The 555,289-nt window shown below is 42.4% G+C and overlaps 6 protein-coding genes, 1 long non-coding RNA gene and 1 pseudogene across 16 annotated transcripts in view; 3 read left to right on the forward strand and 5 right to left on the reverse strand.

Moving 5' to 3' along the window:
- The first annotated feature begins 73,371 nt into the window (after positions 1-73,371).
- Positions 73,372-97,629, forward strand: ATP1B1 (ATPase Na+/K+ transporting subunit beta 1). The gene is made up of 6 exons (XM_047839725.1): positions 73,372-73,977; positions 78,478-78,606; positions 90,732-90,887; positions 92,603-92,787; positions 95,173-95,253; positions 96,183-97,629. The coding sequence occupies exons 1-6, from the start codon at positions 73,881-73,883 to the stop codon at positions 96,444-96,446; spliced, it is 912 nt and encodes a 303-aa protein (XP_047695681.1). The 5' UTR covers positions 73,372-73,880; the 3' UTR covers positions 96,447-97,629.
- NME7 (NME/NM23 family member 7) lies at positions 97,594-359,140 on the reverse strand. 2 transcript variants are annotated; one of them, XM_047839723.1, is made up of 12 exons: positions 359,047-359,140; positions 310,455-310,562; positions 309,523-309,689; positions 294,506-294,616; positions 290,400-290,450; positions 286,643-286,850; positions 273,416-273,521; positions 236,536-236,600; positions 233,155-233,223; positions 223,715-223,816; positions 154,414-154,521; positions 97,594-97,726 (listed from the first exon to the last, which is right to left on the reverse strand). In XM_047839723.1, the coding sequence occupies exons 1-12, from the start codon at positions 359,047-359,049 to the stop codon at positions 97,694-97,696; spliced, it is 1,131 nt and encodes a 376-aa protein (XP_047695679.1). In that variant the 5' UTR covers positions 359,050-359,140; the 3' UTR covers positions 97,594-97,693. The 2 variants fall into 2 exon arrangements, with proteins under 2 accessions (XP_047695679.1, XP_047695680.1); XM_047839724.1 differs by lacking the exon at positions 97,594-97,726 and having other exon boundaries at positions 154,405-154,521.
- Positions 359,141-359,357: 217 nt separating this feature from the next.
- BLZF1 (basic leucine zipper nuclear factor 1) lies at positions 359,358-388,899 on the forward strand. The gene is made up of 7 exons (XM_047839722.1): positions 359,358-359,625; positions 360,917-360,991; positions 370,466-370,905; positions 373,287-373,486; positions 375,628-375,756; positions 378,670-378,889; positions 387,564-388,899. Exons 2-7 carry the CDS (start codon positions 360,961-360,963, stop codon positions 387,747-387,749), a joined length of 1,206 nt encoding a protein of 401 aa, XP_047695678.1. The 5' UTR covers positions 359,358-359,625; positions 360,917-360,960; the 3' UTR covers positions 387,750-388,899.
- Positions 388,900-392,384: 3,485 nt separating this feature from the next.
- Positions 392,385-422,305, reverse strand: CCDC181 (coiled-coil domain containing 181). 4 transcript variants are annotated; one of them, XM_047840724.1, is made up of 6 exons: positions 422,122-422,283; positions 417,007-417,146; positions 413,011-413,958; positions 401,481-401,627; positions 395,387-395,538; positions 392,385-393,021 (listed from the first exon to the last, which is right to left on the reverse strand). In XM_047840724.1, the coding sequence occupies exons 2-6, from the start codon at positions 417,121-417,123 to the stop codon at positions 392,862-392,864; spliced, it is 1,524 nt and encodes a 507-aa protein (XP_047696680.1). In that variant the 5' UTR covers positions 417,124-417,146; positions 422,122-422,283; the 3' UTR covers positions 392,385-392,861. The 4 variants fall into 4 exon arrangements, with proteins under 4 accessions (XP_047696680.1, XP_047696679.1, XP_047696678.1 ...); XM_047840723.1 differs by having other exon boundaries at positions 392,387-393,021; positions 395,387-395,541; positions 422,069-422,280; XM_047840722.1 differs by having other exon boundaries at positions 392,388-393,021; positions 395,387-395,541; positions 422,122-422,279.
- Positions 422,306-422,370: 65 nt separating this feature from the next.
- Positions 422,371-465,014, forward strand: LOC125155408 (uncharacterized). Of its 2 annotated transcripts, none has more exons than XR_007148201.1 (3): positions 422,371-422,558; positions 429,155-429,228; positions 464,774-465,014. It is a non-coding gene; the product is annotated as an uncharacterized LOC125155408 (long non-coding RNA). The 2 variants fall into 2 exon arrangements; XR_007148200.1 differs by lacking the exons at positions 422,371-422,558; positions 429,155-429,228 and adding exons at positions 459,445-459,528; positions 459,729-459,985.
- SLC19A2 (solute carrier family 19 member 2) lies at positions 446,412-469,279 on the reverse strand. Of its 2 annotated transcripts, none has more exons than XM_047840726.1 (6): positions 469,082-469,279; positions 462,445-463,032; positions 452,801-453,023; positions 451,078-451,270; positions 450,593-450,734; positions 446,412-448,374 (listed from the first exon to the last, which is right to left on the reverse strand). In XM_047840726.1, the coding sequence occupies exons 1-6, from the start codon at positions 469,277-469,279 to the stop codon at positions 448,246-448,248; spliced, it is 1,473 nt and encodes a 490-aa protein (XP_047696682.1). In that variant the 3' UTR covers positions 446,412-448,245. The 2 variants fall into 2 exon arrangements, with proteins under 2 accessions (XP_047696682.1, XP_047696683.1); XM_047840727.1 differs by lacking the exon at positions 469,082-469,279 and adding an exon at positions 467,242-468,530.
- Positions 469,280-478,340: 9,061 nt separating this feature from the next.
- LOC125155638 (ERI1 exoribonuclease 3-like) lies at positions 478,341-478,879 on the reverse strand (annotated as a pseudogene).
- A 20,238-nt stretch (positions 478,880-499,117) lies between these two features.
- Positions 499,118-555,289, reverse strand: part of F5 (coagulation factor V) — a 76,085-nt gene continuing 19,913 nt past the window's right edge. For 3 of the 4 annotated variants that reach the window (XM_047840714.1, XM_047840715.1, XM_047840717.1), the window contains 22 exons: positions 543,538-543,750; positions 542,184-542,327; positions 539,443-539,664; positions 537,777-537,942; positions 532,470-532,647; positions 530,890-530,989; positions 530,305-530,516; positions 529,067-529,217; positions 526,739-526,951; positions 522,742-525,196; positions 519,894-520,068; positions 518,441-518,677; positions 517,377-517,593; positions 514,501-514,680; positions 512,292-512,408; positions 511,358-511,429; positions 509,968-510,068; positions 509,385-509,540; positions 506,784-506,928; positions 504,227-504,378; positions 500,756-500,938; positions 499,118-499,398 (listed from right to left, as the gene is read on the reverse strand). In XM_047840714.1, the coding sequence (XP_047696670.1) occupies positions 499,252-499,398; positions 500,756-500,938; positions 504,227-504,378; positions 506,784-506,928; positions 509,385-509,540; positions 509,968-510,068; positions 511,358-511,429; positions 512,292-512,408; positions 514,501-514,680; positions 517,377-517,593; positions 518,441-518,677; positions 519,894-520,068; positions 522,742-525,196; positions 526,739-526,951; positions 529,067-529,217; positions 530,305-530,516; positions 530,890-530,989; positions 532,470-532,647; positions 537,777-537,942; positions 539,443-539,664; positions 542,184-542,327; positions 543,538-543,750 (5,936 nt within the window). In that variant the 3' untranslated portion in view covers positions 499,118-499,251. The remainder of the gene's footprint in view (positions 499,399-500,755; positions 500,939-504,226; positions 504,379-506,783; positions 506,929-509,384; positions 509,541-509,967; positions 510,069-511,357; positions 511,430-512,291; positions 512,409-514,500; positions 514,681-517,376; positions 517,594-518,440; positions 518,678-519,893; positions 520,069-522,741; positions 525,197-526,738; positions 526,952-529,066; positions 529,218-530,304; positions 530,517-530,889; positions 530,990-532,469; positions 532,648-537,776; positions 537,943-539,442; positions 539,665-542,183; positions 542,328-543,537; positions 543,751-555,289) is intronic. The other variant, XM_047840716.1, reaches the window with a different exon arrangement.

The following is a 555,289-nucleotide window of genomic DNA, read 5'->3' on the forward strand; positions in this document are numbered from 1 at the left end:
CCTGACCCAAAGCCAGACAACCGATGGGCTGACCAGCGGGTCAACAGCCGGCTTTATATGAAAACTACCCAGCGAGGGACAAAGAAAAAAAATCATATTCCTTCTTGAGAATTTGAAGTGGAACACAGAAAGAAAAGCTGGCAGTTGGACAGGAAGCAATGCTGAACTGTTCTTGTCCAGGGGCGCCTGGGTGGCTCCGTCAGTTAAGTGTCCGACTTCAGCTCAGGTCACGATCTCGCGGTTCGTGGGTTCAAGCCCCGCGTCGGGGTCTGTGCTGACGGCTCAGAGCCTGGAGCCTGCTTCGGATTCTGTGTCTCCCTCTCTCTCTGCCCCTCCCCTGCTCACGCTCTCTCTCTGTCTCTCAATAATAAATAAACGTTGAAAAAAAATTTTTTTAATTGAGCTGTTCTTGTCCACGTGCAGTGTCTCCTGTGTCATGTATGCTCGCCCTGATGCTTAACACAATGTTCAATACGAACTCGTTGAGTCTCGTTTGGAATGAGATGGAATTTTCCCATGGTGTTACATTTCCAAGCGCTTTGTTTATTCAGGGGATACCAGGCACCCGCTCCCTCTCTTGAACATCTAGTTTCTTGCTCCTAGTTTGCTCAAAATGAATGGTCTCCCACATCGACCTTGGAAAACGGCTTCTAGTTGGAGACAATGGGAACGAGAGTGGGTAAGAAACAATGTTGACATCTCCCACGGGGAGGCGCAAACTCCGTCCAGTGTTCTGGGGACTGTTGCTGCGGCACAAACTACCCCAAACTGATGACAAAATGAGACAAAAACGTTATGTGCACGTGTTCTGTGAGGGAGGAGTTCAGAAAGGGTCAGCTTGCCGCCGTGCTACAATGTCTGGGTTCTGCTGGGAAGACATGAAGTTCACGGTTGCTTGACATTAGGAGGTGGGAAGCCTGCAGAGGCTCTCGACTCACGTGTACGGTGGTCGATGCTGGTTGTCGGCAGGGCTCTCAGCTGGAACACCGACACCTGGCCTCGCTATGTGGCTGCTCGGACTTCAGTGCAAGGCGCCTGGGCTTTAAGAGTGAGCATCCCAAGAGAACCAGACAGGATGCTGTATCAGCATTTATGATCTAGCCTCGCTTTTGCTGTGGGTCAGGCGTCAGCCCGAACTCAAGGAAAGGGAACAGAGACCCTGCCCCTCCAAGGGAGAGGTATCGAGATTGCATTTTAGGAAAGCAGAAACGTCGTCGTGGCCATCTTTCGAAAATACAGCCACCACGGCTCACCCTCAGGCCACAATACTTCACAGCCTTCCCACCTGCAAAATAAACTCAACCCCTCCCTCGAGACCAACAAGCCCCATCCCACCATGACACCCGGTCAAAGCAGTAAAGTCAGGTTCAGGTGTGCAGAGTGATTCAGGGACAGCGGCTGAGCCCCACTCCTCTGGTCTACATGCCAGCGACCAGCCCCCCACTCTGGTGGGGCTTCACAACTGTGGACCCACAAGCGAACGAGAGACACACAGTGCCATGGGTCCGTAAGTGATGCTGAAATCGGGCTGCTGAAATCTTGACTAGGGCTCAGCTCTGCCGCTTTGTTCGCTGGCCCTTTGTTCTCTACCCTCTGAGGTCTCTTCCCTTTGCCTGAGTCTGGCCTGAGTTTGCAGCCGAGTGCTTTTCTCAGCCAGCTCCCCGTCTGCACAACTTGAGAGGCTCACAGATCTCCTTTCATTTCGTACTGTTTTCTTCTCGTTTCGTCCAAGCTGATACCATTCTTTTAAAAACTTTGTGAACTTTTGGGGTATTGATCCGTACGGCACTCCATTAGGCAAAAAGCCGTGGCCACAAACCTCTCAGAGGTTAGGGCAAGATGAAGATTTTTGGAACCGTCAATAGTAAACAGAGAGAGAGGCAAGATTCTAAGAGCCTCTCTGCCATGAGTGTGATAAATCTTGGAAGAGCGGTGAGGTGGGAGAGCTGAGCCCACGTGTCCGCTCAAAGTCAAAAGCCACAGGGAGGCTGGAAGGGTACCTGTACCAGCAGCGGCAGGGTCAAACCCGCCCTGGAGGAAAGCTTCCCCGAGTTAGGCCACAGGACCCTTCTATCATGAAGCTCAAGTAATGAACTAAGGAAGATGACCAAGCACACAGAAGTCACGCCACTGGTGAGGGTGGACTTAGACACCCAAGAATTGCAAATGCCGGAGTGGCCGGATGAAGAAAATAGACTCATTAGGGAAGAGATAGCTCATGAAATGTTGGCTGTAATCGCAAAGATGAGCATACAAGGAGCCGCCGGCGGTGGATTGCTGATGCATTAAACATGGGGGAAGAAAGGACCTCCGAATGGAAGAATCTGAGGGACGTCAACTGAACTAATCAAAATGGCCGGCATCGATAATGGGACTTGTGCCTCCTGATGTGACTGATGCGCTAAGAAGAATATGACATATGCAACATTCTCTCCACAAGGAGGTTTAATCTGAAGCCAGGCATGAGGCGATAATCAGATTAATCCAAACCAAGGGACACTTGGGGCCCCCCGGGTGGCTCAGTCGGTTAAGCATCTGACTTCGGCTCAGGTCACGATCTCACGGTTCGTGAGTTCAAGCCCCGCATTGGGCTCACTGCTGTCAGCACGGAGCCCGCTTCAGATCCTTTGTCCCCATCTCTCTCTCTCTCTCGGAAATGAAATAAAACATTAAAAAAATGAAAAAAAATAAACAAATGGAGGGGCACTTTACAAAACAGCTGGCTTGAATCCGTCAAAAATGTCAAAACGATACGAGAATTTTTTTTAAAGGCTCAGGGACAGTCTAGATTAAAAAGAATAGGACGGCTAATATATTGAATAATTCTTGATTCTATCCTGGATTGAAGCAATGATTAAAACATTCCAAAATATTGTTGGGACACATGGGGACATTTGAACTTGGTCTATATATTAGATAATATCACGATTCGATGTTAGATTTCCTGAGCGTGACATTTATACTGCTGTCTAGGATAATGTCTTTGTGCTTAGAAGATACGTATTAAGACATTAGATAATAACAATTGAATTCTCTGTGAAAATGACTTTCAAATGGCTTGCCAAAAAAAATTTTATGTGAACACGCACACGTGTGGAAGAAAAGGCATAGAGCAAATGTGGCAAAATGGTAGCCATCGACAAATCTAGGTAAAGAGGAAATGCGTCTTCGTTCCGCTATTCTTTCAACTTCGCTGCAAGTTTGGATTTTTTTTTTAAATAAGAGGAAAATATTACCAGCTGTAAAGAGTGAGTGGCACGTACCGTGTTAACTATTCGTACTAACACTCGCACGTACGTTCTGGGGCCTTCCTTTCTGCAGGCCAAAGAGAAGCTTCTTACAACCCACTTTAGGCGAGGTGCGCTGAGACGAGGGAACTTTCTCAAGGTCACACCACAGAAGTGTTCATTAAAGTGTCCGATAAGCCGAAGCCAGAAAGCCAAAATTTCGGACACCCTTCACCCACTTTCCAGAACTTTCCCACTCAGATGAAAAAAAAAAATCTCCTTCACTTTGACTCCATGGAAAAACCCAAATAAAGGATTCTGTCCCTTTTTGCATTTGGTGGTGGGTGTGACCTGTCGCACAGATTAAAAGGCAGATTCGGGAAGAGAAGCTACCAAAAAAATGAAAATTTTTCAAAACGAGATCAGGTGTGCTCGGGTGGTGGGCTTCAGGTTGACATTGATGTTCTCTGGCGTTTTCCTTTAACTCCTTTGATGTTTGGCCAGGGGGAGAGCCAGAAGGGGGATTAGCGCTGCTATGAATAACTGCCCTCAACCAACAGTTTAGGGAGTCACCGGAACAGAACCACCGCTCGGACTTCAGTGTCTCTCGGCTACACGTTCTCCTTCCCCTCGTTAACCCCGGGTGTCACCGTGTCCTGCAGATGCCAGCCATCTGGCGCCTCTGGGCCACTGGCCAGCTCAGGTCCTTTGGACCCAACCTCAAGCCCGCAGCAAAGTCTCAGTGTGACTTAGGAGTGTGGAGGAGCGGGGACCAGGAGGTCGTGGAACAAATTTGGTCTGTGGCACCAAATACACCCCCACACTGGCTTCCCGTACTCAGGGCTCCGGCGTGGGCTTTTCTCTTGTTTCTTTTAGAGGCGACCACCTTCAAGTGCTTTTGCAACTAATGGCATATGTGTGATTTCACGTGTAACGCGTTCAACAGCAGTTTTAGAAATCTGTTCAGTTTTCCGGTCGGCTTAAAATAACGCCTTGTTGTGGAAGAGATACTGACTGTCCTAGGACACCGAGTCTCGAATGTTCTGAGCTTCTGTAACTCCGGGGTCTTGTCAGACGCAAATCGTGGAGAGCAGAGGGTTGCCTGGGACATTCACAAGACTCCCCGCCAGGGAAAACTACAGCCCGAGGAGGACAGTGCTCCTGGCCATCTAATAGAGGACCTAGAAAGGCGGACTGGTAGAGAAATCTCCGGCTGGTAGGAGATCATGGGATTTCTGTGTGGCCAACACAGAGACACATACACCGGGAAGACGGTAGTTCTCTTTCTGCTTCTCTCTCGGGAAGACAAGTAAGGTATAAGAATGACAGAAGAGAGTGGGCTGGTATACTCATTGTTTATGTAACAGTTGTTCTGAATTACTTAGGTTATTCCCAAAATATAAGGTAGAGATAAATCCTGGAGCACGAGCTAAAGAAATACAACCATCTAGGTCAAATGCCTTCTGTCACTAATTTACTAGTTTAACTACAACTCGGCCAATCAGATCTTCTAATCCCGAGTTGAGCACCGACTCTAAATGCCGTCGTGCAGAAGTCATGCAGACCTGATGGGACACAGAAGCTAGCGGTGGCTGTGCCGTGAGTGTCACAAAGCCTTTGACGAGCTGGTGACAGATACGTTAGCTCTTTTGCTGTTTGTTTTAATCAGACTTCACAGACTCTGGAACTGTCAGTATCGGGAAAAGTCCCTTACGGTTTCCTGTAGAGGAAAAGCAAGGAACCTGGTGGTTCAGGCAGGCAGCACACGACCCTGCCCTCTGTCCCACCAACGAGAAAGAGATTACTTGCGGTAACCGAATGTGCGTCTCATTTTTCCTTCGACACCTTTCAGGCCCCAGACTGCCAGCCAGTTCAGTAACATCTAGCCCCTACCAGGTACCTTCAAGGGTCTTTGCTCTTTTGAGTTTGTTGACATTTCATTTAACTTGATCATCAGCTAGTGTTCCAATAAAATTTTAAGGTAGAGAAAATGAATTCCCCACCGAGATTTAATTCTTCTGTTTTCTTCCCAAGATTCTCTGACTATCAGCAGATATTAAGGAATAGAGTAGTAGGTGTCCCGTGGGTGATTCTGGCCAAGCAACTCCCAATCTTGGCGTCCCAACAACCGGAGTTCGTAAGTAGTGTCTAGCCAGGAGTTTCTCTACTACCAAGCAGATTGGATTTCAAAACGTTGTGAATCGATCCATTTGTTCCTAAGTCTATAGCGAGGCTGCATGGGAACCAATGTGCAAGGTACAATCTAGGACAGGGATATGCAGATTCTTGGGTTCAAATCCCAACCCTACCATTTACTACCTGTAACCTGGCTATGTAATCCCTCTGTGCCTAGTTTTCTCATCTTTAAGATGGGGGGAGGGAATGATACCTCCTCGATGCGAGAGTTCAATTCATTCATACACTTGGAACAGGACACATAAAAAGTGTTCGATCATTGTCCACGCTAGCAGCTGGCTTTAACGACTTAAATTTCCCCCCAGAACTATAGACATTGATGGCATCGCTTCCAACCCTTCTGTATCACTTCGACTCTCTTAAAAACATGTTTTTATCTTTTCTGGTGTTCGCTGAGTATATAACTTAACAGAGACGAGGTCTTCAACAACTGTGGACATTTTCATAAATGTCTCTAAGTTAGGATCCTGGTATCTGGACAACAAAGGTGTCTTTTCAATAAAGCTGAATGCCTGTAATATTAAAGCGGTATTCCATACTCTAGCTTTTTTAGCTCATTCTTTTTGTTTTGCAAAGAAGGGCAAGACCCAGGAAACACACCTTCAGCCCTAAATGATGGCAAAGCTAAAATAGCCACCGGTGATGGCTACCAACACCTGATGGTGGGGCCAGAGCGGATGTCCCTTAGCTCCGTTGCGTAGCTTTGCATCCACGAAAATGAATACATTGAAAGATCAGATATGGAGGATGTCCTAAACTAAAATAAAAAGTTGGAAAGCACATACTCTAAAAAAAAAAACCTGCCACCTCTGTGCATTGCCAGTGCCCAGAGGAGTGCATGGGGTGAACAGGTGTGCAGGGAATGGGTGTGGTCGAAACAGTGAATGACAAGGACTTGGGTAAACACCCTCTGTGTATTATCCCCAATACTTAAAGCAAAAAGGGTAGGATTATTGTCTACACTCTACAGAAACCAAAACTCAGGCTGGTGGAATAACCCGCCCCCGTGGTAGAACCATAACACCCAGCTCTCCGGCTCTAATGCCTTCCTTTCCCATGGTGCCATGCTGCGGGATGGGTTGGAATTCATCTCAAGGTCATGCTGAGTACCAGAGGTAGACTTCCAGATTCGGTTACAGAGAGACCCGGAGGGCACAGCCTCTTCTGCTTTCCGGTGGGTTTCCTTCTTAGAGGATGGCTTTTTCATTTTCCTGAGTTTAAAAGAAATAGATCCTCATTGAAAATTTTCAGGCAATTCAGGAGCGCCTGGGTGGCTCAGTCAGTTAAGCCTCCGACTCCTGATTTCGGCTCAGGTCATCATCTCACGGTGGTGAGAGCGGTCAGATCGAGCCCCTGCCTAGCTCAGCATGGGGCAAGAGCCTGCCCGTCTTGCTCTCTCTCTCAAAAAAGTTTTTTTTCAGGCAATTCAGAAAGACATTTTTTAAGTTTATTTTGAGAAAGAGAGAGAGAGAGAGAGAAAGAGAGACACACAGAGAGAGAATCCCAAGCAGGTTCCTCACCATTGGTGCAGAGCCGTATTTGGAGCTCGAACTCACAAACCGTGAGGTCAGGACCTGAGCCGACATCTAGAGTCAGGCGCTTAACCAACTGAGCCACCCAGGTGCCCAACATTGAATTGAATTTTATTTGAGAGAGAGAGCCTGCACGAATGGAGGAGAGGGGTAGCAGGAGAGAGAGAGAGAGAGAGAGAGAGAGAGAGAAAGAGAGAGTCTTGAGCAGGCTCGATGCTCAGTGTGAGCCCCACGCGGTTCTCAGTCCCACAACCCTGGGATCATGACCCGAGCAGAAATCAAGAGTCAGACCCTAAACCCACTGGGCCACCCAGGCACCTCCAGAAAGACATTTTTTTACATTTCTTTTTAATGTTTATTTCCGAGAGAGAGTACGAGCAGAGAAGGGACAGAGAGAGGGAGACAGAGAACCCGAAGCAGGCTCCACGCTGTCAGCACAAAACCCGAGGCGAGGCTCAAACCCACGAACTGTGAGATCGTGACCCGAGCCGAAGTCGGACACTAAGCCGTAACCGAGCCACCCAGGCGCCCCTAGGAGCACACTTTTAAAACATGAGGATGTCCTCTAATCCCGCCGCGTGGAGTTAATATTGTGCTGTATAACCTTCCAGGCGTTTTCCCTGTGTGTGATTGTGTATACTTTGTGGGTTCACAAGGCGGGACCTCTTTTGAAAGCCTGAGGCTGCACCCCGCAGACCTGCCTCCCCATCTGTCCTAAGAGCACAACAAAAGTTCACACGTGCTTTCCGGCACTCCCAACCTCACTGTCCTTTTGTAATGTCACAAGAAGATCGCCATCCCCTACCACCACCCCTGCCTCGGGACAGGTTAGGTGTTTCCACTGCAATAAAATGACCTGTACACTTTGGGCATGGGGGAATGTTCTCTATTTAAAAATTGAAGTACACGATTCTTACTCCGGCTTACTCTCCGCCCCCCCACCCCCGTGGCGGATTAAAGGCACCTGCTACAGGCGTAGTGTAAAATTATGGCCGTGGGGATCTATGTAGGGCTTAACTAGGTGTGGGGCTTTTCTAGTATGCAGCACAGACCGAATCAGTCTTTGGAGGCATAAAGTAAATTGTGATTTTGGTTTTTTACCTGGCTGAAGTAAGTATGTTTATTGTTTTCCCCTGGCTGTCCTCTTTAATTACAGCGTTTTTATGGAACCACAGCAGGTGGCACTTATTCATGTGATTCACGCCCACGGAAGGATGGTAAAGCCTGGTCCCAGAAGCCGGCCCGGCCTTAGCAAGAAGGTGCTGTGGGGGCTGCACGTCAGGCCGAGACAAACAAAGGGCGGGCTACCTGCTGGACAGCATCTGATGTCCAAAAGGTGGGAGATTTACGATCTCAAGTTCTGGGCCAGACTGCCTAGGTTTCCATCCGCGATTCACTTCTCACTAGCTGGTATGAAATGGGGATGGTAATAGCACAGTGTGATGGCGAATGTTAAATGGGCCAATAAGTCAAGAACTTGCAGCGGTAGCCGGGTGTGGCCAACACTCAGCCGCTGTTGGGTGGGATGATGGTGCTGATTTTCCTCACCTCGTGCCCTACTCCCTGGCGTCGTCGGGAACACAAGGAGCACATGCCCGCAGTTCTTTATTTCCATTGCATTGTTTAATCCTGACAAAAGCTCTGGAAATATTCTTAACGTACTCCTAACCCCTCTTTCAGGTAAGAAAGCTGGGATTCAGAGAGATCAAACTTGTTTAGCATCCCAACACCTAGAGAGTCCTTTCTCTAGAGTAATAAGAAAGGGAGCACTTATGTTTTTTCGAGCGCCTCACTTCCTATGTGCTCACCTAACACACGGAAAGCCACTAAATTCCGTCCAAATATTTATGGCACCCAGCGCTGGTGAGGGTGAGCAGAAACATTCTCTCCAGCACAGCTTCTGTCAAAAAACGGGTGACGTCTCTGCCCTTCACCCCAAGAGCTTCAAGAGAAGGGATTTCCCACCCACATAACCATTGGAACAAACACTATGCCAAGATAAAAGTACCATGATAGTCATGACCACGTTGTAACGGCGAAGTGTGATACCAAAAGAAAAGTCTCTCCGTACGGAACTAGGCAAAGCCTGGTCTACGAACAAAGAGGTATCACGTCACTTTTCTTTATTTTATTTATTTTTTAATTTCAATGTCTAATTTAAGTTCTAGCCCGTCAGCATATATGGTAAAATCGGTTTCACTGTAGAATTTAGTGATTCATCACCTACACATAATACCCAGCGCTCCTCGTAACAAGTTCCCTCCTTAACATCCATCATCCATTTAGCCCATCCCCACCCTCCTCCCTCCGTCAACATTCAGTTTGTTCTCTGTTGTCTCTTATGGTTTGTTTCCCTCTCTCTTTTTCTCCTTCCCCTATGTATATCTGTTTTGTTGCTTCAATTCCACGTACGAGGGAACTCCTATGGTATTTGTCTTTCTCTGACTCAGTTTGCTTAGCACAATACCCTCTAGCTCCATCCACGTCATGGCCAGTAGCAAGATTTCATTCTTTTTGATGGCTGAGTAATATTCCAGTGTGTGTGTGTGTGTGTGTGTGTGTGTGTGTGTATACATTTATCAGTTGATGGACATTTGGGCTCTCTCCATAGTTTGGCTATTGTTGATAATGCTGCTATAAACTTCGGGGTGCAGGTGCCCTTTCAAATCTGTGTTTTTGTATCCTTTGGGTAAATACCTACTAGTGCAATTGCTGGGTCATAGGGTAGTTCTATTTTTAACTTTTTGAGGAACCTCATACTGTTCTCCAGAGTGGCCGCACCAGGTTGCATTCCCACCAACAGTGCAAGAGGGTTCCCGTTTCTCTGCATCCTCGCCAACATGTGTTGTTTCCTGCGTTGTTCGTTTCAGCCAGAGATACTGTATAGCTTTGAAAAGAATGCAACAGATAGAGAAGGTATCCAAGATAATGTGTCTTCAGTGTCATTATAATTGTGTATCTGCTCTAAGTTCAAAGAACAGAAATGTCCGTATGGACAGAAGCAGCCAAGGGTCACTTCTGAGAGAACGTGAGAGGTGATTTGGGTCTCAAATACGAAATGGAATTATTTTGGCCGGGCTGAAGAAAAGAAGAAAGTCTGTTAGAGTTGAAAACCCATGGACCAGGGAATAATGTTGTGTAGTGAAGAGACACCTGGTTTTAGAGTTCAAACCCCTGGCTTTGGAGTGGCCTGAGGCAGGGCCTCCTAGAAAATATGGTAGGCTGTACATGGAAACATCCAGATTGGCAGAGAAAAGGGGATACATCCCCAGGAGACTACAGACTGGCCTACTGGGAGGAGAGATTTCTTTTGAAGTCTCAAGTTCCTTACCTCCGAATCTGGCTAACGAACACCAAATCGTTTCATTGTGACTGACAAATTAGGACTGTTGGACCGAATTGAAGAGAGCTAGGACAGCAGATCGGGTTCCCATCAGACAATTCTTGTTTCAGACAATTCTCTTGTTATAGATAATTTCTTGTTTCTTTCTTAGAGACATGGTTTTTCAACGACCTGGGCTCACATCATTATATGGACATAAATGGTGGAAAGGACTGAGAATCAAGAGCTATTTTAACAGATAGTTGAACGTATTTGTCAAAGCCAATGATTTTTATTCATTTCTACTTGTTTATATGTGTGTGTGTGTGTGTGTGTGTGTGTGTGTATACACATATATATATACATACACATATTTTTTAAATTTTACAAGGTGACTAATTTTCAAGAAGTGAACTCAGTGATTGGCCTACATGTCCTCAGAAAGTCCCACTGCTTCTCCAATTATCTCATCTGTAATGGGGGCCCATGTGAAACATCATTTGAAAGATCATGGCTGAAAAAATAAAAATAAAAAGGCACAGCTTGAGATGCTAGCTAATACAGATCCTCCTTGACTTATGAGAGGGTTACCTCCTGATAAAACCATCGTAAATTTAAAATACCCTGAGTCAAAAATGCATTTCATCCACCTAGACATCATAGCTTAGCCTAGCCCACCTTATGCGTACTCGGGATACTTAACGTTAGCCTACGGTTGGGCAAAATCATCTAACACAAAGCCGGTTTTATAAAAAAGTGCCGCATGAGATTGACTGAATAGTGAACTGAACGTGCACAACAGAACAGTCGTAGGGGTATAGAACAGTTGTGCGTCAGTTGCTGGTGACCGGGAGCCACAGCCCGTCGCCACTGCCCAGCATCGGGAGAGAGTACTGTTGACGTATTGCTAGCCCTGGAAAAGATCCAAATGCAAAACTCGAAATACAGCCTCTACTGAATACATATTGCATTCATACCAGCGTAAAGTTGAAAAGCTGTAAGTCGAACCACCATACGTCAGGGGCCGTCTGTAATCCCTAGGCCAGGGTCCCCTACCTGGAGCAGGTAAAAACAGTGAATGGCAGCATCTCGTGTCGCGTGGGTCATTTAAGGCTCCAAAAGAGCTTTTCCTCCCAGATGGAACTGAGATTGAAGAAACAGGGCACCCTTACAACTAACCAAGTTACTGATAAACGTATTTATTAGTAAAGAACTTTCTAAGTACAAAATTGCACTAAGACGCATAAAGGCCTTCACTAAAATGCAAAAAACCCACATCTAGGAAAGTAGCTTGGAGAGCGAACAGAGACAGCACTGGGAAGAGAATGGACTCTGGCAGGCCACTATGTCACAAGCCATGGGACCTCAGACCAATTACGATAGCATTCGGACGCCGAGTTTTCTCAACCACAGGGCGCAGAAAATAACGCCCATTTCATGGGTCCGCCGTAAGCCTTTGCCATAATCTATTTATAGCGCCTGACGCAGAGTAGGTTTCAAAAAACAGTGGTCATTATTAGCCAAGTCGCTTCACTCCGAGCGTGGCTTCCTTGACTATACAAGGAAGCCAGTGATTCCTACTAGGAGAATAGATACGAAAAGGATTTCTGAGCTTTAAAGTTCTCTAAAGAGTTAAGATTATTATCAATAATTGGGACATCAACATATAAAGCATTAGCTAATACAGAGTTAAATAAAAATGAGGGACTTCTATCTCAAAATATGGTAGGCTGGTAACATGTAAACCTTCCCATCAAAGCCACATAAAATGCAAGGCTCTCGGGGGGGCCTGGGTGGCGCAGTCGGTTAAGCGTCCGACTTCGGCCGGGTCACGATCTCGCGGTCCGTGAGTTCGAGCCCCGCGTCGGGCTCTGGGCTGATGGCTCAGAGCCTGGAGCCTGGTTCTGATTCTGTGTCTCCTTCTCTCTCTGCCCCTCCCCCGTTCATGCTCTGTCTCTCTCTGTCCCAAAAATAAATAAACGTTGAAAAAAAAAAATTAAAAAAAAAAAAAATGCAAGGCTCTCAAATCTATAGCTGACCTTGCATGTAAATAAGGAAACTCCCCCAGAGAGTGGCTGAAGATAAGTCTGTTCCGGGGTCAACTTTTGTTCTCTTTGTCCAAGGCAAAACCACATGGGAAGAGGAGACGACGATCTCTTGAGCCACACAAGGTGGAGTGATGATGAATCCAAGACTCCTGCATAAATCCAGGACCATTGAAATTCTATGCTCAGTGGAGAAGAACAAGGGGAAAAAAAATCTACCTACCAACAGAGGAGGCATAAAACAATACTTGCACATATCATCCAGGGTTCTTTGGGGGAAGAAAAGTCTCCTCTGAGAATTCATAACCCCGACCTCATGTGGATTTGGGACTCATGCTTACCCTGTCTGTATCGTCTCCGAAACTCCAAAAGAGAAAGTGAACATAAAATGGCCCCGCGTGGATGGCAAACTCAAGCTCGTAGCAGATGCTAAAAGAAACCGCATCTGGAGGGACAGTTATTCAACGCAGACCTCCCGGGAATCCCACAGATGATGCTAAGCTGAGCATAAACTTGAAAGCGAAAAGCATAAGGAGCAGAGAAAATAAGGCAAGCGTCAGAAAAAAGTGAAAAGCGCTCAGCTAGGTGCCTCAGAATGGAGACAACACAGTTGTTGGTCACAAAACTTATAAAAATAAAGTGGGAGGTGGGCCGCTTTAGTCAGAGCGTGAGGGAAGCTTCCCCAAGGGAGGTGACGACGAGGCTGCCGTCTGAAGGCTGGAAACCAGTCAACGGTCGGCCCATCTGGAAGCCGGACCACGAGAGGAAAAGCCTTCCTGCTGGAGCAAACCTGGATCTGTGTGAGGAAGGGCACCGAGGCCAGAACGGCTGGAGCAGGGTCCCGGGGGGCGTGGGCAGGGACGTGACGTCACGGAGAGGCGGGGACAGCTCACGTGGGCCCTGTAGGCCATGCCAATGAGTCTGTATTTTATTCTTCGCGCGATTGACAGCCACGGGTGTGTTTTTAAGCAGTGAATGGTGGGGCTGGACTGGAATCTGGGGAAGACCTTTCAGCCTCTCTGGAAAGGCCAGATTCCAGACGGACCCAAAGAAGAAGCAGGATCCCAGTTTCGACCTGCATCGCGGCGACCCAGCAGAGATGGCGAAAGCCGGGTCAGGGTGGCCACCGCCGTGGCGATGGGAGAAGCGGACACACCCGGGACACAGCTCAGAGGTGGTGCCAGCCCGACTGGACACTGGGGGAGAGATGACGAGAACAAGCAAGAATAATGCCTGAGTCTGGGGCTCCTTCACCTCGGCCCGGTAGAGACCATGCCTGATGGGGGGGGGGGGGGGGGGGGAGGAACAGGGAAAGACCAGGTCCCTGCGGCAAAGGTGAGGTGCCTATGAAAAGTCTGGAATATTTATTAAACAACCAAGGAGCCAGGTCAAAAGGAAGCTAGATAAACTGCTCTGGAGATGGGTGGTGTGGACAGGGGGTTAAAAGCATGGAGATGATATTTGGAGACCCAAACTCGAAGTAGGTAAGAAGTGTTGGTGGAGAAGAGGTGGGGAGAGGGTTGGGTCAAAGGTTCGGTCCCAGGGGAGCCGCTAATGGGGGAGGCCGAGGGATCCTGAAAGGGCGATGAAGAGGAGTAGCCGATGTTTAGGGGGAAAAACCTGTGAGTGCATTTACAGGAAGCAAAGGAAGCCAGTTTATCAAGGGGGACCACCGTGTGGGAAGCCGCCACAAGGTCAAATAAAATAAGGACAGAATAGTGGTCACTGCGTAGGGCAGGATGGAAGGTGCTGGCGACCTTGACCTGCGCAGTGTCAGTACCAAGGAGGGGGACAAAAACCCCCAAACGTTTATGGTTAGCGCATGAGATTGGAATTTAACGGAAAACAGTTGGCATTGTGATGGCCGTGACCTTGCTCAGAGGAGAGAGAAAGACAGAGAGCAGTTGTAGGAGCCAGAAGGGGGCGGATGGGGGGGGGGGGGGGGAGCAGCCGCATACACTGTGAGAAACTAAGGCAGAGGAAATGGGTGCGGACGAAGGTGGGGACAGGGGCACTCCTGTCTGATGCTGTTCGGGTGGCCGTGGACTCCTGTGTCTCCGAGGCCAGGGTGGACAGCTGAACCCCACCGGACCAGTTTCTCCTCTCCAGGCTGCACCCCCCACCCCGGTTCAGCTATCCACTTAATCAGTGACTGCCCTTTGTGACCAAGTCAGATAAAAATGGCCAAGGATGCCGCAAGCAAGACAGCCACAAGTCAGGTACTGGTCCGGGCGCTCGAGAACAAACCCCCCCCCCCCCTCCGCCCCGACTCGCTGAGGGATTGGCTGCAGGCTGCAGGGAGCGGGGGAACGGGAAGGGCCTGCAGGGCAGTGTGCCTGGAGGGGTGGGCGACAGGAGGGCAGCCCAGCGGGGCGGGGCAGCAGGACCGAAGGGAAGGGTGAGGGGTGAAACCTCAGAGAGGACACAGGGGTGGGGCGGGGCGGGGGGGGGGCGTCGAGCAAACTGCGGGCCATTTTCGGGAAATGAGAGCTCTGTATGAACCACGGCAGGGTTTTGAGCAGAGGAATGCTGGGATCTGTTCACCAGGTTGGGGCCTGGCGGGAGACCGAGAACTGTGAAACTCTCAGGGGTCAGGGTGACACCCAAGTGCAAATGTCCGGGCCCTCCTGAGGGTGCTCCGCAAAGCCACCAGGGCGACCTCGAGTGCCCTAACTTTAAGGCGAATTCGATCCAGGCACTTCCCCATTTGAAAACCGGGGTGCTTCCTGCTATGGGTGAGTCCGGATCCTGTAGTGAGAGGCACAGAGCGCCTCCCAGTCTGGCCCAGGCCTCCTTGTGCGGCCTCCCCGGCGGCCTCGCCCCGCGATCTCCCTCACGTGCCGTCCTGCTGCCTGGGCGCTGGGCTTTAAATACTAACGGCATCCCCAGTCCGCAGCGGGTCTAACCCTTCTGAGAAGTCTCCCTGCCCCCCACCCCCACCCCCAGGTCCCTTCCAGGCAGCACCGACCTCTTTCTTCCCAGGGCCAGGCTCTGTAGTGGACCGACCAGGGGCCTCAGAATCAGAATTAGTTTGGGGCGCCTGAGTCACTTAGCTGAGCGTCGAACTTCAGCTCAGGTCGCGATCTCTCGGTTCGCGGGTTCGAGCCCCGCGTCGGGCTCTGGGCTGACCGCTGGGAGCCTGGAGCCCGCTTCGGATTCCGTGTCTCCCTCTCTGTCTGCCCCGCCTCCGCTCATGCTCTGCCTCTCTCTCTCTCTCTCTCTCTCTCTCAGAAACAAATAAACATTTAAAAAAAAAAGAATCAGAATGAGTTAAAAGCTAAGCACTGGGCATGTTGTTTCAACTCAGCTTCTCACGAAGGTCGTGGGGTCTGTTTGATCGAATTCGTGCCAAGATTAAATAAGATAACATGAGTAACCAGGAAATAGAGGACCAGGCACACAGTAGGTCTTAAAACAGTGTTCCCCTGCAGACCTCAAGCCCCTGTGGAGCACATGATACGTTTATGTCCTATTTATATTACAGATGTCCCATCACTGGCTGGTCCCTGGCCCACAAAAGGCGCTTGATAGACGTTGACCTGAATGTCCTGCCCCTGCCTTCCAGAACCCTGTGTGCAGCAGCCGTGTCCAGGGTAAGACGGGGATTCTAAAGTGGCCCGAGGGGCCCCTATCACAGCAGTCACTTCCCGTCAGCGGCAGGGAGCCCTTACTGTGCGTCTCTAGGGAACATTCATCGATCGTCTCCACGAATATTTTCCTCATTGTTCTCTAGAACTTCTGTCACCGCCTGCCACCCTCACTGCCTGCTCAGCTGTCCTCCCACTGCTCGGCCTTGTTTGTTCTGTCTGCCTCCACCATTTTTCACCACCCGCCACATGGCTCTTCCTCACGGACCCCGAGCTCGGGATTCACTGCTGTCCACAGGCCTCACCAGGGCAACCGGGGCCCTCGGGGTGCCTAAACATCCCTCCAACTGGCACCCTGCCCTCGGCTCCCTGCGAGCCCAGCACTGCTCTGAACCTTCCAGAACATTCACGCTGCCAGCGACCTACCACCAGCCACGCGTGGGTCGAGCCGGTGGTGATCTTCCAAATACAGCGTGAGCGTGCGTGCTTAACCCTAGGGCGTTGGCAGATTTGTAGCGCGGGTCCAGAAGAAGGTATTTTGACCCATTTTTTTCAACCTCTTCTGGGATCAGATGAGGCAGCCCCCAGTGCGGAGGACGGAGCGCGGGCTCTGGAGTCCCACGGACACACGTTTGGGTCCCACCGCCGCATCTCCTCGTGGTGCCTTACCTGCTCCGTAAGTTCTAACACCTCCGTGTCCTCATTTGTAAACTGAGGTCACAAGCGCCTATCCCACAGGGCTAGTACTCAGTGACATTTGTATCTGTCACCTGTGAGGGCATAATAAATCAGCCCCAAACTCAGTGGCTTAAGACAGCAACAGTTGTTCGTTAGCGCTCACGGGTTGTGTGGGTCAGGAATTTGAGAGTGGGCCAGCTGACCTAGAGTCTCTCGTGAGATCGCGGTCAGCTGCTGGCCTGAGCTGGGTTCCTTCCTCGCTCACAAGCCGGGCACCAGCCGGGGCCGGGCCCCTCCGGGGTCACCGGCTTTCTTCCACGATGGATCAGGAGTCCCAAGGCACATGCCCTGAGACGGAGAAAGAGGTATCAGCTCGACTAGCCTGGCCCCGACGGTCACACAGCATCACTTCCACCGCCTTCTAGTTGTGAGCAGCACGTCACTACTGGGCGCCTGGGTGGCTCAGTCGGTTGAGCCTCCGACTCTTGGTTGGTTCAGCTCGAGCCGCGATCTCCAGGTTGGTGATCTCGAGGCCCTGTCTGGGGCTCTACGCCGACAGCGCGGAGCCTGCTTGGGATTCTCCCTCTCCCTCTCCCTCTCCACCCCTCCCCTGCTCGCGTGCTCTGTTTCTCTCTCTCAAAAATAAGTAAATGAACTTAAAGAGACGCACACCACCACCAATGCCAGCTCAGAATGAAGGGAAATGAGTTAGACCCCTCCTTTTCGGGAAGGAGTGTGGAGAACTTGCCGACATGCTTCAAAAGCCCCGTAGCACGTGGGATGCCCGCCCGTCCGTGAGCAGTGGCACTGGTTTTTGGCCTGATGACTTAAAAACATAAAACCGAAGACTGTCTCTGCCCCCACCCTTCTCGTCCTCACCCCACGAAGACATCCGTCCTGTGAGGAGGTAAAGTCACTTGTCCAGCGCGGCAAGAGTTAAAAGGAAGAATGAGAAGAAAATGCAGAAACAGAAATTGTCGACACGTATTCATTGCTGGTTCCACACCAAGCCCCGGGTTAGGTGATTTATCGACATCATCTCTGTGAATCCTCAGGACGACCCTCTGGGTCTCCATCGTTGGCCTCTTTACGATAAGGAGGAGAACGCTACTGCCCACCGATGTTGCCGGAATTTTCCGGGACCCCACGGCCGGTAAAGGCACAGCAGGGGCGGGGCCCAGCTCGACTGAGCCCAGGCCTGCGTGTCCCACGCTGTGCCCCCTGCCTAGACAGTGTCAGCTGAGATCAGCAGCCGAGAGGCTTTAGCTTAAGTGTTGCCTCCCCTGGTGGCTATAATTTGAGAAGTAAGGTATCTGAAGGATCAGGTGGAGTAGAACCCGGGAATTTAAGAGGTTCTTGGACCCAGGAGGAGAGAGGCCTGGCTGTTGCTGATGGAGAGAGAGAGGGCAGAGGCTATAGAGGCCCCGCACAGCCAGCCAGGGAGCAGGGGGCTGGCGCGGAGGGCCCGCGGACGGTCCCTAACGAGAGTACCTCGCACCGCGCTGGGCCAGCTCAGCTACCTCAGCGGTGCCCCCCAAACGCCTCTCACCAGGAGAAATTCAGGGGCTTCCCTACTTTTCCTCCACGACGTGGAAACCACTCCCTGTGAGGACGGGCATCCTGAAAAATGTGCTGGGGTAGTTGAACAGGAAGAGGCCACCGAGCAGGGATGGAGATTCAGTCCTCCCGGCCAAGCCCTGGGGGACGGGCTAAGGAGACGGAGCTCATCCGGGCCACCAGAGCCTCGCCTGGCCGCGACCAGAGGCCCAGGCCCGAGAAGTCCTCGCACGGTCAAGATCACATGTCCTGGAGCAGCACCTCGCGTGGCCAGCCACCCTCCGTCCACACCACGCCCCCTCCGGTAGCTTCTACCTGGAGCTGGGCTCTGTTGCTGGGGCTCCAGGACCCTGCCCCGGGTGCTGCTCCCCATTCCTGCCGTCCGAACTCTCTACGGCTCGGTGGCCCCCAGAGCACTTTCTCCTTCCTACTGCGGTATGGCCTTCAAAGCATCCCTCACTCAGTCTCTTCAAAGTCAGCCATTCCGAACACACGTGCCAGACTCGGCTCTCGGCACCGGGGATCCTGCAGGGGACAAGAGGGGCCAAGTCCCCCGCTTCCCTGAGCCGAGGTTCTGGGGGCCTTCACAAAAAGAGGGTTCAGACTTGACCACACGGGGTTGCGGGGGTGGGGGGCGGCGCATGCAGAAGAACCTACCCGTTTGCCCTCGTGCGTCAAATTGAAACGGCAGCCTGCCAGGGTGGATGACACGCGGTGGGTGTGAGACACTGTCCCCAGCGGCGTTGAGCAATGGCTTGGGGCAAGTCGCTTGGCTCTCAGCTGCGATGACTCAGGAGTCACCTCTGCAGCCTGGGAATTCACCTCCACAGACCTTATCTGAGGCAGGAATGTGGTCTGTGCTCGGCTGCTGTCCCCACCACCTGCCTGGGTTTTCCAGGCTGAGGAAGAGAGGGAGAGAAAGTTGCTACATCTCCCCAGAGTACTTCCTCCTGCTCGGACCTCCTCCACGTTTGCAACGATAACAACAACAATAAGCCCGTGAGCTGTCGCAAGTTCTGCCCACACACCTCCCTCGGGAGGTAGGTGTCCTACCTGCTGGCATCATGTGGGGCACCTTGTATTATTACCTCGTGTGGGACATTCTCAGGGTGGGGGGAGCTAGATAATGTAACCGGTTAAGTCGGTAATATGGGAGCTGGACTGGAAGAAAAATATACTGGAGGAAAGCGAATGAGAATTTCGCGTGAATTCCACAGTTAAAGACGCAGGAAATCAAATAAATGGCAGCTGGCCGGCCGGCAGCTTTAGGAGATAATCTAACAGGAGATGTACTTTCCCTCTCCTCTCCTCGGCCCTACTCTGGGGGCTGGCGACAAAAGCTCTGATGTGAGGGGCGCCTGGGTGGCTCGGCGGGTTAAGCGTCCGACTTCGCCTCAGGTCACGATCTCACGGCTCACGAGTTCGAGCCCACGGCTCGGACAGCAGCAGAGTCTACTTTGGATCCTTGTTCCCACTCCACCCCTCTTAGAAGCTCTACTCTGAGACATATTCTCTGTGGGTGCCTTTGCTCCAGGAAGGGATACGTGGGGGCCAAGGAGGCAGCTTCATTCAGCCACTCGCGGGCTTTCATAACAGCAAACCCAGCCAGACGTGGCCCCGAGCGACAGGGACCAAATATTCTCGCGCGGTAAGAGTTTCCAAAGCAGAGAAGTTCCAAGGTCACGTAAATGAGCAGCTTAAAAATGTCGTCACGGGCCCAGGTGCTCTCCATGTTCTCTCTCCACCATCCCCAGCTCGTAGGCATTTGTTCTCGTGCTGTCCAGATGGCCACCTCAGTCGCAAGCTTCGGATACCCAACTGGCACAAGGACACGGAGGCATCCCCGTTAACAACAAGAAAAACTTACCTGGAGGGTTCCCCTACCCTAGCAGATGTCCCCTCACATCACACTGGACAGAACTGTGGCGCAGAATTACAGGCAAAAGGACCAGAAGTACTGTGACTAGATTCTCCCACCGCCTGGGGTTAGGTAGGGACCTGTCCTCCCCTGAGAGAATGCTGACCCACACCCGAAGCCAGTCCGTTCTGTCGGCAAGGCAGAATGTGGCTCGTGGCTGTCGGCAGGGAGGCACCCAACAGTGCCAGTAACTCAGCACTCCCACCTTCCCTCAGCCCTGGCACGGATAACCCCGTGGGAAAAGGGAGATGATCAATTGGGGAAAAATAAATGTCAACTGGTTGTCCATTTCCGACCTGAGTTTCATTACATTCTGTTTCTAATCATGTAATTTCTGCAACGCTTCATCAGGCAGGTCCAGCAGACAGCTTTCCAAACCCCGCATGTCTTGTCAGCTTGGAAGAAAAGAACAAGCCAAGGTCAGCTGAAGCCTGACCTTTCCCTCCGAGCAGGTTATGGATGTGTCTACCTACTGAGGGCCTGTGTCATGTGTGTGTACCCAGAGTCATTTAGGAGAGGCGTCGGAAGCACAGTGCCGGAAAGCTGGGTCTCGTCACTCATCCCCTCTCTGGATGTGACACATCTCATTGCGCAGATAAACGACAAAAGAGCAGAGGAGGCGCTTGACCGAGGTCAGAGAGCCAGTGGCAAAGACAAGATGGCAGCCTCCTGGGATGCCGTCCACCTGTCTGCACAAAACCTCGGGGCTCCAGCTCGGGCCCACCTGACCAAAGAGCCGTCTCGCAATTCAATCAATACCTACAAATAACCAGAGTCCCATGGATACCACAGACCACAAAAATAAGATGGGACAAGATGGGATGATGGGAACGAGGGGTCTGGAGTGAGTTTCCTGAAGCACCGGCCTTCCTCAAAACGCACAGAAAGTGAGCATACCTCACCTTGGAGTTGAATAAAACTGGAGCGAGCTCATCTTCTGTAGCTTCTATGGATAAGTTGCAGGACCCTGGAGGCAGAAGCAAAAAGAGCAGTTAGCGATACAGTTAAAAATAGATAGGATGCTCGACTGTTCCTGGTTCGCACAGGCTCCGAGAACTTCCTTTTGGACTCTCTCTCCTTCTCTTCTTCCTGTCAGACACGTTAAGATGCTCCCTTATCACACGTCAAAAACAACTGTACAACGTGGTAACAGTCGCATTGTGTTACAGTCGACTAACTGGAGGAAACATTGTGTTTTAATTTACTTAAATATGAATGTTCTTTTTTCCATATTGCAGTTTTGAGTTTACCCGTGTCCCGCATCTCAACCATTTTAAGAGACCCTTCGAAAGCTCCAAGCCCAAGGCTCTATGCCGTCAGCAGTGCATGGTTAGAGTGAGAATCTATAGATGTGTCGATCACCTAATTCCACACAGAGGGAGCCATGAGAGTTGGGTTGAGGAAGGGGACTATCACACCAGTCACCTACGTTAGCACCTCGTCTAATAGGACCAGGTCACATCCGTGTAGTACTTTGTCCCTTTCCCAGATCTTCCGTGTACCTTATTTCGTTTCATTCTCTTCAACAGCCCCGTATATAGACGCTAAATCTGTTTTAGTGGTAAGGGAGCTTGGATTCAAAGAGGTGAACTTGTTTAATATCACATGACTAGTGGGGCGCCTGGGTGGCGCAGTCGGTTAAGCGTCCGACTTCAGCCAGGTCACGATCTCGCGGTCTGTGAGTTCGAGCCCCGCGTCAGGCTCTGGGCTGATGGCTCAGAGCCTGGAGCCTGTTTCCGATTCTGTGTCTCTCTCTCTGCCCCTCCCCCGTTCATGCTCTGTCTCTCTCTGTCCCAAAAATAAATAAAAAAAAAAAAAATCACATGACTAGTAAGGAATTGCTTACTATATTCTAAGGAATTACGTATTGGTAAGTAATTCAAAGGAATTACGGAATGGTCTTAATACCCCAATACCTGTGCACCTTGGACCATGACTTCACTTCCTTGTTGACAACCAGCTCCTGAGTTTTCTCCTTCCTGATGGGGAAGGGGAAGAATTAGACGGCCCCACTTGTCTTAGAAGCATAGGACCCCAGCTGCTCTTGGTGGAACGCATTCTGTCCAATAAAATAGAGCCCATCAGAAAGATCTCAACTGTCGTTAACACGTTATTTCTCTTTGGTCTGATTTTCTCTATGGTGAGCACCAGAAGGGTTGGCATTGTAGGTGGTGTGGGAACCTGGAAGTAAGATCTGAGCCCTTTGGCCGACACCGCATTGGAGCGGGAAGCCTAAGGGAGAGAGGCTTCAGGTAGCCACAGGTCTGCTACGCGATTAAGGGAGATCCCCAACGTAAGCCAAAAAGCACCCTCTTCTGGGTGGTGTCGTCAACATGCCACGATGGGAATGGTCGGAAACACAACAAATCAACACTTTGACCCGAGACCTGACCCCCCCAGGAAGAAGGAAGCAGTTTGAGAGTGCTGATTAAGAGAGCATTTGAGGCAATCAACCTGTCTTGTGTCACGGCTATGCTAACTCCTGAGAATTTAAGGCCTGTTGTCTGTGACCATGCCCCGGCACGAAACAAACGCCAGCACATGCCTGTGGAATGAAGCCCTAAATCACAGGGGAGGAAGGCAGGGCCTTCTCCCGTCCGTCAGTCCTGCCTCCAGATTCCACTATTACCCACTGATACTGGGAAAGTGTGAGACAGCGGTATTCTGGAACATACAATTGGCTTGTTTTGTTTTTGTTTTCTTTTTTTTTTTTTTTTTTAACTAAAGGCAAGGCCAAAGCCTTAGGGGCCTCACACAGGATGGCTGGGATCTTTCTGACGGGCTCTATTTTATTGGACAAAATGGCATTCCACCAGGAGGGGCTGGGGCCTCTTGCTTCCAGGATAAGCGAGATCACCTAGTCGGAGTGAGACATCACTGGCTGGAGATCATTGGGTCCAACTTGCTCATTTGAACAGAATAAGATCAAATGTCTCTCTCAAGGTGACAGGCCCTGACTCCGAACTCTAATGCGCCCGCCTACAACCTCAGAAGCACCCAAGTTTTCTCTACACGGGCTTTGTGCGGCCTTGTTCTTCTTCCTCTTCCGCGGTTGGTATGACGTTGGGGAAAGGCCTCCACCCCTACAAAGAAACTGAAAGCTTGGGAAAGGACCATGACAGCCAGGGTCCCCGGCGTTTGCATAAGTGTGATGCCAACGATACAAACATAGGATGGGCACGGACAGGCCATCCCCGTCGGCCGCTCTATTCCTGGGGTCCTGGAACAATCCCGCGGGGAGGAGAATCTCCATATTCTCGCTCACCTGTTTGCCTGGCCAAACCTCGCTAACGGTTCACAAACTCTTCTGTGTCCTCAGCCCTTGGCCACTTTGCACGCAGTGTGATATGTCAGACAAAGGCCAGAGGGGAGGGTATCCACATCGTGGCTGATTGTTCGAATGCGCTCTTTCTGCCATCCCCAATATCCTACTGTTTAAAGTCCTTGGGGACAGGGAGCACTTCATACGCTTTTGCAGCCACCACGGCATCCTTCGTGGTGCTGGGCATGGAGTAGAAGCTCAGTGAATGCGTGTTTACTTTGAGTCACTCTGGCTGAGCCTCCAGAGGCCGGTTCAGTGGAAGATGAGTCATATCTGAAGGTTTCACAATTACTCCCATCAGAACTTCCTTTGAAAACATTCTTCAAGTTCTCCTTTGAAGGCCATTTGAATATATTAATAGTGCTAATCCTGAGATGCTAACTCCCACACCGGACACAGTAGAATTCAGAGCAGGCACCACTCTTTCAAAAGCTCCGAGGTTTCAGAGGAAACCAAACACTCGTCCCTTCTTCCTTCTCAAGGACACGGTCCTCCCTTCACCCTGGAAGTGATGGCACCGAGTTTCTGAGACGGGGAGGAGGAGTTGTCCCTATGCGTTGTCCCCCCTGTACTTCTCACCTCACTTGGAATAAAATCCAAAACCTTTCTTATGCTCCTGCTCACTTCTCCAATCTTACTTCCTGTTTCTCTGTTTCCCCCACCCAGTCCCTGCCCCCCCCCCCCACCTCCATAGTCCAGCCACAGGACTTATCTTAATTTCTTAAACACACGGGTCTCTTCGAAGAAGTCTCCCTGCCTGGAAAGTTTTTCCAGGACTGATTCCACAGCCCTCAGGTCTTGTTTTGAATGTGACCTCCTTCCTTGACCACGGAAATACAGGAAGCTTGCCCCTCACCCTCTGTCTCCTTTGTATTATCTACGTTTTATCCTTGAAGCACTTACTCGGATTTGTAATTGAGTATTTTGTTGCCTTCTTGGCCTCCCTCAGTAGCCTGGAAACCCTTGAAAACACAGGCCACGTTAATTTTGTTTCTGACTATGTCTCTAACGCCAGCACCGAGCTTGACTCCAGGGAGGACCTCAATAAACCCTTGTTGAATGAATGAATGAATACTTTAAGAGAAATTTATCCCTTGCTCTCTGGCTCTCCGTCCTATTTTTTTTTCTTTTTTTTTTTAACCTCAGATCCCTCCTGGACGCCAAGAATCATTTTTTTTTCCAATCAGGGGACTCTAAAACCTCGAGGGGTACAGATAACTTAGGTTGGGGGCGGGGGAGGGAGGGAATTAATTCCTATCAGCAGAAGAAGGTATGAAATGTACCATGAATGAAGAAAAATGTACAGACCACAGATCAGGAGTCAGGGCAAGCTCAAGAGCCCCGTTTCTGGGGCAGAAATATGTCCTTACAACCTAAAGAAACTACTCGTTTTAGAGCTAGCCGGGTCTCAGTAGGTGACAGATCATAACTTCTATCAAACGTAGGTCACGTGGGGAAACTTTGGGAAAACTGTTTCCTCCTCTACCCACAGAACACTTCTGTACTCCAAATGTATTGGGGCTTTTCCCCACAACCAAGCGATTCTCCAACAGCAGCTGGGTGTCCTACAACTGAACCCGATTCTGACACTATTTCCCTAGAGACAGCATCAGATCCCACAGGTGAAGACCTCATCCCCACAGAACTGCTCCCCCTGCGGGTGCCGGTCTCGGGTCCCACGTTGTCCCTTGTACCCTGGCCAGCTATAAACCGGAGAGTCCCGTGACCCTCCCACCCCCGAGTCTGATCATTTGCTACAACGGCTGACAAGCGCTCAACACAAACAAGCAAACAAACAAACAAAACAGTTTACGATGACTCATTACAAAGGGTATCGAAAGATGGCTTGCATCTTCTGAGATGTGTAAACTGAGCACCAATTTACCCCTGCTTCCATTGTAGCTTTCCATGGGATCCAAATTCAGGTGTCCCGGAACCACACGTCCTCAACAGACCTCAGCTCAGCTCGGTGCGTGTGGACGGAAGAAAGCTGGCTCAGCACGGTTTTCCCCGAGTGCTCCGTTTTCCATAGTACCGGGCACAACTATGTGCTGCACCATCACTGGGGCTCTGTGGTTCCCGGTGGTGCCGGGGGAATGTGCAGGCAATTTAACCTACTTGCTGTCCCATCGTTGGCTAGCGGTCTACTTGTGACTGAATCTCCCCTGCCTGAGAGCCTAGTTCTTCCGTAGGCAGATTTATTGCAGATAAGACTGATAAGTAGCTAGATCCTTCGTTCATGTCTCATACTAACCCTGTGATCTTGGGAAAGTTATCCTCTGGCTGGCTCCGTCTCCTCATCTGTAAAGTGAGGATATTCGTATCTGCCTCACAGAGTGAACGATCATATGCGAAGCACGTAGAAATGCTTAATAATAATTAGTGCTCCAGAGAGGACAGTTGATGTGACCAATATTTCTGTACCGGTGTTTTAAAGTTAGCTCCTGGAAAAGCAGGACACTGAACTCACGTTATTCCCGTGTCCCAGGGGCCAGGACTTGAACTCCCCTAGCAGGTACTGTCTGCACCGTTCAAATTCTGCTTTCTTGTCACCCCGTTGCTCGCTCTGACTTCGAGGGGGCAAATCACCCGCCACCAACTGAGCTGTGGTTTCTGCAATTACATCTCATTCACGGAGCACGTGGGTGGCTCGGTCAGTTAAGCGTCCGACTTCAGGCTCGGGGCGTGATCTCACGGTTTGTGAGTTCGAGCCCCGCGTCGGGCTCTGTGCCGACGGCTCGGAGCCTGGAGCCTGCTTCAGGTTGTGCGTCTCCCTCTCCCTGTCCTTCTCCACTCGCACTCTGTCTCTCTCTGTGTCTCAAAAGTAAATAAACGTTAAAAAAAAAAATAAGATCTCTCATTCGCTTTTGCATGCCCCACACCATCTGGCTCAGGTTAGGTGCTTGGCAAATCTTCACAGCTTAAACCACGGCATCTTTTAATCCTGATAACAAGGAAATGGTACGGGTGTGTGTAGGAGTATCTGGAATGCGTGCATTTACACACCAGCGATGCCATCATTTAGCAGAGGGAGGAGATGTCAAATTAGCAGAGCACTAAGACTGGGGATGACAGGCAAGAAGGTGCTAGACGTGCTTGCCCACGGGCTGGACTATATACCAGACTGTATGCTCCTTGGGGACAAAGACCGAGTTTCGTTCTTTCTCCGGCGCCTCGCACGGTGCCTGATGGGTCCCACGTGCTCGATAAATGTCAGTTAAGTGGTGAATTCACTCACGTTTGAAATTCCAACTTGGGAAGCTCCCACTGCTTTCTAGTGTTGGATATAGTCTTATCAGCACGCCCCTGCCCCGGCATACAGAGCTCCTGCCCCCCTCCGTTCCCACCACCAGGTACTCTCCTCCCCGGGGCTAGATCCTCACCTCGGTTCTGACTCGGCAAGATGAGGGTCACACCTGGAAATCATGTCTGTGCCAAAATAACCACAAACAGTTAACACGTGGCTGGCATCTCTCTTCCTGGTGTGCGGGAATTACCTCTGCCTCCTGTCAGATGTGAGAAAACCCTTCTCTGCTACGCCTTGGATGTACTCTCTTTTTGAACCAGCTCAACCTCAGGAAACAGTTTTCCCACCGGTGCCAACTCTTTGGCGAGGATTAGCAGAGGATTACGAGTCTGCCAGGACCACCAGTCAAACACGGCTGCTTCCCTTCCCATCGTATGTTGGGTGCTTTTGGTTTTGACTTACCCGGCCAACGTCAACTTCCCCTTTCCAAACAAAGGCTATGTAAGATGCTCTGGACAGCGAAGGATAGAGGATCTAACCACCGGGGCCCGCCCGATAAGGATGTTTATTACTTTGCGTCATGTCCAGTTTGGAGGTTGGACAGTTTCGGAGCGGGGTCGTTCACCGACATAGGAACGTCGTGCATCTAGCTTAACAATTCTGCAGCTTTCTCCCCCAGCCCCCAGATCTGCTGTAGGTCAGGCCTCACGTGCCAGAAACCACCTTCAGAAAGAGAAAAAGAGAAGGCCCCCATCTTGCGTCCTTCCAGAGAAGGGGGGCTGGTCCCCTACGTCTCACTGGCCCGAATTGGCACAATCTACCCATGCTTCAACAATCCCGAGGCGGGGCGAGGCGAGGCCACCGCAATTGGCCTAGACCAATGAAGACTCACCCTCGGAGGTGGGGGAGAGTCCAAGTTCCTGTACGGGACACAACCCCTCAGAGGAGGGCAGCCAACATTAAGATTCTGAGAGCAAGGTAGTAGAGGGAAACAGCCCCCTGATAGGCAACCAGCCGTGTCTACAACAGACAAAATTGCCCCATCGAGCTCTAAGGAGAGAATGAATAAAATTACACTAATTTCATTCTTGGGAAAATCAAACTATCCAAAGACAAAGATTTTGTTTACCCAGAGCTGCAATCTGATTAAAGACATAAAGCCCTTTCAAAAGCATAAACTCAGAATGGCCCAACCGTCATTTATCTGTGTGGGCTGAAGCAATAGAAAGGCTCCACCAAAAGCTTCGTGTATGCAAAATATTAAAGTAGGCTCACCAGCGCAAAGAAAACAAAGCCTTCTTGTAGTCCTGAGTCACCTGGGCTGATGGCACACACATTCTGATTCCAGAGAAGTAGCAAAGTCGAAATGGTGATATGTGGCCCCGATTTCACTCTCTGTTACAAGACTGACCAATGCCCCTCTCTGGAGGAGATAGCACTCTTTTCATAAGCAGGAAACACAATTCACAACTTTATTGGAGACGCTGCTGGGAGCTGTATAAAGGTGCTTTTGGAAAAGCTTGAAATCTTTTCATCCTTATGAAAAAAAAAAAAAGGACTCTGACCAAAAGAAATAGGTCAAGAAACTATTTGATCCTGAAGACATGCCTAAGTCTTCCTCTCCAAGATTTGTATTAAGTATAAAATGTGATGGTCAAGTAGCCGACTCACTGATCACTCGCTATTCCTTCACTTAACTTCGGGTTGGTCCATTCCTCTCCTGTTCATACCCCCCCACCCCAGAATCTGGCAGACCCCCGGTGCCCACAGCTCGGGTTTCCATCTTGTTATTTTCAGAAGGGCTAAAAGGGAGCACAGGGCACAGCCTGTGGGAGCCTTCTCTGGGTTCTCCCCACCCCCCCGCCCCCCTTGGAAAGTCCTCCCCATTGCCTCCTGCCTATCTCGGCGCCAGCCCTTCCCCACGCTGCTGGACCTTCCACCCGGGACAAGTGCCATCCAATGCCCAGATTCCTCAGCAGTGAGCAACCTATAGTATCTGTGTTATGAAACCTCTTCCTTCTCTGCCTCTGCCTCTTTCTCTCCACGGAGGGCTTGGTGTATTTGGGGGCTCCGGCCACAGAAGCAAATTTCCTCTGGAAGAAAGAGTTTGAAAAAGAAGAAGTGTGCCACGGAGCTGGAGAATTAAGTTACGCAGAAAACTCCCCGGAGAAGGTGGCGGGGGGGGGGGGGGTGGCCAGTTAACTGAAGGGTAGTCATCTCTGCTGTGCCTCGTCTGAGAGAATGAGCTGGCAGGAAGCAGAGGAACGAGGCAAGTAAACCTTCAGGAGGGCTGAGTTTCAAATGTTCCTGCCAGACAGGATTATATGTCCTCAGGCAGATGTCCTTCCCCTGTGGCCCTTGGTATCAGCTGCGTGTGGCTTTTTTTTTTTTTTTCTTCATGGAAATACCAGTCCACGGTTAGGAATCGAGATTAGTATGAGGGAAGAGAGAGAGTCTCCTACATTGTCTAAACACTAAGCAGACTACCGAGGTTAAAATTCTTGTTCCACCATCCACTTCTCTCCAGAATGGGAATAATAGTGGCTACCTCACCAAACTGGGTGGGTGAAATTAAACAAGGTAAGGTCACAACGCTAGCAGCATAGCAGAAAAGTCAGGACAGGAGCGGCCACAACCACCGCAGCCACAATGCGGGTTGTTACGAACCAAAGGGAGAGCCCGGGCGAAGAACACAGAATTGTGAGAGCTGTAACACAAGGGTCAGCCCCACATTCCTATGTGGTGGGGAGGAGGAAGCAGAGAGGTCAGTGAGGAAGCTGGGGGCCAGGCCAGAGGTCCCTCCAGGGTGGAGGCTTGGCGGGTGGAGCCAGCGTTGGCCAAGACCTAAGGATGGAGGGGAGGAGGAGGGGGAGGGGAAGGGGAACCGGCCCCATAGTACTGGAGTTCCTCCTTTGTTCAGCTGGGCCAAGTTCATTAATAGAAGTGAGCTAATGCTTTTCCCCACTGGAAGCAATCAAGTTACTTCATCTCAGAAGCAATCTTCCCCAGGAACTATTATACTTGGAATTACAACAACAAAAGCACCTCAGACACACCCAGGGCAGCAGCCCAAGGCTCACAGCCCCAGAGCTTCCCGTGGCGAAAAGCAGACTGAAAAGTAGCAGCCCCTCTGCGTTAGGTCAACGGTCCTTCCAGCTAAGAGAGACCTTCCAGAGAGATGCTTGTCGGCCAGCCCAGGGTCAGTGGTGTGGCCGGTGCTTTTCAGACTGAAAAGCTGAACTTAACTAGGAGGTTCTACTCTTAGCTCAGAGAGAAGAGTGCTAGAAAAGTCAAGGCTATTTTTCCTCCACTAACAGAATATTCACACAGGCCCTAGTGTCCATAAAAGTTAGCCATCGGGGAGGAGATGGTTGTTCCAGAAAGGGTTATAGTGAAATCATTTACTATTAGGGAGAAATACTCAAATTTGAACCTCATTGTAAATTCCGTATAAAAACATTTTCTAGATGGATTAAGGATTCTGTGTTTATAAAAAGAAAGGCAAGAAGGAGAAGCAGCAGCAGTAGCATAAACAAGCTAGAAGGAAAGGTAGGTGTGCTTGTAACTTACCCTGGGATAGACTGGCAACATGAAAATGTGGCCACAAATAATATGATAGAGCCCATGAAACCTACTTGAATCTGGGCAGGTGGAAACTGCTTTGACCATCAGAGAAGTTGGCATCCAAGGCTACGTCATAAAAGGCTTTCTTGCTTCTGCTTTGTTTGCCGGAACACTTACTTTCAGAGCCCTGAGCTGCCATGTAAGAATTCTGACTACGCCTAAGCGGCATGTTGGGCAGGCCACATGGAAACATTCAGGGGACTGTCCCTACTCAGCCCAGCCTTGTGGCCATGCCGCAAGGCTCCCGACATGTGGGTGATGCCATCTTGGCTTCTCTCAAAGCAGAGAGACTCCATGACTTCTGTCAACATCAGGCGGAGCAGAAAAGCCACCAGCTGAGCCTGCCCAATTCCTGACCTACAAAAGTTATACAATGGGAGACGACTGTTGTTTTAAGCCATTACACTTTGAGGTGGTTCGTTACACAGCAGCAGATAAATGGAACGAATAGAGAAGAACTTTCTAAGCACAAAAGCTTGATAGGAATCCAAATACAAGAATAACAGACTCGATGGGGCGCCAGGGTGGCTCAACCGGTTAAGCATCCGACTCTTGATTTCAGCTCAGTTCACGATCCCAGGGTCATGGGTTTGAGCCCCACATCAGGCTCCATGCTGAGTGAGCCTGCTTAAGATTCCCTCTCTCTCAGAAACCATACTTGGCTATTATGATGTTCCGTTAAGTGTGATGTCACCTGTAGGTTTTTCAGAGATGCCCTTTATCAGGGTGAACCAGTTCCTTTCTATTCCTAGTTTGTTGAAGACTTTTTAAAATTGTAAATGGGTGTGGGGTTTTAATTCTTTTTTTTTTTTATGTTTATTTATTTTTGAGACAGAGAGAGACAGAGCATGAACAGGGGAGGGGCAGAGAGAGAGGGAGACACAGAATCGGAAGCAGGCTCCAGGCTCTGAGCCGTCAGCACAGAGCCCGACGCGGGGCTCAAACTCACGGACCGTGAGATCGTGACCCGAGCTGAAGTCGGACGCTTAACCGACTGAGCCACCCAGGCACCCCGGTGTGGGGTTTTAAAGGGTAGCTGCCTGTATCTGTTGAGAAGTTTATGTGACTTCAGGACCTTCCATTTTCTAGTATTTTATTAAAGATTTCTGTGACTATATTCCTGGGTTATACTGATCTGCAATTATACTTACTTGTGGCGCCCGTGTATGGCTTTGGTATCACAGTATAATATACGCACAGAATTAAGTGAAAAGCATTCCTAGATGTTTAGGAGTCCTGAGTATTGATTCCTCATTCAATGTATGTTATAGTTGATCTAAGACATCTGGGCCTGGGCTTTGCATTGTAGAGATAATGTTATTTAATACATAAATAATTGAATTTATTTCCTTCTTCCAAAAAAAAAAAAAAAAAAGATTCTCTCTCTCCCTCTCTGCCTCTCCCCTGCTTGTGTTCTCTCTTCTCTCGAAAACAAAATATAAATAAATAAATAACCCAAACAAACAAACAAACAGACTTGAAATTGTAAACTGCTTTCTGTCAAGTAGCATCACATACAAATCAAAAGGCAATGGTGCACTAGAAAAATATCCTTGTAACACATGTGACAGACGAACCACTAAGAAGAAAAATTATGGTGGGGAAAAAAAATGGCAAGGAACGAAAAGCCGTTATCAGAAAAAATTTTAAAGGCCAAAAAGACATGTTTAACACCAGCAGGAACAAAATAAATGCAAATTAGATGACCAGAGACCTTTCTGCTTTCCAATTTGCAAAGATTTTTGAAATGATCATTCTCGGTGCCTGCAAGACTGTAGTGAGGCAAGCGTTGTCTGCTCCTGGAGGTGGAAATATAAATTGGTAGCCTTTTGGGAGAACAAGCTGAGGATCCGAAAGTCTTAAATACCCTTTGCTCAAGCCTTGCCGCGTCTAGGATCGAAGAGGATGTACGGCCAAGCATTCTCATCACAGCGCTCTTGCTAATGGTGAGAAATTATAAACAACAAACCGTTCCACAATGGGAGCAATGTTGCGAAGTTTCAAATAACGGAACCCAAAAGCGTTATCAAAAGCGTGGCTTCCAAATCATTCAGTGACAAGGGAAGGGCGTGAAAACCGGTTAAAAGTATACAAGGGAATAGCCACAATTTTATGTATGTAGATGGATGGATAGACAGATTAAAACGCTGGATGGAAACACACCAAGATATTAACCGCAGTTTCTGAAGAAAAGGTTTGCAGGCGGGGGGGGGGTTATTTCGTTCTTTCTCCTTGTCTGAGTTTTCCTATTTTCTCAACATGAAACTGTATTAATTTTATAACCAGAAAAAAATTCTTCTTTTTAAGTTGGTAACTAAAGAGAAAATTCCAAGGCAGTAGCTCCGGCAAACTTGAACACAGGGACTTTCAAGTACTGAGAGGTCTTAGGAGCCGAGAGCTCTCCCTCCAGACACCTGCCGGGGTCTGTGTTTTAGAGTTTTCCTGACCTCTAGGCCTTCCCTCCCCCCAGGGTCTCCAGGCTTCAAAATTATCTTTCTATCATCCCTCCCTTTGCCCATCACACCTCGCCACCACAGGCATCCATACACAAGTAAACATTTCTATTCCTTCAGTTTCCTTCTGTTAACAAAGATTTAGAAATCACAACCAGAGAGCCCTGGACCAAAGGGATGGTTTTTCTTTGACATCCCTTCCCGAAATTTGTTACTGTTACTTTTAACTGGTTACCAACATTAAAAAAATGAGGACAGATTTTCACTTCCAGAAAGCTGGAGCAGACTTACCTTGTTCCATGCCTCCCACTAAGTACAACTAAAACCTTGAACATTGTACATAAAACAAACAGAAGACTCTAGAAAATAAAAAAGAGAAGCCACGGTGGATAGGAGTCTCAGGACCTGAGAAACAACACAATAGTGAGTTCCAAGAATTTTCTTTTTGGCTCACATATCCCAGGCTTAGAACTAAAGCAAACCTGGGGCGCCCGGGTGGCTCAGTCAGTTAAGCATCCGACTTCAGCTCAGTCGGATCAGCTTCCGACTTCAGCTCAGCTCAGGTCATGATCTCACGGTTCATGAGTTCGAGCCCCACGTCCGGCTCTGTGCTGACAGCTCGGAGCCTGGAGCCTGCTTCGGATTCTGTATCTCCCTCTCTCTCTGCTCCTCCCCCACTCATGCTCTGTCTCTTTCTCTCTCCTTCAAAAATAAATAAAAACATTAAAACTTTTTTTTGAAAAAAAAGAAACCTGCCATCCAGAAATGCTCGTGCCAGTAACAGGCATAAATAACAAAAGCTCCAAGAAAAGCCTGCTTTGTGAAGCCTGAATGACAGAAGGACAGAAGGACAGCCCAACAAGACGCAAAGTGTTTACACGATAACTGCTCTACTCCAGCCAGACACCACAGAAAAAGATCCGTGGCCCCACCCCCACCCACTAGTGAGAAGCCTTGATTTCCACTCTTGTGAGGCTCTAACCCCAACCGCCCAACTGGGGTGGGTGTCAGAGATGGCCAAGAAGGGAGCCAGGATTTCATCCGCTATGACTGGTAAACAGCCCTCACCTCCCCCTTCATGGGGGGCCTATCAGGCAGTAATGAGGCGTATCTACCGTTCCTCAAAGGAGCGCCCCCCCCCAAAGATTTCAAAACTGCCCAAGATAAAAATTCCTCCACAAGCAATTGTGAACGTGCTTGAAACTTATTAAAAAAAAAAAAAAAATTTGAAACCCTCATGGTGCCTGGGTGGCTCGGTCGGTTGAGCATCTGACGCTTGACTTGGGCTCAGGTCATGACCCCAGCATCGTGGGATCAAGCCCCACGTTGGGCTCCGTGCTGAGTGTGGAACCTGCTTGAGATTCTCTTTCTCTTTCTCAAATAAAAAACATTTTTAACTAAAAAAAAAAAAAAACCCACAGTTTAAAAAAGATAGAAAGCCTCAGCAAAGAAACAGAAGATACGAAAAAGAACGAAATGGACGTTATAGAACTGAAAAATAGAGCAATCAAAATTAAAACTCAGCGTATGGACTTGCCTTAGTCTCTTACGGCTGCCGTGACAAATTATCGCAAACTTCGTTATCTTAAAACAAAACAAATTTGGGGCACCTGGGTGGCCCAGTCGGGTGAGCGTCCGACTTCGGCTCAGGTCATGATCTCACAGCTCGTGAGTTCGAGCCCCGCGTCGGGCTCTGTGCTGACAGCTCGGAGCCTGGAGCCTGCTTTGGATCCTGTGTCTCCCTCTCTCTCTCTGCCCCTAACCCACTCGCATTCTTTCTCTGTCTCTCTCAAAAATAAATAAACATTAAAAAAATTTAAAAAAAAACAAATTTAATATCTTACAGTGCTGGAGGTCCGAAGTCCAAAGTGGGTCTCATCGGGCTAAACTCAAGGTGCGTCAAGACTGTGTGACTTCATGGGGACACCAGTGAGGAGTCTATGTCCACCTTCCTGAGGCTGTGCCCTCGTTCCTTGGCTCATGACCCCTCCCCCCGTCTTCAAAGCCAGGAGTCTATGCCAGTCCTTCTCACATGGCATCACACCGACAGTAACTCTCTTGTCCCTCTCTTTCACCTGCAAGGACCCTTGTGGTTTTCTTGGGTGCACCGAGGGAATCCAGGATAATCTCCCCGTCTCAAGATGGTCAGTCACGTCTGTAAAGTCCCTTTTGCCATGGCAAAGGTCATCCATTCACACCATCTGGGGATGAGGGCGTGAACTTCTCGGAAGAGCCACTGTTCTGCCTGCTCCCATCTGCCCTCTGGCTCCCAAAGATTCATGCCCGGCCCACAGGCAAAGTGTATTCACCCCACCCTGAGGTCCTCAAAAGTCTCAATCCATTACGGCATAAACGCAAAGTCCAAATGCTCCTCAACTCAAATTTCCAAATGTCATCATCTCAGTCATTTGCACAGTTATGGGAAGACTCTTAATTACATCCAGCCTGGAGCAAAATTCCTCTCCATCTACGGACCTAGAAAGCAAGTCAGCTTCTCCCAAAATGCAGTGATAGGACAGGCATCAGTTACCAAATTATCGACATTCCCACTCAAAACGAAAAAAGGAAGGAAGACGGGAGTTACTACTCCCGACCCATTTTGCAATCCAGCTGGGCAGATTTTAGGTTCTAAGACCTCTGGGTCTCAAGGATCCATTCTGTGAGCTCACAGCCCACAGAACTTCAAGCTCACAGCCTTGAAGTTGTCCTTTCCTTCTGACGGAAGGTAGACTCGTTTGCAGCTGAATAGTGTTATCAGCAGAGTTTATATCTATAGAATATCGGGGGGTCTAACAACTCTATAAACTCTTAAGGAAATGTAATTACTAATTTTTTTTTAAGTAAGAGAAATCTTTTTTCGTACCGTTTTGTCTAGTTTTAATATCCGAGTAACACTAGCTTCATAAAATACATTGGGAAATGTTCCCTCCTCTTCCGTTTCCTGAAAGAGATTCCATAGAACAGATTTGTGCGTTTATATTTGTGATGAGTACTCGGTGTTCGTAGTTTTCTTCTCTTGTACATGAGGGATTCTTACGAGGATGGAAATATCCTGTACCTCGCCTATATCAATGCCAACCCTCGTTATAATATTGCAAGACGTTACCTTTGGGGGAAACTGGGTAAAGGACCACCAGGGAGCTCTCTATATTATTCCTTACACCCACGTGCGAATCTACAATTCTTTCACACGAAAAAGCGTAATGAAAAAAATTTAATGTAGTTCCAGATGCAAGTCTAAAGGTTTATCTTCTCTCAAAAAAATCGCAAGATTTTTGCAAAAACCACTTGCACGTATGACCGAAATGGGCCACGGTGGAGCGGTGATGCAGCTTGCCAGCTCACCCCAGTCCCCACTACTCCCTATTGTCTCCCTGTCACCGGGGCTCAGGATTCTCCGTGAGTCAATATCCAGTGGACCCCGCTAACTTTCTCACATGCAGTGAGAGACCCCTGTCTGGCACCTGTGTAGACATTTGAATGCCCCACTTTTGTGGACTTGGAGTCCTGTAAGCAGGATGGCGGCAGAATTCAGTCGTGCTAAGGCGTGAACTCGCGGAAACATCGTAACTCTGTATCTCGTGCCTGAAACATGTGTGCCTGAGACATGATACCATAAGGCGGAAGCTTGAAAGTCAGACAGACCTGAGTTAAAATTATGGTTTTCCCACTTGACCTTGAGCCAATTAGTTGAATTTTCACATTTCACTTACGAACTGGGAACGACAATACACGATTCAATCTAATCCAAACCTCTAATCCAAACCTGGTGCTGTGAGCACCACAGCATAGGTGCTCAGTTAATATGTTTTCCCCATAACAACAGGATGCCTCTCTCTTCTTTGAAACCAACAGCTTATGCCAAAGGAGTTTGTTTCTCGCTGGAGCCTTGCACGTATATTTGCCGTTACCTGGGAAGGCACGGGCCGCTTTGCTCAGCATCTCACCAGCGCTATCTCACTATCCTCACGATAACCCTGCACAGAAGGCACCTGTATCATGCCCCTCTCGCCCCTGAGGAATTTGAAGCGTAGAGTTATTTGATTATTTAAGCTTTGGCCGATAATTCCAATTCCGGAATCCAGAGTGTGCTGTGCATTCAACCGCTTTTCCCACTGCCTTGCTTGGCAGAGTTTGGGAGAGGTTTCCGTTCTAGACTCTCCCCAGAGACGAGCCCCTGCTCCGTGCAGGCCCCCCCCCCCGTTACAGCTGTAAGGCTGACAGCGACGACTTTGTGGTCGGCCTCGATCTACGGCCTTGGGGAGACTTTGCGAATACCATCTCTGCTTCGTTTTCTTCCCCTGACGCATGAACTCGCTTGGGATAGACATGTGACTCACGTGTATACAGGCTGCACCGTGTTTGAAGGCTTATACATCCTGTGCAGCAAACGCAGACTATTGCTACCTACCAAGGGTATTTTTCTATAGCTGCTTTATTGGCATCCCTTTCACAATCCGATGACCTCTTACCGGCACTAATTAATTCCTACTGGCAAAGAGAAGGGGACAAAAACCAGACAGAACAGGCTGAGCGAAATGTCAGCTCTCCCCTGAGGATCGGTTGCTGGCTGAGCTGCTCGGGGGTTTGTCACTCAAGTGACAAGGAACAACAGGATACTCCCTGGCTCCTGCCAGAGTGTCCAGGAGCTTCCCAGGATATGAAACCAGAGAAATGTCTTGAGTTTATTCCTGAATGGCTGAGACGCTCCAGCAGGACAAAGCTGGCCTTGATCCCTGGCTGCCCCACCTCTCAGCTGGGCGAACTTGTTAAAGTTCTTACCCTCTCACGAAGCCTCAGTTTTCCCATTTTGGAAAGTGAGAGAAGAATCAGAGCAATGCCTCCCTTAGAGGGTCTTGGAAGGAAATAAATGAGATGACACAGGAAATGTTTCACCAGAGTGCCTCACACACAGTAAGCCCTCAAAAACATGTTAGTATTACATCAACGGCGGGGTTTTTGCTGATGAGCTAGAAAGATTAATAGCCATTAATGTAAGTGGTGGGATTTGCAATATGTTCAGAAAAAAAAAAAAATGGTGACTCCGGTGGTGGTATTTTAGTCATTATCAGGAAAAAAAAAAAAGGCAGGGGAAACTCACTTCCTGCAAAAGTCGTATTCATCAGAGATTCTCTGCGTTTGATATTTAAAAATCAAACCATGTTTCCTATTAGATTGTAATTCCAGAAATGTTCTCTGTTCAATTTTGATAAATAGAACTGTCCTCTTAAAATAATGTGCCGGCTTCACCTGTTGCTAGCTTTGCGACCTTGGGCAACACTATTTGTCAGTTTTCTCATCCCTAAGGTTCCGCTCTGGAGTCCCCTGAGACAATGGACTTGGAGGTCCTTTGTAAAAGTGTAAAACCCCCTGCAGAAATGCTAGGTTACAATGGCTCCACACCTACCCTTAGCTGTATTTCCTCAGATGTTTGCAAACTATACGTTCAATTAGGAAACAACAACAACTTGGGGCGCCTGGGTGACTCAGTCAGTTAAGCGTCGGGTTCTCGATCTCGGCTCAGGTCTCGATCTCATGTCGGCGCGGAGACTGCTTGGGATTCTCTCTCTCCCTCTCTCCTTGCCCCTCCCTCCTCTCAAAAATAAACCAACATTAAAAAAAATAAGTCTTAGGGGCGCCTGGGTGGCTCAGTCGGTTAAGCGTCCGACTTCAGCTCAGGTCACGATCTCGCGGTCTGTGAGTTCGAGCCCCGCGTCGGGCTCTGGGCTGATGGCTCGGAGCCTGGAGCCTGCTTCCGATTCTGTGTCTCCCTGTCTCTCTGCCCCTCCCCCATTCATGCTCTGTCTCTCTCTGTCTCAAAAATAAATAAACGTTAAAAAAAATTAAAAAAAAATAAGTTTTAGAAAAGGAAATCAAAACAACAACCCGATTGTCCTCTTCAGTTTGATTTTTACATATTACCTTAAAGGAAGGCACAACTTTGGAGAAAACCGTGCTCGCCAGGCACAAGTACGGAACACAAAGGAGAACACGTGACCAATTTCATCTCAATCTTTGAAAGGTGAGAAAATTCCCTCCGTTTTCCAGAAAGCAATTCTGAGGGGTTATCACAGAACCAGCCTCCTTGACGTCAGTCTCTCTTATTTCCCAGACAGCCTGAAACAAATCCCCGAACTAATCCCAACCCGGAGGTTTTCGTTTTATTGCTCCCCTCTCAAGAATCGCCAGGAGTCCCTAACTATGTAAAAAGCTCCAGCCCCAGCGCCTGGCATCTGTCCTGCTTTGCAACATGTTCCCACGCCTTTTCTCTAAGCTGGTGCTCGCCATTCTCCACAATCTGCACCTTCAACTCTGTCCCTGCTGCGGCGTCCCGTGGACAGTACACGCTTGCCTCCCACTCCAAACCCCCCACCTGCGCCCATCCTTTGCTGTCTCGCTGATGTGAATCCTACCTACCCCGGGTTATTTTCGCCCACCTATATTTTTGCAGATGACCTGGTCATCGATACAGAAAATCCAAATGGATCAAGGACCGCGACAGCCACAATAACCAAAACTCCTGAAACCGATAAGCGGTTATAGCAAGGTTAGAGGATGTTAACGCACAGAAGGTGGGCGCCTGGGCGGCTCAGTCGGCAGAGTCTCCAACTTCAGCTCAGGTCATGATCTCGCCGTCCGTGAGTTCGAGCCCCGCGCCCGGCTCCGTGCTGACAGCTCGGAGCCCGGAGCCTGCTTCGGATTCTGTGTCTCCCTCTCTCTCCGCCCCTCCCCTGCTTGCACTCTGTCTCTCTCTCTCTCTCTCTCTCTCTCTCTGTCTCTCAAAAATAAGCATTAAAAAATTTTTAATTATCATATGCCAGTGATGACAACGCGAAAATCGAAATGAAAACCACAGTACCGTTTCCCCTGAGTTCAGGAATGAGACCGGGATGTCCCCTCTCACCACTTTTATTCAACATAGCACTGGAAGTCCTAGCCACAGCAAGTAGACAAACCAAGGAAATCAAGGCACCCAAACTGGTAAGGAGAAAGTAAAACTCTCACGATTTGCAGGTGACATTATATTATGTGTAGAAAACCCTAAAGACGCAACCGAAAAATGAAGAGAACTGATAACTGAACTCAGTGAACTCACTGGATACGAAATCAATGCACAGAAGTCTTTTTGCATTCCTAGACACTAGCAATAAGGCAGGAGAAAGAGAGGTTAAGAAAACCAACGATCCCATTGGCAATTGTACTAAAGTCAATAACGTACCTAGGAATAAACAACCGAAGAGGTGAGAGTTCTGTACTGCGGGAAAACTGGAAAACACCGATGAAAGAAAGTCAAGACAATTCAAAGACCTAGAAAGACATCCCGTGCTCATGGGTTAGAAGAACAAATATTAATTAAATGTCTATACTTCCCAAAGCAATCTACAGGTTTGATGCAATCCCCATAAAAATACCAGTAGCACTTTCCACAGAACTAAAACAGACAATCCTAAAACGTGTATGGAGCCACAGAAGACCTCCAAAAGTCAACCGATCTTGACAAAGAAAAACAGAACAACAGGTATTACAGTTCCAGATTTCAAATTGTAGTCCAAAGTGGTAGTAATTTAAACAGCAGGATGCTGGCTTTGGACGCAAAAATGGACGCACAGATCAACAGAACAGACTAGAAAGCCCCGAAATAAACCCATAATCACATCTCCAATTAATTTTTGACCAAGGAGGAATGCGCATCCGATGGGAAAAAAGACAGTCTCTTCAACAAACGGTGCTGGGAAAACTAGACAAGAACGTGCAAAACAATGAAATTGGACCGCTTTCTTTCACCATACACAAAAATAAACTCAGATTAAAGACCTAAAGGTGAGACCTGAAACCATAAAAATCTTCGAAGTGAGAACAGGCAATCATTTCTCTGAGAAATCGACCATAGCAACATTTTTCTAGATATGTCTCCTGAGGCAAGGGAAACAAAATAAAAAATGGACTATTGGGACTGCATCAAAACAAAAACCCTCTGCACGGCGAAGGAAGCCGTCGGCACAAGTAAAAGGCAGCCTATGGAGTGAGAGAAGGTATTTGCAAACGGCATGTCCGATAAAGGGCTAGCATCCAAAGCACATAAAGAATTTATGAAACTCAACACCCAAAAAAACAAAATAATCAAATTTAAAAATGGCCCGAAGGCACGAACAGATACCTCTCCAAAGCAGACCTCCAGAGGGCCAACAGGCACACGACAAGATGCGCCACATCCCTCCTCATCAGGGAAATGCAGATCAAAACCACAATGAGAGACCACCTCACGCCGGTGAGCCGAGCTAAAATCAAAACAAGACACTACAAGTGTTGGCGAGGACGTGGAGAAAAAGAAAGCACTGTTGGTGGGAATGCAAACCGGCGCAGCCACCGTGGAGAAGAGTACGGAGCGTCCTCGAAAAACGAAAATCGCACTACCCTACGATCCAGGAATCACCCTCTCGGGACACGATGGAAGCAGCCCTGGTGTCCATGGGTAGATGCACGGACAAAGAAGATCAGTGGACGAAGAAGATGAACGGGCAAAGCCATAAAAAAGAATAATATCTTGCCATTTGCTAAACCGATGAGAGCATAATGCTACACAAAATGAGTCAGAGAAAGACAAACACCGTATGATCGTATTTGCAGAATCTAAGGAACAAAACAAGTGAACAAAGGAAGAGGAGAGAGAGGCAAACCAAGAGACAGACTCCTCACTACAGAGAACACACTGATGGTTACTAGAGGGGAGGTGGGGGGGGAGGGGGAGGCAAGGGGGGTGAGACGGGTGATGGGGATTAAGGAGTGCACTTGTCATGATGCAAACATAATAATAAAAAAATGAAATAAAGTTATTGTAACAGAAAAGACTTCAGATGAAAGGTGAATTTATTATTTACCTATTTATTTATTGAATGTATTCATTCAATAAATTTTTGAGTTCCAAACGGCGGAAAAAAAAAAAAAAACAACCACGATACCATTTACATTACCACTTCCCAAAATGAAATTCTTAGGTATAAATCTAACACTGCATGTACAGGGGCTCTACCTTAACTTCCTGGAAAGATCTAGATGGTTACTGCTGTATGACTTATCTCGGTGGGACAAGTTTGAAAAGTCAACAGTGTTTGGAGTGGGGATTATTTGGATTCTTTTTTTTTTTTTTAACTTTGGTACATCGATCTATCTAAACCTGGTGGGGAGAATTGTCCCCAGGGTCTCACCAAGACCCCCCCACTTGCCACTGTGCCCTCCGTGCTGTCCCATCTCTTCTGTCCTCACTCTGATACCAGAGTGCAGCAATGCCCACAGCTACCCCAGCTCTGGCCCTCACACCCCTTTCACGAAATAACTCGTGACCGGATCTCCTCAGCTATCCCACTATAGCTTAGGAACTGATGCCACTGGGAAGGATGTACCCCTAACCATTTTTGGTTTTAAGCATGGAGATGTTGGGAAGGGACACGCACCCACCGCGGAATACATAACGCATTACGACCAAAGAGTAAAGCAACCTCTGTGAGTTGCCATGTTGGGAAGGAGGGAGGGCCGGGCAGTGGCTTCAACCACAGGATGGGGACTGTGGGGGACAGGGCGGGACCTCATTTCCTCTGCCCCTGTTGGCTATTAGAGACCTGTGCATGTGTCTAAAGAAAGTGATTATCTTTTGTATGTAAATATTAAAAATGATTCCAAAAGTATGTAGGCGATCGCTATGAGGAAAACCACAAAACTGATGAAAGCAATCAAAGAATGAAATAATTGGAAAGACAGTCCATGAACATGGATAGGCAGACTCAATCTTGTCAAAATGTCAATCCTCCTCAACTTCATCTGTAGATTCGGTGCAATCCAGACCAAAAGCCCAGCAAGTTATTTTGTGGACATTGACAAACTGATTCTAAAATGTATATCAAAAGACCCATAGTAGCCAACACAGTGTTGAAGAAGGAAGTCAGAGGACTGAGGTAGCTGACTTCAAGACCTACAGTGGTACTATAATAATCAAGACAGTGTGGTATTAACAAAAGAACAGAAAATAGAAAATTAATTGAACAGGATAGAAATAGGCGCACATAAGAATAGTCAACTGAAAAAAAAAAAAAAGAATAGTCAACTGACCTTTGACAAAAGAGCAAAGACCATATAACGGAGCAAAGATAGTCTTTTTGACAAATGGTGCTAAAATGGACATCCATATGCCAAAAAAAAAAAAAAAGAATCTAGACACAGACCTTACACCCTTCACCAAAATTAACTCAAAATGGATCCGAGGGGCACCTGGGTGGCTCAGCTGGTTCAACATCTTATGGTTCATGAGTTAGAACCGCTCATCGAGCTCTCTGCTGTCAGTGTGGAGCCCGCGTTGTATGCTCTGTCTCCCTCTCTCTCTGCCTCTCTCTCTCTCTTTCTCTCAAAATGAGACAAGCATCTTAAAAAATGGATCAGAGACCTAAATGTAAAACACAAAAGTCCAAAGGTCCCGGAAGGTCACGCAGAAGATCTGGATGATGCCGGATATGGGGATGACTTTTTAGACAACACCAAAGGCGCGATCCATGAAAGTAACAGTCGATGAGCCAAACTTCATTAAAAGTAATAAGAATGTCCGCTCTGCAAAAGACACTGTCAAGGGAACAAGAAGACAAGCAACAGGCTGAGAGAAAATATTTGCGAAAGGCACATATGACAAAGAGCTAGTATGTAAAATACGCAGAGAACGTTTAAAACTCAACAACAAGAAGAAACTCCCCAAACGACCCAAATAGGACAATGGGCCAAGTCTTAGCAGGCACCTCACCAAAAAAGATATACAGATGGCAATTAGGGTGTGTGAAAATAAACTCCACGTCGTCTCTCACAATGGAAATACAAATTAAAATAACAACGCGATACCACCCCATCCCTATCGGAAGGGCCGAAATCCAGAACACCGACAATACCAAATGCTGGCGAAGATGTGAAAAAACAGACACTCTCATTCATTGCCGGTGGGAATACAAAATAGCACAGCTACTATCGAAGGCAGTTTGACAATTGCTTACAAAGCTAAACACACTTTTACCTCATTTACCCAAAGGAATTGAAAACTTATATCCACGCAAAAACCTGCACGTAGAGTTTACGGCAGCTTCATTCATAATTGCCAAGAATTGGGTACAAACCAAGATGCCCTTCCCTTCGGTCGGTGAATGGATAAATAAACCGTGTGACATCCAGACAATGGAATATTATTCGGTGCTGAAAAGAAACGAACTATTAAGCTATGGAAAGGCATAGAAAAACCTTAAATGCCTATTATTGCCGAGTTGAAAGAAGCCAATCTGAAAAGGCTTCATACGGTGTGACTTCAGCTATACGACCTTCTGGAAAAGGAGAAACTCTGGAGACAGTGAAGAGACCCATGATTGGCAAGATTCGGCTGGGGAAAGGAGGTGACAGCAGGGACCAACAGTCACGACGCAGAGGACTTTTAGGGCAGTCACAGTACTCTGTACGATGCCATAATGACGGATGCATGCCACTATCTGTCTGTCCAAACCCATAGTACGTCCAATACCCAAAGTGAACCCTGATGTAAACGATGGAGTTTGAGTGGTTAGGTTGTACCAATACGGTTTCACTAGCTGTAACAAGCGTAGCACTCTGCGGGGCAAGGGGGTGTGCAGGTGTGGGGGCAGGCTGGGTGTGGGAAAATCTTTGTACCTTCCTCTTAATTTTGCTGTGAACCTAAAACTGTTCTAAAAACTAGTATCTTAAAATATAATGGGCATGACTGTGGGAGTGAAGGGGAAAAAAATAACTCACAGATGGCGGGGGGGGGGGGGTGGGTACCACTTTTCTTCAGGGCTGTTTGAAGATGTACATCAACAGCCTTAAAGTAAGAATGGCCTCCGACCAAGCAATTCCTAGAAACTTACCGCAGGTAACCTTCTATTCTGTCCTAATAGTTCTATGTGCCTTGTAGAGAAGACGTACGTTATTTTTTCAGTTTTCAACGTCTTTAATATGAGTCAATAACGGGAGAAGACAGAGATTGTTGGGACTGTAGCGCGTGTGTGGCAAAGACGAGGTTCTGAACGCGTTCTGCATATCTGGGGTCAGCTACTTTGCGCGATACATGTGTACACACTGAGCTGCGTTCTCCATTATGCTAATGGAAGAAAAGTCTGCAAGAAGCACAAAGAATCGTTTAATAACGTGAGTAGCTATCGCCTCGTGTGTCCGTTTTAGAAGTTCACATCATTTCAACTTTTAGATTCGCTCAAAGCCAAAACCGCCCAAGTCATTATTCTCTTGTAATGTGCCGGTCAAATTGTTAAGGGCGGTCATTCTAAGAGAGCCCTAGCTGTGTGTTGTGTTTTTACCGTCTCGATTTACCGGGTGCAATCACTTTCTCAGCCATTCTGGGGGCAGCCTCAAAGGGAAGGATTCACGTGCTAGCAGAATTTGGTCGATCTCTGGAATAAGCGAAACTCGTATACAGAAGCAGTCAGATTTAGTCTGCTTCTAACACGCCCTGATCAGGAGACCAAGCAATCTCCAAGTAGAGAAAAACAAAGAAAGCAGACACGTGTGGGTACAATCGGCCGCTCAGAACATTCCTTGAAACACACAGAATAAAAACATCTAGAGTGCACCTATCTCCAGAATGCTTGAGCTGTAGCTGTGCGTCACCTTGGCCCGGCGCTGTCCCAGCTGAAAGAAAGAGCGAAACAGGCTCCGAGAGAGTGACTCACCCAGAGTCATGTCCAACATCAGTGGTGAGGTTGCGATTAGAGCCCGTTGTCTCCCAGAAGCGCCAGTAGCTCTCACAAGTAAAACAGACAGTGTGGTGTAAGGAAAACACTACCAGACTAGGAGTCAGGAAACCCGGGATTCCAAGTTGGCTTCGTCACTGAATCAGCCACGTGTCTTTGGGCAGACGACTAACCTTTGGGGACTGTGCCTCTTTGCCTACAATATGAGGAGGTTCTACTAGAAAGCACCAGAGAGCTCTGCAGATCTAACAGCCTGTAGTTTCTAAGTAGCTCCTTCCTTCCCCTTCCTGTCCTTTCAGATTGAGACCTCGCAGGCACTCTCGCCCCTCCAGTCTCTTTTCCATCCACAGTTCCCGGGGGGCACACCTCTTCTGCAAGGTCCAGAAGCTTCTGCAAGGTCAGAAGGATGCCCCGTGAGCTGTGGAGCAGGTGCTAAAGCATTTCTCATGTTGCTGAGACTATTTTAGCTAGAGTCATGTTATTTTTTTTTCTGCCTGAATGGATTAACTAGGCACACATACGTCTGTAGACAGAACACCATTGAATACACTTCGCAGAGTACATAGCAGCTTAATTTTCCTTAAACAGACATCAAGTGCCTGTAGATGTAGGAGGAGGCCAGGAAAGACGATTTCCTGAGACAGCCTGCCTCTCCCGCAGGAAGGGGCTACCCAGGTCCTGACCCAGAGAGGAGGAAGAACACGGGGACGGAAAGAGGGGGTTCTGCCACATTCAGCTAAGCCAAATCGCAGACCAAGGGAAAGGAGAGACAGACAGAACTGGGTTGTGTTATCAATCAATTTTCAACCTCGGTTAACTTTATTGGCATGACAAGGTAGACGCACTGCCAAAGTCAATAGAGTAGATCTGTGTGCCTAAGGCAGGCTCTGGTGCTAATGGGAGGTTTTAATGCCAGACATTCTGTCCTCCGAATGTTCCCTAATGTCCTTCCTTCTTTGTCTCCAGCTGCCACATGTTGTGGGTATGATCTTGCTACTGAAGGTCACGGGATTAAGCTTTGGGCACCGAAACCAAGCTCATGAGAAGGGCCTTCTTTCCCGAAACTCTTAGTATAAAAGCGTTTGAAAAACCCTGTGAATTTGGGTTTTTGTTTTATTTAACATACGGTACCCAATAATAAAAATAAACAAGTCTTTTCAGATAGGCTATTGTTAAAATAGTTCACTTCCTATGCAGGTTGTTAAAGTAAAAGATGCTCACCAAGAAAACGACCTAAAATTTCTTCATCAAAAATGCTTGCTATAATGTTTACGTTTTCAGTAGGCATATAATTAAGCTGTTAATATCTAGGATCTTTATGCAAAGCATAAATCTTATGGGCAATCTTATGGGCAAAACATTACCCTCACCTGGTAGCAGCATGCACTAATGATAAGAGTTATTATTTCTTGTGAGCTTCCTGTATTAAATAACTGACTAAATGCACGTATCCCTGTAAAATCTGGAATATTTAAGATGTAAGCAACCTACTAAACCTGTTAGTGTAATTCCCCTAATTTTACAAAAACTGAGATCCAGGCATTTTTGTTTTCCCCCCGTCCTGAGGAGAAATAGGGAAATGACTTTTTTCTGGTTGGACAAAGTTTTTTTTTTTTTTTTTTTCAGGATCTTAGTGGCCCAGATACGTACTATATTATTCCTACCAGGAGCCCAGCCCAAGCTTCCAGGCCAAGAAGCATTTATAGGCGATAGATAAAATCAGATCGTGAGCAGACCGAGACGCGGGCCAGCAAGTATGTGATAATGGCTAAGCTTAATGTTTAAACAAATATTTGTTTTAAAGGAGGCAAAAGGTGAGAGTATTACATATGTTTCAGATATGATATAGATACGGCATGCCCAGATACAACACAGGTATGGCAAAAGCCTACAATTTGGAGCACACGATCTTATGGGCAAAACATTACCCTCACCTGGTGGCAGCATGCACTAATGATAAGAGTTATTATTTCTTGTGAGCTTCCTGTATTAAATAATTGACTAAATGCATGTATCACTGTAAAATCTGGAATATTTAAGATGTAAGCAACCTACTAAACCCGTTGGTGTAATTCCTCTGATCTTCCAAAAACCGAGATCCAGACATTTTTGTTTGCGCGTTTGCTTAAGGTCAACGTTTAACAACTAAGATGATACTAGAATTCAGGTCTCTCAGCTCTCAGAACAGTGAATGCCCCATTACACAAGGATCTTATTGCATACTTGGATTCTGTACTTTGCCCTTGACATATTCATAAAAGCTAAACCTGAAGTCTATAAAGAGGTCAGTGTCCATCAACAATAAATAAACCGCTACATTTTGCCTATTTTCCACTTCCAGCCATTTACTTGTTCATTTGACAGTTCCTCTCAGGAAAGGCGCTTGTTGGTTCATTGGTAGGGTTGATTGATTAAAGATACCCTGCAATTTAATTTAAAAACCAAGGAGTAATCAAGGCCTTCTTCATTCTGTCGGTTTAATAAGCATTTGCCAAGGAAGGTCATCGTTATTGCTAACACAATCACAGCATCAGTCAAATGAGGAAGAAGATGTATATATATCGTATGATGTGTGTGTATCATATATACATGATCTATACGATATATGTGTTATATATGATATATATGTTATATATTATATATGTTGTATATGTGTGGGTATGTGAGCCGTGCATATATATTTATATGCATATAAATATGTATACTCTCATCTTCTAAATGTTTGAGTAGTTCTCCAAAAGTTGCCTTTATCAAAGTGATTCTGCATGGCTAGTGAGAGTAGGATAGTGGGACAGACTCGTCTCTGGACTTTTCTTCCCCCCCTAGTCAAAGTTCTCTGAGCCAGGCTCTTAAGCATTTCTCTGCACTCTAAGCGTGTTATGTTTGGGATCCCGTCAAATTCCGTTTGAAAGGTGTCCAACTGAAGGGACCGGGGTGATGTCAGGGACCGGGGTGAACCAGGATCTCCATCTCTAAGCACTGGGAGAGCTATATTATCCGGAAGAGTAGTGCATCATACCTTGATCAGGGAAGTTAAAATATTCTCCAAGATACTCTGTAAGACATTTTCCCAACTGCATTCCAGTTGCAGAAATATTTTTGGCAAGTAAGCCGCAGGGGGCTGAGAGCCTGGTCCGTGCCAGCTTGACTGACTCCAACAGCCAGGGTGGAAGGTCTGGGCTGGAGGAGGACGGGCGAGCGCCCGCGCGAGGGGAGGGAACGCCCGCTGGCCAGCCGGCCTTGAGCCCCTGAGCACCTCTGATTTGCTCTCCAGACTCCAAGGACAGTGTTGCTACACTGAAAGGTACCAGTTACCGACAGAGATGGTGAGAGGAGGAGGAAGAGGAACCAGGAACCGAGGCCCCCCGGATAAGCTACGCCCCGAGGCCCAGCGAGGGCGGAGCAGGAGGATGGGATCCGGCCCTTCGGCCACCTAGGGTTGTCCTGGAGTCCACACGGGAGCCAGCCTCCTACCACGGCTACCCCTTGCTGCCACTGCCAGCTGGCCCGGCACTCGTGGCCAGGTCTCGGTGTTTCCGTGGAACAGAAACAATTTCACCCGAGAGCGGAACAGGCCACCCCGTGACGGCGATGAAGCGAGTTCCAGACAAGAGGGCTCCGTGATGTGTCTGAACAGACAAGAACGCGGGCATTGTCGAAACCCCCAACATTCCTGACTAGCAGGAATGACTGCCGTTTCTGTCCTGATCGCGTCTCTCGCCTTCCTCCCGCCAACCTCCCCATCACGGTGATCTCTGCTCTCTGGCAGCATCCGATTCATAGCAAAGTCGGCTACCCGAAGCCCCACCCCAAATCACCCCAACACGAGCCAGCCCAAGCCCCTCCTAAGTCCTCTCTAACACCTCGTTGCCCACAGCGCACCGTCTGTCTCCGTGCAATGGGCCATAACCACCCCTGGGTTCGGCTACAGGTGTCTCCCTGCCGGCCTGTAGCCGGAGGGTCAGATGACAACGTTTGTCTGCTCTGTGCCGACCAATGTGCTGACTTCTGGGCTCACGGCTTGTCCTACCCTGAGAGAGCTCACCGCCTAACGGAGGACGCAAGGAGCCGGGTGGGGAGGGGGGCGGCGAATGACCTCGAGAGTTGGGACAAGGCAAACGAAGTTCAACAGGATATCAAACGAATAACCTTAAGGGTGGTACAATGCAGAGACTGTGAAGGAACTGAGAACCCCATCGAGATCAAATCTGTCTGCTATTTATTTTTCGTATTAAGTTCTTCTGTATTTAGTTATCTAGTGTTTAGGATTTGATACCAGCAAGAAGATAAAGTGTACAAACCTTAACATCCCATCAAGTTTGCGTTACTTGTGAATATATTTCCCAATTTTAAGGCTCCGAGGAAAGGCAAAACCCAGTCAACAAGAACAGGGGCTTCAGACCTCCTTGAGGGCACAAAGAATTAGACAAAGTGCCGGGGGACCTGGGAGAGCCACCTTGTTAGTGTGAAAGTCTCCAACTCCTACCCGTTCAAAAAGTCCCTTCAACGGTGAGCAAGGCAACGTCCTGGCCAAAACTCTGCTCGTAAGCTGTGTGGCAAATGTCTTCCTTTAGATAGAATATGTGTTTCTTTCTCCTTCTTCTTCTTGTTCTTTTTTTTAATATTTATGGGAGGGGCAGAGAGAGGGAGAGAGAAAATCCCAAGCAGGCTCCACACTGTCAAGTGCAGAGCCCAATGCGGGGTTCGAACTCACGAACCCAAGCCAACATCCAGAGGCAGACCCGGGTGACCAACCAGGTGCCCCAGGTGTGTGTTTCTTAACATCAGGAAGATTGAGAATGAAGCCTGGAAAGACGTGAGAGAGCCAAACCATAGAATTTTATAGCCCATGTTAAAGAGAAAATCGTATATATTTACTGTTTTGTGTATTTGTAATTTTTAAGAGAATTGGGCAAATTAGAATGGTCGCCTCATAATGCCACTTTAAAATACAATTGAGTAACGAATGGGGAGTTTTACGATTTTAAGTTGAATTCTTACTAAATTTATTGGAACAGATAAGACAACTCTGCAACCTTGTAGTTATAAATTTAAGGGCTCAAATGTATCTAAGTGTGAAAGTACTCCAGAAAGCTCTGTCTGATAATTCAAATAGATATGGATATACACGTGTGTGTGCTGTATATATGTACATGCGTATATGAATGTGTACATAAAATTTGGAATTATGGCTCAACATGTTAAGAGGTAATTACCGCACTTTATTCGCAGGCCCTTTAGGAATGATTGCTAAGCTCTGTTAGACTAAGAAATAAAATAATTACATCTGTAAGCTGAACAAAAATAAACTATATTTTCCTAATTTTAACTTTAATAAGTAGAATATTAATTTTTAACCCAAAGCGTAAACCTTCAAAATACTGTTTTCTACATACAACAGACACTAGACAGAAGACGTCCAGGAACTCATGTGAACATAAGCAAACGCCCTGCTGTGTGGTTAAGGGCTGGGACGGGGAAAGATGAAATGCTACATGGCAACCAGCCGGAGGGGCCAGGACGCGCGGGACCCTCAAGGAAGACGAATAGGGAGCCAAGAAAAAGGTGTGAGGACAGAGGGAGGGAAGGAGGGTGGAGCCACACAACTGTCACTCATTTACAAATACCGAGTGCCTATGGCACAAAGCTAGGGGCCAGAAGGGCCACCCAGACACCCCTGTAAATCAAACATTTTAAACCTTCCTGAGACTCAACCACTCAAGTTACCAAACTACAACCCCTTAACCCAGGCGGGGGGGGGCCCCTAAAGCCCGTGAAGGTGGACAAGAAGCGATGTAGGAAACAGCATGATTGTTCGGGAAGGACCCTGAGGACCCACAGGGGATAGACCTTACCTCTCAGGGCTGCCAAGTGTTGGCTGAATCTTCTGCAGATCACAGGTCTTTGCAAAAGAGAAGATAGATCCTATTTTCTAAAGACCAAATGGGGAGTGAAGAGGTTGGCGGGCGGGGGGCAGAGGGACAGAAGGTCTAGGAGGGTGAGACGCCGGAACCAGGGTTGGTAAACTCCGACTAAAAAGGAATGAGGACGGAAATGACTCCCGGATGAAGGAGTTCGAGATCGCTGCGACCCACCTCAGGGTTTACGCCTCTACAGAGGCTGTGGCTTTACCCATACAAAGTGTTCTGTAAACAACACCAGAAAGAAAAAAAAAAAATGGCAGATCGGGGATTCACAGAACTCATTTTCAAGTTCCCAGGCTGTAGCCTTCAAATAAATCTACCCCACCTTTCACATCTAATGGGACAGGTGTGTGTCTCAGGGCGGATGGTTCGAGATGCTTTCCCTCCGACGGTCCTAGGGGCACTGTGAAATGGGTTTAAAGAACCACTTCCATCAATGGGTGTAGACCCTCTATATGTGTGTGCCGTCCTTTTTGTCTGAGGTTATCAGAACATCGAAGCCTCTCGTTCCTGGGAATACCGTCTGGGATTGTCTGGTGACTATGTGGCTATGAGGGCCCTGAACATTATCTTCAAATCTCCATAGAAGAATCGCCCCTGTGTTTCATGTCAACAATAGTTGAGCCAAACTGCCTCTGACGTCCCTGGAGTTATCTGATCACCCAGATGACACTGAGCAGAGCTAGATGCTAGGACTCGGCAGCTCAGCCCTAACATCTGCCCGAGGCCAGCAGTGAGGGCTCCAGGCGTCCCCCCAGTCCATCCAGTCTCCCATCTGCCGCTGGTTCATCATGCCACCTTGGGTCACTGAGGCCCCCATTCTGTGCCATCTGTGAGATGCGTATAATAGCACGCCCGGTCCTTCTGTCCCGCCTCTGCCGTCTCCTGCTCATCCTCTCCCTCCCTTCCTGCTTCCCTTCCTCCCTCTCTCCCTCCCTCTCTCCCTTGCTTCTCCTCCTCCTTCTTCCTCTCATTCTCCCTTCCTCCCTCTCTCCATCCCTCTGTCCTTCTCTCTCTCTCTTCTGCAGAAGATAATGCGTCTGAAGTGCTTTGAGCTCCTTGGAGATAGAAGGTCTATAAATATAAGCTGTTATCACTGTTACCATGGAAACACTCCCAGAGAGCTGTGCTCCATTCCTGTGTTTGCTGGGCATAATTCTGGCCTTCTTGCCCTGCTGGCTTCTCGAGGGTGTTAAAACAATCAGTGATTTTACAAAGCGCTGCGGCCAGGTAGGGGGTGGGGACCCAGGGTGGAACTTGTTTGGGTTTTTTGGGGTTTTTTTCATGTCGATCTTGAAAAATGGTACTTCTATCTGCTAAGGTAGAGGGTCATGCAAAATCGGCCAGAGTCAGCTATGAATCCAAGGATGCCGGTGATGACACCCAACCAAGGACCCTAATCGATAACAAGGTTCGGGCAAGCAGGAATTCCAATGAGCTTCAGAAATAACATCACATCCATTTCCTAATTTGCTCTGAGTCCTGATTGAGTCCTCAGCTTCAGAACTATGGCTAGCAAAACGTTGAGGTTAAGAGTCAGCGCCTTTCTGCCAGTCTGTGGCCTTCGGGAAAGCAGGAGCTATGCCTTTTTCATCATGGCCTTTGCAAGGCCTCGTACGGTACCTGGCACACAGCAGGGTCTGGACAGAGGTTTGGGAAGAAAGACGAGTACGTGGCCGCCACCTTCTATGACGCAGCTGGACGTGCCACTGGGTAAGACGAATGCCACAAGTGTTGGCTTGGACCCAGGTCCCAGCGTTTGCTTTCTGCCCCCCACCCCACCCCCATCCCCATCAGTGAGGCGATGATGTTACTTCAGTTCTGATTTCACGCGCAGTCCTGGGAAAGTTGCTCTACAGCTCAAAGCCTGATATGGGAGAGTAACGCGACCGAATTGTTAACCAAACAACTGCGAAAGGTCCCGTGCAAGAAGGAAGAGGTGAAAGCCGTGGGAAAGGTCATGGAGAGTTTGGAGGCAAAGCTATGCGCTCGAGGGCGGTTTTCCAGGCCTCAGATGAGCAAAAGCAAGGAAATCAGAATGAGCTTTGCAGTCAAACCAACCAAAGAATTCAGTGCCTGGGCCCTGCCACTCGCCAAACGCCCCGAGCCTCAAGACTCCCGTGTGTAAAATCAGAATAGCAGCCCTTACCTCGTGGGTCTGAGGTGACGGTCAAAAGAAATAAGTATGTGGACCCACAGCCTAGTGGCTGGCCCCGGTCAATGATTAACCCGGGTTCATTCCATTTCAGTACTTTCGCAACGTGCATGAAGAAAGCAGACTATTTTGAATAGTGCATTTACAAGTTTGTTCTAAAGGCCAGGTAGATTTCAGATTCCTCCCGAGGTGGGGCAGGGGGTAACCCTGCCTTTGAGCAGGGGAGCAGGGAGCTCTCTGTGGGGGGGAGAAACCGCAGGGGCGCACCCAGGGAGCCGAGCAGGGCAGTTACATCATTACAGAGACCGCTGCAAACCGAAGGTGCAGAGCGGCTCGTCTGAAACTTACTAAGAATCTCAAGGGGGCCACGGCTGACCTCGGTGACTGCACGGGGTTGCCCACCCACCGAGCCGGGGCGGCGGTGGGGTCACCGATCTGGCCCCCGGCGCCGCCAGAGAAGCTCAGGCCGATGAAGTAAGCAGAGCCAGGTTCACGGCGTTTACCAGGTGCTGCTTTGGTCATCGCGGCGGGCCTCAGGCAGTCCGAGAGAGGCTGAATCAGGGCTGAATTCCGCAGGCTGCTTGGGGGACGCTGGATCCGTCTCGGAAGCTACACCTAAGCTGTCGTGAAGGTCATTTCAGGAGGAAAAAGCTCATAAAACGGTGAAACTCCACGTGGAGCAATTAATGATTGCATAAAATTCTCAGAGGTTCAGGGTGTTCTTGTGTCCTTGTGCACCGGGGCGGAGGTGAGGTCAGATTACAAAGCACATAAAGACATTCGCCATTTGCTCAACTGCTATTGAATAATCTCCTGCTGAATACGAGACAAGGCGCTAGGCCCTGTCTAGGAAACAGATTATTTTTACGATGTCTAAAGTCCCTTTCAGTTCTAGCATCTGAGGATTCCTTGACAAAGACGAGGGGCCTACCTTTAAGAAACTTAAGTCTAGTGCAATAGCAACACGAAATTAAAATCGCTCTGCACGGGGGCGCCTGGGTGGCTCAGTCATCGGGCATCCAACTTCGGCTCAGGCCATGATCTCGCGGTTCACGAGTTTGAGCCCCGCATCCGGCTGTGTGCTGACAGCTCAGAGCCTGGAACCTGCTTCGGATTCTGTCTCTCTCTCTCTCTGCTCCTCCCCCCATTCATGCTCTGTCTCTCTCTCTCTCTCAGAAATAAATAAACATTAAAAAAAAATTTTTTTAATAGCTCTGTATGGAATGCTTTCAAATGGGGTATTTAAAATCTATCATTTATATTCATATGTGTTCCTACCTGCTAGAGTTTTTATATGGTCATTCACCTAGATGTTGACTGAGCCCTTCAAACACTAGGAATATATATATATGTTTTTTTTTTAATCTGGCAGTAAAACTAAGTCACAGGAGAGAGAGTGGATTCTCCCAGAGTCGAATAATAAGGCTGTGGCAGAACATAGCTCCTCAAGATCAATGACCGAGTTCATTCTCCGTGGTTCCCATTCTCCCCCACTCTCTGTCCACCAATAAAGTGTGCAATTAAAATGGGCCTCACTCCTTTCCTCGTTGCCAACATACAACTATTAATGGAAGCCTCGGCGTAAATGTGGTGAAGCCAATTTGGAGCACAGGATTTAAGTATCAGACAAATCTTGGGACACCTGGGTGGCTCAGTCGGTTGAGCGTCTGACTTCGGCTCGGGTCATGATCTCGCGGCTCGTGGGTTTGAGCCCCACGTCAGGCTCGTGCTGACAGCCCAGAGCCTGGAGCCTGCTTCCGAGTCTGTGTTTCTCTCTCTCTCTGCTCCACCCCCGCTCATACTCTGCCTCTCAAAAATAAATAAACGTAAAAAAAAAAAAAAAATTTTTTTTTTTTTTTTTTAAACACACAAATCTTCTTCAGATTCTGCCTCCACCGTTTGTCAGTTAGCAGTGATCTGGGCAAGTGACTTAATCTTTTGAAGCCTCGATTTTTCTCATGGGTTGAAATATTAATTCCTGTCCAGGGTCTTCGAGGACTAAAAGCTTCTGGCAGTGCCTGGCGCATGTTGTCCCTTCGTCTACTGCTGAGCCTACCCCCTCCCCTCCCCTCTCCATTCCTTTCAGAAAGCCTGCCTTGAACAGAAGGTCGCAGACTGTAATGCCCCTCTCCCCTTGCGTCTCGTGGAAGGGTGGAAGGACAAATGACCCCAAGGCAGAGCCAGGAAAACCAGGGTAGTTACGACGAAAGACAGGTGTTGAGCCGGTTGAGTCTGAGACTGACTTAGTATTCAACTTGGAATGTGTGAAATCTCATTGAGGGTTCTCCTGATTCCCCTCACCCTGGACACACCCTTATACATTCCTGGTGCTTTATTTGATCCAGGCAGGTGCGCTGCGGGGCCAACGGTCCCCTTAAAGGCAGGAGGAGAAGGAAACAAGGTTGAGAGAGGAGAGACCCAAAAGTTCCGCATGTTCTTCCAGGAAGTGAAAGCCCTTAGTCGCAGACCCATGAGCCATTCTAAATGAGGGAGAAAAACTAAAGGAAGGGGGGGAAGCAATTCTCTCCCCAGATGGCTGCCCTGAAATGACGATAGAGATGCTGCTGTGCGTGCCAGGACCCTGCTCAGGTGTAAAAGCCCCTAATAAACCAAGGCTAACAGCCAAATGGGCCTAAAAGTCCCCCCTCGCTGGAGGTTTGCACGTAAGGAGCCCGCGGTCAAGTGCACGGCACAGCTCAGGGGAACGCACACGGGATGAGGAATTCTGACGGCCCAGATCCCACGGGCCAAGATGCAGAAAGACGCGGAAAGCTGCCAAAGCCCAGTGAGTACACTTCACGGCCGTGCCTGGGCTCAGGGCTCTGCACGGAGGCAGCAAAGGCCGAGCCGGATGGCTCAGGGCTCCCACTCGGGGCCAGTTCCAGCTCATCTCGCCGGACGGCCGTTGGGGTGGTGACAACTGCGCGGCCGCGCCTGGGTTCAGTGCTTGCTCCGAGCCCACCCCTGGTCACATTACGCTTACCTCCAACGTACTTCACCAGGGAATTTAAGGTACGCTGTTCTAATCCGGAGCCTTTGGTAACAAAGAATGGTTTCTCACTCGAGCTAGTTCAACAGAAGGGGGTTTTCATCTAAAGATACAGAACTCTCCTGGGAATCCAGGGCTGGGGCTGCATGGGGCAGCTGGCCCCGGAGGGAGTGGAACTGAAAGCTGTCGAGGACTGGGGCAGAGGCTGCTGTGTCCCTTCCTCCTCCTTCTCCCTCCTCCTCCCTCTCCTTCCTCCTCTTCCTTCTCCTTCCTCCTCCCCCTCCTCCTCCTCCTCCTCCTCCTCCTCCAGCCCTCTGTGCCGTGTGTGAGCCCATGGTGCACTTGTCGGCTGCCGTTCCCAGCCCGCCTCGCAGCTGGGTATGACAGTGTGGGGAGCCGGGTATAAATGGAAGTGAGATACATAAATCTGGCATCGTCTTCTTAAAGTCAAACCACCTGTCCTGGATTTTCTCCTTGCGGCAAGACGGAGTGTGGACATGGTGTCGACTCAGCCGTAGTCGGGCAAAGAAGGACAACAGTCCAGAGAATGCCAGGATGACACAAAGGAGGAACGGGGTGGGGGGGGGTCCCTAGATAACGCCAGGCAGCAGAACCACCTTGCCAGCCTGGACCGTTCGTCTCCAGGCTCCTACAGGAGAAAGAAACACTGCTCCTTTTTTGAGCCACTTTATTTTTGGGTCTCCGACAGTGGCTCGGCTTGCATCCTTGTGAACACAAGAGCTGAGGGCTGAGGGCTGAGCGCTGGCCTGCAGACCGAGCTTCCCTGAGTCCATGCCACCCTGGCCCGCTCTGCCACGGCCGGCTGGGAGGATGCGGTCCTAATCAGCTCGGGCTGCTATCACAAAGTCCCATGGACCGGGTGGCTGACACAAGAGCCACTTAACTGCTCCCCGTCCTGGAGGCGGGACGTCCGAGAGGAGGGCGCCAGCGTGGTGGGGAACTGGGGAGGGCCTCTTGGTGGCTTACACTCTTGTGTCTCCACATGGCTGGACGGGAGCAGGTGTCTTCACTCTGACGACCTCCTCTAACCCTAATCGTCCCCCAAAGACTCCACCTGCTAATGCCACCACACTGGTGGGGGGGGGCGGGGGGCGGGTAGGGCCTCAACGTATGAATTTGGGGGGGGTGCCCAAACACGCATCTTCAGTTTGGTTCCTGAAAGTCCTCCACCCAAGGACTAGCGTCGTACCCGAAAATCGCCAGTGGGCGAGGCTTTCTAGCAAGTCAACTGTTCTTAGGCATCAGGTGGCCGGCTCATCGGTGGTCACAGCCCAGGAGGGCCGTGCACACCCCAGCGATTCCGGGCCTCGGGCTCCGGCGGGTGTCACAATCCGTGAAGGGTTTGTTCATGCGGGTTACTGGCTCCCACTCCAGAACTCGTCCTGCAGGTCTGTGGTGGGGCCCGAGAATTTACATGTCGGACACGGTATCTACCTGCTGTCCCCCGCGTTGTATAGCAAGAATACAAGTGTCCCTAGCGTCTGTCACAAAATCCTAAAGCCAGATGGTGCTAGAAACACGAAGCGCCCCACCATTTTCGTATGTCAAAAGACGAGGATGGGGGCGCCTCGGTGGCTCAGTGGGTTGAGTGCCTGACTCTTGGTTTCTGCTTGGGTCAAGATCCCAGGGTGGTGGGATGGAGCCCCACTTGGGATCCACACTGAGCACGGAGGCTTCTTGGGGTTCTCTACCTCTGCCTCTGCCCCTTCTCTGCTCCTGCTCTCTCTCTCTGTGTCAGACAAAAACAAAAACAAAAGACAAAAAACGCCCAGAAGACAAGGATGCCTTTCCAGTCAGTGGCTTGGTAGGTAAATAAATGCATCCTTTATTCAACAAATGTTACTAAGTGCTTCTTTTGTTTCAGGCACTAGGAGCCAGCAGTGGCAAAGCAGACAGAAATGCAGTCCCCTGTGGTGCTTACGTTCAAGGGGAGCAAGCTACCACTTACTGAATTTCTATTCTGTTCTAAGCCCTTCACCTTTATTATCTCTACCTCCCATGAAGACAGTAAAACAGATGTCATTGGGGTGTTCCCCGGGGGGTTCAGTTGGTTGGGTGTCTGACTTCGGCTCAGGTCATGATCGCACAGTTCAGGGGTTTGAGCCCCTGCGTCGGGCTCTGTACTAATGGCTCAGACATTAACTAGCAAGTTCCTGCTGAATATTGGAGACCTTTCCTTCCTCCAATCAGTTATTCGATAAGTATTTCTTGAAACCTCTGTGAGCCAGGCACTAGCTGGGAACGGTAGAGAAATCGAGGTAAGACTGCGTCCCTGCTTTCAAGAGCTTATAACGCAAGCATAGCGACTTCTCCCCGGCTGCCCTCCAGCTCCTACACTGGGGGTCCTCTTTGGAACAGTAATTTTTGTCATATGTTTTATGGTTTAAACTTTTTATCTTTATTGATGATCTCAACTCATATATCAATTTGTGCTGGGTTTTCATAGGTTTGTTTTATTTCTTGGTATTGGAGCTATTGCTATATAGGATTTGGGGGCACCTGGCCGGCTCAGTTGGTAAAGCACACAACGCTTGATCTCAGGATTGTGAGTTCAAGTCCCATGTTGGGTGTAGAGATTCCTTTAAAAAGAGATTTTAAAAATCTAATAAAACGCATATGTAGGATTTGGGATTTGGTGAGACAATATAATGATTGATTGATTTATTAGAATTTTTTAACGTTTACTCATTTTTGAGAGACAGAGAGAGACAGACCACGAGTGGGGGAGGGGCAGGAAGAGAGGGAGATACAGAATCCAAGGCAGGCTCCAGGCTCTGAGCTGTCAGCACAGAGCCCGATGCAGGGCTCGAACTCATGAACCAGGAGATCATGACCTGAGCCGAAGTTGGTCACTTAACCAACTGAGCCAACTAGCCGCCCTATAATGATTAATTTTCTTAAGAGAAATGACAGTGATCATCCAAGACCTGGGGTAAATATTTTATAAAGGACATGGGTCCTGGAGCAATGAGAGAAAGGAAACAAATCCTGGGAAGGCCAAGAATCTACGAACCTTAAAAACTATATGAACCTACCGTCAAGGGTGGAGAGAGGAGAAGAACATTTAAAAGAGGAAAAGGAAATCTGCGGAGGAAAAGGAAATCTGCGAAGCAAAAGAGCAGCCGAACGGGCAAGAAAGAGCAACGAAACCTACTCAGTAGAACTCTTGCTGGAAGGGCCTTCCCGTCATTGGTTGAATTGCATGTTTAGATCTCAGCGAGTGTGGCTGATGTTCAACTTCCAGGCTTTTTAGAAAGAAAACAAGGATTTAAGTGTATCGGCTCGCGGGTTTGGAGATCTTTAATAGGGGGATATATTGCCGTATTAAGTTTGGAGGCTTGAAATCAGACCCAAGCTCGTGATTCCAAAGGCCCAGCCAGGAAGTGAAGTCACCGACTACACCTGGGGCTGGGGGGCTGGGGGAAGGGGATCAAGATAGCAAGTTACCGGGGCGCCTGGGTGGCTCAGTGGGTTAAACGTCCGACTCCGGCTCAGGTCACCATCTCGCGGTTCGTGAGTTCGAGCCCCGCGTCGGGCTCTGGGCTGATGGCTCAGAGCCTGGAGCCTGCTTCCGATTCTGTGTCTCCCTCTCTCTCTGCCCCTCCCCCGTTCATGCTCTGTCTCTCCCTGTCTCAAAAATAAATAAAAGGTTAAAAAAAATTAAAAAAAAAAGATAGCAAGTTACCACCGACAATCAAGCCTCCCTGTACCTCGTAAAGACCTCTGTGCAAAGGTACTATTGTGGACACTCTGTGTTTTATTTCCACCAGACCTGGACTACTGAAGCTCGATTAACCGCTGTCTCCCAATTGTCTGGGCTGTTTTCACATTTCCAAGGGCAAAGTTGTCTTGTCCGCCTCATCTCCAAATTTGAGCCTACTGAGATCGTTCTTGAATACAACGGTCTTACCCCAGACGCGCATTCCTGTGTGCCTGGGGGTCTTTATAACACTCCTGCTGTGCTGTCTCCCCAGACTTCTCACACACCCTACGGTGGGGCTCCTCAAACATTTTGGTGCTTAGCAATTCCCCGGGAAGCTTGTTCACATGTATCTTCTTGGGCCCTATCCAGAAAATGATTGAGTAGGGCTGGGATAAATCCCAAAAAGTTGCACTTAAAAGGACCTGACCAGACAAATCCGATGCAGAGGGTTCACGGTCAACATACTGTGAAATTCTGTGCAGTTGTATTCGCGTTAGAGACAAATGTGCTGGCGGGGGTGCGGGGGGTGGGGGTGTGCTTCACAGCTCTGCTAAATTTATTGAGTGTGTACTATGCACCCATCACTGTGCTAGGTACAGGGCACACCATGGGGGACAAAGCCTGGTCTCATGAAATTAAAGTCTAAATAAATAACCTCACAAGTCCCGGACATCAGGGAAGTCTTCTTCCGAAGGCTCAGTGGGCCATCTGGCCAAGAGGTGAGGGATGAACATTCCCGATGCAGAAGGAATAGTACATATAAAGACCTTGTGGCCAGAAAGGGAGCTGGGAGAGTCTGAGGACCTTCCAGAAGCTACCCAGTGGGCTCAGTATATAGTCCCATGTTGGCCAACCTCAGTCACACTTCCAAACTCTAAGGTTCCATCCTTGTGGAAGGCTGATGAAATTGAGGAATGACTGATGCGCGCAAAGCAGCCCTTGCTCACAATGAAATGTGAGCTACTCTAAGACCAGTTAAAACTAGCCGGGCAGCTGGCGTGCCAGCCTGGGCAAATCACACCCTGTGCCACCACAGTCCATTCTAAGATAAGGCAACAGCTGTCTAAATCCCACAAGCCACCAGAGAGGCTGGCCGAGATTGAGTCTACCGTTGCCACAGGAAGTAGAGGAAGGTGGTGGGCAGGGTATCAGCAGAACCAGTCCCTGTCAGCAAGGCAAAGCCACCGATCGTGGCCGTGGTGTTCCCCCGCTCCTTCCAGAGCCAACTTCTCTGACCCCGGTTGGGCTGGACTTTTCTGATGGTCTCTTTTCCCCATGACTTGCCTTTCTTACCACAAAGCGAAGAAATCTGATGCTCTCAGGGGACAATGAAATGTTAGATAAGGGGACCCCTCTCAAGCTTCTGTGTTTTGAGAACGGGCCTGGACAACAGTAACGCGAAACAAGGAAATCAATATGTGTGTCAAATTTCCCTGCATCATTATGGCAGAGAGGGATAGACCCTCTAACTTTCAGCTGGGCACATGGTGCCCAAAATAAAGGCTATATTTCTCAGTTTCCCTTATAGCCAAGTGTTGACTTCAGGCCAAGTTCTGACCAACGAGATGAGGGCAGACGGTTTCGAGGACGGTTGTTTCCATAAAGGGCAGTTGGCATTTATGCCTTGCCTCTTCTTTTTTAGTTTTCTTCCAGCCTGACTGGGATGACTGGTGTCCTAGGCATTGCCTTCGGGCCATGACAGCCAGGGCCACATAGGGAGGATGGAAAAATGGTGACGTGGAAGGGGCCTGGCTCCCTGAGGGCACATGGGAGAAAGGCATTGTGAATTTAGGGTTTCTGTTACAGCCAGTGCGAAGTTTAACCGATAAAACCATCACGGAGATTCTTCTTTCTTTCCTTTTTTTCTTTTTTAATGGGAGATCGCAGTGCGATTTCTTCTTGGGGTCCTTCAAAGGCAGGCAACAATATTCTCCATTTTCACGTGTGGCTGCTTCTTTGGGTCAACCCAGGATGGATCGTAAGATGGGAAATGAATGTGGGCTGGGGACCCTGGGCTTCCGTCTGAAGCCACCTGGGCCACAGCCTCGCCAGCCATTTTCCCCAGCTGTTCACGCACTTACTTCCTCATCCAGAAAACACCTTCCGGGGGTCTCCCACAAACCCGAGAGTTTCTAAGACTAGGCACGCTGGGCTTCACCCAACCCCCATGCCCACCCCGCCAGTAAAGGAAATTATCATTGGGATGAAGAGTTTTCATCTTACCAGCAGGCTGTGTCTTAGAGCTCTGTAGAGTGCTCTTCTGGAACCTGGTGGCCCATTTCTCCACGGCCCCGAGAACATGAAGGGTAGGGCCCCAAGCAAATTCCAAAAAAGATATTTAACCAGCTTGCAGTTAAGCTGTTGCGCTGAAGGAGACTTAGAACAAAACAAGAAGTAGAAGATGGCACGTGTGTGGTGGGACCAGTGCTCAGCTTCCAACTGGAGAGGTGGGGGCAGAAACCCCTCTCCCTCCACCCCTGCCGCCCTGTGCTCCGGTGGGGGAGAATAATCACCTCCATGTAAGGGCTCTTCCTTCCCTCCCACGTCCAGATGTGTGTGAAAGCTACAAACACGAGAGTATCAGTAGGTGTCGAATATTCTACGAGACTGTGGTCTGGCTTTCTTCAGTCTAAATCTGACCTCATTTGAAAACTTGCCATGTAGGTAAAGAGAGGCCACTTTCTGGATTGGGCCAAATTCTCTCTCTTTTTCTTAAATGTTTACCTACTTATTTAAATACATACATACATACAGGCATACAGTGCGGTATTGGTTTCAGGAATAGAACCCAGTGACTTCTCACATCTGACGCCCAGCGCTCATCCCAACAAGTGCCCTCCTTAATGCCTGTCCCCCATCTAGCCCATCCCTGCCCCCAGCAACCCCCAATCTGTTCTCTGTACGCTTGGGCTAAATTCTCTTAAGCAAACTTTATGCAGAAGCCCTGGGGGAGGCACAGGGGAGGAAGGATGCTCTTTTCTAAGGCAAAGGCGCCTCGCCGTTAGGTTGGCGCGGTCTTTTGGCTGCGGTGCTGGAGGAGGTCACTGAGAAGATGTGACCACTGGCTGACCTGTGAGCAGCGCCCCAGCACTGGAGGGCCCCTCACTCCCTCCCCTGTCCTTGGAACGTGGGTTCCACTTGCCTGTCCTGTTCCCAGAGGCGGCTGCGAGGACACAGCCTGGAGAGAGTGACGTGTTGTTGAGGACACCTGCCCAGCGTATGTGACTGAACTCAGCCAAGGCTCCTAGAGAGACTTTGGCGGGCGGGTGTGGGATCCACCCATCTTGCCGCCCAACACAAGCCTCACATATAAGCTCTCTTGCTGATTACAACTGCCACCTCCCAACCGGAGGGGCTGCCTTTTCCTTCCCTCTCTCCCTGCCCTATGCTTCAGGGACGAGGGACGAGGGATGAGGGACCCTCTCAGATTACACCGGGGAGGAGTTTGCAAACCCACACTCAGCAGCTTGGGGTCTGGGCATCCTGTTCCCCCTAGGGAGCCAGCAGTGGAGAAGCGGCTGGGAGCAGCTCTGGCTTTTTCCCCCGGGTACGAACATGGGGGTGTCTGGGATGACGTCACAGTTCTCTGAGGAGTTGTGATCTGCTTCAGTCTAGTTCCCCCTCTGAAAAGAGCTGGTGAGACCCTGTACCTTTCAGGTGAATCATTTCTCTATGAAAATGTCTTTATCACAATCAAAGGTGCTCCGTCAACCTGCCCTGACTAACTGAAGCCCACCCTTCTCGGCCTTTGCATGAGCTCCCCTACCTGCCGAGCCCTCCCCTTGCTTTCACCCTCTGTTAACTCCTCTGTCCCGCGGTCACCGCCTCCAGGAAGCCCTCCCCACTCTCTGCAGAGGTTGGGTCCTGTGCCCTGTGCTCTCCTAGTACCCTGGGCGGGTATCAGGCTGTCCCCTCGGGGAAGAAGAAGCTGCTTGACCACATCGGCTCCCCGGGGACCAGCAAAGTGAGCCCATATGCAGCAAACAAATGTTCCTTCGCTTTGCTCCTTTATGTGGGGCTATTGACATCCTGTTCAGGGCCCGCCCCCTCCAGAAGGGCTCTCTCTCCTTGCTAAATTCTCACTGTATCCTGACACAGTGTTCGTGGGATCCATTGTGAAAAGCAATCATTCACCACCTTGCATTGTTGTTCACTCACTCCCCTGAGTCTTGCCCTTTGTTCCTAGGTCTTTTGTAATCCCTCCAGGTCCTAAGACAATGGATACACACAGTATACACACAATGGGCAATCAATGAGTGATTGATGGATAAATACATGAAACCACGGACAGGCTCCTTTAAATTGTGACCCAGTGAAGACTTACATCATCCCGGGAAGCTTTTAACATATAAAACAAAGAGCCTTTACACAATTGCACCCATTAGATACCAGGAGCTCTTCTAGCACTTTCTACGTGCCTGCTTCGTCCTCCGTCCCAAGAGGCCGGGGGCACCTGGGTGGCTCAGTCGGTTGAGCGTCCAGCTTCGGCTCAGGTCATGATCTTGCACTCTGAGTTCGAGCCTTGCATCGGGCCCCGTGCTGACAGCTCAGAGCCTGGAGCCTGTTTCAGATTCTGTGTCTCCCTAAATAAAAGAAAACATTAAAAAACAAAAAAATCTAAAGAGACGGGTCTGGTGGTGTTGAGCCTGGGCTCTGGAGCCAGGCTGCCTGAATCTGAATGCAGCCTTCCTTCTTTGCCAGCCTTAGTCTGTATGTTATGTAGTTTCTTCAGTCGTAAAACGAAGATAACAATAATAAGACTGCGTTAGGTTCTTCAGAGAAACAGAACCAATAGGATTAGATAGATAGGCACGTAGATAGCTACAGATAAATAGAAATGAGGAGCTTTATTACGGGAATTATCACACCATTATGGACACCAAGAAGTCCCATGATCTGCCACCTGCAGGCTGGAGACCCAGGAAAGCCAGTAGTAGAATTTAGTCCAAGGACTGGGAATCAGGGGGCTGATGGTGTACATCCTGGTCTAGTCTGAAAGCCCAAGAAGTAGGAGGGCCAGTGTCCGAGGGCAGAAGAAGATAGATGTCTCAGCTCAGGCAGAGAGAGCAAGAGAATTTGCCCTTGTGTCCTTCCTCTGCCCTTTTGTTCTATTCAGTGGCTTGTCTCTGGTGGATTGGACGATACCCGGCCACACTGATGAGAGCTTTCCTCTTTACTCAGTCTCCGGATTCAAATGCTAGCCCCTTCCAGGGACCCCCTCGCAGACGTATCCAGAACCAGGTTTTACCAAATATCGGGGCATCCCTTAGCCCAATCAGACGCGTCAAGTCAACCATGACAAGGACCTACCTCATTACGTTGTTAAAAAGGTAATATAAAGTAGAACCCAAACAAGCCAGAGAGAATCCATATTAAGTACCTGGCAGAGCGTCTGACTTAGAGTCAGCCAAACCCCATTTGATAAATGGAGTTATTACGCATGAGCGTCGCTTCTAGCATCACGCCAGCACATTTACACGGAGAGAGAGCTCTTGTGGAAGCCGGAGCTCAGCGACCCTGGTCCCCCCCTCATTCCGCTCATGTATGCCCTTGGTGGCGTCACTGTGAGGAAAGGTACAGCAATGATGATATTGAGAACCAGGAATCTGAAGACCCTGGTGGCTCGTGTCATTCCATTCCATTCCGTTCCATTCCGTTCCGTTCCATTCCGTTCCATTCCATTCCATTCCATTCCATTCCATTCCTCCATGTCATTCCAGGAGGAATGTACATTCCTGTACAGGAGGCATGCCCTAAATTTCAGTAAAGGGGCCTGCCCTCCAAGCACCCTTGCTAGGTGCAATGCCGTGGAGACTATAGGTATGAAAGACTGTTGTCACTTATTAAAGCCCCCCCCGCCCAAAAAAGATGCCCTTAGCTAGCTAGGATACGGATACTACAAACAGCCGGTTTGCTTAAAGGAATCTCCTCATTTGCTTAATAAAATCCTTTCATTACTCCGTGTCGAGGAGAGTATAAGTTGTGATCTATTTTACGCACCTTTTTCTTTTCACCCTTCTTTCCTCCTTTCCTTCCCTCCTTGCTTCCTTCCTTCCTTCTTGCGTTTTCCCACCTCCCAGCTCCTCCTTCACGTAAAATAAATGCAGAACAGCCTTTTTTTCCTTTCTTCCCTGGGGCTCGAGGGCTGCAAGCTCGCCACGTTGAAATGTAATATTTCTAGAACGAGGTGGAAAGGTACGGCGCCGCAGAAAGAAAAGCTGGCCAAGTTTGTAGGGCGTGTAAGGCTCTTCATTCTACGGGTTTCTCTGCCTGCTTGTCTTCCCGCCTGTCTGAGTGTGTGTCTGTCCGTCTCTTGCCAGCCAACAGCTTGACAGCCATTTTAACTGGCACGACTTCCTCCATGTTCGCATCCCAGCCGCGCTGGAGGGAGGAACCTGGGCCAAGGGGGTCGGTCCTGAGGCTTCCCGACGACCTCTGACCTGTGAAAACAGGATCAGTGCCAACCTGACTCTCTGGGCCTGGATGGAGATGGAAGGCAAATCGAACCATTGCCCGTTGGCAACGGGATGGGAGCGGTGAGACCGTGAACAGTGAAGGCCCTCAAAAGCCTCAGCCAGCTGACTTGCACGCAGGCCAAAGCTGGGCATCCGGGGCAGGTGCACAAGTCAGGGGTGCAGAGAAGGAAGAAGCGGCATGAAGAGTGTTGACCAGCGAGTCGCTGGGACGGGCGAGCGCCAGAATAAAGATCGGCATCCGTCCCGTCAAGGTCAGTGTCCGCAGCATTTTGCCCTGGCGTCCCCCTTGTCTGATCACTTCATGTGCATCAATGTTCCTGGAGCTAGATTTTAGGGGGAGGGAGGTGTCTTTGTTTGTCTGTTTATTGTTTGTTTGTTTATTGCAAACGCGGAAGCGTTTTCTACAACATTTATCTGGCTTCGGGGTTCAAGAAAACCATAGTGTTAGGAGGACTGCAATTGATAAAAATGACACTACCCGGATCGCACATAAAAATTATCTCCACTGGACTCGGTGTTGAGGGGCCAGGGCACTTGCTTGACAGTAGGACGTCAACAAATGGAAAACTGTGCAGAGGAAGGGAGCCAGTACGGGGAGGGCGTTAGAAAAAAAATCTCCTACAGGACCAGAGAGACTGGGGGTTTTATGGCCTGAAAGGTAAAAACGAGGAAGCAGCAGAGATGTGTGCAATACGTTTAGCTTGCGCACACCGCACACGCACCAGATCTGTGCCGTGCTCTCCCAAGGGGACAGCCAGGATGGTACCGAAGTGACAGGAACTCTCTCTTAGCTCAGGGTTTCCCAAGAGCGGAATGTGCTGCCACAGGGCGGGGGGTCCACGGCCCGTTTGGCTATGCTATTCAACTAGAGGCTAGTCGGCCTTGTCCTAGGAGATGGGGGTTTAGACCAGAGGACCCCGGACAGTATTGGAGCACTCTATACAACGAGCTTATCCACAGTGACTACTCATTATCTCCAGGCCCTCAACTAAGGCTGCACAAGGAAGCTGAAAACTCAGCAGATGGTAAAATGGGTCCTCCCTCTCATCTCCAGAAGACTTCAAGTTGTCCAGCAAGAAAGGGATCATAAAACGTGCCCAGATTTTCATCTCATCTACATCTGTCCCAAGGCCAAGAAGACCATGCCTCTCTGACAGCAGAAGGCTGTAATGGGACCTCCCCCCCCACCCCCCCCACCCCCCTGAGCTGAGCCTCTCCGAGGAGTGCCCACTTGTCACCTTTAAAGCAGATGGAAAATTCTGGAAAGAAATTTTATTTTCTAAAGCTTAGAGCATGCACTGGTTGGTACCAGACATTTTTTTTTCAAGGAGAAAGAAAATTCAACCTCTTACCTCCCCCCCTTCCCCCCCCACTGGGAAAGTACAGAGGAACAGACAGGCTGGTTCTGAAAGTGATGACAAGAGACTGCGGCCCGGCTGGCCTTCAGTCCTGCCACCTCCCGTGTCCCGGATGCTCACAGAAACCCTACACTTCTGTGGTCCTGCTAGAACAAGCAAAACAAAAATCATTCTCTGTGCATCCTCTCCACTCCGGTCACCTCCATACACCATGTAATACTTGGTAAAGGATGGGAGTAGTGGAGAGAGATCCCAGCATGCTGCCTGACTTTCAAGTTAGGAATATGGTGTAACAGAAAGCAGCTTCCGGAACTCCTCTCATCAGGGCCTGGTGACCACGGTGACAAACAAGGTAACCTGTCCCTGCCACTCCTGGCAGGTGCAAGTGGGCCTTGCTAAAAACAAAACAAAACAGAACAAAACAAAACAAAACAAAAAACAAAGAAGCTTTTTCCTTATTGTCCTGCTGTGTCCTCACCCAGAACAAGAATTCCATTCTGGACCCAGTGAAACAGGAAAGTGCCAGAATGACTTTATTCTCTTTTTTTGTATTTTTGTTTTCTTTTTTTTTTTTTTTTAATTTTTTTTTTTTTTCAACGTTTATTTATTTTTGGGACAGAGAGAGACAGAGCATGAACGGGGGAGGGGCAGAGAGAGAGGGAGACACAGAATCGGAAACAGGCTCCAGGCTCCGAGCCATCAGCCCAGAGCCTGACGCGGGGCTCGAACTCACGGACCGCGAGATCGTGACCTGGCTGAAGTCGGACGCTTAACCGACTGCGCCACCCAGGCGCCCCTGTATTTTTGTTTTCAAGGATTATTTATTTTCGAGAGACAGAGCATGAGTGGGGGGGAGGGGCAGAGAGCAAGGGAGACACAGAATCCGAAGCAGGCTCCGGGCGCGAGCTGTCAGCACAGAGCCCGACGCGGGGCCCGAACTCACAAACCGTGAGACCATGACCTGAGCCGCAATCGGTCGCTTAACCAACTGAGCCACCCAGGCGCCCCCAGGATGACCTTAAGTGAACAAGGGGGATATTTCTGCACATCCCCATTGAGGGGCTCTCCAAGAAAGCAGAACCACTCCAGAGAATGACTTATTTTTCTATCAAACAGGCAGGGGCCATTGTGAAGCACAGAAGGACACCGTGTGCAGCGCTCAGACTTCCCTGATGGCTGGTTAGGGCGCTCAGCCCAGACCCCTGGTGGGCACCCCCCAGGCGTCACCCACATCCTACCACCGGGACCGGTGGGGTCCGGCGGCCTGTCCCGGCGCCCTCCCTGGCCTCCCTGGCCTCGGTTGCAGAACGGCGCATATCCCGGCTGCTTTCCACTGCAAACACAGCCTGCCATTGAGCCATTTTCCTCAACACTGCACACGGTTCCTGCTGCCAGGATGAGTCACCATGCAACACATACCCTCAGCCCCCTCCACTCGGTACTTAAAATACTCCAGGGCTGGCTGAGCAGAGCCCCGCTGTGCGGGAGCACGTGTGGCAACGCGGGGATCGGGGGCTCAGCCTTCGGAGCCCCCTGCACAGCCGAGGGCGTTGTGTTTGCCCTCCCCCGGGGGGGGGGGGCGGTTCGAGAGCCCACGGCTTGGGAGGGGGCGTCTGCTTTTCGGGGCTGGCTCGCCCTCATGCAGCCCGGCCCCCGCTCTTTTGCAGGCAGGTGAACCTCCATTGTAGCCTCTCTGAGCTTGAGCAGATGTAGCCGATGGCCAGGGGTTGAGCTGGCCTGCCTCTTCTCCCAGCCTACAAACAGGACTGCCCTGTCCTGTGCTCCCGCTGGGGTCCTGTCTGGGCCCCAGGGGAGATTCTACTTCGGTCACAACTGCACCTGGCTGCTTTCTGAGTCAGAACCTGGCATCCTCCCTAACCTCCTGTTCTCTCCGCTGCCATGCCTCTCTCCTATCCCCTCTGCCCACCCCAACGCCCAGCACCAGCCTCGGGCCCAACTAGCCACATCCTCTAGAGCCACTGCTCTTCCCTAGAAAAACAGATGGAAAATTGGTTCTCCTTGCCCTGAGCCTTTCAAGCGAGCTGAGGAGGGGCGCCTGGGTGGCTCTGTCGGGTAAGTGTCCCAGCTTCGGCTCAGGTCATGATCTCGCGGTTTGTGAGTTCGAGCCCCGCGTCGGGCTCTGTGCTGACGGCTCGGAGCCCGGAGCCTGCTTCGGATTCTGTGTCTCCCCCTCTCTCTGCCCCTCCCCTGCTCACCCTCGGCGTCTCTCTGTCCCTCAATAATAAATAAACTCAAGAAAAATGTATTATCAAGTGAGCCGAGGAGTTCCTTCTTCTTGTCTCTGCAGAGAAACATCAGGCTTTCGTAGGCATGCACTGAACAGCTTTCTTCGTTCCCCCTGCCCACACCTCCCACCCCCACCTCCTGCCCAGCCACACACTGCACCTGCCAGAGGCACCCCTCCCTCCAGGGAAGGACACCAGGTTCCGCTTTCAGCCTGCTGCTGCAGCACCCTTCACAGAAGGGGCCTGGGAACAAAAGCCCAGTCCGGCACAGCCCAGAGGGACATCCTGTGCTCAAGTTACTCATTACTTGAGTTAGAGGAGGTCACCGAGCAGGAAGCACATTGGAAAGCAAGGGGAAAGGTGGTATGGAGGGTAGGGAATTAGTCAAGGTGACCTCCTGAGACAACTCGGCGTCCTGGCAGGGGGTGGATATCAGAGTGGGAAGGTGGCAAAGTCCGAGCAACAGCTTCAAGGTGAGACAAGGTCAAATGGAAACAGCTAATTATAATTAAGCTACCCACTTAATAGCTTTTGCTATGCACCAGGCACCGTGCTTAGCATTTTCCCACATCTCCCATTTAATCCTTGCCACGATGCGTCACTCCAGTTTTACAACCGAAGGAAGAGTCCTGGAGAGAATGAGGACTTGCCCAAGGTCACACAGCCAGCAAGCACTGAAACTGAGACTGTGAATGCAGGTCTGTCTTGCCCTTTGCCAGGCCGCTCTTTTGCGGCGACGTGGTACACGGGTGAAACATCTAGATGGTCTGAGTGGCTGAACCTGGTCCTCCCAGGGCTGAGGTCATGGTCTCCAGCTGCACTACCGAGTTTGGGGTGGAAATAACGGAGTTCCCAGGAAGCCTGGCGGAGGCTGCTTGAGAAAGGGAGCCCTCACTGGCTGCGCAGGCACGACCCTCAGGGCTTGTCAGCGCCTGGGAAGAGCCTACGTGCAGAGCGGGGAGCATGAGCAAAGCTGGGGAGCTAAAATTTGAAGAGGGAGTCTCCCCCAGAGGAACACAGCAGGTCAAGGGCAAGAGAGAACGCTCATCCTTGCCAGACGCAGCGATCCGTCTACTTGGCATTTGTCACAGCCCTAGAAAGCTAAGGTAGGGCACCTCCTTTTAAAGAAGAAATGGGGGTTCTAATTAAAAATCTGTCACCGTGAGCCTTTCTCCACATCCTGTTTTACCAAATGCTTCTACTGGAGAAGAGAGAGGAAGAGCTAGGGAGTGGGGAGGGGAACCCGTGGTGGAGGATGGGCAGGGTGAGAGGCAGGAGTATGCACAAGGGCAGCACGCCCTCCCTTAACCCCTTCGTCCCTTCCCATGCCACCTCTCCCCTCACTCATTCCCTTCTGCAGATTCTGCCCACAGGCTTTCCTCCCTCTTATGTGCAGCCAACACTCCATAAACAAATGCCCTTCCCGGGGATCTGTCCTGCTGGAAACTCCTCCACGAGGCAACTTCTACTGGGACAGGGACCAGGGACATCGCATCTGCAGGTGTAGCCTCTTGCGCAGTTCTCCCACCGACTTGGGGCTTTTCCAATGTAAACACTGCAGGGGCAAAGCAGGGGGGTGGGTGGCTTCCTCTCTCATCGAGCTGTTCTCTGTTCTCACAGTTGCCCTTGACAGAGCCCTGAATGTAGCAGTCCCTCTGGGGCTGGGGGGCTAGGTGGCTGCTTCTCTTCAGAATTTCAGGGATTTTCAGGTTTTGGCAGATCTTGTAGGTGGGCCTTAAGAAGGATCCGTGGGAGAGAGCTCATTCCGTAGCAGCTCAAGCTTGTCCTTAGACCTGCAAGGTTGACCTTGGAGACAGAAAGGTGGCCCTGACAAGTGTCCCTGTACGGGGTGACGCAGGGCTGTCCCGTCCTGTCCAGGATGGGTTTCGTTGCTCTCTGGGGATGGGGCTTCTCCGCAGACACTGCGGAGGCACCCCTGCCGATTTCTGCTGTGTCACTGCCTTGAGAGGGACGGGTAAAAAGCTGCTCAAGGGTTCAGAGAGAGATGAAACCGAGCAGCTTGGCTTTTCAGCTGCAGGGACTAAGGGATTGGAAGACGGACTGCCCCCTCAACGTCCTGCCCTTCGTGCTGCGTCTTCCTAATTCCTTCTGGGTCTTCCTAATTCCTTCTGGCCTCAGGGATTTTACAGCACGAGAGAGTGGTCAGGACGCCCCAAGGGGGCACGAAAGCACGCCCCTGAGACTACCAGCCACCTGCTGGGCACGGAAGAGAGTCCTCAATGGTTGGGTCATGTGCAAATAACCGTCTCCCGGGTCTAGGCTGGTGTGAGGCCGCCGCGAAGTGCGACGGGATTCCGAGGGAAGACGAACTGGGGGCGAGCGGTCGGCCTCCTGCCCCTTCCACCCCGCGGATGCGGACTGCCGCCCCGGGTGGGTCTGGCAAGTGTCCTGCTTGAGGCGGCTCAGGCCGCCCACAAGAAGCGCAGCAGGCAGTCAGGAGCCAGGGCTCGCGGGTTGGGCTGGCGCTGCAAGGAGAGGGACCGGCCGGAACTGCAACCGCAGTGGGAAGGAGCGCGCAGGGGGCGCCAGGTGCCGGAGCGGAGAGGCGGGGAGGAGCCAGGCAGAGTCCCCGACTCTCGGGCGTCCCCAAGTGACCTTCCCCCACTCCTCCAGGGCCTACGAGGGGTGGACCAGCAGCGGAGGGAGACCGGGAGCGTGCGACAGCGAGCAGGCGGGCGGGAGGGACTCGATCAGGACAGCTTGGACCGGGGTCCCCGGGCGTCTGCGGGCCGCCGGGCGACGCAGGTGCCCCGCGCCTCACTACGGCAGAGGAGGGCGTGCGTCCAACCGCGAGCGAGGAGGGGGCTGCGCAAGGCCGCCTGCGCGCGCGTCTTTTTCCCTCCGCCCCTCGCGCCCCAGGGCCCCAGCCCTCCCCGTTCGCGGCCGCGGCTCCTTTGTGCCGTCCCCGCGCCCGCCCCTTCGGGCCCTAGGCTCCGCCTCCTCCGCGCCCGCGATTGGCCAGCCGGGCCGCTAGTGGGCGGGGCCCCGGGCCGCCCCGGCGCGGTATATAGTAAAGGTAGGGCTCGCGCCCTGAGCCAATTTCTCGGCTCGTGGCGGGCGCGCGGAGGCCGCGCCGCGGTCCGTTTGTCCGTCCTTCCCTCTGACTGTCTCCTGCCCCCACTGCCTGTCTCTGCAGAGGTCACCGGAGGCGGGGGGCCGAGCACGCGCGCGGCCCCAGTGGCAGCGGGAGCGGCAGCTGCGGCTTCGCTGAGCCCCCGAACCCCCAAGGGCAAGAGGAGCGCGTGGCGGACCAAAGAGAGCCCGCGAGCGGCCGTGCGCCCACCAATAGGTGCGGGGCTCGGAGCCGCCCAGCCTGCGCGGCCCCTCCCTCCGCCCCCGCCGCCGCCTCCCCCTCCTCCCGCTCCTGCCTCTGCCCCTCCGGCGCGCGTCTGGCACTCGGAGAGCCGCAGCGGCAGCGGCGGGTGCAGCTTGCGGAGAGCCGGGCCGGGGCCGCCGACCAGCAGCCGGGGAGGACGCCGGGGCGCGCGCCGCACTCACCCACCCTCAGCCCCCGCGGCAGCCGCTGACCCGCCACCATGGCCCGCGGAAAAGCCAAGGAGGAGGGCAGCTGGAAGAAATTCATCTGGAACTCGGAGAAGAAGGAGTTTCTGGGCAGGACCGGCGGCAGCTGGTGTAAGTACGGCGTCCGCGGCTCTCCCCGCCACGGTGCCTTCCCCGGCCCGGGCGGCGCATCCCTGCGCAGGCTCTGCGGACCTTTCTCAGGTCTCGCGCCGCCCAGGGTGGAGCGGGGTCGGCGGCGGGCGCCGCTCCGGGCGCGCGGGCCTGGGCTTGTCATCCGGTGCGGAATGCGGGGCCCCCCAGGATGGGCGCGGGGGTGGGGGCGGGAGCGCGCGGGGCAGAAGGTTCTACGGATTGCCCCGGTCTTTTCTTGGTAATTTGCAATCTGTCCGAGCTTCGCGCGAGCCCTTCCCTCCTGGGAATGGTCAGGCCCTGGGAGACTAGGTTTGGCTGTCCCCGTAGTCAATGTCCCAAGTCCTAAAAATTGAGATTTGAGGCGGCGAGAGAACCTCACGATGGTAACCGGATCGGATGCAGGCGAGCTTGTGTGTTATAGCAGTTTTCTAGTCTAAATATGTACCTCAAAAGGCGCGGCGGGGGTGGGGCGGGGGGCGCAGAACCCATCCACATTGCAGTATTTCTTGGCTGTGCCCAGACTTTACCCCAGTGACCTCCCCTGGAGTCATTACAGCCCAGAAGTGGCCCAGGAAGCCCCGAAACAAGTCTGGATGTTTTCAATGTCTGCACACACAGATGCGGAATCAGTAGGTTGGGTTGATCACCGTGAAAGGTTAGTGTAAGAAATAAACGGCATAGAGAGAGGCAAATTCAGCCCACCTTACAAGATTTGGGGCAGCCTGTTGCTTGACTGGATGGACTTTTTTTTCTTTTTTTTTTTTTTTTTTGCCCCTCGTTGAAAATTAGATACCTTGTTTTCCGCCTCCCTCCACCGGAAGGGTGACATTTTTTTTTTAAAGGTCATTTTGAAGGGCAGAGTTGTAGGCAAATGCAGAAGAGTCGTGACTGCAGAAGGGAGAGAAGAAGGGAACTCCCCCCCCCCCTCCTGCATCACTGCCCCCTCCTTCTGGAGGATCATCATCACCACCACCACCACCACCACAGCTGCAGCCACTGAGGGTGCGCTGGCTAGGGGCTGATGCGGTGTTCCTGATTGGGAGGATCTGTGGCCATCACAGGAGAATGAGTCAGGGAAACCGTGCTTGGCTGACATTTTGAATTGGAAGAAGCTAGATGTATGATTTTTGCAAAGAAGAAAAAAAAAAAACGCAGCCTGTCGTGGGTCTCTCTTGGCTGAAAAGCAAAGGGTTAATAATGCATCACACTTCAAGGTTAGTCAAGGTGAAACCGCATTCCAAGGTATTACAAGGAAGCAGCATAGGTATTCTGAGTCATGGTAGACGTAGGTCTTTAAAGTGAGGGCCTTTAGCTTGTGTTTTTTATTTTATTTTATCTTGGAGGAGGCTGTGTTCTTCAGTGGGATTATTGCCATGGTTTCTCTGGCATAAAGATAGCTCACTGTTTTCTCAACATGGAAGGGAAAACCTGAAGAACTCGGGGTGTGTGGGGGGTGACCAGCTCCCTGCCAGGGCGATCTAGCCGTTCCTCACTTGAGCGAGGCCTCGGGGGTGCACTGCGGAATGGGGCCCCCTTCTCCCCGACGCACTGGTGGCTCCAGCCCTGGCAGGTGGACCCCAGCCTTGTCGTGGGTCAGGGGCTGCCTGGGACTCCGGGCATATTGTGAAATTTGTTTGCCCCTCTTGTAAAATAGATTTCTTTCCTCATTCCAGTTCCAGAATAATATTTGCTTTAGAAGGTAAGGCAGGATGGGCAGACTTGTTCTTTAAGCTGACATTTAATGGGGCAGCACCTCCCATGTGTGAGAGAAAATGGGTGCACACGCGTGTGTGTATTAATTTTGGCGTCTCGACCCCACGTCCAGCAAGGTGCCAAGACACTGATTTATGAATGCAGGCGCCGGGATTCCTGTCTCTGCCCGTCTCATCTTAGCTTCTGTTTTCCAAGGTACAGGTGCCGGGCTAAAAATTCAGTTTGGGTTTTGCACTCGCTTGTCTCTTCTTTGGCAACGTAAGACACGACAGACCCTCTCGTAGCAGCGACAGTGGCGGCAGTCGCTGTCCCCTGTGGACAAAATGCTACCTTTCCAGCACTGGGCCCAACATGGGTGCCCTTGGGACGAGGGCAGGGCGCCCTTGGCTCGGCTTTGCTTATAGGTAGATTTTCACCAAGATGGACGCAGGAGCCTTGCCTGTCACCTGCTGGAGAAATGGCAGCATGCAAATCACCTGCGGTTTCCACCTTTTCATTAAGTTAATGCAGGCATTGGTAGGTTTTTATTGTGTTTACCGCTGGGCCCAGATGCCAGTCTCCTTTTGCCCGTGACCCTTTGAAGGGTACTCATTCTTTTTCTAACTGGGAAATCTCTGCGTGACTTGTATTTTTTTTTTTTTGAAGACACATTGCTTAAGAGGGGAAAATGCCTGTAAAACTTACCTTCTGTGTCACCCTGGCCAGTTGGTACAATCTGTCTAGCTTTTCTTTTTGAGCAGCCCCTGGTCACCTGTGTGCTGGTGAGCCCCCCGCATGGGCCCCCCAGACGTTCACGTTCCTCTAACCAGGTGACCTTGGTTCACAGCCGTAACTGGGGCTGTGACGTCTTGGAGCAAAAGAGAAAAATCCCTCGCTTCTCTCAGGGTATGCTGTGGAAAAGAAGGGAAAGGCTGGATCTTCGTCAGCTTCGTCAGCGTGCCTGCAAAAGGGCTAATTTTCCCGGGGCTCTGTTTGTATTTTCAGCTGCAGCCACAATTGAGGTACCTTCTTAAGGAAGTCATTAGAGTTAGGTGTGCGGAGTCCGAGGAATGAACATTAAAAATGGCTCCAGTTGTTGGGAGAGCTAAGTGGAGTTAAGCTAAGAGCACCGAGGCGAGGTGGGGGGGGCCACAGAAAAAGCGGCTGCAACAGCTCCTTGCTGACCCTGTGATACCAGCTCTCGCACCTCTTAGGAGCGCGTTCGCTGGAAAATTTTCCAGATCTCTTGACGTCACAGCCTTACCATTTGCCTACTGCTGCTTGGATACAGAATGCAGCACTTAACCCTTGTCCTGCCGGGAGGCAGTGATTGAGCCGGGCAGCTGTGGCTCCGGATCATATAGTCTTTCCGCTTTTCTTACCTTGTGCTTGTGGCCTGGCCTTTTTCCCTTTTTTCCTTCTTTTTTCCTTCTTTTTTTTTTTTTCCTGATAGAGGAGAAAAAGGGTAATGATTAAACACCTTGGTCTTAGGTGCGTTTGGCTTGGATTGTTTTACTAACGCTCCAGCATGATTTTCCCGAACCATGTACTTGCTGGTTGGAAGGCTGGGCTTTGAAATGCAGGTCAAGGGCAACGTGGCTACCTCCTGTGACAGTGTGCCCACTCTTTCCCTCCGTCCCTCCGCCCCTCCGCCTCTTCTTTTCTACGAGGCTTTTGTTCTGTTTTGTTCTGGACTTTTGCCCGAGGACCCCAGCATTCACCGCCTGAGATCTGGAGGTTTTGAGAAGTAACCCGAGGCTCCTTCGCACAGTCCTGTTTCGGACTCGGTAACCTTCCGGTTCGCCTGCTCCCATTCCTGCGTTCAAGGCGAGTCGTTGGCCGGCTCGGGGCTGCCGGGCGATGCCTAGTACAGCCTGTTACTATGTGGCTAATCGGGGAGATAATCCTCGTAAACCAGTAACTGATAGCCTCGTTCCCGTCTGTGGGCTTCGTGCTGTTTTGCTTCTTGTGTTTTTGCTTTTGCAGCCAGCTCAGCCCGTGTCCTGCTGTCCTGCTAGCTGTGGGAAAAAGAAAATGCAGCTCGTCGAGCCAGTCAGTATTCCGGGTCCAGGCAGAATATGGAATAAAAATACGCTTGCCGTTTTTACTACAGGGTTTTTCCTTTTTTTCCCCCTCCTCCTTGTTTGGCGCCCCTGAAGGAAAACACAGTGTGTTTAGTCCGTCATACACATCAAGAGGTGGGGAGACAGAAAAGCGCAGAAGAGCTTCATGCGGTTTCTCGGCATTCGTTGCCCCTTCCCAGCAGAAAAACTTGCAGGCGTTCGAATGTTTGGAGAAGCCGCAGAGCCTGGATTGTAGTTGCAAAATGCCAAGGGATAAGCGAGGAAAGAAAACCTACGTCTCTAAGGGAGTATAGTGTCATATTTGAGATGCATTGCGTAAGCACACAGACATGGCCCTAGATTTTATTGGTGATCTTCATGAACAGTTTTTTATTGAGGCAGAAAGATTATTTCCTGTAAATAATCTTAGTTCTAGCAGAACATTCCTCTTACCCTTACCTACCCCCAACACACACACACACACACACACACACACACACACACACACACTGTAACGGAGGGCTGCCTGTCTCTGTTTTTACCCCACCATGGTTGCGGGGGGGGGTAGTATGGTCCACTCTCTGGATCAGTGTCAGAAAAGGAAACTCCAAAGACAGGCTGGAGGGGAAGGCAGGAAGGAAGTCCCTTCATCTCCGAGGTTAGCCTTTCGTTCTGCGGGTGTGACTGTCTCACAGCCTTCTGTTTCTGTCTGTCCTCCTTGCAGTTAAGATCCTTCTGTTCTACGTGATCTTTTATGGCTGCCTGGCTGGCATCTTCATCGGAACCATCCAAGTGATGCTGCTTACCATCAGCGAGTTCCAGCCCACATACCAGGACCGGGTGGCCCCCCCAGGTAACGCGAATACGTTCAGCTCTTCCACGGGAAAGACGGGTGCCACATTTTCACGCAAGAAAACATTTTTCTGAAAATTGTCTGTTAAGGCGCTGGTAGACCGAGCCTGGTTTGATAGGAAAACGCAGAACTGCTCAGTGTTGTGGCCAGGCCTCCTGCCCGCATTGCAGACACAGCTCCGGGGCTCCCCCGCGTCTTCCCAGCTCTGCAGTGAGGGGTGAAGAGCCTCCCCCCGCCCCCCCCCCCCCGCCCGCCCCCAAGCCTGCACCCTCCCCAGCTGCGGGACTCCCGATGAGGCCGCGACCTCCCCCACTGCCCAGCAGGTCAGTTAGTGGGGTCACTACAGGGCCCTTCAGGCTCAGGCGCATTTTTCACTTTCTTGAGGGGACTGCGACTCCGATCAATCCTTTAAAAAAAAAATCACTTCAGTTCCTGTTTAGCAAGACGAAGTTAGTTTGTTTTTTTTTTTTTAATTTTTTTTTTTTTTTCCAACGTTTATTTTTGGGACAGAGAGAGACAGAGCATGAACGGGGGAGGGGCAGAGAGAGAGGGAGACACAGAATCAGAAACAGGCTCCAGGCTCTGAGCCATCAGCCCAGAGCCTGTCGCGGGGCTCGAACTCACGGACCGCGAGATCGTGACCTGGCTGAAGTCGGACGCTTAACCGACTGCGCCACCCAGGCGCCCCAAGACGAAGTTAGTTTTAGGGATGATGCGAAGCTCGGAAGTGGCCAGTTACCCAGAGGGACAGGAGCCATGGCTTCAGGAGTCCATTCTCCCACCTGCTGTTGACTTAGCTTGACCTTGAACGACAACACACCCTCCTCTCACTTCTCCGTGTTTGTACCTGCTTGTTCAGTAGGAGTCTTACTGCTTGGCTGTCTAGACCCACTTTGCAGTTTCACTGTCTCCTTTAGCTGTGACCTGGGAGCTGTGCACAGCCGTCACCACGCCCTGGGGAGACCTACTGCCCATATGCCTGATGCTGGCAGGAAGACCAGACAGGAGGGCGACCACAGACCCGACCGTGCTCACTGGCTCTTCTCAAATTCATTGTCGGGAGGACCCAGAGACAGGAAATGTTGCGCAGTTTCCGGGTTCTTGCGTTATAAGTGACCTTGAGGCTGCCACTGGGGGGGGGGGGGGGTGGCGATGACGTGTCCCCTCTCCATTTTCCCTGGCAAGTGTTTAGTAACAGCTGCATTAGGTGACAGTCTGGAGGCCGTCTTCATGGCCCTGAGCAGCCGTGGTCAAGTGTGGGAAGTTTGTTGCAAACTTCTTGTGCCCATCTCCTTCTTGGGGTGTGAAGGACTCCAAGGAAGATCTCCAGAACACGGAGGTGGCCAGCACCAAGTCAAATAGTCGTCCGCTATTAGAAAACCGTAGACATGGCCAGATAAATCTAGATCTAGGGGATTTTGGAAGCGGGGGGAAAAAAACCAATCGTGTAAGTAATATAAAACAACTTTAACCTGCTTGAAAATCCACAATTTCCAGCAACTGTTTCCCAAAATCGGTAGGTGAGTGGAAAGGCTGAAGCAGAAGCGCTGGTGTGTGCAGAGAAATGTAGGATCTTTACAGGTTGTATGCCGGCTTTTGGGACAGGAAGGCATGGCATGTCCCCTCCTGGTGGGATTTTTATGGTAGCATTAGCAAGCGTCATATAAATTTGTGCAGACCCTTATTTTTCTTTTATTTTTGTAAGCCCTTGGAAAGTGGTTCTTTGATTACGATGCTACTGTATAATTGTTCTCCAACTGAAAGCTGCAGGTTGACTCCAAAGCCAAGCATTTAATTTCCTAGCCTTAAAAAAAAACGCTCCTTGTCTGTATAAACCGTGGGGAGTCAGCCTCCTAATAAAAGTAAACCTTTTCTTCACGTTCTGTGCAGAAAGGGTGATTTCACTTTCAAAAAGAAAAGGCTAAAAGTGCCAGACCTTTTAAGCGGGGACCTGCCAGTGACCTTGCCTCGCAGATCTGGTGAGGTGCTCGGTCCTTGCTCTCTTTCCCCACCTCCCTCCCCCTCCTCCAGCCCCTTCCTAAAAGGCACGTTCTTCGTCCCTATATTTAGTGTCCTCAGCAGTCGGGCTGACCTGACAGGCCGTCGCTTCTCCAGAGCACTGCTGGTGTCTCATTGTGGAAACATGCGTTCCCGTTCTTTGGCCCGAGTCATAGGAAAAGTGCTTCCTCGGCTCCCCTTCTTCCCTGACCTGCTGCCTGGGCCCTTTATCTTCGTAATTTCTTTTTTTCCTCATCCACCACCTTGCCAGGAGTGTCTAGGCCCAGCCGCTTTTACCCTCACCTTCCCGAGGGACATGACGCTCGTTCGAAAATGATAGCGGCCTTGGAGCAGGGAGGCCAGGTGGGCAGAGCCCTTGGTGGTGAGAAGTGCATCCCGGGACCGTCGTGCGTGCTCCGAGGGGACCCCAACGGGACCCTCCCCCTGGCATCTGTCGGAGCGGAGCTCAAGAATTTGTTTCTGACAGGCTGTTCCTTCGGTCTGCAGACCGAACACGCTGCGGAAGAATGCCCCGGCGATCTTTCGGCTTCAGTGTTGGTAGCTCCAAGCTTCCGTTATCGTGAAAGTTGTAGATTTCACGAACCCCGCATGCTTAAGTCAAACGAAGCTAGTGAGTGGGAAAGACTTGGTACATCACTTAAAGGTTTACGGACTTATCGATGCTATTATTAGCTGTGTCGGAGGCAGGAGCACAGAGCCGGCCTGACTCACTCTTGAGCGTGAGCACGCCTCGCTACCTTGTAACTAGATCTCGTCTAAGTAACACGTGCGGTCCTGGCCCGATGAAAGGGTGATGAAAGGGTGGTGATCGTGCGGGACATTTGGGTTTGACTATAATGTTGGCTAAGCTGATAGGCCGAACATGAAAGTCTCAGAGGGGGGACCAAGGTACAGAATGGAGGTGAAATTTAAGGAGAAAAAAGGATAGCGTGCTGTTTCTGGGCCTGAGCGATGGTGGCCCTTCGTGCCTGGGACCCTCCTTACAGAGTCGTCGTGTTGCTCTGGGATAATGGAACGGGTCGCCCCCACAGCCTGGAGGACACACAGGGAGAGCCTCAGCTGCCATACGAGGTTGAAATACACCGAATTGTTCTGTGAGTCAGCAATGGTCGATTATTGGCCATTTGACATCGCTTGACCTAAATATGAGAGCAGCCTCAAGTTCATAAGCCACGGTACAGGTTTCCACTGTCAAGCTGACCTGAGAAGGAAAAGCAGGAACTTTGAAGGTGGACACAGTCCCCACCATTCCGTGCCCTACTTCAGCTCACTGAGCCTCAGTTGTCTCATCTGTAAAATGGGACTCCTACTCTGTGAGGATTTAATAAGTGTGTGTAAAGTGAATGGGACCTTCTCGTGGCCAGCCTCGTGGCATGAAACAAAGGGTAGTTATTAGCAGCCACTTCTGTTCTTGCACTGGAGGCGGCGGTTTCCTTTCAGGTACTGAGTTCCGTATTTCTAGACTGAGCTCTGGGTGACCCCTCAGGGATGCTTTGTCCACACTGGTTTCACGAAGTGAACAGCATCTTGGCTCTCCACGAAAAGCGTTTGGGAGAAATTGGATTAGGAAACCTGCTGAAAGGTTTTTTTGAGTAAATCGAAGTGACCTTGTATTTGTTCTGTACTCCAGCCGCTCCCTTCAAAATACCCACGCTGGCCGGGTCGGCCCTGCCATGCTTTTCTCCCTGGGAGACCCTCTCGGGAAGTCCCCACCGGTGGCTGGTGGCATCCCCTCACTGTGTTCCCTGCCAGACCTGGAGAGGACGGGGCCCGCACCTGCCCACGCTCCCAACCCCGGTCCCCCATGTGGTCCCCCACGTGACCCCCACGCCCCTTGCTGCCTGCCGGGGGGCGCTATCCTGGAAGAGTCCCCTCCTCCACCCGCCCGCCCCGCCCCTCCCCCAGCTCCGCTCCCGGAGTCACAGGGGAATGAAGTGCAGGTCACGGTCTGGGGAGATTCCCAGCCGCCCTGCTTCCTGGTAAGCAGGTGTGTGTTCCTGTTCTTCCTCTCCAGCTCGTGGGGACGGCTTTTCTTTTTGTTTTGAAGTGGAGATAGGGGATGCCGAAAGAACTATTAACAGGTGCCACGGTACCCAGAATGGGTGGGAGAGAGCGGGGGGGGGGGGGGGGGGTGTGTGCAGCCCAGGCCACACTGGCACCCCCTGCAGTTGTGATTTCGTTTGGACCGTGAGAGGGAACAGGGCGCTGTAGTGCAGATCGCAGCATAATGAAGCAGAATTCTTTTTTTTTTTTTTTAATTTTTTTTTTTTTAACATTTATTTATTTTTGAGACAGAGAGAGACAGAGCATGAACGGGGGGAGGGCCAGAGAGAGAGGGAGACACAGAATCTGAAGCAGGCTCCAGGCTCTGAGCTGTCAGCACAGAGCCTGATGCAGGGCTCGAACTCACGGACCGTGAGATCATGACCTGAGCGAAGTCGGACGCTCAACCGACTGAGCCACCCAGGCGCCCCATGAAGCAGAATTCTTGAGGAATCATGACATCAAGTCTGCTTATTTTTCTCAAACTCCAAATTTCAAGGGGGAGAATTGGAAACACGTGGCTTCCTTATACTTTGGGTGAATTGCTGTTTCAAAGTGCCAATAGAGTGGCTTTAAAGTCTGTGTGTCTGTCTGTCTGTTGCTGTTTCCATCAGATCCTCTTGAGTTGTAATCTGGGAGCCGACACGATAAATGTACGGGGCTCCCCCGGCCTGGCCGCCTCTCACGTTCTCCCTCCTTCTCTCCTCCCTCCCTCAGAGGGATCCTGCCAACTTGCCCCCAGAGTTTGGGGCTCTTGATGAGCTGGCATTGGTGGCAGTTGAGATTTCCAGAAGCTACTGACCGGACCCCTAGTTTGGGCACAGTTTGGGTTTAGGGCCGCAAACTCCAGACTCTCGTTCTTCAGAGTGTCCCTGCCTCACTGTTTGGCCTCAGCAGCCCGCCTGCCTGTGCCCTTCTTCGTTTCTAAAGACCAAGATACAACTAATAAGTGAGCTCTTGGGTACACAGGACGCCTGACGATTAACTTAAAAATGTTCTTGGAGCCACAGAAAGATGAGCCTCACTCTGGGTGCTCATTTTAGACAAGTGAGCAGAGCGGAGACCTCTGACAAACAGGACCAGGCAACAAATTCCGTGGGGGGATAACGGGGGAAAAGTGCTGAATCCGTGCAATTTCATTTAGAGCTTTTGTGCCGGGCGCACTCTGTTGCGGAAGGGGCACCAGCCTCACGGTGCCTGCGGTGAGATCGGATGGGCTGGGCTGCTCAGGGCGTTTATTCTAGTAATCTCGCGACCCCAGGGCCCATCCCACACAGGCCGCGAGAGAAGTTGGGGAGACGAAGGCGAGCGTAGGGATGTCTATCATCTACGGGCTTCCGATCGGCAAAGCGTGTCCTTTCCCACGTGCATGCATGAATGGACATCATCAGATACGTTGGATCTCTTACTTCAGGTCATTGGCCACTTGGCGAACGTTACGTTTCGTATCTAGACGAGTCAAATCTGCTACATACGCTTGTTCTTCAGCTCGGTCTTCAACAGAAAAGCTTAATGGAAAATAGTAGGGTTTGGCTATTTGTTTACGTTTTGTCTGTGTATATTTTCCCATTATAAAAGGTGGTATCTTTTATTAGGAACAAGCACAACTATGAGCTATAAAATATCAAAGACAGGTCCCTATGAAATTAGTCGTGCTTCCAAGGTCCCCTGAACTAAATAATGCTCTCTCTGTTCACCTGAAAGTGAACATAGGACCGTAGGTAAGAGTCTGATGATAAAGGGTGATTCCAGAAGTGCAGGAGGGCCTTCCACCAAAGCGTGTGGCATTTAGCTTAGGCGGGAGGAGAGCTTTCCTCACGCCAGGCGTTGCTGGACATCCAGGCGGGCTCTGGAGAAAATCCAACAATTCTTCTTTAAAAGACTTTTCAAAGGGAGCAAATTCTCTGGCCTCTGGGAGGGTGTTGATGTGACTGTGGCTGACCCCAGGTCGTAGTCAAAAGCTGAGCCTACGTAGAAGGCGAGGCCAAGGCTGCTAGTTTCCAGAAAGCACAGAGGCACCTTTTTTCCTGTGCCCTCCCTGAATTTTGTTAGGTAAATCGATACTTACCTTGCAGACATTAAAAAAAAAATAAAAAAATCAAATGTTGAAGGGGGAAGATGGTGTGTGTGCATGTGTGCGTATGGATACATGTCCAGATTCTGTACAACATCGTACCCCCAGTTTTTTAAAATTCCAAATCACTCATCAGCTTGGAATGTGCAGGAGATAAATGGTATGCACAAACCGTGTGCACGGCTACATTTGTGTTTCTTTGCCTTGTGTGCCCTCATTAGTCACCATGGGTGCCCTCCTGGAGGTTTCTGTGGAAAATGATGCCTATTTAGAGTTCTCGGTCTGGTGACCGTGGGGTGTATTAAATGACTGGTCCAGGCAGCTGTGCTTCCGGATTCACTGGAATAACGGTTCACAAGGCTACAATGGCCATATTCTAGTTTAAATGCTTCAAACTCACAAGTTAGATTGAGGAATTCATAAACTTGCTACATTATAAACCTACTTGGAAACAAAAATAATTCTTACTGGAAAGCCTTTCTCTTCTCGTTTCTTTTACTTGCTAGTCCCCCCCCCCCCCCACCTCCTGCTATGAACACCTACTAAAGCCAAAAACTGAATGTTCTCCCGATTTGTTGCTCAAGAGATGGGGAACCAACGAAAGGCAAGTGTAGCTCCGGAAAGCAACTGCAAAGCCAAAGAGTAGTTGTTGTTTTAACTCCCAACTCTTATGTAAAGTTAACGTGCTCATTAAAAAACCAAATATGAAAATTTCACGTAGGCAAGTTATTCTTTTCAGTCTTTCTAGGTGGCTTTGTCACATAATAAGCAAAATGTAATTTAAGGCAAACGGCCCCATCAGGGCAAAGCCGTATAAAACTCAGCATGGTCAATGTCAATTCAAGTTCAGAACACTGGCGAGGCAAAAGGTTGTATCTGTTTCCTGGAATATCATTTGAGACCACAAGCCAGTGATTGGGTGTTCTGCTATCTTTGGCCTCTGGGAGTTACCACTGGAAACAAAGCTCATCCTTGTCTAAAGTTCTGACAACCTGAAGGAGTGGCCAGCGTGGAGTAAAGTATCCAGTCTAGTGTGAACACAACTAATGAGAATACCGTTTGGCAAGGTGGGATTCACGTGGCCCTTGGAGGGTGTCCGCGAAATCTTTGGACTCCAAATAACGAAGTTGCCAAATTCGATCGCATTTCTTTCTTTTTTTTCCCATGAGTCTGATAATGTAAAGTGAATGATTTAAAGGGTTTCGATACCAGGTCAAGGGTCTTTTCATTTGTCTCTTGTATGGATCTAATCGCTGTAGAGAAATTACTTTTGAATAGCAGAATTTTCCTAATGGTTTGGAGAAGATCCCATCAGAGACCTCTCCTAATTAAGATCACCCAGAACAGACTAGGCGAGGGGATTGATGTCCGAGAGATTCCAGGAAAAGAACTTCTCAGGCCAGAAAGCTCTGGATGAAGAAAAGGGGAGGCAGAGCTGGTGGGGGATGGAGTGAGACCTTGCCCAGCCTCGGAGGTGGGGCGGGGGGTGTGAGAGCAGACACTTGATCGTGCCCCCACTTGACTGTATGTGCTCCATAGACGAGGGGTTAGAGAGAGGAACTCATCGCCTGATCCAAATCACGGATGCTTCTTTTCTGGAAGCGACCTTTAGATCAGAAGTTGGGTATCTTAAAACTTATGGTAGTTACACCTTCGAGATCCTTCGGAAACTCCAAAGGGAGACTTTAGCCTACAAAAGACAGGAAGGCATGGCTGAGCTGCCTGGGGTCGGTCTGTCACTGCTGGCCTCCCTCTCCCCCAAGGCTGTGGTATCCCTTCACGTGGAAAGGACAGGGCGCAGTGACTTTGGCTCAAGGTCTGATCCAGCTGGGCACGTCACAGGATTGTAAGACCCTGTGCTTAACTATTTTACCTCTTGGTTTCTCGGCCTCACAGTCGCCGATTTTTCACGCGTTTTCGAGCGGTGTCTCTCACACGGTAACTAACGCACAGGCTCCGTGGGGCTTAGATGTGAGCCACACTTACCGAAGGGTTCGAGCTCTTGGGAGGAAGTTGGTAGGATTCCGTTACGTGATATTCACGATTTCTCCTTGGCCCTGTCTAGAGACACACGAGGCCAGGTGCATACAGCTTTGCTGGGCCCGCGACGCCCCTGGGTGTGCAGTAATAATGTCTGCCGTTTCCGCAAATTCGACGCTTAACCACAGAGGTGCTTGCTGATGGGAATCACTGGTGTTTGTCTCTGGCTGAGCGTGAACTTCGCCTTGGCCATCGGTCCCAGGCTCCTGAAAGATGCACTTACTAGCTGTGCCCATTTGCTCGTAAGATCCCGGAGCACTGAGTCAGGATGGCTGATGCTTTGGGGTCTCACGCGCATCACCCGGCCTCTTCGAATAGCGGAGACCTTGGACTTGGCAGCACGAGGGCGTGAGAAGCACTCTGCGTAAAGCTGCCGTCTGTCCCCGCGGTCCTTCTGCCTCTGGGAGATCCGAGGAGCACGTCACCCAGTCCCAGAGATGGCACCTAGCCCTGTGACTGGCCCCGGGAAGGGGGACCGCAGAAGGGGACGGGACAGCCGGCGCTGGACGCCCCTCGTGATTAAGTCTTGCCGTGTACTGTCAGTGTGCCCTTCGAGGTTCACCTTCCTCCTTTAAAGCCCCCGAGTGAGACTCTCGAGATCTCTGCCAGGCTCGCTGACCTGTCAGCCGCTCTGCCGAGGGACCGCGGCCGGCACCGTTGTCCCTTATTGCTCAGCCGGCGGCCCCTTCCCCACCACCACCTTCCCGAAGGTTAGGGGAGAGCCTGCCTTCTTTCTGATAACTGATCTCCTCTTCGCCCTTCTCTCTGCCCCGTCTCCTGCCTTCTCCCCAAGCCTGGAAACGCTGTGTACCCTGCACGTGCAGGTGTTGGTTTCTGCTCGCACTCCCGCCCCCGTCACACGCTGCCCCTGACGTGGATGTCAGCAGACCTGTGGGACGCGGGACAGAGGGGAAGGCGTGTGCCTCTGTCTTCTGGCTGCCGGGCTCTCCCGGGGCCTCAAGGGGTCGGTGCCCAGCAGGCCTCATTCTCTGCCGACTGCGGGGTTATTCCAGGAAAACACCCTGTCCTCCGGGGTTCTGGTGAACCTCTGGCCTTGGGCCTAACCCTGCACTTCTACGAGTCCAGGCTAGTCCCCTCCATCGAAAGGTCCGGTTTCTAAGTCCAACCAGGAATGCTCCCCCTCCCCGGCCTTGCGCATTTTAGTGGGGCGTCCGTCCTACTGACCATACTCTCTCGGGCATGAGATCCCAGCGGAAGCTTCCACTCACATTTTATTTTATTTTATTTTATTTTATTTTATTTTATTTTATTTTATTTTATTTTATTTTAATTTTTGCAGGTATGTGCCATTTAAAAACCATTTTTTTAATGTTTATTTATTTTTGAGACAGAGCATGAGCAGGGAGAGGGGCAGAGAGAGAGGGAGACACAGAATCCGAAGCAGGCTCCAGGCTCCGAGCTGTCAGCACAGAGCCTGACTCGGGGCTCGAACTCACGAGCCGTGAGATCGTGACCTGAGCCGAAGTCGGATGCCCAACCGGCTGAGCCACCCGGGTGCCCCTTCTGCCACTTTTTATCATATTGTCTCTTTGTGCTACAGATGGGGTCACAGCTTAATGTAGGAAAAGGTGGATTTAAATCGCGCTAGTCATGCAAACATTTTTCTGGGGTTTGCAAGAACCTAAAAAAATATATTTTTAATTGGAGCATTCGCTGTTTACTTTTAACTGATGGCTGTTGGGTGAGCAAATCCCGATACTTTTCCTTGGACTCTTCATCGCTGTTGTCAGCTCTCCACCCCCCTGGATTCTTCAGGTCCCGCGTTGTCCTCTCTGAGCTGATTGCTCGTGTCACTTATCAAGTCATTGGTCTCGGGCAGCCCCACACGTTTCCCGTCTTCATCTGTAGTTTTCCCATTCTTCTAGGGAAGTGCAGGCATGGAAGAACTTGCCCCGAGGTGCGCCTCCCCCGGTATTTAAGCATTTCTGAAGCTCAGAGCCACCCTTAGTCACTAGAAACAATAGCAGCCGTCGAGCCCAGCCCCTGCCTGTCCTCCCGCCTGGCAGATGGCGCTGCTAAATAGTTCCTGTTCTCTCATCTTCGTCGTGCCTGTGTCACGATCACCACTCTCCGGTTCTAACTCCCCAGAGCCACGGTTCTCAAACCAAGAGGCTTAAGGATCCTTCAGGCTCGTTAGCGCAGAGGTTGTGACTTGGCAGGTCTGGTGTGGAGCCTGTGGGGCTGCAGGTTTGGCCAGCCCCCGGGGTGACGTGAGGTGGCACGTTGGGGGTGTTGTGCCCAACACAAAGAGGGTGGGTCTGGGGTCTGGAGCCAGGATTAGAATAGGATTGTCAGGTTTAGCAAACAAAATACGGGACACCCAATTAAATTTGGTCATCAGGTAAACCACGAGTCGATTTTTATAGAAGTGTGTCCTAAATATTACATGGGACATAACTTTTTTTTTTAACGTTCATTTTGAGAGAGGGAGAGCTCACGCGCATGTATGTGCACACATGTGAGTGGGGGAGGGGCTGGGAGAGGGAGAGTCCCAAGCAGCCTCCTCACTGACAAAAAGGGGCTCAGTCCCACGAACTGGAGATGATGAACTGAGCTGACATTAAGAGCCCGTCCCTTAGCTGACCGAGCCACCCTGGTGCCCCATGGGACATACTTCTATAAAAGTCAGTTGATGGTTTATCTGAAATTCAAATTTAACCAGGCATCTTGCATTTTATCTGGTGATGCGATTGTGCTAGAAAGCAGTGGATTGAAGGGCGCTCAGGTGGCTCAGTCAGTTGAGTGTCTGACTTTGGATTCCGACTCAGGTCATGATCGTGGCTTCGACCCTTGCATCGGGCTCCTTGCTGACAGTGCAGAGCCTGCTTCAGATTCTCTCTTCTTCTCTCTCTCAAAATAAACTTAAAAAAAAAAAGAAAGGCAGTGGATTGAGTCACCACCCATCGCCCCTGTCTATAGTGCTGTGTAGTATTATTCAAATACCTATCTAGGAAGTCTTGTGATGGCAGAGGCTTTTGAAAATTAAAGACTAAAAGGTTGGTTAAGGGGCACCTGGGTGGCTCAGTCGGTTAAGCGTCCGACTTCGGTTCAGGTCATGATCTCACGGTCTGTGAGTTCGAGCCCCACATCGGGCTCTGTGCTGACAGCTCAGAGCCTGGAGCCTGCTTCGGATTCTGTGTCTCCTCTCTCTGCCCCTCCCGTTCGCGCGCGCTCTCTCTCTCTCTCAAAAATATTTAAAAAATTTTTTTAAATAAATGGTTAAAAGAGTGAAAATCCAGGGAAGGTAATTACACTTCGAATTTTTACCACTGGCCCTTGACTTGCTCAGAATACCCACTTGCTTTTGGAAGGGAAAGCAAGGATGGCAACTGCACGTAAATGCCAAGTTCGTCCAGTTTGGGTTAAAAGATGCACAGAAATACTCCGTTGAGTAGTCTGGAGTCTTGTAGAGTTTGGGGTGGTCATCTGTTCCTTACAAGAAGGAGTCAAAGACCTCTGTGCTCAAAGGCTTGCTCGCGGTCAGGGAAACGAGCTTCCTGCTCGACGTGCGAGCTGGGTATGCGTCTTGTTGACCACGAGCATGTGGGACTGTTGGCCACATAAGGATTCTGGAGTGCTGCATACACACATCGAAATCCTGGTTCCACCTCCTCTCTGTGACCTTGGGCCAGGCGCTTAGCCTTTCCGTGCAGTAAGTGTTTTCATTCATAAAATGGAGATAATGCCTATGAGGGAGTGTTGCCGAGGAAGCAAAATGATCTAGGATAGCAAGACGCCGTCACTGGTACTCAGGTACTTAATCTAAGCGCCACAGAAGTGATTTTACAAGAGAGGCAAGAATTTAACCTGTTCTTTTTAGCAGGTGCGATGAGTGAAGGATGGTTCGCACGTTGTGAACCTGCTTTGGGATTATCTTGGCTGACTGCCTTCTTACTAACAGTTTTCTGTGTTTTTCTACCTGGTCTAGGATTAACACAGATTCCTCAGATCCAAAAGACTGAAATTTCCTTTCGCCCGAACGACCCCAAGAGCTATGAGGCATATGTGCTCAACATAGTTAGGTTCCTGGAGAAGTACAAAGATTCAGCCCAGAAGGATGAAATGATTTTTGAAGATTGTGGCAGTAAGTAGCCTCATCTTGGACGTTTGTGGTTGGTTCATTCTTACTTCCCATTTCTATTTGTTATCTAACAATCGCAAGATCGACTCTTGAAGTAATTCAGTGATGGAACCCTGGCCATATTGAGAGGACACTGTTTTCTTTTTTTTTCTTTCTTTGTTTTTTTTTTTGTTTTGTTTTAAAGTGAGAAGATTTTATGGTTTAGGCTTGGATGCAATGGAGAAACAATGTAGCTTCAAGTATTACGATTATCAGCATTTGAAAAGCATCTTATTTTGAAAACACTCCAGGCACCCCTCCGACTCACAGACCACAATTACAGTTACGGTTCTCTTACACCCATTGATTTCGAGAGGCACGATTGTTTATATTTCAGATTTCTGCCTCGGCCCCCAGGGCCTTCTCTTGCGATGGCTCTTTGACATAATTGGCCGTAACTACACTGATACGGATAGAGGATGATGTCTGGCCAGGGTAGAGGCCTTCCTAGACCCTGCTGGGGGTGGCTGGTGCAGTACGTCTCCGGTAGCCGAGCATTTGGATGAGGAAATGACCGATGAATGGCGAAGGGTGGCTCTTGGTTTCATTAAGCCACTGGCCGGAATACACTGCCTGGCGTGTGCATTATCCAGCCGTGTTTTCGTACCCACTTAGACGGGATGTCCGTCTGAGTTACGAGGTGGTGCCTGTCCTTCCTGTCCGGCCAACACCAGCTCCTTAGGGGGCGAACTGTCACGTTAAGCCATCCGGAAGAGAGTAATTTAAAAGAAATATTTTCACTACCTTTTTCCTTAGGACTGAAAGGGGGTTTTCGTCTCACTTTGCGGTAACTCATAAAGGCCTGTATGTTCAAAGGCCTGTATGAAAGATCATTAGGGTGAATCACTTCACTGGAGGCGGACTGAGTTGAGGCACTTGACCGTTTGAAGGGAAAAGAGTTAACTTGTGACCTTAGAAATACATACAAATTTTGGCATTTGCATCGGTTTCCCGTAGGATGCTTTTGTACTAACTCTGAATCCTCTATTTCGTGCGCTCTCTCTCTGGCTTTGTTACGGGCTGTGAATAAAAAATACTACATTACAATTTCTCAGCTGAACAAACGCCAGGAAGAAGTCCCAGCTTGAACAAGCAAACATTGAAAAAAAAAAAAAATGTGTCTTTAAACCTTGAACAGTGGCGAAAAGGAAGAAAAGAATTCTTTCCTTACCGTTTAACCTGCTAATTAGGGGCACGGACAGCGGCTTAGCCGTGGCCGGGCAGCTGTGACCAGAAGCCTCCCAGTTCTGAAAATTACTGATGCTCCTTTTCATTTGTGCTCTAATTGTAATGTCCCTGTTCATGAGCTCAGTGATGTTGACCTGTGTCAGTGAGGCTGACAGGTGATCGGGTTTCCTTTCAGGCTCCTCACTAGCTGAGTCACCCGTTATTTAAAGGAAGAGACACATGGCCACGGACCACACATCACATCAAAGCCCCGTGAAGCCATGACGCGGGGGCATTTACCAGCAATTACTTTGGGTAAAAGACGTTTCCCGCGTCCGTGAGACCAGAGGTGGTCTGCTGGGAATCCGCGCCTTCATTCAGGCCGAGCACTAAATGCAGACCGGCCCGGTCTTGATGGGTCGTGGTGACCAGGAGGGACCCTCTCCGCTTCCTTTCTCGGGGGCGCCGAGGGAGTCGTTCGTATGTTGTAAGCACGGTGTTTGCGTTTTCAGATGTGCCCAGCGAAATCAAGGAACGGGGAGAATTCAACAACGAACGGGGAGAGCGGAAAGTGTGCAGGTTCAAGCTCGAGTGGTTGGGAAATTGCTCCGGAATAAACGATGAGACTTACGGCTACAAAGAGGGCAAACCGTGTGTCCTCATAAAGCTCAACCGAGTTCTGGGCTTCAAACCTAAGGCAAGTAATGTTTGAAGTCATAGAACTTGAGCCGTTTTCATTTGGGCAGAGCATCTAATAGGCGTGAGGAGAGCATAGAAAGAAGGGCTAGTCTCCTCAGTGGTGACTTTTCTTTTCTTTTCTTTTCTTTTCTTTTCTTTTCTTTTCTTTTTCTCTTTCTCTCTTTTTCTCTCTCTCTCTTTCTTTCTTTCCCTTCCTTCCTTCCTTCCTTCCATCCTTTTTATTTCTTTTTTTGCGGGGGGTGGGTACTGAATGAGATTTCCCTGCAAAACCAGAAGCTGGACACCATTCAGGCTGAACTCTGATAACCGTGGTGTTGGCCTTGGATACTGTTGCAGCTTCGAGTGGATAAACGGGACTTGAGGCCACTGAAAAATGGCACCTTGCCATCGTTCGCCGTTAGGTGGGGCGATAGTTGACTCTTTAAAAGAAGGGAAAGTGTATTGGTGTTATCTCTGCTCTTCTAAAACTGGTTCTTTCACTCTGTCCTTCAGGTCAGGGGAAATAGAGCTGCGCTCTTCCCTTCGGTGAGGCTGCTTCCCGTAGCTCTCCCGCATCCTCCCTCGGGATGGCACTGCCCTTCCATGCAGGGTTCTCAATTGTTAATATTTAAGAAAAATTTGGTTTTAAGTTTACTTATTTTTGAGACAGAACGCGAGCGGGCGGAGGGGCAGAGAGCGAGGGAGAGAGAGCCAAGCAGGCTCCACGCTGGCAGCCTGGAGCCTGATGTGGGGCTCAAACTCCCAAACCGTGAGATCGTGACCTGAGCCGAGACCAGGAGTCGGGTGCTTAACCGACTGAGCCCCCCCAGGCGCCCCGAGTTTTTAATTCTGATAGGAATTGACTGCGGGGTGCTGAGTGACATGAGCAAACCTGACTTCATTTCCGGACCCTGGCTCTCTCGTTCGTTCGCTTTCTGTTCTATGCCATTACTTTGTGGCCACGATGCTTGCTGCTCCCGAGTCGTATTTATAAAAAGAAAACCGAGGCCGAGATGAGAAGTTCTAACTGAACCGAGTGGGGCGCCTCAAACTCCTTTACCGCTTCCGGAGGGTGTGTGGGATGGACGGTTGCCCGGCTGGCCGACGCGACGGCCTTGCCGCCACGGAAGCTGGCGCACCTCGCTCCCGACGGAACTTCAGTCTTCTTTGTACTGGAGTTAGGATGCGATGGAGGAGAGATGGTGAGAAGCGTCCCGTCACACTTCCGGCTGGGGTGCGTCCGCCAGGGAGCTCTTCGCCTAGCCCAACCGGCTGTTCCGCCACGAACGGGATTGGTGCGGTGGCCCGAGGGGAAGACGCCTCTTTCTGTCCTGTCCTGTTTGTCTCTGGTCTCCACCCGCTGCCACCCTCTAATTCATCACCCCTTTTTGTCCTTAGGAATTCTTCTTGGCAGAGGGTGCGGTACCCCAGGGTGTCCTCGAGGTGCCTGTTGCCTCGCCCTCAGACGGATACGTTCTGGCAACTTCTTTATCAACGAGCGTTTTCTCTTCCTGTCTTTAACGGTCGTGGGGGTGCTGGCCGAAAGGTCCGAGGGAGTCCGATCTAGATGGTCGGTTTCTTGTGTTCTACAACAAAGAGCAGCAAAAACAGTAGTTCTCTAGTGATTCGCAGAATTGCCCCTTTTGTCTTCGGTCAGGCTGTGTTTGTGTTACGTCTCCTGTCGAGACTCCCGTCCTGACCTGGTGGAGCAAGCGGGCGGCTGTCTTCGGGGAACGATGCTCATCACGCCTCTCCTGAGGTGGCTTGGGGCCGGGGCTGTAGGAGGGAGCGCTCTAGACGGTTCCTCACGGCAGGGATGTTCAGAGTGTACTCTGGGCCCCTTCAGGGGGTTCGCGCCTTCACAAGACCCTTCACGCGGGGCCCAGCTGCCTTTACCCGTTTTCATACAGGACTTGACAGAAAGAGTTGGAAATGCTCCTTAAATGGCAGCGCGTCTCCCGGAGAGTCAAGGGGAAAAACAAAAACCGAAAAAAAAAACCAAAAAAAACACCTGCTTGAGGGAACCGGGTGGCGTGATTTATTCACGGGGTAGGAGGAAAGCCCAAGTTTCATCAAAACAAATGTCAACCAACCTTTCCGTCCAATTATTACGACCTTCTTAATGAGGAATATTAGTGCCGGGTTGGCCTTTATTTTCCAGCGTCCTTGAGGAACGCTCGTCATCCTGGGTTACGCTGGGAGTTCCGCGTGGCGCCGGGCCGCGTCGCAGCCTCGCTGTGGCGTCGCGGAACGCGGGCAGGGACTTGTGTTTTGCGCTTTGTTACCGGAGTTGACTCTTCGTGCCCCGTGGGTGCCCGTTTGTGCTCCAGGCCCCCTTGGGTTTTTCAGAAGTCGTGGGAAGCGATTCACAGACTCGTTGACCGGCGTGGGTTTGTATTTTTAGCCTCCCAAGAATGAGTCGTCGGAGGCGTACCCAGTGATGAAGTATAATCCCTACGTCCTGCCCGTCCAGTGCACCGGCAAGGTAAGGGGGCGCCTAGTTACCGGAGCGGGGGTGGGAGGGGAGACCGGGTGGGACCGTCGTCCGTTAGAGGTGCAACTTGGACGGGGGAAGCGAGGCCTGTCGCTTCCGGGCATGGGCCTCGATCGAGCCATAGCGGCGCGGGGTAGAATGTCTGAGAGAAAGCGGTAACAAGACTTCGACCGTACGTGGGTTTCTCCACGAGAACAAGAAACCGAATTACCGGGGTCGAATCAGCCGGCATCTTGGTCTACGGGACCGAGAGGTGAACCAGCCCACACGGGGCCTCTCTGGCCCCCGTGGCGTGTGGCACGTTCGAGGCCGGCTTTTTGTTTCGTTTCGTTTCGGACGGTTTCCCATTAAAAAAATGTGTTTTGGGCTTTTCTGGAAAAAACAACGAAAGCTGTAACAGCGCGTGCTCCCTTTAGACCTGAAAATAGGCTCCTGCCGGATGGATCGCTTACAGAGAGGGCAGACTGAGGAAGGGGGGTGTCTGGGAACAGCCCCATTTTATGGCCACACCGAGAAAGCAGATGGACGCCAAGAGAGTGGGAGGCGGTTACCGAGCCCCTCGGGGAGGAGACCCCTGAAGCGCCATCCACTGGGCGACCACCGGTGGCTTTCTGACTCTCGGTGGCAGGTCCCTTTCTCGGGGTGCGGGTTCTGGAGACCTGCTCGGTTGGCCTGTGCCGCGGTTCCCTCCCTCGCGCCGCGAGAATAGGCTCCTTTTGCGACCGCTCCGGCGGCTGCCGGGGAGCAGGCCGTGCGCGCGGCCTCCGCTCGCGGCCGCTCGCGGCCGCGTCCTCGGTGGCTGAGGTTCCCCCGCCTCCCGGGGAGGCTGGAGCAGGCGCTTCGGGACGGCGAGCGGCCCCGGGGCGGGATCCCGCGTCGCGGCCGCGGCCCGTTACGACCTGTGCCCCTCTGGTTTGCAGCGAGACGAAGACAAGGACAGAGTCGGGAACGTGGAGTACTTCGGCCTGGGCGGCTACGCCGGCTTCCCCCTGCAGTACTACCCCTACTACGGCAAGCTGCTGCAGCCCAAGTACCTGCAGCCGCTGCTGGCCGTGCAGTTCACCAACCTGACCATGGACGCTGAGATCCGCATCGAGTGCAAGGCGTTCGGTGAGAACATCGGGTACAGCGAGAAGGACCGTTTCCAGGGACGCTTTGACGTAAAGATTGAAGTTAAGAGCTGATCGCGAGCACAGATCCTTCCCACTAGCCATTTAAAACAGTTAAAGATACAAAAGCAAACACCTACTAGTCTTGAATAAACTGTCATACGTATGGGACCTACACTTAATCTCTCTGCTTTACACTAGCTTTCTGCATTTAATAGGTTAGAATGTAAATTTAAAGTGTAGCAATAGCAACAAAATATTTATTCTACTGTAAATGACAAAAGGAGAATAAAAATTGAGCCTTGGGACGTGCCCATTTTTACTGTAAATTATGATTCCATTACTGACCCGTAGTAAGCAGTGTTTCTGGCCCCTAAGTATTGCCGCCTCGTGTGTTTGATTTCGTGTACGGTACCATAGGTGCACCTGGTCGTTTTTCAAGCCATGTTTTCTCGTATCTGTTTTCTACTTTCTGTGAGCGAGGTTTGCCGTCCACGGTGTAAATACTCAACGGGAATAAAACTGGCATGGTACTTTTTTTTTCTTTGTTCTTTGGGGTTTGGCTCTTTCGGAGGCAACGGCCCATCGGTGAGCATTTTTAACACACTCCATACATAGTCTCTCTCCCTGTGGTGTCGGGTCTTTTTCTTTCTTTGTGTTCTGTTTCTGTTTTCCCGGGGCTGGGGGTGGGGGGGGGGGGGGCTGTCGTGGGGGAACTGCCCTTGAAATTTTAAGTGACGCTACAGAAAACACGAAACGGTGATGGGTTGTGTCGTGCTTTGTCCCGAATGCCGTCTTGCCGTTCTCCCCTTGTCCTCCAGTGTGTTCTGAAGCCGCGTATGAGACCTGGATCGCCTGTCGCTTTGGCAAAGTGACAGGACTCGTTCATTCGCTTTGGACATTTTCTCTTACTTTCCTTTTTTCCTTTCTCTGGAGGCATCACACGCTGGTGCTGTGTCTTTATGAATGTTTTAACCATTTTCATGGTGGAAGAATTTTATATTTATGCAGTTGTACAATTTTATTTTTTTCTGCAAGAAAAAGTGTAATGTATGAAATAAACCAAAGTCACTTGTTTGAAAATAAATCTTTATTTTGGACTTTATAAAAAGCAATGCAGTACCCCATAGACCGGTGTTAAATGTTGTCTACAGTGCAAAATCCATGTTCAAACATCTATAATAATCGCCAGGAGTACAGTGTTGATCTTGTATTCAGTCAGGTTAAAACAATGGACAATAAAAGAATGAACACGTTCCTCCTGTGCCTGATTCGGTCTTGTCTGACTGCCCCAGCCTGTGACTTCTTTGCTTCTTCTACTGCTAGTTATCCAGGATCCTGAAGAAGTACTGTACCTGAAAGACAAAGACACGTGAACGCGTTCGTTAGTTCGCACGGGAATTCTGCCCCCGCGTGGCCGGCCGGAGGCCAGAGCGGACGAGAGCACGCCCCTCCCCAGAGCGACAGGCTCATCGGAGGCCGAGACTCCAGCTCTTAGTTCAGAGCTGGACGCTCAGAGGTATCTTACGGTGTTAACTTCGCCTAGTTTCGGAGATGCGAATTTTTGGTTCCTGCCGGTGTCTCCCTAGGTTCGTCTGTTTAAAAAAAAGAGTCTGCGGTGCAGTTGAAAAACGGAGGTTGGGCTTGAGGTTCAGTAAATGAAGGTTCACGCCTCGCTTTCTGGTTCGTGGTTTGGCCTGTGTTCTCATTCGGCCATGCTTAAAAATTCGCCGTGGCGTGAAAGGAGGCAAAAGTGAGCTTTCTGAAAAACAGCCTCCAGGTAGAACTGAGCCGGAGGCTCAGGATCACTTAACCTGGCACGGGCAATACGCACACTGAACTCATGGCATCGTACTCCTGAGAACGAGAGCCTCTGGCCAAGCCCGGGAGGCCCTGAGAAATGCCTCTGGCGTGGAGCGGGGGTGCCCTTCGGTCCCGCTCCCGTGTCACGACAGACCCAGAGGCCCCGGCCCCTTACGTGACAGCAGGGGTGCTTCAGAAAGAGCGGTGAGAGCTCACACGCCCCCCTTGCTGCCTCGCGGTCGCGGTTACCACCCTGCCGATCTGCTTGGTTAGCCTTTAAGGATAATACCCGGGGCTTTGCTGGTTCTAGACCAGCCAACGGTTTAATGGCAACTTCATACCAGAGGAGCACGGATTCCTCTTAACAAAAACCGCAGAGGGCACCGTGGCAACCGGCACCGCAGCTCGGCCACAGTTTTCAGGAGCCTCATTCACAAGTGAGGCGATCCAGCAACGTCCGCAAACAGCGTGCCCGCGTAGAGCTGGTTTCGCGGAATGTCCCCCCCCCCCCCCCCCCCACGCTCCTAGAAATAGAAGGGGTCGCTCCTAGAACAGGAGAGGGCCCATCTCGCTGGAACAACTCCTCTCCCAGGGAGCCCGTGGGTCATAAACGAGACGTTTATAAACAGGAAGGGGGGGTGGGGTGAGGTCTGGGGAAAGGAGTATACACACGGGGGACAGGGGTCTGCGTTTTTGAGGCTGTTCTAAGGTCACAACCTCAGACCCGATCCACTGCTCGCACACGTGCTATCCTGAGCCGCCGGGCGCGTGGCAGCGCGTGGGTGCACTTGCGTGTGCGTGCCCGTGTGTGCGCACTCTGCCCATCACTTCGGGATCCTGCCAGAGGCTTGCGTCCCCGTCCCCTCTCCGGACTGCACCAATCCCATCCCCACCCTGAACCTTAGGGTTCCATCCCCGCTATGAGACTCTGGACCCGGGTTTGTATTCTTTGGCTCTGTAGATACCTGTTGACTGACTACTCGGTGCTAAGCACTCTTCTGACGGACGGGGCCCGGGGCGGGGGGGGGGGGGGGGGGGGGGGGCGGAGGGTAGATCCACGAGTGAACCAAACACACGGATCTGCCTTCTCTCCTCCGCAGGTCACGTTCTAGGATCAAATACTGCATGTTTTGGAATTGTTCTCTACGTTGATCAACTGTCTCTCCTCAGATCATCCATTTATTCCATCCCTTACTAGAGGGCACTTTTTGGGCACAGGGTTGGTGCCCTCTACCTCTGTGGCGTTCTGACATCCTACAGAGGGGTTTTCACACAAGTCCGGTCAGCTACTTCATTCCTCGCACCTAATATAAAGCAATGAGGTTTTCAAAGGCAGCGTTTCTCAGAGGTAGGCCGAGTACCCCTTGGAACGTAGAGCGTTCGAACGACTACTGCACAGAGGAGACAGGACTCTCCCTTGAGCTTTTTTGTTTTCTTTCAACCCATCGTATCATATTCCCCGAAGGCAGGTTTTGGTCTGGTGCTATCATGTGTTCAGCCCAGGTTAATCTGCCTTTCCATGAAAGGGGTACAAGGCCTTGGGCTCGGAACCAGCAGCCCCAAGCAATATTATCTAGCTAGAATTTAATAACTTTTGTTTTCATTGTATTTGTTACTTTCACACAAGGACAAGACTAGTTTTCCATTTATGGCAGTAAAACTAATGTGTTCAAGTCAAACACTGAATGGATATAAAGAAAAATGGTAAAAAAAAAAAAACAAAAAAAAACACAACAAAACAAAAAACCTTCAGCTGGTGCTCAGGATAGGGTAAAACTCCTAAAAGTGAAACACAGCCAGCAAGAATTTAGGAACATGTGGCCCAAAGTACAGCATTAACAGAAGCCAAGTTTTCCCGGTTCTGTACCTGTTTGGGCAAAATCGAATCTGAACTCTATTTTAGAACAATAGCATGCCCTGTCTGCCCAAGCTTCACTTATTGCCAGAGGGAACAGCTCCAACCCCAAATTAAAAACATTATCGGTAATCAGAGACGAAAATCCAGTTATCAGAACCTTGCGGAGTCCAACGATTGCCCCAGTTCCTGGCTTCTTAAAGGATTAGTGCCACTTCTGTATCGGTGCGTGCCTGGCCCGGGGAGGAGGACTAGGTGAGGTTACTTTGAAACTTCAGGACTAAGGACCTCACGAATACAGAGGGAAACTACCCAAGGAGCATTCGAGAGCGGTTTGAATCAAGTCAAGCGATCTGGGTTTCAAATTCAACAGGGAGAACGCGCCTCTCCCTTTTCTAAGTTCTTAAAGAGGGAGCCAGCACGGACCCGACACGGGCGCGTTATCCTCCATCCTGTGGGCCGTGCGCCGGGAGAGCCGTCGAAAGAGAGCGAGCGAGCCCGCTACTCTCCGGATTCCTGCCTGCAGTTAGTGTTCCTATCCTACCCAACGTGAAACGAAGAGGGTTGGGCCAAGGCAGATAGATACCTTGGCTCATGCTTTAATTTTGCGTGTTCCTCTCAAAGACCGTCAGCATTCAGTCTGCTCGGAGAAATTAAGTATCTCATTAAGAGGTGCTGACTCTTAACGACGGAACCCGGCTATTTGATCAGCCACAAATGAACGCCGCGCCCTAAGAAAAGGCCCATCTTGCAATAAAACTGTGACCCAGTATCTCCAGCTGGATTCGCCACAAAGCCTTTAAGATACTGGATTTTCATAAAATCAGGACTTTTCCAGGCAGTTTGTCAAGGGCTGCCTTTTCCAGGGAGATGCGTACCTTCCTCTAGCGCGGGCCCTTTGCAGACCGGGAAGGGGGCCGGCACAGGGTGACTGGAAACCCAGTTACTCAGCCAGCTACAGTGCCTGGGAGTCACTGGGTCAGTCCTCCGGTTTAAGGGCTTCAGGATCCACTATTTCCTTCCCGTGAAGGGCGGCCCTTCAGTGCCCATAGCTTCTTACGGCGATTTGCGGTTATTACAGGAAATAATAGGAGAGGCAGGGAGGAGTCCTGCAGAAATGGGGGGACGATCCATTCCTCTGATGAGGAGCCAGGGTTCTAAAGTGACCAGTGGGTGAGGATCAGGCCTTGGGGGCAGGTTCTGGTGATTCTGCACTGGGGCCTCTGGGCAGCAAGGGAACAATAGAAAGCTAACAGGCACTTCGGGGGTCCTACCATAGAAAAGGGAACACGACGTGAGAGGTCTGTGGTCACAGAGACACCTTTGACTAGAGCTGGACTCTCTTCTCTTCTTTCGTTCACAAAGTTCTCCGGAGCCACTTCCTCTGTGCCCAGCGTTGACCGGGAACTCGGGGAGGGGAGTATCCACACAGACAAGGTCCCTGTTCTGTACTTTTTGCCTTCACATTTCCAAATACCTTAACCGGCCTAAACGACTCTCTTATCTGCGCTTCCTTTCCTTTCCCTCCTTCTGCCAATCGTCCACACAACTAACACAGCGAACACACCCACCTAGGATAAATAACCCAGTGACGCGTGAGTCCTGGACCTCAGAAACCTCGTATCCTGGAAGGAGGAAAACCCGGGTCGTCAAATCAAATTCCTACAGCGTGCAACAGCGCAAATGGAAATAATTAGCTGTCGGCGGGACACAAAACCTTTCGTATGGGGGTTAACTTTCGACTTGAGTTTGGATGTAGACGAGGGGAACGGTGAGCTGTAGCGGAATACGCAGCCGCCTGTGCTCACGGGCCACGCTGCTGAGCTGAGTAACCCCCCCCCCCACCTCCGCACAGAGCCGGGTCCAGGGGCGCAGGGTCCCCCGGCTTCAGGGCGCTCGCGGAGTCAGCGGTACCGCGATTTCAACGCGCACCTGCAACTCTAAGCCTCTTGGCTCTTCGTCTCCCACGGAGCAGAACCTGCATTTGCCCACGACTGTATCCACATTATGGAAAATTCTCCAACGGATAACTCTGAAGTCTTCTCTAGCTGCTTCAAGTGTAGACTCAGCAGGAGCTTCTAAGGAATTTCTCATTTCTGCCCTGACTACATACAGTGTGTAGCAAAAGCTAGTGACTTCCAGTCCTGTCCACCACGGGCGCCGTGCGACTACTGGTAACGCAGCGAGCATGGAATCTCTTTGCAGTGACTAACTCTGACCTTGTCGCGGAGTCTGCCCGGGCTCTTCCACGGACAGGTGACTCGGGCACTTTGGAGGTAGAGTGTGGCCACCTATTTTCCGGTGGTTCTTAAAGGTTGGCTGGGCATTGAAGATGCCCTGTGGGGTTACTTTCTTCCTTTTAAGTAAGAGTCTATATGTGTTCCAACCTATACAGAACTTCTCTCTCCCAGTGTCACGGAGTTCAGGCACCGAATCAGAATGCTTGTCCCTGTGCCGTTTTTCTAGACAGATTCTCACATAAGATCTAGGCAATCTGAATTTGATTGCGGCACAATGTTGCTGGTGTTCCAGTAATACAACAGTGATCTTTAAATACACCAGCCAGTTCGGCAGAAAAATGACTCTCCACTCACGTGGGCCCCTTCCTGCCAGGGATGGTGTGACGGGAGGGGCCACGAGCTGGGAGGGCCAGGCCTGGTATACTGTTCCTTCCGCTCTCCCTCTTGAAATTCTTGTTTTGGGACAAGGGGCCCTACATTCCATTCTGAGCCAGTTCTGTTTACAGCCACGGGCCTCTGGGTAGCGCACGGAGGGCTGCTTTTGTGTGGTTTGCCTATAGGCTGGGTGCAAAAGGTGGTCGAAAGGGCTGCTTTGAAAACAAGTGGCCCACAGATCTTTGGTGCGAGCTGCTGGTGGGGGGAGGCCGGGGCCGGAAGGCTCGCTTGGAAAGGAAGAGAGGCCGGGAAGGCTTGCTGAAGCCTTGGGGCAGGGGTGAAGAGCAGAGGCCACAGGCCGGCCTCGCACACACGAAACCCCAATCCCGCCCGAACCTGGGCTGGGCTCCCTGTCCCTCTCTGTCTTTCCTCTCCACGCCACCACCTATTTTCCGCTCCCCAGCACAGCGCCGGGACGTAGGCCATGGTAAGGAAAGAGATAAGAGCTAAAGGAAGGCTGGGATTCTCCGGACGGAAGGGCTCAGAGGGACACATCCAGCCTTGACAGAAAGGAGATGAGCAATCGATCCTTGCCCCGCTATGGCCGCCACAGAGCCCAGGAGGTGCTTGGGCTATGGATGCACCCGGCAAATCTATTTACCGGCTACAGGAAATAATGCTGAAAAATGACAATTTCACGTGAAAATGCCCATGCATTTCAGTAATTCTCTACACCAGTGTGCTCCAAGCTCTCTTGTCAAGCTCTCTTGTTTTGTCACTGCCATCCACCAATGACAACGACCCCCTTTTTGAAGCTGGAAGGTAATTCTTCCTCAACCCAGAATAAGGCGGCACGGACTTTTTACTGGAAAGATATACCTTCTTTGCTAATATAATTAAAGACGCAGGAGTCCTTTCCAGAAGTTCACTCTAAAATTGTGTTACATGACTCATTATCTGGCCTCTTCTGCCTGGACTGTGGTTTTGGTTGCAGCTTAGTCCCTCCCCGGCCCTCAAAAACGCTAAAAATATGAATAGACGTTTGTCACTTACGTTTCCCTCTCCCTCCTACTCCCAATGATTAAAAAAGTCCACTCTGCGAGTTACCATAGCTCAGTGCGAGCTGCGGATAGCTGTTCAATATTTCCATCACCTCTCCTTTACAAACGGACTCCTTGCTGCATGTGCTTTAACAGATTATCGTGTGCAATCCTAACAACTCATTTTACAAAATAGAAATTATTAGTCCCGTTTCCCAGTTGATGAGCTGGAGGCTTTTAGAGCTGACACTTTTTGTCCAAGGGCACAGAACTCTGTCTAGTGCCTCCGGCTCTGCCTGGGCTGGTTAAGCGCTCCCACGAGGGTGGAGCCTGCTTATTGGGGTCTGACTCGTGACCTTGCCATTTCCTGGCTGGATGACCTTGAGGAAGTCAACATTACTCCTCTATTTCCCAGATTCTGTATCTACAGTACAATGATCCCTATTATATAGGGTTAAGGAAAGCATTTAAAACAGTACTGGCAGGGGCGCCTGGGTGGCTCGGTGGGTTAAGCGTCCGACTTCGGCTCAGGTCATGATCTCACGGTTTGTGGGTTCGAGCCCCGCGTCGGGCTCTGTGCTGACAGCTCAGAGCCTGGAGCCTGTTTCAGATTCTGTGTCTCCCTCTCTCTGTGACCCTCCCCCGTTCACGCTCTGTCTCTGTCTCAAAAATAAATAAACGTTAAATAAATAAATAAATAAATAAATAAAACAGTACTGGCATGTAGTGAATAGTATGTAATAAATATCCTTACTGCTGGCCCTCCAATATGCTCACAATGCTGTGGTCCATCCCGCTGTACATCGATGAAGCCATGGGTTTCTAAACAACTTCAGCAAACTCCGAGAACCAAAACCGCTAGGGCCATTCCTGCCCTCCAGAGGACAACCTCACAATTAATCAGGCCATGAATGACAGAGGCAGGCAGAAGACGTTTGCAGACACAGTAGAGACGCACGAGAACCAAATGCAACATGTAATCCTCAACCGGGTCCAGACCAGAAGCATTTTCTTTTTTTTAATTTTGCTGCAAAAGACATTTATGGGTGAAACTGGTAAGATTTGAATGTCTGCACAGAGATAGCAGTACTATATGAATTTCCTGGTTTCTGATGGTGGTTCTGTGGTGACAGAAGATAAAACGCAATGGTATGGGAATACCGTGGCAATTATATATGTACCTTACGGTCAAATATATAGAGAATGATATTAATACCCACACGTGCACAAAGCGAGAGAGCCAGCGGGCGAGAAGAGGGGACAACTGGTAAATCGTGACACAGTAAAACATTAACATTTGGGGAATGTGGGTAAAGGGTGAGGGTGCTGAATCTAGGCTTTGGAAGAGCTGAGTTTGGTTCTAGCCACCATGTCCTCGTGCTCTTAGGCAACTATGTTACACTCTCTGAGCCCGTTTCGTCATCTAAAATCAGGGACAATAAAATCTGCCTCGTTGGGACGAATGTATCCGTAAGTTTATCGGTGGATTTACATGGATGCAGCCCAATGAGCAAATCACAAATTTACACGGAGCAGCGCGGGCCGGGCTCTTCTAGAAGGTCAGAGAAAAGCTAAGGGCCCCCCCGCCCCCGGGGGTGGGGGTGGGGGTGGGGAGAGCAGCTCAGCTGGAATATCAGGGGAGAACACTCAGATGAACTTGGCACTTGACATGAGAAATTCATTTCTGCCAATTCCCCACAGAAGAAGGGTTTTTGGACAGAGAACATATCCTATTCTTAATTTTGTTTTGTTTTTTTTTTACATGAGAAAAGAAAATGTAAATACGACGAGGCATTCTTGAGATTAATGATTTTCAATCTGCCTCTACATCAGAATCACCTTTTGGAGCTTTTTTTAAATTTTTTTTTCAACGTTTTTTTATTTATTTTGGGACAGAGAGAGACAGAGCATGAACGGGGGAGGGGCAGAGAGAGAGGGAGACACGGAATCGGAAACAGGCTCCAGGGTCCGAGCCATCAGCCCAGAGCCTGACACGGGGCTCGAACTCACGGACCGCGAGATCGTGACCTGGCTGAAGTCGGACGCTTAACCGACTGCGCCACCCAGGCGCCCCTGGAGCTTTAAAAGATAAATACGTGCTTGGGCCCTACCCCAGGAGAACCTGATTCATCTGGTCTGGGGGAGGTCCTGAACATTCATATTTTCAAATGGCTCCACAGATGTTTCTGATGTTCACTGGGGCTGCAGACGACTGCCCCAGACAGAGTCACTGAGAGTCGGCGCCCCAGAAATCAGGGCTGGAACGAAGCCCATCGGATGTTGTCGTAAGCGATCCGAAGGAAAGAATGCAACCTATCAGTTACCTTGGCTTTTGCTGGTATTCGCGGTACCCTGGGGGCCCCCGACAGGAGCGGCATGCCAAGGAGACGGGTAATTGGCCTCACACAATGAAATAGGGTGTGTGGGCAAAATGGAGGCAGTGAACTTGAACAGGGTCGTCTGGGTGTTCACAGGAAAGAAGTCAAGGCAGGCTCCCAGAGTGAGTTCTATAAACGACCCACAGTGACTCAGGAAGCGATGGCGGGATGTGTTCTGTTGTCTCCCCAAGGATTGGGCCTATAGGGCAAGTGCTGTCTAGGGTACCGTCACCGCAGGCTGACCTCATAAAGGATACTGGAAACGAAACCCAAAGAATCATGGTGCCCTTAAGCGACGAGGACGAGGACACGGGGTATTTGTTTCCTGGGAGGTTCTTGTTCTCCATGTGGTACACATACATACACGCTATACTGCGTACTTCATGCACGCTGCAGTTAGAAAAGTTCTGAGACAAAAATAACGGAATTAGAAAATAGCGACTAAAATTACTTAGAAGATGGGACCTTGCGGGGCGCCTGGGTGGCGCAGTCGGTTAAGCGTCCGACTTCAGCCAGGTCACGATCTCGCGGTCCGTGAGTTCGAGCCCCGCGTCGGGCTCTGGGCTGATGGCTCAGAGCCTGGAGCCTGTTTCCGATTCTGTGTCTCCCTCTCTCTCTCTGCCCCTCCCCCGTTCATGCTCTGTCTCTCTCTGTCCCAAAAATAAATAAACATTGAAGATGGGACCTTGCTTTTATAAAGACATATAAGAAAAGTAAAACAAAAAACAAAAACAAAAAACCTCTCAGATCAGATACAAGCTGCCAGGATGTCTAATCAGAATTTATTAGACAACAAGGGGAGTAGGAGTGGACTTTTTTGCTTAAATCTGGAAAGGAATGTTGAGAGCAAACGTTGAGGTCATTTAAGGTGTAAGGAAAAGGTGACTTCCTTATACCCAAAGATTTGAAAGTTTGAAATGTCCAGGGATTGTATTTTGAAAAAATCTTTGAAGGGCAAGCTGGAGATGTTCAAGGGATAGTCTTCACCTCTGAGAGTACATGTTATGAAAGGCAATGGCCATATTTTTCCATAGGCCATTCTTTAAAAAAAAAAAAAATTTTTTTAAATGTTTATTCATTTTTGAGAGACAGAGCATGAGCAGGGGAGGGGCACAGAGAGAGGGAGACACAGAAACCGAATCAGGCTCCAGGCTCCGAGCTGTCAGCACAGAGCCTGACGCGGGGCTCGAACTCACTGACCATGAGATCATGACCTGAGCTGAAGTGGGACGCTTAACCGACTGAGCCACCCAGGCACCCCCCCCCCCCGCCAATAGGCCATTCTTGACTGTTACCAGCAAAAAAGTTATCCTGGGCTCAATACATTTGTGTGAAATTTTAAGCTTCTTACGATGTACTTGAAGAGTCTGGTGCACAGTTGCCGGTAAAGTGAGTTGGGACGATGGGCTGAGCCGAGGTGGCCAGTGGTCCTGGTGGGGAGACATGAGGAGGAGGAGGAGGAGGGGGTGGGGGGAGACGAGTCACCAGCAAATGCTAGGAAGACAGGGAGGCTCCCAGCCGTCCTGGGCTCCATCCACCGCCACTGTCACGCAGCGTCCCCGAGTACCACTTGCTCCCCAGCGAAAACCTCAGTCGGCTCCCTACTTCCCACCGTATGACACCAAGTCTAAGTGCTGGCTTGGCTTTCATAAAGCCCGACGATACAGCCACTAAGACCAGCAAGCTTTTTGTTCCAGTCGCTCTTCCTTTCCTGCCACTCAAAAGCAGAGAAAGGACTTCACCACTCGAAATATCCTTTCTTTTACACCCATAGCTCCGGCGGGGCGAGGGATGCCCTCTTCCCTCTTCCTACACTCCCCACCTGGGCACATGCAGTAGAGGTCACAAACGCTCGAGGAGTCAGTGCCGCAGGGTGTGTTTTCCAGGCTCTTCTTCACACCCTCATCACCCGCTCTTTATCCAAGCTGACGATAGGCTAAAAAGAGGCTTCTCACATAATCTCCATCATTGCCCCCGCCAGTCATGCTGAGGTAACGGTAACAAAAGCTGACATTCATGAACAGAATGGAAAGGGCCCTGTTCCTACGCCGGCAGAAGGCTCGTGTGCAGTGAACAATTCAGGGCAGTAAAGAACTGGAGAGGATCTGGGGAGGGAAAGGAGTGAGTGGCTATATTCCTATTAAAAAAGGCAAGTGAATAGGGCTTCCAGAAAGAGACAAGTATGACAGAGACATGCTTCAATGCTGTTTGTATCAAGACTTCATCTTAACTTATCTTTAAACAAGAGTATCCCTGGCCCATAAATACTCGAGTTCTTTGAGTTTTGCAGATAGCTTAAAACAGTGAATTATCTAAAGCTTTATCAGTTTAAAGATTTCACTTAGAATAGCTTGATTTTTAGTTTACAGCCTTATTCTGAATTTGCCTTAGCCCCATTAAAGGTCTAGATAATTTATGTTTCATATTCTCTTAAAGTACTCGGAACAGTAACGTCAAAGGCTAAACCAGAACTCAACCAATTAAAATAATGGCCTCTACTGCCTGCAGACTCCTCTGGTGCGGTTTTAAAGATTAATGTAGACACATTCAAGAAGTATGGCTTCTGTCTTTGGAAACTTTACAGGCGAGAAAGATGGCGTTGTTTCAAAATAATAACCATAATGACAGAAATAACGCCGCTGAAAATAATGTGGTAGAGATTGCCAGTGCATACTTCATGCCCGTTCTTTTAAGAGAGTTTTGGTTTCGTTGGGAGAAGCCAAGTGCAAAGCCTTCATTACCCATGGGTGGAGGGGAGGCCCGTGACTGATTTCAGACCGGTGTCACGTAAGCGAAAGTTGTCGGGTAGGGCTTTTCCAGGAAAGCTCCTTAAAAGCAGGCACACTCAGCTGGTAGTATCTTTTTGCCCTTTAGCCTTCAGTTCTTTCTGCCGGGGCCTGAGCACACGAGGCCACGGCAGAGCGGCCACCTTGGACCTCAGAGGCAATCACGAGGGAAGGGCCAAGGTTACTGCAGTGACCTCAGGCCTGAATTCTTGAGCTGCTGAACCAGAGCCTGTCATGGCCCTGCCTCTTCACTTCTTGTGAAAGGTAAGAAAACCTCTCCCGATAAGAGAACTTCTCCTTCGTGCTATTGTTGGCATTTCTGTTCCCAGCAGCCGAATTCTTAGCAGATACAAGGAACAGTAATGACCGCGACAATGACGGTTACCGACAGCGAGAGCGCTTAGGTTCTAAACGCTTTGCAATCATTATCGCTTTTAATAGTCGCGATTCTCCCCGACCTACGATAGTTATCTGCGGAGGACGGTTCTTGAACCGTTCTTGGGTTCTTGAACCTTCAGCCTGAGCTGAAGTCCAGGCCCCACAGCTAGCCAAGAAGCAGAGTTCGGGGTGGGGTCGCGCCAGCTCACTTGAACCACACGTGCTGTGCCTTCTGCCGCCCGCTAAGAAGCGAAGTCAGTCCCCCAAGGGGCTCAGCTGAGGTTCTGGGCCCACGCGAGCTGTTTTCCGGTGCTCTTCTCCTTTACGCTAAACACGCACTGCCAATTAAGCATCTCCAATAAAGATTCCTAAAACATACAAACCTAATGTTTATCAAACAAACCGAGTGAAGTCCGATCCAGTAATTGCGAAAAGAAAATCTTCCCTACGGGAGGACTCGGGTCCACCTGTCCCATTCCTGCCCCATTCCTTCCACTTGGTCAGCCAAAGTATTGTAGCTGGACCTCACCCTCGGTCTGGAAGGGTCTGGCAGGAGACCTCTCTTCACTGATTTACTCAATCCTTATCCTTTTAGATGAAATCATCACCGAGGGAGCTAATCAGCGGCAGCTTCATCAGTGTTTTCTGCGGCACAGACACCACACCCGCCCCCTGGGGCCCCTGACTCCCTAACATGGGTGGAAATGATCTCTGCCTTCACTGGGACACACTTGGGTTGATTTGGAAAACAAAAACAAAAACAAAACAAATCACTCTGAAGCTGCTGATGAGTTTTCAGAGGCCTTTCCAAGGATGGAATGACCTTTCTGATCAAAACTGCACTTTCAATTAATCGCAACAGTAAACTGGAGGGAAATTTCGAAATACTGGCTAGGATAGTTAGGCCCACTGCCAAATAATTGAATAGTTTGGAAAATCAGAATCCCAGAAATGAAGCCCTGAGAAAATTCCACGTCCTCCCCTCAGTGACATTACTTTCTCCTTGTTATGTGCTCTCCATTTCTTAAAGACGAAACCCAGGAGAAAACGCCGATGTTTGACACTTTCTGTCGCCGAGCTCCACCTTAGACGTGTAAAACCAGACGTGCATGTGACAGATCCAACCAGAAGGAGGCGGCACCAGTTACCTACGGATTCTGGTCTCCGTCTCCCTCTAACTGCCTCTCTATCCTGCCACTGGCATTTTCTTCCATCGCTCCCGATTCAGAAAACAGGATGCAGGCCCTTCACAACCCGGTCTAAGTCAACTGTTCCGAGTTCTAGCAAAACGCCTCAGTCCACTGATACTTGGTCAGACTAACCAGCTAAATTCAGCAGTCTGAGCTTCGTAGGTTAAAGATTCACCGAAGGACATAAACCACCAAAAAGAAAATCACTTCTTACACCAAAGGCAGAAAGATCAACTCTCTGTCGCTTGGGACTCTCTTTCTTTTGAAAAGTTTTAAAACATCTTATAGCACAAAAGGGAAAATGCTTTGCTATTTTGGGCCGCTTCTTTCACTCTTGTAAATGACATCTGTAATGTCAACATTCAGCGAGAGCTATTCGGAATTTGGCACTTTTAATTCATGTGAAAATGCCAATTCCACTGAGTAAAGAAGATATTAAAGTTATATTCAACATAAAGTGCAAATATTTCATCAAAGTGGGTTCAGGATAAAAATGTTAATTATATGTAAAAATTAAATACCACCTTATGAATCACTTGTCTTGGCATCATGGAAAGTTTTTCAGCCTTCTCCAACAAGAGTGTCAGATCTTGGGAACAGTAATTCATAAATGGCCTGATTCCACAATGAGTCAGAGTGACTAAAATACTCTGGATACGCGTTTCACTTATTTATATTGTTGGGTCAAAACCACAGTTTATTTAATTAGCTGTGTTGGTAACATTTTTTGAAAGAGCTCCGTTTACCACTTTGTACCCTCTCAGTGTGCCCCCGTGTTGTTGACACAAGAGACTGCGTAGACAGGATCAGTGGGGGTACTGTGGGTACCCTAAGTCTTCACAACCCACAAAAGGAAGCTCAATGAAATAGGCAGTCACCGTGATTCGATTAAAGTGGAGCTTGTTCTCTTGAACAAATGGTCTGGGCACCAAGGCGAGACCTTACTGAATCTTTGACCCTGGGAATTCTAAAATAATCTCTTTCAGTGAACAGGGACATTATATTGAAACCTGAAATTATGGGAGATTAGGAGAATGGAGCTTTTTTTTTTTTTTAATGCTTATTTATTTTTAAAGACAGGGCAAGAAAGCGAGTGGGGAAGGGGCAGAGAGAGGGGGAGAGAGAGGACCCTAAGCAGGCTCTGGGCTGTCGGCATGGAGCCAGACGTGGGGTTCAAATTCACAAACCGTGAGATCATGACCTGAGCTGAAATCAAGAGTCAGATGTTTAATCGGCTGAGCCACCCAGGCGCCCCAAGAATGGAGCTTAATTAACAAAACCAAGCCATAAAAATCTGGAGTTTTAACATAACCTCTTTTACTTCCTTTGAAAATTGGAGTCCTTCAGATTATAAAAACTTAATCTCTGGTTTAAACTTTAGCGCTAAATATGAGCCAAAGGCTTAAGGACCCTGAAGCTAAGATTAAATAAGCACTTTTTCAAATTAGCCTTGATGGTTGTTACATTCATAAAATATTGGAAGAAGAGCTAGTAATCCATGTTGTTTTATCCTTTTAACTCATCGATGTTTCTCTTATTTGTGGTTTTTTTTTAAAATTTTTTTTTTAACGTTTATTTATTTTTGAGACAGAGAGAGACAGAGCATGAACGGGGGAGGGGCAGAGAGAGAGGGAGACACAGAATCTGAAACAGGTTTCAGGCTCTGAGCGGTCAGCACAGAGCCCGACGCGGGGCTCGAACTCACGGACCGCGAGATCATGACCTGAGCCAAAGTCGGTCGCTTAACCGACTGAGCCACCCAGGCGCCCCTCTTATTTGTGGTTTAAAGTTAGCAGTGGAGGGGATCTTCTGAGGTCTTTAGTGACACCTGGGACTTTACCATGTTTCAACTTTCGAAATTGGTACTCAAAATAATAAATAAAAAATATTGATCTCTACCCACACAGTTACTGCCTATTATTTTGGTCTAGGTATATCGATTTAAATGTGAAGCAACGTTTCTAAGTTGGGGCAAGGTGAATCTAATCTTTGAAAATGTGGGGGCAGAAAAAATGCCCTAGAGGCCCGCATGACAGTTCCTGCATGGCTAAAATATCATCTATGTAAATGAGGAAAACTAATAGGTATTCACCCGAGTGGAATGTAAAATTAGCCATAAAATCTCTGGCTGTGAAATGCTTATCATTTCATTAGCTATTGTTCCCAAAGGACTAGTGAAAATCCCTATATGTCACTTTTTGAAATGAAAAAAAAAAACCCAAAAACTTTGCTTTATTTCCTTTTTACTTCTAAATCTGCTGTTTATATCTTTCTTTTAAAAACCGTATCCTTGGGGCGCCTGGGTGGCGCAGTCGGTTAAGTGTCCGACTTCAGCCAGGTCACGATCTCGCGGTCCGTGAGTTCGAGCCCCGCATCAGGCTCTGGGCTGATGGCTTGGAGCCTGGAGCCTGTTTCCGATTCTGTGTCTCCCTCTCTCTCTGCCCCTCCCCCGTTCATGCTCTGTCTCTCTCTGTCCCAAAAATAAAAAAATAAAAAATAAAATAAATAAAAAAAATAAAAAAAATAAAAATAAAATAAAAACCGTATCCTCGTTTGGATGACCGTGGGAAGGCACGGGCTAAAAATGAACATTTCTTAACCTAAGGTTTCATTTAAAATATTGTTGGCCTGGCATTGCAATGTTAGTATCAACGCCCAGTGATAGTTTACAGGATAGCCATTAAGTAATGAAACTTATTTCCATAATCTATCACTGGTTCCCTTTACTGTGCTGTTAAATACCACTAGGGTTTTAGTGCTGAGACGTTTCAGGAACTTATCATTCAGATGTGGTACACAGAGAAGTTTGGTTTAAATTTTTTTTTTTTTCAACGTTTATTTATTTTTTGGGACAGAGAGAGACAGAGCATGAACGGGCGAGGGGCAGAGAGAGAGGGAGACACAGAATCGGAAACAGGCTCCAGGCTCTGAGCCATCAGCCCAGAGCCCGACGCGGGGCTCGAACTCACGGACCGCGAGATCGTGACCTGGCTGATGTCGGACGCTTAACCGACTGCGCCACCCAGGCGCCCCCAGAGAAGTTTGGTTTATAAAGAAAACCTTTGTTTTCATTTCATTCCTAATCAGTAGACATGCTTCATTAGGCCCCGCTTGACTCACAGAATTCTCGGTGGCGCTTCTAAGATTAAATCACAGCAAAGAATTATTGGTATAAAGGTGGTTCTGCTGAAAGTGGCCGGGTTCTAGAGGACCTGCCTCGCTACCAGGAAAATGCCATCCAAATCCGTCTTGTGTATCGTGAATCCATCGTTTCTTGTGAAAAGTGTATTCGTAATTTCTACTGCGCTTCTTACGGCTGTCGGCAGCCAGATGGCACTTTTTGTTATAACTGAGATACTGGATGAGGAACTCCTCACTCCTTCCACAGAGGTTCCACTGGCAACCGCTGATATTTTTTTTACTGTCTCCGTGGTTTTTGCCTTTTCCAAAAGGCAAATATCCATGAAGAGATAATCCACATCATATTTTGTGGGTATCAACAATCTACAAGCTGATTTTAAAGTGTATACGGAGAAGCCAAAAGAAGACCCAGAATAGCCAACATAATATCGAAGGAATAAGAACAAAGTGGGAGGACTAATGCTACCTGACTTCAAGGTCTACCACGAAGCTGCATCAACCAAGACAGTATAGATAAATGAAAAAATATATAAGCCGAGACATAGGCCTACATAAACACAGCCACGTGTTCTTTGACAAGGAAGCAGAGGCAGCACAACGGAGCAAAGACAGTCTTTTCGACAAATAGTGCTGGAACTGAACATCCACATGCAAAGAAAATAAATAAATAATAAATAATAATCCAGACACGGATCTTACACCTTCCACAAAAATTAACTCAAAATGGAGCAGAGACCTAAACGCAAAACACAAAACTATAAAAACCCTAGAAGATAATCTAGAAGAAAACCTAGATCGACCTTGGGTATGGTAATGACTTTTTTTTTTTTTTAATGGTGATGACTTTTTAGATACAACACCAAAGATACGATCCATGAAACAAACAACTGATAAACTGGAATTCATTAAAATCAACATCTTTTGCTCTGCGATAAAAGTGCCAGAAGAATGAGAAGGCAAGCCACAGACTGGGAGAAAATATTTGTAAAAGACACATGTGACAAAGGACTGTTGTCGAAAAGATACAAAGAACTTTAAAACTCAACAACAGCAATGCAATTAAAACATGGGCCAAAGACCGTAACAGACACCTCACCAAAGAACACATACAGATGTGCACGTCATACGTCATCAGGGAAATGCAAATTAAACCAACAATTAGATGCTACCCCTCCCTGTGAGAAGGGTCAAAATCTAAGAACACGGACAACAGTAAATGCTGGTGAGACTGTAGAGCATCAGGAACTCTCATTCATGGCTGGTGGGAATGCAAAATGGTAGAGCCACTTGAGACGACAGCTGGACAGTCTCTTACAAAACTAAACACACTCTTACCACATGATCCAGCAACCGCACTCCTTGGCATTCGCCCAAAGGACCTGAAAACTTACGTTCATACCAAAGCCCGTACGTAGATATTTGTAGGGGTTTTATTCATAACGGTCAAAACTTGGAAGAAACCAAGATGACCTTCAGTAGGTGAATGGGTAAGTAACCTGTGGCACATCCAGACAATGGGATATTATTCGGTACTAAAAAGAAATGATCAAGCCATGAAAAGACATAAAGGAAACTTAAATACTTACTACTAAGTGAAAGAAGCCAATCTGGAAAGGCTACATACTGTATGATTCCAAACATACATCATTCTGGAAAAGGCAAAAACCATGGAGACAGTAAAAAAAATATATCAGTGGTTGCCAGGGGCTGGGGAGAAGGAGGGATGAATACACAGAGAACAGAAGATATTTAAGGCACTGAAACTACCCTGTTTGATATCGTAATTGTGGCTACATGTCATTATATGTTTGTTCGACTCACAGAATGCACAGAACAAAGGTGAGCTCTAATGTAAACCAGGTTCCTTAATTGTAACAAATGTACCACTCTGGTAGGGGATGTTGATAATGGGGAGGCTATGTATGTGTGGGGGCAGAGGGTAACAAAAAATCAATCTACCTTCCACTCAATTTTTCTGTGAATCTAAAACTGCTCTAAAGAATGACGTCTAGGGGCGCCTGGGTGGCTCAGTCGGTGAAGCGTCCGACTTCGGCTCAGGTCATGATCTCGCGGTCCGTGGGTTCGAGCCCCGCGTCGGGCTCTGTGCTGACAGCTCAGAGCCTGGAGCCTGTTTCAGATTCTGTGTCTCCCTCTCTCTCTGCCCCTCCCCCGTTCATGCTCTGTCTCTGTCCCAAAAATAAATAAACGTTAAAAAAAAAATTAAAAAAAAATGACGGTCTATTAAACAACAGCACCAACAAAAAAAGTATAATGTTCATAATGCTAGATCATTAACTCATTATTTAGTACCATGTGATCCATTAAATTATACACAATACTATTTTACCTGTTGTCATTTTATATGTAATAGTTTCATTTTCTTAAAATGTTAGCTCCGTGAGATCAGAAACTGAATCTTACATACCCAGTGATATATCCAAAGCTTTTGGCAAAGAACTTTTAAGGTCCTTAAATAAAACGTGACGCAAAGAAATAATACAATGAAGGAAGTTTTCTGAATTTTAAATGTAGTTAAGTAGGTGTCCAAGAAATATTTTTTTGAATAAATACATAAGTGAATAACAACAGATGTTTCCAATCTTTTTTTTTTTTAATTTTACATTTATTTATTTTTGAGAGACAGAGTGAGACAAAGTAAGAGTGAGGGAGGGACAAAGAGAGAGGGAGACACAGAATTCTAAGCAGGCTTCAGGCTCTGAGCTGTCAGCACAGAGCCCAACACGCTCGAACCCACAGATTGTGAGATCATGACCTGAGCTGATGTCAGATGCTTAACCGACTGAGCCACCCAGGCACCCCTCAATTTTCTTGACCCTAACCATTTTATTTTTTTTTTATTTATTTAAAAAAAATTTTTTTTTTCAATGTTTATTTATTTTTGGGACAGAGAGAGACAGAGCATGAACGGGGGAGGGGCAGAGAGAGAGGGAGACACAGAATCGGAAACAGGCTCCAGGCTCTGAGCCATCAGCCCAGAGCCTGACGCGGGGCTCAAACTCACGGGCCGCGAGATCGTGACCTGAGCTGAAGTCAGACGCTTAACCGACTGCGCCACCCACGCGCCCCGACCCTAACCATTTTAAATTTCAGTTTCTCATACTGACTCTGAAGATAAGCATCCTTCCTATGAAATGTGATTGGTCGGAAAACATTAAAAAGAGAATGAAATAAAGGTAGTTTAAGAGGAAAATTTATGCCACAAACTCGATGTAGGAGAAAAGCATAATTACACTACCATTTGCCTGTCCTTCCAATGACAGGTCAAATGCCCCAACTAACTACTCCCCCAGGTATGTTCAGTCCATTGCAAAAGTGCTGGTCTATTCTTCTAAATTGCTTTGCCTAGATTTTCCCTTCCTCAAGCAAAATCTGAGTACAATCTAAGAACCCCCAGGTAAGAAAGGGCATTTGGAATACAAAAACCCTAGGGAACTCTGTAAGTGACCTACTATTTTAAGGTTTTAGTCTCACTCTAAAATGGTGACAGAAGAAAAAAAAAGCCACAGACAGTATGTTATGGGGTGTCTGGGTGCCAAAGGGATATCAGAACAGAAGGAAATGAATAGGGGAGAGATGAGAGGAGAAAAACGCATTTAATGGCATAGCACTGTTGATATGATCACTCTTTTATTAGCCTTCAGAAAATAAAAATTTCCAAGTGATTGGGATGTTTCCAGTTTGTTATAGGAGAGAAGACTCGGCCTGTGCCTAGACACCTTGTAAGATCAGCTAGCTGTCTATGTGTGAACTCTGCAAGGCGTATCATATCACATCCTATTACGTCAAGTCAGTTATCGTGTTAACTGAATCACCAATACAGAGGAACTTGCTTCATTATTTATTACCATCCTGATGGGAAGAAAGAGGGATCTTATAAATAAGATCATAGATCTTTACAACATGGATGGAGATCTGTATTTGCATCCTTAGTACGTGCCCGAGGAATACAAGCCAATAGAAAATTATGTGTCATAACCTGTGTCAAATATAGGTACACACATGAAATCTGTACTCTTGCTACTAATATACCAACAGCAGCAAAACCAGTAACAGCTCTCATTTATTGGGCGTTTGCTGTATGCCACGCCCCGGGCGACACCCTGTGGCAGACACTTAAGATTGGGTCTCTCAAGTTCCGTTTCGTCCTACATCTATTCGGTAGCTGGAAAGCTACAAACTACATTTCCCATACTCCTTTGTGGCTAAGGCTCCTGTTACGAACTAGGCCCCGCTAATTTCGATGTGTTCACGAGAAACTAGAAGAGAGGGGGCAAGACCAAGGTCGTCTTCTTACTGCTGTGAACGCTGGCAGGCAAATCAGAGGGAGACACGTGTGAGTGCCTGGGCTCAGCCTTCCCGTGTCTTGTCCTCAGGGTCATGGCTTAGAGGCGGGCGTGTCGGCAGCCGTGGCTGACCAGGAGAAGCTGCCTGACCCCCGGACCACAACCATGGCAATCTGGCATCAAGTCGGTGGCCTTGTGGCATCTCCCACCCCTCCCTGATTTTCCCTGTCTTAAACCCCTTTCTTGAAACGCCTGGAGTGGTTTTCTGTTTTCTATACGGACCTCTGATGATATGGTCCTTTATATATATTGTCTCATCTAATACATACTGTGAAACGTCATTATTTCTCTTCCACAAGCAGGGAAATTAAGTCTGAAAAGAAGGTAATTTTTCTCCTAAGTCACAAAATTCGCGGATGGAGAAGTTGGGGATTCCAACTCTGATCACCGGATTCCAAAGCCTGTGCTGGGAACTGCTGCATTTCCTATGGGTCTGCCTCGTACTTAACATTTTAATTAAGGCTAAGGGAAGCCCCTTTGGCACGGTAAGGTTCAAATTCAACTTCGAACTTTGGTCTACCTTTGAACTCAAGTTCAAATCAAATAAAACTTCTTGAAAGCTCAGCCAATTTCTCTTTCCACTCATCACTTCTGCGGGCTTACGGACTTTGGACTGACTTAGAAACAGAAATGCTGGTCTTGCAATATCTTTAGCTTAGTCAGAATGAAATGGGAAGTCTTGTTCTCCTGGGAAGGCGCTTCTCAGAAGTCTTCAAGCTTCCGGTTTGGGTAAAAAGATGTTTCGTGCCTTAGAGCAGTACATTTCAATACATTTTCACTGGTCATTGAAAAAGGATAAAATGCACTTTTGGTCGTCAGGGAAAGGGAAAGGGAAGGAAAAGGAACACGTGCGAACTTGGTAATTCTAAAAACCACCGATCTGCTCACCGCGGAGATACAGAGTGTGGCATATCAGAAAACCCCAGCACTGCTGGCTAGGAGACCAGTGATGTGTACACTGAGCCACGCGACCTTAGGGGAGCCGCCTTCCTCACCGAGGGAAACAAGGCACTTAGATGTGAAGCTGATTTCTTCAAAACCCGGAACCACGAAACATTCGCGCAGAAAAGGGGTGCATGCGGACCGTCTCCACTGTCGTCACCTCCTGGCGCACACAGAGATGCCAGCTCTTGCGTGGGGCGCTGGGGCCACACAGGGAGCAGTCAAGACCGCAGGAGCCGCCTGGGGTCTCCGCAGATCAATTTCCCGGCAACTTCGCGGAAACGCTGCGCTCCGAGAATCGCCAGCTCACCAGTTAGCACCCGGGGAAACCAAAGCAGGTTTGTAACAACCCACAAACTAAAGTACGTGCGACGGATGTATTTTCAGGAGGAAAACTCTTTCCCAATTTGTACTCTTCAGTCCACTTTTTCACACAGTAACCAGGGAGATCCCTTAAAAAGTACAGACCTGATCACGTCAGTGCCTGATCCCCCTATCGAGGGCCTCTTGTCATTCTTAGAATAAAGATCCACATTCTGAAAATAGCCCTCCAGGCCTAGCGTGGCCCAACCTCCGTTTCTCCAGGGTCATCTCATGCTGTTCTCGCCACTGCACTTTAGGTCCTTTCCTTTCCTAAAACACACAGAGCACTTCCTGCATCAGGGATTGGAAGCCCGGGGTCTCTTCTACCTTCTTTTCCAGCTGACACTTCACAGATTTCTTCAGGTCTCAGCTCACACGTTAACTGCCTAAGAAAACCTTCCCTAGGGGCGCCTGGGTGGCTCAGTTGGTTGAGCGTCCGACTTTGGCTCAGGTCACGATCTCCAGGTCTGTGAGTTCGAGCCCCGCGTCGGGCTCTGTGCTGACAGCTCAGAGCCTGGAGCCTGCTTCGGATTCTGTGTCTCCCTCTCTCTCTGACCCTACCCCGTTCATGCTCTGTCTCTGTCTCAAAAATAAATAAACGCTTAAAAAACAACAAAAAAAACCCTTCCCTAATCCCCCTCTACATCAGGTTTTCCTTGTTACAGCTCATCCTTTTATGCCCTAGAAGTGATGAGTTTGAACGTGCTCATTCCTTTTTGTGATGATCTGATTAATGTCTGTTTTCCTCATTATACTCCAAGCTCTGAACAGGGACAGTATCTCTTTGGGTTATCGCTGTCTCCTCAGACTTTACCATAGTGGCACAGGCCATTTATGAATGACTGGTACCAAGATCTGATACTCTTGTTGGAGAAGGCTGGACAACTTTCCATGAGACAGGACAAATGATTCAAAAAGATTTGCGATCAGTTAAACATTTGTTCAAGAAATGAATTTATGGTTTTGTTTTGGCTATATACAGCAATTTTCCCACAACTATAATTCTTTGAACTAACATAGATCTGTACATCAAATTTCTTACGACGTGAAATATGAATCTGGTAATGCTTTAATTCCCCTAATTAATGAACGGTATGGTCATGCACTTAGAATCTTTCAGTGCAAGTATTCTCTACACCTTTTGGATCATGGAACATTTTGAGATCCAATACAATCTTTGGATACTGTTTCCAAGAAAATGAATACATTCACATTTTACAAACAATCTCAGGCAATCAGTCCATGGACTAACTCTACGAATAAATTTCAAGCTCCTGAACATGGCAGAGGACAATCAATTGGCTTGATCCTTAGCTCCTTCTCTAAGTTCATCTGCTGTTCTCTTTTAAGCTCTAACAGAGAGCTTCTTCCAGGAGGCTCACCTCACTCTGGTCCTGGGAAACGAACGGGTACCTTGTGGGGCCTCCCATGACACCCCCTGGGGATGAGCCCCCTCGGATTTACTTCATGGTGTCAAAATTATCTCTTTAGATTACAGTCTTTCCCAGAGAATATTACATTCTTTGAGTGTGAGGACTTCTTAGACACTCCTCCCCCAACCGTGTGGGAATAGTGAATGGCACCAAAAGGCCTTTAATAAATGTATGTTAATCTAAACTGCTGATGGACTAAACTTAATGGTAGGACACCTAAGAGAATCCATAAGTAATATTCTATAAATAAGAAGACAAACCAGAATACCCATAAATGGGATATTTGCAGTGTATAATCACCAACGAAGCCTACTAACACAGAAAACCCAAAACAAAGTTATTTCACCCTAAAAAAAAAAATCCAGCCTAAGACATCAACGTCAGTAGGGGTATCTGTTACAGAAAATCACCATGGAACCAACAGAACAATGGATTCTTCATTAAAACAGTTGGAGGGCAATACTCAGAAAATGTACCATTACAAGGTCCTTACGAAAGGTTCGGTTCCACACTGTGCACTATTGCTGTATAAGGTTTTACAGCTCCCACTGCATCAGCAACGGTGAGCAGCAGAGTTTAGTTCTCAGGTGGTGATTGTACAGTAACCGAAAAGTTAATGTGTGGCAAATAAAAAGAACTTTGCACTGAAAGTTATGTGCACTGATATTCCAAGTAAAGAAATTATTTTTGCTGTTTTAAACCTGCAGCTGTCGTTCATTTACCCAGCAGACTGAGCTATTTGTAATTCTACAGTTAATGCCAGTGGACCAGTGGTTATCACTGGAAGGACTGCCATTTATTACACAATAGCCTATAAGCATAATGCATCCCGGACTCGTAAATTTTATCGGGAGAGATCCAATGAGATGACTAATTTACACATTTCTGTCTTGTGAACCCTGGAACTCTTCTCTCTGATCCAGATTCATTTGTTGCCATAAGTCCAGTTATAGCAGCACTGTGTGGGGGTGGGGTGAGGGTGGGGTGGAGAAGCTTCCGTGGAAGAACAATTTTTAATCCTGCCTCCCACCCCCCCCCCCGAGAGGAATTGATATGCTGACTTCATCTCCCGTCTTTATCTGGCCCTCGCACCCTATCAAAGTAAAAAGACCGAAAACCACCAAACAGGGAAGAGTGTGCTTACGACAAACATGGAAACCATCATTTTTGTCGATCTGAATTTAAAGACTGACTTCTGTAGGACAGGTGTCGGCACACAGAGTGCATAATGTAAGTGATGGGAGCTAAAATGCGCAACATGGTCCGACACTGGGAGTAAAGGGGAGGTGGAGAGATCTAGTATTTAATATCATTGGGAGAAAAAGCCCAAGACTGCGCACTTGCCTCCAGGAACAAAAGAATCTGTGGTTTTTCAAAGAATCAGCCATGATTTTCCAAGGCAAACTTCCTGGCCTATATCTACACTATGAGATAAAAATACTGCCTGGGTATTCTGCAAAAATTAAACAAAAGTGATTGCGCTTATCAATAATTACATGTGGACGGACTGACCAAGAACACAGTCAAAGCTCTGCAGGCAATATAGTTGAGAGATTTTTGAGAAATAATTTTATATCATTCATCTAAAAGCTCATGGTGAAAAACATAAATAAGGATAAATATTAGTAAGTATCCAATCCTACTAATTATTTTTGAGGGAGGCCAAATACTCCAGTTCAATACTCTGTGTATTTTCCCCCAAGCTTAATTTTCTGCTCCCGCTCACCGCTCTATCACCAGCTCTAGGTAAGTAATGCTCGTTATGTCTAAGATGATAACATAAAGGTGAGGAGGTTAGAATGTGGACATTATGGATCCATACTGCCTGGATGGTCGATCTCTATTTTGCCATGTTCCAGCTGTATGACTTTGGAAAAGTTGCTTAACCCTTCTGTTCTTTAGTTACCCATCTATAAACGGGGTGATAATATTTACTCCATCGAGACCTGCATAAATTAACGCATGGGACACACACTTAGAACAATGCTTGGCACCTACCAAGTACCCCCAACAGCTAGTTAATACTATTACCATATAAATACGTGAAAATACAAAATTAATAAGCAGATGACATGAAGAAGTTAATACAAATAAATTTCATAGCATAGCTATCTTTTAAACTTAGCCATAAACATGACTGGTACTGGCACAAAATTAGACATATAGATCAGCAGGATAGAACACAGAGCCCAGAGATAAACACTTATATGATCAATTAATCTGTGACAAATGAGGCAAGAAAATACACACACACACACACACACACACACAATAGGGGAAAAGGCAGTCTCTTCAAAAAATGGTGTTTAGAAAACTGAATGAAACAGGACCACTTTCTTACATCATACACAAAAATAAACTCAAAATGGATTAAAGACCTACATGTGAGGCCTGAAACCAGAAAAATCTTAGCAGGAATACAGCTAGTAATTTTTCTGACACTGGCCATAGGAACATTTTTTTCTCTAGATATGTGTCCCCAGGCAAAGGCAACAAAAGATAAACTATTGGGATTACATCAAAATAAAAAGCTTTTGCACTGCAAAGGAGACCATCTATAAACCAAAAAAGTAATACATTGAACGGAAGAAGATAGTTGCAACGATATAGCCAATAATGGGTGAATACCCCAAATATGTAAACAACTTCTACAATTCAACATCAAAAAAACACAATCTGATTAAATTGGGCAGAGGACCTGAATAGGCATTTTCCCAAAGAAGACATATAGATGGCCAACAGATGCATGGAAAGGCACTCAACATCACTAATCATCAGGGAAACGCAAATGACAACCACACCGAGAGATCATCTCACACCAGGTACAATGGCTAGTTACCAAAAAGACAAGAAACAATAAGTGCTGGCGAGAATGTGGAGACAAGGGAACCCTCTTACACTGTTGGTGGGAATGTAAATTTCCACTGTGGAAAACAGTACGGAGGGTCCTCAAAAAATTAAAAAGAGAAATACCATATGATCCAGTAATGCCACTACTGGGCATTTACCCAAAGGAAGCAAAACTACGAACTCAAAAAGATACCTGCTCCCTATGTTTAGTGCAGCATTATTTACAATAATCAAGACACGGAAGAAACCTGAGCACCCGTCAACAGACAAATGGATAAAGAAGATGTGCTATAAATACACAATGGAATGTTATGCAGTGATAACAAAGGATGCCGTTTATGACAACACGGATGGACCTAGAGGGTATGATGCTAAAGGAAGTAAGTCAGACAGAGAAAGACAAATACCATCTGATGCCACTCGTATGTGGAATCGAAAAAAATTGAATGAACAAACAAAAAGCAGAATCAGGCCTATGAACACAGAGAACAAACTGATGGTTGTCAGAGGAGAGTATTGTAGGGGATGGGCAGAATGGGTGAAAGGGAGTGGGAGATACAGGTTTTCAGTTATGGGGTTAATAAGTTACAGGAAGAAAAGGTACAGCACAGGAATCTAGTCAACGGTATTGTGATAACGCTGTAGGGTGACAGGTGGTAGCTACACTTGGGGGGAGCACAGCAAAATGTTTGGAGAAACCGAGTCACTCTGTTGTACACCTAAAGCTAATATAACACTGTGTGTCAACTATACTTGAATAAAAATTTTTAAAAGAATGCACCACAGAGAAGGGGGAGTGTGAACGCACTCAATAAGCTGAAGTTAGGAATATTAGTTAGCATACAATAAGGGTAAACATATTTAAATACAAGGAATATGAATCACTCTTGCGGGCCAGGTGAAGAGTGTGAGGATGGGATAGGAATAAAATTGTATCTCACACACACACACACACACACACAAAAACCCACACCAAAACCCACCCCCCACCCCACCCCTCACCCCCCCGAAATGTCTAGAACTGTTTAGTGGGCAAAAAATGGCTGATTTAGCAACTTTGACTCTGAAACCAAAGCGAGGGTAGCAGTAATATTTTATGAATGAAAAAGAGGATGAATTTGATGCTTTATCTTCCTTTATGTCTTTTCTAAGGGCTTTGAAATAGTCACCGGAGAGTTACTTATTAACTCAGATCATGATTAGTCACTGTGTAAAAAATGAGGTAGTGTGCTGACCAAAGACAAGAGTTCAGGGTCAAACTGCACAGAGCAAAGGACAACAAGTGGGCGGTCAGACCTTCCTCCTCACTCTTTCGGCATCAGGGAAGTGAAGTGAGCAGGCAGCCTGTGTAGGTAGCAATGTGGGTGCAGTAGCAGACGCACTAGGTGTAGAGACACAGATCTCTCCGACTCAACAGGGCACTTGGTTTCCCTTTTGAGACCAGGGTCAAAGCTACGTGCCCCCTCATGTGCTGGACTTGGTACCATTCCTCCTTTACAGGACGCAGAGTAGACACTACACCAATGATATTCTGGAGGTTCTTCCGCCTCCAGGATAATTAGAAGTAAGAGTGCTAATGAGCGTATTTATTAGTTTTAAATAACTGATAAATAACTGAGTTACATTAATAACATGTAACTCAGAGAGGTTACTGTTTCAGTTACACATTTCTGTCTACTGCTAGAGCATTAGGCTTGGTTAAAATATAATCTTATCAAACCTAAATTATATAGTTCTGGGATGAGTCAGGTCTTTCCACTCCTTTATAGTTGGTGACTTTGGGTCCCTCCTTCATGGTTCTTAATCGCCTTCATTCAATAATAAAATTTTAAGCCCATAACCAATCTTTTGTGGACTGTAAGAAGATGCCAAAGAAAAAGAAATTTAGGAGCAAAAGAGCAAATCAGTCCACGTGGGTCCTGATTACCAAAAAAGCAAAAGGGGTTGCAATTCAATGGAAAAATGGTTGCTGGTGTCTCTCTGGATTCCAAGGGCACTTTTCAACCTCTTCACCTCCCCATTATGGTAAATGATCAAGAACAGACCACACTCGTGTAAATTATTATGTATCACTGAAGATCAGCATCGCGAAGGGACATGTGTAATTCCGTGAGGACAGAGGAAAGTTTCGGTTTCATTTGTTTGTAATACTTATCCAAGGGAAGTCTTGCTTGTCTGACTAAGGCACGCATCTCACCCCCTTCCTATGGGCTCATCCAGCTTGGCCTCTCAAACCTCGGCTGAAAAAGGAATGACCCACGAGTTCAATTTCACTGCCAGTGACAGACAATGAGTTTATATGATGAACTGAGGGTGAACAAATGAAAGCACACGTCCAACTGCTATGGTCCCGGGGCCAGTGACTGGGCCTCTGGATTTCTTGCAAGGGATTATAATCTGACGTCCCATCATAAAGAGCTACACAAAAAGAAGAAAAGCTTCCTTTCTTTTTAAAATCATATTACTTGAAACCCAGTCTACAGGAGCTTTGTATTTGGTGGAAAACAGAATTAAGTGGTTTTTGACAGTGACTTTATACTTGGAGTTTTAATTTAACTGGGATACTGTTTGTGAAGGAGCATGACAGGCCTCACACATAATGGGTACACCATCAAGGTCAGCCTTCCCTTAGACCCTCATATATTTATTTTCTAATGGTCAAATGAAGTAATGGTAAATATTATAAGGATTAATAACCAATAATATTTGTTGAAAACTTCCTATCCTTATTGATTTGCATGGGCAAGCATACCTCCCTTTATTGTTCTTTGCTTTATTGTGCTTCACAGATACTACGGAGTTTTACAAATGGATGCAATCGTGCATCAAACAACTCTATTGAAGCCAGTTTTCCAACGTTTGCTCACTTCATGTCTCTGTATCAACGTTTTGATAGATTCTGTCAGTATTTCAAACTTTTTCGTTGTTATAATACTTGCTATGGTGATCTGGGAATCTTTGATGTTACAAGTGTAATTGTTTTGGGGCACTATGAACCATGCCCATAGAAGACAGCCAACTTAATAAATGTATGTTCCGTCTGCTCCATCCAACCGGCTACTCCCCCTGTCCCTCCTTGGACCTTCCTATTCCATGAGACACAACAGTATTGAATTTTAATAACCCTACAGTGGTCTCTAGGTGTTCAAGTAAATAGAAGAGTGACACCTCTCACTTTAAATCAAAAGGTTAGAAATTAAATGGTTAAGCTTAGTGAAGAAGGTGTGTCAAAAGCTGAGACGGGCCAGAATAAGCCTCAGGTGCCAAACAGGTAGCCAGGTTGTGAAGGCAAAGGAAAGGTTCTTGAAAGAAATTAAAAGTGCTACTCCCGTGAACACACGAATGGCAAGAAAGAGAGGCAGCCTTATTGTCGACATGGAGAAAGGTTTAGTGGTCTGGCTAGAAGATCAAACAGCCGTAGCATTCCCTTATAACCCAATCCTAATGCAAAGCAAGGCCCTGACTCTCTTCAATTCTGTGAAGTCCCAGGGAGGTGAGGAAGCTGTTCAAGAAGAGCTTGAATCCAGAGGAGGTTGGTTCATGAGGTTTAAGGAAAGAAGCCATCTCCATAACATACAAGTGCAGGTGAAGCACCAAGTGCTGATGTAGAAGCTGCAGCAGGTTCTCCAGCAGATCGACCTAAGACGATGAATGAAGCTGGTCACACTAAACAGATTTTCAATGTAGAGAAACAGCCTCATTTTGGAAGATGCCATCTAGGACTTTCATAATTAGAGAAGTCAATATTTGGCTTCAAAGCTTCAAAGGACACGTTGACTCTCTTCTTAGGGGCTAATGCAGCTCATGACTTTAAGTTGAAGACAATGCTCATTTACCATTCCAAAAATTCTAGGGCCCTTAAGAATCATGCTACGTCTGCTCTTCTTGTGCTGTCCAAATGGAACAACAAAGCCGGATGACAGCATAGCTGTTTGCAACATGGTTGACTAAATATTTTAAACTCATCGTCAAGACCTACTGCTCAGAAAAAAAAAAAAAAAAAAAAAAAAAGATTCCTTTCAAAATGTTACTGCTCACTGATAACGCACCTGGTCAGCCAAGAGCTCTGATGCAGATTTACATCAAGTGCTGCGTTCAGGCCTAACACAACATCCAACCTGCAGCCCATGGATAAAGGAGTCATCTTGACTTTCAAGTCTTATTAATTAAGAAATATACTGCACAAGGCCATAGCTGCCATGAATAATGATTCCTCCAATGGATCTGGGAAAAGTAAACTGAAAATCATCTGGAATGGAGTCCCTGTTCTAGATGCCATTAAGAACATTTGTGAATCACAGGAAGAGGTCAAAATATCAACATCAACAGAGTTTGGCAGAAGTTGATTCCAGCCCTCGTGGGTGACTTGGAGGGGTTGCAGACTTCAGTGGAGGAAGTAACTGCAGACGTGGTGGAAACAGAAAGAGAACTAGAATGAGAAGTGGTCTGAAGATGGGACTGAATTGTTGCAATCTCAGCATCAAACTTGACGGGATGAGGAGCTGCTTCTCATGGATGAGCAAAGAAAGCGTTTCTTGAAACGGAATCTACTCCTGGTGAAGATGCTGTGAAGACCGTCAAAAGGACAACAACAGATTTAGACTATTACCTAAATTGAGCTGATAAAGCAGCAGCAGGGTTTGAGAGGACTCCAATTATGAAAGAATTTCTACTGCGGGTAAAATGTTACCAAATGGCGTCATATGCGACAGAGAAATCATTCGTGAAGAGTCCCTCAAAGTGGCAAACTTCACTGTTGTCTTATTTTAAGAAACAGCCACAGGGAGGAGCCAAGATGGCAGAAGAGCATGGAAGTTTTTTGTGTGTCTCGTGTCCACAAAATACAGCCAGACCGACACTGAACCATCCTACACACCTAGAAAACTGACTGGAGGATTAACACAACAATCTGCACAACCTGAACCACAGAATTCAGCAGGAATTCACCCCAAAAGAAAGAGCACGAAGAAACGATAGCCAGGGATTTAACCAACACAGATACAGGCAAGATGTCTGAACCAGAATTTAGAATCACGATAATAAGAATACTAGCTGGAGTCGAAAATAGATTAGAATCCCTTTCTGCAGAGATAAAAGAAGGAAAAAATAGCCAGAATAATATTAAAAATGCTGTAACTGAGCTGCAATCATGGATGGATGTAGCGGCACCAAGGATGGATGAGGCAGAAGAGAGAATCAGTGATACAGAGGACAAATTTACAGAGAATAATGAAGCAGGAAAAAAAAAGAGAGAGAGATTAAGGCAAAAGAGCACAATCTAAGAATTAGAGAAGTCAGTGACTCGTTAAAAAGGAACATCAGAATCATAGGGGTCCCAAAAGAGGAAGAGAGAGACATAGGGGTAGAAGGGTTATGTGAACAAATCACAGCGGAAAACTTTCCTAACTTGGGGAAAGACACAGACATCAAAATCCAGGAAGCACAGAGGACTCCCATCAGATTCAACAAAAACCGATCATCAACAAGGCATACCATACTCAAATTCACAAAATACTCAGGCAAGGAGAGAATCATGAAAGCAGCAAGGGAAAAAAAGTCCATAGCCTACAAGGGAAGACAGATCAGGTTTGTAGCAGACCTACCCACAGAAACTTGGCAGGCCAGAAAGGAGTGGCAAGATATATTCAGTGTGCTGAATCAGAAAAATATGCAGCTAAGAATTCTTTATCCAGTAAGGCTGTCATTCAAAATAGGAGAGATAAAGAGTTTTCCAGACAAACACAAATTAAAGAAGTTTGTGACCACTACAACAGCCCTGCAAGAAATTTTAAGGGGGACTCTCTGAGGGGATAAAAGAAGAAATATATTTATATATTTATATAAATATATAAATACCAAAAGCGACAAAGATTAGAAAGGACCAGAGAACACTACCAGAAACTCCAACTCTACAAGCATCATAATGACAATAAATTCGTATCTTTCAGTACTCACTCTAAATGTCAATGGACTCAATGCTCCAATCAAAAGCACAGGGTAAAAGAATGGATAAGAAAACAAGATCCATCTATATGCTGTTTACAAGACACCCACTTTAGACCCAAAGACACCTTCAGACTGAAAATAAGGGGATGGAGAACCATCTATCATGCTAATGGTCAACAAAAGAAAGCCGGAGTAACCATACTTATATCAGACAATCTAGAGACTTTAAAATAAAGACTTATCAAGAGATGCAGAAGGGCATTATATCATAATCAAGGGGTCTACAGACCAAGAAGACCTAACAATTGTAAACATTTATGCGCCAAATGTGAGAGCACCCAAATATATAAATCACTTAATGACAAACACAGAGAAACTCATTGATAGGAATACCATAATAGTAGGAGACTTCAACACCCCACTCACAGCAATGGATAGATCATCTAAACAAAAAGTCAACAAGGAAACAATGGCTTTGAATGACACACTGGACCAGATGGACTTAACAGATATATTCCGAACATTTCACCCTAAAGCAGCAGAATATACACTCTTCCCCAGTGCACATGGAATGTTCTCCAGAATAGACCACATACTGGGACACAAATCAGCCCTCAACAAGTACAAAAAGATCGAGATCATACCGTGCATATTTTCAGACAACAACGCTATGAAACTCGAAATCAACCACAAGAAAAAATTTGGAAAGGTAACAAATACTTGGAGACTGAAGAACATGCTACTAAAGAATGAATGGGCCAACGAACCAGTTAAAGAGGAAATTAAAAAGTATATGGAAGTCAATGAAAATGGTAACACCACAACCCAAAACCTCTGGGACGCAGCAAAGGCGGTCATAAGAGGAAAGTATATAGTAATACAGGCTACAGAAGGAAGAAAGATCTCAGATACACAACCTAACCTTATACCTTAAGGAGCTGGAAAAAGAACATCAAATTAAATCCCAAACCAGCAGAAGACAGGAAATGATAAATATTAGAGCAGAAATTAATTGCTATCGAAACCAAAAAAAAAAAAAAACAAAAAACAAACCCAGTAGAACAGATCAATGAAACCAGAAGCTGGTTCTTTGAAAAAGTTAACAAAATCGATAAACCACTAGCCAGTTTGATCAAAAAGAAAAAGGACCCAAATAAATAAAATCAAGAATGAAAGAGGAGAGATCAGAACCAACACGGCAGAAATAAAGACAATAATAAGAGACTATTATGAGCAATTATATGCCAAGAAAATGGGCAATATGGAAGAAGTGGACAAATTCCTGGAAACATATACACTACCAAAACTGAAACAGGAAGAAATAGAAAATGTGAACACACCCATAACCAGTAAGGAAATCGAATTAGTAATAAAAAATCTGCCAAAAAACAAGAGTCCAGGGCCAGATGGCTTTCCAGGGGAATTCTACCCAAACATTTAAGGAAGAGTTAACACCTACTCTCTTGAAGCTGTTCCAAAAAGCAGAAACGGAAGGAAAACTTCCAAACTCTTTCTATGAAGCCAGCATTACCTTGATTCCAAAACCAGACAGAGACCCCACTAAAAAGGAAAACTACAGACCAATTTCCCTGATGAACATGGATGCAAAAATCCTCAACAAGATATTAGTCAACAGGCTCCAACAATACATTAAAAAAATTATTCACCACGACGAAGTGGGATTTATACCTGGGATGCAGGGCTGGTTCAATATCCACAAAACAGTTAGCATGATCCATCACATCAATAAAAGAAAGGACCAGAACCATATGATCCTCTCAATAGATGCAGAGAAAGCATTTGACAAAATACAGCATCCTTTCTTGATAAAAACCCTCAAGAAAGTAGGGATAGAAGGATCATACCTCAAGATCATAAAAGCCATATATGAATGACCCAATGCTAATATCATCCTCAATGGGGAAAAATTGAGAGCTTTCCCCCTAAGGTCAGGAACAAGACAGTGATGCCCACTATCACCACTGTTATTCAACACAGTATTGGAAGTCTTAGCCTCAGCCATCAGACAACACAAAGAAATAAAAGGCATCCAAATCGGCCAGGAGGAGGTCAAACTTTCACTCTTCGCAGATGACATGATACCCTATATGGAAAACCCAAAAGATTCCACCAAAAAAACTGCTAGAATTGATTCATGAATTCAGCAAAGTTGCAGGATATAAAATCAACACATAGAAATTGGTTGCATTCCTATACACCAACAATGAAGTGACAGAAAGAGAAATCAAGGAGTTGATCCCATTTACAGTTGCACAAAAAAACCCCATAAAATACCTAGGAATAAATCTAACCAAAGAGGTGAAAAATCTATACGCTGAAAAATATAGAAAGCTTATGAAAGAAATTGAAGAAGACACAAAAAAATGGAAAAAGATTCCATGCTCCTGGATAGGAAGAACAAATATTGTTAAAATGTCAATACTACCCAAAGCAATCTACATATTCAATGCAATCCCTATCAAAATAGCACCAACATTCTTCACAGCGCTAGAACAAATAATCCTAAAATTTGTATGGAACCAGAAAAGACCCCGAACAACTAATGCGATTTTGAAAAAGAAAACCAAAGCAGGAGGCATCACAATCCCAGACTTCAAGCTATACTACAGAGCTGTAATCATCAAGACAGTATGGTACTGGCACAAGAACAGACACTCAGATCAGTGGAATAGAATAGAGAACCCAGAAATGGACCCACAAACATATGGCCAACTAATCTTTGACAAAGCAGGAAAGAACATCCAGTGGAATAAAGACAGTCTCTTCAGCAAGTGGTGCTGGGAGAACTGGACAGCGGCATGCAGAAGAATGAACCTGGACCACTTTCTCACACCACACACAAAAATAAACTCAAAATGGATGGAAGACCTAAACATAAGACAGGAAGCCATCAAAATCCTCAAGGAGAAAGCAGGCAAAAACCTCCTTGATCTTGGCCGCAGCAACTTCTTACTCAACACGTCTCCGGAGGCAAGGGAAACAAAAGCAAAAATGAACTACTGGGACCGCATCAAAATAAAAAGCTTCTGCACAGCAAAGGAAACAAGCAGCAAAACTAAAAGGCAACTGATGTAATGGAAGAAGATATTTGCAAATGACATATCAAATGAAGGGTTAGTATCCAAAATCTATAAAGAACTTATCAAACAATCTAATGAAGAAATGGGCAAAAAAGACATGAATAGACACCTTTCCAGAGAAGACATCCAGATGACCAACCGACACATAAAGAAATGCTCCACATCACTATCGTCAGTGAAATACAAATCAAAACTACAATGAGATACCACCTTACACCTGTCAGAATGGCTAACATTAATGAATCAGGCAACAACAGATGTCGGAGAGGATGCGGAGAAAGAGGATCTCTTTTGCATTGCCAGCAGGAATGCGAACTGGTGCAGACACTCTGGAAAACACTATGGAGGTTCCTCAAAAAACTAGAAACAGAACTACCCTACAACCCAGCAATTGCACTGCTAGGCATTTATCCACGGGATACAGGTGTGCGGTTTCGAAGGGACACAGGCACCCCCGCGTTTATAGCAGCACTATCAACAATGGCCAAAGTATGGAAGGAGCCCAAATGTCCATCGATGGATGAATGTATAAATAAGATGTGGGATATATATACACTGGAGTATTACTCAGCAATCAAAGAGAATGAAATCTTGCCATTTGCAACTACGTGGATGGAACTGGAGGGTATTTTGCTAAGTGAAATTAGTCAGAGAAAGTCAAATATCGTATGACTTCACTCATATGAGGATTTTAAGAGACAAAAAAGATGAACATAAGGGAAGGGAAACAAAAATAATATAAAAATAGGGAGGGGGACAAAACAGAAGAGACTCATAAATATGGAGAACAAACGGAGGGTTACTGGAGAGGTTGTGGGAGGGGGGATGGGCTAAGTGGGTAAGGGACACTAAGGAATCTACTCCTGAAATCATCATTGCACTGTATGCTAACTAATTTGGATGTAAATTTTAAAAAATTAAAAATAAAATAAAATAAAATAAAAAAAACAGCCACGTCCAATCCACCTCAATGTTCAGCAACTACCACCTCGATCGGTCAGCAGCCATCAACACAGAGGCAAGACCCTCCACCAGCAAAAAGATTATGACGTGCTGAAAGCTCACATGATGGGCAGCAATTAAGTATTTTAAAATTCAGGTATGTACGTCTTTTTAACATTTTATTTTTTAAAAGTGATCTCTACACCCAACGTGGGGTTCAAACCCACGACCCTGAGATCAAGAGTTGCACGCTCCACGCAGTGAGCCAGCCAAGTGCCCCTGGATATGCGCATTTTTTTTTTTTAGACATGATGCTATTGCACACTTAAGAGACTACAGTATAGTGTAAACATAACTTTTATACGTACTGGAAAACCAAAATATTCATGTGATTTGCTTTATGACGGTGCTCAAGAACCAAACTCACGGTATCTCCAAGGTATGCCTATATCAACTAATTTATTTCTTGGAATTACCCTCTGAATTAAGTACTACTATTATCCTTGTCTTAAAGATGAGAGATTGAGGCACAAGAGTTCAAGCTACTTGCTTAACGAGCTAGTAAATCCCAAACCCGCAATTCAAACCCAGATAGTCTGGTTCCAAATGCACGTGTTACACTGAGAACACTGAGCCCAATGTCTGGCACAAAGTAAGTGCTTATGATTGTTTTTATCTTTACTTGTAACATTACTGGATTTATTTAAGGAAAATGCATTGAGTCCCTCGGCTCTGGGGAATTGAGCAAGGTCACGGTTCTCACTGAGCATAGATCAGTGGAGGAGACGGATCTCATTTCGAGAACTGTACCTTTTGTGATCAAATGGATTTCCGGAAGTAGAAGAATATTTCCAAATATTTTGGGCCACCAGGTCCTTAAGATGCCTCACTGGATGACTGGCGTCTATGCTTCCATTACTCCTATTGTCTACTCACCGAAACTCTGCTGCCTGGTTCAAGTTTTGGACACTCCACTTTATCAGATCACTGCCCTATTCAAAAACCTTTGAATGATGGCTTTCAGAGCCTGAGTAGCCACTGTGTGTCATACATACCAACAAACTCCCCTCCTCGTTTCTGGCAGACATTAGTATCCATGACGCCAAGGGGCCATGGCGTATCTTTGTTCCGTTTGGTTGTGGTCGTCTTGGAATCTCATCAGTAGATCAAGAATTGTCACTTGAAACCCTTCTGCCATCCCTAACCTAGTTTGCCTGACAGAAGGAGGATTTGGGACGGGGGCCTTCAGTTTGAATTTCAGCTCTTTGGCACTGACTCGCAGTGTGATGTCGGCCAAGTGACCTCACCTACGGCAGCCTCCCTCTCCTTAAGTGTAAATGGGGATAATAGGAACTACCCAGGAGGGTGTGTAGATCATGCGGGGAAATCATTTAGCACGGTGCCTGGAATATACTGCTCAGTAAAGTGTAGTTATGATACTTTTAAATGTGTGTTTATTTTTGAGAGAGAAAGAGAGAACACACACACACCCATGTGAGTGGCTAAGGGGAAGAGAGAGAGGGAGACAGGATCTGAAGCAGGCTCTGTGCTGACAGCAAAAGGTCCTATGCGGGGTTCGAACTTACGAACCATGAGATCATGACTTGAGCTGAAGTCAGACGCTTAACCAACTGATTTTTATCATCATTATCCTAATGTTCAATATGGTCACCAGAAAGGAGGCTTCAGATCCCTTCATAATGTAGGCCTAATTTACATTTCCAAATCTAGCTCCCACAGATACTAAAGGAACCCTCCACTGCAACTAGATTTGGGTAACTCAATATTCTCCCAAAACTAGCCCGCCATTTTCTCTCCCTCTCCACAGATAATAATTTACCTTATTCTTGAAGGCCCTTCCCAAGAAATGCCATTTCATTAATGAAATCCCTCTCATCCCTTCAACCAATCATACCGTTCTCCATTCAATTCTCATCACGCCCATTGTCTGCTTCTGACTCTTCATCATACGCTCGCTGGCGACATTCCAGTGTTTAATTTCGTATTACAATTTAACTTCATACGTGTATTTATCTTGTTTTCCCAGCTAAACATTCAATTCCTCAAAAGCTGGGACTCATACTTGTGTCCTCAAAAGAACACCCACCAAAATGACTGCACTTTCTTATTAACGAAGGAATGAAACGGGAATAAAATATATACACACGTTTCAATAGCTTAAAAATCACAGATTCAAAAGTGAAAATTAATTTTTAATTCTTCACACTGAGTTGAACTCAATGTTACAGAAAAATGTCTGGCTTTCCACTTTGAATTTGAATATTATACATTTGTCAGTCATAGTTAAATAAAGAGTCATTTACATTCACACCTATGTATCATATTTGAGCCTACGTGGCATTAAGTGATTAGAAGATTCTACCTCTCCAAACATTTAGAAAAGAATTTTTGTTGGGGCGCCTGGGTGCCTCAGTCAGTTAAATGACTGACTCTCGATTTTGGTTCAGGTCGTGATCTCATGGTTCATGGGGTTCGAGCCCCACATCGGGCTCTGTGCTGACAGTGAGGAGCCTGCTTGGGATTCTCTCTCCCTCTCTTTCGGTTCCTCCCCAACTTGTGTACTCTATCTCAAAATTAATTTTAAAAAATTAAGAAAAGAATTTTTGTCCTCTATCTGGTGAATGTGTTTTAATGTGTACAATTTTCTTTACTATGGACAAAATCACTATTCTCAAAACTAGAGAAATCTCAGTTTCCTCCCTGACCTAAGAAACATGACTGTGTTTTTCCATATCAAGTTTCAGTATAATTTAGAATCCAAAGACTCCATAATCAGATGTAACTTAACCCAGTGGCTCCTGTCCACCATTCCACAGGTGGCACTGGTCCAGGATGACATTTTACTACTTTCTGGCATAATGGGGAAAATCAGGGCAACAAAGCAGTGGTGAACCACGGGCTGGGCATCAGGGGTCCACCTTGGGGAGAGGGCGATATATTCTCACTGACATTGTTTGGAACTGCCTGTGCATGGTGAAAATAAAAAGGAGACAAACTTTGAGTAGATTCTATTACTGCTTTAAAATTGCCTATACAATGCAACCATGTCTTTGCGTATACCTGTAGCAAACTGCTTCCATTATCATGTCCTTAGCTTGCCATAGCAACAAAGTAACCTTCGAGTAATGACGATTCTATCCAATTGAAGAGACAGTCCCTTATTCTATATCAAATGACACTGGCAAGTAAATGTCCTTTCAAGACAAAATGATGGTGACGATAAACAATGTTTTTAATGTCCTCATTTGGTTATTTTTTAACTTTTAATTTTTTTTATTTCAGAGAGCATGAGCAGGGGAGAAGGACAGGGGGCAGAGAGAGAGAGAGAGAGAGAGAGAGAGAGAGAATGAGAATCTCAAGTAGTCTCCACACTCAGCGTGGAGCCCCATGTGGGGCTTGATCCCATGACCCTGGGATCATGACCTGAGTTGAAATCGAGTGGAATGCTCAACTGACTGAGCCACCCAGGCCCCCCCTCATTTGGTAAATTTTGAAAAGTTGATTGTTTTATCTATCCCCAGTGTGGGTTTTGTTACTGTCATTGGTTGCTTGGTTTGTTCCTATGAAATCCCAAATCTGAGAACGATTAGCCAGAAAAACAAACAATGCAAAGTAATAATCGTGAGAGTGGGCAGTGGCTTTAGGCTTAGGGAGAGTGGCCCTCAAAGTGTGGTACTCTAGACCAAGAGTATCAGTGTTATCTAGGAACTTGGTAGAAATCCAAATTAGATTTATGGACTCAGAAACTCTGGGGTCTGGCAGTCTGTGGGCTTGAAAAAGCCTTCTGGGGATTCTGCTGCTGCTCATGTTTGAGAACCACTGCTAGGGAACAGGCAGGAAAGATGAGAAAATGCTTGGAGATTCTTTTTTAGTTAAAAAAAATTTTTAACATTTATTTTTGAGATAGACAGAGACAGAGCGTGAGCAGGGGAGGGGCAGAGAGAGAGGGAGACATAGACTCCGGAGCAGGCTCCAGGCTCCAAGCTGTCAACATAAAGCCCGATGTGGGGCTCGAACTCACGTACCGTTGAGATCATGACCTGAGCCGAAGTCGGACGCTTACCCGACTGAGCCACCCAGGCGCCCCAGCTTGGAGATTCTTAAATGCCATTTTAAGGTGATATTTTTAGTCTAATTATTTTGCATCTATTTATTTTATATGGATTTTCCAGCGATTAATTAACCAACCTTTCTGAAATAAAATCTGGACTTACTGCCTTATGTCTACATAAGGCATAATGATTCTATATGTGGCTGTAAAGTGGGTTCAATCAGGGAAAGGAGGACCCTGAGTAACCTCATCCCACCTACACGCCAAGAGAACAGCTACAGCTATGCAAGTAATGACAATGACGGGCAGAACAGACATTCTACAGTTAATTGCAGAAAGGACGCCACGCTGGAAAGGGTAAGAGGGGCGGACACACGGCTGGGAACCAAATCCCTGCGCAGACCAACCGCGAACAGGAGGGATGTCACAAGCCTGGAGCAGCAGAGGGTCCTGACCCCTCACCAGGCCCCCCGGGCACTAGGTACCGGCACTGGGAAGACGAGTCTCCGTAACATCTGGCTTTGAAAACCAGTGGGGCTCAACTTTGGGAGCTTTGAAAGTCATCAGAGCGTAGCTCAGAATGTGACAAATCGGCAGGCTTAATTCTGGGAGAGCTGCAGGGCAATGAGAAACTGAGACCCTGCTCTTAAAGAGCCAGCAACGGTAGGTAGGCCGGCCCAAGATGCTGCACAGAAGCAGCAGTTTGAAAAGCACCCGGAGTATGTGTGACGATTTACTGACTCATCTTAGCACATGTGCCTGAGGGCCAGGGACCTTCAGGAGAGGTGCCCAGGAACTAAAGTGTTGGCGGGCCCCATTTCTCTTCGGCAGCCCAGACTCGGTGGCTGGGCACTTGCCGTCTACCCTGTTAGCACAACATACCTGCTCCCGCGTTCCCCTGTGGACCTGCCTCACCCAACCTGCCCACCTCCCTCCCAGGCATCCCTCCAAAGTGGCTCCTGCCCCACCGCACCCTAGAGGCAGCCCCGGCAGGGACTGGAGCCCAAGTAACTCCTGCCCCGGGGGGAGACAGAGAGAGCACTCCATTTTCCAGTGTACCCCCAGTTCTGGCCGCCTGGCCTCTCGGCTGGCTGCACGGGGAGCGAGCCCTGCCCTGTGGTGTGCCCACAACTGTGGCCGACGGGGTAATGGCAGACAGACCGGCTGACAACCAGCTTCGTCCACCAAGGAGCCCACATCAGCGTCAGGCCCCTCACCAGCCCAGGGACCAGACTCTGCCCGCTATGGCCAGAGCAGACAAAGTAGGTCATCGCAGCTGGCTGGGCTGGAGTCAGTCACAGCTCTGCCACAACGGCAGGGCTCAAGCAGCCCACACAGGGGACACCCCTGGAGCACCTGGTTCTGGTGACCAGGGGGGACTGTGTTAGAAGGTACCACGGGACCTAGCTGGTGCTAGGACACTAGTTCGCAGACTAGCGTAGCTGACCTACTTAACGTGTAGAAACAAACAGAGACAAAATGAGAAGACAGAGGAGTATGTCCCAGAGGAAAAGAACACGACAAAATCACAGTAAAAGACCTAAATGAAATGGAGACAGGCAACATGCTTGATAAAGAATTCCAGGTGATGGTCATGAAAGATACTTACTGGACTTGAGACAACAGTGGGCGAACTCATGAGAACTTCAGCAAAGATGTAAGAATACATATACGAAGACACATAAACAAAGATATGGTCAGAGTTGAAGAAGTGAATAACTGAAAGTAAAAATAAACTAGAGGGAATCAACAGCAGACTAGAGAATATAGACGGTTAGATCTGGAAGACAGGATAATGGAAAGCAACCAAGTTGAACAGCAAAAAGAAAAAAATAGTACTAAAAATGAGAACAGGTGAAGGGAACTCCGTAACGTCATTAAGCATACTAAAATTCACGTTATAGGGATCCCAGAAGGGGAAGAGAGAGAGGACGGGGCAGAAAACTTATTTGAAGAAGTGGTAGCTGAAAACTTCGCTTATCTGAGGAAGAAAACAGACCTCCAAGTACAAGAGGCACAAAGAGCCTTAACAAGATGAACCCAAGGAAGTTAAAACCGGGACACATGATAATTAAAATGGCAAAAGGTAATGATAGGAGAATTAAAAAAAAATTTTTTTTAACATTTTTTATTTATTTTTGCGAGACAGAGCATGAGCAGGGAGGGGCAGAGAGAGGGAGACACAGAATCCCAAGCAGGCTCCGGGCTCCGAGCTGTCAGCACAGAGCCCCCACACGGGGCTCGAACTCACGGACCGCGAGCTCGTGACCTGAGCCGAAGTCGGACGCTTAACTGACTGAGCCACCCAGGTACCCCGATAAGGAGAATTTTTAAAGCAAGCAAGAGAAAAGTAAACAGCTATACACAAAGGAAACCCCAGAAGGCTGTGAGCTGATTTTTAAGAAGAAATTTTACAGACCAGAAGGGAGTGGCATAACATAGTGCTGAAAGGTAAAAACCTGCCACCGAGAATACTCTGTCTAGCAAGATTCATTCAGAATAGGAGAGAGAAAGAATTTCCCAGATGAACAGAAGTTGAAAAAGTTCATCACCACTAAGCCAGTTTTATAAGAAATGTTACAGGAAATTCTTTAAGTGTAAAGACCGTAACTAGAAGTAAGAAAAAATTTTTTTAATTTTTTTTTTTAACGTTTATTTATTTTTGAGACAGAGAGAGACAGAGCATGAACGGGGGAGGGGCAGAGAGAGAGGGAGACACAGAATTGGAAGCAGGCTCCAGGCTCTGAGCCATCAGCCTGGAGCCCGACGCGGGGCTCGAACTCACGGACCGTGAGATCGTGACCTGAGCTGCAGTCGGACGCTTAACCGACTGAGCCACCCAGGCGCCCCAGTAAGAAAATTATTTTAAAAATTCACAGGTAAAAGCAAGCATATAGTAGAGGTAGTAGGTTAACCACTTACGGAGCCAATAGGAAGGTTAAAACGTAAAAGCAGTAAAAGCAGTTATAGCTACAAAAATCAGTCAAGGGATACACAAAATAAAGAGGTGTAAAATTCAACGTTACATACTTAAAATGTGAAGGGAGAAGTAACAAGTTAGTGCTTTTAAGGATGTATTTGAACTTAATATAAAGGGAAAGGAATCCAAGCATAACACTAAAGAAAGCCATCAAACCACAAGCAAAGAGAGTAAGAGAAGAATAAATGAAAAGACCAGAACTTGGGGCGCCTGGGTGGCGCAGTCGGTTAAGCCTCCGACTTCAGCCAGGCCACGATCTCGTGGTCTGTGAGTTCGAGCCCCGCGTCAGGCTCTGGGCTGATGGCTTGGAGCCTGGAGCCTGTTTCCAATTCTGTGTCTCCCTCTCTCTCTGCCCCTCCCCCGTTCATGCTCTGTCTCTCTCTGTCCCAAAAATAAATAAACGTTGAAAAAAAAATTTAAAAAAAAAAAAAAAAGAAAAGACCAGAACTTTTTTAAAAAGCCCAGAACACAACATAATTACTTTAAATATAAATGGACTAAATGCTCCCGTCAAAAGAATGAATGAATGGATAAACAAACAAACAAACAAACAAAAACAAAAAAACCCAAGATCCATCTAGGTGCTGCCTATAAGAAACTCACTTCAGACCTAAAGACACATATAGACTAAAAGCGAAAGGATGGAAAAACATACCATGCAAATGGAAACAAAAAAAAACCCAGGGAAGCAATACCCGTATCAGATGAAAGAGACTTTAAAACAAAAACTTTAGCAAGAGACCAAGAACTGCACTACATAATTATCAAGAGATCAATCCCAAAACAGGACACAATAGTTGTAACTATCCACGGACCCAACGTAGAAGCACCTAAATACACGAAGCAAATATTAACAGATATAAAGGGAGAAATTGACAGGAATATAATGGTGGTATGGAACTTTAACTAATCTCACTTACATCAATGGATAGATCATCCAGACAGAAAATTAACAAGGAAACAGTGGCTTTGAGCAACATGTTAGACCACACTCACCTAACAGATATATACGGAACACTGCATCCAAAACCAGAATCCACATTTTTTTTCAACTGCACATGGAATGTTCTCCGGGATAGATCACATGTTAGGCCACAAAACAAATCTCAAGAAATGTAAGAAGACTGAAATAATACCAAGCATCTTTCCCTCACAGAATATTATGAAACTAGAACTCAATTCTAAGAAAAAAATCTGGAAAAAACAGTCACATGGAGGCTAAACAACATGTTGTTAAACAATTAATGGGTCAACTAAGAAATCAAAAAGGAAATAAAAAAATACATGGAGACCAATGAAAACATAAACACAATGGTTCCAAAACCTCTGATGGAGAAAAAGCAGTTCTAACAGGTTATAGTGACACAGGCTTATCTGGAGAAACAAGAAAAATCTCAAATAAAGAATCTAACTTTACGCCAAAGGAGATAATAATTGAAAAAAGGAAATAATAAAAATCAGAGCAGAAATAAAGGAAATAGAGACTAAAAAAAATAATAGAAAGGATCAATGAAACCAAGAGCTGCTCTTTGAAAAGATAAACAAAATTGATAAACCTTTAGCCAGACTATCATGAAAAAAAGAAACTCAAATAAATAAAATCAGAATCAAGGAGGAGAAATAACCACTGATATCACAGAAATACAAAGATTATAAGAGAACATTATGAACAATTACATGCCAGCATACTGGACAACCTAGAAGAAACAGATAAATTCTTAGAAACATAGAGCCTTCCAAAACCGAATCAGACAGAAATAGAAAATTTAAACAGAGCAATTATTAGCAACTAAATTAAATCAGTAACCAAAAGACTCCCAACAAAGTCCAGGGCCACAGGGCTTTACAGATGAATTCTACCAAACATTTAAAGCAGAGTTAACGCTGGATGGCTCAATATCCATAAATCAATCAATGTGATATATCACATTAATAAGAGAAATGATAAAAAGCATGTGATCATCTTAACAGACGCAGGAAAAATATTTGGCAAAATACAACATCCATTCATGATAAAAACTCAATAAAGTGGGTTTAAAGGGAACATACCGCAACATAATAAAGGCCATATATGAAAAACCCCCAGTTAACATTATCCTTAATGGGAAAAAACCAAGAGATTTCCAAGGTCAGGAACCAGACAAGGATGTCCACTCTCACCACTTTCATTCAACACAGTACTGGAAATCTTAGCTGCAGCAATTCAGGCAGAAAAAAGAACTAAAAAGTATCCAATTGGTAAGGAAGAAACAAAACTCACCATTTGTGGGTAATATACTACTATACAAAGAAAATCCTAAAGACTCCACCGAAACACTATCATAACTGATAAATGAATTCAGTAAAGTTACAAGATACAAAATTAATATACAGAAATCTGCTGTTTCTATCCACTAATAACAAAGTAACAGTAAGAGAAATTAATACAATGTCATTTAAAATTGCACCAAAAATAACGGAATACCTAGGAATAACTTTAATTGAGGAGAAAGACCTCTACTCTGAAAACTACAAAATACTGATGAAAGAAACTGAAAACAACACAAACAAATGGAAAGATATACCATGCTTACAGACTGGAAGACTTAATATTGTTAAAATATCCATATTACCCAAGGCAATCGACAGATTCGATGCGATTCCTATGAAAATGCCAACAACATTCTTCACGGAATTAGAATAATCCTAAAAATCTGTATGAAAACACAAAATACCTTGACCAGCCAAAGCAATTTTGAGAACAAAGAACAAAGCTGGACGTGTCACAATCCCAGATTTCAAAAGATACTACAAAGCCACAGTAATCAAAGCAGTACAGTCCTGGCACAAAAATAGACACACAGACCAATAAAGCAGGTAGGGAGCCTCGAAATAAACCCATACTTGTATGCTCAATTTGTCTAACACAAATGAGGCAAGAATAAATAATGGTGAAACAGGAGTCTTTTCAATAAGCGACGTTTAGAAAACTAGACGGCTATATGCAAAAGAAGGAAACTGGACCACTTTCTTACAACATACACAAAAATAAATTCAAAATGGATTAAAGACCTACATGTGAGACCTGAAACCATAAAAATCCTAGAACACAGGCAGTGATTTTTCCGACTTCAGCCATAGCAACATTTTTTTCTAGGTATGTCTCCTCAGGCAAGGGAAACAAAATCTAAAATAAACTATTGGGACTACATTAAAGTAAACAGATTTTGCACAGCAAAGGAAGCCATCAACAACATTAAAAGGCAATCTACTGAATAGAAGAAGATATTTGCAATGATCTATCCAGTAAGGAGTTAATACCCAAAATATATAAACAACTTCTACAACTCAACACCAAAAAAAAAAAAAAACCACCCCAAATAATCTGATTAAAAAGGGCAGGGGCCTTAACAGACATTTTTCCAGACATCCAGATGGCCAACAGACACATGAAAAGGTGCTCGACATCACTTATCATCAGGGAAATGCAAATCACAGCACCATGAGAGATCACCTGACATATTGATATTAGCCATTTGATATTATGGCTAATATCAAAAAGACAAGAAATAACAAGTGTTGGTGAGGAGGTAGAGAAAAGAGAATCCTCACACACTGTTGGTGGGAATGTGAATTGGTGTAGCCACTGTGGAAAACAGGTCCTCAAAAAATGAAAGAGAAATACCATATGATCCAGTAATGCCACTACTGGGCATTTACCCAAAGGAAACAAAAACACTAATTCAAAAAGATGTATGTGCCCCTGTGTTTATTGCAGCATTATTTACAATGGACAAGATATGGAAGCAACTCAAGTGGCATCGATAGATAAATGGATAAACAAGAGGTGGTATCTTTAAACAGTAAAATATTAGTGTCGTAAAAAAAAAAAAAAAAGAATGAGATGTTGCCATTTGCAACAACATGGATGGGTCCAGGGGGCATAATGCTAAGTGACATAAATCAGACGGAGAAACACAAATACCATAACGTTTCACTTATATGTGGAATCTAAGAGGGACCCATGGATGTGTAAGCTCCCTGCACGGAACGAGATTTCAGTCATGATAATGACTTCCCGGGTAGTATAGTGTTAATGGGTATGGAAGTTTCCACGAAGTAAACATTTATAACGGGAATAAGCTATTTCAGTATTTTATACATAGAGATCCATTATGGCTGTGAATAAAAACTAAACTCCTACCTATGCCGAATGAGGGAAATATTAGGATCCCTTTATTACGGAGATCATGTGTGGACCCACTGGGGGAGAAGTAATTAATTGAGCAGGAAACATGAGCTCTGTACGTGACAGGATACGGGAGGGAACATGAAATGGCTCCTTAGTCCAAGATTCCTTTATCTGAGAAAACGTCAATTCTTTATTACTAATTGGGCCATAAAGAATTAGAATTTGATTGGGGCGCCTGGGTGGCGCAGTCGGTTAAGCGTCCGACTTCAGCCAGGTCACGATCTCGCGGTCCGTGAGTTCGAGCCCCGCGTCGGGCTCTGGGCTGATGGCTCGGAGCCTGGAGCCTGTTTCCGATTCTGTGTCTCCCTCTCTCTCTGCCCCTCCCCTGCTCATGCTCTGTCTCTCTCTGTCCCAAAAATAAATAAACGTTGAAAAAAAAAATTTTTAAGAATTAGAATTTGATAGCCTAATGCTTATTATATTTTCATTATATTTTCAGGATACTCTTAAAGGTTAGTGTAGGGACTTCCGAAATGCTCTGCTTGAGAGGACGAAAAATCTATGGAAACCATCAACTTTCCAGTGCACCTAGTTCCGGTTTTAGCCACACACAGTCAGCAGGGAAAGAAGCAATAGACTTTTCTGACAACCAGTAAACGGAGGCAGCGGTGGGATGGGGGCCCTTGAAAGTGGGGCTCGCCTCGTGAGTGTGGGACACTTCAGCCATGTGAAGGGGGGGGGTGGAGGCACACGGCCGCATTCATGATACGTTCCTCCGTGCGTTTACCTGATAGACACTGACTAAAAGCCTGCACTATGCTCAGCAGGGACTAGAGATTCAAAAGTCCGAGAGGTCCAGACCCTCAAGGCACTTACACAACCAGCAGGGAGAGAAGATACGGCTCGGTCCCCTCCCCCCCCCCCCCCCCGCACACCTGTGCATCACATGCCCATGTTGAGTGGTGAGTGCAGATGTGAAGAACCTGAGGAAAACTGCTTACAGCTGTGAGAGACCCAGGGCCTCGGTCCTTGTTAGCCTCGGCATGCATTAATGCACACACACACACACACACACACACACACACACACACACACCCTCTAGTCAGCCCCTGAAAGGGCATATGGCAGCCTCAACACTGAGACGTCATCTCACACACACACACACACCCTCTAGTCAGCCCCTGAAAGGGCATATGGCAGCCTCAACACTGAGACATCATCACACACACACACACACACACATACACACCCTCTAGTCAGCCCCTGAAAGGGCATATGGCAGCCTCAACACTGAGACATCACACACACACACACACACACACACACACACACACACACACCCTCTAGTCAGCCCCTGAAAGGGCATATGGCAGCCTCAACACTGAGACATCACACACACACACACACACACACACACACACACACACACACACACACCCTCTAGTCAGCCCCTGAAAGGGCATATGGCAGCCTCAACACTGAGACGTCAGCCAAGAAATCCAGGTAATCAACCAGGTCACGACTGGCTCCTTTCAGAGAGGCCACAGACTTCTCGAATCAGGGGCCAGGCCTCCCTGGAAGTGTAATAACACTTGGCTGCCGTTGAGTCCATTGAGAGAGACCACAGATCCCTTCAAATTCCAGACACTGCCTGCTGTTTCCAATTCTAAATCCTGGAAGCAAAATAATCCCTTTGCTGGTCTGACAGGGTCCAGGTTTTCCTCAAAAGCAGAACCATGGCCAACTTTTTCCCAAAAGGTATAAAGGTCAGTAATTTCCAAATGCTAGTTTAATTATTAGCTATGTCAGAATCACCAGCAACATTTAAACAACAACAACAACAACCCACAGATACAAGAGGCTCATCCAAAATCTACTTAACCAGAATCTTCTATGATAGCACTCCAGGCTTACAGTTCTAAAAACTCCATATTGCGTATCTAAAATTAATATAACACCTCATGTTAACTATACTGCAATACAAATAAAAATTAAAGCTCCATGGGTGATTTTGACGCATGTTCTTGGCTGGGAACCCACTGCCTTAGGGCAGCGGAATTGCCTGGAGGGCTGGTTACAGCCGATTCCTGGGCTGGACCCCCCAGAGTTTATGAGTTTATGAGTCAGGAGTCTAGGGTGGGGCCAGGGAGTTTCAGCTCCACAAAGTTGTCAGATGATGCAGGTGCTGCTGATCAGGGTAGGACGCTTGAGAACCACCACAGTGGGGAACGGCAGGGGCCGATTCTACTGGAAACCTGGTCCCCGGCTAAACACCTGTTATTCTTGTTGACCATTGTGGCACAGGCTGCCCCCCCCTCCCCAGTGCTCACTCTCCCTTTCTTCCTTCCAACAGAAACCTGATTGTGTTGGAGGGAGCAATGTTGTCAACGAAGAGAACTCCGTTTACCAGTTCCCCTTGAAGAGGGGGGTGGCCATGGGACGAAATCAGCAGACAAATCATAGGCAGAATTTGTGGGGTGGGCCTCCTGGAAAAGCTCCTCAGAGTGTGCAGGGAGGAGGATGCTGACTGAGCCGGTATTTTTCACCTCTTGCCCCCTGCTCTTCCCCCCTCCTGCCTGGACCACAATAGTGATTGATGCAGCTCCAACAACCACGCGGGGACCACAGGCAAAAAGCACAAGCTAAGAATGCCAGTAAGGAGCATGAAGATGGGCTCTACCAGGCCCAGGCGGCCTACATTCAGACCTCCAACTGGTCGCCCATTTCCCCCCATCTTGTTACTCTTGCCTGGCTCTGGGATTCCTCTCCCCGGCTCCCTGTGGCCCCTCGGTGTCAAAGTAAACTCCCTTGAAACTTGAACTTCTTCACCAGGCCTCCCAGCCTCAAATGAGACCTGGATCTCCCCGAAGTCATCACCTCCTCCGGCCCTTGGGTGCAGCTTGTCTCCCCAGCACGTAAAAACAGTGCTCCTCTTTCTCCCTCATGGAGGCCCTCAACTCGGAGGCTCTGCCATCTGGCTAGATCCTCTCTTCTCCTCCTCGTTGCTGTCACACGCCTCAGGTTCACGGCCCTCCTTTGCTGGGAACTTCAAACTTTGGATCACCATTTTCCGCTCCACCCTGCCTCCCGGCCAAGATCCCAGGTGACTTTAATTTCACTTTAATTTCACGCTGAAGCCTCCACATCTCTGGTGACCGAAGGTGGCCTCCGCTCCGGGCCATGGCCTCTTCCACGGCCACGCCCTGAACCTCAGCCTCTCCCGAGCGCCACCTCTGAAATTTTAAATTCAGATGAGTCTACTCTGATCAGAGCTCCCTCCCTCGGTTGTTCCAGGACGTCTGTCCGTAAGTTTCAGAAAGGCTTTCAGTCCCTTTTGACTTTCTGCCTTTATTCTGGCACCTCCCCCCCCCCCCCAATACACCTTCCCTTATTTAGGACTTCAACCACTCTTGCTGACATCCTCAGTGATCTTGCCTCATGCACCCACCTGCAAAAACCTCACCCTAAATATCACCCAGAAATCTGTATTTTGCCATCAGCTCTTTCTCCATGGCTGTCTCAAGCCTTCTCCACATGCTACGTACTGCATAGGAGTCACTGAACACGTGAGTCACCTAAGCAGGTTGTAGAAAACTTACACATGAGATCACGTTAGGCTTTGCCATCAAATTTATGAAAGAACTTTGGGTTTAAGAAATTTAGGTGTCACAGATAACGACAGCGGTCGCCATCACCTGCACTTGGAGATAGGAGTTAATCTGGTCTCATTCTCCTAGGTTACCCTTCACATCCAAGTAGTTTCTGAGGCTATCTGTTCTGGCCCCCTAAATGTCTCTTGACTGTTCCTACTGCCACATCCATTCAGGCTACCAGAATCTTCCCCTAAATTACCTTAACAGCCTTTGGCCAGGTCTTTCTCCCTCCAGACTGACCAGAACCCCTCCCCTCCCCCTGGATCTGTTCTCCATCCTGCAGCCAGAGTGATCCCTGTAACACAGATACGATTGTGCTATTCCCCTGTGTAAAACATTTATTTGGATTCCTGTTGCCCTCCGGATAAAGTTCAGATGTCTTAATATGACTTTACAAGGCCCTTGATGACTTTCCTAGCCTTATCTCTTGCCATTTTCCACCTCAAGGTCAAAGTCCCAGCCTTACTGAACTATTTTTAAATCTCTTAGAGAAAGCTGTTCGCTTTTGTCTTAGTACAAGTTGTTCCCTCTTTGACAGTGTACTAGTAAAAATCACAACTCTTCCTTTGAGATAGAAACTAAAACTAAAGATAAATTATGAGTGTCAGTGTGTGCAGAGGCCCGTACTAACCACGGCCAAGAAAGCCAGGCCTGTCCAACCATTTTATTCGTACACCTCTGTTTATTTCTGGCTAATGTTTGATTAACTTTTTTCCAGAGTGTACCAGAACAGGAATCAATGCAGAAATAATTATATATCCAAACTCATATTTGTTTTGACCAACTATTTATACATATAATGAAATATTTGATCAACTTTAAAAATTTTAGTTTTATGACCACAAAAGTGATATAACCAAGTTACAGAATACCAGGAAAACAAAAACAGAGGAAAGATCCATGTTCTTGTTATTCTAAAAAACAATTACTATGATTACTATCTCCTAAAAGGTAAACTCCACAAAGGCAGGAGCTGCATGGATCCTCTTTACTGCCGTGTCCCCAGTGCTGTCTTTTCAATTTAAAAAAATGTAAATATCTGAATCAGTGACTGATACACTATTTTGTTATATATAATTCAAAATTCAAACACTGTATTTTCTACTATATACCTATTCAGCAACTTTGAGAATTTCAACTTCAGTACGTGTAAAGTGTTGGTTGCTCCTAGGAAGATAATCAGGAAACAGCAGTGCTGGGAACTGACTACAGAAGGAACACGAGCAGCAGAGAAGCTTTGGGAAAGATGAAGGAGGAAGTAAAACTCAAGAAATATCACCAGTGATGTGCGTTGAGAGGAGGACTCAGGCTAAGTGGAGCAGGGGGAGGCATACACAATGTCGGGTCATAAAATCCAACAGGCATCACGCAGCTTCCTGGACAACGGGGAGCCAACAAGTGACTCTTTTGTATAAGCCATACCTGCCGTTCAGCAAAATCAGTGTGTCAGAGTCTCATTAGAAATGTACACAGAAACCATCTAGAAAGGTTTCTGATGAGCAAAGGAATAAACGGACCAATTATATTAGAATCTCTGCTTGTTATTGTCAAAAGTGTCAAGGTCACGAAAGTCAACAGGCAAGAAAGTCTGAGGCAAGTTCCACATTGAAAGAAACTAAGCAGAGAACCAAACACAATGGGTGACTCTGACCCGGATGCTTTTGCTATTAAAACACATTACTGAGACAATGGGAGAGACCTGAATGGGATTTAAAGATTAAACAGTAGCAACATATCGATGTTAGTTTCCTGACTTGGATGTAGGAAATGCCCCTTTCTGTTAAAAACACACACTAAAGTATTCAGATACAGGACATTATGCTGGCAACTTGATCCCAAATGTTCATGAAAAAAAAATTGTTTTGCACTGTACTTGCAACTTTTTTGAAGTCTGAAATTGTTCAAAAGAAAAATAATTAGAATCTCTAAGGGTAGGTCTGGGCATCAATATTTTCAAAATGGCCTAGGTGATCCAGATGTGCAACCAAGGCTGGCATCTGTTGCTGTAGTTCATCATCATCATCATTATTTGGGAAAAAAAAAAAAAAGGTTACATACTTCTGCCCGGAGTGCATGAACCATAATTTATTTCACCAAATCCTTCCCTCTTTTTCTTCAAAAATGATTCATGGAGGAGCATTTACGTGCTGGGCAAGACAGATTCTCTTCCCTATGAGTATTCAGTCTTCTGGGGAAATATATGTAAGCGAACTGACAATGTGCTGTGGTTAACAACAATATAATTGCTATCATTTGTTGAGCAATTACTCTGTGCAAGGCACCATGCTACCTGATAGGGCGGGCACTGCTATTATCTTCATTTATGGAATGAGGAAACCTAGCACGATGAAATGAGTGTGGAGTGCAGGGTGCAGGGCTGTGTCGGCTGTGGGCTATGCTGCTACGTGAGAGGGAAGCAAAACCCTATGAAAACACGGAAGGACCTTTGATACAGGCAGGGAGGATCAGGAAAGCCTTCTCAGAGGAGGGACCTTTGGACACGCACATTATTTCCGATTTCAATTGCCCCAAATACTCCTTCAATGAGCATCTGTGCAGGGAACTTTCTATTTTGTAGTCCTGCCCCCCCCCCCTCTGGTTAGATTCTAAGAAGTAGAATTCTGGAACCCAGTGGAAAAACTCCGTGGCTTGCAATACCTGTTGCCATGTAGCTGTCCTCAGCAATATGAGGGTACCTGTCTTGCTGAAGCGTCACCTTTCCGAATCCTTTGCCCTTAGTAAAAACTAATATTTCTTTAATTCTTTAATTAAAGAATTTCTTTCAACTAGTTTTGCTATACACTTTGCCATTAATGCTTTCTTTACAGCTCAAATTTAAGATCTTTAGAGTTACTACCAATGAAGTATCTGGAACATTACCAGTGAAACAGCCTTATAAGATGTCTCATACCAGAGATACTGTCATTTATTCCTATAACCACAAAAATGGTTATGTCACAGTTCAGAGCCTCCAAATAAATCCGATTGCTATATTCATGTTAAGACTTCTACGGGCGCGTGCGTGGCTCAGTCGGTTAAGTGTCTGACTCTTGGTTTTGGCTCAGGTCATGATCTCACCGTTCATGGGTTTGATCCCCGTGTCGGGCTCTGGGCTGACAGCTCAGAGTCTGGAGCCTGCTTCAGATTCTGTGTCTCCCTCTCTCTGCTCCTCCCCAGCTTGCGCTCTCTCTCTCTCTCTCTCTCAAAATAAATAAACACTAAAAAAAAAAAAAAAAAAAAAAAGATCCCTGACCTTAAAGCTTATTGTGAGCTCAATAAGGACAAGAGAAATGTCTTGTTTGACTCTGAAATCCCATTACAATGCCAGCAAGTAATACGTGCTGTAATCATTGGCTACAAAAATAAGTCCATAAAATAGATGGTAATAAAATATGAATTGAAACCATACCTTCTAAATTCTACACATATGACAATAAATAAACTCAGCTCAGGAAATATCACCTGAGGGAAAGATTAAGGAAAAGTAACTTTTTTCCATTTCCCTGGCTCCCCATGTAAACAGGGAGCCCATAATCCCAGGGTGCCAATGACAGTTCCAGTTTATGTCTTTTGTCCTAGCATCTTGTCTGAATGGAGCTGCCTTTCGGAAAGTTCCTGGATTAGGCAATCCATTTTACGGTCAACCTACATCTAAAGGGTGTTCTCTTAATGAGCAGGAGTATAAAGGGCTCCCCTGATCCAACAGCTTGTCTTTATGTCGCTCTGAATTTCGCTTTAGAGACCTATGAACAGATAACAATTCTGACTTCTAAGTGTTTTATAATACTTTGTCATTTAAAGCCAAGTAACAATCTGCAACGGTTAATCCCTAACTAGGAGAACATCCCTTGGTTCTGTCAGCAGTCTTTGTTCCATTTTGCTGATACAAGTGAGACATGGAAAGAAAAAGGGACTTATCCAAGGTTACATCAAGTATGAATCACCAGGCTGCTGCAGCTACAACTTCTGGTTTTTGATGAATTCTCTAAACCACACTGTTATTAACACAATGAAATCCCCCAAGCAGTTAAGTTAGAAAGATTTTAGTCATTTAGTAAATGGCTTTGTAATAAATAAAAAAGTTTCATAAATTTCATAAAGTAATACATTTCATAATTTAATGATATTTCAATTTCACTGAACAGTCTGTACTCAAACCTAGTCTATGGGTCCTAAACTCTCAGAAGGTAAAAGGACTATTTATAAAGTTGGCAAAAATTTTAAATAAACATGGCATACCCTGCGTAATTATAAAATGAAGTTTGTTACATTTTTATATTTCACAAGTATGTCAAAATTTCGTACCGGGGTGCATAATTTAGATAAGAATACATTACCATGTAATCACATGTTTATCACATTAACATCTTGTATTATAGCAAAAAACCTTAATGGAGTTAACAAAGTCACTCTCTATAGCAACAAAAACAAAAACGGATGAGAATAAATCTAATATGCCACGTCAAGACCCCTATGAAAAAACACCCTATTGCTTGCATAAAAGAAGAGGCATACACAGTTGGAGACTCACAATTATAGATAAGTGACTTCCACATTAATTTATAAGCATGTTAGTCAAGGTCCCGCTTACATCCTGGGGGAGTAGGGTAAAGTTCCTGTGGAGGAATAAACTTAAAAGAATAAAGCAAGAAAATTTTTTCAAAGTATCAAGTACAATAATAAAAACAGTACTTTGTTGGCCCAGGCCAACTGAAAAAGACAGAAAGTTCAGAAACAGGCACGGATGTGCATAAGCCTTTAATAAATGAGAAGTAACAGTGAAGGCATGGAAGAATTTAACGATGTTGTGACAGCTGACTAGTCCGCACCCGACACCATACGTCAAGTTCCAGGTGGACTGAACATTTCAACGTAAGAAAATGAAAACAAAATGTGGGGGAAGACTTTCTCTTTGTATGACTTGAGAGGCAAAAAAAAAAAAAAAGACTGATAAATTTGACATAAAACATAAATAATACTCTCTAAAATAAATATGTTTTCAGGGTGTCAATCGTTTTCTGTCATTGATGCTATCATCACTTCGGTTTATCATGTGTCTTTTCATTTCATTTCAGTTCCTTTTGACATACAAAAGCGTTAAAACTGCAGAATGAAATTTCAATTTTTTTTTAAAGTTTATTTGCTGTTGGCCTAGAAATGACTTTTTAAAAACCCAACCAGACTAATATTCACTAATATTTTCTTATAATTTTTCATTGTTTTCTATTTTATGTTAATTACACAGATGAGAGGTCAACATATGGCTCTGTCCTATAGGAGCGGTTTGATTTAAGAATGTTACTACTTAACTTCTGTGTCTCAATTTATTTTACTGAAAAAATGGACATAATAGTAATAACCTATTAAAGTTCCTTTGGAGAGTAAAATAATTAATTTATACAAAGTGTTTATCTATCATGCTAGATAGAACCCAGCATATAGTCAGTAAACGGTAACTATTACTTTTAATATTATCGCACTGCATATTTGACTTCTTAATTTCCTTACGTGTTTTTATGACTAGAAACTTAAGGTAATGGAATTTTTACCTGATTTTAAAACACATTTCACATTATCTAATGAATCCTGTAGCTCTTCTTTCTTTTTTTAATGTTTGTTTATTTTTGGCGCTGGAGAGGCAGAGAGAGAGGGGGACAGAAGAAGATCCGAAGCCAGCTCTGCGCTGACAGCACAGAGCCCGATGCGGGGCTCAAACCCAGGAACCGTGAGATCATGCCCTGAGCCAAAGTCGGACACTTAACTAACTGAGCCACCCAGGCGCCCCATAGCTTTTCGTTTTTTTAATTATTGTTAAATATATACATTAAAAGATTGCCATCTACGTAATATATGCCAATCACAAAAATACGCTAATACAGCATCTTACAATTTGGTCATTTAAAGTTGCAGTCTGAAGTCATCACATGGCCAAGTAATAGTATATAATCCAAGAATATTAAAAGGTCTCTTACACACGCCAGAACTGCTGAAATTACGAGTTTGAAATACAAATATGACGTTTACCTTTCTTTATCTTACCTCTAATAGGCCATCCTCTGGTAGATCAGTACAGTGGACAGCGTTCTGGATCTTAGTTTTACCAAAGATTGCTCTGAGCGTTCCAGGGCGTAAATGCCGGGCAATTTCCTATTAAATACATATTCACATAAAGATTAAAGTCAGTCATACAGTGTTAATAAGAAAAACACCAGCTACAGGAAACACCTGAATTATTTGTTTACGAAATACACGTATACATTGATGGCACTGATTTTTTCCTGGAAACAGCACGAATGCATGAAACTTTGAGCGATGAAAAATTTCAGTTCATTCACTAGGCTTTTTCTGTGGCCTGTTGTAAAGTCGAGAGGGCAATAATAATCACATCTTTTTTATTAACAGATTATGGGAATCACATAAAATATGAACCTAGTTCATTACTGTGAAAGACTTGTACCCTAACAACTTGATTTAAAATGAATTAGTTTGCATGGATTTTAAAAGATTTTTCAAAATGTTACGGTTGTATCAGCTTTAGTACTAGCTCATATGAGGGGGAAAATGGTTACAAATAACTCCAACTTGAGGGTAAAAGAAACAAGAGGTTAAAAAAAAATGAAAGATGTGGGAGTATTCATGACCTGCTTATTAGTCTTTTTTTTATTCTAAGTGAAGCACTTCCAAAACTTCAATTTTGATTCTGACATCTACTTACAAAAATGGTATTTAATATATATGAAAATTTTTGATAAATGAAACAAATACCTGTGTACCCACTATTTAGGTGAATTAAAACAAAGCAACAACTTTGAAGTCCCCTGTGTGGGACTTTATCCTGACTCCACCTATCCCATCCCTACGTCTACCCGGAGGTGCCCGTTACTCTCAATTTTATTTAAAGATTCCCTTGTTTAGTTTTCAAAACACTGTTTTTCAGATTTATCCATGTTGTTATAGTCATAATTCATTTGTTTTTATTACTATATAAATCCAGTGTATGACTGAGCATATTTTATTCCGTTTCCTGTTGAGGGACATTGAACTAATTTCTTCTCTTTCCCCCTTTCCTTCTCCACTCCTTGCTTTTGACATACACACACACACACACACACACACACACACACACACACACACAAACACACATTCTGGTACAAGCATTCTTGTACATAGTACAGTGTATACGTACAAGAGTTTTGTCTGCACATGCATACTCAATTATACTAAGTACTGTCAAACCATTTTCTTAAGTGGTTGTAATAATTTGCCCTCAACCATCAATACTTAATAATTCCCGTTATCCACATAAAATCCAACATTTCATACTGGCTGACTCTTTTTTAAAAAAAATTTTTTTTCAACGTTTTTTATTTATTTTTGGGACAGAGAGAGACAGAGCATGAACGGGGGAGGGGCAGAGAGAGAGGGAGACACAGAATCGGAAACAGGCTCCAGGCTATCAGCCCAGAGCCCGATGCGGGGCTCGAACTCACAGACCACGAGATCGTGACCTGGCTGAAGTCGGACGCTTAACCGACTACGCCACCGAGGTGCCCCCTGGCTGACTCTTTAATTTTGCCATACTGGTGGGTGTTAAATGGTGTCTCATTGTATTCTTACAGTTCACATTTCTGTAATTACTAGAGAAGTTTAGTGTCCTTTCATATACATCCCCTTTTGTAAAATGCTTATTCTTGTCTTTTCTCCATTTTTCTACTAGGCTTTTCTTGTTCTTTTTGATTATGATTCTTAATATATTCTGACTTCTATTTTTTTTGTCACTTTTTACGATGCATGTATTTTTTCCAGGATGAAGCTTGCCTTTGGGTTTTCTTTAGTATGTCTTTTGTTGATGCACAGAAATACTAAATTTTAATGAAATTAAATTTATCAATCTTTTCATTTATGATTTGTGCTGTTTCTGAAGGAATTATTCCCTGCTCCAGGAACATAAGGATACTCTTCTCTATTGTCCTCAAAATCTTTAGATTTTGCCTTCCAAATAAAATTCTTGATCCACCTAGAATTGACTTTGGCTATCATCTGAGGGGGACATCCATTTCCATTTTTCCCTTATGGGCATTTAATTACCCCAGCACCATATATTGAATAGTTTTCCTCTTTCCTTACCAATCTCCAGTGATGACTGTTATGATATGATTTCTGTGTAGGTATGAGTCTATTTATTAGTTTGCTGTTTGGTTCCATTGGACGTTTTGTCTATTCATGTATCTACATTATACTGTCTTATTATACCTTTATAGTAAATCTTCAACTGGTAGGGAAAATCCTCCATAGTTTGGTTTTGAATGCATTAAGTTTGGACTGCCTATTAGATATCCAAGTGAAGTTTTCAAATACATGGTTGGGTATGAGTGTACTTTTCAGAGGAGTCTTTTAAACTGCAAATAACAATTTGGGGGTCCACTGCATTGTTAAGACATTTAAAGGTATCAGTTGGGTAAGATTGTGAAGGCAGTGAGATGACACATCGGGGCACCATATCATTGGAAAACCAAGGAGACAAGGAGAGATGAGCAAAGGAGATGGAGAAGAAACAACCAGCAGGTAAGGCGAGTTACAGAAGGGTCCTCTCCTAGAAGGCAGTGAAGAAAAATGTCAAGGACAGAGAGTCCTCAACAGTGCCCAATGTTGCTGAGAAGTCAAGCAGGGTAAAGACTCAGGACTGAACACTAGGTCTATCAATATGGAGTCATGGATATCCTTGACAGGAGTGGTTCCAGAGGCCTGCAGATGAGCAAAACACTGATTAATGTGGTTTCCAGAGAAAAGGGGAGTAGAGCTGGGAAAAGTGAATACAGGCAAGTATTCTGAGGAATTTTGCTAAAAGGGGAGAAGAGAAATGGAGCAGTAAATGGAAAAAAGTGGTATGAAGAGAGGTTTTTCTGGGGGAGAGGGTGAATTTTAAATTGGGAGAAATAACAGCATGTTTAAATGAGATACCACCTCACACCTGTCAGAATGGCTAACATCAACAACTCAGGCAACAACAGATGTTGGCAAGGATGCGGAGAAAGAGGATCTCTTTTGAACTGCTGGTGGGAATGCAAGCTGGTACAGCCACTCTGGAAAACTGTATGGAGGTTCCTCAAAAAATTAAAAATAGAACTACCCTATGACCCAGCAATTGCACTACTAGGCATTTATCCAAGGGATACAGGTGTGCTGTTTCAAAGGGGCACATGCACCCCAATGTTTATAGCAGCACTATCAACAATAGCCAAAGTATGGAAAGAGCCCAAATGTCCATCAATGGATGAATGGATAAAGAAGATGTGGTGTGTGTGTGTGTGTGTGTGTGTGCGCGTGTGCGTGTGTGTATGCGCGTGCACATGCACATACGCACACACACACACACTGGGGTACTACTCGGCAATCAAAAAGAATGAAATCTTGCCATTTGCAACTATGTGGATGGAACTAGAGGGTATTATGCAAGGTGAAATTAGAGAAAGACAAATATCATAGGACTTCACTCATATGAGGAACTTAAGATACAAAACAGATGAACATGAGGGAAGGGAAGCAAAAATAATACAAAAACGGGGAGGGGGGACAAAACATAAAGTCTCTTAAATATAGAGAACAGAGGGTTACTGGAGGGGTTGTGGGAGGAGGGATGGGCTAAATGGGTCAGGGGCACTAAGGAATCTACTTCTGAAATTATTGTTGCACTATATGCTAACTAACTTGGATGTAAATGAAAAAATTAATTAATTAAAAAATAATAGCACATTTACACACTGATACGAACAACCCAACAAATGGAAGCAGGAGGGAGACGAATCGGGAAGGAGAAGCAAGAAATGCTGGAGTAATGGAATCGAGTGCAAGAGTAGGGGAGCTGGCCTTATCTAGGCCAAGCAGCATCCAGCCTGAGCAACAAGACCAAATACAGAGCCTGACGCAGGTAAGTGGTTCTGTGCAGCGGTGGGAACCTATTGAAGTTATTTTTAATTTTTATTGAGACATAATTTACATAGATAACATGTATCGGTTTAAGTTTCTTTATTTGAGAGAGCGTGCATGCATGTACACGTACGTGATAGTGAGTGGGGGAGGGGCAGAGAGAGGGGGAGAGAGAATCTCAAGCAGGCTCTGTGCAGTGCCCCACATGGGGCTCCATCCCATGAACCGTAAGATCATGACCTGAGCCGAAATCAAGAGTCAGCTGCCTAACTGACTGAGCCACCCAGGCGCCCCAACACGTATTGGTTTTAAGCGTAACTGCCCCATGAATTTTGTCGAATGGATAAACTCAGTAATCACCCCCCTAAACAAACTATGGAACATTTCTAAAGTTCCCTCCAGAAGTTTTCTTTTGACTGATTCTATTGTGCGGTGGAAAGGGCAGCAAGACTGTCATCAGCTGAGGGGAAGGCCGGGGAGGAGATTTGGGGATGTCAGGAGAGAAAAGAAGGTTTGGAATACATTTTAAGAGCAAGAAAGTGAATGAACCGGGAAAGTATAATGTGACGGCCGAGCAGCACTGAGGAACCCCGTCAGGCCCTTTGTTAGTGAGGTTAGGTGAGCAGTCATGAATGCAGAGGGAGATCTTTCAGGATAGCTGTGTTCTTCTCCAGCTACACTCAGCATCTGGTTGAAAGCTGAATTTAACGAAGGGCAGGGCTTTGCCAAAAGAAAACAGCAAAACAAGAGAGGAGTGAGGGGGGTTGAAGGTATATTCAAGGTAGTGATGATAATAATATTGGACAACACACATTACACTGAGTAAGAAAGTGAGGGCCTGGGGTTGGAGGGGTGAGAGACAACGAGAAGGTAGATCCATGGATTGGAGCTCCTGGTGGGAGGATTATTAAAATCGGCGTGAGAAGAAGTGAGCTGGAAAGTTAAGAGATGAGATACTCGAAATTACTGGAAGTGAGCAGAGAGGGTGTGTTCGTTCACAACCCTCTTGGGATTTGCCGGGTGTAATCTGAAACTGGCCCCGGTACTCAGAGGGCAGGGAGAAACTGAAGAAAGAGGTCAGTAGCGGCAGTTTTAATAAGCAAGAGGAACTTGGGTGGCGGCAAGACGAAGGGATCCCTGTCCCTGCCAGCCACATCTTAACCTTAATTGGGTTGAGTCACATATACTGTGCAGGTGTCCTCAACTCCGTATCATTAGCTTAAGGCTGCATCCTTGGAGCAGCCACTGGTGGGGAGCAAGGCAAGCAGAACCCACATTCCAAGGACAGGGAATGGGGGTGGGGGGCCTCTGATCGACTGGGTCGACTGACGGTCACGTCTTTCCAATGACCTTCTCCAACGGGGTCACAGTGATTTATAATGACCAGTTTTAAGGTGTCACCACGGCTAAGGTCACACGGAAGGCAAGAATACTAAAGAAAGGAGGGTCACAGACTGAAAGACCAAAGTACTCAACGGACCACCTCTATGGAGATGGAAATCACCAAGGGCGATGGCGGCTGTAGCTTAGGATGATGCAAACATGCTGGGCAGTATTCACATCTGAGTCCATCACTTGAGCACATTTTAAAGGTTTGTGTTTATTTAATTACTTAAGTCTTCCTTCCAAGGTTGTATCAAATGTCAGTTACCAATGTACTGCATTTAAGAAAAACATTTTGATAAACTAGAATATAAGGATAGCTTTATGTTTCATTTCAAATTCATTACATTCATTCTGTCCCCCGTAATTTTCCTGGCACGTCAGCACCCGATACTGGACATCTACTCTGCTCATGCGGTGGTAAGCTGCCATTCTGTGAAATAAGATGTACTTTGTGAAACTGTGAAGGTCACTACTTATTTTCCTTTTTTTATAGTTTTGTTTAGGAAGAAACACTTGGAAGGGACTCCATTTGAGTAAACTGTTTCGTAAGAACTTGTTCTGTACCTACTTTAGTTGGTACACACCATTTTCATTAAAATATTACTTTCATATAAGTGACTGCTGTATGCACAGCACCTGAATTCTGAAGAGGTGTGGGGGGGGGGGGAGGCGCATGTGTGTTGGTGGTTGGGGGGACGGTTGTTAATCACATTGTACTGTGGTGAGAGAATGTGGTCTTTTTGGTTTTCCTTTGAAGGAATTCGTTGGGATTTTCTTTGCACCCTGATACATAGTCAATTTTCGTCAATGTCTCAAGGGTGGCTGAAGAGAATACTGCACAGGTTGCATTCTCTGGCAAAACCAACTCTGAGGAAACCAACTCCGAGGTGTGCATGCAGGAAGTCTATTGGGAGGTGGCCTCAGCATCCACACTTGTGGGCAAGTGAGGAACAAGGGAGTGGGAAGAGGGAGAAGTTGAACTTCAATGAGTAACACCGGCAGCCTTAGATAACCCCACAGTGAGCCCTGGAGCTGCGATGACCCTTCAGAGTCAACCTGAATTGTAGCAAACAGGTGAGGCCTTGATCTCTCCAAACTGACACGCCACTGGATACAGGCCACTCCAGGGAAGGGGCTATGACCTTGGGCAAGGTGACTTTCTTCAGCAGAGGGCAATATGGGAAATAATTATGGAATTACTGTCAGCAGACAACACACAGCTGGGGAACGGGCACTTCAGTCCGGAAGCTGAGGGGTGGGGGGCGGATATGAGCAGCCCTCTGTAGTATCTACCACTTACATGCGTACAAACACACACACACACACACACACACGACGCACGGTGTAGACACGGCATCTATGACAAATACGGTGCTGCAGACAATTGCAATCTGATTACCATCCTTTTTAGGTAATGAGTTTCTTCTCCTTTCTGGAAGGTTTTGCATTATCTCTTTATCTAAGCAATGGTCGTTTACCCGTCATTCTGCTCCACGGTCCACAGTCCAATTCAGTACATCAGCTTCTATTTCTTCTACTGTTTTCTCTCCTCCATTTCATCTCTTCTTTCCTTTGGCTATTTCTATGCAATAAATGTTGAGATTTCTGGTTCAATCCTCCCTCTCTCTCTTCTTGTATAGCTTCCATCTGTCTTTTTGTACTATATTCTGGGGGAATTCCTCTGTTTGATCTGTCACCTGACTAATTTGTTTTTAAACTGGGTCCATGGTGTCACCCTACTGACTTGCTATTTTTTTCAATTTCAAAAATTGTGTTTAAGGCTTTCACTATCTATAATTATTTTTTTATAGATCCAATTTTCCTTAGGTCTTTCTGAGGATACTGCCTCCTCTTATGTAAAGACTTCTTGTTAGGCCTGTTACTTTGGTTTCCTTAGGCACTGGCTCTGTTGGTTGCATCTGGTGTCTTCTTTATGGCACCGGTTAACCTCGAATGACTTGCGATCCTGGGCTCTCCGTCTTCCTGTTTGGAAATTTCTGTTTACCTGTCATGGACACCAGAGGCATGCCGACAGGTGGGGCTGGCTGCTGTCCCTACAGAAGCGGGGCTTCCCATTTGTCCTCGGTGTGATACTAGCTACCCATCTACTACTCTGCCTCTAGCTAAAGCTCCAGATTCACTGCCCTGGGCTGCGGCTAAAAGCATCACCTGCCTTCTGCCCAGGTGAGCGGCTCGCCACGCAGCCTCCCCACCCATCACCCTGCCCGTGGCCTCCCGTCCCTCCTGACACGGAGGCCACGGTGTCTGACGTGCAGCACAGCCAGAGCCCCTGTCTTCTCTGAGCAGTCCTCTCCTGCATGCTGTGGAGTGCGGCTGTCCTTCCCCGTCCAAACCTGTCTGCTTTTTACCTTTCAAAGTGAATGGTCTGCTAATGATAGGCATTCTTTCTTGTTTCCAGCATTGCTGGAGAGTTACTCTTCAGAATAAAAGATAAGACAAAACGATGCGAAATACAATCTATCTCCAACCATTCCTGAGGCCGGGAAGAGCAGGGGATTATCTGCCACGTTAATGCCCACTCATCCTGCAGACAGTCTCTATTTCCCCAAGCCCATTAAGCCACCTTCAATTCGCCGTTCATGCTGCTCTCATTTTGTATCTAAAATGCAAATATTATCATGCTACTCACCTGTAGTGGCCTAATGCCCAAGCCCCTTTAGTGCGTCATTCAAGGTCCTCCACATTCTGCCTAAACCTACCTTTGAGGCCTCGCTCACACCTTCCCTGAAAGCTTCAATCCCACCAGCACCTTTTCCTCTACAAAACTAACTTGAATTCCTCCCAGAGTAATCTTCCCTTTCCCACCATTTCAAGAGGAACTTAATGGTCCTAGTATGAGCCCTCTGACTTGCATTTTATGTTTTTTTGTGTGTGCCTATTTTTAGTAAGTTCCCATTAGACTCTCAACATTTAACACGATAGAACACTTCCTCAATATTCCGTGTCTTATTTATAAACACCCAGTAAATGCTTGCTAAATACCTGTTGACTGACATAAAATGACAACATGTCTATTCAGGGAGCCGGGATGGAGAAGTAACAGAGGGCAACAGCTGTGGGGGATGACTCTGGATTTGAATTTTGCCTTTGTCACTCACTAGTTGTGTGACCCTGCCGTGTTACTCAACCTCTCTGCGCCTGCTTCAAAGTTCTCATTTGTAAAACAGGGAAAGAAATGGGACTTAACTACAGGGTTGCGGTGAGAACGGAAGGAAGAAATACCTGTGTTTTAAAAAGTGTCTGTCACAGTCGGTAGATAATGGCCACTGGTTTTATTAGTAGGACTTCAGAATTGAAAGGAAATGGGAGGAGACACTTCCTAAAGAGACCGAAACGGGGGATACTTTGATATGCGTCAAAGCCAGTCCAACCAAATATTCAAGCACCTTTTAATAAATATATAACGTCTCTCAAGATTTTTAATGATAATTTTAGAAGAAAGGTAAAAGTTTAAATAATCAAGTAATAAGAACTTAGATTAGACAATAATCTTAGATCTTAAGATCTAAGAACTTAGGGACGCCTGGGTGGCGCAGTCGGTTAAGCGTCCGACTTCAGCCAGGTCACGATCTCGCGGTCCGTGAGTTCGAGCCCCGCGTAGGGCTCTGGGCTGATGGCTCAGAGCCTGGAGCCTGTTTCTGATTCTGTGTCTCCCTCTCTCTCTGCCCCTCCCCCGTTCATGCTCTGTCTCTCTCTGTCCCAAAAATAAATAAACGTTGAAAAAAAATTAAAAAAAAAAAGATCTAAGAACTTAGATTAGACAATAATCTATAAATAAACCACAGAAAGTCTTTTTACTGGTACAATATATCGTGCCAGTAAATGATAATGGCGAAGCATAAAGCTGTAGAACACGTATTTTCTTCATAGTTTGCTTTCACTTTTCACTAAAATTGAGGCTTTCATTCGATCTGTTTTTGAAAAAGTATTGATACCTTGATTTTAGTTTTGATTACTATAAAATTTCATATAAGTCTGTAGAAGTAAAAAATACTGAAATACTGAAAGTGAAAGCCCAGAAGAATCCTCCACAGATCCTTATCCCCCTCTACTTCCTGGCAGATTTTCCCTACTTGTTCCTAACAGATTCATGCTGTCCCGTTCCTCGTACACTACGGTGAAAACCAGCCCACCAAGCCCCCGTCTGAAGAAGCGGAAATGAGTATCAGATACATAAAAGCAACAAGAGGTACCAACACGCAATTTACATATCCTAAATAACTGTTTTAAGTTACTGCAGTTTTAGTAAGTGATGGGTTATGCTGAGCAAATGAGACTCTTGAAAGCCCCACATTTACTCGCATTTAGAAGGTCGGCAGTCTTTCAAACTCTACCAAACTCCTGGCAGATCTGTCTGCCACCACAACCTGGCCTGCTGAGCTCCATCAAGTCAAATGCTTGGTTATTACACGGCTCCCCATAAGGACTAAAAATTCCGCTCTGGTAATCCTGCGGGGGAGGGGGGGGGGGCGGAGGGGGCGGTGCCAGAAGAATTCTGGTTTAAGGAATGACCTCTAAATCTAAGACATGGAAACAATGCACTAAGTAGAATGGTGACTAGCTAAATACTGAAAACAAATGAGAGAAGATTTATGTAATTATTCTTTTATTGTGTGCATTGTAAATATTGTTTATTGAATTATAAGTCAGACTCATAAAATAAGTCTGGACAAAGAAAAACTGCTTCCACAGAAAGCCACACTGTTTCTGTTCTCTACAATATGACAGAGATATGCAAGAGTGAAAAGGACCTTCCACTTAAGAGGTGAACTGGGAAGAGATTTGTGCAAGTTACTGATTATAGAGCCTTTGAGAATGACAACTTAATGATCAGCTATGGAATATATTCATATAATGAGTGGCACATGGTGGAAAAGCACACCTGGTCATTGGTCTAATTTTGAAAAAAGTCTAAGTAAAAGAAAAAAGTCTTCTATAAACTATAGGGTAACCATGTTAGCAACGATACAGACAAATGGATGCACATTAAAAGAGGAAGGAGCATAGGTCTTGGCAAACCTCAAATAGCTGAGAAGCAAAACAGAAAATCAATATACACTGCCCTCATTTCATAGACAATAAGGGTGATAGAACTTTCAAAGGCCAATGAAGCAGCCACCATATTGAAAGCAGCAAATATTCATGCTTTTAGCCAACAAGTCCTATCATGTTAAAAAGTACATGCTTAGTTCTCTCCTTGACTCCTCTGGTACTTCAAAAACACCCCACCAAATCTGACCCTCAAATGCTTTTCCATTTGCATGAAACTTGATATTAACTTTACAGTTTTATATTCCTGGGACATGAGCAATACGAGACTAATTCACAACTAAAACATGATAATGGAACATTGGGGGACTTAGAAGTAGGAGAAGGAACCAGAGAGGAGATCCAAAGGCTACTTTTTGCAAATCTAGGATCCTTCTAGAACCTATGCACAGGACTCAAAAAGAGTAACTGCAAAATTAAATTCAACTACTTATGTATTAGTCTCACTGAGTGAGCCATCAGAGAATTCACAGTAAATACACTCATCTCATTAGCTTTGGAGACCACGTGATTTGCTTAAATATGAGGAATCATTAAAACATGTGGCTTGGGAACCCATGAAAGGCTTCACATCTCACTTTTCATTAGGCAGAAATTAGATGTAATCAAAATTTATAGGACCTGAAGAGGGTGATAATTAAACGGGACTTCAGGTAAAACATTTAGACAATTCAATCTTGTCTTTTGCACTAGGCTTCAACAGACCACATGCCATACTCATCACGGCCTCTTACTGAGCTGTTTGCTACCTTACCAACAATAGGCACTGGCTGATACATGTGCTATTTCTAAATAAAAAATGATGATCCCTTTGTTCTCTTTTCAAATAGTTGGGCAAATCTCTTAGTCACTTTTAGGTAAATTACATCATATTTTAGCAAAACCCACATGGACACATTTACATTACGTCTGTGAACATATACACGTTAGTATAGAGGAAAACGACATAACTTTCTGGTAAATATTTTCCTATATTCTGGCCTTCCTAAATGCTGCATTTAGGAGACGTAACCTTTGAAGTGGAGTCACATTACTACTGAGAAACTTGAAAGGCATTCTCAGTCTCTCCCCCAAAAAGAAGCGCTCCCCACAGTCTACCCCATCCTGATAAAATAGAGAATTGTGACACAATCTTCTTTGACTCTCCTAAAAAAACTTAGAGCTCAATACCTGGAAACTCCCCTAAAGGGACAAAACAATGAAATAGCTGGGACCCATTCTTGACACCTCTATCACCCAATTTATTACAAAGTCCTGTCAATAAAATGCTGAAATATAGTCCACATCAGTCTATTTCTCTGTTCTCCCACTCTGCCACCATATTCTCTTGCCTAGACTATTGATTTCTTAGATTTCACTCTTCCTGGTTTATGCAGTCTCCTAGATCCCACATATATGCTACACAAAGCAATCATAGTGAGGCTATACAATGCAAGTTGAATTATACCATTTCCCTACCTGAGATGCTTCTCTTAAGAGAAAACCTAAAATTCTAACACGCTTTAGAAAAGCCTACATGATCGGATTCCTGCTTACTTCTCCACCTGCACTTGAAATAATCTAGTCACTTCCACCTCTTCCAGTTTTCAAAGCCACCACGCCCTTTCCTAGCTCAGGCGTGAAAACACAAACTTTCTCTTTGAATATTCTGGCTCCGAAGTTTTTCTCCCTCTTCGCAAGAAGTTCATGGACCTTACAAATGGTTCAGAATAAGCAACATAAATAAGATCGGGCAGATTCTATAGCCTGGCTCTCTCAACCCTTCACTCTATCCTCCTTCTAGATGGAGGCTAGAAATATTAAAAACTACATTCTCTAGGCGCCCTCTTGGCTAGAGTCCTTCATGTAAATTATGTCCTACCAATGAGATCTGGAAGGCAGAACTGAACACAGGCCATCTACCTGCTGGTGTTGCTACTGCAAGTTCGGGTGGGACACACAAGGGTCTGGAGGCAGTTGTGGTGGCCAGACTGAGTGTCTAAGTCACCAGATTCCACGACAGTCAGTGCAGGTGGCAGCAGTGGAGGCAGCAGCAGCAACATCTGGCTTAGATGCAGGTACGGTGACCTTGAAATCAATAGTTCCAGTGGTCTAACAAACTCATCTTAGTATAGGTGTGTTTCAAATTATAAAGCAGGACAGAAAGTTTATAAAATTTCACATTATGTTATATATGTCATATATTAGAGTAGCAACATAAATTTCAGCAGTTAGTGGAAATATCTTGGTGTTTTAAAGGCCTAGGTTCGCGCACTGGACTCAGCTGAATGATAACGCCCCTCAAATGTCTAAAAGTGTCTGGCCAAGTTGGAGGCACCCAACAGTAGATACAGTCATCACCTTCGTAATATTATAAATAAACTCCTAAAATTACAGCTAACAATGAATCACTTACATTGTACTTTCATTTTTAAAAAGACATAACATTTCATATGCACCTCACAATCCCCTGTTGCGTTGATAATGCAGACCATTTTCACCTTTTATAGGTATGGATAACCTGGTTCTACGGACAGTCTTAGACTTCCTGTCAAGCACCGAAGAAAGACTGTATACAAAGATCAACTACTTTGGGCAGACTCTTAACTTCCTAAGCTGCCCAAGGCCTGCTTACGATTCCCTTTAACGTTGCCATGGGTCTACCCCTACAATTCATTCTCTCACCTTGTTTAGACCACAGTGGTCTCCCAACAGGCCAGTTGCCTCCACCATCAAAAACTGACTCCAGTGATTTGTTTCCACATCTGTTTCACTCTTGCATCTATAAATGCCTTAAGGACAAGGACTACGACGGTTGTATATCCAACACACAGAGAACGCTCATGAAAGATTCACTGAGTTAACAGTAGTAATGATTTAGTGCAGGAGTGAATAAATGAAGGAAATGACTACATGTTCAAGTATATACACTTCATTAATCTGGTTAATTAGCCAGTAGAGAAACTAGACCTCTTGGTTACTAATAATCCAGTGGGCTTTTGGGTATATTACACCCTTTAGATACGCCTGTTTTAAGGAACCCTGCAGCAAATCCTTTTGAAATGAAAGTAACCACTCCTTAATTTATCTGTTTTGCGAACTGATGGGTTTGTAGATCAGATTTGCTCAAACTAGGCCACACCTGTCTCAGAATGGAATCAAGAACTCTCAGCACTAATCCCACAGCTCTGCGAGTGACTTCTTCCGTGACCGTGATTGAGGATGACACTGCTGTTTCATCACAGATACAGGACACCACAAGGTGAATATGAGATGGGAGCCATCCGCCAGAGTGGCATTAGGCGTAGAAGCATGCTCACAAGTGAATTTCCAGTCGGTATATTAAGACACACCTAAATTTCCGGAAGGGCTACTTTATCTTCTGGTGAATATCCACAGTGTACAAAGGACCAACTCACCCTAAACATTAGAGCTCACATTATAATCATCTTTCAGCTTATTTGAACTTCTCTATTACTGCTATTGCTCTAGAATGGAATAAATCACGTTCTTACATAGGATCTTGAGGCAAGAGCCTCATTTAGAAAGCAAATAATAAACTGTTCACCATAGTTACAATGTCATCATTATTTTCCGGATTATTTTTTTTTTCACAAGTACTCATTTGTGCACAAAATACATTGAATTTTTCTATGAATGAAAATACCTGATAAATCAGAATGCCCCTTTACTTAGATAATTCAAATTAGTGTTGTTGCTCTCAGAAGTATCTTGTATTCTTTCCCCAAGTCTTTATTGTAAAAAGGTAATTTTAGATTTTTTCTCATCTTTAGTCTTTAACAGTAACAGCTTTTTTTTATACGAATTTGTTTTTTAATGTTTATTTTTGAGAGAGAGAGAGAGAGAGAGAGAGAGAGACAGAGAGAGAGACAGAGTGCAAGTGGGGGAAGGAAGAAAGAGAGGGAGACACAGAATCCGAAGTAGGGTCCAAGCTCTGAGCTGTCAACACAGAGCCCGACGCAGGGCTCGAACCCACAAATTGTGAGATCATGACCTGAGCTGAAGTCGGACGCTTAACCGACTGAGTCACCCAAGTGTCCCAAATGGTTAATAGCTTTTTTGAAAAGAAAAACTTTTCTTTGGGATTTATATTCTAAGAGGTAACTTTGATCCCCTGAAATTCACTTTCTCCGAAGCAGATACGTAAACTATCATCTTAGAATACAAAATTTACATAGAAAAAAATAATTCCATTTCCTCATTCTCTTCCAGACTCTCTGACCTCTCCTTTTCTCTGCCAAAGCAATGCTCAGAATGCCTTATAGAAATCTGACTTTCCCTTCTATTGCTGGAATAAAACAATTCTTTTTCTTTCTTTTTTTTAAATTTATTTTGAAGAGAGACAGAGAGGAAGAAAGAGAAAGAGAAAGGGAAAGGGCAAGGGAAACAGAAAGAGAATGAGAAAGACAAAGAGGAAGAAAGAGAGAGAGAGAGCCAAAAGAGCAGGGTAGCAGGGGAGGGGCAGAGAGAGGGGGAGAAAGAATCCCAATCAGGCTCCACCCTCAGCACAGGCCACCACGTGGGGGTCAATCTCACAAACCACGAGATCATTACCAGAGTTGAAATCAAGAGTCAGAGGCTCGGGCACCTGGATGGCTCAGCTGGTTGAGTGTCCGACTTCTTTGACTCAGGTCATACCTCATGGTTCGTGGGTTCCAGCCCCATGTCAGGCTCTGTGCTGACAGCTCAGAGCCTGGAGCCTGCTTTGAATTCTGTGTGTGTCTCTCTCTCTGCCCCTCCCCTGTTCATGCTTTCTCTCTGTCTCTCTAAAATAAATAAAAATTAATAAAATTTTTAACCACATTAAAAAAAAAATCTTCCTTCATTCCTGGTGGTATCACTACCCTCCCAAGTGTTCAGGCTAGCGAATTTCAAACTATTTCTAACAATTTCATTCATTCCACACAACCAGTTAGTCATTACCTAATTTGCTAATCTCATTTGTTAATTTCCCCCTCCATTTATTCAATGAGCATTGATACCTATAATATGTGAGGTACTGGGGCCGGAGGTAAGGAAATAAAGTTTAACTGAACATTTCTATTCTAAGAACTCACAGTCTTACAAGACGTCAAGTAAATAAACAGCTAGCGATGTTCTAGGAATTGTTTAACAAAGAGCTGTCCAAAACCAAAACATAAACCATAAACTGATTTGTACTGTTTGCTCATTCCCATGGTGTAAATTCTCCTGCCATGACAGAACGTGAAGATGGGAAGTGGTGCTAACAAGGGGATCTTGTGAGTTGGTGCGAGCTGACCCAGCATGCCACTGTGAAAACCCTCACAAGGTGACCAAAGCTCTACTGGAGACACAACACAAAGTGCTCTGAGAGCACAAGGATCTTCACAGGATCTTTTAGGTTCTGTGAACTTCCTTCCATCCTTCACAACTACTGCCTTAAACTAGTTTAGCAAGGGGCAAGGGAAGCCAGCAAGGTAGTTTTTTCCGACTCAGTCACCTCAATGGGTCCCCACTAAGTTCAAGTGTATAGGGTATGGTAATTCAAGGTGCTTCTCAATTTTGCCCTGAGGTATTCTTTTAGCCTTATCACTTCATACAATTTATGCTATAGAAACTATTCAGACGTGAAAAAGGCTACTGAAAGAGAAACACAAAATTTGTCTGTGGACCCAGGATATAACAGAAGACGTACCTACTTGCCTTAACAGTGAAACTTTCTTTACAACTTGCATTGAGTCCTGTCTATACTCTGTGATAATCAACATGCCCATCAAACACAGTAGAGTGGAGAAGCTTATCAATACATTTATTTGCTCTTCCTGGATTTGGAATGTGTTTTTATTTCACCATAACTTGTTCATGCTATTCCTTCTAGCATGTTTTCCCTCTTATTCTCTGGTCAGTGAAACTCGAAGCTTCCAGAAGAAAAGTCTTTCCATGAAGCATTCCCCAATTCCCAGCTAGAATTAATAACTCTCTGTGCTACAAAGGGTACTTAGCAATGGACCTTGTGTCATAAACTGAAATTATGTTGGTTATCTCTCTGTAAGGGTATTGATCAGTACTATTTGCAGATGACATGATATTATACATATAAAATCCTAAAGACTTCAACAAAAAAACTACTAGAAGTAATATATGAATTCAGTAAAGTTGCAGGATACAAAGTTAATACCCAGGAATTAGTAGCCTTTCTATACACTAATAATGAAGTAGCAGAAAGAGAAATTAAGGAAATAATTCCATTTACAATTGCACCAGAAAGAATAAAATACCTAGGAATAAATTTAACCAAGGAAGTGAAAGACCTATACTCTGAAAACTATACAACATCAGTGAAAGAAATTCAAGATGACACAAACAAATGAAAGACATTCCATACTCGTGGATCAGAATTAACTTTATTAATTAATTTAATATTGTTAAAATGTCCATACTACCCAAAGCAATCTATATATTCAGTGCAATCCCCATCAAAATACCTATAGCGCTTTTCACAGAACCAGAACAAATACTACAATCTGTATGGAACCACAAAAGATTCCAAATAGCCAAAGCAATTTGATAAAGACGAACAAAGATGGAGGTGTCAGAATCCCAGATTTCAAGATGCTCTAGAAAACAGCAGTAATCAAAACAGTATGGTACTGGCACAAAAACAGCCACAGAGCGATGGAACAGAATAGAGAGCCAAGAAATAAATGTATGCTTACACAATTAATCTATGACAAAAGGAGGCAAGAACATACAATGCAAAAAAGACAGTCTCTTCAATAAATGGTATTTAGAAAACTGAACGGCTACATGTAAAAGAATGGAACTAATACCATATTCAAAAATAAACTCAAAATGTAGTAAAGACCTACACGTGATACCTGAAACCATAAAAAGTCACAGAAGAGAACACAGGCAGCAATTTCTCTGATATTGTCACAGCAACAGTTTTCTAGATATGTCTCCTAAGACAAGAGAAACAAAAACAAACTATTGACCCTGCATCAAATAGAAAGCTTTTACACAGTGAAGGACACCAAGAAAATGAAAAGGCCACCTACTGAATGGGAGAAGATGACACATCTGATAAGGGGTTAATTCCCCAAATACATAAAATCATATGACTTCACTCATATGAGAACTTTAAGAGACAAAACAGACAAGGGAAGGGAAAAAAAGAAAGAATATAAAAACAGGGAAGGGGACAAAACAGAAGAGACTCATAAATATGGAGAACAAACTGAGGGTTACGGGAGGGGTTATGGGAAGGGGGATGGGATCCATGGGTAAGGGGCACTAAGGAATCTACTCCTGAAATCATTGTTGCACTATATGCCAACTAATTTGGATGTAAATTTTAAAAAATAAAAAAATAAAACTAAAAAAATTAAAAATAAATTAAAAATTAAAAAAATAAGAATGTATACAATTCGACAAAGGAGCCCTCGTACGTTGTTGGTGGGAATGCAAATTGGTGCAGCCGCTGTGGAAAACAGTATGGAGATTCTCAAAAAATTAAAAACAGAAATGCCATATAATCCAATAATTCCACTGCTGGACATTCATCCAAAGAAACAAAACACTAATTTGAAAATATATATGCACCCCTATGTTTATTGCAGCATTATATACAATAGCCAAGATAGGAAAACAACCTAAGCTATCCATCCATCGATAGATGAACGGTTAGGGAAGATGTAGGATATATACACACATACACACACAATGATATTTTGCAGCCAGAAAAACGAATGAAATCTTGCCATTTTGGGACAGCATGGATCGACCTAGAGAATATAATGCTAAGTGAAATAAGTCGGAGAAAGACAAATACCATATGCTTTCATTCACACGTGGAATTCAAGAAACAAATCAAATTAATAAAGAGAGAGAGAGAGAAACAAAAAGCCAGACTCTTAAATATAGAGAACGAGTGGTGACCAGAGCGGAAGTGGGCAGGGGGATGGGGTAAATAAATAAAGAGATTAAGAGTACATTTATCTTATGGGCACTGAGAAATGTACGGAATTGTTGAATCCTTATACCATACACCTGAAACTAATATAACACTGTATGTTAGTTGGGCTTGAATTTGAAAAAAAGGAAAAAAGTACTGATCAGGGCAGTCTTGTTCCCTGCTAAATCCTGAATGCCAAGAACAGTCTAGAACACACTAGCTGTTTGGTTAGTATTTACTGAGCACACAAAAACTCAATTATAAATGTCTCCTCTGAGAGAGAACACAACCGTTGGAAATGGGGACTGTGTCTTGTTCATCTTAATACCCCTCAGAGCATTCGGTACGTCTCACACAGGGAGGAACTTAATATATGAAGTTTGAGTTAGTTTGAATCTTCTCTAGAAATTTTAGTTTTTTAGTATCCAAAAACTACATGATTTATGAAATAAGTATATTTCGAAATATAGGTACAACATAGAAATATACCAAACAAATTGAATTTATTTTTTTTAAATTTTTTTTAACATGTATTTATTTTTGAGAGACAGAGAGAGAGACAGAACATGAGCAGAGGAGGGGCAGAGAGAGAGGGAGACACAGAATCTGAAGCAGGCTGCAGGCTCCGAGCTGTCAGCACAGAGCCCGACGTGGGGCTCGAACCCACAAACCGTGAGTTCATGACCTGAGCCGAAGTCGGATGCTTAACCGACTGAGCCACCCAGGCGCCCCCACAAATTGAATTTCTAAATGGGTGAAGAAGCAGCCTAGGCAATACAGACAGGGTCCGGACCAAAATTTACACTGGAGAATCTCAAATATTTCTACTGCACAGGGAAGAGTTGTGACCACTTCTCTAGCAGGTGATGAAGTGGAACCTGGGACTTGTACAAATAACAAAATGGCAGCACAAACAGAATGCCAGGCTCTCAGTACCATTTTGCAGCTCTCTGGAGAGGATTCATGGGAACCCACAGGCTGAGGACCTGACTACTTTATCGCTCTGTGGGTGTGGATATGTGCAATATAGTTCTTACTCATTTTGGAGGTTTTGTTGATTCCCTATGTGACAAGTTAATTCATACTAATACCTGGAGGTACATTTTGTAGTCAGGTCATCTTGGAGAGCACACTAGAAAAAAAAATATGATTCAAGGACAAATGTTCTCTAGGTTATTTACTGAGCATTTTTGTTTTGCTTCGTTTGAATGCGGGTGTTCTTTTTTAGGCAGGGATAAGCATTTGGTCACACTTGTTTCGTTTTTTCTTTTAAACATTTCAGGCTAAAACTATACAGTCACAATCTATGCTGTACAACTTGATTGTTCAAATAATTTCTATGTAGCAAATTGCTGGAAATGAATGTAGGTCCTGCCTGGGGGTACCTCCTGGGCCTGCCTCATGAAGAGTTTCCATCCATTCAAGGGCGCCTGGGTGGCTCAGTTGGTCAAGCGTCTGACTTCGGCTCAGGTCGTGATCTCACGGTCCATGAGTTCGAGCCCCGCAATGGGCTCTGTGCTGACAGCTCAGAGCCTGGAGCCTGTTTCAGATTCTGTGTCTCCCTCTCTCTCTGCCCCTCCCCCGTTCATGCTCTGTCTCTCTCTGTCTCAAAAATAAATAAACGTTAAAAAAAAAAAAGACTTTCCATCCATTAAAGGGAGTGTCGGTGTTATTCTCTTCAATCTCCACAAGCACACTGGCTTGGCTAAGGAAGCACACCAATCCGTACTTGCATGGGGACACAGAATAAGCACATTCCAGTTATTTTCCAGGAAGTTTAACCGTGAACTTACTGCCACTCCATATTACCAAAGCATTAGACTTCAAGAAGAGTGTGTATGAAGGATTGCTTTAACACAAACAACACATCCTTTCACTTGGAACTTCAGCCTCTACTGCAACAAAACGTAAGATCGAATCGCTCTGATTTCCCTTAAAATCGTCACCCCCTGGGATGACACCATCAGCTTCTGACAAAGACAGCCTATGAAACTAGCTGCTACTGAAGACCATGAGTATTAGATCCCATGGTGCCTTCTTTGGGGATCCATGAAGGAATTTCCTCTTAGGTATCAGGACAAGTTAGGAGTTGTTGGTGAGCCATTAGTTTATCTCATGGACACTGTCAGTCATGTAATCTAATCCTGTGGATGCCTAAAAACTAAGAGCCACACTGTGGTCTCCCTGTAATAAGAATATAGGACTTGATGATGCACCTGTCCTCATTTCTGGTCTCATTTGCTCCCAGTACTGAGTTCCTCATTCACTTTCTTTTCCTTATCATGTTGCATAAATGTTTCTAAATTACCTTTAGTTCTAACGAAAAAAGAACTTTAATACAAATAAATGAATATATTAATGGCAATGTTGTAAGCTTTTAAAGGTACATAGTTAACTTGTAATATACAATTACAGATATTAAGATATTTTCAACCCTTACAGTGATATGTAACTGCAGGGTTTTTGTTGCATGCACTCTTAAAAATGAATGTTTAAAAACCATAAAATTGCCATTTCACGTGCTAAGTATCTTGCCTTGTGAAAGATTTATTTTCTTTTATAAAACTATTTAAATCTGCAAAATACCTGTACAGCCATTTAATTTATTTAATAAGTCATACCAAAAGGGGTTCTATATTTATAAATTGCTTCTATGATACATGGGCTCATATAATTCAGCCACTTTTAAAATGTAATCATTTAGGGGCACCTGGGTGGCTCAGCCGGTTGAGCGTCCAACTCTTGGTTTCGGCTCAGGTCACGATCTTGCGGTTTTGTGAGTTCCAGCCCCGCACTGGGCTCTGCACTGGCAACTCAGAGCCTGCTTGGGATTCTCTTTCTCTCCCTCTTTCTCTGTCCCTCCCTCACTCATGCTGTCTCTCTCTCTCTCTCAAGTAAATATATAAACACTTAAAAAAATAAAATATTATCATTTATATTATTATGCTTTTAAAATATGATAAAAAGCTAGTTTTGAAATATAATTTAATTTATTTAACAGAAATTAACGGACTGTCAAGATTCGTTAGTCCAAGCACTCCCTAAACTAATAGAAACAGTTAAGCAGATTTCCTGTTCTTACATTCTTTTTGGTGGTCTTGACTGAAAGTATACATACATACATACCAAGTAAAATTCTCTGCATGAGAGGAAAAAATTAAAAGACAAATTATTGCTTTGGGAAAAAGCCATTCATCCTCAGTCAGAATTCATGTGTGAGTTGCTTTACGTATCGTTTCTACAACCCAGTGTCTCAAACGTGACGAGACCACAGCAGAACTAAGCAGTATGTGCTGGTAACCCAAGCTGATGAACGCTGCTCTTTGTAATGCCTACTGTTTACTATCTCCTCAGGTTAATTAGTTTCCAAACATTATATAAATCTTTTATATATTCATGCACTTCAGAAACCGACATAAGTGTTGCTATTCGGAGAAAATATTTTGCAAAGGAAACCACGTAATCATTAAAGTCTGTTAAACCGCCATGGTAGTTGAGAAAGGGCAAGACAGACTACAAAGAACACACACCTTTGATCTTCTCACCCAGCAATTTCACCGGTAAGAACTTATTCTAAGGTAATAATAAAAAGCTAGTGCAAACATCTGTTTATAAATCCGGTCTCAGCAATGTCCTTGACATAAAACACTTGAAAATATCAACAGCAGGGGACTGGCTAACTAATCATATGCTGGAACACGACACAGCTCTTAATTATCGTGTTATGGAAGGACATTTACTGGGGAGAGAGGCAACAGAAAACAAGTGTGGGCCAGCTAGACTCACACCAAGCAACTCTGGTACATTTCACAGGAAAGAAGCAACTGAACTGTTTCTATCAAAAGAACCAGAAAACAGAGCCATTTGGATACTTTAATATTGGCAGAGTCTGAAGTCACATAATCTCAGAGACAATCTGTAATGTGGTCTCAATTTGAGGAAGCAAGTGGGAATCCACAATGTACTCTGCAATAAGGAACCTGGGGTTCTTGGTTGCCATTAAAGCGCTGGGACTCAGATTCATTGCTTGTTGGTAATTCTTAATGTACTGCTTTTGATTTCCATTAATAAAGGGGTCTAAGGCCATACCGCCCGGAATGCACCTGATCTTGCCTGAATTCCATAAAAAAATAATAATAATAAATAAAAAAGGAAGGAAAGATTTGATAGGGTTTACAGTAAGTATATGCATAATTCTTGACCCTGAAATGTGATACGCCCAGAATTTGAGTTTACCAGGAAAATTCTATCGGTGCTCCTCAAAGCTAGATGTCTTCAATAAGAGCAAAAGTTAGAAAAAGACTGGATAACTCAGATGACTAGAAATGGGTTATAAAGGCGTTTGCTTTTGAGCCCAAGTCTAGTGAAGCCAGAAGTAGAAGCAATTCACATATAATCTCGTTCAGTCTGGTATCTATTAAAATAGATAAGCTTAAGCCCATTACTCTAGGTCAGAGAGACAAATCAGAAATGAAAAAGACATCCCACATCTTCAATTATTCACAGAAATTGCCTTAAATCTATGTTCACTTCTTACTGCTATTTTCATATTGCAGACGAATGAAGCATTTAACAAAATTTAAATCCTTTTTCCTTTTTTGAAACAAAGAGCATCACCAACAGGCATTAGCCAAAAGTCTGCCAGAGATTTGGTGCTTGACGTGTGGCCTGCAGACCAGAGTGGCCTGCAGACCTGAGTTTGTCAGGAATGCAGAATTTCAGGCCCCACCTCAGAATGACTGAATCACACTCTGCAATTCAACAGGATCTTAGGGGTTTCCTCAGAAAGCTGAAGAAGCACTGTGTTAGAACATTTTTCCGGTACTGGAGACACCAACGAGGTGTGACACAGGTCCTCTAATTAGTATCCAGACCGGGAGGTGAGGACTGTTCATAAAATATACACGTATACAGGGGCACCTGGTGGCTCGGTCGGTTGAGCATCCGGTTCCCCTCGACGGGCTCTGGGCTGACAAGTGAGGTGCCTGCCTGGAATTCTCTCTCTTTTCTCTGCCCCTCCCCTGCTTGCATGTATGTGCATGCGCTTTCTCTCAAAATACATAAGCTTAAAAAAAGAAGATAAACTATACAAGGAGCACATGGTAATTGACAGATGATAAGTGTAGACGATCAATGGTGTAATAGTTTAAAGGAACGCAAACATTGCTCAAGGTTGGGGCAGTTCATACGGTCTTACAGGAAGGACGGTGCCTGGAAAAGAGGAAAACAGGGAGTATGGTATTCTCAACCCTACTTTGCATAGATTTACTCTGTAGCAGCTTTGTAAATTTCACATACCCAGCGCTCTGGGGCATGAGCAAGGTCAGGAGAAACTATGGAGTCTGAACAACTTAGTTACAGCAACTTGAAAATAACATTCTGATCAGGTATCAAAGCTTCAGAAGATAATGGAGTGAGGCATCTTACGAGATCACATGCTTCATTCTGAAATGTACAGCCTTCTGGGAGAGAGGCCATGGCTGTTTTACCCATATATATGTATTTCACTTTTCACACTGAATGTGTTAAATGTAGGTTTAACTTAAAATATAAGGCAAGTTCTTTTTTGAAGCCCTACTGAAAGGACTCCTATTGGAAAGTACAGAATTCTTTTATAAATAGTCAATTCCTACATTACATGCACTGTGAGTTAACATTTTCATTATATTTTTTTTTTTAATTTTTTTTTCAATGTTTATTTATTTTGGGACAGAGAGAGACAGAGCATGAACGGGGGAGGGGCAGAGAGAGAGGGAGACACAGAATCGGAAGCAGGCTCCAGGCTCTGAGCCATCAGCCCAGAGCCCGACGCGGGGCTCGAACTCACGGACCGCGAGATCGTGACCTGGCTGAAGTCGGACGCTTAACCGACTGCGCCACCCAGGCACCCCAACATTTTCATTATATTTTAATTAAGTATTTTTGAAAGAATCGTGCCTGTACTTACTAGAGAGGAGCAATGATTATTGTTTTGCTATCTAATGCCAGCAGTCAAAAATCAATATACAAAGGTAAAAAGTGGCACTTGTCTGCATGGTTACGTTTAAGGGCCCCCAAAGTCCCTCTCGATCTGGCCTCGCAAGCGGCAGGACTGTCTCACTGAGATATAAATAAAATGCCTTACTAACAACATCCTGAGAATACCGTGGCTCATTACTATCCGTGCCAACTGTAACTGATCCTGGGCTCGAACCTGGCTCTGGTGTCAGCGGCTTTTACCTACTGATAGACTGGTAAGGTGGCAGGCGAGTGCTTGTCCAAAAATGGTAATTTCCCAGGGTCTCAAGGTTTAAAAATATTTTCTTTCTATCTCAACACAAAGCCTACTGTCTTTAAGCAATACCACCAGGGGCTGACATTTGAAACTGACAAGCAGCACATGTGCATTAGCGAGATAAGGCCTGGCACATGTTACTACCTCTTGGGATTTTAAAATGCTAGCCACTCCAGCTGGTGGCTGTGCCCCATCCCTGGTGCTGCACTGCTTTGGGGAAACTCTAGCCCCTCCTTCTGACTGTGATGAGGACATGTCTGATCGGAATATGGTTATTTCTGGAAATACTCGGAATAAGTGAATTCCTGTATGAAGAAAAAGAAAACGGAAAGGAAAAAAAAAGAGGTAAAATATTACGCTAAGAGATCTTAAAGTATTTGATAGAAAAACAGTGAAAGCGGCCAAGAAAAAGTATAAAAATCACTAGGGAGGATTTTTGTTTTAAATAAAAATGAAAATAAGTGAGAGGGAAACAAGAGACTGAAAGGGAAAACTTCTTGTGAGAATGATTCGGATAAATGTACTAGAAAAAGGTGAAGCAAACACTGCTGGTAGAAGGAATGTGAAAATGAAAACCAATTAAATGCCAAAATTACAGACCCCCCCCCCAAAAATGACAAGAACAAAAACAAAAACAAAAGGAAAAGGAAAAGGTCCATTATGTTAGAAAGAAGGTAATTATTGAAAGTTTCCAATCCCTGTAGGGACCAAGGTGGCACCTATGGAATAAAAGGCAAGGGACAAGGAGCTGGGGGTGAGAGTAGAGAGGAGGACGGAGTACTTAGCCAGAGGAGCAAGCAAAGCCAAAAGCTTTTCAGGGAAAACAAAATTCAAAATACCAGGAGGAGAGTCAGGAAAAGTTCCAGCTCCAAAAAGACACACGGGCAAGTGTCTTTAAAAAGGTGGCATGGGTAACAGTTTCATGAAGGGTTACTGAAATGAAATGGAATGTCACAGAACTAATCTTTGGCGAATGGCGACGAGAATGACACTACTCTCATCTTTACAATATTTATTGGTACTGTTATCACAGACAGCAACCACAGTGAAGAGACTGGAGACCAACCCAACAGGAGAGGTATATTCTTAGGTGAAAAATATGTTTCTTGCATTATATGCAATTAAATTTTGAGAAATACTGAGATTTTTGAATCATAAAAAAAATTCAAACTGGAACCGGGCAGAACAGAGTTCAAATCCTAGCTTCAATTTTTAAAAGAAACATGTCTTCTATAAGAAAATTAAAAGACACTTAAAAAAAGATTTTTAAAAACCTGAGTCTTGATATTATTCTTCACTTCTAAGATTGGCACCAGAGGGGCGCCTGGGTGGCTCAGTCGATTAAGTGTCTGACTCTTGCTTTTGGCTCAGGTCATGATCTCATGGGTTTGTGAGACTGAGTTGACAGCATGGAGCCTGCTTGGGATTCATTCATTCATTCATTCATATTTTCTCTCTCTCTCTCTCTCTCTCTCTCTCTCTCTCTCTCTCTCTCTCTCTCCCCCCTCCCCTGCTCATGCTCTCTTTCTCAAAATAAATAAACTTTAAAAATAAATAAACAGGGGCGCCTGGGTGGCTCAGACAGTTAAGTGTCTGGCTTTGGCTCAGGTCATGATTTCGCAGTTCATGGATTCGAGCCCCGCGTCTGGCTCTGTGCTGACAGCTAGCTCAGAGCCTGGAGCCTGCTTTGCATTCTATGTCCCCCTCTCTCTGTCCCTCCCCTCCTTATGCTGTCTCTCTCTCTCTCTCTCTCTCTCTCTCTTTCTCGCATGCACACGCGAAAATAAACAAACAAACAAACAAGTCAAATGGGCACTAGATAATCTTTCTTGAAGAGCATGAGAGTTAGAGAGGAGCACAAAGCTTCTGGGTCAATGACCAGATATAGCAGCCATAAGAAATAGCACAGGAGATGTACATTTCAGCAATGCAAAATGAGAACTTAATTAAGTTAAATAAAATACTTGTCTGAATGTAACCATGAAAATAAAAAAAAAAAACAAAAAAAAAAACCTTTCCTTCCTGGAGTTTCTCCCACCTTCTAGTGGGAGAAGATACAAAAATTAATGTGTTTAAATAAGTAAATGGTGCAGTGTTGAGAAGATAATACTTAACATAGAAATGAGTAAAACAAAATAAGTTAGGATAAGCAGCTGGGAAGGTCAAGGTGCTGCCAGGGGCAGGGCAGGTGAGGTCTCCTTTATTTTTTTTTTTTAATTTTTTTAAATGTTTATTCATTTTTGAGACAGAGAGAGACAGAGCATCAACAGGGGAGGGTCTGAGAGAGAGGGAGACACAGAATCCGAAACAGGCCCCAGGCTCCGAGCTGTCAGCACAGAGCCTGATGCGGGGCTCGAACCCACGGACCGTGAGATCATGACCTGGGCGGATGTCGGACACTCAACTGACTGAGCCACCCAGGCGCCCCTAGGTGAGGTCTCCTTTAGATGAGATGTGCAAGCACCATAAGTTGATACGACTAAATACCAATTTGGATTTCTGCAAGAAAAGCATTATCATACGTGGATGGCATCGTCGTCCAAATAAGCTAAATTTGCTGTAAGAATCCTGCCTTGAGATATTCTAACAACTCTATTCTGTTTTTCATGTTACTCCTAATTTCTCTTTCGCCAGTCACGCTGCAGTGCTCATTTGAAGCATAACCATTTCTTTTGATTGACCTTGTAGCAGCAGCGCTTGTGAAGGTCATGTTCACCATGGGTCTTCAGAGGTCGTTGCGGAAAGCACTCCCCATTTCCCTGTTGCCTTCTTTGACTTATTTGTGTATTTTCTGTCTCCCCATTAGAACAAAAACTCTGTGAGGGCAGGAGGTTTTGTCTTTCTTTTCCCCTCCACTGCCATATCCCCTGGGCTAGCATTGCCTGATACAAAAAATACTTGGTGCTTTGGTTGAATAAATAAAAGCAGTAATGAAGAATTGTTTTGAGAAAGGAACCACAGCTTGGAGAATCATTAGGACGCTTCCACAAGAAATAAAAGCCTCCAACTTTAGATATTTGACATCTGTGGATTCAGCTGCTTAAGAATACCAAAGCTGTATGACACCCACTGATGTGGGATGTTGCAGAGGGTGGTCAGTGGGAAACATTACTTAGCGAGTGGGTGCATCCCACCAGGCTGCTCAGCCTCCAACATAACATGTGGCTCTGTCATTTCCTACTGGTGAATGACTCTGTCATTTCCTACTGGTGAATCAGCACGGAGCGAGTTATTTGCTAGCTGGTGCGAGAACTGGAGATTCACGATCTCAGGATGCAGCCCTCTTACTTTATAAAGAGACTTTGATAAAATGTGGCGGCCTCACCTAGCAGTACAGAAGCATCTAGGTGCAGCGGTCGGAAGACAGAAAGGGGCAAGGGGACCTGTGCAGACTTGGTGTACGTGGGGTGACCCTGGACAAATCGCCGCGTATTTCCATATTTCTATTTCCTTACAGATGACAGGAGGAAGACAAGGACAGCAATATCGACAGATAATCTTACCTACCTCTCACCAATTTATTGTGAGGACCAAGTGAAGTGCTGTAGACCTAACTGCTTTACAAATTCAAAAAAAAAAAAACTTCGGAAAAAAATATGTAACTTCTGAAAATAAAAGTTATGATTAATATTTAGAAAAACTCCAGGTTTACGTAGTACCTGGAATTCATATTCATATTCCTACTCATATTGAAACATGTGATTCTGGATGAATCGTTATTTGTGATGTCTGGTAAGCTCCAGCATCATGACTATCAAATTGTATATTATTCAAAAACTGAAAAAAATCCACATCATGTATCTTCTTGGATGCCAACATTCTTTAAATGCTTCAAAATCAAATGTATACGTAAGAGAAGGACAGACCTGTAGATCAAGGGGACAAAACTGGGAGTCCAGAAGTGAACCCATACATCTACCGTCAACTGATTCCTAACAAGGGTGTAAAATAAAAACCCTCCAATGGGGAAACAATGGTCTTTTCGACAAATGACGCTGGGACAACTGGACAACCACAGCCGAAGAATGAAGCTGGATCCTTACATATGCAAAGGCATTGCACACCATATGCAAAAATTAACTAAAAGCAGATAAAGGCCTAAAAGTAAAAACTAAAACTATACATTTTTTAGAAGAAGACATAGGGGTGAAGTGTTCATGACCCTGGATTTGGCAAACGATTCCTAAATATGATGTGAAGAGCACAAGCAACAAAAGAAATACATAGATTAGACTTTGTTAAAATTATAAGCTTTTGTCCCTCAAAGGACACCATGCCAAAAGTGAGAACCAGAGAGTGGGAGAAAATACTTGCAAATCATGTATCTCATAAGTGACTTTGATCTAGAATATATACAGAACTCTTCCAAATCCGTAATAAAAAGACAAATGATCCAATTAAGAATAGGCAAAAGAACTGAATAGATAATTTCTCAAAGGAAGAAATAAAATGGCCAATAAGCACATGAAAAAATGCCTGCCATCATTAGTCATCAGGGAAATGCAGATAAAAACCACTGAGAGAGCTAACATCAAAAAGTCAGTTAAAACAAGTATTGTGAGGATGGAGAGAAACTGAAACCCTCACGTAGTGTTAGTGGTGACGTAAAATGGTACAGCTGCTTTGAGAAAGCAGTCTGACGTCTGTTCAAATGATTAAATATGGGGTTATATGAGCAAACAATAGGATTTGTAGCCATACACAGAGATCCCCACAAAAACTTGGACACAATGTTCATAGCAGCATTATTCAGAATAGTCAAGAGATGAAACAACCCAAATGTTCATCAACTGACAAATGGATAAACAAAACGTGGTATATGCATACAACGGAATATTACTGGGCCATAAAAAGGAAGTGCTGAATACATAGCACAACGTGGATGAGCCTTAAAAACGTATTACAGGAAAGAAACCAGTCACAAAAGACCACACGTTATATCATTTATTTGTATGAAATGTCCAAAACAGGGAAATTATTAGAAACAGACAGCCAATCAGTGAGTGCCTCGGGCCAAGGGATTGGAGGGTAATAGCAAAAGGTATGGGGTTTATTTTTGAGGTGATATTCTAAATGTTCTGAAATAGACTGTGGTAATGATTGCACATGTGTGTAAATACACTAAAGATCATTGAATTGTACGTTTTTAAATGGGTGTACTGTATTGAGATGTGAATTATATCTAAATTGTGCTGTTAAAAAAACCAAAGGTATGTAACTTATTCAGTTTTTACAAACTTCACAAAATGACTATCTTCCTATTCCTCTCCCCCCACTTTTTTAACCTCTGTGAAAGAATTTACCAGACAGCCTATCTAGGTAATTACTAAATAAAAAAGATGTTCTTCCATTGACTTTATTTAAATTATGTAAAATATGACTAATAATGGTAATGACACTTAAAAATGATTAAAGCTAGGGGCACCTGGGTGGCTCAGCCAGTTAAGCACCTGACCCTTGACCTTGGCTCAGGTTATGATCTCATGGTTCATGAGATCGTGCCCCACACTGGGTTCTGTGCTGACAGCAAGGAGTCTGCTTGGGATTTTCTCTCTCTCTCTCTCTCTCTCTCTCTCCCTCCCCCTCCCCGTCTCTTTCTGCCCCTCCCCCACTCATGCTTGCTCACTCTCTCTCTCTCTCAAAATAAATAAAAATTTTTAAAAACAGTTAAAGCTAAATACATAAAGCTAGATGTACATTATTTCTATTCTTCGTTTCTCAAAAGTAACACCACAACACCCTTTAAACCTTGGCAATACGGTAAGAATGCAGAATATCATTAGTTTTATCATAATAATCTCTATTACATTAATGACAATAACCACGCTAGCAAATATCAAGTGTCTACTATGTGCCAGGGCATTCGCATGAATAATCTCACGAGGTAGATATCATTATTATCCCAATTTCACAGACGAAAAAATTACGCACCTCAACCAAGAGCAAACTACCAGTGGTGTAGGTGGGATCGGAACTCAGATAACAGAACCCAAGATCTTAACCACCTCGATATACTTCATGGGACACACTGTATACACACACGAAAATCATGTACATTTTCCAGAGTTGCAACTTTTAAAACTGCAAATTATACCTCCGAGCCATACAAAGATAAAAGGAAAGGGTATCATTCACCAACAGTTCAGCAAACAATCAGAGTTTTATAGTTGGAAGGAACAGCAGCAATCATTTAATTTTATGGCAACTTCACAGGAGGGATAAAGCTGAAGATTTGGGGGCTTTTGCCTAACTCTTCCGAAATAAATTTCAAGCTTGACTTTCCCAGAGTCGTTTGTTCATTCACTTAGTCATTTAGGTACTTTTCATTTCAGTCAACAAACAGTTACTGTCAATTACACCCAAGCACTATGCTAGGCTAGACTCTAGAAACTCAAAGAACAGGCCAGTCCCAGTCCTCATAGGGCTTGAAGTCTGATGGGGAGGGGGTGGTAAGTAATACATGTAAACAAATAACTACAGAATAATATGCTAAGCAACATTAAATAAACATGGAAGGGAGTTACAAGTCTGTTGGAAAGGTCAAGGGACGTTTACCAAGAAAATCACTAAGAGATAAATTATTCCTCCCCAGGAAGTGGGTAAAGGAATTGACACTGTTGTGGTGAGAAAGGGCAAGTCATTTAGAGCTGCTTGGAGCACAGCCAGTGAGAGTGGAAGATTGAATTAAGCAAGTCTTTTTATTCTGAAGTTCTGCCATCTGGCGCCTTACTGACCCTGGGAGACCAACCAATGCAGAGCCCCCTACAGACCGTCACCTCCTCTATCGGGCATTTATACTCCAAGCCTTTTATATTCCCCTGCCCCAAACACCAGACAACTTAAAACAGCCCCCTACACCCTAGAGCCTACTGACATTGTTGAAACTAGCCAATCCCAAGCCGGCTTACCTTGTCTCACCTGTCCTTGCAGAAGCCACAACAAAGGCTCTTGCCCATGCGCCTCCTCTCAACGGCCCCCGACTCCCTCTGCTTCCTGACCCAAGCGGGTACCTCTCCGTGTGGTCCTCGATGGCATGCCCCTTCTCGAGAACTCTAACTACTTTTTCAAGAGCTCTTGTCTCCTGATCCGTGCACCTCACCATATGTGAATAATAATAAAACCTGCATTTTAAAATAGAGAGGGGCGCCTGGGTGGCGCAGTCGGTTAAGCGTCCGGCTTCAGCCAGGTCATGATCTCGCGGTCGGCGAGTTCGAGCCCCGCGTCAGGCTCTGGGCTGATGGCTCAGAGCCTGGAGCCTGTTTCCGATTCTGTGTCTCCCTCTCTCTCTGCCCCTCCCCCATTCATGCTCTGTCTCTCTCTGTCCCAAAAATAAATAAACGTTGAAAAAAAATTAAAAAAAAAAAATAAAATAGAGAAAAAAGTGCTTTCTCATAGTGAGAAAGGGTCAAAATCAAACAGGGCCTTGTCTGTCTTGCTGAGGAGTTTTACTACTCAGTCAACACTGAAAGCAAAAGAATGGTTTTGAGTAGGGACATAACATAATCAGATTTACATTAAAAAAAAAAGTTACCTGGGGAAGACGGCAGAGGAGGGAGGACCTAAGCTCACCTCGCCCCATGGATACACCTAGGTAACCACACATCAGTCTAAATAAGCCAGAAAAGCATCCAAAGACTGTGAAAACAGACTCCACAACCAAAGGTAGGAAAGAGGCTCCATCAAAGAAGGCAGGAAGGGTGAAGACAGTCTGGGAGCAAAAGGGACTGGGGGTGTCCAGTGGGGAGGGAGCCGGTGGTGTGGAGAAGCGTGAAAAACAGACTTTCACACTGGGGAGGCCATCTACAGTGAGGACAAATCCCCACAGCATTTGCCTTTGCCAGTGAGAGGGGCTGAATTTCATGAGTTCTTACAACAAGCAAGATAAAGCCTGGAATTTTAAAAATCAGGGGGCTCGGCCCGGAGAAAGCCTAGAGGGCTTTAGGAAGCAGAGTGCCTGCTCTCGAAGACGCAGCATGACAAACAGCCTGCAGATACAGCATAGAACCAGCAGTTGCAAAAATGTCAGGGGTAGAGAGGAGGGAGAATAATGTGCTCGTCGCAAGGTGAGGCCCAGAGAGACGGGGATCCTGGGGAGACCAGTCCAGGAACAAAGGAGCCTCTGCCAGGTGTCATTTCCCTCCCCTGCCCCCAGCATAAACAATGGCCACCTGTGAGGACCAGACACCAACACTCCTTACCTTACTTGCTTGCTCCGTCACCCCCCCTCACCCCAACCCCCAACACACATCCACAGATCCTCCCTTCCCGGTCACGCTCACCTGAGCTCCAGCACCATGAGCACCTCCCCTGGAATATCAGCACAAACCCTGCCAACGCCGCGTCTCCCGATCTGTGCGTTTTGCGGGACCTCAGTTCCAGCAACTGTGGGTCAGGTCTTGTTTCACAAGAAGACCACCACACAACTTGTTAACGTGCACCTCGCCCCTGCTGGGAACCGAACACTGCCCCAAATAGTCACCGAGAGAGAGCCTCTGCACACAACTAGACCGAAGGAAAAAGAGTCCAGGACTCAAAAGCACGGCACACGAAGCACACATAGAAGACACTCCCTGAAGCACCGGCTCCTGGGGAACAGGGCCCTCTGCACTGCAAGGCACTACAAGACTTCTTCCTCATCAGGCTATTATCGGTAAGAGCGAGAGAAGCAGCTGACTTTCCTAACACAGAGAAACAGACACAGAGAGTTCGATAAAATGAGGCCGAGAAATCTGTTCCAAATGAAAGAAGTGGACCAAACCATAGCAAAAAACCTAAAGGGAACAGATATCAAGAACATGCCCGATAGAGAATTTCAAGTAATGATCATAAAGATACTCACTGGAGTTGAGAAAAGAGTAGAGGACGTCAGTAAGATACTGAACACAGAGATTAAAAAAAGAACCAATCAGAGATCAAGAACATGATAAATGAAATTAAAAATACACTTGATGGAGGGATGCCTGGGTGGCTCAGGGATGCCTGAGTGGCTCAATCAGTTAAGTGTCTGACTCTTGATACTGGCTCAGGTTATGATCTTGCCGTTATGAGTTCGAGCCCTGCATCAGGCTCTGCACGGAGTGTGGAGTCAGCTTGGGATTCTTTCTCTCCCTCTCTCTTTGCCCCTCCCCCTGTCTCCCTCAAAGTAAATAAATAAACATTTAAAAATATATACTTGATGGAATAAATAGCAGGCTAGATGAATCAGAGTCATGAATTAACAATTAGAAGACAGAGTAACGGAAAGTAACCAAGCTGAGGCAAAAGAGAGGAAAGAAAATTATACAAATTGAAAACAGTCTTTGGGAACTCAGGGACTTAATCAAATGTAGTATCCCTTGAATTACAGGGATCTCAGGAGAGAGAGAAAATGAGGCAGAAAATTTGAAGAAATAGTAGATAAAACTTCCCTAATCTGGGCAAGGAAACAGATATCTAGTTCTAGGAGGCACAGAGATTCCCCCAAAAATTAAAACCGAGGAGGCCCACACCAAAACACAATAAAATGCCAAAAGCAGTGATAAACACACAAAAAAATTTTAAGGCGGAAAAAGAAGACAGTTAAATACAAGGAAAACCCCATAAAACTATCAATGAATTTTTCATCAGAAACTCTGCAGGCCAGAAGAAAAGTGGCATGATAGATTCAGTGCTGAAAGGGAAAACTCTGCAGCCAAGAATATTCTATCCAGCAAGGCTATCATTCAGAAAAGAGGAGAGATAAGGAGTTTCTCAGACAAACAAAAACTAAAGGAATTCATGACATCAAACCAGCCCTGTAAGAAATAATAAAGGGGACTCTGAGTGGAAAGGAAAGGTCATAGAGTGAGAATATGAAAAGTAAAAAACACAAAAGCAGTAAAAATAAATGTTTCTGTGAAACTTAGTCAAGGGATATATAAAATGAAAGGATGTAAAATAAGACACTATTACCCAAAACATGGTGGGGAGAGGAGTAAAGAATGAGGTCAAACTTAAGGGACCATCAACTTAAAGTAGACTGTTATATGCAGAAGGCATTATATACAAACCAAATGGTAACCATATATCAAAATCGGTAATAGATGTGCAAAGAATAAAAAAGAAGTAAATTCAAGTATATTACTAAAGAAAGCCAACAAACCATGAAAGAGAGCAAGAGTAGAAAGGATCAGAGAAAATCTTCGGACACAACCCCAAAACAAGCAACAAAGTGGCAATGAACATATATCAATAATAACTTTGGATGTGAATGGACTAAATGCTCCAATCAAAAGACACAGGGTGACAACAAGATCCATATCTTGCCTACAAAAGACTCATTTCAAACAGGAAGACACCTGCAGACTGAAAGTGAGGGAATGAAGAAATATTTATCATGTCAAAAGAAAGCAGGGGTATCAACACTTATCCCAGACAAAATATGCATTAAAACAAAGGCTCTAACAAGGGACAAAGGACACTACGGAATAATAAAGGGGACAATCCAGCAAGAGGATATAACATGTGTAAGTAGTTAGGCACCCACTATGAAAGCACCCAAACACATAAAACGATAAACATAAAAGAAATAATCAACAGTAATACAGTAACAGTAGGGGATTTTAACACTCCACTAACATCAATGGACAGATCCTCCAGACAGAAAATCAACAAGGAAACAATGGCTTTGAATGTCACAGGTATATTCACAGATGTATATCACAGATATATTCAGAACATTCCATCCTAAAACAGCAGAATACACATTCTTTCCAAGTGCCAAATGGAACATTCTCCAGAACAGATCTCATGTTAAGTCACAAAACAAGTCTTGACAAATTCAAAAAACTGAAGCCATATCACACAGGTTTTCTGACCACAACACTATGAAACTAGAAATCAACCACAAGAAAAAAACCTGGAAAGACCACAAATACATGCTATTAATAAGTAGGTCAACCAACAAATCAAAGAAGAAATAAGTAAGAAATGCAAATGAAAACACAATGGTCCAAAATTTGGGGGATGCAGTGGTTTGAAGAGGGAAGTTTATGGCAATACAGGCCTACCTCAAGAAGCAAGAATAATCTCAAATAAACATCCTAAACTTACACCTAAAGAAGACAGAAAACAAAGGACAAATAAAACCCCAAACCAGCAGAAGGAAGAAAATAATAAAGATTAGAGCAGAAATAAATGATATAGAAACTAAAAACAAAAACAAAAAAACAGATCAATGAAAAATATATCAGATCATGAAACAGAACAGATCAATGAAACCAGGAGCCAGTTCTTTGAAAAGATCAAATAAAATTGATAAACCTCTATCCACATTCATCAAAAAGGGAGAGAGAGGACCCCAAATAAACAAAATCACTATTGAAGGGGAGAAATCACCAACCCATAGAAATACAAATAATTGTAAGAGAATATTATGAAAAACTACATGCAAATAAATTGGACAACTTGGAAGAAATGGATAAATTCCTAGAAACATATAACATACCAAAATAAAGGCAGGTAGAAACAGAAAATTTGAACAGACCAATCACTAGCAATGACATTTGATCAGTAATCAAAAAACTCCCAACAAACAAAATCTCAGGACCAGATGGCCTCACAGGCAAAGTCTACAAAACATTTAAAGAAGAGTTAATACCTATTCTTCTCAAACTAATCCAAAAAAAACTGAATAGGAAGGAAAACTTCCAAATTCATTCTATGAGGTCAGCATCACCTTGACACCATAGCCAGATAAAGACACACAAAAAAAGAGGGTTTTCAGGCCAATAATTCTCATGAACATAGATGCAAAATTCTTCAACAAAATATTAGCAAACCCAACCCAACAATATATTTTTAAAAATCATACACCATGATCAAGTGGGATTTATTCCCAGGTTGTTAAGAGTGGTTCAATATTTGGAAAACAATCAAGATACCTCATATCAGTAAAAGAAAAAAACCATATGATCATTTCAGTAGGTGCAGAAAAAGCATTTGACAAAGCACAATATTTATTCATGATAAAAACCCTCAGCAAAGTAAGCCTAGAAGTAACATACCTTAACATAATAAAGGCATTTATGAAAAACCCACATTATACTCAATGGTGAAAAACTGAGAGCGTTCCCCCTAAGGTGAGGAATAAGACAAGAATGTCCACTCTTATCACTTCTATTCAACACACACTGCAAGCCCTAGCCACATAATCAGACAACAAAAAGGAAATAAAAGGCATCCAACTCGCTCGTTCTCCCTCTCGCTCTCCCTCTCTCTCTTCTTCTCTCTTCTCCTCTTAAGCTCGCTCGCTCTCTCCCCTCTCTCTCGAGACAGAGGGGAGAGAGCGAGAGGGAGAGCGAGCGAGAGGAAGAAGTCAAACATTCACTATTAGCAGATGACATGTTACTATATATAGAAAACCCCAAAGACTTCACCAAAAAACTACTAGAAGTAATAAATGAATTCAGTAAAGTCTCAAGATACAGTATCAGTGCATAGAAATCTGTTCCATTCCTCTGCACTAATGAAGCAGGAGAAAGTGAAATTAAGAAAATAATCCAATCTACAATTGCACCCAAAACAATAAAATATCTAGAAAATAAACTTAACTGAAGAGGTAAAAGACCTGTACTCTGAAAACTATAAAACAGTGATGAAAGAAATTCAAGACGATGCAAAGAAATGCAAAGACATTCCAGGCTCATGGGTTGGAAGAACAAATATTAAAATGTCTATACTATCCAAAGCAATCTACAGATTTAATGCAATCCCTAGCAAAATAACAACAGCATTTTCCACAGAACTAGAACAAACAATCCTAAAATTTGTATGTAACCACAGATGACCTCGAATAGCCAAACCAATCTTGAAAAAGAAAAACAAAACCAGAGGTATCACAATTCCAGATTTCAACTTATATTACAAAGCAGTAGTAATCAAAACAGTATGGTATTAGCACAAAAGCAGACACACAAATCAACAGAATAGAAAACCCAGAAGTAAACCCACAATTATATGTCCAATTAATTTTTGACGAAGGAGGAATGAATATCCAATGAGAAAAACACAGTCTCTTCAACAAATGGTGCTGGGAAAACTGGGCAGCCACATGCAAAACAATAAATTGAATCACTTTCTTTCACCATACACAAAAATAAACTCAAAATGGATTAAATACCTAAATGTGAGACCTGAAACCATAAAAATCCTTGAAGAGGGCACAGGCAGTAATTTCTGACATTGACCATAACATCTTTCTAGATATGTCTCCCAAGGCAAGTGAAATAAAAGCAAAAATAAACTATTGTGCCTACATCAAAATAAAAATCTCCTGCACGGTGAGGGAAACAACAAAATGAAAAGGCAACCTACAGAATGGGAGAAGATATTTGCAAATGACATAACCAGTAAAGGGTTAGCATCCAAAATATATAAGGAACTTATACAACTCAACAACCAAAAAACAAATTAAAAATGCCAATTAAAAATGGGCAGAAGGGGGGCGCCTGGGTGGCTCAGTTGGTTAAGTGTCCGACTTCGACTCAGGTCACGATCTTGCGGTCCGTGAGTTTTAGCCCTGTGTCGGGCTCTGGGCTGATGGCTCGGAGCCTGGAGCCTGCTTCCGATTCTGCGTCTCCCTCTCTCTCTGCCCCTCCCCCGTTCATGCTCTCTCTCTCACTGTCTCAAAAATAAATAAACGTTAAAAAAATTTTTTTTAAATGGGCAGAAGGCATGAACAGACATTTTTTCAAAGAAGACATCCAGATGACCAACAGATGCATGCTCAACATCAAAGGCCAAAAAGATGCTCAACATCATTCATCATCAGGGAAATACAAATCAAAACCATGATGAGATTCCACCTCACACGTGTCAAAATGGCTAAAATCAACAACACAAGAAACAACAGATGTTGGCGAGGACGTGGAGAAACGGGAACCCTCATGCACTATTGGTGGGAATGCAAACTGGTGCAGCCACTGTGGAAAACAGTATGAAGGTGCCCCAGAAAGTTAAAAATAGAGGTATCCTACCATCCAGGAATGACACTTCTGGGTATTTACCCCCAAAATACAAAAACACTAATTCAAAGGGATATGTATATCCCTATGTTTACAGCAGAATTATTTAGCCAAACTATGGAAGCAACCCAAGTGTCCATCAATTGATGAATGGATAAAGAAGTGGTACATATATACAATGGAATATCATTCAGCCACAAAAAGAATAAAATCTTGCCACTTGCAATGACACAGATAGAACTAGAGAGTATAACGCTAAGGAAAATAAGTCAGAGAAAGACAAATACCATATAATCTCACTCATCTGTGGATTTAAAAAAAAAAAACAAAGGAGCAAAGGGGAAAAAAGAGTGAGGCAAATCAAGAGACAGATTCTTAATTATAGAGAACTGATGGTTATCAGACAGCAGGTGGGAGCAGGAATGGTTGAAACAGGTGATGGGGATTAAAGAGTACACTTATCATGATGAAAAGTAAATTACGAATAAAAAATAAAGACACCTGTGCCATTAAATATTGGTACCTTGCCATACTAGACTTCAAAATGCTCCTTTACACACAGCTAAAAGAATTCACTAACCCTTATTTCAATTCATATTTCTCAATTTTTATTTTTAGCCCTCTCAAAAATGTTCTTTCAAACCCTGGCAGCTTTTCTGGGAGTATTACTCCATTTCGGCCCAAACTCCGATCATTAAGACTATCTGATACATAAAAGGAAGCCTGACTTTTGCTCAATGTTATAACTCTTAATGATACACATTCAGGGTCTTTTATCACAGAATCTCAAAGGGAATCTTCGTAATATATTACTCCATAATGATAACAAGTCCAAAGGAATGCAAATAAATATTACTGGATACTAAAAAATGTTCTGTTTGTAATCCTAGGTCAACTCTTTTTTTCTAGTCCTGCATTTTCTGAAAATAAAACAGGAGACCCTAATGCTTGGCATTCTTGCTATGGGTAAGTAAAAAATGTCATTCTGAAGTCATCATAATACAACATGGCCATGAACTTGTGTCCCTGTAAGAACCAGAAGCTTATAGAGTTACGGAAAAATACCAACATGTAGGCAATTCTGGATTCTGGTCCCTACTCGACCGTTTACTAATGCTGCCTTGAGTCAGACTTTTTTTCCCCCTAGATTATAAAGCACAAACGATTTTGTGGGATCTTCTTCATTCAGTCATCCCACCCATCACTTGTTCATCCACTCAGCAAACATGCGGTAGAGCTGCTGTGTTCAGTACCGTGCTGAGTGAGGAGGCTGTCAGAGAGAAGATGGTCCTATCGTGCCACATGCCTCTGTCACCAAAGAATCACAAAGCGCTGCTGTGGACACCAGCATGACTCGAATGGACAGGAAATACATTTGTCATCGTCACCAAGTTCCCAAACTTTTCTTGCAAAATGAGGACAAATGTATTTTATCTAACTGGAGAATATTTAGGAATCGTTTCCAGACAAGCTAAGTTACCTATATTTATGCTGCCTGAATAATAATGAGTAATACTCACTTGGAGCTTATTCTGAACACATCTGTTTCAGGGCCTTACATGCATTATCTCATTTAATCTCCTAACACTTTATAAAGTAAGCAGTACTTGCCTCCTTATTTTATGGATAAATTCAAGGAGATTTAATAGCTTATCGAAGCATAAATATTTGTACTTAGGCCCATCTGACTCTGAAGCTTAGTTTCTTTAATTTGGATATAAAATAATGTGAAACTTGCTGCCTATCTCAGCAAAGCCTGCATCAGTATTTGCACATACCTGGGTTAGTACTAAAGCATAGATTTAGAAGGTGTAGAATTGTAGAAATGGAAGAGATATTAGCAACCATCCAGTCTGACCTAGTCACTTATAGTTTAAATGTAGGTCTTGGAATTAGGGGCAAAAATACATATTGAATGAAATGCTACAAGAAGTAAGGGAAAAAGATGAACAGGGAAAAGGGAGGAATCTTGAATTATCCATCATTGTATATAGTCCTTGGCAACTAGGGAAAATGCAATATATGTCTGGTTAACTGGATTACATTACATGTTACAGATTTTTTTATTCTTTTAAGTTTATTTCTCGGCATGGAGCCTGATGTGGGGCTTGATCTCCTGATCCCGTGAGATCATGACCTGAGCTGAAATCAAGAGTCAGAAGCTTAACCAACTGAGCCTCCCAGGCACCCCAAGATGTTACACATTTTTTATTTTTTATTTTTTTTTATTTTTTAAAAAATTTTAATGTTTATTTTTGAGAGACAGAGACATGGCACAAGTCAGGGAGGGGCAGAGAGAGAGGGAGACACAGAATCCGAAGCAGGCTCCAGGCTCTGAGCCGTCAGCACAGAGCCCGACGTGGGGCTTGAACTCATGAGCCAGGAGATCATGACCTGAGCCAAAGTCGGACGCTGAGCCGACTGAGCCACCCAGGCACCCCAGACGTTACACATTTTTTAAACTAGAGTTTCCCAAAGGTCAAGAGAGGTATAGGGTATTTTCATTTGTCTAAGGCTTACAGTACATTAAAAATTAAAAAGCGACAAAACGGCGATACATTTTGTGTGTTCAATCCTGTTAGCTGACATTTGTAATTATCACTATCATTCGTTTGGATATAAAGCCTAAAATAAAGGAAAAAAAAAGAAAAAGGTTGCTCAGGCAGCAGTGTGGGTACTGAATTAGTGACGATGAGAAGACTGGTTGGGAGATTACTGTAGAAAATAGAAAGTTACAGAAATCTCTAGATTTTTTCCTTTTTCTGCTCTTGCACTGCTTCATCTATTCTCTATGTAGAAGCCAGAGAGAGAGAGAGAGAGAGAGAGAGAGAGAAATTAAAACATGTCTGATCATGCCAGTACTCTGTTCAACTCTCTCCAATGGCCTACATTTTACTCAGAGCAGAAACCAAAGTCACTTGAGTGGCATACAATGCTCCACGTGGTCTTCCCTTCTATCCCTTTACCAGCCTGACCTCACCTCCTGCTCTTCTCCCCATGGTCAACTCACTCTGCCACACTGGGCTCCTGGCTTCTTCCGCTATAGTAGGCATTGTGTAACTTTGGCGCTCGCTGTTCCCCCAGCCTGGATTGCTAAATGACTGTTCCCCTCACTTCCTTCGAGTCTATTATTCAATGTCACCTTTCAGCTTAGCCTTCCGTGTCCATTCTCTTTAAAAACCGCAAATCCCCCCCCCCACTTCCTATCAAGCGTTATTGTCCTTGCCTGCTTTGTTTTCCCTACACCGTCGTTAGGCATACTATACCTTTTACTTATTTATTCTGTCCATGATCTGTTTCTCTCTACTAGAATATAATCTCCGTGAGGGCAAGGTTCGTTGCTTGTTTTGTTCACTGTTGTAGCTCCAAATCTAGAACAGTCCTGGGTTCATAACAGATCCCCCAAATACTTGTTGAATCAATGAATGATTGAATGGATGAATGAATTGCTCTACCCAAGTAGCTACAAAGAAGCTGGGGCAGGGGTTGGGAATATAAACAGTAAGAATGCACTGCAAGTCTTACAAGTTCTCTGAGACTTGGAACAGTGAGGGTGCCGAGGGTTCGTGCCGGGAGAGGGAATAAGCTGGATAAAGCTTCCCTGGGCTACTCCTCTGTCTTCCAACTCCAGGGTCTTTATTTGATGCCATGTATCTTCCTCTAAAACAGGGGTTCTTACTTTTGTCGTGTGCTTAGGACCTCTTGGGCAGTCCCATGAAGTCCCAGAGCCCTTCTCAGAGCAATGTTTCCAAATGTATCAAACACACAGGATTACAGAGGCAACGAGGATGAAATATAATTAGCAGAACTTTTTTTAAAGTTGGGGATACAAAGGGGTGACTGGGTAGCTCAGTCCGTTAAGTGTCCGACTTCGGAGCAGGTCATGATCTCGTGATTCGTGGGTTTGGGCCCTGCATCCAGCTCTGTGCTCACAGCTCAGAGCCTGGAGCCTGCTTTAGATTCTGTGCCCCTCCCCTACTCTCTCTCTCTCTCTCTCTCATGCGCGCACACACACACACACACACTCTCTCTCTCTCTCTCAAAAATAAACATTTAAAAAAATCTAAGTTGGGATACAATAATATAATGTGCATCTTCATTCAGGTCTACCAGCTGATCTAATAACTGCTACACTTTTAAAGTGGCAATGACTGTAAAAGATATTTTAAGACACCTCACAACAATCATAACGTGATCAGAAAAAATGTTTGTGGTATCTACTGGCTACAAAGCCAAGGCACAGCTACTATAGTGGTTTGTTGTTTATATTCACAGGCTTCTTAATCTTCAGCTAAAGATTAGTGAAAAGAAGTCCACATTTTTCTTTTCTCATTTAAGTTCACAAATCCCTGAATTCTGTTCCCCAAAACTTTAGGTGTCTGCAGACACTGGGACAATAACCTTGCTCTAGAATCGGTCTCAGGCTCTACTCGAGGGAGGAGATAAGATCAAAGCTAAGAACCCCTCCACTCCCTCAGCACCAGAAGGGGGAAAGTGAAAACAAGCAAACAAAAACAAAGCTATTTTTCCAAATTCCTCTAAGGGTAGATAATCCTTTTCAGTCTTAGAAAAGAGGCCTAAAAATGCAATTAGCTGTGGGTGTCAGAATATCAGGATGACTACATTTTGGCTACAGGACAAATGGTTACTTTCTAACACTGATGAGAAATTCAAAAGTACAGAAGCCTCAAAATCAGTGCAAAGATCCACAGCAGGGGCGAGAGTGCTGAGCAACTAGAAATAAAGAAGATATGTTTTGAAAGTCAGATTTATGTAGACCTGTTTATCTTTCTTCCCTAAAAAGTAAAAGCTGTGTTTCAAAGTTATGTTCTCTTCATGGTCCCTGCAGGCAGCTTAGCAAGAACCGTGGTTTGGAATTTCTTCTTATCCTGATTGTCATCTCTAACTTTTGGCAACAAAGTTGGAAAATACTTGATATTAGATGGTCTCTTTGGAGATTCACAATGCATGTTAGCACTTGAAACGTTCTAGAGTCCTGCAGTGGAGAAATCTGCTTAACTTCATTTAACCCAGTATTTCCCAATCTTATTTGATCATAAATTTGTTTTCCATGTTACAAATGTATACCATAACAACTGTAAGCTTTCGTTGCAATTGTTGATTACACAATGATTTCCTTGCACTGGGACATAAGTTCCTCTGGCTCAGGGAAAACGTGTGGTTTCTCTTTTCATTGCCAGTGCCTAAGGATAGCGGGCACCTAGAAGGTCTAAAAATGTTTGGCTGATTGTTCGATGGTTGGTGGGTAGGCTGGTGGGTTGACTGGTTGAGTGAATGAATAGATCAGAAATGAAAAGAAATACTTTTGACCCAACTTTACTGTATTACTTCAGCAACATGTAAGGAACCTTCAGAAGCCTGATGAAGTGAGGTTAACAGCGGAAAAGGATAACAAAAGAAAAATGGTTATCAGCAAACTTTTCAGAGATGTACATGTATAGTTATGTTTAAACCAAAATAATAGAAAAATCTTACTGAAGAAAGGAAAGGCACATTTCTATTCTAATCATTGCTGTAGCTTTGAAACTAGACAGACTATATCATTAATGATTCAATCAGCATTTCATTTGCATTCTGTGCAAGATTAAATGTGACATCTCAGTAAGTTGCACACTGTTGGTAGGGAATTACGGTAATTAATAGGAAGGCTTAAAAAGGCCAAAACTGGGAACAATCTCAATTTCCAAATGTGATCTTTAATGGCTTGGATCACATTTATGGGATATAATAAAGGAGTAAAAAGATATCCATAGAGTTATAAGTTTAGGAAAAAATATTACTAGTTGGATTTCAACTCTGTAAGGTTTTCAAGAATGTTTTTTCATTGTCCATCTGTTTTTGGATCCTAGTCAACTAATTCCACCCACTTCTGAATCCCCAAAGCAGAACCAGCAAGAAAGCAACATCTGCTAGTTACAGCAGGGTGATATATAGCATTTTTGTTTTTACAAAACTTGAGTCAAAAGAATCTTCAAAATTAACAGTGAAGGGGATGAAGAAGAGCCCACTATTGCCAGACGACTTTCTTTAAGAACAAAGCAGACACACTCAAAAACTTTTCCATCAAAGCCCAAAGGGTTCCACATTTTAAAAGCTGACAGGTACCTCATAACATAGAAGCATAGTTAAACCCAAGACTGAGTGCTTTTTTTTTTCTATTCCTATCTCCTACTTTTGAGAATAAAAGCTATTTATATGTGCCTAAAATTTAAATTGATAGCTCAGGAAGAACATTTCAACAGGGAATACAGTTAAACAGGCTTTGGTGTTTCAATCACTGTTTCTGTGTCACTTCCAAAATATCCTATCACAAATTTGTTTATCTATACTTAGCTGCTCATGCTCACATCCAAATCACCGAGTTCTGCAAGCTCTCCTTCCAAAATATATTTTAAAACCTTCCCCTGTCCCCTCCAATGAAGGTTATAAAACCCAGGGTCTCATCGTGTCTAGTCATAATGACCTTACTTCTGCTCACCAGCTGTCCACACAGCAGTCATAGTGACTATGTGCACTATAGAATCACATCATCCCCCACTTAAACCTTCCCATGGAATCTCCCATTTCTTCTGTGAACACAAACTAGTTCACGTGGCCTTCATAATCTTGCCTGAACTATCTCTTCAGTCACCTTGTAGGCTACCCTTCTCTTTGCACTTAAGATAGAGCCAAACTGGACTTCTCTGCATTCCTAGAATGTGCTAGTCTTCCCCAGATTTAGGGCCCCTACCCACGACTGTTCTCAATCTCATCCGCTTGATGACCATATTCCTTATTAGACTATCAATTCCATATGGACCAAGCTAACGTCTGTCATATCACTGCTGATACCCATACTGTATTCAATAATTTTAGCTGAATGAAATAAAGTAAATCTGAATCCAATAAAAATGGAGGTAAAATGGCAAAAATCTCTTAAAGTGTAATTTATTTCTAGTATATCCTAAGTCTATACCACAGTGAATCTCTGGAAGTTTTATTCACAAAGAAGACTTTTCTATATTCTCCATGACACTAAAGATGTGTGTGTGTGTGTGTGTGTGTGTGTGTGTGTGTGTGTGTGTGTATTGTTGATATGCTGTATACACACACACACACACACACACACACACACACACACACACACCCTACTATTATAACCTGGAGTGCCTTTTCCACCATATGATTGCCAACGCTGAATTTTATCTATCTTTTTCAGTTTTTCCAAGCTCACTGGCTTAAGAGAACTAGATCATTCTGCTCTGATATGCATTTCCTTGATCAATAAGGCTAAACATAAGTGACATAGGCATCTTTTCTGTAAACTGTTCCCCGTTGCTTCTTCCTTCTTGTTCTTTTTTGTCTTCCTCAAGTAGGAAATTATAACCAATTAATCTTTAAGTATGTCAAGTGTTAAATAAAGGAAGGACACGGGTGAGTACTAAAGAAATTTCCCAGCTCTTTAACTGCCTGATGGTCCAAAGAGACCTAGATGACTGCTTAGCCCTGGCCAAGAGACCCATCCTGGTCAGAGAGAGGTCCGAGTGAAAATTATTTCAGTTGTTTCCCAGTAGAGTTGTGTCCGAAAAGTGGCTAAATTTTTTTGAAAGAAAAATACATACACATACAAGAAGCCCCATTAGCTAGTCTCTAGTTAACAGCTTTTCCAGATTACCCAACGCAGCACGTTCATTCCCTTTGTAACACATACTGATTGGTGTTATGAGCACACGGACATTCCTAGCAGTAAGCTCCTTTCTGGAATGCACAAGCAGATCCCTTGATGGTCTGTACAAGCAGTCATACTGATCTGCTGAGATTTTCAAGAAGTGAATTAGGAGATAAGAGAACCTGAGTCCTCATTAGGTTTTAAAGGCTGTGAGACAAACCAAGCGTGGAAGATCTGGCTGAGAAAGTAACTCTTCAAGACGAAACTCAGAAGGATATGCCAGAAGCAAGCAGTCTGAAGAGAGAGCTTACATGTGGGAATAGAATTAAATTGGACGGCTGCCCTAGAAAAAAGTTGCAGCCCTGTTCCCCATCATTAGCGGCTCCTTTTCTGCAGTGTTCTCTGAGGCTGGTGAAGAAGGGGGCAGCCTGGCTGGAAAACGTGCCTGCAGAACTTGCAGTGGCTTCTCCAGGTCCCCTGCATCCTTTTATTTACTGGAAAACCTCCCAAGCTTTTGATTTTTTGTCATCTCAAAAAGTGATAATAGGTCCAAGTTAAATTGTCTTCAGAACATCAAATATCCCTTTCACTAGGAAAGAAAACATTAGGTATTAGATGTGGCTTGCCTCTTAGGATTCTTTTATTTGAGAAGTAAGTAAAAAGTATTTGTAACTTTCCGCAGGCCCAGGTCAACATAGGGAGGTGTTATTGATTTTGCTGTGGGCAGAAAAAGTGATAGGACTAATGTCAAACTGGAAGAAATAAAGAGATGACTCATTTTTATCAACGTTGCCAGATACTGGTTTAGCACCTCATTTTGAGCCTTGGAAAGTTAAGAGCGCAACGGCGACAGAAGTTATTTCTAAAGGCAGGCTGAGGTATTAGCCCGAAGAGATAACAATACTAACTAGTACCCTGAGATATTTAGATAAAGAATCTTAGTGTTTATTGTTCATAACAACAACAACAACAACAACATCACAAATCAATTGCTGAAAGTGGATCAGGAAATGGGTAAATGAAGAGGGAGGGTCATGTTATAGTTTCAAGTAGGAGGATCAGGTAAGTTTCACTGAGAAGGTTCCATTTGAACAGAGACTGAAGAAGGTGAGGGAGTTTGCTGTGTGGTTACCTGCAGGAAGAACATTTCTATGCAGAAAGGACAGCCAGTATAAAGGACAGCCAGAGGGTAGGAGCCTCCTGATTCAAGGGTCATGTGCTTGGCCTAGAAATTTCTCTCGTATCATGTCGATCATATCACAGGAGAAGAGCCAGACATTTGCCACAGATAATAATTTTGTTTAAAAATCAGTATAAAGTAACTAAAAATAACAAAAACTCAACATTCATTGTGCTTTGATACTCCTCGGGATTATTGGCCAACAGGCCAACACCGATTTGCCAAAATTTCAAATACCTGGCCACGGATGCTCTAGTAAGCTATGTTCATAAAAACATAGAAGATTAAATAACATCAAGCGCCTTGCCATCACTGAATCAGAGATATTATATTTGTAGGCTTTTCCCAAAGGGAACCTCCTTATCTAATATTGTAGGCTTTGGAATTAGAACTCAAATCTGTCACTTCACTGTGTGACATTACCTTCGCAGGATCCCAGTCTCCTCATCTGTAATTTGGAATAAATGATAATAATTTCACAAGATTTCTGCGAGGGTTAAATGATATTATAGCACAGTGCTTGGCGAACACAAATGCTTAAGAAATATTAGATATTATCAATCGCCCGCCACCCATCCCCTTTAGAATGTCACATCTGTTTAAATGGCTTGCTCACTTAAAGACTTTAAAAGACACATCTTGGTGTCCTACGTGGTAGGAGGAAAAAATACTTCTAATAACTGAGGAAGCCTGTACTTGTAATATTCCTGTTTCCAGGAAGGAAATTTTATGCTGTGAGTCTTTTCATTTGCTCTGATGAGTCAGCAACTTGTAAGAACTCCAAGGCTCAATTATAGGAGATGGAGAGGAAAAGGATATCAAAAACATGAAAAGGGATTACAAGCTGTAAGTGTAAAATATAAGTTATAAAATAATACAAATAGCAAGCCAAAGTAAGCTGAAAACAATATGCGATTAAGCCAGCTGAAAAATATATAATTTATAACACCAGAGGATCTAGCATAAAAGCCTAGAGGGCTAAAAAAAAATAAAGCAGGTGAAAGCAGAACTCCCTTGAGTTTTAAAAATCCTTTAGATTTACAGGAACAAAGCAAGCTGTCCAGACCAGCACAACGTAATGGAACTTTCTGTGAGGACAGAAACGTTCTGTAGTCTGTGCTATCCAATATGGCAGAAAGTTCTTCACATATCTTCTACCTGATACAAAATGGACCCCAAATAACCTCTTAACAGATGAAAACCATGTTAAAATGACTCAATCTTATGTCTCCAACTTCCATCACTCTGCCCCTTCAACACAAGCTCACTGAAATAGTCCTAACCCCTTAGGGGTCAAGAGCGCTTTGTGTGCTCTCCCAGTGACTATCTTAGCCCATCACACTTGCTGTCTGCTCTGTTGGTTACTCTCCAACCCTCCTCCCGCCAAACTGCTTGAGAGCAGACACTGAATTATTCATGAGTGTATTCGCCATGCATATTTCAATGCATCTTAAAAAACTACTATTTTTGGGGCGCCTGGGTGGCGCAGTCGGTTAAGCGTCCGACTTCAGCCAGGTCACGATCTCGCGGTCCGTGAGTTCGAGCCCCGCGTCAGGCTCTGGGCTGATGGCTCAGAGCCTGGAGCCTGTTTCCGATTCTGTGTCTCCCTCTCTCTCTGCCCCTCCCCCGTTCATGCTCTGTCTCTCTCTGTCCCAAAAATAAATAAACGTTGAAAAAAAAAAAATTAAAAAAAAAAAACAAAAAAAAAAACAAAACTACTATTTTTTACATGAATGAATTGAATATACCAGACTTATCAAAGTCTTTTATTCCTCCCTTAACATAATTACAGCCTCACTAGGCCACTGAAATTACTTCAGGGCTTCTAAATCTGCTAAATTAGATACTTCTAAACACTACTCTCTCCATTCCAAAGTCAGTAAGTCCCGAAATGAAATTCAACATTTTCCTCTCAAATTGGTTTCTTCTCCTGTGCTGTCTAGTTCGATTAATGGCACTTAATTACTATTATCCATGTTGCCTAAGACAAAAAAAAATAGCTGAAAGTCATCCTTGATACTTCTTATATCTCAACTCAGTTGATCACCAAGCACTGCGGATGAATTCTATACCTTTCCTTAACGTCTTTTTAACTGGACCTGTCCTGTACCTAATACTGCCACTGTCTTAACTTAGCCCTTCATCACTGCTTATCCACATTTTCATAGGTCCTTTTCTTTGATTCTCATCAAGCTGCCCTACAGTGGGTCATCCACACTACCTAGTTTTTCCTAAAATGCTAATTTAATCACCTAACTGTCCCACTGAAAACTCACTGACTCCTCCCCCTCATCCATATAGTCATTAGAATTAAATTCCAACCCTTTCACATAATTTATAAGGCTTTTTCCAATCTGGCCCAAGCTTAGGCCTCAGTACATGCTCCATGGGGACATACAGTTGGGACCCTGGGAAGATATATTGATGGTTTTCTGGCCAGAGGATCTAGGAATCTGACATCTACCCAAGACTGGCTAATTCTTTCTAAATTACCTGGGAAATATGCACAAAGGAATCAAAACTAAGCAATATAATACTTTATTGTTTCGACCACAAATCCTAGCCAGTGCAGTGCTCCAGGAACCTCAGCTAGTTTATGGGGAAGGTGGCCTAGGGCTGCCGTGTCTAATATGGTGGCCACTAGCCTACCTGATAGGTGGCTAGTTCAAACTGAGATGTGCTCTAAGTATAAAGTGAATGCCAGATTTCAAAGGCTTAGTAAACATGGGCAAGAATATAAGATTTCCCATCAGTAATTTTTATATTAATTACATCCTTAAAATATTTTGGATACAATGGATTAGATAAAACATATATTTAAAACTAATGGAATCTGTGTCTCTTTACTTAAAGTGGCTACTAGAAAATTTTATTTTATTTTATTTGAAAAATTTAAATTACATGTATCTATTGAACAGTGCTTGCCTAAAGTCATCCAAACTGTAAGGTCCGTTGTATCTGTTCTATTCCCCCCTCTTCCATCTCAATCCCTAAGTCCCAGAATTTAGTACCTCAGTGGGATGTAGTCACATATCGTAAGAAAAGAAGTCAACGAAAGTGAAACATATTTACCAGATGGCCTTCTCCCCTGTGATGTATTTAGGAACAGAAGACTCCCCTGTGCATTTGAATCAATTCCCTGGGATTGCATCTCTGTGCTGGTTGCAGCTTCACGGATCACCTCTCACCTGCCCAGACGCCCCCCACCCACCATGCTTTTCAGGGGGGCGCTGTCTGCCTCCAGACACTGCAAGGTCAATGTGCTACAGGCTTACACTTTCATTTTCTACCTGCACCACTGCCCCCCAAAGCTTTAAGAAGATAAAGAGGAATGGGGCGCCTGGGTGGTGCAGTCAGTTAAGCGTCCGACTTCAGCCAGGTCACGATCTCGTGGTCCCTGAGTTCGAGCCCCGCGTCAGGCTCTGGGCTGATGGCTCGGAGCCTGGAGCCTGTTTCCAATTCTGTGTCTCCCTCTCTCTCTGCCCCTCCCCCATTCATGCTCTGTCTCTCTCTGTCCCAAAAATAAATAAAAAACGTTGAAAAAAAATTAAAAAAAAAAAAAAGAAGATAAAGAGGACTGAAACTCCAGACACACAAAAATATCCTGGCCTTAAATTTTAGAAATTCTGTTCTGAAAAATCCCTTCACCCACCCAGCCTCTAGACTTGGTCTCTTTGCCCAATTCCAGCCTCTGCTGGTGGCTTGAGTTCTCTCTTCATTTTATTTCCTATTCCCAAATTACTAGGCATTTCTTTGGTTGGACAGTTTAGTTATACTTTTAGTTCCTTATATCACAGTCCAACCTATTCCCCCATAGCCTCACCTATTTACCTCAGCAGATAACCATACAACCTACTTCCTGCCTGAAAAGAAATACTAGCATGGGCTGTTTATAAAATTGTAATTTTTGGTGATGGTTGTGTTTTGAATTTCTATTATGCCCAATGCCAGAGCAAACTGCCTCAAGGCTTCTCAGCGATAGGCAGGTAATCCCACGGAAGGAGAAGAACCTTCTGTGGACAGTACCGCTGGACCTTTCCCCAGTCGAGATGAGTGACCCCAGTCCTTATCACCAGTACCAATGGAAAGGCGATGGGGAAATTCTTCCCCTGGTTTAATCTGTGCATTTGCCTGTGATCCCTGGTCGGGCATCAATGCTGTCTCTCACTGTTGTCATGCACTAAACTGACAGAGAAGGAGTATGGTCACCTTCTACTCGTCTCACAAGGACACGGAGATGAAACCAGAACAGAGGGAACAGAATTCTGTTCTGTTCTGATCCCCCAGAGCTAAGGATTCTGCCAGACCCCTTCCCTAGAATTTCAGCAGTTTTAATCTCCAGCTACTCATCCACTTGAGACAAAAAGAGAAGCACAGGGAAAACAACCTGGTAAACAGCACCTGGCTCATCAGCATACAGATTTTGGAGGTCTATGCATAGTCATCGGTAGATAACGTACTGTTATATCAACAGTTATCACCCCCAGAGAGCTTACAGACTTTGAAGAGAGACAAAGGATGAAGTCCCTCAGGAGACCCTCATTTAAAGGACAGATTAAGAGTATATAGCCAAAGAGCTGAAGATAGGTAAGTCAGAGAGACAGGAAGAGAAGAAAAGAATGTATGATTATTTGGCTCCCAGTCATGTAGGATTCATGTATACCGATAATTAAAACTCGACTCCAACCTCTGGTCCTCAACCTCTGGCTGATATATAGAGAAACTGGAAAAGACCAAGGAAGAATCAAAGGATTCAGCCCTTGAAAGATAAGAACCATAATGAAATTCATCTACAGATACACACACACACACACACACACACACACACACACACACACAGTTTTTCCCATGAGGTTACTCCCCAGTCAATATGACAAAGCTCAAGGCAGAAAATCTCAGTATTATTGGCCTAAGGAAAAAGAGGATGGGGTTTGGAACATCCAGAGAAGCTGAAAATGGAATGGGGCAAAATCCTTGAAGGAGGGAGCCAAAAAAATCTGTAAACAAACTCCCTCAAATCCTTGACTGATACCTGAACTGCACATGTGTGGGGGGCAAGATTTCAAAGAGGCCAGGGGAAAAAACAAACGTTAGAAGGCTGAAAGAGGTAAGCAGAGTTTCAACAGCTATTCACTGCAGAAAAGAATGAGAAGTGTCAATCTGTCAAAGAAGACTTGGTAAGCAACTTAACTGTGTTTTCAACTGAAACCTCAAAGAGCCATCCATGTCTTAGGAAAAAACACCAGTGAGAATTAAGAAAGCATCCCATGTCTAAGCGAAATGACAAAACAGATCCACCCTGACAAAGCCTAAAACTAGTAATGCTGTGTTAGAACATTCTTCATAAGAGGATAACAGAATCCAGAGTCTGTGACAACATATCTTACATCATGTTTCAGTACATGACCCCAAATTACTAGATTTTCAAAGTAGTCAACAGAAAATTTCATAGTCAATAGAAAAAATCAGTCATAGGCCCACAGGCAAACCAGCATTCAAGAATTTTAAAATAGTTAAAATAAGTATATTTTAAAAAGCCATAGATGCCTGAGTGGCTCAGTCGGTTAAGCGTCCGACTTCAGCTCAGGTCATGATCTCACAGTCTGTGAGTTTGAGCCCCATGTCGGGCTCTGTGCTGACAGCTCAGAGCCTGGAGCCTGCTTTAGATTCTGTGTCTCCCTCTCTCTCTCTGCCCTTCCCCCACCTGCGCTCTCTCTCTCTCTCTCTCTCTCTCTCTCTCAAAAATAAACATTAAAAAAAATTTTTTTAAGCCATAGGAAAAAAACGAATGTAGTGTGTAGAAAGATAGTTTAAGGAAAGTTTTGTTAAACTATAAAAATGAATCAAATGCAAATCTTAGAAATAACTACTACATCTTAAATAAAAATTGAACAAAAGAGAGGAGAGAATCCATCAATTCAAAGATAAATCATCCAAACTGAAGCACAAAGAAAAAAACGCTTTAAAAAAATCACAGAGCCTCAGTAACTTGTATCGAATGATCAAGCACATAGATAATTGGAGTTTCAGGAGAGAAGAAGATGGAAAGGCTAAATAATTGAAGAAATATTAGCTGAAATTTTTTCCAATTTGATCAAAAAAAACCTAAAAGCACACAAATATCAGTGAACACCAACCTGAATAAATACAAAGAAAACCATAATAAGGTACCGTGTAAAACTTAAGATAAAGCCACACACTAATTAAAATTACATGTATTGGTATAAGAATTGATACAGTGATTAATGTAACTTAACAAATAACTTAGAAATAAGGTCTCACAAATCAATAGGAAAACAAAGTATTCCATAAATGATGCTAAAATTGGTGAAACTCAGAGGGCAGAAATGAGAGACTCAGATCTTCATCTTGGACCATGAGCAACAAAAAATTCAACGTATAAAATAATTAAATGTAAAAAGTGAAACTACAAAGCTATAGTAGCTTTAGAGAAGACTATAGTTCTCTAATGAGGAAGTATCATCAAAGTTTTTATTAAAGCAACCATAAATGAAAACAATGATAGATGACTACATATTAAAATTTTCTCTACACAAAGAAAATTAAAAATTAAAGTGCGGAAATAACTGAAATAAACTTTCATGTATACAGAGCACATAAAAGTGATGAAAAAAGTAGAGAATTGATCAAGTGACATAATAAGACAATTTACAAGACTTATAAATAATCAACAAAGTTTACCTTTATAAGTAATTAATATTAAAACAACAAAATTGCTACTTCACCCACTAAATTAGAAACATTTTAGCTTAATAATCCTCAGTCTTCCTAACTTTGTATTCTTATGCATTGCTAGCAGGAATGTAAATTGGAACAAACTTTCTAGAAAATAGTTTAATATATACTAGGTTTTAAATCTATATCCTTTGTTCTAGAAATTAGATTTCTGGGAATCTCTTCCAAAAACACAGAGGGGGAAAAAAAAGTATACATAAGAATGTTCTGAAAAGAGATAAGTCAACAACATGGCTGAATAAGACCTCCTTCATCATGGCCCTCCTTTCACAACAACAATGTGACATCCAACCATGAAAAAAGTCCCTTTGTGGGAGCCTTGGGGTTTAGTACCATATATCAAAAGCCTCGGGAAGAGTCTGGCCCACCTGTGCATCAGGTAAGTGGACCCTGCAGTGGTTCCTGTACCAGTTCCAGCCCCTCCTGGCCACATTCCAGAAGTCTCTGGTAAAAACTGTCTTAGACAATCACCCATGGACAGGAGCACCTTCGTAGAAGTCTAGGTCTCCAGCAGAGAAGTCCTAGCACACAGTTGGAGCAACACAATAGGAACTGGATGGACTGGAGTGGGTAAGATGAAGAGTCTGACTTTACCTGTATCACCCTTCTCCAAAAGTAGTCAAGAGACCTCAGGGTCAAGAGAGATATTCTTACCCTGTGATTTCTCCCAAGAGAGGAAAGTGAAAGTGTGTGAGTCAACACCTGGGCCCACCCAGCTGTGCAGGATGATGCCAAAGAAGCCCATTTCTCTCTCACTCCATTCAAAGTAGTGAATTGTGAGCTGTATGACTAGAGGGTGGGGATAGCTGGAAAAGTAGAAGACTCTTGGAGACCATTGAAAGGACGTGGATTATAAAAACGGTGCCACAGATTCCATTAAAAAGCTGAGTTTTGAGCTTCTGGGGATGTCCTATCTGCAGATCCCACCAACGAGCCCATGGGCACCATGGTGCTCCTTGTGCTTCACCCACACACTAACCCCACAGAGACAGTGAGAAAAAGCTTTGGTAGATGGCAAGTGAGCATGTGCAGAAATCAGTAAGACTCTGTGAGCCAGGGAGAGACACAAACTTGAGCTTCAGCGCCACCTTTAGGAAAGCAAAAGAGAGGCTGTTGGCACTTGGCCTGGTGCATTGGATGATCAAAAGAAGACACACAAGTCTAAGAATTCTGCCAAAAGAGGGAGCCAAAGTGTGGAGCAGGTGTATCCATACAAGTTCGGAGAATCCCTACGAAGACTGACAGAAGAGATTTCTCTCTGGAAGGTAGTTAGTAAAGAAGGAAGGAGGTCACTGCTACTTCAAAAGTGAAGACAGCAACAAACAACTTCAAGAAACATGAAAAATCTATGAAACGTGACACAAGCAAAAGATCACAATAATCTTCCAGTAACTGATCCTGAAGACATGAATATCTGCTATTTACCTGATAAAGAATTTAAAACACCTGTTTTAAGGAATCTCCCTGAGCTACAAGAAAGCACAGAGAGACAATTCAGCAACAACAACAACAAAAACACAATACACACACAAAATGAGAAGATTAACAAAGGTAGAAATCATAAAAGAAGAATCAAATTCTGGAGCTCAAAAATACAATGAATAAAATGAAAAAGGTACCATAGAGCATCAATATCAGAATGGATGAAGTAGAAGAAAGAATCTATGAGTTGAAAGACAGGAAGTAAATAATTGTCCAGTTACAGGAGAACAAAGCAAAAAAGAAGGAAGAAAGACTATGTAATCAATGGGATACCATAAAAAAAAAATAATCTGCAAATTACTGGAGTCTCAGAGGGAGACAAGAATAGAAAGTTTACATAAGAAAAGAATAGCTGGGAACTTCCCACATCTGGGAAGAGATTTGGATATCCAAGTTGATTAAGCACTTAGATCATAAAATAAACTCAACTTAAACATATCCTCTGCAAGACACATTATAATAAAACTATCAAAAATCAAAGACAGAGAAACTTAAAAGCAGCAAGAGTAAAGGAGCCTGTAACTTACAAGGGAATCTCCACAAAGTTATCAGTCACTTTCTCAGCAGAAATCTTAGAGGCCAGGAGAGAGTGGGATGATTATATTCAAAGTGCTGAAAGAAAATAAAAAGCAACTAGCAATGAAAAATACTCTATCCAAGCAAAGTTGTCCTTCTGAAATAAGGAAGAGATAAAAGCTGAGGGAGCTCATCCCTCCAGACCTGACTTATAAGAAATACTGAAAGAAGTTCTTCAGGTTGAAATTAAAGAATGCTAAAGGGTAATTTGAAAAAATATGAAAATATTCAACACACTGATAAAGATAAGTGTACATAGATTCAGAATGTTCTAATACTGTAATATGGTGGTGTATATAGCTTAACTTCATTCTTGTACAAAGATTAACAGACTATTCAAAATAACTATAATAAGTTGTTAACAAATTCACAATATAGAAAGAGGTAACCTGTGATATAACAAACAAAATTGGGGAGTAAAAGTAGAAGTTTGATTATAAGAAAAGTCAAGTTTGTACCTGCAGAAAATAGACTACTGTGTCATTAAGATATTTATAGAACGCTCATGGTAACTACAGAGCAAAAACTTGCGGCAAATTCACAAAAGACAAAGATAAGGGAATCAAAGCATACCACTATGGGTAATCATCAACATATCTGAAAGGCAGCAAAAAAGGAAGAAAGGAGCATGGGAACTGCAAAACAACCAGAAAATGAATAAAATTGCATTGATAAGTCCTTACCCATCAGTAATTACTCCAAATGTAAATGGGATAAATTCTCCAATCAAAAGGCATGGAGTAACTGGATGAATTTAAGAACAAGACCAAATTATATGCTGTCTTCAAGAGACTCACTTCAGCCTTAAGGACACACAGGCTTGGAGTAAAGGGATGGAAAATGATATTCCACGCAACTGGAAACCATAATACAACAGGGGTGGCAATATTTATACAGAAAAAAAAATAGACTTTAAGCCAAAAACTGTAACAAAAGGCAAAGAAAGTCATTATAGAGGTACACGTTGAGGAGATGGTGGACTAGGACAGTAAGCCCACCTTGTGCCACAGATACACCAAGCTAATATTCACATGAGTGTAAATAATTCAGAAAATGAACTGAAGACTGGCAGAACAAACTCCATAAGTAAAAGTAGAGAAAAGTAGAGAAGAGGCCATAAAAAAAGGGAGATAGGGCAAAGGCAACCATGGCTGTCCCTAGTTGGAAATGAGGCTGGGGCACAAGGGAAGGTAATAAACAGACTATCACACTGGAGAGCCCTCATGGGGGAAGATGAATCCCCATAACATTGGCTTTGAAAGTCAGAGAGGCTGAATTTCATGAGTGTTTACAAACAGTGGGACTTAAAGCCTGGAATTTAAAAGATCAGCAGGTTCAGTTCTGCAAAATTGAGTCCCCACCCCTCGAAGGGACAGCACAAGAAGCCGCCAGTAGAGATAGAGTACAGAAGCAGCAGTTTGAAAATTCCTGGGGCCCATAAGAGAGAGAGTTATTTACTTATCTTAGAGCTTGGCCATAGAAGCTGGGAACACAGGGAGACCCCTCCAGGAATAAAGGAGGTGGCAAGTGACATCTCCCTCCCCCACCCCTCAGCATAAACACAAGGTCTCCTGTGGGAACCAGCACTGCGCCAACACCCTGTACCCAAACTGCTTACACAAAATCCCCTCCCACCACCCACACTTTGATGGATCTGCCCTTTCTCATCAAGATTGCCTCAGTCCCAGTAAGGTGGGTCCCTTTCCCTAGAAAACTGGAACAATCTCCACCAACACATCATCTCCTGGCTACGGGTGCTTTTGTCCTGGGGGCATCCATGGCAGGTCTCATTTTCCAAGCAGACCATTACACACCAAATTAAAACATGTCCCACCAGGGCGGGGACCAAACACTGCCCACAACAGACAAAAGGAGCCTCTGCAGACAATTGGACTGAAGGAAAAGGCAGATAGGAAACAACAGCAGGGCATATGCAACAAATGTAAGAGACACATCCTGAAGCACCAAGCCCTGGAGAACAGGGGACAAAGCAATGCAGGGCACTACAGAACCTCTTCCTCTTGAGGCCATTACCTTTGTGACAAGACATAGATGATTTTCCTAACACAAAAAAACAGACACAGAGAGACACACAAAATGAGAAGACAGAGGAATATGTCCCAAATGAACGAACAAGACAAAACCACAGCAAGAGACCTAAGTGAAATGAACATAAGCAATATGCCTTGTGGAGAATTTACAGTACTAATCACAAAGATACTCACTGGACTTGAGAAAAGAGTGGAAGACATCAGTGAGACCCTTAACACAGAGATTAAAAAAAGAACCAATCAGAGATGAAAAAATAAAAAATAGACTTGATAAAAAATAGCAGGCTAGAGGAAACAGGAACAAATTAGTGACCCAGAAGACAGAGTAATGTAAAATAACCAAGATGAACTAATAAGAGAAAACAATTCTGCAAAATGAGAATAGGGTTAGAGAACTCAGTGACTCCACCAAGCATAACAACATTCATATTATACAGATCTGAGAATAATGAGAGTGAGAAAAGGGGTAGAAAGTACATTTAAAGAAATAATAGCTAAAAACATCCCTAATGCGGGGAAGGAAATGGATATTCATACCCAGGAGGCACAGATCCCCCAACAAAATCAAGGCGGTCTATACCAAGACACATAGGATTAAAGTGGCAAAAAGTAGTGATTAAAAAAAATGTTTTTAACAGCAAAACAGACAGTTATATACAAGAGAAACCCAATAAAACCCTCAGCAAATTTTTCAGCAGAAACTTTGCACACCAGCAGAATCTGCAGCTAAGAATACTCTATCAAGCAAGGCTATCATTCAAAATAAAAGGAGATAAAGAGGTTCTCAGACAAACAAAAACTAAGAGTTCATTCATGACAAGTGAAAACAAGCCCTACAAAAATGTTAAAGGGGACACTTTCCTTGGGAAAGAAAAGACCATAAGTGAGAGTATGAAAAGTAGGAAATCTAGAAGTGGTAAAAATAAATATACCTGTAAAAATCATACAAGGGATTCACAAAATGAAAGGACATTTGAAAGGACAAAATGAAAGGTGAAATATGGCACCATATACTTAAGATGTGGGGGAAAGAGGAGTAAAGAATGTGATCAAACATAAGCGACCATGAACTTAATATGGACTGCTAGATGCAGAGGATAGTAAATACAAACTGAATGGTAATCACAAATCAAAAATCAGTAACAGATATGCAAAAAATAAAGAGAAAGGAATCCAAGTATATCACTACTAAAGAAAGCCAACAAACCATGAAAGAGACCAAAAGAACAATCAGAGAAAAACTACAAAAAGAACCACAAAACAAATAAAATGTTAATAAATACATATCTATCATACTTACTTTAATGAAAATGCTCAAATCAAAAGACATAAGGTGACAGAAAGGATTAAAAAAACAAAACAAAAAACAAACATGCAAAACAAGACCCATCTATATGTGCCTACAAGAGATTCATTTCAGATGGGAAGGCACCTAGAGATTGAAAGTGAAGGGATGGAGAATCACTTATCATGCAAATGGATGTCAAAAGAAAGACAGATGTTTTCACTCTTATGTGTATCCTGAGAAACTTAACAGAAACCCACGGGGGAGAGGAAGGAAAAAAAAAAAAGAGGTTACAGTGGGAGAGAGCCAAAGTATAAGAGAATCTTAAAAACTGAGAACAAACTGAGGGTTGATGGGGGGTGGGAGGGAGGGGAGGGTAGGTGATGGGCACTGAAGAGGGCATCTTTTGGGATGAGCACTGGGTGTTGCATGGAAACCAATTTGACAATAAATTTCATATATTAAAAAAAATAATAAAATAATTTAAAAAATAATAAAAAAAAAAGAAAGCCAGAGTAGCAATGCTTGTATTGGACAAAATAGCCTTTAAAACAAAGACTGCAATAAGAGATAAAGAAGAGCACTATATCATAATAAAGGGGACAATCCAACAAGAAGATATAACAATTGAAAACATGTATGCACCAAACATGATAGCACACAAATACATAAAACAAACATAAAGGAAATATTTGACAGTAATACAATAGTAAAGACTTCGATACTCCCCTTATATCGGCAAACAGATCCTACAAGCAGAAAATCAACAAACAGTGGCTTTTAATGACACAATGGACCAGATGGATTTCACAGACATATTCAGAACATTCCATCCTAAAATAGCAAAATACGCATACTTTTCAAGTGCACATGGAATATTCTCCAAGAAAGAATGCATATTAGACCACAAAACAAGTCTCAACAAATTCAAAAAGGCTGAAGTCATATCATGCATGTTTTCTGACCACAATGTTATGAAACTGATAATCAATCACAAGAAAAAATCTGGAAAGAGCACAAATACATGGAAGTAAAATAACATGCTAGTAAACCATGACTGGGTCAACCAAGAAATCAAAGAAGAAATCGAAAACTACATGGAAACAAATGCAAAAGAAAACACAATGGTCTAAAATTTTTGAGATGCAGCGAAAGTAGTTCTAAGACAGAAGTTTATAGCAGTACAGGACTACTTCAAAAACAAGAAAAGTCTCAAATAAACAACCTAATCTTACACCTAAAGGAGATAGAAATGAAAAAGGACAAACATAGCCAAAGTTAGCAGAAGGAAAGAAATAATAAAGATTAGAGGAAAATAAATGATATAGGGGTGACTGGCTGGCTCAGTCCGTTAAGCTTACAACTTCGGCTCAGGTCATGATCTCGCGGTTCATGAGCTTGAGCCCCACATCGGGCTATCTGCTGTCAGCATGGAAACTGCTTTGGATCCTCTTTCCCCATATCTCTTTGCCCCTCCCATGCTGGTTCTCTCTCTCTCTCTCTCTCAAAAAATAAATAAACTTAAACATATATACATACATACCTATATACATACATACATAAATAGAAGTAAATATATAGAATAGATCAATGAAACCAGGAGCTGGTTCTTTGGAAATATCAACAAAACCAATAAACTTGTAGCCAGACTCATCAAAAAAAAAATATGTTTTTTTGGAGGGGCAGTGCCGGCGTGGCTCAGCTGGTTAAGCATCTGACTTGATTTCAGCTCAAGTCGTGATCTCATGGTTTATGAGTTAAAGCTCAATGTCAGGCTCTGTGCTGACAGTGTGGAGCCTGCTTGAGACTCTCTCTTACCTGCTTTCTCTGTCCCTCCCCTGTTCTCTCGCTCTCAAAATTGAATAAACTTTTAAAAAAAGGAAGACAGAGAGAGATGACTCACATAAACAAAATCACAAATGAAAGAGGAGAAATAACAACCAACAGCACAGAAATGCAAACAATTATAAGAGAATATTATGAGAAATTATATGCGAACAAATTGCACAACCTAGAGGAAATGGACAAATTCCTAGAAACATATAACCTACCAAAAGTAAAGCAAGAAGAAACTGAAAATTTGAACAGACCAATTACCAGCAATGAAATTAAATTTGTAATCATAAAACTCCCAAAAAACAAGTACAGGACCAGATTGCTTTACAGGTGAATTCTACCAAACATTTAAGTAACAGTTAACACCTATTCTTCTCAAACTATTCCATAAAATAGAAAAGGAAAGAAAACTTCCAAATTCACTCTATGAAGCCAAAATTACTCTGATACCAAAAACAGATGAAAAACCTATAAAAAAAAAAAAAAAGGAACTACAGGGGCCAATACCTCTGAGGAACACAGATGGAAAAGTCTCACAAAATACTAGCAAACTGAATCCAACAATATATTAAAAAATCATTCACATGACCAAGTAGGATTTGTTCCCAGAATGCAAGGCTGGTTCAATATCCATAAATCAATCAACGTGATACATCACGTCAATAAGAGAAAGAATAAAAACCATGTATGATCATTTCAATAGATGCAGATAAAGCATTTGAAAAAGTACAACATCCATTCATGATAAAAACTCTCAATAAGGTAAGTCTAGAGGGACCATATCTCAACATAATACAAAGAGGAATGACTCAAATAAATAAAATCAGAAATAAAAGCAGAGATATTATACCAAAGAAATATAAAGGATCAAAAAACTATTATAATCATATGACAACAAACTGGACAATATAGAGGAAATCGATAAATTCCTGGAAATATCTAACCTACTAAGACTGAATCATAAAGAAATAGAAAATCTGAAGAAACCAATAAGGAGATTGAATGAGAAATCAAAAATCTCCCAACAAGAAAAGCCCAGGACCAGATAGGTTCCCCTGGTAAGGTATACCAAACTTAAGAATTATGCCAATCTTTCTCAAACTTTTCCAAAAAACTGAAGAGGAGGGAGTACTCCCAAATTTATTATATGAAGACAGTATTACCCCAATCCCAAAGCCAGATAATGACACTACAAGAGAAGAAAACTACAGGCCAAAAACCCTGATAAATATGGAGGCAAACATTTTCAACTAAATATTAGCTAACTGAATTCAACACCACATTAAAACAATTACACACCATGATCAAGTGGAATTTATACCTAGGATGCAAGGATGGTTCAATATATACCAGTCAATAAATATGATACACCACATTAACAGAGTAAAAGAAAAAAAAATCACATGAACATCTCAACAAATGGAGAAAAATAGGTGACAAAATATAACTTCCTTTTATGATTAAAAACTCTCAAAAATTTTCATATGGTAGGAATGTACCTCAACATAGTAAAGGCCATATATGGCAAGCCTTCTCTTATATAAGAAATAGAACAAGGGTGCCCAATCTTACCACTCCTATACAACACAGTAATTGACATCCTAGCCAGAGCAATTAGGTAAAAAAGGCAGCCAAATTAGAAAAAAAGACATAAAACTGTCTTTGTTTGTAGATATGTTATGATCCAGTATATGAAAATCTTAAAGACTGCACCAAAAAAACTGTTAAAATAATAAATGCAGCAAAGTTACAGGGTACAAAAATAAACATACAAAAATCAATTGCATTTCTACACAGTAACAATATATGAAAACAATCTTATGTCAACATAAGCATCAAAAACAATAAAATACTTATGAATAAATTTAACCAAGGAGGTAAACGATCTGCATACTGAGAACTGTAAGACTTTGATGAAAGAAACAGAAGGTGACACAAGCAAATGGAAAGATGGATTGAAAGGATGAATATTGTTAAATCTTTGATGTTGATGGATTGAAAGGATGAATATTGTTAAAATGTCCATATTACCCAAACCCATCTATACATTAAATGCAATTTCTATTAAAATTCCAATAACCTTTTTCACAGAAATAGAAAAAAAATCCCAAAATTTGTACAGAATCACAAAAGGCTCTAATTGACTAAACCAATTTTAAGAAAGAAAAACAAAGCTGGAATCATCACATTCCCTGATTTCAAACTCTACTACAAAACTATCGTAATCAAAACAGTACAGTACTGGCACAAAAACAGACACACAGATCAATGGAAAGAATCTAGAGCACAGAAACAAATCCTCATATATATGGTCAACTAATATTTGACAGAGAAGCCAAGAATACCCAGTAAGGAAAGGATTGTGTCTCTAAGAAATGATGTTAAGCAAAAAGGAATATCACACACAGGAAAATGAAATTGGACTCCTATCGTAAGTATTATTTTGTAAAAATTATTTTACACCATAAAATGACATATAACCAATCTAGTAAAATCATATCATTAAAGAATGTTTAATGACATGAGAGAAAGCTCAGTACTATTTAGGGTATCATGAACTACAAAACATTATACACACTTTGATCCAAATTTTATTTATGAAATTGCTAACTCTTAGTGATTATTATGGGCCACATTTCCTTCATCAAACTTTATTTCACTCCTAATTTTTCCATAATGGCCATGTATTATTTTTATACTCACAATAAAAATATTATTTGCAAAATACAAATTCAGAAGAATAGGGCAAAGTCTTCAAGGAAAGATACGAGAAAAAGGATAAAGTGGAAAGTTTCAACAGAGAAGGAAAACACACTTCCTTGGAACTACAATGAAGAATGAGCGTGAGTTCAGAAATAAATGGTGTGAAGGCAGAAATTTAAGAGATATTTAATAACCATACTTTTCTCTGTGAAATAGAAGATAATGCTATCTTTTTATGGAGAGGAGGCTGAATTGTAAGAGGGCTGAGGAAAATAATGGAGGTTTAACATTGCTATTTTGAGAATTAGCAGAAAGAAGGACAGAAAAAGATTTCTAGAGGACAGTAATCGGCCCAGCTTTGTTTGGAGATCATACTTTGCATCAACATGAGTCTATACAACAGTATAACATTCATCTACCAGACCATTCAGTGCATGTATAAGAATGAGGTAGGCACATGCTTGAGTGGATCTAAGTTTGGGGTTTTTGGAGTGTGGACAAAGGACAAGAGAGTAAAGACACTGAGAATGCTATAAAAAGGGCAAAGGTATGAACAATGGAGTCTAGGTTGAACAGAAAAGGAAGTCAGAAAGTGGCATTACAGTGTCAGAAAATGGAAGGGTCTACAGCCTAGAAGTTTCAGTCAAGTTAAAGGGACACTGGGAAGAGGATCAAGAGGCCAAGGAATCCAGAAAGCTACGGCAGACATTACTATAATAGAGATTAAGTTCGAAGACGTGTCTCTGCTCTGGATGTCAACAAAAAATAGAGCATGGTCATGGGAGAAAACTGGGAAGCAGAATGATAAAAGATAATTGACAGAAGTTGTCCATTCAGCTCTCAGGCCAAGTACTGGGTGAATCTTTCACATGGATGTTCTTGTGCCAATCTGATGACAAGAACTGGGATGAAGAGAAAGACTATATAATCAGGGGTTCCCAGCCTTCAATGAATAAAGGAATGTGACCAGAAGGTCAATAGGTAACAGAAGCGACAGACTTTGACTCCCAAGCATTTCTCTTGCAAGTTTACCACAACTCCCTGCACATTCATGGAAAAAGAACTGCATTTCAAACTATCAGGATACTTTGACTTTTTTTTTTTTTTAATTTTTTTTTCAACGTTTATTTATTTTTGGGACAGAGAGAGACAGAGCATGAACGGGCGAGGGGCAGAGAGAGAGGGAGACACAGAATCGGAAACAGGCTCCAGGCTCTGAGCCATCAGCCCAGAGCCCGACGCGGGGCTCGAACTCACGGACCGCGAGATCATGACCTGGCTGAAGTCGGACGCTTAACCGACTGCGCCACCCAGGCGCCCCAGGATACTTTGACTTTAATCCAAAAACCAGTAAAGGCTACCCAATAGCCGGTGAAAGACCACTGTGACAATCAAATGAATGGAAAATATCAAATTTTAAAAAGCCACTTTTTGTGTAAGAAAATATTTGATTGGCTGATTGATTGACTGAGACAGAGACAGCATGAATCAGGGGAAGGGGCAGAGTGAGAGAGAATCCCAAGCAGGCTCCAAGCTCAGCACAGAGTCCAATGTGGGGCTCGATCCCACAGCCCTGGGATCATGACCTGAGCCAAAATCAAGAGTCAGATGCTCAACCGACTGAACCACCCAGGCACCCCCAAAATATCTGACTCTTAATTCAACCAGGTCATGGGATAATGTTTTCAAAGCCCCTGAAGATAGATAATCACCTGACCAAAAATTCAGATTTTCTTAAACAGGATCCTTTACATAAAATATTTTACAAACATATTTTTTCATAAAACAAGACCTACCTATGCAAGGGTATTTGGCTCGTCATCCCCATCAGCCCAAGAATAAATATATTCTGCACAGTTTTTCCAGATAATTTACCACTTCTTTGGTGGCTCTTTCAGTTTCCTGATGGCTCAGCAGGAAAACTGCAAAGCTACTCAACAGTGAAATTCTTGGGCAGGTGCAATCAAAACCTCCTCCAGAGGCAAATCTTAGGTTTTCTGCCTAAGTAGATGGATTTTTTGCAGATGATGGTGTGGTGAGTGAATGTTTCTCTAACTACAAAGAAACGCGTTGTGATCTTTTTTCCTTTCTGCGCAGTAGACTGCAACATTTCTCAAGCACCCTTATCGTTAAAATACGTAAATACGTCAAAACATGTACGTATTTTTAGTAGATTATATACATGTACTCTTATCAATCTGTACATGAAATTTTAATAAAATTTCACTTCTCTCTTATTTTTGATAGAGTAAATAAATAAAAGTGGAAAGCCTAATATACCCCTCCCCACCAGGGAACTGTCTTATAAACCACCCCCTTCTTTCAGACCACTTCTAGACAGACTGGAAGAAATTCTGTTCGTACACAACGTGCGCTTCCTTCCAGCTATAAGAGAAAGAATCTGCCAACAGTGCAGACATCAATGATGAAAGTGATGTCAATCTACAACATAGACAGTGACAGAGTGGCCTAATGGTCACTATAAGGCTAAACCTTCTTTTGAATCAACTTACAAAGTAGTTCTACATCTTATAAAGGAATAAAGAGAAAAAGAACCCACTTGAGTAGATGAAATATTTTTAGGGGCAGGTGGGCGTCGTTTAAGTGCTGACTCTTGATTTCGGCTCAGATGATGATCTCACAGTTGTGAGATTGAGCCTCTTGTGGGGCTCCTCACAGGGAGGGGGCTGAATTAAGATTTTTTTCTCCCTCTATCCCTCTCTGCCCCTCTTCTATTCGTGTGCGTGCTTTGTCTCTCTCTCAAAACAAAAATTCTTCTTTAAATAATGAGTTAATACCAGATGTTAGGTGTGTACAAAAATACAGCCAGTCTTTTATTAATCTGCCAAGTATTCATTATACGGCCATGACATACCTGGCATTTTCCCCACACACTAATTATATTTACATGTATCATAACCCACAGTCTCTCTTTAGATGTGGAAATGACTGTGCAGTGACGAAATGAGTCTCTAAATTATTTCAATGTAATACAGTACCTGAGTAGACTGGCACACTGGCAGCTTGAAGTGAGACTGCTGTTCATCAATTCCACCTCCTAAAACTAGACCGTACGTTCCTCAAAGATAAGCACTGCGTTTATTTGATCATCTCTATAAACCTAGAGTAGCACCTAGCAGAGTGACCGGCATTCAATGCCGTGAGCATTCAATGCTTACAATTGTTGGAGGGGTGGGAGAAGAGGGAGAAAGAAAGGGAGGAGGAGAAGAAGAAAATAAACCAAAGCCTGGGAACAAACTGGAAGAGCCATTTTATTGCCCCTAAAATGGTTTGACTATAACCACTAATGGTATTTTTTCTGATGAGATATATGTGTGTATGTGTATATATGTATATGTATATATAATATACGTATACATATATATACAGAGAGAGATCAAAAGCATATGATCTTGCTTAAAACCCTGCACTTACATTTAGTATATAATTCAAGACTCTGAGCCTCAAGAGGAGAATCTATCCTCGCCCATTCCAGGCTGAGCTAGGTGCTAATATTCTGGGCTCTGTCGTACATAGTGCAAGCATCTAACGCTACAATTGGCACAGAACATGGAAAGTAGCCACTTCATATACTGTCCACTCATAAACTGTAAGCTCTTTGAGACTCCTATCTTTATGTTCACAAATACTAGCACAGATTCAGTAAATACTGAATGACGGAAAGAACAAACATCTCATTCTCCTTCTGTTCTGGTTATCTCTTTAATTCGCTCATATGTTCAGTCAGCCATTCAACTCACCATTTTAATTATCTTAAAGAATCAATAAACAAAAAGCCGTCTTGGCCAACAGAAATCGGATACAAAAATGGCGAACACCAAGATCTATTCATTCATATGACCAAAAAGTATCCCTTTCTAATGTCTTATGATTAACAATCAATAAACACTCAACATCATCACCCTTTTCTCTTAATGTCCTCTACATCAGAATCACGTTTTAATAATCACTCTTTCACAACCACATTGATGACTTACTTCTATTCTTCCTTCTCCCTGAAAAGACATATAGTAGGTCCTGCCACCTCTTTCTCTAATGAGGTCATCAGGTCTACTCTTAACTGTTTCTAGAGCCCCTACCTTTAACGCCTTCCAATTGACTTCCAATGGAGTCAAGGGAACGACTCCATACGCTCAAAATTAAGCTAAATATAAGGAATTGCTGTTTCTTACTACATGGGATTCCACTTACACAGAACCCGCAATTTTAACCTGGGTTTTAAGGCTACTCATCTCTCACTCATCTCTACCAGCATTTGCTACCTTGCTTCCTCTATCTGCTCCTTTACTCAACAATCCCTCAACATTTGCATTTTACCTGAACTAACAATATTTTAGTCCTTATTTGTATGTTTCTTCGCAAGTGTTCTAAAAGATCATCATGTGTGTGCTCTTTGATCTCTGAGAATGGGTGGAGTGCTTTCCCCTCCAGGGAAAATCTAGCAAGCACTCTTACACAAGTTGATTTCTCAATAGGTGCTATTAACTTGCCGTCCTACATCTAAGGGAACTCAATAAATGCTGTCTGGATTAAACTGAATTGGATGCTCATCTTCAATAAACTATTTATAAGTGAAAATAAAATAAAGAAAAGAGAATACATTTAAATTACAGTGTTGAAAATCAGTAATGCTTCCCATAATCCTACTCAGCCTTTATCATCTGCATGGAGATTTCTCATGTGTATTCTAATGCTACTTCTGTTTTTCAGCCCCATCTCCCTCCTCTTCACCCCTCTTGCCACCCAATATCCACATGAAGGAAACCCAAAGCAAAATGAAAAGGACACTAGAGAATATCAAGTTTCATATAAGCCCCACTGCTCATATTTATGCATCTGGTTATGAGGCCACCATATCAATATTCTTCACACTGAGAGCTTTATTTAGAGCCTCCCTATGTCAAAGGACAATTAATATCTTAGATAATTTCTATCAGAGTGCTTGATAAATTCACTTTTCTAGACAATTTAGCAAGAAGACACAATCAAAGAAAATGCCACAGTAAAGGTTTCTGCTCATTTTATACTGTCACGAGGCTAATAAAAATTCACTTTTTTCTTGGAGTATTATATTAAAAAATTCTCCAAAACGCTAGTTTGAATAAAATTCTGTCTGATGTAGTCATTTTGGTATTATCTCTTGTAAAGAAGAAATTTAATCAATACTGTTGATATATTTAGCTACCGAATAGAACAAATTCGATTAACATTTTAAACACCAACTTACAGGATCAGCTGGTCCACAGAATTCTCGAAATGTCTTTGTAGGATTATTCTGTTGAATCTCCAGGGCTACACAAGGGCCGGAATACATTTCTGTCACCATCTCCTATGACACGTAATGTAAAAGTTAGTAAAATTTAATGATCTTTTACTCCTCCTCCTTCAATTGCACCACTATTCCAAATCTTAAAATCTTAGTTATCTGTGAATTCTCATGAATCCCACATGCCAAAAGCTCCCAGGTTTTGTCCATTTTTCCTGCAAAAATGTGTTTTAGGTATATTCCTTCATCTCCATAGGAATGGAGATCTAACCTACTAACATCATTTTAATGTACTGCTTTACCAGTTGGCACTTTCATTAATTGAAATGGTCTTCTCATACCTCTTCCTTCTAAAGGGTACCTCCTCTTAAATAGAGTTCTGTTGAATGGACATTTCTTTTTTTTTTTTTTTAAGTTTATTGATTTATTTTTGAGAGAGACAGAGAGAGGGAGGGAGGGAGGGAGGGGGGGAGGGAGGGAGGGAGGGAGAGGGGCAGAGAGAGGGAAAGACATAATCCCAAGCAGCCTCCATGCCATCAGCAGCATAGAGTGACATGGGGCTCGGACCCACAAACTGTGAGATGGTGACCTGAGCCGAGATCAATATTCGGACACTTAACTAAGCCACCCAGGCACCCCTCGAATGAACATTTTTAAGGATACAAATTCCAAAGTGTTTCTTCCAAAGACGCTTTCAAAAATCATAATCATTTTCAGAAATGAAGAAAACGGAGACTAGATCTCATAGTAAACCTAGAAATTAGACAGTATGTAGAAACAACAGTTTTCAAAGACTAGGTGACAGGCAGCACAGTATGACCCCCGAGACAGGGGAATCAAATGAAGTAAGCCACATGACTGCCCATCTTTCTGCTTGGAGGAAGTTTCCAGACAATGGGACAGGGAGAGGAAACACAACAGAGCCCAACACTCTCACTAAGGAGAAGAGATAAAGACTGGAATTCAGGGAGGCCACTGCAGCTAGAATGTGAGGACAGACCACTAGAGGAGGTGGGAGAACTATGGAAGAGTAAGCTATTGGGATCTGCAGAGAAGTTCACCTGAGTTTTTGGCTAAGAGTCTGTACATATGTAGAGGAAACCAGCCAAGGCTGAGAACTACCAGAAGCAGTAAGTGAAACCATCCAGAGAGAGAGCACAAGGCTGAGAAGACTTTGCATTTCCATCAGCCAGACTGGAAAGCCCTCACACGATACACAGGGCATCGGGTAGAGTCCTCAGAAGGGTACTGCACCGTGACAGTTGGCCTTATATATGGAATGCTCTGTATCCACCCTCTAAAGCTTAAAAGCAAGTCTTGAAAGGGTCAGACTGATCCCAAGTAACGTAGTGAGTGCCCAAACTACATCAAATACTCTTCCAAGGAATATGACATACCTACCATTTAACACTATAAACTGCACATCATCCAGTATCCAATAAAAATTACCAGGCATACAAAGAAGTAAGAAAATATGAACCATCATTAGAAGAAAACTCGATAAATTGATACAGATCCAACAATGACAGAAATGATGTTGGTTACATAAGAATGTTAAAACAGCTAATGTAAATAGGCTCTATCTGCTCAAATTACAGGAAGAAAACATGGACATGATGCAGAGAAAATCAACATTAAAAAGACCCAAAGAGTAGACTACTGAATCGCTAGGCTGTGCACCTGAAACTAATGTTAACACTTTATCAAATACACTTAAAAAAAAAATTAAAAAAAGAACCCAAATGGGACTTCTAGAGATAAAAACTACATCTGAATTAAATACACTGAATGGGATGGACAAAATAAAATACAACAGAAGGACAATAAATATAAGGAAATGCAACACCAACTATTCAAAAACAAGTACAGAGGGGTGCCTGGGTGGCTCAATTAGTTGAGCGTCCGACTCTTGATTTCGGCTCAGGTCATGATCCCAGGGTCGTGGGATTGAGCCCTGCTTTGGGCTCCACACTGAGCGTGGAGCCTGCTTGAGATTCAATCTCTCTTTCTGCCCCTCTCCCATGCTCAGGTGCTTTCTCTTTCTCTAAAATTAAAAACAGAAAAGGCAAGCACAGAGAGATAGAAGAATGGATACAAATGTCCCACAATAATTTTTTTCAATGACATGCTAACATATGCATATATAAATTGGATTTCCAGAAGAAAAGAAGGGGTGATGAATAACTATTCCGAGAATTGCTAAAAAATACTCAAATTTGATGAAAATCATAAGCCAAAAAGGTGCAACAGAGTCCAAGAATAAACGCAAAGTACAGTAAGACGATAATTAAATTGGCTAAAACCAAAAAACCAAAAATCTCAGTAACAAAAAAGCCTTTAAAAACAACCAAAAAAAAAAAAAAAAGACATATAACAGTAGAACAAAGCTAAGGACATAAATGACAACAACAAAAATCTGTCAATCTACAATTCTATACCCAGGTGGGAAGAGATTTCTCACAAATGAAGGAAAAATAACTTTTTCCAACAGAAAAAAAATGTGACAGAATTCACTACCAGCAGCCCTATACCGTAAGAAATGTTAAAGGAAGTTCTTCAGATAGAAGAAAAATCATGCCAGACAAAAATATGGATCTGCAAGAACAATGGTAAACATGTGGGCAAATATATTTTTTAGTTGGTGTGCAAGATATTTATTTAAAGCAAAAATATTAAAAAATGCAATATAGGGTTTATAATAGAAATAAAACGTAGGACAACCACAACACATAAGAAGAGGGGGAATGGAAGGATACTGTTTTAAGGTTCTTATCTGTACATGAAGCGGTATAATGAAAAAGATGATCAAAGAAAAGAGCCTCTCAGTGTCTGGAACACTCAGTCAACGTTCTTTTCTTCTCTACATGGGGAATAATACTTCAGGAAGAAATGAAAATAAATATAAAGACTTTGAGGCAGAAGTCCAGGTGATGTGCATGACTATCAGGAGCGAAGGGAGACTAGAGAAAATTAGAGAGGAGGCCAGACTGTGGAGAGTTTGTGGCACATAATGACAAAGTAAAATAAAAGTAATTTATTACAGAACACTATTTAAATATTAATTGGAACTCGGTCATCATGCTTAATAGAAATTTCAGAAGTTGAAAGAGGAGGGAAGCGCTTCACGATTAAGATGGTACACAGAACCCTAAATGTATCCCCCTGAAGTCATTTTGCTATTTCACAAAGGTCATATGTAATTGACTTTTTATGGATAATTACGTTGAGTCTGACCTTCTGTCTCATGACATTGAGGTACTGCCTATGGATAAATGTCAACGGCCAAGTTCTCAGCAGGGGCAGTAGACAGCATGAATGTGTTATCCAAAAAGAAAAGGAGTGAATTTTGCCTGCTTTTCTTTCATTTGTGTCTCTCCTTGCCTTTCAGTGTTAATCACAGATGCCGTGAAAAATGCAGACATAAAGGGCTATGCAAATGCACAACATGGAAAGAAAAAACACGTTGGAAAAAGGACTCTATCAAAAGCATAATGTGCTGCTTAAAAAAACAAAATGGACTCAACAAAATTCTCAAGTCACCTAGGTTTTTTAATTAAGTAAAAAGTTAACAAAACCAAAAAAGAACATGCTTGTTTCCTTCACAGCCCTTTGACTCCTGTCCTTTAGGTAGTTAGGATGGGATCATCTGATTTAATATCTATCCTCACTAGAACTTAAGCTCCATAAATGCAGATAGTGTGCTTTTGTTGTTGTGGTTGTTCACCTCTGTATTCTTGGCATCGAACACATTGTTTGGCACATAGCAGACACTCAGTCTATGTAGCAAATAAGTGGATCGTGATAATACAATAAGATAGGAATTATCACTTTTTTGTGTTTGTAAATGCTGACGCAGCAAATGCAAGTATAAATGATCAACACCGAATCTACTATAAGGAATTATGTCAAATACAATAATAGCGATAGTAATAACAAAGCAGCTAATACTCTCTCAGTACTCTCAATATGTGAAACTCCTTCGCGGGATTTTTTTCATTTAATTATCACAGCAATCTCATAAAGTACATAATAGCATTACTTCCATGTTATAGATGGGTAAACTAAGGCTTAAAGAAGGCAAATACCTTGTCTATGGCCACACAACTGGTAGACTGGGATTTGAACCTAGCATCTGACTCCACAAGTTTTTGGTGAGAAGGGAATTGAGTTCAGAAAGCTGAAAGTTGGTTGCACTGAATTTTGAGATAAGAAAAGTCTATACACAGTTTGAAGCAAGGAATGTGGGAACCCCTAGAACTCATGTATAGTATCTGGTACAATGTCAGTGATGTCGTCCTATTTCACACTGTATATCCTACATTTAAGAGGACCACTTCACCCACAGATATTTAAGTTTAGGCTAATAAAATGAATGGACTCGCTGTTATGACCTTAGAGGTCTTATCATTTATTTTAAAACACGAATCTGAAGACAAGCAGGGTGAAGTGTTATGCGAAAAGACAGAGTAAGAATCAAATCACCTGTTTCTGTCCCTTTAGGTTGCCTCTTAACATTACTTTTATAGGCTCTTCTTTCTGAATTAGATAAACCTCCTAAAGTTAAGAGACACATAGTACTATGCAGCATTGAAAAATTTACCTCTTCCTTGAACTTAAACTCAAGCTCCGGATATTAACAGTCATGAGAACTAAGAGTTTTGATGGGATATACAATTGTCACAATAACAAGTGACACTCGGGATTTGCTAGCCGATTTTTGGTGTCCCAAATTAAGCAGTGAAAGATACCGCAACCATATGCATTTGCAGTGTATGGATCCAGACCCTTACACTTTGAACAAAACAGAATTTTAAGTGGGAAAAGAACTTTAAAAGCATTAGAGATAATATACCGCCCGATTATTTACGTCAATAAAATATTCCTTGAATAAAAACATCCTTATTTCCCTCTGGATAACATTTTCAAAGAAACAGCTCTCCTTAGTTGCAATAAAATTTTATATCCTATAAGTACAGAACATCTCTTAAAGATACCTGGATAATGTTCCGGTTCACGTAGACACTCCATTTTCCCATTAAGAGACAACTACAAACCAATTATGATTTGAAATATTTCTTTTATACTGAATAAACCATTTCAAGCTGAATAAAAGATGATAAGCGTTACTAAAAATGATTCATGAGGCTATTAATTACTCTGAAATAATGTAGTTTTTTTCTACCAAACAGCCCATATTTCCTTTTCTTAAGCAGGCTCTGTTATTAATATTATAAGATTTAAGTAGTAATTACAGAGAATATACTCCTGAAAATATCAGACAGAAGAAAGCATCAACACCAATTATTCTGGGATATCTTGACATTAAAGTATGATATTGCTACTGTCACTTAAATTCCTGATTTCTTAGGGGTGTCACCTCCACCCAGTGATGTTTTTATTTTTAACTCCCAAATCCCAAAATCAAAAAAACTCCACGAGTATATATTATGTAAAACATAAATTACATGTGTAGTATTTTAAAGCACAATATAGGAAACATTAAAGTTAGATGAGGTTTTTTTAAGTTATTTCCCAAAGGGAAATGTGGCCCACCTGAGGTAGGTACACAGAATACTAGTGTCCTCAACTATCTGTTACCAAATTCAATACTGTGTGATAGTGTATGATAATATAACTCAAGATCAGAGGATATGTCTCCATGAGTTTATCTTATATGCAGTTAATCTTATATAAAGCTATAATATAACATGGATTAAGGAAGGTAGAGGTTTTCAATTATATTTTTTAAAGTAAAATTGAACAAATAAAAGAAGGTTTGCAGGTGCTTGCTTGGGAAGGAAGGAAGGAAGGAAGGAAGGAAGGAAGGAAGGAAGGAAGGACGGACCATAACTCTAAAATGAAGAAGCAGGTAAGAGTAAGGTTAGAGTCAGTAAGCTATAAAAGAAGGAAAACTACTCTGGTTCCTCTCAATCAGGGTGGAAACCACCAGTATGCTGAACACGAAATTTATTTCACAATTGGTCTTTACTCTGTAGGACTAAATAAGACAAAGGTTCAAACCAGTGCATTTTTCCTTTTTAAGGTCAGTTGAAAGGAAGAGTCATAGAGAAGGGGAGAAGAAGGGAATCTAGTCTCATTGTCAGGAACAGTAACCTTTATGCAAAAAAAAAAAAAAAAAGTCAAAATTCTCTTTAAAGGAACCTAGGTCAGGAGGCAGTCCACTAGCACAAATAAATCTAAGATGATTTGATACAGAGGGGAAGGAAACTAATTTTGATAAAATATCTATTATGTGTTATTTTCAAGAACAATACTTGGCTTACTTGAATATAGTCATTTGTTTTCAAGAATGTATTTCATTGCCTTCTAAACACCTTTTAAATATTATTTCTTCAGAGGAGGGATGGAGTTCAAAGGGCAGAGAAGTAGGGGGACCGGGATTTCCCTTGTCTCTCAAGCACAGCTGTACTGAGGTCAGAACCCCCAGAAACCCCCAGGAAATCAACCTGCAGAGCGGCAAAAGCATTTCCACACACGGAGGGAGACAGCTTGGTGGGAGGGAGGGTACGTGAACTGGGGAGTAGGCACAGAGGGGAGGGAACCCCTTCTTTGGAGAGACAAAAAGGGAGAGAGAGAGGAGGGCTATGAAATTGAAGTATCAAGTTAGCACAAGAGGAAAACCTCTCCGAACCACAGACTGGGGAGCGAGAATATGGACAGTGCCAGTTTCTATTCTGCAAACAGCCTTGGGAGCCGAAACCCGGAGGTTTCAACTGTTTGCAACTTTGTCCGGAGGGAAGCTGGGTAGCCGGCACTTTCACTCTATTCTTTTTACACCTTTTCTCTCTCTTATTCTTTTTTATTTTCCTTTCTCTTTCTCTGGATTTAGCTGATTCTCTGTTTCGCCCTCTTTTCTCCCCTTTGATTTTTCTTTTTGTTTGGGATCAGGTTCCACCTGACTTTTTACGTTTCTTCCACGGTTACTTCAACAAACAAATCAAAGCACACCTGGCTGAAGGTCCGAACACCCCACCACTACAAGCAAGGGGAAGCTCTGCATACGACCGACCAAGCGGGAAAGAGCAGCAAAAATGCAACAGAGTGAATGCAACATACACGAAAAACACTTCCTGAAGTGCCAGGCCCTGGACAGTGTGTGACCCCTTTTTAATATAGTAGTACTCTCAGGTGCAGGATATATAACAAGCTATTAAAACACGCAAAAGAGAGAAACGTAGCCAAGATGACAAAAGGGAAGAATTCTCAAAAGAAAATTCAGGGAGAAATGACAGCCAGAGGCTTGCACAAAACAGACATAAACAATATATCTGAACAAGAATTTAGCATAACAGTCGTAAGACTAATAGCTGGGCTTGAAAACAGCATTGTAGGCCCCAGGGAATGTCTTATTGTAGAGGTCAAGGATCTAAGAACTAGTCAGGATGAATTAAGAAATGCTATAATGCGGGGCACCTGGGTGGCTCAGTCGGTTAAGCGTCCGAATTCGGCTCAGGTCATGATCTCACGGTCCATGGGTTCAAGCCCCGCGTTGGGCTCTGTGCTGAAAGCTCAGAGCCGGGAGCCTGTTTCAGATTCTGTGTCTCCCTCTTTCTTTGACCCTCCCCTGTTCATGCTCTCTTTCTGTCTCAAAAATAAATAAATGTTAAAAAAAAATTAAAAAAAAAAAAAAGAAATGCTATAACGCACCTGTGTGGCTCAGTCAGTTAGGCGTCCGACTTCAGCTCGGGTCATGATCTCACGGCTTGTGAGTTCAAGCCCCGCATCAGGCTCTGTGCTGACAGCTCAGAGCCTGGAACCTTCTTCAGATTCTGTGTCTCCCTCTCCCTACCCCTCCCCCGCTCATTCTGTCTCTTTCTTGTCAAAAACAAATAAAAACATTAAAAAAAATAAAAAAATAAAAAGAAATGCTATAAATGAGATGCAAAATTAACTAGATACAGTGACAGTGAGGATGGAAGAAGCAGAGTAGAGAACAAGTGAAATAGAAGATAAAATTATGGAAAATGACGAAGCCAAAAAACAGAGGGAAAGGAAATTACTAGATCACAAGGGGAGAATCAAAGAGCTAAGTGATTCCAGGGGCACCTGGGTGGCTCACTCAGTTAAGTGTCCGACTTCGGCTCAGGTCATGATCTCATGGTTCACGAGTTTGAGCCCCACATCGGGCTCTGTGCTGACAGCTCAGAGCCTAGAGCCTGCATCAGATTCTGTGTCTCCCTCTCTCTCTGCCCCTCCCCTGCTCGCACTCTGTCTCTCTCTCTCTCTCTCAAAAATAAACTTTAAAAAAAAATTTAAAGTGCTAAGTGATTCCATGAAACCAAACAATATCCATATCATAGGAATTCCGGAAGAAAAGCAAGAGACAGGGACAAAAGGTTTATTTGAACAAATTATAGCTGAGAACTTCCCTAGTCTGGGGAAGGAAACAGGCATCCAAGTCCACGAGGCACAGAGAACTCCCTTCCAAATCAACAGGAACAGGTCAACACCATGACATATCATAGTGAAATTGGCAAACTACAAAGCTAAAGAGAGAATTCTGAAAGCAGCCAGAGACCAACCGTCCTTAACCTACAAGGGTGCACACACAAGGGTAGTAGCAGACCTGTCCACTGAAACTTGGCAGGGCAGAAGGGATTAAATGTGCCGAACAGGAAAAATATGCAGCCAAGAATCCTTTGTCCAACAAGGCTGTCATTCAGAATAGAAGGAAAGATAAAGGCTTTCCCAGAAAAATAAGTATTTCTTCAGGGGCACCTGGGTGGCTCAGTCAATGAAGCATCAGCCTCTGGATTTTGGCTCAGGTCATGATCTCACGGTTTGTGAGTTCGAGCCCCACATTGGGCTATACACTGACAGGGCACAGCCTGCCTGGGATTCTCTCTGTCTCCTTCTCTCTCTGGCCCTCCCCCTCTCTTTCTCTCTCTCAAAATAAAGTAATAAACTTAAAAAAATAAAAATAAAATAAATATACTTCTTCAGTCTCAGCCATATTTTCGGATGATTCTACCTACCTTTATACCATTAAAATGGATGTTAAATACTGCTGTGGAGTTATACTGTACCATTAAGAACTATTTGCTTTTAACTTTCTAAAGCATCCTGGAGAGTCTTCTACCCTGAGAATATTATTAACTTCATAGATAACGTTTAAGGGTGTCACTATGCCAGCAAGGTCTTTTGTGATTTTCTTGCACGCCTGTATATTTTTGTTTCATAAATGAAACATGATAAATTTTAATAGCTGAGCCAGTGGCTCTCAGGGATAAGAATGCCTCAGTCACTGGATATGATCAGCTAGCAACTGGTGGACTCGTAAATACCTTCATGATTATGAATAAATTTCAGATGAGATCCCCAACATTTAAGATACACAACTGTTTTCAGTACCAATGCCTCACATTCGCTTTGATACTTACATTATACTCAGACACTACTCCTTTATAAACTTCATAAAACTCTTCAACGTTAACTCGATCCATGTTGAACTATATTGAAACAAAACAAAACAGAACAAAAGTCAGCCAATAAAAGGACGCAAAATGTGCCACGCTTAGAACTCAACACTTAAGACCTCCTGGATGTATTTTCTTTAAAATCTAAACCTTGCGCAAATTAAATACCCTGAAAAAGTGTCGTTGAAGATAAACTCATCAATGATAAAAATGCGTAACATTTATTGAGCACTTGATATATCAAATATTGTTCTAGGACCTGCACGCCATCATCTCATTTAATCCCCTCAACAACCCCATGACATAAGTCACACGATGTACATAAGGGTTATGTAACCTTCAGATCTGTGTGTTCCATCTCAAGCAGTCTGACCTCACCTGTCATGCCCTTAGCCACTACACTATACCTCTCTTTGAATAAAGCCTTATTCTCCATGCACACGAAAAAATTTATATACAGTGTCATGTTGTTTACTGATAGATGAGCAGAAGCAGAACTATTACTAATGCAATGTACTTCCAATTTTGCAGCGGCCAAAAATAGTACCCTTTCCTCCCAAACATTTAGAAAAATCCCTCCTTAGCATTTACACGAGTCATCTGGAAATCGAAATTCAAACCGAATTGTAAGAGAATGCTTATAAGATAAATCTATAAAGACTCTTTCTTATCCAGGCTGGATTCAAATTTAATTAAAAATGAAATTTCATTAAGTTCTAGGGTTGGGGCACCTGAGTGGCTCAGTCAGTTAAACATCCAACTGTTGATTTAGGCTCAGGTCATGATCTCCCGGTTCATGGGGTCAAGCACCCGGTCAGGCTCTGCACTGACAGTGACAGTCAAAATAAATAATAAACAAAAAATAAGTCCTAGGGTCTCAAGAACTAAGACCTTAATTTTTTTTTTAATTGGCTCAGAATTTAAAATTTTAGGGGCACCTGGGTGGCTCAGTCAGTTAAGCTTCTAACTCTTGATTTCGGCTCAGGTCATGATCTCATGGTTTGTGGGATGGAGTCCCGTGTCAGGCTCTGTATTGTCAGCAGGAACCCTGCTTGGGATTCTCTTTCCCTCTCTCTCTGTCCCTCCTCTGTTTGTGCACTTTCTCTCTCCCTCTCCCTCCTTCCCTCCCTCCCCCACCCTCTCTCTCAAAATAAATAAACTTAAAGTAGGATTTACAATTTTATTTTCTTCCCTATTTTGTTTCTTTATTGTTGCCAAAAATGCAGATCACTAAGAAATTTCTGCCTGCCCAGGCAATAATTCACACTGGGAGGATTTATTTCATAGGCAACATGACTATAACAGTCAGTGAATTTTGTTTCGATTTCAGTGTTTTAGCCTACATTCCCACAACTTGTTGAATTTTTAATATAACAAAATAATAACAGAATCTATAATTTAAATACTTATATTTTGCATTGGAAACTCCACAAGGCATTGTGTAGGGTTATTTTAATTTAATTTGCAATTTATTTTAATTTTCATTTGGTTTGTAAAATAATCCATTGAGGCAAACAATAATGTTCTCACTGACCGGCAGACCCACGAGTCTAGAGGGCAGCTGACCCATGATTCAGAAACAGAGCTTCCCGGGGCACCTGAGTGGTTCTGTCGGTTAAGCCTCCGACTTCAGTTCAGGTCAGGATCTCACAGTTTGTGAGTTCAAGCCCCGCATCAGGCTCTATGCTGACAGCTCAGAGACTGGAGGCTGCTTCAGATTCCGTGTCTCCCTCTCTCTGCCCCTCCTCTCTCTCTCTCTCTCAAAAATAAACAAACATTAAAATTAAAAACAAAGAAAGAAAGAAAGAAAGAAAGAAAGAAAGAAAGAAAGAAAGAAAGAAAGAAACAGAGCTTCCTGACTCCCAGACTCAAGGGCTGTGATTGCCACTAAGCAACCATGCCTCCCCTATAGGTGCAATTAATCTTTTTTATTATTATTCTTGTTTTCACTGAGCACCTACTATGGCCAATGACCATGCTAGCTTGTAGGCCTAGAGTCAGATCAATATTTAAATCTAAATTTGCTACAAAATACATACTTTAAAAAAAAATTTTTTTTTAATGTTTATTTATTTTTGAGACAGAAGAGAGACAGAGCATGAATGGGGGAGGGGCAGAGAGAGAGGGAGACACAGAATCGGAAGCAGGCTCCAGGCTCTGAGCCATCAGCCCAGAGCCCGACGCGGGGCTCGAACTCATGAACTCTGAGATCGTGACCTGAGCCGAAGTCGGACGCTCAACCGACTGAGCCACCCAGGTGCCCCAAAATACACACTTTTAAAGCAGGCTTAGGTCCTACAATCCTGTGAATATAACACCAATCCAATACTTTTAGAACGTTTTGCCTAACAATTTCTTCATAATCCTAGATAAGGTTCTTCAAATATCAACTCTGTCATTAGTCTCCAAGTTTTGCCCGATGACTGCAAACCAGTTGATATTTCTGACCTCTTTTTGGCTTGTAGGCATTCCTACTAATCAGGACACAAAGTGGTCAGAATCTTGGTTACTGCTCTGACCCCTGATTTTGGATGATCCTAAGACTTAAAAGAAATCAAAAGCAGTTCCTTTTCAGAAAAAGAACATATAAATTATATATATATATATATATATATATATGGAAAATCTCAGCTCCAAAGCTGGTAATTCACTATCAAAACAGCATAAACTTGCTGGCCTTGAAACACGGTTTATCGGATTCCTGTAACAATTGGTACCCAATTTCTTGTCAAGTGCACGGGTAAGCAGAGAACAAAGGTGTGAGCTCAAAAGTGGATGTTGTTCGTTCAGTGAAGGGCTTCCTACAAACGTGTCCACAGGGCGATTGGAGAACAGCCGTGGGCTCTGCAGGTCCAATGGTGTGACCGCCAACAGAGGGGCTGAAATGCACTAACTCCAAAGAAGGTTCTGAGGGAAAGTCCAGAAACCAGCAAAAGGCCCTGGTTAGGGGGAAAAAAATCTCAACCGATTCTCCTTCTCCATTCTCTTCTCAGTCACCAATCCAGGCCACCAAAAATTCATTATAACTACTCAACTTAACACTATTTTTTGTTTGTAGGAACTACCTACATTGTTTCTGTCTATATTCATCGTGCAACTAAAGTCCCAGGAATTTTATAAACCGATTTTATAAGCTTAAATTACCCTTTGAATTTGAGTTCTCTCAGTGAAAGGTTCTGTGGGTAAAATCATCTCAAAAACATTTTTTATTATAAGGTTATCAGGTTCAGTAACTATATCTTTTTATTTTTAATGTGCTGAGTTCACAAGTGCACGGAGAAAATTCAGTGTAAAACATTTTTAAAAAATCTCTCAATAGGTTATGACTCACTGCAAACTACCTACCATCTGCATAGCTGAGATTTCAAAACCTGCATCCCGGATAGCCATGAGGATCTTTCCCAGGAGTCCTAAAAATACAGAACAAATGAGTGCAAAAATACAATACAATATTGCCAAGGCATTTTGGTTTCTTAGAAATGCAAATTTTCTACATCAGGGCACTTTGCTTACACTCTATATGAAGAAACCACTTATTTTTCTAAGGGAAACTAAATCCCTACTATTGAGCACCACGTGTAATCATTTGATTTACCAAGTAAGTACTTCAGAAGACCAACAATTGTCCTGAAGATGATGTAAATGATCTTTAAGGTATTATTTTGATTTTAAGACCCCTGAAGTCTAGTGATATAGGGAACATGCAAAATAAACCACTGACAATAACATTACAAAAAAAAAAAAAAAAGATGAAATGAAATGCCAAAGTACTGGGTATGGGAGTTCCAAGGATGAGGTCAAAGACGAAAAATCAAATTATAACTGAAGGGTAGCAGAAGCTTTAAGGAGAAATGAGAGCACGAAATGGTACTTAAAGGCTGTAGATAGATGGGATTACATGGGGACACAGGTATAAAAGGACAGAAGGCTCAGGTCTAAGAAAATGTGAGCGTGCTCACATGAGAGTAAGAAGTCAGAAAAAGAAAAAAAGAAAACAGCTGAAAAGGAAAAGAGACTTCATTCAAATTGATGAAGGCCTTGGATATCAACATGAGGAACTGGGTCCTTATCCCACAGATCAGCGCTTTTTATAATAGGGTCTGTAGATTCTGGGAGTCTAGGACTGATTTTGAAATTCCATTAGTTTAGTATAAAAATCTTCTAAGCTTCTTTTTTCCAAGTCAACTAAACCCACACCCACACATGCACACCCCTATCCCATATATTCTGGAACGACCTTGATGCTTACCTAGTAACCCAACATCACCAAAGAGTATCCGTTTTATTTACTTTTATTTACTATTTTACTGCAGCCAAGTAGTGCTATTATAATTGCAGCAGATTGAGGGATAGGAGGGGGAAAAAAAAAAGACAATGATAGATCTATTTCTCAAATGATGCATTTGTACCAAGGGAAGACCAAATGATACCAGGGTGTCTTGTGAAAAAAACAAAGGTTTCTCATTAGTCTGAAGGGTAGAACACGCCCACGCCAACTCACAGCAGTCTGCATCATATCGGCGTTGAGTTTGGTGACTGAGTTTTGTCAAATATCCTTTATCCAATCAGTGTTGTTAACTTAAGTTTTATCCATTTTATAGTTTTGTTGGTGATGAATTTGTAAGTTGCTTCAGCTGTACAGTTGCATGCACAAAGGTTTATATTTAGTTTTATATTTGGACATATTTAAGTTGCACTATAATTACAATAATTTATGTCAACACTGGCGGTCCATCATCAGAGTATTTTTCCTCCAGAGGAAACACTGCCAAAAGAGACGGAGAGTCACTGAAAATGTTGAGCAGAAGAATACAGGACAAATAGTGTTTTAGGAAGATTACCGATGTAATAATGACAGGCAAGCTAGTCTGAAAAGGAATAAAAGACAGAATAACAAAGGCTTTTGAAATCATCTAGCATGCTCACTGAACTTGGATGGCAGCACTAGAGAAAGAAGTAATTAATATAAGACATTTCCAAACAAGAATTAACAAGACTAAATTGGACACAGAGCGTGAAGATGTAGAAATAAAGGTTTTGAGTCCAAGTGACTGACAGGTTGATAGCATCTTTAAGAAGAAAACAAGTAAGAAAAAACAAACTGATTGAGCTCCTGGGGAAGGACACCAAGATGGAATGATGGCCAGCTGACTAGTGAGCTGGACCCGGGCACTCCAGGGCTCCTTGCTCCCTCCCACATCCTTGGAATGTGCATTCTGCTTGCCTTTCCCACTCCCAGAGGCTGCTCCAAGGACACAGCCTTGAGATAGGGATGTGGTGTTGAGAATACCTACATGGCATGCGTGACTGAACCCAGAAGGCCTCTATAGAAACTTTTTAAGATTTGGAAGGTGGATGTGGGATCCACTTGCCTGGCTGCTGCCCAACGCAAGCCTTGCATGTAAGTTTCCTTGCTTTCTGAAACTGCCACCCGCCAATCTGGAGTGGCCTTCCTGTTTCTTCCGTCCCTCCTTATGAGTTCAGGGGCCAGTTTCAGATTACACACTGAAAGCTGCCACGGAGGTTATGAACCAACAATTAAGGGGAAAGGCAGCAAATTATTCTGAACATAGAATCTTAGAACAGAACACTGATCAGTGTTTGAGAAGACAGCATATCCAGTGACTAAAAAATGATTGATGAATGAGTGAATACACTCCCTATTCCAAATAGGTGATAAGGGATTACATCCAATAGCTAGACAGGTAGAAGGCTAATAATGAGGAGTGAAGACAGGTTAGAGCTGAAATGAGAACAGAGGTCTGCTGGTTTGACAAAAAGAAGAGGAAACGCAAAAACAAACCAAAACAAACAACCTGGGAGGAATGATTTTTGAGAAAATATCTAAAGTTTGGGAGTTAAAGAATGAAAATGAGTAAAGAAGGGTATGTAAAAAGAGATGTGCAGGAAATTAAAGAATAAAATATTACAGTAGTATCGCCATATCAAACAGAGGGGGAAATTCTTAGAATGGAGGGACAGTCCAGAATTAAAGGAGATTAAGGGCCCTGGGAATGCAGATAAAGCCTTCGGCATAAGCAGGATGGTATGCTGACATTAGAGACACTTGAAAGATATGTATTAAGAGTGTTAGGAAAAAGAAGTTAGATAACCCACTAAAAATCTGCACCAAAGACTCAGATGATATTGGATATGAGAATGTGAACCAAAATTCTAAGTCATTAATCAACAGGAAAAATATTAGTTAGGAAAGAAAAAATTGATTAACAATTACTGGGGACTGAGCTCTTTATTATGAATTGATACCACTTAATCCTTAAAGCAACACTCCTATCAGGTTTTGGAGGATCGATAACTTGCCTGAAATCATAATGTTAGTGTATCTCCAAATCCCACTGTCTTTCTACAAGTTTAATGAGAAAAAGAAACGCATACGTGGAAGCCTGGTATGTAAAATTCGCTGGGCAATGTAACTCCCTAAGGCAAGGACCACGTTCATTTCAGCTCTCATTGTATCTCCAGCGCCCAGCGTAGTGTCCAACATGTAGTAGGTGTTGAACAAATACTGTTCGCTGAATTCAGAAATAACCAAAGAAACGATTGCGGCTCTGCTTGGTGCAGACCTAAAGAACTCTAAGACTCTTCGGAGCAAACAAACACCGAAACACTTGAGAACACTGGAAAATTACAAATGGGTAATTAAAGTTAGAAAGAGGGAAAAGGATTCTTTAAAAATGTTGGCTTAATGATCTGAGAGAAAAAGTTCACACTTATTTCATGCCATATACAAACAATAACCCAAAATATACTTAAGGTAAATGCAAAAACAAACAAAATAAAAAAACACAAAACCAAAGAACCCCCAATCAATTAGAAAAATACCTAGGTGACTATTTCTTCCTCAAGTAAAGGTAGGCTTTTTAAATATAAAAAGCGGGGAGGAAAAAAGGAGAGTTCTGTTTCTGCTATGGCTGAGTAGCTCCTATTGGAATATAACCTTCCCTCAGATAATAACTATAAACTCTGGGGGAAAAAAACATAACAATATAAGTACGTGGAGGTACTGAGTGGGTTCTCTGTTTTTGCAGTATTTAGGCTGGGGGGAAAGCCACGGTCTGCACTGAAACTCTGATTGAAAACCCAGAGAAGTAGCAAATTTAAAGAACTAGAAGACAAGGTTTAGGCAACCATGGCCACTGGAAAGTGAGCGGACAGATAATCCCAGGAAAAAGAAAAGCCAGAGAAGAAAGCCTGACTTCTGTGTATAAACGTTGCTCAAATCTTGGGAAAACTGAAGCATTCAGGTATGAAGCAGACTCCAAAAAGCCCAGCTATGACTGAAAGGACTGAACGAGGCTTTGAGTTAACACCCACCGAAGGGGGAACAGAGATTGCCCAATCAATTCAGCAAGTTTACTGGTTGCATTTAAACTATCAATATATCTTTCAAGAAGATGACAATATCCATAATTTTACAATATCTCATTCATAACATTCAGGATATGATGCATAATTATTTGAAACACGAAGACACAGAAGAACATGACCTATTCCAAGACCAAAGAGAATCGATGAAGACCAACCTCGGATGATGCACATGTTACAATTAAGAAACAAAGATTTTAAAGTTACCGTTATAACTGCTTAGCGAATAAAAGAGAAATACACTCAAAATACATGAAAAGATAGGGAATATCAGCAGAGATTAAGAACTACAAACAGGATCAAATAAAAACAATAAAAACGAAAAATGCAACATCTGAACTACAAAATCCACAGTAGAGATGTAAGAGCAGAATAAATTTAGACATAAAAAGAGTCAATCGATCTGAAGAGAGATCAACAGAAACCATCCCATTTGAAGAAAGAACACATAATTTTTGAAAAACAATCAACAGAGTATCAGGCTGAAGCAATACCAAAAAGCCTAACATACATGTAACTGGAGTCTAAAATAATACAGAAAATATTTAGAGATATAATGGCTGAATTTTTTCCAAATTTGTTGACCGATTGAATCCACTTTGTGCTTTTTTTTTTAAATTTTTTTTTTCAACGTTTTTTATTTTATTTTTGGGACAGAGAGAGACAGAGCATGAACAGGGGAGGGGCAGAGAGAGAGGGAGACACAGAATCGGAAACAGGCTCCAGGCTCTGAGCCATCAGCCCAGAGCCTGACGCGGGGCTCAAACTCACGGACCGCGAGATCGTGACCTGGCTGAAGTCGGACACTTAACCGACTGCACCACCCAGGCGCCCCGACTTTGTGCTTTTTTAAACCAATCTCAAAGGAAAAAAAAAAAACTAGGCATATCATCATCCAGCGTCTAATAATAAAAAATAAAGAAAATCTTTGGAGCAGCCAGAGAAAATGACTCACTGTATATAGGGAATAACAATTTTAATGACTGCTGACTTCTCCCTCTCCTGGAGGCAGGTGGACAGCTAAGCATTTTTAATGTGCTATAAGAAAAATAAATTGTCAATGTGAAATTCCATGCCCAGCACAAAACTTCAAGAAGCATGATAAAATAAAGACACTTTGAGAAAAAAGAACCCTAAAGGAATTTGTTTTTACCAAACTCCTACTTCAAGAAATGATAATGGGAAATTATTTAACTTGAAGGAAAATGTAACAAGATTAAAAATAGGACCCTCAAGAGAAATGAGCATAATTAAAAGTAAGTATGTGGGTAAATACAAAAGATTATTTTTTTTCCTCTTAATTTCTTTAAAATACACATGCCTAATGGAGGCACATGGGTGGCTCAGTCAGTTAAGCGACTCCTGATCTCAGCTCAGGTCTTAATCTCAGGGTCTTAAGTTCAAGCCCTGTGTTGGGCTCTGCACTGGGTAGGAAGCCTACTTAAAAAAAAAAAAAAAAAAAAAAAAAGCCTACTTAAAAAAAACACGTCTGATTAAAGCAAAAATTTTAGCATTGTATTGTAGGTTTAAAATGTACATGAATTTAATACATATATCAGTTAATCCAAAAAAGAAAGGGGGGCAAGGAGAATAGAAAACAAATAATAAAAGAGTAAACCTAAAACCAATCATAGCAATAATTACATTAAATGTTAGTGCACTAAAAATGCCCATTTAAGGCAGAGATTTTAGATGAATTAACAAGATTCAACTATATGCTATTAACAAAAAAAAAACAACTTTAAATATAAAGACACATATAGGTTGAAAATAAATGATGGAAAAAAATACCATGCAAACAATAGGTACAAGAGAGCTGCAGTGGTTACATTAATTTCAGATAAAGTAGAATTTATGACAAAGAGTATTGCCAGAGATAAATGTCCTAAGCAACATCTGGGAGACTGCTTTAGACAGAGAGTGGGAAGAAGATGGATGTTCATGACAAAGAGAGCACTGGGCACAGACACAGCGATGTATGTATCTTGGTGGAGGGGAAACCAGGAGAGAAGGCAGGGGAGGTGGTAGAAACCATTGACAGAAGGACTTATAGACCATACTTAGATGTTTGGATTTTACCCAATAGGCCAGAAGTTCTCACAACTTTTTGGCCTCATGGACACTTTAGTTCTTAGAAATTATTAAAGATTCTAAAAAACTTGTACTTATATAGGTTATATCTGTCAATATTTGTTACGTTACAAATTGAAACAGAAAATTCTTAAATGTTAATTTAAATACAACAAAAATTCTTCACATGTTGGCATACATAACATTTTGTGAGAAAAAAATGACTATATTTTCTAAGAGAAAAATTTAATGAGAAGTGTAGCATTGTTTTACGTTTTAGAAAATCTCTTTAATGTCTAACTTAATAGAAAGCAGCCTTGTTCTTACATCTGTTCCAGCTTTCGATCTGCTGCTATGTGTTGTTTTGGTTAAAGTATATTTAGTTAGAAAACAGTAAAGTATTTTAATAGCCTTTAATGTAAATGTATTTATTCTTCTTTGACAAACAGTATTCTCCTAAAATCTCACTGCAACATATAACTTCAAACTTCTACCAATGAATTTTTTACCCTGCTCCATTAAAATTCACAGGTCTATCCTATACTTTGAAAGAATCTTTTACCCGTGCATGATTTTATAACATTACACATTGATCATTTGGAAAATATTAGTTCACTCAGTTGTGCAGATCTTCCAAATGCTGACTCATTTCATTACAGTACATCGGGAAAAAAAAAAAATCACATTTGTTAACATCGCCACCAATTTCATCAGAATAGTCTGTAAGTTATTAGGAAGCTGTCGAGCTTAAGGTGGTAAATATACTTTTGCAAGAACATAATTATGATTTTCATTTCTCATTTTACCTTCTTTTGCATTTTTAGCTTTGGCAACAATTTTTGTCAGTTGTCATTTCTCTGAAATAACAGGCTTACTTAATTTCAAGAAAAATTCACGCCAAATACCTAAGTGTGAAAAACCACAGTATGTCTGCCAGTCATTCTTTTGGGTAAAAATGATATCCCATGAAAAAGCCTTTTAGTTGAGCTCAACACTCAAAACAATTATACAAATGCTATTCCTAAAGATCACATATTTCAGGATAGGACAAAAATGCTTTATGCAGACTTCTCATTTCTTCACACACAATATTAAAAAGACATATACTTGAAGGTCAAGAATGAATAAAATTAATTTTTTCTGTTTCATCAAGGACATTCTTAAGCGAAAGTGGCTTCTCTTTCTGCAAGCACATGACAATTTAATAAAAAAAAAACCTGACTATTAGTGCAGTTTGCTTCCACTGTCTTTTGCTACTTTTTGCTAAGGCACCAGCAGTGTTACCCACCATTTGGTTTTGTACCATTAGTGCAAACGTCACCACATTTCAAGAGGCAAATAAACCGATTATTATGAAAATCGATTTGCTCTCGCGGATAACGTAAACGGTCTTTCTTGTTATGATAAAGAAGATGCTTCACACGATTACAAAAGAATCATTTAAATATGGGAGCCGGATTAAGCCTCGTGCATTAACCAACACAAAGAGATCTACAATCTACATTGGTTACAAATCTATAATCACATTAAACCACGCCCCATGAAGATGTACCACTTGAACAGAATAATTCTGTTCACAGATAAACGAATAAAAAAAGTTATAGTTCAAGTAATATTGCCATTCTGCCAAGAACAGTCAGACGTGAGTCAAGGATATTGCTGTTTTTATATTCAGTTGGTTATGTGTGGAGGCAGGATAGAGAGGCATTTAAGAAACCTGTTCTGTGTTTAACAGCTTGAAACAACAAACTGTCAATAACCATATGTCCTTTACTTTGTTCTAGACAGAAAATGTTCAGATGACTGAACAAATAACAATAACTATGTAAATGAAGTAGCAAAAGGAAAAAAAAAAGTAAAATTGCCTGCCTTGCAGCAAACAAGTTCGAAAGGGTCAAAGCAGACGACTTTTTTTTTTTTTCCCCTTGGCTGGTGTTTGCATAGCTAATTTGTTTTTTAATGGTTTGCTTATAACTCCGTGAATGTTCTTAAATTTTTTGAAAGTCAAATCACCTCTCCATCTCCAATCCCAGTGCCTTAGTTTGTATCTGTCTACCTTTCACTCGGATTGTTCAAAAGCCTCTTTGTAAATGGCCACCCTGCATCCAATCGTTAATATCAGACATCTATTGCTTTGGTGTTCTAAAAACTCTTGCTTCTCCTGAGATTAAGAGCTCCCCATCCTCTTTTAAGAAAACTGATCTCACCGGTCATTTGATTGGAATGGGAGCTGCCTGCCATTTTCCCTTACAATTCTATGACCAAGGTCTCAGTGAAAAGTCAAGAGGTAACAGCAAGGCCTATCAGCCCTCTGCTAAGACCAGAGCAATTCACACAGCAGTGGGCCTATCATTAGCAAAAGCCAATCAGAGGCCTTCATTGTTTTGTTTTGTTTTTTAAGCTAGAACCAGGGAAAAAAGCACTCTCCACTATGTTCATAAGTAGGTAAGCCCTTCACTGCTGGCAACCATCCTTCTCTCCCAAGGTATTGGGCAAAACTTACTTAAGAGCATGAAGCTGACAGGGGCGCCTGGGTGGCTCAGTCAGTTAAGTGTCAGATTTCGGCTCAGGTCATGATCTCATGATTCCTGAGTTTGAGCCCCGCATGGGAGTCCCGCATTGGGCTCTATGCTGACAGATCAGAGCCTGGGGCCTGCTTCCAATTCTGTGTCTCCCTCCCTCTCTGCCCCTCCCCCACTCACACTCTGTCTCTCAACAACAACAAAAAAACCCCCAGAACATGAACCTGACAATCAAGAGGAGCAAAATATAAAAGCCAGAGAGAAGAGAGATGTCAACCACGTCTCCCTAAACCCTGTTCAACCTCTGCTCTTCTTCCAACAGTCCAGTTAAATGAGAATTATTAGATTCAAGCTGGGTTTCTATCAGCTGCACTAACAGTGTCCTCTTTAGACAATCTGACTCACACAGGAGAGGATATACTGCAGCCTGAGAAAGAAAGGCTGTAGTGGGAAGGGTTGAAAAAGAAACTAAAACAAACAAAAACAAAACAACAGGTACAGTATTCCAATGTGTGCTGATTCTGATAAGAGGATTTATAGGCAACGACAAATTATCTTGGAAAAAATCCTAGGCACGGCCAAATGATCAGTAAGTGGGATTAGAAGATGAACCCTCCCTCTGTCCACAAAGTTCAGAAAAGGATCATGGTTGGAGAGTGTAAGAGAAGAAACTGACAATAAAATATTCAGGTACACTGACGTTCAAATGCTATTTTTAGAGCGGTGCCTGGGTGGCTCGGTGGAGCCTCTGACTTCGGTTCAGGCCATGATCTCACGGTTCATGAGTTCGAGCCCCCCATCCGGCTTTGTGCCGGTGCAGATTCTCTGCCTCCCTCTCTCTCTGCCCCACCCCTCAAAAATAAATAAACATTTAAAAATTTTTAAATACTGTTTTTAGAAATAGACTTAACCATTTAAACTAAAACAGGTTTGTACCTACTAGGAAAAAAAAAACTGCAAGGCAATTGAACAGGTACTTTAACACCAACGGGTATCAATAAGCACAAAGGCACAACATTTTCACACAATTTAAATACAGGACATGGTGGGTATCACTTGAAAGAAAGCAAATTGGCACCAGGCTTCTATGACCGAGGATGGATAAACAGGTGCCAGATATGGGGTCCTAGGTCACCCAAAGCAGGTATAATGAGGCACACATATAATGCGGTGCTAACATCATGTCCAAGACTTATTTGGGTATGGAAGCAGCAACTTTATGAGGGTCCTGGGAATTGGGACAAGCTTTTCCCCCAAATTACAAAGAAAATCCAGCTTGCATCTAAAGTGGAAACAAATAAAGATGGGATTTTTTTTTTTCAGTTTTAAATAAATACATAAATTGTATTTATTTTTGAGAATCCATCGTTTCTCCCTCTGACCTGGTATCTGGTCAGGGGCAACAAATCCATATTAGCAGATTGACCTTGACTCGGCTGTGCTACCCATCATCATCCCTACAAGGAAGGGAGCTTAGTCAGAAAGGCAGCCCTTAAGAATTGAATTCGGATTATATTGCTCCAAACAGCCCGGAGTTAAAAATGAGTTATTCTCTCTCGCCTTGGAGCTGCCAAAGAGAGGTAAAACCTCCCAGAGCATGGCATAGAAGGAGGATTACTAACGACTACACACGAGATATCTGACCAGGGGCTAAGAATCAGTTTGCTCTCCAGGCCACAGATGTAAGTCCTGGCAAATAATCCAGTTTGAAAAGCCCTCTCCTTGGCCTGTCTCAGTTTCACCTCTACACGGTGTCGGTTTCTTTCCTCATTTGTTAAAAAAAAAACAAAACAAAACCACGTAGTTCGTCCCTCACAGCCGTGTTATGAGGATTAAATGTGTGTTTTTACGTAAAATTCTTAGCATAGCCAGTGGCACACAACAGCACTAACAGGTCATGTTGGCAGTAGCAGATAATCCTCATCACGAGTGAACTAGTGGAACTTCAGCTGAATGTGTAGCTTTGCTTCCAGAAGTACCGTGAATCTAATTTTAGCAGTTCCCTTAAAATCTTATGCCTCCCATTCCACAAGAGAACCCTGTGCTGCCAGGACATCTCAAGGGGACTATGCGAGAGTCTGGGTCACTCCTAGTGAGATGCCTGCACGGAGATGCTGGAGAGACAGGTCTCCGGGGTCACAGCAACATCAGCTACAGGCATAACAGAGCCCGGAAGACGCAATGGTTCTCCAGAGAAGAAAAGTCAGTGTGGTCAAAGCCAGCAGTATCTGGCAAACACAGTGATACATGCTAGGAGTGAATCAGGGCAAGAAAAGAGGGGAGAAGGGGGTCCTCACGTGGCATCCGACAAACAAGGCCTATCCGATTTCTCTCTTCCACTAGGGACTCCTAAAAATATCTGCAGTGAACTTTGTAGAGGGCTAGAGTCCTGTGTCTGGAGACAGGTGCATGCATCAGTAAAACAATTTCTATAGGTTCATAAGGAATATTTAAAACTTGAAGCAAAATTTGAAATAGAAAGTTTCCCTACAAAAATCCATACAAGAGGAAAAAGGGCAGGATAAAAGTTGAGTTAATACATAAAGTGTTAAAAACAAATCAAAATCATAAAACAAGGTGGCAAATGTAAGATAAATCAGCTTACACATCCCCATTTAAAGACAGTCTCAGTTTGGGTGAAACGGTAAAGCCCGACTGTGTTCTATTTATACAATATAGAAAGTAAGATGAATTATATAGTGAACGAAACCAAAATAGCCAAATGGGTAGCAATATTAACAATAAACAAAATAAAAGTCAGGGGAAAAATATCTCAGGATATTTTGAAAAGTAAAACCAGAGTATCACAAATGTATATGCACAGAATATACGACATGGCATTCATAAAGAAAAATAATATTAGAAATAAAGGAGAGATAAACAGAAACATACCATTCTCCAACTCTTGCAGACTCAATGAAAAATATTATGAACATAAGTGGATTTTTTAAAAAATTAAGCATATTCTAAACATTCCAACATAACTATAATAAATACAAATTACATGGGCCATTTTATTTGACTACCACACAATAAAACGAGAAAATTTCCAGAAAAGTTAACAACAAAACTCAAAATCTTGGGAATTTACAAGTACTTTCCTAAAGAATCATTGGAACAGTGTTGACTGAAACAAGAAGAAATACCCAGAGTGACAAATCAGAAGAAACCATACACCAAATCAAACAATAATATTTAGAAGATAGAATATAATGAAACAGGCAATCTCATACACACACATATGGGAGTACTCGGCACCCTCTTTCTGGAAGATATAGTGAGGTTTATCAAAAACTTGAAAATTTTTTCTTTTGATAATAAGAATTCCATCTTTTGAGGGGCACCTGAGTGGCTCAGTTGGTTGAGCATCTGACTTCAGCTCAGGTCATAGTCTCATGGTTTGTGAGTTTGAGCCCCATGTCGGACTCGCTGCTGTCAGCTCAGAGTCTGGTTGGGATCCTCTGTCCCTCTCTCTCTCTCTCTCCCTCTCTCTCTCTCTCTCTCTGCCCCTCCCCCACTCAGGGGTGCACGCGCGTGTGCTAGCTCACTCTCTTTCTCTCTCTCAAAAATGAATAAACATTCAAAAAATCCATCTCTTGAAATTATCCTAATGATAAATAAGAGATTCACAAGGATTTACATTGGAAAAAACTAATCACAGAAGTATTAGTAATATTTTTAAATTTGTTTTATAAAGTTTGAGAGAGAGAGAGCATGCATGTCCACATGCACACAAGCAGGGGAGGGGCAGAGAAGAAGAGAGAAAATCCCAAACAGGCTCCGCCCTGTCAGTTCAGAGCCTTTCATGGGCTTGATCTCACAAACTGCAAGATCTTGACCTGAGCCAAAATCAAGAGTCAGATGCTTAACCAACTGAGCCACCCAGGAGCCCCAATATTTTTAAATTTCTAAATAATAAAGCAAGGAAAAGGTAAAGAGGAGTGCATTCCTACAACTCTGTTTTTAAAAATTTTAATGTTTATTTTTGAGAGAGAGAGACAGAGAGACAGAGAGAGAACACACAAGTGTGAGTGGAGGTGGGGCAGAGAGAGAGGGAGACACAGATCCAAAGCAGGCTCCAAGCTCTGAGCTGTCAGCACAGAGCCCAATGCAGGGCTAGAACTCACACACAGTGAGATCATGACCTGAGCCAAAGTCAAACACCCAACCGGCTGAGCCACCCAGGTGCCCCCAGAACTATTATTCAGACTTTAAAATTTTTAAAGAATTTTTTTCTGTGCAATTAAATAATCTTTGAAAACATAAATTCAAAACACAATGTTAGGCTAAAAGAAAGTGCAATATAAACTTAAATAAACTGGATAATTCCTATTCACTTTATGAAAATAGTATTACTCTAATACCAAAAGCAAAGTACAAAACAATATAACTACATATCAAAATCATTATGAATACAGTTGCAAAATTCTTAACAAAATATTAGCAAATCAAATTCAGCAACATGACCAAGTGAGGTTTATTTCAGGAATGTAAGCCTAGTTCATTGTTAAAAAAGAAAAAAATCAATCAATGTCATCTATGTTAAAAGGCTTTTGAAAGAAAAATTACATGATCATATCAACTGATGCAGAACAAAATTTCTGAAAAATTCAACACCCATTCATGGTCAAAACTCTAAGAAAAAAAAGAGGAATAGAAGGGAACTTCCTAAATTTCATAAAGAACATCTACAAAAAAGCTAAAACTAAGATATGCCTAATCGTAAAAGGCAAGAATGCCCCTTCTCATTTTTCTTATTCAAAATTGTACCAGAAGTTTAAGCCAGTAAATAAAGCAAGAAAAGAAAAAGGCATTCAGATAAGAAAGAGACATAATTGTTTCCATTTGTATGTGGCCGATTGTCTATACAGAAAATCCAAAAAACTACAAAATGTATTCTAGAACTAATAATTGACTTCAGCGAGGTTGCAGGATGTAAGACAAACATACAAAAATCAACAGTGTATCTACATACGAGGAACAAATATGTGGACACTAAAACTGAAACTATATCATTTATAATCACTCAAAAAGACAAAAATTACTAGACATAAGTCTAACAGAACATGCACAGGATTTGTTATGAAAACTACAAAATGATGGGGTGCCTGGGTGGCTCTGTCGGTTGAGTGTCCGAATTCAGCTCAGGTCATGATCTCAGAGTTTGTGGGTTCAAGCCCCACACTGGGCTCTGTGCTGACAGCTCAGAGCCTGGAACCTGCTTTGGATTCTGTGTCTCCCTCTCTTTCTCTGCTCATGCATGCGCGCATGCTCTCTCTCCCTCTCTCGAGAATAAACATTAAAAAAATTTTTTTAAAAGATTAAAAAAAAAAAAACTACAGGGCGCCTGGGTGGCGCAGTCGGTTAAGCGTCCGACTTCAGCCAGGTCACGATCTCGCGGTCTGTGGGTTCGAGCCCCGCGTCAGGCTCTGGGCTGATGGCTCGGAGCCTGGAGCCTGTTTCCGATTCTGTGTCTCCCTCGCTCTCTGCCCCTCCCCCGTTCATGCTCTGTCTCTCTCTGTCCCAAAAATAAATAAACGTTGAAAAAAAAAAAAACTATAAAATGCTGTAAGACCTAAATAAGTGGAGTCACATAGTATCCATGATTTAGAAGACTTAACACAGTAATGATGTCAATTCTCCTCAAATTGATAGATTTCATGTAATTCCTATCAAAATCCCAGCAAGATACTTTGTAGATACAGACAAGATTATTCTGAAATTATATGGAAAGGGAAAGGAACTAAAAGAGCTAAAACAATTCCAAGAAAAAGTCAAAGCAATCAGTCTCCTCAATTTCCTAACTATCATATAGCTGTAGTAATCAAGACCGCAGTAATCAAGAGCAACAGACATATAGATCAATGGAACAGAGCTGAAAACCCAGCACCGGATCCACATAAACACAGTTTTTGACAAAGACGTTAAGGCAATTCAGTGGAGAACAGCCTTTTCAAAAAACCAGTGATAGGACTATATAAGGAAAATCAGAAAATACAGTCTCTGACATGGCAGTCACTTATCAGAAGCCAGTCTACACTGTGGAAAGATAACACAAATTTAGAAGACAACAATTAGTCTTTCTTGTATGTATTGTATGTGCTACTCATATTATTTCATGTAATCCTTACAACAATCCTGGGAGGCAAGTACTATTATTACCTTCATTTTATAGATTGTTACAAACTATACTCAAGAGAAAAACAACATGCCCTAGAATAATAGCCTGTAAGAGATAGAACTGAATTAATTTCTTTTATTTAAAAATTTTTTCAGGTTTATTTATTTTGAGAGAGAGAGAGAAAGAGAGAATACATACACATGTGTAAGGGAGGGACATAGAGAGAGGGAGAGAGGGAATCCCAAGCAGGCTCCGTGCTGTGAGTGCAGAGCCCAAAGCAGGGCTCGAACTCATGAACTGTAAGATCATGACCTGGGCCAAAATCAAGAGTTGGACGCTTAACCAACTGAGCCACCTAGGCACCCAGAGACAGAACGGAATTTAAACCAAGTTCTGCCAGCCCTAGAATCCGATTATGTTATACTACAACAGTCAAAATGTTTAATCGGCCTGTACATATCATTTAATTAAATAATTCATCTATATTAAATAATTCATGCCACCCCAAAACACATTGCTCTGGGATATTGACTATTGTGAGTTAAAGACATTCAAGTGTCTCAGCAAATGCAAGAAAAACACTCTGACCTTTCTTCTTTTTCTAATAGCAGGAGATGAAATTCCCCACATGAAAGACATCCTCCCCATATTAGCAGGAAAGCAACGTACTTCCCATCAAGGACGGAAAAAACTCTACGAGGGTAAAGGTAAAAGTTTGCATCCCCTACAATATGCAAAAATACACATTATCTACATACGTATAATTTATCTTTTTTGATCTTCTGAGTATATACTATAAAATCAATAACAGAAGAATATAAAATCTGTATCTAGCAAATTTTGAAATGTTCACAGGATGATCGCCCAATTTATTAATGATTCAGAGTTTAAGCTTTCTTTCCTTCTAACCATTTTGATGCTTATCAACATTTGAGGGAAAAAGAGAGCGGAAACAATAATCACTTTACTGTGTACTAGCAGTGCTACAAAACTTTGATAGAGAGAAAATCATTAAGAGAAAAGTTAAGTAGTTAACAAGGTAGATGGACGACATCCTTTTTTTTTTTAACGTTTATTTATTTTTGAGACAGAGAGAGACAGAGCATGAATGGGGGAGGGGCAGAGAAAGAGGGAGACAGAATCCGAAGCAGGCTCCAGGCTCTGAGCCATCAGCCCGGAGCCCGACGTGGGGCTCGAACTCACGGACCGCGAGATCGTGACCCGGGCTGAAGTCGGACGCTTAACCGACTGAGCCACCCACGCCCCTGGACGACATTCTTTAAAACTGTGACAAAAAAATACTTTCTATGGAAAGAACTTACCCTGATACTAAGGTCTTTCCTTGATATTTTCCCTTTATATCATGATGCTCATACTCTACAGTAACCTATACACCTACAAGCAACCCTGCAGGCAAGGAACACAGCCCTCTACCGTGGGAAAACTTGAAAACCACCTTTACTATCAATGTGAAGCTTACTCCATGCAGTAAGAAGGTATAAATAGATGAAAACAAAACCCAACTCATAGACACAAGAGCCCATGAAAAGGACACTCAGAGCTAGAGATGATAAGAGTTTAGATCAATTTCAATAGCAAAATACAAGAGAAATCACAAGCGTTACTAAATTCGACACAAGGAACTTAATACTAATCCTAGCAGACATGCATAACAAATAACCTTGGGCATAAAAAACAGGTGGAAAAGCTTTCAGTTTCCTAGACAGCAATATGTTCCCAGGCAATGCCACTTCACTAATAATCTTCCAGCAATTATTTTTTATTTTTTTTTTAACGTTTATTTTTGAGAGAGAGAGAGACAGAGCATGAGCAGGGGAGGGGCAGAGAGATGGAGACACAGAACCCAAAGCAGGCTCCAGGCTCTGAGCTGTCAGCAGAGCCCGGTGTGGGGCTCGAACTCACGAGCCGTGAGATCATGACCTGAGCTGAAGTCAGACGCTTAATGGACTGAGCCACCCAGGCACCCCAATTTTTTTAATTTTTATAATGTTTATTTATTTGTGAGAGAGAAGGAAAGAGAGTGAGAGCACACGTGGGAGAGGGGCAGAGAGAGAGGGAGACAGAGAATCCAAAGCAGGCTCCAGGCTCCGAGCTGTCAGCACAGAGCCGGATGATGGGGTTTGAACCCATGAACCACGAACCAAGACTGGGCTGAAGTTGGATGCTCAACCCACTGAGCCACCCAGACATCCCAATTTTCCAGTAATTTTTAATCGGAAGAGAAAATATACCTGCAAAGTAGTTTGGATGCAAATGTGTTATGTGTCTGCCTTCTAGTAAGCAAAGATATTGTAGAATCACTTTAAATTAACTGCAGATGAGAGTCTGTATTTAGCAGAACTGTTAAAGTGAGAACTAGTGAGGCTCTTAGGTCTTAAAAGATCTCAAATTATTCCATTAGCTGATCATAAAATCTATTCTAGTAGCAAGTAGGTGTAATGAAAGACAGACCTAATTCATCCAAATAGCATTTCTGATTCTCCACTTACACCACACACCCACATCTAAAACACACGTTTATCCTTACCAATATCCTAAGAACCATAATATGTAAATTCCCTACAAGGCAATAAAAATAACCAATGTAGCTTTACAGATGTACCCACAATATGGTAGCTAAGTGCATTAAAATTCATGATAGTTGTAATTAAGTGAGTAGAAAATAAAAGCAGGCTCCATACCAACTTAGGAACAATAGAAAAGATGCGCAGGATGTAAGATCTCCAGGAAAAGGCAGTCAAGAATCCCTCCTTTGCTGGGAAGACAGGGGTAGGCTCAGTACAGCAAAAGAAGCCAAGAACAGCTATCATGACTAAAATGAGATCACAATTTTAAAACAAGGACAGTCCAAGAAAAACAAAAGTAGCGAACCGGGTAGACAGACCAGAAACTGAAAATTTTGTAACATGAGGCAAATAGGTCATTAGAAGTCCAAAGTCAATGCCAGCTTACTACAGAAAACAAGTCAATCACTCAGTCACAAAGCAACACTGAGTTTCGACACCACAGGATACTGCCAGCTCCAGTACAGGGCGAGATCCTTCCTAATTTTGAAAGAGCCAGTCCCTCTTGCGGAGGCAATAAGCACAAGTCCCATTAGAAGCCGACTTCATATTTCTAGGAGATTTTCCTGAGTTATACAAGGGCTATACATCTTAGAATTCATCGACGGAAATCTGTTAGCCTCAAAAAGATAAACCCAATGGAAAAGTAATTCAAACCATGGATCTATTAGCTCCAACATGAACAAAACAAAGAAATCTTTTCCCTTTCTCAAAATGAGTTCCATTGTTGGCCTCCTTTTTTGTGAAAAGGTCCGAAAGAAAAAGATTCTCAAAGCCAGTCTTTTGTCCCCTTTTTAAAAAATAAGTACATTGATCTTTGTTTATTCTAGCTACCCCAGGTGACAGTTAAAGGAAATGCACAAATGTAGTTATCTACTTCAAGAACACTGTTTCTTCTGCTGATTTTAAGTGGCTTTGATTTCCTCGGCTAAGACCTACATTGTCATTCATAGACAGGCTTAAAAATAGACATATAATTGGGGGCATTTGGGTGGCTCAGTCGGTTGAGCATCCCACTTTGGCTCAGGTCATGATCTCGCAGTTTGTGAGTTCAGGCCCCCGGGTCGGGCTCTGTGCGGACAGCAGTCTGCAGCCTGTTTCGGATTCTATGTCTCCCTCTCTCACCGCTCCTCCCGTTCACGCTCTGTTTCTCTCTGTCTCTCAAAAATAAACACACATTAAAAAAATTTTTTTTAAATAGACATAATTCCACAACATGGGCCACAAATTATGTAACTTCTGCCCCTTGTCTTCTGGAAGCATATACTACCTGGCCTGGGTATGGGCATCCGTTTTTGTTCCATTTTCCAGGATAGTCCTCATGTAGGGGGCAACTCTCCCACCTAGAGGTTCTCAAAATGTAGTGCCCACTTTAGCAGTAATAGCATGACCTTGACCTGGGAACTTGACAAAAATACAGACCTACTCAACTGGACACTTCGGAGTCTTTATTTTAACAAGCCCCCCAGGTGAGCTAGGTGCACACAACATTTGAGAAGCAGGGCTGTGAGCCAGATGTCTGAGGACAGAAGGGTGTCATAAAAACCATTTTCCTGACCATGAAAAAGCGTAATGTGACCTGAAAAGCCTTATGATTTTAACTTTCAGTCACATTTTTCCTTATCAGACTACTCCAAACCTACACAGTCTTCTTTTTTTTTTAATGTTTATTTATTTTTGAGAGAGACAGAGACAGAATGCAAGTGGGTTAGGGGCGGAGAGAGAGGGAGAATACGAAGCAGGCTCCAGGCTCTGAGCTGTCAGCACAGAGCCCGACGCGGGGCTGGAACTCACGGGCGGTGAGATCATGACCTGAGCCGAAGTCAGATGCATGACCTGAGCCGAAGTCAGATTCCTGACTGAGACACTCAGGAACTCCATGAGAGGTGTTAAATTCTTAAATGTTGTATTTTTGTCTTAGTTTTCCTTACCCTCTATCATTTAATTTTTAAGACCATTCTTCATCAGAAAACATGGAAATAAAAGGGCATATGGTAAAAGTGTCTCCCCCCCCCCATGCCAGCATCTCAGTCCTTCTCCAAAGCAATGTTAGAATTTCTTATATATTCTTCTAAAAATATTCAATGTACATACAAATGTACAGATACAACCTTTGTTTTACTGAAGTACATACTATACCATCTATGCTATGCCTCACTCAATTTCTATGTATTTACTGTAAAATATAAAGAGTATGTATTTGGTGGTAAAATACGTAACAGATATGTTCAGTTTCATAAACAATTTTAAAGTGAGTATCTATGGTAACCACCACTAAAGTAAGAAAACCAAAATACTCCTAGCACCCAGAAGCCCTCCATATGTGTCTCCCCCATCACTGTCCTTTCTCCCCTCAGTGAATACCTGACTGGAATAACCTTTTCCATGCATTTCTGTATTCTTTACTACATACGTATGCATTAAAACACATAAAAAACACAGTTGACTTCCGCCTATATTTGAACTTTATATGAATAGACTTAGATGGCATGTATCCTTAAGTGTTGCTTATTTTGCTCACTTTATGATTATGGAACACAGCAGAGAAGGAAGAACGTGCCACGTTGCAAAAGGAATCTCTACATGGTGGGAGTAAGTGGTTTTTAAAATAAACATGTTTCTGTTTTCTAAATTTTCTGCAATGTAGATTACTTCTATTAATACGAGACAAATTCCAGTAAAAGCTACCCAGATAAATTCCTGGCTAAAACTTAGCATTAACCACTTTTGTATCTCCTTGGTGTCTATTCCTTAAAAGGAACATTCTGGTAGTTCCAACACCTAAAAAACACAGTTCCTAAAGAAAACATTCAACACTATTTAATCATCTACCTATGTTAGATGGTTTTCTTAGAGTGATGACTTTTCCTCAAGCACTCAAGTTGGTGAGAGATCGACATCAATATCAATGTATATCTGCTCACACCATACTTATGAAGAATTTGAGTCGTGTGTTTTGAATCACATTAACAGTGATCATATTAAATGAAAACTGTCATTAATGCAAAGCCAAACAATGTACAAATTATACTGGAAATTTCATCTTCTGACTCAGCCTGATGTTTAGTAAGATTTGGCTTCTGCAGCAACTTCTTACTAGATCTGTCTCCTAAAGCAAGGGAAACAAAAGCAAAAAAAAAAAAAGTATTGGGACTTCATCAAAATTAAAAGCTTCTGCACAGGGAAGGAAACAATCAACAAAACTAAAAGGCAACCTACAGAATGGTTGCAAACAACATATCTGATAAAGGGTTAGTAACCAAAATATATCAAGAACTTCTAAAACTCAGCACCGAAAAACAAACAAATAATCCAGTTAAAAAAGTGAGAAGACATGAATAGACAGTTTTACACAGATGACGTACAGCTGGCTAACAGACACATGAAAAGATGCTCAATATCACTTAATAGCAGGGAAAACAAATTAAAACCACAAGGAGGTATCATCTCACACCTGCCAGAATGGCTAAAATTAACAACACAGGCAACAAAAGGATGGATGCCGAGAAAGGGGCCCTCTTAAACTGTTGGCGGGAATGCAAACTGGTGCAGCCACTGTGGGAAACGGTATGCAGGTTCCTCCAAAAGTTCAAAATAGAACTATCCTACGATCCAGCAATTGCACTACTGGGTATTTACCCAAAGGACACAAAAGTACTGATTTGTAGGGATACATGCACCTCAGTGTTTATTGCACCACTATTAACAATAGCCAAATTATGGAAAGAGCCCAAATGTCCATCAACTGATGACCAGAGAAAAAGATGTGGTGTATATGTACAATAGAATATCACTCCACCATCAAAAAAAAAAAAAAAAAAAAAAAAAGAAATCTTGCATTTGCAATGATGTGGATGGAGTCAGAGAGTATTATGCTAAGCATAGTAATAATAAGTCACAATAAGTCAATCAGAAGAAGAAAGGTGCCATATGATCTCACTCATATGTGAAACTTAAGAAACAAAACAAAGAACACAGGGGGGAAAGAAGCAAACCAAGAAACAGACTCTTAATTATAGAGAATAAACTGATAGTTACTGGGGGGTGGGGAGGGTAGGTGGGGGGAAGAGTTAAATAGGTGATGGGTACTAAGGAGGGCACTTGTTGTGATGAGCCCTGGGTGTTGTATGTAAGTGATGAATCACGACATTCTACACCAGAAACCAATATTACACTGCAGGTCAAGTAACTGGAAATTAAATAAAAATATGGAGAAAAAGAAAAAGAGTTGGCTTCAAGTTGTTCTAATCTCAAATCCAGGATATTCTCAAGAATAAGAAAAACAGAATAGAGTGTCTGTAGCATAAATCTACCCCAAATTTCACGACTGATTTCAAACACATCAGAGACTCTCTCCAATTTGCTCGAATGGAAATCATCGAGATTATCCTGAAGAGACACTGCCAACCATTCCTTTGGTAACTAGGCTATTCTGTAGTAACTACCACCAAAACAGGTCTGGAGAGGTCACTAGGATGAGTAACCCACTCTCCGTTTCGCAGACACAAGCCACCACCTGTAACACAGAGAAGCAGTGGCTGTAAGTCGGTGATAGGTTCCAAATGAACTAACTGCCAAAACACGTGAGGGCCTTGAACCACAGGGTTTCTAGAGTAAGAAGAGGTGTGACTAGGTAGAAAAGCAGGGTACCATTTATTAACAATCCCCTCCAAAAACGGGTACAGCATTCATGTCCCTTCAGCATTTTTCAGAAGTGTCAACTCCTCCCATCTCTTAACATGTCACCTGGAAACCCCAGCTTTTCAAAGACCTTTACCATCTTTTCTTTAGATGCGTGCCTTTTTTCTCCCTCATAAGAATCAATTATAATTATGGGGCACGTGGGTGGCTCAGTCGCTTAAGTGTCCGACTTCGGCTCAGGTCATGATCTCATGGTGCGTGAGTTTGAGCCCCACGTCAGGCTCTGTGCTGTCAGCTCAGAGCCTGGAGCCTGTTTTGGATTCTGTGTCCCCCTCTCTCTCTGCACCCCCACCCCCTCATGCTCTGTCTCTCTCTCTTAAAAATAAACATTTTTTTTTTATTTTTTTTTTTTAAATTTTTTTTTCAACGTTTATTTATTTTTGGGACAGAGAGAGACAGAGCATGAACGGGGGAGGGGCAGAGAGAGAGGGAGACACAGAATCAGAAACAGGCTCCAGGCTCTGAGCCATCAGCCCAGAGCCCGACGCGGGGCTCGAACTCACGGACCGCGAGATCGTGACTTGGCTGAAGTCGGACGCTTAACCGACTACGCCACCCAGGTGCCCCAAAAATAAACATTTTTTAAAAAGAAGCAATTATAATTATATTGTCAGAAGTTCAGCATTTATAATCTGCCATATAAGCTGAATCAATCTTCTGAAGTCTTACAACATGAACTCGTGCTGCCTTGGCTTTTAATTTTTTTTTAATTTTTTTTTTAACGTTTATTTATTTTTGAGACAGGGAGAGACAGCATGAACAGGGGAGGGTCAGAGAGAGGGAGACACAGAATCTGAAACAGGCTCCAGGCTCCGAGCTGTCAGCACAGAGCCCGATGCGGGGCTCGAATTCACGGACCGCGAGACCATGACCTGAGCCGAAGTCGGATGCCCAAACGACTGAGCCACCCAGGCGCCCCAGCTTTTCATTTTTAAAACCAGTCCTGATAAAGCAACAGCATGTGCATTGGATCCCTGGACCCCACCTCCACAGGGATACGTGCTGCTCCTGGGCTGGAGGAAGGAAGCAGCTCAAAGAGCAGGACCACAGCCTGGGCAGAAGAAACTCCTGTCTTCCTTCAGCCACTGTACAATTACACAGGCATTTCTGCAGAGGACAGGTTAGGCACAAACACAGAAAACCAGTACGAGGCGTTCCTCCAAGGCAAAGGAATGGGAACAAGCTACCTCTGCTACAAACTTTGATACATGTTTTCCTGGAGTCTACATCATGTCTAGCTATGCTGTTAGTTCTCATGAGTTCGTAAGTTACACAGTCCTCTAACAGACAGTGCATGTAAAATAGGCAAGGGGCAAGGGGAGAACTCTGTCATCAGAGTTCTGCATAAGAGCCTGCCTTGATCCTCCTGTCCCTCCTAGAAGTCTCTGTGTATACAAAGAACCTAGTAGGTCAACAGATCAATATCTCAAAGGTATATGTGTCAAGTTGCTTCAATAACATTATTCCCTGTATAATGACGGCTGAATGCTGATGTATAAAAAAGTGAAAAAAAAGGAATGGGAAAATGAAGTTTCCAATTTATTTTCAAATGAAACGATCCTCCTTCCAGTAAACATCATCCCTTAAGTCATACACATGCAGGATGTCTCTCACAAGTCTTAGTGTAGGTCTTGGTAACTCAGAAGTATGAATGCTCCAAATGTAGAATAAAATATGATTTGAAAGTTTAATTATATAATATTCCTTTTAAAATATTTATCAAAACATAAACCTAAAATTAAATATTATTCAGAATACAAAAAATAGACTATAAAAGAAATTCTGAAATTATGAAAGCTTAAAACTGCTCTATGGGAGCACCTGGGTGGCTCAGTCGGTTCAATGTCCAACTTCAGCTTAGGTCATGATCTCATGGTTCATGGGTTTGAGCCCCACGTCGGGCTCTGTGCTGACAGCTCAGAGCCTGGAGCCTGCTTCAGTTTCTGTGTCTCCCTCTCTCTCTGACCCTCCCTGTTCATGCTCTCTCTCTCTCAAAAATAAACATTTTAAAAGATTAAAAAAAAACTGCACTATGACTTTTTTCTTTTAGGTTGTATCATTTCTTTTTTTTTAAACTTTATTTAAATCCAGCTTATTTAACATGTAATGTAATAATGGTTTCAAGAGTAGATTTTAGTGATTCATCACTTACATACGTCACTCAGTGCTCATCCCAACAAGTACCCTCCTTAATGCCCATCACCCATTTAGCCCATCCCCTCACCCACCTCTCCTCAGATTGTTCTCTGTATTTAAGAGTCTTGGTTTGCCTCCCTCTCTGTTTATCTTATTTTTCCTTCTTTTCCCCTATGTTCACCCATTTTGTTTCTGAAATTCCACATATGAGTGAAATCATATGATATTTATCTTCCTCTAATTGCCTTATTTTGCTTAGAATACATTCTAGTTCCATCCACATTGTAGCACATGACAAGATTTCATTCCATTGTGCGTGGGTGGGTCGGGGTGTGTGTGTGTGTGTGTGTGTGTGTGTGTGTGTGTGTGTGTGTGTGTGTCACACCCTTTTTATCCATTCGTCAGTCGATTGACATTTAGGCTCTTGCCATAATTTGGCTGTTGTTGATATACACTGTGACCTTCAGGCACCTATTTTAGAAGTCATTTTCCTTACTGTTAGACTTGGTCCAATGCTCTTTCAGTGAAACTAGGTTCCATTCCAATCTCACTAGTGAGAAATGTCAATCTACAGACTGCCTAGCCACAGATCAAATTGATCTGTTATTCTTATTAAACAACTGCTGCACAGAATTCAGACTATTAGAGAAGCTATTTTGGTAGAACAGAGTGTCCCGGCCACCCAAATTTTCAACATTCCAAGAAATTCTCATCAACCTAAAAACCAAGGGGCCTACCTCTGAGCTATTGGAACAACTGAAATCCAAGAGGTGCCTCTTCCCTAACCATCCCCTAACCATGGCGGTTACTAACCTCTCCCAGAGAAGGAACTAAGAAACTTCCATTGGATATAAAATTTCATAAGGCTGGCCTCTGACAGAGGCTGATCACAACAGGAAATGCACCGTGTTCCCTGACCTGAAAATTTCTGATACATGGTTCTCAAATTGGGTGTTCATCAACACAACCTGGTGAGATTGTTAAAAATGCGTATTTCTGGTCTCTGGTCCAAACCTACTGAAGTTGGGGCCCAGGAGGGTGAATTTACAAAGTCTGCCCAAGTGGTTCTAGCACACACTAAAGTTTGAGAAGCACGGTCTCCCATACTAGTGACACAACACCATGGATTCGGGTTTGAGTTTCACATCCCAAGTACGTTAAGGTCTTAGGGTGCCTTATATCACTTGGTACCCAGTAAGCCATAATTCCTGGTGTTCATGCACTGCACAATCCCCTCTCATACTGACTCTGGACTTAGCCGTGCGACTTACTTTAGCCACTGAGACATGAAGACACGATGCAAGCAGAAGCTGGATAAGCACTTACACGCTGAGGATGGTCTTGAGATGCTCTCCTTGGAAGGCAGCAGCCATGCCACAAAGAAGCCCAGGGTGGACTACTGAGTGATGGGAGGCCACGAGGAAAGAGTCTCTGGAGGGGGAAAAGCAATCTTGCATGTTCTAGCTCCTGCACAGCTCCCAAGCTGAAGAAGCCACCCAAGCGACCCCACGTGTGCCACGGAAGAATCACCAGCCGAGCCCAGGTGATCCACAGAATTTTAAGAAATAATAAATCGTTTTTAAGGAACTAAGTTTGGGGGATGGTTTATTTTAAAGCAATAGATAAAGGAATCACTACTGAGTTTTTTTTTTTTTAAATGTATCATGTGATATAATCTCTAAAACTGTGGTTATTGATACCTAATTTCCTTGTACATTTGCTATGGAAACTGCAACACCGGTATGAACTTATTTAATGGCAGTAGGTACCGCCACCCCCATTTTGCAGATTAAAAGAAATGAGGCTTTAGGCATCCAAGAAGTGTTTCCAAGGTCACGCAATTAGTAAATGCCAAGCCGCAGAAGCATACGAGGCCTTCCAAACACTGTACGCTAAATTAACCCTGCCATGTCCAGTAGGGTTTTCACTGAGCTCCTTGCCATTCCCTTATTTAGATTCTTGTGTCCGTTAATTCAAACAGATGAGTATAGATTTGTGGTTTCTCCTACACATCACCGGGCTCTAAAGACAGCCTAAGGTTCCTCATGTGCACATCACAGTTGCTAAGTGCTAGGGCTTTGGCTGACTAGCAACAGACGTTTCTTTATTCCAGTCAGATGTGAAGAGCAAGCTCTGATTTCCAAAGGGAAGGGACACGACGACTTGTCACTGCTTTTTCACTGATAGAGAGCCTATAATCACAAAGGCACACAGGCAAGCCTGGGATCAATCCATTCGCTTCTCCCATGGTAACGTCTTCAAACAATCAACACCATTTATTCATCCTCCACCTGTCTCCAAGAAGGAGGCATTAGCCAAGACCAAGTTCATACATTAAGAAGGACTTCTGGGGCGCCTGGGTGGCTCAGTCGGTTAAGCGTCCAACTCTTCGTTTCGGCTCAGGTCACGATCTCGGGGTTTGTGGGTTCGAGCCGCACGTCGGGCTCCGCACTGACAGTACAGAGCCTGCTTGAGGTTCTCTCTCTCCCAATCTCCCAATCTCTCTCTGCCCCTCCTCCTCTCACTCTCTCGGTCTCTCTCTCAAAAATAAACAAACATATAAAAAAAAAAAAAAAGAAGGACTTCTAAACTCAGAGTTTGAGACACTAGTGCTGGAACTGTACCTTTAGAATGTGTGCATGGTGATAGACGTTAAACATCAATAAAGTTGATGAAAAAATAAAAGTTAAGAAAAGGAAAAATAACATTCTCGCAGCAATAACTGAAAAGATGAAAAAAGATTTCTATCAGCGGCTGTTGAAAGCATTCTCTTTTCTTTATCATTTGCTAAATACAGCCTTTTCTCTTTTTTTAGGGTTTTATTTTACTGCCAGTTAACATACAGTGTTACCTTAGTTCCAGGTGCACAATACAGTGATTCAACAATCCACACACCGCCCGGTGCTCACCATGACAACTGCACTCCTAAGCCCCATCACCTATTTTCCCCATCCCCTCACCGACCTCCCCTCTGGTAACCATCAGTTCGTTCTCTATAGTGAGGAGTCCATTTCTTGGTTTCCTATTCTGTCTCTTTTTCCTGGCTCATTTGTTTTGTTCCTTAAATCCCACATGAATGAAATCACATGCTAGTTGTCTTTCTCTGACGGACTTTTCTCGCTTAACATGATACTCTAGCTCCATCCATACTGTTGCAAATGGCAAGAACTCATTCTTTTTTATGGCTGAATAATACACATATATATACATACGTGTGTTAAGGGTCTCACTCATATCTTCCATTCTTGAGTCCGATGATTATTCTTAACGATCATTGCTTTAAATTCTCTATCAGGGTGGGAGGGTGGCTCAGACAGGTAAGCGTCTGACTCTTGGTTTCGGCTCAGATCATGATCTCATGGTTTGTGGAATCAAACTCCGCATCAGGCTCTGAGCTGACAATGCAGAGCCTAATTGGGATTCTCTCTCTCCCTCTCCGCCCCTCCCCCACTCATGCACGCACTCACGCTCCCTCTCTCTCTCAAAATAAATAAACTTAAAAAAATAATAACAAATAAAGAGATAAGTTCTCTGTCAGGCATATTACTTATATCTGTTTTGTTTTGATCTCTGCATGTGCCTTGTCCTGTTCTTTCGTTCAGGATAAATTTCTCTGTCTCCTCATTTTGGCTGCCTCTCTGTGTCTGTTCCTGTATGTTAAGGAAGTCAGCTATGTCTCCTACTCTTGCAAGTAGTGACCTTATGAAGAAGAGATCCTACAGTGCCCTGCAGTGCAATGTCCCCTGTGCACCAGAACCTGGCACTTCCGGAGAATAGCCTCTGTGTGTTGCTTATGCCCTGCTGTTGTATCTGAGCCACTTTTCCTTTCAGAGGAGTCGTCTACACTGACTCTCCGTTGTGGGCTGTGCTTGCTCTCTGTGTTGTTAGCAGGACCCAGGTAGGCCAGCTCTGAGGGGGTGTGCACCCTGGGAACTTGGGAACTGGACAATAATGTTAGCAAAAGTTGCATGGGGCCACTAATCCTATGCTGGATCCCCAAAAGCACTATGGCGGGCGGGGGCCGTGTGCCAGGGTGGCCAGGGGCACAGGGCTGGGAGTGTGACCCAGTGGTGGCTGAGGGTGAGTGGCTAGGCACGGTGCGGCGGCTGGGCAAGGCACGCGGAGGCAGCTGTGCACCTGGTGGCTGGGCGTGGTGCAGGAAGGTAGCCAAAGGTCACAGCTGGGCCGGGTGCCACGCTGTGCCTTGGTGGCGCACACGGGGCAGCTGTGCGTGCAGGAGCTGGGTGCGGTGAGCACACAGCTTTAGCAAAAATTGCTCTCAGCCCTAGGCCAAGGCTACTGGTGTCTGTGTAGCCCCGCCTCCTGCAGGTGCCTCTGTGTTTATGCCGGGGGGCAGGGGAAGAAAATGACATCTGCCAGCTTGCTTACCTTCAAAGAGCTCTGCCAGCACTCTACAAAATCAGTATGAACAGATCTGTCCGATTTTGGAATGTGCGGAATCCAAATAGATCAGTAACTATAATAAATGGCAAGAGGTTGAATTCAACTATCCTAAGACTGAAAAAATAAAAATCTTTAAAAGTAGAAATGAAACAAAATTTAGCCATAGTGGCTATAAGATATGTATTAGAGGCAAAAGGCTCAAAAAATTTTTTTAAAAAGGATATGCCACCTTATGTTTAAGGTAAACAACATAAAACCATTAATGAGAATGAAGTAGGACACCGAGTAATAAACAAAAAGATGTAATAATCATACATAACAATGTAGCTACAGGACATACAAAGCAAAAACAGTCCTAATTAAATGGAGAAACTGACAAATTCATAACAAGAATGGGTAATTTTAACATGGGAGAATGTCTAAAAACTTATTTTCAGAAGCTGGTAAATCAACCAGACAAAAAAAGAAAAAATGGAGGAAGGATGTAGATCTGAACAACAGATTTGAATCAACAGTTATTTCTATACAAAGAGAGAAGAGTGCAACAAATACCCTTGTTTTCAAGCACACACTGGAAATATTTTTATTTTTTATTTTTTTTTATTTTTTTTTTTTCAACGTTTATTTATTTCTGGGACAGAGAGAGACAGAGCATGAACAGGGGAGGGGCAGAGAGAGGGAGACACAGAATCGGAAACAGGCTCCAGGCTCCGAGCCATCAGCCCAGAGCCCGACGTGAGGCTCGAACTCACGGACCGCGAGATCGTGACCTGGCTGAAGTCGGACGCTTAACCGACTGCGCCACCCAGGCGCCCCTGGAAACATTTTTAAAATTTAACCATGCACTAAGTAACAAAGGACATCGACAAATTTCAAAGAACCAATTATCACAGAGACCTCATTCTCTGACAATGTGTAGACACGAAATAACACGTGAGCTAAAAAAAAAAAAAAAAAAAAAGGAAGAAAAAAAAGAAAATATTTTACAATGAAGAGTGCAAAATATTTAGAGAAGAATGACTGTTTCTGCCATCACAGTTTGTAATATTGTGGAGGAGGCACACAAAATCATTAGTCAAAAATCACTATATAATATACAGTATGTGGACTAATTAATATATAACAGCAACCTGCGTTAAGGGCTCCGAAGAAAAGCAGAATGCTGAAAGAACATGTCACTGGGAACCTAGTATCTTCTGGGGGTGTGAGGTTAGCTTTCCCTGAGGAAATGACACTTGCGGAAATGACACTTGCGGAAATGACACTTGCGGAAGGAGGAGGGAGGGCACACACACTCCATGCAAATGAAAAGCAAGGAATGAGTCTCAAGGAGAGAAGGGTGAGGGGTATTTGGGGATCTGAAAGGCAGACAGTAGCACTGGAGTGCAGAAGCAAGGGAGAATGACCTCAAACAAGTGTAAATAAATGATACCTAAGAAAAGTAGATTCTTTTCTAAAAAAAAAAAAAAAAATGTTTCTTTGTTTATTTTGAGGGAGAGAGATCCGAGGAGGGGCACAGAGGGGGGTGGAGAGGGAGAATCCCAAGCAGGCTCTGTACTGTCTGCACAGAGCCCCATGCAGGGGCTCGATCCCACGAACTGTGAGATCATGACCTGAGCCAAAATGAAGAGTCAGAGGCGTAACCAACTGAGCCACCCAGGCACCCCAAAAAGTAGATTCTTGAAATGTAAAACAAACAAGGACTGCTCTTAGCGACTAAACACCTTCAAGAATATAAAAAGCACTATTCACATCTAACTAGAAAAGTTTTAAGGAGGTATTCTAAGTTTAGAATTCTCAAGAACTTGTTTATTATTTATCTCTTAACTGCCATTACTGACCAGAACAGCAATAATTTCTCTAAGTCCTATCTTAAACTGTATTTTTCACCGGGGTAAGATGTTAGGTATTAAAATCACCCTTCAAACCAATTATTAAATAACCTTCTACCCATGATGGTTTTCCGTAGGCATGCCAGGATGTTAACTATGTCTTCTAATGCTTCGATTCCATACCTGTAAAATGGGTTAATAATCCATCGAACGTGATGATGGGAATCTACACGGTCTAAGTGATAATCCATGTAGAAGCAAAATGGTACAATGCAACAGGATGAAGGCAAACGTGGTGCACATCCCAATGCCACCACCTAAGAGCTTTGACTCTTTGGTGGCCAGCAAGTGACTTTGGCCAGTTACTTAACGTTTCATTGCTCAGGCTTCCTCAGTGTGACATGCGCTTCAAATACTCCCTATGCTATAGTTTTGAGGATAAAATAACTCACATAAAGTCCTTCGCACTCCACAAATGTGAACTGGTATTACTATTAAAACTGTTTTTGTGATGCTATCCTTGAGAAAAAGCCCTTCAAGTGTCTCATTAACCAGATTTGAATCTTCCCTCTACCCCTCAGTCAAGTCGTCACAGCTGACAATCCTCGGGACTTATATTTTACTTTAAACGCTATTAGATTTTGAAACATATTAGCAAACAAAATTTCACTATTCCAAAATAAAAAAAAATTTAATAGCCTAATAATACACACCTACTTCTTCAGGATCGTTAAACCAGCAGAATTCTTGAAACTCCTCTTTTTTTTTTAAATTTTTAATGTTTATTTATTTTTTAAGGAGAGAGAGAGCACGAGCAGGGGAGGGGCAGAGAGAGAGGGAGACACAGAATCCAAAGCAGGCTCCAGGCTTTGAGCTGTCAGCACAGAGCTGACGCGGGGCTCAAACTCCTGAACCGCAAGATCATGACCTGAGCCATGTGATGCTCCTTGAGCCAGTGATGCTTCACTGCCTCTTGAAATTCCTTCTAAATCACTAATTTCAGGGACACCTGCGTGGGTCAGTCAGTTACGCATCCAGCTCTTGGTTTTGGCTCAGGTCACGATCTCACAGTTCGGGAGTTCGAGCCCCACGTCAGGCTCCAGGCTGACAGTGAGGAGCCTGCTTGGGATTCGCTCTTCTCCCTTTTTCTCTGCCCCTCCCTTGCTCGCACTCTCTCTCCAAATAAATAAATAAACTTTTAAAAAAAATCACTGATTTCATTTAACATCCTCATAACATACAAATCTATTAGGTGTTTTCACTGCCTCTAATTTTGTGTTTTGAGAATGCATGCTACTACACTCAATGCACTCAAAGGCAAAGGTCTTACGTGTAGTTCAATGTACTTGGTGCATCTGTTATAAGTTCCCTCCCCTGTTTTGTCTACTCTTTCAGATAGAACATAAAACATTCACAGAACTCCAAAACTGTGACATTCTAAGGAAAACTGGGCCCACTCCAGGAATTTTCACTGGAACAAAGTGAGATTTACGATGTTTCCATCCAATGTCTTTGCACGCAAAAATTTCACACCTCTTCCACAGGGTCCCAGGGGCTGAATTACTTGAAGGAAATCTCACACCAAAAAGTTAAGAACTTAACCAATTCAAGCAGCCCAAGTTGGTGGCACGTGTCTTATGGGGCTCTGGGTCTACCTAGCATCAAACTACCATTTGGGGTGGAAATGAAAACTCTGCAAGAGAGTCTGAGTAAGAATAACCCAATTTTAAAAAGTGAAAAACTTGATAAACATGACCTTGCTGGTATTCATCCTGTGCTAGTTAGCATATCAGAGTCAATTCGGGGGTAAATTTGTCAACTGGCCAGAATTCTCAGAAGTAATTTGCTTCCCAACTAATTAAATGCAAGCAGACCCCAACGCTGTCTCTCCATACCTTTGTAAAAATAAAATCTAACATGCTTTGAAACAGTCTCCATGAACATAGCATTTATTTTACAGCCAAAACACAACACTGAGGTACCGAATACTGGGTTTAAGTTTAAAGGCTGAGAGGAAACTTAGAAACCACCTTGACTCACTTTACTATGGGAGAAACAACATTTCAGGGGGGAGAGTATTATGAAAAACGCAGTGAAACTGTTTAATGCCTAAATCCGTTATAAGAAGGGAAATTTTCCAACAAAATTTCAGGCCTCTAGTACTTCAGAGGCTAAATCTGGGTGACACAAGGGCAGAAGCAGCCATCCCGGCACTGGCTGCCACCTCCCCCCCCCCCCCCCCCCCCGGCCAACCACAATGGCCCAATGGAATAGGGGACCGCTGATGACTGCTGAATCAACCAGAGGTAAGTGAGGAGCCTCCTGCATGGATTTAAATTAGAACCAGAACCTGAGGGAAAAATTACAGTACGAATAGAGTAGTAATCATAATAGTAGGAATGTCGAGCACATAGAGCACGTTAAGAGTTGGGCACTGTGTTTAACACATGCATCCTGACATTTAACCATTTAATGAATCATTTAGCCATTTAACTGTTGCCATCAGTGCATTTAATCCTTGCAGTTACCCTTTTAAGACGATGTGCTATATTATACTTATTTGATAGGTAAGGACACAAGGGACAAAGAGGTTCAATACTTAATGCAATTTCCCACAGCTAGTAAGCAGCAGAGCCAAAAGACAAACCTACACAGCCTGATTTCAGAGTAAAAATAATTCATTTCATTGATGGAATTAAACTAGCTACATGGAAATAATACTGAGGACATCAAAACAAACACATCGTATAGCTTTTAAATTAAGAAAGAAAAAAGAACATAAGAACATTCTCCTTGTTTTTCTTCCCTTGTAAATCCTGAGTCCCCAAGTGACAAAATGTACTTTAATCTACGTACAGGAACACGGCAGATGCCCCAAGTGTACCCCATCATTTTTTCCCGCCACCTCATCTGCAAACTAAGCTCTCTTTTTTTCTAGCTCTCTTAGGAGAAGTAAACCTCCACATCCATACAAATTAACTATAGGGCTAAGAACTGAGGCTGCCTACATCCACATGACTTTATTATTTGTGCCAAGAAATTCTTACCCGAAGATAAGGCTATAAATCAGTAAATAACTTCATTGTTTGCTTCAGGAACTTCCCAAAAGTCCATTTGCCCCAACAATAGACTACTCAAACAGTCCACGGTATTCCCTCAACTGGACAAACAACTCACTTATCCAAGAACTGTGTACTTAACAAGACTTGGTTAAGAGCTTTGTCTCACTGTTCCCACTAATCCTAAACTATTAGCTCATGAACTTTACCCAGTTTCAATCAGATCAGTGCAAGACCCACCTTAAATCTCTAAAGGTCACACCCAAAACCCTACAATACAGGCCCACTCTCTCTCCCTAGTGAAGTCTGCCAAGACCATCAAGGCGTGTTCTCACTGTACTAAGCAACAGGTTTGCTTGGCTGAAACTATTCTGGACTTCTTTGGGGAAGGTGACAGTCAACAGAAGGAAATGACCCAATTCTATTTCAACTGCTCGTGTATCAACACCACCTTTTTAAAAAAATCCCTTCTTCCCTCATACCTATTCTAGACCACAGGTGAAATTAAATACACCGGGAAGTGAGATCCTTATAGAAAAAGATAAACATATGCCAGCACTTGAAAGGGCCCACGTAAATCTAACAATAAATTCAACATGAGGTTTTGAACTACATTTCACTGCAGCCACAATTTAATTCTAAGCTATAGTGGATTAATTACACATTTTAAAATGGTCTAAAAGGATCCCTAAAATTGAGATTTAGAAAGAAAAGAAAAACAAAGGCCTCAAAATGCCAACGTTAAAAGTATTCTGCCATCTGACCAGATTTTACAAAATTTCCTTCAATCAACTCATATGCCTCTAACGTTATGTATCAAATATAAATACATGAAACATAGCCAATCTGTTAAAAAAATAGCTCTAAGAATGATTTAAACTTGTATAAATATAAAATAAATCATTTTGACATCACCATTCATTTAATCACTTTCATTACTTCAGTTATATTTATGCAATTATTAAAGTACATAACCATATTTACTAGAATCCTATTTTATTCCTGCCTTTCCATGCATCCCACTTTTCCTTAGAAAAAAATAAAACAGTTGCAGACCCAATTGAATGTATTAAGATGCCAAAGGTAAGCTTTTTAATGAAGTTGAAGCTTTTAAACAAGAAGAATTTGTCGCATCATATTAAAACGTGTGTTGGGCGGCGGGGGGGGGGGGGGGGGGGGGCCTGGGTGGCTCAGTCAGTTAAGCACCTAACTCCTGGTTTTGGCTCAGGTCATCATCTCATGGTTCATGAGTGCCAGCCCCGCGCTGGGCTCCATGCTGACAGTGCAGAGACTGTTTGGGATTCTCTGTCTCTCTGTCCCTCCCCTGCTCATGCTCTCCTTCTCTCTCAAAATAAATAAATAAACTTTAAAAAAAATTTTTTTTTTAATGTTTATTTATTTTTGAGAGACAGAGCACAAGCAGAGCAAGGGCAGAGAGAGAAGGGGACACAGAATCTGAAACAGGCTCCAGGCTCTGAGCTGTCAGCACAGAGCCCGACGTGGGGTTTGAACTCACGGACCGTGAGATCATGACCGGAGCCAAAGTCGGACGCTTAACCGACTGAGCCACCCAGGCACCCCAAATAAATAAATAAACTTTAAAAATATAACAATAAAATAAAACATGTATATTATATATGTATATATGCGCATATTATGTATGTGTATACATGTATGTATGTATGTGTACATGTGTGTGTGCATATTTGGGTATAAACGTGTGCATGTGTATGTGTGTGTGTGTGTGTGTGTGTGTGTATTCATCCCAAGGTAAGAAAATGAATGCAACATAAAGTCCCAATTTTGTTTTTCATAGCCTGTCAACACCAGCCCTTTCAAATATTATCATTCCTTCCTGTGGAAGTGTTGCTAACCGTGTTACTGTAACCATCTTGCTGTGGAGTCGAATACGTAGAGGAGAGAACGTGGAGGGTAGAAGAGACCAGGTCTGTATCTTAGATTCCCTGCTCTAAATTGGGGGAAATAACTTACTCCCAGATAGCCTCAGTTCACTTATCTGGAAACGAATGATATATCCACCTACTTGGCATAATTGACATGAAGACGAAAGGAGATAATGTATAAGGTACTCAGTATACAGCCTAGCACATGGTGGAAAGGTCTCCATAAATGTTCGTTACCGATCGTGCATGTTAGCTCCCTATAACTGTGGCCCTAAGGATTTACAAGGTATTAAAGTACTTCCTAAATAATTAAAGAAGTATTAATTATGCAACAAGATCTTTAAGATCTTCATATCCTTTCAACCAATACTTCTATTTCTAGAAAACTAGCCAGGGGAAATGACTAGAGATACTGTCAAATATTCATGTACAAAGCTATTCTTTAAAACTTTATTGTTAACATCAAAAAACTGGAAACAACCTAAGTAGCCAAATATTATACTACATCTCTATGACTGCATGGTGTACAACTATTAAAATATTCGTGAAGAATTAAGAGCATCCAAAATGCTCCCTAAAATTAAAACAATATCCTATGGACATACATTGCAACCATGTTAACAATTACATGTCATTCAACATGTTTAATTTAACAATGCATGTCAACAATTACATGCACACATCCACATATTCAGAAGAAAAGAATTTAGAGGAAATATAAAAGTATTAACAATGTCAAGACAATGGAAAACCAGGTAACTTTTACTGTTTCCTTTTTCACTTTATTTCCAAATTTTCTACTATATACCCGAATTGCTTTGATACTAAAAAAACCCATTCACCTATGTTTATTATTCAGAATATTCTACTTTTTTTAAGGGCAATCTTTTAAATTCGATCCATCTCATTTCCAAAAGAATTGGGAATAGTTCACAAAAATGCACACAACAGAATAAAACAGATGAAGAAAAATAAAGAAAAAAGCTTACACTCTCAGTATATAGCCATATATATATATATATATATATATATATGCCTATCTCTGCACGTGTGCACATGTGTATATGTATGTATGTGTACAAATACGTATTTCTGTATTCAAAGAACTTTGTTTCATATACTAAGAACTGAAGGAAGTTTCTCCAGCTTTCTCCGGGCATACTGCAGACATTGTTTTAAGACCTATTTCAGTGAATTAAGCAAATCGGTTATGTGGTGGGAAGAGGCGGATTTAAAGTCAAGGAATCAAGATCTTAAACAGGACAAGCATGGTCACGATCAGCACCTCAAGGAACGCCTTTTTAAAAAAGGTACACATATGCAGATAAATATAAGTGGAGACAGATTTTTCACTCGTGTTACCTTTACTCATGTGGCTTCAAAGAAAAAAAATGCTAAAATGATACTTTCATTTCTGCTGTGAAATACGTCAAAACATGAACCAAGAAAATAAGCTCCTATTAACAAAATGTACTTGGATACACTGTATTTAACACAGCACTTACCTTCACTGATAGCATGGGGCTTAATGATGCAACAGGTGCAATTGGTAAATTTAGCGGTGTTCGCGGGTCCACAAACTCCACTCGAAGGAAAAAATAACTCCGTTTCCTAAAGACAAAAAGAAATAACTTTGGCATATGTAATCTCTTATCTTGGACTCCTAGGATATTAATGTGAGAGGGGAAAAAAAACGACAGGATTACTTTTAAAGTTTCGTAACATAAACTCTTTGCTTCAAATTTTCTAAAAATGACTTTTACAAAGACTGATGAACCGAACCCTGTGTTAAGTCTTGGAATCAAAAGATCATCTAAAAAAAAGTACAATTAAAGTAATGAGGACATGTAGCATTCTGCCTTAGGATTAAAACTAATAACATCTTAACATACTTTGAATATTGGAAGTAATGAATATAAAGTTCTTATTTTCCTCAAAGCATTAGTTCATAGACACAGGTCCGATTTTAAACTTTTTATTAAAATCTGTGAAATTAAAAACTAGGAATTCTTTGTAGAAACAGATTAGTATTTAAGAATCAGAACTGCGAAATTAGCCTTAACTAATTAGCTTAAACTAATGAACTTACTACAATTCTAGCATACAATTAAATCATATAAGCTTTATTTTATAACCAGATTCAGGCTATGGTATCTGCTTTGTCCATGGTTCCCTTAGATGACAACTCAGCAATCTGAACCAGCCACAAACACAGTCACACTAATTAATTCTTTTAATTATTCAGATAAATGCCTTCCGCCTGAAGCTCTTCCTACTGTTATTTCCAGCATTCCCCATAAGTCCCTCTGTCCCAAGCTCCAAAGGACTCTACCAACGTGTAAAGGGCCACTTCAAATATCACCGACTCCAGGAGGCCTTCTGTGACGTCCCCAGTCAAAACTGTGGCTATTTGGGCAACTGCCCTTCACAAGTTTTAGATCTGCAGCAAGTAACTAACCTGCATGGCTTTGTAGGTCTTTCAGCACCTAAAACAAATGCCTCAAAGTAAATACTCATTTATCAACGGATTTAAAGATTGCAAGATCACAGGACGTGTTAATGTACTACACATTTTGAAAGCCACAGTACAATGTACTGTGTACATTTTGAAAGCCACAAAGAAGATGTGGACTTGTTCAAACTGGAAAGGAAAGGCCTCCTCTAGAGTTCCCGTTTCTGTGCTTCCTTTGCAACAAAACTCCTCAAAAGAGGGGGTCTTTATTCTCTGTCCTTACTTTTCACCTCCATTCTCTCTTAAGGTGACACTTAGGTTTCATCCCCAAACTGCTCGATGTGACCTCTGCGTTGCCAAGTACTCTGGTTACTTCTCAGCCCTCGCCTCACTGGGCCGAGCGGGATTTGACCAGGTGATCTCACTCCATATCCTGCAATGCTTCCATTCATTGACTGTCTTCCTACCTCACTGGCCACTCCGTCTGTCTCCTCTGATGGTTTTTGCCCATGCGGCTGACCCCTCCGTGTTGGAGAGCTCCAGGGTCCATCTTCTACCTATGGTCACTCTCTTGATGAGCTCGAGTCCCATGTCTTTAAATGCCATCTGTATTCTGATGGCTCCCACGTTTCTGCCTCCAGTCCAACCTCCTCCCTAAATTCCACACCCATATCTCAGCCACTACCACTTATAGAGGATGCACATTTAAAATGTCCTGATTTCCACCGTCTCCCATAAAATCTGTTCACTCCCACCCTGTTTTCCCATCCTTCCAACTGCACAGGCCAAAGAAAAAAAACTCCGAGTGATCCCTGATTTCTCTCCTTTCCTTAGCCATCCACCCAATCGCTCAGGAAATCCTTTATAACGTGTCCAGCCAGAATCCAACCGCTTCCATATCGGTCACCCCGGTCCATGCCTATCACCAATTCTCCCTCTGACAACTGCTCTAGCCTCCTAACTGCTCTCCCCATTCCAACTTGCCCCCCAGCACACCTACACCCACCTGGCTTGATCTATTCTTAACACTGCAGGCAGCATGAAAACCTGTAAAACACATGCCGCTCCTCGGCACACAACTCTCCAGTAGCCTTTTATCTCATTCGGAATGAATTTTAAAGTTCTAGACGTCTACAAGGCCTTTCAGGATCTGGCCCCTAGGCCCCTAGCTGTACCTTGAACTAATCATCGGTTTCTACAAAAACATTTAGATTTCTGTCCGGGCACCACTGGCCTCATCCCCTCGCTGTTTGACTAAACACAGCAAACAAGTTCCCACCTCAGAAACTTTGCTTGTACTCTTCCCTTCCTCCCGGAACACTCTTTCTCTCTGATATCTATCTGCATGGTTCCTCCCTCACTTCCTTCTGATCTCTGCTCAAACCAGAGACGGTGAGGACTTCCTGACACACATTTATATTTATGTATCAATATATTTCACAGCATTCATCACTTCCACTCAACGCGCAATCCTTCCTCCACCCTGGGCTTTTTCTATCCCTTCCCCCGCTTTATTTTCTTCGGAGCACTTACCACCTGACTTGTTTTACGTCTATTTGTTTATTATCTGGCATCCCCTTCACCATCAGATGCAAGTTCCGAGTAGGCCGGGACCTCGTTTTGCACTAGCAGCTTCTCAATGTTAAGAAACGACTGAAATTCAGGAACTAATACATTCTGCATGTGCTAAGAAATAAGATCTCTCTACCCACGCTGCACACATAAGAAAGCCTTGACTAAGGAGCCCTTGCGGGTTAGCAAGGGGCAAAGCCGGTATTCAGACCCAGGTCGCGCTGGTTGCAAAGCCCTGAGCCTTTGCCATCACCTGTCCTTCAAAAGTAAAGAAGCTGTGCTAAATTGTTCCACCTCTAGCTGAACCAATTATTGGGCCAGTTATTTTTGTCTCGACTTTCCTCTTCTCTTCCTCAATTTTTAAAACTGAAAATGCCAGCTTTCCAAGCACTCATTTACCTATGCTGAATAAATATGTATTTCAGGCAAGGAATACGAAGGTCTTACTTAAATCTACCTTCTTGGCGAAAGTGAGTTAATTCTACTTTCTGCCTTTGCTTGCTCTTTTTCCCTGCATAGGTTGTCCTATCTGTCCCAGAGATTAATCTAAACGGACATTTGCAAGAGCACTTCTACTAGGTCATTGTTATGGCAACTGATTTAGAGAGTTTACACAACAAATGTGATAGTCACACAAAAAAATGTTCGCATCCCTTTGTGATCTGAGCTGCTTAAACACTTTACATAAAGCTCCTCTCCTTCCAAGGGTTCCTGCTATTACTCTTAGCCTTTTATATGTTCCTAAACTACCTAGCAGGGAAGGATAGAGATATGTAACTTTACCAAAACCTAAAATGAAGACTGATGGAGTCTTCAATTTTTTTTTTTTTTTTTACTATATCTTACTTAACAAATTGTAACAAAACAGTAGCACTGTTTCATAAATTTCACCTAAAATCCCACCGGTAATCTCACTAAAACATCTGACTAATCTACATTCTTATCTTTATTACCATAATAAAGGCATCACTAAATGGTTGTTAGTTAAAAGTTTCTCCAAAAGTTTTACATAATTTTACATATCATTTTTGTAAATGCCTCAGACTAAACATGAAAACACTAAACTTGCTCTCTACATACCCTCATACCAAATAAGAAATCTGTTCTCAGAAAATCCAAACCTTTAAGAAATGAAATATGAAGTCACGTGATCAATGCAGCCTTATTTACAAATAAAAAAAAAAAAGAGAACCTAACACAATGTCCAAAAGTAAGGGGATGTTTGAATAAATCATGTTATATTCATACAACAAGATATTCTGTAGCCATTAAAATGTACTCCTGTGACAATAATCTGTTAACATGAAAAATATCATATTAAGTGAAAAAAATAATCAAGTTAAAATCAGGTACATGGTGTTCCTATGTAAATTACATAAATGATCAAGGGAACAAGCTGGAAGGAATATGCCATAAACAAACTGTAAACATCAGTGGCAGGATTACTGATGCTAAATTTTCTTCTCTCCACTTGCCAAATTCTCTGAAAGTGTTTCCAACACTAACGTATTCTAAAAGACGGTAATGTTTAAAACAAGGTAGGCCACTATTTTTGGTATCCATAGTTGGTTAAACATGGGGCTGGTGGTTAAACATGGGGCTCTGGAGACAGAGGTACTCGGGCTCATGTTGTCAGGAGGCCAAGGTGCTTAAATTCACCAAGTTTCAGTTCCTGGTAAATTGGGATGATCTAAGCGACTACACGGGAGACTGTGAGAATTAAATCAGATATAAAAGCATGTGGAATGATGCCTGCAACGTAGTGAGTACTCGATACACATAAGGTCTCTGTTAGTTTTGAATTCCAAAACATTTCTGAACACCAGTGACCTAGATCCTGGAGGTATGACGATGAATTGGACATCCTCAAGGAATTCACAGTCTACCGAGAGGATAAACATAAACACAAATACTTTTCAAAGATGGTAAGAAATAGAGGTATGTAGTAGGTATGAAGGGTACCTCACATAGAACCAGGAAATTGATAACAGTTGAGCAGAGTTGTTGCCACTGTTTCTAAGTTTTGTTGAGGTATGATGAACACACTTCCAACTGAGTATATTTAAAGGGTACGATTTGATAAGCTTTGACATGTTTATTCCTGAGAAAACATCACCACAATCAAGATAATAAGCATTATCAGTCATCCCTCCTTCCTCTGGGCCATCCCTTTCTTCTGCCTCTCCCTGCCTCCCCTACCATTAACCATTACCTTTACCACTACGTCCCTTACCATTAACAAGTTGGCCTGTAACCAATGATCTGTTTTCCATCGTTAGGAATTAGTTTAATTTTTAATAAGTTTACTTAAATATAATTATATAGTATGTGCTCTTTAGTCCCGCTTCTTTCACTCAGCAAAATTATGTTGAGATTCATGCAATGTAGCGTATATCGATACTTCATTCCTTTTTATGGCCTAATAGTATTCCATGTGTTAATATCATGGTTTCTTTATCCACTCATCTCTTGGACATTTGGGTTATTTCTAGGTTTGGGATATCACAAATAAGGTTGTTATGAACAAAGTTGTTATACGCAAGTCTTTGTATTGATATTTGTTTTCATTTCTCTTGGGAAAATACTTGAGTGGAATGGTTGGATCACAGGGTAGCTGCATGTTTAAGTTTTTAGTTGAGTGCCGGCCAAACTATTCCCCAAAGTGATTGTACCATTTTAAATTCTCATCCATCAGCAGTGTATGATAGTTCCTAAGTTTCTCCTCATCCTTGTCACTTGATATGGTCCGTTCTTTTAAACCTTAGCCATTCTGACAGCTGTGTAGTGTTGGCTCATTGTGGTTTTAATTAATATTTCCATAATGTCTATTGACGTTGTGTACTTTCAATGTGTGTTTACATACCATTCATGTATCTTCTTTGGTGAAGTAAATGCCTATTCAAAATTTTTGTCCATTTCTAAATGCGATGTTTGTTTTCTTAATAAGTTCAAAATTCACAATGAAAAAAGACAAAAAGATCAATAGAGCAAAGTTAAGAATCCAGAAATACACTCTCAGATACATAGTCAACAAATATGACAAAGGTATAAAGGTAACTGAGTGGAGGAAAAATTGTGATTTTATCTAATGACGCGGGAACAATCAGATGTCTATACACAAATCAACAAATTTTGGTCAGATCCTATGCCATATATAAAAATTAACTCAAAACGGATCATGCAGCTAAATATAAAACCAAAAACTATAAAATCGCTAGAAGAAAACAAAAGGGAAAAGTTCTGTGACCCTGAATGAGGTGACAATTTCTTAGACGTGACACAAAACCCACAACACATCAAAGAACAAATTGATACGTTGGACCTCATCAAAACTAAAAACTTCTACTCATCCAAGGACACTGTTGAAGAGAACAAAAGTGCAAGCAACACACTGTGAGAAGGTATTTGCACATCATATACGTGGGTAAAAAATCTGTATCTGTAATATATAAAGAACTCTGAGCAGAGTTAAAGGGCCAAAAAAAATTACCTGGACAAAGGGAGATATGGCATTCCAAGGCAGAGGGGCAGAAAGAGTAAAGGCAATAGAGCAAGAACACCACAGTCTAAAGAAGGAGAGGCAGGATGTGAGACTGGAGAAGAGGCTAGCATTCAGATCATTTTCATAAAACACGTTAAGGAGCTTTAACTTGATTTGGGGGATAATGCATCACTCTGGAACATTTTTAGCAGATTCACGACATGGACAGATCAATATTTTTAGAGAGCTTGCTCTGAAACCTATGTGGAAGAGGTATTTGTGGGAGAAAAGTCTGAGCCAGAGCTATTATAGCAACCCGGGTTACACAGTGAGAGTAGGAATGAAGGAAAAGGAGAGAACTGAAGAAAATGTTTAGAAGATAAATCTACACAACTTTTTATTCATTGGATGTAGGGGATAAAGGAGGCAGAAGAATATTTACTGGCTCTCAAGTTCCTTTGTTTTTTTGTTTGTTTTTTTGTTTTTTTTAATTTTTGACAGAAAGAGCACGAGCGGGGAAGGGGCAGAGAGAGAGGGAGACACAGAATCTGAAGCAGGCTCCGGGCTCCGAGCCATCAGCACGGAGCCCGACGCGGGGCTCGAACTCACGGACCAAGAGATCATGACCTGAGCCGAAGTCAGACGCTCAACCGACTGAGCCGCCCAGGCGCCCCTCAAGTTCCTTTGTTAATGGTATGCAGAATACAAAAGGAATAGTTTGGTGAGTTAAAATTAATCAGTTCAGTTTGGGATGCATTATTTGAGTATGAATCTGAAAGACTAAGGAGAACCCTACACATAGAATTAAGAAATTGAGTTGTCCACATAAAATCATCTTGTACAATTTATTGACTATCCATCTATCTCTTGCCCAATGATTCATAATGCCACCAAGATCTCATTACTTATGGGTCATTTCTTGAGTACCCTAGGCTGTTACACCGACCCACTTGTCTACTCCCATACCGATATCATACTGCTTTTCTTACCAAAGCTTTATAAAAGGCTTCCTCTCGCATAAAGAAGTCATCTTATCACCACCATTTCTTCTTACCCTTCCAAACTTCCTTGGCGCTTTTGGCTCTTCTACGCAAGAATTTCATTCAGCTTCAGGAAAACCTCTGCCTCAATTTTGACTGGAAATGCGCTGAATTTATAGATAAATTTGGAAAGACTTTTTATCATTAGGATACTGAATCTTCACATGCATGAACGTGGTATAGATCTTCATTTATTTAAGTTGTTTGTTATGGCCTACAATAAAATTTATGGTTTTCTCCATAAAGATCTCTCACATCTTTTGTTAGGTTTATCCTGAGCATCATATACTTTTTTTTACACTATGAAGGAACTCTCTTTTAAGTTTACATTTTCTAACTGGTTATTTCAGGTATATCAAGAATACTATTGATTTTTATATACTGATAATATATGCAGTACAACTAATAGGTAGAGATTTGAGAAGCACCATGAAAGTGGAGAATAACAGATAATCTCCATTAAATGCTATGTTTTAGGCACTATCCTAAACAGTTAAATCATTTTATTTAATCCTCAGAAGAATACTATAATGTAGGTACAACTATTCACTTATTTTACGGACCAAGACTGAGAAACAGAGCAAAACATTAGTAGGTGAGAGAATGGAGCCTGATTAACATCATCACTTTAAAGGACAGGTGAAGGAAGAACAGCCAATTAATAAGACATAGATCATGACCTGATAGCTCTAAAGAAACAAGGGCAGTGAGACATCACAAAATCAAAATAGGGTAGAGAATTTCAAAAAGGAGAAAGCGTTCAAACTTAAATGTTGCAGACAGATACAAAAGAAATAAAAATTTTTCCTTGAATTTTGTAAGTAAGAGGACATTGATTATTTTATCCAAAATGATTTTGGTGGAATGAAAAGATGAAGCCACACTGCAGTGGTTGCTCTCAGTGAGTAGCCACAGGTAACTGAAGAGAAAATTGTGACTATAGTCTAAGCTTTGGTGAAATCTGGAGAAGGAAGAAAAAAAAGGATTAAATCGTAACTAATAGGAACTTAAGATCAAGGAGAGATTATTTGGGGATGCTTGTGTGAGGTTTTTCAGTTTTTAATTCACTTGTCCTGTCCTTGCTTCCTCACGTGTGCTGTGCGTTGCAGCCAGATTTCTCTTTGATAGCTAGTCAGCTAACACGATGTCCACAATACTCACTCCTCCCAAGAGTCAAGAAAAGGTGTATCCTACAGGGTTCATGACGATGGGTATTTCCGGGACGAATGTCAGAAAGAGCTAAAAAATTTAAGTGTACAAAATAGAAACAAATATGTTTAAGACATTTCTTCAGGAGGAATGATTACGGTAGCTAACTCTGCAGAAGCTTCTCCACTATAAAAAGAAGAAAACAATCGTTCTGCAAACTGTATTTGAAGATAGGCACATTATGTATGTGCAGCCATAGAAACAAACATGTACTTAAGACAAGACTAGCAGAGGCACCGGCGGGGGGGGGGGGGGGGCTCAATTGGCTGAGCGTCCGACTTGGGCTCAGGTCATGATCTCACGGCTCATGAGTTCAAGCCCCACGTCGGGCTCTGTGCTGACAGTTCAGAGCCTTGAGCCTGCTTCGGATTCTGTGTCTCCCTCTCTCTCTGCCTCTCCCCTGCTCATGCTCTGTCTCTCCCTCAAAAATAAATAAACATTAAAAAAAAAAAAGACAAGACTAGCTTTATCATATTAAAGTATAAAGCCTCCCTTGCACTTCTGAATCCACTTATTTTCAGCATCAATAGTATTAAATAAATGCACAACCTATATTAACTACCGAATAAAAATATGTCTTTTAGGGGCTCCAGACCCAACCGCAGTGTGGGAGTGTTCTCCCACACAGAACACCAAAGCAATTCTCCCAGCAGGGTGTCCAAGAAATCAACTCCCTTCTGGCACTATCTACCCAGAGACAACATCGGTTTCAACAAATTAAAGGTTCAGTCCTACAAGGCTACCCTCACTTCAGATGCCGGTTACCAACCCCAGGCGACCTATGCTTCTGACTGTCTGCCGGTCTACAGACACAAAGTTCCAACGACCTCTACCTTCGGTTCAATTAATTTGCTAGAGAGGCTCACAGAATTGTGGGAAATGCTTAAGTTTACCAGCTTATGAAAGGATACGATAAAGGCTACGCATCAACAGCCAGAAGAAGAGATACATGGGGCAAGGTATGGGGAAAGAGCACACCATTCTCCCAATCTCCACTTGTTCACCAACCCCAAAGATCTCCAAACCTCCAAAGGTTTTTACGAGGCTTCGTTACATAGGCATGGCTGATGAAATCACTGGCCATTGGCGATTCCTTAAGTTTTTATTCAAATTCTAGTTAGTTAACATACAGTGTGGTAGTGTTAGTTTCAGGTGTGCAATATCGGGATTCAATACTTCCACGCAATACCCAGGTGCTCATCGTAACTGCACTACTTAATTCCTATCAGCTATTTCACCCTCCCCCCCCTCACCTGCCTCTTAGCCCCTCTCCCCTTCCCAGGGGTCATGAGATAAAGACTGAAAGTTCTAACCCTCTAAACACACTGTTGGTCCTCCTGGCAACCAGCCTCTATCCTTAGATGCTTTCCAAAAGTCATTTCATTAACATAACGAAGGACACCTTTATCACCCCCAACACTCAGGAAATTGCAAGGATTTGGCGGAGCTGTGACCCAGAAACTGGACAAAGATCAAATATATATGAAAAATATACTTTGGTCATCTGCACAACCAAATATGCATTTCTTATAAATCATAATACTGCAACATGGTGTAGTTGGACCCACAGTCAAGATTCATGGTATTTTCATAAAAGGCAAAGAATATTTGTAAGGTAAAATACCTTGAGAAAAAGATCAAAATTATATGCTCACATTTTCCCACTTCTTCCCATTTTATTTACATCACGGTTTTTAATACAAAAACTTAAAAATATATTGTTCACTAATGGGAAGTAACCAGGGAATTTTAGTGGCCAACACCAGAATTCATTCACCATTTGTTATGTGCCATGCAGGTTCTACTGATCGAAACATGAAAATCTCTCCCCTTACGGTACTCACTGATGGAATCATCTAATATATCGATACATATAGAGCCTAAATTGTCTAAAATCTGACAAGCATACCTGAGCTTAAATATATTAAATAAACTGATGGAAATGGACGGGGTAAGATACTAAGGGAGGGAAACAGGAAGCAAATATCAATGAGCATGGTCAGTGACTTTCAGTTCCAGCTCCCATTTATTTCATTAATTATTTGTTCCTATCACTTATGTAATATCTTGAAAGATCTGATTGGTAATGTAACTCCAGAAAGGAAGACTACATTTAGAGTGATTGTCTACTACTAAGATCAAAAGTCAAAGACTATAATCACTCTCTTGCACACTCCATTGACTACCGAGACCTTCCTATCGAGTTCGCTTCACAAAACTACAGCCATGGTTGAAGTCAACGCTCCACCTACTCTGCACCTACACCCATGCGGCTGAACAAGGACGGAGAACAACCACACTCAGAATTCAGAACCATGAACATCAGGTGGGCCACTTACTCAGCACCACAACCATATTTCCCTAATTGCTTCCTGTTCCTAGTCTTTCTGATGATTACTTCACATCTTCTCTCTCTTCAAACCAATAAACACCGTCTCCCTCATCCTCTCTTTTAGCTGTTTTTGACCTTGCTTCCTATTGTCTTAATTAAGGGAGTAAGAATCAGCATCTGCGCCCCCATAGTCCGCCTTCGCACCTGTTGCTACAGACAACTACTCCTGCACCCCATTCCCTCTCACCTAATCAAGCACATTGTGCCAGTAAGTCTCACTCTTTTTTCTACATCCTCAATTTTTCACATCTGTAATTCTTCTCATCTTCAAAAAAAAAAAAAAAAGAGAGCGAGAAAAAAGATGCTGCTTTTCTTCACAGCTACCACCTCATTTCTTTGCTCAACATCCAACAACACTCCTAAAAAACGTTGTCTATATTCCCGTCCTCCAATTTTCTTTTAAATCCCTTCCAGCAGGACTTTGACTCTATTGCTCTCTCACCAACTTCACCAATGAACTCTCCATTGCAAAATCCAGTGGTCAATTTCAGGGCCCTTCTTTCTTGGTAGGTCTGCTTCATTTGACCCCACTGATCATTCTCTCCCCTTTGAATATTTGCCTCACCTGGCCTCCGGGACACAATCATCTCTGAGGTTTTTCCTTCTCCCTCACTGACCTCTACCACTGATCTCTACCTCCTTTGCTGCTTCCTCCTCTTCAGCCTTTTACTAAGAACATAAAGACTCCATCTTTGTTCTCTTTTCTTCTCTATCTGTACTCTCTCCTGAGTAATCTCAGCCATTCTCAAGGCTTTAAATACCATTTAGATGCCAATGACCCCATATTTACTAGTCCAGACCTCCCTCCCCAACTCATATAACCCAATACACTCTCTCATGAGTAATCTCAGCCACTCTCAAGGCTTTAAATACCATTTAGATGCCAATGACCCCATATGTACTAGTCCAGACCTCCCTCCCCAAACTCATATATAACTAAATTTTTTGCCCAACATCTCTCCACTTTGATGACTAGCATGCAGATTAAGTTTGCAATGTCCAAAATGTTAACTCCTGAGTTTCCATCCCTACTGACTCTAGCCACGGCTTTCCTGATGTCAGTTTACGTAAATCGTCGCCTTCCAGTTGTTCATACCAGGAGCTATGGAGTAATCCTTGATATCAATTTTTCTCCAACTCTACGTTTAATCTGGAAGGAAATCTTGTTCCGTTGACCTCCACTGATTAAAATGTATTTTAAAATATATCTCCATACTCCTCTCATTGCCACCACCCTGGTCCAAGCCATCATCTCCCTGGATTACTGCAACAGCCTGTTAACTGGGCTCCCTGATGCCGTTCCTGTCGTCTACAGACTATTCTCAGGGCCAGTATAGCCCTTTCAAAGGCCAATTCAATCATGTCAGCCCTCCGCTTACAGCACTGCAATAGGTCCCAGCTTTCCTCAGAGAAAATGTCAGAAATATTACCATGTGATATCTCCCCTGATTATTTCTGTGCCCTCATCAGCCCCTCCTTCCCTCACTCCCATTCAACTACGCTGTCCTCTTTACTGTTGATTGAACAAGCCAGGCAGAAATTCGCTATTCAAGGAATAGCAAGATGGTCAGTGTACCTGGGCCACAGTGAATAAGGGAGAGGCTGGAGATAAAGCCGGGGAGACAGATGGAAATCAGACCAGGTAGAGCTCTGGAGCCTACAATAGGGACTTGAGATTCTATTGTAGAAGAGATTAAAAAAAATTCACTAAAGAGTCTTCAATAGTTGAATTGTTAATCTGGTTTGAAAAGATCTCTCTTAGCCTGGTTAATTTTACGTGGGCAAGGTAGAATTTTCATAAACTGAGTGTCAGAGAAGAGGAAAGGGGAATTAGGAGGCTTATGCAGTAGTCCAGACAAAATATAACAGTGACCTAGACCACAACAATCAAATTCAAAGTCTAATTTGAAGGGAAAGCCGAAAGGATCTGTTGACAGAGCTGTAAAAAAAAAGAAAAATTAAATTATTTTAAAATTGTCTAATATTTTAATGAAAGCATGACCAGACTGAAAACCATCTTAAATTAGCTGAGAAACCTCTCATGATGCTAAGAATAAACATGCAACGTCATTAAATCAACATCAGCATAAACCTCATATAATACCTTATTTATATGGATTTAAAATAAGGAGTAATTGTAAGAAGCATAAAAACTTTTTCATAAACACTAGCTATATATAGGTAAAGAAAAGGACGTTAAGCTTGAAAATAGTGTGAAGTATGAGTCAGGAAAAAATATATTAAATAATGCTTTCTTTCTGAATATTTATTATCCATAAACTGGTCTCGTGTGAATTCAATTATTCAAACATTTATAAGCCTGAATAATTTAAATGGTTTTGGGACAAAAACCGGGATGACAGGTATTTTAATTGGAGAAAACTTATCTTGACCATGACCATGTTACCAGTTCACAAAAGAGACATATTATTGAAATGCTGTTTAATTCTAGGCAACAGGTCAAAGACTTTCTCTACTGCTAGGTCACCTGTATAAATCTACCCTAAGTCAGCAGTGACAGAAATGCTTTACTCTGACCTAACACATTTAACAAAATAAAAACAGAACTTTTTTCAAACACCTTACTCTGGCAGCAGAAGCAAAAGAGTCAGGGCCATGAGCTGCATTTCTTATGCCATCGGTTCCAAAAAGGGCTCTCAGGCTTCCAGGAGCATCCGTACGTGCCAGACCAGAGTTCGCAGGTCCGAGCAGTCTTTTCCATTCACATATAGCATCGTCTCTTAAAATCTCCATGGCGATAATAGGACCACTCGTAATAAACTGGATCAGCTCGCTATAACACAGGTAAAAGACTGATTTGCTTCATCTTTCTGTCAACCTGTGTATCTCTACTCACAAGAATACATTACAATTGGAGTATTTCAATACACACATGGATATTATGATCTCAGAACTATCGGATACAGTGAATTCTACATAGGCAAGATAAAACTTTCATAATTGAGTGTCCTCCAGTAGCCTGAGCCACTACATATCGCTACTGGTGTCAAATTATTTACTGTCAGCAAAGAAAAAAAAAAAAAGCCAATGTTGCACTTCATTAAGACTACTTCATTGACTTGAAATGCCTATCTATGCTTTTCCCATTGCTCTGAAAGGTACAGAAGGATTTCCCTTTTTATTTTCACATGGTTTGCCACCGCAATCCAATCATATTTGTAGTATAGAAAGTGATGAGAGTGATGTCTTCTAACATATTTACGGTAAGAATTCATTTACTTTTGTGTGGATTAGGATTCGAAGAATGACCGTAAACTTGCAGTCAATAAACACAGAGTTGGGCTAGTGATAAGGAAAACGAAATCAACAGGCCTTGAAAAAATATCCCCCTTCTGACTATAAAAGCTACTCTGGGATATTCCCATCTTAAGTTTTAAAGAGTACACATGGGTTCTTGATGAAAACTCCAGCACTGAGTCACAGCACCCCAACCCATAAAGACAGTATCTCAATTCCCTTCTCCGCTCCTGTACGTGGATGAGGCAGCAATGGCAGGTTTCACATGGAAATAAGTGACACCATTCCTCCTACTGTTTGGGGCAGGGACAGAATACTTTTTAAAGCAAGTGCATGTTTCTCTCTCTTCTAAACTATGAGAGAGGCCAGAACCCTCTAGAAGAAAAGCACATGGTGTGACAAACACTTTTGTACCGATTAACTCTTGACTCTTTTACATGCCTCCTTCCCTCATGAATCATGTTACGAGTTAACTCCCTTCCTTTTTAAATCATTTCAATTCATTTTGAAAAGGATTTCTAAAAAATAGTATGTATGAAGAAGTATTCATACGCTCTGTCCTTTAAAAGGCCCCATGACCTCTTCATACATATTCTTCTAGGACTTAGTAGCCAAAAACAATTAGATTTAAGGAGCCCAAATCAGGGGAACAAATCCATGTTGATCCATTCGGTAAGCACATAACAATTACTTAACTACAAATCAGAATATTCAATGATACCCTGGCGTCAAGAAACTTATCATCTAATGTCCTGTTATTACAGAATTCCTCAAAACACATAGTGAATAAGCCTATAACCTATAACCACACCCTATAATGGGTGTGGCATGTTAATAATGCAGAGAAAGGTGTGCCTGGTCATAAAAAATACTTCTTCATGAGACTATTTCCAATTAATGCAGGTACATCTTTTGTTGTGTCTTTCATAATAACAGAAAACTCGTTAATTCACCCAGTTAATAAAATTTACTGCATACTAATTACATATAAGACATTAAACCAGGTGCTGCAATATAATGCCACAAACATAAAGCAAAGCTATAATAGTTTCCAAGAAAACTGTATATTCTTAAATTTTTTTTTAATGTTTATTTATTTTTGACAGAGAGAGAGAGAGCGAGCATGGGCAGAGAAGGGGCAGAGAGAGAAGGAGACACAGAATCCAAAGCAGGCTCCAGGCTCCGAGCCGTCGGCACAAGGCCCGACGTGGGGCTCGAACTCACAGACTGTGAGAGCATGACCTGAGCTGAAGTGAGACGCTCAACCAACTGAGCCACCCAGGTGCCCCAAGAAAACTGTATATTCTAACAAGGCCTGGGAATATTTTAAAATGCTTGATTTAAAATAATCTATAACGTAATTTTCTATTATACAATTAAAGGAAAAACACTATCATATGCAGGATGCCAAGCAGTGTGTTTATTATAGCAGCCTAATATCCTTCTTTATGACAAATGTAAGCACTTTGGGGCACCTGGGTGGCTCAGTCGATTAAGTGCCCGACTTTGGCTCAGGTCATGATCTCGCAGTTGGTGGGTTCAAGCCCTGTGTCAGGCTCTGCGCTGCTAGCATGGAGCCTGGAGCCTGCTTTGGATTCTGTGTCTCCCTCTCTCTCTGCCCTTCGCCTGCTCATGCTCTCTCTCTCAAAAATAAATAAACATTAAAAAAAAATTAAAAATCTCTTTTCCCCTTCCCTTCCCCCATGGTCTTCTGTTAAGTTTCTCAAGATCCACATAAGAGTGAAAACATATGGTATCTGTCTTTCTCTATATGACTTATTTCACTTAGCATAAGAGACTCTTAAAAACTGAGAACAAACTGAGGGTTGATGGGGGGGTGGGAGGGAGGGGAGGATGGGTGATGGGTATGGAGGAGGGCACCTGTTGGGATGAGCACTGGGTGTTGTATGGAAACCAATATGACAATAAATTTCATATTTAAAATAAATATTTTTTAAAAAAATAAAAAAAAGAAATGGAAGCACTTTTTTGACAATAGTAATATGCACCTCACAATATTCAAATGTTTAGAACATAAATTCGGTTTCTAACATACAGTAGTTGCTATATTTCAAGGAACAAAAGTATTAGTTAAAAAATAAGGGCTCCGTGAACATTGTTTCATGCACACAACAATGCCAAAATAAGAGAGTTTTTTTTTTAATTTTTTTTAACGTTTATTTATTTTTGAGACAGAGAGAAAGCATGAACGGGGGAGGGGCAGAGAGAGAGAGGGAGACACAGAATTGGAAGCAGGCTCCAGGCTCTGAGCCGTCAGCCCAGAGCCCGACGTGGGGCTCGAACTCACAGACCGCGAGATCGTGACCTGAGCTGAAGTCGGACGCTTAACCGACTGAGCCACCCAGGCGCCCCAGGAGAGTTTAAAAAAAACAACAAAAATACTCAACACAGGGGTTCCTGGCTGGCTCGGTCATTAGAGCATGCAACTCTTGATTTTGGGGTTGTCAGTTCGAGCCCCATGTTGAGTGTAGAGGTTACTTAAATAAAAGTTTTAAAACCCTTAAGAAAATGTGGGGCACCTGGGTGGCTCAGTCGGGTAAGCATCTGATTCTTGATTTTGGCTCAGGTCATGGTTTCACGGTTCGTGAGTTTGAGCCCTGCATCCGGCTCCATGCTGACAGCGTGAAGCCTGCTTAGGATTCTCCCTCTCCCCATCTCTCTCTGCCCACCCCACTCATGCACACGTGTGCTCTTTCTCTCTCAAAATAAACTTAAAAATAATAGTAATAAATAAAAACATTAAAAAATACTCAACATAAAATATAATTATCACTATTTTACTGAAATCTAAAAAGAGAGCTATGCCTCTTATAATGTAAACAAAGCATCCTAATTGCTGCTGATTAAAGTTTAAGATATTTAAGGGTGAAATAAGGATTCTAATTTAATAAAAGGACAAAAAAAACAATTCTTAGAAAACACTTCTCTACAATTACAAAATGTTGCTATGATCCTTTTGACAGATTATTTTCATGTCACAAATTTTTGAATTATAAAACTGTAATTCTTTAGTTTCCCAGAATATCCTCTGCTGTAAACCACTTGCCCCAAATTCAGCACCTACTTTAAAAAGGGCCTTGACTGATGGTCTATATGAAAATCTGTTGCTTCTTTCCTGTAAGATAATCAAAATGACAACAGTTCAGAATTACATAAAAAAAATTATTGTAGCTTACATTCATAAAATAAAATAAAGATGAAGTTCTCTACTTATTTGATTGGTATGGAAACTGATTAATGACTTTTCACTAAATATTCTGTTCAAATTGTCCCACCTTTCAAAGTTTTTGTTAGCTGAATATCTATTAAGATGTAAAATTACAATGAATGTGAGAGGCAATATTTACGTTTCTCCTCATGTTATCTATTATCTTCCCTTTCATCAGCATCTTTAATATTCTTGAAACAAAGTGTAACGTTTGACCAATAAGAATTATTTGTTCTTTAGAAGTCAAATAAATTACACTTAAAAATGCAAATTGATCTTCAAATTCAAAATCTGTCACTTTCTTCTCTAGGCTTCAAACGTGAAAGGTCAGGCTAGAATTTTAACTTAACAGTTACAGTTTTCTCTCTGAGATCTCTGCCAAGGAAAGGCTATATACTTGTGTTTTTAAAATCTGTTTGACAAATTAAGCATATCAATGTATTCTTATTGGTTGTTAATATATTAAAAACTAATGCTTTAATTAACGTCATCAGAAAAGGACGGTCAATATGGAGATACTCAGAATTTACTAAGGGCAATAGGAATTTACTTTTTAAATCTATATTCCCACAAAAGAATATCTATAGAGACACTGAAAGAATAAAAGATTAAATTGATTGGCTAAAAAGTCTAAACAACTTTTTACCTTAATCAAACCAGGTGTCTCTCAAACTCAGACAGTTTTAAAGGCTTTGAACTGAGTACACAGTATATAACGAATATGTCAACATTAAGTACTTTTTAAAATATCAAAGAAGTTTTTAAGTGTCCTCCAGCATAGGATTATCCTTTCAGGCATGAAAATTAACTTAGTCTGCAGTGTTTTAAGATTTTACGAACCTACTACCAAATGAATTCACACAGTAAACTATAGCAGGCATACCCTTATTCAAACCAAATATACTGAAATATTTTCTTCAACTAGGAACAAATTATGAAAAGTATACTATGCGAGTATAAAAAATAATTAATAAATAAATAAAAATTCATCCCAAGAAATGAGAGGGGAAGAAAACTCATCTTTCCAGAACCTATTATGCCAACACTAAATCATTTTATGTCTCACAATACATTGAAATTGGTATGATTACCTGCATTTTGCTTATGAAAATAACGAAGTTCAACATGATTCCGTAACTTGTCCAGGTAAAGTGCCAGTAAGAGACGGAGGGTGGGGGAGTTGAACCCAAATCTCTTGCTGCAAATCTCTATTTACACCCTTTCTGTTACCAACTACAGAGGGTCAGAAGAATTCACAAAAATGAAATGGATATATTGTGCTGTAGCCTAAAATGAGGTAAAACTGTCTGAAAAGCTCATGTGAGAGCATTTCAAGAGAATTCGCAGCAAGGGGCACCTGGGTGGCTCAGCTGGTTAAACGGACTCCTGATTTTGGCTCAGGTCACGATCTCACGGTTAGTGGGTTCGAGCCCCACATCAGGCTCCACGCTGACAATGTGGCACCTGCTTTGGATTCTCTTCCTCTCCCTCTCTCTCTGTCCCTCCCTTGCTCGCTTGCTCTCTCTCAAAATAAGTAAACTTAAAATTAAAAAACAGAATTAGCAGCAAGATGACTCAAACAACCAATTCTAAACTTTTCAACAAAACTAAGCTACTAAAAAAGAAAACAAAATCAATCATAATCTTTAACACTGATGAAAAGACAAACATTAATTACAAAAAGTGCTTCACTATTTTCTTCTAACATGTCACCGACCCCATAGTTATCTCCATTCAACATCCAAAATTGGAACCAAGATGAGGGTTCATGAATTCTTCCCATCAAGGGCATCACCACAGAAAGGAGTTTTGTTGTTGTTTTGTTATGTCTTGCTGTGTTTTTATAAGGAAACCGCTCTCCCACAAAGATTTGTCCATTAATTCTTTCATGAAATATTTACTTAGTGCCTAGCTTGAATCAGGCACTGATCCAAGAACTAGAAGTTCAAAGTCAGATGCAACTCAGCTGCTGCCTTTCAGGTACTGTCGTGACTGGGGAACCGGCATTTGAACAGACAAGTTTAGCAAAGATGTAAGCACTGGAAGATACTCCTCCATGGGTCTCTGGTGCTCGTATCGTGACTTACTGGCTGGGCCAAGAATGCAAGGCCCCACTGCCCTCCCTCCTAGCCTTTTCTCCGAGTCACAGTTGCAGTGAGCCACTTGGAGGGATGAGGTCATGTCTCTCTTCAGTACAGAGAGCAGCCTGTGTACTGCTTGCTACCAAAACAGTGGGTAACCCAAGTTCAAAGCGCCTCAGCTCTGATGCAATCAACTGCGTATACAAGATCCACCTGGATCCGTATCATCTTATTCCCACGGGACAAGGAGGCAAGGAGACCCAACATAAGCGCGATGCTCCTGCGGCTTTGCTGTACCATCATAAAGTCCTTTGTCACCGACCCAGGTGTCTCACGTCTTCGCTAGCATCCATGAAAGAGTAACAGACTAGCTCGTTAGCTTTCCAGTTGGACAAAATCCAAGACTTGACATTAGGATTAATAGAGATGTACGAGGTGCTATAAAAAAATAAGGAAGCGGTGAAGTGTCCCTGGGCATCTTTATCTTGGGAAGTTTGATGCCTAATTTATTAAGCACTAGTGGTATAAAGACAAAAAAAAAATTTAATCTCACTGAAACTATTCAAAGGCATTTCTCCAGAATTCAGTCCCATCGCCTGCTGTGAGGGCAAGCATACATGACACATACAGACATAGGACAAATTTAACTACTTATAAACGGGCATGACTTCAGCTCCACTAGATAATAATATCACCAGATTACCACTACTAATAACAATAGCTAACTTCATATATACTATGTGTAGGGGTCTTTCAAAGCACTTTACGTATATTAAACTCCCATAATCCTTATAACAACTTTACGATACAGGTGGTTATAACCTCCATTTTGCAGATGAAGAAAACGAAGCACAGAATAAACTGTCCAGAGTCACACACCTACTAAGAGGTGCAATTACATGCAATCTGGCTCTAAATTCTGTGCTCTGAAACTTAAGCCTCCTGCCTTTCTGGAAGATATGCAAACTGCAAGACCTTACACACGGGAAGAGTTCAAATTAAATGCATGTCGTTGTTGGGATATACTTGAAGGTGTTTCATTAAGGTATCCAGGGATCAGACTTAGCAAAGCTGCACTGAATACCTATGGCTACTCATTGTCCCTGTCCTCACGGAGCCAAAACAGCAACTGTCCCATACAATATATATCCGGGGATAGCAGTAAGACACCTGACCAAAAAAACCAACCAAACAACCAAACAAAAAAACACACAAGAAAACAAAAAACAGAAACAAAAACACACAAGAAAACAAAAAACAGAAACAAAAACACCCAATGGAGTAACATAAGAAGGCCACTGGAGCCAGTTCTGCCTAACTGCCACATTAATGTCCCTACCGAGGGGTAAGTCCTGTTTTCACTAAATAACTTAGAAACTATCAGGTCAGACAGAATGGACTGCTTTTCAGGGTAGTAAATCAGCATATGTGCCAATGATACCCATTGGGCAGAGCAAAATGTAAACATTTCCAAAGGCCTCCCTTTGGGAAATCCCAACAGTAATACTCCCTCGTCAAGTAGAAATACTCAATACTCATTTCCTCTTCTATCATTTTCACACAGTGTGTTATACTTCTACATTAAGGAGAAGAGATGACGATTATCCAGCGTCGGTGTTATAAAAGCCAATGGAGTTAGGGAACACGATAAAAGTGAGGCAGGTACAATCTGACAATTCCTACTTGCTTGGAGTTCAATTATTATTGGTGAATATAATTACCTGTGGTCTTATTCTCATTTTAATAAGATTAGTGTTCTATCCTTTGCCATTCAGTGAGAGGCTTTTATTTTAAACAATGACAAGAAAAATAACAGATGATTTAAAAAAGAAAACAATATGGAATCAGACTTTACATGACTGAAAATGGCCAACAAATTACCTTGAAAGCGTCATCATTTTGAGTTTGGTTATAGTAAATCCGGCTTTGTTTATCATTTCAATTATTTCTCCAGCTTTTGATATTGCATCTGGTTTAATCAGAGCCAACGTTCTGCAAGGATATAAAGGATAAGTTTGAAAATAAAAATAGTTCAGTTTTTACTTACAATTCCGAAGCAGTGGTAGTTTCCTTAACAATCATCCTACATCATAAAACACTGAAATCAATTCCAAAGAGAAGTGTATTAAAGGTCTCTTTAAAACTTATATAAGGTAAGCTTACTATTTTTCCCAAGAAAATATAAACTTAGGTACCCAATCTAAAAAAAATAAAAGCTTACAGGGGAAAAAAGTTCACATTGTCATGTTTAATATGCCCAAATTAATGCAGGGAAGGGAAAATTCTTCCTCTACCCTCCAAGGTCTTCCGACTGGACTGAGAATTAAATTTACACGAGGCAGAGGAACAGGAGAAAAAGCTGAAGTTTCGTCATGTGTGCATGGAGGCCCAATAATGAAGTTGAGACCCAAAGAAATGACGAAAACAGGCAGTTTTTATACTTCTTAAACAAAGAGACAGTAAATTTGTGAGGGATTGACAGGATAAAGAAAACAGATGTGGGGCGCCTGGCTGCCTCAGGCAGTCGAGCACGGGACTCTTGATCTCCGGGCTGTGAGTTCTAGCTCCCACATTGGGTGTAGAGATTACTTAAAAATAAAACCTTTAAAAAAAAAAAGAAAGAAAGAAAACAGATGTTTAGGAGCTTTAATTAGTAAGGAATTCAAAGCAGAATTTGGACTTCCATGGTAGATTAGAAAGAAAGTAACAATGTTTGTTTCTACAGCTTTGTTGGCTTTAAAGTTCCTATCTCTGTGGTAATAAGGGATCTCTTTACTTCTTAGCACAGGGAGCGCACCTTTTATACGGGAGATTTACTTCCTCTATTCAGGAGGACAGAAGGGGATCTGAGAGTCCTTGCACCAGCTGCTTAAGTAACTTTTATTTAAAATAACATGCCAAAGTGGCACATTTTGAGGCAGCCTGTCCTTGGCCCCATTAGAAAACACTGGTCTTTACAATATCTGTTTCTTAGAACAACACATTTTATAAAAGAGGACAAATCTTTAAAATATTGCATTTAATATACTATGAGCTTGGTTTTTGGTCTCTTAGACTTTAACAAATGTATGCTATGCAGTCAGTTCAGCATTGATTTGGAAATAATTATAAATTCTTCTTTTAACACTCAAGCATAGCATGAGGGATGCGCAAAGAACCAAATGTCTTCTTGCCTGGCAATGCAGACAGATGGCAAACACCATGCTAATTTTTACAATCACGGTCTCCTCCAAGAGGACACACAGGAGCAAAGCACCCTCTCTACTCTGAAGCCACAGAATTAATCGATTTTTGGCGATGGCGACCGCCCGAATGCCCTCGCTTCACTGATGCGGTAACTAAGCCTGGAGAGCGGTCACGTGCAAGGCTGCACAGCCGGTCAGCGGCACCTTCAGGACAGAAACATCCAGCTCACAAGACTTGCGGGTCTGCGGTCCTTCCACACCACAAGCAAGGTCACTCTCAGTATCATCAGAGGGAGCACAACCACAAAACCCTCGAGGGTAATACTTGCAAATACAAGAAGAAAATCGAACTAGTCGGAGTAATTCAGTTTGCGGGTCGTGCAGAATTATGATAATGAACTGCTACCACTTGCCCTTCATCATTTCTGGGTGTTCTGACACGCCGGCAATATTTCAAGGAATGCACACGAGAAGAATGGCCTTTTCGGAGCTTTCTTCCCCAATGAGATAAGCTTGGCTGAGGCTCTGACAAAGATATAATAATTCAAACATCCTTACTTTCAGTGGGATGCCGCCCATGGCTGCCTTTTAAAACTTATAAATAACAAAGATTGTTCATCTCAGTGTGCTTATGACAAGCCATACCAGACAATCCTTTCCTTTATTTTGAAGCAAATGAGTCGCTGATACTATTTTATATTATATGGCTTCACTGACGATGCAATTAAAACTCGTCGCATTTTAGCTCACGTTATTTAAGTATCATAAGCCACACTAACCCCTGAATTGTTTATGCTGAACTGTGGGCGAACTTTCTGGAACTATAGCTCTTAAAGAAAATATAAACACATCAGCAGCCATCGATTTCGAGGAACAAGCACCAGGGTGGAAAATGCAAAACGGACAGAACTGAATTTAAAATGCAATTTCATTTTCTCTTTAAATGCCTACATTAAAGGCTGACTACTGGGAGTAACCACTGTAAATAGATTTGCCTATCATGTCCTTGTTGCTTAACTCTTCAGTACATAATAGTTAAAATCTATCCTGAACAGAAAATTCGACGGGCACGAGAAGTCACACATGCTATTTAAGTGAGGACAGCACATAAGCAATAGGACCACAAAAATATTATTAATAGTGCTGCTGTTCTCTGTCGCCGTGTAACGCACCATAACAACACTCCAAGCCGTCCCAAAGGTGAACGTGTATCAAACTGCTGCGCTCCTCGCTTGCTGGCTGAAGTCCCCCGGGCTGGTACAGGACTGACCTACTTTCCCAGAGGCCTGCAGGCTGGCCTTGAGGAATGAAGGACCAGACTTTCCCAGAAGATAAGACCTGACCGCATTTGAAAACAGCTGCCACTGATGCCAACAAGTCTGTTCAGGGCCAGGTCGACGTACGACTAACTGCCTGGGCACCTGCTTCTCCTGCACGGAGCCCCCGCCATTTCCCGCACCTTCCCCCCTGTTAGAACCCTGTGGCTTTGTCTGGACAGGGAAGATGGCCTTTGAGACATCAGTCCACCATCTTCCCAGGATGCCAGCTTCCTGAATAAAGCAAACTTCTCTTTGCCACCATCGCTGGTCTCTCCAGCATTGGTTTTTTTTTTTTGACTGGCGAGCAACCAAACTTGACTTGAGAATCCATTCTCTGTCCAGGAACAGAACCATCCCAAAATGTGGGGGCTCAAAACAACAATTGCTCAAGATTCTGTAGGTCAGCTGCAGTGGTTTCACCGGGGATCATTCACACAGCCATGTGCGGCTGGAGGGTCAGCTGGGACGGCTCCCAAGGCTTCTTTTTCCTTGTGGGCTTTCATCCTTTGGAGGCCACACCAGGCTTCTTCATATGCGGCCACATAGAGTCCAGCATGCAAACATTTATCACGCATCCCCTTGAGACGTGTCTACTGATGTCCCTTTGGCCAATGCAAGTCACATGGTCAAGTCCAGAGTCAATGTGAGGGGGGACTGGACAAGGGCACGACGGGGCGCCTGGGTGGTGCAGTCGGTTAAGCGTCCGACTTCAGCTAGGTCACGATCTCGCGGCCCGTGAGTTCGAGCCCCGCGTCGGGCTCTGGGCTGATGACTCAGAGCCTGGAGCCTGTTTCCGATTCTGTGTCTCCCTCTCTCTCTGCCCCTCCCCCGTTCATGCTCTGTCTCTCTCTGTCCCAAAAATAAATAAACGTTGAAAAAAAAAAAAATTTAAAAAAAAAAAAAAAAAGTAAAAAAAGACCAACCTGAGGAAGAACCAGAAGAAACAGCACAGAACAGAGACAGCCACAGATAGTTCAGCTACTGGAACTGTCAGATGCAGACTGTGAAAGGACCAGACAAAAGGAAGGACTGAAAGACAAGGTGCAAGCATCATAAGGCAAGAGAAGTCCAAGCTATGAACAATGGATACTTAGGTTTGAAAAAGAATCTATGAGAGGACCAAGTGATAAAAAAATACAAAAATGAAAATAAGCACCAAACGGGCTGACAGAAGACTAGATGTACCTGACGGAAGAATTCTGAGCAAATTCAGAATGAAGCACAGAGGAACAGAAAGACAGGACATAGCTAAGAGGATAGTTTCAAGAATGTGAGTAAAGACATTTTCAGCCAAAAGAGTTCCTTATCAGTGAACACTCTTAAGGGAAATTCTAAAATAAGCAAAGCAATCCCAAACAGAATATCTGAGATAGACAAAATAATAATACTAAAAGGCCAAAAGTAGTGACAGCTAATTGTCAACTGGTTATATAGAATAATAATAATAAGTCATTAGGTTCACAAAAACTACAGAAAATACAACAGAAGTGACATGTAATTCAGCAAGGTACGAAATTTAGCTCAACTGTTCCGAGGTTCTTATACTTTCAAGAAGGAAGATACTACAAAAGCAAACATGAACTACCAGGACTTCATCAAGATAAAAAGCTTCTGCACAGGGAAGGAAACAATCAGCAAAACTAAAAGTCAACTGACAGAATGGGAGAAGACATTTGCAAATGACTTATCAGATAAAGGGTTAGAATCCAAAATCTGTAAAGAACTTCTCAAACTCAACACCCGCCAAAAAAAATAATCCAGCCAAGAAAGGGGCAAAAGACGTGAACAGACACTTTTCCAAAGAAGACATCCACATGGCTAACACACATGTGAAAAGATGCTCAACATCACTCATCATCAGGGAAATACAAGTCAAAATCACAATGAGATACTATCTCATATCTGTCAGAACGACTAAAATCAACAACTCAGGAAACAACAGATGTTGTGAAGATGAGGAGAAAGAGGAATCTTTTTGCACTGCTAGTGGGAATGCAAACTGGTGCAGCCACTCTGGAAAACAGTGTGGAGATTCCTCAAAAAATTAAAAACAGAACTACCCTACAAGCCAGCAATCGCACTACGAGGTATTTACCCAAAGGATACAAAAATGCCCATTCAAAGGGGCACATGCACCCCAGTGTTTATATCAGCACCATCAACAATAGCCAAAGTATGGGAAGAGCCCAAATGTCCATCGAAAGATGAATGGATAAAGAAGATGTGGAATATATAAAATGGAACATTACTCAGCAATCAAAAAGAATGAAAATATTGTCATTTGCAACAACATGGATGGAACTAGAGGGTATTATGCTAAGTGAAATAAGTCTGTCAGGGAAAGACAAATACCATATGATATCACTCATATGTGGAATTTAAGAAACAAAACAGATGAACATAGGGGAAGGGAAACAAAAATCAGATTAAAAACAGAGAGGAGACAAACTATAAGAGACTCAAATACAGAGAGCAAACTATGGGTTGCTGGAGGGGTGTTGGGCTGAGTGATGACCATCAAGGAGGGCACTTGTTGGGATGCGCACTGGGTGTTATACATAAGTGATGAAACACTAAATTCTATTCCTTAAGTCATTATTACACTATATGTTAACTAACCTGTATTAAAAAAAAAAAAAAGAAGATACAGATATTGGTAAACTTTAGGCATTGATATTAAATATGCATGCTGTAGTTTCTAGGATAAGAACTAAAAGTATAGAAAAGAATGTACACCATTCAAACAAATAGACAAAAAATGGATTGAGGGGTGCCTGGCTCAGTGGGGTGAGCATCTGACTTCAGCTCAGGTCATAATCTCACAGCTCGTGAGTTCGAGCCCCATGTCAGGGCTCTGTGCTAACAGCTCAGAGCCTGGAGCCTGCTTCGGATTCTGTGCCTCCCTCTCTCTCTGCCCCTCCCCTGTTTGTGGTCTGTCTGCCTACCTCTCTCAAAATAAATAAACAGTAAAAAAAAAAATTATATACATATATATATATATATATATATATATATATATATATATATATAAATGGATTGAAAAATCCTCAATAAGTCAGAAAACGACCAAAAATAATAATAATAAATCAAATGAGAAAAAGCACAAAAGCAGATGGCAGGGTTAACCCCAAATATATTATAGTACATGCATTAAAAGTAAGTGCTTTACATAAGAGACTCTTAAAAACTGAGAACAAACTGAGGGTTGATGGGGGGTGGGGGGGGGTGGGTGATGGGTATTGAGGGGATGGGTGGGTGATGGGTATTGCTCATTTTGGGATGAGCACTGGGTGTTGTATGGAAACCAATTTGACAATAAATTTCATATATTGAAAAAATAAATAAATAAAAATAAATAAATAAATAAAAGTAAGTGCTTTAGAGTAAAAGACAAAGACTATAAAACTGAATTTCTTTAGGGAACCTGGGTGGCTCAGTCAGTTAAGCATCCAACTTCGGCTCAGGTCACGATCTCACAGTTCATGCGTTCCAGCCCCACATCAAGCTCTGTGCTGACAGCTCAGAGCCTGGAGTCCACTTTGGATTCTGTGTCTCCCTCTCTCTCTGCCCCTCCCCTGCTCACGCTCTGTCTCCCTCTGTCTCTCAAAAATAAATAAATGTTAAAAAAAAAAAACAAAAAACAACTCTGACTTTCTTTAAAAAAAAAAATCATTCAAAGACAAATTACATCAGACTAGATTTAAAAAGTAACTATGTTATTTAGAAAAGGCACATTTAGAACAGCATACTGAAAGTTTTTAAGTTTAAAAAGGATGAAAAAAGACACACTGTGTGAACATTAACTAAAGTAAAGCCAGTGCAGGGGTGCCTGGGTGGCTCAGTTGAGCATCTGACTCTTGATTTCGGCTCACATCATCATGATCTCACGGTCATGGGATGGAGTCCCATGTCTGGCTCCACACTGAGTATGGAGCCTGCTTGAGGCTCTCCCCCCGCCCACTGCCCCTCTCCCCCACTCACTTGCTCACTCTCTCTCTCTGAAACAAAAAATAAAATGAAATAAAGTGAAATGAAATAAAGAAAAGAAAAGAAAAGAAAAGAAAAGAAAAGAAAAGAAAAGAAAAGAAAAGAAAAGTAAAATAAAATAAAATAAAATAAAATAAAATAAAATAAAATAAAATAAAATAAAATAAAGTAAAATAAAAATAAGCCAGTGCACAGAAAACATGAATAGACACTTCTCTAAAGAAGACATCCGGATGGCCAACAGGCACATGAAAAGATGCTCAACGTCACTCCTTATCAGGGAAATACAAATCAAAACCACACTCAGGTATCACCTCACACCAGTCAGAGTGGCCAAAATGAACAAATCAGGAGACTATAGATGCTGGCGAGGATGTGGAGAAACAGGAAGCCTCTTGCACTGTTGGTGGGAATGCAAACTGGTGCAGCCACTCTGGAAAACAGTGTGGAGGTTCCTCAGAAAATTAAAAATAGACCTACCCTATGACCCAGCAATAGCACTGCTAGGAATTTACCCAAGGGATACAGGAGTACTGATGCATAGGGGCACTTGTACCCCAATGTTTATAGCAGCACTCTCAACAATAGCCAAATTATGGAAAGAGCCTAAATGTCCACCAACTGATGAATGGATAAAGAAATTGTGGTTTATATACACAACGGAGTACTACAGGGCAATGAGAAAGAACGAAATATGGCCCTTTGTAGCAACGTGGATGGAAATGGAGAATGTGATGCTAAGTGACATAAGCCATACAGAGAAAGACAGATACCATATGGTTTCACTCTTGTGGATCTTGAGAAACTTAACAGAAACCCATGGGGGAGGGGAAGGAAAAAAAAAAAAAAGAGGTTAGAGTGGGAGAGAGCCAAAGCATAAGAGACTCTTAAAAACTGAGAACAAACTGAGGGTTGATGGGGGGTGGGTGGGAGGGAGGGGAGGGTGGGTGATGGGTATTGAGGGGATGGGTGGGTGATGGGTATTGCTCATTTTGGGATGAGCACTGGGTGTTGTATGGAAACCAATTTGACAATAAATTTCATATATTGAAAAAAATAAAATAAAAAATTTAAAAAAAGTGCACTTGTTGTGATGAGCACTGGATGTTGTTTGGAAGTGCTGAATCTCTATATTGTACCCCTGAAACTAATATTGCACTGTGTGTTAACTAACTGGAATTTAAACAAAAAGTTAAAAAAAAAAAAAAAATAAGCCAGTGCAGCTCTGTTGCTATCAAACAAAGTAGAGTTTAAGGTAAAATTCAGTGCTAGAGATAAAAATGATCTTTTTATAATACTAAAAGGTTCAATTTACCAAGAAAATATCTCCTAGTAACATACCCTCAAAATTATAATGTAAAAATTAACATAATGACAAGGAAAAAGAGACAAATGACAAGTATAGAAGGAAATGTTAATCAAGCCTTGGTAATTGATAGAATAAGCTGACAAAAATATTACTAAATACATGAAAGATCTGAACACATAATTCACAACGTTGACCTAATGACACAAAACAACAGTGGATTAAACATTCTTTTCAAGCACACTAAAATAATTGATTATGGTAAGACAAAAGCAAGCCTCAACCAACTTGAAAGACACAGAAATCATGCAGAGTATATTTTTTAGACACCACACAATTCAGCTAGGATCCAATACAAAAAGAGAATAAAAAAACCTGATATGCTTAGACATAACTGAACATACTTCTAAATAACTACTGGATCAATGACAACTTATAAAAATTAGAAAATATTTCAAATCAAATTTTTCAAATTTCACATAAAAAAGTAGAATGTGGTTCTAAGCAGTATTTAGAAGAAAGTTTATATCCTTAATTGCATATATTAAAAATACTGAAAATTAATAGAATATATAATTCTCAAACCAGTAACAGCAGAAAAGAGGAATAAAGAAAACTTGAAAGCAACTACCAACTTCAAATTGTGTGCAAAGCAAAGGCACCATTAAAAAAAGAAGGTGAAATAAAAAACATTTTTAAGAAAGATAATTGACTACCAAGAAATGGAGGACAAATTCCAAAGAGAAAAATGATTCCAAAAGGACAGTCTGATACGCAAGAATTGGTGACAAATGCATAGGTAAATCCAAGCAAACATCGCTGGTACGAAAGAAAAAAAAAAAGGGTAACATGCAGACAAAAACCAAATGCCCAAAGCAACAATGAAACCATGTAATTCAAGAAAGAAGATTGGCACTAAGGTGTTCTAAACTCTTTTAAGACTACAGAAGGGTGAAGATATTATACAACCCTAAGCAATTTAAATTAAATATGTATGACAAAGTTTCACAGCTAACCACGAGAGAAATAGCATAGAATTATGTAAACCCCAAACCAATAGAGAATACAGTAGGTAGAACAATGGCCACCCAAAAATGTCCATGACCTAATCCCTGGAACCTGTGAATACATTACTTCACATGGCAAAAAGACTTTGCAGACTTGATTACAACTGCAGGCCTTGAAATAGGGAAATTATTCTGGATCATTCTCGTAGGCTCAGTGTAATCACATTCGTCCTTAAAATCAGAGAATCTTTCTGGTTGCGGAGAACCAGAGAGATGTCAGTGTGAGGTCTCAGCCTCACAGCCAGGGAAATGTGGGTGGCCTCAAGAATCTCCGCGAGAGCCTCCGCAAGGGAATGCAACCTTACCAACACCTTGATCTCAGCCCGATGAGACGTGTGTTAAACTTCTGATCTACAGAACTGTAAGGCAATACATTTGTATTGTTGAAGCAACTGAATTTGTGATCATTTGTTATGGCTTCAACAGAAAACTATAGAGGAAAAAGAAACTGAACAGAGGAAAAACACCTCAATTAATTAAAAAAAAAAGCAAGAATAAAGAAAAAGTACAAAAGCACCAAAGTGGCCAAAGAGTGGAAATTGTACAAAAATGCAAAAAATACAACATATTTAAACTGTACATGTACTAATCTTACCAAGGAAAATGAGGGCATTTTCAGACAGAATTTTGCTTTTAAAAAAATGCTATGTGCTATTTATAAGAGGCATACCTACAGCATAACATAGTATGACTGCAAGAAAAGAGGTGGCAAAAAAAGACATTAATTAATCCAAATATATTATCAATCATTCTAGGGGAAGATGGCCACGGCTGGAGCTGAAAAGAAAATTCAGTTCTAATCTGTTAACTAGGAGCCCTCTGACTAAGAATTATAAAGGAGAAGGCAGAATTTGACTTGATTTTTACAGAGGAAGAAATCTCAATTTCTCTCTTGGAATTTAAGAATGGGAGGGCATTTTTTCATGGCATTATCTGGGGTACAGTTATGCTGTTGTTGGGGCCATCATGTAATCAGTAGTAAGTCATCTTGGACAATGAGACCATAGATAAGTAAAGAGGAAAAGGTTAGGGGGTGAATTTTTAGGAAGGCCTTGGTAATTGAACTACATGACTTTAATGCAATTCAGTGCCTTTTAGCAGCCAAAACTCAACTGCTCACTATGGTCCTAGGACATTCTGTAAAATAACAGTGGTTAGTACTGCGAGAGTACTTTTCAGGTGAGAGCAGACCTAAACGAATATTCTGCTCCTCCCCTCCTCTGAGAAGTAACCTACTCAAAACTGTTAGGCCAACTGGCTTTAAGACATAAAACCCCAAGGGGCGCCTGGGTGGCTCAGTCAGTTGGGCATCTGATTCCTGATTACGGCTCAGGTCATGATCTCACAGTTCATGAGTTCGAGCCCCACATGGGCTCTGCGCTGACAGTGCGGAGCCTGCTTGGGATTCTCTCCCTCTCTCTCTGCCCCTCCCCTGCTCACGCTCGCTTGCTGTCTCTCTCAAAATAAATAAATTTTAAAAGAAAAGAAGAAAGAAAGAAAACTCCAAGAACAGGAATATGTGCACTCTTGAGTGCACGTGAGTGACTTCGACTCCACCCCGAGGACGGTGCTCCCTCCCTCCACTCCCTCTATCTGCTCTACAGCGTCTTTCTTCAACTATATGCTGTAGGTTTCTGGTCACATGTGGCCCCGCCCCTTTTGTCTCAAACCTGCAGGCCCTCAGGCCATCGTCCTCCCGCGTCCCCACGTTTAGCACAGTGACCTGTGTGGAAGCCTGTCTCCGGTGCTCTGTCTCTTGTGCTGGGTGGGCTGTGAGGCGGCACAGACCCCGGGCCAAGTGTGCGGGCGGAGGGGTTTGCCCCGCAGACCCCTCTCTCCCTCGGGCAGGCCCCGAGGTCAGGACTGGAGGAGGAGTGAGATGGGAGGGGGGCGGCAGAAGTAGGAAGATGAGGAGAGCCTCGGCCACTCTCAAGCGTCCCCGATCCCGGACGGCCCGGATAAGCGCCCATCTTCGTGTTGGTCTTCGCCTGGCTCCTGTGTCGGTGCTCCCATCAGTTACTAATCTGGAGACTAACCCGCCCCACAGATCACAAGAAGTTTGCACTAGGTGGACTCGCATCTAAACAACAGAACCAGGGATGTCGATTCATCGCCATTTACAATTGAAACCCTAGCAGCTATACTTCAATTAGAATTAATTAAAACCAATTACTCTGATACTTTGCCAACAAATAGCCTTTGTCAACTTGACCTGAGGAGCTCTATAGAGAATAGATTTAAAATTAGCTAAAGAGTAAATCGTACGTTAAGTGCTCTGACCACACACAAAAAAATCAATATAAAAAAAATAATAAAAGGAGCAGGAGAAAAGTTTTGGAGGTGACAAAGAAGCCTGTATCGTTCACTGTGGCGATGGCTTATGGGTGTGCACTTATCTCCAAAGTCCTCAAGTGGTATGCATTCAATTAGCTACAGCTTTTTTATGTCCATTATAACTCAGAAAGGAGATTTAAAGAAAGCAAGCAGGTAGAAACGTGAATCAAATGTCGTATTTCTGTAGTCTAAGAGAACTGGAAGGCCGAGGCCAGTTTGAGAGCGAACGTGAACTATACTGAATCATCTGGATAACTGCCTCAAAATTAGCTGATGGGCAGCACAGAGATCAATTTTCCTTGGCGCTCCTATCATTTCTTTCTAGTGTAAAGAAGGGAGTATGAGAAATACAACCGGGAGGTACTGAGTTCATAAATTATCCTTGTCCCCATCCACACTGAGAATGAGGCTGAGTTACAGTTATTACATACAGGTTGCTTCTACGGGATCACGAGAGACGTTACGCGTACTTACTTCTCCAATGCCCATTTTTTTTTTTTTTGTCATTTAAGTGAAAGAATACATTTTTTTAAACTCTTAAATTCTGAAGAAGCTTATTTAAATCAGCCAAATGGTTGCTGGATTTACTAGCCCACACACAGTTAAGAAAGAATCAAAAAAGAAGATGGGGAAACAGTGTTAAGTCAGTAAAAATATAATACTGCATATATTGTTATTAATTATACAGCCCAAATATTTAAGAATTTTTTTAACATTTATTTATTTACCTTTGAGAGACAGACAACAGAGTGCGAGTGGGAGAGGGGCAGAGAGAGGGAGACACAGAGTCCGAAGCGGGCTCCAAGGCTCTGAGCTGTCAGCTCAGAGCCCGATGTGGGGCTTGAACCCATGAACCACGAGATCGTGACCTGAGCCGAAGTTGGACACTGAACCGACTGAGCCACCCAGGTGCCCCAAAAATTTAAAATCTGTCTTCATATTCTTCTGGTTCTCCTCTTTTGAAATCAGTCCCACTCAACAGTATTTATCAACTTATTAGTTAGAGGCTTAATGGAAAGAGAATGAGTTTGAGGCATATACAACAACGTTTACTGGTTTCTTTACTGTCCAAATCTACGACCGTGGCCAAACTACTCAACTGTGCTGTAAAATGGAATCAATGACATTCACTCTAGAGAAATAAGACTAATATATATGCAAATTGTAATTGCTATACGTATTATTATTTTATTTTGATCGGGTCATACTATTAACCCTGTTTCCCTAATTCATTTACTTCTGCTAGTTTAAACGAAAGCTTAAAGTCATCTTGAACTGAGATTCACGTGAAAAGTGCCTATCACAGTGCTTGGCATATATGTGCTGAAAAACATTTAAGCTATAAATATTTATTACTTGCAAATAAAGGAATTAGGGTAGAGGTTTCCTTAATCTCATAGACTTTCACCATGAGCTCTCATAACAATGAGATTTCTCTTTATCTAACATCCTATTTTTTCCCCCCATTTCAGAGTTATTCTGGGAATGGTCTTCTTTTTTTTATGAGGTATTCACCACCCCTCTGATACATCACCACTTGTGTACTAATATCCACAATGAGCACCAGAGCACCCCGAGATTACAAAAGGCTTGTAAAAAGGGCTATCAGGGGCTTGTAAAGAGGTCACAGAAAGAATATTACTACTGGAGTTACTCAGATGTTACGTGACCAGCTATTTATTTTGTTGGTAGACCTCAAAATATAGTTTGACATATTTTTTTTCCTCTCAAATTGAAGGGTACCTGGAGCTTTTTATATTGATAGCTTTACCTTCCACTGGCGGTCCCTACTTTTAATTACTACAATAATCACTCCACACTGCCAAGAATCCCCCAAGATAAATATAATATACAAGCCAAAGAAACCGAAGCCAATAATGATGACAAAAGAAGTCAAATTTCAATTCAAATACAGTCATTCTAGCCTCAGAAGGTTGAAAACTCATAAAGAGAGAGACTGAAAATGAAAATGTCACTTTAGCAATGCTGAAAATTGATATGCAGGAGAAAAACCTTACTAAAAAGTCCTTGTTTTCAGAACAGCCTGATTTTTCAGCTGCATCTCCAACATTTTCTGTCTCTCTTCTAAATCAGAACTGAGGAAAAGTCAGGGTGACAAGTGCAGCTTTGACCACCAGTACAGAGAGAAGGCTAACGAGACAACTGGAAGGTTCCCGCCGCAGCCTCTCACCGTCACAGGAAGAGAGATATGTGCACTGGGAGGGAAGGGAGGAGCTGGACAGGCCGGCCGGAAGCTCTGCCTCCAGACATAACTGTGTTCAGTGGCCTAAACGGATTCATTCATTGATTCAACAAATTTTTGTGGGGCATTCCCTGTGAATAACGTACTGCCTGGGGCATCACAAGAACGGTCTTGAGGCATACAGTTGTGAACAAGACAGGTAAGTTTCTCTTCGCTATTGTGTTATTTTATTTTTATAACACTAGCTCATTCTTTCTTCGCTGGATCAGTCAATATTTATCAGACAGGCGTTAGGTCTGTGTATAAAGCTCAAAAATCAACGACATCCATTACAAACAATCTAGACAAAAACATCTTTGTCAACTAGATCAAAGGTCATCATTTGTAAGCAGGGAGGACATTTCTGAAAAAGGAAAGGGTAGATCATGAATTTAAAATTGTCATTCACTGACTGATTTAGCTAACACAAATACGCGTAAGGAGATGTGCTTTGTGCCAGAAGACATACAAATGAAGTGAGACAGAGAGAGGACGACCGCTTTCCAGGTCCTCTCCGTTCTCCCATGATTAAATCCTCCCATTCTTCAGACTGGACTTTGGGCTTTATCTTGCCTCTCCTCGGCCCTTCAGCAAGCTGTTTCACTTGGCTAAGTGTCAACTCCCCCATCTGCAAAGGGGAGCTAATTGTAATAGCACCTGTAATAGCACCTTTTTTATCAGGTTGCCATGGGACTCAAATAGCCCATTCAGATCATTTTAACACCATGCTCCATATAATAATAGCTGGCCATCACTGAGTGCTTATCACTACCATTACTGTTCATCTTGCCCACATCTTCCTCTGCACGCCTATTGCTACCACCCTCATTCAGGCTATTTTGCTAATTAAAGTTCTAAAAAAATGTCAACCGTCAAACAAGTGAGGCAGAACAATGGGCTCTTTCCAGTAAACAACCTACAACTTTCTGCCTTTGAATCTCTTCTTATCCTTATTCCTCTGACCAGCATTCCCTCCTCTCAGCCTAACTGGGTAAAAATCCAATTCATCTTTCAGGATCCAGCTCAAATACCTTCACAAAGCCTTCCCCGATCTTCCACAACAAACTACTTTCTTCTGTTTCCACCGAGAGTGTGGTACTCACTACTTTTCTCCTATAAGCCATGTTTGTCCTACACACCAATACTTTTTTATGTTCAAACATTCTCAGTTCCCAGTTAAATGCATGTTATGAAGAAAGATGAGGGCGTATAAAAAGTTTGTATTTTTTTTCTCCAGAAAATAATCACTGCCTAGGACTATGGGCATCACTTTGTTATCTGAGTGAAAAACAAATCACTGAATCTACTCCTCAAAATTCTAAAAATGTCCTAACACTGCATCGGATCACTGAATCAGAAAAGTGTCTATGTTGCAAAAACACAAGATAGAAATGAGAAATTAGACTTTGGTATCAGGACATACATAATGTTTTAAGAATGAAGAAAAGATTTTCTTACTTTTCTTTCCTACTGCCCAGTTGGCGAGCTGTGTATTGATCCCCATAGTCAATTAGCACCAGCTGTCGAGAAAAGACGTTCACTTTGTTGCCTATAAATAAATCTTCCAAGTGAAGATCATCATATTTGGTCCGCTTTAAAAAGGTGCGGTGATTCTTCACATCGTGCTAAAACAAAAACAACGCAGTAAGACAAATAATTCTCCAAAGAGAATGTTACTCTTATTATAAATTAAAAATGATTCTTAATTCTGCTTCGTTAAACATTGGCGACGTTGTTTCACTTTTGCTACAAATACAAATCACATTTCTTTTAGAACTTCTTTTTTCCTAGTGGAATCCAGTAATAACAGAAAAACTTATTACAAATTTAATACTTTAATAAACCATGAATAGAAAGATTTGTTCATTGCCAAACCATTTCAGCAAATTAGTGCTTCCGAAATCCCAGAGAAATTCCAAATTTCAGCTGTCTTGCCTAGACAAAACCCCAGTACCAAAGAGATCTACCTGTAAAAGGGTTGCCAGTGAAGAGACACAACGAAATATGTGCGACTCTTAACCTGATCTTCTTCAATCTGACTCGTTGGAGAGATAACAGCTTTCAATATTGGTGACATATTTAGGGCCATGATAATCTTGATCTGCAACCACTTACCGCCTATTGCTTAATCTAAAACATGAACAATCCCACATCCGTTTTATAAACAAAAGATACGAATTACTATTTTCACATTAAAGATAAAGGTACAAAGTTACCCTCTTGTATTGGAATTCAAACACCAAAAAAAGAATTCCCAGTAATAAAAGAAAAAAATATATTATGAATTTTCAAAAGCAGCGACATAAAAGGCAATCCTATTCCTCTCCCTATCCCGCATTCACTCCCTCTGCTGATGTTTAAGGGGGAAAAAAAAAAAAAGGCTCAATTACCATTTCAACAGATCCATCCCCTGGGTAAAATAAAAGTTCATAACGTCGAAAAAGTGAAGCATTCGGATCATACCACTCGGCAATGAAAACGAATCTTTCCCCGTGATTCTGCAGAGAAAGAATTAACATTAACGTATAAAATATAAGCACTTCTTGCATAAACCATCTACGTTGAAGGCAAGAATTACCAAAGATTTGTTAACAAGTACATCTGTTACTGTTTATTACATTCAAGGATTCTTCTTTCAACCGTATATCAGTTACCACCATACCTTCAGAAATACTTCCTTCTAATTCCTCATTAAATATCCTCAGCTGTCTCAAAGATGACTTATGAACTGCTTAATACTTCACAACCATCCGATCACCCTGAGTAAATTAACAATTTTTTTTAGAACATGAGCTCCTGATCGGACTACTGTAATAATTCAGCACATTTACATAGAAACAGATCTGAAAGCAGATTTACATATAAACAGACAATAAACTGCTGTGAGAAAAAAATTCTGAGAGGCTAGCTCTCAATTACATGAGATTTTAACTTTCCTAAATTTCAGAATCCAGCAGTAGTCGAATGTTGTCATCATTAAAGTCATAGTAAACATCCTTTCTTTCCTTCCTAATTTCACACGATAGCGTCTTTTTACAGAAATTGGAGAATGTGTTAGTCTAGGTCCTCTGAGAAGCAGACACCGAGACAGGATTACACTTGCAACAAAGGGCAATTCCTAGAGGAGAAAAATGGGGAGGGATCCAGACCACAGTACAAATCTGACTGGAAGGAAGGAAAAGAGAGAAGGGAGGGAGGCATCATTCCAGATTGCTGTACAGTCTAAGGAAGGTTCAGCAAGACTGGCAGGCAGTGCCCCGGCCAGGGAGCCCTCAAGAGTTCCTTGACATCCGGGGACCCGCCTGCTTGAGTCTCCCTGCTCCTCAAAGGCACCAGTTGGGAGTAGCCCTTGGGAAGCGTGTCTTAAGTGCAAAGGCAGCAGCGGATTTCAGAGCACAGCAGGTGGGGCCCTTGCTCATAGCTGACGGTGTGTGAGGTGCATTCCTATGCCTATCACACAGGATGAAGTGAAAAAATAAGTCAAAGAATGACCCTCTTTCCTTGACTGTTAAGCAGGACTTCCAATCATGTATGTTGTTAAAAACAGCTTAGCCCCAAAGGTCCGTCATTATAATAAGGAAAGGAGGACATACAGGACATGTAAGGAAGAAAGGAATCTAGTTTTGTTGCTAATTCTGAACTTAGCATCTGATTCTCTGGTTAGGATACACGGATAGGTTTTTTTTTTATGTTTTGTTGATAATTTCTTTTGTGTTAATAATCCCCTTATATATTCTAATGGTAGAAGGTGTATGGCTAGTTATGTTTATGATTATACCCATAAACTGTACTGTAAAAAGTTTTAAGACGCTATTTTATTTTTCCCACAATCATCCACAAAGACATATTTAAGCAACGCTAGTTATTAGCTAAGAGAAAATGAAGGTAAATTAAGAGACATACTATGACATTCGTGAAAGCCTTCCTTCACACATTTTTTTTCATATTCTTACAAATACGGCTTCTTAAAGTTTAGGTTTCACTGTGCGGTTCTAGTGTTGTGGTCCCCTTATAATAGAAAATTTAAATATTACCAGCTTACTAAATTTTTTACTCTCTATATTAAAATATTCACTCACTCGACGACATCATTGAAATATTTCCTTCACTAAAATAAATAAATGAAATTAGAAAATGGAAGAAGTACGGATGCATCTAACTGAAGGTAATGGGGCAGGATGGTGAGGTCAATGAAAAACCAATGAAACTTGGCATCATTTATCCAGGGAGCCCAAACACAAAACTAACCAATCGTACTGCTTAATTTTGAGGCAGGTAACAGAATTTTGCACAATAAGCTCTCCAGAAAACAGTTTTAATATAAAGAAAATAAATGGAGGACCTACTGTTTCTGACTGACAAACTAGCTTAGAGCGAACCAAAGCAAGAAGAACTAGAAAAGTGGGATACGAAAAAAATATCTGTCTGAAAACCCTGGGGAGCCTCTAAGGCAGCCAGAATTTGATGATCCCGGATCTGGAAAGGCAGGAAGCTTACGGAGGTGGCCCAACATTCTTTGTGCTGCTTTTACTTGAGGACATGTGTTGAGTCTTATGTCAGCCTGGACAAGAGACAGAGAAGCTTAAGAAGAGCCAGCAGAGGAAAGCTGCCAAGAGGCAGAGAAGCTAGCAGAGCTTCTGACAATGTCACAGGGATATGGAGTGGCCAAGATTTGCGGGACAAAGATCCCGGGGAGAAGGACATTCTAGAAAAGTGAGCTCATACCTGTGTTTGTTCTCTAGCCTCACAGCATGGGGAGAGAAAAATGGCTGTCTAAACCCACTAAAGAGGAACTCTCTTAACCCTCCCACCTTTTTGTTGATTCCTGGAGCACAACACTCTAGGAGCACAGGTAAACAAAAGGGTCAACTGTCCCTTACAAAGTTTACAAGTTACATGTTCACTCAACGCTTACTCCTTGACCACACTGAGGGGATACTTTCCCCATTCTAGCTCCCTGCATCTCCTGAAGTTCAATGATAAGCTATCAGATACACCAAGAAAGAGAACCAAGAGAAAAAGCAGACAATAGAAAGAGATCCATGAGTAGCTTACCTATTATCTGACAAAGGCTTCAAAACAATGAAGATAGGTATTAAAAAAATACATTGAGACGAAGAATTTCACCCGAGAGCCAGAATCTTTTTTTTTAAGTCAAGTGGAAATTCGAGAACTAAAAATAACTCTAATATAGCATTCTCTAGCTGGCAAAAAATATCCTCTAAAAAGTAAAGGTGAAATAAAGACATTTCTAGATAAGCAAAAAGAGAAAACTTATTACCAGTGTGCCTGCATTAAAAGAAATTCTAAAGGCAGTTCCAAAGGAAAAAGGAAAATTATACCAGATGATTCAAGGAGTTAAAGAAGGGGCTGAAAAACAGTGGAGACGTAAACACGTGGGTAAATCTAAATAAATATTATGCATGAAAATAGTAATAATGCCTTGTGGGATAGAAAATACATAGAATTTGGATGTATGTCAAAATGAATATAAAAGGTGTAAAAGGTAGACGATGTTCATCAAATTATGTACAGCAAAGAAAATATCTCCTACATCAGTTGCTCGACCTGTTCTCAAATTCCAACGAATATTCATGAACAAGAATCTCTCTTAAGGGGCGCCTGGGTGGCACAGTCGGTTAAGCGTCCGACTTCAGCCAGGTCACGATCTCGCGGTCCCGGAGTTCGAGCCCCGCGTCGGGCTTTGGGCTGATGGCTCAGAGCCTGGAGCCTGGTTCCGATTCTGTGTCTCCCTCTCTCTCTGCCCCTCCCCCACTCATGCTCTGTCTCTCTCTGTCCCAAAAATAAATAAACGTTGAAAAAAAAAAATTAAAAAAAAAAAAAAAGAATCTCTCTTAAAATAATAGATACGTGGATCAGGGACGTTCTGTTCAGTTTTCCACCCTCTATTATGTTAGAATGAATCTTCTCCCTCTCCTACTCCTCAGACAATGGGAAAACATTTCTCAGACTGTTTAACAAATCAGTGACATTCAAACTTTAAGAAATGAATGGCAACCACTAATCATGACAATAACAATAATTTTTAAAGTACCTACTAAGTAGCAAGCTCTTGACACGATCTCATTTCATTTTCACAACAGACAAAATAGGTAGTACCCCTATTTCGTGGACAAGGATAGTAAAACTTAAAATTTTTGAACGCTGGTCCAAGGTTACATAACAAAGAAATAAGTTGGCACTCACTATGCTTTGTCCCATTAAACAGCACTGGCTATGAAAGATGACACAAAAGCCACTGTTTAAGAACGTATCCATTCAATGGGCCTCCATCCACTAATGAACTGAGTTATTTATCTACTCCTCCATGTAAAGCTAAATAATTCTAAACAGGGTCAAGTTTGTTGCCTTTATCAATCATTAGGAGAAGATTAATGATTAGGAAATGCAATAAGAGAATCATCTCATTCCCTGCGACATCAAACATATTTAACAAATACTGCTTTTCAATTACATCCCAATTCCAAAATTTTAAGAATCAAGTCAGTGAAGCGTGTCCTTCTAAGATAGCATTGGTGTGTAAAATACCAAAAAATGTTATAAAGCGGATGCTATCTAGGAAATTACAGAAATTATATTGTATTGCCCATAAGTTGCTGCTTTAAATCATTTTCACTGTGAGCATTAGTTATTCTAATGTAGTCATAAGCTCTAAAGGAAAATAATAAAGCAATTACTTTTTTAAGGTAAAGGGGAAAATAGGCCAACAGAAACCAAAGGTCATACTTTATTGGGAAAAGAATAAAAGAGTTGTTAGCTTTAAAAATTCCCTCAGAACCACCTAATGATTGATGTTGAAGGAAAAGTCTGCAACACTACACAGCACTTAAATAAATCTCTGATAAGTAAGCATCACACAGAAAGAGAGACAGAAACTATACCCACAAGATTTCAAAAATGCCTAAAGTTCTATCTGACCTCTTAGATTTTAACCTAGAGTTTCAGAATAGCATCTACACACAAAGAAAAAAAATCCTTCATATTCTCTTGGAAAATTATCCCATTCCTTCATTTATAATGTGATTTATCTCAACAAGATTATTTAAAACTACATAAAAATAATAATGGAATTTCCATTTATGATGAGGAAAACTAACTCTCAAGCAGGTACTATGCCCTCTATGAAAAAGGGCCAACTATGCCAGGTACAAATTGTATCCAAATGCGATTTAAACTTCACTTTCTGATTTATCTTTGCAGTAGAAAGTCTGGTTACTTCAAAGAGTCAAAAGATGCCTCGGGGTGCCTGGGTGGCTCTGTCGGTTAAGTGTCCAACTCCTGATTTCAGCTCCGGTCATTATCTCACGGTTGTAAGACTGAGCCCTACGTTGGGCTCTGTGCTAGGCATGTAGGCTGTTTAAGATTCTCTCTCTCTCCCTCTGCCCCTCCCCAGCTCGTGTACATGCAATCCTCTCTCTCCCTCTCTCTGCAAAGAAATGGAATGGAATGGAATGGAATGGAATGGAATGGAATGGAATGGAATGGAATGGAATGAAAAAGATGTCTAGAGGTATAGCAGTGGGACTTCTGGACTAGGCACGAAACAGGAGTGCACCTGAATGTCCCATTCAGGCTAGTCTTTTGCTCGCTGCCTGATATAGACATACCCACACACCTCCAACACCAAAGTTGCCTTTGAAATTTAAACATTTTTATTTTTCAGCTAAACTGAGCAAAGTCTAACAAAGAATGTGATCCCCCTTATATTATTGTCTTTTACTTATTTTTTACTTTACATCCAAGGTAGTTAGCATAGATAATAATGATTTCAGGAGTAGATTCCAGAGACTCATCCCCTATGCATAACACCCAGTGCTCATCCCTACAGGTGTCATGCCCATCACCCCACCCACAACCCCTCCAGCAGCCCTCAGATTTGTTCTCTGTATTTAAGAGTCTCATGTTTTGTCCCCCTCTTTGTTTTTATATTATTTTTGCTTCTCTTCCCATATGTTCATCTGTTCTGTATCTTAACCCCTTTTATTATTTTAATGATGTCAAAATTGAAAATCATTTTGTTTGAACCCTTCACTTTATGGGTAAAAAAATTGAGGCCCGGGGCGCCTGGGTGGCGCAGTCGGTTAAGCGTCCGACTTCAGCCAGGTCACGATCTCGCGGTCCGTGAGTTCCAGCCCCACGTCAGGCTCTGGGCTGATGGCTCAGAGCCTGGAGCCTGTTTCCGATTCTGTGTCTCCCTCTCTCTCTGCCCCTCGCCCATTCATGCTCTGTCTCTCTCTGTCCCAAAAATAAATAAACGTTGAAAAAAAAAATTAAAAAAAAAAATTGAGGCCCAGTGAATATAAATGACTTCCATAAGGTTACAGAGCTAGTTCATGACTGAGCCCGACCAGGAAGCTACACGTGCTGTGACTCAGAGATTTCCATGGTACCAGCCCTCCAGGGCCAACTGAAGAGGGAGAAACTAACACGGAAGTAGTACGAAGGGACACCTCCATTTTTGGGTCACAGATCTGAGAACGTCACTGACTGGATGGTCACAGGGACAGTAAGGGTTTCAGCTTCCATCGGACATAGGCTTCTGCAGAGCATTTAAAGATCACACGGTAGCACAAAGAGACTTTTTCTTAAAGTAGCCAAAACATTTTCCTTCTTCTGGACATTCTAAATATAATTTACACATAAAAAGATAATGGGTCCCTCACACTCAAGCACACTGTGTTCCAATTTTGTAACTAATCACTAATGGGCCATCTAGTTTTTGTTTTGGTTTTGGCATGTCTTTTTTTTTAGGGGCATCTTGGCATAGTGAATATTTTAAGCTGAAGGAGCTTGAGAAAACCACAAAAGAAGAAGGTCACTTTGACCTTTTCCTAAGCCTCTTCCCTGAAACAGGTTATAAATCCCTCGTGTGAGAGGTGCCTTCCCAGAAGAAAGAAGCATCCTTATCTCTCAGGACAAAGGAACATGGGAAAAAAAAGAATCCCAGCAAACAGGCCTTGCTATCCTTATGAAGGCTCCCATATCACATAAAACTTAAATCAATTGATATGTTTTCTCCTATTAATCTGTCTTTGTCAGTATTCAGACATAGCCAGGGACCCTAAGAAGGTCAAGGAAAATGTTTTCCTCCCCTACAACTCCCTGAAAGGCTAAGTAGAAAGCCCAAAAAATGGAATAGAAGCTTTCAGGCGCTGCACTGGAGGGGGAGGGTGCAAAGAGGGGGAGGGTGAAAAGCCAAATAGACCTTAAGTCACAGAGAGCACAGTGGTTCTGCAAGATGGCAAATAGTAAGAAACAATATGCTGATGATTACGTAAACAACAGCTAAATGTGACTCACAGTGCGGAAACGGTAATCAGAGTATCGAACAAAAAGCAGTTCTGTTCCTGCTGCAAAAGATCAGCATTGAACAACATAATGAGCATTTTTATTGCCAAGGAACTTGGGTGATGATGACCCAAATCTTTAATATTCAATTCAAAATCCTGGGCTAGGTAGGGAACAATCGTTCAGAAGGACACTGAAGAGTATGTCAGAAATAGCTGCCGCTGGGGAGTATGTGGTGTGTGAGGGGGTGGCGGGGGGGGGGGGGGGCAGTGGGGGTGGGGAGGCTACTTTTCAATGTACACCATTATGAAATGTTCCATTATGCTTGTTCCATAATGTTCCATTATGCTTGTATTTTTTGTTATTGTTTAATGTCAAGAGGGGTTAAATTGTTTTCTAATTTGTAGTTTTCTTTATAGTTTAATTTCAAATTACACTGAAAACCTGAAGCTGGTCTTTCTTTTTTTTCTCTCTCACTATGTAAGAATTTAACTACGTAAACACCCAACAAAGATTAATACTCATCAGTAGACCCTTCTTCACATCATATTTCATCTATAGCCTTTGGAGTTCTCTTCTATTAGCCATACTATAAAATCAGAATGGGAAGACAAAAACAGAAAACAAAGAAACAAAGGAAACAAGCAATGGGTATAGTAACAGGAACGTTAAGGAAACCTCCCAAGTGTCCGTACAGGCCTCACTACCTGCCCTCTGAAAAGCAGAAGGCAAGGCCATCAGACTATGTACATTACCTTATTCCCATCCACCAATTCATTTATCCAACAAACAGAGCACTTGCCATGTTCTATGTACTATGCCAGGTACTCAGGTATGTCAAGATATGACAATGGCAATTAGAAACAAACACGGTCCTTACAATCTAGCAGCCAGTCAAGCACTTTCGAGGAACTTAGAACCACTGGCTCTGGATTGATTGTTCTGCTCTTTCACAGTTGACTCAGTTAAGAGAAGTGATTTTAATTTTGTACTTAAAATCCATTCTACACTGATATGACTACTCATCAGAATGTGCTGTACAGCACGTTACAATTTTTAATTTCCCTTTGATGGTACGCTTTTTCAGACGTAGAAAAATCTCAGATTGTTTTTCCAAACTTACTTTGTTACACCTAAAAAAGGAAAATGTCATTTTAAAATGTAGCATATGAAAATTGCATCTATTCAAATGCATTCCGGAATGAGTCACTTCCCAGTGCAGCCATTTTTTAAAATAGTCAGATTATACCATGCACATGCTAATGACGTAGGTAAGTTCCTTCCATTCATTTTGAAAACATTTTCCCTTCTCTCAATTCCTTTTAAGAAAAAAAAAAAAATAGGGGACAACCAACAGAAATAATAATATTCTTCCGTAAAACAGGTGAAATTTAAAAACCACATGTATATTGGTTATAATCATGATAGTGGCTGAACTTGCAGACAATGCTAGAAGAAAGGACAGAATCAGTTGATTCAATACAGTTGAGTTGGTGACATGTGGGCCCGTGTTATCGCCTGAAAGTGTTCCACCACCAAATGCCAGTCTCCAGCGCTCTGTTCCCTGCCCACATCCTCCTGTCCTTGCACTCAGGTTGTCCAACTTCTCCCTCTTTCCAGCGTAACGGTCCTTTCACACATCGCCAACCCACCAGCCTGTCTTTCCTTCACTTCCTGCCTTATCCAGCTTAGGTTCCTTGGTCTGTCATTTCAATCATTATCTTAACAATTCTTCTCATCCAAGACCCAGCCCTAAATGAAGTTAACTAACCTGTGCTTGCTCCGTGCCTGTGTTTTACGGTTTTGTGCCTTACTTTTAGGTCTATGATGCATTTGAGTTAATTTCTGTAAAGGGCGAAAAGTTCTGTGTCCATTCAGTTAGAGGTATAGACAGGCAGATACAGTGTTATTTATTCGTTGAGGTAGAGAGAGAGAGAGAGAGAGAGACTTCCTAGAGCATCAGTCTTCCTTAATGTTAAGTAAACATTTTTACATTATAACAAACATATATATTATTGAACAGAACGTAAAACTCATATAATTTCACATAACTTATAAGATAAAATAGGTGATTTTAAGAAAATCTCCCCCCTAGTTTTGAAATTCCACGTGAAATGACATTTGAAAGGTAACCAAGCCTTTGGAAAATCAAATCACGCCACCCCTCTCTTGGTCACTGCTTAAAGGAAGGCCCAGTCATACACGGACCATGTGAAACTAACAATCTTCTCCAAGCACACATGCCTACCCTTAGTTCAAGAGTAAGTTTATTAAGCTCATATCGTCAAGTATAATCGTGTCTTGGCCTCGTCTACTTCAATGTTACAGGTCAGAAAGAACCACTGTCCTCCTGATGACCCCACAAGCCCTCGTTCACCACATCCTGATTGGACCTGGCCCTATCAGGATTGCGCAGTGCAATGCCTAGACCAAACGGAGTCTGCGGCTGCTGCGATAGTTGCTATGATTCGTGGGAGCGGCTGGCATGGCCCGGAACTGTGCTGCTCAAAGGGAAGACCCAGGAAACTGTTAACGGCTTACTTTTGGGTCGACTGGGGAATACTTCAGAATGGCTAAAGGCATGGGCTCTAGAGGCTGACAGACCTGGGCTATGTGGCCTTCGATAAGATATTCAACCTCTCCCAGCCCTGGTTTCCGGATCTGTAAAATGGGGCTATTAATAAACTTTCCTCATAGGGTAATTGTGGGGATTAAATGCCTCAGTGTGCGGAAGTCACTTAGAATTTATGTTGCCTACGTCTTTCCAGCAGTGACAGTGGCTTGTAGAGCCATCTGTGACTTTAGAGCTGCACTGGCCTTGTTCCGATATATAGGGAGAGCCTCTCTTGTTTGTGATACTGCAGCCTTGGCTGCAGCAAATCCTAGTCAGTAGTTTTTTTTAAGGCCCTTGCAGAAAAATCAGTAGGAAGGAAAAAAGGTTTTGTGAAGGACAGAAAAATAGAAATGTGACTGAAATTGTACGTTTATGAAAAGCTACTGAATGTATAGCTTTTCTGCAATAATAAGCAATTTTTATAAAGGACATGTTAATAAATCAGAGTAGGAGCACAGAATCTTGCCTTTTAGAGAGCTCAAAGTGTTCACCAATAAGAAATTGAGCAACAATTTTCTTTCTGAGTTTTATAACATCATCTGTTACCCAATATAATCATTAGGATTATAATTCAAACTTCTCAAAGGAAACACACCATTGAAAAAAATCATAAATTATACCAATATATCAATCAACATGAAACTACTGTTGCAAATTATAGCTGTGAAAAATTAAACCCTGTGCTTCGGCTTAGCACAGAAACCAAAGATATTATGGAAAATAACAATAAAGTATTCCCGTTCTAGAGTTAATAAAGTCATGCTAGATATTATACTTATTAGCAACCAATATGTCCAAAAGAGCAGGTATCACACGTTACCATTTAACTACTCGAAGATGCAAACTACTTATGTGACTAGGTGTACAGGGCCAAGCAGGAATCTGAGGAGCTACGTCTATGAAATGAGAAGAATATCTCAACAACTGGCCTCCAATTCTACAAAACAAAGCAGAAGTGCTCCACACTTGATTTAAGAGACAGGAATCTTCCAGATGAGAAAGTGCACACCCAAGGCTTCTCTGATATCAGAAATAAAGCACAGAAAATTCTGTCAAATAAATTACCAAAATCTCCATTGAATGACTCACCAGTAAATTAAGGCATGTTTTCAAGTAATTTTTTAGTCCTGATAGTACTAAGCCTGGGGGAAAGTCAGAAGAAATTGAAAGTCATACTTATCTAATCTCACATCAATTATAAATTCAGAAGAAACAAAATGCTAACACGGATGGAAAAGTACTTCATCCAATTCACAAGCGCTCGGGGTGAAGAATGAGCTCGTGCATGTATGTGCATTTGTGTGCATCTTAAGTGAAGAGGAATATTTCTGAATAATACGTGGTAATAGTATGAAATCATCTTTATTGCATTTTAAATGTCTCCAATGTTATGGAGCCACTTAACAAGGAAAAGTCCCTTATTCTTCCAGGGACCTCGTATTTTGGTTAGGCCTCAGGAGAGCATAGGAAAGTACTAAAGACATAGAATTCTTTAAAAAAAAAAAAAACAGGAACAGGAAAAAGAAAAAGAAGCAGGAAGGAAGGCAGGCAGCACCATTATTGTTATTTTTAGGGTACCAACTATCATAAGCTTGTATGAATCAGGAGTCGCTGTTAACATCTGATTGCTTGTACTTACAACTCTTCCAATGTTCTCGAACCTGCTACTATTTTAGTTAACCCTTACAAATCTTATTTACCCCTCAGAAAAGTTAGAAATAAATACTGAATTAAGCAGGTAGGGAGGGAAAGGGAGACAAGCTACACAGTTTGTCAGGCATATTTAGAACCCAATCTCAGTTGACTCTTGCCACAAACCTGTCATGGAGGCTCTCCCTCTCATTCTCACCGATGAGAAAGAGGTTCAGGAGGGAAGTTAATTATCCAGGGATTCTGCAGATCAAACACCTAGTCAGGGTCAGAGCTGGGATTCAAACAAAAGTCTGATGTTAAAAATCAATACCCATTTCCAGACATCAAAAGCATTGAATCAAGAAAAGAACCAAGAGTTCTGGATCAACCAAAAGAGAAACACAGATGGGAGACAGTGAGAAAGGTAGCCTGTCTACAAGGTATATCGCAGCACAAAAGCAGACAGTGATAAGAAACTAGAGGTCACTAACAATGGAAGATTAGTTGGGCCTCAATTCTAGAAAAATAGGAACTATTCTAGAGTTGTAAAAGAGCTCTGACAGGTTACTGAAGCACTTCTTACATGTTTCTGACAGGTGCACGTAAGATGTACTACAAGAGCTAAAGTCATCTTGAGAAAGAAGGTATCACAATTCTGCATTCCGAGCTATACTACAAAGCAACAGTCATCAGAACAGTATGGTACCAGCACAAAAACAAATATGTAGATCAATGGAACAGACAGAGAGCCTGGAAATAAACCCATGATTATACATACGGTCAGTAAACCTACGACAAACAAGGCAAGAATATACAATGGGGGAAAGACAGTCTCTTCAATAAACGGTGCTGGGAAAACTGGACAGTTACATGCAAAAGAATGAAAGCAGGCCACTTTCTGACACTGTACACAAAAATGAACTCCAAATGGATTCAAGACCTGAATGTGAGACTTGAAACCATAAAACTCCTGGAATCCAATATAGGTAGTAATATCTTTGACATCAGCTGTAGCAACATGTTTCCATATATGTCTCCTCAGGCAAGGGAAACAAAAGCAAAAATAAACTATTGGGACTACACCAAAATAAAAAGGGTTTTCGCAGCAAAGGAAACCATCAACAAAACAAAAAAGCAATCTGCTGAATGGGAGAAGGTATCTGCAAATGATTTATTCAATAAAAGGTTAATACCCAAAATACATGAAGAATTTATTCAACTCAACACCAGAAACCCCCAAATAATCCAATTAAAATGGGCAGAGGACCTGAATAGACATTTCTCCAAAGAAGACATCCAGATGGCCAACAGACCCATGAACAGATATTCAACATCACTAATCAGCAGGGAAATGTAAATCAAAACCATAATGGGGTATCACCTTTCACCTGTTAGAATGGCTAGAATCAAAAAGAAAATAAGTAACAAGTGTCGATGAGGATGTGGAGAAAAAGGAGCACTTATACCCTGCTGATGGGGATATAAATTGGTGCAACCACTGTGGGAAACAGTATGGAGGTTTCTCAAAAAATTAAAAATAGAAATAACCATATAGTTCTACTACTGGGTATCTACCCAAAGAAAATTAAAACACTAATTTGAAAAGATATATGCACCTTATGTTTACTGCAGCATTATTTAAAATAAGAGCCAAGATAAGGAAGCAACTCAAGTGTCCATCAATAGATGAAGGAATAAATAAGATGTGTGAGATACACACACAATGGAATATTGCCCAATCACACACACAGAAATGAGACCTTGCCATTTGTGACAAACCAGATGGACCTAGTAGGTATTATGCTAGGTGAAATAAGTCACAGAAAGACAAATATCATATGACTTCACTTATATGTGCGATCTAAAAGACAAATGCATAGACAAGCAAAAAGAAGAAACTGACCCATGAATACTGAGAACAATCTGACGGTTGCCGGAGCGGAAAGGGTGAGAGGGTGGGCAAAACGGGTGAAGGGGAGTGGGAGATACAGGCTTCCAGTTATGAAATAAGTCACAAGGATAAAAGGTACAGCATAGGGAATACAGTCAATGATATTGTAATAGCACTTGTGGTGAATACAACATAACCTAGAGACTTGTTGAATCCCTATGTTGTACATCTGAAACTAATGTAACATTGTATGTCAACTACACCTCATTAAAAAAAAAAAAAAAAGATGTGTTGTAAGAGATCAAGGGAAAGGAGTTAGTCAACATCAGATTTCTAGGGAATGAAAATCAGTTCACAGAATAGAAAGGCGTGCATAAAAGAAAAAACTGTGGTAGTAACAGTAATATGATGTGGTGTTACGTATTCAAAGACACGGCAGATGTTAGATATCTGTCTGGAAATGTCTTTATTCCACCTCCATTTTTCTGAAGGGTATTTTTGCCGGTTCTAGAATTCTGTGTTCTATAATAGGTACTCAGGAATGCATCTTGAAAAACAATATTCTGGACGCTTCTGCCCCCACAGAGTAAATCAAGAGATCATCCCAAGAAACTTTAGTTTTCCAAAAAAAAAAAATGTATTTTTAAAAACCTGAGGGCATTATATATAAATGAGCTATTATATGTCTGAAATAGTACTAGACTTCTAGTTTCTGAAATTGTAAAAACTGAAAATTTTAAGTGACTGCTGCTTGCATATTTTACACTTCTAGAACTCCAAAGAGTCATTGTTAAGATATAAATACTAATTGCCAGTCACCAAAGTGTCAAATTGAATAGTTCACTCTTAAACAACTTGGAGGTTCGGGCACCCACCCGCGCTCGGTTCAAAACTGAGTATAACTTTTGACTCCTGTAGGAGCCAAGGGCAGGCTGCCCAAAATGTGCCACAATGGCATATTATTTCGAATTGAAGCTACTGGGGGAACAGCCAGTGCCAGGACACTCAGACCCCCTCCCCAAGGCAGAAAATAAATCTCCCTTATGAAAGATGCCCTGCCTGTACTAAGAAGTAAAAAGACATCCTTATCACCAGAGGTGGAAAGTTTAAAACTGACAAAGCTGTAGAAACAAAACTTGTTACTTTCTAACTTCTACCTCAGCCCAAATTCCCCTCAGAATTCCTTACTAATTGAAGCTCCCAAACATGTTTTCCTTACCCTGCCAATTCCTCACAAATTTATTGTCTCTTTGTCTAAAGAACACAGAAACTACCTGGTTTGGTCATTTACTTGGGTCTCAATTTCATTACTGGGCCTCCACGCAAACATACAACTTTGATTTTGCTCTCCAATTACCGTCTCGTGTAACTTTACTTCTTAGTCCAGTTGGAAGACCTTGAAGGGTGGAGGCAGAATTTTTCCTTCCCGTAAAACGTCACTACTAATAACCGACTGTTGGCTGAAAGCTTTGCTGATGACACAAGCAGTCAATTAACACGTATTTTGTACGTTATGTGTATTAAATACTATATTCCTGTAAGAGACTAAGCTAGAGAAAAAGTTATTTAAAACCTCCTAAGGAGGAGAAAGTACATTTACAGTACTGTACCTATATTTATTGAGAAAAACCTGCTTCCAGGCTGTAGGAGTGCTGACGACACTGACTCCATCTTTGGCCCTCCCTCTTGTTCTCCCTTCTGGGACACATATGGCACCACTCTAAGATAATCACCCTGTGACTCCACCGCCATGCTCCTTGCTCCATAAAAAGCTGGGGATGCAGGTCCGGAGGGGGCAGAGGATAAGGGCTCGCACTCCGCTGCATTACCCCTCTGCCCAACTGCCCAATCGCCCCTGTCAGTAAATTACCCTGAATAAAGCTCTATCCCGAATGGTATGGAGGGGCTTGCTTCGTTTTTTCAGTGTTAAAGGGCCTGCTCAGTCCGGAGGATACATTACTGACCCTCCCTCACCTTCTAATATAGGCAGACTAGGCTAGACAGGGGCAGTAGTGATGGCCCGGGCCCCCCAGTGGTGGCGACACTCAGCAGCCTGGTGGCCTCTGCTTGTTAGAGCCACACGGGGGGCCATGGACATGAGGTGGGCTTGGAGGCGCAGCACAGCTGGCCCATCTGCCTGGAGGTGTCCCACCGGCTCATGGCTACTGGCAGCTGTGGAAGACCACAGGACCAGGGTGCCACCGAGGGAGTGATTTGTGCCCACCCGTAGGGGGCCGAGGCCAAAGGCCAACCTTGCATCGCCCTGGAGCCTGGCTCCAGAAGACTTGGGAGTGAGATACTGGGTATGGGGCGCCATGCACAGCACCCTCCCTGCCTTCTGGACACATTCCCCCTCTTCAGTCCGGGCCGCAGCACCGGACCCCACTCCACCGCCCCCCATCAGCCCATCGGGTGACGTGTAGCCCTCCCAGCCCTGCGGCCCCAAGGGCTGCTGACAGCCAGCAGCTCTCCTGGGTACTCAGAGGACGGCAGGCCTGACCTCTGCAATGGTCACCTTTCGTTCAGTCCTGTGGAGACTGGGGCAGGCAGTTGTGAATAAAGCCTTGTAGCTTTTTCTGCCAACTCTTAAAAACAAACAAACAAACAAATGTCGTAAGTGGATCCTGGCAGTTCAAACCCATGTTGCTCAAGGGTCAACCCTGTACTGAGCCCAGAAGATAGGAGTGGACAATGTTTACAAAGGTGAATGAATAAGACTGTTGAAGCAGCTTAGAATCTAATTCAGAAAAGACTCAGAATGATTAAAGTCATTTTCTTCATCACAGAACATGCATACAATTCAGGAACAGCTACTTATTACTATATCTCTTCTTTCCCACGTGTTTAAAACTTCGTTGTAATGGTGGCTTTCAAACTTTGTAACTTCTCACCACGGCGCGATACGTCCATACCTGTAAATATATTACTTGCAAATTTTATGCAGCAATATTTATCCTTACTATGTGCTGTGGACTAAGATTATTTTCTATTCTACTTTTTTTAAACACACTGAACTGATTTCATGACGTACAAATAAGGTCAAAAACCTTTGAAAAAAACACCATAAACCGCCCACCATCTCCCTCTACATCTTCTCCTTTACTCAGACTGAGCACACTTAAAAAAAAAAAAAAAAAAAAGTTTTTCCCTATTGGAACCAAGCAACAACTTATCAGTCACTAAAATAAATGTGCAAAATGGGCGCCTGGGTGGCTCAGTCGGTTAAGTATCTGACTTCGGCTCAGGTCATGATCTCACGGTTCGTGGGTTCAAGCCCCACGTTGGGCCCTGTGCTGACAGCTCAGAGCCTGGAGCCTGCTTCAGATCCTGTGTCTCCCTCTCTCTCTGCCCCTCCCCCGCTCGCACTCTGTCTGTCTGTCTCTCTCTCTCTCTTTCAAAAATAAACATTACAAAAAATGAAAAAAATAAATGTGCTAACTTAAAAAGTGACTACAAAGGGGGAAAAAACTGTATTTTCCAAGAACTGGAGGAACTCCTTTTTGAGGGATATTTTAATTCACCTTGGCCACTGGCCCACCATTGCACTTAGACTACTGGCTCCAAAGGGTGAGGACATCATGAGCCTGAAGTTCAATGAGGTTGTAAGGAAAGACCATGTGCCACTATTGGGTCGGGATTGTGTGGAACAAGGAGTCACATGGCTTGGCGCTCTCCCAGAAAGATGAGGCAAGAAGGAAGCACTGTTTCTGAATCACTGACCTAAAACAGAGTAAGTGGGAGAGCCGAACATCACTTCCCTGGGGTTACGCTGTTCTGTTCTAGCCAGCGAGAAAAACCACTTGCTACACAACCACTTTAATAGCTAAACATCCAGTTTCTAATGTATTCGGGTTCTTGGGATATTTATTTGTATATGTTATATGAATCTATGAGGTCATAACTCAATGCCACTTGAGTTTTTCTCTCTCCCATCAAGTGATGCAATACTAAGTGAATTTAAAAAAGAAACCGGATTTGCTGCAAGTTTTGTTAGCATGTTTCTCACTACATTTTCCTGCTTGCCCAAGATGGGAGGCGACCTTTGCAACGTCCCTCATTTCCTATGGCATCTCATGAGACCGCCACCTTCTACAAGTCAACACGAGTTTAACAAAGGATTGTCATTACTATTTAAAAGAATGACTCAGTGGACTATAAAGAACTGGAAATTTGGGGCAAAGTTATAAAATACTAGTTCTATTCATGACTGGACAGCAGTGAGCAACCTCCACTGTACTTTGGTTTATCGCTTAAGAAAGGGAAATGTTTAAGATCTACGCGGGGTAAAACCATTTACACGTTTCGGCTTATTGTAATCCTCCTACCTTCATCCTCTTTTCCACTCGTACAAACTGCAAAGTATTGAACTTTGACACAAACTAAAATGTCTTCTACTGACTCCTCTGTTTATGGAGCAAAAGCTATACAAAGGGAGAAGAGAATCTATCGCAAGCAGATTTTGCCAAAATAAAAGCCCATCCGCTCAGGAAGATGGCGGGCCTTCTAACTACCTATGCTCCTCGCCACTGAACTCCAGAGCTGGAACTTCCTTTTCCTTTTGAGGGGCCTGACTGCTGTCTCTACAAGGGTGGGTCGATAGCCAAGCACAAACTCTTATTTGCAGAGGTCGGAGGAAGCGGTGTGGGAATCAGGGAACCGGTTTAACCCACCATCACATCCTAGGATAAATCGGCTGGCTTCTTCAGGATGATGAGTAAAGATGAGTGGAGGTAGATTCTAAAATGATAGTAAGTAGGGGCGCCTGGGTGGCTCAGTCGGTTAAGCATCCAACTTCAGCTCAGGTCATGATCTCACGGTTCGTGAGTTCGAGCCCCGAGTCGGGCTCTGTGCTGACAGCTCGGAGGCTGGAGCCTGCTTTGGATTCTGTGTCTCCCTCTCTCTCTCTGCCCCTCCCCCTGCTCATGCTCTGTCTCTCTCTCTCTCTCTCTCTCTCTCTCTCTCTCTCTCTCTCAAAAATGAATAAACTTAAAAAAAAATTTTTTAAATGATAGCAAGTACATAACTGGCCGATTTAGTTTTTCCAGGAATGAACCAAAACAGGATCACATTTTAATTCTGACTGTGGCTGAAATAAACACCTAATTGCTGCAGATCTGAACTGATGATAAGTACCATGTATCTTGTTATTTATGGCCCTTCTCCTAAACCTTTGAACACTCTCTCTCATTTCCTTCAAAATCTTCACACAGTTTCTTGTCAAGACACAATTCAAATTCCACCTGCTCAAGAAAATGCCCCATGAACCTCCCAGGTGAAAGCTATTTTTCAGTATTTTGAAATCTCCTTGCACTTTATCTGAGGCTTCGGAAGCATACGTACACTGTTTACGTACACATCTTATCTTCTACGATAATGGGAGTTCCTGAGGTCAAAAATGAGTGTATCACTCATCTTTACATCCCCCAAAGTGCCCACCCCAGTGCCTTCTACAAGTTGACATTCGGTCTATACCTAGTCAATGTTTCAACATTAGACTCACAGAATAACCAATTCTTGTTGAAAACTGTTTACACCAGGCCTAGCCCAACACGCTTGAGCAGGATTTTTACGTGGCTATTTTACCTGTTGTTGCAAGATTACAAAACAACTCCATTGTATATGTATTTCTGTATCTTACTACTTTACTACTTTTACTTCTTAAAAACTTGACCTTGCATATCTATTACTTCGGGTGACTATTCATTCCTGGTCACTAACATATTTACAAGTTGTTTTTAACATGCTTCGGCCAAACCACATAGAGTTTTTGCATTCAAGCAGGCACAAGTTTCATTAATCAATGAACAAAAAACAAGAGTACCTCCAAAGCTCCTATGAGGCCCATGCCTTTTGGATGGCAACTGAGGTCCCCACCCTCAACTCCTACAAACACCGGTGGCGGAAAGGGAAGAAGAGATATAGCACCAGGCACTACACCCAACTCCTCCTTCTCATTATTCCTAGAAGTTCAACATCAGATTTTCTATTTTTAGTAGCATAACAAAAGGTGTATCAAATATGCTGACCGTGGATTCCTTTCACATCGGCCGGTCTTCAGCAGGCTCTATACAGACTGAATTTATAGAGGGATAGAATAAACACCCTTCTAGACTCCGCCCTGGGTCCTGGGTGGGAGAAAGGGGCATACGCAAAATCATCATCCAGATCCTTAGGGGCTTTGCAATCAGTCTAAATTGACAAATAAAGACCAATACACATGGAACAACAGCAAAAATATAATAAAAAATAATTCAGAGATAGGATGTGTGATACAAAACTCTAGGCATTTGAACAAGAGCAGTCCACACAAACATCATGACAAGAGCCCCAAGAGTGCAGAACTGGGAATAAGGATGAGTGTTCTTGGAAACCTGGGAGGATGGAGCTTCCAAGAGGACGCAGAAAGTTTGATAAGTAGTATGTTTACATTTTAAGACAAAATGAAAATAGTGAATCACTGTGCTCGTGAACGATCTGCATAAAGAAATACGATCATGAAGCTATAATATTGATCTTAACAGGAATATGGACCCTTGAGGGAAGGGCTACCTTGCAGGGACCTAAAAAATGATCTGGCAAAAGTAGGTGTTCAATAAACGCTTTCCAATATCATGGCTGGCTGGTTGGCTGGCTAGATGAGAGCAGAAAGCATTTAAATCAGGGAGACCAGTTAGGAGACAAAGCAGATGTTTTAATCCAGGCCTAAAAAGGGTAATAGTAAGAATGAAGAGGAAATGATGACTATGAGACATTTTTAAGTAAGGGGTAATAAGTTACTGAAAGGAAAGGAAGAGATATGGGAGAAAGGGCTAGAGATCAATCAAAGCTGTTTTCAAGGTTTCAAGCCAAAGTGAGTGGGGGAAAGGAGGATCTTTTCAAGGGTACGTATGATGAGATTACATTTAGGCCTGCAGATTTTGAAGTGAAGGCAGAATTTCCAATTATTATAGTAATCATTTGGAGCTGTGGGACTAGAATTTGAGCAAGGAAACAGAACTGATTATTTAAGAGTCCCCCCCCCCAAAAAAATTAGGATAGATAAAAGCTGGTAATTTCATGAAAAATTCCCAAAGGAAACTATCTTCAAAAAAACATCATCATCATCATCATTATCATAGCAATAACATAACTTCAATTTGTGATCAGTATTATTATAGCAGCTAACATTCACTGGACCCTTATTACATACCAAGCACCATAATAAGTTACTTGCACGTATTATTGCATTTAATCCTTACAACAAGCCTAAGAGGTTGTTACGGAGGCACAGAGTGGTTAAGTAACCACATTCACTAAGTGTCAAAAACAGAACTTAAGTTCAAGTCTCATAAAAATACCTTTCTCTATACCAGTAGTCTCTAAGTTTCCACATCAAATAGTCTCTAAGATCCCATTGGTAGATGGAAAGAAAATATCAACATTCCCATTTCTATTTTTCTATCTGAACCTATTAAAGTTTTTATTATTGTGTATTATTTACAATGTATGTAACATATTAATAGCATATAAATTATAACGAAGCACCCGCTTTGAGAGAGGGAGGGATATTCTGGTTTTTTCTAACAACAATGTGAAATCCAAACAGCTTGGAGATTAAGTATTCTGCCTCTTCTTTACTTTTGTGTCCTGTAAGAATTCAATGTCAAACACTTGTATCTTTTTCCTTCAAAAAACAGACCACAAGAATTAAAAGCAGGATCTCACAAAGACATTTATACACCCATGTTCACAGTAGCATCATTCACAATAGCTAAAATGCAGCGGAAGCAGCCCAAGTGTTCGCTGATGAATGAACGGCTAAGCAAAACGTGGTATATACATACAGTGGAATAGTATTCAGCCTCAAAAAGGAAGGAAATTCTGACATACGCCACAACATGGATGAGCCTTGAGGACATACTGCTAAGTGAAATAAGCCAGTCACAAAAGGCGAAACACTATACGACTCCATTTACAGGAGGTCCTCAACATCACAGAAAGAGAAGTGTGGTTGCCAGGGGCTGGGAGAGAGGGAAATGTAAGTGACTTGTCTATTGACTGGTTGCAGTGTCTGTTTTACAAGATGAGATGTTCTGGAGACATTATGAATGTATTTAATACCACTGAACTGTACACTTAAAACTTGTAAAGATGGTCAATTTTAGGTTATGTGCATTTTATCACAATAAAAAAAAAGAGGAAAAACCAGACCACAGATGATCAAATACTCCATTCGTGCACTCGCTTATTCATTCCAAAATATTTATCAACTGCTTATTTTCTGCCAAGTTCTGAGGTACATTCCGTGAATTCTAAGAAACAATCCCTGGCTTTAAGGAAGTAACATACACCTAAATATCTAAACACATCGTTACAAGGCAATGTTACAAGAACGCTAATAGTGACAGTCAAGGGCTAGCACTTTCCACGAGGCATTTGCTGTGTGCTAAATACCTAGTTCTAAATACTTGTGTATTTTATCCAAACAACATTAGGAGAGGGATGGTGTTATTATCTCCATTTTACAAATGATGAAACTAAGGCTCAGGTAAGAAACATGTCCAAGATGACACAGCTTATAAAGAGGTGATTCCAGATCCCAGGTCTTAACCTTTCTCCTCAGAGTGTTTGTGAAAAGGGGCTCTGAGGGCAACAGGACCAAAGCGGCCAAATATGCTGCTCTGTTAGCTAGGTCTCCAGAACCCAAAACGAAACACTTTCAATTCAACTGCCAACAAACATAACAATAAAAATCAGGCCACACTTATCAGACTGGTCATTCCAACAATGTGTTGAAAACATACACTATATAATGCTACGTTCAGGAAAAATTATTTCGCAATACGCAAAACATTTTTGTTCGTAAAAAAGTGCTCCCTTGCTTAAATCACATGAAGGTAGATTTACATAACACAGCATGGAGAAGTGTTGAACCACGTAGAAATCAGATTTTCAGAATGTGCATATTTAAAAGTCTGCAAGTGATTTCAATGTATTTTAAGCCAGCTATCTGCTTCCGTGACTTCACAGACATTCGAAACTACATTGCTGATAAAGTTTAGAGTTCAACAGACTTCTAAAGTTGAATCCAAGTCTCCATTTACCTACCTCCCCCCATTAATGACATTATAATAGAAATCAACAGCATGTGAGAACCTGCCACCTCAAGCCAGCTGCTTCCAGTGGGGTTAGTGGTTTAATTGGTCTCCAACAAACTTCACTTTGAACATTCCGAGAACACGGCAGATCATTAAAGATTTATTACCTGACATAGTAGGCAAATAAACATAGCAACTTTTATTGCTTTCCCCAGATGCCATAGTGATAAGTACAATAGAAAGGAAAAGACAACCACCAAAAGGTTTCTATTTTCCCATCACCACAAAGCTGGACTCAAATCAATGACTTGTTTTGTACTAAACTTTTTTACCAAGCAGTCTTCCTCCAGGGCTTCATTCAAGGAGCAAGCATTCTCCTACACTGGATTGTGTCAAACATTAACCTTATTTTAGTACGGCCAGAACCAGTTTGGAGCCCGTCCAGATTGTTCTCGGAGGGCTATTGCTTGCTCCCTCATAAACCCACCCCGAAAGGCAAACAGAAGGTGAGCTCAAGGGAAAAGGGTCTTCAGGTGGAGAATCTAATTTGCTAACTCTAGCTTAGTATTTCTCATTAATAAAGTCAGACAATCAAACTGCACTAGAAGGAAAAGGGAGGCAAGTTATTAAATTCAACTATCCTATTCCACTTAAATTCTTTTAAGAACTAAGTGAAACTGCTGCAATTATTTTTATCTTTAAAAAATTTTCAGTTTAAGGCTAAATGTCTTCCCCCTTGGTGAAAAATATGTTCAACATGAGAATTCCACCATGTTTCCAAGATTTTATTAAGAAAAAAAAAAGTCATTTGAGCATCTGAGAAGTCAAATGCATTATTTGTCTTTACAGAAAAAAGTCCATGTTGCAGTAAAGAGAACACAAACTCATGTATTTCCCCAACTGTGATGCTTAGGAATGCACGTTCAACTTCATTCCTGCTTAATTTTGTTCAAGTGTGAAAAATGCCAGGAAAGAACCATTTCTACAATGTGAATGCAAATCAGGAAACTGATCAAACAAGACGGAATCATTTTAAAAGGCTCACATCCAGTTTCAGGAAAGAAAAGACTTTTTAAGTTTCTTAGCTTGGCTTGTAGATCCTTGAAAGTCCTCCCTCTCAGACTTCTACAGATCACTACTGTAAATTGTCATGTAAAAACACAATGCCACCACCGGCAGTCTATCTGGGGAAACCTCTTTGGAAAGCAAGACTGAACTTTGCTTTAGATATATTAATAGGAAACAGAGTTACTGTGAAATCTTCTAAGACCAACCCCAGACAACTGATATTTCTGTACTTGTACTTGATTTTCATAGAATTTCAGAGATCAAAGGAATATTCATGGTAAGGAAACAGAAGCTCAAATAAGTTAAGTGACTTGGCAAGAATTTCGTGACCCATTAAGTAGCAGAACTTAACAAAAACCCTTGTTTCTTGATTAGCTAGTTTGTTGTTCACACAGAACATGGGCTTGTCATCTGGCAGGTTTGTGTAATACAAATTCTCTCTCTAATCAAATTATGAGCTTCTGGAAAATAGAAACATCATTTATTTCTTTTTTTTAATGTTTATTTATTTGGGGAGGGAGGGAGAAAGAGAATCCCAAGAGCCCAAATCTCATGAACCATGAGATCATGACCTGAGCCAAAATCAAGAGTCGGACTCTTAGCCAACTGAGCCACCCACGCACCCAAACATCATTTATTTCCTTTGAAAGTCATTAGTGACTTTCCTAGTTCTGGGACCTTAATAATAATCAAATACTACCAAAATAAAGATCTAAAGGAGTAAATAAATACGTTCAGCACTAGATCTTGATAAAATGGCAAAAATACACTCCAAGATTCAAAACCCGCCGCCTTCCTCTCCCAACACTCAACTATTTGCATGTATGTTTATTTGTATTTCCAGGAAGATTCTGAAAGAGGACATCTTTTCTTACTTTTTTGGGTAAGTATGGCTTCTCTGATTAACACCTTAAAAAAACACACTTGATAAAGTATTAACTAACCCTAGGACAAGAAGTCCATCAAGGACCACTTGTCAACAATTAACTGAACCACAACACTCTAAAAAGAGAAACAGATATAACAAATGAACAAATACAAGGAAGGAACGAACGAACGAACAAACGAACAGAAAATCCAGAAATGGACCAATAGCTATCATCAGTTCATCTTTGACAAAGCAGAAAAGAATATCCAATAAGAAAAAGACTCTTCAACAAATAGAATTGAGAAAAGTGGACAGCAAATGAAGAAAACTAGACTACTTTCTTACATCTGACACAAAAACAGGATCAAAATGGATTAAAGACCTAAACGCGAGACCTGAAACCATAAATATCCTAGAAGACAACACAGGCAGTAATTTCTTTGACACTGACCGGAGCAACTTCTTTCTAGATGTGTCTCCTGAGGCAAGCGGAAAAAAGCAAAACAAAACAAAACAAAACAAAAAGGTGGGGGGAACTTCATCAAATAAAAAGTTTCTACAGGACGAAGGGAAGGAAACAATCAACAAAACTAAAAGGCAACCTACAGAATGGGAGAAGATATTCACAAACGACATAAATGAAGGGTTAGTTTCCAAAATACGTAAAGAACTTATAAAACTCAACACCCCAAAAAATAAATAATCCCGTTGAAAAATGGGCAGAAGACATGAATACACATACAGATGGCCAACAGACACATGAAAAAAGATGCTCGGCAGCACTGATCATCAGGGAATGCAAATCAAAATTATGAGGTATCACCACACACCTGTCAGAATGTGTGAATAAAATCAACACAAGAAACAAGCATTGGCAAGAATGTAAAGAAAAAGGAACCCTCGTGCACAGTTGGTGGGAATGCAAACTGGTGCAGCCACTGAGGAAAACAGGATGGAGGTTCCTCCAAAAGTTAAAAATGGAACTACCCTACAATCCAGCAATTGTACTACTAGGCGTTTACCAAAAAAAATATAAAAATACTAATTCAAAGGGATACGTGCACCCCAGTATTATAGCGGCATTATTTATAATAGCCAAGTTATGGAAACAGCCTAAGTGTCTAATGACTAATGAATGCATAAAGTAGAAGTGACATATATATATATATATATATATATATATATATACATACATACATATATATATGAATATTATTCACCCATAAAAAAGAATGAAATCTTGCCATCTGTAATGATGTGGATGGAGCTAGAGAGTATTACACAAAGTGAAATAAGTCAGTCTGAGAAAGACAAATGCCGTATTGTTTCACTCACATGTGGAATTTAACAAAACAAATTAGCAAAAGGAAAAATGGTGGGGGGCAAACCAAGAAACAGATGCTTGACTGTAGAGAACCAACTCATGGTTACCAGAAGGGAGATGGGTGGGAGGGAATGGGTTAAATGGGTGATGGGGATTAAGGAGTGCACTTGCTGTGATGAGCACAGGGTGATGTATGGAAGTGTTGTGTCATTATATTGCACATCTGAACCTAATATTATACTGTATATTAACTGTAGTTTAGATAAAAACTTTTTTAAAAAAATTAAAAAATTATATATGTAATTATATATACACACAGAGTTTAGCTATACTAGCAAGAGAATATTTAAGCCATTTTATACTATTCACTTAATATTCAATTAAAAATTGGGGGAAAACTTTGCTCACTTGTGTCATATCTAAGAGAGCTTTGCCTAACCCAAGGTCACAAAGACTTATTGATTTATTCCTATATTTCCTTCTAAGAGCCTTGTATTTTAGCTCTTACATTTAGGTCTACAATCCATTTTTAGTTACTTTTCATTTTAGGGTCTAAATTTATCTTTTTTGCATGTGGATATCCAACTGTCTCAGCACCATTTGTTGAAAGACTTCTCTTTACTCATTGAATGACATTAGCATTTTTCTTGAATATCAACTTACCATAAAAGATTTAGATGTTCAATTTTAATCAGCAATGTTTTGTAGTTTTCAGTGTATATCTCCCACTGCCACTAAAAATTCCTACTTTATCCTTTTAATGCTGTTGTGAATGTGATTTCTTAATTTCCTTTTCAGATTATCCACTGAGATATACAGAAAAAAGTACAGAGAAAAACTGATTTTTGTATATTGATCTTATATTCTGTAATCTTGCCGAACACATTAGTCATAAGAGTTTGTTTTTCAGACGCCTTAGAATTTTCTATATATAGGATATCATCTATAAATGAAGACAATTTACTTCTTTCTATCCCATCTGGGTGCTTTTTTTTTTTCCTTTGCCCAGCTGCACTGGTCAGAACCTCCATTACAATGTTGTATAAATTGCCTTGTTCCCTACCGTTAGAAGAATGCATTCACGTTTTCATCATTAAGAATGTTGACGGCTGTAGGCTTTTTTGTGAATCCCCTTCGGTTAATGAAGTTCTCTTCTGTTCCTAATTTTTTTTTTTTAATGTGTATCTATTTTTGACAGAGTGAGAGAGACAGAGTGTGAGTGGGGGAGGGGCAGAGAGAAACAGAGACACAGAATCCGAAGCAGGCTTCAGGCTCCAAGCCGTCTGCACAGAGCCCGACGCAGGGTTCAAACTCATGAACCGTGAGATCATGACCTGAGCCAAAGTCAGACACTTAACCGACGGAGCCACCTAGGCGCCCCGCTAATCTGTTGCCATGTTTTATTTATTATGAACGGTATTGGATACTGTAAAACGTTTGCGTGTCTATTAATCATCATGTGACTTTTATCCTTTATTAACATGATATTGATTTTTCAGATTTTAAATCACCTTTGCACTCTTGGTATAAATCACATGGGTCATGTTGTATAATACTTTCTATATGTTGCTGGATTCAGTTTGCTGACACTTTGTTAATGATTCAGGTGGGCATCTATATTCCTAAGGGATATCAGTCTGTAGTTTTCTTATGTCTTCTCTGGTTTCGGTATAAGGGTAAGACTGACCTCAATGAATTATTTGAGAAGTATTCCCTCCTCCTCTCTTTTCCGGAAGGCTTTGTGAAAGACTGGTATTATTGATTCTTTAACTGTTTTGACAGAATTCTCCCGGGCCTGAGCTTTTCTTTGTAGAAAGATTTTTAATTGCTAATTCAATTGCTTTGCTTGGTGTAGATCCTTGCTCAGCTACCACTGTCTGTCTGAGACTGATCCTGGCTACGTCCCTTTCTAATCCATTCACTGCCACTGTCAGCACACCCAGGGTTCGGCACTCCACCCACTCTCCCTATAGCATTTCACACTTTCAAATATCCTGTAGGTTATACTTACCAGTTTAGTTTTTATTGTAGATCTCCCCCAATAGAATGTGAGCCCTTTTAGGATCTGTTTTGTTCATAGATGCCTCCCAAGAGACTAGGTGTATGCATAGCATATAGTGGGTATTATTAAATATTTGTTGAATGAATATATTTAAAAAGCAGAGTTCATCTACTAGCCACCATAAAATGGAAAGTATAAAGTGCCTGAAAAGTGGAATTTATTCATTCCTTCATCCAGTCAACAAACAGTTCCTTCTCTTTGCCACCCAGGTACGGCAGCAAACACCGGGAATATTCAAGACAGACAAGGCCCTGTTGACATAGTGCTTGTTTATTAATTTTGTCTCTCCTCATAGAATGTAAAAAAAAAAAAAAAAAAGTATAATTCCTGTAATGATAAGTCTTATAAAGACAACAGAATACATAAGTAAATGTGTTAATGACTAGAGACCAGAAAGATAGGGATTCCCTCTCCAGCTAGAATGATCAAGAAAGCCCTCTATGAGGAGGTATCATCTGAAGTAAAACCAGGATGAGGAGAAGCCGTCCATGCAGAAACCCGGGGAGTAAATATTTTAGGGAGACAAAAAGCGTAAAGTTGTGACTGGGAAGTGGAGGTTGGTAAATTCAAAAAACAAAAAAAGTCAGCATGACCTGAAGGTGGAATTAGAGGGACAGAGTGGGAAGGTATCCCACCTCCAGTGTGGAAACCCTAAACCCACCCTGATATTTTTAGCAATTTGCACGCATCTGGAATGTTTTTTTAATTTTTTTTTTAACATTTATTCATCTCTGAGAGACAGAGAGAGACGGAGCATGAGCAGGGGAAGGGCAGAGAGAGAGAGGGAGACACATAATCCAAAGCACGCTCCAGGCTCTGAGCTGTCAGCACAGAGCCCGACGCGGGGCTCGAACTCACAAACTGTGAGATCACGACCTGAGCGAAGTTGGACCTCAACCGACTGAGCCACCCAGGCGCCCCATTGGAATGTATTTTTACATCACCTTCTGTCTCCCATGCTCCCTCTCCTACTCTTCCATCCCTCTAGGAAAAGTGCCAATGGCATAAATAACCAGTGTCACCGAGTCGAAATTTGAGAAACCTGTTCCCTGGTAGACCTAGTGCTTCTGTGTTAAATCTGCAAAGGCTGTGCCTTCCTCAGAACATTTTACTATTAGAAAAATGTATCATAAACTAGCATACCTCCAACCCACACTTGTGCAGTGCAAACACGCATGGCAATGTGTACGTGGCTCTGGTTGCTGAGATCGAGGACGGCTTCATGCAAACCAAACTGGTTCCATGCTTCCTCTGTTTCAAATGCCAAATGCTGCAGATGTTAAATATACAGGCGGATTTGCGTGCAGTGCACACTATTGCTATTCAGCATTAATTATAGTTGGCAGCTGATTCTGTTTGTACTATCCTCATGAGAGAAGAACGAGTCTGAGTACCGTGAGTATCCATCATCAATCACTGGAGGAAACACTACGTGCACAGTCAAGTGGGGCAGATTCAAGCGGCTGTAGCACTCATGTGCCTCTGTAAGAGTCGGGGGAAGGCTCGACTCTATCAGCAGTCTTCAGACAGTCCATCTAAGGAGCTCCGTGGGGAGCTCTTCTACTCTTCGGAATGCTTTTGCCTATATTACATTATGGGTGAACACATTATGGGTTAATAATCATAGGATGATTCATGGGTTATTTTAACTTAGCAGTTTACTGTTGTAAGATTTTTTTTAAATAAGATAAAGCATATTTCACAGAGTCACAGATTCTTAAAAAAAAAATGTCAAGTTTAATCTAGTTTTTTCATGATTCAGCCTTCTAATTTATGAAAGGAAAAGATATGTGTCTTAAATATGTGCTACTGTGTCCTCTGTGCATTCTAGCTGAGTGGCATTAATATGCCACATAGTATGATTAAAATTAATAAGCACTAATGAAATCCATAAAGGTGATCTTTTCCTGAAAGAATGTTTCCGGTGATGGGAGAGTGCCACCTACTGTTCAATGTGGATATCGACATCGCCAGGCCACACAGCCAGTTTGCATTAAATCATCATCATTTTTCAGAGGCCCTTAATTATCAAAATATGAATTATGACTTTTTGAAGAAAATGTTGTATCACTATATGCTCTGGAAACTGAGTTTTCCAAAAGTAAGTTACTTCTCTACAGCTACAGAAACAATTTTGAAATCTTAAAACACCTTGGCCCCAATTGCAGTAGACTGAAAAGAGCACGGGCTCCCAGGCCAAACCGGTTCAAGTCTGGGCCCTGCCTCACGTGTTTTTAAACCTGAGATTGTCCCATCATATGAAAAGAACTTAATACACAGTAGACATTCGATAGATTATAGATGTCAACTATTAAGAAAAATAGGTTTCCCACTCAGGTCTACAAGTTGACAGGTTTCTTTTGGGTTTTCATATAGGCTTCAGTCATCAGGGCTTTAAGAAATGTGTTATTAGGGGCGACCGGGTGGTTCAGTCAGTTACGCGTCCAACTCAGGTCATGATCTCGAGGTTTTTGGGTTCGGGCCCTGCGTCGGGTTCTGTGCTGACAGCTCAGAGCCTGGACCCTGTTTTGAATTCTGTGTCTCCCTCTCTCCCAGCCCCTCCCCCTGCTCGTGCTTTGTCTTTCTCTCAAAAATGAACAAACATTAAAAAAAATTTATTTAAGGAAAATGTTTTATTAAAAAGGCAACTTGTGCCAAATCAATTTCATTCCTCCCTAATCACCTGCATAAAAAAGGACCTAATCTGAGTTCTTTTTTGATCCTTCCCTCAACCAGTTCCAAGTTTAAAGCTTTTTTTTTTTTTAAGCTACTGAAGAAATAAATGATCAGGTTCAAACAGCCACTGTATGGAAGATGAGTGAATTCTCTTCACTTGCTTTCTCACATCTCATAAATTACATAACCGTTTTAAAAACAGTGATTTTTAAAATCCTGCTAAACTATTTCAAGAATATCTTCCTCATGACATTTTTAAAAAAGGGTTTAATTTGGGGTGTATTTGTGTCTTTCTTTTTATATTAGTTTCAGGTGTACGACTTAGTGATCTGACAAGTTTATATATCATGCTACGTTCACCACAAGTGCACCTACCATCTGCCCCATTATATCGCTATTACAATATCATTGACTGTGTTCTTTTTGCTCTGCTTTTTATTCCTGTGGCTTATTCCATAACCGGAGGCCTGTATCTCCCACTCCCCTTCATCCATTTTGCCCACCCCCCTTCTTTCCTCCTCTCTGGAAACCAGTCTATTCTCTGCATTTGTAGTTCTGATTCCACTTTTTGTTTTTGTTTTTATTTTTTAGATTCCATTTATGGTGGAGTCATACGGTATTCGTCTTTCTCAGTCCAACTTATTTCACTTAGCATAATATCCTCTAGGTCCATCCACGGCGTCTCAAATGGCATGATCACATCCTTTTTATGGCTGAGTAACAGTCCATTGTGTGTGTGTGTGTGTGTGTGTGTGTATATACATATATATATACATATATGTACATGTATATACACACACACACACACACACACACACACCACACTTTCCTTATCCATGCATCTATTAATGAACGCTTAGGTTGCTGCCATGTGTTGGCATTGTTTTTAACCCTTAGATTTAATCCAATTTCATTAATTTACCCTTGCAAGGTCTCCAAAATGAAGTCTCTTTTGAGCCTGAACCTATCTTAAGATTACAGATTGATTGTTTGGATAAGAGGTTAACGGTAATACAGACGAACAGCATCATGACAGCTCAGTACACTGCCCCTCGGGAAGGGGCAGAGGGGACAGCGGAAGCAGCAGGGGGGACAGGCCGGAACAGAGATGTCACTACGCCTTGCTCACTCTGGGCTTTGATTTTCTTTCCTCTGCTGGAGTTTGGATATGTCTGTCTGACTCTCTCTCATTCCTGGATTTCTTTCTCTCCCTCTCAATCTCTTCCCTTTGGATAGCTTTCTTTCCTGGATAAACAGGAGGAGATTTAAGAAAACAGAGAAAGTAAAGGAAAATAAGACAGGGTAAAAGAGGATCATACAACAGAGCAGAGGCTGGGTATTTACTAATGTGGTATTGACTACATTAAGCTTTTTTTTTTTTTTTTAATGTTTATTTTTTAGAGAGAGAGAGAGGGAGACACAGAACCCGAAACAGGATCCAGGCTCCAAGCTGTCAGCACAGAGCCCGATGCAGGGCTTGAACTCACGAACCGTGAGATCAGAACCTGAGCTGAAGTCGGATGCTTAACTGGCTGAGCCACCCAGGCACCCCTAAATTAAGCGTTTAATGCCTTCTCCTCACTCAGAAATTAGACCGAATTCTGTACAGAGTCAGCCACACCTAGACACAGATAAGCACACTGCCACCTACACAGGAGCACGGGATGGGAGCAGGAGCACCACACGGAAGGAGGACACTCGTGAGCCTTTCAGTATTTTCCAGCTTCGTTTCCTCGTCTCTACAATTCGGGGATATGACTAGGTCAGCGATCGCCCGCACTTTGTTTTTACCAGTACCTACAGTAAGAACTACAACTTCCATCAGACCCAAACATACACATATCCCCCACAAACGAAAGGAAGTTCCAAGCGACAATTCTTATCCTCAGTACGTGCAATGCACTAATATTTTATACCGTTTTTTAAAGGTCAGCTGCCAGTCACAACTTAGGTTCACAGTCAACCAGTGAGCCATAACCTCGGTTTCAGAAATACCGGTCTTTCGAAAATCCAGTGTTCCGGCTCGAAGACTTGATGAGTTCACACCACACGGGGCCCGTGTCCTCTGGCCTCAAGCTCTCTGTCGACCACATTTCTGCCACTCTCCACCCACACTCGATGCTCCAGTCTTACGGGCCTTCTCGCTGGTCCCCGGACGAGCTGAGCAGGCTCCCACCACAGAATCTTTGCACCTGCAGTTTTCTCTACCTGGACGGCTCTCCCGCCAGGACTACCAAGGCCCTCATAGCATCACTCCATTCAGGCCTCTGCTCAAATGTGGGTGATTCTGAGAGGCTTCCCCAGCCATCCAAATAAATACCAACCCCCTTCCACTTCCTTTACTCTCTGACCCTATACCTGGTTTCAGCTTTTCATAGCAGTTATCGATACCTAACATTTCACGTTTGTTTGTTTGTTTTTTGTGACTCCCTACCCCTAGAAGTTTTAGCTCCATAAGGGCAGGTCTTTGTCATTCACTGCTAGGTCCTAGGTGCCTAGGACAGGGTCTGGCACTTAATAGGGATCTAAAAGTAACTGCTGAGTGAATGAACGAGCCTAGAGTTCTGTCTCAGAATAAAGTATTTGACTTGGAATTCTAGACATTCTCTGGCGGTAATAAGCCCTTGCTCAAAACTAGGTCCCCAGCCCTGGTCTCTACCATGTGACTACCAGGGAAACGTGGTGGAAAGTTAACTTCCTTTCTCTGCAACTCTATTTTCAGAGCATTATTCTTCCTTGGACATCTGTGCTCCTCTGCTCTCTACTAATATTCGTCTGTCTTCTCCATACCTACAGTAGCTATCTCTAAAGGCCACTATGAATTAGTTAAGAATCTTAAATGCCTTAAAAAAATAGGAAAATGTTTTGTAAATGTCAGGCACCATCGTCAGTAAAATTGCAAATGCACAGAGCTTTTGCCAGGTGCTAAAGTGAAAAAAAGAGAAGGGGGAAGAGGAGAGGGGACAAGAGTGACTGAAGCTGCTAATTTAGCTACGGTGCGAAAGAAAATCCTCTCTGAAGAGGTGTCACAGGCGCGTAGGGACACGTGGAGAAGCATTCCAGGCAAATGGAATAGCACGTGTAGCTGAAGTGCATGTAAATGTGAAATTAAAAAAAAAAAAAAAGAGGTAAACTTTAAAAACTGGCTATTTCAAAAGGGTAAATCAAAAAGAATTTTCTTAAGAAGCATATTAGTAAGAACACCTCAAGTATTCCTAATGGTCATGAATGTGTGTGCGCCCAGTCACAACTCGCCCCACAGGAACTACTCGGTCAATAAGCAAACTGTTTAAAAGAGAGAAAAAAAAACATTTGTTAAGCCCCTAACGGGGCGGGGCACAAGGGTGAACACTGAACAATAAACCACGGTGACGTCGTTTCCTCCTCTGTTTGAAAATGCCTTCTGGTAAATTTAAGGAATCAACGTTGATCTGAGTATGCATAAGCTTAACTTTAAATATAGATATATTCACAAGTTGAAGAAAACCTGAAAGTGAATAAAAAAGAAACCCACAGAGAATGCTGTAAAGTTAACTCGTTTTGTTTTTAATTAACACTCCTACACAGTGATGAGTCGTTCCTTTCTGTTCTCACGTTCAATAAGTCTCCATTTAACACCTGTCAGTAATAACAACGGCAGCACCAATAATAATAGCCGACATTCTTGGGGTGCTTATGATACATAAAGCATTAGGCTAAGAACTTTATCCCGTTCAGTCACAACAATATTTAACAGTAGATATTGTTACCATTTACTAGGAGGGTTAGTATTATTGCCCCATAGCTCAACCTATGTGTGTATTGAGAAACAAGGTAAAATCTGAAAGACGTTATGAAATTTTTAAATGAAAATGCTGGGGGGGGGGGGGAAGGGATTATATTTTAGGATCCATTCTCCCTTTGAATATAAATTTTAAAGCTGTTTGTTTATAATTTATTGTCAGACTGGCTTCCATACATCACCCAGTGCTCATCCCAAGAGGTGCCCTCCTCAATGCCCATCACCCACTTTCCCCTCCCTCCCACCCCCCATCAACCCTCAGTTTATTCTCAGTTTTAAGAGAATAAAAACTTATTCTTATGGTTTGCCTCCTTCCCTCTCTGTAACTTTTCCCCCCCTTTCCCCTCCCCACTGTCTTCTGTTAAGTTTCTCAGGATCCTTACACCGGTCAGAGTGGCTAAAATGAACAAATCAGGAGGCTATAGATGCTGGAGAGGATGTGGAGAAACGGGAACCCTCTTGCACTGTTGGTGGGAATGCAAATTGGTGCGGCTACTCTGGAAAACAGTGTGGAGGTTCCTCAAAAAATTAAAAATAGACCTACCCTATGACCCAGCAATAGCACTGCTAGGAATTTACCCAAGGGATACAGGAGTGTTGATGCATAGGGGCACTTGTACCCCAATGTTTATAGCAGCACTCTCAACAATAGCCAAACTATGGAAAGAGCCTAAATGTCCATCAACTGACGAATGGATAAAGAAGATGTGGTTTATATATACAATGGAATACTGCTTGGCAATGAGAAAGAATGAAATCTGGCCATTTGTAGCAACGTGGATGGAACTGGAGAGTGTGATGCTAAGTGAAATAAGTCAGGCAGAGAAAGACAGATACCATATGCTTTCACTCATATGTGGATCCTGAGAAACTTAAAGCTGTTTAATTATGAAAAATATTCAGATACTTAAGACATACAAATACTCACCTTTCAGAGATTTGTGCATGTACAATAAAATGTAAACAGCAAGATGACTTAACATAATGACAGACTTGTACCTGCCACCAAATGGAGGGGTTTTCAGTTTTGCCAACACCAGATTTCTAGGCCTATGTAGCAAGAAAACACTAGGCCCAAATGGGCTCATTGTACTTTCATAATCAAATTACTGAATAACAAAATCTCAACTACCACAAATAAAAGCAAATGTTCCCATCTAATCTATTTAAGCTAAGTAGAAATTCATGGATCTCAGATCTAATGCTCACTAAATACATACCACCCACATCTAGCTATCCCTTCCTCAACAGCACGTGAGAATTACTGACATCGGCCTCAAGCAGTACTCCTGCCGTCTGCCATCGTCCCTCCCTTTCACCCTGACCCTTTATTGTTCCCGTTAGGAAAACGAATCTAAACTGACAAAGAGTTTAATATGTAACAGTAATTTTCAAAATTTAATTTATTTAGTTTTTGAGAAAGGGGGGAAGACAGAGAGAGAGAGGCACAAGGAGAAGAGCAGGACGCCTAACCGACTAAGCCACCCAGGTACCCCAAAAGTAAGTTTTTAAGTAGCCACAAAATTAGACAACACCACTAACTTCAAATATTTATTTCTGAAACTTATCTTAAACTTTAATCTCCTTCCATGTCCCCCAACTATCTTCTCATTAGACAGCATTCTGGTTAATAAGAAAAGAATACATTCCATATGCACAGTACATTAGTTTATAAATTACTTTCATATTCATTTGATCCTCACAAAAACGCTTTCAGGTATTCTGAACAGAAATTATCATTCTGATTTTATGAAAGGGAAAACAATTACCTGCGAAGGTTACAAATCACACAGTAAATAAATACATGCTGAGGCCAAGTAGGATTGAAAACTTCAGATTTCTTTTTTTTTTTTTTTGACGTTTATTTATTTTTTGAGAGAGACAGAGCATGAACGGGGGAGGAGCAGAGAGAGAGGGAGCCACAGAATCTGAAACAGGTTCCAGGCTCTGAGCTGTCAGCACAGAGCCCGACGCAGGGCTTGAACTCACAAGCCGTGAGATCATGACCTGAGATGGAGTTGGACGCCCAACCAACTGAGCCATCCAGGCACCCCAAAAACTTTAGATTTCTAGCACTACACCAGATCCTGTGGACTACAAAAGGCTGCTTCCTCAGAACGGGTAACAAGAGACAACTACATAATCTATCTGTGAGGAATAGAAAAAGTCACCTCTAGCTTCTTCCGTATATACCGGTAATAAATTTTGAATTCTAACCATGTATGAAAAATGCCAAATAATTACAGAAAAAATATTTCAGGTAATTATCAACAGTGCTTCTTATCTATGGAACATGCTGTAATTTTTAAAGTTTTTTTTTGTATCACTGTTTTTATTTATATTCTAGTTAACCTATAGTGTAATATTGGTTTCAGGAGAATTTAGGGATTCACTTACATACAATACCCAGCGCTCATCACAAGTGCCCTCCCTAATACTCATCACCCATTTAGTCCATCCCCCGCTCAGCTTCCTCCATCAACATTCGGCGTGTTCTCTATAGGTAAATTATAATTTGCTTCCCTCTCTTTTTTTTTTCCTATCCCCTATGTTCATCCGTTTTGTTTCTTAAATTCCACAGATAAGTAAGATCAAACGGGATTTGTCTTTCTCTGACTGACTTATTTCGCTTAGCATAATACACTCTAGCTCCATCCACATCATTGCAAATGGCAAGATTTCATTCTTTTTGATGGCTGAGTAACATTCCTGTGTGTGTGTATCTCTCTCTCTCTCTCTCTCTCTCTCTCACACACACACACACACACACACACACACACCATGTCTTCTTTATCCATTCATCAGTCAATGGACATTTGGGCTCTTTCCATAATTTGGCTACTGTTGATAATGCTGCCATAAACATAAGGGTGCATGTGCCCCTTTGAATCCGTATGTTTGCATCCTTTGGGTAAATACCTAGTAGCACAGTTGCTGGATTGTAGGCTAGTTCTATTTTTAACTTTTTGAGGAACCTCCATAGTGTTTTCCAGACTGGCTGCACCAATTTGCATTCCTACCAACCGTGTAAGAGGGTTCCCTTTTTTCCACACCCTTGCCAACATTTGTTGTTTCCTATGTAGTTAATTTTAGCCATTCTGATAGAAGTGAGGTGGTATCTCATCATGGTTTTGATTTCTATTTCCCTGGCTACGAGTGATGTTGAAGAACACATATTGTTAAAATGTCGATACTGCTCAAAGCAATCTACACATTTCATACAATCCCTATCAAAATGCCACCAGCATGTTTCACAGAGCTAGAACCAAACAATCTTAAAATTTGTGTGGAACCACAAAAGACCCTGAATAGCCAAAGCGTCTTGAAAAAGAAAAGCCAAGCTGGAGACACCACAATCCCGGACTTCAAGCTATAATACAAAGCTGTAGTCATCAAGACAGTTGTGTTTTGTGGCACAAAAACAGACACAGAGATCAATGCAACAGAATAGCAAACCCAGAGATGGACCCACAGCCATATGGTCAAGCAATCGTTGACAAAGCAGACAAGAATATCCAGTGGAAAAAGACAGTCTCTTCAACAAATGGTGTTGGGAAAACTGGACCACTTTCTTACACCATACACAAAAATAAATTCAAAATGGATGAAAGACCTGAATGTGACATAGGAAACCATCAAAATCCTCGAGGAGAAAGCAGGCAAAAACCTCTTTGATCTTGGCCGCAGCAACTTCTTTCTCAACACATCTCCAGAGGCAAGGGAAACAAAAGCAAAAATGAACTACTGGGACCTCATCAAGATAAAAAGCTTCTTCTGCACAGTGAAGGAAACAATCAACAAGACTAAAAGGCAGCCTACAGAAACGGAGACGATATTCACCAGCGGCATATCTGATAAAGGGTTAGTATCTAAAATCATAAAGAACTTATCAAATTCAACACCCAAAATACAAATAATCCACTTAAGAAATGGGCAGAAGACACGAATAGACATTTTTCCAAAGAAAATGGCTAGCAGACACATGAAAAGAACATATTGCAATTTATAATCTTAACATTATATTGGGTAAGAAAGGTGAAACTTTTACCAGAAGTTCAAATCCATTGTTAGATGTATGTAAGAAATGTATGAACAATACCAGGTTAGAGCTTAGAAGAAACAGGCACCATGGCACACTGCTAGCGGAGTACAAATAGCAAAACTTTCTGGAGTTAATTGGCAGTGCATACCAAAAAGCCTTAGGGGGGCGCCGGGGTGCATCACTCGGTTAAGCGTTGACTTTGGCTCAGGTCTGATCTCACCATTTGTGAGTTCAAGCCCCGCCCGTGTCAGGCTCTGTGCGGACAGCTCAGAGCCTGGAGACCCCTTCAGATTGTGTGTCTCCCTCGTTCTTTGCCCCTCCCCCGCTCGCACTCTGTGTCTCTCTCAAAAATAAATAAACATTAAAAAAAAAAAAAGCAAAGCAAAAAACAAAAAGCCTTAGAAATGCACACGTCCTCTCACCCAGTTATTCCATTTCTAATTTATTCTAAGGAAATAATTATGGATGTATGTAAAATTATGCCTATAAAAATATATTAGTTGTGGGGTTAAAAGACCAAATAAATAAATGGCTTGGTTACATCAGAGTAAATTAAAGAATAAAATGGAGCTCCTAAAATTGGATCTGGGAAACTGCATAAGATATATTAAGTGAGGAAAAAGAAAAACACAGATTTATAAACCATACACACAGTAGGATCACATTTTAAAAGATATATACATGTATGTGTATGTGTAAGTATACTGTATGTATGTGTCACTGGGATACTATACTAAAATATTAATAGTGACTGTACATAGTCCATGATATTACAGATGAATTTAATCATATTGTTTCTACATAGTTTCACATCTCCAAAAATGACTATGTCCGGTATAAGTTAAATATTTGACATGTATACAAGTTAAATATATATACGTATTTTATATATACTTGTATTACATGTATAATACATTACAAACGTATCATATAATGATATATTGTAGGCAACATATATGTTGCCTAAACATATATATGTTTCATATATATTATATATAATATATATTATATATATATGCATATAGATGCATATATATATATATGCATATAGCCTATGTAACTCGTATCAGAACTACAGAAAACAAGATGAAATTTATTTTTTTTTTCAACGTTTATTTATTTTTGGGACAGAGAGAGACAGAGCATGAACGGGGGAGGGGCAGAGAGAGAGGGAGACACAGAATCGGAAACAAGCTCCAGGCTCCGAGCCATCGGCCCAGAGCCTGACGCGGGGCTAGAACTCACGGACCGCGAGATCGTGACCTGGCTGAAGTCGGACGCTCAACCGACTGCGCCACCCAGGCGCCCCAACAAGATGAAATTTAAATTTATGTGTATCAGAGAACTCTGGAACCATTGCGCATACATAGAGAAATACATCTTAAAGAATAAAGCGCTATGAAGAAGGCACAGTACATGAGTCAGGAGAGATAACAATAGCAACTTAATTAAACAAAGTGCCTAGTATCAGAAAATAAACTTGAATTGAGCAGTACATTTTAATAGCTACAATTTCTCACATCTAATAAATAGAAAGTCTTAAAATATCAACAGCTTTTGGAAATGAAGTAGTTTAAACAGACTTTGCAAGAAAGTGGAAAGGAGGCTAATAGAAGTGTTGGAGAGATTTCTGGAGAACGAGTTACTTCAATCTTATGCAATAGCACCATCAAGAAAGATATTAGGTGAAATCCCAGCAGAAAACACAACATCCACAGAGAAACTATGATAACACACATCTGGAATGTGTGACTCTGCCTGCCACACCTCAGACAAGATATTATGGAAACAAAGAGTCCAGAAAAGGGCGATTAGATTTTTGACAAGCGATTATAAAGGGAGAAATCAGGAGTGTTTAATCTTCAAACGTAAGATCTGGACAGAAAAATCTTTTCCAAAGTTTATAAGAAAACATTTTCCAAAGTTTGTAAGATCATAAATGTTGCGGATAGGATGGAAATTGTCGCTGAAAGACCAAACTAATATGAGTAAAGTTTTAATAAGGCAGCTCCAAGGAAAATAAACTCTTTTGATAGAATAGGGAAAATGTAGGTGAGGCATTATCCCAGTACATTTAGAGTGAAATCCAAAATCCTTCCCAAGCTTCCGAAGCGTCAGTATTCCCTGGTGGCTGCCTGCCTTGGATCCCTAGTCCTCCCATCGTCCTCACCTTCCCTAGATCCCACCCCCATTTGCCCCCTCCAATGGGCCTCCAATGGGCCTCTGCACTTGGCTGCTGTCTGCTTGGAAGGTGCTTCCCCTATATCTTCATCCTGCCTGCTCCTTCCTTCTGAGATGTCAGCTTAAAAGCCACTTCCTCGCGAGGACCTTTTCTAATTTTCCCACCTAAAGCTACGTGCTCTTGGAACCTGGCACTACAACATTACTTCGTTTAATTTTCCTCATATTGCTTGGCACCGTATGAGATGACCTACTCATTTATTTGTGTCATGGCTTCATTCATTTATTTAATGTATTGTATGTCTCAACTAAGAAAAAAAATCTTTAAGGTTAAACCATCAAGGGGGCTTTCCCTGACCACCCTGGCTAGGTCAGGCCACTCTTTTTTAGGACACATTTTGATCTTACCTTGTGATTTTTCTTTTGTGACCCAACTTACTCTTGAAATTTATTCTCTGATACCTGTTTTTCTCAGTAAGTTCCATGGGGTGTGCAAGGTAAGCTGGGGCCAGGGAAGGTCTCGAATGCCAATTCAGATATTTGGGCTCCACTCTATAGGCACTGAGGAAGGACTATCTTATTAATCAATGTATTTATTGTTAGTGCCTGGCACACAAAAAGCACTCAATACCTGTTTGAACTGATGAATAATTGGTGAATGGGAAAGAATAGATGAAGGAGGAGATTGGATTTCTATCTTACACAGCTCACAAAAATTAACTTGGAATGGATTAAAGACTTAAACACAAGACTGGAAACCTTAAAATTCCTAAAAGGAAACAGGGAAAAATCTCCTAAATATTGGCCTGGGCAACAGTTCTTCGGGTAGGACACTAAAAGCACATACAAAAAAGCAAAAATCAGTAAGTGGAACTACAACAAACTAAAAAGCTTCTGCGCAGCTAAATAATAAACAGGGGTGCCTGGGTGGCTCAGTTGAACGTCCGACTTTGGCTCAGGTCATGATCTCATGGCTCGCGAGTTTAAGCCCCACGTCGGGCTCTGTGCTGACAGCTCAGAGCCTGGAGCCTGCTTCAAGTTCTGTGTCTCCCTCTCTCTCTCTCTGCCCCTCCCCTTCTCGCTCGCTCTCTCTCTCAAAAATAAAATGAAACATTTTAAAAAAGGGCATTTTAAGAAACAAGAAACACAATAAGGCAATCTTCAAAATGGGAGAAAATATTTACAAACTATATCTAATGAGGGGTTAATATCGAAATTATATATACATACGTACAACTGAATAACAGATATAGAAGCAATAGGATTAAAAAAGATGGGTAGAAGAACTGAACAGACTTTCTCCAAAGAAAACATACAAATGGATAACAGGCACATGAAAAGGTTCTCAGCATCATAATCAACACAGAAAAGTAAATCAAAACCACCATAAATATCACCTCGCACCTGTCAGAATGGCTACTATAAAAAAAACACACACACACACACAAGAGATAGCAAGTGTTGCAGAGGCTATGGAGAAAAGGGAAGCCTCACGCACTGTTGGTGGGAATGTAAAATGGTGCAGCCACTATGGAAAGGACCATGAAAATTCCGCAAAAATTTTAAAATAATAGTGCCATATAATCCAGCAATTCTATGTCTGTGTATATTATATATGGAAAAAAAATGAAAACTTTAACTCCAAAAGACATATGCACCCTCCCCATGCTCAATGCAGCGTGATTTACAATAGCCAAGATATAAAAACAATCTAAGGGCCCATCAGTGGATGAATGCATGAAGCAACGTGGCACAAATACACAACGGAATATTATCGGGCCACGAGAAAGAAGGAAATGCTGCCATTTGTGACAACAGGGATGGACTCTGAGGTCACGAAGCCAAATGAAGTTGGTCAGACAGATAAAGACAAGTACTGTATAATTTCACTTACACGTGGAATCTAAAAAGACCAAACTCAAAGAAACAGTTCATAGAATGGAGGTTACCAGGCGCTGCAGGTGAGGAAAACGGGGAGCTGTTGATCAAAGGGTAAAAACTTCCACTTAGAAGAGGAGTAAGTTCTGGGGAACCTAATGCATAACACTGTCATTGTAGTTAACAATGCCAGATTATACACTTGAAAGTTGCTAAGAGGGTAGATCTTAAATGTTCTCACCACACACACACACAAAAAAGCAATGGTAATTATGTGATGTGATACAGGTATTAGCTTAACGCTAAGGTGGTTATTAGCGTTTTGCAATATGTGTATCAAATATTTTGCAATATGTGTATCAAATATTTTGCAATATGTGTATCAAATCAACACCTTATATACTTCCAACTTACACAATGTTATATGTCAATTATATCCCAATAAAGCTTGGAAAAAAGGAAAGAAAGGATAAAGAATTAAAAGGCAGAAAAAGGACAGAAAAAGATAAAAGAGCTACATGTGAGGAAAATTAGGGCATTATATTAACCCCATTGCTATTCACTTTTGCAAATACTACTGGTTCCCATTAAAGAAGAAACAGACTCCAAATTATATTTGTAATAAAAATGCTTTAGTAGGAAAAATCGGTTGTTTCTTTTTTGTAAGTTTCAGGTTTCTAATTTAGGCGCCATACTTTCTGATTCAGTCCCGATAAATGAAACCCTTCCTGAGACTTTACAATTATGGTCCTTCCAAGTTAGCAGTTCAAGTGACAAAAAGGAATCCTGGATGGTTACGAAGCATATGTCAAAGATGAAAACAGTAAACCTATTTAGAAGAAACTTCATAAAGCTGAAAACTGAAAAACATTTCATGGAATAAAATCTTGTCCATATTTAGCAATCATGAAACCCTCTTTCAAGTCTCTTTGAAACCAACTTGGAGACATGTGTTTAGCCTAATTCTCGTGGAACACAGGTGACAATCTTTAAAAGCCTTATGTTATAGAAGCAGTTCATCTTGGGTAACAGCATTGAAATCAATGTTCTATTTTAGAAGACGTATAACATTCACATCTCTTTATTATTCAAAAGGGTCTCGGAATTATGTCCTGTGTTCTCTTCATGCGCAAAATGAAATAAATTGATGACCCTAGCGTAATCTTTATCTTAAACAACATGCATTGAGACATACTGAACTACATTTGCTCTGCTGCACATGACAAAGGTGGTTCTAGAATTTGTAGGCAGAACCTAATTATGGTTCTGGAAGCTACAACTGTTCACTAGATGCAGGGAGAAACTGACCAGATCATGTAATTGTAGGGGTCAGGAAGACAAACCAGCCGGGCAAACAAATTCCACCCTCAGCTGCTTGGAGAGAGACCATCAGCCTTTGATGCAACATACCTGTTAGTGGTGAGACTGAACACAGAGAAAGAACATCAATTTCTCTCTCGTTTTTTTTTTTTTAAGTTTCATTTATTTGAGAGAGAGAGAGAGAGAGAGAGGGCAAGCCTGTCTGCATGCTCAAGTGGGGGAAGGGCAGAGAGGGAGGGGGAGAGAGAATCCCAAGCAGACTCCTCACCATTAGTGTGGAGCCCGATGTGGGGCTTGAACCCACAAACCATGAGATCATGACCTGAGCTGAAATCACGAGTCAGATGCTTAACCGACTGAGCCACCCAGGCGCCCCTCTAGTTTTCTAAAGGCCTATTCTTTCTCATAAAGGATTGACAGCGAATGACACAGGAGACAGATCTGCATGCAAAAGGAAACTTGAAAATTCTACTCTAGTCAATTTTAAGCTCTCATTAAATTCAGAGCTTCTCCTGTCACACAATAAGATTGTCACTAAGTCAAAGGAGGAATAAGAAATCTGTGTGCCTTGAGATTAACTATTTTACCTCTTAAAGTACATATTAGTACAAAGTATACTGTATCTTGAACTTTGTGGGTCATGACCGACAGTAAGGAATATGGGGTTTGGGTTTTTTTTTTTAATGTTTATTTTTTGAGAGAGAGCGCGCACGAGCGAACGGGAGCAGGGGAGGGGCAGAGAGAGAGGGAGACACAGAATCCGAAGCGGGCTCCAGGCTCTGAGCTGTCAGCACAGAGCCCGATGCGGGGCTCGAACTCACAAACCATGAGATCGTGACCTGAGCTAAAATTGGACGCTCAACTGACTGAGCCACCCAGGTGCTCCAGGAACATGATCTGTATCATAACCCAGGACATACAAGACACACACAATTTACAATAAAAGTTTCATGGAAGTTATCCTTATTACATACAACGAATATAGTGTCTGTTTTATGTCATCTTTTTTAATGCTGGCTACATACGACAAATTGATGTCATGACCGAGTAATAGGTTAGAACTTCGTCTGAGAAACCGTGCTGAAGTACATACGTTTGGTCTGGCCTTTGTCTACCTCTCTAACTGCGCTTCACATTACCCTCTGCCATACTTTGTCCACTGCCGCTGCCCCCCCAACTCCCCACCACCGAATTTCTATTCTATTTTTACATTAAATCATGAGATCAGTTCCTGCAATATGCCAACTGCTTGACTGCCCCAGGGCCATTGATCTTGTTGTTAGTGCTGTCTGGTACGCTTCCCCCAGACCACTGCACTTCATCATTCAGGTCTCAAGATGGAAGTCAATTCTTCACAGCGGCCTTCACTGACCACCCCGTTTGAAACACGTGACTCCAACTGGGGGCGGTGGGGGGAGGAGGTCACCCCTCTTAGGGTAGTTGGGAAGTCTAAATGACAGAAGGTAAGACAAGCACAAAGAAAACCAGTATTCCCCAAATGTCACTTTCCATCCCCCTATGCCATCCAATTCTAGCTATGGAAATTCTATTCCATTCGCTTAATGATGGCCTTTCTGACTCTGAAAAGTGAGGACTCCATCCTCCAGTATTCCCCAAGTACTTTGTAACCTCTCGGGACACTCACCACATTCCTTCTTTTTCCATTTCAGCAAATATCTGAGCGCCTAATACAGTCTAAGCAATAGCAGGGAACAAAATATTGATCCCCCTCCCAGTTCAGTTTGGAAAGAGTGACAAATTCATACACAATTTCAACTGAATGTGGTAAGTACAACAAGAGAGATGTGTACTATGTAAAGTTGTGACAAGAAATAAAAAGTCACCTCTCTGAGCAGAGAAGTAAGTAACCATCACAGGAGGAGAGACACTTAACCTGGGTCTGAAAGAATCCAAGGGAATTTGGCCGGCAGACAAGGGCAGAAGAGTATCCCGTTTACAGCGTGTGCAAAGTAGAAGGAACACTCATACCACCAGCTTGAAGGTGCTTAGAACATTCAGTGAAAGATAAGCAGTTGAAAGGAAAGTCTAGGCAACGGAGAGGCATGAAAGCAGCTAGACAGGTAAATGCTAGATGATGGAGGGCCTTGCATGCCATTCCAGGGACGCTGAATTTTATACTGTAGGGTTTGGAGAGCCTACAGTTTTAAAATTTTTCTTTTTCAACGTTTATTTATTTTTGGGACAGAGAGAGACAGAGCATGAACGGGGGAGGGGCAGAGAGAGAGGGAGACACAGAATCGGAAACAGGCTCCAGGCTCCGAGCCGTCAGCCCAGAGCCCGACGCGGGGCTCGAACCCACGGACCGCGAGATCGTGACCTGGCTGAAGTCGGACGCTTAACCGACTGCGCCACCCAGGCGCCCCGGAGAGCCTACAGTTTTAAAGAGGTGACTTGAGGCGTGCCTGGGTGGCTCAGTCGGTTAAGCGTCCGACTTCGGCTCAGGTCATGATCTCACGGTTCATGAGTTCAAGCTCTGCTGTTCAAGCACTCTGTGCTGACAGTTCAGAGCCTGGAGCCCGCTTCAGGTTCTGTGTCTCCCTCTCTCTCTGCCTCTTCCCTGCTCGCACTCTGTGCCTCTCAAAAATAAATAAACATTTAAAAAAAGTTTTTTTAATAAACTAAAGAGGTGACCTCAAAGATTTGGGTCTTAGAAAATTCCTTCTTGTTACTGAGAAAATAATGGCTCGAATAACTGCCATACCACACTATTAAAGATATATTGCAACAGTCCAGGCAAGAAATGAGGAGACCTCAAACTAAAACAGGATCTAGTGACCACCTGAATATGGGAAGCGTAGGAAAGCAAGAGAGGTTAACTCTGGTTTCTGGTTTAGGTTACATATATTGCAATATGTAATAACTATATTAATTAGTGATATAATATTAAAGCTATATTATAAGTTAGAGTGATCTCATTAATTAACTTGAAGGAATAAGGAAAACCAGGTAGAATGATAGCAAGTTCAGTTTTAGTCATGGCAAATTTGAGAGGCCTTTGTGGTAACCAGGGAGAGTGTCCGGGAAGCAACTAGGTTAGGCCCTAGCAGGTATGAGAGGAAAACTGAAGTTTAAAAACTTCTTTTTAATGTTTATTTATTTATTGAGAGAGAGACAGAGGGAGAGAGAGAGAGAGAGACACAGAGAGAGAGAAACAGAGCATGAGCAGGGGAGGGGCAGAGACAGAGAGGGAGACACAGAATCAGAAGCAGGCTCTGAGCTGTCAGCCCCAACGTGGGGTCCGAACCCATAGACTGTGAGATCATGACCTGAGCCGAAGTCGGATGCTTAACTAAGCCACCAGGTGCTCCTGAAAACTGAAGTTTAGGTGTGAATGCTTAGGCATTAGTAAAACTCATGTGCGTGGATGAAATCACCCCAGCAAAATGCATAGACTAAGAACTGAAAATAATTAAGGACTGAGTCCTGGAGAATGGCATTTAAAAAGCAGGCAAGGGGCCGCCTGGGTGGCGCAGTCGGTTAAGCGTCCGACTTCAGCCAGGTCACGATCTCGCGGTCCGTGGGTTCGAGCCCCGCGTCGGGCTCTGGGCTGATGGCTCGGAGCCTGGAGCCTGTTTCTGATTCTGTGTCTCCCTCTCTCTCTGCCCCTCCCCCGTTCATGCTCTGTCTCTCTCTGTCCCAAAAATAAATAAAAAACGTGGAAAAAAAATTTTTTTTAAATAAATAAATAAAAAGCAGGCAAGGCCGGTGGGGGGAAAAAGGGGCGGGGGGGGGGGGGATGAATGTTTGTGAACTTGTTATCACAGAAAAGCTAAATAAGATAAACTCTGAGAAGAAATCATTGGATCTGGCATTTTAGGGCCATTAAAAACTTGGAAAAGGGCAACTTCATTGAAACCATTCAAGAGGAAGTCGGACAAGAGTACTGAGGATGAAAAGGGGGGCATTTAAAGCAGGTGAAAATGCTATGCTTCCATGCAGTCACAGAAAGGCGCAAGGGAGGATTGGGCAGTCACTGGATAAACCAGCATGGGGGATACGCTTTTTTGTTTTATTTCATTTTCTCAAGATGTATGACCAGAACACTGGGAAGCAGGAAAAGGAGGCAGAGAGGCTGAAAGCACAGGGTGGGGCGGGGGGGATAAAAGATAGGCAGAAGCAAAAGGTCTTGGAACGGATGGGAGGGAATGAGATCTAGAGGAAAGGTGGATGCATTGTCCTTCAACACCACTCTCTCTACACTAGAAACGCAAAATCGGATGATGGGTAAAATACATATCCATGTGTAGGTTAGGGGCACGAGGCTGAAGAAAACGACTTTCAGTCTCTGGCATCTGCTTAGAAGGGAGGAAAAAGCAGGGGAAGGGACAGGGGTTGGGGAAGTGAAAGTTTGGAGAGGGCTCCGCTGGAAAAGCCCAGGGGCAGACTGGGGCAAGAAAAGGTCCCTGAGTAGGAAGGGAGAAAGAACAGGTGGTGGGAGGGGCTCTGTTGCTAAATTCGTAAGCTATACCCTTCTGACAACAGTCATCTTTCCATCCCCCAGTCCGTTATTCGTAACTCTTTAAAAGAGTTGCTAATGAAGTGAATTAACTCGACCCCCGGTGTTCTCAAACAAGTGACTCAATAAAAATTAGCTCTAGGCTTTTTAAAAATGCCCAGCCCCATTCCTATTGATTCAGAATTTCTGGGGGTGAGGCTCAAGCAAGTGAATTTTCCAGAAGCTCTCCCAAGAGATCTTGAGGGGCATTCCTCTTAAAAAGCACCTACCTAGGGGATAATCCCCTGGCCAGAAGACAGCTGTGCAAATACGGTTCCGACTAAATTGCCCTTTTAGGGGGGAAGGGGCAGCGCTCTGCGGCTCTGGAGGGCAAACACTGCGAGACCTAGGGACACCTGGGTCAGTGCTGAGCCATCACACACACAACCAATGCTCTTAAATGAGGCGCGTTAAAGAGAAGCCAAGAACTTGAAGTGATGAAAACTACAAACATTTAAAACGTCTGTTCGAAATAATGTCTCGCCTCAGGGTATGAGACTCCGTGTTTACCCCTACACTTTTGTCACATTACTCTAGAGGCTCAGCAGTACCGAAGCGGAATTCGAGGCGCTGCAAGACACAGGGAGAGAAAGGAAACTGCAGAAACAGCCCCTGGAAAGAGGGAAACATGGGGCGAAGGTGGAAGAAACCGGGCCGCCTCTGAGTGCCCCTCCGCCCCAGGACCTGGGACGCTACGTAACCAAGACCGTGAAGCGGTTCCTCCGGCCTCGCCTGGCACTCACCATAGCCTCAGGATCTCGGCACAGGGGAATAGGTAGCGTTGCCACAGGAAGACACCACCTCAACCCCGACGCCCGGTTACTCCGGCAACAGAGCCCCGCCTACTACCGGACGTGCGGAATCGCCACCGCCCCGCCCCTTCGTTCCCAGGGGCTGGGAGAATTAGAACTCCGCCCATCCCGTCGACAGCCCCGCCCTTTCATGGCGCCGCTTGGGGCCAGCGTCATCACTTAAGTTTGGTTGACAGGTGACCCGGAAGTTAAGTGATACACAGCCGGCGCTCCACATATCCTATAATTTATTTCTAAGTAGACATCTATCCGTTTTTCACTTACAGAAGCCTTAGACCTCATGTGCTGCGTCACTCGCGTTTTAAGACACCACAGAGCGTATTTACCTTTCTCTTTTGGAAAATTGTTCCGGAAACGAAACTCTGAGAACAGGAAGTGATTAATAGTGAGCCAGCCGCTGGATGTCAGGAAGGTCTGGGCGGGTCAGCTTCGGAACGGAAGAGGAGTGTGCGGAGCCCGGAGGTCTGTAAAGTGAAGCCCCTGGGATCGGCAGAGTAAGGACCCTTGGCGGTAAGTGCAAGAAACGGGCTTGTGTAACCGAGGGGCGGGGGGGGGGGGGGACGTTTGAAAGGGACAGAGGTCTGGGTTGGAGTTTGGTGTTCAGACGCTTTGGATTTGGGGAAAGGTTGCCTTTTGTTCCAGGAAAACTTGTTCAGACAGGGACGGAATTTCGGATTCGGCTCCCCGGACGGCAGAGGTTGACCATCTTGTCGCTTTCCCACCTGTCACCCACTCCACACCCTCCCACCCCCTTGAATTGGCCCTTGCCGGCCGAGCCGTGGCGCTTCCTCCGAGCGCAGGGGCTGGGCTCCTTGCTCTTGCGAAGGGGTCTTTGGAGACCTGTTTTCAGAGCGACAGAAGGGAGGTTTGTGACTATTGAGGAAGGTAGTCGTGGAGGACCCTGTGCCGAGTCAGATCGAGTACTCAGGGTGATCATTTTTGTGGTGAAACCAGTTGCCATCTAACGTACAGTTCATCATATTCGATCGTGTCACTCTACTAAGCACCACCTTCCTCCTCATGTTTTCCACTGAATCTAGTCTTTACTGAAAAGGCCATGCACACGTTTCTGAAAACATATGCTATGCCATTTTAATTCTATGACCAAGAAAGTGCAAATTAAGTTCTGAGTATTTTTGTTATATAGTTTAAACAGAAGTTCCTTTGGGATATAAATAGTTAGCAAATTAGTGTCACTAATGTCCCCTGAGAAAGTAATTAATTTCTTTAAAATTACTGTTGGGGCGTTTGGGTGGCTCAGTCGGTTAGGTGTGCCTTCGGTTCAGGTCACGATCTTGTGGGTCACGAGTGCCAGCGGGCATTGGGGCGTGTATTGACAGCTCAGATCCTGGAGCCTGCTTCACATTCTGTGTCTCCCTCTCTCTGCCCCTCCCCTACTCGTTCTCTCTCTCTCTCTCTCTCTCTGTCTCTCTCTCTCTCTCTCTCTCAAAAACAAATGAAAACATTTTTTAAAAAATTTTTAATAAGATTACTGTTGTCGTATCAATGATACAAAAGCCGCTACAGTAACTTCACCACAGTTTCTTAACTAAAATCCAGAGCACCTGATAGAGTATACTTGGCAGAAACAGTGAAACAAATTTGAAAGTAAACCACCAGTAATTTTTTGAGACCTTCGTTAACTATAACAATATCACCTGTGGGAAGGTTTTGAAATGCATGTGTACTAAATGCAGAAACAAGTAGAATATTGTCATGTCTAAATTACAAGGTAAATAATAAACTTAGTAAACATCTTTGTATGGTATTGTCTTAATTGTTTCAATTTATACATTTTTAGGTTTTTCCGTAGAAGGTTTGAGGTGCCTTTTCATTGGTTAAAAAATGACTACTCTTGAAAGTTTAGAAGCCAAAGGTAAGTGTTCTTTTTTTTGATGTTAATTGTTTTAAAAAAAATTTTTTTTAATGTTTGTATTTATTTTTGAATGAGAGAGAGAGAGAGAGAGAAAGAGAGAGAGCACGCATGCATGAGTGGGGGAGGAGCAGAGAGAGGGGGAGACACAGAATCCGAAGCACGCTCCAGGCTCTAAGCTGTCAGCACAGAGCCTGACGCGAGGCTCGAACACACGAACTGCGAGGTCATGACCTGAGCTGAAGTCAGACGCTCAACCGACTGAGCCACCCAGGCACCCCCGATGTTCATTGTTTTTAAAACATGTAATTTATGACACAAGGACGGAGGAGTGCTTGAGCCAAGCCACTAAATCTCATAGAGCTCTTGGGAATCATTTGTGTTTCAGATTTCTCCGTGCTTGTTTTGTAGTGCGGTGTTTACATTTCAGTACCCAGGTCTACGACTGAATAGTCACATCATTGGATAGTATTCAATACTGCTGTTAAACTACTGTTAAACATTTAGTGTGAAAGCAAAGTTTTGCAGCTATGCTTTCTATCCACTACAAGAGTAAGACTTAAACAAGAAGATGTATGTTCTAAAGATTTTAGTAGACACACAAGCAACTAGGAAGTGTAAAAGACCATTTGTGTTGGATTGTATTGCTTGGGCTGCTATAACAAACCAAATCAGGTAATGGAAATAGCAGAAGTGTATTGTCTCGCAGTTCTGGAGGCCGGAAGTCTAATGTCAAGGTGCTGGCAGGGCCATGTTCCCTCTGAAGGCTCCAGGGAAGGATCTGTTCCAGGCCTGTCTCCTAGTTCCTGGTTTGCTGGTAGTTTTGGTATTCCTTAGCTTATAGATGCATCACCCTGATCTTTGCTTTATGTGGACATGGCATTCTCCTTGTGTGAATGTGCCTGTGTGTCCAGATTCTTCCTAAGGACATCAACCGTGTTGGATTAGGGGCCCACCCTACTCCAGTATGACCTCGTCCTAACTAATTACATCTGTAATGACCTTATTTGCAAATAAGATCACATTTTGAGGTATGGACTTCAACATAGGAATGTTTGAGGGGGCCACATCAACTCCTAATGCTTGTTAACTACAGTAGTTACTTTTTAGTCCTGCTTTAGTCCTGTTTGCTTGTCCTCTCTAGAACTATTGATCATTCCCACCTTTTGAAATACTTTCTTTCCTTGACTTCCATGATATTATTCTTGTTTTCAGCCTACTCCGTAGCCCTTCACTGTTCCAACGCAATGGCCACATGTGGCTATTTGAGTTTATGTTGATATTTTTAAAAATTAAAAATTCAGGGGGTGCCTGGGTGGCTCAGTCAGTTAAGCATCTGACGCTTGATCTTGGGTCGGGTCTTGATCCCAGGGTCATGAGTTCAAGCCCCACATTGGGCTCCACACTGGGCATCAAGCTTACTTAAAAAAAAAAAAAAAATTCAGTCCTTCAGTCACCCTAGTCACATTTCAAGTGCTCATTAGCCACGTATGGCTAGTAGCAATTGCATTAGAAAGTGCAGATAGAGAACTTTCCATCACTGCAGACAGTTCTGTTGGGCACCAGTGCTCTAAGTGTATTTTCTCTCTTTCATCCTTCTCTTCTTTTGGTTTATCTTTTAAATATTAACGTGTTTCAGCCCTCTTTCGCCTCTGCTCTCAGGGCTTTAGTAATTGTCTGTAAGAACAACTTCCAAATCTGTCTGTAGCCTGGATCTGTTCCTTTGTGCTTCAGACCCTGATAGCCTACTCACCATCTTCAGACGGGCATTGAGAATACTTTTTGCATGTCCCAAAGTGAACGCCTCCTGATTCAGGTTATTCTTGGACAGTGAGTTCCAGAGATTGGGGCCTGTCCCCTTCTCTCCATGGGAACTTATTTCCCAGAAGCCAGCTTTGCAGTAAACAGACCTCCAACAGCAAACTCTTTGAAAGGGATTCAAATATGCTTAGGAAGCAAGGAAGAGAAGATCATACCAATACATATTTAAGTGAATTTATTCAGCTGTGTGAACAGCATTTCGGAGTCACTGGAAATCATTAGAAGAAGCAAACCAGAGAATATAATGAAAGTAATACACTGGGGATTAATGAGGAATAGGGCAATTAAATGGTAACTCCGGTGAAAGTCATTAGCATGGTGCGTGGCAAAAAGTGAAACCTGAATATAGTATTATCATTGGAGATTAAAAGTTAGTTATTGCAAGGCCTCTGTGAAAGTAAATTATTTGTTATTTGTTGCTACCTGTTTGTATTGAGCATTAGACTTATAAAGCACTTTCCCATGCCTTATTTCATCTTATCTTCATTTTACAAGGTACATAATTCAGCTGTTAGTCCTATTCCTACTTAATATAACGGTAACCGTTGTTAGTGAACAAAAGTTACTTGTATGCATGGCCTAGAAGCAGGTGCATTTGTCATGGTTGGCGTTTGTCGGTGGCCTGCCCTTCCTGTAACTGCCTCACAAGAGAAGCAGCATTGGTTTAGAGAGTCCGAACTTCCTCTCAGTGGACATTTGAGCGATATCGTCATCACGAGAGGGACTGCTGCTAGGGTTTCATTTGAACGGGAAACAGGCAATAAAGAGAAACTGTTCGAAAATCAGCATTTGAATCCAAAACTTTATTGAGAGCAAGATTAAAACTAAGAGTATTAAATAAAACCAGACCATCTAGGGAAAGTAAACCAGATAGGAGAATCTGAATCATCTAAATACTTAGAATTCCATCCGATACTCTAACACTCATTCTGTGGAACAGGTATTAGACGAAAAAGAAACCTACGGACAGATAAATTTGGGAAGTTCTGGATTAAAGGAGAGTTTGTGCTACAGGACCTCCCAGAGCCTTTCACATCCTCGCACACTGTGAAGCTGCGAAGAGTTACAGTAGACAGCATGGCCCACACTTATTTGACCAGGGAACTCTTCATTCATGGAGCCTGTGACAAGGAGAATGATCCCATGTCAATAAAATGTGGACCTAACCCTTAAGTCCACTAATCCATAACACAGATATTTTAATTTAATAGTAACTAAACCTCATTAAATGAAATTAGTGACATTTACAAAGAATATTGATTTCAGATTACTGAGTGACAATCCCTAATTTGTTTAACTGTTTGATAGCTGAATCTGCATCTACTCTGAAACGTTTGTCATACTATAACCGAGTGTCGGAATTAAGGCTTTGGTGTAGAGGGGGGAAAAAAGTAAGCGGTTTCTAAATGAGTTAGTTATTGGATGTTAAAATGAAATCTCAGTGGCGGGTTAACACTGATGAACTTCAGTAAGTGCTTACGCGTCTTTTCCACGCCAAGCACCGTGTCATTAAGCTGACCGTACAGAGATTAGCAGGCAGACCCTGCCCTGTGGAGCCCCCAACGGTCCTGTCGGTGAGAGAAACAAAGCGTGTTAAAACACTCTGTTTGCATTATTCTGAGAGCACTGAGGGATGAGAGGAGAGTAAGGGTAAGCGATCTGCCCGAAGTCACACAACATGTGGCAGTGGGGGGATCGGGGGGAGCTTCGGGTATTTTGACCCAGAGTCTGGTGTTCTTTGTACCACACCATCCTACAGACTTAGCGTATCTTGTGTTCTTGGAGTTAGAGTTTTATGGGAAACGGAGAAATGTGTAATGATAGACTAGAAAATCGTTTTTGCCTCAGCATTCTAGAGCAAGGGTTGGCAAGTTATGGCCCTCAGCCTCCTGAGAATATTTACAAATCAGTTTGATGACAGGGAACACTGACTTTGAATCCCACTTGGGCCAAGGGTTATTCCAAATAAAAAATATTTCTGTGCTTATTATCAGACATATACTATGAAAAAAAGAAAAATTAATTTCTCATTAAAGTTTCATCTTTGAAATTTGGTTGTTGTTTTTTTTTTTTCTTCTTTGTATAAGTGCCTGTATAGTATCCTCAATTTTGCCTCATGGTCCATAAGCCTCAAATATTTCTCATCTGGCCCTTTATGGAAAAAGTTTGTCAACTCCTATTGTGGAATATTATTTGTTCTTTGCCTACATTTCAATAATCTTTGGGGAAGGCGGGAAGGATGAGCCATAAACTGGAGATATGTTTTGATTCTTTGATAACTGATCACTGGGAAGAACGATGTTGATGAATAATTGAAGAATGGTTCCTTTGGTTCCCTTCGAAGCATGGAGAATAGGCATGGCTGTTTGGGTCCACTTAAACATTACTCATAATTATGGAGCTCGTACCACAGACGATTGTCTTCCCACCTGAGAGAAGATAATTGCTCATGAATGTGCCCTGGATTGTGCCTTGGATGTATGTAATAAAGTTTTCTATGTGTGTCCTAAGGGAAGGTAGAATTATGAAAGGTAAGTTACCAGGTGAGAAAATGGAAAGCCCGGACTCCCACTTGCCTCCATGCCTGTGCACATTAGCAACAAGTATAGTTTTTACAGAGTTGTTACAGCTGCCATGTCCTATATTGTACAACCCTCACACTCATAAATGCTTGAGTAAGTAGAACAGTTTAAATTTTTCTTAACGTTTATTTATTATTGGGAGAGAAGGAGAGACACAGAGCATGAGCAGGGAAGGGGCAGAGAGAGGAAGACACAGAATCCGAAGCAGGCTCCAGGCTCCGAGCCGTCAGCACAGAGCCCGACGCGGGGCTCGGACTCACAAACTGAGATCATGACCTGAGCCGAAGTCGGACGCTCAACCAAGCCACCCGGGTGCCCCAAATAAGTAGAGCAGTTTAAATAAAGTTAAGAGTAAATTGAGGCTGAACCAGGTTAAGAGAACTTCTTGATTGGAATGTGTGATGTATCTTGTTTGAAAAGAGACTTCTTTTGAATACCCATTAATGTTCCTTTGCCCTTTAAATTTAGCAGTAATTATTTTGTGCTGTGTTCTTGAGTCTCCATTACCCAAAATTCCAACTCAAAAACGTTACGACTTGCCTAAAAATCTTTTTCAAGCACAGTAGCGTGTCACACCTGCTTCTTGTTTCTTCCGCCTCAGTGGACCCGGATGGTACGGCCCTAGCTTTGTCTTTTTGTTGTTTTGTGAACCCCCAGCTAATTCCTGATTCTATAGAACTTCTTCCAAGACAGAGTGTCTTAGAGACAAAATTCAATTTGCATTAGGTAAAGTTAGCACATCCTAAAGGCAAACGTTAAGAACACGGGAGCAGACCTTTACTTTTGCAAAGTTCGGTGGAAGTTCTCCTGGGGGCTTATGTGCTCCGACCTGACCTGAGATCCCAAACTCTTTATTTCTCCTTCGGGAGTATTCCTTTGTGGGTCTTCTGGAGAGCAGAGTTAGTCCTAAGGCCCAAGTTAACATACAACATAGAAATGACAAAATATTTTATCCTGATGTAAAATGTTTTGTAAAATGGAACACATTATACCCCAGATGCCTTTCCACCTCCTCTGTAACTAACGTAACTCAGGACTCCCAGTACATTGATAGGTCTGTAGGAACCTCCCGCCCCCGCCCCCCGCAAACATCTGTTAAATAAAAAAAAAAAAAAAACAGTTCTAAAGTCTAGCGATACACTCTTCTAAGACTTGAGCATAAGAAAATAAAAGTTAGAACTATATTTGATGTCATGACTTAAGCTTTCTTTCTCCCCCTGAATCAGGATCCAAAGTTTATTATTAGTTTTTTAAAGAGTAACCACACAGGCAACAGAAGCTAACATTTAGTGAGCGCTCACTGTGCCAAACACCATTCTAAACACGTCACGTGTATTCGTATTTAAGTATTGCATTAAATCATCGGTGTTGGGGATGAAAAAAATAAATAAATAAAACGAAATAAGAACGTGAGGAATAGATCTCCTGACACTTTGCTAGAGTTATTTGGTAAAGCGGTGTGACAATATAGATCTTCTCCCGGCACGTTAATTCCATTCTTGGGAATTTATTCAAAAGAAATAATTGAGAAGTTGAGAAAAATCTGTAGGCATAAAAGTATTAACTAAAGCATTACTATAGAGAAAAATTAGAAAAAGTCCAAATATCCAACAATAGAATATTAAGTAAATAGTGCTATAATAACTTGAAGGAATAATGTAGTCATAAAATGAAAAGTATGAAGAATGTAGCAAGATAGGAAAATATATTAAGCTTCTAAAGTTAATTATGATTACAATCATATAAAAATAATGAAGGAATTTGAAGTAATGAAAAATTATTTTAGGGTGATGAGAATATAGGTAATTTTTTCTTCATATCTTTGAATAATGTAATGTTAAAAACCAGAAGATATGTGTATGACTGTATTTGAACTACTGTAGTTTCTGTATTTAACAAAGTTTATGAAGAAGAAGAAAACCATGCTTATTAAAAAATAGAAATCTAATACAGAAACCTAAGGAAAGCATTCTTGTTAGGTATTTCCCTTGCTGTAAAACAGCTTTATAGGTAATTTTTTCATTGTTTCTTGTTTGTTTGTTTGTTTGTTTGTTTGTTTAACATTATCCTGAACAAGCTTACCATTTCCTATGGCTCTTTGCTGGAGAATTCCATTTCTAGGATGAGAAATTGGGACTCATGGTAATGAGTCATTGCTCGATAGAATGTGTATATATTATGTAATGCCTTTTTAAATATGGCTTTGTACTTCAGAAATTCTTAAGAAAGGTTTAGTTTTAATAAGACCTTACTATTACCAAATTTTTTTCCTAACTTCATGGGTTACCACGAAATGTGCTTAATGTTTAGTAACAATTAAAGATTAAGATTTAATTGATCAAGACATGATACTGATATCTAAAGGCTTTTGAGGCTATTGAGGCTTTTTTTTTCTTTTTAACTAGGAATTGTTTCCTGTCTTTGCCTTAGAAGGTATAAATACCAAAATATAATGAATTCACTAAAGACCGGCCCATGATTGTTCTTAGTTAACATTTCTATAGGAATAAGATTTCAGTGGAACTATTTTTGCACCACTGATTGCATTCTGATTATATATTACCCTGTAATATATGTTCTCTTTTTATATGCATGCCCTAAATTAGATAGTAATTTCCTGAGCACAGTAGTCCCCACTACCTCGTACGATACCTGGTCAATATTGGGCATCAGCAGCGTGTTCGCTGCCTGTGACCGACTCAAAGCTTGTCATTAGAACCACTGTTATATCTGCTTGTCCTTTGCCCCTCCCCTTGTTATCATTCATTTATTATCAGCTAAAGAATACTGCGAGCGAGGCACATTACTGGAAATGTAGTAAACAAGAGACACAGAGTCCCTACCCTCATGGGACTTCTATCCTAGAGGAAGGCACAGACGTTATCTAACTAGTGACACTGAAAGGAAAAAAAAAAAAAGTCAATTTGTCAATTTACCATTTTGATAAATAGAGAAAAGGAGAAATGCAGAGTCTTGGCTGCAGGTGCACAAAAATGGAACCCAGCCTCATCTGGAAAGGTTAGAGACAGGCTTCCCTTAGGAAAGGTTGAACTGCAATTATAAGGACGGGAAGTAATTAACTAAAGGGAATAGGAAGTTGGGAAGAATATTCTGAGCAGAGAAATGTCTGCAGAGGAAGGAGTTTTTAAGACACCCACACAAAACAAGTCAGGCAGGAACACAGAGTCTGAAGAAGTAAATGGCCGAAGTTGAGACCCAGGAGACAGGCAGATCATGGAAGGCCCTGTAGGCCGTAGTGGAGACTTTGGTCTTTATTCTGAGTGATGGCAAGCCGTGCAGGGGTTTCATGCAGAGGAGCGCTGTTTTTTACTTAAAGCTTCCCCGTAACTGTTAGGTAAACTCCCTGGGCTTTTGTGGCCTGACGAAAAGGCTTATTAGCAGAGGCAATAATACTTCAGATTGATGAGGTAATAATTCTGGTTTGTAGAAGGCCTCCCAGACCGACTAACAGCTTAGCTCCGGAGTCAGATTTGGACTCAAATCCCAGTTTGACACCGATGATCTGGACAAGCCATTTAACTTTTCAAAGCCTCTGTGTTTCTAAAAAAAAAAATGGGTACTGTTATGCTTACCTCATGAGATAGTTGTAAAGATTAAATGATATAATGCATCTGAAGGACTTAGAAGAATCCTTGGCACATAACAAATTGAATAAAAATTCATTATCATTACTGTGCACAGGCTGTGGCTTCCGCTTTCTCAAATGTATGCTGGGCTTGTAAAATGGCAAGAAGTCTAACGTGTAGCTCAAAGGGATGTTACCGGATGTACTAATTCAAGAACTCCATGTAGCTTAAGTATCATCTCAGCTGCCTCCTTCTGCCTCTTCTACTTACTTACCAGGGCAAGTTCCTGGACCGCTTTGTGCCTCATTTTCTTCATCTATAAAATAGAACTAATCATACCTACTCGAAAGGTGAGTTATATGTTAAGTATTTAGAATAGTATTTGGCACGTGGTAAGTCTTTTATAAGTGTTGGTTATTTGTTACCTAAAATTTTCTCATTTAAGACCCAAGATACGGATATAGATGTCATTAAATTCATCTTGTGGAGGCTAAAACTGAGGCTCAAATAACTGCAGGATTTTATCCATGATAGCACAGGGAGTAATGATGGAAATAAGGTTCAAAACCAGATCTGGTTGATCGCAGAGTTCTGTCATTTCTCTAATACCGCGTTCTTCCATTCGTTTAGGGCGTGATGCCTGCCCTTGTGTGCTTATCAAACTCAGTGGGAAAGTGCGATTAGCATGGGCGAAACCCATAAAATGATCATTAAAGTTCCTGATTAAGTTTTGAACTGAATATTTGAAACAGCAAGTGCTTTAGGCATGCAGAGAGTGCTGGGACAGTTGGGAGGCTTTAATGCAAAGAGTGGAGTCAAAGCTAACTTCTTATGGGTAAGTTAGAATCACAAATCACAGTGAGTGGCAAAAGAAGCCATTTAAGAGAAGAAGAAGCGGCAGGAACAAGGCCTGTTGGGGCCTAGAGGAAAGAGTATTGAGCAGTCCAGTTAGGTAGCTTGTGCGAAGCATTCTCTGCCAAGACTTCACAAAGCAGATGAGTATGTTTTGAGGTAGACGGCCCAAGAATGCACGCCTGTAGCTTGTATTTACGTTTATAGTTAACTGACGTTATCAAGGGTCTACAGTGTGCCAGGTGCTTGGCCTTAGCATATTCTTTCTTACCACAACCCTGTAGCATTGTTGCTGTTATCGTCACTTTGCAAAATATGAAATAGAGATTCACGGTGGGTTAAATTATTTACCCAGGGTCCCACTAGGAAATAGAGGTCCGAACCAAATACCCTGATTCCAACTCTCTCGCATTTTCTACCAAGAGAGAAACCATTTACTGAAGGAAAGTGTGAACCCGTGAGACTTTCCTCATCTTTTATTTGGCACCTGATTGTTTCTGAAACCTCGTGTTTACTCTGAATTTTTTGCGTTCTTTTTAGCGTCAGTAATTCTGAATGTCGGGTAAAGCATGTCTTGGCATTTGCGCCGCATTTCCTTTTAGCAAGTAGCTTATGTTTTGTTTTCCCTTTTATAGTCACCCTCACTCCAGCCCCAGTCCGAGGAGCAGGAGATGGAATGGAAACTGAGGAACCACCTAAAGCTGTTGAAGTTCCCTCTGGAATCCAGCCCGTGAAGCATCACATCCTTCAGAACCCACGGAAGAAAGCAGTTCCAGGAGACAGCCCAGGAGTTCTTCAGCTAGGGAAGATCCTCGCTGAAAAGGCAGTGGAAGTCGAAGCCGTAAGAATATTAGTTCCCAAAGCTGCTATAACCCATGATATCCCCAACAAAAATGCAAAGGTTAAGTCTCTGGGACATCACAGAGGAGAATTCCTTGGTCAGTCGGAGGGAGTTGGAGAACCCAGAAAGGAACTGTCAGAGGTAAAGAATGTACTGGAGAAGCTCAAGAACTCTGAAAGAAGGTTATTACAGGACAAAGAAGGTCTTTCAAACCAGCTCAGAGTACAGACAGAGGTAAGAACCAATAGACTTAACCAGCACTGCTCTTTACACCTGGACCTTCTAAGCTTGTGTACTAGAAAACTATACTTCCTCTTGGAACGCCATTTGTTCTGGCTTGTCATTTCTCTAAAGAGTTTTCTCTTAAATTTCTCTTTCTCAGCACGTCTAGTAGAACGAGTATGTGTTGCGAACTTCTACCCTAAACCTGGTTGAAGATGCACGTGTGAGGTGCTTTGGACAGGACCACCTATAAGGTGTCAAGGAGGTCACAGTTACGAAATTCCAAACCCAAACCTGACCGAGTTAGACTTTGAAACGGACTAGTTAACGATTTCTGTTTTAAGAATCCATAAGTTCCAAGTATTTTTCTTTATGCGCACATAATACTTGGGGTGAAGAAATGGTGGGGTAAGCATTGTAAATGGAAAACCGTCTATTAGTGCTCGATTGTGTTTCCTTAGCCTTTACATCGCCTTACCTCTCACCCTCTGTTTCTCGATTAGACTCTTCGTCTTTTGGCTAGATGTCGTTAGCCTTTATAAGTGACACAATGGTTGGTGGTTCTTATCCAAATAGATCTTCACTATTTTTTAAATACCTAATTTCTAGTTACAAAAGCAGTACATATTTATTGTAAATATTTTCGAAAATACAAAAAAATGAAAATAGTACCAACCATAATATACCATCCAGCTATATAAATGCACAGTTATACATATTGAGTTCACGTTTGCCTTAAAACCCCCATTTTTGGTTATTAATATTTTCCGGTGTCACAGAATATTCTATTACAGTATCAATTTTTTTTCATTATAATATACTCTTTTACTTATGTATTCAAAATTGAAAAACAACAAATCCTGTCCCCCTTTTAGCAACTGTCCTTGATTAACTTAATGGAACCAAAAGTTACATAAAGTAAACATGTTTTTAATCACTTTTTGTTCTTCTATATCCCATACCTATGATGGATGGTGCAACACAAGAGTGCCTTCCAAATTACACATACATTAATATTAGAAGAAATTTTGTTGCATTACTCTTTTTCAAAAATAGCTGATTACCGTTATCTAGCACCCTTCCCTCCCAGCTTCCTGATATATTTCAGTCTTCCTTAAAGCAAGACTGATGTGAAGGAGAAAAACCACAGCTGTGCCTTCGGCAGGATTTTCAAATGGTGGCAGCAAAGAATAAAACTTTGATTTTCTGAATATTCTTTGTTTAAACCACATTCATCTATAGTTCTCTTGTGAGTTGTAGGAATCCTGTCTATGCATGCTGCTTCTTCCTCACAACTTCTGGAAATAAATTCTACATGAAACCAAAAGTCTTAACCCTCCTACCTGGCAGACACTTCAAAATCGGGGATAGAGAAGAAAATTCAATTATGAAAAAAAGCTGTAATGAAATCCATAACGGCTGAATATTTCATCAGATAACTATGTTTGACGTGCACATGTATCTTTACACATTCATTTAAATGTGTATCTAAACATATCGTCTGTATTTCTCCATCACCCACCTCCTCCAGCCCCCAAGTAAATGAAGACCACCAGCCAAACAATTCCAAATGTCTACTTCTCTTTGATTCCTTGTCTCGGTCAAAATATCTCTATTTACCTAGTCACTTGCATTTTGGATTTATCCTGAACTACATCCTTTTCACCCCCTATGCCAGACGGTAAGCTCTTGTTTTCCCTCCTGATGAACAAGTTTTAGGGTCTTTTTCTATATTCTCCAATAACGCGATACTAGAATACTCAAGAATAGTTTTCACCCGGACTGCTGCACCTCTGACACTCTAACTGGACTCACCTCTTAGAATCTTGTCTCCTATCATACAATAGCATTTTTAATAGCAACGCTGTTCTTCCGTTGCTGCACTATATATCAATACCTGTTACTGGATATTTACGTTTTAATTTTTCACATTTGAGATAAAGTAAAGAACATGCTTATAAATATTCTGAATTGCTCTCTTTGCTTAAATTCTTACAAATCCTATGACACGAAGGAATTAATTTCTAAATGCTGAGAAAGATTAAAAAAATAAAACACTTTATGTCACTTTTTGGCAAAATTTATTGGTTTAGTTTTCTAATATTTGCCTTTAAATGTTAACTGGAAACAGTGTATAATTTTTATGATAATGATTGGTACTCTTATTAGAAGAGGCTTAGTTTATACTCACGTGGACCATAGATACAAATACATAGCGATAGATATGGTTTGTATGGATTATGAAACTCCAGTATTTAATAGTTGCTTTTTGATATACACTTTAAGTAATGGAGGTCCAAATACGTGAAACCTGGCTTCTCTTTTTCCCTTTTGCCACATTGAAGTCAGGGACATTACTTTGAGCTTATTGTAACGGTCATGTTTTCTTCTAGGTCAATCGTGAGTTAAAAAAGCTGCTGGTGGCTTCTGTTGGGGATGATCTTCAGTATCACTTTGAACGTCTAGCCCGTGAGAAAAATCAGCTTATTTTAGAAAACGAAGCCCTAGGTCAAAACACAGCTCAACTTTCTGAACAATTAGAACGTATGTCAATACAGTGTGATGTATGGCGAAGTAAATTCCTTGCGAGCAGGTATTTTCTGTTTTAAGTAGTATTTCATTTCCTGGTTTTGGCTCTGTCAGATTTTTTGCCTGTGACCCAAGAAAGTAGGTTCGAGTGTGAGAATTTCTGACTCAGACTGTCAAAATACTGCATATATTTAAAGAGATGGCGTCTTCCTCGTCCTCCGGGCGGTCAGTCTCCCTACGTGGAAAAGTGGTATCAGGATTCTCCCTCGTTCCAGAATTCTAGGTGACTCATCTGTAGGGGAAATCATTCCTGATACAGTATTTAAGAACCAAGACAAAACTGGAAACTCAGATGTCTTGTCAATAAAATCAATAAAATCACACAAAAAGCCAATCCCACTTCTTCCCACCTCCTATCGGGAAAACTCAAATATCATTTCTCTTCTATGCTGTGTTCTCGTAGCTCTTTTAACTCTGTTAATTATGTAAGAGAGCTTCCCAGCCTTCTTCTCGCCGTGCACAAACGAAATCATCCGAACGGCATGCCGAATGAGGCCACTCTTCAGCAGAGGCGGAACCCCCAGGGCCCTGGCCCAGGCCCACAGACAGTGGGACACAGACAGTGGGACCTCCTCCCAGCTCCAAGTGACTGGAGCCCAGGGTGTGGGGTGTTACCCACGTGCCTCACACGTCACATGTTTAATAAATTCAGTCATCTCGAGATTTCCCCGCATAACACCGGACGTCTCGAGGCTGTACTGTAAGAATCGCTGGCTGTGATGAAGAAATTTGCGGGGAGGCGTTTCTTCATGTCTTAATAGCTGTGATACTTTTCAGTAATGGACAACGCTCTTAAAGTCCTTAATTTGTTTCCTAATTGTGCTCACGTAGGATGGTGTGTGGAGAAATGGCTGTACTGCTTATTGACTTAGAGTGAAAGTTCATTCTGACTGAACACGTGAAGAGGCAAATCATGCGTGTGTCATACAGATTATTGCCACACGCAGCTTTCTTGATATCCTTATCAATGCTGATAGTAACACTCGAAGGGCAATAAAACTGAAACTCGACTTCACTGACATTTAACTGATTTAATCTTTGGTCGGTAGTCACTATGGTCCGAGACTTTAATTTTAGGTTTAAGATTTTTTAACCGAACGCGGGGCACCTGCGTGGTTCAGTCGGTTAAGCGTCCGACTTCGGCTCAGGTCATGATCTCACAGTTCGTGAGTTCGAGCCCTGCGTCAAGTTCTGTGCTGACAGCTCGGGGCCTGCAGCCTGCTTCGGATTCTGTGTCTCCCTCTCTCTCTGCTCCTCCCCTGCTCACACTGTCTTTCTCTCAAAAATAAATAAAGATGAAAAAATTTTTAAAAAAAAGAAAAGTTTTTTTAGCCAAATGAGCAAGCATACTTTAAAATTTTGCTTCAATTCCATTAATAGAGAACTGGTTAAATAAATTTTGGTACATCCAATCAGGAGAAACCATGAAGCTGTTGTTTTTGACAAAGGGAAAGCAATATGCATTATATGCACTAATGTGAAAAAAAATCACCAAGATAAATTATTAGGTTAAAAAAAAAAAAAGCATAGAAAAGTTTGTATTAAATAATCCCCTTTTTTGTAAATAAGTGGATGTATTTATTTTTCAACATATTATTTTATGTTGCCATATACATAAATTTTTTTTTTCTGGAGAAATATATAAGAAACTTTATCAGTTGTAAAAGAAGGGGGGGGTGTTGGACAGGAGACTTAGTTTTCCCTTGTATAAAAAAGACTTAGTTTTCCCTTGTATAAAAGCCTTTTGTATCTTATTTTAATATTTTTCTAAAGACAATGAGGTAACTGAGTGATAGAAACTCATTTTTGTTTTCCTCTAAAATTTTCTGTATTTAAAAACATGTAATTATTATTATTTTTAATTTGGTTTATCAGGAATAAGATTGAGGTACATTCCAAAAGTCACTCTAAAGGAAAGTTAAATAACTTTTCTTTTGTCACTTTGTAGACACGTATTTTTTAAATCCCTTTAATGAGTTCTAAGATTATATATATTTTTAAATGCTTTAAAGCTGAGAAGTAACTTGACCGTGTGAAATCTTTGTAAGCTTTTGAAAATGAGTTACAAAGGTAGCACATTAACTTCTTTACAGCCGGATAATTTATTATCAGGGAATTTACACGTGACATTTTCATCTTTTCCAGGGTTATGGCAGATGAATTAACCAACTCCAGGGCAGGCTTACAGCGTCAAAACCGTGATGCACAGAGTGCCATTCAAGATCTCCTGAGTGAACGGGAACAGTTTCGTCAGGAAATGATAGCTACCCAGAAGTACGGCACTTGTTTCCACTCTCAACTCTCCTTCCTTCTCTTGCAATTTTTGTTACTGTGATAGTTCTTTAGTATTTCTACATGCAGTAACTTATTGAGCGTATACTTTGAGGAGCATTTTTAAATAGATGCCCAGAAGGGAGGAAGACTAAAAAAAATAAGACCACGTGCGTCTTACATTCTTAATTACATTCTTACATATAATTCTAGCTATAATAGAAGTGATCTTTGGTTTTATTTATTTATTTTTATTTTTATTTTTTATTATGAAATTTATTGTCAAATTGGTTTCCATACAACACCCAGTGCTCTTCCCAACAGGTGCCCTCCTCAAGCCCATCACCACCCACCTCTCCCTCCCACCCCCCATAAACCCTCAGTTTGTTCTCAGTTTTTAGGAGTCTCTTATGTTTTGGCTCCCTCTCTCTCTAACCATTTTTTTGATCTTTGGTTTTAAAAGTGGTTTTTGTTTATAGTTGTAGCACTTCTGTGTAATTTTTGGTAGCGGCCAAGAAGTGCACCTGTCTCTCCTTTGGGAGGTCTTTTTGAGGACTGTTCTTTAGCATTAGAGTTTACTCTCATGACCATATGCTCCAGAACTATCAAAATTGATGGTCTTTCTTAAAAGTACTTTGTACTTCTATACACACATCTTCCTGGACTTACAGTGGGGTTATGTCCCAGTAAAGTCATCCAAGGTGAAAATACCATGTGTCAAAAATTAATTTAATACACCTAACCTACTGAACATCATGACTTAGCCTAGCCTACCTTAAACATGCTGAACATGTATATTAGCCTATAGTTGGGCAAAATTACCTAATACAAAGCCCATTTTGTTATAAGGTGTTGACTATCTTGGGATTTGAGCACTACACTGAAAGCAAAAAACAGAATGCTTGTTCAGGTACAGAATTTTGTAAGTGTATTCATTGTTTACCTCCCGATCACGTACCTTGCTGGGAGCTGTGGCTCACTTCTGCTGCCCAGCAAATGAGAAAGTATGGTGCTGCCTACTGCTAGACCAGGAATAGATGAAAATTCAAAATTCAAAGTATAGTTTTAATTAAATGTTACTGCTTTTGCACCATCATATGGTCAAAAAATCATCAAACCATCATAAGTCAAGGACTATAATTGATTTATTACAAATCAAATCAGTAAGGGTCAAAGAAGAACTCACAGGGGAAATTATAAGAATGAAAACAATTCATATGACGCTTGAACAACATGAGGAGGAGACTGACCCCCACCCCCCCGCAGTTGAAAATCCATGTGTAATTTTTGACTCCTCAAAAATTTAACTACTTCTAGCCTACTCAACCAGAAGCCTTGCCAATAACATAAATTGTTGATTAACACATATTTTGTATATCATATGTAGTATACACTATATTCTTATAATAAAATAAGCTAAAGAAAAGAAACTATTACTAAAATTATAAGGAAGACAAAATACATCTACAGTACTATACTGTATTTACTGAAAAAAAAATCAGCACATAAGTAGACCTCCACAGTTCAAACTCACATTGTTCGAGGGTAAACCATATATCAAAATATCAGATTTTGTGGGAGGCAACTAAAGCGGTGTTTAGAGGGAAATTTATAGCTTTAAACACTTATTTTAGAAAAGAAGAAAGGTCCTGACAGTAATTTAAGCCTACTCTTTAAGAAACACAAAGAGCAGGGGGCACCTGGGTGGCTCAGGCAGTTAAGCATCAGACTTCGACTCAGGTCATGATCTCATTGTTCGTGAGTTCGAGCCCACATCCGGCTCTGTGCTGACAGCCCAGAGCCTGAAGCCTGCTTTGGATTCTGTGTCTCCCTCTCTCTCTGCCCTTCCCCTGCTTGTGCTCTCAAAAAAAAACACAAAGAGCAAATGAAGCAGAAGGAAGAAAATAATAAGAATGAGAGCAGGGATAAATGAAATAGCCAATTCTAGTTCTTTGATGAGATAAATCTAAGAAACCTCTAGGCAGTATAATCAGGGAAAAAAAAGAAAGAAAGAAACACATTGCCAATGTCAGGAATTAGGAAGGGCATATATTACCTAGATTCTATAGACATAAAAAAGATGATGTGGGGATGTTATGAACAACTGTATGCCAATAAACTCAACAACTTAAATGAAATGGACAGAGTCCTTAAAAGACACAAAATTACCAAAGGGTACTCAAGAACAAGTCACCTGAATAGCCCTAACCTATTAAAGCAATTGAATTTTCAGTTAAAAACCTTCTAATAAAGGAAATTCCAGGCCTACATAGATTTACTGGTAAATACCAGCAAACAACTAAGAAAGAAAGCAAGCCAAATTTACACAGACTCTTCTAGAAAACAGAAGGGAACACTTTCCAACTCACTTTATGAGGCCAGCATTACCTTGATACCAAAATCAGAGGTATTACAAGAAAACTACAGACCGGTATCTCCAATGAGCATAGATGCAAAAGTCCTAACCAGAATTTTAGTGACTCAAATCCTACAATATGTAAAAAGGTTTCTACATCGTGGCCAAGTACATTTCATCCTAGGAATTGTAAGCTGGTTTATCCTTCAAAAATCAATTAATGTAACTCATGAAAAAGGAAATAATAGATACACAAATCAGATCAGTAGTTCTGTACCACTAGATGAGTATACCAGTTTATTGTACCTGTACTAAAATATGAGAACTAAAAAAAAAGTTCTGCTTGTTGATGACTTCCAGATAATGACATTAATAAATCTATAAATGCTGTCTATAGTCTTATTTTAACCAGAATTTCCAACTTATTGAACTCTGAGAAAAAGATATGCGAGAAAGATACTTACATGATTCCAGAAGAATGTTTCCCGTTTCTTTAGTATTCTTGACTTTTATGTTTTATCCTCTTATTAATATTCAGTGTTCCTGTGTGTTCTCTGCAGACTCTTGGAGGAGCTCTTAGTCTCTTTGCAGTGGGGAAGAGAGCAAACCTACTACCCAAGTACACAGCCTCACACCACGGCAGAACTAGCGTTAACAAATCACAAGTTGGCAAAAGCGGTCAATGCTCATCTTCTGGGAAATGTCGGTGCTAACGGCCAAAAAAAGGTTCCATCGCCAGTTGAATTCTGCAGCACCCCAGCAGAAAAAATGGCTGAAACGGTAAAATATTTCTCTCTGGTGTGACTGTGGAACTTCTAAGACTGTCCCCTTACCAAAAGGTGATATAACACAAAGTGCTTGGGATTAGGAGTTAGGAATTATGGAATCTAAACCTGATTCTCATGCTAATGAGCTTGAGATCTTGGAAAAACTTGTTTCTTCCTTTGTGTTTTCATTTCTTAAACATTATTACTCTTGGGGTGCCTGGGTGGCTCAGTCGGTAAGCGTCCAACTTCAGCTCAGGTCATGATCTCGCGGTTCGTGGGTTTGAGCCCCGTGTCGGGCTCCGTGCTGACAGCTCGGAGCCTGGAGCCTGCTTCGGATTCTGTGTCTCCCTCTCTCTCTGCTCCTCCCCACTCATGCTCTGCCTCTCTCTCAAAAATAAACATTAAAAAAACATTATTACTATGTCCTTCAGGAGAAAAATGTGATTGTTTTGAAAGGGCCTATCTTTTAGCTATTATCATGAGCTGAAAATAGATTACTTCTGACATCAGAAATTATTTCATTCCCATGTATAGATATGAATGTGGCAAATACTGCGGAATCAAATAGTGTAGACCCGGTACCTACAGGCCTGGGTAAATTCAGGGTTCATGCAGATAAGCTGTTAAATACTGTGGTCTCACAGTTCTGTCCTAACCAAGGTCACCTCTATTGCATTTCAATATCTTACTCCTGTGTCCCTATCGCAGGCCTTGTCCTTAACCAGAATGGTCCACTTTTAAAATCAACTCAACACCTCTCTCCATGACCTGTGATCTCAACTCTTCTTTCCAAGCCCTGATTGCTTTAATTGCCCGGTTCCTCGATCACATAATCTTTATTCCCTCGATCCCTACGTTTTTTATTTCATCTCATCAGCTCACTCCCCTGGTTTCTTTTCCTTCCATAACTTGCCTATATTTCAATTTTAAGTATCTTTCTCCCTTATCTCTCAGGTACCCTGAAAATGTCAGTCCTTTGTCAGTTCGTCACTTGCCTTGTTTCTGTACCTGTCAGATTATAACCTCACGTTCAGTAGATGACTTTGGTTCCTAGTTCACAAAAAAAAGAAGGCACTGGCAGAAAATTCCTTCAAGGTCCCACGTGATACCTAGAAGCCTAAAAAAGAAAAATCTCTCTATCTTAAGTTCTCTGATGTGGCCTTATCACCTTTACAAGCAAGAACGTTAGACAAACGGTCCATACTTCTTTGTATTCATGTACCATCCATTCCTCAGTTCCTGCCATACTAATCCCAGTAGTCTTCCAGCTCTGCTCTTCTCAAAACATGCTCATATAAAGGTCATGAACATTTAAATGCTTTTTTACCATATTTTTTTCTTTTCAGATTTTTATCTAAATTCTAGTTAACATACAGTGCAATACTGGTTTCAGGAGTAGAATTCAGGGATTCATCATTCACATACAACACCCAAGTGCTCATCATAACAAGTGCCCTCCTTAGTACCTACCCACTATCCGTCTAGCCCATCCCCCACCCACCTCCCTCCATCAGCTCTCAGTTTGTTGTCTATAGTTAAGAGTCTCTTATGGTTGGTTTCCCTCTCTCTTTTTTCCCCCTCCCATATGTTCATCTGTTTTGTTTCTTAAATTCCACTGAGTGAAATCATATGGTATTCATCTTCCTCTGACTGATATTCTGCTTAGCAGAATACACTCTAGTTCTATCTACATCATTCCAAATGGCAAAATTCCATTCTTTTTGATGGCTAAGTAACATTCCAGTGTGTGTGTGTGTGTGTGTGTGTGTGTGTGTGTGTGTGTGTATACACACATACATACACCACATCTTCTCTATCCATTCATCATTCATTGGATATTTGGGTCCTTTCCATGGTTTGACTAGTGTTTTTAATGCTGCTGTAAACATTGGGGTGCATGTAGCCCTTCAAATCAGCATTTTTTGTATCCTTTGGGTAAATGCCTAGTAGTGCAGTTGCTGGGTCATAGGGTAGTTCTATCTCTAACTTGTTAAGGACCCTCCATACTGTTTCCCAGAGTGTGTGCACCAGTTTGCATTCCCACCAAAAGTGCAGGAGGGCTCCTCTTTCCCCACATCCTCACCAACACCTGTTGTTTCTTGTGTTATTAATTTTAGCCATTCTGACAGGTGTGAGGTGGTATCTCATTGTGGTTTTGATTTGTGTTTCCCTAATGATGAGTGATATTGAGCATCTTTCATGTGTCTGTTAGTCATCTGGATGTCTTTGTAAAAATGTCTGTTCATGTCTTCTGCCCATTTCTTCACTGGATTATTTATTTTCTTGGAGTTGAGTTTGGTAAGTTCTTTATAGGTTTTGGATACTAACCCTTTATCCAATATGTCATCTGCAAATATCTTCTCCCATTCCACAGGCTGCCTTTTACTCTTGTCAATTGTTTCCTTCGCTCTGCAGAAGCTTTTTATCTTGATAAAGTCCCCCAATAGTTCACGTTTGCTTTTGTTTCTCTTACCTCCAGCAAATAGTCTAGTAAGAAGTTGCTGCAGCCGAGGTCAAAGAGGTGGCTGCCATGTTCTCCTCTAAGATTTTGATGGTTTCCTGTCTCACATTTAGGTGTTTCATCCATTTTAAATTTATTTTTGCATATGGTGTAAAAAAAAGGGGGGGTCCAGTTTCATTCTTCTGTATGTCACCGTCCAGTTTTCCTAATGCCATTTGTGGAAGAGACCGTCTTTTTTTCCTTTGGGTGTTCTTTCCTACTTTGTTGAGGATTACTTGACCATATAGCTGTGGGTCTATTTGTGGGTTTTCTGTTCTGCTCCATTAACCTCTGTGTCTGTTTTTGTGCCAGTACCATACTGTCTTGATGACTGCAGCTTTATAGATAAGTTTAAACTCCAGAATCATGATGCTTCCAGCTTTGCTTTTCTTTTTCAGGACTGCTTTGGCTATTCGGGGTCTTTTGTGTTTCCAGACAAATCTTAGGATTGTTCTAGCTCTAGCTCTGCGAAAAATGCTAGTGGTATTTTGGTAGGGATTGCATTAAATGTGTGGATTGGTTTGAGTAGTAGAGACATTTTAACAATATTTGTTCTTCCAATCCATGAGCATGGAATGTTTTTTCCATTTCTTTGTGCCCTCTTCAGTTTCCTTCATAAATTTTCTCGTTTTCAGAGTACAGATCCTTTAGTTCTTTGGTTAGGTTTATTCCTATGTATCTTACAGTGTTTGGTGCCATTGTAGTTGGGATCGATTTCTTGATTTCTTTTTCTGCTGCTTCATTATCGGTGTGTAAAAATGCCGCTGATTTCCGTGCCTTGATTTTACATCCTGAAACTTTACTGAATTCATGTATTAGTTCTAACAATTTTTTGGTGGAGTCTTTCAGGTTTTCTGCATAGAGTATCATGTCGTCTGCAAATAATGAAAGTTTTACTTCTTCTTTGACGATTTGGATGCCTTTTATTTTTTTGTTGTTGTTGTCTGAGAGCTGAGGCTAAGGCTTCCAGTACTGTGTTAAAAAGTAATGGTGAGAGGACATCTCTGTCTTGTTCCTGATTGTAGAGGAAAGCTCTCAGTTTTTCCCCTTTGAGGATGATATTAGCCGTGGGTCTTTCGTATATGGCCTTTGTGATGTTGAGGTAGAATGGATGTTATATTTTATCAGATGCTCTTTCTGCATCTATTGAGAGGATCATATGGTTCTTATTTTTTTCTTTTATTAATTTGGTATATATGTTGATTGATTTGCAAATATTGAACCATCCCTGCAGCCCAGGAATAAATCCCTCTTGATCATGGTGAATAGTTCTTTTAGTGCATTGCTGGGTTCAGTTTGCTGATATCTTGTTGAAAATTTTTGCATCCATGTTTATCAAGGATATTGGCCTATAATTCTTTTTAGTGGGGTCTTCGTCTAGTTTTGGAATCAAGGTAATGCTAGCCTCACAGAAGGAGTTTGGAAGTCTGTCCAGAAAAAAAAAAAAAAGGCTACAGCCTATGTGTGTTTTGTACTGTTTGTTAAAAGAAGCCCGATCCAAAAAATAAAAGTAAAATATATGTAAATAAATAAATAAATATTTTAAAGATTAAACGAAAGGAAACTAGAGCCTATTTCCCCTAGATCTGAAGCTTTGCAGCACTCTGTGATCAGTAGACTCGGTGCGTGCACGGGGTTTGTGCTGGTCTTCTGGGGACAGGGCCTTCCGCACTGATTTTTTCAGGCCAACTTGCCCTCTAGAGACGCATCAGTGCAGGTGGGGGGGGGTCTCGGCGTAAGCCGCTCCAGTCTCCTCTTGGCGGCACTGTTCAGCTCACTGAGGTGGATGGGTGCTGATGGGCAGGTGGCAAATGGTGTTGCCCTGTTCTCTCATTCCCCGAGCGGAGAACTCCTGCCTGCCACTCTTCAGAAGTCCCCCTCACAGAAGAGCGAACAGTCCCCACTCTCGTGTCCCTGGATTCCATCAGATTCCTACCTTCACCCTGTCTGTGTCCAGCTGCTTTATGTCAGGCACCCAGCCGGGCTTCTAAACCCCAGATTTTAGGGACTCACGCAGGATGGCGTGTGCTGAACTTCCGGAAGAGGGTCTTGCGTAGCTTTTGCCATTTCCTGCCTGTGCCGGGGAAGCGGTCGCGCAGCCCCACAGTGGCTCAGAGGCTCACTGCCCTCAGCCAGCATCCCCAGTCCTATGCCTGGGAACAGTACAGCACACCGGCACCACCTGTCCTTCTGTCCCCAAGAGGCCTTGCCACCACGCCCAAAAACAGGGGAACCGTTTCTCCCCGTGCGACCCAAGGGATCCTCAGACCGTGCTGTCCAGTCCCAGGTCTCCACCCTCCTTCCCTGCAGGGTCACCCCTAAGCCAAGCACCACCCCAGCGGGGCGGACTTGTAAAACATCAGATTTTGTGCGCTGCTGCTTAGAATACCTTGCGTCTCCGTAAGCAGGGCTCCCTCCCCTCCACAGCACGCAGTTCTTCCCTCCCCCAAATCAACTCTCTGTGGTTCCTACCTTCCAGGATTCTACTTGCAGACTTGCAGTTTTGTTCTGTCGGTCCTCACGTTGATCTCTTGGGTGTTCAGAATGATTTGATCTTTATCTAGCTGTGTTCAAGGGACGAGGCAAGCTTAGGTTCCCCCTACTCCTCTGCCAGCTTAACTCCTCACTTTATTACCCTAGTTTATGTGTCAGCCCTCCTCCCTTGATATCCTCTTGACTTCTCTGACCTCACTCATTCTTGGCCCCCATACTCCCTCTCAGGACACCTCCTCATCACCTTTTTTCCTCCTTTAAATGTTGTTGTTCCATAGGAGTCTGTTCCCCATGCTTTTCAAACTCCCTTAGTTTCTGAAACACCGTATACTTCTAACTCCTCACTACTCCGTGACCATTCTTTTTCAGTATTTTGCAGGGATGTGAGGCAGAGGCATCCTCCTCCTGTGCCCACTCTTGAGCCTTTCCTCTCATAACAGACTTTCTGTATTCTGTAGGGACTGTCCTGTTCCCATAGCTCCATGCTTGGGACTTCGACGGAGATATTTGTTTCTGGGTTCAAGAGACCTGTCCAGCTTGCCACCTCCATATGTGCATCTCAAAGACAGCTGAAGACAGAACAACTGGTCCTTTCTCCTGGCTTTTGCATTTGCATTTCCCCCTCCCCCCAAAAAGAAAACCCACTTCCCCCTGTACTCCCTCTTAGCGAACTATACCACTATATAGATGTTTTAAGTATTTCATAAAATAATGCATATAAAGCTCATAGAAGATTCCAAAATATAGTAATTGCTCAGTAAATGGTAGATACCATTTTTATTACTTTCTTCATCCCCCTAATCCTGCTGGTTTTACAAATCCTATCAGTTCCTTCTATTTTATCCCCTCTTCAAGTCCAAACACCTATCCTTCAGCCTCAATCATTGCAGTAGCCTTTTACCAATACCCCTCACTTTTTACCTGCCTCCAGGCCATCCTCTACTGCAATTAGAGTCTCTCTCTACAGAGAGTTATTTTTTAAATGCCAGTCCAAAAAAAAAAAAGGAAAAAGTCAATCCACTTGTGTTGGTATTCCTGTTCACACAGCTCCCAGTCTCCCTCATTATTGAGTCTCAATTCTTCCATATTATATAGAAGGCTTTTCAAAATCTTTATGCCATCTCTTCTCGAGGATTATTAGCCAGGTGTCCCTACACTCTGCTCTTCAAATCCTAGCAGCCTCAACCACGTTTCATTGCACAGACATGCCATTGTACTGCAAGCCTCTGTGTATACGTTCTGCCTGGACTGTCCTCGCAGCACCTCTCTACCTTTAAGAATCAGCCCTCCCTGGGGGCGCCTGGGGGGCGCAGTCGGTTAAGCGTCCGACTTCAGCCAGGTCACGATCTCGCGGTCCGTGAGTTCGAGCCCCGCGTCAGGCTCTGGGCTGATGGCTCAGAGCCTGGAGCCTGTTTCCGATTCTGGGTCTCCCTCTTTCTCTGCCCCTCCCCCGTTCATGCTCTGTCTCTCTCTGTCCCAAAAATAAATAAACGTTGAAAAAAAAAAAAAAAAGAATCAGCCCTCCCTGAATCTCCCTGGCAAACTCGGATGGACCTTCCCCCAGGCTTCTATTGGGTTTTGTGCATTCATCCGTGATAGCTCTTTACCATGTTCGGTTGCAGTTATTTGATTTGCCCCCTCTCTCCCTAACTATAAGCTCCGTGAGGGTGAGGACCGTATCTTATGTTTCCTCAAGATCTGACACAGCAATCCTGTACACATAGTAGGTGCTCAGCTGTTTACAGAATGCATCCATACCCAAAACTAAATTCATCATCTTTTTTTCTTTTTTCTTTTTTTTTTTTTTTTTTTTTGAGAGAGAGACAGAGACAGCGTGAGTGGGGAAGGGGCAGAGAGAAGAGGAGAGAGAGAATTCCAAGCAGGCTCTGTGCTGCCTGTGCAGAGCCCCGTGTGGGGCTCGAACTCACGAAACTGTGAGATCATGACCTGAGCCAAAATCAAGAGTCAGATGCTTAACTGACTGAGCCACCCGGGTGCCCTAAATTCATCATCTTTATCCTTTCTCTTCTCCTTGTTGGGAAGCTGTGTCACTGCCTATTCAGTTGCTGCCAGTAGTATGTGGTATAACTGACAACTCCTTCCTTGAAACACGCACTTCCCTTGGCTAACATAACTGCACACCCTCCCGGCTTTTCTCTTCTCTGACCATTCTGGTTTACTATACGATTTTAGGTATCCTGCGGGCATGTTCTAGATCCCCTTTTCCCAATCTTTTATCCACCACGTTCTCTTAGTTAACATACCTAACAGTCCTCCTTTCTTAGGGTCTCTTGAACCTTTCAGCCCCTTTGCTTCAAGGTCATCATTTCTTAGCTAGCTTACTGTAGTAAACTCCCTTTCTTTGTTCTTCCCATGTCTGCTTTTAATGCCTACCCTTTCCCGTCTCTTCCAACTGAGTATATAACATGTTTGTCTGAAAGGTATCCTGCTTAAAATCCTTCCCTGTCACCTTAAGGCTAAAATCCAGAAACCTATCTGTACTGGTATCTCAGTCTCCTACCGAACTCCTTTGGTATATGGTTTCTCTCTCTATAGACAGAATGGAATAACAGCGTATCTCAGTACTTTTCTTATTTTCCCTTCTAAATGTATAAGCAAGTTTTCGTTAAGCCCTTCATCTTTACTTGTCCTGTAGCACCCAACCAAATTTTACAAAAATAGGATCTCAAAAACTCAGTGGAAAAAGCAGCAATCTAGTTGAAAAATAAAGGTCCCAAAATAGAACAGTGGCCCTTAAATGGTGGCAGGACATTCTTAAATTAGCTCTAGTCCTTTGGGTATGTTGGTAACTTAGAAGGAAAAAAACCTGCTGGACAGCTTGAGAGGGAGACAGGCGCATCCAACCACATCTGGAAGCTCCTTACATAAGGCATAGGCTTGCACAAGAAAGCAAGAACATTCTTTCCCCTGCTGCTTTTCCCAGTTCCTTTCCAGCTGCAGTGCCTACCTCGTTTGCACCACGACCCATCCTCCTCCCGTGAATATGGCTGGGCGAATGTAAGCGTGACAAACAGGAGCCAAGAACTAAGCGTGTTATCCTTGCCCTTCACGGGACAATTGTATTCAACCCAAAGGTTCCTCCTGTTGTGGGTCGTAGAACAGGACATGTCAGAGCAGAAGAATTCAGAGAGCACGGTTCTGTGACATCCAAGAACATGAACAAGAACATGATTGTTAGCATAAAATGTTGCATATAAACTAGAAACAGAGGCATTGATTTTACAAGTAACTCATTATAAACTTTGAAATACGATTTCAGTAGAAGAATGCAGAATCCTGATTCCAGGCAGTTAATGAAAGATCATAGAAGGAAGGTGGTGGGTGCTCTTTGGTTAAGGGTAAAAACTGATGCCACTTAAATTGATATAACCATCATATTTTCTTCTGTGTTTTCATGCTTTTTTCACCAATATCCATTAAAGAACATTAATTTCATCATTTTTGAAAACTAGGCAACCTAGGTAATGTCATAACTAGACACCGTTCATAATTTAGAGCTTTCTGAAAAGGGAGAAGTTCTCTAACCAATCAAATTCATCATTCAGATGTTATTTTTGCTGGTAGTTACATGTGAATGAAATGGGGTTTTATAAGTACTTATATTAATCAATAAAGCCAAGGGCTTTTACAGTCCCTAATGCATTCATCTGACATTACTTCTTGTTTTCCCTAGGTTCTACGCATTTTAGATCCAGTTACCTGTACAGAAAGCTCACCTGACAACCCATTTTCTGAGTCTTCACCAACCACCTTACTTGCCACAAAGAAAAATATTGGACGATTTCATCCCTATACTAGATATGAAAACATAACTTTCAATTGCTGCAACCACTGCCAGGGAGAACTTATTGTCCTTTAACATTCAGTGTGTCGGAGGCACGCCACAGGCACTTGCTTCTCTGGGAGCTGGAGTTCTTACAGTGGTAGAAGTAATATCACTTTCTATTTACGTAATCTATATCCCCAAAGATGTTTTATGTACTGGACCACAGATTACCCTTTCTTAATAAGTATCTCAGGGTAAGAAAAGAAGGAAACTGTGTAGCTATATTTAAAGGAGATGATAACTTTGCAGGCACTGTATGATGCTTTTCCTAAAGGACTCTGAAAGAAAAAGATTCCACCTTTATTTTAAGCCCTAAGTTATGTCTTGCTGTGTATTTAATATGAGCAGACTTAACTTTTGGTACTCTTAGTGCAAGGTGGGTCATATGCGGCCACACCACTCATTTACTGTTGTCTCTGGTTATTTTCTGGTTTTTTGTTTTGTTTTTTTACACCACAGCAGTACAATCGAATAGATGCAACAGGGCTTGTATGGCCTGCAGAGCTTAAAATATTTCCTATCAGGTCCTTTACAGAAAGTTTTCTGGCCCCTACTCTCAAGGAATAATAGCCAGGGGGATGGGTGGAGGGAGTGTCCATTCCCTTTTTGGTGATTTTGTTGGGGCTACAAAGGAGGGTCATGGAAATACTATGGGTGAAGGGACTAATATTTTAAAACCAAATGCTACATGTTAGGAAAATTAGAAGTATTTTACCAGCATATTAGCAAGCGTTTCAGCAAAACATATTATGTTGGTTTTGTGTGGGGAATGCCATAGTTTGAATGGGTGCAACTTGACATATATAAAGAAAACAGAGTCCACTGAGCTCATTTTGACAAATGCAACACAGTAGGAATATCCAATTTGATATAAAATGTGGTAGAGAAAGTTGAATCTTTCTGGAACATTGTACAAAATGAAAAATGAAATCCATCAATTAATTAATAATTGTTTATGATGAACCATCATAAAACACCCTTTTTATAGGCCTTTAAAAATATCCACAATATGTTTCCACCAGATCACACCATAGTAGGTGCAGAACTGTCTATCAAAAGAGAAATCTTCTGAAGACAAATCTGGTCAAATAACATATTTTAATGTCAACTTAATGGTTTTTTTGTCTGACTCATCAGAGTTATACTTTGAAATGGCAATAAATTTCTCTACATTTATTTTGAATATTGATTTAATGTGCTTGTCAAGTCTTCCTCTAACTTATACTATTTATAGTTGATTCTTCAGCCTTTCCTTTAGGTTTACTTAGCATAAAACTTGAGGAAAACATAGAGGAAAAGCTTCATGACATTGGATTTGGCGATGATTTCTTGGATATGACACCAGAAGCACAGGCAAGAAGAGAAAAAAATAGTTAACTTCATCAAAATTAAAAACTTTTTAATCAAAGGACAGTATCCACAAAATGAAAAGGCAACCTACAGAACCAAAGAAAATATTTGCAAATCATATAGCTAATAAGGGTCTAGTGTCCAGAATAAAGGTCTACAACTCAGCAACCAAAAAACAAACAACCTAATTAAAAAATGGGCAAAGGACATGACGAGACATTTCCTAAACAAAGATGTACAAAAGGCCAATAACATATCAAAAGATTCTCAACATCATTAATCAGTATCACTTCATGCCCATTACAATGGCCACTTACCACAGAAGGAAAATAAGCATTGACAAGGATGTGGAGAAATTAGAACCCTTGTACGTTACTGGTGAGAATGTAAAATGGTGCAACCACTGTTGAAGACAGTATGGTAGTTCCTCAAAAAATTAAACACGGGCACCTAGGTGGCTCAGTCGGTTGAGCATCAGACTCTTGATTTCGGTGCAGGTCGTGAAATGGAGCCCTGCGTCAAGAACCCCGAGCTCTGCTTGGGATTCTCTCTCTCCCTCTGCCCCTCTCCAGCTCACGTTCTCTTTCTAAAATAAAATTTTTTAAAAAATCAAACATAGAATTACCATATGATCCAGCAATTCACTTGTAGGTAAACACCCAAAAGAATTGAAAGCAAGGACCCAAATAGTTGTATACCAGTGTTGACAGCAGCATTATTCGTGTAGCCAAAAGGAAGGTGAAAGTAACATAGGTGTCCTTTGATGGATGCATTCATCCTTATCCATTTGATTATCCATTGATAAGCAAAATGTGGTATATATGTGCAGTGGAATATCAGCCTTAAAAAGGACTGAAAATCTGGTATATGCTACAGCATAAACGAACCTTTAATACGTTACACTAAGTGAAATAAAAGGACAAAGAGTGTAGGTACATGAAATAAATTCATAGTGACAGAAAGTAGAATAGTGGTTATGGGGAGTCAAGGGAAGGCAGAACAGGGAGTTTTTAATTATTACAGAGTCTGCTGGGATGATGAAAAATTCTGAAGATGGCAAGTCATGATGGTTGTACAATATGAATATACTTAATGCCCCTGAATTATACATTTTAAAAATGGCCAAAATGGTAAGCTTTGTTATATACATTTTATCACACACACAAAAAATTGTGCATATACTCATAACCACAAGCCAATAGCACACTTTTGCAGTGGTTGGTTTAAGAATGTCAAGAATAGTAACAATAATAAAGATAACAATTAATTGAGCTAAACAAAAGAAAAAGAAAGAAAATGGTCTCAAATCGACAACCTAACACCACACCTAAGGACCTAGAAAAAAAAGCGCAAACTTCAGTCCAAAGCTAGCAGAACGAAGGAAATCAAAACTAGAGCAGAGATAAAATAGAGAACATAAAAACAGTATCAAGGAAATAGAAAATTGGTTCTTTGAAAAGACCCACAAAATTGACAAACCTACAGCCAGACTAAGAAAAAAAGAAGATGCAAATAACTAAAATCAGAAATGAAAGTGGGGGAATTATTACCAACCTCAAATAAGTAAAACAAACAAAAAGGAGTAATAGTACTTCAACAAATAAACTAGATGAAAGTGGACAAATCCCTAGAAACACACAAATTACCAAAACTGACACAAGAAGAAATAGAAAATGTGAACAGGCCTATAATAGATTAAATCGGTTAAAACAACAACAACAACAACAACAACTTTCCAACGCCATATATTCTTATGAATATAGATGAAAAAGTTCCTCAACAAATTCCCAGCAAACTACAACAGCACAGTAAAGGGATTATATACCATGAACAAGTGGTATTTATCTCAGGAATGCAAGGGTAGTTCGACATAAGAAAATCAACCAATGTAGTAGATCATACACACACACAATGTGTATATCATACATATAGGATATACACACATCATATAAGAGGACAAAAGGGAAAAACTACATGATGATTTCACTTGATGCAGAAAGAACTTTTGATAAAATCCAACACCCTTTTATGATAAAAGCACTCAGAAAAATAGGGACCAAATAGGAATAAGTAGAATAGAATGGTAAGAACTTCAACTTTATAAGCATTTATGGAAAACCCCACAGCTAACATCATACTCAATAGTGAATGACTAAAACCTTTCCTTTTAAGATCAAGAACAAGACAAGGATGCCCACTTTTATCACCACTATTCTACACTATACTGGAAGTCTTAGCCAAAGTAATCAGTCATGAAAAAGAAAAGGAATCCAATTTGGAAAGGAAGAAGTATAACTCTCTCTATTCACAGGTGACGTTATCCCATATGTAGAAAATTCCAAGAAATCTACAAAAACTCTAGTGCTGATAAATTCAGCAACATTTCACAGTATATCAATGCAAAAATTCATTTGTTTGTTTTTGCATATACAACTCAAAAGCAAATTAAGAAGACAATTCATTTGCAGTGGAATCCAAAAGAATAAAGTATCTGTAAATAAATTCAACCAAGAAGGTGAAAGACTCGTACGGTGAAAACTGCAGCAATGTTGCTGCACTAAATGAAAAGACATCTGTGCTATTATGGGTTGGAAGGTAATTTTATTAAAATGACAGTACTACCCAAAACAATCTATAGGTTCACTGTGATCGCTATCAAAATTCCAACAGCCTTTTTTGTAAAACTGTTGTGGAATATTCAAATGTTAAGTTGCTTTGTATCATTAACGATAACTGTAAACAACCCAAACTAGTTATAACAGAATTTTAAATTATCTGTTGTATGCTGAAAGTGCCATAAGAAGTTGAGACAGGATTCGATGATTCTGTGTTTTCTCATTTAGGGTCGAGTGATTAAAGTACGAATACCCAGTTGACGAGAGCCGTGTCTTTTAAAGCTTTAACAGAACTCCTACACTGATTCTCCAGTCTCCAATCACACTTGTATGGGTGCCTTTGTCCTCCACCCTTTAAATGCTCGTACGCATATTGAGTACTGTTCCTCCACATGTCAGATTCCTGTATAGTCTTAAATATTTCACCATATCTACCAAGGTATGTAAACTTTATAACATGCCTCAGAGAAAAGATTTTGCAATCATGCAGATCACAACCTGTGAGCAAACCGCTCCCCTCTATACTTTAGTTTCCTCATCTGCAAAACAAGACCAGTAGGGTTGTTACGAGGATTAAAGCAAATGATTTACGTAAAGCATCTCCAACAATACCACGTACACCATAAACTCTAAATAAGAGCCAGCTAAGTTTGTAACATACCAAAATTGGATGCATAATTACTATCTTCATTTTGTAAAGAACATGAGGAAGTAAGCCCACCCTATTCCTCAGCTTTTGCCACAGCTATTCAAACTCAAAGTTGTCATAGGCAGGATTTTGTTTAAGGCCTTGAACCAGGCTTGTTTAAGAGGTCACTACAGCTTTATGAAATGTTCTATTGCCATCTTTTTTTAATAATAAGACCAAGAATAGAAATTTGTCCCTTTCTTATGTTCCTTCCAGCTAGAAATGCCAATAAATTACAAGTAAAGGAATCTAGCGTTCATTCGTTGTTCAATTTGTTGCACGGACTACGGTATAACACAATACAGCAATGCGAGGGAAGAAATTTATTTTGTTTAGTGTTAAAAAAAAAAAAAAGATAAATTCACTGTCAGTATCACCAAAAGATAAATAGCATTTCCATAATTTCGAGTATGACCAAAGCACACAGGCCATTAGAAATGATACACAAAATTCTGAGGGTAGCAGCTTCCAAATGAAGTATTTAAGATACTTTCAATTGTAATGATCAGTAAAACGAAAAGCTTTGGCTTCTGACATATGTAGGTGGCTCTGCAATTGTTTAGAATGCTTTGCTTCTAGTCGGAGCTGTCTAGTTCTTTCTCTGACAGCTTGTTGCTCTGCTAGTTTTTCGATCCGTTTCCTTCGTAGCCATCTGTAGAAAAAGATATGATCAGAACTGGTGAGTATAAACCTCTCTTTTGCTGTAAAGTTACTACTGCAGGCTATTAAAGGAAATTGAGTTCTTTACATTGAAATGCTATAGTCACAACAAAAATTATTAAAGTACTAACTGAAAAATTTCAGACTTATCCCCTATGATCACACAAGGAAGCACAGTCACATTTGCAATCAAATACTTAAAATTAAGTTCCTCTTACAATGAAACTGCCAGCTAAAAAAACTGGGTTTTTAGTAATAAATACAATATTTCACATGTGATAAAGGTCCTATTCTTTTTTTTAATATGATTTTCCAAGCAATCAAGTATTTGATAGATTCCAAATAACTTATTTTTTGCAACTACCTGTATTCTAAAACATGGCTCAGTTAGGTTAAGAATACCAACATACAGAAATATTGCCTTACCACTTGCAATGAGCACTGGGTGTTGTATGTAAGTGATGAATCACTGAATTCTACTCCTAAAACCAATACTGCATCGAATGTTAACTAAAATTTAAGTTAAAAAGAAAGAAAGAAAGAAAGAAAGAAAGAAAGAAAGAAAGAAAGAGAAAGAGAAAAGAAAAGACAGAGAAAGAAAGAAAGAAAGAAAGAGAAAGAAAGAAAGAAAGAAAAGAAAGAAAAAGAAAGAAAGAAAGAAAGAAAGAAAGAGAAAGAAAGAAAGGTTACCTCGTTCTTGGTAGACATTAACGTGCTCTATGGTGAAGGAAGAGTCCACATTCTAACCAATTTGAATCTATAACCTTGCTTAGGTAAAATAACCCCCAAATAACTGTATACACACATATGAAAGTATATATGTGGTAAGCGTGTGTATACACACTTGTTTTCAGAAATAACCCTAAACAACGAAATAACTGTGTCAGAACTGAATAGACTTAAGCATCTAAGCCAAGGTTGTGTGGTCCTGAATTAGACACTACTTTGAGCAAATTAACTGTAGTCATTTAGGGGTCAATTGGGAAAAAATAGGATTCTGGACTGGGTATTAGATGAGATCGTCAATAAAAATAAGCAGATTACAGAACAGTATAACCAGTATGATCTCAATTTATATTTTAAAATTATAAATGTACGTATAGAGAAAAGATATGCACTAAGGTACTAACAGTGATCTCTGGGTGATGAAAATGTGACTTTTCTGCCTCCATTTCCACAATGCACATTTACTGCTTCTGTTATGATAATTACATATGTTAAAAAAAAAAAAGGAAAGGAAGAAAGAAGCATAGAAACAAAGACAGAGACAGCAAAAAAGACAGGAAAGAAAGGAACTTCAAACAACCGGACTCATTCCCTCTCCCAAGGCCTGCTGGCAAAATTCTGAAACCAGGTCTGTTTCCTCACAATTAGTCAGGTAATACAAAGTATCCACCAGGTAACTGAAAAGATCAGGTTTGCCTTGAAAGTATGTGTCCAAAATCTCTTTTTCCATTTGGTTTGTACAGATCTTCCTCCTCAGCCTGTCTTTCTTTACATAAAAATATTTCTTGGGAAATGCAACTCTTTATTCAGTTTTTCTGAGGAGTGTATAAGAGAAGCTGTAAACAGTCTTTGGTCCATTTCTCTAAGAAGTGAACAAAATAACAAATAAAATAAATGGCAGGCTATCAAAGGTTATCAGACTGGTGAAATATAAAATAATTTGGGTATTGAAAATATCTTGAAGAGGGGCGCCTGGGTGGCTCAGTCAGTTAAGCGTCGCACTCTTGGTATCAGCTCAGGTCATGATCTCACCATTCGTGAGATTGAGCCCCACATGGAGCTCTGTGCTGACAACCCAGAAGCTACTAGGGATTCTGTCTCCCTCACTCTCCGCCCCTCCCCCATCTCCAAAAATAAATAAACATAAAAAAATAAATAAACATAAAAAAATAGAAAATACCTTGAAGAAAGAATGGTATATAGATACAATGCATAGTATGGAGCTAAAGAATTTTCTCAGGTTTTAGAAGTGTGGACTTGGGGCGCCTGGGTGGCGCAGTCGGTTAAGCGTCCGACTTCAGCCAGGTCACGATCTCGCGGTCCGGGAGTTCGAGCCCCACGTCAGGCTCTGGGCTGATGGCTCGGAGCCTGGAGCCAGTTTCCGATTCTGTGTCTCCCTCTCTCTCTGCCCCTCCCCCGTTCATGCTCTGTCTCTCTCTGTCCCAAAAATAAATAAACGTTGAAAAAAAAAATTAAAAAAAAAAAAAAAAAAGAAGTGTGGACTTAAAACTGAATAGATATGTAATATAAGCAATAAAATATTTTGTGGTATTTTTTTTCCAAGCTTTCTTGACGATATAACTCTACAACGACTGTGAGAAAAGGGGAAACATGCCCTGCCTGTGACTTACTGTTTAAAGGCCCTTTCGCGGCCTTCGGTCCCTTTAAGGAAGAATAAACATTCCTCCTGCTTTCGTAGTTCTTCTGTCTTTCTTTCTCTCAGCTGCTCTTCGTGCTTTTTTTTAAGCCATAATCGAAAAGCTTGTTGTGGATCTCTGTTTTCCTGCTGATTACAAAAACAAGCTTTATTTAATTTTCAATACACCAAAACAGCTTTTTGAGGCCCTGACTATAGGACCCTACAAGAATATGTGTTCCACTCATCAATTTTTCTTAATAATGCCAACCTCACTACCTGCACTCCTAGCATCCAAACAAAATATATCGCCTTTGACTCGCACCACTGATTGCCCGCTGTCAGAAAACCCAACACTGTATTCATTGCCATCCAGCGCCTTTCAAAAGTCTTATTGAGGTAAGCAATAAATGAAGAAGGTTTAAGTGCAGTGATTTGCAAACTTTTCAATGATGAGAGCCCTTTGACAAGTAAAGTAATTTTTCACACTGGCACAAAAAATAAAACAGGGTTGAAGAAAGATTGGGATAGGCAATATGAGTGGAGTTGAGGTCTTTGTAGCAATTCCTGAAGGAGGAGCTCCCTGGAATGCAGTTGGAAAACTAATGATCTGACACTTCTGTTATTCACCCTTTCTTTTAAATTCTGTCTTTGTTTTTAGCTTTTAAGAGCATCTAACTACCAAGCTCATCTCCAAACTGTAACTACTCTTATGGAGGGCGGCCATAAGGATTTGCAACCATAAGAATTTTCTCATCAGGACAATAGCCGTGATGATTTTGTCATAAGTAAAAGCCAGTGGGAGTAGCTTATTGTATATACAGTTCCTCAAACTTCATGATGGATCCCATCTTCAGGGAATTTTCACAGTTGAAAGAGCTCTTCTGTGAGAGAATAAAGAAAGCAAAGGGACAGATGTGGCGTGAGGGGAAAGCACGTCGCATCCTATGGATGCCTGGCTAACACGCCAAGGACCTTTCCTTTATGTATTCATTTAATACTTTCCCCGAACATGAGCTCTATGATACAGAGCATACACTTCTTTCATCTTGCATTTTCCTTTATCTATCACTCCCATTGCCAAGTATGTTCCATTTTAATTTATATAATTTATGTAACCTAGGATCTTTGATTTGCAATGCTGAAGTTTGTGAAGAGGACCCATGGACCTAAGGATCATCGCTGAACACCTAGAAGCCTGGGAAGGGCTGGAGATGACTAAAAAGGGTTCATGCTGGAATTTGAGATCAAGACAGTCAAGGATTCAGAGGTGACCAGGATTTACTGGTATCTCTGTTCATTTATTCATTCAGCACTTACAGCTGTCTACCACATACAGTATATACAGGCACACTGGTACGGGGCTGCATCGGTGAAAAAACCGAGGTTCCCCCTCCTCCGTATTCTGTGATTGCACGACACGGTAGTCCTCGTCACACGCAGCTACTTAAATAAAATTTAAAATTCAGTACTTCACTCACATTAGCTACATCTCAAGCACTTAATAGCCATGTTGTGGCTAGTGGCTACTTTACTGGACGGCACAAACAGCATTTCCATCATCACAGAAAGTTGTACCGGGCAGTGTTACTCCAGATGAGAGATGAAAACAGAGGATCGATCGATTGATAGGTCAGATTCAAAAGAGAAGTATGGTGAGGAGAGAGAGAAATACGGGGGAGGTGAGGAGAAAGATGGTATGTAGACAGAAAGAGAGGGGGTAAGTTATTGGCTGTCTGGAGGAAGGGTATTTCAAGCAGTGGTAACAGTAAGAGCGAACGATCTGAGAAGAGACTGTGCTTGGTATGCTCAATAAACAGCAAAGAAGTGAAAGTGAAGCTATGGCAAAGTGGCTGGAAAGAGGTAGGAGACGAAGTGAAAGAAGGCTATGGTAGGCGACGGCAGGAACACTAGGCAGGTTTTATTTTGAGACGAGAAGCCACTGGAGGTTTCTAAGCATAACGGACACAATCTATTCTGGGGATTCTCTCTCCCTCTCTCTGCCCCTCCCCCACTCATGCTTGCTCTCCCTCTCTCTCTCTCTCTCTCTCTCCAAATAAATAAATAAATAAATAAATAAATAAATAAATAAATATTTTTCTTTAAAAAGAAGTTCTGAATTGTATTCTTTAAAAACATGAACCATGGCTGAACGTAATTTATTTCAAAAAATGTTCATGTTAAAAGGCATCATGGTTATGTATTTCCCTTCGGAATTTTTTTTTCTTGATTTGAAGTCTGTCTCAAAGATTAACTTTAATGAGAAACCATATCATAAATGAATCATATTCTCAAGAACTTTTGTGAATTTTGTCACTTTGAGTTTGGACGCTTAACTGACTGAGCCACCCCCAGTTCGAAGTTTCTATTATCCCCAAGTAGGACACAATAGAACACTGAAGCGTACGTTTATTTTTATAAATACCCTATAAAAATATTATGTTGGGCTGAGTGCCATGAAGCCTGAGGGTCCACCATCCCCTGGGAAACTGCAGGCAGTGCACTCACAGCTGTGTTTTTCTTGGTCACTGAAACGTTCGCTCCTCTTGTCTGCAATACTTTTCAACATTACAGCAATGTGCTGTGCCTCTCCCCTCCCAAGCCTGAATTCCCCGCTTCCCTCAAAAATTTCCCTAGTTTCTCCCTTGTAATTCCCATTCAAAGATATAAAAACTCCTAAACATGTCCATTCTCACAAGATACCGAAAGGGCCCTGGACTTAAACCTCCTGTGTTACCCAAATCCGGATTCTCCCCCAAGACGCAGTTTTCCTCTCCCAAATAGACTCTGCATTTCCTGCCAAACTTCAAGTACTTCACAGGTCAGGTGCAGAAGTTAGGACACACTCCTTCATACTCTTCAGAACTCTATGCCTCTACTCTTCTAATTTTTTTTTCAACGTTTTTTATTTATTTTTGGGACAGAGAGAGACAGAGCATGAACGGGGGAGGGGCAGAGAGAGAGAGGGAGACACAGAATCGGAAACAGGCTCCAGGCTCCGAGCCATCAGCCCAGAGCCTGACGTGGGGCTCGAACTCACGGACCACGAGATCGTGACCTGGCTGAAGTCGGACGCTCAGCCGACTGCGCCACCCAGGCGCCCCTACATTTGTTTATTTTTGAGAGAGAAAGTATGTGGGGGGGGGGGTGGAGGGGGCCAGAGGATCCGAAGCAGGATCTGTGCTAACAGCAGACAGCCGGATGTGGGGCTCAAATTCAGGAACCGTGAGCCCATGACCTGAGCCAAATTCAGGCACTTAACTGACTGAGCCAGCCAGGCGCCCCTGGAGACGTATATTCTTTTTTTTTTTTCAACGTTTATTTATTTTTGGGACAGAGAGAGACAGAGCATGAACGGGGGAGGGGCAGAGAGAGAGGGAGACACAGAATCGGAAGCAGGCTCCAGGCTCTGAGCCATCAGCCCAGAGCCTGACGCGGGGCTCGAACTCACGGACCGCGAGATCGTGACCGCGAGATCGTGACCTGGCTGAAGTCGGACGCTTAACCGACTGCGCCACCCAGGCGCCCCTATGCCTCTACTCTTCTAAGTAAAGCCACACTCATCTGACATTTACACCATTTGGCTCCCTTCACTTCACGACCTCTGGTCATTCGACATCCAGCCTCACAGAGTTCTCATTTTCTCATCTTCTAGGCCTTTCTCCAGGGCCCTTGACACCCAGTCCTACAGCCACAGCCACATCCCCACAAACTGGGGATGGAGGGCGGCCATTAGTCTTTGAAATCACTGATCTTCTCATTCTCCACACTAGCCATAAAATATATCTCTCCAGTCACGTTTCAACAGCTTCACCTGGATGTTTCGTAGGGACCTCAAAGTCAACAAGTGAAAAACTGAAATAGCCATTTCCTCCACCAGTGTGTTACTCTCTACTGCTCCAGTGAGTGGCACCATCATCCACCGAGCTCCTCAGAAGAGAAAACTGGTGTATTCTCTTTACACCTCATTCTCCCTCACACACATATCTAATTCATTACAAAATTCCTCCAGTCAGTATTTCAGAACATCTTAAATGACTCATATCTCTCTCCCTCCCTTTCTCCCCCTCCCTCTCTCCCCCTCTCCTGTTACAATTCTAGCCCAAGTCACTATCCTTTCTCCCTCATCTACAACTACATCTGCTTTTCAATTGCTCTCCCCACATCTGCTCTTGCCCCCTTCATTCAGTTATAATAATTCAGTCAAGACTATAAACAGAAAATTCACAGAATATACACACGGTCATATGTACTCATGAAGAAAAATTAAGAAGATAAACCACATAAAGTGTTAGTCAGGATGTGGTAAATATTCGCCTTACACACTGCTGGAGGGACTATCAATTGATATGACCTTTCGGGAGGTTAATTTTTGCACAGTTAACTAAAAATTTCACTCTGGACACCCAGTGAGTCATAGATTCCACTCTTCAGAAACTCTCCTAGAGAACGAACATGTTCACTACAGCATTGTTAGAACAATATCGGAGCCAAGCTGAATACCCACAATTGAGGATTTAATAAATTATCTCTGAACAGAATACTATGCAGCTACTTGAAAAGAAATATCTAAATGTGATGACCTAGAAATAGTCTCTGAAGAGTTAAATGGAAAAAAAAGCAAAGTGTATCACAAAATTTTGATTTGTGACACTGTAAATATAACTAAGACTTGGAAGACTTGCACACACTCTGAAAGTGCGTATCACTAGGAGATGAGTCAGGGGAGGGCACAGGACTGAATTTTCAATTTTTTATTTCTATGCTTTTTAGAAAAATTGGTAGGGGTAGGGACGGTTTTTTGCTTTGTCTTTGGTTTCCTGTAATGTTTAAAATTTTTAAAAACTAAATAATTTGGTGGCTTTAATTTGTTAGCTTTCATGTAAGATTTAGATGTATCTATTCTTTAAAAAAAATTTTTTTTTTGAGTATAGGTGACACACGATAATGTCACATTACTTTCGGGTGGATAACATAGTGACTCACCCTCTCTAGGCTCACCACAAGCGTAGCTACCATCTGTTACCACACAACACTATTACAATATCCTGTACTGGATTCCTCATGCTGACCCTTTTCTTGCCATGACTTATTCATTCCGTAACAGGAAGCCTGTACTTCCCATTCCCTTCACCCATTTTGCCCATCCCCCTACCCTCACCTCCCGGCGCTGGCAACCACCATTTTGTTCTCTGTATTTGTAGGTCTGACTCCTTTGTTTGCTCATTTGTTTTGTTTTTCAGATTCCACATTATGTGTGAAAGCAAACGGTATTCGTCTTTTCTCCATCTGTCTATATGTCTATTGTGTTTTTTTAATTTTTAATGTTTTATTTATTTTTAAGATAGAGAGAGACAGAGCATGAGTGGGGATGGGGCAGAGAGAGAGAGGGAGACACAGAATCCGAAGCAAGTTCCAGGCTATGAGCTGTCAGCACAGGGCCCGACACAGGGCTCGAACTCACGAACTGTAGGATCATGACCTGAGCCAAAGTCGGACGCTCAACCGATTGAGCCACCTGGGCGTCCCTATTGTTTTTTATATGTTTATTTATTTATTTTGAGAGACAGCACAAGCATGGGAAGGGCAAAGAGAGAGGCAGAGAGAGAACACAGGGCTCCATCCCATGAACTGTGAGATCATACCCGAGCTGAAACCAAGAATCCGGTGCTTAACCGACTGAGCCACCCAGGCACGCCATATGTCTGTTCTTAAGTAGACCCATTCTGTAGAGTTTGTGTGTGTGTGTGTGTGTGTGTGTGTGCGCATGCGTGTGCGTGTGTGTATGCACGTGTATGCTATCTTTGTCCTATTTGAATAGCAAAGTTATAATATCCTGAAAAAACATATTGGTAGTTTTCCATTTCCTGTGCTATAAAAGTCTGAATAAAATAGGACTCATTTGATTTTCACAGGCTTCTTAGAATTTAATTGTAAAGTCATCTGTACGTTGCATCTTTTGCAAGGATTGCTCTTGGACCACTTTTCCTACTCTTTCCATAGGTTCTTATTCTGATATTCTCATTTCTTCCTGTAATTCAGCTTTCATATCTGTATCAACTTACATTTCATAGAGAAGATTTACTTACTCTGCTATTCATGTCTTCGATTTGCTTTGCTCGCTGAATTCTCCTCATTTCTGTGACCTGCTCTCTTTTCTTTTGCAACCATGCTTTAAATACCATGTCATTCTCTTTTTTCTTTTCTTTTTCTTCTTCTATTTTTCGTTGTTCTTCCTGGTGGAAAGAGTTATCAAAAGACATTCATGAAAAACTAATAAAATTGTATATGAGTTATCAGAGTAGGGAGATATATTTTGAGATCTGAAATTAGCATTCTCTGCTCCTAAAACTTTCCATCAGAAAATTGGGCTTCTCCAAAAAAAAAAAAAAAAAAAAATAGGGACTCTAATTTGCTTAGGAATAAAATTAAGGTTTATCAGATAAATGAAATTGGAGAGATAAATTCTACAATTACATAGATGTACAATATATGCATGCTGTTCAGGAATTCCTTGAATCTCTCCTTCATTTCCTGGTTTACTTTTGGAATTAAACCCCTCAAATTGTAGCTTTGCCAAAGAAAAAAAAAAGGCCACCACACTCTAGAAGCACTATATGGTGTCTACAGGAGCATCATAAATGTTTGAAACATTTTTACATTATTGTTAAATTTGTTAATTGTGATAAATGGCATTGTGGTCATGAAAGAGAAGGCTAACATTGTCATTTAGAAATATATATTAAAATGTACAAGTGAGCAATAATGCTCTACCTAGGACTTGCTTTAAACATACATCAGCCAAGAAACAAAGGAGATGAAGCAAATATGCCAAAATCTCAATGACTTTCAAATCTGGGTGATGGGGACACAGAGATTAACCATACCTTCATATGTGTTTGAAATTTTTTATTACACTGTTTAAAAATATTTTTCAACTAATATATATTCACAAAGTAACATTTTTTGTTATCAGAACAATATTTAGACAGTTAACTACAGGAACAAAATGAATTTTTTATATGAATTATTCAATGAATGTTATAAAAGGAAGTTTCTTAAACTTGAGGAGGGGTACTTAAACCAGTTGTGTAGAGCTATAAAATAGTCACTAGGAGCAAAGCGGAGCATGTCAGGAACATATCATAGTGAAAATTGTACTGAGCTAAAAGTTAGGAGATCTGAGTAGCAAGCATGCTGCGATTGTACTATGTCGATTGGGTCAAACCACTTAACTCTGTATTCTCCTCTACAAGATGGAGTGAAATTAATGAGCTCTCAAGTCTCTCCCAATACTAAAATTTTATCACTTAAATGAACTGAATTATATAATCTATGCTTTTTTTTTTAATTTTTTTTCAACGTTTATTTATTTTTGAGACAGAGAGAGACAGAGCATGAACGGGGGAGGGGCAGAGAGAGAGGGAGACACAGAATCCGAAACAGGCTCCAGGCTCTGAGCCATCAGCCCAGAGCCCGACGCGGGGCTCGAACTCACCGACCGCAAGATCGTGACCTGGCTGAAGTCGGACGCTTAACCGACTGCGCCACCCAGGCGCCCCTATAATCTATGCTTTAATTTTCTTCAAATGGTGGAATTCAGAGTTCTTTCTTTACATTTTAACAATATTGCAAGTCTTTCTAATTTCTTTTGATTGAACAAAATGTAAGAAGGAAAGAAAATATCCTATCCAATAGACAGCACAGAATGTCTTTTAAAATACCGATATACTGGAAAGGTGTGTATAATTTTGTGACAGAATCCTGGTGATACTCGCCTTTTAAAAATACGTACATAGGGTGGCTCTGTCAGTTGAGCATCCGACTTTGGCTTCAGGTCATGATCTCATGGTTCATGAGTTCAAGCCCCACGTTGGGCTCTGTGTTGACAGCTCAGAGCCTGGAGCCTGCTTCAGATTCTGTGTCTCCCTCTCTCTCTGCCCCTAACATCCCCTCTCCACACCCCTCCCCTGCATTCTGTGTGTGTCTCTTTCTCTCAAACATTAAAAAAAAATTTAATAAACATATTTGCATATATGTGAATAAAGACTGAAGATTTCTATTTTGAAATACCTATATACTATTTTCTAAGCTCTAACAAATGCTTATATAAAAGGTGAATTTATCACAGATTAAAATTTACATTTATTTGTAAGTTTCTTTTTACAAGAAGGACCTTGGGTAATGTAAAAGGTGAAATAAAATGGATTCACCTTATGTCAAGGAATTTTAAAATGGAGTCAGGGGCCATTAGGATGTGGGCCTTATGCAAGTCCTCACTGGGTATAATCATAAACTTTTGAATTGGGCCAAACTACCAATAAAGCAAGGATTCTACCAGTACCCGCAACCTGCTACAGTAACAGACTTTTTCTCAGCAATAGCCTTAGCCACCAATTATGTGTAGCCAAGATTAGTTTTCTACTGTCAACGCCAAACAAAATTCTTTGTAAATAATGTAAAGAAGCATTCTTTTTTTGCCTCTAAAAACGCTTGACTTTTGTGCCCTAGTGGACATAATTTGGATTGCTACCCAAATCTCTACTCCCCAAATTGCAATTCTGAGACCTGAAATAGTAAGTGCTTTTGTTTTGTTTCAGTTCTGCCTCTTTTCTCAGTTGATGATGTCTTGCATCAATACAGACAGTATGGTAAGATGATTATCTTTCTGGAGGAGCTTTTAGCTATTACACAGAAGATATCAGCCAAAGTACAGATAATGCAGTTGCCAAAGAAAACAAACAAATGATGCACTTAGAATAGATACAGTATAGCAGCTCAACTCAGCAAATATTTTGTTGGGTATAAACAAGGAAAGCCTTCCCCTGAAACCAACTAAAAAATATGAAAAATCCTTAGCATTTCCATACAGTCTTGAGCAAGCATATAAGTAATAAAGACCATGCCTTGAGCAAGTGCATAAACCAAGGGAAATTTAGTTCTGAGGATCCTGACATGAGAAAAGTGCATCTCGGCACCAAGAAAAGAGGATCAAAATAAAAACGAAACTATTTCTGAGTCACACCAGTTCAAGATTACTCAGTCCAGTAGTGAAAAGACACTGAAACTCTATAAAACCTCTCATATAACATTTATAGAAATATACAAATGCACTTACACATTTGTGTGTACAGCAAACATTATTATAGTTCATTCTCAAATGTTATTTTGTATTGTCATCAAGTTTGGCGTTAGCAGATCCTTTTAAGTACTGCTATAAACCAAGCAAACTAAGTCTGCGAGTTACAGTTCAGATATTAGTGGCCAAGCAAGCTAAACTTTATTTAGTATGCATTTTTTCAGATTCCTGCCTGAGCATTCTATAGGTTATAAACCCTTACTAACTTTGTTTTTCACCTTTTCCTGCTAATATGGGCTCCTTATGAAACACCAGAAATTTCCTTGATAATTTCCTACATAATTCCTATACCATTTCTCAGTAGACACCAAGAAAATAGATTTTGACTCCTATTTTGCTCTAAACAAGTTGAATGATTTTGGTAAAGTTAATTAAACTTCTAGACTATAGATTTCTTGTCTGTAAAAGGCTCTTTAGGGATTCTTCTAATTGTAAAATTCTATTTACCTGTGATCCTGCTGAAGTTTGGCCTTTACAGTCAGATATTTTCTGGTTCAGCTTAATATCATCAGGTATCCAGTAAAACAGAGAACTGGGGCACTGATTTAAGTCATTTAGAGAAAATTCACCAGTTTTACTACCTGGAGTTTTCATTAATAAAACACAGTTTTATTCAAGAGCTATGAAAAAAAGATCCCAAATGAAATAAGCATTGCTAAGAGAGTCACTCAGAATGGAGTGGAAAGGCTTGAGGAAGTAGGACCAATGCAGGTCTCTCCCTGCAGTTCTCAGTTCTCAGAACAACGGGAACTTCTGACTCTTGCCAACTGCAACCAGAACTCCTCCTTCTACTTTGGACTGAAATAGAGATAATGTAACACCTGTTAGCTAAATAGTCAATTGTGTATTAGATAGTTTAAACTCTGCCCCCACCAATCATAATTCTTTCAAAACAAGTTACATGACCTTGTGGGTTTTGTCTTTATAAGCCTGCACTCCCCACTCATAATTCAAAGCACTGTCAATTTTGGTTGACCTGTGTTTCCCGGATTGCAATCCCAAAAACTCCAAATAAATGCTCCGGTTGCTTCACAGCCTCTTCTTCATCAACATTACTGGGCATAGCTGGTAGGGTCTCAAGTACCCGACCTCTGTCTCCAGTGTTGCCGTGGATTTGAGTCAGGTACCAAGAGTCCATTGCACTCCTACATATCCTTGGTGGCTTCAAGTCACAGTGATAAATCCTCTTGGTCCTGAACCTCCCACCTTGGTCAAGGTTCAGGCCTTTAATTGGATGTCCTCTGTTGCTTGCTTCTGTCCTCACTCATTTTTGAGGGGAGGATTCCATCTTCACTCATTCTGAATGGAATATTTGGGTTTCAGGTTCTTGGTAAGTACTCAATTATGGGAAATAATTTTTTTTTAATTTTTTTTAATGTTTATTATTTTTGAGAGGGAGAGAGACAGAGACCAAGCAGGGAAGGGGCAGAAAGAGAGGGAGGCACAGAATCCGAAGCAGGCTTCAGGCTCTGAGCTGTCAGCACAGAGCCCGACGCGGGGCTCGAACTCACAGACCGCGAGATCACGACCTGAGCCGTAGTCGGCTACCCAACCGAGTGAGCCACCCAGGCGCCCTGGGAAATCATTCTTCTAAGGAGCTTCTAATATTCAGCCCCCTATTGTAACTCCTGCAGTATTTATGTTAAGGAATATGGTCTTTCTTGCTGTGAATTTTTGCCCCATTGGATCGAATTACCCAAGATGATTTAAAACTTCATTGGTCAAAATGGACACTTTTGATGTCCTACAGCTAGTTTACTTGCGTGCACAATTGGCAAAGGCTTATAAAGACAACCAAATGGGATGCCTATTTCAGTTGGTACCTGGGGGGTTTCAAACATAGTCAGGATTTTAAAAATCTCGTCTTTACAAAATGCCATTTCTAAACTAACTGAAGCAAACAGACACCTTTAAAAAGACCCATCCTCTCTGTCTCAGGCACCGTCTCGTTCCCTTCCTCCTGCTTTGCCTCTGGGCGTGCAACAGCCCTCTTGCACCAAGGACCTGCCTCTGGGGCCATCTTCCTCCTTCCCCCTGTACCATCTGTGTACCCTCCTCCACTTCCTCATTCCAATTTTCTTGCCAGAATTCCGGGGACAGCTCTATAAGGATCTTCACAGCACACAAATAAAAATCCTTAGTAAAAGACTTTGGTCCTCTGAGCGGTTAACGCAGATTAACTTAGCAGGTAACTTGGGTTAACTAACTTACGCAAGTTAGTGCATCTTCCAGAAACACAATTCAGATCCGCTATTCTTTTGAGAAGCGCTTGAATCATGCCTGAATCACGGTATAAATTTTAAAATGAAACCATAAGGTTTCTGTCTATAGTTACCTATATGTTACATATGTCTACATATGTATGTGACAGTGATGTGACATTTTCTAGCTCTGATGGCACTGTCAAAGTTAATTTATGAAAAAGGTCCATTTAATTGGATTAAAAACAATGAAGTGCTTCCATAAATTAAGTACTCAAAAAATTCCCAGAAATACAAAAACCACTAACCCAAATCTTTCTCAAGTTCACATGATCTGAGACAATCCTTGATAAATAAATGCTAGTTTAATGGAGAACAAACTGCTGGTTACCAGAGGGGAGGTGAGTGGAGAACTGGGTGATACAGGTGATGGAGACTGAGGAGTAGACTTGTGATGAGCCCTGAATGTTTTATGGAAGTGTTAAATCTCTACACTGTATACCTGAAACTAATATTACACTGTATGCTAACTAACTGGAATTTGAATAAAAACTTTAGTAAGAAAATAAAAGCAAAAAATGCAAGTTTATGTTTGCTGATTTAGTAAAAACAGGAATGTTTTCAGGGTTATCAGCATCACGATGAGGCAATGGAGATACACAACTTTTTCTACCTGGGTTTACTAGTCATAAAAGCTCATGCTATTTCTGTTTCAAAATCTGTCAAGAAAAGAAATAGCTTAAGATGATGATTAGCTGTTTAGTGTTTTAATCCAAGTATAATTACTAAAAGCAAGCAATCTAAGTAAATTTAAAGGAGATCAAAATTTATGCTGAATTAAACTAGATAACAAATGTTCATTAACCACCTAAATCATTTCAAAATATATAGCATAACATACTGAAATATTGATTGCTAAACCTAAGTTTATTTAGTTTTGGCTTTTAAATTTTTTTTTACAGAAAGACAAAAATATATAATATTTAGGTCTATTTAATAAACAAACCTATGCAAAAAAAATTTAAATGACTAGGAGGGGGATTATACTTCTAGAAACTATGGAATGATGAGGGGCGCCTCGGTGGCTCAGTTGGTTACGTGTCTGACTCTTGACTTCAGCTCAGGTCATGATCTCAGGGTTTGGGAGTTCAAGCTCCTTGTCGGGCCCCGTGCTGGCAGTGTGGAGCCTGCTTGGGATTCTCTCTCTTTCTGTCCCTCCCTCGTTCTCTCTCTCTCTCTCTCTCTCTCTCAAAATAAATAAACTTAAAAAAGTGACATAAAAATGATGAAATGATGAAACATATTTATAAATGTGCCAGCCCACAATGGTTTCTTAGGTTTCACTAGGAATTAAGATTCTAAGGGTTAAAAATTCTATTTAGTATTTTTGAAAGTAAAGCTACTAAAATTCAACAAGGATATAAGAAAATGACTGTATATGGAAAGTAAGAGAGGAAAAGTAGAGTGTGTGTTTTTGGTAAAAGAAGGTATGGGGAAGAAATGAATTTTGTTGAGGGAAATGAAAGTGATTTTGTCATAGAGCTGATTATTTCAGAAAGAGAAATAAAAAGAGACAAACTAAAATAGACACAGAAAGTTGTAGAAGGTTCATAGGAAAGAAGTCTTGGAAAAGGAATTTCATGTGTAATCAAGCTGGCCAAGGTTAAAATTAATGTATTTAAACTTCAGTTTTGACATCCAAAGTACACTAGTGCAAAATTTTGGTTTTCTCTGTTGAAAGGACAAAATTTTCTCAGATTGTTGGCCTGCCCTTCATAAGAGATTGTACCCAAAGTTTCTTTACTTTTAATGTAATCTGCCTAAGAAACAGAGTCTATGTTTTGTCTTTATCACGTCTTTGATGACTTGGGAAAGCTGAGTCTTCTTCTCTGTTAAGACCAGCTAAGGCTTTTGTAGCTAACTGTAATCTTCTGTATTTGTCCCTGATAATTTAGGTAAATGGATAATGAAGTATTGTTTTATAATTTTCTGTTATCCTATTGGGTCAAGTGTCCAAACATTTTGATATTTTTTACAAACTCCCCCAAATCAACTTCTAAATGAAGTCTTTTTGATCTGGAAAATTCCGTAGGACCTATTAGGTTTATTTGATATGTTAAATCACATGGGAAGCATTGTCAAATAAGAAATAATATTAAACTTTCTTTATGTAACATCTGTACAGTGTTCCAAATACTGTGTGAAATCCCTAGAAATCTGATTATTTCCTGATACAATGTTATCAGTCATCATTTTAAAATGTATGACAGGGGCGCCTGGGTAGCTCAGTTGGTTAAGCGTCTCGCAGTTTGTGAGTTCGAGCCCTGTGTCAGGTTCTGTGCTGACAGTTCAGAGCCTGGAGCCTGCTTCAGATTCTGTGTCTCCTTCTCTCTCTCTCTCTGCCCCTCCCCTGCTTGTGCTCTAGCTCTCAAAAATAAATAAACATTAAAATTTTTTTTAAATAAATAAAAAATGAAATGTATGTCATAGGGGCACCTGGGTGGCTAAGTCAATTAAGCATCTGACTCTTGATTTCGGCTCAGGTCATGATGTCATGGTTCTTGAGATTGAGCCCCGTGTCAGGCTTCACCTACCTGCTTATGATTCTCTCTCTCCCTCTCCCACCTCTCTCAACATAAATAAACTTTAAAAAAATAAAAAAATAAAAAATAAAATGTATGTCATAAAAATAAGCAACCCCCACTGCAAATGCCATTATAATGAGAATGATACTCATTATACTTAGCATCTGTCCTCCAGTAGATTAACCTTTTATGAAACCCTCTTGCTGTCTCCCCCAAATGTCATCATTTCAAACTATCATTCTCTAAATCCTGCCTTCTAAACCCTTACCTTCTGATGACAGAGACATCTCTTACCCTCTGGGCCCTTTGAAATATGGCAGTTGAATTTTATCTAGCTGCCACCATCTCAAGGACACAAATATGTTCTAGTAATGGCTTGTATGTTTTCTCACTGTGCAAGAGCCTTTCCTAGTCATGGAACTATGGCCTCAGTTCCACGGTAAATATTATTGGAGAAAATAAGTCCAAACTGAGGCATACCCTCGGAACCTCACAGTGACTGAGGGAGCTATTTCACAAAACAAATATCATAGGCCATTTGCCACATCTGGCCAATATTACAACATTTTCATTGCACATATCATCCCCAATACTCTGCCACTGTAGAACAAACAAATGGAATAATTAAGACCTCCCAACTGGCAAATCTTACTGAGTCTTTCAGTCTGCTTTGGTCTAAAGCCCTCCCCTTCAAATTATTTAACCTCAGATCCACTCTATTTGGTAAACACTAATTATCTCCCTTTGAAATCATTACCAGAACACCTATGAGGATGGCCTACTACTGAAAGGAAATCCACTGATCTATTGCAAAGATCTTATCAAGGTACTTGAAACTAATACCGAGCTCCTACAGCAATCTTTTCCCAGCACCCTTCTGGGTGACAAACATCTTCAACGTCATGATCTCCCACCTGGACATTTGTTTCCTGGAAATGTCACCCACACAAGGATGCCCTCCAACCTCACTGGGAAGGGCCACATCAAGCATTTGTTAACTAACCCCCAGGCTGCTAAACTTAAAAGCGTTGACCCATGGGTTCACAGTTCTTATTTAAAAAAAAAAAGGCATCCTCTCCTGACTGAGAGATCTCAAACTAAAAATCTCAAACTAAAAATATCCAGACCCACTCAAAATCAACAATCTGGGTGAGAAGCAGATGGCACCTGAGGTAGACAGACAGCTTTCCCAAGAGTCATGACCAGGCCTGTATATCTCACAAGAGACTCTTCCTAATGCCTCATGGCCATGAAATATTTGGAACAATCCTTGTAGCAGGCACTTTAGCACTAAAGTGCCTCCTATATTTGGCTCTTGCAGACATGCCAAGGCACAAATAACAAGTGTTCCCCAACAGACACTCGTAGCTGCAAGACCCCCCTCTTACAAAAGATTCTTTCAGCTAAGATGTGAACCACACAGCCACCCTCCTTTTGTCTGCTCAAATAAAACAGATCCCCAGTTTTCTCCTATCATGCCCTCTATACCGATAAATGAGTCCATAACCAGTTCTAAGCAGAGATGCTTTGCACCCCTACAGGACACATTTTCGTCTGCACTTACAGGGGAGAATCTTGGGCATCTGCTTGCCTAGACAGCTGGAGAATGGCAAAGCAATGCCACCTGGGATATCTAACTTCCCTTTCTTCTGTCCTTAAGTTAATTACTAAAGGATAACCATACAGGAACTAATCATAGAACTAAAAGGAGTCTCCCCGCTAAAAAAAAAAAACTGAAAGAAGATAATTATCCAGATGACAACCCCTCCGAATAAAAAGATAACAGTTGGGGGCGTTCCCAAGGCTATGGTCACCCAGGAGAGAAGAACTTCAGTAAAGGGGCCCAATTTGGGAGGATCTTCAGTTGCTGGCTTGGAGTGAGTACATGATTGGAAATCTTTCTTGAACCATCAGCAGAATTGCCAGGTTCACTGCCTGAGCTATTAGAGCCAGGGCAAGTCTTTGGATACTCTATCTCATGTTGTCCTCAATAATAGCATAGCATTAGATTATTTACTTGGGACCCACGGTAGAGTCTGCCATCACTAACACTTCTTGCTGTACATGGGTACTTCCCGTCGCTTGGAATTCGAAACTGTTAAGATTTTTAAGCTTGCTAAATCTCTAAGGGGAATCCCATCCTCTAAAACCTCTGGCTGGTTAGATTTCAGAGTCTCAGATATTTTTAGCTGACTCCTGATCAGAATTGGGACCTGGGCTACAAGTTATCTTATCACTGTTTTAATTTGTTCTATACTCATTATTATCCCACTGTCAATGCTTTTCACAGCCAATGTTTCAAATCCTGTCAGAACTCAGATAATCTTTGTTCAAAGACTCAAAACCATTCACCAGATGTACCCTTTGACTGAAAGAAAGGAGAATCTAATTGACTTCTAGGTCTTATTTCCTCAAACCTCCTTGTTATTCAGACGTGGCTGGAAAACCCTCACCTCGCATGCTTATAGAACACATCAAGTAACAACCACTATGAGATTCCACCCTCCAAGGGACATGAGGGGCCCAGAGCAAGTTGCAGGTTGCCAACCACTCCAGTAATGAAATAGGACTACATGATCACAAAAATCTGTCACTGATGTTTTCCTGCCAGAAAGATCTTGATCAGAAGGGGGAAATGTGAAGGAAGATTCAAAACGAAGTAAGCATTGCTAAGACAGTCACTGAAAATAGAGTTGAAAGAACATTGAGGAAGTGGGGCCTACGCATTGTCTCCTATTTCAAGTCTCCTGTTTCAATTCTCAGCCCACCATGATCTTTCGACTTTTGTCAATTGCAACTTGTCAACTGCAACCCTGACCAACCTGGTGAGACACATTCTTGTACTTTGGATGGAAATTGTACCCTGTTGGCTAAACAGCCTATGTGTATTAGCTAGTCAGCTTAAACTCTGCCATCACCAATCATAATTCTTTCAAAACAAGCTATGTAACCTTGTGCTTTTTGCCTTTATAGGCCTGCACTCCCAGCTCACTAGCTCACTATTCAGAGCACACTTTTGATTTAGGTCGACACTCTGCCTCCTGGATTGCAATCCCTAAGACCCCAAATAAATGCTTTGGTTACTTCACAGCCTCTTCTTAATCGACAGCACAAAACCACCATCACCATCACCACCATCATCATCTTGGATTCCATATGGAATTTTGGAAATATTTTGTTAAGGTTATTAGGCTCTATTCATATAAAACTAAAATCTCTGAAATCAAGGAATTATAGGCATGGAAGAATATGTGAAAACACATACACACATAAGTCAGAGAATTATAATCCAAATCTACCTGCTGCCTCCTAAACCCCAACAAATTTGTGCCTTCATTTTTCCACGGGACACCTGATTTTCACCTGCTCACATCAAAATTACTTTCAGCAGTCACTTCTCTGAGCCTCATCTTTAAAATGAAAGGATCAGATGATGTCATCACTGAGACCTCTGTCTCTAACACAAGTCATTCATTACTAGGCCCTGTGATCCCTCCAAGAAAGGACCAAGATAATCATGGTGTTTACCCCATAATCTGCACTCTTAATATTTAACCACTTAATCTAACAATAGAAAAACAAAACAAGCAAGCAAATCTACCCAATACTTTGAGGAACTATTTCAAGTACCACTACATTTATAAAACATGAAAATACATCCCGCTTTCAATATGATGCCCGCTTATGTGCTCACCTCTCTCTTTAGCTTTTCTCTCTTTTGTTCTAGCCGTTTTTGCAGTTCTTTCTGTCGAGAGGAAAGACAATATGTTGAGGTCACTGGAGGTGTATTTGCAGACTGTGTCCTGTGATTAGGTTTCCCATTCCCCTTACTTCGATCTGAGTTGGCAGCAGAACTTGGACGAGTCTTGGGGTTGGCTGGTGGCTGAGGGATATAAGCCAGTGGCTCTTCTGTTGATGAATGAGCAACAGCATGAATCTTTGCTATCGGCTCTTCTTTCTTGACACCATTGACACTTGAGTTGGAAGATCTGGATGACAACTGGTGAGGCTCGTTTTCTGTACTATTAGTATTAATGGGGGGCAAAACCCCCTGACTCTCAATGTCTTGTAAATTCAGAAGTTCAAACTTTCCATCTCTCTCGACTAGAATTTTCCTATCCTTGTTCTCTTCACAATTTCCATCAGTTAGTGACACGAGCACATTTTCTTGTCCAAATTCCTTGGAAATACGTAACTGCGAGAGTTTTCCAGACACACTACTTTCATTTTCAAGATAATTTTTGTAAGTATCGGTGTCTTCCAGTGGAGGAACTTCCAGATCAACTAATTTGTCTTTGAACTTAAGCTTCCGTTCCCTTTTATCATTCACAGGTTCTTGATTCTGTAGAATCTTGTTGGCTTGTATAATTTTTTCCATAATATATCTCCTTACTTCCTCATCCTCTTCCTCCTCCAGGGCTCTCTGGCTTTCTACTTTGGATTCCTGGAAAGAGTTTTCACTATCTGAATCTGATATGGGATCCAAAGGTTGAATACTCGGTACAGAAATGAAGTCATTTTTTCTTGGTGAAACTTCATCCTTCAAAGATTTGTCAGGATCAGAACTCTGTTCAGTGTGTTCTGTTTCTGTTTCATTGTCTTTTAATTCTTGGTTAATATTCTCTTCATTCCCACAAGCCATCTAAAAAAATATATATAAGGTTCTCTTTTTCAGTAAAAATTGAGACTCTTTGTCCATTTATATGTAGATAATCCAAAATGAAGTTTCATAATCATGCAATATATTTTATGAATGGGAAAATTTACATGCTTCTTATTTACACTGTGCTCATAATATTTGAATTCATATTTATGAGCATCCCAAGGGAAATACATGTGACAATAGCACTTTAGGAAAAATTTAATGCTAAATCTGAATTTGATGTTGCTAGGGGCTAGGTTAATATTTTCAAAAATTTTATGCTAATTAATGAAAGGGTAACTACAAACAGTACATTATTATGTTACTATGGTTCCTCTATAAAATCTTCCTCACTTTAAATTTTCAGAAGAAAATTTTGTTAAGTGTTTTCTCCTTATAATATGTCTATTCTTCAAAAAACTATCTTTCTCCCCAGGACCATTACAATATCAGCCTTTAGTCAAGTGCTAATCACTCTGAGCTTCTTACAATCTTTTCAGATTATCATTGCTGCCATTTTCTGCAGAATCTATATCCAAATTCCAGTCAATTTTTATCTACGGATGACATTTTCCCTCCTCAACTATCCTCTGAGGCTCCAACAGTCTATGCTAAACACCATCATAAACTCAGTTTTATATTAAAAAAGCGTAATTCCACATGAACCATAGATCAGTATTATCACATCACAAAACCTGCTCTACACCTGTTTCTAATTAAAGGCTTCTTGGGGCGCCTGGGTGGCGCAGTCGGTTAAGCATCTGACTTCAGCCAGGTCACGATCTCGCCGCCCGTGAGTTCGAGCCCCGCGTCGGGCTCTGGGCTGATGGCTCAGAGCCTGGAGCCTGTTTCCGATTCTGTGTCTCCCTCTCTCTCTCTGCCCCTCCCCCGTTCATGCTCTGTCTCTCTCTGTCCCAAAAATAAATAAAAAAAACGTTGAAAAAAAAAATTAAAAAAAAAAAAAAATAAAGGCTTCTTATCTAACATCTTTTCCACATACGTGCATATTCACCAAACAGAAACACTTTTCCCCTACGATATTTTTGTCCTTTTTCTCACACAATTCTCTCCCTCCTGAGACAATTCTATGGGAATTACTACTTGCTGCTCTCTTCAACCTCGTAAAATCCCCTTCCGCTTTTACATGCTTAAAGGTCATCTTTTCTGATAGCCATCTCTTCCTGACCTGCACAGCGTTGCCAGATGTCTGATAAGCAAATAAGCCTGGCCCATTAAAATGTCTAACAAACAAGTAAACTAAGATTTCTGCATTGTAATTGGTTTTTTTTTAAGCCGTAGTTGATTTTCTAGTTCATTCTGACAGTATCTGTTTCCTAATTATTCTTTGGTTTTCATTTTTTAAAACCCACTGCAAAAGAAGCCAAAGTAACCAAAAAATTCAGTGCAATAAAACTGCCACTTTTCACACCCCCCAGCCCTCATCCCAGTCTCTATCTCTGTCATCCATTTTTCCTGCCAGCCTCAGAGGAGGAAGTGATTATAATCACCCACAAAAATGAGTAAGATGGATGAGAGCCCTTTGTTTTGAAGCTGCCATTTCCCCAGCACCCACAATAGCCTCGGATACACGGTAGGTGATAATTAATATTTTCTGAATGAAGTAAGAAATGAAACAATGAAGCATCATCATCACTTCTCTAATTCTAGCACTCTGTGCTTTGGATCTCACACCCCTCCAGTCATGAGACTTTGGTTCAAACTGACCACTCTGGGGTATCTCTGCCTCTACTCAACCTTACTATTTTTCTGTTAAAGATGCATCGAACTCCCACTTAAAGGCCATCTCGGGAAAACCTTTACTTTTCACTCTGTTGCCTTTTTCAAATATTATCCCATTTGTCCTCTCCATTGCATAAGAAAGCAAAATGCAACTAAGAGAAGTCTGTGATGTAAAACTGCCCGTCTTCCCTTTGCTCATATTCTTTCCCTTAACCTTAAGTCTGACTTCTGTCACAATTACTTAGGTCGTTGTCCCTCTAAAGTCACCTATTCTTATAGCAGCCTTACATCTTTTCTTCATTACCTATTTATTGACGTTAATTTCATACATACATACATATGAATATATACATATATGAATATATATAAACATGTACCCACACACAAATTACATATAGATATACATACACTATATATATATATATATATATGTGTGTGTGTGTGTGTATATATATATATGTATACAGATATATATCTATGTATATATATATCTCCATGATCCAGGAACGGGTTCATTTTCCTGGATTTCCCTTCTACCTGTATGATCACGTTTAATGGGTCCACTTTTTCCTAAAGGTATTCCTACGGCTTAGTTTTGACTCTCTATGCTTTTCCTCTATATACATTCCCCTGAAGGGCTAATTCAGTCTTAAGGTTTCAAACGTTAGTCAAAAGACCATGTTTTTTGAGGATTTGCTTTATTTTCATTTATATTAAAAGGATAACCCCATGATTTTATCCAAGTTTATATAAAGTAGAAATTAATTGTACTTGTTTTTATTTTTGATGCAATAAATCATATTTATTTATATTATATAAATTATAATTTTTAATTATAACTTAAGTTTTTTAAATGTTTACTTATTTTTGAGAGAGAGAGACAGAGCATGAGTGAGGGAGGGGCAGAGAGGGAGGGACACAGAATCTTTAGCAGGCTCTAGGCTCTGAGATGTCAGCACAGAGCCGGATGCGGGGCTCGAACTCACAAACTGTGAGACCATGACCTGAGCCGAAGTCAGAAGCTCAATGGACTGAGCCACCCAGGCACTCCTATTTTTAACTATAATTTAAACTTTATTAAGTGCTAACTTAATCCCTGTTCTCTCATCTCTCACCTTAGGATACAACATATAAACTCTTAATGTCTCAATTTTCTCATCTCTAAGGTAGAAATAATGATACTTGTTCTATATATATCAAAGGAATTTGGGGAGGTTTAGACGACATAGTATATGCAAAACTCTTGAAGAATTACAAAGCACTTTGTTAATGTAATTATTAGGAATGCTTTTGGCACTTTATATATACCTCTATTATGCTGGCACCACCTTTTTCTTTCTCATTAATTAACCATTCCAGGTCCTTTTCAAAGTCATCTTCATATTCTCCACTTTCTTTTGAGTCCATATCTTTATTTTCATCCATTTTCTGTTTGTTATAGAATAATGCTGTAAGATTTAAAAAGATAAGGTATATGTTATGTCCACTTTAGGGGTAGAGTGGAGTATGGAGATTAATGTAATAGACTAACCAACACATAGAAACACACAGCATGGAACGTTCAGAATAAACATATATCTGTATACCCTGAAAGAGAGGCCTTCAATGGCCAGACATTTTCTAGATGTACCACTCTAAAAACCACCCCCCTCCACCCAATTCCTGAAATCCTCATTTACAAGGAGCCTAAAAAAAGGGGGATAAGAAGACTATCTGAGGCTTAGAGAAGGATTTTCCACATCCCCTGCCAATCGTTAAAACTCCTTGCCCAGGTCAGAGCAGATGATGCAGCTTTTAAGTCATACTCATTAACGTTGTCTAATGTCCAAATGAAAACAAATACAGGTTTCCTCAGCTCTCTGAAAGCAGAGTATTCCAAGGAAAACCAACATGGCATAAAGCAAAGAAGCAATTACAGTTTCATAAAAGCAAAAATCCTCTTCAGATTTCATTCAGTGAACAAAAACAGGTACAAATGTGGCTCTTTTGTCACAGAGAAGCGTAAAGCAAACTTTCAAATGTGGAGGAAACCTGAATATCACTTCGTTTCCTCAATTTTTTAATCCTTCTACTAGTTTATAGGGCATGGTTATAATTTGTGATCTGAGAGCTTTCAATTAAGTAACATTTGATTTTCAACTACAGTAAATGTTAATTTCCACAGAAGTCAAACTGTTTTAAACTCTATGAATATATTTTTCATTAAAAAAAAAAAGCAAAAACAAATGTGATGTCTAATACTATCCGGTAACAGTGATAAATAAATAGGTCAGGTGAAAGTTAATGTTTATGAAAATGGTGTATAAATTAAGTAATTTTTAAGAGAACAAAGCTAAAGTTATCTACAAATTGAGGTCAGTTCCTAGCCCTGCTATATAGTTTTGTCTATAATTTTTCAAACAAAAGCAGCAAATAAATCTTCACCTATGTGTCTGTATATGCATGTGAACATACCATATATATGTGTATATATGTACAGTTTTGATGAAACTTTGTTGAACACCTACAACATTCCTATATACATTCCCATAAAGATTATAAAACAGACCTATGCCCCTGAGGTGTTTCCGGTATGGTACAGAACACACACACAAACAAAACCCAGAAATTTTAAATGTAGATAAAAACAAAAATAAAAAAGTAAAGAATTATGGAAGGCGGAATAAAAAAGCAATGAACTCAGTCAAAAATTGGAAATACCAAGGAAAGCTGAGATGGGCTTTGAATACTGAGTACAAGAGGTTACTAGTCATTTCAGACAAAGAGAACAGCACGAGAAAGAGCAAACAAACATGGAAGTGCATGAAATTGTCCAGGGTGACCTGAACATAATGTGTTCCTGAAGAAGAATCTGGAAGGAGGGAGAAGGGGTCAGTCTGATGTCCGATTATCTGTTCAAAAAACAGGGTTGAGGGAAAACTGTTCATGTAGATCTAATTGTCATAAATGTAGAAATATATAACAATCGTCTGCACATTTTCCACTATTAAGCAAAAACAGAAGGAGAAGTGCTCTCTAAATGTACTAGAATTTTAGGTCCAGTTTCAAAAGAACTATAGAAATCTCATCTTCAGGGTCCCAAACACGTGGGACCCTGTTTGTATACCTGTTTCTATACCTATGAGCCATCTCTTGTGCCTGTAGCAAGACTAAGTTGCCTAAAACCCTTTCTGGAGCAGAAAGTACTGATGTCAAGAACATATTTCTTTAGGATCTAAAATGAGAGAGATTTTGTCTGAATTAATAAACTACCCACAAGCTTCGTTTCGGCCACTGGCTTCACTTTACTATCCGTGAACCTTTGACTCGATCACCTAACCTGGTGCCAATTTTACTAAAGGGAGATGAGATATACATGATTTTCCTTCCAACGTTGCCCAAAAAAGCATGTGGGAGAACACCTTCCCACTAGTTGCACAAGCACTAGCTAAGTGAAGAGGTGAGGCTTTTCAATACTGTGTGTGAAAAACATTTTAATAGGTTTTACTGAACAGTAGGTTCCGGTGAGTTAAAAGGATGATGGGGACACCCAACATATACATCAACTGCAAGCTTGAGACTATGGGTGAGACACACAGAAGCATGAAGCACCCTCTCCAGTTTCCTGGTCTGCACTGTAAAGGACAAAAGACAAGCTGGAACACATTCAGAGGCTAGCAAACCAGGAGGAAGAGGCATTAAAGAGAAGGAAGGGAAGAAGGGAGGCTATGAGAGTAATGCCTGAAAACCAGACCCTGAGGAATGCCTTAGGAATATTATCCTAAAGAAAAGAAAACACAAAAGTCATGACACGTGCTTTACATTATCCAAATGGCTGCTGGCTGGAGGAAGACTGGACTTGCCTAACTTCAAACAGTGAAACTAGTGTCAGGGGCTGGAAACAGGGATATGTTTCGGCAATTTAAAACAGAATTTACATTGCAAACTTGTCCTGAAGAGAAGTGAGCAGCCTATTAGAAGTGCTTCATTCCCTCTCAATGACAAGGAGCTTTGGCAAAAACTGTTGAGCTGGGGGACCCCTAAGATTTATTTTAAACTTTTTATAAGCTGCAAATTAGCAAATAACTGCCAACTCATGAAAAGCACGAGAATTTAAAAGGAAATGCACGGTATCATGATAAACTTAATCAAAAACAAGTGATCGGGGCCTTTTAAATCCAAGACTTAAAAACTTCTGGTCTGGGGGCGCCTGGGTGGCTCAGTCAGTTAAGCGTCCGACTTCGGCTCAGGTCATGATCTCATGGTCTGTGAGTTCGAGCCCCGCGTCAGGCTCTGTGCTGACAGCACAGAGCCTGGAGCCTGTTTCCGATTCTGTGTCTCCCTCTCTCTCTGCCCCTCCCCTGTTCACGCTCTGTCTCTCTCTGTCTCAAAAATAAATAAACATTAAAAAAAAAATTAAAAAAAAAAAACTTCTGGTCTGTTTCAGTTCAATGTCCGCCTGCCTTAGCATAGTGTTTGGTATTGATTGGTACCCTTCCCCTTCTCAAGACAAAGTTAGTTTTAGGTACATGAATGCAAATCATTCAATCTAATTATTCAACTGGGTAATTACAACTATTTCCAATGTATTAGTTGGATTACAATTCCTTCTAGTTATTTCTTTTAAACTAAGAATACAGAATGGACTTACTTAAAGAACTGGAAGTAAGGTTTCAATAATTTGTAAAGCAAAGGTTGAGAGCAATAATATTTTGAGGTAACCTAGGGAAACCAAACCAATGCTTTGGAGTGAGTTTATCTACCACTGGCTGGCCGCAAGACAGGCTAACTCACCTCAACTGTTATGCCTAACTATCTACTAATTGAAAGTAAGGGTGCCATGGATGATTGGAACACACTAAAACTCACTGTGATCCAAAATACTTATAGAAACAATACTGTCTTTCACAGTCACAAGTGCCTTAGGATAATCCGCTTTCTTTTCAGACCAGGGATCTTGGAATTTATTTATTAAGATGTTTAGGTTACATAACTAATTGTTAGACTAAAATTTCTATGGAACTCTCCAGGGCTCTCCTTTAATTTTGTAATAAACATAGCTCTGAATTTGTAAACAAATAGTTGCCTGAGGACTTTGGTAGCTGTGCTTTATTATTTACAACGCATTTCACCCATGTGAAAGCTCAAATTTAAAACTAACAGATAGGATCAGCATAATCGATAGAAATAAAATGAAAAAAATCAAACATACTAGGTGTTATTAAATCGTACTATTATGCAAGAATTGAAAAGAGAAAAAGCCACAGTTTGAAGTGACTCTAAGAAGAAAATGAAGGTGCATTAAATTTGTACCGCCGTTCTTTTCCTGTCTCTTCAAAAACCTCATGGCTGGTTGCCAAGTAAACAAAGAACGTAAATCATAAATTCTTGTTACCAAGTCCCTTAAGCCTTTTTCAAATGCGTCACAGGATATCCAATCCCCTTCAGTTGTTTTAATCATCATCCCCAGGGCACTGGCCATATGCTACACCGTCAACATAGTGGAACAAAAACACATTTTACACAAACTGAATCCCTCACACTTACTCCTTGTGAGTTTCACACATTTAAATTTCAATGTTTATCAGCAGTAAAAATCTCTGTGTGGCTTGAGTAAGAACCACCCTCTTAATAGGTTAACTGTAATAAGAGAGAGAAATTAATTCCTTCCTCCTGGGTGTCTGCTAAATCCCCTGTGAGTATGTGACTGCAGATCCTTTAAGGTGAGTCTAAGCTAAGTCTATATGTATACGCTTTTGACAACTTTCTTTCGGGATTCAGACCTTCGAAAATAGTTTAACTCATTGACCCCAGCCTTATCTCATAGCCTGTTAAACACATGCTTGTTTAAAATCGAAGAGCATCGAAAGAACGTCAAAGACAACCCGTTTTAATACAAAGTAAGTACTTAAGCAAAAGCTAACCCCTAAGAACACCATGAGACCACCTGGCCCATTCTCCCTGCTGCCTCCTTCTCAACTGAATTTTAAAATTCTTAAATTCAAGCTCTGTCACCAAGTATGACAATTAAGTAGTATTTTACAAACATTAGGTGGTAAGTTTAATTTGTACCCAGGGTCCCCAGGTACCATCGACTAAATGAATACCCGAGCCTCTTCATGGAAGCTACCATTTCAGGAATGACTTTTTTTCTCCTGGGGAGGAGAACTTTGAGCGGGGTAAGAAAATGACAAAAATGGGGGAGGGGGGGGTCCCTCATACAAAGCCAAGCAAGCAAGGTGCCGCCAGACTTCCCCCTCGGGCTCGCCGGACCCGGGACTCGCCCGCATCAGAAGCCCACAGGAAGGCTCTTCGCTCCCTTCTTCTAAGCACTTTTCCTCCCAGACGTCCCAGACGTTTGACCCCCGTCCCCTCTATAAATATCTCCCACCATAAAAATCTCCGCATCATCCTTCCCTTCTCTCCCTCTGGTTCCCCTCCTGCCTGTGTGAGATGCAGCGGCTGGGGTCACAGAGATGGCCGGGGGAGCTCTCCTCTCCTCCTCTTTCTAAGCTCTGACAGACAGTGAGGCGAGGGAGACCCCGGCACCTGCTCCCAAGGCGGCCAGGACCCAGGTGCCATAGCAACGGCGCGTCGCCGCGTCCTCCATCCGGGCCTCTCTTACTACGAGGGCGCGGTGGACCGGCGCAGGCGCAGACGGCAGCCTGAGAACACCTGCTCCTCCAGGCGCGCTTCCCCGGGGCCTGCCTGAGACCAGCCGGGCTGCGGTTTCCAAGGAGACAACCGAGCTCTGCACGCTCCACGCGCAGGTTTCCAAGGCGCGAGTCAGAGTTGGCGAAGGATCGCTTTCTTGGCTGTGACTTTTCCCGCGTGGAGTTGTCTCTCGCCAAATACGGATAGTTTGAGAGCGATTTCTGGAGGTACATGTCTGTGTGTTATTTTCTTCGCGTTATCCAAGTCATTTCAGTTTTCACTACTAGGTAAGCGGATTGCTAATTAGCTACCAGATTCTTTTACTGGAAGCTTCAGCAACCGCACCGCGAATGAAAAACACATCCTTTTGCACCCGAAAGAGTGGTCAAAAGATGCTTGCTCCAGGTTTCAAGAATGTGAGAATGGTCAACTAGGATATTCTCAAATCCTCCTTAAAGATCGACTTTATGTATAAAAGGGAGGCAAAGTGAACTTTTGATTGCAGTGACAAATGACAAGATTTTAGAAACTGGCCATTCCCTGCCAGAAACAAACAGGGAGAAATGAAAGTACTTCCTCAGTACACTCCATAATTTTCAGATTCTTTTTTATTATTAGAATGTGTAATGTATATTTATTTGCTTGATGTTTATTTATTTTTGAGAGAGAGAGCACAAGCAGAGGAGGGGCAGAGAGAGGGGGACAGAGGACCTGAAACCCCACTGACAACGGCAAGCCTCATGTGGCGCTTGAACTCACAGACCAGAAGATCATGACCTGAGCGGAAGTCAGGTGTTCAGCCAACTGAGCCACCCAGGTGCCCCTAATGTTTGTCTATTCTGAGAGAGAGAGAGAGTGCGTGCGTGAGAAGAGGAGAGGCGGAGAAAGAGGGAGAGAGAAAATTCCAAGCAGGCTCCGTGCAGAGCCAGTCATGGCGCTTGATCTCTCAAACCGGAGAGATGGTGACCTGAGCAGAAATCAAGAATCGGAAGCTTCATGAACTTTGCTACCCAGGCACCTCTGTTTATTATCAGAATGTTTATCGCGTGGTATAGTGGAGAGCATCTTTTCTTCAAAGAGGGGCACGTAGAATTGAGTTTTAAAGTATTCTCCAAATTGTAAACTAAGTAAAAAATAAAAAAGATTTTAAGGTTAAAATGGATTACAATATTTACTGTGTTTCTTAGCTGCAATGTGTAACTCATAGTTCCAGATTTAATGTTTCTCCTGCTGCAGGACTTCGATCTTAGGCCAAACACTTGAAAAAGATAAAATATAAAATTATTGACTGTTTAAGGTGGAAGGAATTTTAGTTAAATCTCCTTTAATGAAGGGGCCCCTGGGTGGCTCAATCGGTTAAGCACCCAGCTTCAGCTCAGGTCATGATCTCACAGTTCGTGAGCTGGAGCCCCTCATAGGGCTCTGTGCTGACAGCTCCAAGCCTGGATCCTGCTTCGGATTCTGTGTCTCCCTCTCTCTCTGCCCCTCCCCTGCTCACGCTCTGTCCTCTCTCTTTCTCTCTCAAAAATAAATAAACATTTGTTTTTAAATCTCCTTTAGTAAGTATGGAATTACTACCAAAGCTACATCTAGGTAACATCTAGGTTTCAGAACTCCTAATTTAATATTTTTCCCGCTGGTCCTCCCAAATATTTGTAAATGTTTTTTACAAATGTAATGGGATATAGCACCCAAAAAGTGGAAACAACTCAAATGTCTATCAAGTGATGAAAGCATAAATAAAATGTGGTGATAAACCTGAGCTCCTAAAAAAGATCTATTTCACTAGCATCTATGAAAGAAAGCAGAGAAATAATAGGTTTTCAATAATTAATTTCATTCAATATTTCCTGCTGAGTGCCTTACTTACAGGTCTGCTGGGAGGTGAATAATTTCGAATCTATGCATGAAGGAGCTCATAGTCTAAAAAAAAGGAGACGGGCTTTAAAGAAAGGGAACACAGTGTGATACACAAGGTACAGATATAGCTCAAAACTGGAGCATAAGAGACTGTTAAAAACTGAGAACAAACTGAGGGTTGATGGGGGGTGGGAGGGAGGAGAGGGTGGGTGATGGGTATTGAGGAGGGCACCTTTTGGGATGAGCACTGGGTGTTGTATGGAAACCAATTTGTCAATAAATTTCAGAAAAAAAAAAAAAAAAAAAAAAACAAAAAAAAAAAAAAAAACTGGAGATCAATTAGGAAAAGGTGATGACAAAGAGTCCTTTGCGAAGTGTTGACATTAGAGCTGACTTTTGAAGAATGAAAAGAATTGCACAAGGGTGGGGCATTATACACAGAGAAGTTAGCATTTGCGAGGGCATGGGGGCATCAACTTGTTTATTCCAGGATCGTTATGTAATTCAGAACTGCTGGCAGCATAAGATGAAATCTGTCCTTCATTGCCCGTGGCAGCCTCTGAGATATTGTAAGCATGTTATGAAAACCACTGAAGTATGATCTGTGAACAGGCATTTCCATTAAAATTAATAGCATCTTTGGGTAAGTTAAGTGTATCCTTCATTTCTTCTGTGACTTCCTTAAAGAAGAGACTGAGTTTTAGGTATTTCTGTATACTTAGCAGAACTGGCATTTAAGTGGCTAGTAAATATTTGTTGAGTTGACATAACTCAGTAAATGAGCTAATTTTATTGTGAATAACCTTAATCATGTAACTGAATTCATAATTTCTTCCTACTACTTTATCAGCTCAGAGGTTATTGAAGGAATTAGTATTTTGATGATCAAGGAGAAGGGAAGAATAAATTTCTAAAATGGGGCATTTTAGAAAGTGCAGACCTTTGGTAAATTAGGATAATCAGAGATACCATGAGACCATGAGAATACAGGACTGGCATATTAAGTGAGGAAGAAATGATGGAGGAGTGCTAATGACACATTTGGCAAATTTTTGTACATTTTTAAACTTTTTTTTAATGTTTATTCATTTTTGAGAGACAGAGCTATTGAGTAGGGGAGGGGCAGAGAGAGAGGGAGACACAGAATCTGAAGCAGGCTCCAGCCTGGGAGCTGTCAGCATGGAGCCCAATGCGGGGCTCGAACTCACAAACCATGAGATCATGACCTGAGCCAAAGTTGGACGCTTAACCGACTGAGCCACCCTGGCGCCCCACATTTGGCAGTTTCATAGAGTTCAGCAGGTCACTCTGCTCTCTCTCTCTCCATATGCATTTAAACAATCCCATTTACTATAGCATCAAAAAGAATAAAATACTTCAGAAGTTACTAAGGAAGTGAAAGATCTATATACTGAAAACTATAAGATATTGATGACAGAAATGGAAGAAAACATGAATGAATAGAAAGATCTTCCATGTTCATGGAAGAATATTTTTAAAAAATTTTTTTAATGTTTACCTTTGAGAGAGAGAGACAGAGTGTGAATGGGGGAGGGGCAGAGAGAGAGGGTGACACAGAATCCAAAGCAGGCTCCAGGCTCTGAGCACAGAGCCTGACATGGGGCTTGAACTCACCAACTGTGAGATCATGACCTGAGCCGAAGTCGGACGCTTAACCGACTGAGCCACCCAGGTGCCCCTTCATGGATTGGAAGAATATTGCTAACATGTTCATACTACCCAAAGTAATCTACAGATTCAATACAACCCCTATCAAAATTCCAATAGGATTTTTCACAGAGAAAGGAAAATAGTCCTAAAATTCACATGAAACCACACAAGACCCCAAATAACCTAAACAGTCTTGAGAAAGAACAAAGCTATGGGCATCACACTCCCTGATACCAAACTATATTACAAAGCTATAGTAATTGAAACAGTATGGTAATGGCACAAAAACAGAACCATACATCAATGGAACAGAATAGAGAGCCCAGAAATAAATCCATGCTATATGTTCAACCAATCTTTGACCATGGTGCCAAGGATACACAATGGGGAAAGGATTGTCTCTTCAATAAAAGGCTTTGGGTAAACTGGATATCCACATGCAAAAGAATAAAATTGGACCCTCATCTTACATCATATACAAAAATTAACCTGAAATGGATTGAAGACTTAAGTGTAAGACCTGAAACTGTAAAATTGCCAGAATGTTTTCTTCTGTATGAATGTTTCTTCTGTAAGCTCTTTGAAACTAGTCTTGGCAATGACTTTTTGGGGCAAAACACCAAAAAAGCATAGGCCATGAAAGCAGAAATTAAAAAGTGGGACTGCATTAAACCAAAAACTTCTGCACAGCAAAGGAAACCATCAACAAAATGAAGAGGCAACCTGTGGAATGAAAGAAAATATTTGCCATCCACATATCTGATAGGAGGCCAGTACCCAAAATGTATAAATAAGGCATACAACTCGATAGCAAAAATACAAATAAAGAATCCAATTTTAAAATGGGCAAAGGACATATATAGACATTATTGCAAAGAAGACATACAGTGACCAATAGGTATATGAAAAGGTACTCAACATCACTAATCATCAATGCAAATCAAAACCATGATGATAGGCCACCTCACATCTGTTAGAATGGCTATTATCAAAAAGGCAAGAGATAATAAGTGTTGGTGAAGATGTGGAGAAAAGGGAACCTTTGAGCACTGTTGGTGGAAATGCAAACTGGTACAGCCACCATGGAAAACAGTGTGGAGGTTCCTCAAAAAATTAAAAATAGAACTACCATATGACCCAGCAAAACCACATCTAGGAATATTCCCAAAGGAAATGAAATCAGTATCTCAAAAAGATAGCTGCATTCCTATGTTCATTGCAGCCTTATTCATAATAGCCAAGACATGGAAACGATCTGAGAGTCCATCAAAGGGTGAATAAGAAAGAAAAGTGTGATAAATACACATACATATGATGGAATATTTTTCAGCAATAAAAAGAAGGAAATTCTGCCATTTGTGACAACATGGATGAATCTGGAGGATATTATGCTGAGTGAAATAAGCCAGACAAAGAAAGACAAATTCTGCCTCACTTATATGTGGACTCTAACAAAGTTGAACTCATGGAACCAAAAAGTAGAACAGTGGTTGCCAGGGGCTGGAGAGTGAGGGGGAAATGGGGAGATATTGGTCAAAGGGCACAAACTTTCAGCTCTAAGATGAATAAGTTCTTGGGATCTGTATGGCATGATAACTATAATTAATAAATAATACTGTACTGTATACTTGAAATTTTCTAGGAGAGCAGATTTTAGGTATTATCACAAAAACAAACAAAAAAAGTATATGAGGTGATAGATGTGTTAATTTACTTGATTGAGGTAATCATTTCTCTCTCTCTCTCTCTCTCCATGTACATATATACCTACACATAAAATCATCACACTGTAAAACTTAAAAATCATGCTGTGCAAACTAAATATGTACCATTTTTCTCACTTATATCCCAATATAGCTGGAAAAATAAATACAATCCTTTCCCTCTCCTCTCTGATGTAACTGCCCTCAGTCTGTCAATGACTACACAAGAAATGGGAATTAAAGAAATGTAGGAACAGGATGATTCAGGAAGAATCAGGTAGATAGAGAAAAGAAGTTGTCTGCTATCCAGGGCCTTTCACTTAACATGCCTTATTCTTCTTAAAGTCTGAAAATGTTAAATATCAATGAATAACCTTATTTTCATTACAGGCAGTAGAAATGTGTTCAGAATTTATGATTCATTAGAGAATATGGGATTCTACAAATATAAGATCCCTGTATAAGTGACCAGTGCCATATGTTTTCCCTCTCCACTTTTAACTTAATAATAGTTATAAGCTTAGGTTTTAAATGTGCATTCTGTAAAGAATCCCAGAAATGGATAACACTCCTGCAGTCTTCAGTGGTTGGTCATCACAGGATACAAAGAAGTAACGAGCACACACTGTCGGCAAGAGAGGAGCATCACGTTGAGCAACTCTGTTTAAATAATGGACATTTTGAAGGAAGGCTTTGACTTAGATAAACTGATATACAACTTAAGTAACCAAAGAAAAGGAGATTAAATAAGGGTCAAGAATTAGAAAGACGTGACCATACATGTCTCCTATAAAACTGTTCCAAGTAATATACTTTGCAGACAATACTCAGATTTGGCATAGTCATATTTTAAATCATTCAACAAATAATTATTGAGCATTTATGCACCAGACACAGTTCTATGTACTCGGAATATATCGATGAACTATTACATTCCCTAGAAGTCAGAGTTCCAATGACTTCAACCACCTATTTGTAAAAAGAAAGAAAGAAAGAAAGAAAGAGAAGGAAAGAAAGAAAGAAAAAGAAAGAAGAAAGAAAGAAAGAAAGAAAGAAAGAAAGAAAGAAAGAAAGAAAGAAAGAAAAGAAAAAAGAAAAAAAAGCGAGTGCTGGGGCACCTGGGAGGCTCAGTCAGTTAAGCGTCCAACTCTTGATTTCCTCTCAGGTCACGATCTCACAGTTCATGACTTGGAGCCTGCATCAGGCTCTGTGCTGACAGTGCACATCCTGCTTGGGATTTTCTTTCTCTCCCTCTCTCTCTGCCTCTCTCTCTCTCTGTGTCTCTCAAAATAAATAAACATTGAAAATAAAAACAGTTGAAAAGGAAAGTGCAAAAAGCTTGAAAGCAAAAATATAAGGCTATTACAGAGTTTGTGAGCTAAGTGTGAACAGTTTGTAGGAGAGTCTCTCCTAGTAAGTGAGATATTTTTCTGAATTTTATATCTTTACATTCCATCGTTAATGCTACTCACTTGCAGAACACTTTATAGTTGTAATGTTTCACATACATGTTTTGAAATTGGTATGTTAACATCTAGATCTTTTTTAAGTTAAAAACTATTTGATAATATGGGGAATATTTTCTTTAGAGAGTCGAAAATTCGCTGTCTTCACGGAGCTCAACTTCCAGTAGAAAGAAGACAGTAAGAAACATACTAAATAAGTAAGTCTTATTATATGTTAGAAGGTGATAAATGCTATATAAACATAGATCAAACAAGAGGATCAGAAGTATAGGGGTGCATTCTGAAAGCGGGGTTGAACTTGTACATAAATTAGTCCAGTAAACCTTGTTGAGGTGACATTTGAAACTTTTATTAGAATTACTTACAGATTTGGCATAGATTGACATCAGATATATCACTTAACTAGAAATAGCTATGATGAAAATATGACAAGTACCCCTCCCATCAAGACTTTCTTTCTGTAACTGACTGTGATGAGTATGTCACACTGAAGACTGGGGCTCGAGTTTGCTTGTGACCTTCAGCAGCAGGACAAACACACTTTTAGCTTGTACACCAGCAATACATTCCTTAAACATTCTAGGGTTTTTTTTTCCAAATTTTTATTTAAATTCTAGTTAGTTAACATAGAGTGTAATATTGGTTTCAGGAGTAGAATTCAGTGCTTCATCACTTACATATAACATCCAGTGCTCAACTCAACAAATTCCCTCCTTTATACACATCACCCATTTAGCCCACCCCCCCACCCACCTCCCTCCATCAATGCTCAGTTTGTTCTCTATCATTAAGAGTCTCTTATGGTTTGTTTCCCTCTCTCTTTCCACTCCCATATGTTTATCCATTTTGTTTCCTAAATTCCACATATGAATGAAATCATTTGTATTTGTCTTTTTCTGCCTGACTTATTTTGCTTAGCATAATACACTCTAGTTCCATCCATGTCATTGCAAGTAGCAAGATTTCATTCCTTTTGATGGCCGAGTAATATTCCATTGTATATATATATGTCACATCTTCTTTATCCATTCATCTGTTGATGGACATGTGGGCTCTCTCCATAGTTTGGCTATTGTTGATAATGCTGCTATAAATATCAGGGTGCATGTGCCCCTTTGAATCAGTGTTTTTATCCTTTGGATAAATACCTAGTAGTGCAATTGCTAGATCATAGGGTAATTCTATTTCTCACTTTGTGAGGAACATTCATACTGTTTTCCAGAGTGTGTGCACCAGTTTGCATTCCCACCAACAGTGTAAGAGGGTTCCCCTTTCTCCATACCCTCGCCAATACTTTGTAGTTTCTTGTGTTGTTAATTTTAGCCATTCCGACAGGAGTGAGGTGGTATCTCATCATGGTTTTGACTTGTACTTTCCTGATGATGAGTGATGTTGAGCATCTTTTCATGTGTCTGTTAGCCATCTGGATGTCTTTGGAAAAATGTCTATTCATGTCTTCTGCCCATTTTGTAACTGGATTATTTCTTTTTTGGGTGTTGAGTTTGATAAGTTCTTTGCAGATTTTGGATACTAACCCTTTATCAGATGTCATTTGCAAATATCTTCTCCCATCCTGTAGGCTGCCTTTTCATTGTGTTGATTGTTTCCTTTGCTGTGCAGAAGCTTTTTATCTTGATGAGGTCCCAATAGTTCATATTTGCTTTTGTTTCTCTTGCCTCCAGTGACATGTCTAGTAAGAAGTTGCTCTGGCCAAGGTCACAGACTTTGCTGCCTGTGTTCTTCTCCAGGTTTTTGATGGTTTCTTGTCTCACATTTAGGCCATTCATCCATTTTCAATTTATTTTTGCATATGGTGTAAAAAAAAGTGGTCCAGTTTCATTCTTCTGTATGTCACTGTCCAGTTTTCCTAATGCCATTTGTGGAAGAGACTGTCTTGTTTCCTTTGGATATTCTTCCCTGTTTTGTTGAAGATTAGTTGACTATGCTATTGTGGGACCACTTCTGGGTTTTCTATTCTGTTCCATTGATCTATGTGTCTATTTTTGAGCCAGTACCATACTGTCTTGATGACTACAGCTTTGTAATATAGCTTGAAGTCTGGAATCCTGATGCCTCTGGCTCTGCTTTTCTTTTTCAGGATTGCTTTGGCTATTTGGGGTCTTTTATGGTTTCTTGCAAATTTTAGGATTGACACTCTAATTTGAAAAAATTATTTACACTGTCATTGTTTTTCTTTGTTCAGCAGCTTTGTTTAGCACTTGCTTCTTGTGTTCAGTACTTTTGATGTATGCCCAACCCCCATGAGGCAGAAGTTTCAAGGATCTCCTGCTGTGAGGCTCTAGCTTACTCAGTATGTGACTGAGAATCCTGTAATCAACCCTTAACTGGAGAAGGATATGATGGCAATAAATTATCATGGAAAAGAAAATGAATCAGAGGTTGGCCTTTGAGAAAAGCAGCAAATATAATTTACCTTTTAAATAGTTGACTGGAAAACCCTCCTTTTATAAGTGGTGTTTCATTGCTTAATAAATAATTATTATTTGAAACTGTCTACCCATAAATGTTTGAACATCAGTGCCATTTGCTGAGCTATGCTGTCAGTCTCACTCTTTTCAATGCAATTTTACAGTAGACACTTCACTTCCTTGACTCCCAGACATACATATTTAGTATGAAAAGCAAAAAATAATAAGGAAGCTTGACTGCAAAGCCTCTATTTAAAGTATACACATGGTGTTGATGACCCCCGATAAGAATGAGCCTGTCTTCTGTTGATGTGCTCTGCTAGAGCAAAGAACAACTGACTCATAGGTGAGGAAATGTATGTCAGTTCACTTGATTGTCCTAAAAATGCTTTTAAGTAAAGTCTCTGTCATCCTCTGTATTCACTTACATTCTTTACTGTTAACGTCACTCCATAAATTTATTCTCAACCTACACCGGAGTTGAAGCCGCTTTGCAATAACGTCCTAAATACAATGGGTGGTGGATAGAGATAAGAGAATGCCAACATGCCAACACTGAGAGTCAGTTCAGTCTTAGCTGAGTTTAAAATTTCAAGTAGCCAGTGTAAAAAAAAAAAAAAGGAAATAAAGTATATTATTTAATTCTTATCAGAAAGAAATACTAACCCATGTTCCTCAGGAAAAACTTGTCCTGGCATTAATTTTTAAAAGAATTTCTTAGGTAAGGTTTTTAGTAGGAGTCGTGAGTGGCATTAAAGACCAGACCTTCAATAGCATTTTTACAGCAAAGACATAGACAGGTTCCTTATGTCTGTTCATATTTTCGCTAATCTAGAAAAATGACACTCAAAACCACATATTTTAAAAATTGGCTTTGTATTTTTCCACCTTTTTTCTCTTGGTCAGCTATGCCTGGTGAACGCCTCCTGCCTTGTAATACCAATTCAAAAGCTGTGGTGGCTACATACTGGGGTTGACAATTTTGTTAAAGCTCGTTACAAAAATTGGATATGCAAGAGAGTACATTTAGCATTAGCCGATAATAGACTCACCTTATCTTCTGAATCCAGATGCAGAGTGAACACCTGCCAAGAACGTAGCTTGCCACAGTTCGTGTCAGCAACCAAAACACTCTTAAAAATTTAAGTGCCATCATACCTCTCGCTAGCTTTCCAATGCCATTATCATAACATCTAAGCTCCTGACTTTGCTTCCAAGTTTCTGCAGAATTAGGCCTCTTCTTACTCCTGTAACGTCACCTCCTACTACGTTCCTGCTTATGCTTCATACTCAAAACACTCTAACCAACCTCCTCCCTGTTCCTCAAGCATCTCATTCCCAACTTTGCTATTGCGTCTGTACCTGGAATGTTCTTCCCCAGATATTTGCATTCACATCCTTGCCTTGTTCCTGATCTTAGGAGGAAAGTGCCTAATTTCTCACCACTAAGTATGATATTAAGGGTAGGGGTTTTTTTTGTAAGTTCTTTATCAAATTGAAAACATCCCCCTCTTAGTATACTGAGAATTTTTATCATGAATGGTTATCAAATTGTGTCACATGCTTTTTCGGCTTCAGCTGTTATGTTCACATTATCTTTCCTCTTTACCCCATTGATGGGATGGATTACATTGACTTTTTTTTTCTCTAAGTCGGAGGTTTTATTTGTTTATTAAGATCTAATTGACATACATTATATTAATTTCAGTTGTATAACATAATGATTCAATATTTGTGTATATTCCATTGATTGATTTTTTAAATGTTGAACCACCTTGCACATCTGGAATAAATCTCACTTGTGGTGTATAATTCTTTTTATACATTGTTAAATTCAATCCACGAATATTTTGTTGAGGATTTTTGTGTCTATGTTCGTGAGAGGTCTTGCTACGTGGTTTTCTTTCTTGTAATGTCTTTATTTGTTTGGGGCGTTGGGGTAATGTTGAACTCATAGAAAGAGTTGCCTCTGCTTCTGTTTTCTGGAAGACATTGTAGAAAATTGGTATCATTTCTTCCTTACGTATTTGGCAAAACTTATCACTGAAACCATCCAGTCCTAATGCTTTCTTTTTTGGATGGTTATTGATTAGTGATTCAGTTTCTTTAATAGTTCTTTAATAGTTAACTATAACTATTGTTATAGATTGTGATTAGTCCATTCCATCTAAATTATCAAACTTGGGGGCCCAGACCTTTCATATTATTTATTTATTGTCCTTAAGTGTCCCTGGGATCAGTAGTAATGATCCCTCTTTCATTTCTAATATTGATAATTTGTATCTTTTCTCTTTTTTTTTCATAGTTAGCCTAGCTACAGGTTATTGCTTTTTACTGATTTCTTTAAAGGAATACCTTTATACTTCCTTGATTTTTCTCTATTTATTTCCTGCTTTCAATTTCATTTATTTCTGTCCTAATTTTACTATTTCTTTTCTTCTGCTTGCTTGAGGTTTTAGTTGCCCTTCTTTAGTTTCCTAAGGTGGATGCTCAAATTATTAATTTTAGATCTTCCTTCTTTTCTAATATATGCATTTAATGTTATGGACTTTCCTCTAAACAACTCTGGCTCATCTCATGAATTTTGATAATTTGTATTTTCATTTAGTTCAAAATATTTTCATGTTTGTTTTGAGACTTCTTTTTGACACATGTTATTTAAAAGTGTGGTGTTTAATCTCCAAATACTTGGAGGTTTTACAGTTATTTTTCTGTTATGCATTTTCTGTTATGCAGTTTAATTGTATTATAGTCTAAGAATCTAATTTGTATGATTTCTATACTTTCAAATCTGTAAAGGTGTGTTTTATAGTCCAGAATGTGGCCTATTGTGGTGATTGTCTATTCAAGTTTGAAAAGAATGAATTATTCTGCTGTTACTGGATGGAGCAGTCTGTATGTGCCAATTCAATGGCACATGATTAAATGATGTTAAATGATGTTTTTCAGGTAGATCGTATCCTTACTGATTTTCTGCCTTTTTGATCTATCAATTACTAAAAGAGTATGTTGAAGTCTTTAACTATAATAACTGTAATAGTGGATTTTTCTGTTTCTCCTTTTAGTTCTCAGTTTTTGTCTTATATATTTTGATGCTCTGTGTTAAGTGCGTACATATTAAGAATTGTTATGTCTTCTTGGAAAATGAACCCCTCTATCATTATGTAATGCCCTTCTTCATCTCTGATAATTGTCCTTATTCTGATTCTTTGAAAGCGTATTGCTACTTCAGCTTTCTTTTAATGAGTGTTTGTCGCAGACTCTGAGTCTGCAGTTCTCTCTTCAACAGCAAGACAGCAGCCGCAGAATTGAATACAATTGAATTAGGGCTAATATCCAGGGGGGAGACAAGAGCCCCGAACAGGGGTTTTGTCTCTGTATTTATTGACCTCTCAAGATCTCACACATGTGGTGAATGTGAAGAAAACAATCAGATAGTAATCATTAACTTGTGTGTAACAAGCAGAGGACCTGGGGGGAGGGGGGGTTGTGGGGGTGGGGCTAGGCCAAGTGGTGTTTGTGATCAAAGTATATTGGCGCCAGATGGAAAGTAATTTCCTGCAGGTGATACAACAAGTTACTCGTGATCCCATTACGGTATCTCACTAACTCACCTTGGGCGCTTTCACCCTGTCGCAGCGGCTTTCCGCCCTAAGCTTTTTTCTAACCCGCTTATGTAAGTATAAAGGAATTCTTGAACCTATTTCCCCACAGGTGTTAGCATATCTTTCTCAACCTTTGCTTTTAATCTACATGTGTCTTTATATTTAAAGTGGGTTTTGGTACCTGGGTGGCTCAGTCAGTTAAGCATCCAACTTGGCCCAGGTCATGATCCTGCGGCTCATGGGTTCAAACCCCACCTCGGGCTCTGTGCTGGAGCCTGCTTTGGATTTTGTGTCTTCCTCTCTCTCTGCCCTCCCCCACCTCTCTCTCCCTCTCTCTCAAAAATCAATAAACATTAAAAAAATAAAGTGGGTTTCTTATAAACGACTTATTGTTGGATTTGTTTTTTATTCACTCTGACAATCTCTGTCCTGTAATTGTTGTATTTAGATCATTTGTATTTAAAGTGATTATTGATATAATTATCAGTATAATTACCATGTTTTTAACTTGTTACTTTCTTGTTACTTTCTCCCTTGTTACTTTCTTCTCCCTCTTTTTCTGCCTTCTCTGGTTTTAATTGGTAATTTTTATATTACCTATTTTACCTCCTCTCTTAGGATAGCAATCATATTTTCTTAATAAAAAAATTTGCTGGTTGCCCTAGACTTTACAATGTCCATTTTAAGCTAATCTAATGCTAATTTTATGTAGTGCAGGTACCTTATAGTAGATTATCCATGATTCTTTCCTCCTGACCCTTGTGACATCACTTTCATTTATTTCATTTATCCATATGCTATAATCACCCAATATATTGTTTCTATTATTAATTTTAAGTCTAAAGTTTAGTTTTCAATAAATTAAGAATAAGAAAAGCAAAAGACTTTATCTGAACTTCATATATTCCTTCCTTGAGATTTTCCTTTCTTTATGTAGATCCATGTTTCTGATCTGTATCATTTCCCTTCTCCCTGAGGAACTTCTTTGAATATTTCTTGCAGAGCAGAACATTATAACATTTCTTCCTTGCAGTAAATTATCCCAGGTTTTCTTTTCTGGGAAGGTTTTTATCCTTCACTCATGAAAGATAATTTTGCTGGATATAGAATTCTAAGTTGGTGGGGTTTTTTCTTTCAATACGTTAAATATTCTACTGCATTCTCCTCTTGTTTGTCTGGTTTCTGACAAATGTCTGCTGTAATTCTCCTTGTTCCTCCATAGGTGGGTTTTTTTCCCATCTCTGGCTTCTTTCAAGATTTTAACATTTGTTTTTGATTTTCTGACGTCTCAACATGACATGACCAGGTAGAGATTTTATATCTATATCTATATATCTATATATCTATATCTATATCTGCATATCTGTATCTGTATCTATATATCTATATCTATATCTATATCTATATCTATATCTATATCTATATCTATCCTGCTTAGTTTTCTCTGGGGTTTTTGAATCTGTGGTTTGCTGCCAATCATTAATTTTGGAAAGTTCTTGGAATATTATTACTTTGTTATTACTTTAAATATTTCTTTGGCTCCATTCTCTCCTTCTTTTCCTTTTAATATTCCAATTGCATGTAGGTTATCCTTTGGATATTCTATTTTTCATTTATTTGCATTTCATTTTGAGAGGTTTCCTTTGACTGATATTCAAGCTCACTGGTTCTTTCTTCTGCCATGTCAAGAGTACTGATGATCCCACCAAAGGCAGTCTTCATTTCTGTTACAGTGCTTTTGATTTCTAGCATTTCCTTTGATTATTTCTTAGAGTTTCCATATCTCTGTTCATGCATGTTGTCTTAAACTTTCCACAAAAGCCCTTAAACATTTTGACCATAGTTAAATTCCCAGTCTGATAATTCTAATATGTGTGTCAACCTGACTTTAGTTGTGATGCTTTGTCTCTTTAGACTGTGTTTTTTCTTGCCTTTTAGTATGACTCGTACACTTCTTTGTTGTTGTCGAAAGCTGGATATGATGCATCGTGAAGTAAATAGGACTTTAGTGTGAAATTTTATGTTAATCTGGCTAGGAGTTGGGCTGTGTTTAATGTTTTCTGTAGCTTTCTCTAGACTTTGGGCTTCCATAAGAACTCCTTTTCCGAGAGACTCTGTGTCTTGCCACTCCTTCAGCTGTAATTCAGTGTTATTATACTGGAGACCTATTGGTCCGGTGGTATGGTTTGGTAGAAGAGAATCACTGCATAACCTTATGATTAAATCTCAACCTTTGAGTAGGCAGGTGTATTCACAAGTGTTTGTTAGCTTCCTCCTCCACTGCATTTAGGTGAGAAAGAAGCCCTACAGAGAGCTGGAGATGAGAAAATGCCCTTCCCCCACATAAGTTAAGGCTCTTATTGTCTTTTTCCCTGAAGAGTAGGTCTTTGTTTTGGAAAAGGCTGTAGGCATATTTCACAATGGCTACTTTCCCCCTTTATCTACAGAACTTTTCCATCTTCCCACATTGAAACTTTATATTCATTAAACATTAACTCCCTATTTTCCCTTTTCTCCAGCCCTGAGCAATCACCGTTCTTTCTGACAGTGTGTAGTCTTTTGTTATCTGTCCTCTATCACTTAGCATAATGCTTTTGAATTCATCTATTGTGTAGTATGTATCAGTATTTTGTTCCTTTTTTTCAGACTATAGTATTCACTGTATGGATGTACCACACTTGTTTACCCACCCACCAGTTGATGAACATTCGTGCTGATTCTACTTTTGACTATCGCAACTAATGTTGCTATGAAAATCTGTGTACAAGTCTTTGTGTGAACACGTTTTCATTTTCTTGGTTAGATTTCTAAGTGGAATTGTTGTGTTGTAGGTAATTATTGGTAGTTTTCAAAAGTGGCTGTACTGTGTTACATTTCTACCAGTAACATGAGAATTCCAGTTCATTCACATCCTGACCAGTACTTGGTATTTTCTCCTTTTCTAAATTATAACTTCTTCAAGGGTGTGTAGTGGCAGCTCATTTGGTATTAATTTTCATTTACCTAATGACTAATGATGTTAGGCACTTTTCATATATCTGTTAGCCATTAGTATGTCCTCTTTGGTGAAATGTCCATTGAAGTATTTGGCCCATTTTTAAATGGGGTTATTATTTGTTTGTAATTGAGTTGTAAGGATTCTTTATGTATTCTAGGTACAATTTTTTTTTATCAGATATATGATTTATAAGTTCTTTTCCCTGGTCTATGACTTGTGTAATCTTACTTTTGGTTCTAGGTTTTTCCTCATTCATCCACCCACAAGCTCAGCCTTCAGATGGTTTGTAAATCATCATTACCTCTGATCTAATGAGGAAATTTCCAAGGGAGAATTGGACTCCAGTAACTCCTACCCCTAGAGGAGTTGAGCTGAGACTGCTCAGCTGAGCCATAGCCCTTCTTACAGGAGTACCTGTTACAACCTGAGGCAGGGTTCTTTTCTAAAGTGTCGATATTCGTACATAGCAGACAATTCAGCAGACTTTCCCATCAAACCAGCAGTGATGCGGTGACATATTTTAAGAGCTTCACCAGTATATATTTTATTCCTGTAGGTCACAGGCGTATCAGTAATAAAGCCAGAGTTGTCTTTAGTCACTAGGTTTGAAATTGTAAGATCTAGACCATATTTCCCAAAGAAATCCTATCACTAAAGATGTAAACCTAAGAAAAACTTAGAAACCTCCATTTTAATCAGTCAATTCAGTGAAATTTTATAGGGTATTGTGCTAGGTAGTAAGAGACAAACAATGAACGAAACACATTCCTGCCTTCAAATAGATTGAAGTGTATATTTTCATACAAATGACCACAATACATAGCTGAGTGTATATATGGTCATGAGGAACATTAGGGAAGGCTATCAACAAAAAGTGGCACTTGAGCTAATCTTGATGAATAAGTTGGATACCAGAGGCAGAAATGGGGATGAGAGCATTCTAGAAGCATGTGCAAATATACAGAAGCTGAGGCTGGTAGAGAACGTTAACACCACAAGATGTATTCTGGAATAGTGTAGGATGTGAAACAAAGCTGGAAAATCAGGTAGGGAAGGCTGTAAAGAACCTTAACCGCCATCCTTTAAGGTCTGTTGACCATCTTACTGTGCCCACCATTGCTAGCTGGGCAACGGTGGGTTCTGAACTCACGGCCCAGAGATCAAGACCTGAGCCAAGATCAAGAGTCAGACGCTTAACCGACTGAGCCACCCAGGCACCCCTCTAAATGACTTTTTATAAACTGCTGGATTTTTGTACAACCCTCTCCCAGTATAATATGCAGATACACAATCATTCAGCCTCTTCTAGAGGGACACAGAATCTGCCGCGTTCTCAGGAAGCCCCTATTTTTGTTGCTTCCTCTGCATCAACATTATGGCAAAGAGCCGTATGACTACAAGTGTGGTGCAGAGCCTCTGACCTCGGCAGCACTGCTCCCATACTCACTCTCCTTTCTGCTCTTCTCCCACCTTTCCCCCAGTGCTCACCTTTTGTTCTCTACAGGCAATCTCCGCTCCCCTCAGGTCCAGCCCCCCACCCCCCAGCTTTCCGGGCTCAAATTTAAAAGAACAAAAACCGAATGCCCCTTCCTCCACGAGGGCGTCAGGGAGAAAACGCATTCGTGGAATCATGACTGCCACAATAGGAGCAAGGGGACAAAACACCTGCGTAGCTGATGAATCCCAGTTAAACGAATTTTGAAATGACCTCCACCTGGTAGCCGTGGCCTTTGGTTCCAAAGTGACGCCAGGCTTCTCCATCTGGATGACACCCGTGCATTCTTCATAGCTTTACACAAGTCGTCGCTTTTGGTTCTCTTTCTTCTTGAGGATTCAACAGATGCATTCTTGAAACAGTTTCAAACCCACAGCTGACATTTTCTATTTTCGGAGTGTCTTTTCATTATAAAAGAGCCATTTTTGCAGTAGGCAGACAAAAGCATAACCTCTTTCTTTTAGATGTCTTTTTTTTTTTTTACATTACTACAATGCTTTATAGTACTATAATGCTTTTCATCAGGAAAAAATGGAATCTATATTTCACCACTACTGGAGTACAATATAGATAACACAGGAGGAATGGATTTTTTTTTATCTCCATTATTCCAAAGAATGAAAATACCCTGACTCATTTATCTCTTTAAGTAATGTGGATTGTAATAGTTTTGAAGTAACCATACCTCTCTTCCGTTCCTTAAAAGTAGACGCTTGGCTTTCATAGTCATCTTTTTGTCTGATACCTTTACTACTTATGTTATATAGATTTAAACAATATGGTTTGTCCGCTTTTGAACAAATAGGGTTGCATTGATATATTCTGGTGTGTCTTAGTTCTTTTACTCAAAATTATAGGATTCATTGAAACTGTTGCTTGTGGCAACAATTATTCATTCCTGTAGAGTCACATGCCTAAGTGCCCAGTGGGCACAAGTGTCTGGGACTTACCATGTGAGAAAACGCAGCTCTATAGCATATGTGTAGGAGCAGAATTGCTGGGTCACAGCGCATGCACATCTTTGAATTTAAAGATCAATGCCGCAACATGCTATTAAAAGGGGTGGTACCGATTTACACTCCCCGCCAGCAATTTCTGAGGCATGACCTATGGAATTTTAACTCAAATGTTTCTATTTTTAATTTCTAAAATCAATCTTTATGGGCTTTTTCAAATCAGTCCTTTCATTTTGGTTAGCCTCTTGTTACTTGCTCATTTTTGTGATCTTGAGTTTTAATATATTTTTCAAATGTTTATTTATTTTGAGATACAGAGAGTGCCCGTGTGCGTCCCAGAGAGGGGGGAGGGGCAGAGAGAGAGGGAGAGAGAGACGCCGAAGCAGGCTCCATGCTGTCAGTGCAGAGCCAGATGCCAGGCTCCATCTTACCAATGACCTGAGCCGAAATCAAGAGCCAGATGCTTAACCAGATGAGCCACCCAGGTGCTCTGATATCATCTTTTATATTTAGAATTTTATACATATTCATCTTAAACTCTGTATCTAATAATCCCAGTATCTGAAGACATTGAGACTCTTATCTGTTGTTCATTGTTTCTGCTGACTCTCACTTGTGGTTGCTTTATGTCTTTGGTTGTTTTCAAAATAAGATATTTAATTTGTAATAACTTAGGAATTTCCAACAGCAAATATTTTATGTATTTGACCCGAGAGGGATCTGCCACCAAGTATCCTATTAACTGTTCATGCTTTACTGTGGTTTCTTGGGGCTGTGAGAGGATAATAATTGTGCATATGGGATTAGAGTTGACAAATTAAAAAAAAAAACTTTTTTTTTAATGTTTATTTATTTTTGAGACAGAGAAATACAGAGCATGAACGGGGGAGGGTCAGAGAGAGGGAGACACAGAATCTGAAGCAGGCTCCAAGCTGTGAGCACAGAGCCAGATGCGGGGCTTGAACTCACAGACTGTGAGATCATGACCTGAGCCGAAGTCAGATGCTTAACTGACTGAGCCACCCAGGCGCCCCTAGAGTTGACAAATATTAAGAGTAATAACACTTCTTATGCTCTTTTGCTGTTGAGGGAGGTCATTGAGAGGACATGACAACTGGTTGGCCTGTGAGCTGGACCCTGGCAACCGGAGGCTCCACATCCCCTCCCCTGTCCTTGGAATGTGCATTCTGCTTGCCTTTCCTGCTCCCAGCAGCTGTCCAAGTGCCTAGCCTTAAAATAGTGATGTGGTATTGAGATGATACGCACGGTCAGCATGATGAAGGCATCCACACAAACTTACAAGATTGGGTGGGTGGGCGCAAGGATCCACTCATCTTGCAGCAGCCCAAGATAAGCCTCGTACCTGCGTTCCCTTTGCTTATTCAACCTGCCACCTACCAGTCTGGAGCGGCCTCTTTCTTCTGTCTCTCCCTGCTTTCAGTAAGGAGGCCACTTTCACGTTACACCTGGAAAGCTCCCGAGGCGCTTGTAAACCAACACATTTCTCTGTCTCAGATTTCCCACCGTAAACACACAATGCTCTCAAAATCATGAAATGAGGTTAAAATAACCATGGAACCAAAATATTTGCCAACCACAAGTAGACTCAATTAGTAAAATTTTATTGTGCCTTGTGAAGTGGGATTTCCGCTCACCCCTTAGAAGGCTACTTATTGAAGATGAAGGCATCCTTTTCTCTGTGCTTTTCCATTCCACACTGTATAACTCTATCAGTGCAAGGGCTTAAGAGGGAATGCTTTTCTCTAGAGATAATTTTCATTTTTTAAAATTTTTAAAGATTTTATTTCAATCCAAGTTCGTTAACATATAGCGTAATAATGATTTCAAGAGCAGAATTTAGTGATTCCAGAGATAACTTTTTAAAGTCCTGCTTCTGCCATAAGCCAAGGGTTTCTTCCCATCCGGGGCCATTTTAACTCCCACTTAGAATCTCTGGTTTAGGCTAGAGTCCCTTCTACCACTAGGCATCTCCAAATCTTTTTTTTTTTTTTTTTAATCAAAGTGGGTATGGAGGAATGACTTTGGGTATGAAATGGCTTATACCTAAGGAAAGGAGACAAAGGTGAAACAAAAAATCAGGGTGGGGAAGACAGCATCAAAAACTATTACTGGTTCTTAGTTACAAGAGTTGGAGATAAGGACAGATCTTTAAGCTGACTAGGATACTTTCCCACTATGGACACATTCTGACCCATGGCCTCTTAATCTGTCAAGCACAAGACAGGAGCAAGAATTTCTAGGTGGCTGTTTCTGTCCCTCGATCTGTAAATACTGATCTAGAGTGCAAGGTTTACCCTTGTCAACACTCGCAGAACACTGCAGGTAGGTCCTCCAGGATTTTAGGCATCCTGCAGGGAATGACAGTCAAGGCATACAGTTTGATACTTTAAGGGGGGGGGGCTGCTGAGAGGAGAAATTGGAACTATATCAAACAGATGAATATGCTCAGGGGTTTTACCTATTTAAGTATTCAATAGTTTTCCGTCAACATTTCAGCATTGGGGGCAGGAGGTTGCGTTTTCTGAGCTGCGATTCTTCTGAAGGGTAAGATTCTTCCTCCGGAAAAAACTATCGCCCCTTTAGTTCACTTATTTTAAAAGAAGGCAATTTGGTAACGAGAAACGATTTCAGAGTGATTTCCAGCAGCCCATACAGATTACCGAAGACGTTTTAAACGCCCTGGACGGCAGGTCGCCCCGCACAGCACAAGCCCTTCCCCGAGGGTTTCCCTTACGCCCGGGTGGGTGTGGTATGTGGGGCCTCAGTTTTACACACAGGGCAACTGCCGCGCGCGGCCCGGCCCCACTGCCTGGAGCGGCGGGAACCTGCGGCCCGGCACACCCGCCCGCCGCGCGCAGGGGCCTGCGGCAGGGCGCAGGCGCGGGATGGGGAGCGGGGCGGGGGCGGGGGGGAGGAGCGAGGGAGGTGGCACGCCCCGCCTCCCACAGGCCCGCAGGCCGAACTCGGGTCTAGAGCCGCCTTCCCTAAGCGAGGCCCGGGGGTTTTGGACAGCTTTGCCTCACCCTGAACCCTCAGCTTGTACCCGGGGCCCCTCACTCGTCAGCCCCTCAGTGCGTCCATCCTGCAGCTCCTGGTGCCCTGCCTGGCATTCTTCCCCTCCCGAGCTCCGCTGTCAGAGCTGCGTCTGCTCCTCCCCGCCCCTCTAGCCACTGCGGTCTCACCCCTGCAGACTTGATAGGGATTGGGGCGAGGGGGGGGGGGGGGGGCTAGGGAGGGGAGGGCAGAAGTGACCGGTAATTTGCAATGTAGGGTGGGATTCAGAATCCCAAACCGGCTTCTCCACTTTACAGATGCGTGACCTTGTGTGCTTGTTTACACTTTTTAAGCCACCTTTGAAACGGACACACATTCTAGAATTAGTAACCTCAAGTCAGTCCTGTTTCTTACACTGCCAAGTCAAAAAGGCCTTCCTCACCTACACCTAGCCAATTGAAATGGCCATTCGACTAGAAGTTTTAGGTGGTTATCTTCCCGTAAAATACTCCTATACTGTACTGCCAGATTAACTTTCTTGAATATAATGAATATAAGCTTAATCATTACCCCCATGTCCAATTAATAAACATTAGAAAATGAACCCAAACTGTCCAGCTTTGTCACAACCTCTCTCCAGTCCCTGCTGATCGTACAGTGCACCTACCGGTCTCAAATACACCCCGACGTATTTGGGCCTTCTGAACTATTTATGCCTCTTTCTCCACTACACTGGTTCCCGTTTCCAAATTTCTGTTAAAAATCCTACCCTAAATGCCATCTCCTCCAGGAAGTCACTTAGGGTTTTCCCAATGTCCTTGTTCTCTTGGAGACAAGGCTTTTTAATTCTTAATGGAAAATGGTTAATGGCATCTGCTACTATTTTTTAAGACAGTTGGACATTTATGTTGTCCGACTTTCCCATTTTTAAATTCCTTGGGAGCAGGAATCATGACTTTTTCATCTGTTGTATCCCCTGAAGAGCTTTCCAGAATATAAAAGTAAGGGGAGGGGCGCGTGGGTGGCTCAGCGGACTAAGCATCCAACTTCGGCTGGGGTCATGATCTTGCAGTTCGTGGGTTCGAGCCCCACATCGGGCTCTGTGCTGACAGCTCAGAGCCTGAAGCCTGCTTCGGATTCCGTGTCTCCCTCTCTCTCTGCCCCCCCCCCCCCCCCACTCATGCTCTGTCTTTCCAAAATAAACATCAAAAAATAAAAAATAAAAGGGTTGGAGGTGTTTGAAAGCCTGTGATTGTTTCCATTTTGATTGAAACATTAAAAAAAAAAAAAAAGCTTCCCTTGAAAAGTGCAATTTTGAGATTCACGGCTACAAGCTAATTGTAAACACAAAGGATGAAGGAACAGATTTCTCAGTCCTGTACTGTGTCTCCAGTGTGCGGGTGCTTTCGGATATGCTTTCTTGTCTTTGTGGGTCATTCCCACTTACCCATGAGGACACTGAAGGTCAACAGAGTGACTTCCCTACTGCTGCCCTGCTTTGAGTGGCAAACCTAGCAATTTGAACTCCCTTCTATCATACCAGCATCACTTGGTGAAAAAGTAATCAGTACCTCCACAAGATCCTTTCCCAGAATCAAAGGAGGGGATGTTCACAAATGCCTTTTCCAAACTAAAACATGTTACTCAGGTGTAAGGGATTAGTGACAAGGAGGCCACCATAGTAAGTAAAACAAACAGGTGTCCAATCTCGATCATGTTGAGCACAATGCCATGAATAAACCGTCTAGTGGAATGGAGGTCATTGATAAGCATTTTAATCTTAACATTTCCTGTTAAGTACATTTGATGCACTTTAAAAAAAGTAATGGCATTTAGCTGTTACACTGGCAGGTATTAAGTCTGTTACATAGTATTTATGTAGTTGAATATTCATATGGCACTAGGATGTGATTTATACAACAAAAAAGACGAAAATAAGACACGGTCCCAGCACAGAAGGCTTACAATCCAAAAGGCATCAAGATACAGGGGATAGAACTATAGGGACAGAAAGCTGTATCTTCAAAATATCTTTAAAAAACTTTTTGGCATGAAAATTTATGAATCTTTGATAATGAATTGCTTCATTAAAAAAAAATTTTTTTTTCAACGTTTATTTTTGGGACAGAGAGAGACAGAGCATGAACGGGGAAGGGGCAGAGAGAGAGGGAGACACAGAATCGGAAACAGGCTCCAGGCTCTGAGCCATCAGCCCAGAGCCCGACGCGGGGCTCGAACTTACCGACCGCGAGATCGTGACCTGGCTGAAGTCGGACGCTTAACCGACTGCGCCACCCAGGCGCCCCAATAATGAATTGCTTCAAATGAAGCAGATTTAGGGATGGGATATTAAAGGGAAGGTACTCCTTTGGATACTGTGAGAAACGAGTGACTTGGTTTCTGGGACATAATGAACAAGTGATTCTCAACTGATGGCAAGAAGGTGCTTTCCCGGATGTCAGAATATTTGGGGCTGGAACAAAGAGGCTAGGAAGTTGCAAACTACCATGGCACCTTCCGCCCTTGATTTGACTGAATTTCCTTTATTTTTAAAAGTCAGTTAACGTTGAAGGGAATGTGAGTCTTTTTGGTTTCTCAAAGGACGAGTGCTTTAAAAAGAGAGATGAGAGGTGCCAAGAGGAAGACCGAGAAAAACAAACAGGGCAGTGTGGTGCTAGAAATAACAGGGAAAAATGACAGAAATAAGGGGGAGGAGTCAAGGTAAGGATCACAAAGCAGTGGGAGGAATTAACAGGATAACAAGGTTAAATACCAAGGCCAGGTGAGGGAAGGCTTACAACGAAAAGGTTTCAATACGTAATCCAAAGCTCCCACTGAAGCAAACAAATACATTTAAAATAATCTGACTAAAAAAGAGAAAATAGGTTGTAAAATATTTATTTAATAAAAATAATTTCATAATTTATAGAGTTGGATAAAATGTACAGATTTTTTTCACTTCTCTGCAAAACTGCACACAGCACAACTTGCAAACTGGTCTGGGCGTTCTATAAATATGGTCACGTGCCAGGAGATGACCTTGTTATTGTCTTCAATAAGTCAAGGCTCCAGTTGTGCACCACAAACTTTGAATTGAATTCTAGGGAAATATTGCTTTGGTAACATGAGTGATGTGATTGTACCACGGCCCATTTTATTAAAAAACATTAAATAAAGTCCCTTGAACATCACTTCTCTACTTGTTTCTGAGTGAACAATTCCCTACGCAGCAAAACCAAAGATAAGGTATAAAATTAGAGGCTGTACTTTCATAATCTCGCTTCCCCTTCCCTTAGTGTTCTTTTCCTTCCCTTGATCAGAAGGGAAGGTGAATGGCAAAGACCTATACTCATCTGCATTTACTTCTGGAATTGCCGCTTACACTAAACAAATATGTCAATTCCGGAATCCTGAAACTAGTATTCACACTGTGTACCTGTGTTATTCTAAATAAATTAACCTAGGTTTTTTTTCAAGATAAGGCAACAAAGTTGGCTTTCAAATAGCTATCATGACTCACATACACCAGCAGCCACTTGGTAGACTAATTACAGAATTAAATGTATACACAACATTTTTTCCAAGTACCCTGGAAATGGAACCACTAGCAATTATTATTTTAAGCAGGTATTCGAAGATGATCCGCCCTTCGAAACAAAGGCAGATTTAATGTACAAAATGCAGGAATCAGGTCTATCCTAGTTCCTGTCCCATTGAAATAATCAAAAAGAGTCTCAGTTTTTGAGAAGGCCTCGTAATAATCCAACAAATCTAACTCCTAATGACATCTTGATCTTGGATAAGAAGGACAAAGCATATAAAAACTATAAATAGGGATGAAGATATTAAAAAAAAAAAAAAGACTTCTCATTTGATTCTGGAAATAAAAGGGAGTGCAAATACAAAATGAGCTGGTTGGGCTAGTGGTATCTTTAGCTCATAGATGATCTTCTCCTTATAGGATTAATAGTCCTTCATACTCAAGGCTAAAAGATAGGCAAATAGAACTTAAGTTTTCTGATTAGGTGTCTTCATTTTTATTTATCAGCAGGCCTCAAAACTTGCCTTATTTTCTAACTAAAAGAGCTTCTCTGGGAAGCATATGAATAACACAAAAGTGTACTTCTAAAGACCATCTACACAAATACAAAATTGTCAAGATGGAAACTGAGAACAATTCATACAATAAGTGTTTTAAAAATAACTAAAAATTAGAAATGACACACATTCCCAACAGGACAGAACACCAAACCAGAGCAAATATTGCCGGTGATAAAAACAACTTTCATCTGTAGAAACACAAATGCACATGAGTAACAAAGAGATACGAGTGAAGTTGAACAGACACAGGTGCTGTTGGAACATGGTATCCTGTGGCCCGCAGAGCCCTGGTCCCGAACCAGGCCTCTGAGACACCAGACTCACTGTCAAGTATAAATGCCACGTGTTGCTTGAGTGCTCTTGAGTACCCGGTTTTCAAAATCAAGTTCACTTTTGTTATCAGAAGACAGTAATCCTTAAATTAGCTTCCATAAATAATCCGAGAGATAAACTTCGCCTCTGACTCCCCTAAACAGGATTGTTACTCTAGGAGCACAAGGTAGAGTCAACTGGCTGCTCTGAAGCCTTAAAAAGCACGTTCATAAACATGTCTACATACTAAAAAATTAAATATATCCAGGCACAGTTGCTGTGCAGAGTTTGCTAAGCAGTGTATCACAAAGTGGTTACTCGAGAACTTGATTCCGCGTCTTCTTGCTTTCTGCATTTCTTCATAATACTAACTGAACCACTGGCCAGGAAAACCACAGCGATGAGTGCAAAATAACCGGCGTAGATCAGGAACTAAAAGGGGTAGGGAAAAGAAGTAAGTTAGAGAATTATCGATTACAAGAGGAGACATTGTATTGGATATAGGTGAACACCTCCTATGATTAAAGGTATATTCAGTGTCTCTATAAACCTTCAAAAAACACCGTGTGCTCACACGATGTGCCCGGCACGGGCAGCGCAAGGGGCAGCACAGCGTGGTCGTACTGAAGCCTGACCGCCTCGGTGCAAATCTGGACTCCATCCCCGACGAGCCGGGTGACTCTGACCGAAACACTTCATCTCTGAGCCTGGGTTTCATTTACAAAACGGGAAGTCACAATATCCCCCATTTTTTACTGGGTCACTGGGAAGGGATGAAATCATATGTGTTTATCCACACAATGCTAAAGCTGATAATACGACTGCTTTTATTTTTGTTGCTGTTGTTACCATTGCATCACGGTCTCTTCCCTCAAGCTGATAGGTTAAAGTACGACCACCAGGCCAAATTCTGAAGATAAAGAACTTCTATTCCTCCCCAGAGGAGGGCAGTAGAGAGTCTCCTATATTCCGCCGTAGGATGACTTTTTGTAAGAATCTTCTCTAGGCCAGTATTTTAAGGTGACTATACAGTTTATCAACATCTTCATCATCACCTTCTGAAAATAACTCACGACGTACTGAGAAGCTGGCTCGGTTGTGCGGTAAGAGTGTCACTCTGAGCCAGGTTCTTTACAATTTGGATACATTTTCCTGTAGGAAACCTGTTAATTAATCATGGCCGAGTTCTGGCACAGCCTGCAAAATTCTGTAATTCCGTATTTTTAAACCCGCCGCTTCTACAGCAGGATGACAAGCACTTGGCTTCTCTCCCACCCTCCATTCCAAATCTGAGCGCCTAACCCTTGAGAAGTCCTCTCAAGCTTTTCACTGCTGGTAGTGACTGGAAAACAGAAAGTAATGCGCTCCCGCTCTACTCCCCCCACTCCCCGCCCACCTTTCTGAGGCACCACCATCCAGGGAGAGATAATTAGGCCTTGGAGCTGGTTTAAATCCTAGCTTTGCCACATTACTACTGACCACGTGACCTTAAACAACACTGAACGTTACTTAACATCTCCCAGACTCGTTCTCTCGATGTCCAATCCTGCCTGCAGCTCTGTAAAATTCTATAGAGTGCCTCGCACACAGGAAGCACTTAGTGCACATTACCAACTGTGATTACGATTTCTCTTTTAGATTTTTCAGTACCAAGTTCATTACTGCTAACATGCTGGGTCTCTGTATCGAAAGAAAACTAGTATCTTAAGTGTGGAGGGAATAATGGAGAAGGAATCATTTCAGCTGGGCTGGGGGTGGGCTGGGCTGGGGGTGGGGTAGGCACTTTTTGATTCAGTTGCCCATTCTGCCAAAGTACAGAGCAAGCCCCACCTAACTCACAATGCATGAAGGCATCCACGACACACGGTTCCAGAATGAATAAGAGTGTCCACGCTGGCTTTGGGCGTTTGTGCAGGTGTTTTCTCAATGGGTCGTATGTTAAGAATCTTACTGCTGTTCATCAGAAGTCATTACCTTGCTATTTGGGCGGGCGGCATTTTTAATAAAGAAGGGAGGAGCCTTCAGAAGGGTGAGTCGAAGCAGGGCATCTCACACACAGGAGCCAGTATTCCACGTACAGAATTAAAAATGGAGGGAAACGGGGGCGCCTGGGTGGCTCAGTCAGTTGAGCGTCTGACTTTGACTCAGGTCATGATCTCGCAGTTCGTGGGTTCAGGCCCCACGTCGAGCTCTGTGCTGACAGCTCAGAGCCTGGAGCCTGCTTCAGATTCTGTGTCTCCTCCTCTCTCTGCCCCTTCCCCACTCATGCTCTGTCTCTGTCTCTCAAAAATGAATAAATGTTAAAAAAAAAAAAATTAAAAAAAAAAATGGAGGGAAATGATGGACGAGGCAGCGGAAAAGCTCGGCCTGGAGGGCGGGCACCAGCATTACTTCTCACCTCTGTCAGGCTCTCGAGTGACGCTCAAAAACGTTCTAGGTCCTCGCCAAAAAGATGACGGTCCCACCATCCTCCAGGGAGAAAAGAACTCAGGACGGGGGTTGGCCAAAGGAAGGAGGGAACACTCCTACTTTTTATTTTATATCTGTCTGTACTGTTTGAACTGGCTCGCAGTAGGCATGCTCGACTTGGTCACTCTGATCACCTGCCGTTGTGACTGGAACACCTTGCGTGTCGAAACACAACTCTTACCTGGGTGGTAATTTCTAAGCCGAGGCCGCTGGCATCCACCACGATGAGAGTAAGCAGGGTCTGCAGGGCCAGTGCAATGAAGGTATTGACACCAAACACTAGGGCGTAGCGCTCCATGCTGAGGTTGGCAGCGATCTGAAAACTTCAACAAAACAAAACAAAACAAAACACAAAAGGATGAGTAGACAGGAATTACTCCCCAGGTAGTTACGACTTTTGCTTCAGTTATGAAGAGCAGCCCCTTCTTAATGCTGCTGCGGGGCAATTCCCTTCCCAACCAAGTGAAAGGCACTTTGTTGCCAAACGCTGTAAATCTCGTGCCGGCATCTGAACAGAGCGGGACTACGGGACCAAGGACGTAAATGAACCTCGCCCTCGAGGCTCCCTCGGGAGGAGAACCTACACTTTTCATGGGTTTGTGAAGAGACCAAGAAGTTTATCCTGTCACAGCTTTTCCTAGCGCTTCCTTGAGGCAGAACACATACGTTGCTATAGTGATGAGTAACATGTAGATGATCCTGAAGACGACGTAGGACATGTAGCACACCCAGATGTTCTGCACGGTATCCATGATGTAGACCGCGGCGGCGATGAGCAGAGAAAACAGAGACAGCATCATCTCCCCCCAGGTGGACCAGGATATTTTTATGTAGCCGACTACAAACACGGCAACAGCACCTACAAAATGCGGAGAGAAAAGCGCTCTAGTTATTTTGCTCCACAAACGCGATTTCAATCAACTAAGAATTCAGCTCGGGTTATTACATTTTAAAATCCCGTAACTTACAAATAGGGTAGCTCAAGATTATGGAGGGCCTGGAAAGGCAGAGAATTTGGGACTTGACGGAATAAGTAACTTGGAGCCACTGAGAGACCACGAAGAGACCGAATGACAGCAGCTGGCGAGGAGACGGGAGGACGCAGACCCAGGGGTGCCGCCAAGGAACGGGGTGCCGAGGCGGACGCAGAGGCGGGAGTCAAAGAGAGCCGCTGCTTCCGGCCTGACCACACGACACGGCGGGAGGGATCGTCTCTCCTCCTGCCTGAGCAGCAGTCCAGAGCATGGCAAAGGGCATCTCCTCTCTTTGGGAAAACGATGACGCTGGTAACCATAGCTAAGATGTGCAGAGCGCCTTCTAAGTGCCAGACACACTCAGAAGTGTTTACAGAAAGCACGGAATGCCGTCTAAAAACCTTATGAGGGGGCGCACCTGGGCAGCTCAGTCGGTTAAGCGTCCAGACTCTTGATTTCAGGTCATGATCTCACAGTTCGTGAGTTCAAGCCCCGCACTGGGCTCTGTGCTGACAGTGCGGAGCCTGCTTGGGATTCTCTCTTGCCTTTTTTTTTTTTTTTTTTTTAACGTTTATTTATTTTTGAGAGACAAGAGAGAGACACACACGGCACGAGAGGGGGAGAGGCAGAGAGAGAGGGAGATGCAGAATCCGAAGCAGGCTCCAGGCCCTGAACTGTCAGCACAGAGCCCCACATGGGGCTCCAACTCACGAGCTGCGAGATCGTGGCCTGAGCCGAAGTCGGATGATGCTCGGCCGACTGAGCCACCCGGGTGCCCCTCTCTCTCGCCTTCTGTCTCTCAAAGTAAATAAATAAACATTAAAAAAAAAAAAAAAAAAGAACCGTATGAGATAGGCCAACAAATTAGAACGGGACGACAGAATATAATGGTCAAGGACACAGGCTCTGAGTTCAAACCTTAACCCGACTACGTACCATCTGTACTGTCTCGGGCGAGTTATTAACCTATCAGTCTGGGTTTCCTGTAACTGTAACTGTCTCAGGAATTTTGTGAGGACTGAGTTAATATACCTAAAAGTCCTTAGGACAGCATTTGGTACATATTACCACTCAACGTGTGCTAGTTATTGTCACAGACTTGTATCATGCCACTCCCAAGCGTCACATCAAGTGACGGAAGCACCCAAAACACCCGGAGATGGCGCAAACCCGCATAGGAGGACAATTCTGCAAACCAGTACGCTGGGTTTCCCGACAGGGTATAAAGGACTCCAGTTTGCAAATCGCGGCCACCCACAACCGGAGCACTGCTGAATTTCTCCCTAAATCAGAAAGCCAGAGCTCAAAACAAATAAACCAGGCCTTGGGGGTCACCTCCAGTTCCCGAGGGGAGAGAAAAATCAGATCGTGGCGGACTTAACCTCCAGGGGAATGTGCCGCCCCACACCGCTTACCCAGGAGGGTGGACACGGCCTCCACGCCGCCGTTGTAGATGGCAGCATCGCGAGAGGGCATCACCGTCTCCCACAGGCCCTGTGCGTAGTTCACGACCTGGAAGTAGCCGCAGGTGGACAGGGCCCACCACACAGACCAGCAGAGCAGAGGCCGGGAGGAGTAGCACATCAGGAAGTCATCCCACAGGACCTTCAGCACGAGGAGCCGCTCCGGCGCGGGTTCCTTCACAGCAAACGGAGAGAAAGGTGCAAACACTGTGAAGGCGACTACAGAAAGCAACTGTATAGACCCGGTTTTCTATTTGTCTTTTTCCTTGTGAAAGGCAACTGCTTATTTATTTTTATGCATCTAAATGTCTTTTTCATGTTTATTTACTTCGGAGAGAGAGAGAGAGACAGAGGGTGAGCAGGGGAGGGGCAGAGAGAGAGGGAGAGACAGAATCCGAAGCAGGCTCCAGGCTCTGAGCTGTCAGCACAGAGCCCGATGTGGGGCTCGAACCCATGAACTGTGAGATCATGACCTGAGTCGAAGTTGGACGCTCAACCGACTGAACCACCCAGGTGCCCCTATTTTTATGCATATAAATGGTGTATATACAGGCCTACCTCATTTTGTGGTGCTACACTTCACTACACTTTGCAAATTTGTGTGTTTAACAAATGGAAGGTTTGTGGCAACCCTGTGTGGAGCCAGCCTGTCAGAGCCAGGTTTCTTCTAGTATCTGTCACTTCATGTCTCTGCGTCACATTTTGGGAATTCTCACAAGATTTCAAACTTTCTCATTACTATTGCATTGTTTTTAAAGAATTTTTTAACGTTTATTTACCTTTGAGAGAGAGAGAGAGAGCATGAACAGGGGAGGGTCAGAGAAAGAGGGAGACACAGAGTCTGAAACAGGCTCCAGGCTCTGAGCTGTCAGCACAGAGCCCGACGCAGGGCTTGAACTCACAACCTGCAAGGTCACGACCTGAGCCTAAGTCTGACGCTCAACCGACTGAGCCACCCAGGCGCCCCTCATTACTATTACATTTTTTATGGTGACCTGTGAAGTTACTGTTGTTGTTCTGGGGAGCCATGAAGCGTACCCACAGAAGACGGCCAACTTAATCAGTGCAAGTTGCGTGCGTTCTGACTGCTCCACCGACTGGCTAGTCTCCCTCCACTTCCCCCTTTCCTGAGACACAACGATATTGAGATGAGGCCAAGGAATAAGCCTACAGTGGCCACGAAAGGTTCAAGTGAAAGGAAAAGGCATACGTCTGTCACTTTAAATCAAAAGCTAGAAATGGTTAAGCTCGGTGAGGAAGGCAAGCCGAGAGCCTGGACCGGCAGAAAGCTAGGCCTCTTGTGCCCAACAGTAGCCAGTTTGTGAATGCAAGGGAAAAGTTCTTGAAGGAGATCAAAAGTGCTACTACAGGAAACACGCAATTGATAAGAAAGTGAAATGGCCTCATCACTGACATGGAGAAAGTTTCAGTGGCCTGGAGAGAAGCTCAAACAGCCACAGTGTTGCCCCGAAGCCAAAGCCCAACCCGGAGCAAGGCCCTCGCGAGCTCTTCAATTCTGTGAAGGTTCAGGCAGCTAAAGAGGCCGCAGAAGAAAAGCGTGAAGCCAGCAGAGGCTGGCTCACGTGGGTCAAGGAAAGAAGCCGTCTCCACCACGTACAATGTAAGGTGGGGTGGCAGGTGCTGGCGGACAAGTTGCAGCCGGCAAAAAGATCGCAATGTGCTGAAAGCCCAGAAGGTGGTTAGCAGTTTTTAGCAAAGTATTTTTACACTAAAGTACATGCATTGTTTGTTTGTTTGTTTTCAGACATATTGCCATTGCACATTTACAGTATAACGTAAACACAACTTGTAGGTGCACTGGGAAATCCAAACATTCATTTGACTGGCTTTATTCCAATGTTTGCTTTATTGCGGTGGTCTGGGACAGGACATGCGAAATCTCTGAGATGTGTGTGTGTGTGTGTGTGTGTGTGTGTGTGTGTGTGCGCATGTTGGTGTATATATATAGTACGACTTTTTCTTTTAGTGCTCTATGAACAGTAGCATAGCTGCATGTAATCAACCCAGCAACGATGTACTGTTTACCAAGTGAAGGTAGAAAGGTGGTCAAAGACTGCACGTTTCAGCCAAAGCGAGATGCCACCCCACATCTCCCCACACGGTGGCAAGCGAAGTTCAGAATAAGCAACCGTGAGTAACCTTATTAAATCACCGGTCAGTTAGGGTTTGTCAGTGAGAACTTCCTATCCTTAAAACTGACCGATTCACTGTAGAGCAATGGTTGAGACAGAAACCTTAGGAAAAACCAGACCCAAATATTAGCAGCAGTTCTCTACTTAGAGGGTAGTAAGGTGATTAGTGACTTTAATTTTCTTTCCTACGCTTTTTATATTTTATATCACCCAATGCTTGTACAACGGGAAATACTACCACTATAATGAAGTAATAAAGCCACCGCGTTTGTAATGGGGCGAACGGAGGCATTACCGAGCTATGTGCCATCCCCACACCATGCCACAAAGACAAGGTGAAATCCCAGACACCCCAGGAGAAGTCTCTAACTCCTATCTAAGGTCTAATTTATCCAAGTATGCCCTACTTCCTGAGCGACAGGAACTTACACTTTTGTGGCTAACATGGAAAGGCAAGAGGAGAGAACCCAAATGGAGCAAAGGGGAGCTCATCGTGAAGCAGCACATCAGCGCCAGGATGTGTGACAGGAGCCACGTGCCAGATCTGTAAATACATCGGTGGCAGCCGCACAATTCAACCTGCTCTTGTTGGTTGGAGGCCACGTGTCTTGAGGGGCACGAGAACCTTTAGGTGTAAACAGCACCTTCCAGTAGGTAGAGTTAGGTGTTTGCCAGACCAAGTTAAATACCACTGTTTTCTCAAGCCCCGTTGTGCAGAGGGAGACTCATCTGTAGCCAAAAACAATGGCTGGGGTGGAAATTTTCGAGCGCATTTGCTTCTTTTATTAAGTGCTTTTGAAGGACACAGTCCCGATACTAACTCTTGCTACAAACAGCAAACGTATTTTCCTCATGACAAGAGGACTATCATTGTTTCCTCTGCTGGTGATGTTCCAATATCCGAAACATAGTAAAAACGTACGGAGTGAGCCTTAACTGATGGGAATAACATACATCTGTTATTAAGAAACAAGACAAGAAACAAAGTAAAATCTGTATCAAGGAAGAACTGGTGTTTGAGATAGACTTTGGGAGACAGATAAGATGTGAATAGAGAAATAATGAAGAACATTCTAGGCAAAGGAAGCAAGAAAAGCACGGGAGAAGATGCCGTTGTAGTATATTTGCAATTTAGCAACAGTAAAGTTCTCGCCACACATCAAAAGCTTCTAGGACACTCTCTCTCCTGCTCTGGCCTGTTGTGCACTTATTTTGCTCCAGGAATAGTCATTCTTGCCTTGGCCTGGTGGGCTCACAGAGCCTTAGTTCCTAAACCTGAAGTTAGGGCGTTAACAACCTGCTAAGAGTTGGCTTAGAGGCCTGTCTTTGGCTATTCTTTTTCAGGGGGAGATGACACCTGAAGTTCAAGGGCATTAAGCTATAACAGGGAGGGGGTGCAGCCATGTACACACTCTCTCCCCTCCATCCCAACTCAGACATACCCATTGGCAGGGGTCTCACTGGAGACATCCAGAGGAAACGGTTTGTGACCACAAGGGAAAAAGGGAGGGTCGAAAGGCAGACTATGTCCTTCACACAAGTCTCTACACAACAGTTGTGGCTTTGTGCTCAGGGCCAGCCTGGGGGGAGACTACCAGCCCAACACAAACCTCCCACCAGTCACTCGCACCATTATGGTTCCATTTCTTTGGATTCCGAAAGAAAGCTATTTTGCATGAAAAGACATCGGAAAGCAAGCATTACATAACACTGAGTAAAAAAAAAAAAAAACCAAAAAACCATCAAGTTACAAAACTACATGTAGATTATAATTTCATTTACTATAAAATGTATACCTACGAATACATACACATGTGTATATGGAAAGAGATGTTTAGGAAGAAGGTCACTAAACTATTAAGAGTGGTAATCTTTGGGAGCAGCAGTTCAGAGGATTCTGAATTCTTTTTATGTAGTTTTCTGTTTTGTTTCATTAAAAAAATGAAGTAGGAGTCTTTTTTATAAAATCAGTAAAAATTTTTTTCCTATTCAGATGATATATCTATTAGCTATATATTGTGTGTGTGTGTGTGCGTATATATGTGTGTGTGTGTGTATATGTATGTGTGTATGTGTGTGTGTGTATATATATATATATATATATATATATATACACACAGTGACTCTTGAAATTAAGTAAATAAAGGCCATTTCTCCCTGAAATGCTAGGAAAATCTCAGTGGAATGAGAACCAAGCAATATTCCATAGTTGGGCCTACTCACACCATCCCTAGGCTCAGCTCACTCGTTTATCAAAATGGGCACGTGGTTTCAGATTTCACTCAAAAAAGGGGTTCTGACGCTTAAAAACAAAATAACAAAACTTGGAGTTATTTCTCTACCAAGGAATAGGAGTCTCTATTATAGTGGATTTTGAAGTCAACTAGATCTGGGTTTATTTTACTGAGAGAGAGGGAGAGAGCATGCGTGAGAAAGAGAGAGCAAGCAAGCAAGCACGCAGGGGCAGAGAGAGAGGAAGAGAGAGAGGAAGAGAGAGAATCCCAACCAGGCTCAGCTCAGCGCACAGCCCGACGCGGGACTCGAACCCACGAACCGTGAGTTCATTACCTGAGCCAAAATTGGCGCTTAACCGACTGAGCCATCCAGGTGCCCTGATCTGGGTTTATTCTGACTGTGCTGTTTGTAGGTGCCTTTGGGTGAGTTATCTGACATACGCTTCAGTTCCCTCAACTGTAACATGGGGATAGTGACACCTACAACACAGTCTCAGTAAGAATTAAACGAGCTCATGAACCTAAGATTCTTAGCACTGTCCCACAGTATTAAGTGGGAGTACAGTCCCACTGTACTTAGCACAGCACCCAGGTTAAAATGAATGAGAGCTGAGATGATAATGATGAAGTGCAAGAGAAACACACCTGCCTGCCTGCAGATGGAACCAATTTCTAAGTCTTAGGCTTTTTGCTATAAAACGGAAATTAATGTTTACTTCAACAGGCTATTGGAAGAACTAAATGAGGACTGCGCGGTATGCAGCAAGTGCTCAATACATGCTCCTTTCCTCTGTACTCTATCATGACTCACTTAGGCAACCAACAAATATTGACGAGTGCCCATACTGCACGTTTGGCAATGTTCTAGATCCTGGGAATACAGCAGAAAAGTCCCTGTCCTCCTTAAACTGACATTTTGGTAAGGAGGACAGACGATAAACACACAGACAAGACAGCTGACAGTAAGAATGATACTATGAAGAGAATAAACAGGGTAAGGGACTGGCAAGTAGTGATTAAAGCTGACTTCTGAGTTGATACCTGAGTTGACATAAAGGAACCAGCCATGAAGATGAGGATGAAGGGCAGTCCTGCCTGAGAACTTCCGGATCCAAGTTCTAAAGTGGGAATAAGTGCTGTGTTTCAGGTCAGTGCCATGCGGCGCACAGGGGTGAAATAAGGTCAGAGAGATTAGCAAAGGGTCAGACTGTATGAGGTCTCATAGTCCGTAATGAGAATTTTCGAATTTATTCTACATACAATAGGAAAATATATGGTGGAGAGGGGAGATAGATAGGGTTTAATGCCTAAACTGTGAAGATTTAAGTCAAGGGCTGATGACTGCAATTAAACCACTCCTATGATATTATGTGTTCCTTACCTATCAGAAGAAAGTGCCTTCAGATCAATCAGTTCATAATACTCAGTATTCTAGAGCTAAGGAAAGTTTAGTGATCATCTGGTTTAACATTCTACATTTAAGAGTAGCCTCGGGGGGGCCCCTGGATGGCTCAGTCGGTTAAGCGTCTGACTTCAGCTCAGGTCATGATCTCAGGGTTTGTTATTTCGAGCCCCGCATCAGCACAGAGCCTGCTTCGGATCCTCTGTCTCCCCCCACCTCTCTCTCTCTCAAAAAAAAGAGTGGCCTCGGTTAAAGAATTAGTGGTATGGAATCACTACCAGATTCTAGTGACATCTTTCATAAGGTTAAGACCAGAGGTAACCTGGTCATTCCCTCATTTACATTGTGGCATTTAATACTTGAAATAACCCGGTGAGGGAGACAGACAAATGAGGAAATTAAGTCTCAAAGAATTAAGAAACGTGCCCAAGATTACCCTGCTGGTGAGTACAAGAGCCCAGGTTTCAACTTCCCTTCCTTCAAAATCCACTCTAGTGTGCTGCTGGAAATGATCTTACTTGCATACAAAGTAGAAACACTAATTTGCTACAGTCAGTGTTCTATAAAGCTCAAACACACACATACGCCAAGAATGCGAATGCTTACTAACAGCAAAGGGTATCTGTCTACCAATAAAAGTATAGGTATGTTAACAGGTGTCATTTATTAGGTATTCATTATGTGTCATGGCCTGTGCTAAACAAGTGGCTTAATTTACATCATTTCTAGCAAATGAGCAATTTAAAATAAAGCAAATCCAACTACAAGCCAAGCACAGAAGGAATCCCGTTTCCTATTTAGGAAAGAAAATCACCAGCTCTGCTGTAATGTCAACACGCTGGGCCCCACGGCAACAGGCTCATTCTGAAAAGGACTCACAAACACCTTAAGGTAACTTGCGGACAAGGGCTATCGCTCTGACTCCTACTTCATCTTCCCTTTCAAGAAGATCAAGATCAAACCACCCACCCGTCTACCTACCCCTTTTTTTACTGTATTTACTACAGTTATGATTTATGGCTCAGTTATGGGCTTTGTCAACTTCAAATGGCACTATGATCCCCGACAGCCATGTTCTGACTCTCCTTCAGGCTCGTGAAAGAGAAACAGCATCGTCTGGGCCCCGAACAGCTGTCCAGCAGTCACGACTGCCTGTTACGGGGTCAGCAGAGGAACCAAGGATATCATGGAACTGACCTGAGTCTAACTTTTACCACACTGTAGCCAACACGATGGTTCTCACCATGCTGTCGCCCCAGGGAAAGACTTCATGGAGTGAAGTACAGATCAAGGGGGGTCTCCTATATGCTCTTTAGTCATGCTTCGGAGTATATCAGCGCAGTTCTGCGTAAGTCACTAATCTCTGTTCCCAATCCTTATCTCTAAAATGAGAGGGTTGATGAGATCTAAAGTCCCTTGTCACTGTAAGATGCTGTGATGGTCCTGCGACCTGTGGGTAGAATCACTTCTAACTCTAGAATTTCATAATTCTTCAGCATGTCAAGTACTGACATCTTGCGTTTCTATAAACAACAAACATCAAGTTGGTCTAGGACAGAGTTTTTTCTAAGTGGTAGGTTACAGCTCATTAACAGGTAATAAAGTCAATCTAGTGGGCAGTGAACGTACCAGAATCAAGTGTTGTAAAACCTCTGCTTCAGTTATATCTAAAATATATACACACCTATGAATGGTACTGGTTCCTATGTGAAATGTGTTTCTTTCTTACTATGTTTCTTACTCTTTCTTACTATGTTCAAAATGGTTTAAAACTTACTGGTCTATAAAAATCTTTAGAACTATGACCAATGTTAATATTTAAGATACATATGTATACAGGTATTATATGTACGTATATGGATACTAATTTCCGCTAAAGCCATTTCACATCTTTGAAACAATTAACAAAGGATCCTTATTCTTTCTTTTCTACTACACGAGATCTACAGCTTTCTACTTTTTTGTACTCCGGATGATTCTAACTCTTTCCCTCCTCCATCAGCCCTGGGTTGACTTGCCAACATGAAGGAACTGGCAATTCATTCCTACTTAATCCCTGGTCTTTTGACTGATGCTGCTCACAGGTGCCCCAGTAACCCAAGTTTCACAATGAGTGTCACCTAAGCTCAAGCTCTTTGGGATGAATAACCTGCGTTTCAACCGGTAACCACAAGTGAATGGTGGGGGTAGGCAGAAGAGAGATAATTAGATGCCACATTGAAACAATCTGAGTTAACTCCAGGGGAGGAGCCAAAGACTTTCCTCCTGTAGGCTCTCTCCTCTCCTTCAGCCTATAAGGCCCCCGGAGCATGGTTTTAGGACTGACAGAGCCCACCTGCAAAGTGAGAATTTTAACAGGCTTGTTTCCAAACATGTCCCATGAAAACTGAGACCACTTCGGTATGGCTGGAATGAACCTTGCCCCTCACAGCTTACAACCTGTTGGAAAGGTAAGAAGCTATAAAGAAGGGTGAGTGATTGGGGGAAGCAATTAACCTTCCCGGCTAGCCAGAGCAGATGGACGGATTATTCAGATGCCATACCTCTCTCTTCTAAGAGACAATTTCATAGCCACACTTTTAATTAATAGGTATTCCGTCACCCATCTTAGATTTTCCTCTTGTGATTATCTTCCCTGTGGTACTCATTACTACCCCGTTCTGGTGAAATGTCATTTGAAAATGAATTATCAGGGGGCGCCTGGGTGGCTTAGTCGGTTAAGGATCCGACTTCGGCTCAGGTCATGATCTTGTGGTTTTTGAGTTCAAGCCCCACATCAGGCTCTGTGCTGCTTGGGATTCTGTCTCCCTCTCTCTCTGCCCCACCCCACCCCCCCACCAAAATAAATAACATAAGAAAATAAATAATTTTAAAAAAAGAAAATGAATATCAGACATTGCTTCCAGCACACAAGAGGAAGAAAACTTTCTAACCTTAAATACTTTAGGCGTCAATTCAGAAACTGGAAGATGTTCATCATTTATTGGAATCATTTCAACTATTTATTCAGTAAAAATTTCAGAGGGCTTTCTTTGTATACCCAGTAAAGATGAGGAAGAGACAACTCCTGCTGTGGCTTGTTTTTTTTTGTTTTTGTTTAATTAAAAAATTTTTTTTAATCTTTTTATTTATTTTTGAGAGAGAGACAGTGTGTGAGTAGGGGAGTAGCAGAGAGAGAGGGAGACACAGAATCCAAAGCAGGCTCCAGGCTCTGAGCTGTCAGCACAGAGCCCGATGCGGGGCCCAAACCCACGAACTGTAAGATCATGACCAGAGCCAAAGTCAGATGCTCAACCGACTGAGCCACCCAGGCGCCCCATTTTTTTTTAATTTTTTAAAAAATGTTTATTTATACTGAAGAGACACAGACAGAGAGAGAGAGAGAGAGAAATGGATAGAATCCGAAGCAGGCTCTAGGCTCTGAGCTGTCAACACAGAGCCCAATGCGGGGCTCAAACTCACAAAGGGTGAGATCATGACCTGAGCCGAAGTAAGACGCTTAACTGACTGAGCCCCGCCCCCGCCCCCCCCCCCTCCCCCAGATGCACCTCTCTGACACAAACAGTGTGATGTGGTGCTGGTCTGACTTTGGAGGTTATTCACCCCAGGACAGAATGTATTGGCCATCCCTAATATAAATCTGCCCTCTCTTTAATCAATAAATGAATGAACCAGTGAACCAACCCAGGATAAAAAACTGAGTCAAGATGAATACAAGGGCTAGCAAGAGGGGTTTTCCTGTCTGTTTTGTCATCGTTGTTCTAACAGCCAGAGCAGCCGCCGCAAGGCGTGTAAGGCCACACTTACCGGCTCCTCCGTATTTAGAGGCATTTTTGACTCCGGGTCCTCCCACCCTGGAAGGTGGTTTGCAGCCGTGGTGTTGGTTACAAAGCCGCCATTCTGTGCCTTGATGCCATTCGTTCTCTGGCAAGTGGAAGGAACGTGGTGAAAGAACAGGCTCTTCTGTGGCATGGGCAGAAACCAGGCCACGGCAAAAGCCACCGAGACACAGGTAAGAGAGATGACATTCAGGCTGAACAGGGACCAGCCTGCCACGGAGACGAGGATCTGCCCGAGGACGGAGCCCACCGTGAAGCCCACCAAGGTGGCACTCCGACAGTAACTCGTGACCTTCTGGTACATGGTCAGGTCTACCACACTGTAGATGTAAGAGTAATAGGCGATTTCAGTGGCTGTGGCGATGCCATAGAAGAACTCCAAGAACTGAATGGCCAGCAGTCCCTGGGCGTAGAGCAGCATGAACCACGTGACAATAAGGCTGAGTCCCTGCAGCAGGATGACGGGTTTGTACCGGAGGTAGTCTGTGGCAAGGAACACAGGAAACAGCAGCACCAGGTACGAGTAAGTCCATACTGGGTAAATTTCATTGAAGACCTGATAAAAAGAGAAAATTAAAAACCTATTAGCGAGATCAACGGACCGGGGATATTCGTAACAATTTATTCTCATAAAACAACCTATCAGCACCTCTGATAAATCCTTACTGACCGAAGAAGTCTCGACAGCAGTTCTGATAATTGGAATATACTTCCCCGTGTCCGCCCCATCATCTTTTTTTTTTTTTTAAGTTTATTTATTTTGAGAGAGAGAGAGAGAGAGAGAGTGCACGCACGTGCGTGTGCATGAGTGTGAGGAGGGGAGGCGTGGAGAGAGAGAATCCCAAGCAGGCTCCACGAGGTCAGTGCAGAGCCTGAGGCAGGGCTCAAACTCACAGACCGGGAGATTGTGACCTGAGCCAACACCAAGGGTCGGATGCTTAACGCTTAATGGAGTGAGCCACCCAGGCACCCAACCCATGATCTTTTTCTGAAAATCCTCCCCATTCATCAAGGCCTAGTTCAAAGCCTTCCTCATCCTGGAAGACTTTGCTGGAGCAGATAATATCTGTACTATAACATTCAGAGCTCTCCATACTGCTTTGAACGTGTTGTCTCCCCAATTACCGCAGAGCGCTGGTTCCTAACCGTGGTTGCACATCTCCCGTGGAGCTTTAAAAAATCTGGATGCCCAGCCAAAGGCAAGTCTTTACGACCTCCCAGGAGATTTTATCTGAGCCAGAGCTGAGGACCACTGCCTTAAAAGGGTGGACTCTTCGGGGCGCCTGGGTGGCGCAGTCGGTTAAGCGTCCGACTTCAGCCAGGTCACGATCTCGCGGTCCGGGAGTTCGAGCCTCACGTCAGGCTCTGGGCTGATGGCTCGGAGCCTGGAGCCAGTTTCCGATTCTGTGTCTCCCTCTCTCTCTGCCCCTCCCCCGTTCATGCTCTGTCTCTCTCTGTCCCAAAAATAAATAAACGTTGAAAAAAAAAAAAAAAAAAAAAAAAAAAAGGGTGGACTCTTCAAGGGTTGACCTGTCACGGCCTTCCAGTTAGCCTGCTGTGTGGATACGTGGCTCAAAAACTGTGTTGGAAATGGATAAATGTTTGGGAATGATCATCAATTCTTACTTCTACCCACAGAATAGGGAGCCTTGATCCCACTGTTTGATTAGGTTTCTCTGATTTTCAGTTTAATTTCTTTGGGGGAACAGGTCAAGAGGATAAGTCTGTCCTACAGTCTTGACAGAATAATTATCTGTGGATGACAGGCTTATAGGCAGCTTTGATGTCCTTCTTTTTGCTTGCCTGAAATATGGAAAAAAAAAATAGAAGTTTTTGTTTTCTTTTTAGTGTATTTTTAAAGTTGGGATAAAGTAGAGGTATCTTTACGATAAGCGTTCTACCAGAAAGACCCCGCTGGAATTTCACTCCCATCATTTGCTGTGTGATTACAGGCAAGGCTTTTTTTTTTTTTTTTTAGTTCCCTTTAGCCTTAGTCTCCATTATCAGTAAAAGAAGGGTAAGCCCTGGGGCACCTGGGTGGCTCTCTACTCAGGTCACGATCTCATTGTTCCTGGGTTCGAGCCCTGCATCGGGCTCTGTGCTGACAGCTCAGAGCCTGGAGCCTGCTTGGGATTCTGTGTCTCCCCCTCTCTCGCTCTGTCTCACTCTGTCTCTCAAAAATAAACATTAAAAAAAAAATTTTTTTAAGAAGGGTAAGCCCTGCAACCACAGGGCTGCCTGCTGCAAGGACTAAGTGAGAGAATACATGTAAATCATTCATTCCACTTTATTTACAGGTCTCAAGCCTTGAGGACTGAAGCTGAAGCAGACCCTTTGGGACAACATAACTACGTAAATCAACTGAACTGTCATCCCCACCCTTGCAACATCAATCACCGTAGGAGACTTTCCCCTCTCTTATGCCTACCCAGGGTCTAGCGAGGTCCTAGGGTGGATACAGGGAAGCCAGTTTCTCAAATGACCATTTCAAAGCCTGAATTGGTGGCCCCAATTTTTAAGTGCTTTCTGAAAGGCAGGCTTTGCTCAACCAACTGAGCCACCCCGGTGCCCCTCATCCTTTCAAATATCAACCTAAAGTGCTTATATGTGTGGGTGGAATCCACTCCTAACGCGAAACCACGGTTAAGATGATAAAGATGAGGAAAAGTAACATTGCCAAACCTGTAAGGCCGTGTAGTAACGAAATTAAAGGCAAGTGGGGTGAGGTGTGACGGTGGGGGAAGGGATGGGTTCTTGTTTACTCATTCTAAATACAAGACCGATTTCATCTCCAGTGAAAGAGATCAACCCAAGATGAATGAACGTCCCTCTCACAGTGTTATCAGCATTATAATAGCAACGTCCTCTGACGTGCACACACTACGATACCAGCCTTACCTACATGGCTTCGTTGAATCCAAACAGCCAGCCTAAGTGGTAAATGCTTTTATTAGCTCTATTTTACAACTGAGGAAACTGGGCCTTACAGGAAGGTTAAGTAAATTATCCAAAGTTAGCACAGCTAGTAAGTAATTGGTAGAGGGAGGATCAGAACCTCGCTATTCTGAATCTACCATACTGAAAGCCTCATTTCTTCAACTGGAAACCTGTTACCGATCATGGACTACGTTCCAGGGTTACTTCTATGGCCTGCGCCTTTTTCAACCAGTATGGAGGTGCTTTTATAGGGCATTCACAAAGACCTAATGACCACACAATCACCAGAGCTTAGTCACCGGGTCTCCAAAAGATCCTTTCTCTTTCAATGTTGCCACCGACAAACTGTGACACCGGAAAATGTTTCTTCGATGGGTACTTTTAATCTTGGAGGGAAACTTCCTCCGTGCAAAAATGTACAAATTACAGACTCTTATTGTCCATACCCTAGACAATACCTTCTTATCTCGGGTAAAATCTGCCATGTGAGCAAAGGGAACTGATTTTTATCGTCAGGTGCCTGCCCCCAGTCTTTGGATCAGAGTTTGCTTGCGTTTTCTCTCTGAGATACAGAAAGTTAAGAGAGAACAGATGTTCATCTTAAGCTCTAATTCGATTTAGGCTTTATTTTAGAATCAAGTTTCAAGTAAACAAGTAGCTAATAAGCTCTTCTTTACACAACACTTCAAGCTGTATGGATATAAAATAAAAAATAAAATAAAATAAAATAAAATAAAATAAAACTTCTGTTCTGAACCTAATTAGGATATATATTCATACGTCATTATAAGAGAGCTAGGAAATATGGACCTTGAAGGAGAAGAAAGGTAGAGGCTAACAGAAAGAGATCAGCAGGTAGGTATGGGAAGCTTATTCCAAGCAGAGATATCACAACTTTGAGCACAGGCTAGTAGACAAGAAACTGGATATACTGGATTTTGGACTAGAAGATTAATGTGGACAGAGCTTGGGCACATGGAAGAAGGCAAGAAGAAAGACGTAGCAGAGGCTAAGGCTGTCAAGGAGGTAAGAGCCAAATTCTGTAAGACTCTGAATACCAGACAGAATAGGTAGAATGTTAAAAAAGAAAAAAAAAAAAAAAATCAAAGAAAGGTGGTGAATGTCAAATCATATGCTAAAAAAGATGAAAGAATAAAAAAGTGCTGGTGACATGGAACTCTATTTTATTAAAAGACTGGCTTTCAACTATTAGAACAGAGTCCATTTTTAACCTGTTTAGAACTTATAAAGTGGTACCTAAAATGGGTTAACATTTTTCCTGAAATCTAAGAAGAAAATCCTTCAAGCATGCAACGATAGAGGAAATTCTGTCCTTCTTCTCCTTCCTTTGCTTTTGGACTTGGTTAACCATAGCTCCATTTAAGATGATCTAAGTTGGCCCTTCTGAAGTCTTCTAGGGGTAAATACAAACTTCAGAACATCACTGACCATGACCTGACATTCACTGTGCCTAAAAGTCATGTAACATTTTTCATTTAACTGCCCACTGGTGAAAGCAAGCATTAAGTCAGGAAGGAGAACAAGTTGTCTATTTATTTCAGTTCTTAGATATTCCAAAAACCCAGGGTTCTGGAGAGGGTGACCGGAGCCATACTGTGCACCAACAACAGAATCAGCCCAGGTCCAAGGTACTCACGAACAAATGACACTCCTTTCTAGACCACCAGATTTCTCTTCAAACTCTGCCCTCCTCCTCCTCCAAGTTGCAGGCACAGGAATGTGCTAGGTGTTTGTTACATAATCAGCAAACATTTACGGGCCCTAGCACCCCTGTCCGGCCCCAATGCCAGTGAACATATTCTCTCACCCCAGAAGGCTCTGAGTAGACAGGGCACATGATGACACATGACATAACTCTCGGCCCAGGGCATATGACAAAACAGATCAGCTTTCAAATATCAACACAGAGAGCATGTTTCTTCTCCCCATGTGGCCCTCAGTCCGGCAAGGTGAACAGACTGTGCAGATCACATGGCAGTTCACATGAAATTTTCATTATTCGCAGCTCAGGAAGTATCTTTTCTGCTTCAGAGTCAGTAGTAGTTCTGGGTCTCCAGAATCATTCTCTCTCATTTACTGCAGTCATTTTCTCCTTGTAAAAGTATTCTGTTCACAATGTTAAAATGTTAACGATGTTAAAATTCAAACGGGGAATGAATAGCTGTCACAGTCCTTCGTGGAGTGGTCCAAAAGACTGAGAAACAGAAGAGGTGAAGTTGGGTAAAAGTCAGTGATACTTGCTGAAGGTAAGACAATATGAGAAATTCAAATGAAACCCTCAATGCAGGATCCAACACCGACTTTCAATTCCCTGCTAAGCGTCCTTGAGAACGGAAAGGCAAAGCCAACAACAAACTGGACTGTGAATAATTATATCCTGCTCTGGCCTGTTATGCAGGGACGGTGAGTTGCTACTCAAAAGAGGTGATTACTAACCACAGGAAGAAGAGTAAACTTTAAATGGAAGAAGTATTTCACAGCAACTAGGGCAGGGAGGGGAAGGAAGGAAAAGTAGGCATAGGAAAAATAATAAATAGTTACTAATAAATGCTCACTCATCTTTCACCCTTTGTAGTGTTCTAGACAAGAATACCAGGCTTCAGCTTTCAGGCTTGTGGTTGAAAAGCAAAACTAACAGCTGTGAACCAACAATTCACCATGCAAGACAAACTGTAATTAAATGCCAATTATGTGATTCCATCTCAGTATCTGCTTTTATCCCAGGAGGTAGGATTTGGGGGCTGGGGGGCAGCATGTCCCTGGACAACGTCTCACCTAAATAAAAATCAAAACAAATTAAGGGGACGGATAGTTGTTTGTCGTTCTGCCCTTATTCGAGCACATCCAAAAAGCCTCAGCTAATTAAAAGTCAAAACAAATTAAGGTGATGGATTTTTGTTTGCTGTCCTGCCCTTATTTGAGCACGTCCATCCAAAGGTAAACAAAGTAAGGTATGGGAAAGAGGAGGGTGCGGCTGGGAGAGGGAAGATCCATTCCGAAAGCGGGGGTTACTCCGCACCTGGTTCTCTACTTTCTTCTTTTTTAAAAACAAAGTTTGAGAGCGCGCGCGCCACGTGAGCAGGGGAGGGGCAGAGACGGAGAATCCCAAGCAGGCTCCCGCCGTCAGGCCAGAGCCCCCGCACGGGGCTGATCCCGCATACACGAGATCGTGATCGCAGCCGAAATCTAGAGTCTGAGGCTTCCCGAGGGAGCCTCTCAGGCACCCCATGGTTCCCTACCTTCATCATTTACTAAACCTTTGTCCAAAGTACAACTGGCGGTTTCCACTTTTTTATCCGAGTACCCCGCAGCGCCCCCTCCCGCCCCCAGCAGGAACTGCTGGACCAATCTGAGCCGAGAGGAGCTGAACCACAGAGCAGCGTGAGGAGCACGCCGCCGGCAGCACACGCGTGCTGGGGCTCCCCACCCCGACACGAGCCATGCCCCACAAATCCAACAGACGCCAGAAAAACGGCATGGAGTAGCGCAGCGCCGGCCCCGAGCCTCCTGCCAGCTGCGGAAGGGCAAGAAACCCCTGCCCAGAAAGCCTCCGGGGAGCGAGAGCCGTTCCACTCGCTCTTTTCCTGAGCCGCCTCCCGAGCGCCGGCGGTCGGCCGCGCCGGCCCCCAGCCCGCCGCCGCGCCTACCTCCCTCTCCGTCAGGTTCTTGTCCGGCCCCAGCAGGTAAGGGGTCAGGAAGGGCTCGGACGGCCTGAGGCTGGCGAAGAAGCCGTAGGCGCACAGCAGCGCGGTGGGCAAGAACCAGCACTCGCGGGGCACGCGGGCCGTACGCAGGAGCGCGGTGGCCGCCGCCGCCCGTCGGGACACCGGGCCGGGCACATCCATTCGCGGTGCGGAGGGCGGGGACGCGGCCCGGCCCCTAGCCGTTCCCTTTCCGACGCCCGCCGCGGCGATGCTCGAGCGCTGCCCCGGCGCGGGCACCTGGACCCGCCAGCGGCGCCCCTCGCCCTTCGCGGCGGAGCCAGGTCGCGCTCGCCGAACCGCGGCCTCCGCGGGCAGCACTCCAGTCCTCCGCGGCTGCGGACGCCTCACATGTTCGCACCGGAGCCCCAAAGCGAGACCCGCCCCCGGGTCCGCCCCCCGCCGCCACCGCCCCCGGGCCCGGAGCCAATCGCCGCGGATGCCTGGAATTGGACTCTTCTCCCATTGGTGGTCGGCCCAGCAGAGGAGAATCGGCGCGGGCTGAGCGCGAGTCCGCTGACGTCCCCCGACCTACCCTGCTAGTGCAGAAAGTCATGGAGGACTGCGACTGGGAAAGCGTGCTTCTGGAGCCGGTGCGCGGCAGTCAGGCCGAGAGTAATCGGAGCACGCTCGCGGGCGGCCTGGGGTTCCTTCCCGTGGGCCTAATCCCCACGGAACGGAACGCGCTCCTCCACACACTCAGACTGTGGACTGGTTCTTAGTCACAGTCCCTCTGGACGCGCGTTTATTCAGACTCTCCTCACCGGAGACTCGGCCAAGATTTAACCTTGGGGCGGGGTGGGAGGGAATGCCAAACCTTTCCGCCTGCAGCTTTCGTGTTTTAAATTGCATTCGTCTGCCACAGACCCCAGAAGCCCGGGATCTAAGCACTCGGGGCGTTTACCAAGACACCGAACGGAAGAAAGCGGGTAGAACATTTAGACGAGGAACGAGCAAGACGCTTAATAGAAGGACCGTAATGGAGTCCTGATGAAAGGGCTTTAGCTTTATCTCGGTCCTCTTTGGAAGCAGGATACAAAGAAAGCAAACGTATCCGTAGCGATAGCCTGTGTTTTAAAAGGAAAGTGGGAAATCCTGAGTCACTAAAGCAATCAAGAAATATCGATCTCTTTATTAAAAACAGAGTCTTGGCATAATTTTCAAGGGCAAAGCATGACAAGAATACCCGGTGCTTTCTCTCATCTCTCTCTGAGCCTCTTTCTGCTTGACTCAGCCTGATTCTCTCCCGATAACTTCCACCGCAGACGGAGCTGCACCATTTAAAGCATTCTTTTCTTGTGTGGTATTTGCAAAGTAGCAGATCCTGTCAGAAGCTCACAGAGCGCATTTTTGAACTCTCTATTTTGCTTTAATACATGTTACTACACACGGAGCTCAATTTCCTCCTGTGACAGCAAAGAACACTTTGTGCAACGAGATACATCAGCCACAAAAATCAGTGGGGGATGGGATGACCTAACAGGAAAGGGAAAGATTTGTTTTTAAGGCTGCACAAGTGAATACACCAAAATATGTGAGTTGATTAATCTGAAGAAATGCACTTGGTGGTATTTACATCTGTCGGTGAGCCTCAAAGTGTGATCCAAAAAGCCCTGGGAGTCCTTGGAACCTGTCAGAGTTCCAGAAGGTCAAACTTACTTTCATAATAATACTAAGACTTTATTTCCTTTTCCACTTTAGAGGCTACCTGATATGCGATGAATCATCACTCCAAAAGCTAAGAGCATGTGTGCTTGTACCGTTTTGTGTTTATTAAACTTTCCAGATTTAATTTCTGATCTGGAAACTAGCAATAGGAATAAGCCACAAAAACAAAAAGTCTTTAGTTTAGGGTCCTCGATAACAGGAATCTTGAGACCAAAAAGTGAGAACATCTGATTCTTTATAACACGATTATCGAGTCCCCTAGACTCCAGCCATAGTATTTACCTCTCATCATGACTCCAGAGAGAACACCTCTGTCCTCTTGGCAATTGCTTTGTACATTCAGTGCTGTAGCGGAAGAAAAGGAAAGAGAAAGAAAAGCAGTAAAGGCCTCAGAGAAGTCTACCTGTTCAGAACAGCTTTCTGTCCCTTCCGAGGCTTAGACACCTGAGCTGTGTTAATCTGTAAATCACTGTTTCTGAAAAATTTCCTTGGCATAAATCACTTAGGCACCTCAAATCCTCTTTGCAATGTTGGGCATGAACAGATAATAACTGTTCTGGAATTGGGTAGAAAATGTCTTCTCTAAGAGGAATATTTCTCTTGGAGAAATGTTTTTCTCTCAGAGATCCCACTAGGCTGAATTCTAAGAATGACCCCCAATGGCCCTTGCCTTTGTATAATCCCCACGCCTTTGAATGTGGGGTGGAACCCGTGAATCTGATAAGATAATGCACCTGTGATACATTATACGGCAACATGAGATGATCCAGGTGGGCCCAATGTAATCTCAAGAGCCCTTTAAAAGCGGAGAATTTTTTTCCTGCTGGTAGCGGAAGAGAAAGAGCTATTTGAAGAGTGAGAAAGATTCGATGTTCTACTGCTGGAGGGGGCTCCGTGCCAAGCATGTGGGCTCCTTGTAGCGGCTGAGACCGACTCTTGGTTGACAGCCAGCAAGAATTGAGGATTTCAGTCCGTCAGCCACAAGTAACTGAATTCTGCTAACAACCTAAAAGAGCTTGGAAGTAGATTCTTCCTTGGAGCGTCCAGGTAAGAGTCCATTCTGTCCAACACCTTAATTTCTCTCTGTGAAACCCTAAGTGAAACTTGGGAACGCACCCAAGCCCACCTGGACTTCTGATCTTTAGAACCCCGAGCTGACTTGTTGTTGTCATTGAAAAAAGAGTAATAAATTAAAAACAAAAATGTAATATTATTACATTTTTATGACATCTTATTACATTAAACTGTTAGGTTTGTGGTAATTTGTTAAGCAACAAGAGGAAACAAATGCAGAGGAAAACAATATATTTTGAAATTGAGGTACCAGTCACATAAGATTGTCCATTAACCGTGTTTGTGTGAACAGCTCAGTGGCATTAGTACATTCACAGTGTTGTGTAACCATCATCACACCAAGTTCTAAGACATTTCCCCACTCCAGAATGAAACTTGTAGCCATTAAGCAATTGCTCCCCCTTCCCTTCCCCCTCCCCTGGCAAACACTTATGTGCTTTCTGTTTCTATAGAATTACCTATTCTGGATGTTTCATACAAAAAGAATCCTACAATATGCGACCTTTTGTATCTGGCTTCTTTCATTTAGCGTAATATTTTGAAGGTTCGTCGACGTGGTACCTGTTTTCCACACAGCGGCACCGCTTTCCCAACATCCTTGCCAACACTTGTTTTCTTTTTCTTTTTTTGGAGATACCTCACCTAAGGGGTGTGGAGTGGTAGCCCCATATGGTTTTCGTTTGCGTTTTCCTGATGACTAATGCTCAACACGAGCAGCTTTTCACGCACTTGTTAGCCATTTATATATACCTGTTTTGGAGAAATGTCCATTCAAGCCATTCAGGTCTTTTGCCCACTTTTGATTGGATAGTTTGTCTTTTTGTTGTTGGGTTGTAAGAACTCTTTATATATTCTGTATATTAGGCTCTTGTCAGGTATATGATCTACAAATCTTTTTGCCTATGTTGTAGGTGTAAATAAACTGGTGAGGGACATTTTTTCTCTGTTAATATGTAAAAGCACGTGAGGACATGCGTTTTTCAAAAAGAATTATACTCCATGCTTTTGAATCTTGCTTTTCTCAGGAATAATTTGTAGAAAACACTCCACTGTGGTAAGGTTAAGCTCTAATTCTTTCTAATGCCCCATTGTGTGGGTGCACTATAATTTATTCAACCATTCCCTATTTATGACCACTGACTCTGTTTCTAGTTTTTTGTTCATTGTTAACAATGCTGTAATTAACATCCATGTACAATATATGTCTGTGTATTGTGCGTTTCATTTTTCCGGGATTTATTTCCAGGAGTGGGAGAACTGGGTCAAAGAGTATATGCATTTTTATTTTAATAGGCATTGTTCAGCTGTTTTGCATAAACCAGCAACATGTGAGCGTCTTCCTTTTGCACCGCATCGTTGCCAACAATAGATGTAGTCAAGTTAAAAAAAAATTTTTTTCTAGTCTGATAGTTGGAAAATAAGGTAATGATTTTGTCTCTTTCAGGGGATATTTGGCAAAGTCTGGAGATATTTTTGATTGTCCTGTTAATCATGGTGTCGGGGGGAGGTGGGGGACTAGGTGTGCTAGCTTCTAGTGGGCAGAGCCAGGGATTCTGCTAAACATCCTCTAATACTCAAAGCAACCCCCACAACAAATGGTCGTCCAGCCTAGAATGCCAACAGTGCCACAGGTAAGAAACCCTGGTATAAAGAGATACTTCCTTTTATCTTCAGTTTGAAAATCTTTATGGGTGAGTTTGAACATCTTTCCATATATTTGTAAGCTATTTGGATTTACTTTTCTGTAAATTACCTATTCTTGATCTTTGCTCACTTTCTTTTAAAAAAAATGTTTTTTTCAATATATGAAATTTATTGTCAAATTGGTTTCCATACAACACCCAGTGCTTATCCCAAAAGGTGCTCTCCTCAATACCAATCACCCACCCTCCCCTCTCTCCCACCCCCCATCAACCCTGAGTTTCTTCTCAGTTTTTAACAGTCTGTTATGCTTTGGCTCTCTCCCACTCTAACCTCTTTTTTTTTTTTTTCCTTCCCCTCCCCCATGGGTTCCTGTTAAGTTTCTCAGGATCCACATAAGAGTGAAACCATATGGTATCTGTCTTTCTCTGTATGGCTTATGTCACTTAGCATCACACTCTCCAGTTCCATCCACGTTGCTACAAAGGGCCATATTTCGTTCTTTCTCATTGCCCTGTAGTACTCCATTGTGTATATAAACCACAATTTCTTTATCCATTCATCAGTTGGTGGACAATTTAGGCTCTTTCCATCATTTGGCTATTGTTGAGAGTGCTGCTATAAACATTGGGGTACAAGGGCCCCTATGCATCAGTACTCCTGTATCCCTTGGGTAAATTCCTAGCAGTGCTATTGCTGGGTCATAGGGTAGGTCTATTTTTAATTTTCTGAGGAACCTCCACGCTGTTTTCCAGAGTGGCTGCACCAATTTGCATTCCCACCAACAGTGCAAGAGGGTTCCCGTTTCTCCACATCCTCTCCAGCATCTATAGTCTCCTGATTTGTTCATTTTGGCCACTCTGACTGGTGTGAGGTGATATCTGAGTGTGGTTTTGATTTGTATTTCCCTGATGAGGAGCGACGTTGAGCATCTTTTCATGTGCCTGTTGGCCATCCGGATGTCTTCTTTAGAGAAGTGTCTATTCATGTTTTCTGCCCATTTCTTCACTGGGTTATTTGTTTTTCGGGTGTGGAGTTTGGTGAGCTCTTTATAGATTTTTGGATAGTAGCCCTTTGTCCGATATGTCATTTGCAACTATCTTTTCCCATTCCGTTGGTTGCCTTTTAGTTTTGTTGGTTGTTTCCTTTGCTGTGCAGAAGGTTTTTATCTTCATAAGGTCCCAGTAATTCATTTTTGCTTTTAATTCCCTTCCCTTTGGAGATGTGTCAAGTAAGAGATTGCTATGGCTGAGGTCAGAGAGGTCTTTTCCTGCTTTCTCCTCTAGGGTTTTGATGGTTTCCTGTCTCACATTCAGGTCCTTTATCCATTTTGAGTTTATTTTTGTGAATAGTGTGAGAAAGTGGTCTAGTTTCAACCTTCTGCATGTTGCTGTCCAGTTCTCCCAGCACCATTTGTTAAAGAGACTGTCTAAAAAAATTTTTTAATGTTTATTTACTTTTGAGAGAGAGCGTGTGCACACAAGTGGGGGAAGGGCAGAGAGAGAGAGAGAGAGAGACAGACAGAATCCAAAGCAGGCTCCAGGCTCTGAGCTGTCAGCACAGAGCTCGACGCAGGGCCTGAACCCACGAACTGCGAGATCATGACCTGAGCCAAAGTCAGACGCTCAACTGACTGAGCCACCCAGGTGCCCCATTTGCTCATATTTCTGTTGGTTGTTTATCCCTCTTTTATTAATTAATAAGAGCCTTTTATATTTTATAAACCCTTTATTTGTCCTTTCATTGAAAATGTTATTTCTAAAAATATACTTTTTATTGACTTGTCTACAGTTGTCTTTTGCCAAATAATAAAATCTTATTGAAGAACATAAAACAAGGTCTGAACACATGATCAGACATACTATGTCCTTAGATAGGAAAACATCATAAAAATATCCCTTTCCTCAACATTAATTTATAACTTTAATGCAGTTCCAATTGGAGTTCAAACAATATCCAATTAAGATTCCAAAACTATCTTGAAGCTGATATAGGAAACCCAAATGTACAAGAATGACCAATAAAATTTTGCAAAGAAAGATTAGCAAGGGTATTCTTACATCACTAGATATCAGAACACACTTTAAAGGTGCTGGAATAAAGAAGATTTGGTAATATTATTGGAATAGCCAACTACATAAGCAAAACAGACTAGAGAATCCAGAGATAGACCTATCTATGAACATTTAGTAAATGACAACTATTGTCCAATTAAATGACAAAAGGGGTTGGGGCTCCTCGGTGACTCTGTCGGTTAAGCATCTGACCTTCGGCACAGGCCATAATCTCACAGTTCATGAGTTCGAGCCCCACGTCAGGCTCTGAAGTGTCAGCACAGAGCCTGAAGCCTGCTTCGGATTCTGTGTCTCCCTCTCTCTACTCCTTGCCTGCTCACTCTGTCTTCGCTCTCAAAAGTAAATATTTAAAAAAAAAAAAAAGAATTTGGGGTGCTTCCTGAATAAAGCTGGAACTTGTTATTTCTGACTTTGGCTAACCCCTCCATTCTTCACTCCTCGCCCGTAGACTCGCTCTGTTCAGCTGTGAGTTGCTTGCCAATTTCTCAAGAGGCTGCTCAGAAATCGTCTCTCTCCCACCCTACAACCTTAGTCCAGTTCGCCTCTGAGCTACCACACTAGAAGTAGAATTCACACAGCCCAGGGTTCAGGGTGTGCCCTTTGGAAGGTCCCCGGAGGCTCCGGAGTTTGCCAGAGGCACACTGGGAGCAGACAGTCACTGAGCCATTGGGAGGGAGCAGCCCTGGATGTGCTGTCTGTGACTCAGCTATTGAACCTCCTCATGTCACACAGAATGAATTTCATCGGAGGCCAGAACAGACTAGATTATTTAGCCAAGCCAAGTGGTGAAATAATATATTTTTGAATACACAGATCTTCCTTTACGTACGTCCCGATAAACCTATCGTCAGTTGAAAATATTTAATACACCTACCAACCATCATAGCTTAGCCTCGCCTCTCTTAAGCATGCTCAGAACCCTTACATTAGCCTACACCTGGGCAAAATCATCTAACACAAAGCCTGTTGTATAATAAGGTGTTGAGTATCTCATGTAATCTATTGAACACTGTACTGGAGATGACAATAAGAATGGCCATGTGGGTGGCGAGTGGTTGTGTGTCGATAGCTTACCCTCATGATCACGAGGCTGAGTGGGAGCCGTACCTCGTTTCCTGTGACCAGCGTCATGAAGGAGGATCATCTGGGTAGCTGGGGAGAAGCTCCAAATTCAAACTTCAAAGTACACTTTCTACTGAACGTGTGTCGCTTTTGCACCATCATGAAGCCACAAAACTGTTTTAAGTCCAACCATCAGAAGTCGGGAGCTGTCTATACCTTATCGTCTTTAAAGAATGCATGTCACTTGTTAGAAAAATGTTTGAAGTCCTGTTTTGGAAACATGTGGAACTTCTTATGGCCACCTCCAAAAACAGCACTCATAATCACAAGGCCAATGAGTCATAAGTTAGGAAATCCTAAATGAGTTGAAATAAGGGCGTGCACAGTGCTCTCATCTAATATTCATTTGTGGCACATAATTAACCCAAGGAATAGATGAAGTGCTTTATGAGATTCTCATGGCCACAGAGTCAGGCCACAACTATTCAAATGTTTCTGATGTGTCACTCTCCTCCCTTTTTCTCAACCACGCATCAACACACGCAAACATACAACCACACGCTCATTTCCTCTCCTCTCATTTGCTTATGAATTCTCCACGTGATTTAGTGAGGTATTTTCAAATGCTCTCCAATCGAAAAATAAAGGTTCAAAACATTTGATGTTTTGAAGTCCACCCACAGAGAAGAGATTACGAAGGAAATGCCCTTCTCAACTCTTAACCTGAATACTGATTCGGGAGCTTCTGTCCAGGCTCCCGTAGCCCAGACTCCCATGAGCCGTTCAATTTTCCTCTCCCCCATCCTGAGGGTGAGGGTTCCTGCCTGGAATACATCCTAACAAAGGGGAAATTTTCAGATTTTGGTGAGGTATTCAGGTGCTGGGAGCCGTGGCTACTCAAGCCACATTGACTCGTGCCAAGTCCTTGTCACATCCTGCCTGGTAAATGATTTCTGAGGGTTTTACACATGACTTCTCCCCCGCTAACTGTGGGCTTTATGTGCGCAGAAATGGAGTGTGATCTTTATTTTTGTATCCTCTATGTCTATTCTGGCATTTTGAACAGGGGTGTGATACAATAACTGTTTCTTGGCAGACATGTTTCCCACACGTCATGAGTTACACTTCCAACCTTCATTAATCTTTTTTTTTTTACTGCTTATTTATGAGTATTATGACATCATACTTAGTTGTAGTGAAGTCTTCTTGGTTCTAGCCCAGTTCTTCCATTTTTTTTTTTCTAGTTCCCCGACTTTATCCAGTGGCATGCTCACAGCGGGGACGGGGGTAGACACAAGGTTGGGCCTGATCTCTCCTGGAGCCCTGAGGGCACCACACACCATGCACTATGGATGGAAGGGAGCACAGGGGGGGCCTGGTGGCCCCAGCAAAGCCTACATACCCGGGAGGAGGCTGTGAGTGCATGGGTTGTCTTGGACAAGGCCCACAATGGGAGGGGCTGATACCGGGCTGAGGTTGAGGGGTTGGCGTGGGGGACACAAAGTGTCTGCTCCCGAGGGGCCAAGTGGCCAAGTCCTTACCCAGGACACAGGTCCACAGGGTGGACTGGGGCACACTGGATGCAGAGCCATGCCACTCCCCCTTTTCCTCTCTGGTGAGGGAAAGGAGGGTTCTAGGCTGAGCCAAGCAGCTACCCTGTCCTGCCCCATCCTGTCCTGGGCCAGTCAGAATGGCTTTGATGTCTGCTTGAAGACGAGGCCTTGATATGCAAGTGTCTTTATGATGTTGGCAATGTTGTAGTCATCGTGCTGCGGTGGGACCCGCCTATGTGTTGCAGGCTGGGGTCCTGGTTCCTGTCTAGAAATCCATTCCTGGGCCAGCAGCCCATGGTGAAGCTGTAAGCCTTTTTCAAATTAATCCACTGCTTGAAGTAATTTGCCACTGGCAAACCCAAGTATGGCCCTGGCCTGGGACTTTCGAGTCCCAGTCTCCACACGTGACAAAAATTGACATTTGGATCGAAGAGGCTTTCTTTTGCTATCTGCTCATCCACCGTCTCCACCACTTGCTGCAGGCTTGGCTGACCATCCGCCATGGCTTCAGTAATCCTGGTGAGCTGGGTACAGAAGGGAGAAAGCTGTGGATGGACCACAGGCTGGACATATGTGGGAAAGGCAGACCCAATCTCTGTGGTCTGCACACTCTGACCCCGGCCAGTGAGACTCAGTTCTTCTATTTTGATGTAAGGATCTTCTGATGACATCAACTTTAGAGTGTGTTAAGAATCACAGGGTGATGGGGTGCTTGGGTGGCTCAGTCGGTAAAGCGTCCGACTTTGGCTCAGGTCGCGGTTTGTGGGTTCGAGCCCTGTGTCGGGCTCTGTGCTGACAGCCCGGAGCCTGGAGCCTGCTTCAGATTCTGTGTCTCCCTCTCTCTCTGCCGCTCCCCTGCTCGTGCTCTGTCATCTCTCAATAATAAATACATGTTAAAAAAAAAAATGAAAAAAAAAAAAACAAAACCAGAATCACAGGGTGAGAAAAGGCCTATGACGGTAGTAGTGCATGAATACCCTTTAAGGAAAAGCAAAAATATACGAGAGGACGAACGGGTTCGGGATCCTGTGTCCGATGGTTCCCAGAAACCCCTGTGCCTCAGTTCCTTATTCTGGCAAGGATAGTTTGGTTGGTAGCCTTTAGATGTGCCCCCAGCAATGAAGACAGGGAGTTCACACAGGAGAGAGAGAAGTCCTTGAAACTTGTGAGCAACCAGCTGTTCAGATCTCTTACCTCTCTGCTCCCACCCAACCTAAAACCTCATCCCGCAGCTTAATATACGCAGGACTTCGTGGTGAGGCGCGTCGGAGGGACACGGGTTGGGGATCCGGTCCCCACCGCGCTGCTGGGAGAACTTGGGCCAGTTACCAACCCCTTCTAAAGGCTCAGTTTTTCTTACATAAAACGTAAATCGTAGTATTTACCTCTTAGGGTAGTTGAGAGGAGGTTAGACACGTTAAAGGCTTTGCACAGTGCCAGGCACAGCACTGATCCAAGAGGATGAGATGTATTATTTGCTAAGTACCATAGTGGGTCAGCTTCCAAGTACTTAGGAGAGACACTGGCACACAGTTGGAGCTCTTTAAACACTTAGGCAGCCAGCAAAGGCAAAGGACATTTCGAATTCAGCTTTTGTTTATTTTGTCAGAAGCTGAAGTGTATTTATAAGCAGAGAAGAAAAGGACAGAAAAGAGTCAGGGTTTTTGTTTTGTTTTGTTTAAATTGTCATACATAATTTTTATCCGAAAAACCCCCATCCATTTAAAATATATGGTTCAGGGGCCCTGGGTGGCTCTAAGACTCCGACTTTGGCTCAGGTCACGGTCTCCCCGTTAGTGGGTTCGAGCCTCGCATCGGGCTCTGTGGTGACAGCTCAGGGCCTGGAGCCTGCTTCGGATTCCGTATCTCCCCCTCCCACCTCCTCCACTCGCGACGTGCGTCTCTCTTTCAACAAGGAACATTAAAAACATTAAAAATGAAATAAAATGTATCGTTCAATCAGTTGAGGCAAAATAGTCCTATAACTACCACTAACTATCCAGGGGTTTTTGAAACAGGCCCCTGAGGTTGGGGGGGGGGGGGAGGGGGAGGCTGCTGGGATTCAGAACCAAAGTGCAAGTTTTGGCCTCGACTAAAAAAAGGAGGCTCTCCCCTCGCCCCCTCAGGGAAGTAGGTAAGGTGGGTGGAAACGCAGGGAAATAGGCCCTGAGTAGAGGTGCGAGTGACCTTGGAAGCATTTCCTAATCTTTATTGCCCCATATGGCAGGCAGCTAGGTGTGCGCTGAGGAGAAGGGAAGCGGGAACGGACAGGCTCGACCACAACGCGCGCGCGGGAAGCCGAGAGTCGCTCCCTGGGGAGAGACCAGCAGGAGGTGCAAAATGGCGGCCCCGCTGCGCGCACGAGCGCCTGCGCCTGCGCCTGCGCGGTGGCCCCTGGCGGTGGGCCGGCGGCACGAGGAGGCCGGGCCGCGCCAAGGCTGGACGGAGGACGCGCCCGAGAACATTCGGAGGGTTTGGAAGCAACGCTGGAGGAGGCGGCCACGCCAGGAGGGAGCCCGTGGGAGACGGAGGTGGGAGAGGCGTGGGCTCGGGAACTGGGGGCCTCGGGGGAATCTCGGGGCGGTGGGCTCTGAGTGCACGAGACCCCCCCCCCCCCCCAGGGAGGTTCGGGCGGGTCGCGTTTCCCGTTGCCCACGTGGACTCCTCATGGGAGGTGAGGAGGTTCAGGCCACGCTCCCAGCAAGTGGCCGGTGAAATGGAGTGGAAGGCCCAGGGGAAGCTGTTAACAGCGGGCGGAAAACACAAAGAAAGGAGCGTTTGGACAAACGCTAGGCTTTTAAAAGAGCGCGGCCGGTGCTTCACTGGGGCGGATGTTGACCGAGGACCTGCGGGGGGCCAGCTGTCGTGCCGTCCGCCGTCCGGTCCATCAGCAGATAGCGTCGGCTTAAAATCTGTCCGAAGGCCCCACCGCTTTGACCAGCCTCACGGCCACCCCCGACCTGCATGGGTGCCTGCAGTTGCATCGGATGGCCTTCCTGGGACTGTCCTTGCCCCTTTAGAGAACGCGGCAGCCAGGAAGGTTCTTCTCAAGCAGAGCCCGGGTCAGAACTCTCCTGTTCAAAACGCCTCAGTAAAACTTCCCATCTCGTTCAGCAACCCCCCCCCCCCCCCCAGGGCTTTCTAGAGCTACAGTGCCCACCCCCAAGCCCCCAGACCCTCGCCTCTTCCCACCCACCTTACGGTCCCATCTCCCCTTCTGCTGACCTCACCTTCTTACCCCCCTCTTGCTCAGTCAGCTTCAGCCTCCACTGTCTCCTTGCTGTTCCTGCACCGCCCCCGAGGTGTGAGCTGTATGGCAAGATGTTTGCACTCACTGGTCTGTCTGCCTGCCCGTTTTTTCCGCCCATCCCTCTGTATTCGCTTCCTCACCCCACCTCCTTCCGGTCTCCGCTTCAAGGGTGCCTTTCTCTCTAAGGCCTTCCCTGACCATCCTGCTCAATATTCACCTCCCTTCCACAAACGCCTTGTTCCCTCCCCTGGTTTATTTTTGCCTTAGGACCTAATAATGTCTGACACCCTACATGTTTTCCTTATTGTTCCTCGTCTTTCTTTTTCGACTTGAGGGTAAATGCCATTAGATGACAGATTTTGTCTGCTTTTGCCCTCTTCAGTACTCGTAAAGGTGCCCGGCACTTACAAAATAATCACTAAGTTGAAATGACTGAAGAGATACTTGCTCATGACTGTAAGGTGGAATTTTAATTGAATGCAAGCTTCAATACAAAGGAAAAGGAGAAAGAGACACGATAAAAAGGTCATTTGCTCTGGAAAGAGGAAAGAGAAAATGGGAAAAAAAGAAAGAAGAAATTAACAAGCTACTAATGTTTTCCAACAGATCCTTATTAGTTCAAAGACTGGGCCAGATCAAAGGTCGGAGACAGAAAATAAAGGGATAGGATAAGGATTTAAGAAATCCACTGGAAGGTTTCACACTCCAAGTATATACTTTAGGAAAAGTCTGCAACCGAATTTAACATCCCTCCACGTCCACACAGATTTAGATTGTAAGAAACTGCACAACATCAGTAGAAAGGGTGTTTAAAAAAATTTTTTTTAATGTTTATTTATTTTTGAGAGAGAGAGAGAGACAGAGCATGAGCAGGGGAGGGAAGGAGAGAGAGGGAGACAGAATCCGAAGCAGGCTCCAGGCTCTGAGCTGTCATCACAGAGCCCGACACGGGGCTCGAACTCACAGACTGAGAGATCATGACCTGAGCCAGAGTCGGATGCTCAACCGACTGAGCCACCCAGGCGCCCCGAAAGGGTGTTTTCTAAAGTGTGGCATTAGGTTTAGGTAGGCCAGTACTTTCGAGGGGGCTAAACACAGAATGACAAGAAACGTTTTGGTAAAATACGCGATAAAGACGGTTGTTTTCAAAGAAGTTCTCTTAACATGAAAACAGGAAAAACTTGTGTCCTGTGAGCATTGAAAGTACCGTGAGCAAAGTGCTAGGGAATCAGCGCTGTTGGGGAGAAAGAATGGGAGAAGGTAGTTAAATATAAACCTGGTTTTATTTGCAAAGCTTAATCTCCATAAGTGGCACCTTCTTAAAGCAAATACCTGGTCCAGGGAGCTCCTAACATTGATGTGTCAAGATCTAGGCTGTAGTCTGAATGATTCCAAATTCTGGGGGAAACAATGTGTTTAGAGTCCATTGTTCTGAGTGTTAACACGGCAGCACTTCATAAAATATTAAGAAGTTAGCTACTAAGAAAAATATTAGTATGTGATTACTCAAACCAGGCTTTAATCGCTAGAAATTTATGAATAAGTCTGTTAGTTCCTTGAGGGCAAGGCATTTCCCTACCGTAACTAAAATTTTGCTTCCCACAAATGATGAGCGATAAATATTTGTTTAATGGAATCGGGTGATGCCAAATATGTTATATTCATTTTCAGGAAAGGTGATCATTAGAAATGATCAGTCTGTACTAAATGAAATTATAAATAAGAATCTGATTTCGCCTCTACATATAATGTTTGCACGTCGATGTGTCATACCATCGGTATTCTCCTGTGAGCCGCATTCAGGTGTTTCATTACCCAAACAGATGGGTGCTCTATTCCAAGATTACAGGCAAAAATTAGGTGAACGGAAGTAATTTCCTCAATTTACATTTTCTTTCCCATTAGTTGTTCTGAAACATTCAGTTTCTCCTGCCGTTTGCTTATGATAGAATCTGGTGCAGGAACATAAGAATTCTGCAAAAATTAGGGTAGTGTGCAATTCTTGAGCTCATTGCTAACGGAATGGCCATCAAAATCATGACTTAGAGAAGACACTACTTATGATATGAGCTGTTGTCTGAAGGACAACTATTTCCCTTTAGAGACTGTGACATCTACCTTTGGCGTAAGCCAGGCCATCCCAAGAGCGTTGCACTTGGATCACACAGCACTGGCCTTTTACTGAGCTGCTTTGGTGGGAATCCATTCAGCCATTCCTGAGGGATTCAACTGGAAACAGACCTATAAAGTCTACTCTTGCCATAGACGCTCTGCACATTACATGATGGTCTCTTTCTGTGGTCCTTTGAGAGAAATTTTTAATTTTAGCACCAAGAAAAGTGCTTTCTTCGAACATTGGTGGGGGGGGGGGAGCACTCTATTGTATAACTGATGAGGTTTTTCTTTTTGCACCTGCTCTGAAAACTTCCTGCTAAACCCAAACCCGCTCATAGCAAGGCATAGGGGTTTACAGTCCCCATTTCCACGTCCTTCTCTTTCTTGCTTCCCCTTTATGTTCCTGCCTCTGTTTTTGCCTTCTCTCCTGCTTCCAACCTAAGTTGTTTGATAGGAGTTTATGTTCTCTTGGAGGCAACCTGACATCTTTTAGGGGACCAAGATGAGAGCTGAATATATTCATTCATATACACGTTATATCCGTAGAATGATATGGTGCTTAGTTATTTGAGTTTTATTTCCTGCTGAGAGCATGGTGCTTTCTATTACTTTGCCCTCGGAAGAAGTACAAGACTCTTTGATTTAGGAGGTTAGCTGCTAGGAGGACGGAGAAGATTCTTTATAATACGTGGCCAGTATCAAGCCCCACTATCGTCACCGGCCAATTGTTTGTAAAGGCCTTTATAGCTCACTGCAGAAAAGTATCGTCTTCACACTACCTATTATAATGTAACATGCTGAGCTTTCTTCCTAGTTTAGTCTCTGGCACAGCCGATTTACACCTCCCTGCTTCTTGCCTCCTTCGTGGGCAACCAGTCCACTGTGCACTCAAAACACTTTTACTTACTTCCTTTAAAATGATCCAATTTGTGTATGGATGATGTACAGTAACTCCTAAATCCCCGATTAGCCGGAACGTGGACTCCGGACATCATCTAACGTTAAATAGTCCCCACCCCTGAGAAAAACGTAATTAGTCCGGTTAAATCCACCGAAGAAAGTCCGTGCGAGCTGTTCAATTCTTTGTTTCGCCTGGATAATTAAGGCTTGACCTCTGAGCGGAAGCCCTCACAACTTTGGCAGTTGAGCCAGAGGCCACCTACTGGGAAGACGTGGGGTTACAGAAAATAGAGCAGGGATGAAAAGTAACAATGGTCGCTGAGCAGTGCAAACGAAGGCACTTAGTGCCACTGGATTGTATACTTGTAAAAGGTATCGTGTCAGCCATTTTTGTTATGTATATTTTACCACATATTAAAAAAAGTAACAAGTGATATAAAACAAGGTGTTTGACACAGCAGAAATTAGTAACAATTGTTCATCATGATACCACTATATTGATGCTATAGTGTATTATATTTATATATCATTGTTATTAGTAATAATACATATATATACTGTTTAATATGTGCCATGTACTATTCTAAGCGCTGTACATAGAAATATAGTCTTTGTCACTATTTCCCCAAGACTACTGAGAAACGTTTTGCATTCTTTTTTTTTTCAATTTTTTTTAACATTTATTTATTTTTGAGAGACAGAGAGACAGAGCACAAGTGGGGGAGGGGCAGAGAGAGAAGGATACACAGAATCCCAAGCAGGCTTCAGGCTCTGAGCTGTCAGCACAGAGCCGGATGCGGGGCTCGAACTCACAAACCGAGAGATCAAGACCCGAGCCCAAGTCGGTTGCCCAACCAACTGAGCCATCCAGGTGCCCCACCTTCTGCATTCTTATCTGTCACATCTGGAAACATGGTTGCCACATTCCATCCAGACTGTCAGAAAGCCTCTTCAGTCAACAAGAAGGAACTTTGATTGAAGGCAGTTGGGATAAACAGAACAGTAAACCCATTACCAAATTTCATGCCCCCAGAAGCAGCTGGGTATATGAAAATATCTGGAACATTGACAAGTTGCCCCTGAAGGTGAAACATGAAAGAGCTGGAGAACCGCAGATGGCTCAAGTGTGGGCGAGTGGTAAAACACAACGATGCAGAACAATCACCTAAGCATTGAAAACTCTCGTCATTATCCAAATATGCCCATGTGATTGTCCCACCTCTCGGCTGGTCAGTGTCCCACATATGACATTCTTTTGTCCACCTGGCTTCCTACCCCAGTGCCATGCCTTCTGACCAGCATGCCCTGTCCTCTGAGCAAGCCAGAGTCTTGTCTGAGGTTGGCATCCTCCGTCACATCTCCAAAGGTAACCTGCTTTTCATCTGGTTACTACCATCCTATCCCTTATCCTAATCCACTGATCTGGCATTCTGCACAGATTGCCTTGATACGCATCCAGTGTCTTCAAGATCTGAGTCAAATGACCTTCTCCAAGAGCTTTCACAATGTGACTCATCTTACATAGGTACTCTTTTGGTTGACTTTTTAGTACTCGGAGTGTAGTCTGCCCATCGTCTCTCTTTGCTTCTTCTTCCTTTTTTATGGAAGTACAGTGGACACACAATGTTAGTTTCAGGTGTGCCACATAGTGATTCAACAACTGTACACGCCACAGGCATAGCTGCCATCTGTAGTAATACCATTGACTATATTCCTGAGGCTGTACCTTTCATTCGTGTGACTTATTCATTCCGTAACTGGAAGTCTGCATCCCTCACTTTCCTTCACCCATTTTACTCATCCCCCTCACCCCTCACCCCTCTCCCCTCCAGCAACCACCAGTTTGTTCTCTGTATTTATGGGTCTAATTCTGCTTTGTTTGTTTCCAAATCTAAGTAAAATTATGTGGTATCTGTCTTCCTCTATGTGACTTATTTCACTTGGCATGATAACCCTCTAGGTCCATCCGTGTTGTCACAAATGGCAAGATCTCATTCCTTTTTAAGGATAAGTAATATTCCATTGTGTGTGTGTGTGTGTGTGTGTGTGTGTGTATACACACACACACATTACATCGTCTTTATCCATTCATCAGCCTATGGTTTGCCTCCATATCTTGACTATTGTAAATGATACTGCAACAAACACAGGGGTGCATATATGTTTCCAATTTACTGTTTTCATTTTCTTTGCCTAAATACCCAGTAATTCCATTACTGGATCATATGGGAGTTCTATTTTTAATTTTTTTAAGGAACCTATATACTGTGTTCCACAGTGGCTGCCCCAATTTACACTCCTACTAACAGTTGCACAAGTGTTCCCTTTTCTCCACATCTTTGTCAACTCTTGTTATTTGTTGTCTTTTAAAGTTCTGGACACTCTGGGGGCGCCTGGGTGGCTCAGTCGGTTAAGTGTCCGACTTCGGCTCAGGTCATGATCTCATGGTCCGTGAGTTCGAGCCCCGCGTCGGGCTCTGTGCTGACAGCTCTGAGCCCGGAGCCTGCTTCTGATTCTGTGTCTCCCTCTCTCTCTGACCCTCCCCTGTTCATGCTCTGTCTCTGTCTCAAAAATAAAGTTCTGGACATTCTGACAGGTGTGAGGTGATATCTCATTGTGGTTTTGATTTGCATTTCCATGATGATGAGTGATGTTGAGCATCTTTTCATGTGTCTGTTGGCCATCTGTATGTCTTCTTTGGAAAAATGTCTGTTCAGGTCCTTTGCCCATATATAGTTTTTTAAAGTCGGCTCCTCGCCGAGCAAAGAGCCCAATGTGGGGCTCAGGCCTACAACCTTGAGATCAAGACATGAGCCGAGATCAAGAGTTGGATGCTTAACTGAGCCACCCAGACGCCCCATTTTGCCCATTTTTTAAATCAGATTTTTTTGTTGAGTTGTGTAAGTTATTTTGGATGTTAACCCCTTATTGGATATATCATTTTCAAGTATTTTCTACCATTTAGTAGGTTGACTTTTTGTTTTGTTGACCATTTCCTTTGCTATGCAAAAGCTTTTTCTTTTGGTGTTGTATTGACTTCTTATGTTTGTCTTTTCTATACAAATAGCTAATACATGTTAAAAGAGCCAGAGCAATGTCTTTTATTTTTTAAAATATACTCTCCCCTATAATTCCTATCATAGTACTTTTTTGTATAAATACAACTTTGTCGGGGCGCCTGGGTGGCGCAGTCGGTTAAGCATCCGACTTCAGCCAGGTCACGATCTCGCGGTCTGTGAGTTCGAGCCCCGCATCAGGCTCTGGGCTGATGGCTCGGAGCCTGGAGCCTGTTTCCGATTCTGTGTCTCCCTCTCTCTCTCTGCCCCTCCCCCGTTCATGCTCTGTCTCTCTCTGTCCCAAAAATAAATAAACGTTGAAAAAAAAAATTTTAAATACAACTTTGTCGTGTGCTAAATAAATGTTTTTAAAAAGCAAATTAACATGGTGGTACATCTAGGGATGCTAATACTGTTTTTTTCTTTCCATATACCAAATGCAAAATACATAAGTATCTTTGGTGAGGACAGTTCATACAACCCAGAGATAGGAAATCTTATATCTACAGTACCTAGATGTAAAAAACTTCTTACTATCTGGGCATTGACAATGTAAATGTCACTCCACACAGTCATTTTATCTGCCTGTGTCTTATTGCTTGTCCCATCTCTAGTCTCTGACAACATAAGAACTTAGAAGAATTAGGCATTCTGAATTTTCCATAAAATCACTTGCTATTAGGAAAAAATGCGAAGAAAAAATGGTAGCATAGAAATCACAGATATTTTTAAGTGTGTGTTAGGGCATGTGCCAGTTATAGAAACCAAATGCACTGACCCATGAATTGCGCTTTCTTGGCCTATCTAGAGAAGTAAATGGTAAAACTCTAGAGGATTCAAGCTGTTTGGTTAATGCGTTTTCCCCAAGTTTGCCAGACTGGTCCTGAACTCAAATAATTATGATTATTCAAAGTTATTCTTAAAAACAATGAAGTTTGTAATTTCTTTTAACAGCTTGAAAAAAATTCTAGAGCAGTAATTCTTTTCCTCTGACCTTTTCATATTTGTGATATACTCACAGACCCTCTTTTCTAATTTTCAATTATGATTATTGGTAACATTTAGGATTTTATCTGTTAGTTTCTTCAAGTCATGATTCCACTGTGAGTCACTTAGCTCCCTTGCATAGAAACCAATTATGATACAACAGTGGACAGTGATATGTCAGTGGAGGATATACTATACAACAAAAGTTGTAATATCATATAAATGACTTCAAAGAGAGGAATAAAAATACAGAAAATGCTTTTTATTTCAAAGAGGGGTTTTCATTTTCCCACAGAGCATCAGATTTAACCCAAACATCTCATTGATCCCCAAACAAGTATTGTTCAGATTAATAGGCTTTATTAATTAATATTTATATGTTAATAATTAATAATTCATGTCTACCTGTCGGTGGGGGAGGGGATGACTTATAAATGTTACAATTTTTCCATTCTATGGAAGAGAAACCAGACTGAAAAAGAGTCTGGGAGTCTGATCACCCGGTTTTTAGTTTCACCTCTGACACAAACAAGCAGTAGTTTCAGGCAAGTTGTTTAACCTTTGGAGACATTCTTCTCACATATAGGATAACGAAGTTGGAGCTCATGCTCCACCATCGTCTCATCCCCTACTTATTATTCCATATGATTTTCTTGTCCCTCTTATATCTTGGTAGATTCTAGATCTGGAGAGATCCTGCCCACTTCTTCAGTAGACAGACCATGACTAGCTACATAATTTGCAAAATAAAAATGGCAGCCTCCTTGTTAAAAAATTATTAAGAATTTCAAGAGCAAGATGATGGAGCATTAAACTAAGCATGGGGGCCCCTCTGAGCATGGGGGCTCTTTGAGCAGATCGCACACCCGCGAGGCTGGCCCTGCAGAGACCAAAGGAATTTTTATTTTATATTCAGACACTCTCTTTTGCTCTTAACAGAATGAACATCAGAGAAATACTGGTGGAACACTGACATGCCTATTAAAAGACAGAAATAATGAACATACAGTATTAGAAAGCCAACGTTTTAGATCGACCAAGGTGACAGGATGGGAGGCTCCTGACTTTCCCTCCTGCCATGGATTTGCCAAAGGTATAGCTACACACGGGTCATTTCCCTCTGAGAGAAATCTAAAAACCAACTGAGTAATCCCTTCACATCAGCTTATTGAGAAAACACCCACATGAAAGTGGGTAGGAAAGGCTGAGACACACACCATACACCCCACCCCTGGCACAGAGCCTTATGATTGGGAGGGAACCCACAGCTCCCAGCCTCCCTGTGAGTGAAGGGTTTGGACCACACATTGAGTGCTCCAGTTTTAAGGCTACTATGCGAGGCATGGGTCCCCAAGTCTCTTAGCTCAGGGAGCCAACAGGGCTTGGCATTCAAGAGTCCCACAGGGCCATACCAAACAAAGAAGCAGTTGTTAAACACGCCCTACAGCTCTTCCCGGGGCTCAGCGCACACCGACCAGGCAAAGATTACCATCTCCTCATTTCTCCCTGGAAGGATTTTGAGAGCACAATTTCCTAGCTGCGCCATGAGGGTCTGGCTTCTAATCAGTCTGTTTCTGGGTGCTGGCTGCGATCCTCCCAGGAGCCCTAAAAAGCTGGTAGGCACTTGTCCCACATTCTCCCTCTGGCTCATTTCAACAACAACGACAGCAACAAACAAGTTGCCAGCTTCTTCCTGGAAGGAAAGTGCCCACACATAAAGCGCTCCAAGTTTTGCAGCTGTCACCCTAGGAACAGGTTCTGAAGTCACTGACTCTAATAGCCACCAGGGTTCGGCATTTAGAAGTCCCCTAGGACCATATGAAACAAACAAAGCAGTTTTTAAATGGGCACACAAGCACTTTTTGCAGCTCTCCCTTCCCTGGCTCAGTACAGAAGGAAGAGGCAAAAACATTCAACTCCCAGTTTCTCCCTAGAGTGCATTGGACTGGATATTTTCCTAGCTGCTGTTTGAGGTTCTGGCTTCTAGTTACACTGCATGGGGGAGCGGACTGGGATCCTCTCAGGAGCCTGAAAGAGCTGGTGGGAATGTCCCCTACCATCTTTCTTCAACTTGTCCAGCAGTAAAACCAAGGCTCCAGCTTCTCCCTGGAAGGAGCATGTCCACTCATGTAGCACCCCAAATGCTATAGTTGCTACATGAGGGACTGGCTCCTGAATGATCTAGCTCTGGGGCTGCCAGAGCTTAGCACTCACAAGTCCCCCAGAACCACACAATGCAAAGAGATGACTTTATATGGGTATACAAGCACCTCTACCAACTTTTCTGTAGCTCAGCACAGAGTAAGCAAAAATACCCGGTTCCCAGTTTCTTCCTGATAGGGACTAGACTGTACATCTAATAACCTGACTTTCCCAGCTTCTGCCTGAAGGTCAGGCTTCCAACTACCCTGAATTGGTGGGATGATGGGGCAGACAATTAATAGTCCATGAAACTGAAAAGGCATGTGGGCATTTCCCATATCTTTGGGACTATAATGGATCACCCCAATCTACTGGGACCCATAAAAACAAAGGCAGCAGGATGGACAGTCACAGAGATTTGAGAAGCAACAATAACGTCAGGCTAGGCTGACCTTGCTAATCAACTACACAGTCTAGTCAAGACTAGGTGGGGTGGCTATTTCATCTAATGCACAGACAATTCAGAGAGCCAAGGAAAATGAAGAATCAGGGAAATGTATTCCAAACAAAAGAATAAGACCAATTTTTGGAGACCAACCTTAATGAAATAGATATAAGTGATTTACCTGACAGAGTTCAAGCTAATGGTCATAAAGATGTGTGAATTTCAACAAAGAGATGGAAAATATGAAAAAGTGCCAAATGGTAGTCACAGAGCTAAAGAATACAATAACTTAAGACTTCAATAGAGGGGTTCAATGGCAGACTAGATCAAGTGGAAGAAAGGATCAGTGAGCTCAAAGTCAAGGCAGTGAAAATCGTCCAATCAGAGGAAGAGGAAAAATTAAGAAAGAATTAAGATAGTTTAAGGGACATATAGGACACCATCAAGCAGACCAGTAGATGTATCATAGGTATCTGAGAAGGAGAAGAGAGGGAAAGGGACAGGAAGCTGATTCAAAGAAACAATGGCTTAAGACATCTCAAACCTGAGGAGAGAAACATCCAGATCAAGGAAGCTCAAATATTACCAAAGAGACAAATCCAAAAGAGACCCACGCCAAGACACACTATACTTGTATTGTCAAATGTTAAAGAAAATGAGAGAATCTTAAAATCAGCAACATAAAAGTGACTTGTTGTGTACAAGGGATCCCCCATAAAACTGTCATCAGGTTGTTCAGCAGAAACCTTATAGGCCAGAGGAGAGTGGGATGATATATTCAGAGTTCTAAACAACAACAAAAACAGCAACAACAAACAAGAAACAGCCAGCCAAGAATACTCAGCCCAGCAAAACGTCCTTCAGAATTGGAGAGAGATTTTCCCAAACAGAAGCTGAAGGAGCTCATCATTACTAGATCGGCCTTACAAGAAATGTTAAGGGTAGTTCTTCAAGTTGAAATGAAGAGATGCCAACTACTAATATGAAAATACAAGAAAGTGTAAAACTCGCTGTCAAAAGTAAATATGGAGCTAAATTTAGGATATGCTAGTATTGTATGAGGATGTGTAAATTGTTACAACAAAGGTATAAGCCCTAAAAGACGAAAGTCTTAAAATAACTATAGCTACAGTAATTTGTTAATGGACACATAGTATTAAAAGATTTAAATTGTGACATCAGTAACAAAAGGGGGGGGGACATACAAATGTAGAGACTGCGTGTGTTTGTAAGTTGTTATCGGATTAAAATAGACCATTATACATACAAGATGTTATGTATAAGCCTTATGGTAACTACAAAACAAAACCTTTAGTAGATATGCAAAGGATAAAGAGAAAGGAATCAAAGCATACTACAGAAAACCATCAAATCACAAAGGAAGAAAGCAAGACTGGAACGAAAGTGGGACACATAAATGGCCAGAAACAATGAACAAAATGGAAATATTAAGCTTGTATCTATCAATAATTACTGTAAATATGAATGGACTATAAATTCTCCAGTCAAAAGACATAGAGTTGCCAATGGATATAAAATAAGAGCCAACTAGGGGCACCTGGGTGGCTCAGTCGGTTGAGCGTCCAACTTTGGCTCAGGTCATGATCTCGCGGTTCGTGAGTTTGAGCCCTGCGTCGGGCTCTGTGCTGACAGCTCAGAGCCTGGAGGCTGCTTCGGATTCTGTGTTGCCCTCTCTATCCGTCCCACCCCTGCTTGTGCTCTGTCTCTCTCTGTCTTTCAAAAATGAATAAACATAAAAAAAAGAGCCAACTACATACTACCTATAAAAGAATAACTTCAGCTTTAAGGACACATGTAGGCTGAAAAAGAAGAGATGAAAAAAGATTTTCCCATGCAAATATAAACAGAGCAGGGTAGCTATATTTATATCAGACTAAATAAACATTAAGCCTAAACCAACAGGAAAAATAAGTATATAATGATAAAGGGGTGAACTCATGCAAAAGATATAATCACAGTAAATACTTATGCACCCAACATTAGGCACCTACAAATAAGAAACAGTTATTAACAGATCTGAAGGGAGAAATAGCAGTACAATAATAGTAGGAGACTTCAGCATCCCACTTTCAACAATGGACAAATCATCCAGGCATAAAATCAGATGGACCTCACAGACATTTACAGAACACTGTAACCAACAGCAGCAGGCTACACCTTTCTCAAGCACACATGGAACATTTTCTAGGAGGGATCATACGTTAGGCCACAAAACAAGTCTTCGTAAATTTAAGAAGGTCAGAATCATATCTAGCACCTTTTCCAACCATAAGGGCATGAAACTAGAAATCAGTTCCAAGAAGAGAATAAAAATTCACACATAGAGATTAAACAACATGCTCCTGAGCAACTGATGAATAAGAGAAGAAATCAAATGGGAAGTCAAAAAATAACTTGAGACATATGAAAATAGAAACACAACAGACCCAAACTTATGAGATGCAGCAGAAGCAGTTCTAAGAGGGAAATTTATAGTGATAAATGCCTATGTTAAGAAAAAAGAAAATCTCAAATAAACCTAACACTACGTCTCAAAGAACTAGAAAGAGAAGAACAAACCAAGCCCACAGTTAGTAGAAGGAAAGAAGACAGTGGACATAAATAAAGTATAGACTAGAATGGCAATAGAAAAGATCCGTGAAACTAAGAGCTGATTTTTTGAAAAGATAAAATTCACAAAACTTTGGCTAAACTAAGACAAAAAGAAGTAAGGCTCAAATAAATATAGGATCGTAAGTGAAAGAAGACACATTACAACTGATATCACAGATATACTAAAGATTACAAGAAACTATTATGAACAATTACACACCAAGAAATTGGACAACCCAGAAGAAATTAATCAATTTATGGGAACGGGGCGTCTGGGTGGTTCAATCTGTTAAACATCTGACTCCTGTTTTGAGTCAGGTCATGATCTCACGATTCATGAGTTCAAGTCCCATGTCAGGCTCTGTGCTGACAGCTCAGAGCCTGGAGCCTGCCTTGGATTCTGTGTCTCCCTTTCTGTCTCTGCCCCTCCCCGGCTTGCACTCTGTCTCTCTCTCAAAAATAAATAAACATTAAAAAATAAAAAATATATATTAAAAAAAATTGCTGGGAACATCTAACCTACCAAGACGGAATCATGAAGAAATAGAAAATCTGAACAGAACAACGAGTGAGGAGATTGAAGCAGTAATCAAAAGCCACCCAACAAAGGGAAGCCCAGGACGAAACAGCTTCATGGACCAAATATTTGAGCAAGAATTAACACCAATCCTTCTCAAACTCTTACAAACAATTAAACAGGATGATACTCTCCCAAACTCATTTTATGAGCCCAGCATTGCCCTCATACCAAAGCCAGACAAAGACATGCAAAAAAAGAAAATTACAATCCAATATCCCTGATGAATACAGATGCAAAAATCTTCAACAAAACATTATGAATTTGAGAATACGATATAAGGATCATACACCTTGATCAAGTGGGATTTTCTTGGGATGCAAGGATAGTTCAATGTATGCTTTCAATAATTGTGGTATGCTACATCAACAAAATGAAGAATCCATATTACAATATCACTTAAATAGATGCAGTAAAAGCATTTAACAAAATTCAACATCTTTTCATGATAAAAACTCTCAAGTATGTATGGAAGAAATGTACTTCAACATAAAAAGACCATCCAAATATGGCAAGCCAATAGCTAGCATCATATTCATTGGTGAAAAGCTGAAAGCTTTTCTTTTAAGATCAGGAGCAAGACAGGCATGCCCACACTTGCCTCTTTTATTTAAAATAATACTGATAAGGGCGCCTCGGTGGCTCAGTCGGTTAGGTGGCTGACTTCGGCTCAGGTCATGATCTCGTGGTTTGTGAGTTTGAGCCCCGCGTCGGGCTCTGGGCTGACAGCTCAGGGCCTGGAGCCTGCTTCAGATTCTGTGTCTCCCCCTCCCTCTGCTCCTCCCCTGCTCATGCTCTGTATCTCTCTGTCTCTCAATCGTAAGTAAATGTTAAAAAAAATTTTTTTTAATAGTACTAGTAGTCCTGGCCAGGGCAATTAGGCAAGAAAAAGAAATGAAAGGATGAGAAAGGAGGAAGTAAAATTGTCTCTATTTGCAGAAGACATGATGTTATATATAGAAAACACTAAAGACAACACAAAAGCACTATTATTATGGTGTTACGTATTTTATATATTATAATTAGAGCTAGTAAATTCATCAAAGTTGCAGGATACAAAATCAATATGCAAAAATCAGTTGCATTTCTATATACTAACAACAAACTATTGGAAAGAGACATTAAGAAAAAAGTCCCATTTACAATAGAATTGAAAGAATAAAATACTTAGGAATAAATTTAAGCAAGGTGGTTAAATTTAACCAAATAAATTTAACCACCTTGGTTAAATTTATTTAACCTCTCATGGCTTATAAGAATTTGTATTGCTAAAGTGTCCACACCACCCAAAGTGATCTATAGATTCAGTGCAGTCCCTATCAAAGTTCCAATGACATTTTCCACAAAAATAGGGGGAAAATCCTAAAATTCATCTAGAACCACAAAAGATTCCAAATGTCCAAAGCAATCATGGGGAAGAAGAGCAAGGCAGAAACATCACACTAGTTGATTTCAAGCTACATTACAAATTTATAGTAATCAAAGCAGTAGGATATTGGCATAAAAACAGACATAGATCAATGAACAGAATAGAGAGCCCAGAAATAAACCCATGCATGTATGGTCAATTTTTGACAAAGATGCCAGAAATACACAATGGGAGTAGGATAGTCTCTTTAATAAGTGTGTTGGTATCTACATGCAAATGAATGAAATTGGACCATTAGCTTACACCATACAGAAAAACCAACTCAAAATGGGTTAAAGACCCAAATATAAGATCTGATATCATAAAACTCCTAGAGCATTGAAGATAAGGTCTTTGACATTGGCCTTGGCAATGATTTTTTGGATATGACACCAAAAAGCATAAAGTAAACAAGTGGGACTACACCCAACTCAAAGTCTTCTGGGCATAAAAGGAAACTACCAACAAAATGAAAACACAATGTACTGAATTGGAGAAGATATTTGCAAACCACATATCTGATAAGGGATTAATATCCAAAATACACAAGGAATTCATACAACTCAATAGCAAAAAACCCAAATAACCCAAATAAAAAAATGGGCAAAGGATCTGAGTATACATTTTTCAAAGAAGACATATAAATGGCCAATAGATGAAATGGCCAGTGAAAATATGCTCAACATCACTAGTCATCAAGGAAATGCAAATTCAGAACCATAATGAGATATAAGCTCATACTTGGTTAGAATGGCTATTATCAAAATGACAAAAGACAACAAATCCTGGTGAAGATGCACACTTTGGGTAGGAATGTGAACTGGTACAGCCTCTATGGAAAACAGTATAGCACTTCCTCAAGAAATTAAAGACAAAACTACTGTATCATATTATTTAGCAATCTCATTTGTAGATATATGTACAAAGGAAACCAAATCATCTGCTTAAAAGATATGTATATTCCCATGTTCATTGCAGCATTATTCATGATAGTCAAGCTATGGAAACAGCTTAAGTGTATGTCAATAGATGAATGGATAAAAAAATGTGGTATATATACAATGGAATATTATGAAGCCTTAAAAAAGAAGGAAATCTTGCCATTTGTGACAACATGGATGAACCCGGAGGTCATTATGCTAAGTGAAACAAGCTAGACAAAGACCAATACTGCATGGTATCACTATTCAGAATTAAAATAAAAAGTTGAAGTCATAGAAGCAAAGAGTAGAATGGTGATGCCAGGGGCTGGCAAGTGGAAGAAATGGGGGAGAACCTGGTAAAAAGGGTATAAACTTTCAATTATAGGATGAATAAGTTCTGAGGATTTAATATATAGCATGGAGGCTATAGTTGATAATACTGTATTTTATATTTGAAATTTTCTAAGATAGTAGATCTTAAGCATTCTGACCAAAACAAAACAGTAACTGTGAGGGGATGATGAGTTAATTAACTTGACAATGGGAATCCTTTACAATGCGAATCCTTGACAATGGGAATCATTTACATATGTCAAATCATCAAGTTCTGCACTTAAACATATTACAGTTTTGTCAAATATATTTTAATAAAGTGGGGGGGGGGAGAAAGCCATATTTTGTGGATGTTTGAAGTTCCCCTATGCATTCACAGGACTCAGCCGACCCATGGATGCAATAGGTAACTCTGATAGTTAGTATCTAAAGATGTTCCCAATGAATTCTACTCCTTGGGATGCACCTGTGACTTGTGTTAACCAATAGGACACCGCAGAGTGAGGCTGTGCCAGTTCCAGGCCTTACCTTTAAGAGGACTGGCAACTTCTGCTTCCTAAACCATGAACACTTGCTTTGAGGAGCCCGAACCACCTTACATGAAGCCCAGCTCTCCTATCGGAGACAGCAAACGGATGGACCACTTGACTGCCACGTCATGAGGAAATGACCTGAAACCACTTGAGGAGTGACATAAGATCAGCTGTTTCAATGTCCCGTTGAGCCTTCTGATGACTCTGCCTCCAGCCCTGCCTATGACCTCACTGGATATCCCCACAATGTAGTCAGGAGTCAAACCACCCAGCCGAGCCCAGTCAACCCACAGAATCATGAGAAAGAATAAACGTGTTGCTTTAAGCATTCAGATTTGGTGGGGCGCCTGGGTGGCACAGTCGGTTAAGCATCCGACTTCAGCCAGGTCACGATCTCGCAGTCCGTGAGTTCGAGCCCTGCGTCAGGCTCTGGGCTGATGGCTCAGAGCCTGGAGCCTGTTTCCGATTCTGTGTCTCCCTCTCTCTCTGCCCCTCCCCCGTTCATGCTCTGTCTCTCTCTGTCCCAAAAATAAATAAAAACGTTGAAAAAAAAATTTAAGCATTCAGATTTGGGGTGGTTTGTTCCACAAAAAGATAGTCTTACCAGTGACTGCCTATCCAATGTGGCTGAAATGGACCAGAGAGCTCCCCAGTCTCACGGTATCTATGGGATCATTGGATGCCAAGTTCCCATGGAAGGGAGTGCTGAAAGGGGAAGTTGTTGAGGAAGGGAGGGGGAGGTTGGGGCCCTGGAAGGAAGGGCACTGAAAGAGAGCCACAATTGCTCGCCAGTTTTAGCAGGAACAGCTGCATTTGGGCCAGTGGTTCCAATGCTGCTTTACAGGTTTTAGCTTTCCCTTAGGTGAACCTATGCTTTGAAAAAACAGTATACCATTGTAGTGTCAGCTAGAGTGAGGCCAAGGGTTCATTTCTCCCATGGTTATTTGGGTTGTGTTTTGTTATCTAAAGACCCCAACTCTGGACATCATTTTATCTCATAGAGGGTCAGAAAAATCATTGTCACGTAAGGAAGGCAGAGTATTTTAATGACTCATTATTTCATATGGTAAGATATTTTTCTCTTCATGTCAAGAAAAATGAACCATTTAAAATTTTTATTTGTTTCCTTTACTCTTAAATCATAGTTGTTTTTTTTTTTTTAAGGTAGGTGTGAAAGCTATCCAGGTCTATAAATGGCTTAAAAAAGTAATATCTCTTTTATTAGTGTGTACAGGTTTAAAAAAAAAGTGTTTATTTCTTAGAGAGAAGCACACGCTAGCGGGAAGGGGCAGAAAGAGAGGGAGATAGAGAATCCCAAGCAGGCTCTACTCTGTCAGCAAAGAGCCAGATGCAGGGCTCAAACCCACAAACTGCAAGATCATGACCTGAGCCGAAATCAGGAGTTGGACGCGTAAATGACTGAGCCACCCAGGCGCCCCTAGTGTTTTTAGGTTTCAACAGAACTATAATGAAGCATGCTAACTACATAAATATTACTTTATATAGCATTTTTAATCATTGTGACAGATAAGCCATTTGTTTGTTGGTTCTTGATATTTTCCCATATATCTGAATAAATAATAGCCATCATCTCACTGAATTGTAGCAAGGAATTACATTATGAAAGTTTCATACATAAAATTTTATTCTCTAATAGAGAAAAGGGAAACAATCAAAATTATTAATATTTAAAATAGCTATAAAATACATTGCCCGCTCTAAATGGCTTGATATCTTTCCTATGTCCTTGAATATTCAATTCTAGTAAATATCACAGCCAAAGAGTTCCAAGCGAAGTGCAATACTTTGGTTCCATGTTTTAGGAATGATGCGGATAAACCTGGAAATAATTGGTGGGTTGAAAAAATTCTTCACATGTCCTTTGACATTATTATTTCCTTCGAAAATCTGAAAGGAAAATATGAGAAGATCTTTGATGATGATGTAACAGATATAAAAATCTTATAGGTGATTTTTGTAAAAACAAAGAACACAGACATCATGATCAGAGATGATCTTCAGTCAATTATGAAATCATGTGCCTAACAGACCTCTTTAGGGATTCTACCTCACCAGTGATCCGAGCTGGGAAAATAAAGAAATCTGACGTCTGACACGGTCCCTTTGTAGCTGTGTGACTTCTGGCAGGTTACTTATACTCCCTGATTCTCTATTTCCTCATTGGCAAAATAGGGATAATAAAAGTTTACCTCACAGAAGGCATTATAAAGACTTTTTTTAAGTATGTACACATATGACAAGTGCCAGAGAGTAGTGGTCACCAACATTTAAAATAAAATGCAACGACATGCGTTTTTACTTATTCTTTTTGCCAAATGCTTTATATCCTCAATTGAACTGTGTTTTATGCCCCCCCCTTTTTCTTTTCCAGTTTTGCATTCCCAGCAGGTTCCCCCCAGATTTACATACACCGGAAGCTAAATCACTATTTGTTTATGACAATGATGCTTATCAAGCTAGAAAGACATCCTGGTACAGTGACAGATAAAACAAACTGAACCAACCAAGCGACCAAACAACCCAGGAGTTTAAAAAGAGAGAGAGCTTCAAACTCATTTGCTGAAATAAGTGCTGAGCCCAAGCTGAGCAGTCAGTAAATGTCACCCCCTTCTCCTGCGCTGCCCCTCCACCTGGCTCCAGCCTCACTTCCATTTCTGGAATATTAGGCTCATGTCCTTAGTTTTGTCCCAGCAGCATCTTAACACCATATGACAGGGAATTAAGGAGAATAATGGTGTAGTTCATCTTGAAGGAAATTAGTTTCCTCATCAGTGAGGCCTAACAATTGTCTCCTGCTTAATAATATGATACAGAAAGCTTTGGGGCATGGGCATTTGCTGGGCATCAGTCAAGAATAACAAGTATACCCCAGGTAATGCCAACATGATGTTATTTCACGGTGGAAAGTTTTCTAGACCCTGTTATGGACTGCATGTTTGCATCCCGCTCAGATTCCTACATCGACACCCTAACCCCCAATGGGATAGTATTAAGAGGCGGGGCCTTTGGGGGGTAATTAGGATTAGAGTAAATCGGGAGGGTGGGGCCGTCACGATGGGATTAATGTACTCATAAAAAGAGGGGGAGACATGGGATCTCTCTTCACACAGAATTCTTAGAGAGGAGGTGCCTGTCTGTGCCTATTTGTCAAATCCCAAAAGCTACGTGCAAATAAATGTAGGGTACTTTTCTCATCACAGCAGCTTTCGAACTGCTTTGTCTTTGCTGGGACACCGGCCGGTACCTTGTCCGCCATGGAGGATTTCTGCCTGTACGATTTCCAATCCACTCCCTGGTCGCTGTAGTGGATGGTGTAGCTCTTCACGTACATTTCTGAGGACAGAGACTTGCAGCCCTGTGTTACAATCGCAGTTATTTTCTTGATTTTGAGTAGGTCAATTTGTAACCACTGCTTGTTGTTGTTTGCCTGTGAAAATGATGAGGACATATGAATGAGGCAATTAAAACTTTTGATTTTTTTTAGACCAAGATACTCAGAAATGTACAGAGCTCAAGAGGATTTCTTTTCTGTCTCATCCCTTAAGATCCTTTCTCTCAGAGGATTTCCCTATTCCTTCGTGTTTGTTGTCACCGACATATATAAACTTTTACTTGAGTATCACAGACACTGTATAATAATGACTTACTTCTTTGTATCCCTTCCTTTTCGAGGGCCGGAATTTGTTTTGTTTCCACGTACTTACCACAATGCATGGCACATGGTTGGTGTTCGACAAATATTTGTTGAATGAACACATAAATGAATCCTACTTGAGAAAGAATATCATATTGCTAAGTTATCTGTAAATATTATTCTCTGAAATAAATCTGTGTAAATGCCATGAGGGTATCAGGGAAAGAATCTCTATTTAACTTATTTTATTTTATTTTTTTTAATTTTTTTAATGTTTATTTATTTTTGAGACAGAGAGAGACACAGCATGAGCAGGGAAGGGGCAGAGAGAGAGAGGGAGACACAGAATGTGAAGCAGGCTCCAGGCTCTGAGCTGTCAGCACAGAGCCCGACGTGGGGCTCGAACTCACGAACCGTGAGATCATGACCTGAGCCGAAGTCGGACGCTTAACCGACTGAGCCACCCAGGCGCCCCTCTATTTAACTTATTTAGAAAAGTCCCACTTTTCTTCCCATTGCTTATATCAACGAGGAGAAGTCCAATTTCTTCTCTTCTGATATTTCAAATAAATGTAATATTTGAGAGCCTTGATAAAGCCATACCTGGGACTTTATGGCATGGTAGCTGTCCTGCCTTCTGGCCTAACAAAATGCCTAATCATATGTTCGCTGATACATACTTGGAGAAAGAGGATCAGAAGGACTGAGTACGAGAGTAATCTAAGAGAAATTTTCACCTTTGGGAGATTTATCATGCCCCATAGTCTCATTCAGTTCTATATGAAATAGTGAATATTGACATGTTTCTTTATCATCACTTATGTGTACACATATGTATGTGTATATATTTATACACAGATATATGTATATACTCATATACTATATGTATTTTTAAAGTAAATTAACCGAATTAAAATTATGTTAATTAATTTTTTGTCAAGTTTGTAACACTCTCTAGGGACTTTGGTGGTTTCTTTTTTAGAAAATTTTTTAATGTTTATGTTTTATTTTTGAGAGACAGAAAGAGAGAGAGAGGGAGGGAGGGAGAGAGGGAGAGAGGAAGAGGGAGAGAGAGAGAGAGAGAGAGAGAGAGAGAGAGAGAGCGAGAGCGCCAGAGCAGGGGAGGGGAAGAGAGAGTGAGACACAGAATCCAAAGCAGGCTCCAGGCTCTGAGCTGTCAGCCCAGAGCCGGACATGGGCTTGTGAACCTTGAGATCATGACCTGAGCCGAAGTTGGACACTTAACCAATTGAGCCACCCAGGCGCCCCAAGGGAATTTGGTGGTTTCTTAGTGTACCTTTAAACTGTATGGTATCCAATCAAAGTTGTACCGGTGATATAGAATATAGATTGCTAGAGGGTTTTTGAAGGCATGAAAATTTTCGTAGGCATAACAGAGGCATAACAGACACCTCAGTCTGTGTGTGTACTTGCGTAGGTCTGGCTTAGATTTTTAGCCTCTCTAAAAAGACTCTTTAAAGACATATGATCCTAATAGAAGATTAAGTGAAACAGTTCTGACCTAGAATTCCAGATTTTAAAATGACAGCATTAAAAATTAAAATCAGCATTTCATCTTTGAAACCCTTATTATATTACAAAGACTAAGTGCAAATCATATACAGAGCAAAGTATTTCAAAAAGTTGTAAAATACGGAGTAGGGTGACACAGTTATACCATGAACAGATCTAAAGAGTTATCTGGGAAAAAATTGGATGACATCTTTATGTAACTTAATCTTTCATTTTTTATTATTTTATTTATATAATTATATTAGTATAATGTAATACATTATTACTTTTTTAATTTTAACTTCTTCAGGTCTGTTTCCCCCTCCATGAAATTGCATAATAAGGGGTTTGGGTGGTTTTGAATGGCGGAAGGACCACTAAACTGTTTATCGGGAGAATGGGTTTCCTGATTCTGCCACCAGACTAAGCGAAAATGATGCAATCTTCTCTGTGTTTAAACTTAACAGGAAAAGTCTGGACCATATGCTTTGTAACCCCCTCACTGTTCTTCTATTCTGTGAGTCTGTGATGGACTAGAAATGAGTTCTGAGATACAGATGTCAGTTCCCAAGACTATCTGTATGGGGTCCAAGCTGTTCTGCTTTCTCTACTCCCACCACAGCTCTCTTTCCATTTCTGACAGCCTAACTTAGGGTTAGGACCTGGAATTCTATGGAGTCCAGGGAACTAGAATGTAGGTGTCTTAAGGGAGGGACATAGGAAGATAGAAAATAAGGAAGGGTTAAGTTGACTGATAGAATTATTCTGGTTTCTGATGCCACCGTAATTTTTCAAGTCAGTTGAAAAGTGCAATAAAAAGGAGTCAATATTAACAGTTACCCTAAAAACTAAGACACTGGAATTACTCAATGGGCTAATATTAGGAGCAATATTACTCTCTGGAAGATGCTTGTTAAACTTAGGCCACTGATTTATAACCCTGGTTTTGTAGCATTTTACCGTGCCTCCAATTGTCCAAAGGAATGTCACAAAATTCTAAAAAATGGGAACATAAAATATTTAAATAGCACTATTAAGAAAATGAAAAATATTGCTAAATTGTGAAAAAAGAGAGAAGGTGTTGGAAATCTAAACCATTTATCACTAAGTTGTCTTAATTCAGAGGTGGCAAGCTACAGCCCAAGGGCCATATTTGGCCCCCTGCCTGTTTTGTAAATAAAGTTTTATTGGAATACAGCCATGCTCATGTACTTACTGTTTATAGCTGCTTTCTTGCTATAGTGGCAGAGTTGAGTAGTTATGACTAGAAATGTATGGCTCACAAAGTCGAAAATATTTATTATCTGGCCCTTTGCAGAAAAAATTTGCCCGGCCTCATCTAAATCAAGACTAGACCAAAAACCAAGGAGATGGTAACTTCTCTCTGAGCCAAAGTCAGAGCTACAGCTATCAAGTCAACAGACATCCTAGGTCTAAGGACCTAGGATCATAATCTGCAGAAACAGGAGATAATATTCTTGCTTCCCAAGATGCCCATGTTCCTTGTAGTGAGGGCCGTGGTTTTCTTCTAGAAGGCTGAGAGAACTCCACTCATAGGCGTTATTTTACCTTGGCTTGCCAGGCATTCACACGGCCCTGGGCATTGAGACGGGCACGGAAGGGTTCCCAGTAATCTCCCCACCAAGATTTTTTAAATGAGGAAGCTGTGATTTGCTTGTTTTCTATCTTTCCACTTTCCATACCCAGCGGTGTGGAGCATCCTGTCAAGAGAAAAGTAATGTGATTAATTATGCACCACCAGTATTCCCTGTGTGGTGGTTTGCACTACAGAGGAGACAGTATTCATACTCGGTAACAACAAAACAACCATCGCCAACAGTGAACATTATTGCCCATGTGCCAAATCCTATTTTTAGGCTCTCCATGTATTATCTGATGCTGCTAACCACCTCCATTTTACAAATGAGAAGACAAAAGCAGAGGAAGAAAGAGTAACTTGCCTGAAGTAAGACTACCAGAAGAATCAGAAACTAAACTGGGGCGCAGGAAGTCTGACACCAAACACCGCGTTCTAAATATTTAAACTCATTTTCCTCCTTCAGAGAATCATGGAAACTGTCTTTTCTTTGAGGTAGAAAATACTCCTAAACTATCTCTGTATATAAGAATATACTCTATTTCTCTTTCTAAGGAAAAGCTACAAAGAAGAAGATCCCTGGGGAGTCACATTTAATATTTTATTTTTAACCCTTTGAGGGTGGTTCATGTTATGAATTTTGCCAAGATGTGAACTTGAACGTCAGGCTTCGAGGCTGGGCTGCGAATGTAAGAAACGTAACTAGTGAGTGAGCCCAGCTGACCACGCATCATCATCACCTCTGTGACACTTTGTTCTTGTTAGTAAATCATGCTGACATTTTCTGGAAGTGATATCTTTCTCATGGAAAAAAAAGTTTTAAAAAAGAAAATCTACTCTAATAATTATATCAAGAAAGTGTAGATATTTTTATTATTATTTTTTAACGTTTGTTTTTGAGCAAGAGAGAGAGACAGACAGAGTGTGAGCAGGGGGAGGGACAGAGAGAGAGGGAGACACAGAATCCGAAGCAGGCTCCAGGCTCCGAGCTGTCAGCACAGAGCCTGATGCGGGGCTCGAACTCACAAACTGAGCTGAAGTCGGATGCTTAACCGACTGAGCCACCCAGGCACCCCAAGAAAGTGAAGAGATTTTTAAAAAGTAATGCTTCTTGAATAGAATATAAATGTTTTAAATAGATTAACAGAGTTGAATGTCACATTTTAGAGTGGCTTGTCTCTATGATCTGAACAAACTACCATTTACATCATGTGCCAGAGGGAAAGAAAGGCCAGTGATTTACGGAGCTGTCTCAAGGACTGCTCCTGCTATACAGAATTAGCATTTTATGTGGGAGGTGTTACATACTACTGCTAACTGCGCTTTGACAAAATGCCCATGTCCATGCCCCTCATGGTATCGGCAGTATAATGGATACCGTTATCTGCCTCGATAAGAAGCGGATTCCGAGTTTCAGCTGCTTTGTCCACTGTGAGCCGTGCGAGACTGAAAAGGTACTGTAGCTCCCCAACAGGTGGAGAAATGCACGTTTCAGGTGCGCTATGTATTGATCTCCCTCCCGCTCAGAGCCCTTGGGCAGCTGAGATGCAACGGAAGATTAGCCAGGGCCTTCTTTTACCCCAGATTACTAGATAGATATTTTCTAGATGCGCTTTGAAGTGAAAGAATGTGGAGAGCTCTACTTTAAGAGTCACCAAAGGAGCATAGTTGATCAGATTCTTAAACATCTTTGTTCCACATGGTAGAATTTTATTATGGCCATTTGTGAGTACCTGGATTTATTTATACCACAGGTCACATTACATCCCTTGAAAAACAGCAGCTTACAGAGAAAGAGCTTGAGCGCCTACATTGGGTGCCAAAGAGAATGAAGAGTTCAATCAGAGTTTCAGGAGGTTGACAAGGAGTTTAGATTCGTTGAAAACATTCATCGAACATCTAATATATGCCAGTAATGTTGCTATGTTCTTCTACTGCATTAAAATCTGGGTGACCTGGGGGCGCCTGGGTGGCGCAGTCGGTTGAGCGTCCGACTTCAGCCAGGTCACGATCTCGCGGTCCGTGGGTTCGAGCCCGGCGTCGGGCTCTGGGCTGATGGCTCGGAGCCTGGAGCCTGTTTCTGATTCTGTGTCTCCCTCTCTCTCTGCCCCTCCCCGTTCATGCTCTGTCTCTCTCTGTCCCAAAAATAAATAAACGTTGAAAAAAAAATTAAAAAAAAATAAATAAAATCTGGGTGACCTGGAGAACTATGGAAGAGTCAGGCCTAGTCTGAACCTTAGTTCTTATTGAAATGGGCTGATGCAGTTATTCTAAGCTAGGGCCCTTCCTCGCAGGGTCAGGGCGGTGCCCATGCCATCCTGGCACTGTTCAGAGATGGTGCCTGCCCTTTGGCTGGTAGAACCAGTTTTGGCCCAGATCACAATGAGAGTTCACCTGAGCAGAACCGGTTTCGCCAAGGTTTTTCTAGGCACCCAAGTGATTGAAGAGAACTAAAAGTTCTAGCCATTCTTCCATATCTACTTGATTCTCTGCCTGGTGGTTGGACAACAATGCATCTTAGTTCCTTACCGTTAACCTCACAGCCTTGTAGCTCCAAGCGAAGGGCAGCTCTATTGTAGGATCTGGTTGGAGAGATCCTAATATATCTAGCCACGATGGGTGGGTCAAACTGATTGTCTTTTATTGTAGAGGCATCTGAATTGCCATCAAAATACTAGAGGAAAAAAAGAGGAAGGCTTAGTTATGTAACAATTCTCTATAAAGTGATTTTGTAATAAAATTCTGGATTAAATTAATATTGTCATTTTCAGTTTTCATGTGACCTGAATTAAGTCTCTTGGTTTTAAAAAAAATAATTGGAGGGGCGCCTGGGTGGCTCAGTCGGTGGAGCGTCCGACTTCAGCTCAGGTCATGATCTCACACTCTGTGAGTTCGAGCCCTGCGTCAGGCTCTGTGCTGACAGCTCAGAGTCTGGAGCCTGCTTCAGATTCTGTGTCTCCCTCTCTCCCTGCCCCTCCCCTGCTCATGCTCTGTCTCTCTCTGTCTCAAAAATAAATAAAAACGTTAAAAAAAATTTTTTTAATAAAAAAATAATTGGAGATCACTTCAGGAAGATGAGGTAGACATATTTTGCCTCGTTCCTTCTGCTGAGTACTACTAAAACATAAGGAGCCTCGGAGAGGGGGAGAGAAGAAGGCAGACTGGCTAGGGTCCTTGGGACCCAAGGAGCAACATGGCGGTGGGCTCCCTTGGTTTTATTGTTACCTCATATGCCCCAGACTGGGAAGCAAAGAAGCCAGCAACCAAGAAACACCAATGGGTGCAGCCAAAAAAAAAAAAAAAAAAAAAAAAAAAAGAAAAGCCCCAATGAAAACCTGCTTTCTCTAGCCACAGGCCCAGGAAAGAGCAGCTCAGCAAGACAGAAAATTCTCAGATGATAACTGATCTATGTCCAGCTCAGCATTATAGAAAACATCATGGCCCTTCCTCTACTCACAGCATCAAAGGCCAAGTGGGGAGCCTAGACTTCCATGCTCATGAGATTGTAATGAGGCACCCCAGCACCCTCACTGGGATTGTGTCAGAGAAGGGCAAATAGGAATCCAGGACTTTGATCCCCGCCAGCTCCTAACAAGACTCCCACCACCGTCGTATCAGTGGACACTATCCCATCCCCACCCAACAGCAAAGAGGAGCTTCCCTTTAGTAGAGAACCTGGACTTGGAAAGAGGCTGGAAAGAGCCAGCAAGGAAAGAGCCAGCTAACACAGGAGATAAGAGCCGCAAGACTGAAAACAGAAAAACAGTAGATAAACACAAGGAAACAGAATCAATTCTTTGAAAAGATTAAAAAAAAAAAAAAGGCAAACATCTAGCAAGACTGACAAAGCAAAAAGAGAAGAGGTGAATATTACCAACATCAAATTCAACAGGCAATATTACTATAGATCTGCAGACATCAAAAGGATAATAAGAGTATACTACAAACAACTCTACACACATAAATTTAACAGCCTAGAGGAAATAGATCAGTTTCTTGAAAAACACTATCTAACTCACCCAATATGAAATAGGTAATTTGAACAGCCTGTAACTACTAAAGAAGTTGGATTTGTAATTTATAAGTTCATGGAAAAAAAATCTCTAGGCCCCTATAGTTTCACTGCTGAATACTACAAATATTTAAAGAATTAACACCAATGCTAGAAAATCTCTCCCAGAAAACAGAACATGCTTCCCAAATTATTTTATGAAGCCAGTATTACTCTGATACCAAAACCAGAAAAAAAGTACAAAAAAAAAAAAAATAATACCGCACACCAATGTTCCTCATAAGTATCAGGGCAAAAGTCTTTCAGCTATGAACTCTAACTGTAACCTGTGTTCTCTTTCCAAAACTGATCAGTAGGGACGATAATTTGAGATTTTCATGATCTGTTCTAAGGTATAGTGCAAATAATTTATTACCAGGGATAGCTAATAATAATATACAAACTAGTAAAATGGTAAGTGATTTACAGGAAAAATGAAACAGGTTCAAAGTTATCAGCATAATGGCAGACTGACGCCTTACATTCTGATAACTTTCTTTGGCAAGGGGGTTAGGGAGGAAGAGAAGAGTTAGGGCTGGTACATAAGGGTTATTGGGAATAATCCCGCTGAGCCTCTGAAAGACCCAGCAGGGGACTGTCACTCCGAAGGCAGGGTAGCAAAAAAAAAAAAAAAAAAAAAAAAATTCCGAAAAGCACACTGCTCAGAGCTGCTATTTCCTTCAAGTACACTGAAACAAAGAACAAAATAAAATGTAAAAGTTAGTGTTATCAAAACTTGGAGGCCAAGCTCCAAGCTTAAGAAGCATGAGCTCCTTAAGGCACAAAACCAGATTAAATGCCCTACACCATGTCCCAATCTGAGAAGCATGGGTATTTAGTTTGATCGAAAAGTGATTTTTTTGTGTGTGTGGAGTTTTGAAGTTCCATAAATCAGTCTTATCCCTTTAATTTGTATAACAGACCCATGATTTTGCCACTTTCTTTCATAAAGCCCTAAGAAAGCCATTTGTATTTCTACCACCCAGAAAGGTATTTTTTTAAAAAGACATAGTCATAGGCATAGTAGCCTAGTAATCCTAGGATGAGTCTTGAGACTTGGAAAGAAACTGTCCACAGACCATCACGTTCCTTGTGCTGTTCCCTTTGAAGATCTGCCAGTTTGTCTGGTCAGAGCTGTAGGCCACATAGAACTCCATGGTGTAGTAGGACTTCAGATAGTGTTTGGCACCTTGGGTCTGGATCCCTGTGAGGACCACTTCCCTCTGCATGTCAACCTGCAACAGAGCAAAGCCATTAAGCAGATCTGTCCTTGTGGACAACTCACATATCACCTTCCTTAATTCATTGTGTAACCAGCTTTCTTTAGAACTAAAAAGCCAGCACCTAAGTCAGCAAACTAATAAACTGGCTAGATACAATCCATATTTGAGCACAGAGTACCTGGATTTGAATCCAGGTTTGACCACTTACTAGCTGTGTGTGATTTTTGGAAGTTAATCAGTCCCTCCGTTTCTTTGTTTTTTTCATCTGTAAAAAGGATATCTAGGATAACGCTAGAAATAACTTTATAGGGTTCATTTTGAATATGTAAAGCACTTAGAATAGTGCCTAAAACACTGCAATAACAAGAAATAGAAATATGAAATCACTGTCATTTTATTATTATAGCACACTAAATACTATCAGGTTAATAAGATATACCTGGATCCAAGGTTTAAGGTCAACTTCTGAAGGCTTTTCTGTGATCCAAGCATTATATGATCCACCATTGTTTAATCTTGCTAGTTTGGGCTCCCAATAACCTAAATTCAAAAGAGAACAAAATTTATTCTGAACTTAAAAAAAACCCAAAACATACAACTAGAAATTTCCCAAGTAAGTTTAGTCCCCGTGGAAAACCAGATCTCTGCAGGAGCCTCTATTAAAGTTAGGCAACCAGGCAGTTGTCACAGGCCTCAGCTACTAAGTCAGTTCATGATTATGAAATCTCGGCTTCAGGTCTGTGCTTGGTTGGTGTCAACCACCACCCACCCCCTTTCTTGCATGCAGGTTGTGTTTATCTTTTCTCAGCTATGTTGGTGTGGTTGCTGCTGAGTGTGCCTTGCCTAAGCGGAGGACATGGGAGGGATTATGGGAAGCTCGTGATCCCTTGCAACTGACGTCTTCATCTTGGGAAGTGCTTTGAGGCAGAGTGAGGCAACTTAGAAGGAGATCCTGACACAAAGTGGGTGATCAGCAGAGTTTCTGAATAGATGAATGGTTAGCACAGCAAAGGGCCCTATTAGAGGGCAGTATGGCATGTGGCCAATAGACCTTGGGAATCTGGCTGGAATATCTCATTTGTGATCAAATGTGGAATGGGGATGAATGTGGAGAGTTTTGGAAATGGGCACATGGTCACAAGAGTATGGGATCGGAAGGAAAGAAGGAAGGAAGGAAGGAAGGAAGGAAGGAAGGAAGGAAGCAGGGAGGAAGGAGGGAGAAAACAAAAAAAGAAAGAAAAAGAAAGAAAGAAAGAAAAAGAAAAAGAAAGGAAGGAAGAAAGAAAGAAATGAAGGAAGAAAAAGAAAGAAAGAGAAAAAGAAAGAAAGGAAAAGAAAAAAGAAAGAAAGGGGGTGCTTGGGTGGCTCAGTTGGTTGTATCTGACTCTTGATTTCTGTTCAGGTCATGATCTCACAGTTTGTGGGTATCAAGCCCTGCATCAGGCTCTGTGCTAGGTATGGAACCGGCTTAAGATTCTCTCTCAGAGAGAGAGAGAGATCCACTCCTCGCTCAATCCCTGCTGAGAGGCTGTACTGCCTTGTAGAGATTCTGAGGACCCCTAGCTCTTGGTCTCCAGGGGGAGAGACTCCTTAGGAACATTATACACCAGGGAGGGAGGCAGTGATAAAGGAATGCCAACAGGTTTTTTGCTCCTTCCTCTACCAGATGAGTGCCTTAAGATAGAGGTGCTTTCCTGTGGTAGAGAAAAGCCTGGAGACAAGCAATGATCCATAGATTCAACAGGCAGGGTTGTCACGGATGGTTTTTCAGGCTGTATACTGCACAGTTATGGGAGGTGCCTTTCAAAGGCTATGATGCTACTACTTACCCCAATGCCCAGAAGCCCTGATCTGTGAATCAGCTATGATACCAGTGCTTAGTCCCATTGGCATCTTACATTCTACAAAAAAACAGAACAATGAATAATTTTTGCTTAGAAAATACATATTAACAAAGTAAAATTTCGTGGCTAGAGATTATACCTCCGGTGGGTCAGTGATTCAATAGTTTCACCTACCTTATGTGGCACTGACCTAAATATGTTGGATCATAACAGGTGAATGTACTCGCAAGACTGGTGCTCTAACAGAAATAGTGATACCCTAGAGGAAAACCACTGACGTCCTGAAATGCAGTTAGTCTTAAACTGATTTCCATCTGCTTGTATCTTAAAATAAAGCCATTTTACAACATTGCGTACTACCCTTATAAGTCTATGTTCCCAAACGTTGGACCGAAAGTTACAGAGCTATTTACATTCTGATCACAAAAGAAAATACCAGCCACTGAGATACCTGGATGTGGACACAGTGCTTGGTACTCGACAGGTACCTAATAAATGCTGGCTGGCTGGCTGGCTGCATGGATGGACATATGGGAACTGTTTCTCAAATACTGAAATGCCAAGTTCAGAGACTATCCTAGTCATTGTTTAATTCCTGGTATCTTTTCCCTCCTCTGCTCTAGGAGTCTGGAAAAATTCTTCCACTCACTTTCCCATGAATCACATGTCATGAAGGAAGACGCTTTATACTGGTTCCCCAATTGAAAGGCATGCCTTTGGGCTGAAGCATGTGGTTTAAGGTTCCTAGAAGACTGATGTTTGCATAATCAGACCACGGGTCAGAATACAAGCAGCTACTGCTACAGATTGTACCTCTGTCATGCAGAAGTCCCAGAGTTGAGTATTTCGAACTTAAAAGTTAATAATATTCTAGCAGGGACTGTCCTTCTAGAAACATCCCAAGGAGCTCAGAGTGTACCTCTGTCTATGATGAGAAAAGGTGTCTGCATCCCAGCTCTCTGGTTTTCTCCAACCTCTGTGTCAAGGAGCCACCAACCGGATTTTGATGCCTTCATTTCAAGAGTTTTAAATGAACCTAAAATAGAAAGTGAAGCACGACATTACATACCCAAAGATTAAAAGTTAACATTAGTCGACAGCTGTCAAAGAATCCTAAAATCCCTGCATCACAAAGAGTTTTAGAAAAGAACTTATGAATTATCCATTTCTCTTTAGGCAGGGCTAGAGTTGTAACAAACAGATAAAAACGAAACAAAACAGGGGCGCCTGGGTGGCTCAGTCAGTTAAGTGTCCGATTCGGCTCAGGTCATGATCTCATTGTTCATGAGTTCAAGCCCCACATCAGGCTCTGTGCTGATGGCTCAGAGCCTGGAGCCTGCTTCGGATTCTGTGTCTCCCTCTCTCTCTGCCCTTCCCCTGCTCATGCTCTGTCTCTCTCTGTCTCTCAAAACTAAACATTGAAAAAAAAATTTTTTTAATGAAACAAAACAACACACACACATTACTAAAGTTAATTGGCCCAGACTTTAAAAAATCTCCAGCATGCCTTACTAGAAAGTAGCTTTTACTGATCTACATTTAATGTCACAAGCTAACCCACATACAACACAGCTTCACAGTCTTAAGTATTAAAGCAGCCTTGAATGACTCATTATTGGGCCTCAGGAATATTGTATGTGTTTCCTTCCTCTCCCTTCATTTCACTAGTGTTTCTTTTTTTTACATAAGAAAAATAAAAATAAAACATCTATCTCCCATGTTTTCAAATTTTCTATTAGGTTTACATAGCTGGATAGAGATACACATAAACTGACTCAGAAAATCACTGAAGGGCGTTTCTGAAACCTCTGAATACCCACTCTGTTATTTCAAACTACTCATTGCCAGTTTACACTTGAATTCTGCTGACTGTAATTCGTGACTATTTCCCAGATGGCGAATAAAAATTAATAGCTGATGGTCCTCCTCTAACACACGAAAAAAGATTCCAGCCTTCCACTCTCCAACGGAGATATTTAGATTTGAAGATTTGGATGGGCCAGCCAATTCCAGCTTCTCAGGCTCAAGGGAAGGATGATGGATCTGGTAATTTACATTTGGTAAAAAGCCAGAAGTTTGACCTAATCCCCTCTGTCCCTGATTTTAATAAAGTGGGTCTTCATAGCTCCATTAGTGAGCCACTGGCTTGAACAAACCAACCAAGAACACTCTTTCCCCCCACCTTTAACCAAACCAGTCCTGTTTGGACTTCTGTGCCTAACTGAGGCTGACCCACATAGGAACTTCCCAACCAAAGTTCTGGCAAAGGACTGACTGCCCTGCCTAGCTTCTCAGAGCATTTGTGGAAGCAAGGCTGCTTGTTAAAAATGCAGAGTCCTGGGCCCTTGTCTGACATCAAAGTCTCCAGAAGCAAAATCTCTGCCTTAGCATTTATGTTTTAACCGGCTTCCTAGAATTTCACTATGCCTATTGCAGTTTGAGAATCAGGGTCCCTGGCACTCACACCCCTGCAATGCACAGATATGCCTATAAAACAACTCACTGGCACATAAAAATCCTTTGTGATGGTTGGTTTGTTTAAGCCTTTTCATTACTTTGTACATGAAAGCTCTAAATACCCCTCTTATTTTTTAGCTTTTATAATCCTTAAAAGCACTCCCCCCTCCCCCCCGGCACTGCCCCAACAGCCTCATGAGTCAGTTTAAGATTAAGATTCCTGTAGTCACTTGCCCAAAGGTATCAGGGTCAGAGTGTGTGGAACAGAATTCACGGATGCAAGAATCCCAAAACCCTAGTAAGTTTTTAATCTCCTTCCCGACAGAAAGCTGCTAAAGCAGCCTGAGCCCTGTGGGATTCATTTTGTAATCTGTTTAAGACCTGGCCTACGTGACACAGTGCGGTTTGGAAAAAACTGCCTCAGACGTAACATCTCCGTAGAACCGAGTTGAGCCTGTGGGGAGCTGCACCCAGTGCCTACACTGGCTGACTTTGTCATACTCTGTCTGCAGTTTGGGGAAATGGCTGCGCCCAGGATCTGTGCCAGAACCCACTCCTGACCCTTAGGAAGCAAATGCACAGGACGGAATGAGGGACAGTTACGTTGCCGAGATCGCCTTCCCTAGCCATTTTTTCCATCCGGGACCTCTTTACAGAGTGCAGATCTTTACCAGGCAGAAGGGGCCAGACCCCTAGCTGGTGCTGTTGGGTGCCGTTTTCCAGCAAGGTCTGGCCGTGAAAGTGAACCACATGAATGTCTCGGGAGCCGCCCATGTTCAGCAGGTGCAACCTCACCCACTCTTGCTCATACATTCTCAGGCCAGGCAAGCTGTAAATCATCCCATTAATGGCTGCAAGGACAGAGGTGCAATCGATTAGAAATCCATGTACACGGCAGAGGGGCTGGTGAGGAAGTAGGAGGCGTCCTGTTCACCACCCATCTTCTTATCACTCCACCCGTCTGGACCCCTGTGTGTCCTGCTACCAGAGGGAGGCTAAGACGGGCCCTCTAGCTCCTCCTCATGCCAGCCCACAGCAGCTTCTCATGTGGCTTCTCACTCTTCACCCTGGACCTCACACTTCTTCCCTGGGCTCCACTCACTTATCCTTGACATTTTCCTGCACTACCAAAACAGAAAGACTAACACGAGCCAGATAGGTGAACTCCAGTGGTTAAAGGAAAAAGACTGAGAGCACACACAGCACATCACCCTGAGGCCTCCTAAATTCAGAGATAGAGTTTCAGGCAAAATTAGGAAGGCAGACCATAAGGGTTCATGTCTATTGTCTCATTTGTATGATAGCTCCTCTGCCCTCTTCCCAGCTTAAATGTCTGGGGTTCTCAGGCTTCATCCACTCTCCCTCAGTGAAGTGTGTGTGTGTGTGTGTGTGTGTGTGTGTGTGTGTGTGTGTGTGTGTGTGTGTGTGTTTAAAGCACTTCGCAAATTTGATCACCTTAAAAAATAATACAAAATTTTACTGATAAAGCTCTGGGCTACCATGCATTTAGCTGAGATTGAAGTGAGGGAAGTTTTTATTAGTAGTGTTTTTCCAAAGTAAAAAGAACTATATGGGACTTCAGGAACTGAGCGAGTGAATTTTGGGAGCAAAAGGAGTTGAGGTCATTTTGGCACCCTTAAGGTTACATCAAGTAAAGAGTACCTATCTTCCTACTCCTCACACCAGGCCTAACCCCCTCACCTGTGCAGGAAATAGATCTCCTAAGAGTGAAACGTGTCTCAAGCAATTATTGGGTCAGCATTGCTAAATCATTACATCAGGATGTGGAATGAAGTCTCTCAACATAGCAGGTGCTCAGTAAACGTTTGATAAATTGAACTGAGTAATAGAATTCCTTCATTTACTCCCTGTTTCACCACTTAGTTCCAAGCACGCACTGCACAGGCCAGGTGCTGAGTCTGAGGCTGGGAACTCGGGCGGTCTGTTTACCAAATACCCTGATCAATACTATGCCATGGGATTACCAAATTACAGAGTACATTTCAAACTAAACTATCCCGGATGCATTTTACTCTTTCTTTGAGGAATCGGAAGCAGTGGCTCAAGGGTACTGAACAGGAAGGGGACAGCCAGCTGACAAGCCTATCTGAGTCTGCAGCCATTGCGTTCCCACCAGCTTGGGAGGTTTTCAGAAGCGTGTGTTTGCCACCCGCAACACCAAGTAGCCTAAGCTGAAAAACCTAGAAATGCTAGAAGAGAAAAGGAAGCTCCGTCCAGAGTTATTGGTCAGCTTTCCATTGACACTCTTCTAGAAAGCTTAAGAGAATCTTTTTAACTTCTTTGTGTGATAAGCAGTCAGAGGGTAGGGTTTTGGAGCAGATCATAAATTATGCTGTTCACCTTCCTCTACCCGCAAGCGTTTATACGGGTGAGATCAGATCAGAAGGGCAGCCTGAGTGTGTAAATGGGCTAGGGGAGACAGAATACACCTACTTAGCCGTGGCGACTGGCTGGGGGAGGGGTGGTGGTGGCACTGAAGTGGATGTGGTATATGTCTTTTTTTTTTATTCCTCAAGCAACCTTCTCCTTTCCTGTTTCATGGAATGACCTACCCATGCCCAAAGCACAGATCCATCCTGATGAGAAACCTTACAGCAATTCCCTCCATTCATCAAACTCTAAAAGCAGGGCTTCTCAGTCTTCATTTATTTTTCTAATCCCCAAGTCATTCTCTTTGTTTTTCACCTAATTCTAAATTCTGCCTTTCTCTAAAACTATAGTAAAACCTTGGATTGCGAGTAACTTGCTCTGCGAGTGTTCCGCAAGAGGAGCAAACATTTCTAATAAGTTTTAACTTGATAAATGAGTGTTGTCTGGCAATATGCGTCGTACGTGATGCCGAACATCACATGACCACAACTGAGCCAATGGTTCTTGAAATTCGCTTTGATATACGAGTGCTCTGGATGACAAGCATGTTTCTGGGACAAATTATGCTCACAAACCAAGGTTTAATTCAGTGACAATTTACAGACAAAATTCCTGAATGGAGTTCAGAGCACATTTGCTTTTCCCACTCACCCCTTTCCCCCCACCCCCAGCAATGCTCTCTTGCCATGATTCTCCTGTGACCCAACTACCCAGTTTCCTATCTCATTTTGTTCTAGATGCTTCTGATGCCACCTGGGAAGTGCTGAGGGCTGGAACTGTCATGTTCTTATTTAGAAAGTACACATGAGTGATCACTTCTTCTAGATACATGGTTGTTCCTTTAGATCAAGGAACAGGTTCATTAACTGCTTACACTGCAGAATAGTGCTAATCCCTAAGCTACCATAGACTGACGCACACTGGCTCCTTGTTGGCTGGTTGGGTCAGTTCTGCGGGCTCCTGCGCTAGCTTTCAGACTTCTCTGTCCCCTTCACCTGCAGCGCCACCTGCTGGGCGACATCGGAAGCACCTCTTTAGAAGCACCTCATGTCTAATCTTATGAAGACCGAGGGCAGGAATCACGTGCACCCAGGGATTAGATCAAAGAGATCTAATCAGATCAGTCAGAGATTAGATCAAAGTCAGAAGACGATACCATGAAACTCGTGGGAGGTTTTTTCTTCGGAGGATGACAGCTTCCAAGCCCTGGGAGACTGGGGTTTCTTTTCATAGTACCAGCTCTTCCTTTCGTCAAAGACCATAAAGAGTAAGACAAATTCTCTCATGTCCACGGGCGTGTTGCTCTCCTTATGAAGTACTCCTTTTTGGCAGATCAGAAGGGGACCTATCAAGCCAGAATGGATATCTTTTTCCTGGAAGACAGTAGGGACAAATTGCACATATTTCGCTCTCGCAGGATTTCCTCTGATGATACAGAAAAGGAAACTTCAGGGGTTCTGAGTTGGAAGATTATAAAGGAATAGCTTACTAAGCCTAGGTATCATTATCAAATACTGTGGCATTCATATTCCCTTCCTCTGATGAATCCTTTATCTCAGCATGGCAGTCATGATAATGTTGCAATTAGTGACAATATCAACACTATTATAATCACTATTTATTGAGCATCTGCCAATACACAAAACACTTTGCCTGTAGTGTCTTCTTTAATTCAGACAACAATCCTGTATATTAAATACAAAGAAACTCATTTACTGAACAAATATTACCAAGTGCCTATTGTGTGCTATCTACTGTTTTCTCATTTTTAACTTTTGGAAACTGAGGCTGAGAGAGGTCAAGTAATTTTCCTAGGCCCACGCAGGAAGTGACAGGAGGGTTGAACTCGAAGTCTGTGCTCTCTCTCTCTCCCATGCCCCAAACGAACGAGTCTTGATTTTGTAGCTGTTTCATAAAGGCAGAGCTAAAGAAAGCTAATACTTGCTCGAGGACATTGCAAATAAACGTCTTCCTCTGCAAACGTAGTCCCTCTAACCAGGTTCAACAATTTAAGTAATCCCCACTGCCCTTCCTGAACACTTGCTTCTCTCTCGCTGACCTCTGAACACAAGTGGCTGTAGACGACTGGCCACAATCCTCATACATTCCTCATGGAAAACAGGACAGACATCTAACAGGAGATCAAGTTGACCCTTCCATTTGGTGGACTCAAGTTATAGGGTTAGGGGAATGACAGAAATTTTTAATGGATGTACCTACCGGGTTCACTGCTGAGTAGTAGGCCCAAGCCCGGCAGGCAGAGCCAGGGTTTTCTGGCCCCGACCTTGGAGTGGCGTGCCATACATATGTATAACTGCTGTTCGGCTGAACAACATTATCTTCCTTAAACCATTCAGGAGAATCATCTTCATAAGACTTTCCCTCTGATGACTTTTCATAGGAAAGCCCATGGGCATGAAGAGAATATGGTCTGGATGCTAAATTTTTAAAACGAACCTAGAAAAAGGAATGGTCCACAAATGTACTTAAGATCAACAAAAATCCAAATTAAAGAATGTCATTATTATAGGCCCAAGTAGATGGCTATTAAATTAGACCTAGGTCTATATACAGTAGAATATATTAATTACATGCAGGTTCAAAGTCACATATGTATTATTTCACCTGATTTTTACAATATCCTATGAAATAGGGCCCAAGTAGTTTACCCTAGAAATACCAAAACATGTTTATTCTTCTGCTAAGCAAAAGTACTGACATTATGTTCGAATGAAATGATCACAATAGGTGCTGCAGATGTGGAGATGAATGAAGTTTGGGTCTTGCTAACAATAAGCTTTCAACCTCCTGATGAAGAGATACATGCACATATGGATTCAAGTTAAAAATCTGGGGACCCAGGGCACAGGGAGGGCCCAGTCAGTTAAGCAACCGACTCTTGATTTTGACTCAGGTCATGATCTCACGGTTCATTAGATCCAGCTCTGCATTGGGCTCTGCACTGACAGCACAGAATCTGCTCGGGATTCTCTCTCTCTCCCTCTCTCTGTTCCTCTCCCCTGCTCACCCTCTCTCTGTCTCAAAATAAATAAACTAAAAAATCTGGAGATCAAAAGTGTTGCAAACAAAGTATGAATGGGGTTCATGGGAATGCCAGGAAGGAGCTATTCGGCTGAATGTGCAGGAGAGGTTGGGGTGGCAAAAAAAGTTTCTTAGGGAAAACAGAACTGACCCTTGCAGTGATGAATGGGAGCTCAGCAGAAGGGGAAATAAAATCATGAGATCATTTTTTTTCTTGAAGATTATCAAACGACAGTAAAACCGTGGTTTGCAAAAATAATTGGTTCCGGAAACGTGCTTGTCATCCAAAGCACTCGTATGTCAAAGTGAATTTTAAGAACTATTGGCTCAGTTGTGATCATGTGACGTTCGGCGTCATGTACTACTCATATTGCAAGATATCACTCATTTATCAAGTTCAAATTTATTAGAAATGTTTGCTCGTCCTGTGGAACGCTTGCAGAACAAGTTACTTGCAATCTAAGCTTTTACTGTACTTGGCAAGCAGTCTCTGAAAAGATGTGTTATTATTTGTTCATTTTGGAAAGTAAATAAATTACCCATAGCCCTCCTGCCCCTTTCACTGTTACAACCCACTGGTGCTTGTGGAAATTCTTCTGACGATCTTAACAATGCTCAAAAGATGACTTACTTGGATGACATCATCCACTTCAGCTCTAATAACAGGACCAAGAATGCCGAGATGAGCTTCAAGCTCCCCCGTAGGATCACGTTTGGTAAAAGAGCCATCAAGATACTTTCGAAAGACCACTTTCTTGTATACGGTGTTCTCTGGAACATCGTCAACGTCTTCATTATCTACTTCACTGAAATAATAACAACAACAACAATAATAATAGTGTTTGTTTAAAAGAACAAATGAAAGACCATTGAAGAACTGGAGGAATTATCCCTGCTTCTGAATATAGTGTCTAGCAGAGATATTTAATAAATACTTAATGAACAAATGAATGAAACTATAAATGAGTAAAAACTTAAGCCAGTAAATACCCTTCTGATCCCAGCTCATGTATCATTTCTTTGGTAAGGGCTCCTATGATCCTTTAGAGTAGGTGAAATCTGTCTATATTATTCTCTAAGTGTTCACAGTATTACCATAGTGTATATAGTATATTCCTGTAGTATTCTTAAATTTCTTTGTTATGTACAGTACAGTATATATCATTTACTTGTGATATTATCTATTAAAATCTGACTCTGACACTAGAGTGAAAGTCCCATGAGGTCAGGGATTGTGCCAAGTCTGCTCATTATTTAATTTCCAGTACCTGGCAAATCATCTGACACATGACAGGCACTGGATCAACTTTTGTTTAATGTATTAATGAATGAATAATTATAATCATATAGTCACATAGCAGATTTTAATACCAGAAGCAGACAAAGCCATGCAATGGGATTGGCAGCTTGGGGCTGTCAGTTGACAATGGTCACCCCTGTGAATGAAAGTAGCCACCCTTCTTGTGTTTGCTGTTGTTAAATCGCATCATTCCTCACATAGTTCACCAGCTCAGTCTGGGGCCAGAGTACATCAGATTTTCTCACTGACTCTTACATTTCTCAAGCCTATGGAAACAGGCCGAAAGCTCATCCATCAATGTCATAGAATTTGTCATGCACCACAATCCATCAACAGAGAATCCCACTCTTGTCTTCCTCCTGGTCTTCCTACACCACTGACCCCATCCTTCCAGACCCTAAGCATAGTTTCACAGACACATGGGGATCAGCAAAGCAGCTGTGAGTTCCATAAACATGGGTTGCATATCTGGAATGGGACGTAAGATTTTGAAGGACCTGGTTCTATCCCTTTCTGCTTTGGAAACACCCTAAATCTTACTCTTTCAGGGCCTCTCTTAGAAATCCCTAGATAAATTATTCTCATATAGCAGTGGGAGCTACATTTAAATAGGAAGTCATGTGAAACTGTGTTTTAAGCTAACAGAGTTCTAATATGGAAATGCCAGGCATCAGATTAATGAAATAATTTCTGTGAGCCATACCATATATTGTGTTTGCTTACTCTACACTTTGGCTTTTGATTTTCAGTGTAGTTGTTAGCTTTTATAAAATCTGTGAACTATATATTAGACGTGGTGTGAGCATGGTCACCAAGCTGTGATTCTCCCACTATTGCTGGCTAAGACTTGCCCCTTGTCCCCCCTGCCCCCAACCTCTTCTTTCTCTATATTGTCATCCCAGAATACAGGCCAAGTCCAGAGTCCAGCCCAATATGGCTTTCCATCCTTAAGCAGAATTGAATTGAAAACCGTTTTAAAAACATATATAGATCCCTTAGGAACCCTCTGTTGTAAGTCAGGCCACTTACATAATTGCATCTCTGGTTGAAGAATGGCTGGAAGCTGAAATGTTAAAGCAGAAGAGGATCTTGGGGGACATTTGGTGTACCTCCTTCATTTAAAAGATGAAAGTAACAAGGTCCAGGAAAGGAACTGACATAATCTATGAAGCTAAGAATGGCTAAAGCTTTTGAAGGGCTTCTCAACGCTCTTTGGATAAACACCAAAATTCTTCCCAAAGCCTAGTGGCATCTGGTCTTTGTAGAGTGAGCCCAATGTTTTCTTACACTCACCCCCTTCTTGAGCTCCAGCTACAGATACTTCAGGCTTCCTCCTTCCTCATGGCCTCATTATGCTATTCTATCTAGAATGTTCAGTGTCAGGTTGCTGAATTCTCATATCACCGTATCACCGTGTATCTGCCTTTCCTTTTTGGTCTTTAGCATAGTTGTATTTTACACTTATTTATGTGAGCATTTGATTCTTATCTACCTGCCCAACTAGATGCAAGTTCCATGAGGGCAGGAGTCATGTATGTTTATATTCTATTTTATAGCCTCAACACTTAGCACAATGCTTAGGAGAGAGTATGCACTCATTCTATAAGCCAAGTTAAAATTCAAATTTAAAGCAAAAGAAATCATTGTTTATGACTGCCTCAGTTGAAGGTATAAACTTGCCTTTTTGTTTCTAAGCTGGTTTATATCCTTGGCCTCTGCCACTGGAATCTCATGTAATTTGAATTAAACTTCACCAAGATGCTATACACTTTATATTGATCAGCAAACAACTAAAAGATGTGTTTTTCTGTAAACAAATGCAAAAGGAGGTTCCTTCTGATTAGCCAGATTAGCAGATAGCTATGGATAGGCTGGGCTCTGCACTTGGGCAAGAAAAGGAGGTAGGAACATGAGTGATGAAAGAAGAGAGGAGGGAGCTTCTCTAGAGAATATCACAGACTTCTTATAGTGATTGTTCTTATATTGTCCAAATGTCATGTAATACAGAGAGGTTAATCATAGAATTGACAAAGGAAATTGTATAGGACAAATTGCAATAGGGGAATTAAATTTTCCCAGAATTAGTATAATTTGCCCAGAATTATCTCCTCAAGACTATTGTAATCTTTTTAGCAGTAGTGGAAAAATGAGAAAATCAACGGAGAAAATTTGGCCAAACCTTTGAGCAAATTTTGAATAATCCCAGGATAGTTCTTCAGCAGCAATGTAATAATATTTCTTGTTTCCATTGTTGCTGCGGAGATACCATGCTGCAATTTTGTCGGGATTTCTGGAAGAGTTAATGTCTGTCCTAACATCAGTTTGGTAAGGGTCATCATAGGCCACGTAATCAATGTCATCAATGATTTCTTCACTGCTCTCTTCCTTCTGCCTTGGAATAATCTCAATGTAATCTCCATCATTTCCACTGAGGCCTATTACAACTGGTGGGTTAAGTTCCCTTGGTATAAAAGTGTTATTTACTGTAGAAGATAGTGGAGGAGATGGCACCTGACTAAGGTCTGGAGAAGGGGAAGTCTGACCAAATTCTGGAAGAAGCAATGAATGACTAAATTCAGAGGTGTTGGATGTCTGATCAAGGTCTGGAGGAGATGATGTCTGCCTGAGATCAGGAGAAAGGGCTGTTTGACTAATGTCTGGGGAAAGGGGTATCTGACCAAGGTCTTGAGAGAGTGTTGTCTGGCTGGTATCTGGAGAAAGGGTTGTTTGGCCAACATCTGATGAGAGGGTCTCCTGGCTGAGGTCTGGGGAAAGAGGCATCTGGCCGAGGTCTGATGAGAGAGTCTCCTGGCTGAGGTCTGGGAAGAAGGGCATCTGGCTGAGGTCTGGGGGAAGGTTCATCTTTATGAGATCTGGGGAAATGGTTATCTCACTGAGGTCTGGGGAAACATCTGTCTGGCTGAGGTCTGGAGAAAGGGTTGTTTGTCTGTGGTCTGGAGAAAGGGCCATCTGGCTGAGGTCTGATAAGAGAAGCTCCTGGCTGAGGTCTGGGGAAAGGGGCATCTGGCCAAGGTCTGGGGTAACAGCTGTCTGGCTGAGGTCTGGGGAAAGGGTTGGTTGACTGAGATCTGCAGAGATGGTTGTCTGCCAGGCTTCAGGCTCCAAGGAAGGGAACATCTGAGCAATGTCAGTAGGGAAGGACTTGTTCCTTAGGTCATAGTTGAGCATCTGGCCAGGCTCTGGGAGAGATCCGGGACTAGACTCTGTAGTGGAGTGCATTTGATCAGAGTCTTGAATAGGGAATGTTTGATAGCGTTCTTCTGGGGTTATTGTCTGATAAAGATCTGAAGGGAAGCTTGTCTGACTGGTGTCATTTGGGGGATTCTGATTATGGTTAGGAAGTGAGGCTATCAGGCTAAGATTCACAGAGGGGAATGTCTGATTGAGGTCTGTGGGATAAAAAGGTGTTTCCTTGGATTTATGGAATAACAATGAGTGATTAAGTCTCCTGTCTGCAAATGTGGTATTAGCCTTTCTTAGAGGATGAAAGCCCCTTGGAGATAGAGGAATATGGTGTGCAAGCTTCTCTTCCTTTTTCTTTTTTCGTGTTTTAATGAAAAAAGGGCTTTTCTTCAATCTACCGTTTCCTCCATCCTGTCTTTCTTGCAGAAATTTCTTTCTAATTCCAGAAAATGGGGGGTGGCCACTCTGCTTTCTGTCTTTGTTTGTGAAAGGGCTGCTTTTTCCCAAAGTCCTCGAGGCATTCTGAGGGCTGCTCAGCAGCTTAGTGGCAGCTGTGTCTTCATCAGCATCTTGGACTATTTCATAACTACCTTTCTCAGAAGCCGGATGCCATTTCCCATTCAAAATCTTTGATGGGTTCTTTTGTCTTAAGAGTAACAGATCACCGGGAAGGTCTTCCCAGGCTCCCGTTCTGGAAGGAGAAGAGTTGCCTTGTCTTAAATGTCTCCCAGTTTTATATGCTGAAAGTCCCACCTGGGAGATCCCATGCTTTGTTGTGTGGTCTCTTCCTTTCTTGGATCCATTGTGCTTAGCATGTTTTTGATTCCTGAAACCATCTGCATCGAGCGGAAGAAGGCTTATCCCTGTGATATCTGATGGGAGAGGATCCTCCATGGAGTCTTCAGAATAAGGGCTGGAATGTTCTTCTGTGGAAGAGTTGAGAACTGATTTCTTGTCCAAGCCAATGCGTCCCAAGGGGGGACCAGCTGTGGTGGCTTCTGGGCGAGGAAGTGTTTTGTGAGGTCCTGCAAAGTTATGGACAATAAGCCTGCTAATGCTACTCAGGAAAGAAGAATTTGAACGAATAGCTGGATCAGTACTTGAAGGAATGAACTCAGAGTAGTTCTCCAGAGCTAGGGCAGTAAGATTAAACTCCTCTTCCTCCTGATTCAGTGATGAATTTCTGAATGACCTAATTCCTAACCATGAAGCCAGGTTTTCCTGGTAATCATAGTCAGCATCGTCCTCTTCACCTCTGTTTTCTGAAGAATCACGCATTTTCCGTGTAGTCATGGCTGTAGATGCCGGAGGTTCATATATAATCTCATATGAATCGTCGTCTTCATCCCAGATACACTTAACGTCCCTGAATCGCAGCCTTAGGTTCTTGCTTCTGGGACTGGAATTCACTGTAGTTAATATCCACGTTCCTACAGAAGAGAGACAGAGAAAACAGAGCTCTAAGTCCCGAAAAATATAGAAAAACACTAGGATCCATTGTGGCAGATGATTTTCAATGAACTTCAGGCAGGGACAATCCAGCATGGTCTGTGGGCCACCACTGATCCGTGAACTGTTGATTAGTGTTCCACAGTGACAGAAGGAGATAAGTTGGTCTAAGGTGTTTAGAAAGCCCGTTAGCAATTTGACATTGCTGTGACATCCAAGCATGTGATCAGTATCGGCCCAAAGGATTGGTCAGTGGAGATTAGGGATAAAAGAGTTAGCATAGAGAGTTTGAGAATCACTATTTTAGAATATATATAAAAAGGATGAATGAAGAATAAAATGGGCTTTGAATACCATAACCATCCTGTTAGCTGCACATATTGTGAATTGGTGTGAGGGGAGGATGATGATGTTCACCCCAACAAATAAGAGACATATAGATATTTCTAAGCAATAAATGATTTGGGTGGGCCCAGGGAAACTTTGAATCTCTTTGAAATGCTATTATTTGCTGGCGTACAGATTTCCTGGAGAGTCTCCAATAGTTAGCGCTCGTTGGGTGTCTGCCGAGTGCTAGGATATTACAATTAATGGTCAGAGCAACTCTGTAAAGTGTTGTTATTGTGTTTTTCAGATGAAAACACGGAGGCTCAGTGAGGTCAAGTCACTTGTCCATACTGAATGCCAGAGCGCATCTGAACAACTCCAAAGCCCACGTGCTTTCCACGGCGCTGCTGGCTTTGAGGCCAGCCTCTAAGGCACTATATCTGATGGTCACTACTGCATGGTGGAATGACTATCTTTAAAAACTAAAAAAGGGAATCACTTTCTCCAACTGCAGACTGAGCCCCTGACCTACCACCACACCCATGCCTGGCTCCCCTCCTCCCCAGGTGGGTGATGGGCATTGAGGAGGGCACCTGTTGGGATGAGTGCTGGGTGTTGTATGGAAACCAATTTGAATAATAAATTATATATATTAAAAAAAAACTAAATTAAAAAAGGTAGGGGCGCCTGGGTGGCTCAGTCAGTTGAGTATCCAATTTTGGCACAGGCCATGATCTCCCGGTTCATGGGTTTGAGCTCGGCGTCGGGCTGTGCTGATAGCTCGGAGCCTGGAGCCTGCTTCAGATTCTGTGTCTCCCTCTCCTTCTGCCCCTCCCCTGCTCACACTCTGTCTCTCAAAAATGAATAAACATTAAACAAAACCTGAAAAGGTTTTTTTTTTGATAAAAGAAATGCTCTTTTGTGGCTGAATGTTCACACTTCCTCCTCTAAGTCATGGCTTATCTCTTTGCTGTTGTGTCTTTACTTCTCACTTAGCCCAGAGAAGGATAAATGGAACCCACATTAAGCGACTGGACCCTTTAAGTAATTAATTCCACCCAATAGAAATCATGAGAAATACTGAAAGGCAAGCCTGAAAGGGATCAGAAAGATAAACCCAGGAACTGTGGGAGTCTGGAGAGCTGCAGCAGACCTTTAGAGATCAGAGATGCCTCTCCAAGTGTCTAGGCTCTTACCAACATTATCCATTGTGACGGTCACAGATTCCCCACGCATGGGGAAGAGCGTCAAGGTGTCCTCATGTCTCTTTCCATAGACGAATGAGTGCCCAGTGAAGTGAATGGTCAAAATGTCATCCTGGGTCCCTACACTGCAGAAGTGCCACTGGACAGTGTCATCAAAGCAGAATCCTAGCGTGGGTATACTCTCAGGCACATAGCCATTGATAGCTGAAAGAGTAAAATCTGTTAACACGCAGGCCTCCGCCAACAAAAGGACATGTGTCTAATTATACCTGGGATTAATGTCCTAATATTAACTTGGTTGTGTCAAAGCAGTGATCATCTGAGATAAGCTTCACCAGGTCTAACATGTGACTAGAAGATCAAAGTCAGATTTCCCAAATGAGAACTTAATTTCCTAAGTTAGCCAAGGGAGAAATTTCCGATAAAGACAAAGCTTCTCGGGGCGCCTGGGTGGCGCAGTCGGTTAAGGGTCCGACTTCAGCCAGGTCACGATCTCGCGGTCCGTGAGTTCGAGCCCCGTGTCAGGCTCTGGGCGGATGGCTCGGAGCCTGGAGCCTGTTTCTGATTCTGTGTCTCCCTCTCTCTCTGCCCCTCCCCCGTTCATGCTCTGTCTCTCTCTGTCCCAAAAATAAATAAAAACATTGAAAAAAAAATTTAAAAAAAAAGACAAAGCTTTTCATTCATGTTGACTTCTTCATTGTCAAGTGTGTATCAGATACTTTGTTTTCCACGGTCTGCTTTGAAAGATATTCTAAACGTCAATTTAGAATATTATCTAGACTAATTTCACCTGGAAGGAAAGCATAATATAAGAAAGTCATCTTGACACATGAGTTAGTGAATAAGAAGTAATGTCCCTAAAAGTCATGCATATTTAGTACATTTGCAACTTGTATTGTGCCCTCTTAGCACTGAGATAATCTATAGTTTTCAGGCAGGGATTGAGTTCACACATCTTCATTATCTTTCAAAGGGACACAGCTTTAGGCAGTATCTTTTCTCAGATTCTAGGCATGGTAATAAAATCCCAGGCTTGATTTCTTTGAGGACACGGCCCACATCTGCCTGGTTTACCAGCCTAGCCCTGATCCTAGTATGAGGCCTAGCACTAGGGAACCCTTAAATATTTACTGAAGAACTGACACATGTTTTTAGTTTGTATTTCATTCAAGAGGCTCTTCTCAATGGTTGAAAGCTCTATAATATAGTAGCCAGTAGTGACAGGGGCCACTGAGCACTTGAAAGGTGGAAAATCTGGATGGAGATGTGCTCAAAGGGTAAAATATACACCAGATTTCAGAGACTTAGTATATGAAATAAAGAAAGCAAACCTCATCAATTTTTATATTGGTTATATGTTGAAATGATCACATTTGGGATGTATTTCTCTTCATTTTTTCATATGGCCATCAGAAAAGTTTAAATCGCATTTGTGGCTCACGCATAATTTCAAACTGGACAGCGCTGGCCCAGAACTATGACAGATTCGCTGCCAAGATGAAATTATGCAAAGAAAGCGGAGTAACTCCCCATTTTGAATGATTTCCATGGCACCTGCCCATTCAGATAATTCCCAGCTGCCAGTCATCTGAAGCCATATGAACAGACCGCAGAGAAGCCATCCTCCTATCTACGATCACCTATCAGAGAAGGTGGTCAAATGACTCTTGAGTGTAAGGAAATGTGGTGAGGACCCTGACCACTGTGGCAGTGTTTGCTTCCAGCTGGCTTAGTCAAATCTCTCTCAGACTTGTCAGAGCAGTGGCTCTGGGCACTGAAATTGAAAACTGCAGCAAATGCCTGGACTTTGGCTCAGGCCACTCCCTCTGTTCTGAACTTCTTACTGCTCCCTTCAAACTTCTTCGTGGATTGGCTCTTTAAGACGCTTGGCTCCCCATATGCATTTTGCCTTAGTTTGACTGGACAGTCCAGCTTTGGGTTACTTACTCAGTTTCTGCCCTGCTAGCAAGAGCGTTCACCTTGCCCCGCCCTCTGTCTGAAATCCCCATATGCCACTGACCAAGCCTGTAGCCCCTCTCCTCACCACCCCCACCCCTCACCCTGCTCCTCCGGAGTGTATGTGCCCAGAGGATGCACATCTGGAGCATGAGACCAAGACTTCCTAAGGGTCACAAGCTTTTGGCCTCATGTCATAAAGAAGTTTCTGTAATATCATCCACTAATTTCGTCATCAAAGCGAGGACTGCGAGCGAGGATAAGAGGTGAGTGGATTCTACTCCATGTCTCCACCTTTAGGCACAGTCCTACTTTAAGCACCGGAGTGAAAAACTGACGGACAAAAACAGTGATTTGACTTACTGCTCATGATGTTTGATTCATAAAACTTGGGGTCATCACGTTTCACCTTATCGGGATTTTCGCAGAACTTGTTGATATTGTCCTCAATGTACCAGCTCTTGTTCTCATCAAACACAGCAAACACAGCCTGCTGCTCAATGTCTGCTGCCCTCTGGAGGGTAAAAGTGCTGTGTTCAGTGATTGATGTGCCAGCCCATCACCCGCAACACTGAGCTCTTCTCAGAAACCAAAGAGGCACAGTCCCTGGGGCCACTGAAGCCACAAATGCAGGCATGTATGAAAACCCATTAGGGTTTGGCCCTCATTAGGGCCAAAGGTAATGTGCAAAAGCAAACTGAGCGGATTAGGAAATTCAGAGACTAAAACATCTTAATAGAAAAATCCCATCTCCTCACGGCCGCTGTAATTGTGTTCTATCTCTGTAAGTGAATACCTTTCAACCTGCAAGATTGACCAGATGTGCTCCAAATAGTTGCAAAGGATAAAACAGAAGGTTGCAATAGGAAAACTTTATCCCTCTTCCTATCTGTGTCCTTTCCTAGCTCAATAAGTTAGGGTCTTCCAAATGTCCATTTAAAAAAAATTTCCAAACATATATTTATGGTGTATGCCTTAGGATGAACTTCTTTAATAACAGCTTAGCCTGGTTGGGAATTTTAAGTTACTAATATGAGACTATTAGTCCCTGATGAAGTTCCATATATTTGTTCACATGTTTTTGGTATAATTTAGTCTCACTAGAGATGGACCATTGTCTGGGTCCAACTTCACCAGATGCTATCTCTCCAAAGTATTATCTCTCTCATCTCTCCCTAGTTCAAGTCTCTAAAAATAACAAGGGCTAGTAGAGAGATTTACCCTTTTACCAGGTGGTATCTCACTGAGCCCCAAAGCAGCCGTGTCAAATTTTTTTAGGAGGGGTATTAGCCATTTCATAAAAGGAAGAAATTGAGAAAGGCAAAGTGACTTGCCGATCACATAGCAAAATATCTGGAATTTCAAACTAAAACAAAATACTGCGTCACTCTATAGAATGATTGTCTTCTGCAGTGAGAGTCAGATGAAAATAGACAAGACAAAAAAAAAAGGAATATATGTTGTCACATTTGCACTAAAGAGGACAACTTAGCATTTTCTGTTCTCTAGAAGAAGGCTCATTCTCTAGTGAGAAGACCTAATCTGTGTCAGCCAGAAGAAGTTCCTAGATTTTCTAAAAGTTTACTCCATGGACAGAATACCTGTATGCCTCGTTTATCCAGGGATCTGCTCTTACAAATTAGAAGTAGCCCAATCAGCCCAGAGGCAATGTCCCTGGTGATGTCCACATTACTGTAATATGGTCTTGTTAAGCACTGGGCATCATTTTCTGTGGGTTCATCAGACTCTAGGATGTTCCACTTGTAAGTATAGGTTTCCCCTGGCTGAACTGCTCTGATCATAGTGTTATTGCCTGAAAGAAAATGGAGGTAAAATTGTCTTCATTTTCAATATTATTTCAGTAAACAAACAGCAAAATTTTTATTAGAGCCAGGTAATATTAGGGAAGGAATATGTGTACACTAAGCTCCACTTGACAGAACCTTGGATTACGTGTCGCCGTTAGAAATCGCTCCACTAGAGGCCGCTATGGCACTAACAAAGAACAGCACATTTTAGGGTAAATAAATCCCTGAAGTGAGCAGGGTTTCGTTGTGACTTTTAGGATACCCCTACTTGTATACTGCCTGACTGCACAAGTCATGTTACTGAGCAAAGAGGACAGTAGGAAAGCGTGGCAGCCTCTCAGAGGTGAACAGTTTCATTCAGTAGACTCGGGTTCAAACCTGAAGTGAAGGAAGAGTTGACTTCATCTTCATAAGGAGAGAAGGTCACTCCATGAGGGTAAATGCTGTAGACACGGCTGGCCATATTTTTGAACACGATCTACAAAGTTAACTCAATTCATTATTTCAGGACTTAAGCTCAATCGTGAGAATTGATATGGGATGCTTAGCTTGGCAAACGCACTTGCTGGAGGGCGTGCTTATGAGTGTGTGTTCGCAAACTAGTTCTGTTTCTCTGAGCAGCAACCTCTCCCCATCACCTGGAAGAAACTTTTGAGAGAATTTCACTCACACGGTAGCGTGGAAAATGGAAAGAGAAGTCTGCCCTGTATTTTCCTCACAGTATATCACTCTTTCCAAACCTGTCCCCTTCCCCTCTCCTCTCAACTTGGACCACATCTGCCTTCAGATCTGTTCCTTCTCCTCTCTAGACCATGATTCCCTTCTCCAGCCTGGCAGACCTGCCAGGACACTGTCCTTGACATTATCTTCTTGAGGGGCATACAAATAGCCAGATCCTGAATTTCCAATGAGGTATATTTACACTTGCTAAGAGTACCTAAAAGGGATGGGGGAAATCAGAAATGGCGGAAGGGAAAGAGGAATAGAGAAAGGCTGCTTCCTATCCTTTTGTTATCTTTAAATGAACAGAATTGACCTTGTGTGCGGATACGTTAGTTTACCCCCAGGAAGGGGTGAAAGGAGGAGCATTATTTACACAGGAGTGATAGTTAGCCTTCTTAATCTTCAAAAGAGAACTTTAATCTTATCTCCTACTGGTCGATTGCCAAAGCATTTGGCTCATCCTTAATCTGTAGATTACCTGCATTCTAGAACCTTGCCAAAGATGCCAACCTTTAATTTTCTGCTGCCCAGTTCTTATCAAAAGCTTGACTGACGTGGCATATATTTAAGGAAAGCTGCCTGAAGAACACTCGGTGTTCTTGATACATGTCTAAATTTACCTTCATCAGAGACCAGCTTATGGGAGAACTACATACCTAGAGCACAATGATGAATTGTTTATACTCAGTTGTGTTTACTGTTATGTTCTCAGCTATGATGACAACCCTTATATTAAAAAGCTATGCAACTTATTTATTATACCAATTATAGGGATTCTATCAAGGATTCCATCCACTGTATTATACAGCATCCTCTTTTTAAGGATCCATGGGAGAAACTGATCTCACTATCAGGGAAAACGATACTTTCTTTATGAGTACTGCGAATCTTGCCCTGACATATTTCCCTTTTCACTTGGCTGCTGGAAAGCTTTGGACAAAATTTACAGACAACCCGATTGGAACATACGGCGTGTGTTCCATTGTATTTATCCATGGCTTTATTTTCTTTGTCCCCACATTATCCTTCACCTCAATGAAATTGGTTCTTTGCTTTATCCTTTTACAATTTGATGAATTGTCTTAGATTCTTTATGTTGTGAGGTAGGCTATAAATCAGAGCAAATACTACATAAAAACTGAAGTTGCATTTGAATCAAAAATTATAATGGACATATTTATACATTGTCTTTCACTATTTAATTTCTTCCATGGTTCCATATTTGTGGTACTTACTTTGAGTGTGTCTCTGACCTGGGCTCTGATAATAGGACCCAAGATCCCATCTTCTTTGATATTGGGATTCTCCATGCGTTTGGTGAAAGACTCATCTTGGTACTGCTTGTAGACAACCTTCTTATAATGTTTTCCAATTTGGTTTGAGAAATTATCCAAATGCAGAGATCTGTATTTTCTTAAAGTGAAATGAAATTTAAAAAAATTAAACCGTTCACTCAAATAAAGACCCCAGGAGGATGAGGAAACCCTATGCTTAGAAGTTCTGCTCTTGAATTAGCTAAAATGCTAATTTTCTTTTAAAAAAATTCTTAACGTGGTTTGCAAAGTCCCAATATCTGCTCTCTAGTTGGAAAACTGGAAACCTCTCATCTGTCTGTCTTCTCCACCACTGATAAAGTTGTAGGTGTGGTTAGAAAAGGCTACCTAGAACTTCCTGTCACTCTGGTCACTAGAACAGACCTTAGAAATCTCTGGAAAAAGAGCTATCCAAAAGCAATGAGAGGATAAGAGACTCTTGAAAACTGAGAACAAACTAAGGGTAGATGGGTGGTGGGGGAGAGGAGAAAGAGGGCGACGGGCAGGGAGGAGGGCACTTGTTGGGATGAGCACTGGGTGATGTATGGAAACCAATCTGACAATAAATTATATTTAAAAAAAAACAAAAGGAATGAGAGGATATACTGTGAATTTTTTTTCTCAAGTCTTCCTTATCACTTAATTTGTGGTACCCTTAGTGACTGACCAGGTATTTCTCAATCTCTAAAGATATGTTCCCACCCAGGAAGCTCTGACTATTTTTATTAGACGTAGTTCTGTGCTGTTGGGCTATCCTTTCTACCATCCACCCGATCCCAGTGCCAACTAAAAAGCAGTCACTTTCACCCATCTTCTGTAGTTCTTATGATAAAAGATTCGGGGCAGCAACATGAACTACTTTTCCTTTTGGTCCTCTTTATTGCCTTAGTTTCCAAAAACAGAAGCGCCATGATAGAACTGATCCATTTATGCCTTTATTTTGCACAATAAAAAGCACAGACTGTTGTCAGAGTCCTGGAACCTTATTGCAGTTCTGCCAATTATTATTATCTAATCTTGAGCAAGTTCCTTTTCTGCCCTTCTTTCTCAGTTACATTTTTTGAATAGCAGATTTGAATAGCAAATACATTCAAATGATTTTGATTACAGTGAAAATGCTCACTCGCACACTATATCCCATCAATCCCACATCTCTGACCATCCCTGAATTTTCTAAATATTCACTTGCATTAATTTCATGTGTATGATTCTAGAGCATCTTTATGCAACTATGAGTTGTAAATATAAATACACTTATATTCTCATTCCTTAGCAAACAGGCAGCTATTTTATACTTGGTGCTACACCTTGACTTTGTCTTGTATTTTCCCAGCTTTATTGAGGTGATTTTGACAAACAAAAATTGTATATATTTGAGAAGTACAATATGATGATTCATATATGTATATATGTGATTACCATAATTAAGGTGATTAACACTTCCATCACCTCATCTAGTTACTATATTTGTTTTTGGGGGTGAGAATACTTAAGGTCTACTGTCTTAACAAATTTCAAGTATACGATACCAACTATGGTCACCATACTGCTTATTAGGTCCACATTTAAGTGAGATCAGGAGATCATACAGTATTTGTCACTTTGTGTTGGGATGTGTCTTAGCATTATGTTCTGCAGCTTCATCCATGTTGTTTTAAGTGGCAGGCTTTCCTTCTTTTTTAAGGCTGAGTAATATTTCTGTGTGTGTGTGTGTGTGTGTGTGTGTGTGTGTGTGTGTGTGTGTGTGTGTGTGTCTGGGATTTTCTTTCCCCATTCATCCATCACCAGACCCTCAGGTTGTTTCCATATCTTGGCAATTGTGAATAATGATGCAATGAACATGGGGCACAGAGATCTCTTTAAGGTATTGCTTTCATTTCCTTTGGATATATATTCAGCAGTAGGATTGCTGGATCTTGTGGTACTTCTATTTTTGATTTTTGGAGGAGACTTCTATTTGCAATAATGGCTATGCCAAATTACATTCTCACCAACAGTGTACAGAGTTCCATTTTCCTCACGTCCTCACCAACTCTTGTCATCTCTTTTTTTGTGGTAGCCATCCTCACAGGTATGAGGTGATAATCTCACTGTGGATATGATTTGCATTTCCCTGATGACTAGTGATGTTGAACATCTTTTCATGTATCAATTTGCATTTATATGTCTTCTTTGGAAAAATGTCAGCTTAGGTCCTTTGCTCATTTCTAAAAGTTTATTTTTTTTTTTAATTTTTTTTTTCAACTTTTTTTATTTTATTTTTTTTGGGACAGAGAGAGACAGAGCATGAACGGGGGAGGGGCAGAGAGAGAGGGAGACACAGAATCAGAAACAGGCTCCAGGCTCTGAGCCATCAGCCCAGAGCCCGACACGGGGCTCGACTCACGGACCGCGAGATCGTGACCTGGCTGAAGTCGGACGCTTAACCGACTGCGCCACCCAGGCGCCCCAAAGTTTACTTTATTTTTTAAAAGATTTTATTTTTAAGTGATTTCTACACCCAACAAGGCGCTTGAACTCACAACCCTGAGATCAAAAGTCCTACCCTCCACTGACTGAGCCAGCCAGGCACCTACCTTCACCCATTTTAAAATCAGGTTGAGGGGCGCCTGGGTGGCTCAGTCGGTTAAGCGTCTGACTTCGGCTCAGGTCACGATCTCACGGTCCGTGAGTTTGAGCCCCGCATCGGGCTCTGGGCTGATGGCTCAGAGCCTGGAGCCTGCTTTGGATTCTGTGTCTCCCTCTCTCTCTGCCCCTCCCCCGTTCATGCTCTGTCTCTGTCTGTCTCAAAAATAAATAAACGTTAAAAAAAATTTTTTTTTAAAAATAAAATCAGGTTGGGTTTTTGTTTGTTTGTTCTGCCATTGAGTTTATGTACTTTAGACATATGGCTCACAAATATTTTCTCCCATTCCATAAATTTCTTTTTCGTTTTGCTGATTGTTTCCTTTGCTGTAGAGAAGCTTTTTAGTTTGATGTAGGCCCACTTATTTTTATTTTTGTTGCCTGTGCTTTTCGTGTTATACCAAAAAAGAATCATTGTCAAGATCAGTGTCAAAAAGCTTTATTTAATTCTTTAATCTATTTTGAGTTAATTTTGTGTATCCTATAAGCTGTGGGTCCAATTTCATTCTTTTGCATGTGGCTATCCGGTTTTTCCAACATTATTTATTAAAGAGACTACCTTGTCCCCATTGTATATTTTAGTGCCCTTGTCAAAGATTCATTGATTATATATGCATGTGTTTATTTCTGGCCTCTATTCTGCTTCATTGGTCTGTACTGTTTGATTAGTATAGCTTTGTAATACAGTTTGAAATAAAGAGTGTGATGCCTCTAGCTTTTGGTCTTCTAGTTCAATATTGTTTTGGTTATTCAGGGTCTTTGTGGTTCCATATAAATTTTAGGACTGTTTTTTTCTATTTTTATGAAAAATGCCTTTGGAATTTTGATAGGGATTGTATGGAATCTGTACACCACTTTGATTAATATGGATATTTTAACAAATTAATTCTTCCTATCCATTAACATAGAACATCTTTCTATCTGATTGTCTCTTCTTCAATTTCTTTCATCAGTATCTTACAGTTTGTGGTGTATAGATCTTTTACCTCCTTGGGTAAATTTATTCCTAAGCATTTTATTGTTTTTAATTCTATTGAAATGGGATTATTTTCTTAATGTCTTTTTTGTATATATTGCTGTTAGTTTAATAAATGCAACCTATTTTTATACATTGATTTCACATCATGCAACTTACTGCATACTTTTATTAGTTCTAATAGATTTCTGGTGGAGTCTTAAGAGTTATCATCTGCAAAGAGAGACAGTTTTGCTTTTTCTTTACCAAGTTGGATGTCTTTTCTTTCTTTTTCTTGCCTGATTGCTCTGGGTAGGATTTCTAGTAAGATGTTGAATAAAAATGGTGAGAGTAGTCACTCTTGTCTAGTTCCTGATCCTACAGAAAAAGCTTTCTTTGAGTATGATGTTAGCTTTGGGTTTATTATGTGGAGGTACATTCCTTCCATAGCTTACTTGTTGAGAGTTTTTATCATGAAAAGATGTTGAATTTTGTCAACTGCTTGGCAAATGGTGCTCGTGTCAAGACAAAGACCAAGTGGGACTGTGGCTGAGTCCAAAATGGGACAAGGCTGTTTCCAAGTTTGTAGATGGGAGCACTGTCAGAAAACCTACCTCCTAAGCATGAGGTGCCTTCTAAAAATATCTCTCCTTGGTCTTGGCTTCCACTGGGAAGATCCTGGAATTTCTCAAATCCTACCTGGATTCCAAAGCTCTCACAGAAGCACTTTTGTTTGTGACAGCTGTCAAATTACTACTGTTATGGAGGGATATGATCAGGGGACCTCCTAATCTGCCATTTTTTCCTCCCTTGACTTCTTAATCTAAAAAATATATCTTGGACAACTTTTATATTAGTATAGAGAGAGTGACTACAACCTCTTTTGAAAACAGAGGCATAGTATTCCATCATACGGACGTGCCATAATTTATGAAACTAATTTCCTATTGGAGGGCATTTTAGGTGGTTTCCAAACTTTTGCTACTACTAACAGTGCAAATATCCAGTACGTACACCATTTCACAGGTGAACAAGTATATCTATATAGTAAGTTCCCAGAGCAAGATTGCTGGGTCAGAGTGTACGATGCATTTACAATTGTGAGCCTATGCATTTGTAACTGTGATGCGTATTCCCAAATCATCCTCTAGAATGGCTGTACCAATGTACTCTTCCACCAACAATGTGCGCTAGTGCTCGTCTCCCACGGCCTTGCCAACAGATTGTATCATCTGCACTTGTGGGTCTGAGAGGCGGAAGACAGTATCTCAGTGAAGTGTAATCTGCAGTTCTCTCACGGTGAGTGAGACGATTTTTCAAGCATTTGAGAGCTACTTGCGCTTCTGAATTTCTCCCCCCTTCTGACAGCCTTTCTAATCTACAGAATAAAAGCTGTGTCTCACCTGGAGCATTAAAGTAAAACTAACAGAAAATGTTCAACAAGTGATCGCTGCTGTTACTAGCCACTACTGCTGCCGCTGCTGAGTTCCCTTGGTGAGTTTAGAGTAATTCCAGGTTGATTTGTACAAAAAGACCTGAATCCAATACATGTATTCCCTTGAGAGATGTCAGTTCATGACAGTTCATGCCATGCCTTTAGGACTCTGGGACCTTTCTTTACACAGTGGTTAAGACCCCCCAAAACTCACTTGTCCATATTCGCTGGTATTATCGGTGCATAGTCCCAAATGACTTCCTCTGCAGCAATGAAGTATTCCCACCTCTTAATGTGCCGCCTCTGGTCGCGAGTTAGTTTCTTAGGATTCCTGGTTTTCTTTGCACAGCTTGCAATGTCTATATGAGCCTGCATCCCAGCTGAATTAGAATGTAAGGGCAGGGAGAGATTTTGAGAGAAGAAACTGAGGCTGGTCAAAATGTAAATCTTTTAAATAATAACAGTAAAAGTAATGCTCAAGCAACTTCTGAACGTTTTGGTCTATAGTTCTTTTAGCACAGTAGAGAAAGGGGCACGAATAAAAAGCAAAGAGAGGATGGGTTAGGGAAGAAATTTGGAAAGATTTCCTTTGCTTCTTTTAGAGGAAAAAAATGTAACTTCCAGATCCTTAAAATCTTACGACTTAGGTCTTGTTGATTTCCCATTTTCCCTGTCATCTGTCCCTTTATTTGTAAAATGGAGATGATAATAATAGTACATGCTGTATAAAATTATTGTTAAAAATTAAATAAGTTAATATAAAAAGCACTTAACCTTAATAATGTTAGTTTTGTTGTTTTTTATTATTTGGGACTCTATCTTCTAGGGGTATTATGACATTTCATGATTTCAAATATAATTTTGACTGCTCAGTGTGAACAGGAAACAAAATGACCCCATCAAAGTGTCCCTTTCTTATGCGTCTAGCTTTTGTATACATTGTTTTGGTACCAAAATAATTTTCTATAGCGATATCATTTACTTACATTTTAGTCTCTGTTTATATAGACCTTCTTCCCAACAGCTTTTTAAACATTTATTTACTTTTGAGAGACAGAGAGAGACAGAGTACGAGCAGGATAGGGGCAGAGAGAGAGGGAGACACAGAATCCGTAGCAGGCTCCAGGTTCTGAGCTGTCAGCAAAGAACCTGACTCTGGGCTCAAACTCACAAACTGCGAGATCATGACCTGAGCTGAAGTTGGCTGCTTAACCAACTGAGCCACCCAGGCGCCCTCCTTCCCCAACAGTTTTAAAACAACAATGTGTAATAATAGAACAATTAGTTATTTTGTTTACATGATACCACATAACAACCTGGGCTGATTTGTTTCCCCACCAAAATCAACTGATGTTCTTTAAACTCACTGCTCAGCTAGTTTAATTCTATGTTTTTTCCATTAAACACACACCCATTGGGTTCCTCCTTGTCCCAGGCTTTGTGTTCATCTTGTTATAAAAGATAATCTTTTCATGTTAAATCTTCTGCACTTTCTGTAACTTAGTGCTTCTATATAGTGCTTACAGATGTTTTATTTGTTCTGGCACCTAGGTTTTTTTTTTTCTTTAGCTACATACTAAATACCCCCAGGAAGAATATCTCTATGTATGAGTTTATTTCCTTCCTTCTTTTTACTTTTGAGGAAGTAGAGCCCTCTTTAGTTTTTGCTTCATTTTAAAAAACCTTTGTCAATTTCCCCACTTCCTCCAACTCATGCGTTATATTAAGTCTAAGAGCAGAATAACTAAATTCTGTTCTCAGGACTAAGCATATATGTCTGGGGTGTGGGTGGCTTGAAAGGGCAAAGGAGAATGAGGGAGTCAGTGCCTGGGAAGAAAGGATCCCATGTTCACAAGCAAAACTTTGGAAGAATTTCTTGCCTTGAAAATGACTTGGGAAGAGAGAAGATATGATCCACTTTCCCTTTGGGCCCACAGTCATGTTTGCGGTAGTGGACGTAGAACTGACAAGGGTGATGGCTGAGATCTTATGATGATTCTGCTCCAAGACCTGGCCGTTGAAATGAATGGAGAACAGTTCTGGCCCAGAGCTCATTCCAATCAGATGCCAGCTAATGTGGTCATGGGCACAAACAGTGATATCTGAGAGGGAGAGATGGGGAGTGAAACAGGCAGTCAGCACTTTGTAATAAAAAAAAAATCACTCATGAGCTATGTACTGAGCACCTGCTATGCATCAGGCATTGTTTCAAGGGGTATAGACACTCCAGTTGTGGTTCCTGCCCCAGCAAAGCAGACATCTGAGTGACGGGCAAGCAAGTGGTCACAACTTAAGTGGTACGTAGAGGTAAGAATAGAGCCCACAGATGAGGAAAGTTAGTTCAGAAACACAAGGATTGCTAAGAGATGAGGCCAGGGAGGGAAAGTAGGTCACCAACCACCCTGGTTCACCTGGGCCTGAGGAGTTTCCCAGAATGCAGGACTTTTAGTGTTAAGACTGGGAAAGCCCTGAGAAAGCCTGGGCAGCTGGTCACTCTAGAATCAATCTGGGCTCAATTGGAGGGAGGCACCAGAGCCTCCAATAAGGCTGAGTTCAGGCGCATAAACTTCTCAACTGGATAGAGGTCGAAGATCTGCCTAAGGGAGAGATGTGACGATGCTTTAAGAAATTTTTAATCACTTCTTTAACCACTTGTTGATTGTTTAAGTGACAAGGCAATGAATTCCTCTGTGGGATATAGGCTCTCCTTAATGCAGTAGGCCACTAGGAGCATTTCATGGATGAAGTAATGAAAACTGAGAATAAAAGCTGAGTTTGGCTCCTTCTTTGTGCTCACGGTGACTGGGAACGTGCTAATTTTCTCTGTGGGAGATTCTAAGCCTCCTTCCATCCTTGACTTGGGGTTTAAATTTCAGATCCATAATTACCAGATGCGACATTATGGAGCTGAGAATCAGTCCCTTACCTGCAGAGAGACTGAGGGGCTTGTATTTTTTAGAAGACCATTGTAACCAGGCAAGGATTCCTAGTATCACGGATGAGAACAAGAAGCTAGAAGCTGCAAGCAAGAAGCTAGAAGGTAGGAGGCTTTGATGGAAGTATTTACCTACCCCATAAAAAATGCTTATGCTGAATTAAGCATTTGATAACATCTGTATTAGCATTTATCATATATTTAATTTACCATGCTCCAAAAGACAATTGCACAGCATTAACTTTTCTCAGTTTCTACTAATGGCCCCCTATCTTGCCTCTCCTAAGCCCAAATACTCTCTCTCTCTCTCTTTTTTTTTTTACTATAAATTCATAAACTCGATGCCCTGACCGAATTACTAATTTTTTTGCATGTAGCTTGCTTTTGTTTGACTTCTACATATTTACACAAATGATTCACTGCTCCAGGACACAGATATAATGTCTCCTTGACCACTCCGCTCTAAGGATTATAGCACTGGAAATGCTACTTTATATGTAAAAAAAAAAAAAGAAAATTCCTCCACACCCCTCTGCACCAGGATAAATGGTTGATCCATTTTTGTAAATAGGCACATTTACAATGACAATGGATTTCCAAGGGCCATACTAAGCTAGAGAAGTGAGCAAGACTTGAACGCAGACCTCCTAAGATAGAGGGCAATTAACTAAGTTTTGGAACTCTGAAGGGAGAAACCAGAGTCATCGGAGTATGCTTGTAACAACAAACTCTGGGAACAACAAACAAACTCTGGGAAGACAGAGTCAAATGAAACAGAATGCAATTTAAAAGCAATATCCAGACCTCCACTCTTGGCAAGTTTGACAAGTTTCATTTTTAGTAAGCAAAGCCACTTGTGATTTTCAGATACAGAAAATGACCTCTGAGAAGTATGGACTTCTTTAATAAAATAATATTCTCATTTTCCATTCTTTTTCCTCAGGATCTTTGGTTCCAAGTCATTTCTATTGGAAGGGTGGAAGAAGTCTGGATGGGAATCAGTTTTGTTGTTTTTCTTTCTCTTAATAGTGGCTATGATTTTGCTTTTCCACAAGAACCTCCATACAGATGGAAAGAGAAAACCTCCTACATGCCATTGACGATTCCTCATCCATCACCTTGTGAAATGCCAGTGGTAGTTTTGTATGTGGGGTCCTTCTCCTAATCTATCAACCTTCACTGTGCGTGTATTCCTTGTATTCTTTCTGCTGACCCTTCCTGCCAGGGATTGACCTTGACTTTCTGTTTTGCAAGGCTTCCTTTGTGGAAGAAGGCATGGTCACCACGCAGCAGGGACCACAGAACTCACTGAAGGAGACTGAGCTAATATCTTGGAGGTCTTCCTGGAGGCACAGGCCAAGGTGATGCCTGCCCAGAACCTTACATATAATAAGGCTGCACACTCTTCCTCCTAGGTAGCTTCCAATTGTTTGTTGTATTTGTTGTAAAAAAAGAAAGAAAGAAAGAAAGAAAGAAAGAAAGAAAGAAAGAAAGAAAGAAAGAAAGAAAGAAAAGGATGATAGAATCTGGAGAACCACTGAATTCGATTATGTTATCTTTCTGATTAGGAGTTGAAAAACAGCGAATATGAGTATGGTCACCTTCTGTGGGGCTTTAAGGAAAACAGCGGGATCAAAGGCGCTAATGGTGCTGCTGTGGCCGGGTAGCGTGCGGCCCGCGGGTTACCTGGCATTGTCCCGTTCACGTAACCATTGACTGTGTACATTAAAGACGATGACTGGCTCCAGCTCTTGCTTTCGTCAAACACGGCAAACATCAGCACATGTTGTTTGTCAAACATCTTCTGAATCCCATCCTCAGTCAGGGTGCCTGTGAAAGAAAAGACACGCTTTTTAAGCATCCTAGACATAAGACTCTCGTGAGGTATTCCTACATAGGAAAAAAATCTAAGGCAAGCAATCATAATAGCTTTAAGAAATTCTTATTTTAAAAAATAGCATCTTTAGCAAGGAATAATGCCTAGAAGCTTATTAAAATTCTGGTGTCCACCTTAAGTATTTTCTTGGATACCTCAGAGCCTTGAGGAATGGGGACTTAATGGCAAATTTGATCTGGCACAGAGAAAAAACATTTGGGGCTGTCAAGGCTTCAGGAAAAGCGTTGATTTCCCCCAGTATCAACAGGCCCATAAATAGGTATTTTAGCTCAGTTGGCCAAGGACGTTTCAAGTTTAATGTAGCCATCTTGCCTGGACGTGTAGTGAGACAGCAGGTCAAGATTAATCCATTCTCATGTGAGGAGGAAACGCAGCTGAGAGTCAAATAAAAGAAGAGGTTTTTATAAGTTTGAAATATCTTTTGTCAGAGCCATCACGGTGTCTTTGATAGGCCAGGCAGTGAAAACATGTGTTTGTGCAGTGAACAAATGAATTAGGAAGGTATGTATATGCGGTATGCCTGTATGTATAGACAGACGCTGAATCAATCATATTATTTCCCACAGTGCAGTTCGCTGTGGTAGTTTGTTGTTTTAATGGAAGACGGGCTGAATCCTTTGGGGGTGTAAAATGAAAATTCACGCTTGCTCCTAAGCCCAGCCGATGAAGTTTTGTTATAAAGTCAACTGAATATGTTTGAAACCTGCCACCCAAAGTGTTCAGCTTGTTTATAAGACAGGAAGCTGGTGTTTTGTGTGTTTGTAAACCAAATTACCAACCTAAACCTCAGGTACGTTAGTCTAAGTTCTTTCCGAGTACTCTCAGCAACATATAGGCTGCTTTACACTTTCAAAGAGACTTGGCCTTGAGCTAAGTGTTAGGGTCAGACAGGCAGGGCATTGGAACATGCTCTCAGACAGAGGTTTACTTGGGAGAGTCTCCCAGCACTGAGATGAAGGAAGGATTAGGGGAAACACGAAGATTCCAAACCCTCAGATAACCAATGTCACGCAAAGAGCTGGCATCCCACCCCCTTCTCCCTCTGCCTGATTTACAAAAAGGCACCAAGATTCTCTCGAGCCTCATTCCATGAGAGCACTTCTTATCCTTTCAACATCTTAATTGTTGCTGATTTTTCCTTACCTTTCTTACAAATAAGCAGAGGTCCAATTAGCCCGGAGTTGAAGTCCTGTACCAAATTTTCATAGGAGTAATAGGTGTGTGTGAGGCATGGAGGGTCATTGTGCGTGGGCCCGCTGTCCTCACTGATATTCCACACATAGGTATATTCCTGGCCTGGAGCTATAGCATCATCCAGCTTTTCCACAGGGAATGTGTGGTCAGAGTAAGACGCACCTGGAGAAGAAAAGCGTGAAAACATCTGGACAGTTTCTGAGGACTACTTTTTCATCTTCTTCAAATATGGGGGAACGTCCGATCTCTACAGAGATGTATATACCTTTCCACAGTGGACCTGCATTAGTTGGAAAGATTCACATATACCCACTTCTGTGTTTACGCAGTTGTAAGGGTTTTGCATCCATAGTGATCTGAGGTGAATAAAAAATGCTACGAGTATATTTTTGTTAAAGCTTAAGAAGTTAATTTTACAGGGTATCTAAATGATTATTACTTAAATAAAATCAGAGAGCTGAATCACCTTTGATTGGTAAATCATCTCAGAATATGAGAATGGGTTCTATTTCTTTAAAAAAATTTTTTTTAATGTTCTATTTATTTTTGAGACAGAGACAGAGCATGAGCAGGGGAGGGGCAGAGAGAGAGAGGGAGACACAGAATCGGAAGCAGACTCCAGGCTCCGAGCTGTCAGCACAGAGCCCGACGCGGGGCTCAAACTCATGGACCGTGAGATCATGACCTGAGCCGAAGTTGGACGCTTAACCGACTGAGCCACCCAGGTGCCCCAAGAGAATGAGTTCTATTTCTATTTTCTCTGTGGTGCTTGACAAGACATCTTCCTTTTAACTTTCTATTAGCATGGGATGGGAGTATACCCAGAGCTGTTTCCATATTGTTTTGTGTTTCTTCTGTATTTCGTATCTTCTTCCCAACCTCTGCCACCCTCAGCCCTGTCTGATCGCTGTATCATGCTTCCACCAACTGATCAGTCTCACTTTCCCCAGAGCCTCCAAGTCCAGCTCCTCTGTGCAGTCTAGCTGCCCTTGCGAGTATGAAATGTGTCTACCTTCTGAAGTTCAGATGTCTTACTCCCGTTTTTTGTGTACCTGAAGACCGACTGCTAACATACGTTCTTGGCTTTCCGGACTGGTGGGAGATGTAGGAATGGGTCTTCCTTATTGAAGAGAGGGAGCTAGGATTCTGAAGATTAAAACAGGGGCAAAGGTTTGGGTGGGGCGTTCAACAACAAAAGGAAGATGTGGCCAGAGATGAAGCAAAGGAGGTCAGGAAGGGGAGAGGTCAGTGTGTAGATAGCCAAGTGCCTGAGGTGTGCCGCGTTTAATTAGGTGAAAGTTTCACTATCACTATCTGGTGCCAGAATTTCTCTTGTTCAGTGCAGCAGCTTGACAAATTTGAGGCGGAAGGGAGATCATCAGAGTGTAGACATTGGCAGACAATTAGGATCAGGAAAAAGGACTAAAACATTTTACGTGATAGGGTAAAGGGCCAGCGCAAACTATTCTTACAGAAGTGACTGTGCTTTTTGAAAACAAAGGATTGATTTCTTCCCTTCCATTCTCTTTCCTTGTTCCTTTTCGTCTCTTTATTCCTCCTTCTCTCCCTTCCTTCCTCTCTCTTTTTCTGCCTTTTATCATCTTTATTGAAGTATAAATTGCATACAATCAAATCCACCAATTTTAAGTAGAACATTTGCTGAATTTTGACAAATGTATTTAGTTGTAGAGCTACCTCAACAATCAAGGTACAGAATAGTTCTATCTCAAGGAGGTTCCTTGTGCCATTTCCAGTCAGCACCTTCCCTTACCCTCTGGGCCCAGCAGCTACTGCTCTGCTTTCTGTCATTATAGTTTTCTTTCCCATAAGGACATACAAATGGAAAAACACATTATACACCCCCTTGTGTTTGTTAGTGTTAGTATGGTAGATCTTTTTCCATCTGTTACTTTGTCCTGTCTTTGTCTTTAAAGTGGATTTCTCAAATTCAGCACATAGTTTTCTTTTTACCCAGTGTTTCTTTTTACCCAGTCTTACAATTTGTCTCTTAGTTGTAGTGTTCTGCCCATTTGCTTATAATGTAATTATTGATATGGTTGAGTGGAAGTCTATGATCTTGCTCTTGTTTTCTATTTATCCACCATGTCTTTATTCCTTATCTTTCTTGCTTTCTTTTGTCTTGAGTATTTTCTTATAGTTTCTTTTTATCTCCACTTATTTTATTAACTTCGCTTTGTTTTCTTAGTGGTGCCCTTCAGTTTACAAGATACAACTTTAACACCTCAGTCTACCATCAGATAATATGGTATCGTTTCACTTATAAGAAATTTGCAATAGAGGGAGGGCCAAGATGGCGGAACAGCATGGAAGTTTTTGTGCGTCTCTCATCCATGAAATACAGCCAGATCAACAGTAAACCAACCTGCACACCTAGAAAACGGATTTGAGGATTAACACAACAATCTGCACAACCTGAACCACAGAACTCAGCAGGTACATGGCACAGAGAGGTGAACTGGGGGAGAGAGAAGCCAGAGAGGGTAGGAAGCTGTTTTTGCTTGTGGAGAGAGGATGGAGACGGGGGGAGAGTATGGGAAGGGACCCCTCCCCCCCCCCCCCAGAAAGCAGCTGGAGAGAAAAGGAAGAGTACGCAAGGGACTGAACAAAAAAAGGGAGAAAGAAGAGGGTTTAAATTCCATTAAGACTCTACAAACAGGAGGAGCACAAAGTCTGAAACTCTGTAGCTCGATACCTGGTGGTGCTCTGGTGGGAAGGGAAAATCCCTGGGAGCAGAGAGTGAGGCCCAAGGGGTCCTCAGGCCACATGGGAGAGAGGCAGTTCCCCTGCAGGAAGGATACCTGGTAGAGGCTATGTGGCCAGCCCACAGGCAAAGGTCCCAGCAGACCCCAGAGAACAACCACATTCGCTGGTGCTAGAACAAGGTCATTAAAGGTGAAGCCTGGTGCCAGATGTGTGTTGTGATTTTCCATAATCCTTGAAAAGCTGCTGCTACACAATCACGTGAACTTTTTCTGGGGGGGGGGGGGCTGGCACTGAGCTGCAGTCTCTGGACATCAGCAGTAACACGGTCCCATGAACGTTCCTGGAGGCAGGCAGCCACCAGGCCATTGCTCAATGAGACCCTCCCCCAGAAGGTCTGAGCAGGTCAAAGTCACGGTCCCACAGAAGTGAGGGGTGGGGAAACAGCACCACATCTGAGATAAAACTCAGGAGGGAGGTGCTGCCTGGCAGGCTGATGGCTTGGTCATGAACAGTGTAAAAGCTGGGAGCGGACAGAAGCCTGCGACAAAGGAGGGGTGCTTGATTGCCAGTAAGGGAGAGCACAGAGTTCTGATACTAGAGACTAGGTAGCTGGGTGACGCCATTTTCACCCCTCCCACACATGCGCATACCTGCCTACATGAGCCACAACAATCCACCCCAGAAAGCTAAGCAGCGTCATCTAGTGGAGAACAGAGTCATTACACTAAGCCCCACCCAACTGGGCCAACCGTGCTCTTGAGGACCTCTCTGCCTGCCTAGTTTACAGACTATAAAGTACTTCATAGTTTGACTTCCAGGGGAAACCGATGTAATTTCAATCATACTTCAGTCTGTTTGCTGATCCATCTATTCAAATTTTTTTTCTTATTCTTCAATAAAGAGAAGATATTTATTTTTATTTTCCATATTTATTAAAAAGATTTTTCTTTAAGTTTTCTACTATATTTTTACCTTTTTGTAAATTTTTTAAATTCTATTTTATTTCTATCATTTCATTTTATTCTATTTCACTGTATTCATTTTTTTCAATATTTCAAACGTTTTCTTCTTTTTTCCTTTTTTTTCTTCACCTTTTTTCTCTAATCTACCAAGCTCCTTTCAACAACCAGACCAAAACACACCTAGGATCTAGCATTCTTTATTTGATTTTTTTGTTTTTTAAAATTAAATTTGTTTTACTTTATTAATTCCTTTTCTTCCTTCAAAATGATGAAACAAAGGAATTCACACCAAAAGAAAGAACAGGAAGAAATGACAGCCAGGGACTTAACCAACACAGATACAAACAAGATGTCTGAATCAGAATTTAGAATCACGATAATAAGAATACTAGCTGGGGTTGAAAATAAATTAGAATCCCTTTCTGCAGAGATAAAAGAAGTAAAAGAAAGTCAGGATGAAATAAAAAATGCTATAACTGAGCTGCAATCTCGAACAGAGGCTACGGTGGCAAAAATGGTTGAAACAGAGCAGTGAATCAGCGATACAGAGGACAAACTTATGGAGAACAATGAAGCAGAAAAAAAGAGGGAGACTAAGGCAAAAGAGCACAATTTAAGAATTAGAGAAATCAGTGACTCATTAAAAAGGAACAACATCAGAATCAGAGGGGTCCCAGAAGATGAAGAGAGACAAAAAGGGGTAGAAGTTTTATGTGAGAAAATCATAGCAGAAAACTCTCCTAACTGGGGAAAGGCACAGACATCAAAATCTAAGAAGCAAAGAGGACTCCCATTAGATTCAACAAAAACCAACCATCAACAAGGCACATCATAGTCAAATTCACAAAATACTTAAGCAAAGAAAGAATCATGAAAGCAGTAAGGGAATAAAAATCCTTAACCTATAAGGGAACACAGATGAAGTTTGCAGAAGATCAATCCACAGAAACCTGGCAGGCCAGAAAAGAGTAGCAGGATATATTCAATGTGCTGAATCAGAAAAATATGCAGCCAAGAATTCATTATCTAGCAAGGCTGTCATTCAAATTAGAAGGAGAGATAAAAAGTTTCCCAGACAAGAGTGTGATGCTAAGTGAAATAAGCCATACAGAGAAAGACAGATACCATATGTTTTCACTCTTATGTGGATCCTGAGAAACTTAACAGAAACCCATGGGGGAGGGGAAGGTAAAAAAAAAGAGGTTAGAGTGGGAGAGAGCCAAAGCATAAGAGACTCTTAAAAACTGAGAACAAACTGAGGGTTGATGGGGGGGGGAGGGAGGGGAGGGTGGGTGATGGGTATTGAGGAGGGCACTTTTTGGGATGAACGCTGCGTGTTGTATGGAAACCAATTTGACAATAAATTTCATATATTGAAAAAAAAAGTTTCCCAGACAAAAATTTAAAAAGTTCATGCCCACTAAACCAGCCCTACAAGAAATTTTGAGGGGAAATCTCTGAAGGGAGAAAAGACAAACAAAACAAAACAAAACAAACAAACAAAAACCAAAAGCAGCAAAGACTAGAAAGGACCAGAGAATATCACCAGAACTCCAACTCTATAGGCAACATAATGACAATAGATTCATATCTCACTCTAAACGACAAAGGACTAAACGCTCCAATAAAAAGACATAGGGTAACATAATGGATAAGAAAACAAGACCCATCTATATGCTGTTACAAGAGACCCACTTTAGACCTCAAGACACCTTCAGATTGAAAGTAAGGGGATGGAGAACCATCTATCATGCTAATGGTCACCAAAAGAAAGACAGAGTAGTTATACTTATATCAGACAATCTAGACGTTAAAATAAAGACTGTAACAAGAGATGAAGAAGGACATTATATCATAATTAAGGGGTATATCCACCAACAGGACCTAACAATTGTAAACGTTTATGCTCCAAATGTGAGAGCACCCAAATATATAAATCAATTAATCACAAACACAAAGAAACTCATTGATAATAATACCATAACAGTAGGGGACTTCAACACCCCACTCACAGCAAGGGATAGATCATCTAATCAGAAAATCAACAAGGAAACAATGGCTTTGAATGACACACTGGACCGGATGGACTTAACAGATATATTCAGAACATTTCATCCTAAAGCAGTGGAATACACATTCTTCTCCAGTGCACCTACAATGTTCTCCAGAATAGATCACATACTGGGAAACAGATCAGCCCTCAACAAGTACAAAAAGATCGAGATCATACCCTGCATATTTTCAGAGCACAACACTATGAAACTCGAAATCAGCCACAAGAAAAAATGTGGAAAGATAACAAATACTTGGAGACAAAAGACCATCCTACTAAAGAATAAATGGGCTCACCAAGAAGTTAAAGAGGAAATTAAAAAGTACAAGGAAGCCAATGAAAATGATAACACCACAGCCCAAAACCTCTGGGACACAGTAAAGGTGGTCATAAGAGGAAGTATATAGCAATCCAGGCCTTCCTAAAGAAGGAAGAAAGGTCTCAGATACACAATGTAACCTTACACCTTAAAGGGCTAGAAAAAGAACAGCAAATAAAACCCAAAACCAGCAGAAGACAGGAAATAATAAAGAATAGAGCAGAAGTCAATGCTATTTAAAGAAAGAAAGAAACAAACAAACAAAAAAAAACCCCAGTAGAACAGATCAATGAAACCAGTAGCTGGTTCTTTGAAAAAATTAACAACATTGATAAACCACTAGCCAGTTTGATCAAAAAAAAAAAAAAAAAAGGAAAAGACCCAAATAAGTAAAATCAAGAATGAAAGAGGAGAGATCACAACTAACACTGCAGAAATAAAAACAATAATAATAGATTATTATGAGCAATTATATGCCAATAAAATGGGCAATCTGGAAGAAATGAAAAAATTCCTAGAAACATATACACTACCAAAACTGAAATGGGAAGAAATAGAAAATTTGAACAGACCCATAACCAGTAAAGAAATTGAATTAGTAATCAAAAGTCTCCCAAAAAACATATGGCCAGTGCCGGATGGCTTTCCAGGGGAATTCTACCAAACATTTAAAAAAGAGGTAACACCTATTCTCTTGAAGCTGTTCCAAAAAATAGAAATGGAAGGAAAACTTCCAAACTCCTTCTATGAAGCCAGCATTACCTTGATTCCAAAACCAGACAAAGACCCCACTAAAAAGGAGAACTATAGACTAATTTCCCTGATGAACATAGATACAATTATCCTCAACAAGATATTAGCCAACCGGATCCAAAAATACATTAAAAAAATTGTTCACCACGACCAAGTGGGATTATACCTGGGATGCAGGACTGGTTCAATATCCGCAAAACAATCAATGTGATACATCACATCAATAAAAGAAAGGACAAGAACTACATGATCCTCTCAATAGATGCAGAGAAAGCATTTGACAAAATACAGCATCCTTCCTTGATAAAAACCCTCGAGAAAGTAGGGATAGAAGGATCATAAAAGCCATATATGAAAGACCCAATGCCAATATCATCCTTAATGGGGAAAACCTGAGAGCTTTCCCCCTAAGGTCAGGAATAAGACAGGGATGTCCACTCTCACCACTGTTATTCAACACAGTATTGGAAGTCTTAGCCTCACCAATCAGACAACACAAAGGAATAAAAGGCATCCAAGTTATCCAGGAGTAGGTCAAACTTTCACTCTTCACAGGTGACACGATACTCTATATGGAAAACCCAAAAGATTCCACCAAAAAACTGCTAGAACTGATCCATGAATTCAGCAAAGTCGCAGGATAGAAAATCACTGCAGAGAAATCGGTTGCATTCCTATACACCAATAATGAAGTAACAGAAAGAGAAATCAAGGAATCGATCCCATTTACATTTGCAACACAAACCATAAAATACCTAGGAATAAATCTAACCAAAGAAGTGAAAAATCTATATGCTGAAAACTATATAAAGCTTATCAAAGAAATGGAAGAAGACACAAAAACATGGAAAAATATTCCATGCTCCTGGATAAGGAAGAACAAATATTGTTAAAATGTCAATACTACCCAAAGCAATCTACATATTCAATGCAATACCTCTCAAAATAACACCAGCATTCTTCACAGAGCTAAAACAAATAATCCAAAAATTTGTATGGAACCAGAAAATACCCCGAATAGCCAAAGCAATGTTGAAAAAGAAAACCATACGCTGGAGGCATCCCAATCCCAGACTTACAGCTGTATTACAAAGCTGTAATCATCAAGACAGTATGGTACTGGCACAAGAACAGACACTCAGATCAATGGAACAGAATAGAGAACACAGAAATGGACCCAAAAATGTATGGCCAACTAATCTTGGGCAAAGAAGGAAAGAACATCCAATGCAATAAAGACAGTCTCTTCAGCAAGTGGTGCTGGGAAAACTTGACAGCAACATGCAGAAAAATTATTCTGGACCACTTTCTTACACCATACACAAAAATAAACTCAAAATGGATGAAAGACCTAAACATAAGACAGGAAGCCATCAAATCCTCAAGTAGAAAGCAGGCAAAAATCTCTTTGACTTTGGCCACAGCAACTTCCTACTCAACACATCTCTGGAGGCAAGGGAAACAAAAACAAAAATGAACTATTGAGACGTCATCAAAATAAAAAGCTTCTGCACAGCAAAGGAAACAATCAGCAAGACTAAAAGGCAACTGACAGAATGGGAGAAGATATTTGCAAATGACATATCATATAAAGGGTTAGTATCCAAAAGCTATAAAGAACTCAATACCCAAAAAAACAAATAATCCAGTGAAGAAATGGGCAAAAGACATGAATATACACTTCTCCAAAGAAGACACCCAGATGGCCAACCGACACATGAAAAAATACTCAACATCACTCATCATCAGGGAAATACAAATCAAAACTTCAGGAGATACCACCTCACACCTGTCAGAACGGCTAACATTAAGAACTCAGGCAACAACAGATGTTGGCAGGGATGTGGAGAAAGAGGAACCCTTTTGCACTGCTGGTGGGAATGCAAACTGGTGCAGCCACTCTGGAAAACAGTATAGAGGTTCCTCAAAAAATTAAAAATAGAACCACCCTACAACCCATCAATTGCACTACTAGGTATTTATCCAAGGGATACAGGTATGCTGTTTCAAAGGGGCACATGCACCCCAATGTGTAGAGCAGCACTATCAACAATAGCCAAAGTATGGAAAGAGCCCAAATGTCCATCGATGGATGAATGGATAAAGAAGATGTGGTATGTATGTATGTATGTGTGTGTGCATGTGTGTGTGTGTGTGTGTAAACGGAGTATTACTTGGCAATCAAAAAGAACAAAATCTTGCCATTTGCAACTACATGGATGGAACTAGAGGCTATTATGCTAAGCAAAATTAGTCAGAGAAAGACAAATACCATATGAATTCACTCATATGAGGACTTTAAGGTACAAAACAGATGAACACAAGGTAAGGGAAACAAAAATAATATAAAAACAAGGAAGGGCACAAAACATAATAGACTTTTAAATACAGAAAACAAGTAGGGTTACTGGAGGGGTTATATGAGGGGGTTGGGCTAAATGGGTAAGAGGCATTAAGGAGGAATCTACTCCTGAAATCATTGTTGCACTATATGCTAACTAACTTGGATGTAAATTAAAAAATAAATGAATTAAAAAATATAAATAAAATTAATGCTTTTGTTAAAAAAAAAGTAATTTTCAATAGTATATTTTCATTTCCTCCCTCCCAGCCTCTGTGCTATTTTGTATTGTACATAAATTTTACTTCTGCATTTATAATATACCCCATAATAAATTGTTATTATTTTTGCTTTAAAGTTTAGGTAATTGATGATCTTTTCAAGAGATTTAAAATGAGGAAGAATTTTCTCTATAGCCATTTCTGGAGCTTCTTATTGCTTCTTGTGGATCCAAATATCCTTTTAACATGATTTTTTTCTGATTAAAAGACTTTCTTTACCATGTTTTTTTGGTCTGCTACTGAGAAATTATTTCTTCTTTCCGTGCCTAAGACAGTCTTTATTTTGTTTGTTTTAAAAGAGTATTTTTGCTTGGTATGGAATACTAAGTGGGCAAATGGCCCTCTCCTACCCCACACCAGTACTTTAAAGAGATCTCTAATTGTCTTCTGGCTTGCATTGTTTCTAATGATGTCTACTGTCATTCTTATTTTTGTTTCTGGGGTTTTGTTTTTTTCAGTGCTTGTAACATTTTCTCTCATTCTTTTTCAAAGCTAGTCAAATTTATTAGTGGGGGGTTGTATACCAACTTCAGTGACAACTAATGTTAATAAGCTTGATAACCCACTACTATTGGACCAACCAACATTTTCTGTTTATCACAGGTCTTTAGCAACTTGATTATGATGTGCTTTGGAATGGTTTTCTTCATGTTTCTTCTTCTTGGTTTTGTCAGGCCTTTGTAAGCTTATAGTTTCATCACATTTGGGAATTTTTTATCCACTATTTCTTTAAATATTTCTTCTGTTTCTCCCCATTCTAGGATTCCAATTACATATATGTGATGTCTCTTGATATTGTCCCATAGCTTAGTGATGCTCTGTTCATTTTGTTCAGTCTTTTCTGTCTTCATGATTCATTTGGATGGTTTTTATTTCTATATATAATATTTTCTAATATTTTCTTCTACAGTGCTGTTAATCTCAGTGTACTTCCCATTTCGGCTCTTGTATTCGTCTGTAAAGTTTCCACTTACGTGTTTTCATACCTTCTGTCACTCTTCTCATCATGCTCTGGAGCATATGGAGAATATTTATAATAGCCTGTCTTAATGTCTTTGCCTGCAAGTTCTATTATTTCTTTTCTCTCTGGATCTGTTTCTTTTGATTAAGTATTTTTTGGTTATGGGTCTTATTTTTCCTGCTTTTAATGCTCGTTAGTTTTTATTACCCTTGTGAGTTTCACATGTTGGTTGCTGGATCTTATTGCATTCCTGTAACTAATATTGAGTTTTATGCTTGTCACCTCCAGAGCAGTCTGCAGCCTAGACTAATGTTATCCAACTCCTGTGCCTTCTGATGATTCTACCTCTCCCCAGTGCCCATTAATTAGGTGGTCTTTCCACTTTTGATGATGGGGACATAAACTATGTTTATGTGTGTGGTCCAGGGAGTGTTCTGGCTGTTTCTGTCTGCTGGTATTTTCCTTACCTTCAATACTTTCTTCAAATGCACATGCAGATCAGTATTTAGTTGAAGACTCGACAGGACCGCTGTATAGATTCTCAAGAACTCTTTCTTTGTGTCTATACCATCCTCTTCAGGATTCTGCCCTATAAATTACAAGTTCCAGCCACTTTGGCCTACCGAAAGTCTCCGTTTCCTTAACTCCAAGAGACTGTTGAGCTCACCATGAGACCATTCATCCTCTTTGTGCTATGCCCTGGAAACTCACTCAAGGCAGGGAGCTTGAATACTCATAGGGCCCACTTCATTTGTTATTCTTCTCTCATGGAGGATTCTCTTGTGTTGTCTGTTGTTCGATGTCTGAAAACTGCTGTTTCATACATTTTGTCTGCCTGTCTAGTTGGTAAACAAAAGGGTAAATCTGATAGCTCTTTTCCAAAAGCCCAGGTTTGAGATGTTAAATTTCTACATAGAATATTTTACATTGCAGCCATGTCGGCTACCCTTGTTTAACTGCCCATCATCAGGAAAATCTATTCTACTCACAAACACTCATGTGAGCTTGCAAGGCACCGGCATATTTTGGGGCTCCCCAGATGGGAGTGGGAAATAGGCACATGCATCCATCATCAGTGAGGCATCCAGGCACAGCAGCAACATGCATTACTGTACAACATAAGGTTCTGAGCATAGAAGCCATAATGTAGAAGAGTTGAGTAGGTGTATCTAGATTTACTTACGTATCTCCATAGGGCAGAGCATCATCTTTATATGCATGGGAGAGAAAAGAACCAAACGAGATAATCTTATAGTCATGATATCAGTCTTACAGATGGGAAACAAAGATGGATTTTAATGCTCTCA

The sequence above is a fragment of the Prionailurus viverrinus genome, chromosome F1, assembly GCF_022837055.1.
Source record: "Prionailurus viverrinus isolate Anna chromosome F1, UM_Priviv_1.0, whole genome shotgun sequence".
In the NCBI taxonomy this organism is placed as follows: domain Eukaryota; kingdom Metazoa; phylum Chordata; class Mammalia; order Carnivora; family Felidae; genus Prionailurus; species Prionailurus viverrinus.

Coding starts and splice junctions, on each gene's coding strand:
- SLC19A2 (XM_047840726.1), bottom strand. CDS start 469,279: ATGGATGTGCCCGGCCCGGTGTCCCGACGGGCGGCGGCGGCCACCGCG. Junction 463,033..469,081: donor AGAACCTGACGGAGAGGGAG/GTAGGCGCGGCG, acceptor TCTTTTTATCAG/GTCTTCAATGAAATTTACCC. Junction 453,024..462,444: donor CTCTAAATACGGAGGAGCCG/GTAAGTGTGGCC, acceptor TTTGCTGTGAAG/GAACCCGCGCCGGAGCGGCT.
- ATP1B1 (XM_047839725.1), top strand. CDS start 73,881: ATGGCCCGCGGAAAAGCCAAGGAGGAGGGCAGCTGGAAGAAATTCATC. Junction 90,888..92,602: donor GATTTTTGAAGATTGTGGCA/GTAAGTAGCCTC, acceptor TTGCGTTTTCAG/ATGTGCCCAGCGAAATCAAG. Junction 95,254..96,182: donor CCGTCCAGTGCACCGGCAAG/GTAAGGGGGCGC, acceptor TCTGGTTTGCAG/CGAGACGAAGACAAGGACAG.
- CCDC181 (XM_047840723.1), bottom strand. CDS start 417,123: ATGGATGAAAATAAAGATATGGACTCAAAAGAAAGTGGAGAATATGAA. Junction 413,959..417,006: donor GTGGTGCCAGCATAATAGAG/GTATATATAAAG, acceptor ATATTTTTTTAG/ATGGCTTGTGGGAATGAAGA. Junction 401,628..413,010: donor GAGAAAAGCTAAAGAGAGAG/GTGAGCACATAA, acceptor TCTTTCCACCAG/GAAGAACAACGAAAAATAGA.
- NME7 (XM_047839723.1), bottom strand. Junction 294,617..309,522: donor CTGGGCAGTAGGAAAGAAAA/GTAAGAAAATCT, acceptor ATATCCTTGCAG/AACGTTGGCTCTGATTAAAC. Junction 233,224..236,535: donor AAATCTCAGCTATGCAGATG/GTAGGTAGTTTG, acceptor GTTTCAATATAG/TTCAACATGGATCGAGTTAA.
- BLZF1 (XM_047839722.1), top strand. CDS start 360,961: ATGACTACTCTTGAAAGTTTAGAAGCCAAAG. Junction 373,487..375,627: donor AGTAAATTCCTTGCGAGCAG/GTATTTTCTGTT, acceptor CATCTTTTCCAG/GGTTATGGCAGATGAATTAA. Junction 378,890..387,563: donor CAGAAAAAATGGCTGAAACG/GTAAAATATTTC, acceptor TGTTTTCCCTAG/GTTCTACGCATTTTAGATCC.